The 454,070-nt window shown below is 39.8% G+C and overlaps 5 protein-coding genes and 1 pseudogene across 5 annotated transcripts; 3 read left to right on the top strand and 3 right to left on the bottom strand.

Moving 5' to 3' along the window:
• Positions 1-7,279: 7,279 nt before the first annotated feature.
• LOC146889366 (heterogeneous nuclear ribonucleoproteins A2/B1 pseudogene) lies at positions 7,280-11,387 on the bottom strand (annotated as a pseudogene).
• A 496-nt stretch (positions 11,388-11,883) lies between these two features.
• Positions 11,884-166,794, bottom strand: Smchd1 (structural maintenance of chromosomes flexible hinge domain containing 1). Its single transcript, XM_048436062.3, has 48 exons — positions 166,314-166,794; positions 154,928-155,003; positions 151,958-152,119; positions 140,009-140,091; positions 139,353-139,483; positions 135,954-136,068; positions 135,735-135,854; positions 129,373-129,539; positions 127,236-127,326; positions 125,983-126,193; positions 125,078-125,198; positions 119,084-119,267; positions 117,350-117,544; positions 115,593-115,706; positions 114,474-114,580; positions 113,513-113,595; positions 113,233-113,346; positions 110,684-110,761; positions 110,103-110,222; positions 106,713-106,857; positions 102,138-102,234; positions 98,832-98,904; positions 96,241-96,380; positions 94,611-94,745; positions 91,904-92,131; positions 76,479-76,627; positions 74,834-74,922; positions 74,115-74,233; positions 70,975-71,142; positions 62,728-62,853; positions 60,581-60,660; positions 60,224-60,381; positions 58,653-58,768; positions 57,400-57,464; positions 50,200-50,287; positions 49,272-49,403; positions 48,855-49,007; positions 44,342-44,468; positions 44,079-44,198; positions 42,312-42,397; positions 40,886-41,008; positions 39,725-39,915; positions 37,495-37,604; positions 37,289-37,359; positions 32,729-32,900; positions 26,558-26,716; positions 25,852-25,966; positions 11,884-12,751 (listed from the first exon to the last, which is right to left on the bottom strand). The coding sequence occupies exons 1-48, from the start codon at positions 166,497-166,499 to the stop codon at positions 12,724-12,726; spliced, it is 6,021 nt and encodes a 2,006-aa protein (XP_048292019.3). The 5' UTR covers positions 166,500-166,794; the 3' UTR covers positions 11,884-12,723.
• A 13,407-nt stretch (positions 166,795-180,201) lies between these two features.
• On the top strand, positions 180,202-180,720 carry LOC146889367 (ubiquitin recognition factor in ER-associated degradation protein 1-like). Its single transcript, XM_085684133.2, has one exon. The coding sequence runs from the start codon at positions 180,202-180,204 to the stop codon at positions 180,718-180,720; it is 519 nt and encodes a 172-aa protein (XP_085540259.2).
• Positions 180,721-189,349: 8,629 nt separating this feature from the next.
• On the bottom strand, positions 189,350-247,625 carry LOC148117610 (kinetochore protein NDC80 homolog). Its single transcript, XM_087902252.1, is given in 16 exon segments — positions 189,350-189,515; positions 200,457-200,559; positions 201,693-201,823; positions 202,946-203,038; positions 214,365-214,457; positions 216,802-216,954; positions 219,166-219,371; positions 222,511-222,655; positions 223,522-223,628; positions 224,984-225,077; positions 229,172-229,261; positions 236,496-236,597; positions 238,716-238,893; positions 238,987-239,109; positions 246,464-246,541; positions 247,525-247,625. Coding segments are annotated over 16 exon segments (1,935 nt in total). The 3' UTR covers positions 189,350-189,377.
• Positions 247,626-256,486: 8,861 nt separating this feature from the next.
• Positions 256,487-303,140, top strand: LOC148117609 (kinetochore protein NDC80 homolog). Its single transcript, XM_087902233.1, is given in 13 exon segments — positions 256,487-256,564; positions 259,291-259,392; positions 262,586-262,675; positions 266,750-266,843; positions 268,199-268,305; positions 269,173-269,317; positions 272,462-272,667; positions 274,880-275,032; positions 277,323-277,415; positions 289,094-289,186; positions 299,611-299,735; positions 300,858-300,960; positions 303,132-303,140. Coding segments are annotated over 13 exon segments (1,398 nt in total).
• Positions 303,141-328,980: 25,840 nt separating this feature from the next.
• On the top strand, positions 328,981-383,077 carry LOC125401771 (uncharacterized). Its single transcript, XM_085684087.2, has 4 exons — positions 328,981-329,086; positions 378,245-378,371; positions 378,567-378,627; positions 379,404-383,077. The coding sequence occupies exons 1-4, from the start codon at positions 329,084-329,086 to the stop codon at positions 381,031-381,033; spliced, it is 1,821 nt and encodes a 606-aa protein (XP_085540213.2). The 5' UTR covers positions 328,981-329,083; the 3' UTR covers positions 381,034-383,077.
• The last annotated feature ends 70,993 nt before the right edge of the window (positions 383,078-454,070 follow it).

Here is a 454,070-nt window from a genome sequence, read left to right as displayed (position 1 = left end):
TATTTTGTATTACTTACCTATGAAGCTTCCGGCTATCTTGAGTTGGCAAATATTGAACACTTGTGCGTAGAAGACATGCAGGTTTAGGTTCTTACAAATATCCAGATACAATGTCTTGTCAATATATCATTTGATTGATCAGTTCATATATACATACATACATAACCTGTTTACGAAAGACTGTGTTCTCTGTGTGTACGTGTACGTATTTTTGTTGTTGTTGTTTTATTGAGGCAGGGTTTCTCTGTGCAATCACTCTGTCTCTCCTGAAACTCTAGCCTCAAACTCACAGCGATCTGCCTGCCTCTGCCTCCTGAGTGCTAGGATTAAAGGAGTGCGCCATCACTGAATGGCTGACAAGTTACATATTTTGCGGTTCGAATATGAAATGCCCTTTATAAGCTCAGGTATTTGACCACTTTCTTTCCAGCGGGTGGTGCTGTTCGGAAACACCTTGAAACCTTTAGAAGGTAAAGATGCCTTGAAGGTGTATAGCCTGGTTCCACTTCCTTTCATTTGCTGCGTCCTGCATCCTGCATCTTTCTGCATGTCTTCCTCACCATGAAGGGACCCATCCCTCTGAAATTGAACCAAAACAAACATTTTATCCATGGAGTTGCTTTGACAGGGTACCTTATCACAGCAACCGAAATCTAAGGCAACACAGATTGTGGGTTCATTAACGCAGTGAGTGCAGGGCCAACACCATTTTACTTTGTGACTGCATAGAGTGGATCTGATACACATATTTCATCTACAAGACACAGCAGTCTTCTTCTGCTTGAGAACAGCAGAGAGCACTTGGCACTACACTTGGCAACCATTTTATACAGTGACACCACTAGCAAAACACAGAATTGACAGAGAAAAATCAAGTCAAGTGTAATAGAAAATAATTTTACATGCTTCATTTTGTATCCAAAGTCCAAATTTTATACAAAAAATGCACAAAAGTGCAAAAAAAAGGTGACTCAAAATTTACCAAGGAGAGCACATATTCACTCTGTGCAAGACACCAACCCCCACTCCCTCTTGCCCTCAGCCCCTGCCCCCATCTGCACATACCTCAGCCCCGAGGACCTAGGATGCAATGAATGTTCTTAAGCTACAAATAAACTTCACTGTAATGAAGTTCACAAGTAGAAAGTCTGTAAGTAATGAGGACGCAGGGAAACACAGCAGCTTGTAGCTGGAAAATTGCCTACGGCTGGAGTGCAGCTCTGTGGTAGAGCACTTGCCTAGCACACAGGGACCCTGGCTTCTTCTGGTGCTGTACTTGAAAGTATGTGTTTAGACACACTGTGAAGGATGTTTTGTGCATTGGCACCAGGCAACATGACACTAAAAACAAAACAAAACAAAAACAAAACAAAACAAAACAAAAACCAAAACTGTCCAGTTCCTTCTTCCCTTTATTGGCATGGTCCCCTAACCAGAAGATGATAGAATAGTAAAGAACAAAAATATACAGGTCTGTTGGAGAAATGGAGAGCGAGGCTCTGAGGAGTTTAGTATTGATTAGGAAAGACCAGAGTGGGGAAAATTTGAGTTATTTGCTGTAGATGGATGTTTCTGCCCTCCTTGTCCCAGAGCCATTCAGTCCCAAAGAAACACACAATAATATAATATAATTTTATTAATTATGAACTGTTTGTCTTATTAGCTCAAGCTTATTATTAACTAGCACTTATAAACTTAAATTAATCCATAATTCTTGACTATGTTTAGACATGTTGCTTGTTACCTTTTCTCAGTTTGGCAGTTTCATCTTGCTTCCTTTGTGTCTGACTGGTGATTGCATCTCTCTGCCTTTCCTCTTCCCAGAATTCTCCTAGTCTGGCTGCCCCGCCTATACTTCCTGCCTGGCTACTGGTCAGTAAGTGTTTTATTAAACCATTACAAGTGACAAATCTTTACAGTGTAGAAGAGCATTGTCCCACAGAATTTCCCCCTTTTACTTTTCAAAACAAGACACTGAATCTAATCTCCTTTGTTCAGCTTTTTTCCTGATCATTATCTATAACAAGTTGTGACCAACATGCTAAACAAAGACAAACATCCATAATTTATTTTTGGGGAATGTAGGCATAGTTTTCTAGGCTACTTTCTGCTGATTGGGGTTGCTGATTATTTTATGGGAGCCCAAAGAAAATTTAGGATTATGGAAAAGTCCTGACTGGAGTATTCTGTGAGGCTGGATCATCTCAGCCAGCAGCCTTGAAGCTGTTCTGGATACAGAACTCAGAAGAAACTGCAACAGAGGTTTTCTGAAACATTGGATCATCTGGGCCATCTGTTCCCATTGGAGATTTTTCAGGGGGTCTTCCTCAATCAAATCTTATTTTTCTTAACCAAGATTATTTTTCTTAATCCATAGCCTTTCATTTCCTCTGGAAACAAAAGCAAAACCCCTCTCCAAAGTAACATATCTTTTGACTTAAATTTTGAAGTAAAGGCATTTTCAAAATATATAGATTGGATTAATTCAGCAACATTTATAATCAAATGTGTTTTAGCAGCTGTTGCTCCTTCCTCAGAAGTCAAACAATTCAAAGACAACACAATAACATACAGTATTCAGATTCCCTGTATATTTTCTATCTTTATGTGGCTTTAAAAAAACTCTATTGCTTTTATTTTTAATTTTTGCTTTTTTTTTTTGAGACAGAGTTTCTCTGTGTATCTTTGTCTGTCCTGGAGCTTACTCTGTAGATCAGGCTAGCCTCGCACTCACAGAGATTCACCTACCTCTGCTTTCTGAGTGCTAGGATTAAAGGTGTGTACCACCATGCCTGCTACTCTATTTCTTTTCTTAAGGACTTTCTCTATCCTTTTTCTTTTCTCTCAAAAGTCCTATGTATATTTTTAAACACAGTGTAAACTGTTAATATGTTTCTTTTCCATCTGAATATATCTTTACTGTATATCTATCTCTCTTTCCCTGAGCACATGAATCTGCTAACTGGCATGACTAGGATTAAAGTTGCAGCTTTGGTAGCTGGTTCTACCCCATTTCTTAGCTTCCTAGCTTCATGGCAGAGGTACAGATGGGAGTCATGTTTATTGCTACAACTTTGTGGAGTTTCTAGGTCAATGCCACCACCAACACCATTTAAGTATTTAGTGGCAGGACCTCTTAAAAGAGATGTGAGGTTTTTGTTGCTAACACTGAGCCAAGAAGCCTCTCTTAAAAGAGTCACATCTCTGCTTGCCTTTAGCAAACAGAGCCCACCTGAGAAAAGTGCCACTACCAAGAAACTGTGCTTAACTCTGTTCTTTTGTGTCTAGAGTCTCTTCCTAAGCTCTCTTGGGTTTTATGTGGCTATAGTTGCCAAATGTTTGGTACCATTTGTAGATGGAAGCTTCTGTTCTACCCAGTCCTGCCAATGTTAAGTCTCAAAGAAACACACAGAGGCTTATAGTAATTATAAACTGGTTGGCCTATTAGCTTGTGATTATTACTAACTAGCTCTTACAACTTAAATTGACCTGTAATTTTGTCTATGTTTAGCCACATGGTTTGGTATTTTTTTTTCTCAGTGCAGTGTTCTCATCTTACTTTCTCTGTGACTTCATCTCTTCCTTTCTTCTTCCCAGAATTCTCCTAGTCTTGTTGACCCACCTGTACTTCCTGCCTGGCTACTGACCAATCAGCATTTTATTAAACCAACATGAGTGACAAATCTTAACACTGTACAAGAGCATTAACTCAAAGCAATATGCTCTTCTGTTTGGTCTTGTTTTAAATCAACCATAATGTCCAGATGGAATATAGAAAAAACAATGAGTAGGACCATATACACTTAATGTATATGGGCATTTTTAATATTCATTGTGGTGTTGTGGGTTGAACTCAGGGTTTCGGCCACACTAGGGAAACTCCTCCACTAATACTCAGAACCAAAACATGTGTGTTGTTTCTGTTTGTTTGTTTTGAGATAGTATTTTACTATGTACCTCATGCTCGACTATAAAACATTTTGAAAGATTTATTTTTGTTTACAATGTATATGTTTGTATGTGAAGAGTATATGCCACACTTGTGCAAGAGCCCAAAGAAGCCAGAAAGGATGTCAGGTGCCCTGGGGCAGGAGTTACAGTCAGTTGTGAGTTGCTGAACCCTCTATAACAACAGAAAGCACTCCTAACTACTGAGTCAGCGCTGCTCCGGCTCCCATGCAGGTCTTGAGCTTTTAGTCTTCCTTCTTTGAGTGCTGAAATCGCAGGCACTAGGAACAGGGTGGGATTATGCGAGCTCCTACAGTTGTAGTGAAGATTAGCTAAGCCAAAATACATGGCCTTTAAGTATCCAGGAAGAGAAGAATGCAACTCAGCTTGGTACAACTGAGTAGCTCATGAGCCTGAGGAGAGTGTGTACAGATGCCAGTATTAAATGTCTCCATAAAGGGGACAAGCTCAGTGACAAGCTATCAGAGGTGGGTTGGAAAGGTGGGGGCTGAGGTCACTGGAAAGGTTGTGGGGGACAACACTCTGTTTTTCTTCTTATCTTAAGACAGATAGGATAACCAGAGACCTGATTTGCCTGTGTGAGTCTGAGGTCACTTCTGTTGAATATCTGTTAACACTGTTAATTATTTTTAGTGTCTCTTTTGATCTTTCAAAGTGCTTGGGATTTGAGAATAAATTATATTATGGTCATTCGAAGAGAACTGAAATGAACTGAAAGTCACATGGTGTTTGTTCAACACTTGCCTTTTTAAAGGTTAAAGCATCCTTACATGTCAGTGTAAACAGTGAAATCAGAAATCAGGACGGAGCTGCAGTGAGCATCATCTGGGCACTCAAGAGTTCGCCTGTGCTCTGACTGCCTAGTTCATTTTGAGAACTTTTGGTATTTATTTTATTAAAGAAAGAGTAGACTAGGTATGGTGGCACTTAACTGTGATTGCAGCCCTCAGAAAGCTGACGCAGGATGGTGGGTTCAAGGTCAGCCTGGCTTTTATCAGAAGACCGTTGTCCTCAACACTACAAGAAATCAATCCAGTTCCCTGAGACTGTCTTGTTTACTTGATTCTTCATGGCGCTGGATATTTACATGGGTTTTCCTTGGCCGGTTTTCTTACATTGAATCGGATTACAAATAAATACTCAGTGACGCCTCATTCTACCGCACTTTAAGCCCTCGGCCACTGCGCTCCCCTTCAACGTCCGGGCTGGCTGTGGCGCCACTGGCATCTCAGGACACTTGGTGTCGTAAGAAGACTAAGTCAACAAAAGCATTTGCTCTAGGCACATAAAAGTCTCTAATTGCTATTGACTGATAGAAAATAGGAGGTGAGGCCGTCGTTTAATATTCAGGCACCATGAGGGTCAAGGAAGAAAGTACCCTGGTTTACTATTACACTCTCGCGTCTCCTCCCAACTTTCCAAAATATAAAAACAGTGTTTAATTTCTCCACTATTCTGAGGTCATATTCTCTAAAGCGCTGTTTGGGGACACACTGGTGCCCCAATTTCTGAAAGAAATAGGAGGAGCTTTACAACAGGGGGTTCAGAACATGGTCCAGACGACCGTTCATTCGCTACTGAGGATTTAAACAGGTAAATCAGGGCCGGAACATGGCTCAGTGGTTAGGAGCACTCACTGCTCTTGCAGAGGACCAGGGTTTGGGTTCCCAGCACCCACACAGTGTCATACAACTGCCTCCAGTTGCAGGAGATCCAGTGCCCTGAAGGTTGCTACAAGCTTGGTGCACACACACTCATTCAAGGAAACACACAGACAAATAAATAAAGTCTTTGTGTTTGTTTTTCAAGACAGGGTTTCTCTGTGTAACAGCCCTGTCTGTCCTGGAACCTGCTCTGTAGCCCAGGCTGACCTCGAATTCATAGAGATCTGCCTGCCTCTGCCTCCCGAATGCTGGGATTAAAGAGTGTGCTACCACCACCCAGCAATGAAATTTAAGTAGATAAAACAGATGTTTATGGACTGAGTGTCCTATCCCCACCCAGGTCTTGCTTTATAGCCCAGAATAGTTTGGATCTTAATATGTAGCTCAGGCTGGGCTCTGACTTACCATCCTCCTTCCTGTCTCCCAAGTGTGCTGGGATGATCACTGTGACCCACACAGCAGGGCTGTGTCCTCCGGCCTTCCTGCTTACTACAGGGGATGAAGCCAACAGCTCTGCACAGCTGAACAAGCTTTCTTTCACTAAGTTGCATCTGGAGTACCCCAGATTATGTTTTTTTTTTTTAAGTGTAATGTTGTCAATAAAAGAATGTATAAATCAAGTCCAGTGGTGGTAGTGCAGGCCTTTAATCTCAGCACTCAGGAGGCAGAGGCAGGCGGATCTCTGTGAGTTCAAGAGCAGCCTGGTCTACAGAGCGAGTTCCAGGACAGCCAGGGCTACACAGAGAAACGGTGTCTCAAAAACCAAAATAAATAAATAAAGAAAGATAAAAAATAAGTGCAAATCTACCTGGACCTAGATGAGAGGTGGATCCTTTCGCCTAGCATATGCAAAGACCTGTTCCATCCCCAGCAACATACACACACACACACACACACACACACACACACACACACACAATTCAGCTCGATAAATCCTCAGAAAGAGGACTGAGCCCTACAAACATCAGTGACCATGAGACAGAACATGAGCTCCCCACGTGCCATGGTTCCTCCTGTTGTCATTATTTCTAAAGTCATGGTGGCATGCTCCCTTAGTCCCAGCACTTGGAGGCAGAGGCAGGGGACCTCTGTGAGTTCGAGGCCAGTCTGGTCTACAGAGTGAGTTCCAGGACAGAACAGAGAAACTCTGTTTCAAAACAAACAGTCATATCTATCATGACCTTGAACATACTGATTACTTTTGTTTTTCTTTTCCCTTGACAGGTATGTGTGTGTGTGCTTTCAAACATGTGGTATGTATGTGTACATATAGGCATGTTTGCAGATATGTAGGTGTGCATGGGGGTAAATGTGTTTGTGTGTAGTGCCCCAGGGTCAATGTTGGGAGTCAATTTCAAACACCTTCCACCTTGCTCGCTGAGGTAAGGTCCTGAGGTTAGACTAAGAGCTCACTGATATGACTAGTCTTTTTTGAAAGAATTATTTTTTAAGTGAAAATTTTCTTAATTTTTTATTCCTGGTACTACTAACACAGTTTCCAGGGCAATGCACCTGCTGTAATAGAAGAGAGAGAAAAGACAAAGCTACAACAGATGAAAGTCCTCAGGACTGCACACCTACACGACACTGCCTTGCATTAATCATCAGCTGCACTTTTTGCAGACTGTGGCTGTGGCTGTGGCCGTTCTGAGCAACAAGGGTCTCCTGCTTAAGCTGCAGGAGCTTTTCTGAATGTGGGTCAGCATTCCTTCTGCGGCAGATTTTCACAGTTCCTCCAATGCATTTAGGACAGCTGTCTCAAAGTAACCTGCGGCTTTCCTGGCAGTTCCTCGCTCTCTCTCCTACTTAGAACCGCAGCCTTTTTCTGCTGCTTTTTGAAAACCGTCTGCTACCATATGCACTGCTTCCAGCACCAGATCCATAGACACTGCCACGGGGACTGCCTGCGCTTCTTCCACCCAAACTGCCCCCTTCCAGGGGTCCATAATTTGATGGCTGTTGTCCACTATAATTTCCAAAGTCATTATGGTTCCCACCACCACCATAGTTACCTCCACCAAGGCTTCCTCCTTCACTGTAACTGTCATATCCTCCTTCTCCACCACCATATCCATCACCTTGGTTTCCATAGCCTGGTCCACCACCACCGTAGCCTCCCCTACTGCTGTTACCAGGACCACCACCACCATAGCTGCCACCATTACCACCTCTATAACTGCCTCTGCTGCCACCACCTCCACCACCATAGCCTCCTCTTCCACCAAGTTTCCACCATGAAAAATTACCTTCACCACCTCCAAAGTTTCCTCCACGACCCATAAAATTGCCAGATCCACCTCCAAGACCTCTCTGTGACCCTGCAGACTGCATCTCTCATTTAGAAGGGGCCCTTTGCACTCCATAGCTATGCGATTAACTGACATCATCAAAAGTCACAAAAGCAAATCCCCTCTTTTTCCCACTCTGCCTGGCTTCCATAGTTCTATGGTTCCAATCTTGCCATACTTTTCAAAGTAGTCTCTCAGGTTATGTTCTTCTGTATCCTCTTTAATACCACCAACAAAGCTTTTCTTCAGTGTTGAATGGGCACCAGGTTCTACAGAATCCTCTCTAGAAATGGCTTTCGGGTTCCCCCACAAGCCCAGCAATCTTGTGTGGCCGAGTACCCACTGCAGCATCCACCTCTTCAAGACTCAGGAAACAAAAGCCCTGGAGTGTTTGGTTGGGAATCTCTCACTACCACATAGTCTGTGTCCCATCTCTCAGAACGCTCTCTTCCGTCTGTGGCTGCAAAGTACAGACCACGAATAAAGTTTTCCCAACTGTTCTGGTTCCTTTGGAGCATGGGCCTCAATTTTGAGACCAGACTCGCCTCTTCCAACTCGAGTTCAATATGGGTTTGAAAGAATATTTCTGGGGAGCTGGAGAGATGGCTCAGAGGTTAAGAGCACTGACTGCTCTTCCAGAGGTCCTGAGTTCAATTCCAGCAACCACATGGTGGCTCACAGTCATCTATAAGGAGATTTGGTGCCCTCTTCTGGTGTGCAAGTATACATGGAAGGAATGTTGTATACATAATAAATAAATAAATTTTAAAAAAAGAATATTTCTGAAAACTTATTTATGTGTATATATGTGAGGCGGCATGACTTTATACACTGTTTGCAGTGCCCACAGAGGTCAGAGGGCATCAAACACCCTGGGACTTGAGTTCCAGGCAGTTATGAGGCACCTGCTGTGGGTGGTGGGCATGAAATCCAGGTCGTCTTACAAGAGCAGTGAGTGCTCTTAATCACCAGGCCATTCCAGCCCTGTGAAGCTAGTCTCGTTCCTTCTCCACTTCCCTAAAGCTGTTGTCTTAGTCAGGGTTTCTACTGCTATGAAGAGATGCCATGCAACTCTCAATAAAGAAAAGCATTTAATTGGGGCTGGTTTATAGTTTCAGAGGTTTAGTCCATTATCATTATGGCAGAAAGCAGGGCAGCATGTGGGCAGACATGGTCTGGAGAAGGAGCTGAGAGTTCTATATTCGGATCTGCAGGCAGCAGGAAGTGACGCCGGGCCTCTCTTGAGCACAAAACCTCAGAGCCCACCTCCAGTCACACACTTCCTACAAGTCCATGCCTACTCCAACAAGGCCACACCTATTAGTGCCACTCTCTATGGGCCAATGGGAGCCATTTTAGTCAACCCCCTAAATCTGTGATTATAGGGGGACTACCGTTCCACATTCATGTGGGTTCTGGGGACCAGGACTCCTGTCTTCACACTTAAATGACAAGCACCTAAGTACTGAACCTTCTTCCCCCATGAACACAGGCTTGTTGAAGGGAAAATTATTTTTACTCGTTCTTAGTACTTATTGATTCAAAGAAGGAAAGAAAGCAGAGAGGTATTAGACCTCTAAAGACTGCTGGTCAATTAATTCCAAGGCCTATGGGATATGGAGAGGGTGGGGTGGGGCTGGAGTGGATAGTTACAGTCAGAGTTCTGAGTGCTCACCAGTATACAGTGGAATCCAGGGAAGTGGTATGTAATTTGGGTGGAATTCTGACCTGGGCATGCTAACTTGAAAGCAAGTTGAAAATTCCAACTTTGAACAGAAGAATAAACCAGTTTTATATTCATTCAAGTACTGGGAACGGCAGGTGAATGCTCTCCCACTTAGCTACAGTCCTGTTTAACCAATGTAAACAAGTCGAGTCAATCTAAACCTCCATGTGATTCTCCTTGAACCTTTATCAATTAAACTCACTGTCCACGGTTGCTGTGGAGGGTGACCTCCCAGGACCTTGGTTGTCCTTTCACTAAGAGGACATCAGAAAGTGAGAGCCATCCTTCTAATGACGCCAAAAAATGAGTATTTTCAGCAGTTATCCTCTGTAGGGTGTGGGTTTATTGCTGGCCACTGTCCTTCCTGCCTAGAACTGAGAGCCAACAGCGAGGGGCCCATGTGTGGCTTCCTGCCCACCACCCCAGAACCCCCCAAACACACTCCCTTTCTCTTTTTACATAGTTTTCTCTTTGTCCTGAACTCTAAGACACTTAGCATCTGGCTCTTAGAGAAACATACCCACCCCATGTCTGAGAAGGAAATCTGAAGGTGGGGTGGCCCAGGCGATGACATGTGCCTACATCTTGTTGCCTGTGGGATCAAAAGTTTAGGTAACACTGGGGCACCTGCCTTCTACTGAAAAGTGGGGCCAGCTTTCTCCACGTCACCCATTGTCTGAGACGCTCTTCTACTGCTGTGAAGAGATGCCATGACCAAAGCAACTTATAAAAGGAAGAATTTAATTGGAGGTGTATGCTGTTTTTTGCTCTTTTGGCTTTTTTGGGGGGGAGGGCCTGCCACCCAGCTCCCAAATAAATCACATACAGTCTTTCTTATAAATCTTAGTCTTTCTTATAAATGCTCGGTCTCAGTTTGGCTTGCTTTTAGCCTGCTTTCCTTAACTCAGATTATCCCATCCATCTTTTGCCTCTGCACTTTTACCTTTCTCTGTTTCTGTGTATACCTTTCATTATTTCTTACTCTGTAGCTTGCTGTGTGGCTGTGCGGTCGGCCCCTAGGGTCCTCCTCTCCTGTTTGCCCCTTCTTTTCCTCCTCCCAGATTTCTGCCTGCCAGCCAAGCCTTCCTTTCTCCTGCCTCACTATTGGCCTTCAGCTCTTTATATTAGACCATCAGGTGTCTTAAACAGGCAAAGAAATAATAGCTTTGGAGTTAAAATAATGTAACATAAAAGAATGCAACACATCTTTGCATCATTAAAGCAAATGTTCCACAGTATAAACAAATATAACATATCTTAAACTAATATTCTACAACAGGCTTGCTTACATTTTAGAGGGTTAGTTCATGGTTATCATGGTGGGAAGCAGACAGAAAAAAAAAAAAAACAACCAGAAAACAGAAAAGAAACTGGCTCAGGGTTAAAGGAAGTGGGCCTGGAGGCTCAAGGTTTACTTTTGAAGGTTCTGAGTACCAAACCAGGCTGGCTGAATTTTCACAATCATTCCAGACATTTTCAAGTCTTTTATTAGTTCTCTGGTCACTGGTATTTGTGTTGAACTCTGCACAACTGCGTTGAGGAAATGTGTATTTCTCACATTACTGAGTCTTTCCGGTTATCTGGGATGCAGAGTTCATGGAGGATCTCTTTAGTTACGCTTTCCTTTTTTCTCTTCTTCATTCTCACTCCTTTCCTGGGCTTTTCATCTTCAAGGTCGACGTGCCTATTACTTTTCTCTTCTGCTTCTCTCTCACTCTTGACAAATAATCCATTCCACATTCACTAAAGCTTTCTCTCAAATTCCCTCGCTCCAACCCTTTTCAACAGTTTAAAGATTCAGAGACTTCTCAGCTAGAGCAGCGTTGCCTTTGTCCTTTGCCAAGCGGGTACTGCATGGCTTGCTGACCAACACGAATTAGTTTGCAGAGGGGTAAGCACATGAGTTCTGGCCGTCAGCTCTCATTCCTCAATATGACAGAACCATAAAAATTAGAAGATCTAATTTTTAGATCTTCTAAGACAGGGTCTCACATAGCCTTGAACTTGCTATATATCCAAGCTTGGCCTTGGATCTTGATCTTTTGGCTTTCAAATCCCCAGTATTAGGATTACAGGAGTGTTCTTCCACGGCCAGGAAGCCAGTCTTCATGGCAACTAATTCTATTATTGCTGTTTTATTTCTTTCTTCAACATATTGAGTCTAACAACACAGGGGAGCTGTGTCAATACTTCTTACTAAGGTAGCTCATACAGAAGAAATAAAGGAAAACACTAATTTGGGAGGAGAAATGACAGTTTATTAACCTTGCTGCATAATCAAAAAGGATTAAAAAACATACATTTCCTGGGACAGAAAACTGTACCAAAAGTATTCCTTACAAAATAACATCACAGACCCAAAAGTGTTGAACTTATGGAGACACACACAGCATATGTTAGTTTGGGTTAATACACAATTTAAATGTTTATACAACAGCTTGCTAACAAACTCATATTGCATTCATGTATATTTTCTTTAACCTCTTAAAAATAGCAGTAAAAAATTAGAAAATAATGTAAATGAAGAATTAAAGCTGGGGCTATAGGTCTAGTATTAATAAATTCAAATATTACTTATAAAAATTGCGCACCTTACTTATATCCAGGATACAATCTTCAGGCTCTCCTATCACCATCTATTAATTTTTCATGTAAATTCCCAGACACCTGTACTTTCTCCATTTTAATGCAGAATTCAACTTTCCACACATATTTACAATTAAATATCTAGCTCTAGAACTTCCTTACACAAAAACACAAAATGTGTTTGTTAAATAAGTTCACAAAGAAGCAATAAAAAAGGTTATTTTTAAGAAACAGTTCTCATACAGCCATGATTATGCTGAGAAACAGGAGGTTTACACATCTTCAGGGTGAGAAATGCTTCCGTGCCAGCTTGGCCAACTGTGGTTTAGAATGTACACTTGCAAGCTAACACCCAAAGGACATGATGGCTGGAATCATTCCAGTAAATTTGTAGAGCCCAATGAGACTCTGTCACTGAACAGCTGCTTCCAGGCCCATCTGGAGGAACAGGAAATTCTTGCTAGGATTCCTGTACTATCTTCAGGAATGCTCAGTTTGGTACATCACCTTTTGGTCTTCTGAAAGAGATAAAGAAGCAAGGTACTCTTAATGAGCTCACTGGTCTTTATTCCCCACCTCCTTTCATGCAATCCTGGTTGAAGCAGAAAGACAAAAACCATGATTTATATACCAGTGACTTACTCGCCTAAATTCCCTGATCATTTCAGAATGCTTAGATATCACATGGAATTATGCTCTAACTCTGATCCCTAGTATAAACAACAATACAATCTTTATCTAGTAATCACACACATCTCATATGCATGCAAACAATCAGTAATCAGTGTGTGCTATGTCTATAGATACAATATGAATTCCAGTTCTCTGAGCAGTACAATCTGAGATAAAAACTGCACATTATTTACTACCTCACTGTTCCCGTTTTAAATAAAAACTATGACTTCAAGAACTGGCTGGGGATGCAGATGAGTGCAGAGAGGTTTGCCTAGTTTGTGTGAGGCCATGGCCTCAGCGCCCAACAGCCTCAGCTGCTCTCTGACCACCCCAGCTCTCACATACACAATAAGTGCCTTGGTATGTATGTATTTTTATGCAGATACAACTGAATACCAAATTTTCTGATGACGGTTCCTCGAAACAGAGATAAACATTTTAAAAAAGGTTAACTTATGATTATAAAAGTATCTACATTTGTGTGCTTTAGTGTATATGCCTGTGCATGCCTGAGTTATATGTGTGCATCACATGCACACAGGATCACAGAGATCAGGAGAGGTGTCTAATTCCCTGAAACTGGAGCTACAGACAATGGTGAGCCATCATGTCCTGCTCTCAAGAACAAGTGTTCTTGACCACCAAGCCCTTTACTGAATAACAAAACCCCATCTCAAGTATAAACTAAGAGTCATGTGCGTTCATAACACCCTTTAAACTCAGACACTCCTGTAATGATATTTCATTTGTATTTTAATAAATATAGCACGCCTGGGGATCAGGAGAGCAAAACAGCCACACTGGTCAGTTTTACAGACCAGGCAGTGGTGACACACACCTTTAATCCCAGTAGCCACACTAGTTTGCCATAGAAACAGGGTGGTGCATGCCTTTAATCCAAGCTCTAGAGAGGAATATAAGATGGGAGGAGATAGCTCTCACACTAAGTCTCATTCTGAGATCCTGGAGACAGTATTGTCAGACTGAGGTAGAGCTAAGAGTCAGTGGTTGACTGTTTTGCTTTTCTGACCTTCGGGTTGTTTTATTTATTAAAATACAAATGAAATATCACCACACACTCCTCAAATATCATGGTTAAGTTATAGTTCTGTAATGTTTCATAGAATATAAAGTGTTTTTTTTCTAGCTAGTGATGTATTGGGGTTGATGAAACATGATATGGGATTTTTGTTAAATTAGCACAAACAAGTAAAAAATTTACAAATACATAAATCCAATCTGGTATTTGAATACTGTTAAGGATATTTCGGGCCAGCAGGTAACATGACAACTTGAGCTTGATCCCCAGGGTCGGCACTGTGGAAGGCAGCTGAACCACTCTCTGACTTCCATAAGCGGACCATGGAGTTCAAGGAAACAAAACTAATTTCAAAATACTTAGCTTCAAACACTCTCACATTGACAAAAGTTGAAAGGACAGGCTGAGGGCGGGATGAGAAGTCACTAATCAGTCATTTAGACAATTTTTCCTTGCGTGTTGTTTAACAAAAGACACAAAGGATTCAAAGGGAGGAGATTCCACCAATGCCTTTAACCCTAACACCACTGCATTAAACAAGGACAGCTAATTTTCTATATGAGCTTCTTCCTATATACTAAAGGCCATATTGGCAAATGTAGTTCTTTAAAAATGTTTTTCTCTATGCAAGCATTTATATCTTCCTTAGAGATCATATAAATTCACCGTGCCGCCTCTTTCTTTCTCCCATCAGTCCCTGTGCTGGGTGCTAAGGATCCATGTTCTCTCACTCCTCCCCGGGAAACCACTTTATACACCATACACACATTTCCTTTCCTGTGCCATTTTCTTCTCTCAGGTCTTTTAGTAGTCTGAATTAGTTTTCGGTGTCCCCTGACTCTTCACATTTCCCTACTTCTCACTGAAGTTTTTAGATTTTAGTTCTTTTACTGTGACCTCTTTCTATAAAGGTACCCTAGCCATTCCTATCTGTTACTTTGTAATCCTATTTTTTTTTTTTAATTTCTTTTGGTTTTTCGAGACAGAGTTTCTCTGTGTAGCTCTGGCTGTCTGGAACTTGCTCTGCAGACCAAGCCTGTCCTTGAACTCATGGAGATCCTTCTGGCTCTACCTTCCATGTGCTGGGATTAAAGCCACACCACCACTGCCCAGCATGATCATGGGGGTTGTTTTTTTCTAGTTATTTTTCTGCTTATGTTGCCGGCTCTTTTCCCATGATGACTCTGGATTGTATTTACATTTAAGAAAAAGGATTGCTGCTGGCTTAGACTTTGTCTGCTGCCATAAAATCCAAATTGTTTCCCCACTCAGTAGCTTCTGAGTGAAAACTGGAAGCGACACAGGGCAGAGCAGGGTAGCGGGGCTGCAGCTTTGCTTTCACTGTGGTGAAGAGTCAATTACCAGTAGCTGGTCTCTAGAAGAAACATCAGACGGGTCTCTGGTCTCTCAGCAGCTGCACCAGGGCATCACATCGCTAAGCGGCAGCCCCGCCCACTTACGCACGGAGACAGAACAAGCTGTTCAGTGTCACTAGTGCATTCCAGCTGCTGCTCCTGTCTCCTCAGCCTCCTCCCACTACCCCTTGTGGCTGGATCACTTTTGGGGGGAGCTCTATCAAACTGTTTCCCATTTCTAAACTACTTCCTGATCTCTTGGCCTCTAGAATATTCCCTCCTTGCCTCTCGTCCTGTTAGTTTCAGGAAGCTTTCCTTGAATTTAGGCAGTATAAAGATAGTTTCAGGCATGGAAGAGATTCACTCTTCTTTGTCACATTTTTTCCTAAGAAAGTTATGACAGAAAAACCCAGAACCAAGACATTCAACCCAGGAGTAGTCTTCCCAAGATACAGCATGGCAGGAAGCCCACAGCAACTAGCACTAGCTTGGGAGGAATATGATGTGATCAAGATATACAGTGAAAGAAACAAAAAAGACAACTAAAAGCCAGAAAAATCAGCATACAGGAAGTCTAAGTAACAAATAGAATAAAATTTAGAACGACTTTAAGAATGACAGAGCACAGAGATTTATTTCCATCTGATGTTTGGGACTGGTGGCCTATGTACAGGTCATGACATCATGATCACACAGCTGACAAAATCTGCTCAACTCTGTCTAAAGCTGTTAAAGACAGAGTCCAGTGTTATTTTATTTGTTAGATTTACTTATTTTAAGTACCTTGCTTGCATGTATGTATGTGTCCTCATGTGCATGCATGGTGGCTGTGGACGTTAGAAGACACTGGATCCCCAGGAACTGGAGTCACAGAATGTTGTGAGCTGCCATGTGAGTTCTTTATAAGAACAAGAGCTCTTAACTACTGAGGTGTCTCTTCAGCCCCAGTTCATTAAAAAAAAAAAAAAAAGGAGAGGCTAGAGAGTTGGCTCAAGGTTTAAAAGTATGTGCTGTTATTTGTAGAGGACCTGGGTTTTGTCCCCAGTACCCTGCGGTGAGCCATCCGTAAACTCTAATCCAAGGACATCTGACTTCCTCTTTGGGTCTCTGAGGGTAACTAGGCAACCATGTGGTGCACATACACACAGGTATGTAGGCAAGGACACTCATACACATAAAAAAAAAATCAATAAAACTTAAAAAAGGGAGGCCACAACAGGATGACACTCAGAGGCTGCATCTCAGGGATGAAATGGGAAAGACACACAAGCCCATGAATCAGTACTGTAAGCTCTTTCTAGAGCGCTACTGCCCAACACAGAAGCTGGACTTGCAATGTAATCAGTTGTAGCTGAGATTAGGTATCTTGTGAATTTCAAAGACCTTGCATGAAAACAAAATGTAAATAATTCATTAATCATTTTAACACTGAATCAAGGCACGGTGGTGGCATGCCTTTAATTCCAGCATGTGGGGCAGAGGTGGGGGAGATCTCTGTAAGTGTGCAGACAGCAAGGTGCACAGTAAGTTATAGGGCAGCCTCGTCTACACAGTGAGACCTCAAAAACTAAAATTTCCTTTACAATGTTTACATGTTTAAACAGTATTTTAGATACATATGTGGCTTATGTTACCTAGTACACTGTAAGTCTTAACCTTTAATTTTTATTCATGCATGACTTTGGTTGAAGGTAATACACTATTATTCTAACTATGACTACTAACAACTACTAAACAATTTTAAACCTTATCTCTTCCAGATTATTGTAAAATCTTCCTGTGGGGAAAATGAGATAAGGATGTCTCACTTAATAGTATTCTGGATTGGCCTCTGGTGAGAAAATTGGGAATTCTTAAAGTTATTAAAGGAATTAGTTAAAGAGTTTTTTCTCCTACACTAAAGAATGGAAAACACAATTACAACAGAGAAAGTTAGGTCTTTGTATGATTACATAATGCATATCTTTAAAATGGAACAATTAAATTTGGGATAATCAACTGGGATTGACATACTATTAATTATCATTTTGATAATCCTTGCTGTCATTTTGATAATTCTTGTTATCTCTTAAAAAGTTGTTTGGGGCCGGGTGATGGTAGCACATGCCTTTAATCCCAGCACCTGGAAGGCAGAGGCAGGTGGATCAAGAGCTAGTTCCAGGATAGGTTACAAAGATCCAGAGAAACCCTGTCTTCAAAAACAAAAAACAAAAAAGTTGTTTGGTATGAGTGGCAAGATACAGGCCTTAGAAAAACTTTATAAAACAGGTCACTGACATATTCAAATCCAGACAGGAATTTAAAGGAGAACCAATTTCAGCATTGTTGCCAGGGTAAGGATAGAGAGGAACAATTTAAGATTTTCAAACAACGAACCTTAATATATGCAGTAACCTTACAGGAATTGCCAAATGATAGAGGCTCTGTAAGAGCTGACTGGACTCCTGTGGCAATGTTAGATTTAAAGAGATTAAAGGAAGTGATAGTCTCATATAGTATGCATTCACTTTTTGTGAAGCAAATGTTAAACTCATGGTCAACCTGTAATAGAATTATCCCTCAAAACTGGAGAGATTTGGTTACAGCAGTCTTGGAGCCTGATCCACAATTACCATGGAGGACCTGGTTCAAAGAAGAAGCTAAGAACGCTGAACAATGGAGAACTAGAGGTATGGAAGTCTCCCGAGATCAACTTCTTGGAGAAGGAGATTAGTCTAATATAGAGAGGCAATTCCTATATAATGGCCACAACATAGCTTTGTGCTGTGCAGAAGCTCTGAATGCTTGAAACAGAACTGAAGAAGGAAAGAAGATTGAATCATTAAATAAAGTCATACAGGGCCCAAAAGAAATCTTCTTACAAAGACTGACATAAGTAAATAGAATGATACCAAAATCAGAAGCTAGATAAAATAATAATTAAATCTATGGCTTTTAAAATGCTAATTCTCAATGCAAGGATAATTAGGCCATTAAAGGAAAGATCAGTGCCCTTGGAAGAAGGAATGTGAGATATACTGAATCTCATGACCATGATGATGCTTGGATAGGAGAGGTGATTTCCAGAGGTTTGAGGAAAAATGGAAATATCAAGGGTTTCACTTGTGGCAAACAAGGTCACCTTAAAAGGGACTGTAAACAGGGTGTTCCCAGAAACTATGTTATTTCTAAGCATAATCCAAACAGAATGCTTCTCCTTTCTGGATTATGCAGGTGTGACAAAGGCAGGCAATGGACTAATGAATGTAGTTCAACAAGACCATTCAAGATAACCCTTTCCCATTGGGAAACTCCTTGAGAGGCCTCTTGAAGGCCCCCATATTAAATCAAGTTCAGTTGTTTCCTATCATCCTGGAGAAGTCTTCCCAGAGCAATCAAAGAACCTAATGTCTATTGTAAGAAACCATATTGCCCTGGATGATAGAAAAGAGAACAAAAAATTCAGAAGAAACCATAAAGTGAATATTTTGGTAAACTTCTATATATGAACAAAGACCAAAATTAAAAAAATACAAACAAATGACATTGTCATTGATGTTCTGGTAGGTACAGGTGCAGATGTAACAATAGTTGTATCAGAATTCTGCCATCCAAATTGGCCTCTTCAGGAGGTAAATGTTCAGCTTTTAGGGATTGAAACTCCAATCAGGTAAAAGAGAGCACGAGATGGGTTGAATATATAGGGCCAGAAGAATAAAGAGGAAAATTAAAGCCATATGTAGCTAACAGCAATTTCTGGGGACGTGATTTGTTACAGCAATGAAATACTCAGATTAATATTCCCCCAATCCCAGAAACAAACCATACATTAACATATGTTTCTGGGAAAAAATATTAGAAGGTTATTATAAAGAACCAACCCTTCAGGCTATACAGGAACAGGTCACAAATGTAGTAGAAAGAATGTTTAAAGAATTAAAAGAATATTTTGCCTTACTGGGGATTACAAATTGCTCCTGAAAAAAATGAGATGATTTTATTAATTATTTAGGATATAAAATAGATTTACAAAAAGTTAGACCCCAAAAGGTGCAAATTAGGAGAGACTAATGCAGATTCTTAATGACTTCCAAAGATTGCTAGGAGACATTTTTACCTAAGGCCCAATATTGGAACTAAAAAATGAACTGAGTAATTTGTTTAAAACCTTAGAAGGTGACAAGGACTTAAAGAGTCCCAAGAAATTATCAGCTAAAGTTAAGAGAGAATTGGTTTTGGTGGAAGAGAAATTGCAGGAGACACATGTGGATCATGTGGATCCAAAGCTTCAGCTTTGAACATTCTGATCATATTGCCCTCCTAGCATTCCCTTACAGTAAATCTAATGCAGAGGGAAGATATTATCTTAGAATGAATCTTTTTAAAACCTTATGTGGAAAAAGGTCTCTGAGTTAAATCTAAAAGGAAAATTGAGACTTTGTCAATTAGCAGGAATAGGCCCAAGAGAAATTGTAGTACCTTTTAATAATGATAAAATTGTCAAATTATGGGAAGAAAGTGAACCCTGGCAAAGAGCTTGCAGTGATTTTTTTTTGAAGAGATTAACAACAAATATACCAAAAACAAGAAATTTCAACTTATAAAGAGAACTAACTGACTCTTTCCTCGCATTGTATGAAAAAAGATCAATATCTGGAGTCCCTACCCTCTATACTGATGCAAATAAATTTAAGAGAAGTAGATCTATGTCCTAATGAGTCTGTTAAAAAGTCAGAATCATATGCTATTCTCATGGTACTAATGGATTTTATGGAACCTCTTAACAGTTACTAAATCACAATAAGCAGAAAGAGTTGTTTTGCATTTTGATACCTCCGCGTCTATACCAGATGATAAAGAATTGACTTTACTATTTATTTAGTTACAAGAAATAATCAGGACTAGGAATCATCCCATATACGTAACACACATCTGATCCCATATGGGTCTGCCAGGTCCTCTAGCACAAGGTAATGAAGAAATTGATCAACTATTGAATGGAAATGTGCTGGAGGCCTCAGTTTTAAAAAAAACTTCTCCATCACATGGCAACAAGCCAAGGAAATTATAAGAAAATGTCCTATTTGTTCTCTATACAACCAAATACCATAACCTGCAGGAAGTAACCCAAAGGGTACTCAAAGAAATGAAATATGGCAGATGGATGTGTTCCATTGTGTAGAATTTGGAAAACTAAAATATGTACACCACACTATTGATACCTATATTCAGGTTTTCAGTGGGCAATTGCTTTGAGTTTGGAAAAGACTGATTTTGGTAATCATATATTTGCTAGGAGTTATGGCCATCATGGGTATACCTGTACAAATAAAGACAGAAAATGCTCTAATATATATCTCTAAGAAAATAAAACAGTTCTTTGTTCATTATAATATAAAGCATGTTACAGGTATACCACAAAACCCTACAGGGCAGACAGTTATAGAAGGATCAAAATGAACTCTAAGGAATATGTCAAATAAACAGAAAGGGGTAACAGAGACACATAGACATAGACTGCATAATGCTTTATTAACTTTGAATTTTCTAAATGTTAATGAGAAAGGAATAACAGCTGTGGAGAGACATTGGATAGTAGAAAAAAAAAACTATGGAATGAAATCAGTCGGTATACCTTAAAGATGTGTTTACCTCAGAATGAAAACTAGGACATATGTTTCATTGAGGAACAGGTTTTGCAAAAAGAAAAACTATCATCAAAATTGATAAAGATTCGATTTGAACAAGAGACACCTCTTAATTAGAAGAGATGACAGTTCATCAAGCACCATGGTTATTTAATCTGAACTAACCTATAAAACTAACAAATGCTTTTCATTTGATCAGATGCAACTTGCCAAAAGGGAACCTCCCCAAAACTAGGGTTAGGGAAGGATTTTGTTTCTGTCCTTTCAGGAGAATTAAAGGCATCCAGCTAAGTAATTCAAAGACCACTGGACATCTGAAGAAAAAGAACAAATCATCCAGAAAAAAATATGCCAAGAAAAACAGTAAGCTGACCTATTGGTATATCTCATTTCAAACCAGACAAAATTTCATAAATCTTCCCAAATACTTATTTCTGCTATTCTCTACAGACATACAATGCAAATGGTCTTTTTGTAGTCCTAGTCCAATTAAAGATTAAAGTTGGCTTTGGAGTTGAAGTGTGGCTCTTTCCTTCTCTAAACCCAAGCACACCTATTAAAGTGAAATCCAAAACTTCTGTCTCATGTCAGAAGAGCCACCTGATATGGGACAGAAGAAAAACTTTAAGTTGATTTTTCAAACTTTTTTTTTGTCATGATAATAATGGTCATATAGTGTAGGCATGAAATTAATGGTCATATAGAGTACTAATTCTAGAAAAAGGCTTTATCTACCTTCCTGTACATGATTTCAGGTTTGAGTCTCTATCAGTTTTCTGCAGTGAACTATGCCCACACTTAAGAGTGACTCTGAAGTTTCCAAAAGAAGAATGGAACCCCACAATGACGATTCGCCCAGAACTGTAACACCACTAAGCTGAAAAACACCACTGAAAGATTGGCTTTGTTCAGTACAATGTCCATCAAAATCCAAGGAAAATTCTTAAAGACCTCAAAAGAATGGTACTCAACTTCATATAGAAAAGCAAAAAACCCGGGACAGCAAAAACAATCCTATACAATAAAAGAACTTCTGGAGGTATCACAATCCCTGACTTCAAACTCTACTACAGAGCTACAGTACTGAAAACAGCCTGGTATAGGTATAAGAACAGAGAGGAGGACCAATGGAACCTAATAAGTCCCAGATATCAGTCCACACATCTTCAAACACCCGATCTTTGATAAAGAAGCAAAAAATATCAAATGGAAAAAAGAAAGCATATTTAACAAGTGGTGATGGCATAACTGGATATCAACATGTAGAAGAATGAAAATAGACCCATATCTATCACCATGCACAAAACTCAAGTCCAAATGGATCAAAGACCTCAACATAAAGCCAGGCACACTGAACCTTATAAAAGAGAAAGTGGGAAGTACACTTGAACACACTGGCACAGGGAACCACTTCCTAAATATAACCCCAGCAGCACAGACACTGAGAGAAACAATTAATAAATGGGACCTCCTGAAACTGAAAAGCTTCTGTAAAGCAAAGGACACGGTCAACAAGACAAAACAACAGCCTACAGAATGGGAAAAGATCTTCACTAACCCCACATCAGTCAGAGGTCTGATCTACAAAATATACAAAGAACTCAAGAAATTGGACACCAAAAGAACACATAATCCAATAAAAAAATGGAGTACAGACCTGAACAGAGAACTCTCAAGAGAGGAACCTAAAATGGCTGAAAGACACTTAAGGAAATGTTCAACATCCTTAGTCATCAGAGAAATGCAAATCAAAACAACTCTGAGATTCCATCTTACATCTGTAAGAATGGTCAAGATCAAAAACACTAATGACAACTTATGCTGGAGAGGTTGTGGGGAAAGAGGAACACTCCTGCATTGCTGGTGAAAGTGCAAGCTGGTACAACTCCTTTGGATGTCAGTGTGGCGATTTCTCAGAAAATTAGGAAACAACCTTCCTCAAGACCCAGTAATACCACTTTTGGGTATATATCCAAAGGATGCTCAATTGTGCCACAAGGACATGTGCTCAACTATGTTCACAGCAGCTTTGTTCGCCATAGCCAGAGCCTGGAAACAACTTAAATGCCCCTCGACATGGGTAAGGAAAATGTGGTACATTTACACAATGGAGAATTTACACAGCAGAAAATTACAAAATGGAGAATTTACACAGCAGAAAAAAAATAATGACAGCTTGAATTTTGTAGGAAAATGGATGGAGCTAGAAAACATTATTTTAAGTGAGGTAACCCAGACACAGAAAGACAATTATTACATGTACTCACTCATAGGTGGTTTTTAAACATAAATCAAAGAAAGCCAGCCTACAAACCACAATCCTAGAGAACTTAGACAACAATGTGGACACTAAGAGATACTTATACAGATCTATGTGGGAAGTAGAAAGTATAAAAAGACAAGATCTCCTGAGTAAATTGGGAGCATTGGGGACCTTGGGGGAGGTTTGAAGGGGGAAGAAGAGAGGCAGGGAGGGGAGCAGAGAAAAATAATGTATAAAAAAAGAAAGATCGGCTTTGGACTACAAACTGCTCAGAACAACTTCGAGTTGGCTAGCTGAGATGATCCAGTCTTCAGACTACTCTAGCCAGTCTTGAGACAAACCCTGTACTTTCTCATTACACAGAGACTGAATAATAAATGATATAGCTACCTTTCCCAGGATTGGACAATTAACCCAAATTTTTCTTTTCAGGATGTGCTAAAGATGACGTTTCCCCCAGACAGCAGGAAGTAATTTAAGAACACGACACTCACATTCCCCAAAAGTGGGGTTGGTGACTTTTGATCTTTTATTGGGTTATGGATATTTGTCATTGTTATTTGACCATTGGCAATGGTCAGGAAAAAAAGCTAAACAAAGGAGGTAAGATTCAGTGTTCTTATTTGGAATAAATAAAGGAAGCTACAGATATGATAGGATATAAAGATATCCTTTATATCCTATCATAAAAAAGAAAAAAGGAAAGATATAGATAGAAGATAAAAAGGCAGATTACTGAATCTACTTTCAAAAGCCACTACTAGTTTTAAATACTTTACATTGGATTGGACTTTTGTATATTGTATACAAATTTGAGATTAGATTTTTAGAATATACATTTCTAGTCTTGTTCAAGATACTATACCTATACAGTTCATTTAACAACGCAACGCAAATTTCTAGAAGTCATTGAAAGTTATTATTATCAACTATTTAGGATAAGGAAATGCAGGTTAATAGTCACCTACTACAAATAAACTTATAGTCATATTAGCTGTGCTTTCGAGGTCAAACAGAAATATTTTAGATATAAAGGTTATCACTTCAGAGATCTACAGTGTATGGCATTTAAGATGTTTCAATAACTTTTTTTTTTAAATGACAATGAGACATGTCTGCTCCTGGCAGCACTACTCTACTTGGGAGAGGACGATGGGCACTGGAGAAACTCCACATGGAGTTTCCTTTCTTTGTGGCAAAAGTAAGCCATTGGGCAAGAAAATGCCCTTGCCTTGATTGCTGATGGTATGCTGTCCAAACCGGACAGCAGGGCACAAAGGAGAGTAACTCCAAAGCCTTGCCAAGGCAGAACAGTCCTCAAAAATCCTACTTCACAGAAAAGTCTGTCAAATATTCTAGGCCTGTAGGCCAAAGATGGATGTCCCCAACATTGCAGAGGAACCTTGCGTGACTGTCCAGGCAGCCAGCTGTTTCTGTCATTTCTCACATTTTTTTTTTTGAAGTTGCTGGCTGATACTTCCTGCTTACTCAGTTAATATTATTTCCTTCTCGGGTCTCTGAGGGAGTAGAAGACTAGAAAGTTACAGTCTTCCTTGTTTACAGACTCAGAAAAGAAATTCACTAACAAGGTATAAAGTGTATAAGGTTGAAAGATCAAAAGATAGTTTTAGATGGTAATGGAAATTAGGGTAGAGTGAATTAGGTACAATACTTTGGACTCACCACGATGGGAGAGATAATGGAGTATTTTCTCTGAATTTGTTAAATTCATATGGACTAGACATTGTTGATATACTTATTGCCTGTATATATTGTATATAGTTATTATACTTCTTGTATATAGTTTTTCTTATATTAGCTATAGCCTTCTTTTAAAATTTTAGACAAAAAGGGGAAATATAGTGACTGATATTTGTTTCTGTTTAACAAATAAAGCTTGCCTGAAGATCAAAGTGTAGAGTTAAGTCACTTGAGACCAGGCAGTGGTCACTCACACCTTTAATCCCAGGATTCAATAGTCCCACGCCTTTAATCCCAGCACTAGGGAGGTGGAGACAGGGAGGGATATGGCTGGGTAGAGAAAGGAATATAAGCAGGATGAGCCAAGAGGTCAGTGCAGTCTCTGAGGACAGGATTGCCCCCTCAGTCTGAGCATTCGTAGAGGTAAAAGGTCTCCCCACTGGCTGTCCACACTGCTTCTCTGATCCTTCAGTTTTCACCCCTTAATATCTGACTCCAGATTTAATTTATTACGACCAATTAGAATTCATGCTGTAATACTACTATTTTAAAAACTGGTGATTCCATTGATTAGAGTGCACTATACTGAAACTTATTCCAAAACATAAAAGCAACTTCATTCTCTAGTGACTTTCAGTAACAGAAAAATACGTAACATTTCCAAATAGTAAAGCATCACTAAGAAAACGAGACTTCCTAAGAGAATACAATGATTCTGTGACTTAATAATACAGAAATATCATGTGCTGTGCCCGAGTGACACTGATCAAAAGTGAGAGGAGCTCACACACACCAGGCAAGTCCTTTATTACTGAGTTATCACCCCAAACCTGCTTTTGTTTTTAAAATACAAATTTTATCTCAGGAAATTTAGAAATAAACCTATAATGATTTGAAAGTACAACAACACAGGATTTTGATAAACTAACCAATGGTAATTGGGTCACAATATGCTCACCTATTCTGTCTAGTAGATTCTCTTCTCATTCTTTTTGTAGGAATTGGACACTCTGTCAACTCAATTTTTGGTGAGTGACAAAATGAGTCATTACACTTCCACGCAGGAGTCATACCTGTGAAGAAAATGTAACAAACTGGAGTAGAATAGGAAAAGCAAACATATACAGTAATTTGTGAAAAGCAACTAACAATACCAAGAATCTCCTACTACTTGGGTTGATTGGTTTTTGTTAACAAATATCAACTAGAGCCATCTGGGATTAGGGACCTACAACTAGGGAACTGCCTCCATCAGACTGGCCTGCAGGCATGTCTGTAGGGCACTGTCTTGGTGTGGAAGAACCCAGGCCACTATGGGTGGTGGTGTCACCCCTAAGCAGTCCTATGTTATATAGGAAATTAAGTTAAACTAGCCATGGGAAGCAAAATAGTCGGAAGTGTTTCTCCATGGCCTCTCTTGCCCTGGCTTCCCTGGATTATGGGTTGTAAGCTGTGAGCTGAAATAAACCCTTTCCTTCCCAATTTGCCTTTAATCCTGTGTTTACCACAGCAACAGAAACCTTAACTCAGACACTATTCCTCAGAGAAGAGTCTTAAGCATTTATCAGACAGCGCGGTCATTCAGAATCATTCGCAGTCTTTCTTTTCACAGTGGACTCGTCATCTACTGTCACACATGAAGTTAACAGAAAGTAAACATATACCGAGTTTTTGCTCTATTAGTTTCAGACTCTTTTCCTGTTCATCAAGTTCTTGTTTCTTCTTCTTCATATCAGGAGTGTGAAGGTACTGTAACTGATTGCTCAAATCCTTGTTCACAGTGTTCAGCTTGCACACAGCAGTGCGGTACTGCTGAATAAGATCTGCAAAGAACCAAATATTTAAATAAAGACATAATGTCACAACAAATTCATGTTTTAGAAAAAAAGAACAGCATCGCTGAGTAACCCATGAGAAATGCCTATTAGAGACACGAACCAGACAATGAAAAAAAAAAACAAGTATAGTAGAGACAACACCTGATAGTTACATTTTAATTTTCTTTGACTGAATTTATTTCTGCATCAGGAATGAATTTCCAATTACCACCTTCCACTCTTTTTATTTCATTTTTGGTAGTTCTGGGACTAAAACCCAGGGCCTTGAACACATTAGACAAATGCCACCCCACCCAAGACACCTGGAGTTTTCTATATGAAAGTGCTTGGACATTTTTACATGCTGGCTGACACAAAGTATTCAATACTGTTCAACAGACAGTCAGAGAAGATAGGAAAGAGAAAGAACACTAAATAGTGTACTGCCTGAAATCAGTACTCCCTGACTTGTAATAAACACAGCATTAGCTGCTGCACAGGCAGTGACCCCTCATGCACGTTCTCAGCACAAAAGAGGAAAAAGGGGAGAGGGAGCAAGTGAACCAAGCCATTGTTTCAACAGGCCATTTACACACTTGCTAAAGCATGTGGCTTTCAGAACACTTACTCTGTACAAAACTCCTTTTACTCAGCTTTTACTATTGCCTATCTGCATGATTTACTAGATATTAAATAATACTGAGATTATATTCTATACCCTGTCCAGTTTTAAGTGACTACAGTTTAGATGATTCTAGAATCACTTTTCCCATAGCTTAGACTCGTACACAGAGTCTAAGGTGTTTCTTTTCGTATCTGAGGTTTTAAAACTATGTGTGAGCCATATCTGATGACTGATTACTGATCCCAGCACTCATGAGGATTTAAGGGCTTTTTTGTATGTGAAAGTGTGATTTTCGCTAGGCGTTGGTGGCATATGCCTTTAATCCCAGCACTCAGGAGGCAGAGGGAGGCAGGTGTATCTCTGTGAGTTCCAGTACAGTCAGGGCTACACAGTGAAACCCTATCTCGAAAAACCTAAAATAAAATAAAAATTACCCCTTCCTCTGACCTGAGCGAGTGGAAGAAACCCAAGGCCCGCCTCACGCCTGGAGGCCCCAGACGGGCACTATGACAAGGAGCACATGTCTGGTGGAGAAATGGGAGGGAAGCACAGTCGCTCGTGTGCTGTGGAGAGCTGGAACTGCTGGAACTACAGAAGTGAAGGCAGTGAGGAATGGTGACACCCAGGCCTGGGTTGCCGAGGGCCATGTCTGGGTCCATGGCTCCTGTTAACACAGAAGGTTGTGCAGATGGCCAGGGTCTGGACATCCACCTGAAACCACGTTGGTGTCTGAGAGCCATGCTGCTGCCAGAGCCATACTCATCTGGGTGGCCTGGACTGCCACCCAGGGCCATGGTGATATCTAGGCCCAAGCTGCTGCCAAGGGCCATGTCTGGATCTGTGGTCCTGCTGGGGTCTGTGTTGATATTTGTGTCCCTTTACCACCAGGGACCATGTGAAGCATGTGTGTTGAAATCTGAGGGCCATGTTGAGCTGGCCCTGCCAAATCTGGCCCCATCCCTCATCATGCCCCGAGCCTGATGGCTCAGGCACAGGAGAGCTGGCTCTATCACTTGCCTGAGGGGAGCGATCCCAGTGCAGGCCTGGACTGACCAACTCAGCCACCACCTAGGTCCACACACAGTGATTTGAGCTGGCCCGCTCCAACATCTCCCTGTATCTATGACTTGCTGGGGTGGGCATGGAAGGACTGGTTCTGTGGAACCACAGTTGTCAGATGTCCATGAGAGTTGGGGCAACAGCAGGATATCTGGTGAGGGTATACCAGAAGCCAGAGGCCTTGAGCCAGACCAAACAATCATTCTAATAAACATTTTCAAGTCAAGCTGTTAGACACATCACAGTCTCAATGCCACTAAGATGAGTAATGTGATGGACAGGTGGACGGTCAGAGGCTTATTGAATTTTTTTGTTTTGTTTTCTTGGGGGTGGAGGGGAAGAAGCGACACTGAAAGAGGAAAGCGGATATGGATGGACTGGGAGGTGGGTGGGATTGGGGTACATGGTGTGGGATTCACAGGGAATAAGAAAATAACATACGTGTTACAATAATATGTACCAATTAAGGACTTTAAAAATATGATTGGTAGCTGGGGGTTGTGGCACGCCTTTAATCCCAGCACTGGGAGCCAGAGGCAGGTGGATCTCTGTGAGTAAGGCCAGCCTGGTCTACAGATTGAGTTCCAGGACAGGCTCCAAAGCTACAGAGACACCCTGTCTCAAAAAATCAGAAGAAAAAAAATTGATATTTGTCCTTCCATTTGTTTTGCATGCATATAAATATATACATACAGCTAAAAACTTTTTACATCCTTGCAATATGTTACCCATGTATAGATACATATCTATAAATGAGTAGGGCATGCCTTTAATAAATGTTTTTCTTCTCAAAGGTCTAGAGATGGCCTTACTATATAATGATTTACTATCAGTAAATTTCCAGGAATTCTCTAAATACAGCATCTTTTTTTTAAGTAATTCTTTTTTATTGTTGATACTACCATTGTAAAATGCAGTCCTACAAATTTGGTTAGTAAGGCTGTTTGGTTAATCCACTGTCTCTGTCTGTTTTCTCTAATTATCAGTTTCTTCAGGTATTCACTTATTTTTTTAAAGTGTGGATTTAAATTTTAATTAATTGTATCATCCTGGGTACAAAAAAAATTGTTTTCATGAAAATATATAATATACTGGAAACATCCTGCTCTATACCCTGCATACTTCTTTGTTTTTACCTGTCTCATTCCCTAAGTTCTTTCTGTTCCTCACAGACTCTTTTATTCCTACTCTCCCTCAGTCCCTGCCCCCAAGACAGGGTTTCTCTGTAGCTTTGGAGTTTGTCCTGGTGAGATTCGCCTGTCTCTGACTCCCAAGTGCTGGGATTAAAGGAGTGCACCACCACTGTCCGGCTCATTTCTACTTTCTTGTTATCTACACCCATGTGATCTTACACAGCTGTATGTAAATCTACGACTCACAAGAGAGAAAACAATATTATTTTCTATGACAGACTTAATTTACTTGTCTCCAGCCAAATTGTTGGAATTTACAACTCCAGTTGTGTTGTCGTGCAAACAACACAACTTCACTCTTCTGTACTGTGCTTGTGAACCACATTTTACCCATTTCTTTTGTCAGTGGACAGGTCAGATGGCTCCATAACTTGGTTATTGTGAAAAGTGCAGCAAAGGCAGGCAACTGTCTATAAATATGCTAATGAAGTCTTGGCTAATCTTCAGGAGGGGTGTTGGTTCATATGATAAGTCTATTTTTAGTTTTTTTTTTTTAAAAGAAACTTCCATATTGGTTCCAATAGTGGCTAGGCCAGAAGTGCACAGGATTCCTGTTTTGTTCATGTCCTTATCAGCATTTGTCATTTATTTTGATGACACTCTTTTCTGACTGGAGTGAGATGGATCTTAATGTAATTTTTACTGATAGTTTTGTATACAGTCATTAACATAATATGCAGATGCATGAACCTTCTCCTATGGTCTTTTTCTTTTTCTTTCTTTCTTTTTTTTTGAGACAGGGTTTCTCTGTAGCTTTGGAACCTGTCCTGGAACTAGCTCTTGTGGACCAGGCTGGCCTCAAACTCACAGAGATCTGCTGCCTCTGCCTTCCGAGTGCTGGGATTAAAGGCCTCCTACGGTCTTTTCAACTAGTGCTGCTTTTACAACTGTCAAGGCTAAATTATCTCAAATCTGGAAGCCATCCTAGTTCATCAGTTGAATAAATAACAGTCTATTTACATAATAAAATACTATTCTGTAATGAAAATAAACTACAGCTATCGACATATACAGCACAGAACAAATAAAAGCAGATATAAACTGTGCATTCTAAGAGTCTATTTATATATAAAGTACAAGAACAGACGAAAGTAACCTATGCTATGGTAAGTAAACAAAGTCATGTCATATGGAGACTTGAAGAGAAAAACGAGCAGTTTTCTGTAGAGCTGATAATACTCTATTCATTTTAAATTGTGTGTGGTACTTCAGATTAAATACACCAGTAACCACTGAGTTACATCCCCAAACCTTATTTTTAATTCTTCTAAGTATGGTGTTCTTTTGCTAAAATTTACCAGCCCATGTTTGTAAAATGTGTATTTTTTTATGTTTGAATTATACATTACTACAAGAACAAAAGTGTAGCCTGGGGTAGTGTGCCATCTTGTAATTCCAGCACTTGGGAGATTAAGGCAGAAGAATTACCATGAATTCTAGGCAAGCCTGGGTTACACATGAGGGTCAAGCCACCCAGGGCAACAGAATAAAAACGGCCTCAACTAAACCAATAGAGCAAAATATAACACACAGAGTACTGTGGAGGATCAATCCTTATTACCAGGAAAAGAAACTCATCCACTTGCTACAGTGGATAAGCCCTGACCTCACGTTAACATACACTTTCCCCTTTAGGGTTATCTAGAATAGTCAATTTCATAGAGAATTCCAAGTAGAATGATACAGAAAGGGGAAAGGAATGGGAAGATACTAAGTTTCAGTTCTGCAAAATGTACTTTGGGGGATACTCTGTACAGCAAAGTTAAAATATTTAATACTAAATTGTACAATGAAGTTAAGATGCAAATTTTAGCCAGGTGGTAGCGTTACACGCCTTTGATCCCAGCACTCGGGAGTCAAAGGCAGGCAGATCTCTGTGTGTTTGAGGCCAGTCTGGTCTACAAGAGCTAGTTCCAGGACAGGCTCCAAAGCTACACCCTGTCTCGAACCCCCCCCCCAGCTCCCCGAAAAAGAGAGGCAAATTTTATGATACCTATAAAAAGGGCTAAAATTAAGATATTACTGAGGGTAGTAAATATAGATAGTCAAGCACAGTACAACTTCATAAACTAAAAAGAGGAATCTATAAGGTAATCACATGTAGGAACTTCCTGTTGAGTACACATGCACTTCAGAGCAGATTCGGACGGTACATGGGCTGACCTGAAGAAGGCTGGGAGACAAGAGAATAGAAGTGGTGGAAAGGTCCATATTATATACTTTAGGGGAAAAATATGTTTTTGGATAGGGTTTTGCTATTTGACCCAAGCTAATCTCAAATACAAAGGCTCAAGTGAGCTTTCCTGACTCAGTCTCCCAAGTAGTCAGTGTAGGTACACAGTACCATGGCTGGCTCAAAAACTCTTAACTATATGAATGAACTGAGACAAAAACAAATGATTGTCTGACAAACTATTAATTCAACAAGGCAGAATATTTTTTACTATGTAGTAAAAAAGAGGCAGATAAGTACTTTATTTACTCCCTGGACTACCGCTCTCTTTTAATAATTCAATAAAGAAGGAAGAAGTGAGTATATTTCAACTACTTGATATACGACAGATGGAACAGAAGTGTTTTACATTATTTGTATTGGCTACTGGTTAACTTGTCACATCAGATTCTGAAAACATAAGCCCTTAAAGAAGAACATTAAAGTCAAATCAGAAATTGCATTTAGATATTCATTCAGATGTAGTTCGGTGGTAAAATGCTTATTTAATAAACATAAGACCCCAGGTTTGACACCCCCCCCCCCCACAGCACTAAAAACAAAAACAAAACAGAAAGATAAATAATAGGAAATCCTCAAGAGATACTTCTGTCATCTGAAGAAAAAAATGAAAGAAAAGAAAAAAGAAAAAAGTAAGCTATCTTCTGGAGCTGGGCTGTGGCCTGGCTTGCAGAGTGCTTTCCCAGAATGCGGGAGGCCCTTAGGTCAGTCTCCAGCACCAGATACTAGGTGTGCTGTGATAAATGCCTGCATTCCCAGCACTGAGTGAGAGATGGAGACAGGAGGTCAATCAACTCAAGGTCATACTAAATTATATGGTGAATTCCTGGTCAGCTTGACATACACAAAACTCTGTCTTAAAACAATGCAAATAAACTAAACAAAAACTCACCCCATATTTAACCTACCAATTTCTTTCCCCAAGACCATACACTGTTTTGGTACTGGAGCTCCGAAGACCATTCCCCGAAGTTTGTCCATTGGAGGAGCTTTATTCTGAAGGCCCCCAAACTTTCCATTACTTCTAATACGATCTCCATCTCTGGTCAGCAATGTGGGACAGTGTGTGATTTTAACAACCTATTGAAGGCACACAGATACTAATTAGAAAGAAACCAACTCCGATTGCTCTAAAGAGAAATTGTTCAAATGTCAGCTTATAAATGACAGGATTTCTGGGCATGGTACCACATGCCTTTGATCCCAGCACTCAGGAGGTAGGGGTCCATAGCTCTCAATAAGTTTGAGGCCACCCTGATTTACATAGTGAGTTTTAAGACAGTTAGGGCTCTGTAGAGAGACAACACATCAAAAAACCAATAAATAAGCAAGAAAGCAGGTAAATAAGTGACATAATTGGGAGTAGTGTTTTCACAAAATTATAATCTAAGGGTATGTAAAAATGAACTGGTGAAGTCCCCATACAAGCAGAGCACCAGTCAGTTTTCAAATGCTGGCTTCAACTACAAGGGGGAGAAAGGAGCCAAGAATTAAGCTCGCCAATTAGAATAAAAATATTTCACTGTATTTAGCATTTTATGAACTCTAAAGGAGTTGTCAGTAATTCCTCTTACAAGCATTTAAATCCTCAAAATAATCACAGGTATGTGTATTCAAACAGTCTTCATGAAATCCAGTAAGCTAACATGTCTGAGTAAGCACATCCACACAATGAAACAGAATACATACATTAAAAAGTGACTGGGCGGGGGGGGGCAGGAGACATGATGCAGTAAGAATGTTTTGTCATACAAGCATGAGGATTGGAGTCTGGATTCCCAGCATCCACATAAAACAGCTAAGGTGGTTGTACTCAGAATCCCTACTGCAGGGGTGGGAGGCTATGGAAACAGAGTTTGTGGATCAGTCAGCCTCCTCCGCCCCCCAAAACAGCAAGCTCCAGGTTCAATGAGACCCTGACTCAAGGGAAAAGTTGGATGGACAGTAACTGCAGCACTACACCTAACACCCTCCTCTGGCCAGTGCGAGGACCCTACCCTAAATGTGACTCAAGAGCACTATAATTCAGCACATTACAAATATCTAACAGTAAATATTTACATAAATTATACACAATTTACAGAAGTAAAAAAGAGAGGAAATACAATCCCAGAGGCACTTCCTGGATGCCCTTCCAGAAAATTGGTGCTTTTAGCTTTGCTATGTATGTATGTATGTACGTGAACCTAGCATTTAAAAAAAGCCTAAGATGCAATAAAACAACTAAAGTAAACACTTATTTCTGTTTTGTTTGGTATATGTGTAATGTCACCATATGACTAACTGGTCTTGACCTCACACTCCTCTTCTGAGCCAGCTGAGGGCTAGGACTACAAGCACATGCTACCATGCATGGCTTTAGTTGAAAAAAAATCCTATATTCAGTGAGCCAAGAATTGCAGATTCAAAGTTAGTGGAGGGCGGGAGGATTGAAAGAAAATGTCCCCTAAAGGGAGTGGCACCATTAGAAGGTGTGTAGCTTTCTTAGGGTGGGTGTGTCCTTGCTGGAAGAAGTGTGTCACTGTGGGAGTTGGCTTTTGTCGTTGCTTATATTGTCAAGCCCAGTGTCAGAGACCATTTCTTGTCGCCTGCAAGATGTAGGACTCTCAGTTACTGCTCCAGAACCATGCCTGTCTGCATGCTGTCTTGTTCTTCCATGACGACAATAGAGTATACCTCTGAAACTGTAAGTCACCACCCCAATTAAATGTTTTCCTTATAAAAGTTGCCAGGGTCAAGGTGTCTCCACAGCAATAGTAACCCTAACTAAGACACTTGTTTGGCAAAAGAAATAATTACGACTTATTCTTGGTTTTTATTTGGATTTATATGCTTTCTAAAGATTAACATACGATACAGGAGAATTGTCTGTAATCTGACAATCATGTTTTAAATAAATGTTGATTGGCCAGGCAGGAAGTATAGGCAGGAAAACCAGACAGGAAGTAGAAATGATGCAATGAGAACAGGAGAATTCTGGGAAGGAGGAAGTTGATTTCTCCTACTCCTTCCCAGACCACCGAAACAGCAGGATGTGACTTGCCAGCTAAAAAGATACAGAGCCATATGGCTAAAACAGATCAAAATAATGGGTTAATATAAGTCATAAGAGCTAATAAGAAGTCTGAGCTAATGAGCCAATCAGCTTATAACTTATGGAGACCTCTGTGTGATTTTCTTTGGGGCTAAACAGTTGTGGGAACCGGGCAGGACAGAAAACACAAACAAGCAAGCCAGCCCTTCATGTTACAAACATAAAAGACAGAAACTGGGATTGGGGCTGCAGAGATGGCTCAGCTGTCCTTCCACTGAATCCAGGTTCAATTCTCAGGACCCATATGGTGGCTCTAATCCCATGGGCTCTAACACTCCCTTCTAAACTCTTCTGGGATTGGACATAAAAGTGGTGCACAGATATACATGCAGGCAAAACATCCATCACACAAAACAGACAGACAGATAAATGGGGGCTGGAGAGATGGCTCACTCAGAAAAGATTGTGCTACAACAGGACCCAAGTTTGGGTTCCCAAGACTATTTTAAGTGGCCAGGTGCAGAGGCACACATCTGTAAACAAAACATCTGGGAGGGCAGAGGTGGGTTCTTGGGACTTGCTGGTCAGTTACTTTGGTTAACTGATGAGCTCCAGGTTCAGTGAGAAGTTTTGTTTAAAAAAAATGGTGGAGAAGCAATTGAGGAAGACATCTGCCAACATCTGTCCTCCATATACATAAGCACATATGTGCACACACACAAAATACCATCCATTTATCAATGCTCAGTCAGTTTTAAGGATAAATTATCATATTCAGAAACAAACACCTAGGTTTATAGACTTATTATGCTCTTATTAGAAGATAAACACAATATGGGAGGGGACAGTTGTTAAGTCTCAGGTAGAAAGAACAATTGGGCTTTCTTTGGTGACAATTTTGAAAAGATTATCGTCATTTTTTTCTTCAATTTTCATGATCCTACCTCGCTGCACTATTATCAACAAACATACAGTCAGGAGTTCAGGTTCTAAGAGTGAACTGTTTACTGAACAAATCTGGAGAATACTTATAACTGTTGGAGAGACTGAAAAGGAGTAAAATCAAGAGCTGAAATGTTATAAATAGCATGAAAAATTTTGAAAGAAAAATAACAAAGCTACTGAAACTTAACAATGTTACTAAGATATCGATCAATCTTTTTTTCTCAGCTTTGAAACAATTATAAATGACTTATTAAAAAAAAATGGTAGAGCCGGGCGATGGTGGTGCACGCCTTTATTCCCAGCACTCAAGAAGCAGAAGCAGGCAGGTCTCTCAAGTTCAAGGCCAGCCTGGTCTACAGAGCAAGTACCAGGACAGCCAGGACTATGGAGAGAAACTCTGTCTCAAAAAAACAAAGAAAAAATCCTAACTAATACAAAAGTCTATGAACCGAAAGGATGTTTGTTATGCAACAATTAAGAACAATTACAATGGCAAACTCCTCTCTTCCAAAGGTGTTCAGTGCTGTGAGTATAGCTGCCTTCAAAGGTCCTAAGAAAGGAGAAATGTGTTCTCTGAAAGTCATTATGCTAAAACCCATTAGGCACTTGGCTCTATGATCTAGTGGTTCTCAATCTTTGGGTTTTGATCCACACTGGTAACATATCAGATGCTTACATTATGATTCATAACAGTAGCAAAACTGCAGTTATGAAGTAGCAACTAAATAATTTTATAGTTGGGGTCACAGCAACATGAGAAGCTCTATCGAAAAGCTGCAGAATTAGGAAGGCTGAGAGCCACTGCTCTAACCTGATGATGTGGTCTTTAGGTAAGATACACTGCTTTTCTTCAGTATATCCTAGGCTGACCTAGAACTCACCATGTTGCCCAAAAGATGAATGACCAAAAGAAAAAAGAAAAGTCTAGTACACAATTTAGCTCTAAAATGAATTTTTAAAAAAGAAAGAAAACAGAATCAAAAGTTTCAGGAAAATAGGTAGGCTCAGAAAGAATTCAAAATATCAAGCAAGGTCACCAAAAGAAAAAGCAAAATAAAACCCATTTTCTCTATCTATATGGATCCCTAGCCTACAGTGTACAAACCCATTTTCTCTGTCTATGTGGATCCCTAGCCTGAAGTGTACAAACCCATTTTCTCTGTCTACGTGGATCCCTAGCTTACAGTGTACAAACCCATTTTCTCTGTCTATTTGGATCCCTAGCCTACAGTGTACAACAAGCGAACGCATGGTGTGAGTACAGCATGGATAAGGGAAAACAAAGGGGAATGTGCATACAAATGCAACTGGTAGTGAGAGCATAAAGCCTGTGAGCAGCTGTTCCGCGAGGAGCTCATGGAGACGCACAGACTTTGGGTCTGGGCATAGGCTTGCCTAAGTGGCCATACTAATATAGCTGTGTGATGTCTTCTTTTTATTTCCCAGTTCTTTAAATAAAGTGACTTGAAAAAAAACATAAAGTACATACCTCTCTTCTATAATGATTGGCTGCATCTAGATTATCCAAAATAATGGTGTCTCCTAACAGCATACCAAAAACTAAAAATATCAAAATATACAGAAATAAATATTGATAAAAGTAATATTTATAAGAATGTAAATTTTCACAGTTAACAATCTATAGACTTCTATCACAAATGAACAGCTGAACAAAATGAAGTCACAGTCTTTTACCTGTTTCACAGTGTTCAACGTTATCCGGGAATGTTAACAAATCTCGGGCAAAGACTGGATCTCCAAAGGGTTTAAAATGAAATTTACCATTTCGGATATGAGGTAGAGGTCTAAATTAAGAAACAAAAACAAAATAACAAAAAAGTACTAAATAAAGCATACATAACTATTTATAATCAATGAACACACTTAGAAAAAATAAATATATGCATATTGTGACACGTGACCCACCTATATGAGGGATCACGCATTCTCCCTAGCCATGAGGATCTGCTTTAGTGACTCTCTTGACAACCCAGCAAACAGCGTGTGCTATGTCCTACAGTCCTACTCTTACATGCTTCTCTCCCCCTCGTATATTGTGTTTAAATCTATGTGCACACCTTTAATCTCAGCACCTGGGAGCCAGAGACAGCAGGGTTTACAGAGAGTTCCAGGACGGTCAGGGCTACATAGAGAGACTCTGTCTCAAACAAACAAAACAACAACAAAAAGTAAATCCATCTTCCTCAGAGGGAGTATAAGGATACTAAACAGCAATAAAGCCAACATTCTAGAGCAAACTTTAATCCTAAACATCAAATTCATTATTGCCTATATTAAGTTTTAATATTTTTTAATTATTTTGAGAATGTAATACATGCAACACTTCTTATCACTTCCCCTAACTCTTCCCAGATCCTCTTCCTGCCTACCTTCATTTTTAAATATAATCCATCAAGTCCAATATGTGCTGTCGATATATTCATGGGTGTGGGGTTATCCACAGAGTATGGTCAACTTATCAAAGGCCACATCCTTAAAGTAAAGTGACTCTTCCTGCCTCCGAATCCATTAATTGTCAACAGGTCCTCAACTAGGGGTGGGTGTAGTGTGGGACCATGGTCTGTATTCTGCCAATTATATTTTAAATAAATGCTGATTGGCCAATAGCCAGGCAGGAAGTATAGGTAGAACAACCAGACAGAAAATAGAGGTGGGTCAATGAGAACAGGGGAATTCTGGGAAGAAGGAAGCCCATTCCTCTGTGGTTCTGGCCCAGACACAGAAGAAGCAAGATGTGACTGTGTTGCTGAAAAAGGTACCGAGCCATGGGGCTAACACATACTAGAATAATGGGCTAATATAAGTTATAAGAGTTAATAAGAAGCCTGAGCTAATGGGCCAATCAATTTATAGTTAATGTAGACCTCTGCATGATTTCTTTGAGTCTTAACAATTGTGGGGACTAGGCTGGACAGAAACTCCAACAACATGGGTGCACGTGAGCCCCTTCCTTCTCCATGCTAGAATGTGGATTGGTTTGATCTTGATCTTGTGTAGTTCTTGTGAATAAGCACAGGATTCTCAGATGTGTGTGTGTAGAGCAGAGGACAGGGTCAGGAGGCTTCCTCAATTACTCTTCATTTTATTTTTTGAGCAGGATCTCTGATTTAACCTTGAACTCGGTGATGTGGCTAGCCTAGCTAACCAATGAGCTACAGGGGTTCTCCTGCTCTGCCTCCTGAGCAAAGGAATCATAGACAGATGTATACCACATCTGGTTTTCATGTAGGAGCCCCAACCCAGTTCTTTATGACAGTGCAATGAACACTTTACTGACTGAGCTATCTCTCTAGCACCTGCCCACTGGGTCTTCAGAAATTACAAAGATACAATAGGCCCTCCGCAGTGAAATGTTTTCTCATAGCAAGTATTACTTTTAGGGTTGGAGAGAGAACTTGGTAAAGTCAGGTGGCAATAGGTGGATCTCTGAAGCTCGCTAGTTAGCCAATCTAGCAGAATCTGTGAGCCCCAAAGCTAGTGAGATTGTCTGTCTCACAAACAGATGAATGCCTTCTGACAAATGGTACCCAAGGTCCACTGGCCTACACACACAAGCACACACATGTGCATGTGTACTTGCATAAACCAGAACACATAAATTACTGCTTTTATCAACACAGTTATTTTGATGTGTTGATTTCCAATACTGTCTAAAGAGTACAAATTTAATAGCAGTATGGTAGGTAAAGACTTGTAATGGATTATGAGATAGAATGTCAAAGAAAAGTAGGAGCTCAAATACAAGTCTGTTATGTCAATAAAATTCACATTATTTAAATTCAAAGGCTTACTGAGAAGGTAGCTTAACTTGTATTCAGCATGTGTGATGCCCTGGGTTTGACCCCAATCACTACAAAACAACAAATTAGACAATAAATATTACTTTCTTAGTTTTTTTCCTAACCTTTTCCAATCTGGAACAGCTTTCCTATAAATAGAATCAAGGGGCAACACCTGCTGACGACCTTGTGTTTCATCATAGATACAGCGTGCAGCATCAGTGGTCAGGGTGACCACACAGTCCATGTCACTTGCCAGATGCCAAGAGATAACCACTGCAGCGCGATCATCTTCAATCTGTGCTAGATGTGCGATCTGAAGCCATTTTAACAGAAATTTATAAAAAATAAAAAACCACAATTTTTAAAACTCTTATCACTACAGAACAGCAGTAAGAATAAAACATGAATAAAAGAAACATTAGTCAAATGTTTTGACATCCATCTCTAACCCCAGCAATTGGCAGGCTGAGACGGAAGAATTATAGAGGTTAAGACTAGTTCAAGCTACACAAAATGAAAAACAAATAGAAAAATAAAAATAAAAACAAAATTCCTCAAGCTGTAAAAATTTACACTGACTGGAATCCATCAAACTGCCTATTCTGTTAAATTTTTAGAATAATTTTCTACAGATTAACCAATAGCAAATTTGCAAAATAAGCAAATAACAATAATGCAAAGTTCCTTAGCTGATTAAACACACACTTATTCTACACTTCAGTGTCTCTAATAGCGAAGGTCTTGGTAATCACAAAGTACACTTAAAAATATGCAATAAAAAAACAAAGGTTCAAGATTCATTAAGCATATTATTTAAAATACCTTTAAGCTATTTAAATATTACAAATAAATAGCATTGCTTTATTGGGAATCAGAACAAATCATTTTCTTACTGACAAATACTTGCTGTGGTCACAAGCATTCTTGCTTTAAACCTATTGGGAAGTTACTGCCACCTCTAAAATCTAGGCACTGTGTTGGTAAAATTGGGCCTACCATTTATTGTTCTCTGACCTGGTAGCACAAACTTGTTTAGAAATAAGGCTTTTATTTCACCATAGACACATCATAGCATCTGCCCTAGTTTTCTAACTTATAAGGTACTGATGGGAAAAAGTAAGAAACAGATGTGCTGACTGGTGGTGTAGCTCAGTAGGAGTGCTGCCTAGTGTATGGAAGGATCTGGACTCAATCCTCAGAACTGGGCTTGGGAGGGAGGACAGACATTTTAAATAAAACAAGTAACAACAATGTACTATTTTTTAAAAACTGAAATCACAAACCTTTCCCAAAACATCTCCACTGCGCTTAGTGTAGTTTGGAAGAGTGCATGATCTTCTGGGCTTTTTTTTAAGTTCATTTTGTTCTGCTATCTTTTTTTCCAAAAGTGTTTCAATATGATGTATCTGTAATTAAAGAAAATTTATCTACAAGGTCAATTGTTTTTTTTTTTTTTATAACAGGCAGCCCAAGACAGAGAGAAACCAGTAATCTGGAGCACTTGAGAAAGCTGTTTTTCTTTTATTATGGTGGCTTTCTGAGACAGGGTTTCTCTGTGTATCCCTGGATGTCCTAAAATTTACTCTGCAAACCAGTCTGGCCTCAAACTGACAGAGATCCCCCTGCCTCTGCCTCCTAAGTGTTGGGATTAAAGGTATATACCACCACTGCCCAGTGAAAAAGTTATTAAAATAGACACTATATTATAAGAAACAAAACTACAGTTAATACTGATGGAAATATTTATCAGGTATATTTGGTCACAAACTTAAGACCGTGACATGGTAGAAAGGTACTCTATTACTAAGTTATATTCCCAAAGAGAGAAAGACTTCTTTGAGGAGGAAAAAGGGCAATACTGGGATTTAAGTTAGGCTCTTACACACTATAAACTTGCGCTCTACCACTGAGCTATACACCCAATGATTTTCTAAAATCTTATAAAATATTAAGATTTTATAAATATATTTATAATATATAAATATAAATATAGCCAGACCTAGCGGTAATCCCAGCATTCACAAGATGGCAGGAGAAAGAGTCTGAACCTAGTCTGAACCATAGCAAGACTGTCTACCCAAAAGCAAACAAAACACCCCCCCAAACATGACACAGGAAATGATATACATAAATATACACACAATGTAGCTGTCTTCTCCCTAAAACTGAATCACGCACAAAAAGACAATAGGCTAAGAAGGCCTCTATACTATTCTGAATTACTTGAAAACATTGTGGGGCTGAACAGATGCCTCAGCAGTAAAGAGCATTTATTATTCTTGCATAGGATTAGGGTTCAATTTCCAGAACCCATATGGTGGCTCACAATCAACTCAAGGCCCCAGTTCCAGGTGATCCAGTCTGCATGCAGGTAAAACACTCATATTCACAAAATAACTAACTAAACCAATCAAACATACTGGGTGTGTGTATTATGTATATGTACCATGGTACACACGTAGAGGTTAGAGGGGACAAATGTTTGCTCCCAAGCCTGATGACTTAAGTTTGAGCCCCCAAATTCACATGAAGATGGAAGGAGAGAACGAATTCCAAAGCTGTCCTCTAACTTTCATGTGTAGATCATTGTACATGTATGTACACACAAACACACACACAGAGTACATAGAGTTAAAAATGATGTCTATAGAATTCTTAAGATAGTAGTTGAATTTAATAAAAAATTTAATATACACTTAGAAATTATACCTGTTGTGTTGTAGGAATATCGATATTGCACGCTTTTAGTTCATTTCGCAGCTGGACCTCTTTTAATTTTGCTTCTTCAACTTGGCCTAAAATAGAAAAGGAAAATTTTTTTTTAAAGATTTTATTTGATTTTATGTGCACTGTCCACACGCCTGTCTGCATGAGGGTGTTGGAGTCCCTGGAACTGCAGTTACAGACAGTTCTGAGCTGTCATGTGGGTGCTGGAAACTGAAATCTGGTTTTCTAGAAGAGCAGCTAGTGTGCATAACGGCTGAGCTTTCTTTTCTTTCCAGGTCCTTGTTTGTTTTTTTTTTTTTTTTTTCTTCACAAGGTAGGGAGATAGTTTAATGGTAGACTCCTGTAAGTTACCAAGTAAATAACACAGTGCATCATCACAGTAGGCTCTACAGCACAGCCCTTGTGGGCACTCAGGGTCATTCAGGAGGAGAACGTACTGGCCAGCTCATGTATAGTGTGCTGTCTGAGCAGCCTGTGGATCTAAGGTGGAAGGAACTAGGGCTGGACAAAGCCCATAGGGTAGAGGTTAAGGCTGTTCTTTGTTGTTTTTTTTTTTTGGTTGTTGTTGTTTATTTGTTTTGCTTTCTTAAATAGTACTTAAAATATACCTTTCTAAAAATTTAAAACTACTTTTTCCTTTTAATGTTTGATATTAAAACAAAAACTGATAGTTGATCATGGTCAATTAAGTTATAAATCCCAAGGTTCAATGATATACGACAAGAGAAACAGAATGAATGTACTAGGAGATGCTCTGGCATCACACGCTTGATCCCACACATGGACATGTAAGCTACAGAACTGCATATGTGCTCTCAGAATACAGTTAATCTACAAACAGTCTATCCAACTGACATGAATGGTTAAGAGCACCGGCTGCTCTTACATTCAAATCCCAGTGCTCATACGGCAGTTCACAACTGCCTGCAACCCCAGTTTCACGGGATCTAGAAACCTTCTTCTGGTCTCTACAGGCAAGAGGCACAGACATACAGGCAGGCAAAACACCTATACACTTAAAAAGAAAAGAACCTTTTGCTAGGCAGTGGTGGTGCACACCTTTAATCCTAGCACTCAGGAGCCAGTCACAGGCAGATCTCTGTGAGTTTGAGGCCAACCTGGTCTACAAAGTGAGTTCCAGGATTTCCTGGACTACACAGAAAAATCCTGTCTCGGAAAAGGGGTGGGTGGGTGGGTGTAGGTATAAAACTAACACAAGTTAAAACTTATTATCATCTGACAAATGAAAAACAGGCAACATAGTACTTAACAAATGTCTTATTTTAATTGCATACGAATATCATTTTAAAAGACAGCAAACATTTTCTGGACTAATGGAAGAATAAATTAAATATTCCATTTTCAGTGCTTGTGGACCCACATGCTACTGTGGTATGTAAAATACAAAGAGCTCATGTTTAAAACTAAAAATTAGATCACTTATCATTCCCCCAGTGACATCTTTTGCCAAAAACTAGAGCTAGATAAATTAGTTATCAATATTGTCAAAAGCTTTAAACTTTCCACAGGTCCACATTTCTGGAGGAAAACTTCCCATTTTTAAAATGTGTTAAGTCTCCTACGTGCTTGATTAGAGTACGGAACACTTCATGTTAGCAACTGCCTACAACCGAGTAACAAGCTATTCTTACCACCCTTTTCTTTCAAGCAGATGGACAGACAGTCTCGCCCACCTCACCTGCTCAAAGATAATGTTTTAGTTTTACCTGCACACACAGGGTGACTTACATTTCATTTCATCAACAAGCTGCTTGTTGGCATCAAAGAGACTTCTATACATAATGATGGACTTAGATAACTGGTCCTTTTCCTTCGTAAGTGCTGCCATTTGTTGCTGCTTTTTAACATCTAAGAAAAACATTTCAGATAATTTAAACAACTTAGAAACTGACTTTTCCAATGCCATAATATGATGAATACAGAAAGCAAAGCAAGGTTAACTGAAGTTCCATTAACAACAGAGCTTACTAACCTATGTCCCTAAGACTTACCATTGTAAAACATAAATGGCAGGCTATAGGATTCTAATGTTCTTGATAAAGTTGACAGTCGAGGCTCAAAGATAATAAAATATTCAGTACTATCCCTTCCAGGACTGTTTTCTGCCAGCACTAGAGTCTGTGTAAGTGAAAGAGAATGAGAAAAACAAGATTTAAAAAAGAGACATTCCAATGTTACATATGTTGTCATACGGCTACCAAACAAGCAGGAAAATGCAAACATGAAAACACTGTTGAGTCTTGAGAGTTACAGACCATCACCACTACTGTCTTACCGTTGAGATTACTGGACCCAATGATGCACTGAGCACGGCTGTGTGACAGTGGGCAATCAGAACAAAGAGTCTTGTTTCTGATCACTCCATCTGTACCCAAACCTTTAGGCTAAGGCGGGGTAAAACAGCTTGTGGAGTGAAAGATAGAAAAATAGCCACAAAGAAATACGCAAAGCCCAACACTGAGTTTAAGTTACAGCTGTTACCATGGGAGACCAGTCCCAAGAGACAGAACAAGAGGCTCCTGAAAATGCTTAAAGACTTGTTTTTTTAACTTTTATATTTTTTCCAAGTCACAAAAAGTATACCTGAGCTTAAGATCAAAACATATAACTAGCAACTGATGCAATTATAAATATTTTAACTTGAATGTATTTTTAGTTCTGTAAAAAAAGACCTTAGGTTCTTTGTTCTTCAGAATAGAATACAATTTAAAAACACCCTCAACTAATAGAACAACTATGGAGCATAAAACATAAAATTATAATCTTAACAATTACAATTCTTTTTCTCAAAAATTAAAGAACATAAGTTATGAATAAGTCAATTCTCAGTTCAACACAGATTTTAAAAGCTATCAGCAATGTATATACAGGAATCTAAGTACATATAAAAGTAGTTTCTATTTAAAAAATAACATATACTTTCACTTGTCTGGTTAAACTTGACTTGTAATGGCAATTCATAAAATGTTACCGATTTAAAATATTTATGAATAATACAGCTAAACCACACTACAGCACTCAGTCTTTAGGTGGGGAACACTTAGTATGAAAATTTTACAATAACCTAAGAAATAGGTTCCCTAATAAGAAAATCACTGATTGTTCCCTTGCAAATTTGTTTTCTAGGATGAGAAATATAGCTAATTAAAAGTTTACTTTATTAGATATCAAATTTCACTTAAAAAGAGGGAAGAGGCTCTATCAGTTTACCTTTTCATCAGCAATGTATAAAAACACAATCTCCCTGGTGAGGGACAGCACTTCACTCTAATAATTACTGCTTTAACTAGCTTCCTTAGCATTACCAAGGCCATCCTTTTTGTTTTTAACGGCCATTTATTCTCTATGATCAAAAAATTACTCTTTTTTTTACTCATTTATCTTTATACTAGAATGCCTTTTAAAATAGATTTTGCAGTTTGTTGGGTATCAAAAAAGGCTTAATATATTAATCTGATATATGTATAGCCATACATAAGACAAACCCTCTTTTACTATCATTAAACCTTTTCTTTCTGGTAGGGAGTACTTTGATACCCATGATCTAGTGCCAAAAATTATCAACACATTGCTACTTCTCTTTTAATTCTGTTTTTAATCAACACACTGCTACTTCTTTTAGCTGTTTATGCCATGCTTACTACAAAGCTTAATTTGTAATGTAGTTAAATATACTATATGAATAGGAATTTGGCATCTAGATGGATAAATGATACAGGAATGAAAATGAGACTTGTTCAGATCATGTAGGCAAATAATATAGACTATAAAATGATACAACTAATGAACTTGATAAATTACAACATCAGATTTTTTTTTAAAAAACAAAGTATATGTAAAACATTTCATACAAATACTAGCTGTATTCTGGTCAGTGTTTCCTACATATTCCTGAAAATGATGGCCTGGGAGTAGTAGTAGTATTTGGTAGTAAAGAATGGAGACACAATGTTCAACTCCTAGCATCCAGCCACCAAAATAAACCTGAAACAAACATAAACTAACACTCTTCCTCTCGTTCATTCAGTATGTTCATATAGGGTATGTGGAAGCCAAGTCAGGCAAAACTCTGCTATTTACTGAGAGGACCAGTAAGGACCTGTGGTGGCGAGGGCAAACCCAGACGCATCAAGTTTGCGTTTTACACGCAGCCTCTGGGAGACAGCTCAGTCTCTGTCCTAACAGGCAGAGCAATCTCAGATGCACATGGGGAAGACGGAGGTGCAAGGACCTGGGGTCAGGTGTGCTCTTCCAACTCCAGCTCATTTTCCATGTCACACAGGCTTACTTCCTAAAAAAATAAATAAATAAAACCCCAAAAAGGTGTGTGGCTTTCATTACTAAATTTCATTATGGTGTAGGAGAAGCTCACCTTCCTCTCTCCATTATACTAGAACAGCTAAGAGCTGACAGCAGTGGCAGCTGACACTTGTCCTCTACAGGAAGACATTGAAAGCCTCACGCAAGGCTGTCTTAAAAGAATTCAAGACTATGTCAACTCTTTAGATCTCACGACTACAAATAAAAAATTACAAGTGCAGAGCTTTCCATAAAAATTATAACTTTTGAATGCTGGTAACTCTTCAATTAATGAAAATGGTTTCGTCAGTCACTGCCCAACTGACCAACAGTCTTTGGGATAGAGACAGCTGAGAGATTCCCAATTTACAAGCCTACAGTATTGAAATAATGTAATATTTGAGATGAATTATATGCAAGAATGGGCAACAAAAAAACCTAAGTAAAAGTACTATTGGCACTTGTTGGCATACAGCGAACTACTCAATAAAGACTCTAAAAAAATAACGAACTGGAAAAAGGATCAAAATAAAATGAATTTTTTTGCCTGTTTAAAGATTTAAGAAAAAAATTAACATTATTTTTGATTATGTGTAGGTAAGTGTGTGCATTTGCATGGAGGCATGCACACTCGAGTGCAGATGCCTACAGGGGACAGAGGCACTGGATGCTTTGGAGCTGGAGTTTAGGTGGTTGTGACCTAGAAATTAAGCCTCAGTATTCTGAAAGACCAGGTAAGCATACTTAACTGCTAAGCCAGCTCTCCATCCCTAAATCAAAGATTAAAAAAAAAAGAAGACAAAAACAATGCATGTACCAACAATATACAAAAAAAAAATCTAAAAACAAAAATACTTAAAACTAGCACTGTCCAATCTTTAACAAAGAATACTTCAAAGCTAGGGCCTTGCAATTGAGTGCTCTAATAAGAGCTACAACCCCAGCCACTCCCAGCCCACTTTAAACTTAAATTTTGATAAAGAATCTCAATACACTCACTGCCCAAGAATGGCCTTAACCTCAGTCTGTTTCACAGACAACGCCAACCTTTCTGTTCCAGCAACCCTGACCCTCTGTCAGGTTTACAGGCCTGCATCACCATGCCCACAAAAACAAATTGCAAATTTGATTAAAATTAAAATAAGACCTTTTTATATCCAATGTTGCAAGTAAGAAGTACTTGGTGTGGAGGCACATTCCTGTAATTCCAGCAAAATAATACGAAGTCACAGTCATCCTGAAAACCACTCTCTCCCAAAAAGATGAATACCCCCCCGCAACAAACAAAGAAACAAACAAACAACCCCCCCAAACCCACACACATTGTTTTGGTAGAAATGTAAACTAAAAATTGCAATAATGATACAATATTTAAAATATGTGTATTATTTTATGACCAATCGCTTCTCTTTCTAGTTATTTCTTAAATCAACCTATAAATCTGTATCAATTTATCTATATACCTACCAACCAACCATTCTAAACCAATGCATAGACGAAACATTTGTGATTAAAAAATAAACCTTGGAAATTAAATAAATTCATACCAAGGACTGATAAAAATATATGTAGCCACTTTATTGATGACATAGGCTTTTATTTAACAAAGAAATTTAACTTTTGATATATCTAGCTAAACTAGCTAGAAAATTCTTGCAAAAGCGTAATCCTATTACATTAACAAAATTCAACACTTAATATCCCCCATTATATGTTGAAAGCACTATGCTATACTAATGTGTATAATATATCTTTAGATGACTTTACAGTAATCAGCCAGATACCATGATTTCTGAAGGTTAAAAATGTAACAATTACTTAGAGTTTTTTTTTTAAACACTGCATTTTTAAAATTATAAGACAAACTATTTTATTTTAAAAAATGACAGGCTAATAATTTATTAAGTTTTTACCTAGCCTTTATTTTATTGCTTCTGTTTGTATAATAGTAGTAACCTTATGACAAAACACAAACATTATATTGTCACTAAAGCTAAAAAATCAGCACAATAATTGAAATCTGTCATCCCACATGGAAAATCTGAGTAATGATAGGTCTGGATCCAACTATAATAGCAAAATCACAAATATTTCAACTGATTTTTAGATTTACTGCACTAAACATAAAATACGAGAAAATCTTCCTAGGTCTATATACAAAGAATAGGTTTGTTATGAAAGTTGGGAAAGATCTAAGAAACGTACCGTGATTTCAGCAGAACCGTTCACAAAGGGAAATTCAAGTGTCCTAACTTTCCCGATGAAGAGTGGGGTATCAGTGTCCTCCTCATTAAAACCTTTAATGGTAGCGACTACTGTGCCAACCAAATCCATTCCAGTATAATTACCATAATTATCCTTAAAATACACAGTGGGAAAGAGCTAATTAGAAGACAGACAATTAAGAGAAGAGCACAAATAAATCAGAAACAAGATACATTCTCTATTCATTGATAGCGCAATATAAAATATTCTTAAATACTTAATTCACTCATTCAAGCTTTTCCTGTAGGTTTAAACTGAATTATTGATACTACTCTGTAATAGCCATTCTGAACCTGACTATCAAAACCAATTACTCTTGTTAAACTCTGTAGTGTTTGAAGAAGACATAGACATTACTGTGATACTGAGATGTAGGTCTTTGACCAAGGTCCTGCTGGCAATAGAGCGAACATTAGAAACAGCTGGGGTAGCTGGTTGGACGTCAGGAACCAACTTCATAGGCTGATTAGGCAGAACATCAACTATAACCTTAAAAACAAAAACAATATTCACATTGACAATGCATTCTTTTTTTTAAAAAAATATTCATTCATTCATTCATTTATTTATTTATTTATTATGTATACAGTATTCTGTCTGCATGTCTGCCTGAAGGCCAGAAGAGGGCACCAGACCTCATTACAGATGGTTGTAAGCCACCATGTGGTTGCTGGGAATCGAACTCAGGACCTTTGGAAGAGCAGACAATGCTCTTAACCGCTGAGCCATCTCTCCAGCCCTTGACAATGCATTCTTATGAATACTTTACTCTTTCTGGGGAAGACAAAGGACTGCATATACTAAATAAAATTCTATCCTTGAAAATTCCATTAATTTCTTAAAATAAGTTTATTCTATCCTCTTTTCTGAAAAACAACATTATAAAAATCCTTGCTTAACCAGTTCCACTTGCAATGGGTTTCAGTTATCTGTCATCAATCATTGCTCTGAAAATATTAAATGGAAAATTCTAGAAACAATTATTTTATAAGATTACAAAGCTTACTTCAGTATATTAGTATAATCTTTTGATTTTATTGTTATTGCTAATGTCTCAGTGTGTCTACTTTATTCAACTTAATCATAAGAAAGCATATGCAGGAGAAAACATAGTTAGCACTAGTTTGTGGTTTCAGGGACCGACTGGGGTTCTGAAAGGTCTCCCATGAGAAGGGAAATGGCTTTTGCATTTATATTTTGCATCCAATAATTAATTCACTTTAAAACCAGAAACTTCACTTATAAAATGAGTAAACACCATGGTACATACACTGAAGTTACAAACCTGCTCGCTGCTGAGCATATTTGTTTTATCAATCATAAAGTCAAACTGGATACAGTATGTCCCGACTTTGCTAGGGATTGCTTTTTCCCTAAAATAAAGAGGTAAAGTAAAAGCAACACGTTTTTTAACCAAGAGTGAATGAGTTCAAAGCATTAACATTTGTTTCCTTGCACCACAAGCAAATGAATAAGAAAATTACTAATACTGCAATACTTTCATTCACATAATATTTATTTTAGGTTTACTTATCATATCTGAGTGTTTCCCCTTCATGTTTGTATATACAACGTGTGTGCCAGAAGAAGTCAATAAAAGCTGTCAGATCCCGTGGAACTTGGGATCTGGAGTTACAGAAGGGTGAGTGCTGGGAACCAAACTCAGGTCCCCAGAGCAACAAGCACTCTCAACTGCTGAGCCATCACTCCAGGCCAGGATTTCCTATAGATCTGCTCAATCCTGGACCCTCTCAGCTGTGCATTTGCTCACACAAGACCCAGAACAAAGATTCTAGATATAGGAAAAGTAGAAATGACAGGAATATACAGATATGAAAGTAAACACAAGACATGATGAATTATGTGTCCTTTGAGGTTTGTTTCATTTGCACAGTATCAATTACCAACAGTTTTATAATTTCAAAGTTATAGGTCACCTTACTAACCTTCCATGCGACTTTCTTTTCAAGCTTTATTTATTTATTCCTTCACTTATTTATTTTTTATTTATTTGTTGTTCTTTTCAGGGCATGGTTTCTCTGTAGCTTTGGAGCCTGTCCTGGAACTCACTTGCAGACCTGGCTGGCCTATACTCACAGAGATCTGTCTGCCTCTGCCTCCCGAGTGCTGGGATTAAAGGAGTGCACCACTGCTGCCCAGTCAGGCATTATTCTTAATGTCTGACTTTATACATTCAATTTGTTTATTGTGATTTAATCATCAATAAGAGATTCAGTGCCTAGAGATATAGTCTATTTGAATCATATTAAACCATAATGAAAATAAGAAAGCTACAGTAAAAATTAAACAGCATTGCCTCCAACGGGCAAAAACAAAAATAAAAAAAAACCACCAAAACTGAAAAACAAAAACCTTCCCTGAAGCAAACAGCTATGTCAAAAAGTTGCTTGCAGATGTTTCCAAGCTAACAGCTAAAAGGTATAATATAATAGCATGGGACCCCAGAGGCACTGAGTTTCACTCCTAGTGTTACATTACTCATGGGAGCCAATTCTAGAGCACAGGTAAAACCTAAGGCAGATGGATTCCCAAGAGTAGTGCAGCCCTACTCTGAATTACCTTTATCTGTAACAAGAGAAGCAAACATAAACCTTCTCTGGACAGACTGTTAACTCTCAACAGACAATCATCTCTAGAATAGTAATGTCTAAAATTAAACAAAATAACAAAATAATCCCCCAAAATAATCAAGTATATGAAGAAACAAAGGAACTAGACTGAAAATGAACAAAACCAATAGATCCCCAAGGAACCTAGGGGAACTCTAGACAGACTTTTGCTTTTCAGGCTGATAACAGAAAAGACTTTAAAAAACAAAGCAGTGAACGAACCTTCATGAAGGACTAAACACATAAAAGAAGTGGTACAAATCTGTAGTTCTAGTCTGACAGAGACTGAACAAGGATTGGAGGCTGGAGCCAGGTAGTGGTGGTGCACACCTTAATGCCAGCAGCATTCAAGAGGCAGAGGTAGGTGGATGTCTGTGAGTTTGAGGCCAGCCTGGTCTTCAGAGCAAGTTCCAGGACAGGCAGGGCTACAGAAAAACCCTGTCTCAAAAAGTCATGGATGGATGGATGGAAAGAATAGCTCCAGGACAGGAAGGGCGACAGAAAAGCCTTTGTCGAAAGTCACAGATGTATGTATGTATGTATGCATGTATGTATGTATGTATATATGAACAAACAAATAAACAATAATAGTTCCAGGGCAGTCAGGGCTACAGAAAACCTTACTTTAAAAAGCCATTAAAAAAAACAACAACAAATAAATGGAGGATGGATTGGGTAATACAGGGAAACACACACACACACACACACACACACACACACACACACACACACACACGGGGGGGGATGTCAGCTGATCATGCCTGTAGTCCAAGGGATTCAGAGGGGTGGAGACAGGAGGATCATTTGAGTCAAGAAGCTTGAGCCTAACTTGAACATAACAGACCTTTCAAGTAGCAAGCACTGCAGAGTGAAATAAAAGTACTAGAACTAAAAATGTTGATCAGAAATTGCTCCAAAGTCAGCCTTAACAACAGCTCTGAAAATGCTGGAGGAAAAGGAGTGCACTTCAACACTGAGAACGACAGGCACAGACTTTCTCCCACTTAAGCGTGGGGCAGGTTCTACGCTACTTAGCTTCCAAGATTTGGGCACATTCAGGATAGTATATGGGAGCTTATCTTAGTTCCTTTTCTGCTGCTGTGATAAAACACCATGACAAAGGCAGTTTACAAGAGAAAGCATTTAATTGGTTTATGGTTTCAGAAGGTTAGCATCCATGATGGCAGACGGATAGACACTGAGAATGAGTGTTTGGAAATTTCAAAGTCTGCCCCCAGTGACACAACTTCTCAAACAAGACCTTCAGGAACAAGGCCACACCTCCCAATCTATCCCAAACAGTTCTATCAACTGGGGGTGGGGAGTGGAGTCAGGGACCAGCCTTCAAATATGAACCTAGAGGGAGTCTAAGAGCACTGCTCCCTTTATTCCACTGTTGATCAGGCCTCTCTCTCTCTCTTTTATTATTATTTTTTTCTTTGATCAGGCATCTCTTTAACCTTCTCTTTCAGCACAAGTCTTGACTCCTACATTAAATCTTCTGGTGCTTTTATTCTCTTTAAGCTGTGCATTTATTATTTCTTTTGGCCTACTTGCTCTTTTTCATTATAGATGTGCCTAAGACTGATTACTAACATACATGACAGAGTCAACATTAGGCTATCTTGAACTATTCTCTGCCAATTCCTTTTGAATTTAGCCTCAGGCAGATTCTTAGGACAAGGGCAGAAAGCAGCTATAATCTTTGTCAGTATCACAAGAATGTTCTCTAGCCTAATATTAATATTACTTGGTAATATTAATATTATTGTTAATATTACTCCCCACTGGAATCTCTTGAGTTGGGCCTCTATATTCCACACTGCTTTTAGCATTACTGATTTCCAAGCTCCTACTAGGAACTCCCAAAGTCTCCCACAGTCTTCCATAAAAATAGCATGGTCAGGCCTTTCACAGTAATAGCCCTTATACACTGTTGCTAGACTGTAAACTCCTGTAACCACTTTGAAAAAGAGTCTGGAGGTTTCCTAAAAACAAAACAAAACAAAACAAAACAAAACAAAATGGCCAACAGAAACTACCATATGTCCCAGATATACCAATCTTGGGCATGTATCCACAGGACTCCATTCCTTACTACAGAGGGAACTGCACAATCATGGTTATTGCTTCTGTAATCATAATGGCTAGGGAACCGAACCAGTTTGGATGTCCAACAAATGATTACTGGGTAGCAGGGCTGAGTTCGTACACAGAACCTGGTGGCCAGAGGCAAGGAGATCTCTGTCAGTTTGAAGTCAGCCTGGTCTACAGAGTGAGTTCTAGGACAACCACAGCTACAAAGAGAAACCCTGTCTGAAAAAAAAAAATACTGGATAATGAAAATATGGTACAGACAGACAATGAAATAAATTTTATTCCACTATAAAACTAAATGTGCTAGAAAATGGCTATAGCTGGAAGATATATTAAATGAATATATAGGCCCAGAAAGACAAATGCCCCATGTTGTCTCTCATGCGGATCATAGCTCTGAAGTTTTATATCTATGTGTTTAACTTGGAATATATATGTATAGAGGATAGAGAGGTCATGAATCCTGAGAGGGGCCATGGGGATAACGGAGGCCTGAAGGTGGGCAGTACATTTGGGATGCATGGTAAAAATGAGGAAGAGGGCATGCGGATAGGGACGAGGAACAGTGGAAGGAGGGGGAACATAAGACTAAAAATGTAGGGAAACTTACTGATTTGAATGAGAGTATTCATTATAAGCTCAGATATTTGAACACTTGATCCCAATTGGTGGAGATGTTTGAGGTAGTTTAAAAGGTCCAGCTTTGTTGGAAAGTGTCACTGGAGGAGGGTCTTTAGAGTTTAAACACCTACACCACTTCCAGTTCCCTCTCAGTTTGTCATGCTTGTGTTGGAAGGTGTTGTCTTTCAAATTCCTTCTCCTGCCTATATGCTTGCCACTATGCATTTGCTGCCATAACTAATGACTCATCCTTCTGAAACCTTAAACCTAGATAAACCCTTTGGTAAGTTCTCTTGGTCATGCCATTTAATCAAAGCAAAAGAAAACAGGCTTACTATTTTATAAGGTAATTTTAAACACACATACATACACACAAAAGTACAAACATTTTTAAATACCAATTTTTATTACATACGAAGGAAAAAGCTATATGGATAATGTATACAAGAAGCCGTGGGTAATCAAATAAAAATCCCAGTGCCAGGAACAAGATAGTAACATGAGTTGTTAGCTAGGAATCTCAAAACAAGTCAGGCCACCATGCTTACATGACAAATATTTTACCAATTAAGCTATATTCCCAGCCTTCAGAAATGAAGAGTTAAATAAAAGAAAATAGTCAACCTAAAATGTTCCCTTTTAGGTTGAGAATGATATATGATGACCACTATCAGTATAAAAACTTAGAACTCCTAGTCCATTAGCAAACAAAACAAAACAAACAAAAAAATAATACCAAAACCAACCAACAACAACCAACAAATAGTACCCATAGGAAGAGAAGGCAAACAAACCAATCACAATTTATAGACATTTGAAAGAAACGCCAAATACAACTAGAAACTAAGGAGCTGAGCAAAGATACTTGCTACAAGATCAACAGACACAAACCAACTGGATTTCTATAACCAAAATTTAAAAAGGCCACACACAAACAAACAAAAACCTAAACCCAACTATTTAGAAATTTAGAGAAAAATGTACAAGACTTTGAAAGACAAAATAAAACAAAAAACAAACCTATAAACACTATAAGAAAAATCTGGAAAACCAATACCAGTCTATGCCATAGTTAGAGACTGGAAGACTTCTGCCCTCACAAAACCCCAGTTTTACCATAGCTATTTTGTTTAGTTATTGGAACCTGTGATATTATTTCTAAAATTTGCATGGTAAAACAAAAGGCCAAGAATTATAGGGAGAACAATAGGGTAGAAATATTTTTTAGAGGATACCAGACTTCTAAAATATTGTAGTATTGGCAAAAGCAGCAAATGGGTCGTTAAATCAATGTGTGGCCTAGAAACAGACACACACATGAATGGATTCATGACTTATTTTTAATTTTTAAAGACTTTCATTTTTATTTTATTATGTGGGTATTTTGTGTGTGTGTGTGTGTCTGTGTGTGTGTGTGTGTATTTTTTCTTTTTGCACACCAGAATACATTGGACCAGTTATAGACAGTTGTGAGCCAATATGTGGGTGCTGGGAATTGAACTCGGGTCCTCTGGAAAAGCAGCCAGCATTCTTAATCCCTGAGCCATCTCTAGCCCCTGCATTTATGATTTATAACACAACTATCACTGAAGAATGTTTATCATTCCAACAAATAATCCTGAATACATATTCTGGAAAAACATCATGGTCACTAAATTTATACCACGTTCTAAGGAAATACTCATGATTGGGGGTGTAGTTCAGGAAGAATGTATTTAACGTATGGGAGACTCTAGGCTCAATACCTAGTCATATTAGTCCTTTCTCGTCCCAAAACCCCTGTAGCCCCCCACCAAAGAAAGTCAACCCAAAAGACCAAAGCAGAATAAATTCCAGGTTTAAGTATAAAGAGAGTTAACACAGCAGATCTAAAGTGTTCTTCTTAGGAAGACCTGTTTACAATGTTAGCCCATGTCTGGCATTTGTGAGGTACTAGTCAGCATGGGTTATACTGATTTCACACACTTGTATTACCACAGTTCCTATGAGAGGTTTACTTTTCTCCTAGAAACCTGCAAATATGGCTATGTGTCATTCAGGGATTGGCTATATCAGCACCTCAATAAAAGTCTAACTGCTCCCCTGCTTAACTTGATATTGGAGAATTAAAGCACACCTTATGAGATCTACCAGGAGAGGACACTTTGAAGCTTCTAACTGCTTTCTCCTGGACATAGTAAAATGAATCTTCTCTCTGTAGATGTTGTTCTGTGAACTTTGCCACAATAATTCACAGTAGTGAGTGAAATTATACTAAGTTTGGTGGGTCCTCTACTAGTGAATCACCAAACCAATTGGTCATAAATTGCTGACACCATAATGTAGGAGAATGGTTTTATAATCCAAGTATAAAGACTACTTAAAGAGGATTAATTATAAAACAAAGTCTCAAGTCATCTGAGTTCATAAAGATCTAGAACTTCTGTCAAAGAGACCAGAAAGAGTGTGAACACTAGCCTCACAATGAGCACAGATATCTAACAGAAGGCACAGTATTGCACATGACTGCAACACAGCACTAAGGAAGCTAATAGCAGGAAGCTTTAAAGTTCAAGCCCAGGCTGAGTCTGTTCACTGTACAAGCATAAAGACTTGAGTTCAGATTCCTAGCACCCATGGAAAAGGTGAATGTGGTAATACACGTCTGCACCCCAGCACTGTTCACTGGCTGGCAAGCCTAGGCAAAAACGGCAATTGCAGGTTCACTGAGGACCTGTCTCAAAACTTAAAAAAAAGGCGGGGGGGAGTGCGATAGAGAAAAGCAGCTGAAGTACATACACTTCTGGCCTTCATGTGCACCTACACACACACATTCATACAACACACATTAAAATAAATACTAAGTGCTCTGATATCATAAAGAAATTCTTTTCATGTATTTTCTAGATTTTAATGTTAACACATCACAACAACCTTCCTCAAAACCATTTTTATAGAGCAACATTTAAAAACCAAAACAAAAACCAAGCAAACATGCCTTTCTACAAATACCTTCTGAATACGAATGTTAAGAAATAAAGTCAACATTTTCTTCTTAATTATAAACTACTTTTCCTTAGGTAAGGAATGCAAACACCACTAACATAAATTATCCTACACTGAGCACACACAAAAATATAAAATGATGTAAACGGTACCTGAAATAGAAGCAGCCATCTTCTTTGTCATTATCTTTTATTTTATTACAACTAAATGTTTCTGCCTAGAAAGGGGAAGAGAAGAGGAGAAAACAAATGTTAAAAGAGTATATTCAGGGCCGGGTGGGGGTGGCACACGCCTTTAATACCAGCACTCGGGAGGCAGAGGCAGGCAGATCTCTATGAGTTCGAGGCCAGACTGGTCTATAAGAGCTAGTGCCAGGACAGGCTTCAAAGTTACAGCGAAGCCCTATCTTCAAAAACCAAAAGAGTATGAAAATGTCCAGATGTGAAAGATGAAGAGACTGCATCTGGATTTATACATTTACAAGTACCACTGGACTGCTAGTCCTAAATTAGTAAAGGATCAATTTGCCCAGCTGCTAACTTTTAAAACACATTGTTGAAATTAACCATCAACTCTGAAGTGGGTTATTAAGCTGGGGGCTCTAACAAGTTCTGGGATCTGGTTTCCACTCTAAGAGTTCTCTCATTTGTACTGCAGGGAGCCAACAGCTTTGTGTGGCTACTGCGTACCTGAAATCTGGTTTCTGAAATGGGCAATGCAGTTAGACGCACTCTCATGACTGAATAATTTTGAAAATATCAGGCTAGGAACATAAGAGATCTTGCTGTGTAAGCATGAAAACCTGAGTTCAAATCCCAGAACTAACAGAAAAAGCTGGGCATGTTGTGTGTACCTGTAGCCTAAGCATTGGTGGGGTGGAAAAGGGATCCAAGGTCTCACTGGGTGGCTAGCACAGCAGGCGAGCTTTGGTTGGTGACAGACTCCATCTCAGGGGAATAAAGAGATAATAGAGCAACAAAGGTAGACAACTGACATCACATACAAGCATGGGTGTGCATGGGAGTACATTATCTGTGCACTCTCACGTATGTAGCACACACCCACTTATCTGCCCATGCACACACAAATTAACTAGTCAAAGAATGCACAAACTGCAACTTTAAAATACTGAGGACATGCTGAGATGGTAACTTTTGATATATTAGATGAAAAATATTTAAATTATTTTACTTCTTTTTGTCACTTTGTGTTTATTTGTTGTTATTTGAAACAGAGTGTCTATGTTTTCCTGGCTGTTCTGGAATTCACTATGTAGACAAGACTGGCCTCAAGATCACAAAGAGCTGCTTCCCTAGCACTGGGATTAAAGGCATGTGCCACCATGCCTTGATGGTCAAACAGATTATATTATTTTCAGTTTCTTAACCCACTTGTCATTACTCACATTTGTTGGTGGCTGGCTCATGCCGCTAGACAGCTTCCACATTTTCATGGAAATGCGTGTTGGATTAATATTTTTGATGACACTACCACCTTCAGAGATCACACTCACCATAAAATCTGTCAAGTAAACATAAAATTTACTTATTTATTTAATAGTAATATTCTGGCAAAGACAATAAGACTTTTCAAAGACATGAAACACAAAGTAATTTGAGATCATTACTTAACCAGGAATCTTCAAAAATGATTATAGGAAACTGTCAATTATGACAGACAATATTCTGGGGCTGAGTCTGAATGTAAAGTTTTCCTAGACAAGTTTATCTTTGCTACTAACATTTTGTTGTCATAGCTTCAGTTTCCCATGATGCAAATCTAGCAAGGGAAACCAGAATGGTGTGACTGTATGTGCTTAGTACATGAAAATTAGGTCGACTGGCCATAACACTATACATGCCATATGTATTTCTAGATCAAAAATATTTTTAGCCAGGCGGTGGTGCTGCATGCCTTCAATCCCAGCACTCAGGAGGCAGAGGCAAGAGACACATCTCTGAGTTTGAGGCCTGCATCATGGCTACATAAAGAAACCCTCTCAAAAAAAACAAACAAACATGCATACATACATACATACGTAGGTACATATATATACTTTCTTTCAAGCTTTAATTAGGTAAAGTAGCTAATGTATTATATGTAACATTAACGTTTCTATTATATTTACCAGCTATACATAACATTTTGTACCTGTTATACTTTATAAATTCAAAGAAAAAAGTTTTATTTTGCCCAGATTGAGCACAAAATTTATGAAGTATAAAAACTATGGATATGTGTATTTTAATTACTAAAAGCTACTGTCAAACGATTTTAACCATAACTTTTGGCGCGCTTCTTTTACACATCTAAGTACATACAGGCATTCACTTCTTCAAGAACAGAGAAGTTTTGTAGAAAATGCTTGAATAAAGAACAATAGTCAAAGAATATGATTACTGAGTCACGTCCTACATTAGTCTGTATTTACCTAAAACTGTACTAATTCATGACTAAAACAAAGACTCTGAGTAGTTATTTAATGGATGGTTATTGTTCTGAAACATTTTAATACATCTGGATGCAATTTATTTCTACCTATCAATGGCTTTAAGATAACATAAAAGCATATGTAACAGAGTTGAGCTACATACTAGTTACCATTTAGTTCTTATTTCTTTGTTTTGTTTTTCATTCCTGCAAGACAGTTTCACTCTGTAGCCAAAGTTGGCCCAAATTCGCTGCAATCCTTTGGCCTCAGCTCCAAAGTGCTACATCAGTCTTTGGCTCCCATTTGAAATACCTCAGATTACCATTTTATACATGGACTTTCAGTCATTCTTAAAGTAAAAGACTATGAAACAACAGGATGAGGGGAAGAATTGCTCAGTCATATGTTTTCTTTATCATTTAAAAGTAATGACATGCATGTCTTTTTTTTTTAAATCATGCTGAACACCAAACATAATTTATCCCATTAATAATACTATAAGGAACATTATCACTAAAGGTTTATTAATACTTTTTGGTACTTACCCGTGAATATGTCACCTGCTATAAAAGAGGCATCTTTATCATATTTAACATTGAGACGAATGGGCTTTTCAGGGTCTGGAAGAACCATTAACTGAATTGTAGGTCCTTCTATAGCACTCTTATTATAGACGCCTTTAACCTGCAGAGTGTGTTCTCCCCTAACAACAATGAGAAAAAAGAGCGGCAGTGTTCAAATTACATTGTCACAACTGAGAACTTCACAGATAATATAAAAATTAACATTATTATTCCTACCCCATTACAATTCTTGTCTAACACTAAACAGTTATTAATCTTAAATTCAGAAATTATAAGAAAAATCAATCTCTGTAAAACCATAAAACTTTCAGTTCTTACCTTGGAGCAAAAACAGTGAATACCCCCAAATTAGCTCTGCCCTTATCATCTGTTTTATGCTGCTGGTTTGAAGGTATTAGCTACAAATAAGACAAAATAAAAGGGTTGATTAGACAATTTTAGAAATCAGCTGGGTAGAAGCGGCACATCTTTAATTCTAGCATTCAGGGGGCAGAGGCAGGCAGATCTCTGTAAGCTGGAGGTCAGCCTGGTCTACAAGAGTTCTAGGACAGCCAGAGCTACACAGAGAATACTCTGTGTCAAAAACAAAGAAAAACAAAAAAACAAAAAAACAAAAGAGAGAGAGAGAGAGAGAGAGAGAGACAGAGAGAGAGATTCTAGAAATCTATCAGGTTCTTTTCTATTACCATGTTTCTAAAATGTTATTTTAAGCTATATTTGCAAGTAAAATTTTTAAACCTAAAATTAGTTGAAAAACATGTAATCATATGCTCTAAAATCATTCAAAATGTAATCAAGTTGCAGAATTCTATGTTGGTTGTATTGACATCAGCTAAATGTGAAATAAATTATTTGTACCTGGGAAGTACAGGAGAAAGCATAGGAGAAATACACACACACACACACACACACACACACACATATACTCAAGTGTGGGCATCACAAACTATTCTCATTCTTTTTCCTTTACCGTGCTTGCTGCTTATTCATTTGGGCATGTGTGCTTTTATGATCATTGATGCAAGACTACCTACACAGTAATAACCAATGCTTAACAGATTGTCAGTGGCCACTTCTCCTAGTAATGGTTATGTCTTAAGTTTTCATTTGTTTTGTACCCCCCACCCCACCCCACCCCACCCCACCCCACCCCCAGTACAAGGTTTCTGTGTAGCTTTGGAACCTTCCTGGACCTCACTCTGTAGACCAGGCTGGCCTCAAACTCACCGAGATCTCTGCCTCCCTGGGATTAAAGGCATGCCCACCAGAGGCAGGTGGATCTCAGTGAGTTCAAGGCCAGTCTGGTTCACAGAGTGAGTTTCAGGACAGTCAGGACTTTGACACATAGAAACTCTGTCTCAAAAAACAAATAAACAAACAAAAACTCACAAAAAAACAGCAAAAAAAAAATCTTGATTCTCATCACTTAACTGGGACACATATAAATATCATATCCCTTTTTTTTTGTGCTTTAATTTCCCACATCAGCTTTTAGAATCAACTTGTAAGATCCTGGGAAATGTGGGCTGGGATTCTGTCTGAATTAATTAAATTCAAGAGCTCTGCCAGTTTTGTACAGTATCAGTTATGCTATTATATTTATTAAACATATCTGGATAGATACTCCAGACTATCTGAACATAATCTCAGGAGCATTCTTGGAACTGATTGGCAACAAGTGAGCCATTAACTTCCTTCAATCTATTGGTGCATTGTAAAAATTAAAAAAAAATGTATAAGAACTGGAAGCTTCTCTTCTTTAATCTTAGAGTAAAAAGGGCCTCCAACTTGCACAAGGTGCCTGAAGTTTCTACTCGATGAACAGTTGGCTCTCCCAATGTACATGGTAACAGTTAATACTTGGATTATGTGTTATGTGTTATGTGAAGAGTGAGGAGCAGAGGACCATCACCCCAGACACCAATCCAGCCCATGTCTAGCAGCTCTGTCCAGGACCAGGCATCTCTTTGTAAGAAGAGAGGAACCATCCTAACTGTGCAATGATGGCACCTTACTATTTTGGTTATAAACTATAAACTTCACTTTACCAAGTAAAAAGACTCTGATTTATATTAAACACTAATAAAGATTGCATTTTTTAAAAGAGAAGGAAATGTGACGCCTGATACTATCATGAGGATAAAATGCTGATTTTTGAGGAGTACAAGGAGGAGGAGGGGCTAGAGATTAAACAAAAAGCTTTCCTGCTGAACTACACTGTCTTAATTGATTTTTATTTTATGTGTCTGGGTGTTTTTGTCTGCATGAATGTCGTCTATGTTCCACTTTCATGCCTGTGGAGGCCAGAAGAGGGCACCAGATCTTCTGTGACCGAAGTTATAGATGCTAGGAACTGAACCTGTGTCCACTGTGAGAGCAGCAACTGCTACTAACTACCGAGCCTACTCTCAAGCTCTGAAATACAAACTTTCAGTGAACGATATCTAAGGAAGTTTGAAACTTACCTTTAAATTGCTAGTTTTTATGAGACTTATTTTAACATTTGAGACCAACGCAGGATTATCCCATTGGTCGCAAAGTTGAACAATGAGAGGGTTGGGTAACTGTCTTCCATTGATCACTGGCATGGACTGAAACAGATACAAACATTTTAGTAAACACAAACAAGTATGTGTCAATGATTACTTTTATAGTAATGTTATATTTATAAATTGCTTCTTTCATCATTGAAAATAAACCTAGAAAGCCAATTTAAGTATCACAAATGACCATTTTATAGGAAAGATTAATAATCTGTTAAAAAGATAAACAGCATTTGACATTATTTGCTTGTAGCACCAATCTGTAGTTTTAACACTTCCATCAATTTTCAAGCTTTTGCATAATGGCATTTAGCAATGACTTTTAGCCCCTAATTAAAGATGATACTAACAATCTATTCCAAAAGTACAAATGCTTCTTGTTTTCTCTCTGGCAAGTAAGGAAAGCTTGTGCAACTCCCGAAATCCATGTAGTGATGTATTAATAGATTTATTCAAAGGACACATTGTTAAGCAAAATACCACACAAAAGCATCAATCTCATGTAAGATTTTATTTACTTATTTATTTGTTAGTTTGCTCGTTGGTTGGTTTTTCTGTAGCTTTGGAGCCTGTCCTGAAACTAGCTTTTATAGACCAGTGTGGCCTCAAACTCACAGAGATCCACCTGCTTCTGCCTCCCGAGTGCTGGGATTAAAGGCATGTGCTACCACTGCCAGGCTTCATGTTAAGATTTTAAAACTTAAGTGGGAGAGAAATAAAAGAGTAAAAACATGGAAGCTGACTGATGATCTCACTCCTATCCATGTATCTTTTACTTCCTCTACCCTCCTGTCTCATCTGAGTTAACTAATTAAACAAACTAGGTTGTAGGCTGCCAAAAATGGAAGAAAATGTAATGCTTTTCTATGGATAAGTTAAACAAACAAATAAGAATCTCGACAGTGGTTATAAACAATGCTTGGTTTACAAGGCTACAGATGACTATCACCAAAGATGATCAACAGCTTAGATTTATAAATCACTGATAGTTTTACAGACTGTCCACTCTACTGTTGGTGTGAGTCTCACTATGTAGTCTAACCTGCATCGTGGGTGCAGGCAAGCCTTCCTAAATGTGGATACAAGCACACCCGCTAGTCCCAGCCCACTCTGCTTCCTAAACATGGGTGCAGATGGGGCTCATCAGTCCAGCCCCACCCTAACTGCTTCTAAAGAGTGTTTCTCAGTAATTAAGACTTTAATTGATGCTACAGTAATTTTCCAGAATAGTGGAAAATGACAAATTCCAACATCAAATGTCTCTGAACATTGTCACTTTTACGTTTTAGCAAGTTAATATTTTCGCTTTCTCATTTATAAAATTGAATAATACATGCATATATGTGGCGATTTGAAGGAGAATACCTTCCACCCATAGGCATACAGAGTCACCAGAGACAATGTTAAGAGGTGTAGTCTTGTTAAGGATAAGGAAGTGCTGTCGCGTGGTGGCCTTTGAGGTTTCCAAAAGCCTGTTCCAAGTCCAGAGTCTCTCTTTCTGTTGCCTGCAGACCCAGACGTAGAATGTCCAACCACTTCTCCAGCATCATGACTGCCGACATGCCACCATGTTCCCTCAGTTAAATGTTTTCCTTTATGAAAGTGGCTGACCATAGAAGCACACATCTGACTAAGATAATACAGTAACACAATTTCTCCTAATGACCACACTAGCTGATCTTTCAGTTTCCCTTTCTGCTTAGCACCCACGAGAGAGAGCAACAATTGAGTTAGGAACTTCTAGAATGGTCAGACATTAAATGATTATGTTTCCAGCCTCATTTACTTAAAATATATTGATAAGTAATTCAGTTTCAGATTTTATTTCAAAGTTCCTGTTGATAATTTATAGTATCTAAAAATAAACTTACAATAATTTTTAATAAGCTGTCACTACTCTTTACATTGTACCCAGTAGTATGAACTTCTTTCCTCAAAAGTACACTATTCCAGAATACATCATTAAATTCTTCATTAGCGTCAAGAGGTATAAAATGTTTGAAGTTTATATAATATGTTCCCAAATAAAAATAAATGCACTACCTTATCCATGAAGCCTTTATTCAACACATTATTATATAATGAAGAAACAAGGAATCACCCATTTTTGAGAACAAATTATCATAACCAATTTCTGTTTTCTCATTAATCAGGCATGAGCACAGGTATGAGCTCTTCTTAGCTGACTCAGTTCTTCCCCGGGATCACTACTCGGTTGTACAAATTCATTGTCCTTCACCCAAAAGTGAAGGTTATAGTTGGGCATGGTGGTTCACGTCTACAGCCCTCATACTCAGGGGTGGGGACAGAAGATTTTTGTGAACTGCAGGACAAAGGATGTAAAACTTTAGAAAGAAGGACTAAGTAAGTATATTGTTGTAAGGCATGGCTCCACAGCTAATAATGTAATCTATTCTTGAAAACTGGTAAGAGTACACTGGTTTGTTGTTCTTTTTGTTGCTGAGAGACAAGAGACAGTTCTAGCTAAACAACTTTGGTTGTCCTGGAATTGTAATGTAGACACGCAAGTGGTGTGGGAGGTTCTTCTGTTCATGTGTTGCTTTTATTGGTTAATGAATAAAGAAACTGGCTTGGCCTATAGCATGGGAGGAGGAAGACAGAGAGAACCCATGGAGCCCCTGGAGACAGATGCTGGGAACTTTACCCGGTAAGCCACAGGTACATGATGATATCCAGATTAACAAAAATGGGTTAAATTAATATAAGAGTTAGCTAATAAGAAGCTAGAGCTAACGGGCCAAGTAGTGATTTAATTAATTCAGTTTCTGTGTGATTATTTCAGGTCTAAGCTAACCAGGCGGTCAGGAATCAACAAGTGGCCTTCTCCAACAGATTGGCACACCAATGTGGGTAACTACATCCACATAAAAACCTGAGAAAGCTTAAAAAGTAATCCTAGACACAAAGAAGTTTGGACAAAACTACACCCATATTCCCAAATACTCTTTCTAAATGCTTCTTTACATTTAAAGGGGGATATGCTATAGAGATTTGCATTGGTATAGATCTTGGTTTATTAATACAAATTTAAGGCCAATCTTGTTATATGTGTATTGATGCTTTGATTAAGGTATTGTGATTGTGTAGTTCATTAAAAAATGTAATATATAATTAAAAATATAGGTTAATAGATAACCATCTATAATAGTCAAGCTTGTAGTCATGTTAGTTGATTTCCTAGATGTATAAAGATATATTTCAGTTTGATAGGTATTCTTCAAACCTTTCAGAGACCTTCAAAATATGGCATTTAAAATGTTTAAAAACTTAAGACTTTTCATGACAGTGAGATACATCTGTTCCTGGCAGAACCAAGCAACTACAAGAAGATGATGGGCATTGATCCCTTATGGAGTTGGCTGACCATTTGGCAAACTTCTCTTGCCTGGACTGCTTGATAAACTGGACATGCAGAACCTGCAGAAAATGACTGCTGAACTTGTCTAAAGGTGAGAAGATCCTTTGGGGTTCCTGCTTCATGAAAGAGTCTGTTAGACATTCCACAGGACACAGAAAAATGTGATGGACAAACTGCCAGTATAGATGGAACTGTCTTTGACATTTCCTACTTCGTGGAAAAGTCTGCTGGATACTACTGGCCTGTAGGCGGAAGATGGATGCCCCAACAGCACAGAAAAACTTTGGGTGACTGTCCAGGTAGCGAGGTGTCTCTGTCAATTCTAGGATTTTGGAAGTTACTTGCAATGTACTTCCTGTTTACTTAGGTAATATCATATCCTTCTGGAGTCTTTATTGGAGTTGAAGAATTTATAGTTATAATTTTCCTTAGTTATGATAAAAGATAAAGTAGATATAAATATAGTAACTGTAATTCTTATTTGATACCTGTTTTGTTATATTTAATTAAAGTTAAAGCCTTCCTTTTTGTTTAAACAGAAAAGGGAAAATGGTGTGGGAGGTCCTTCTGTCTATGTGTTGCTTTTATTGGCTTATGAATAAAGAAACTGACTTGGCCTATAGCATGGGAGGAGGAAGACAGTTAGAGAGAACCCATGGAACCCCTGGAGACAGATGCTGGGAACTTTACCTGGTAGGCCACAGATTAATAGAATAATATACAGATTAACAGAAATGGATTAAATTAATATAAGAGTTAGCCAATAAAAAGCTAGAGCTAATGGGCCAAACAGTGATTTAATTAATTCAGTTTCTGTGTGATTATTTCAGGTCTAAGCTAGCTGGGTGGCCGGGAGCCAACAACCGGCCTTCTCCAACACCCAAGTGCTGGGATTAATAGCATGTCACACTACCACTGTCAGCCATTTTCCTTTTTTAAAATATAGACCCTGGCTACGTAGTAGAGGATGGCTTAGACTAGTGATCCTACGCTTTTTAACTCCCAAGTGCTGGGATAGTGGGGAAATGCTAGCACACACAGTTAAGAAAGTCAATTTTAAAAAGTCTTCATCACCTCCTTTCAAGCTGCTAAGTCAGGAGTGTTCAGGAGACCCTCAGAAAAATACAAGCTACTGCCACTGATTCTTGCTGTCCAAAAGAACTTGAAGTAAGACCTTATTTCTGAAGGTACCAAACATTCTGGCCACCGGACGTAGAGAAATCAAGTTGGTACTAACCTGGAAGCTTCTGCCCTGCAGTCTAGGATCAGAAAAGTGATCTGCAGGCTGCTGGGGGAGAAAAGATCAACAGTCTTGCCTAGCTGTGAAGGCTACAAATACAGGAATGACTGGCCTGAAAAGATGGGCCTGTTGGTGTAACAGTCAAATGAATGCTACAAGACTCACTAACTGGTTTTTACAGATTTAAGATCCACTTCTCATGAGGAAACTTGGCCAAGAACTATGGCTGTCTGATCTCCTACATACTTGGTGTATGCATGCTTGTAATCCCCCTCCCAAATAAATGCCACAAAATAAATACATAAATAAACCCCTCCAAACCAAAAAACAAACAAACTACAGAAAAGTTGAGAGTATAGATACTTTTGTGTTGGAGTTGTGGGGCTTACTGCTCTTTCAGAAGATCCAAGTTTGGCTCTTAGCTCCTGTGTAATCCTATAACTCTAGCTCCAGGGGATCTATCTCCAGCCTCCAAGATTACTTAAATTCATATGTATAAACCTGCACACAGTATTTGTCACCAATGAACCATCTCTTTAGCCCCTTATTCTGTTTCTTCTTTCTTTTCTTTCTACACTCTAAGTATATATTACTCTCACTGGTTAATAAAGAGCTAACTGGCCTATAGCTGGGCAGGAAGAGAATGGGCAGGAGAGCCAGACTAAGGATACTGACAAAAAGAAGGGCAAAGTCTCAAGAGTTACCAGCCATGCAAAAGAAGCAGGATGTGTCTAAAAGGGTGACAAGTCAACAGCCATGTGACAGCAAGTAAAGGAATAAGAATGGGTTAATTTAAAATGTGAGAGCTAGTTAGTAACAAGCCTAAGCTATCAGTCAAGCATTTATAATTAATATTAAGTCTCTGTGTGTTTATTTGGGAACCCAGTTGGCAGAACAGAGGAAGTCAGCCTACAGACAGGGTCTCACAACACAGTTCAGTCTGGATTTGAACTCGGGATCCTCTCAAGTGCTGATTACAGGCATTTTGTAGTAATGTCTAAACATTAAACACAACTTCCCAATAATAAAAAAGAAAGCTGTGCCAAACTTAAAGTACTTACACAGAAAAGCATTATGGGAAAGGGGAAGGTAAGAAAGATGGGGAGACTGGAAGGCACTGATGGTCAAGAATCTGAGTTCTAGAGAATGTTGTGTCTTTGTTCTCTCAAAGCCAACATATCTACTCTACTAGAGTCTAGACTAACATTGGGATGGGTTTGGGATATTCTTAATATTTACCATCCAATTCACTGGCTCAAGTCTGTTTAAATCATATGCTTGTTCTTGTTATTTATAACATTACTATCCTCATTAATTAAAATCCTGAAATTATTGCAGTATTTTTACATGGCTTTTTTTTCAAATTGTTTTCTTCTTTTATAAAACTAAACTTAAGTAGTTATAAAAAGAAATCCATGGCTGGTGAACTCATGGGCCACAGGGGTGAGACCACTATTCTTATTCTGCTAAATGGACATAGTATCAAACTGGCTTCTACGTTTCTATCTCCATACCCATTTATTAGTGCAGCTTTCAGACTCAGAGAAATTTCCTTGTGGATGGTATTTTACTGCAGAAACTTACAAGTGGTTTAAGTACAGAGACAAAGTATCTGTGGAGTGCTCCGCCATAATTGTGGCATCTCTATTCCATACTCCCTCCCCATCAAGGTTGAGGAACCATTATGGATAAGAGGGCATAAAGACTAAAAGCCAGAGCCTGGGAAGGACCTAGGTGAAACAGTATCTTCTGAACTTGACAGGACTGTTACACTCATGAACTCAAGCAGCTGTGGGTGCCAGCATGAAAGCTGTGGAAGACCAAACCAGCCGCCATTCCAGTATGGAGGAGAGGGGCTCATGCGCCTCCATTACTGATGGAGGAACTACTGACAGCAGACAGCTTCTGGGAGAGGTAAAGTAAGTTTTCTTTAAGGATGAGGCACCTGTTAGGTCGACCACACTCCAGGGGTGATTCAAATACGCAAGTCTACGGGAAGCACAAAATGAGCTGGTGGTAGGCTATTTCTTAAAAAAGGATATTAAGTTGGAGATGCGTATTGATCTGTAAAGAGTTAAGTCAATGGCTCTCAAACTTCCTAATGCTGCAACCGTTTAATACAATTCCTTATGTTGTGGTGACCCCCAACCATAAAATTCTTTCATAACTGTAATTTTGCTACTTATGAATTGTAGTATAAACTTTATCTATGTTTTCTGGTCTCTTAGCAACCCCTGTGAAAGGGTCATTCAATTCTCTAAAGGGGTGTGACCCACAGGTTGAAAACTACTGAGTTAAAGGAAGTGAGCATAAATGATTAAAACACAATGTTTTGTAAAGAAAATTCTCAAAAAAACCCCACTGCATTTTAAAAATGTCATCACTATAGAACAGTACATAAGCTAATATATATATTATCATTAAATCTATTTTGTCATTTCACATTAAACATTTTAAGTATGTACAATTTTTATTGATCAACAAAATGTTCAAAATTTGGGGCTGGAGAGACGGCTCAGCAGTTAAGAGCACTGCCTGCTCTTCCAGAGGTCCTGAGTTCAATTCCCAGTAACCACATGGTGGCTCACAACCACCTATAATAAGATCTGGTGCCCTCTTCTCGCCTGTGGGCATACATGCAGCAGAATACTGTACACATAATAAATACATAAATCTTTAAAAAAAGTGATTAATTTTTTAAAACTAGATTCAGGCTGGCCCTGAACTCACAGAAATCACCCTGCTTCTAACTCTGAGTGCTGAGATTGGAGCTATGTGCCATCATCCAACAGTCCAAATTCACTGGATTCTGAAATTATCAGTAAGTGAAATCAACAGCGGTAAGATTTGCTAGATGTTTGGAAAATGAGTACTTAAGACTTAAGTATTTTCATAAAAGTTCATTTGTATTGGTCCAATGATCTGACTTTTCAAATATGCTTTACAAGAACTTCAACACGATTGGAGAGATGGCTAACTATTAAAAACATTGCTAGGGACTGGAGAGATGGCTGAACAGTTCAGAGCACTGGTTGCTCTCCCAAAGGTCCTAAGTTAATTTCCCAGCAACCACATGGGAGTTTAACACACACCTGTAACCTCAGCTATGAGGGAGGCAGAGCCAGGATGGTTCTGGGGCTTGCTGGCTGCCAGCTTAGCAAAGACAAGTTCCAGGTTTAGGGAGATACCATACCCTCAAAGGAGGAGGCAGAGTGACAGAGGAAGACAGCCATGCTGACCTCTTCTGTCCCGTGTGTACACTCTGGCACATGTGCATACCAGTGCACATTCTCTTAGACACACAACCTCACACACAAACAGACTAATCCTCAAAAGAAGAAAAAAACCTGCAATAAAAATTTTATATTACTATATAAGACAAAGAAACAAATTTAGCAAAAATCAGTTAACTGATACTTAACTTGTTTTGCTACTACTAGCTACAATTATTATTTCTTTTAAAACAAAATCTATCTCTAGTCCATTAAGGCTCTGAAAGCAAAGAGCCTGCACTATTAACTATTCCGTGAAGACACATGAAGCTGCATACCTCTTTTAGCTCTGGCCAGTCGATAAGATGCAGCTTGGTTGGAGGTCCAGAAATGAGGTGCACACGAATAAAGTCAGAAAACTCTCGCCAAGTAAAACAAAGATCCTTATGTCCAGGAGGACCTGGGATGAATCTGATGCCTCGTACAATTATACTCTGTGTCTTGGTCTAGTGAAGAAAAACACAGTGAGAAAACACATGTTGTTGCTTAGTTTAAAAAAATGGTTGCATCATTCACCTACTGCTATTTCTCTTATATCAATGACAAAGATCTAAAACACTGTGAATATAACTTTTTACCGTATCTTCTCCTAATTTACCCTTTTCTTGTACAGGCTATCTTTTGATCAAAATGCTTAAAACCAAATATTTCAAATTTTGGAGTTCTCTAAATTTATTTGTTTGTGTGAGATAGAATCTATGTAGCTCTGGTCTGGAACTTCACTATTTAGACCAAGTTAGTCTTGAGATTCCCAGGTACTCCTCGAATTTAAATAGATTTGTCTATCTATGCATGCTCCCTAGGGCTGGGGTTAAAGGCATGTTCCACTATGCTACACCCAGTCTGGCCAGAGCTCTCTGAATTTCATAATATTTGCATGAATTGGTTAAGATTCCTAATGTAGCCAGGCACTGATGGTGCACACCTTCAATACCAGCACTAGGAGGCAGAGGCAGACAGACCCCTGTGAGTTAAAGGCCAGCCTGGTCTACAGAGTGAGTTCTAGGACAGCCAGCACTACACAGAAACACCTTGTCTGGCACCTCCCCAATCCCTCCCAAAATATTTCTAATGTATAAATATGAGATACTCCAAAACCCAGCAATGTTTTGAGTGTCATTTTGGTAGTCAAAATTCTTTGGATTTCAGAACATTTCAAATTTTATATTAGGGATCCTCAATCTGTATTTGTGCTTTTCTTTAAAGCAAGCATTTGGCTCTTGTGTTTGCGCCTCAGTTTGTAATTTTTTTTCCATATGGCTTTTCTTTAGATATTTCTATAGATGATATCTTAATTTAACAACAATGGCCTTTTCTGAACACCCTACGTAGTAAAATACTGTTATCTTTACTAGTTTTTTGCCTGCTCTTCCCTTGGTCAAGGTGATATTCGCACTGACTTGTAGATGGACTAGGGCTTTTGCTGCTGCTTACCAATTATTCACAATAATGGTTACCACACCCCACTGAGTCACTGAAACTAGCTAATAACCTTTGCACTATGACTAAACTGGTTCTAGACCAGAAAGAACACAAAAGTACTCACATTCGAATAGTGGCTATTACTGATCCCATGTCCTAAATTGCTAGGGACAGAGATACGCAGTGAGAGTTCAGCATGCACTTCAGGGGTCAGCCCATCAGAGATGCTCATCTCATGGAGGACGGACTCACTTAGCAAGGCGACGAGGAATACTGTCACCAGAGATGCACATCTGATGGCGATCCCTTATTTAGGAGTGTGCTAGCTGTCCTCACTGCAGACTGCTGTGTGAAGAGCTCTTTCCCTCACATTACAGCTCAGGGGTTTTCCCCACAGCACTTAGTGTGTTAATTGTTTACTGGGCCCAATTTCCCCTATGCACTGGTATACTGGATGACTCTTCCCAACAGGACATGATTCTGGCAAGAAAGTAATCACAGTCAATACCCTGACTCTCTTAACAAGGTCCTTGAATAAACTTAGAAATCTGCCCCCTGCAATTATCTTTCTTGGCAGACAGTTGGTCAGTGCTAGTGTCCAGGCAAAGAGACTGTTATTGAGATGCTCACAGATGCCCAAGGACAAGAATTACGGCCTGTCTGAAGTTGTTGAGCCATAGCTCTCAGAGAGACAGAGAAGACCTATTTAATTTTTATGTGCGTGGGTGCCTATGCACCACTTGTGTGTCAAAGGGAACTTTTTAAGATGAGCCATACTACAAGCATGTTTATGTGCTGATGCAAGTGATCTAATGACCTGGGAGTACTCAAAGTATACAACAGCAGGTTACATTTCAGGACCAATGAGATCAAAGACGAGAGGACCCCGAGCCCATGGGTCCACAGGGTGACAAGAAGCAGACTGCCTACTCATAGCAACAGCAGTCGAGCATTCACCCTCTCATCTCAGCAGCACACAGAACTGAAGGGAGATGACAGGGTGCTCTGAGGTCGGGAAGAGCAGACTTCACACAAACACAACAGCCTAAGAGAAAAGGCAGAGACCAGCGAGGAAAGGCAGCAAAGGAGGCTATTCTCATGGTTATCCTGCCAAGTAAAAAGCATACTGCAGTCGACGAATCAAATTCTGTACATCTGGGAGAACTCCTTTTTCTAACCTACACTGCCTGGCAGGTTTCGTCAGGACCTAATTCCAGAACGTTCTTTTATCTGATGCTGGCTATGCCCTTCTTAAGAAGAGTGCTTTATGCTTGTTTTAAGTTCCAAGAATTCTACCAGGGCCTTTGCTTTTCAAGCTAGATTGAATTAACAGCACAGGGCAAAGTCATACAGTGAGTTTTCTCCTCAGGATCCAGTTTTAATGCAGGGAGTAAGCGCCTAACTGAAAATTTACATATCGTGCACACACGGTTGGCATGTGTGTGTAAACACTCACAGTGAACACTGTAACAACGACAACTTGTGCACACACAGGTCAGCATGTGTGTATTTAAACACTCACAGTGAACACTTGCTCCAAAGGGAAATGTCAAAGGGAACACGATGATGGCTGAAAGTGATGATGGGATCAGAGGAAACGTCTGCTATTCTGGCTACTTTCGCTTGCAAAGGTGAAAATTGAAAGCTCTGGGCCTCACAAATGCTACCCTTACAATTTTTTAAATAACAGTTTTAATTTCTATGAAGAACTTAGGTACAAGGTTAAGGCTCGCAAGGTGATTTATCAGGTCAAAAAAGAACCGGCCGCCAAGTCCGAGTTCAGTATTCGGGATCCCACAGCTCTCCTCTGATCGCCACACGTGCGCTACGTCAAGCGTTTAGCCATGTGTAGTACATATAAACATACAGATAAAACACCGTTTTTGAAAAATGAAAAATAGTATATTTAAAGTCACTTTTATCATCTTCATTTTTTCTCCAGCTTTTGTCACATACAAAACCAGTTTTATAAGGTAGTTTTATACGGCAGTTTTACCTCCAGCGTGGTTTTCAAGTTAGACTTATCAAGTCCAACTCCAGCAATCGACAAAGCAGATAAAGAATCTCGTGAAAATGCTGAAATCTGATTTCCATACTGATCTGCAACCATAACAACTTGAAAAAGAAAAAAACTTCAAGTTAAAATCTTTTTAAAGATAGAACTTATACATAAAGTATACTTTGAACTTTTAATTTACTGTCATACATAGATAACTGACGGTTATACTTATTCCTCTTCTAATCATTAAAACTGTATTACCTGTGCAGAAATATCTAAATACTGCTATGAACCAAGTGACTTTTAAGTCCTGAGATACATCACTGTTAATACTATTCTTATTTGTGAGGTGTTAGGGACTGAACATGGGCCCGCATACAGGGCAGATACGCTCTACAAATGAGTTACATCCCAATGCCTCAAACGGACTTTTTCATAGTTAAAATTTAAAGGAAATATTTAATAGTATTGAATTTCGTAGCTATAAGAAAACATAAAACCTCACAGGAATCAACTCAGTTCATTCACACCTTAACACTGACTGTATTTCCTGGAAAAAAAAGGGAGGGGCAAGATTTTTAAACAAGGTATCTTATAAAACTGAGTTACAATATGTGCCAAAAAGTATCTTTCAGACCATCCATTTTTAAAACACTAATGAAAGACAAAATAAAAAAAGTAGGTAAAAAGTAGGTAATAGAAATAGGTATACTAACCTATTTCTCCCTGAAGCTCTTGGCCCATCTGCACCGTTTTTCCTCCTTTTAACTCACATTTTAAATGCTTGGGTTCATCAGGAAGTGGTCTAGAATTGGTTTGGTTAAAGGCTTTAATTAATTGCAGAAAAGGTGAAGAGCAATATAATTGTAATGCCCTAGTCAGACATAACAGCTACACACATGCAATGTCCCAATTCAGACAAAGCAGCACCCTACACACATGCAATGTCCTAATTCAGACACAGCAGCTCCCTACACACAATGTAATATCCTAGCTCAGACACAGCAGAAGCTCCCTACACACATGCAATGTCCTAAGTCAGATACAGCAGCTCACTACACACATGCAATGTCCTAAGTCAGACACAGCAGCAGCATCTCCAAACCTCTCATTCTTAGATAGCTATTGACTGCAAAAAAGTTACATTATAGTCTTTATATTACTTTAAAATAAATTATAATAAGGAACTACTTTAAGAGAGGTGAGAATAAATCCTAATGATGAGTTTTGGTCAGAGCAGAACAACTGCTCTTGGTGCAGAGAAAGCACAGACAGAGGTAGAAGAATTACAATGCTAGGAGTGACTGGAAAGGGTGGTCAAGGCGCGGGTACAGGAAGCCAGACCTGTGCTCATTTACACTAAGCTCTACTCTTTTCTATGAGTGTGTATATTAACTTTGATTGGACCATTTCAAAATTCACTGCTAAAAATCCCACTTTTGTATGTTTCAGGCCTCTGTTGCTTTCAACTGAAGGACCTTCCTTTGGTGGATGTTTACAGTTATTAATGGATCAATGAAGTGCAAGGTTAGAACCATGATAAAGATTAATCACTATCACTCAATATACAGTGACACCACTTGTAATCCCAGCACTTGGAAAGCTGAGGCAGGAGGACTGTGGCTGTTGTGGGATATTTGATCGCATTGTGAATCCCAAGTTTGCATTTGTAGTAATTAAATGAAATCCACGTTGGGTCAGCAGGCAGAGTTAACAACTAGTTGACAGAAAGTAATGATGGTGGAGAGTCAGAGGGTATCTGGAAGACCACAGAGACACACACAGGAATTAGTAGGTAGGGCCTTGGTCTTTTGTTTTGGTGGAGGAAGGACGGGATCTTTGTAGAGGGCAGCAAAGAGAGGCCAGCCAGTTGCTACCCAGCCTCTGAGACAGCAGCTCTTCACCCCAGCCTCTGACTCCCGAGTCATATTGATATAGAGAATGGTAGATTTAATTAAAAGCTATACTTGGCTGCAGTGACATAGCTGGTGCCTGTGGGAACCGAATTCCTGCCAGGCCACGACTGCCAGAGAAGCAGGCCAGGAACTGCTAAGCAGCAATTACTGCCTGAAACAGCAGCAGATTAACGCAGAGCCTCTGTGATGGCCAAAAACAGCAGTGAGTTTGTAGTCTGCCTGGGCTGCAGAGCAGGACTCTCTCCAAGTCCAACAATTAACCACTGTGTCCAGTGAAGCTTCACTGTAAAGACAATCGACCATATCTTATAGAACTAGAAGGTGTTTTTATTTTTCATCTTAAAAGCACCTTTTTTCACATGTATGCGCTACAGAAGACTATCTTGTTGTGGTAGTTCAAATAATTCAAAACACAACAAGCATCTCAAAGTACAAGTTCACAAACCTGATTGTAAAGGCACTTTCCAGAGACACATGGTCATCTTGGAAAGAAACCTGGCAGTAGCGCACATCTTTCACAGATGTTGGTACTTGCACACCAGGAAGCAAACCTTGTAGCAAATGTTCTCTGTTAACCTCAGGAGTCCAGTTAACCTAGGAGAGAACACACACAACACAAAGCTGAGAGGCTTCACACAAAGTCTTCTCATAACCACTATTTTCTAAAGACTGAAGCAGGGTTCCAAACCTGTTTGGTAGAACAAGGCTGCCCCAACACTTTATGTTGTTTAGGATGGACATGAACTCATGATCCTCCACCTCCAAACTGCTAGGATTATATGAATGTACCACCATACTGCAATTACTAAAGAAGCTTAAAGCTGAAGTATAAACTCCCCAACCCCCAAGCACACACCAAAGAAAGACCTTTTTTCCCTTTTTCTTTTGTATTTTCTTGACACAGATTCTATGCAGCCTTAACTGTACGGAATACTCTATATAGATCAGGCTGCCCTCACTGATGTGGGATTCCCCTCTGTATGCTGTGTATAATACTACTGGTTAATAAAGAAACTGCTTTGAGCCTATAGCAGAGCAGGGCAGAACAGAGCTGGGGGGCTAAACTAAATGCTGGGAGAAAGAAGGCAGAGTCAGGGAGAAGCCATGGAGCCACTGACAGAGACAGACATGCCAAAACTTTGCCGGTAAGCCACAGCCACGTGGCGATACACAGATTAATGGAGATGATGGGTTAGTTTAGGGTATAAGAGTTAGCCAGAAATACGCTTAAGCTATTGGCCAAACAGTATTGTAAATAATATGGTTTCTATGTGGTGATTTCAGGAGTCTGGGCAGTCAGGAACACACAAGTGGACTTCTACAACACCTCACAGAGACCTATCTGCTTCTGTCTCCCCAAATCCTGGGATTAAAGGGACATACTACTGTGTCCAGCTAGAAAGTCACTTTATAATCAGAAACAATAGTATATCATATGATAAAGCATCCTTGTGCTTGTTGAAAAATATTTCCAATCTTCAGAGTAAAAATTAAAAGCCATTAAGACAAATATTTTTAGAGCCTTGTTACACACTGTCAATGTGGCTATTATAGTATAAAGTGGAGATCGGCTAGACCTGATGGTGCTTCCAGGAGTCTGAGGCAGATGATTCCAGGTTAGAAGACTGAATGAGTTAAATATTAAGACGTTGCTCTTTGAAGAAACAAAACCAAAAAGACCAATAGTATAGTATATGCAAGCAATCCTAGTGGTTGGAAGATATAGGCAAGATTATTATCAGTTACAGGTCAGCTTGGCCTACACGAGACACATATCTAAAAAACTAACATCACTGAGTGTGAGTGCCCGAAAAGAAAGCAACACGATGTGTATTTCTGTCATCACTGAGAGGTCTGGGCAGGGCTCTGAATGTGATCCCTGTGGACTGTACTCTGCAAGGAGAGGAAAGGGAGTCCCACTGCTGTTTTACCTGTCTGGCTATCTTTGGGGCTAAACCTTTCTAGAGATTTCTACCTTAAAATTTTCATCCTTTGAATTACATGTGTTTTGTTTGTTTGTTTGGAGACAGGGTTTCTCTGTAGCTTTTGAGCCTGTCCTGGAACTCGTTCTGTAGGACCAGGCTGGCTTCAAAATTAGCGATCTGCCGCCTCTGCCTCCCAAGTGCTGGGATTAAAGGTGTGCACCATCACCACTCGTCCAGAATTACATGTGTTAATGTAATGTGACATTTATTCTATTCTTTTAAATTACCACACTATATCCAATTTTTTTTTTTTTTTTGGTTTTTTGAGACAGGGTTTCTTTGTGGCTTTGGAGCCTGTCCTGGAACTAGCTCTTGTAGACTAGGTTGGCCTCAAACTCCTGCCTCTGCCTCCTGGGCGCTGGCTACTCTTCCAGAGGACACAGGTTCAATTCCCAGCACCCACATATAGCTTGTAACGGCTTGTGATCCCAGTTTCAGGGGATCTGACACTTTCACAGTCATACAAGCAGGCAAAATAGGCTGAGGGGTGGTGGCGCAAGCCTTCAATCCCAGCACTCAGGAGGTAGAGGCAGGCAGATCTCTGTGAGTTTGAGGCCAGTCTGGACTACAAGTGCTAGTTCCAGGACAGGCTCCAAAGTTAACACAAAAAACCCACATGAAATAAAAATAAACTATTTTTTTTTAAAAAAAAGAGAGGTAGGAGGATAGAAAATTCTGGCCTATTTTGGGCTACACAGTCAGACCCTATCACAATAAACAAAAAGAATGAACAGAGATATCATTAAAAAAAAAGGCAGTTTTAGCTCAACTTGTTGTTTTTAAGTCTTTGATTATGTGTTCAAAAATCATTGATACTGTTTTCAAGTTTATGTTGTTTGAATAACAGAGGACAAGAAAGAAGTATATAAGACAAAGGTTGTGTCCTGCCCACCCTAATGCTACAAAATGGGAGGCCTGACTTCCCACAACCATTGTTAAGTCTCTGAAGACACACAACCACCTCAAAGACTACAGGTCTGAGAAAGAAGAGAAAAAAGACATCTGTACATTTTTCTTAACACGGCTAAATATTTTTGATAAGAAAAAAAAAAGGTTTAGTGTTGCGGGAATTCATTCAGCCAATAGCTTTTTAGGAACCAGCTCATTAGTGTGTGGTCTGAGGTGTTATAAACAGAGACAAAAACGTGCTCAGGCCTTTTCTCCTTTCACCTGGCTGGTAGTCGGAGGCCAGTTCACTCCAGTGCCCACACAGCAGAGGAACACAGTGGCTCTTATTTCGAGTGATCCCCAATACACAGTTGTTATCCTTTCTTATGTGCTCTTATGGGCCTTCCTTTAATTATGTGACATTCTCCATCCACTGTGGCCAGATCACAGCTCCCACTGCTCCCTGCCTCCCTGCCACCTGTCCTCATGCCTGTGGCTCAGCTCCCCTCCACTTTCCACCCCTGCGGCTCTCCTGTAGCTCAGCTCCCCTCCACTTCCCACCCCTGCGGCTCTCCTGTAGCTCAGCTCCCCTCCACTTCCCACCCCTGCGGCTCTCCTGTGGCTCAGCTCCCCTCCACTTCCCACCCCTGCGGCTCTCCTGTGGCTGCCTCACTGCTCAGGTGCAGCTTTGTTATATATTTTACTACGTTAAAGTTAAAACCTTCCTTTTTATTTACACAGAAAGGGGGAAATGATGTGGAATGTCTTTCTATATATATGTTGCATTTATTGGCTAATGAATAGAGATGTTTCAGCCAAAGGCTTAACAGAGTAAAACCAGGTGGAAAATATAAGTGGAGAAACAGAAAAAGAAGGCCGAGTCAGGTCAGCCACCAAGGTAACAAGACACATAGAAAATGAGATAAAGCCACGGGCACGTGGCAAAACATAAACTAATAGAAATGGTTAATTTAAGATGCAAGAGCAAGCTAGAAATACACGTGAACCATCGGTCAAACAGTGTTATAATTAATGTAGTTTCTGTGTGATTGATTATTCAGGTCTGGGCAGTCAGGAAACAAAAGCACAGTCTCCATCTAGTTTGGCTCAGCCCATCTCCCCTTCTCCCCTGAAGAAGGAAAGGAGGCAGCTCAGGAAGTAGGTCCTTGGCACAAGTGTTCCTAATACTTCAATGTGTGGGTGAGAGAGGTGATGGTTTCTTGCAAGCAGCATCTCAGACCTACTTCTCTTTTAACTCTTCCTCCCTTTGCAATGGAAGAAAGAAATCACCTGTCAGAGCAAGGACTGTAGCCAGGTCCCCGGAGCTGAGAAAGGCTCGGAGCTATACTGGGGTCCTGAACACTCAGTGCAGTTGCTAGCCAGCTAATAAAGATTTTCATTTGACTTAAACACATATCTGAATAGTCTTCTCTAGTGGGTACTTCACAAACCTTCTGGAGGCCCCAGGGAGATCCCCAGATACCAGATCCCGACAGCGGAGGTCTCAGAGGCCATCAGAGTGGGGAAAGAGTTCAGGGGTCAAAGAACTCCTAGGGAGTGTGCAACCCGGGTTCCAGGACTCCCTCTGATCAATTGCTGCCTAATGCTCTGAGGATTCTGACACCTCTGGAAGTAAGTCTGGTCAAAGCGTCTTCTGGGGGAGGTGTCAGACTGCTCAGAAGAATTAGGAGCACAAAGAGAAGCTAGATGCAACCACTGGTCCAGTGTCCTGGATGCGTGTAAGACCTCAGTGGACTCTTCGGTCTTTTCAGGTGTACGAATGTATAGTGGCTCACCCTAGCTGTTGTCTCTGTGTTTCTGTCAACTCTCTTAGTTGGAGAAACAGGTATAAAATGTATAAAATGGAAGTGGGAATGAGCCATCCCAGAACTAAAGTCACCCAGTGCTGCCCCTAGAACAAACTCCCACAGGCTCACAAGCAGCGTTGCATCAAGCCCTCCAACCTCCCCACCCCTACTTGTGGCAGACTGAAAAAAGACTGTCCCATCTTATAAAGGGGGTTCTTGCCCAGATACTGGGACCTTTAAAAAAAGATGACAGAAGACTTTGGGTCAGGAACCATTCCTAACCTCCCCATACCCTGGAGTGGTCTTCCTGAGGAAGATCCCTGAGATATTGATGTTCAACATCCAAATAATGATCAGGACTTCTGGAGAAACCCTGTATTGGACTTTGTAAAACTTCAGTCATTGACCCTAGCCAGCCTGCTGCCAGGTGATAACGTAAGCTTCTCCAAGACAGAAGTCAAGTCGAGGTCATCAAACTCTACCAATCAGCCATGGAGCATACAGGGTATGACTCTGTAATGAAGCAGCAGATGTGGATGAGACTCCCTGGCACCAAACCTCATGAAGGGAGATGTTCCAGCCCTTCTGGCTCCAGTGATTAGGAGCCTGAAGCTCAGTTTGTCCAGACAGGTTCTAGCAACCCCACATCAGACAAAGAACTGCTCTCCAAAATATATAAAGAACTCAAGAAATTAGACATTAAAATTTTAAATGACCCAATTAAAAAATGGGGTACTTAACTAAACAGAATTCTCAACAGAAGAATCTCAAATGGCCAAAAGATACTTAAGGAAATGTTCAACATCCTTAGCCAGCAGGGAAATTCGTAAATCAAAACAACTCTGAGATACCATCTTATACCTGTCAGAATAGCCAAGATCAAAAACACTGATGATATTTTATGCTGAAGAGAATGTGGAGTACCACTGCTGGTGGGAGTACAAACTTGTACAGTGACTTTGGATAAGTATGGCAGTTTCTCAGAAAATTGGAAATCAACCTCCTCAAGATCTAGCAAACCAATCTTGGGCATATACCCAAAAGATGCTCAATCATACTACAAAAGCATTTGTTCAACCATGTTTATAGCACCATTATTTGTAATAGCCAGAACCTGGAAACAACCTAGATGCTCCTCAACTTAAGAATGGATAAAAAAAAAATGTGGCACATTTTCAAATTAGAGTACTACTCAGCAGTAAAAAAACAATGACACCTTGAATTTTGCAGGTAAATGGATGAAATTAAAAAACAATATCCAGAGTGAGGTAACCCAGACCCAAAAGATGAATATGGTATGTATTCACCCATTAGTGGATACTACCTATAAACAAAGGACATTGAGTTCATGATCCCAGAGAAGCTAAGTAATAAGGTGAACCCAAAGAAAAACATAAATAGATCCACCTGAAAATTGGAAACAGACAAGAACACCTGACAAAATTGGGAGCACGGGGGTGGGGGTAGAGGGCGAAGAGGAGGAGAGAAGGGGAGGGCTGAGAAGAACTTGAGGGAAAAGGATAGTCAAGATGGAGGAAGGACAGAGATGAGAGAAAGGAAAGAGATATCTTGATTGAGGGAGACATTATAGGGTTAGCAGAAACCTGGCTCTAGAGAAATTCCCAGGAATCCACAAGGATGACCCCGGCTAAGACCCTACGCAATTGAGAGGGGGCCTGATTTTGACTTGCCCTGTAGTCAGACTGATGAATATCTTAAATATCACCATAGAACCTTCATCCAGCAACTGATGGAAACAGAGGCAGAGACCCACATTGGAGCACTGGGCTGAGCACCCAAAGTCCAGCTGAAGTGTGGAAGGAATGAGGATACAAACAAACAGGTCAAGACCATGATGGGGTTCACCCACTGAAACAGTTTACCTGAGCTAATGGGAGCAACCAACTCCAGCTGGACTGGGAAGAAACAAGCATAGGACCAAACTAGTCCCTCTGCATGTGGTTGACAGTTGAATTGCTGGGGCAGACTGAGGGGCCACTGGCACTGGCACCAGGATTTATCCCTACTACATGTAGTGGCTTTTTGGGAGGAGGGGAGAAAATGGAAACTTGGGTTGGTATTTTTTAAAAATCTAATAAATAAAAAATGAAAAAACCCATTATTTTTTTTAAAAAAGTATTCCTTGAACCCTGCAAAAAATGTGGCTAACCTATATTTTGCCTTCCTAAAGAAAGTCCAGTTGCACCCTGTGTAGAAAAGTTCGTAAGACAAAAATTACTAAACATTCTCTCCTCAAGTTCTTACAAGTCCTGGACCAGACCCAGAGGGCTAACCATCAAACAGTGAGAGAGGCTATGCCCTGGGACTGAGACCACCCACAAGTTCCAGCCTGGTAATCTTGTATAATTAAAGAAAATTCCAAAACAGAAATGAAGGTTCACTGGTGTCACTCCATGGGCATACCATACCCAGTTGAAGAAGATAATGGCAGAAGGGTCTTCACCAATTCCCCCCATACCCTAAAAAGAAGACTGACAGAGGCCCTATAATTATCTTATTTTGTCTTCTTTTGTCTCCCTGTGGGAAAAGTTCAAAACTCCTATGAGTCAGGACCTTGGATATGAGAATTATCCATATAATTCTCTATAGTTCCATATAGGGAACTATCCATATAGTTCCAGGCAGATTTCTGTAAAAGAGCTAGCTCACACCTGAAGTTGTGGATCAACCAGTGAAAAGGGGCTCTGACCTACCCATTCCTATGCCTGCCTCCTGCCTGCCCGATGTTCCCCCTAGTCCCTAAAGGCCACAAGCCAGGTGAATACCATTGCCCTCAATGAAGTTACAAAACCAAGTCTTCCTGTGGGCACACTGATTCCTTCCTACTATCTACTTGGGGTCACTAACAATGCAATCTCATATCCATAAAGGTTAAGGCCTGGCAAAAAAAAAAGTCCAAGACCATTATCAGGAAACTGGAGGACCTGGGTAGTCAAGTTATACCTAAATGGTCCAGATGCAGACAGCAAATTCACTATCCTAAATAAATCTGCACCTATGGTCACCTGGCCCACCAGCCCAAATTGACCCATAATACAAGCCCCCTATGAGGACAAGCCTCCAATTCCCAAGTTCCTCAAGAATTCCTTTGGCAATATGGTGGTTTGAAGGAGAAGGCTCCCAAAGGTAGTGGCACCGCTAGGAGGTGTGGTCCTGTTGGAGGAAATATATCACTGTGGAGGCAGGCTTTGAGGTTTCATATGCTCGATACTGCCCAGTGTCCCAGACCACTTTCCTGTTGCCTGCAAGATGTAGAACTCTTACCTACTTCTCCAGCACCACCTCTGCTGCATACCACCATGTTGCACCATGATGATAATGGACTAAGCCTCTGAAACTGTAAGTCACCCCAATTATATGCTTATCCTTTATAAGAGTTGCCATGGGCATGGTTATCTCTTCGCAGCAATAGAAACCCTAAGACAGGGAACCTCAAAGATATGGGACCAGGAGGCCGAGAAGTCAGCCTCTCACTCAGTATTCGGGATACTACAAAGAGTATACCAGTTCTATAACCATTCCCAACTGGGTATATGTTAGGACTGCTCTCTGGGCCTGGGCCTGGGCCTGGAGCACCCATGTTATGTTGGGACTGAAACTAATCAAACACTAATAGCTGTAAATGGAACCAACCTAAGCTCCCTCTGGGTAACCTCCAAGGGAAGGGTGGTTGCCTAATGTTACCAAGTTACCCCCTAAAAAGTTCCCCTTATAGAGATTTCTGGAGCCACACACAGCAGGTTAATATCAGAAATGGAAGCTAAATGCTGACTTGCTTGCATTAATGGCTTAACCAAATGTGCATATTTTGAAAGGTCTACACTGGAAAATCCTCAAAAATCTTTTGCATCCTCATGGATGTTATACCACAGGGTGTTCATTTATAAAGGAGGAGAGGGCAGGGCCCAATTAAATCTAGATTCTGGGATCTCCTGTGCACAGTGAGCTGTCCAAAGTCTCATTCCCCTATTGGTGGGGGCAGGTAACATGGGTTCCACTGTAGTTGGAACTCCAGCCTTAGTTACGGGGGATATAAACTTTAAGAAACTCAGTGCTGAAGTAGACATAGACCCAAGCCATTTAGAAAATTCTGCTTCTCATCTGGAAGCCCAGTTAAGATTACGTAGCCAAGGCCAGTTCAGGCACCCTCTCCTCTGCTGCCCAAGGACCTAGCTGGGAACATCCCCGTGGACACCTGGGATCCCCTCTAGAGTCAAGTCTCTTGCCAACCCTAAAATTAAGATATCTTCTTCCCTGCTCCTATATCCGCCCTTCCTCCATCTCAACCCTCTCACTCCTCCAAGCTCTCCCCAATCCTTCCCTTTGCCCATCTCTCTCCCCCTCTCCCCACCCACCCCCACACTCCCAACTTTTGTCCGACAATCTTGTCTGCTTCCAATTTCCCATAGTCACATTGATGAGTACCTTGACTATCACCATAGAACCTTCGGCCAGTGGTGGATGGAGACAGAGACAGAGACCCACATCAGAGCACTGGACTGAGCTCTGTTGTCCAGTTGAAGAGCAGAAGGAGGGAGAAGTTGAGCAAGAAAGTCAGGACTGATAGGGGTGCATCTACCCACGGAGACTGATCTAATGGGAGCTCACCAAGGCCAGCTGGACTGGGACTGAACAAGCATGTGATCAAACTCTCTGAATGTGGCTTACAATGGAGGCTGACTCAGAAGCCATTGATAATGGCACTGGGACTTGTTTCTACTGCATGTACTGGCTTTTGGGGACCCTAGTCTATTTGGATGCACACCTTCCTAGGCCTGGATGGAGGGGGGAGGGCCTTGAACTTCCCACAGGGCAGGGTACCCTGCCCTCTCTTAAGACTGGAGGAGAAGGGACGCAGGGGAGCGGGGGAGCGGGAGGGGAATGGAAGGAGGGGAAGAAGTGGAAATTTTTGAATGGAAAAATAAATTTAAAAAGATTACTTAGCCAAGGTGGTTTTTCAGAATCAAAGAGTATTGGATCTCTTCTTCATGAGACAAGGAAGACTCTGTATGGCACTGGGAGAATCCAGATTTTTTTTTCTTAATGACCTATTTATTTATTATGCATATTGTGTTCTACCCGCATGTATGCCTGCAGGCCAGAAGAGAGCAAGAGGGCACCGGATCTCATTAGGGATGGTTGTGAGCTACAACATGTTGGCTGGGAATTGAACTTAGGACCTATGGTAGAGCTGCCAGTGCTCTTAACCGCTGAGCCATCTTTCCAGACCCCAGATGCTTTTCTTAAAAACTATTTTCCTTTTGTGATTTGATATTTATTTTTATAGACAACAAGAGTAAAAGTGTGCCATCATCTACATGGATAAATTAGTCAATTCTCAAGTGCTGGCTTGTGAGGCCCTGTCCTCCCTGTTCCTCGAGGCCAAAACACAGGATGCAAGAAATGTTTACACTAACCAGCTAAGCTTCCTGCTAAGTTCCCTGCTTGCTTCTGCTACAGCCTGGTACAATAGCCTGAGGGGTCTATATTACTTTAAAATGGTAATTTCTCAACCTGCCTGAAAGAAGCTCAGGTGCCAAGGCCCATCTACCCTGTTTGGCACTGCCTTGTACCCTCGACCACCTGCCTGAGAAGGAGCTCTCACAGATGCCAGTTTCCCCAGCCCCCTCTGGGTGGGAGGAGTTTTCTTTACTGGGGCCAAAAGTATTTTACCCTGGATTAAGTTGAATAAATTGGGCATTCTCTTCTTGAGGATGACTCGAACTCTGTATCTGTGTGTGTATCTTGTGTTTTAACCCCTAGGACAATATGGAACTCGTGGGAGGTGGGTGGCGTGGAACGGCGACCCCCACAGATGGAGGCACCGCTGGGATGCGAAAAAGAAGCAGCCACGAGTTTCTGAAAAGGTAAAAAACCTATGGGGTCGCCCTGAGGAAAAAGACTGGCCAGCTGTGTTAAGGTAAGGGTGAATTGGGGATTTTGGAAATGCAAGTATCTCTGTTCTTGTTCAGAACCGGGAGGCCTGTTAAAGTCAATTGACAGTGCTTTTGGAGAAGCACCAACATTTTTAATGTAGACGCACCACGTGAGAGTTCATTAAGACAGTTTGCTTTTTGAGGTGATTGTTTGCCTAATTTTTATGAGAGAGATCAGTCCCTGGCTCTCACATACAGGGAACTTTAACTTTTACTAAAGAAAACAGGCTGGATGCAGCTAGCGCCCAGCAAAAATCCATTCCCAAGGCAACAGGGCCCAGCGTAGCTGGCAACTAGCAAATAAAATAGCCAAGGGCCCATAAAAGTGCGGGCCTCGGGCTAAAAAAAGATTCAAAAAATATATTTGTAAGTTCTATTAAGAGTTTTTGAGAAACAAAAAATCAGCTTCACAGAGCCTGTCTTTCAGGGAGATTAAAAAGCTCCCATGCATGTTTGAATGTGGGTCACAGGGCCGCGCAGGGGCCCTCGCCGTGGCTGAGATAGCCATGGTGCTACAAGGTACACTTAGAAACAGAGAGACAGGCTGCCGGATGGTGCGGGGAGGAGCGCAGGTGGCCGCGGAAACCTGCTAATTAGGCCCGGGCCGTGACAGGCAGGCCAAGGAGGGGAGAGAAGCAGGGGCACAGCCGCACCGCACAAATGCAGGGAGGGAGCAGAGCCCGAGAGCCAAGCGGTGACGCAGAAAGGGGGTCAAGCGCACACCTTGCCCTGGAGGCTGCTACAGGGGACAATAGCTCCCTGCAGGAGAGGATGGTGGCACGTGCCTCCCATCCCAGCTCCTTAGAGACAGAGACCTGCGGGTCTCTATGGATCCGGGGCCTGCCTGGTTTTAGTTAAGTTCATAAACAGCTAAAATGTATTACTCCACTCCCAGAGACCAAAAATCGACAACATGTCAGCTCCTGCCCAAAACACAGGGGGCGGGGCCACGTGTGCGCTGGCTCCCACATCCTGGTCCTGCTGCGGGCCGCAGGGACCTAGGGCAGGGAGCAATGCCGGTTGTGGTGGGGTGCCGATAGGATTTGCTAAAGGAGACAAAAGAGCCATAGAGAGAGAGAGAGAGTTATAAACGGGACCAGGCAAACTGCCGGGTGGCACAAAAAGGAACGCTAGGCACGCGCCCCAAAAGAAGGACAGAGAGACATGGGCGCACAGTCCACAAGGAGTCACAATAGCCAGGTCTTGGTGGTACAAAAGGATAGTTAAAAATCTGCCCGTGGGAGCTCAGGTGACAGTTTGCAGATGGAGCAGGCCTGTGTCCCGCCCCCCGCTGTGCAGCACAGCCTCAACAGTTTAAAGTTAGAGACTGTAATAAATTCAAAGGTTCCTTAATTATACAGACCCAATAGAGACATAACTAAGTCTTGGGATGGTTTGTTGCCTGATTTTCTAAGATTTCAATATACTAGGATCCAAAATGGCTGCATTTCCACCAATGGTGGAGGAATTTCTCTTATACATAGGTTATGAACAGAATTTTATTTTGATCATGTTATAAAAATAAGATGGAGTCTCAAAAGTTTTTTAAATGTCTTTCAGTCATTTTAAGTTTATCTACTGAGAGTTTTCAGTTTAGGGTTATTGCATATATTTTTATTTGATTAATTGTTCTTTGGAGGACTATTTCTAGAGTCCTTATGTTTTTTTATATGGATTGATGACTGATAAAGATTTTCCAAGTCTATAGCCTGATATGTCTTGTTGACTGTCCTGTGCTATATGGAAGCTTCTCAGTTCTAAAGATCCTATTAATTATTTCTCTAATTTTGGCGGGAGGCGATATGCCCCCATAAAAATAACAATTTTAATAATTCTATCCAGTTGTATGAGTGCTCACATACTGGATCAGATAATTATTTTCTGCCCCTAGAAAAGTTCCAGGTGGAACTGACTCCAGGGGATGTTTTGGGGCTGGCCATTCAGCCCAATTCAAACGCCTGCTGCAGTGGTGCAGGCCAATAGGATTTGCTCTTTGGAGCAGAGACCTAAAGGTCTCTATGAGTTCAAGACCAACCAGCATCAATGCTGGCTGAACTAAGTTTTGTTCTGAGTATTTTATTACTCCCAATATACAATGTGGTCCAGTTCATGCATTAATTTGGGAAAGGAGTTTGTTTATGTCTCTTCCAGAAATGCTGACATCCATTTGGGTACTGCTCCTGTGCTGTGCTGTACATGGCTATGGATCTATCTGTCCAGAGGCCTGAGGACAAAGCCTCTGTTGTGGAGCTGTCTAATCTGTTTGCTGTGGAGCTGACAGTTTCCTGAAAAGCTATCCAATGCCTAAATTCATCCTCCCCCAGCTCCCTACCCTTGACCTATCAGTCATTGCTGTACTATTATTGCTGTACATTCTGTACTACTGGGTTTTCCCTTATCCTGTCAGCTGTTTCTGCTGAGCACTATGGGTATCTTCAAGGCAGGTTGCAAAATGCCATGGTTGTTCAAATTAAAAATTGGATACTAAGGTTAATCTTTACAGATTGGATATGGGTTTTTGACCTCTGCTGGTCACAGAAAAGGATTTTTACTGTCTTTCATGGCCCCTGGAATACAAAATTTACTAATTGGCTGTCATTTATTCTAGTTAGCTTTCCAGGGACCTTACACCAGGGCTAATTGAGACCTTACTTAAAGGGGCTCTATTCTGAGCAGACTTTTCAGGATTGTGCCAAAGCACAATCTCCTTTGGGAATGCTTGTATATGCTGGAGCGTGACCTTCATGATCTCATGAAGCCAGAGTCAGGACTACTCAGGTCAAGTCCTTTTGGCATTCACCTCAAAATATCTTTCAGCATAAATCTGGATGGACTCAATGTATGACTAGTGAGTCAAAGACAGGCAAGGTTTGTATAGCAGACTTTCTCCAACCTAAAACAGGGGTTGCGTTGGACCTGAGCACACTCTCCAGAGACGGGTAAGGAGTCATGTCTGATGCCGTGCCACCTAAGACAGCTGTTAGTCATCATATTTTATATAAAAGGGGCGACATGTGAGGCACTGTCCTCCCTGTTCCTCGAGGCCAAAACACAGGATGCAAGAAATGTTTACGCTAACCAGCTAAGCTTCCTGCTAAGTTCCCTGCTTGCTTCTGCTACAGCCTGGTACAATAGCCTGAGGGGTCTATACTACTTTAAAATGGTAATTTCTCAACCTGCCTGAAAGAAGCTCAGGCGCCAAGGCCCATCTACCCTGTTTGGCACTGCCTTGCACCCTCGACCACCTGCCTGAGAAGGAGCTCTCACAGATGCCAGTTTCCCCAGCCCCCTCTGGGTGGGAGGAGTTTTTCTTTACTGGGGCCAAAAGTATTTTACCCTGGATTAAGTTGAATAAATTGGGCATTCTCTTCTTGAGGATGACTCGAACTCTGTATCTGTGTGTGTATCTTGTGTTTTAACCCCTAGGACAATATGGAACTCGTGGGAGGTGGGTGGTGTGGAACAGCGACCCCCACACTGGCTTTAGGGTCACAACGCACCCAACTATGTAGAAAATCAAAGCCTAAAAATTTGTTAAACATGAAAATATTTTTTAAGTTTTTAAAATTACTTATTTGTGTATGGATGTGCACATGTATGTTTGCAAGGGGATGTATGTATGAGCATGCTATGGGACATGAAAATCAGAGATCTAGCCAGGCCGTGGTGACGTGGGCCTTTAATCCCAGCACTTCGGAGGCAGAGGCAGGTGGATCTCTGTGAGTTCGAGGCCAGCCTGGTCTACAAGGGCTAGTTCCAGGACAGGTTCCAAAGCTACAGAGAAACCTGTCTTGAAAACTTAAATAAATAAATAAATAAAACCCAGAGATCTAGATGTAGAAATCGGTTCTCTCTTTCCATCACGTGGGTCCTAGGGACAGAACTCAGGAAACTGGGCTCAGCCCTAGGTCCTTTACCTACTGAGCCATCTTATCAACCTGAACATCATTTCTCTAAGTACAAGTTTTTCACATGTAAATCATCCACATTTCAGTCAAGTCCATGCCAAAAAAAAAACCCAAACAAACAAACAAAAAAAACAAAACAAAACAAACAAAACAAAAAACAAAAACCTTTTTAGTCCATAATTTAAAGTATCAAGTTAGTGCAAAAACTTACTATTGAAATTTGTTGTCTGATATTGAGGTACATTTTTAAATAATGATGGTTATTTAAATAATGATCTTTTTTTTGTTTGTTTCTTTTTCAAGACAGTGTTTCTTTGTTTAACTCAGACTGTCCTGGAACTAGCTGTGTAGGCCAGGCTGGCCTCGAACTCACAGATATCCACCTTCCTCTGTCTCCTGAGTGCTGGGATTAAAGGTATGCACCAGCACTGCCCAGGTATATATTACCTTAATGTGCATTCTCAGTGTATTTTACTCTGCACATTATTCATGACCTGCTAGTTTTTATGTATTGTCCTATGGAAATGTTAGACAAGATTCAAATCTGAGTAATCCATCCTTCCTTCCTCCCTCCATCCATCCCTCCCTCCCTCCCTCACTCCCTCCCTCCTGCCTGACTACCTACCTACCTACCTAACAGGTCTCTCTATATAGCCCTAGCTGACCTAAACGTACTATGTAGACCAGGCTGACCTTAAACTCAATAGAGATCTTCCTACCTTTACTCCTAAGTACTGGGATTAAAGGCTATCACACCTGCCTAGAGTGATTTCCTTATTCCAGATCAAAATGAGTTGTCAAATAGCAGAGAAAACTTGAAACACTGCCAGTCCATACCCTGCAGCTGTGGTTCAAAAAGTTTTGCTGAAGAAAAAGTCTTGAAGTCAAGGTGCCCAGTGAATAGCCATCAGAAGTTGACAGTGACCATCTGAGAGCAAGAATGGATGCCAATACTCCAATGTCACATCCCTCTCAATGGCTATGCAGTATGTAAAACCAACTGGAGAGGAAGCTCAGCATGGAAGCCCAGAGAGCTTACTGAGACGAAAACTGACCAGCTCAGCTGCTGTCCTCTCTTATGATTTCCATGAGTTCGTAGAATTTCTATTTTTATTTTACAGGAACACACAAGCTTATTTCCCATTGGCAAAAATGTGTCAGAGTCTAATTATGATTTAAAACTCACAGTCCAATACCACAATTCTTTTAATACCAACCTAATAACATTCTTTTTCTTTGATAATTTCTTACAGGCTATTCACAATATTTCAAATTTCTAAGCATAACACTTTTTACAAGTAAACAACTTGTTTAAAATACTTACTTTGATTTTTTCTGCCAAGGATGGTGTAATATTGATTTCTCTTTCTCCTTCATCATACATTTGAAAAATTAGATTCTGCATTACATCCCCTGCGATCCAATTAACCTCATCCTGATGCTTGACCTGGATCGCCTTTTGTCCCTCCACACTAAATATCTGTAGTCGAGCAACGTGGCTACTGGGAAGTAACTTGATAGTCTTCTCCACAGGTGACACATTTTTACAACTCTAGAACAGAAAAGATGAATATATACTGAGTGACCTATGTATTCATTTTCTCTTTTCTCTAATGGCAAATCCATGGCATGGTTTAACAATTTAGCTTCTGTAATAGAAAAGAGCATCTCATCACAGTTACACTTGTAATTTTGTAATCAGGTTTTATCATTAAAAAAAGGCATTATAAGCCAGATGTGGTGGCACCCACCTGCAATCCCAGCACTTGGGAGGTATGGGCAGGAGGTCAGGAGTTCAAGCCATTCTCAGCTACACAGTAAGTTCAAGGTCAGCCTGGAATGTACAGGAGACCTTGCCTTTAAAACAAAAAACAAAAAAGTATTATATTTTTAATAATATAAATTTTATACTGTCAGGCATAAATTGCATAGAGTACATTCTGAAAACTACTAACAAGGATGCCTTCTTTCCTGTTTTTTTAAATTCATTTAAAATTATTATAAATTCACAAGATTTAAGTTAAGTCACAGATTCAGTAAAGAAAAAACCAAGAACTACCCATTAAATTGAAGACAAATTGCTGCCACAGAAGATACTACATTTTAGTATTAAGCTGTATTGAAATTTATGGTTTTTTTTTTCAGTTAATAGCACACTGGGATAAATCAAATAACTTCTTCATAGCCAGAAGAGCTTTAGATGCCTCAAAATCTGAGCTTATCAACATACTGAGAAACTTATACTGGTTACTAGGACATCACTAGTACAGGATCCATCAGAAAGAAGCTGCATTAAACCATTATACCACCACTTCTTAAATAAGCTATAATACCTTCAACGGCACAAAGTTATTAATTCTAAGATAACTTTAAATATTACTTAATTTGTTTTCTTTCTTGTCTATCTACAACTATTCCTATAGATAACCATTAAGGTTATTTAAAATTTATTAGTTTATTTAAAAACTCTACATTATAAAATATTAAGCAGTGCCAGGTGGTGGTAGTGTGTATCTCTAATCCCAGCATTCGGGAGGCAAAGACAGGCAGATCTCTGTGAGTTCGAGGCCACCCGGAGCTTTAAAGTGCGTTCCAGGACAATCAAAGTCACAAAGAGAGAACCTGTCTCAAAAATTAAAATAAAATATCAAGCAATTGATTTTAAAGGCACACATATTTACTTGACTTTCTTCCTCTCAAGGTTGCTTGATGCCTTTGGACAAGACACTAGAAACTGCATAAAAGCAGACAATACCTGCTATTTGTGTTAACTAATCTCAATTCCTCGTCTTCTAATACTGCTGCATAATAACCTAAGTCCCATTTGCTTCAAAGGCCAGATCCTTCCCATCCTCACATAACTGTGAGTCCTATACTTTTTGACTCTGCAAGATATTATTGCATGCACATGTTTGCACATGCATATACATCGCCTACATTGTAAAGGAAATGTATCCTTAGTATTTTAAGATTAGCAAGGGCTGCAGCTCAGCGGAAAAGCACTTGGCAAAGACCCTTAGTTTGACTGAAGAATGGGGAAAAGATTATAAAACCTAACAAGGCTTAAAAGAATTAGAATGAGCCAGGCGGTGGTAGTGCATGCCTTAATAATTGCAGCCATCAGGAGGCAGACACAGGCAGATCTCTGTGATTTTGAAGACAGCCTGGTCTACAGAGAGAGTTCTAGGGGGAAAAAAGAGAATTAGAATGAAGGTAAGAGTTTTTGCCCCTTTACGGCTCAAGGCATTAATATTAGATATATAAGGGTCACTATATTAGTATTAGATAAACAAATTAGTAGGTAAGTGTGAGTTAAGCAGCTGATTGATTCCTCTTCCACATCAACTGCTAGGACATCTATTCAAGTATCAATGTTTGTTACCTCATCTGGTAATTATTTGGACTGTTTCTAGTACCCTCCACTAGTCATGTACGCTTACAAAAAGTTATACTCATGCATACAAGATAAAGGTCTTCATGCCTGCCAGTGGTAGCTCAAGTAGGAATATTTACAAAACTTTCAAAGAAACAAACAAGAATAAAACACAATGATGTGCTTTAATGTTAGGTAAGTTTTAAGAAACTATTTCCTGGGTTAGAGAGATGATTCAGTGGTTTAGAGCACATACTACTTTTGTGATCCACCCGAGTTCAGCTCCATTGTCTAAACCAGGTGGGTCACAACTGCCTAGAACGCTAGCTTAAAGGAATCCAAGGACTCTGGGTCTCCAAGCGTACCTGCTCTTACATATACTTACCCCCATATAGATACACCTACATACTCCTACACACATTCAATTTAAAATATACCTTTATAAAAGGAAAATATACTCACTAGTAGTTATAAACATTGTAAGAGATTCGATCAAGAAAATTATTAATATGTAATAGATAATGCTAAATACTATTACACTTCACATTGTTTTTCTTAAGAGAACCAAAGTATTACACAATTAGCATCAAACAACATTGCATAACTACTAAACAGCAGTTAAAGACTCAGCGTAATACCAAGGAGAATGGTAGCTTACAGGTATCTCAATCCTAGCAGTCAGTGTCTGGTCTTTCTTAATGTTCTGAACGTGAATTGCTGACCCTGTTAGGATGCTGGTCCCAGAGCTACTGCAATCCACAGTGTAGACTGGCAGGCTTGGAGCACCTAGAAACTAGAGGGAGGACAGAAAAAAAAAATCAATCCATAACTACTCATTAATTGTTCAAATTCATGAATAATTTACCATAGCTTTTGGGCTGGACATTCCAAAATTCTAAGTAAAACTCAAGACACTAGAATTTTTTTAATAAAAAGTAATTTTCTGTGTTACATAAAATTTACCATTTTAGAAAAACTAAATTCCTCAAACACTATTCTTTTTTTTCAACTTAAAAAAAAGATCACATGTATATCTGAGTGTGGGTGTATGTTTGTATGTGTGTATGTGTGTGTCTAAGGAAAGAAGAGGCTATGGGATCTCCTGGAGCTGGGATTACAGAAGTTATAGCCGTCTCGTTGGCCCTCCTTTTTACTGTCTTGAATTTCCTTAGTTGTAGATCTTATCCCACCTTTGTTTCTGTGTTAATCAAAAACTCTCAGAGAGCTTTATCATTCTAATAAATGAAACACCTTCTCTAAAGTCCAGGGAGGGATGTGGGGAGATGGCTCGGTAGCTGATAAAGCACTTCTGTACAAGAAGGACAATGTGAGTTTGAATCCCCAAGACCACATCAAACTAGTCACTACAGTGCACCTCTCCAATCCCAGTGCTCCTAAAGCAGGGTTGGAGACAGAGACAGAGGAATTTCCTGAAGCTAGCTGCTCAGCTACTCTGCTACATGCATTCAGATAGATGAAAACTGACATACACAGAGACATGTATATGAGGGGGTAGAGGAAAGAGAAGGGAGAAAATTTATGAAACTGCTTAGATGGGCCTGGTAGTGAAAGTCTTTTATCCAAACACTCAAGAGATTAAGGCAGTAGAAACAATCATGAATTCAAGCCTTCTTGATCTACAGGGTGAGTTCAAGGTCAGCTTGAACAATTTTATGAAATCCTGTCTCAAAATAAAAAATCAAAAGAGGGCTGAGAGTCAGGCGGTGGTGGCACACACCTTTAATCCCAGCACTCGGGAGGCAGAGGCAGGTGAATGTCTGTGAGTGGGAGGCCAGCCTGGCTACAGAGCAAGTTCCAGGACAGCTTCCAAAGCTACAGAGAGAAACCCTGTCTCGAAGTAAACAAAACAAAACAACAACAATGTCCCCAGCCCAAGGAAATGTTCTAAGAAATCTATGGAATACTTATTAGGGCTTGATTGATTGACAGCCACTCCTTTAAACCCCCCCCTCCCCCAACTCACACTCAGGAAGCAGAAGGAGCCAGATCTCTTGAGTTCGAAGCTAGCCTGGTCTACACAGAGAAACTCAATCTTGAAAAAAAATCCAAAATAAACAATCAAACCAAAACAAATAAAAAGGACAAAAGACAGAGTCTGACTTACTTCCTTTGGTTTCATTAAATGTTGCAATATACACAATTAAAAAACAAAAACAACACAAAAGTTTACTATTTAAGGCTTAACGTTGAAGCAGCAAAAAGATAGTCATTGCCATGCACTAGCACAAGCTCTAAGTGCTCATAACTGAGCATCACAATAAGCTCACCTTGCAATGGACAATCAGCTTTGGTTGTGCTGTTACGTTGTCTGACTCATCCACAACTTCCACCTGAAATGGGAACACTGTTCCATTCTCTATAACTAGAATTTCCGAGTCAGGTTTCACTTTTAGTCGATGAGGGGGACCTATCAGGAAATTACATAAAAAGTTCATATTCAATAGATTAAATAGACTAAGATATCTTTTGTATTAATATTTATGACCGATGAACAAAGGAAAAATATAGAACTGGATAAATTCTATCTTTCAAACATACTTAGTGTGTATGATGGAGCTGTCTCAATAGCACAATTTAATGTCTGATGTCTGGGGGAGAGGTGGTGCACATCTTTAATCCTAGCACCCAGGAGGCAGATCTCTGAGTTCTGGCTAGATGGACTACACAGAGAAATCCTATCTTGCCAATAAATAAATAAATAAATAAATAAATAAAAAGTGGATGTCTAGGTAGACATGCTAAAAATGACCTAAACAGTCCTGAGAAACCTTGAAAATATTAGGAGGAAAAACATTCAAGAAGCAAAATAAGTTTACCAAAATACTGCTTATTTGTCATCTTTAGCTTTATACAGTGAATGACTGCTGGCTCTAGCACAAGAAATAACATGCTGAGTCCGGGTCCAGCATGATGGTACAATCCTGTAATTTCAGCATCTGAGAGCTGCAGACCAGCATTGGGTACGTAATAAACAAACACCCTGGTGATTAAGCAATTACATAAGTAGGTATGTATACTGCTTACTGTCTTTGATATCATGAACAAGCTATATCATATATTTCTTATAAGATTAATAAGATGGGTCTATCCTTCTACAGTAAACTATAGGTACACTTAGTACTTGAAAATTCAATTTATGCAAAATACTGATAATAAAAGTATACAAAACAGTTACTAGACACAATTATTTTAGTTTATAATATTGGTTAACAATGACTATTTAATAACTGTCAACTACGATGTCATGTTTTAAGTCAGTACTGCTATGTGCATTATACAGAACACAAGGTTCTATCACCTCCATTTTATAAGAATGGAACAGAAAATATTTAATCAAAGGAGCACATAAAAATATTCAATATAAAGAAATGTGCTGGACCCAAGGTCAGAAAGTGGCAAAGTCAAGATTAAATCCTGGTTTGTGAATAGGTTTCTTTCTCGGCTCCTACTGCAACACTGTGCTATTTTCTAATTTGTTATTTCTATCAAATTAAAAAGCACCAAAAAAACATACCTAAGTAATGAGATTTCTACAAGTCAATTCTATTTGATTTAGCTTACTTCTAAAAACATACATATTTATTACTTTAAATGAACCTTTTTTCCCCTCAGTTGTACAAACTTTCACTTCTTTATCAATGTATGACTGTGTAAAACCTGCAAGAACTTCAATTTGTAAATGCAAATAAGCTATTGTTTCCTTCTGCTGACATCCAGAACAAATGAACATCCATGGGCACACTGTTATACCTAAGGTTTCTAAGGATCATAACTAAAACTTGCATGCCAACTGTTCCTTGGCCTTTTGTTTAGGATCAAGTATAAAACACTCAATAAACATACTCCTAAGCATCACAAATACTGGCAGGTCTCACTTTGCACAGGACAGTGTTAAAGAAAGCTAATGTGTAACTAGTACTGTGTTCTCGCTTCAATGACTGCACAACCATGCAGAGGACTGCATTTGATCTCATCTAACAGCTGCAATTCTGCGAGAGCAGGTAACATTCTAATGCTCGCTTGAAAATGCAGCCATACCAAGTTTACCTATACTGAAACCCAAATGGCCTGATTCCAAAATATTCTTTTTGGATCCTAAAAACAGATTACCCCTTAAATTAAACAATATATTCCATCCTATGTAACTTGAATACAATTTCATTGTTCAAGATGAATTATTATCAAATTAACAAGGACCTATAATTCTTAAAACACTAGTAAGATTGATATAGCAATTTTAACCTAAGTCTAATAAGCTTATCTCTAGATTTTTCCTAATACACTGTACTTAAAAAAATTTCCCCAAGACTGAGTTATGTTTAGTAACTCTAAATGTATTTTTGAGATTTATACTGGAGCTTGGGATGCAGCTCCACTGATTAGAGTACTTGCCTAGAACATAGGCCTGAGTTCAATCTCTGCATCACATAAACCATGTCTGTAAGTTTGGAGGTTGAGGCAGGAGGACTGTAAGCTCCAGGTCATCCTTAACTGGTTACCTAAAGAGCCCCTGAGGTCGCCTGGTCTAGACTGTCTCAATTTTTTTTTAAGATACAGAGACTTGGAGGGATTAATAATCTCCTCAAACACCAAACTATATAAAAGCATCATTATACTTGTATCATAATGCCATTTCTTCTTTGTATTTTTGGCAGAATCTCATTATTGCAGCCCAGGATAGTATCAAAATTGCAATCCATTCCCAGGGGATCTGTCACCCCTGACTGCTGTAGGCACAGCATCCATGTGCACATGCTACCTCCACAAACATAATTAAAGTGTACTCTTTAACTGCCTCAACGTCCTATATCCTGACCACAGCAACCTAAGAATATTTAAAAAGTTAAAATAGTATTACCAGGTAGCAATCTAATTTTCAAAATCTGTGAATCTTCTTTTAAGCCCGGAATAATAACCTTCAGATTAAAATTCTGTTGAAAAAAGAGAGCAAAAATTAAACTTAAATTTTAAGTAGCTTACCCATTTCAATTCTGATTGTTTGCTTTCTAACTTCCTTATCATTTATTTAATTTACTCATAGTCTCCAAAATTATTACAAATATTTAAGAATCCCAGGAGGAAAAAAATCTTTCCTCAAACTCAAATGGTGTACCTCAGGTAATTATCAGAATCAGAAGGGTATTTGTAAAGATGTAAAGCAGGGGTAGAAAGACAGCTCAGTGGTGAACAGCACTTGCTGCTCTTGCAAGGGACCCAAGTTCAGGTCTTGCATCCAATTCGACTACAACTCCAGTTCCAGGGGATCCAATTCGCTCTTCTGGACTCCAGGCACCAGGCACCCATGACATGCACATACGCACACACAGGCAAAGCAGTCATACATGAGGTGCACATATGTACATGCAGGCAAAGCAGTCATACATGAGGTACACATATGAACACGCAGGTAAAGCAGTCATGAAGATCAAACGAAAAGCAAAAAATATTTTTTAAGTGAAACAAGGAGTAGGAAAAAAACGAGATGAACTCTGAACAGAAAGGTAATAGTAACTAAAGAGATCTAAGTAAAAGACATTTAACAGATGGGCATGGATGTATACAGAGCTCCCCAAAAGAAGAAATAAAATTGGCTAAGAATTAGTAGAAAATGTTCACCATCCCTATCAATTAGGGAGATGCATATCAAAACAACTTTGAGATTTCATCTTATCTCATCAGAATGGCAAAGAGTAATGGAACAACCTCGAACAATAAATGCTGGAAGAGATGTGGAGAAAAGGGAACTTTCAATCATTGTTGGGATTGTACATCTACTCTGGAAACCAGTGTGAAGAATCCTCAAAAAGCTAAAAATAAATATTCCATATGAGCCAGGTATAGGACTCAATATCATACTCCACAAAACTTACTCAGCCATGTCCATTGCTGTTGTCTTTAAATCCTTACTGCTGAAGACACCATGCATTTACAACACTGAGCTGGCTCTGATCTGAAAGCTTCCTCCCTTGAGGACTAGATTTTATGGTATCAGAGAGTACCATGCAAGTTTTAATATTCCTATGAAGCTATGACGCCTATAATCTGCATTGTGATCATCCCGGTGCAATGTCCTTAAAGGTTCAACAGTGGCATGCATAACTTGTTGATAAACAACAGCTTTCTATTTAGACTTAAAGCTTACTCAACAAAAGGGAAACCATGCCTGGTATCAGAAACTTACCCAACTATTCTAGGTTAGTAAGGTCATAGATCTTGGAGAATCTACAACTACTCAGTAGAGTTACTTAGTAAAGTTTACTAAGTAAAGTTACTTAGCCAGCACAATTCCTAACAACACTCTAAATACATCTTTACACCTACAGCTAAATGTAGCCCCACATCTTGTTGCATCAGAAAAATCTCTTTGCATCATAGACAGATCGTTACAAAAAACCAAAACCAATCAAAAAGCACAGAACAAGAGATCACGCGGTGACCAGAAAACACACAGAAAAATAGATTTAAAAAATTCACAAGAACTTGAGAGTGAGCTGGAAGTGGGAACATGGGAGGGACTGAAAGGAGGAAAAAGCTGTGATTACATTTCAATGTAAAAAAGTTAAAAAAAAAAAACCCTACATCTAAAAACCTCTGAATGGAATGGAATATTCTGGACTGGATTTTGAACAGAAAGGTAATAGTATCTGTAGACATCTAAATAAAGTTTAGTTTCCTCACTAGTACTGTCCTAATGTTTCTTGGTGTGTATAAATATATGTGGCCCTGAGATATTAACATGGAAACTCTGTGAGCTTATGAGCCAGGCAGTGGTGACACAGGCCTATTATCCCAACACGGGGGAGGCAGAGGCAGGTGGACTCTGTGATTTCAAGGCCAGTCTGGTCTACAGAGCGAGATCCAGGACAGCTAGGGCTAATACATAGAGAAATCCTGCCTCAAAAAAAGAAAGACAGACAGAGAGACAGAGAGAGAAAGAGACAGAGAGACAGAGAATCTGTAAGCTCTTATCTTTAAACCCTTCTATAAATTTAGTTATTTTAAGGTAAACTGAGAATCTAGAAAGCATTTTAAAGTTCATCTAACATTTAAAATTTGACCCAAATCTCAAACAAGAAAGATGCATATGTAAAACCTGATAATTGATAGTAGGAAACAAGAGTGTGCAAGTTAAGTAACACCTGCAATGTTTCCTATTCTAGAGAGATGGTTAAGAGCACTGGCTGCTCTACTCAAGAACCTGGGTTTGAATCCCAGCACCCACACGGCAGCTCACAACTTTTAACTCCAGTTTCCAGGGGCCCTGATACCTTCTTATGACCTCCTCAGGCATCAGGCACGCACATGGTACACAGACTTACATACAGACAAAACACCCCCGCACAAAATAAAAATATTTGAATTAGAATATTTGAGCAATTTTGATTGAATTTTTGAGCATCCCTATAAACAAAGGTATTCAAGGAATGAAGTAAGTCTAAACATGAAATTCATCTATTTTCTGCCTTAAATATATCACCTTCAATCAACTTTTCTAGAGCAATTCTGGTGTGCCCATTTTGATTGACATTTATCAAATAAGGTCAGGTTTAAAGTTGTTACCTGTGGCATCATGTTAATATTCAAAACCTTTCAGATCAGAGCTCCTCTAGCTGAACTGTCTGAAGAAAGCAGATGTCCCTCCTTTCTTCCTTGGGCTGGTGCTATTTAAACCCAGGGCCTTCCAAGTACTCTGTCACAGACCCAGGCCCCAGGAAGCTCTAGTTTAAACATAACATTGAGAGGACATACCTCTTTCTTTCTTAACCATAGACATCCCTTGCTAAATGCTTCCCTGTTAATTATCAAAACATGCTAAAACAGTCAGCTACAGTCTCACTGATTTAAAATTGTAGTTTCTGTTCTAAGAAAAATAAAAGAATAGAAAGGAGAAAAACTGGAATACTACCAGAAATGCTGAATAAATGGTTCTGAATGAAGAAGACAGCTGGAAAACATTTAACTCGGGGATGCTGAGCAGTAAAAGTGACAGATCGTCACACTGCTCTGAGGTGACAGAGCACTGATGAATTCTAACAATTCGGAATTACTGTTTACAAAATACAAAACAAAGGAAAATAAACCCAGGTCAGTCAACAATCAATTTCCAATTTACTATAATAGGAAACAAATAATAAATATTGTAACATTTATGTATAATGCTTACCTTGCCTTGACAAGAGTTAACCAGACCTTTAGCTACGACACCTTGAATTACACAATTTGGGCCTTTGGTTATTTCTTCATAATGTAAAGACAGACCACTAGAAAAAAAAAAAAGATTATTTATAAATTCCCAAGTTCTCTACAAACGAGGCTGCAAATGTGCTACAGGCATGTTTAATTCATCTTTCTAATAAAATTTCTAATTTAATTTAAATAGGAAGTAAAAGAAGAAAATTCCTAAAAGTGTCTTTTTTCCCTGTGAGTCAGGAATTCCATAAACAGCCAAGTTTGCCTCAAATTCATAATCCTCCCACCTCAGTACCCCCAGGACAAAGATTAAAGATGTGAGCTACTCTAATTAGCTACAAAAATTCTATAATAGAAAAACATATGACCAAGTAAGTATAAGTGATACTAATGAGATAAACACTGAAAATAATGTGACAGATTAACATAAGATAAAAAAACCACACATGCTGAGTTGGTCAAGACACACGAAATAAGGCAAGTTACATGACCAACAAAAGTCTGATGTAATATCACACCTGTCACTGTACACAGGGATAATTGCTGATTATTCTTTACTTCACTGTAACAGAATCTCCCTAGAACTAGTCTTGTATAATTAGCCTTTTCCATTATGCATCTATAAATACCATAAAAGTATTTTAAAACAACAACCAAAAACCCCACAAAAGGGCAGATACAAGCAAGAAAGTATACCCTACATGAGAAATCCTACTTGCAACTACCCCTGGAATCTGCCTTAGCTTCCTTTCTTCAGGCTTGTCCATAAAAGTTAGACTTGGTAAGAATATCAAAATGCAAGCCTTGACTGTGGATCAACCCGGACTCTTACTGTTGATACAATAAGAAAGAATACAAAGATAGAGCCAGGCAGTGGTGGCGCACACCTTTAATCCCAGCACTCGGGAGGCAGAGGCAGGCAGATCTCTGGAATTTGAGGTCAGCCTGATCAACAGAGTGAGTTCCAGGACAGGCTCCAAAGCTACACAGAAAAACCCTGTCTCAAAAAACAAAACAAAACAAAAATCAAAAGTGAAAAGAATACAAAGGTAGACCACACTATATCCCTTAGCAAAGAAATACCCAAGTACACCAGGCTCACAGGGTATACTCATGGTATCCTCACTCTTTTCTAAGCACATCTTTTCCCCGGTAAAATTTTAGATAGTATCTGCTACCTAGTAAGCAGAATGGTGTCAGAGAAGTCTCACTAACAAAGTGGCTTTCAAATTGTTGTAAAATTGTTACAATATATGCTGAATACCTTTTCTATTGCAGTGTGCAAGTAATGCCAAGGTTAGCTACGATGCTCAGGGAAAGAAAGAGAAAAGGTACATCAAGGAAAGAAAAAGCTCATTCTTCTCAAGCACAGAATTCAAGTGCTTATAGGTATTTTCTGAACAGACAGTAAGATTTAAATGACAACAAAGATCTTAAGAGTCTTTGATTTTATAATCGAATAGCACTATTTCATTTCAATTCATCCTAACAAAGTGTTCCAATGAACAAAATAACAAGGCTTGTTCTACACAGAGAAAATGATAAAGAAGGAAAAAAAGCATATCAGCAATTTAAAATTTATTGTTTGTGTGTATGCCTGCAGTCCACAGTGTGTATGCAAACCACGGTGTGTGTGTGTGTGTGTGTGTGTGTGTGTGTGTGAAGGTCAGAGGCTAGCTCCTTCTACCATGTGGATCCCAGTGATTAATGCACACCTTCAGGATGGGTGGCAAGAATCTTATCCACTGAGCCACCCTGATGGTCCATACTGATCACTTTAAGTTACCCTTTGGTCTGGAGATATGACTCAGTAATTAAGCACATGTACTGCTATTACAGATGGCCAGAAGTCAGCTGCAGCATCCACAAAGGCCAGCTCACAGCCCCAGACCCAGCTCAGCGGGAATCTGAAACTCTGCTGTCCTTGAGCACCTGCACTCACGTGCACACATGTCCTCTGCTGTCCTTGAGTGTCTGCACTCACATGCACACGTGTCCTCTGCTGTCCCTGAACATCTGCACTCACACGCACACGTACCCTCTGCTGTCCTTGAACACCTGCACTCACGTGCACACGTGTCCTCTGCACTCACGTGCACACGTACCCATGCATATAGAACTATAAATGAGATAAAAGCTTTTTAAAGAAGTTACTTTTCTTATAAAGTAAGTACAGGGAGCCAGGACAGTAACTGACCAGTAAACAGCAAGTTATTTCATAGTACCCAGAGGTTGAAGAGTTAAGACAGAAAGCACTTCAGTAATATGCCAACTGGGCCTCCCATCTGAACTGTCTATTATCTCATTCTGAGGTGTTACACGTTCAGATTAACAACTTGGTTTCACCTTGGTTACTAGAGTTTTAGCAGAAGTGACTCCTTTTGATTCTGTCCTAGTCTGTTGGGGCCTACTGCAGAAGCCTACTCTAAAAGAATGGCATCTTGCTACATATTTAACAAAATCAACATTAACAATGCAAAGTGGCATACAAAATAGCTCTTAATCATACGCCATGTATTTTATGATTTTACTGGCTCTTGAAATTCCCTAACATATAAAAGAAAAACTTTTACTACTAAAGCAAATACAAATTAAAAAAAAAAACGTGGAATGTAAGGGACAAGGATAACAAAACCCAGGCCAATGGAAAATCAATTCATAGTTGCAACAAAGTTGAAGCCTAAAACAGCTGTGAAAAAAGTTGGAAATCAAAATGTGTTGCAGATACTACCCAGAAGGTGATAATAACCAGCGAACTCATAGAAATGGGCAGAAAAGAAGAGGGAAAAGGCATACGGGGGTTAGGAGGGAATGGTGGTTATTTAAATTCCAGAATTCCTCTCTCCAACACTAACATATATGTTAAAGTTTTTATTTGAACAGATTAAAACAAAAGATCATTGAATTAAAGGCAGAAGCTAAAAAAATTAAGAATGATAACACTGAATGAAAACATATAGATACTGAGACCTCCTTATCCTCCATTCCTACCCTAGTCCTCTTGTTCCTTGACTAGTTAGGAACCAAACTATTAGCTCCTGTAAGAAAAAGACTGAAAAATTAATCCTTGAGGAAACAGGGCTGTACCGCCCACCATAGAGACCCACTCTCCCAAGTCTGCATCCAAGTCACAATCAGATTCCTTGGACCCACATTGATTCTCAAAGTGGACAAGTGCTTACCCAGCAGACAGGAAGCCATTGCCAGAAGATAAAAAATGCAAAGGATTCCACTTGCTTCCCCACGTCTGATGTTAAGATCAATCTTCAGATGATTTCCCACTACATCTGTGGTTACCAAGCTGTAAGGGCATGTGCCCTTTCTCTGGTGTCTGCTCACTGTTGTGCAGATCACAGACCTTCTGGTGTGTATTTTACAGAGTGCTGGGCTGTATGTGCCTAGGCATTCTATTTCACCTTTGTCCACAGTTCCACTGCGGGGATCCTACCCCTCCCACTGTTTCTAACTCTGTAAGCTGGGGTGTTTATTTCTTTGTCCATCATTTGTGGATTTCTTTTGCTCTGTCAGCTCTTTACTGTACTTCAATGCCTTCCCACAGTACCCAGCTCTTCCTGGAGTCCAGCACCTCATGTTTTGTCTTAAACATGCAGAGAACCATTAAAGTGATGGTTACCTCTAATCCATCATCTCCAACAAAATCATATGAAAGGCATCAATTGAATGGTTTGTATTCATTCAGCTATTAAAAAACAACAACAAAAACCAAAGAGTAAGATATTTCCTTCTGGTTTTGCAAATTTCCTGAGCAGGTTGCCTGTGATCACATGGTGGCTTATCACCTATTCAATGACAGAACTTTTCTTTTACATTTATCTTTGTTTTCTGGACCGAGAAATAGAATTTGGGCCAATTCTCTTTCCTGAACATTCAATACAGAAGAGAGAAGAAGGAAACCTCAGCGATGAAAGTAGAGAAAGAATGAGAGAACAATTATAAAGTAAAAAACAATCAACTAGGCATGGCAGTGTATACCTGAAATCCTAACACTCAGGAGGCAGAGGCAGATGTAGGAGGATTGTCACAAGTTCAAGACCCGCTTGATCGACATATTGAGTTCCAGGTCAGCCAGAACCATATAACAAGACTGTTTCAATAATCCAAAACCAAAACCAAAAGAAAGCAATGTCTTCCATGTTCAAACACAAGATCAGTTACCTGGGTTTTGGGGATGGAGCTCAGATCTTTGGGCTTGCAAGGCAAGCAGTCTACTGACCTAACTATCCTTCAGGCCTCGGCTGCAATCCCTAAGCAAACAATACCAACTAGCGGACAACATATCACACTTGAAAAAAGGAAATGGAATACAACAACAATGACTTCCGTACATTCAAAATAAACTTCTGTGAAATAATTTGCACATGATATTGTAATTGCAGAGGATGGTTTAGAGCCAAATAAATCACCAGGAGTCATAAAATTCATTTAAAACATTAACACCAATGCTACCCTTATGTAATTTACACACACACAAAAAGAGTAAATATTTAGCAAATACAAAAACACAAATAGAAATAAATCCTTCAATTACCTTGCTTCAAGAACTGGCTGAACATCAGCTGATAGCTGGGTAGTGTGACCGAATTCATCCTGTAACTCCAAAGGAATATTGAATGGAACTCCAACACGAAAAGGGGAATCCAGAAGACCAAATGAAAACTTCTCTGGCTTGCCCTCTTTACCAAAAACAAAAGGGGAAAGTATCGCGAAATTTTATTGGGACATCATAAACAGACTCAGGCATTTACTGGAAATGACAACTCCAATGAAGATGGCGTTTTAAATCTGTGCAGGAACTGGGAAGACGGCTCAGCAGTTAAACACCTGCGCTGCTCTTGCAGAAGACCTAAGTCTGGTTCCCAGCACTCCTGTAAAATGACTCCCAATGCCTGTAGCTACAGCTCCAGGATATCTGATGCCTTCTTCTGGCCTCTGTGGGCATTTGTACACATACCCATGCACCGATATAAAATTAAAAACAAAAACTGAAAAAGTAATCTGTGTAATTTAACTATTGTTAACAACAACACACGCAAATAAGTATAAAATTTTATCTCACAACATATGTAAACAAAAATTCAAGGGGTATATAAAAGTGTTTCTTTTATTTCCTTTTATTCTTATTACTATAATGAAAACAGTCTTACTATGTAGGCTGGGCACACCAGGCTGCCCTTAAACTTGTTGCGATCCTCCAATATAACTGCCAAGGGATAGATTATAGGTGTGCACCATCATGTCAAATCTAAAATAGGTTCTAAGCTATCAAATTACTAGAATGAAGAATGCTTATGTCCTTAATTAATTTATTTTTATTTATTTATTTGGTTTATCGAGGCAGGGTTTCTCTGTAGTTTTGGAGCCTGCCCTGGAACTAGTTCTTGTAGACCATGCTGGCCTCAAACTCACAAAGATCTGCCTGCCTCTGCCTCCCGAGTGCTGGGATTAAAGGTGTGTGCCACTACTCCCCAGTTTTGCTTATGCCCTTAATTAAAAACTTCAAATTTCTCAAAATGGATATGATGAGCTTACAACAAGGTATATACAGGAAAATAATTATAACACAAGTAATAAGGAATTCAAAGGCAAGAAAAGAATTACCTAGTCTCATAGTCTCATTTATTTACTGTGTTGTGTGCACATACTCACACAGTATTATGAACCAATTCGGCCATGTATATGCTCTTTCTGAGCTTACACTCTATCTAGGAGTGTGATCTCTAATCTACTAATCTTGACTATCCCTTGGAATTTATAGAAATGAAACATAAGAGTCCACCCTTAAACACGCCAAATCAGAAACTCTTTGAACAGTCATGCCTACTGACAGAGATATTCAGGAAGTTGCCTGAGCTAAAGAGTAAGTTCAAGGCTAGCCTCGGTGCCTTATTGAGATCCTGTCTAAAAATAAAAATGACTGGGGCTATCACTCTGGCAAGGGCTTGTCTACCATACATGAGGTCCTAGGTCCAATCCCTAGTAAAAATAAACATACACCAAGATGTTTTTGGAGAGACATTCAGCAGGCTGTGCTTGAATAAGTCCTTTGAGGTAGTTCACTTACAAACTCAAGCTGAGAACCACAAATTCAAACTGATGAACACTGCAAATGAACAAGCTTTCAGATGACACACATGGGTGAGAAGGAGCACACACTTTAAAAGTTAGAGAAACTGCTTAACCACTAATTTTACTATGTAAATGTTGACGCTAAATGGAATAAGCTCATGGGAAATGAATCCTCAGTCTACTATTGAGTGTTCTACACATAGTTTTTGAGAATTCTTGGTATCAAAGATACAGAAGAAACTATCATACTTAAACAAACAAAAAAGCTTTTTTAGTCAAAAATTGGAACAATATAAATGTTTCAACAGGAAATTGAAATATAACAAATCTACACCATGAAGCAGATTTCTAGAACAAGAATTATTTTTTACGAAATAAAACCTTGGGGCTGGAGAGATGGCTCTGTGGTTAAAAGCACTGGTGGAGGACCCAAATCCAATCCCAAGCACTCACAAGGCAGTTCACAAACATATGTAACTCCAGATCTAGGGATTCATGTTTATTTTGGTCTCCATAGGCACGAGACACAAATATTGTGCACAGATACATGAAATCTTCTAGTGGTCCTTCTGATTAAAGAAAACATACAGCTACAACTTCTCTAAAAACTACGATGACGACCACCACCACCACCACCACAAAAAAAAAAAAAAACAAAACATAGTAATGATGCTATAGATTTTTAGGAGACCTAAATCTACAGAACAACAACACAACTGGAAGATCTGTTGAAATTGGCTTCAGTTCTCAGAACCACCATTCCTCTACACAGAGAACAGTCATATGTCTTCCTCACCCCCAATTAGAGATGGAAGGCCTATTCTCTAGAGAACAAATGAGGTAGGTCTAAGGACCGAGAGACCCAGCACTAGGAAAGAATGCACACTGAAACTGGAAAACCAGCTGAACAATGACGTACATAGCAGGGCAGACCTCTCTCCTCTCAGTGGTCTTTGCAGCCTGACTTTCTTCCTGCTGGGTGCCAGGCTGTAACCTTCCCTAGTAGAAGACTGGAAGGTTCCACCCTGGAGAAGCACAACAGCCAAAATGCAAAAACCTAAAAATCCTCACAATGTAATTAAAATGAAACATATTTTTATATATTTTATTTTGAATGTGAGCAGTATGACATGGAAGATAAACACAGCAAATAAACAAGCACACAAAGCAGCTGGTGTGAGATAGACTATGAATAAGGAAGAGCACTATCAAGGAAAAAAACCCGGGAACAATCCATGAAGTGGGAATATAATGCTTTAAAAAGGGAATAACACAGAATGATACAGCAAGGTGAAAAAATTCAATATAAAGAAATGTTAAAGCAATCTCAAGTAAAATAAATAGAAATAAGAGATGAAAAGGAGAAAAAAATTCATTAGAATACCAGTCTGGAGACTGAGCATTTTCATATTAGATATTTAAAAAGCTAAAAAGTCAAGTATTTTAAGAAAAATGCCTAGAAAATAAAATTTGTTTCAAAACTAAAAAGATTATGAATATACAGCAGCTGATGAAAATTATTATATAATCATGAAACTTGGAATTTTAGAAAATGAGGGGGAAAAAATTCCCCAAACAGCTGAACACATACAAAGGGTTAAGAATCAGACTAGTTGTAGAAGATGTAAAGTAAAAAACTAACTAAATTTTTAAAATAGCGTCTTCAGAATTAAGGAAGAACATGAATGAATAGGTACGTTTATAGCCATGTAAAAATCAAGATGTTTACTCCATTATGGATCTTTTACTGAATTATACAAAGCTCTGCCCCCACCCTGATTTAAAAGGTACCACCAGCAGATGGAATTATATATATATATATATATATATAGTAAATTATACATTTACTCACCTTTAACAGAAAATTTTATTGCTTTAGATGGTAGCGATCTTCCTGCATAGGTATCTGCATTACTTTCATTCAATACCACTTGTAATTTCAATGTATAATTACCCAGTTTCTGAATATTTTCTAGATAAATTAAGAAGACATTAAACATCATATCAACGTATACTGAATTATATATAATTTTCTTTCCCAAGGATATGGGGATCTCACAAGACTGCCTAGCCTGTTCTCAGATCAGTACACTTAAGTAGTTCTCCTGCTGAGCTCCCGGTGTGCACTGTTTACAGTGGTGATGGGGATCAAACCCAGGGCTTTCAGTCATGGTAGGTAGGCACTGGAGGGGCTGGAGAGATGCTCAGCAGTGAGCATCACTTGTTGCTCTAACAGAAGGACCGGGTTTGATTCACAGTCATTCATAACTTCAGTTTCGGGCATTTGATGATGCCTTCTGATCTCCACTGGCACTAGGCAAGCACACTGTGTACATATATACATGCAGGCAAAACACTCATACACATAAAATAAATATTTGAAACCAAAATAAGTAAAAAAAAATAAAAATAATTGAATTAAGAGTAACTCACCCATTTTTTTAAACCAATAAGGCCATTTTCCTCCGTGCTGACTGATATGTGAAATGATCTCTTTGTTTCCACTCGAAGCTTGATAAAAGAAAATAGAAATACTGCCTTGAGAAACTGAGTATAAAATGAAAATATGTGCTGCAATAGATCACATGCAGTTCCTTTTTTTTTTCCCAAGACAGGATTTCTCTGTGTAGCTTTGGAGCCTGTCCTGGAACTCAGAGATGTACCTGCCTCTGCCTCCTGAGTGCTGGGGTTAAAGGCGTGCACCACCAGAAAATGCAGTTATATTTATTTGCTATGCACATCATAAAACTGTTCTGAAGCTTCAAACTATTCAATACTATGTATGCAAATGAGAAAAAACAATTAAAGTTTACTTAGCTCATTGCAATGCTTTCACATGGAGGGTAAAGTGATGGACTAGGAGGCAGTACCCCAAAATTAAGATATAGAGTCCTTTGGGTAGATAGATGTCCAGAAGTAGTACAGGTGGATCATATGGTTTCTATTTTCAGCTTTTTGAAAACCTTCCATACTTACTTTAATAGTATATGTGCTCATTTATAATCCCAATAGTGAATAAGGGTTCCTTCTCCACATCCTCACCAGCATAAATGGTAGTGGTTTTCTTGATAATAACCATTTTGTCATAATTTACATTTTGCTGGAAGCTAAGAATGTTGAACACTTTAAAATAGTTATTGGCCAAAATCCTCTGTTGGCCTGCGAAGGCGTCTGAATGCCCAAGAACATACTCCCTCAGACACACAGTTACATAAATAAAAGTGAAATACTTAAAAAATAATATAATTTTGGTTATCAATACACTGAAAATACCTTTTGCTAGGTTGAGATATGTTCTTTCTATTTTGGGTTTCTTCAGGGCTTTTTTTTTAAAATCATAAAATGGTATTAGATTCTGTCAATAGCCTTTTGTGCATCTTTTGAAATTATCATCTAATTTCTACTTATATCGACTTATGTGATATATTAAATAAATATGTTGAACGATCTCGTTACCACTGGATTAAAATCTACTTGATCACGATGAATGGTCTTTTTATGTTTTCTTAAGTCTAGCCAACAAAACTTCTGCTGAGAGTTTTTACATCTATGACCATTAGGAAGATATGATATGATATGATAGTTTTCTGTTGGGTCTTTCCCCAGTTTTGGTATCAGAGTAATATGGCTTCATAAAAACAATTTTGTAGTGTGCCTTTCTTTCCTGATACAGAGTAATTTGAGAAGCACTGATGTTACTACTTCTTTCAAAGTATAGCAAAATTCATCAGTGAATCCATCTGAGTCTGGAATTACCAATCTGAAATTCTTTTCTACCCTTTATTTTACTTTTTTATGGCTTTTTGATCCCATCAAATAACTTTATTCACACAAATGTTCCTTAATTTACAAAGCTTCAGTCATTCATATGCATTAGGGGAATCTACAGTGTTAAAGGAACTTATCTACAGTGTACCATATCAACCCAAGAAAGCCAAGTTCAAAAAATGTTCATGTAAAGTTGTTCACACATAGGTCCTACATTACTAGCTAGGACTCTATCCTTCAAGTCAAGATTCAAGTTACAGGGTCAGGATGGTAGCACATGCCTTTAATTCCCGTACTTAAAAGGAAGAAGCAGATGGACTTCTGTGAGGTAGCAAAACCTGGCCAGATATGGCTACATAGTTAAGACTCTCACTCAAACAACAACAAAAGCTCCAAGCTATACCTGAGTAGAAGTCTCTGAATCACAAAACCCGCTACAGCAAGTTATATATCTCACTGCCAATAAGAAAAGCAACTAGAAAAGACTGAATCAGGTCAAGGATGAAGAACATGTGAAATTCTAGGGTATCACATATTTGAAAACTTGTATCTAATACTACAAGATTACCTAGAGACATGGGATAAAACAAGAAGGGACTTCCTAGAGGAAAACAAAAACAAGAAACCAATCATGTTAAATAGATCAAATTCCATACATTGAAACTCCGCCCCTCCCCTTCACTGAGCATCATTACAGAGCACTAATCAATATAACTTGAAATTTTAAGAAATACAAGAAAAAACGGGGCAAATAATGTAACAACAAAATTGAATAAGGTAACCCAGATCCAGAAAGAGAAATATAATATGTACTCACTCATAAGTAAAGTACTCACTCATAAAGCCAAGAATAACAAGCCTACAGTTCACAACCCCAGAAAACCTAGATAACAAAGAGGACCCTAACATACATGGATCTACGTAGGAAGGATAAAAAGACAAGATGTCCTGAGTAAACTGGGAGCATGGGGGGCAAAGGGGAGGGTGGAAGAAGAGTGGGCAAAAAATGTATAGCTAAATAAAAATAATAGAACAAAACAAACAAAAAATCCTCCTTTTCCCCTGAGTTTTGGGCACTCGCTTGAGATACCCAACCTGACTTTTTAGAAGAGTGTACCTTAATTTCTACTTTGTGACTTTAACCAAGTCATCAAAAATTAAGATATTCAATTCTTATCTATTCTCTAAAGGGCCACATTCATCTATATTCTTACTGTGTAATATGACTTTAAGTTCCACCAGCAGCTTCTTTGATCCTCCATGACTTGTCCCTGGGAGTTTCTGCATTGCTTCCCCCTTCTTGTTTAGTATTTCGATTCTTAGTGCACCTGTGAGAATACCCAATGTGAAAAGAAAGACGGTCACAACCACCCACCAACAGTCTGGAAGGTCTTCTTGTTACATTTCAATAGTCTATATATTTCTATACATTAGAAGTAGACAAGTTTTTTAAAAGAAAGACAAAACCAACAGAGGAGATATTAGAAAACATACCAATTGGGGTTCCGGCAGGCCTAACTTCATTTGGCAATAATTCATCTCCTTCGGGCCAAGTTACAGAAAGCCTATCAGGGAGCCTATTACAAAACCAGCACATTAATGTTTTGTGAATTTAGTTACTTATAGCATTAATTTGAAAAATGCAAATTACCAGATTAGGTACTACTACTACATTCTGAGAAGTTAAACCTAATCTTGTTATGCCTAATAAAAAGCCAAGATAAAAATCCACCTTGATATTAACACTTTTTCTTTATTTACAGTACAAATGTCCCTTTAAAGACAAAATCACTGGCTTGATCCAGAAATAGAAACATCGTCTACTTCATTTTCTTTTCTTTTTTTGTTCAATTTTAAAGTGATAGCGATAGGATCCACTACATCAGCACACGCTGTCCTGGAACATATGGCATAGCTCAGGCTGGTCATAAATGTCCCTCACCTCGGTGTCCTGGGGGCGGGGGGACAGCTGCATCTACCTTACTGGCTTCTTCCTTTAAGTGTTCTTCATTTCTTAGAAAGTGCTGGTTTCCTGACGCTTTCAGTCCCCCCACCCCAATGCCTGTGTTAAGGTATAAATAAATGTGCCACTTTAGACAAGTTTTCTCTTTTTCTAAAAATCTAGATTCCAGTCTAACTACAACTCTCAATATTTAATGTCAAAGATCACATAACATGTATGAGAATACTAAATAGCACTTCCAAATATATATTTGGATCCAAGAATTTAAAATATATATATTCAAAAATTATACTATATATTCAAAAACTGTAATATATATTTTCCTTCTTTTTGAGCCAGGCTATCATTATGGAGGCATGGCTGGCTGGACATGGAGACTAGGCTAGCTTTTAATCTCAATAGAGATTCACCTGGCTGTGCATCCCATATGTACCACTGTGCCCAACTCAAATTATTATTTTATTTAGCCTTGATTTTTGAAACTTGACTTACCTTGCCATTTCATCTTCTACATATTTTTTTATTGTTTTCTCGGCAACAGTCCTGTCCAGCTTTGCAATGGGCACAGTTTTTATTTCATCATATAGCGCCTGGGGTTCCTGAACAAGAATTTACATCAACATTGCAAAGATAACAATTTAAAGTAAGTTGTTAGTTACTAAACAAACCAACCCATTTATTTCTCTCAAAGACATCAATTTTATCCTAATTAAGTACGCAAATGAGGGAAACTATTCTTACACTTTACTATTTTCTTTTTACTTTAAAAAAAATCTATCTTTAAAAATTATTACTGGGGCTTTCGAGATGGCTCAGAGTTTAAGAACACTAGCTGTTCTTTCAGAAGTCCTGAGTTCAAGTTTCAGAAACCACATGGTGGCTCACAACCATCTATAATGAGATCTGGTGCTCTGAGTCTGGCATGCAGACATACAAGCAGGCAGAACATTGTATATAGTAAGTAGATATTTAAAGAAATTATTATTGCGCATTTGCATAGAGTATGTGTGTGGGTACATGTGTGGAGTCAGAGGACAACTCTGAGAGTCAACCCTCCCCTTCCACCTCTAGCACCTGTTTTCATGTTTTTATTTAACCTGCACAATCCTATAAAATCCAAATTACAAGAAACAAGTGTAAGGGGAAAACTTCCATCCTGGAGTTACTTTTTTTTAGTTCTGCTTTGTTTTTTGAGACAGAATCTCACTGTTTAGCTCTGGTTGTCCTGGAACTCGCTCTGTAGACCAGGCTGGCCTTAAACTCACAGAGATCCACCTGCCTCTGCCTCCCAAGTAGTGGGATTAAAGACGTGCACCACAACTGCCCAGTGGAGTTACATATCTTAAAATAGAATTCTGTCCAGTGATTACTTGTCTGTGAAGCTAGTGGAAATTTGCCTTTTATAAAAGTACTTTATACTACTAATAATATGCATATATATAAGACACGCAAACTTATGGAACAGAAAGAAAACTATGCCGACAGCAATCATTTCATTAAATAGGGGAAAAAATGCAAGCCAATTTAAAAATATCATTACCTTTATTACAATATTTGCATAAAAGTGGTGCCAAGAAACTTTCAATAATCATCAGTCACTTGCTTTCTTACCATTGCAATCTGAACTTCACCTCCTGTAGCGTATACTTCTCCATCATGATCACCATAAAGGAAGAACCTTACTATGCTTCCATAAAAGAGAGGCAGTGTCTTGACTGTCTTGACCTGATATTTAACACAAATTCTCAGATTAATATTTTCTAAGAGAAAACAGGCTTAATAATGTAACTGCTATGTATTTGAAAACCATTCTTGTTCACAATGACTTCATACCAATGAAGCAAGCAAATAAGATGTGAGATTTAGCACTTACTGTTGGTAAATCTGTGTTAAGATAGGAGCTTCTTCATGGAGATATGTCAATCTAAGAATGTGTTCATAGACTTTCACAAGTTAACATTTCCATCAAATACATTAGCTAAAAACCCGTGTGTGTGTGTGTGTGTGTGTGTGTGTGTGTGTGTGTGTGTCTGTGTGTATACTCTGAGATAGAAGGAATGGGAAGGGACAGAGAAAACCGCCTCCGCAGTGAGAATGGCAGAAAAAAAGGCTTGGAACTTTTTGAGTCAGGTCTGATGGGCCTATTTATAATGCCTGCACTTGGGGCTGGGCAGTAGATCACTCAGTCACAGGTCAGCCTAAGTCACATGGTGACACTGTCTCTCAAAACTCAAAATCTCTATGTCTTCCCTAGAATCAATAGCTTCAGAAATTTAAAATAAATCAAAACCACTATAAGCTATTTTGATTCATATGTATATTAGGTAGAAAAAACAACCAACTTAATGCTTTTTATTTTTCAGAGCTGATTATGTGTGTCCATGTTCAGATATCTAAAAAGCAGTTGCTCAAGTCCATGAAGCAGCTGACAAGCTGATTACTCTCACAGCCCTGCAACACCTCTCCAGGCTCCAGGGGTACTCTAAGTTCTCCTCGCAGCCCACCAGAATAGATACCCTTTCCGTCTGACACCAGCTCCCTCTGTCTTCATCTAAATGTCATAAAAGCCCCAGTCCTCGTCTTCCTTAGCCACCCTTGCCACTTCCAGGACTTTAACTGTATGCATTCCTCACAGTCAGAGGGAAGCCATGTCTTTCTAATTGGCAACTGTTGAGTATTTCCAAGCTTCTTCCACTTGAGGTTACTGCACATGCTACTTTTTACCCAAAGCATGTTATAGATTTGTTCTTCTAAGTCCTAGCATCATCCAATGGCAGAAAATTCTCTCCTCTCCTAACCATTCTCTTTTCATTCAAATCACCTTTGTTTTACCTAGGCTTATTCTCAATTTTAGGTTAGAACATTCTAAGAACAAAGCACATTTCAATCTCTGTAAGTTCACACAATGCATTTAAAATCAGGAAATACTTTTCAGCAGCAAAATACAACTAAAAGACTAAAACTACTCTTTTCAATCTCCCTCTCAGAGAGGCAGCTTCTGTCTCTCCCTTCTCCCCTTCCCCCTTCTGTCTCTCTCTCTGCTCTTCTCTCCTTCTCCCCTTTCCCCTCCATAACCCACTAAATAAATATCCAATCTCAAAAAAAACCGTAAAAATTACTTTACCACATATTAAGCCAACACTGCCACTCCAAGTGAATAAAGACAACATAAGAATACTTTGTTAATGCAGCTTTGACAATAAACAGGATTTTTAAGACACAATAGATTGTATATTGAAATTGATTTCTCTTTCACTCCTTACAGGTTTCAAAGAAATGTAAGCACTGCTGTAGTTGATACACTCTGGTGCATCTAATACAGTTGGCAATTCTACTAAAAACTTAATTTGAACGTAGGGTGGACCTACCAGTTGTCCCGCTTTGTATATTTTTCCATCCCACTCTATTGCTGAGTATGTTGCCCAGGGGCCTTGCTTCTTAGAGGGAAGATCTGGACGGGTAATCACTCCTTTAAAAAGTGTAAATTTTATTTGTTTGTCATACTTTTCATGACAGTCCTTCAGCCATAAAGCAAATTCTCTGTCAATTTTCATTCTCTGCTCCTGGAAAGATTTAAAATGTTCTATGAGATAGCTATTGATTGATAAACAGATACAGCCTTAGAAATCAGTTGCTCATTTAATATTCCTTTCACATATCACATGTCAGAAAACCTACGTAAAAATTAAAATATCTTGCCAGATCTTTCAACAACAAATTTATGAAATTTCATAAAATAAGGTTTTCCTTGTGACATTCTTTATGCCATATTTATATAGAAAAACGGAGCAAACTTTAAAATGACTTAACTTACAAGAATGAATGCCTACAGAAACTGTTATGTGATGTACTTTGGCAGCTAAGTATTTCATTACTGAAAGAACAGCACACAGTAAAAGACTCTGAGGTATGTAGGTATAAAAGAGTACAATTTAAATTTTTAAAAATTTATACACAATGGGATCATTTTGTTTCATTACCAGTGCATGCATTTTAAATCTGATCAATCTCAAATCACATTCCAGCCAAAAGTATTTCATAAGCATATTCACCCTTTGGTAACTCACAAAACAAGACCAAATTTGAACAGTTAAGGGGTAGTGAAGTAGCTCAGCCAGTAAAGACACTTAGCATCAAGCATGGAAGCTCAAATTCCATCTTTAGAACACACATACTGGAAGGAGAAAATTGACTCTATCTAGCAAGTTGTCCTCTCTTGTCTACATGCATGCCCTGAAACATGCACATGAACATGTGTAAAAACAATGTTCAGTTCAGTTCCCATGCAACACAATTACAGATAACCGCTATTAAGTGGAGATGCTTGATGATTCCAAAGTCTCAATATTAAGATCTAATAAAGCTGGGCATGGTGCTATATGCATGTAATTCCAGCTCTTGGGAGACAGAGACAGGAGGACCAGGAGTTCACGGTCAGGTTAGGCTATAAAAGGTTTGAGGCAAGCCTGCCATACATGAGACTTTTCTCAAATGTGTGTGTGTGTGTGTGTGTGTGTGCATGTACACACGTGTGCGTGTATATAGAGGGTGTCTAATAAAGGCAGGTAAATTTTATCTACAGTTTAACCAACATGAAAACTTTAGTGTAATGACCAGTTAAAAGCTTAAGAAAAAAAAAATCACCAAACCTTAAAAAAAAAAAAAAAACAAACTGATACAGCAAAGCAAAAAGGTTCTACACTTTGATGGGATACTATGTAATATTGAACACACACACACACACACACACATATGTATGTAGATAGAGATTATATAATATTCAAGTCTGATTAAACTGGCTAAGGAAATAACTTAACTGTTAAGTGCAATTGCTGCTCTTTGTGAAAGTTCCCGCTTGTAAGTCGGGAACTGATGCCCTCCTTAGGCCTTCATGGGTATGTGTACTTGCATGTGCATATGTACACACATACACAGTTTAAATGTTTATTTCAACAAACTCAATTATTTAAACACAGTAGTCTTTTGAGAAAATGAATCTAAATATACAAAATATTAGTAAAAAGCTGCTTAATGTACACATCTGCATTTATTTAGGAGAGATCACTGACAAATATTCAAAGCTTGACATTTAAAAGGCATACCTGTCCATTTAAGATTCTTGTAAAAAGGGTGTTCTTATCTTTCAATTTCAGCTCAAGATCCATAAATGTCAGTTTATTTGTGCTGACCTGAAATTTGTCATTAGTGAACAATGCACCAGATATCCTATTAAAGCACTCAATTGGGGCAAGCCCTCTCTTCTTAGGAGGAGCACACCAGTCAAAACTGCAACAGAACAAAATTATTGGTCAGTAAGAAGTTTAGGTTAACAAATGCCAGCCCATACTACTATACCCAGCAAAATGTTCAATCACAACAGATGGAGGGAAAAAAACCAAAACATTGTACTATAAAACCAAATTTAATTAGTATTTACAAATACAGCTCTACAGGAAGCACTAGAAGGAAAACTTGAACCTGAAGTGCTGTGGGAACTCCTTCAACCAATAGCCTTTAAGATACTGGCCCACTTTGGGCGTGGTCTTATGTACTAAAAAAAAACGCAAACAGAAAGCATGTGGGGGGCTTCACTGCTGGATTCAGGTCCAGTTCCCAGCACACACAGAAGACTGTGGATCACTAGTCTTTCGGTCAGTTTACCCTTAATAAGTAAACCATCCGGGCTAGTGTGGAACTCTTTTGTACAGCAACACTAAAGATATTTATTTACTACACCCAGGAAACCCAAGGAATACATAATCCCAGGCAAAAAAAATCAAAGGGGGGGAGGGGGTAACCCACACCATAATAACAACATAACAAGAATCAATAAACACTGATCACTGATTTCTTTCTTAATATCAATGTCACAATTTCCCAATAAGAAGACACAAACTTAAAGAATGGAAAGAGAATTAATCTTTCTGCTCCGTCAAAGAAACACACCTTAACCTCAAGGATAGACATTATCTCAGGGCAAAACTTTGGGCAAAAAATATTCCAAGTAAATGGACCTAAGAAACAAGTTTAGCCAAATTAATATCTGACAAAAATAGATTTCAAACCAAAATTAATTAGAAGAGATAGGGAAGGACACTATGCACTCAAAGAAAAAATTCACCAAGAGGACATTTCATTTCTTAACACCTATGCACCAAACATGAAGGCACCCAAGTTCATAGAAGAAACAGTACCACAGCTAAAATCACATACTGACCTCACACACTGATAGTGAAAGACTTCACTCTTACCAAGAGTCAGGTTATCCAGAAAAAATACTAAACGGAGAAATGTTGGAGCTAACTAATGTCATAAACCAAATGGACCTAACAGATATTTACAGACCAACTCACCCAAACCAAAAGAATATACCTTCTTCTCTGCACCTCATGGAACTCTCTCCAAAACTGGACCACATACTTGGAAACAAAGAAATCTCAAAAGATACAAGAACTCAGAAAACCAGGCATCCTATAAGATCACCATAGACTAAGGCTGGCTATCAACAATAAAAACAACACACAATTTACAAACTCCTGGAAACTGAACAACTCAAAACTGAAAGAAAAATGTGTCAAGAAAGAAAATTCACAAGACAGAAAATTCACAGACTTATAAAGACGTATTTAAAAATCTGTACTCCATCAAACTGAAAAATCCAAAAGAAATTAAAAGAAATAGATAATTTTCTCAATAGGTACTACTTACCAAAGTTAAATGAAGATCAGGTAAATAATTTAAATAAACCTATACAACCCCTAGTGAAACAGAAGCAGTAATTAAAAGTCTCCCCCTCCCCCCTCCCCCAAAAAAAGCCCAGGGGCAGACAGTTTTAATGCAGAATTCTATCAGATTTTCAAAGAAGAGTCAATACCAATATTCCTAAAGTATTCCACAAAATAAAACAGAAGGAATGATGGCCAATTCATTTTATGAGACCATAGTTACCCAAGATACGCAAACAACACATTCAACAATGAAAGAGAATTATCAACCAATTTTCCTTATGAACATAGATGCAAAAATACTAAAAAAAAAAACCACTTGCAAACCAAATCCAAGAACACAGCAAAGCGATCAACCACCAAGATCAAGTAGGCTTCATCCTAGAGATGCAAAGATAGCTCAACATATGAAAATCAGTAAACGTAATCTATCATATAAATAAATTGAGAGAAAACAACAATAACAACACAATTATCTCATTGTATGCCAAAAAAGTCTTTGACAAAAATCTGTCACCCATAAAATTCCTGGAGAGAAATACAAGGGACATGACCAAACATAATAAAAGCAATTTACTCCAAGTCCTAGCCAACATCAAATTAAAAGGACAGAAAATCAAAATTCTACTAAAATCAGGAACAAGATAAAGTACCCACTCTCTCCATGTCTATTCAATACAGTTCTTGAAATCCTAGCTAGAACAATTAGGACACTTATGGAAATCAAGGAAGAAGTCAAAGTATCTTTATTTGCAGAAGATATGACAGTACACATAAATAACTTGAAATATTTCACTGGGGCTGGAGGTTGAGGAGATGGCTAAGCAATTAAGAGCACTGGTTGCTCTTCCAGAGAACCTGGGTTCAATTCCTAACACCCACATGGTGGCTCATAACTGTCTGTAACTACAGTTGCAGGGGATCTGACACCGTCACACAGACATACATGTAGGCAAAAACACCAATGCACACAAAATAAAAGTAGGTACTATTTAAAATTCCACTAGGGAACACCTACACCTGATAAACACTTCCAGCAAAGTAGCTGTATATAAAATTTACTCTCAAAAATGAGCAGACATCTTATATACAAATCACAAATGTACTAAGAAAGCAATCACGGAAACACCACCTTTTAGAATAGCTTCAAATAATATTAAATATTTTGAGGTATCTCTAACCAAGCAAGTGAAAGACTTGTATGTTAAAAACTTTAATGCATTGAAGAAAGAAATCAACAAAGATAATAAAGATTGGAAAGATGGCCCATCCACATGGATCAGTAGATTAATATGGGGGTTATCCTACCAAGCACTATCTACAGATTCAAAGAACTCCCTATCAAAATTCCAACACAATTTTTCATGGATCTTGAAAGGGCAATTTTCAGCGTCATGTGGAAACTCAAAAAACAATTCTGGATGCTGAATAACTGCTGGAGGGATCACCATCCCTTCTTCAAAACTGCACTACAGAGCTATAGTAATAAAAATAGCATAGCATTGGCATAAACACAGACATACTGATAAATAGAATCAGATTGAAGATCCAGACATAAATCCACACACCTAGGGATACCTGATTTTTTTTTTGACAAAGAAACCAGAAATAACATACTGGAAAAAAGACATCTTAAACAAATGGTGGTAGTTAAACTGTATGGTTCTGAAGAATGCAAATAGAAACATATTTATCACCCTGCATAAAACTCAACTCCAAATAGATCAAAGAGCTCAACTTAAAAACAGATACTTTGAACCTGGCAGAAGAGAAAGTGGAGGATAGCCTTAAACTCACTGGCACAGGAAAAGACTTTCTGAACAGAATATAGTTAATACAGGCACTAATATCCACAATTAACAAATGGGACTTCATGAAACTCAGCACCATCTATATGGTAAAGAACACCATAATTTGGACACAACAGGAGCCTACAGAATGGGAAAATATTTTTACAAATCATGCACCAAATAGAGGGATAATATCTAAAATATGTAAAGAAAACAACTCAATTTTTTAAATGAGGTACAAAGAGAATTCTCAAAAGGTACAAAGCTACCTCAAATGAGGTACAAAGAGAATTCTCAAAAGAGGAAGCTCAAACAGCTGAGGAACACTTAACATCCTTGGTCATCAAGGTAAGGCAAATCAAAATTACTTTGAGATTTCACCTTACACCAGTCGGAAGAGCCAAGATCAATAAAATGAGTAACAGCTAATGTTGCCAAGGGTGTAGGGCAAGGGGAATTCATCCATTGCTGGTAGGAGCACAACTATGGAGATTAGTGTGGCAACTCCTCAGGAAGCTGGGAATCAGTGTAAACTAAGAGTTCAGCATTCTACTACAGCGATATTTGCTCAACCATGATTTTTATTCATAATACCCAGAAATTGGAAACAGCCTAGATGCCCTCAACAGGTAAACAGATGAAGAAATGCGGTACATTTACACAATGGGATATTATTCAGCTGTCAGAAAGAAGGAAGGGAGGGAGGAAGGGAGGGAGGGAAGAAGGGAGGGAGGGAAAGAAACAAACTTGCAGGTAAATAGATTTAGAAAAAAATCATCCCAAGTTAACAAACCCAGACCCCCCCCCAAATGGTATGTATTTTTTCTTATATATGGATATTAGCTGTTAAGTCTTCACTAACCAGGCTATAATCTGGTAACACAGAGGTTAGTTAAATGACTAGAGGTTGGGAAGGGAGTCTCCCTAGGAAGGGGAAATAGAATAGACAGTTATGGATGGATGGGGGCAGTGAGATCCAGAACGAGAGGATTAAACGAAGAGGGGGGAGAAAGGGCAGGGCAAGGGAGGAAGACAGGGAGAGACAGTTAAAACTAAGAGTCATTTAAACGGTCATTTTATAGAAAAAGCATCTTAAAAGACACATATACAAAAGAACTCTAAAAGGAATCACCAAATAGGGAGACAAAAGCCCTAATCAGACATCTCTAGCTATGAGATGAACCTCCAGTGTCAGAATAGGTTACAAGTAATTGAGCTGTTAGCAAGCTACCTAGGTTATTGCCAAGGTTATTGGTTGCTTTCCAGAATCTAATGGTAAGACCCTATTGCTGACGACAGCATCTATAGAACTCATGGAACACAGAGAAGTCAAGCTGGTGCCTTCACCTCTACTGACTAGCGCTCAAGGCACTGAAGGTACTCTGCACACTACCAGAGGAGAAAGAGAAACACCAAGCATGCTACAAACCTTTGCATGTACAAGGTGAACTTGTATGCAAAATATGCCAGTGAAAACAGTAGCACAATGGATGTAGGAGCAACCAACCACTGTCTGACTGGCTTGAAGGCCCACTCCATGAAATGGAACCCATGCAGCTCAGGTGGCCTAGAACCTGCAACTAGACAGGTCATGGATTTAAGTGAAACCAAATACTACTGTTCTGCTAGAGGAACACAGCAACACAACTACTCCTAATTCCCTTCTGCTATACTCAAAGCTCAGTCATCAGAGACGCTTTCCTCCTGCAGGAGATGGGAACAAATACCAAGATCCACAACTGGAGAGTGTGTGGAGAGTGAAGGCCCTTGGGCCACTCAGTCCGAAAAGAAATGTCTCTATCAAATCCATCCCCTCAGGGCTCAGGGAACTATCCATAAGAGGAGGTAGGAGTGTAAGAGTTGGAGGGAAGGAAGGACATACCTCTAAACACACATGAACTCAGAGACTGTGACGGCATGTATGAAAGCTAGATGGCTCCCAGGGATGAGAGGGAAGTGGACACAAGCCCCCATTCCTAACTCAGAATTGGCAATCTTCCAATTCATAACCTTTTGTAAATGGAAAATTAGTTTTCTCCAACAGAGTATCACTGGGTCTACAGACCATACTAAAGAGCAGGCCCAAGTCAAGCAGCAGATGGCTAACACAAAATAAACTCAATGGTATTTTCAGAGTTTAGAGGTTTTTTTGTTTTTGTTTTGTCTCATTATGCTTTGTGTGGGCACTAAATTTTTTTTTGACTTTACAGGTCTTTTGCATATATATTATGGTTTCTGGTTTTGTGTTTTTAGGTGATTCTTTTGTGTGTGAATATGTGTGTCTCTGTGCCTATGCGTGCTTCTTCTGCCTTTTTTTTGATTATCCCTTTTTCTACTCATTTTGTTTTGTCCTATTCAGATTAGTTTGTTATTATTTTACCTTACTTTATTATTTTTCTTCTTTTTTTTTAGATGCCTATTTTCTAATAAGAGTAAGAAAGGATGTGGACTCAGGTGGGTGGGAGGATCTGGGAGGAATTGGGGAAAGGATTAACTGCAATGAGAATATATACATAAAAATCTATTTTTAATTAAAAACAGATTAGGTTAAAAAATGTATTCCACAACAATGAAAACTCACTCTTCAACTGATGTATATGGTATTAACCGTCCATTCCAAAAGCACTCAAAAATGGGTCTTTTCCCTCTTGCTGCTTTCTCAAGTATGAAGCAATCATCATCGTCTTCTTCATCTCTTAATTCTGCAGTAAAAGGGTAAGTGGGACAACATTTTCATGTCCATAAAGCAGGAACAGCTGTTACTACAGTGACATCAATTTCTGTAAGGGCATATCAAACCTGCTTTAGGGAAATACCACATACGGAAAATTTGTCGTTAAAAAGACAGATTTCCAGGAGTTCACAGCTAATATAAACAGTTGCATGCACACTATCTAGTATGGAGTAGGGATGCCACACCAGCTGACAAGACTGTGACAGGGTTTCTCTGTGGCTGTCCTGGAACTAGCTCTTGTAGGCAAGGCTGATCTCAAACTCGCAGAGATCCGCCTGCCTCTGCCTCCCAAGTGCTGGGATTACAGGCTGCACCACCACCACCACCCGGCAAGACTGTTTCCTTCTGTCTTTTCTTTCCTTTGTTGTTTGTTTTTGTTGGTTAAGACAGGGCTTCTCTGTCTGTCCCAAAATTCACTATGAACTCAGAGAGTAAAAGTTTCTTAAAGGTAAGAGCTTTCTTCCCAACCTGGAATTGATATACACAAAAAGTAAATATTTGTATAAATGTATGAAACTGTGAAATAAATAAAGAAAAGCAGGTATGTAAGTTAAATGATGACAGTCCATAAATTCATTTTTAAAACAAAAACAAAAGACTATCAGGAGTTATAAAAATTATAAACACTATAGTATATAAGGAAAAACTGTTAGAACTTTTAACTAGACTTACTAGACCACTAGAAATCGCTTAAAGAATACCCTCATAAATCACAACATTCTATTTTCAGGTAACAGATCAGATTGACATACTTGATGGAAAGCATGGATCATCAGGATAAGTTTCTCTGTCATATAAGAAGGGATGGTACCGGATAACTCCTTCCACCACACCATCTCCTTCAACATGAGCCTTGAACTCAAAACTATCAGATGCTGTGTTTATATACAATGTCTGCATGTCATCGTGTATTTCCCTTAGGTTGACAATCTTAGGTGTCTTTCCTTTTTCAAACAAAGAAATCTAAAATAAAAATAAATAAAAATAATTAAATTCTATGGTAACAATACTTTTCTCAGCCAAGCTCCAACAACAGAATAGGCTAGACTACTCTGACTTGTAAAGTTAACAAAATGTACATATTTGTGCATGAGACAACACTCAGTAAGGACTATACAATTATAAAATAGAAAGGAGTAAATCAGAACTGAAAAACAGGGAAGTCATAAGCACATTTTTTTTAAATCAAAGATTTATTTATTATATGTACAGTGTTCTGCCTGGATGTATGCAGATCAGAAGAGGGCACCAGATCTCATTACAGATGCCCGTGAGTCACCACGTGTTTGCTGGGAATTGAACTCAGAACAGGCAGTGTTCTTAACCACTGGGCCGGGTCTCCAGCTCAGCATATTATATTTTAGCCTTCTTGTTAGAGGTAAGAAGTGGAATATTTTATGTGAGATTCTTCTCAATGCATGGACAAGTAAACGCAGAGTCCAGTATTAAAATGTTCTATGCACCACAAGACTTTCATGAACAAATAAGATATCATAAACAGACGTATCTCTCTCTCCCCTTGCTTTCAAAAGAATTATGCTCAGCCTCAATTTTCATCTCTACAGAAGAGTGAATAAAAGGGAAACCAAGCGCTGTATCCAAGGCTTAAAAAAAACAAAAAACAAAACTAAGAATTATTTTTTCAGGATGGAGGTCATAGATGGCTCAGCAGTTAAGAGCACTCTTTCAGAGGTCCTGTGTTCAATTCCAAGAAACCACAGGGAGGTTCATAGCCATCTGTCATGAGATCTGGTACCCTCTTCTGGAGTATAGGCATACAAGGAGGCAGACTGTTGTATGCATAATAAATAAAGAAATCTTAAAAAAATAAATAAATAAGCCATCACCTCATTAGGTATTCAAATAACCAAAGAAATTTGATTTAAAAAAACAAACAAACAAACAAAAACAGAGAGCACATTAGTTTAACTACTGACTAACTTTTGTTATTCAGTATAATTTGGGATAATAATTTATCATATCCTAAGGTAGACTTTTGTCTTACTTCAATATCAATATTGTTGAAAGGTCCAACTTCTTTAGCAGTACTTATTTCATTCCCTTTTGGTCCATGAATATAGTAATGATAAATATGCCTAAAATAAAGAAAAACATACTTAATTAACAGAAATCCATGGTTCACATCTTCCACCAAAAAAAAAAAAATGTATTTCCACAATTTAATACACTTACTAGACAAACACTTCATCATTGGAGATAAAGCACTAGGGTCTCACGTGGGGGCCGTCTACCATTGAACTACATTATCTAGACATGCACTCCCAGCATCTTTTAGAATAATATCCAATGGTAAAATAACCTCTGAAATCTGTTTATAAATTCAGACACAGAGTTTATCTAGGGTCACAGAACTAGAGCTAGGACAAACTTAGCTTTAGTTAATTCAGTCTTTATCCTATATATTTTAACAAAAGAAGGCAAGCGTCTCAAATTCTGCTTGTTAAGGTTGTTCTAGAAAGTACTCAAAGACCCGGGAGTACCTCATTAACAATCCTCAGAGTAGGGGGTTACTCTACAATTTGTGTGATTTCTCAACCTTGGCATTAAAATTATACCAACATATTAAAAAGTTAATATTTCAACAAAATTCCATTAAAAAATTACCAGAAATCTTTGCTGCCTTATTTTTAAAATAAAGGTTAAACAAAGTTGCATTTTATTTATTTAAGACATTAAAATATTTCTCTAATTATTCCTTAAATAGAAATTTACAGAATTCCTTCTCATAAATTAAAAATTAGGTTTGCCAGGCATGGTAGTACACACTTGTAATCCTGGGACTCAAAGGCAGAGCTAAGACGATCCCAAGTTCCAGGCCAGCCTGAGATACACAGTGAGAACTTTTCTCTAAAGAATGAGAGGCAAAGAGAGGGTGGGAAAAAACAAGGGAGAGAGGCAGAGAGAACAATGCTTATCACCCTAGCTACTCTACAAAATAATACTAACATAAAGAAAAAATCACTAAAACATCATTATTTTTCTTCAAAATTTTCAATGCTTGAGAGCATACTTAAAGAACAAAATAGGTTGCTATTCCTTATTAGAACATACTATATACATTTTGTATACATAATTTCTTCAGTGGGAAGAAACTATAAAGGACAGCTACTATATGCTTAGAAAAGAAAATCCAGTTTCTTACATAAATATGTCAGGCAATTAAACAGAAATCTCAAGAAAAAAGGTATTCCTGAGTCAATTTTTTTCCTATAAAAAAACAAAAAATGTAAACTCAGTTAATATGTAAGTGTATATAATAAAGACTTAAGTATAACAGACTTTGGAGTGAACACTGGATGTTTTTAAATGTTAATCTTGTGAAGATATACCCATTTGAAAGGACTCAGTACTCCAGACTAATGAAAACTCTATAAACAATCTGATAAGAGTAAATATTTAGAGATACAGGAAAAATTAAAGTATATCTTTTGATTACGTCAATAGACAATCAGATATACAATGAGATGTTTCACTGGAATAATAGAATGATATTTTAGTATCTAGTATTATTTATTATTAACATGGAACATTTTAAGGAATGGTTGTGCATTTCTTTTTTCAATGAGCTAAGTGTATTAATCGGTTAAGCACTTATTACTACATAGTAGATGTTCTTGTAGACACTGAAGATACAGACATGAATCAAAAGATTACAGTGGGGGAAAACAAGACACAGAGTGTGGAAGATGACACCTATGGGAAAGCAGCACAGAGTGTGACATGGAAACGGCACTGGCGCATGAACAACTCTCAAGTTGTTCTTTACTTTGTAGCAGGTGTCAAAACACGTGTGCTTCAAAATCAATACTGAAAATAGAAGAAATCTATTTTACTTTTGAACAGGTAAATGAATAACCCTTTAAAATTCAACATGAGAATAGTGCACAATGTACCAATGTGAAGAAAACTAGACCAAAGAGACGTCAATATATCTCTAATTATTTTCTGTCTCTAAAAGGGGCAAAGGGCAAATTGCAAGCTAGGTTTCCATGCCTGTAATTCTAATACTCGGAAGTCAGAAGGAATAAAATGGGAAGGGTTCCAGGTCAGTGGGGATTCATAGCAACACCTTGTCTCAAAAAAAAAGTAAGCAGAAACATTTCTAGAACCAAATTACTTACGTTAACTGTCGTGTCCAAAGTTGGAAATAATTTTTCAAGTACTGTATGTGTTCTGGTTGCACCCCTGTAATAACCACAGCAGTAAAGCTATCTTTCTTTTTCTCCTCTACAATAAGATTGTGTAGAAATCTTTCATCATCATTTGTAATGTGAACAGAATCAGCTGGCTAAAAGGGTGAATACAAACACAACAGATTTAATCATCTATAATTATAATCATATTTAAGTTTTAAAGTGATTCAGAAATTTTATTTTTTATGTTTCAAAAACAATCTTTAATACTGGGCATGGTAGTGTATGCCTCTAATCCAAACATTTGGGAGGTAAAGGCAGGCTGACCTCTGAATTTGAATCCAGCTTAAGCTACAATCAGTTCCAGGCCAGTCAAGGCTAGGAATAAAAACGGGGTAAATAGACAGACACACAGAGAAGCTAGTAAGCTAGGCTGAGGGCAAAGCAACAGCACCCCAGAAGGTTATTATATACAGTTGAACAGAGAGGGAATGTTACTATATACAGCTGAACAAGGAAACAGACAATTGGTAGGAGCATTTTCCGCAATGGGACAGTCTCTGTAGGGGAACAGTCCTCAAGCTATTAGCTTTGGAGGGAGGAAGCTACAGTAGACATTTTCTGAGCACTCTCAGATCAAGAGGAGATACTGACATTTCCATGAGCCTAAGCTTTAGGGAAGGCACTGCCATTCTCCAACAGAGAATGGCACAGAGGCTTTCGCACATCCACTAAGGACTCCATTTGCTCCCTACAAATAGCTTCAAATCCACTCACATTCTGGAAATAGCAAATCAAGGGGAGGAGAGTTCAACTGAAATAGCTGCAAAGAACTGCTCAAAAGGGGCAGGAGGAATGATATGACAGAAAGAGAGCAATGTGTTCCGTTCCCAGCACCCACATCAGGTGTCTTCTGGTTAACCACCAACATCTCAAGTTCCAGGGGATTGGACGCTTCTTCTGGTCTGTATGTACAGTTGCATGCCCATGCACAAACGACACACGACAAGAATATAAATAAAAACTCAATCTCTTTAAAACAAGAATAAGTACCACCAGTAACCCATGAAGTATTTACAGCTCTGGATTCAATCCTTAACACTGGGGAAAAACAACAAAAAGCAGAGATGCTGTCAACCTGACGGACTCTAGACTTCCTAGAGGCAAGCTAGCCAAGCACATCTATGAGGAATTGTCTTGATTAAGTTACCCTCTGGGAATGTCTGTGAGGGAGTATCTTATTTGGGCTAATTACGGTGTTAGAAGACCCACCTTAAGATGCCAGGATACTGAACTAAATATTTAGAGAGCTGAGCACTACTACTTCAGAACTGAGGATGTAATGTGGCAGGCTGCCCCAAACTCTTGCCTCCCAATGACCTCCCTAGTTGGATGAACTTTATTTAGTCTACAATGGTGAGCCAGAATAAACTTATTTTTGATTAAGTTGCTTTTGCCAGCACACTGTATCACAGCAATAGAAAAGACATTCAACAAAACAGCAGCCAATATATGCAGCATGTCTGGAGACTAAGCCTAGCACTCTAGAGACTGAGGCAGATTACTGAGTTCAACGACAGCTTGGGCTATATGAGTACCAGACTATCACAGACTAACACGTAAGGCCCTGACTCAGTCAAACAAGCAAAAAGCAAATATATGAACAAACTGTCTGGACTCCTCTCTATTGCTGTGAAGGGACAACATGACCACAGCAACTTAGAAAAGAAAATATTTAGTTTGGGGAACTCATGGTTCCAGAGATTACTCAGTAGAGTCCATGAGCATCATGGTGGGGAGCACAGCGCTGACCAGTAGCTGAGAGCTTACATCTGATCCACAAAGAAGATGTAAAGCCTGGTGCTTTTGTCATCTCCGGTGACACGCGTCCTCCAACAAGGCTATACCTCCAACATGAACAGTTCCATCAACTGGAACAACCACTCTTAAACCACTGCATTCCACTTCCCACAGTTTGTAGCCCCATCATATTGCACAAGAAACTCAGTCCACTAAAGTCTCCAAGGTCAGACAGACAGCACTGCCTTTAATCCCAGCACTCGGGAGGCAGAGACATAGATCTCTGAGTTTTACGCCAGCCGGATCTCCAGAAGGAGTTCCAGGACAGGCTCCAAAACTACGAAAAAACAAAAACAAAAACAAACAAACAAACAAACAAACAAAAAACCAAAAAGACAGACAAATAGATAAAAAGGTCTCTTTCCATTTTCTGGTGTCTTCTTCAATTTCTTTCTTCAAAGATTTAAAGTTCTTGTCATACAAGTCTTCCACTTGTTTAGTTAAAAGTTACTCCAGGGTATTTTATGCTATTTGGGGCAATTGTGAACGGTGATGTTTTCTTATTTCTTTCTAAGCCCATTTATCATCTGTATAAAGTAGGGCTACTGGGTTGGTTTCTTTCTTTCTTTCTTTCTTTCTTTCTTTCTTTCTTTCTTTCTTTCCTTCTTTCCTTTCTTTCTTTTCTCTTTTAGTTAATCTTGTATCCTGTTACATTACTAAAAGTATTTATCAGCTGTAGAAGTCCCGGTAGAATTTTGGGGGTCACACATGTAAACTATCATATCATCAGCAAATAATGATAGCTTGGTTTCCTCTTTTCCGATTTGTATCCCCTTGATCTCCTTTGTTGTCTTATTGCTCTAGCTAGAACCTCAAGTACTATGTTGACTAGATATGGAGAGAGGGGACAACCTTGTCTTGTTCCTGATTTCAGTGGGATCGTTTGAGTATCTCTCCATTTAGTTTGATGTTTTATATTGTCTTTATTATGTTTAAATGTGCTATCTTGAAACTTGCGGGCAAATGGATGAATGTAGAAAATATCATATTGAGTGAAATAACCCAGACCCAGAAAGACAAATATAATATGTATTCACTCATAAGTGGCTTTTAGACATAAAGTAAAGAAATACAAAAAGCCCACAATTCACAATTGCAGAGAACATAGACAACAAGAAGATCGTAAGAGAGACATACATGGATCTAACCAACATGGGAAGTAGAAAAAGACAAGATGTCCTGAGTAAATTAGAAGCATGGGGATCTTATGAGAGGGTAGAAGGGGAGGAGGGAGGAAGAGAGGGGAGCAGAGAATAATAATAATAATAATAAACTCAATAAAAACAAAACAAAGTAAAGAAAAGAAAAGAGGGAAGAACCAGGGCACTGTCATAATCTCAACCAAGAAAAACTAAAATCCAACAGTATAAATAATTCAATGTTCAATTATCTGGGATTCACTCATGATCTTCTGGACTCCTTCACAGGGTTTGAGTCACTTCTCCGGCTCTGCCCTCTGCAGTACAGACAGATCGTCTTCTAGGTTCCAACTGGCTCCACTCCACCAGTATACCGCTGTCCTTGGTGGTCATCCCATGGTACTAACATCTCTATATTGTTGGGATCTTCTATTGCAACTGGGCTGCACTTTCACCTACAGCCTCTCACTGGCTTTCCTCATGGAGCTAAGCGTGGAAGCCACAAGTGGCTCCATCTTGACATAAGGTCAGAGTTCGAGCCTATTATTGCTCTTCAAGGTCAAGCAACAGGATGTTTAGCATGAAGAAAAGTTACTATATGTCCTGCCTAGATAACAGGTCTAAGGTGGAGCTACTGGATGTTTAGCTCCAAATAACAGGATGTTTGACTCAGGACATAGCTATTAGATATTTTGAATAAAGAAGTAATCACCCTTGTTTGTTCCTTGTATCAAGATTTTAAAAAAGTCCTTTCGTCTTCCCCTTTGGCTTGGGGTATAAAAGGACTATGAAAATAAACTTGAAGCAGATTCAGTATTCACTGGGATGCCCTCCCAACTCTTAAAAAAAAAAAAGTCAGACTGGAGACATGGTTCAGAGGTTAAGAACACTGACTGCTCTTCCAGAGGTCCCGAGTTCAATTCCCACCAACCATATGGTGGCTCACAACCATCTGTGATGAGATCTGGTGCTTTTTTCTGGCATGTAGACATACATGCAGGTGGAACACTATGTACATAATAAATAAATACAATTTTAAAAAAAGTCTCCTCAAACTGTTACATTTTACTCTGTTTTGCTCTAGATTTGCATAAGAGTGAGGACTAATAAGTACAAGACAGAGTCAATATTAGGCTGTCTTATAATCTCTCTAAGGAAATTATTTCAAATATTATAATTTAGCCTCATGCAGATTCTTAGGGCAGGGGCAAAGCAGCCATATTCCTTGCCAAAATATCACAAGAATGGTCTCTAGTCCAGTTGGTAACACTGTTCCCCCTCTAAAATGTCAAGTTGGGCTTTCTCCCAGCAATACCTTTTTCCAGGTTCATACAAGAATGGCCCTTTAAGCACTGCTTACAGCATTCAACTGCTTTTTTAAATCCTAAGTCCTAAAGCGTCTCCCACTTTTCCCAAACAGACAAACAAACAAACAGAGCACAGCTTAGTCAGGGCTGTCATTGCAATGCCATAATACTGTATGTACCAACTTCTGGCCCTCTCCTCCCCACCCCCAGTCTCCCCCTTTTTTTGCGGGGAGGGAGGTTGGATTTTAGAGACAGGGTTGCTCTCTGTAACCTTGGCTGTCCTGGAACTTGCTCTGTAGGCCAGGCTGGCATCTGTCTCCCAAGTTCTGGGGTTAAAGATGCGCACCACCACTCCCGGCTTGGTTACTACTGCTGTGATTTAAACACCATGTCTACGGCAACTCACAAAAGAAAGCATTTAATGGGGGCCCATGGATTCAGAAGGTGGTAGGGTCCATAAGCATCACAGTGGGGAACATGGCATTAAGCAACAGCAGCCATGGTGCTGGTGAAGTAGCTGAAAACTTACATCTTGATCCACAAATACAAGGCAGAAACAGCTAACTAAGAACGGCATGCGCTTTTGAAACCCCATATCCAACCCCCAGTGACATACCTCCTCCAACAAGGCGATACCCTAAACCCTTTTCCAAAGATTCAAATATGAGCCTATAGAGGCCACAAACAACAACAAAATAAGGAATTGGTCAAGTAGGTATTTAAATACAAAAACCACTGATTTCTGAGTCTCATTCTCAGACAAAAAAATTTTAACACATCATGAATATATTCAAAGTTCAAATTGCCAGCCAGGCGGTGGTGGGACACGCCTTGCACTTGGAAGGCAGAGGCAGGTGGACTTCTGTGAATCCGAGGCCACACTGGTCTACAGAGCTAGTTCCAGGACAGCAAGGGCTGTTGCTACATATAGAAACCCTGTCTTGAAAAGTCAAAGAGTTCAAATCGTCACAGCTATTCAAATTCTAACAATCTCTAGGGAAAAAGTATCTGCAATTTGGGCAAAACGCTACACAAAGATAACCAAACACTGTTTATAATTACAGGGAAACCTTTCAGATACACTAAATGCTCAAATAAAGTTAACAGTACAACCAGCAATAGAAATATTATAAAGCTATTTAAACACCTTCTTCTGGTCTCAGGTACCATGCACATATGTAGTACAGATGCATACATACAAACAAAACACTAATACTCTTTGCAGAATGTGGTGCATATAAAAACATTTTCTAAATGAGGAATTCTCAAGATGCTGACGTAGGATATGTGGGGTCAGAGCTCTATGCACACATATTTTCAAAGCATTAGACTGTAAAGAAACTTACCAAAATGTTATCAACACCTTTCTCTGATACTTACGAGTATTTTATTCGCTTTCCCACAACATTATTCATTTCAAATAAGACATTTATAAATTGTTGCTTGTGTTTTAAGATTTTTTTTAACATGTGTAGATGTATAAATGGAGGGATACATGCAAGAGTTAGGACACAGCTGTAACAAAATCTCATGCCTCTAAAGTTCCCACTTCCTCAAATTACATTATCCCAACACTAGTTTCTTACCTGGTTCCTATTATTATTTTATAAATAAGGTTTTAAAATTCATATTCTGAGCCAGAAAGATAGCTCAGTCAGGCAGGCACCTGACACCAAACTGATTACCTGAATTTGATCTCTGGAACACACTAATTCATGTTGTCCACTGACACATACACAAACTCACACACACACAATAAAAGAATAAAATATCAAAAAAATTTTCACACAAATTTCAACCAAGGTCTGCAACTGTTTAAGTAGTTTACAGAAAGTTTTCTGTTAACTTATGTGAAAAGTTTTATCTAAAAAAAAAAAGATCACCACAAATGATCATTTTGCTACTTTCCAAAGTAAAATATAAAAATATAAGTCAAGTTTTTAACACTAACATACCATTAATAAGTCAGAAAAACATTCTGTCCCATTATGCGGTCAAATGAATATATGTGTGATTAACTGTGAGCTGTAAAACTGTACTGTACCTTTCTGTTTCTTATGTATCCACTATATATTGCCTCTTTATTTTTTTCCTTTTTCTCAAAGTCTTCTTTAGAAAGCACAAGCTCATGAACATCCTGGGAGTCTGCAGGCTTGCTTATCATCTGTCCAACAATTGAAAAGATACATTAACCCCTTACTAGTGAGATTTGTCAATCCCAAAATACTTCATCAGTTTTCACTGAAGGAAAATGTTCACTTACTCTGGCTGACTGTCCAACAAAGAAAACTGCTTGTTTGCCTCCAACACCAAAATAGGAAATATCACTGTTCAAGCTGCGTGGTACTGGTACTGGCCGGACATACCCTGAATGATCACTAGAAGAAAACATGTATTAGTCAGTCTTTAAATAATCTACTTGAGAAAGAGAGAGGTAGGAACATCCTGAGTTAGAGGACAGCATGGGATATATATAACAAAACACTATCTTAAACCTACTACCAAAAACTCAACCAAAATCACCAAATGCATTCTAGGGCTAATGATACAATTCAGAAATAGAGCATTTGCCTAGCAAAACCAAGAATGACCTTTGGGGCAGGGGATTCCATTATACCCACAGAAACCTCAGCAAGGGAAGATTTAGGGTTTCACTGCATGAAATGTGAAATCAGCTGACCACCAAATTCAGTGAGCAAGCAGACTTCAGTGGTAATACAGAATAGCAAGCTATTTAAAACTTCTAGTTCTCAAAAAAAAAAAAAAAAACAAAAAAACAAAAAGACAAATTACAAGCCAAACAAATTTTGACATACAGTCCCTAACAGGAAAAAGGGCAGCTGACAAAACCATCAGAGAAGAACTAGAAAGATGGCTCAGTGGTTAAAAGCATTGGCTGCTCTGTCAGGATTGAGGTTCAGTTCCCAGCACCTACAAGATGGCTCACAACTGTAACTCCAGTTCCACTAGATCTAAAGTTCTCTGATGCTCTCCATGGACCTGCTACCTGGCATGCACATGGTACAAGAACATAAAATTTTAAAAATCATTCTGATAAATACTATCAAAGAAATAATTCACTAAACATAAATTTAAAAAACTCTATTTCATGTCCAAATAACAGAAACCATAAAAGTGATCCACGAAGGGGGGCTAGAGAGATAGCTCAAAGGTTAAAGCACTGGCTGCTCCTCTAGAGGTCCTGAGTTCAATTCCCGGCAACAACATGGTGGCTCACAGGTGTGTATGATGTGATCTGGTGCCGCTTGATATGCAGGCATATATGCACGCAGAACACTGTATAAATAATAAAAATCTTTTTAAAAATAACTGTTCCAGAAAATATATCAATAAAAATTTTTAAAATCTACAATTTGCACTTGGAAAGAGTAACTAAAAACTCATGGAAGTTGATGGATCATGAACAGATTTGAATTGGTAGCAGAGTGATCCCATAAACTTATAGACAAGTTGAGTTTACTTAGTTTGAAGAACAAAGCAGTTTAGTTGTATAGAATCTGCTTAGCATGTGTGAAGCTATGGTTTACTCTTCAGTGCAGAAAGTGGAGGCAAGAAGGAAGATGAACACAAGGCATCTGAAGTCTACAGACCACCACTGCACATAAAATGTAAGGAACTGCAAAAGGATAGAGAAAAAAGTATTTGGAGAAATTATGGGCTATGCTTACCAAATAAGGAAACTTACTTAACAAATAAAAGAACTTGAATTAATTCCAAAGAGAATGAAATGATAAAGAGCCATAGCCTAGACACATCAGAGTTCAACATCTGAAAATCTACTTTTTGACTCCTGGTTTTACCTTTCTCTATTTCTATATACCTTTTTTTACTTCTTTCTCCATGTCTGCCTGGGTGGTTAGCCCCCTTTTTCCTCGTTCCTTCCCTTTCTTGTTACTTGTTCTCTTATCCCAGATTTTTCCTATTTACTCTCTCTGCCTGCCAGCCCCACCTATCCTTTCTCCTGTTGTACATCATCGGGTGTTTTAGGCAGGCAAAGTATCACAGCTTCACAGAGATAATAAAAAAAAGTAACATAAAGAATGCAACACATCTTTGCATCAATGAACAAATGTTGCACAGCATAAACAAATGTGACACATCTTAAACTAATATTTGACAACATTACATTTTCTTCCATTTCAATCAAGAATTTAAAATGTTTATAACTATGACATTTGAGTTTACTTAATAAAACAAATTATAAAGCAAAAGATCTTTTGTTCTATGAGCCTTCCTTTTTCCATAGCCTGTCTCTTATAACATCACCCTTGCATCAAACTGAAACTGATGTGCAAGCAGAGAAACAACTAATCATCTATTCTATGTAAGTGGATGCCATGGTCTTAGGGATGATGATGTTGCTGAAGTTGGAGTGGGTCACAGACTGGGACTGGATCCAAAATTATTTCCAGGTACTAAACATGCATGTATGTAATATATACACACACATATATAATTAAATTGAGCAAAGGGTGACTTTACCAAAAAAGAATTTTCCTTAACTTTTAAGTTGTTAAAAAAAAAAAAAACTGGTTATGGTGTTGAGAAAACTCAGTATCCTTTGAGTCCAGTGAAGGTTTAATTTTAGTAAGTTGTAGGATGGAGCAGTTAAACCGATTGGAAAGACGGAAAGTTAATTTCCTAGACCCCGTCCCTGAGTTTATTGTCAATTTCCTTTATCTTTCTGTTTATGACAAACAGATACAAAATCCTGTCCTCAGACTACAAGAGCATAGTGTTCTCATGTAAGTGTTTACCTTCGTGTTGTCACACTATTTTCCCTCTTTTCTGAGCCCGGTTTATCTGTGCAGCCCTGGTCGTCCTGGAACTTGCCTGCAGATCAGGCTAGCCTCAATAGAGATCCACCTGTCTCTGCCCCTGAGTGCTGGGAGTGCCACTTCACTTTGGCTTTAAACACTCTTTTAAGTGTCATATATTCATGAAGATAGTAGAAAAGAATGATTATAGGTAAGTGTTATATCAGGAGTAAGAAATAACTACAGTAACAGCTCGGGGCTATTCAATGCTTGCTGTATGATAGGCACTTTCTCTAGATTTTGTTTTTATATCAGAACAACAGCTCAGTTTCCACACAGCCTTGAGAAATGTGCACATTTTCTAAGTATGTAAGGTGACATACAGAGGTAAAGTACCCCACAACAATAAATGGTCAATCAAAGGACACTGTAGTCTTTGTTCTTCTCTCCGCTGTCTGTCACACAGGGCTGGAGGACCGAGGTGCCATGCCCAGCTTTTCTGTGCTGGAAGCACTGTGCACAGCATGTTCTGATACAAACCTGGGTTCTATTCCCTAACAGCTGTGACAATCTGAAAAACTGAGCCTCAAAATAAAAATACAGAACACTAGTGAATCATATGTAATTCTAGACATTTTCAAGTAGTATGACAAGATTTATACAGATTACCCTATACACCATTCTACTGTCCTAAGAGTATTCAATATGTTAATATAACTCTCACAGACCTCAGGAAATACAAAACTGCTCAGCAGAAAGGCACAGTGTTCTGTTTTGGAGTACTTATCACAAAGCCCTGTAATAGAACCAAGCCCTCTAATAAATCCTCTGTAACTAAGGGCACGCAGGTATCACTACAAAGGAAAAAGCATGACTTTGCTAACCTTTCAAAGTCACCTTGTCTTGTAAACTTTGACAACCTGTACACAGCCCAGTTGTTAAGCTGTTTGGAGGTCATTCCTCTCCCATTATCTACCACAGCAACGGCAGGTTTTCCTTGAGTTTCATCAAAAAGCTATGAAATAAAGAGACAGGAAATGCCAATCAATACTTAAAACATGAGGTTAAGTATGAAATTCAAAGGATTACTCATATCACTGGTATAAGTATAAAAAATCACAGCTTTCTTAAAGTACTGAGTTATATCTAGCAAAAACACTAGATTTCTTAATTTTTTTAACCTAGAAATACCATGTCTCAGAAGTAAACTTAAGGAAATAATCAAGGCATATATAAATATACACTATTTCCCTATTGCTTCTCAAATAATCTGTTTAAGAAGACAGACTCCATAACTAACATTGTAGCTAACAAAACCCTCTGCATTAATATTGGAAAATATTCATGTCGTATTTATAATTGCAGTGTTACAAAAGAAATTATAAAACACATGTACATAAATACATATATAAATAAGCACTTACATAAAAGAAACTTTAAAAATTGTAACAAGACATCAGATAATTAGTTATAGGTTTTATTTCTAATTTTTCCAATGTACTACTAAAAAAAACCAATTCTTTATGCATAATTTTCTTACCAATTTGATCTGAATTTTTCTAACACCAACATTGCGAGAAGTGGCTGACAATGAATTGTCGATTAATTCTGCGAGAGCAAATGCTGAAAAAGATTGAGAAAACACCACTTAACCCTTTCATCCAAATACTTTATATAAACATTCCAGTAAGAAGAACTCTCAAGCAACCACTTTTATTTCCCATAGAGCTGCAAGAATTAAGTATCACCCTGAGTCTAATGTTATCATGATAAAAAGTTTCATCACCAACCACTACAAGCATGAAAAACATTAGGCACTAATCTGAGCCACCCAAACCTTGTATCAAAATAGCAGCAGCACATAAGGGCTGGTTTAAACCGGGCGGTGGTGGCCCGTGCCTGGTCTACAGAGTGTCAGGCTCCAAAGCTACACAGAGAAACCCCTATTTCAATCCACACCCTTCCCCAAATAAAAGGGAAAGGACTCATCTGAGAAGCAGTCTAGTGGTCAAAGGCCTGTAGTCTCTACCAAGAGACTAAGACAAGAGGATTATAAGTTCAAGGTCTGCCTGGGTTACAAAGTGTGTCCAAGACCAGTCAGTTGTGGCAGTCTAAATGACACCCATAGGCTTATGTGTTTGAACGCTTGGTCTACAGTTGGTGGAACTGTTTGGAAAGGATTAGGAGGTGTGGCCTTGTGGAGATGTCACTGGAGGTAGGGTATGAGGTCTGAAAAGGCTCCTGCCATTCCCAGCGTGATGTGGGATACCCCTCTGTATGCTATGAATATCATTGGTTAATAAAGAAAGCTGGCTTGAGTCTATAGCAGGTCAGAACATAGATAGGCAAGGATAACTGAGCTGAATACAGGGAGAAAGAAGGCAGAGTCAGTGAGAAGACAGAGGGGAAAGACGTGAGCTGCCAATTAGAACCTTGCTGGTAGGCCATGAACCTTTTGGTAAAATATAAAATAATAGAAATGGGTTACTTTAGGAAAGGAAGCAGAGAAAAATGTATAGCTCAATAAAATCAATTTTAAAAAAGGGAAAAAATAGGTCAATTTAAGAGATAAGAATGAGCTAGAAATATGCTTAAGCAATTGGCCAGGCAGTGATTTAATAATATAGTTTCTGAGTGATTATTTCGGGAGCTGGGCGGCTGGGGAACGAACAAGCTACTACAACAGCCTACCCTCTGCCTCATGACTGAAGATCAAGGTGTGAGCTCTCAGCTGCCCACCTCTGGGCCCTCACACTGCCATCAAAAATGCTACCCCTCTGAAATCATAAGGCCAATGAATGCCTTGATCATGGCTGCTGTTTACGAGAAACACACCTCAAACACAAAGACAGACATCTACTCAGATTAAAGGGTTGGGAAAAGGTTTTTCAAGAAAATGGACCTAAGAAACAAGCGGGTGTGGCCATTCTAATTTCCAACAAAATTGACTTCAAACTAAAATCAATCAGAAGAGATGGAGACGGACATTTTATACTCATAACAGGAACAATTCATCAGGAGGAAGTCTCAATTCTGAATATCTAAGCCCCTAATATAAAAGCACCCACTTATGTAAAAGAAACACTTCTAGAACTCAAGGCAGTCATCAAACCACACACACTAATAGGAGGAGACTTCAACACACCTCTCTCACCAATGGACAGGTCAATCAGACAGAAACCTAACAGAGAAATAAGAGAAGTAATAGAGGTAATAAATCAAATGGACTTAACAGATATCTATAGAACATTCCACCCAAACAGGAAAGAATATACCTTCTTCTCTGCAGCTCATGGAACCTTCTCAAAAATTGACCACATACTCGGTAACAAAGAAAACTTCCACAGATACAAAAAAATATTAGTAACCACCTGTGTCTTGTCAGATCACCATGGATTAAAGTTAGAATTCAACAACAATTCTAACACCAGAAAGCCTACAAACTCATGGAAGCTGAACAATCAACTACTGAATCACCCCTGGGTCAAGGAAGAAATAAAGAAAGAAATTAAAGTCTTCCTTGAATTTAATGAAAATAAAGACACAACATACTCAAACCTATGGGACACAATGAAAGCAGTAATAAGAGGAAAGTTCATAGCACTAAGTGCCCAATTAAAGACAATGGAGAAAGCACACATTGGAGACTTAACAGCACACCTGAAAGCTCTGGAAAAAAAAAAAAGAAGCAGACTCACCCAGGAGGAGTAGAAAACTGGAAATAATCAAACTGAGGGCTGAAATCAACAAAACACAGAACACAATCCAAAGAATCAATGAAACAAAAAGCTGGTTCTTGGAGAAAATCAACAAGATTGACAAACCCCTCTCCAAACTAATCAAACGGCAGAGAGAGAACATGCAAATTAATAAGATCAGAACTGAAAAAGGGGACATAACCACAGACACAGAGGAAATTCAGAGAATCATTAGATCTTACTACGAAAGCTTATATGCCACAAAGTTGGAAAATGTAAAAGAAATGGACTTGTTTTTATATAAGTACCATTTGCCAAAGTTAAATCAGAACCAGGTGAACAATCTAAATAGACCTGTTAGTAGCGAAGAAATAGAAGCTGTTATCAAAAACCTCCCTACCAAAAAGAGCCCAGGACCAGATGGTTTCAATGCAGAATTCTACCAGAACTTCCAAGAAGAGCTAATACCTATACTCCTTAATGTATTTCACAATATAGAAACAGAAGAGTCATTGCCAAATTCTTTTTATGAAGCTGCAGTTACCCTGATACCAAAACCACACAAAGACACAACCAAGAAAGAGAATTACAGGCCAATCTCACTCATGAACATTGACGCAAAAATTCTCAACAAAATCCTGGCAAACCAAATCCATTAGAAAAATTATCCATTATGATCAAGTAGGCTTCATTCCAGAAATGCAGGGCTGGTTCAACATACGCAAATCTATCAATGTAATTCATCATATAAATAAATTGAAAGAAAAAAACCATATGATCATTTCATTAGATGCTGAAAAAGCATTTGACAAAATTCAACACCCCTTCATGATAAAGATGTTGGAGAGATTGGGGATAAAAGGATCATACCTAAATATAATAAAAGCTATTTACAACAAGCCGACAGCTAACATCAAATTGAATGGAGAGAAACTTAAAGCCATTCCACTAAAATCAGGAACACGACAAGGCTGTCCACTCTCTCCATACTTCTTCAATATAGTGCTTGAAGTTCTAGCAATAGCAATAAGACAACATAAGGGGATCAAGGGGATTCAAATTGGAAAGGAAGAAGTTAAACTCTCGTTATTTGTAGATGATATGATAGTGTACAAAGCGACCCCCAAAACTCTACCAAAGAACTCCTACAGCTGATAAACACCTTTAGTGATATGGTAGGGTACAAGATCAACTCCAAAAAATCAGTTGCCCTCCTATACACAAAGGATAAAGAAGCAGGGAGGAAAATCAGAGAAACTTCACCTTTCACGATAGTCACAAATAGCATAAAATATCTTGGGATAACTCTAGCCAAGGAAGTGAAAGACCTATTTGACAAGAACTTTAAGTCTTTGAAGAAAAAAACTGAGGACGATACCAGAAAATGGAAAGACCTCCCTTGCTCTTGGATTGGGAGAATCAACAGTAAAAATGGCAATTCTACCAAAAGCAATCTAAAGATTCAATGCAATTCGTATCAAAATCCTGGTGTGGGAGAATTGTCTGTATTCTGTCAATCATATTTTAATAAAACGCTGATTGGCCAGGCAGGCAGTATAGGTGGAAATGCCAGTCAGGAAGTAGGGGTGGAGCAAAGAGATTGGGAGTATTCTGGGACGCAGGAAGCTCCCTCCGCAGTTCTGCCCAGACCACCTGAGATGAAAGATGTAAGCTGCCCCGCTGGAAAAGGTACTGAGCCATGTGGCTAATGTAGATAAGGATAATGGGGTAACATAAGTTATAAGAGTTAATAAGTAGCCTGACCTAATGGGCCAATCAGTTTATAACCTTATGGAGTCTTGTGTGTGATTTTCCTTGGGAGTTGCCGGATGTGGGGTACCGAGCGGGACAGAAACCCCAACAAGCCGGCCCCTCATGTTACAAAACCCCATCAAAATTCTTCACAGACCTTGAGAGAACAATAATCAACTTTATATGGAAAAACAAAAAACCCAGGATAGCCAAAACAATCTTATTTAATAAAGGAACTGCTGGAGGCATTACCATCCCTGACTTCAAACTCTATTACAGAGCTACAGTATTGAAAACAGCTTGGTATTGGCATAAGAACAGAGAAGTCGACCTATGGAATTGAATAGAAGACCCACAAAACTATGAACACTTGATTTTCGACAAGGGAGCTAAAGGTATACAATGGAGGAAGAATAGCATCTTTAACAAATGGTGCTGGCATAACTGGATGTCAACCTGTAGAAGGATGAAAATAGATCCATATCTATCACCATGCACAAAACTCAAGTCCAAATGGATTAAAGACATCAACATTAATCTGACCAATCTGAACCTGATAGAAGAGAAAGTGGGAAGTAGTCTACAAGATATAGGCACAGGAGACCACTTCCTAGGTAGAACCCCAGTAGCACAGACAATAAGAGAATCAATGAATAAATGGGACCTCCTGAAACTGAGAAGCTTCTGTAAAGCAAAGGACCCTGTCAGTAAGACAAAAAGGCTACCTTCCGATTGGGAGAAGATCTTCACCAACCCCTCATCAGACAAAGGTCTGATCTCCAAAATATACAAAGAACTCAAGAAACTAGACACTAAAACTCTAATTAACCCAATTAAAAAATGGGGTACTGAACTGAACAGAAAATTCTCAACAGAACTTCGAATGGCCAAAAGACACTTAAGGTCATGCTCAGAGCCTCCTTAGTTGTAACATGAGGGTCAGCTTGTTGGGGTATCTGTCCTGCCCAGTACCCCACAGCAGGCAGGCCCCAAAGAAAATCACGCACAAGACTCCATAAGATTATAAACTGATTGGCCCATTAGGTCAGGCTTCTTGTTAACTCTTATAACTTATATTAACCCATTATTCTCATCTATGTTAGCCATAATGGCTCCGTACCTTTCTCAGCTGGGCAAGTTACATGCTGCCTCTTCGGTGGTCTGCGCAGGAGTGGGAGTGGAACCTCCTTGCTTCCCAAAATTCTCCTGTTCTCATTGCATCACCTCTACTTCCTGTCTGGTTTTCCCACCTATACTGCCTGCCTGGCCAATCAGCGTTTTATTAAAATATGATTGACAGAATACAGACAATTCTCCCACATCACTTAGTGATCAGGGAAATGCAAATCAAAACAACTTTGAGATACCATCTTACACCTGTCAGAATAGCTAAAGTCAAAAACACCAATGATAGCCTATGCTGGAGAGGATGTGGCGTGAGGGGAACTCTCAGCCAATTTTGGTGGGAATGCAAACTTGTACAGCCACTGTGGAAATCAGTGTGGCAGTTTCTCAGGAAACTGGGAGTCAACCTCCCTCAGGACCCAGCAATTCCACTCTTGTAAATATACCCAAGAGATGCCCTATCATACTACAAAAGCATTTGTTCTACTATGTTCATAGCAGCACTATTTGTAATAGCCAGAACCTGGAAACAACCTAGGTGCCCCTCAATAGAAGAGTGGTTAAAGAAGGTGTGGAACATATACACATTAGAGTTTTACTCAGCGGTAAAAAACAATGACATCTTGAATTTTGCATGCAAATGGATGGAAATAGAAAACGCTTTACTGAGTGAGGTAACCCAGACCCAAAAAGAGGAATTATGGTATGTACTCACTCATAAGTGGATTCTAGCCATAATTAAAGGTCTTTGAGCCCATTATTCGTGATCCTAGAGAAGCTAAATAAGAAGGTGAACCTGAAGAAAATCATATAGTTATGCTCCTGGATATTGGAAGTAGACAAGATTGCCAGGCAAATTTGGGTGCACGGGGAGTAGGGGGTGGAAGTAAGGGGAGATGGTTAGAGAGAAGGGAGAAGGGGAGGATTAGGGATAGCTTGGGGGAATGGGATGGGGGAGAGGGAGCAAGGATGGATATGGGAGCAGGGAAGTATATATCTCAACTAAGGGAGCCATTTTAGGGTTTGCAAGAGACTTGATTCTAGAGGGGTTCTCAGGTCCAAGGAGAGGTGCCCAGATTGTTCCCTGGGCAGCAGAGGACAGGGTGCCTGAACTGGCCTCGGCCCATAACCATACTTATGAATATTTTGCATATCACCATAGAACCTTCATCTGGCGATGGATGGAGATAGAGACAGAGACCCATATTGGAACACTGGACTTAACTCCCTAGGTCCAAATGAGAAGCAGAAGGAGGGAGAATGTGAGCAAGGAAGTCAGGATCAGAGGGAACCTTTATCTGACGATGGAGAGATAGAGACAGAGACCCACATTGGAGCACTGGACTGAGCCCCCAAGGTCCAAAGGAGGAGCAGAAGGAGGGAGAACATCAACAAGGAAGTCAGGATCGCGAGGGGTGCGTTCACCCACTGATAGAAGGGGACTGATCTAATGAGAGTTCACCAAGGCCAGCTGGACTGGGACTGATGGAGCATGTGATCAAACCGGATTCTCTGAATGTGGCTGACATGGGGGCTGTCTGAGAAGCCATTGATAATGGCACTGGGACTTGTTTCGTCTGCATGTAATGGCTTTTTGGGATCCTAGTCTGTTTGGATGCTCACCTTCCTAGACCTGGAGGAACTTGAACTTCCCATGGGGCAGGAAACCCTGACTGCTCTTAGGACTGGAGAGGGAGGAGGAGAGGCAGTGGCGGGGGGGGGGGGGGGGGGGGGGATGGGAGGGTACTGGGAGGAGGGGAGGAAGTGGAAATTTTTATAAATTAGTAAAAAAAAGATTAAGTTAATTAAGGAGGAAGACCCATCCTAGTTACCAGGCTGAATAAAATAGGTAAAGCCAGGTATGCTAGTTTGTATTGTCAACCTGACACAATCTAAAGTAGCCTGGAAGAGGAAGCCTTACTAGAGGACCTGCTAGACCAATGAGAGTGGTCTGTGGGCATGCCTGTGACACACTGTCTTTATTATGACTGATGTGGGAGGACCCGGCGCCTAAACAGATTCCATCTCTAGGTAGATGGTAGCAGAAGGAGCCAGTGAGCAAGCCAGAGAGTGAGTCAGTCAGCAGCATTTCTTCATGGTTTCTCCTTGAGTTCTGCTTGAATTCCTGGCCTGACTTCTCTCAATGGATTTTGACCTGGAAGCTTAAGACAAAATCAATCCTCTTCTCCCTTAAGTTGATTCAGGCTATATTGTTTATCAGAACAACTGCAGCAAACTAAGACACTAGGTGAGTATGAACGTTCAGCCTTCTCCACTTTCTGACTGGGAGGAACGGGACCAGCCTGCTTCCTGTTTCTGCTATGTCTTTTTGTCTGTGATGAAATGTAAAACTGAAAACAAGAACAAACACGCTGTTCCTTAAATTATTTTTTGCCAGGTATTTATCATAGTAACAGAAAGAATATTATATTCCTACTATATAAATCAAACCAAAAACAATGTGTTACATAACACTTTCACTATTTTCTCCAAATTAAAACTTTCCCTCCTACAAACCCTTAAGACCTAGGAAGTAAAACTGACAAGGCTCTAGACTCAATAGGCCCAAGCCAGGAATGGTGGGACACATCTTTAATCCCAGGACTCAGGACAGACAGGGAGATTTGTGTCAATGTGAGGCCATCCTGGTCTATATAGTGAGTTTTAAGCCAGCCAGAATTACAAAGTGAGATTCTGTCTCAAAAAACCAATAGACAAACAAACAAGGCCCAGAAAGCTCTCGAATCTTACAAGATTCCCCAGAGTTATCTCCAACGTTACAAAAGCAATGTGTAGTTCCTAGTTGAGCTGAATCTAAGTTGCACAGGGAGCTACAAGATACAGCTTTCAACAGTCATCACCATGCCAAGTGGGCTTCTTCGAGACACAGGTGCTTTTAAATCACTTATGCTCCTGTAAGCAACCCCAATAAAGTCATGGGGGGTTGCTAAGCTAGACTATGGTGGGATGGTTTCCTTGGTTGTCCTGGAGACCTATCTGTTCACATCTCTTCCAGAAAATCCATACAACAAACGGCAAGACACGTGTCCATGCTATTGATTCCCGGCACACTGCCAACTTTACATTCAATTCATTACTGCAGCACTATTTTATATTCTCTTCCCTAAAAAGCAACCATTTAACCATTTCTCACTCTTATTTCTCTAAAAAGAAACAATACACAGGGTGATGGTGGAGCACACCTTTAAATAATCCCAGCACTCAGCAGCTCTCCGAGTTTGAGGACAGCCAGGGATACATAAGAAAACCAGATATAAATTTCTGCTCTTGATTAATGCATTGTGTCTGTGCAGCTCATTTAAAAATGTAATGTAATAGACATCTATATTAGTCAAGTTTGTAGTCATGTTAGTTAGGTTTTCTAGATGTACAGAGATGTATTTCAGATGGATAGGCATTCTTCAAACCTTTCAAAGACTACAAAATATGGCATTTAAAATGTTTAAGACCTTAGGACTATTCATGAGAATGAGACACATCTGTTCCTGCCAGCACCAATAACTTCAAGAGGAATTGGGCATTGAAGAGGCTCCTCATGGAGTTGGTTAGCCATTTGGACAAGAAATTGCTCTTGCCTGGACTGTTTGATGAAATGGACATGCAGGACTCACAGAGAAATGACTGCTAAAATTTCTTGCTTCATGGAAATATCTGCTGGATACTATGGGCCTGTACAGAAGAACTTTGGGTAATTGTCCAGGTAACAAGATGTCTCTGTCTATTCTAGAGTTTTAAAAGTTGCTTACAATAAACTTATTGTTTACTTAGGTTATATTATATCCCTCTGGAATTTTTGATGGAGTTGTAGAATAGATATAGTTTCCCTTAGTTATGATAAAAGATAAAGTAATTTTAAATATTGTAACTAATTCTTGCTTGATACCTATTTTGTTATATGTAATTTTACTATGTTAAATTTAAAGCCTTCCATTTTTATTAAATAGAAAAGGGGAGGTGAAAAAAAAAGAAAACCAGACTTGAAAAAAACAAAACAAACAAACAAAAGAAGTAAAGAAGAAAAAGAAACAATACATGCCTGTTATCTAAGAACTTGGAAGACTGAAGCAAGAAGAATTTGAGTTTGGGAGCAGCCTGGGCTACACAGTGAGACCCATCTCAAAATACAAAACAGAAAGAGAAAGGAAGGATGGTTACACAGAAATTTAACCCAACTGGAACTCACTGACCCACATAATAGCTCTCTGGCAAGTGCTCTAAGTATTTAAGTGAGAACCATATTGGTAAATAAATCAACAAATTTACCACAAATTAGGTATGCATATGGATCAGACTTCTGATAACAATAACTAGGAAATAAAGACAATAACTAGGAAATAAGAAAGAAAAAAAAAGTATAGAACTTAATTTTAAAAAGAAAAAAGGTCCATGTGGTGGCACACACCTTTAATCCCAGCACTTGGGAGGCAAAGGCAGCTGGATCTCTGTGAGTTTGTGGCTAGCCTGGTCCTAGTTCCAGGACAGTCAGGGCTATACAAAGAAACCCAGTCTCAAAACACCACACCTCCTCCCACCATCCCACCCCCACAAAAGAAAAGGGAAATGGAACACTGAGACAAGTTTGAATTTCTGCCTCTAGAAATACATACAATTTAAATGCAATGCTTATTCTATCAAATTCAATAGAAACGTTACATGGGAAGCAGGAACAGACACTCTCCTTAACGACAAAGAGGTTAGAGAGTCAGGGGTAAAGCTTTTGTTTCACCGACTCACATACAATGAAAATCAGATCTGTCTACTGAAAACAAAATATAGAAAAGAAATGATGAATATGACTTGAAGACATGGCTGCAACAAAGTAAGGAAGAACCAGAAGCAAAGGAAAGAAAGAAAAGATCTTGGGACAAACTGCAGAGTTAAAGAAGTCAAAACCAGAGTTTCGGCAGAGATTCTCCACATTTTGATGTCATCACGGCACAGTTGAAAACCGGTACAGTGAATCTGTACAGTAGTAACTAAGCTACACTGACAGTTTCTACAGCAAATGTATTTGTTGACCACACAGTAAATATTCAGAGATTTATCCCCAAGGAAGTTATTTAAAGCTGACTCGGAATGCACACATTTAAGCGCCTATCATCTGCCAGGCACTGCTCTAGGGACTGCATAATGCAAAGATTCTATTCCTACGAGTTCAACATTTCACAGGAAGATGGGAAATAAAATGCAATCACGGACAGGTGGACAGCTCATTACGTAAAGGTGCATGCCATCAAGCCTGATTTCTTGGGTTCCATCGCTAGGCTCACATGGTAGGAGAGAAGCGGCTCCTATAAGCTGTTCTCTGATCTCCACATGCACACACGCACACCTCTGTACATATGCCCTCACGCATACAAATAAATAACTAAATGTGAAGTTTAAAAACTATAATCACACCTTCATTCTAATTTTTTTTTTTTTACTTTCTAACAATAAAACACAATTAAGAAAAAAGAATTTGGGGATGGAAAGATGGCTTGGTCGGTTAACAGTACTGGCTGCTCTTCCATAGGACCTGGGGATCTGGCATCCTCACACAGACATGCAGGGAAAACCCAATGTACATTACAAATAATTTTAATATGATTTATAACGAACATATTAATAGAATAAAGTACTTTGACAGAGTCTAGGAAGAAGTAGTTCTGGCAAACCATCTCATATAGTCTATAAGGATAAATCAGTCAGGCTATAAAGGTTTAGGAAAAAATTAAAAACATCTATTTTTTATATTTTATCTATGTAAAGTTACAAAGTAAGTACTGATTATAACTCAGCCAATAGAATGTTTATCTTATAATGTGCAAGGCTCTGGATTTAATCCACAGTTACTAAATACAAACAAATAAATGGAAGGTAAAGGGTATTTTCACATCTGGAGGCAGTTTACAGCAAGACAGGAAGATGCCTAACTTCAAGATAAAGTACATCCAGCTCTATTAATGGGCTCAATTTTTACTTTATTTTTACTTAAAGTTGACTTCTGTGCTGGAGAGAGGGCTCAACGGGTAAAACATCTCCTGTGCAAGCTTAATAACTCTGGATCCCCAGAACCCACGTAAAAGCCGGGTGTGCGGTAACACACACACCTGTAATCTCTGTGCTCCTATAGCACAGACTAGAGACTCTTTGGCAGCCATAGCAGTGCACATGGTAGAAGACAAGAAGTTGTCTTCTGACTTTCACATTTACACTGTGGCACACACATATCACACATAATTAAAAGAAAAAAAGGCCAGGCGGTGGTGCATGTCTTTAATCCCAGCACTCGGGAGGCAGAGGCAGGGGGATCTCTGTGAGTTCAAGGGCAGTCTGATCTACAGAATGAGTTCCAGGAGAAGCACCAAAGCTACAGAGAAATTCTGTCCCAAAAAAACCAAAAGTAAATAAATAAATAAAAAGGTTGGGCTGGAGAGGGAGACCAGCAGTTCAGAGCAGTTGCTGCTTCTGAGGAGAGCCCCAGATTGGTTCTTAGTGCTCCCTGTAGAATACATCCACACAAACGCATACACATATATGTGAATAAATTTAAATATTTTTAAAACAAACAAAAATCCCAATTTCAGTTTGATATATACAAATAAACTAAGAAAGTAGATCAAAAGAAGTTTCCCACGGCCTTATAATAAAGTAGAATGAAAAGATCTACAGACTATGAAGGAATGGCATCAACAACTTCCAAATATTGTACAGGGACAGGAGAGATGGCTCAGTGGTTAAGAGCACTGACTGCTCTCCCAGAGAACCTGGGTGCGCAGTACCCACATGGTAGCTCACAACTGTCTGTAACTCCAGTTCCAGGGGACCAAACACCCAAGAAAAACATCAATGTATAAAAAGTAAAAATACATAAAATTTTAAAAGAATCAAAAATTGTACAAATTACTTACGCAAAGGATTCTGTCCTTCACTTGCATAATATTCATACATGCCACTTTTAACCAGAGTGTCATAGTGAGGCAGAAAATCAATTCTTTCTTTTGTTGCTGTTAATAGTGATTGGTCAACTGACTGTAGCAGGTATAGAGTGACTCCATCTTTAACAGCTTCATCTGTAATTGAGATTTGCAATCATTAAGTGCTAGGGTAGATCAGAAACTCAATGAATTTATTCTGAATACACATATGTTATCTATGAAATGCACTTAACTGTACAGGTAAACTGTCAATGGCTCTAGTAACAAATTCCAGTTGTGAATACAAAGAGCATCAATAGAACAGGCATAAACATTTCCACAACTCTAAAATACTGAATATCTAAATTTATTTTGTTATTGTTAATAATGTGTATGTGTGTACATGAGCACACATGTGGGCAAATGCATGTCACAGTATACATGTAGGTCTGAAGACAGCCGGGCAGTGGTGGTACACATCTTTAATCCCAGCACTCGGGAGGCAGAGGCAGGTGGATCTCTGGGAATCTGAGGCCAGCTTGGTCTACAGAGTGAGTTCCAGAACTGGCTCCGTACCTACTAAGAAACACTTACTGGGGGGAGGGGGAAGGGAGGAGAAGTTTGAGGATGTCTTTCTGAAGTTGGTTCTCACCCATTGTGGGATCTATCTCAGGTTTTCAGGCTTTCGAGGCAAGTGTTTTTGGCCCTTCGTTTTGGTTTATTTGTTTTGTTTTGTTTTTCAAAATGTCAGGGTCTCATCTCTGACTGGCCTCAAACTTACCTTTCTGCCTCAGTCTCCTGAATGCTAGGATTACAAGTGTACCTACCAATGTGTGTAGCTTTGAAATGTTTATTTCTTTATTGGATACTGGGGAGTCCTGACTGGCCTGGAATTCACTATGCAGAAGGCCTTGAACGTGAAGGGATTCTCCTGCTTTACAAATGTACACCACCACGTCCAATATCATTTGTTTGTTGAAATGGGATCTCACTAGAGTCTGAGCTTCCCTTGGACTCACTATAAAGCACCTAAACTTCCTGAGTGTCATGATTATAGGTGTAAGCTACCATGGCAGCTGAAAAACATTTCCTTTTCATTCTTAGTTTTTTTTAAAAAAAACAATACAGGCTGAGCCAGCAAGATTGTTCAATGGGTAAAGGTGCCAGCTGAGCAAATCTGACAACCCAAGTTCAATCTCTGGGACCCACACAGTGGAAGGAGAAACACTATTGCCAAAGTTGTCCTCCGACCTCTGCCCTAATACGCATATGTTTAAATAAAGAAGTATAAGTCAGAAAATATTTAAAAATACAGAAACACAAGTTTACATCTCACAATTTGGTAAATTTTGGAAAGTCCAAGACTGGTGCCTAGTGAAGGTCTGATTCTTCGTGAGTGGAGTCTGCTGTGTCCTCACAAGATGAAAAGTCAGAAACCTCAGTATTTTTGAGATATGGAGTCTCAATGCCTCTACATCCTAGCTCAGATTATAGGCAAAGTACCATATACCCAGGGTGTTCTGCTTGGTTATTTTGTTTTTAAGACTGGGTTTTCTTGTGTCTTTCCTGGTTGTCCTGGAACTAGCTCATAGGTGTCTGTCTATCTCTGCCTTCCAAGTGCAGGGATAAAGGCGTGCACCACTACTACTTGCATACCCAGGCTTTAAACACTCAATTATTTTCTTTCTTCCTTCCTTCCTCTCTTTTTCTTCCAGGTTCATTATAGCTGGGTATGGTGGCACACACTTTTGTTTGTTTGTTGAGACAGGGTTTCTCAGTGTAACCGCCCTGGCTGTCCTCAAACTCAGAGATCCACCTGCCTCTGCCTCCTGAGTGCTGGGATTAGAGGCGTGCCCTGCTGTAACACACATCTTTAATCACAGCACTAAGAGGCAGAGGCAGGTGAATCTCTACAAGTTTGTGGCCACTCTGGTCTGGTCTACAAAGTGAATTCCAGGACAGCTAGGGCTGTTACACAGAGAAATCCTATCTCCAAAAGCCCAATAAAAAAATAAAAAAAGATTTATTTTATGTGTAATGAGTGTTTTGCTGGCATGCATGCCTGTGCACCAACAGCTTTCCTGGTGCATGTGGAGGTCAGAAGGCATCAAATTCCCTAGAACCGGAGTAAGGGATGGTTGTGAACTATCACATGAGTGCTGAGAACTGAATCTGTGTCCTCTGAAACAGCAGCAAGTGCTCTTAACCACTGACCCATCTCTTCAGTCCCAACACTCAATTCCTAATAAGTTAAATTATCACATGACCATCAGATGAGGATTTGCATTAGTGTGGTATCAACAGGAATGGAGAATTCCTCACTGTTTCCTTTCAGGAGAAAGAAAAGAGGACTGCAGAGATGGCTCAGCAATTAAGGACACTTGCTGCTCTTCCCAGATGAGTTTGCAGCGCCCATGTTAGGAGACACAACCACCTGCAACTCCAGCTCCAACAAATCTAACACCCTCTTCTGGACTCCGTAGATACCTACACTCACATGTCTATATCCACACACAGACACGGATACATACACAAAATTAATAACTAATAAAAGCACACCTTGTTAAAAAGAAAAGCAATCAACCCAGGCAAGGTGGAGTCCACCTGTAATCCCCAGGTGGGATTACTCAGGAGACACTAGGTCCAGGGCACTTGGGGTTACTAACGTATGGAAATCCTATGACAGAGGGGAAAGAACATGCAATCCAGCAGTTATGGAAACTTAAAAAAAGGGGGATTTAAAAAATAATGAAAGAATTCAAGTTTGCTAAGAGCTCAGTTTTGTGGTTGTCCAAATAAAGCTAAGTGGAACGGCGTGATTTCTCCTGGACCCAACTGAGAGCAGGAAAAAGTGATCCCTTGAGAACAAAGTCCTCCAGATTATCAATCCTTTGCCCAGACGGTGACGCACAGCTACTGCTCTAGCCTACGGGAAATAAACACAAATGCACATTGCTTACTTACCAAAATTATCACAGGTAATTTCTTTCCTGCTTGTAGTTGTAATAACAAACTTTTCTTCAGATGAAATACCAATTGTCTATCCAAAATTTAAAAAAAAATACATTACATAAAGGAAATAAATGCACTATTTACATTTGCAGAATGTACACATACTGATATTACAACCTTGCAACAGCTACCACACTTACTCTAGGAAATAAAGAACTCAGCATTTTAAATTTTGACTTTGTAAAATTAATCACTTGAAGCCATATAAATTGCTTAACTTTTCTGCTATTTGCTAAGAACACATGTGACGATCATCAGATAATGAAAATGTGATATATACACAGTAGACTTTTACTCAACTATAAAGAAAAGTGAATTTATGAAATTTTCAGGAAAATGGATGAAATCAGAAAATATATTAGTGTAACTCAAGCCCAGGAAAACAAACACATGTTTTCTTTCATGCATGAATTCTTGCTTCGGGTTTGTAAAATTCCTATAATTTGTCTGGAGTGTCTGGGGAGGTTCAGGAAGCCAGAAAGGGTCCCTACGAGGGAGGGAACAAGGTCCTGAAAGGAAAGAGGAGAGACAGAACATACATGATATGGAAACAGAGGGAAGCAGGAAGTTACAGTCTATATGGGCATGGGCAATGGAATGAGGTGAAGGAAGGGGTGGAAGGTTTGCTAACCAATAGCCAACACTAAAAATGTATTTTCAAACAGAAAGTCTCATAGAACCCAACTACTTTGTATGCTAATTACAAATATATCATGTACTGTGGGTGGTGGCAGACACCTTTAATCCTAGCACTTGGAAAGCAGAAGCATGCAGATCTCTGAGTTCCAGGCCAGCCAGGGCTATTCAGAGAGATGAGAATGAAACACTTCCTAACTGGGTTTAAGACCCACTCCACAAGATGAAACCCTTATCAGGGCAAAGAACCTGTGGCTAAATATGACATAGCCCCTAGAGGGGGACCTACTATTCTTCTGCAGAACAGACATAGTGTTAAACTATCTTTTAATGAGTTTATGTCTCAACCCTCATCAAAGAAGGTTCTTCCTGTGGTAAACAATGATTAACACTAACCCACAAGTGATCAAGGTACAGAGGGTAAGAGACGAGGGATGATCAGCCCAAGATGGTCCATCTACATCATACCTAGTCTTCTCAAGGTTCAGGGATCACTGTGCAAGGGTACAGGTGACTACAAGGAAATAGTATTTTCCAGATAGAAAAAGCAGCTGCACACATGATCTCCTACTAGTTGTGAAATACACAGGCCTACACAAGCCAAGCCAGCCCAGCATGGAAAGGGGAGGTAAGCATTAAGTCCTCCCCATGGCTGAAGTGATAATGATGTCATCACTGAAGCAGTGATGACAACTGCTAGGAGAGGAAGACTCAGATTTAAGGTTATAGCTCCTGTGCTCCAGCAGCTAGCTCCAAACCCAAAAGTGTACAGGGAGCAAAAGTGGACTTGATGAGTTAAGAAAAAAAAAAGAGGACACAAAGTTGGGTAAGTAGGGAAAGAGAGTAGTAGTCAAAATTATCTAAATTATCAAAGAATAGGGTGTGTGTATGTGTTGTGTGTGTGTGATATGTAATTTGTTAAGAATATTTAAGGCATTCGAACATCAGTACTCTGAATAGAAGGATAATGCTTCCCCCAGAAGACATGGGTTATTAAAAGAAAATCTCAGTGCCAGGCAGAGGTTACCCTCCTACAAACTAATAGTCAGGGAGGCCCCAAAGTCTTTCAAAAACAGCCCATGCTATTGGTGTTTCTCTTATTTGCCCACCATAACTGGATATTAAGACCCTATTACTGAAGATGCAACACACTTTGGTTGCAGGACGGAGATCAAACAGGAAGTGAGCAGGAAACTTCCTTTCTAATGGCGAGCTTTCTTAGTGTCAATGGATAGGAAAGTCCCAATGAACTCACCCAAAGTTGACTCCACATGGAACAATACTGACCTGCCAGACAACACATGCCAACTGATACAAAAGTTGCAACACTGCTTCTGAGGGGACCTGAAACCCTCCACAGGAGGGAATTCATGCCTGGTACTGTAAATGCGGTTAAAAGACTATGGTTTGGGAGATCACAGGATTTAGAGGGGAGCTAACCTATTGTATTAAATGAACATGTTGTCAAACTGCCTTCTAAATATCTATGTTTATACTGATGGCCAGAGAAGCTTGTTTTTGCAGTAGGCAGCAGTCAATGAAGAGACTCATAATTGGCCAAAATGCTGAGAAAAAGTGACTATGTTCAGCCCTAAATGGGACATTTATATCAAGGCTCCACAGCCTCTTGAGGGAACATACTGGAGGAGGGAGCAAAATGTAAGAGCTGGCAGAGAAAGTGCTATGAATAGTTATTTACTGGGCATGGCACAGTCATTGCACACAGCAGCTAATGTTACCTGCATACGACCTACACAGAAATCAGTTAGTGAACATTCCGGTGTGGATAAAAGAGGAGCTGAGAGGCTCCACCCGTAACTAAGGAGCTACTGGCAAGTGATGTCAGCTGGGAAGGAGGTGTCATTTTTCTCTGAGGTGTGGTTGGTGGTAGGTTACTCATGCTCTGGTGAATGGCCTCACACTTGAGCATGGAAGCAGCATAACTGATTTGGTGAGTTACACTCAAGCATGGGAGGGGATCATTGGGGAGGTATAGGGTGGAGGGAAGGAAGATTTAGGCTGGATAAAAGATCTTATGAGAAAACTCAGTAGTAACTAGTTGAGCCATTTTGGAAGGATTAACTTTTTTACATTTATTATTTCATTCATTTATGGGAGATATGGCACATGAGGGTGTCAGAGAACCTGAAAAAAAATTCTCTCTGACCATGTGGCTCCTGAGCATGGAACTCGGGTCCTTAGGCTTGGTGGATGACCTAAAGAGTCATCTCAAAAGACCTTGGTTCATCAAAAGGAAGCACCCAGAGACACGCTTTTCATTACATTCTATAGGGAATCACCATATTTGAAACAAAGCATTAATAGAAATTAGATATGTAAATATGTTGGAAGAAAATAGGTATTTCATTGCACTAAGGTATGAATATGTAGGCTACAGGATATCTAAAGAAGCCTGCCATCTTCCTAAAAGCATTACTAAATAACTAAATGATTAAATGTAATAAAAATATTGTTTAAAAAATAGCAATGATAATATGAACTGTAAAAGATCAAAACTACCAAAAAATAATTGGAAGGGTGAACTAACACACTCTTATTTAAATTAAAAGGAAAATACATGTATTTCTGAAATGAAACACAACAATGAGCAGTTGAGAGAGAACTCCCCTTGGGTGGTAACAGACTATTTTCTAGACCAAACCTTTCTATCTAAAAGTGCCTAAGAAAACTTTAAATTATCGATGAACAAATCTTCCATTATTACAGAATAATTACTTTTGTCATAGGTGTGTGTGTGTGTGTGTGTGTATGTGTGTGTGTGTGTATATATGTGTGTGTGTGTATATGTATGTGTGTGTGTGTATGTGTGTGTGTGTGTGTATATGTATGTGTGTGTGTGTGTGTATGTGTGTGTGTGTGTGTGTATATGTGTGTGTGTGTGTGTATATGTATGTGTGTGTGTATGTGTGTGTGTGTGTGTGTGTGTGTGTGTTTAACCTCAAAGGCCAGACGATGACATCAGATTCTGAGGCTGGAGTTGCAAGTGGTTGAGCCACCCATGGGTGTAGGGAACCAATTTCAGGTCCTGCGGAAGAGCATCAAGTGCTCTCTTAACTGCTGAGCCACCTCTCCAGCCCCTCAAAACTCTCAGGGTTATTTATAGAACTGGGATGCCAACCCCTAAACCACTTCTTTTTTTTCCTTAGACTAACTATGTTTCATGATAAGCAATGGTTTTTTTCCCCCACCAAGGGGGGGGGGGATGTGGCTTTATTTGTTTACTTTTTTAAAACAGGGCTCAAACTTGCAACAATCCTCCTGCCTCAATCTCCAATTACAATGATTAAGGGTGTATACACCACCAAGCTCTCAGTTTAAAAGGTGTTCATTAAAGAATCCTAGCTATACACCATCTACCTGCAGGGGACCCTAGGTTTAAATCCTCATGTGGTAGGGTTGGAGATCTTCTAACAAATAAGCAGAGAAGGACAATCAAAATAACACCATCAACAGATGAACCACCCAATATAATACTGCGGCTCACACTTGTAATTGCAACACTAAAAAGGAGACAGGAGGACTACTTTAAGTTGGAGGCCATCCTGAGCTACAGAGTGATGTCAGGCAAGGCTGAGTTATAGAGTAAGACACAGTCCCGAAAATAAATAAATAAATGCAGGTAGATAGATAGAGGAAAGAGAGATAGATAAAAATTGGGTGTTGGCAGATATCTGTTATAATAGAATTTAGGAGTCAGAAGCAGATGGACTGCCAGAAAACCCAGGTCAGGCCAGCCAGGATTACATAGCAAGACTCTGTCTAAAACAAAACAAAACAAAACAAAACAGGACCATTAAATCAGAACAGGAGAATCCAGCTGAAACCACTCAAATCCCATCAAATCTAAATTAAACTTAATGACTTTAAGTTGAAATCTAGATTATAAGATACATATGAAAATGGTTAAGTCATTTAATACTGTAAGGTTAGGGGACACATCATGTTAATACCACAAAATTAAGAAATGGTATCTTACCCATGTAATCCCAGCATTCAGGATTCAGAGAAAGGTCATCCTCAGCGATACAAAAGCTACCCAAGAACACATGAAACTCTGTCTCAAATACAAACCTAGAGCCAGTGAAGTGACTCAGCTACTAAAGGTTCTTGCGGCCAAGTCAGACAACTTGACTTTTATCCCCATGATCCTCAGAGTAAAAGAAGCCAGCCTCCCCACTTGGCAACTCTAGGTCAGTGGGAATCTCTGTGTGGTGATTTGAACTGATCCCCATAGACTCATGTGGTTGAATGCCTGGCCCTATAGAGAGTGGTACTATTAGGAGGTGTGGCTTTGTTGGAGTGAGTGTGGCGTTATTGGAGAAAGTGTGTTACTGTGGGGGTGTGCCTTGAAGTCTCATATGCTCAAACACTCCAGAGTAAGACATGGTTCAAGCTGGGTGGTAGAGGCGTACACCTTTAATCCCCGTGCTTAGGATGAACTCTGCGAGTTTGATGCCAGTATGGTTTACAGCGCAAGTTCCAGGACAGGCTCCAAACTACACAGGGAAACCTTGTCTCAAACAAACAAACAAAGACACAGTTCACTTCCTGTTGCCTGTAGATCAAGATGTAGGACTCTCTCAATTACCTCTCCAGCACCATGTCTGCCTGCACGCTACCACATGTGATTTTTGTTTTGCTTTTTTTGTTTGTTTGTTTTGTTTTGTTTTTTCGAGACAAGGTTTCTCTGTAGTTTTGGAACCTGTCCTGGAACTAGCTCTTTTAGACCAGAGTGGCCTCGAACTCACAGAGATCTGCCTGTCTCTCCCTCCCAAGTGCTGGGATTAAAAGTGTGTGCCACCACTGCCCGGCTTCTCACTACTGAACCTCTGAACTGTAATCTGCCCCAATAAAAAACTTTCCTTTATGGTCATGGTGTCTCTTCACAATAACAGAAATCCTAAGACAATTTACAACTACAAAGTATTATATGTATCTAATTATTTCATGCAATATTCCCATAAATCTATTGTTTTTTAAGCTTTCTTAAGAATTCTTCTAGAGCCAGATGGTGATGGTACACACCTTTAATCCCAGCACTCAATTGGCAATTGATGGGTGCTGGGGGAGAAGTACCTGACAGGCTACCCATGCTCCAGTCATGTAGTACTAAGTGGGCACTGAGTATTTTTAAAAAAGAAAGGAAGCATATTAAATGGTGAAGAACATAGAGGACTGAAGGAGAAAGAACAGGGGTGGATCTGACTCAAATTTATTACATGCATATATAAATATTACACAAAATATTTTCTTGTAAAATTTATGCATATTGTTATTTTGCCTGCATATATGTCTGTGGGGCTGGAATGATGGCTCAGTGGTTAAGAGCACTGGCTGCTCCTCCAAAGAACCCAGGTTTAATTCCCAGTACCCACAGGGTGGCTCACAACTGTCTAACACTTGAGACGCAAGGGATCTGACATCTTCTGATCTCCGTGAATATCACAGTATTAGGGAAGTAGGCATGCACATTATACATTGATATTAAGTATTTTTCTTAAAGACAAGGAGTCAAGCTGGGCATAGCAGGTGAACGTCTTTAATCCCAGTACTCAAGTAATAGAGGGCAGGCTGATTTCTGAAAGTTTGAGGTCAGTTATACTAGTGAGTTCCAAAAAAGAAAAACAAAACAAAATAAAAAAACAGAATTCAAAATTCAAAGCAGACTTTCTGCTGAATGTGTCTTTTTTGTACCATAATGTTGAAAAATCCCGAGTCAATCATTCACATTCTAAATTGAAGACAGCCTACACTTTCCTCCATTGAAGACAGTTTTTAACCTACATTTAAAAAAAAAATCACCCAGGGCAGTGGTGGCACACACCTTTAATCATAACACTCAAGAGGTAGAGGCAGACAAATCTCTGAGTTCAAGGCTAGCCTGGTACGGAATGAGTTCCCGGACAGCCAGGGCTACAATGAAAAAAGCCCTGTCCCCATAAATGAATAAAATAAAACAACAACAACAAAATATCATCCAACAGAAACAAAATCAAAACAAAACCTCACACACATGAGGGGTTGGGTGGAGAGATGGCTTAGTAGTTTAGAGCACTGGGGCTGAGGGTGGAGAGATGGCTCAGCAGTTAAGACTATTCCAGAGGACTTGGGTTCCCAGGTCCCAAACAGCAGCTCACACCTGTCTGTAACTCCAGACTGTTTCAGGGTATCTGGCATCCTCACAGACATACATGCTGGCAAAAGAGTAATGCACACACAATTTTTATTTAAAAAATAATCATATGGCACATGCCTATGACGCCACCACTCAGAAGCTTAAAGCAGAAGGATTAGAAGTTGGAGAACAAAAAGACTACATATAGTTCAGCCGCCAGGACCCACATAGGAAAAGGCAAGAACCCACACCTACAAGCTGTGCTCTGATCTCCATACATGTGCATATACCACATACAGTCATACAAATAAATACAATGGGTTAAAAAAAAGCAGTATCTTGCAAATTTGAAATCTGTTAGGAGTAAATTTTAAAGTGTTCTTGCTCCCAAAAGTAAAAGTACATGTATGGTAAATGGTATGATTTAAGATGGACACCGTAGACAGCTAACACGTGGGAGGCTAAGCAGAAGGTCTGTTCACAGTGTGAGGCTAGCCCAGAATACAAAGTACATACTAAACCACAGCAAATACTAGTATGCTCTGTCAACAAGAAAGAGGAGAAGAAGTGGAGGTAGCAGCAGGAAAAGGTAAATAACAGTACAGCAGTGTAGGGAATTTTTTTTTTGTAATCAAGTTGATCTAAGCTATGGAGGGTAAGACAGCAGGAGAGTTCAAGGCCAGGCTAGACTACACGTGTGCTCCAGACTAATTGTGTCACATCTGTCGCAAACGACAAATTCTACTGATTTAACTTCTTGTTAAGCTCTGTGCTGGTTAGTTTTTTGTCAACTTGACACAAGCTAGAGTCATCTAGGAAGAAAGGCTCAACAGAGAAAGTGCTTCCATCAGATTGTCCTGCTGGCTAGTCTGTGGAGCATTTTCTCGATTGATATGGCAGGACCCAGCCGAGCATGCGTATACATGCCTCTCTCTGTGTGTGTGTGTGTGTGTGTGTGTGTGTGTGTGTGTGTGTATGTAAAAAGCAAGCTGAAGCCACGAAGAGCAAGTCAGTAAGCAGCATTCTTCGTTGTTTGTTTCATTTCCTGCCTTTACTTCCTGCCCTGCTCCCCTCAATGATGCACTGTGACTGGGATATGTAACCCAAAATAAACCTTTCCTACCCGTGTTGCTTTTGGTCACAATGTTTTATCATACACATCAATAGAAAGCACAGGAAGACAACTATGCAATATTGTACGTAATTGAGGTACTTGATTCAGCCCTTCATCTGTGTAATGGCAACGATGCCACAGGATGTGTAGGGCATAAGAGGCAGTTCAAGGGGCTAGAGATGGCTCCGTGGTGAAGGAGCCACCTGTTACTCTTGCCGAGGACCTGTTTGGTCCCCAGTAACCACAAGATGGCTCACAATAGTCTGTAAGTCAGATCCAGAGGATCTGATGGCCTCTTCTGGCCTCTACAGGCACCAGGCATCCATGTGGTACACAAACATACATACAGGCAAAACTTACACATAAAAGTAAGTTTTTAAACAGGTAGACCGATTTTTAAAAGTTAGTCTTCCTATCTTTAAACCTAGCTTTTCCTTTTACTAGTTCTCCACTCCCCTCATTTCTATTCAATTTTAACCTTCATCAGCTCTAGAATAAACAAACAAGAAAAAGGAAATTAAAAGAAATATCTTCTTGGTGTTAAACTGGAAATTAAAAGGGTTATAAAAATGCATGTTTACTGCTGGGCAGTGGTGGCTCACACCTTTAATCCCAGCACTCGGGAGGCAGAGTCAGGTCGATCTCTATGAGTTTGAGGCTGGCCCGGTCTACCAGAGCTAGTTAAAAAAACAAAACAAAACAAAACAAAACAAAAACCACATTTCGTATGGTGAAAAGGAAGCAGAAAGATGCAACACAAATTACAGGGCTTGGATACTAACTCACCTTTTAGTATCCAATTTATCTAAAAAGAGTTAGACATTTATTTCACGGGGGATAGGGAGAAATGGTATATTTCCAGAGGAAAAGGAAATCTTTTTTTGAAAAGTGATTTAAAAATACATATCATAAGAAGCATGGTGCCTAACAGAGACACACCTGTAACTTTGACACTCTGAAGTCTGAGAAATGAGGAATGCCACAAGTTTGGGGTCAAACCTGGGTTAAAGGGAAGAGGAGAGACCTTGTCTCCAAAGATTCTTAAGAAGAAAAAGGGGGCACGGGGGTGGTCTGATGGTGGAGCACTGCAGAGTCTGATGACTGAGAAGAAAACAACTAGCTTGCTGCCCTCCACGCAGGCCACGGCATATGCAGGGGAGGGAACTTTAAAGGTGCTCCCAAAACAATAAATAAAAAAGTTATGAATTCAAAAATGCTCATCATAGCAGTACCAAAAATTACAATTCTGAAAGTAAATTTCAGTTACATAAATAGTAATACTAAAGAGAGTCTGTGAACCCTGCATTAGGATAGACACTTCTGTGGCTGGAGAGTGGGCTCTGCAGTGAGAGCACTGGTTCTTACAGAGGACCATGTTTGGTTCCCAGCACCCATGCCTGCTCACAAGACACCTCTTCTGCTCTCAGAAGGCACCAGGCATGAATCAGTGCAAAGAGAGATAAATGCATGCAAACACCCATACACATAAAGTAGTAAATAACTTTGTTTTTTTCTTTTTAAAAAAAGACTTTCCTGGCAATATTAAATGAAAAAAAAAGAAACTAAATGTAAAGCACGTATCACATTGATACAAAAAGAGGGACTCAAAGGAGTAATACTGATGTTTCCTAACAAATTGCTGGCACTGGAAACATGCAGAGCTCCTGGTCAGCCTTGGCTACAGAGAATTACTTGGTTTTTGTTTCGTTTTGTGTGTGTGTGTGTGTGTGTGTGTGTGTTTGAGACAGGGTTTCTCTGTGTAGCTTTTGGAGTCAGGAACTCATCCTGTAGACCAGATTGGCTGGAACTCACAGAGATCTGCCTGCCTCTGCCTCCCCAGTACTGGGATAAAAGGCTGTGCCACCACTGCCTGGCAAGAATCAGTCTTAAAACAAGACAGAGAATCTATCACCATATATACACAGGTATAAAATGAACTTCAGAGTTCGCCTAGTTTTCTCCTAATTCATGTGTTCATTCCAAACTGGTGGGCAGTTCCCATGTGGCAGACACTGCTAAGAAGAGCTACAAACAGAAGAGAATTCACCTTGGCAAAGTCAATCTCAATTTGAATTTTTTTCAACAACTGTACAAAATTAGGTCCTAGGCCAATGTTTTTCAACATGTGGGTCGCCACTGGTCAAATGACCCTTTCTCAGGGGTCGCCTAAGGTCATATGGAAACATAGATATTTACATTATAATTCGTAACAGTAACAAAAATACAATTACTAAGTAGCAAGTATGGAGTGGGAGGTGGTGGCCCACACCTAATTTAATGCCAGCACTTGGGAGGCAGAGGCAGGCAGATGTCTGAGTTCGAGGCTAGCCTAGTCTACAAGAGCTAGTTCCAGGACAGGCACCAAAGCTACAGAGAAACCCTGTCTTGAAAAAACAAACAAGCAAACAAACAAAAAGTAACTTTGTGGTTAGGGGTCACCACAACATGAAGAACTGTGGAAGGCCATGAACCACTGTCATAGCCATTCCTAAACTTCTTAAGTCTTCTGGAGGAAAAACATCACCTCAAATGTCTTTCTTTTGAAGTTGTTTCTGTGGTAAATTCAGACATTACTAGAGTCCTTCTTTGAAAAGCTCAGAACCCAGAACTGCGGCAATCGGGACTGTGACTAACAACACTGGACAGCGAAGGCAGGATGATCTAAAGTTCGAGGCCAACCTGGTCAACACAGACTTCTAGAGCTAAATAGAAAGACCTTGTCTCACAACCCCACAACTCCCCTCCCCCAAACATATTCACAAGCTCAGGCAACAGTAACACCACCAATCCATAAAGCACCTCGCAATTTAAGACAGGTTTTGCTACATAGTTTTTCATTTTTCAAGCCAGTATACACGTTCTTTGTTGTCCCTATGGTCACTAGGAGCTAGTTCAGAAACTCCCAAAGTTGGCGCTCAGAAAACCAGGAGGGCAGCTATGCATACTGAGCTAACTCGACAGTTGCTGTGTAGAAGAACTGCAGGCTAACCTTTCTGACAAGACGACCCAGGAAATGACTGCATTGAACCCGGGCTGCCCAGACTCCCGGAATTTCACCACCTTTAAAATCGCAATCCTCGCACCTCTGACTATACAGTGGATACAACTCTGCCGACTTGTGAAGTTACACACTAAAGACAAACGCAGGATGATGAACTGCTTGGCAGCGATCAAGCAGTTGCTAAACCCGATAAGCGCCCTCTAACTTCGAGGGCCCTAACGTTAGGCCAGCAGAGGCCCGCGGAGGGGCGGGACCCTGTGCTCCCCGGCCGAGGCCAGGCCAGCGCGTATTCCAATGCAAGGGGTGGGATCGTCCACAACGCAGGACCCCAGCATAGGCCAAGGACGCTGGACCAGGGCCGTCTGACAAGTTTATGACTGTGACCCACTTTGGCTTCGGGCCGCCTATCCCCACCTCCTCGCAAGCATCCCTCCTCTGCCCGGTGGCGTACCTGACACACAGAAGTGCGGAACCCCGCATAGCCTGCGCGGTTGGAGACCTGCAGTGCGCGCTCCCCGAGCTCCGACTCCTTCCCGCGCCGGTCAAACAAGTACACGGTCCTGCAGCCGTCGACACCTCCTTCCCTCCCAGACCCCGCCGAGAGGCCTCCGGGATCGCTGGCGCCCGTCGCTGCCATATTGGGGAGAAAACCCCACGGCCCTCCCTCGGGAGCACTTCGCGGCGACGCCGACTCCGCGCGTGCCCTCGGCTCCAGCCGTCCCAGCTCGGGGCCTCGGCCGGCCGCGCAGCACCTCCTCGGCTGCGGCCTGGAAGCAACCCGGGAACCGATTCAAACGCTCTCTTGCCGGGGTGCCACACGTCACTTCCGCGACCCGCGGAAGCAGGGACGCGCTGCGCGCGCCTCGAAATCGGCTGGCTGCGCCCGCCGCCACCCACGAGTGCCTGGCTCCGTGACCCGAGAGCAGGCCGCCACCGCGGCTAATGCGCAGGAGGAAGAGAGCGGCGGGCGGGACCGACGAGAACGGCGGGCCGCGGGGTGGGGCGGAGCTTCGTGCGTGCCCTCCCCCGGCCACGCCCCCGGGCCTCACGCGGGCCGCGGGGACTGGTGACGCGGAAAGACCGCTCCCAGCGCCTCGGGGGCCCTCGCGGGAAGGCGGCTCGCAGGCGCACCGCCCCAGGGGCTCTGTTGGCTCAGGTTCTGGTGTCCTGGTTCCTTCTCTCCACGCCGTGCGGTCTCTAGCGCGCGACTGAGTCGAGCGGACGCGGTGGCGGGAAGCGTGCACGGGTCACACGGATCTCCACGCGTCCGACACTGTCGCTGTAACACCACGCTCCGCCTTGCGCGTCCGCTTCCTTTGCGGTCATGAGTGGGTTCTAGTGCGGGACAATGAGACAAAGCTGGGCCTGGAGGAAGAACCAGGCATCTGACGTCACCGCGGCCGCCTTGCTCGCCCGGGGTCGGCTAGGCTCTGAGGCTCAGTGACTGCAGGTCCCACTCTTACTAGGTCGGTGCACGTTGACGGAACAACGCCTAACCCAACTCACCGAGGTTGAGTTAGATTTTCTCCAAAGTGCATCACCCTTCTTGGAAACTTCAGCGCCATTACAGGGGGGGAGGGAGGATGCGCTTCAAAGCTATATTGGTAGCCATGAACAACAAAAGTGACCTTGCGGAGGACTAGATTTGCTCTCTGGGTCTTAAACCTGGGTGTTTTGTACTTGAGAGCAAAACCCAAAGTAATGGCTTAGAGTTCTTTCAGCTTTCCAGAAAATGGACTAGAAAGTTTGCTGAATCCTTTGTGGTTAATGATAAAACCAGACTCACAAAGTCAGTGCACCTTAGAAAAAGTACCTGGTTGTTGACACCAGGGACAGAATTGAAGATTGTTACAAAATGATACGGATCTAAAGTATGAAGGCTGTGTTGGGCGGCATAAGTAGTATGACAGGGAGAAGAGAGAATGCGGCAGTAGGTGGTCTGTGAAACTGCCGTCAAAAGCCATTCACGTTCCTGAAAAGGAGCGCGGAAGACAGGAGACAGAATCACAGCTATCATGCGATTTCTGTGAAGCCTCACTGTAGTTTGGTTTTTTTTGTCAGCCTTCCTATGCTGCACGGGCTGACCTCGAACTTTGATCATCCTGCCTTAACCTCAGGAGTGCTGAGGAGGTGTGAGTCACTACACCCGGTGGACCTTTCACGTTTTTATCTTAAAGGCTCATAACCATTTCCTTCTATCCCTTTCTGTACTATGTTTGATCTAAATGACTCAAGTAAAACAAGTTGCTGGGCAGTGGTACAGCACATCTTTAATCCCGGTGTTTGGGAGGCAGAGGCAGGCAGATCTCTGAGTTTGAGGTCAGCCTTGGCTACACAGAGAAACCCTAATTTGGGGGGGGGGGATGGAGGAGGGAAGGAGGAAGGAAGAGAAAAACAAATTGCTTCCCTAAATCTTAGTTAACGAGCAAGATGAATTGCCTCTGTGCTTCAGCAAATGGGGACTTAACAGCCAGAGTGTCAACAGGGCAATTTCTCTGTCATAGCAACTTAGAGATCTCATGAACACAAGGAGATGTGTGTGTAAGTGTGTGCACATGCGTGAGGTGCCCCTTGAAGGTCAGAGGACTAGAGCTGGAGTTGCGGGTGGTTATGACTCACAAGATGTGGGTGCAGAGAATCAAACTTTTAACATCAGGTCCTGATGTGGATCTTATGTTTGTTTTCATTATTTAGAGAACACTTTTATTGTTTCTGTAATCATGCCCTCATAGATAAGACCTTATATATTTAGTACAGTGTGTGATTCCTGTACTAATAGAAAAATAAGCTTAATGTTTCCCAATTAATATTGCTATTATTATGATGCCAACTCAACATCTAATGCTGCTTGCCAAACAAGCCTGGAAACCTGAATTCTATCTTTAGACACAAAGAGGGAGAGAGAACCAATTGTAAAAAGTTCTGACTTCCACACATGCATTCTGGCACATCTCCCTAGAAATAATGATAAATAAAAATGTTTTTAAAGGGAAAATCCAGCAACACATATGTTATTTGTGGGGCCTGGTGATGCAGGTCATTAATCTCATCTCCTGGAGTCAGAAGCAAGGAGGATCGTCATAAGTTAAAGACCAGCCCAGTGTACATTCTGAGTTCCAGGCCAGCCAGGGATCCATGCAATGACTTTCTCAGAAGAAAGTTAAAAATAACACCTTTGACATCCATTTGTTTGCTATTTTTGTATACACAAACCTATCTATACATGCTTACTGTATTTTGTTTACCTAACCATAATAAGTCATTGTAATAAAGAATCAGAACCTCAAGTCAGCTTTGTCTATCTGGAAATACCTTGAAACCTCAGTTCAAAGAGAATTATTTCAGATGTCAAGAGGCAGATAGGGATAACAAGGGCTGCATTCTAGGCACTAGGCGAGGTTTGGTCAGCAAGAGACATAACAACAACCAAAAAAATTACAAGTCTATGAGACACTTGTCTTGAGCTGCCTTCTTTACAACTCTGAATCCTGGACAATGAAACGCTCCTCAGAGCAGCAGCTGAGTGTGTTTGAGATGGCATGTCTCAGGAGGATTCTAGGCGTCACATGAAGAGATAGGCTGCTCAGTGATGACATTAAGAAACATCTCCATCTACAGAAGGAAGTAAACCACAGGATATGGTAACGGTGGTTGAGATACTTCGGTCATGTTATGAGAATGAAGGGCAGCAGATACCTGAAGACAGCACTGTGGAGGACTGCACGGGATAAGGTGAAGAGGAAGGCCAAAAACCACTGGATAGACAGAATAAAGGAAGACTGTGGAGGCTTGGGTGTGACAGTAACACAAGCATCTAGGACTGCCCAGGATCAGAACAACTGGAGAACCAACATAAACGGGCTGCCCATGCTTGCTTAAGCATTGCCAGAGTATAGATGATGATGGTGGTGATGATGATGATGACGATGATGATGAAGATGATGAACCACGATAAGTTGGGCCTTAGAGGGTTTCAATCCTATGGTCTAAACTACCCAGAAGACTGAGGCAGGAGGAACTCAAATTTAAGAACTGCCCTTGCAACTTGAGGATATAGGGTTCGCACATTCGGCATGCGTGTATGGCTGTGCATTATGTGCCTGCAGTGCCTGTGGAGGCCAGAAAGGGCATCAGATGCCCTAGGACTAGAGTTACAGAGGGTATGAGCTGCTTCTGGATGATGGGAATGAAACCCAGATCCTCTGGAAGAGCTACCATTGCTCTTAACTACTGAGCCAATTTTTTCAGCTCCACAAACAGAATTTTTGTCCACAACTTAACTGTAGGCATATAAATTCATCAGTTTATTTGCAATACTTGATAGGAAACTGTTTCATCACTATCAGCAACAACATTCAGAGGAGGAAAGTTGACAAATTAGCTGAGCAAGACTGAAGTGGCATAGGTTTCTTCTAGAAAGCTAATGATTCATGGAATGTCTTTGCTTATGAAATTAATTAGGTGGTGCTCTTTAAGAGCTGTTGGCACACATACATGGACAGACTGTTCCTATATATACTACTGGTCTGCATTTTTTCTTTTACTACCCATTTCCTAGAAAAAACAATACCATAGTCTAAGTGTTGATTATTATAAATGATAGATTGGGTGAATGTGAGGTGTGTGTGTGTGTGTGTGTGTGTGGCGTTTACTTTGAGACAGATTCTTGCTAATATAACCAAACTGACTTTTCTATCTCGGTGCTTCAGGTTCTGCTTCCTGAGAGCTGAACTTTCACACTTGCCCCTTCACACCCATTGTTTATGGTTGCATGTGTTCATGTATATAGATGTAGTGCCTTAGCCCTGGGAAGTTGTCCATGATCTGGTAAATAAAACCACACCCACGCACATGCATGCTAGCAGCCCTCACTCAGTGGATAGTAAAGAAACAGGAAAGACATGAAAATAGGAGGGGCCATGTTGGGAAGAAGGTTCTGGAGTGGGAAGTGGGTAAGAGAGCAGAGTGAGGGTGAGTATGAACAAGATACATTTAAAATTATCAAAGATTAAATTAGTTTCTTCTTCTGTTGTTGCTGTTGTTTTCAGGCAGGATTTTCTTTATGTAGCCCTGGCCATTCTGAAACTTGCTCTGTAAACCACACTGCCCTGAATTCAGAGATCTGCCTACCCTGCCTCTGGAGCACTGGGATTAAAGGTGGGTGCTACCACACCCGGCCATATTTTTTAATTTTTCTAAAACTATAATGTAGTGGCTTAAAACAGGAACTGTTTATGGCCCATGATTCAAGTGGCTGAGCCCGGCTGTGCAATTCTGCTGGCTTCATGTGAGACTGCTTACATACTGTAGTCACCAGCAGTTTAAATACTGTGCGTGCTACATGATGGGCTCACCTCCGCGGCTAGCAGGCAGTTAGCTGAGGCTGTTGGCTTAATTGCACGAGTGCTCCTCTAATTAGAGAGCTCTACCAGGATGGCCTCGTTCCTGTTCCTTACCTGATCCTCACACACTGCAAAAACAAAAACATCAGTGTGCAAGTGTTTATCAAAGCCCTGCTTGCCCCCTGTTTGCTAATATGGGAGTAGCCAAAAATACCCACATAGCTATCCCCCTATGCGATTCCCCTCCCAGAGGTTTACAAAAATCCCTAGTGATTTTGAGAAGAATTCTGTGTCTGTCAGGTTTGAGAAATGGTATATAATTCGACGGTAACACTTCACATGCCGTATGGATGAGGAGACTTCATCATACTGATAAAGGAAAGAAAGAGAAGAAAATGGAGGGAAGGGATTATGTTAGAAAGGAGAAAAACAAAATGCAGTTGATTGGCAACAGCAACACCTTAAGTCAGCTTCGGTTTCTTGTTAAATAGTAGCCCAGCCCAGAGTCCCTAAAGCAAAAGATGTTTCTTTTGTGCAGCTGGTTTAGAGGTCCAAGGAGCCACACCTGGTGATGTCTTCTTGCTGGCAAAGTCACTTTTCAGCGCAGGGAATCACCTGGAAAGGGGCTAGGAATGTGCATCTGTCTCCTGCACACTCACCTAACACTCCCCTTCCCAGCCTTAATGACTTTATCACCTCCCTATGGCCCAGTATCTAAACACCTTAATTGGATTAAGTTTCCACCCTCTTAACAACTTAAAATAGTGATTAAGCTCCAGCAGGAATTTCCCAGAAGACAAACATTCAAACATAACTGGCTAACCCTCCAAATTAAAAGCAGGGCATTAAAAGGGGTGCGAAGGATGTCTTTTCAATGTTCTTATCTTCTCAAATGTTATTTTTATTTTGTTCTGAACAGTGAAGGGCAATTTCAATGGCATAAATTCAGACTTTTCCAGTTAAAATGCTTTGTGACTCTGAGACCCAGACCTACCAAGCTGGTAAAGAGCATTTTAGGATCCTTTCTCATTCCAGCCTCAACAATTTCGATGTTTTGGGTGGAGGGGTTGTATGTCTAAGCAGGAAGTCACTGAATAGTAAATGAGCTCTAAAACATGTTGGTTGCCTGTTGGTTTTGTATTGTTTGGGACAAGAGAATAATTTACGAGGTTTCTTTTGATCCCTTCTGCTTATCCAGTTATATAACTATTTGATGGAGGAGGATCATTTCTTTTTCTTTCCTTTTTATTCTCCACTCATATGTCAGTTTCCCCTCCTTCCTCTCCTCCCAGTCCCTCCTCCACACTTCCCTTCTCCCCCAGATCCACTCCTCCTCCTGTAGAAAAGGGCAGGCCTCCTAGGGACATCAACCAAACATGGCATATATCAAATTGCAATATGATTAAGCACATCCCCCTCATATTAAGCCTTGATGAGACAACCCAGTAGGAGGAAGGGTCCCAAAAGCAGGCAAAATAGTCAGAGACAGTCCCAAATTCCTCTATTAGGAGTCCCACAAAAACCCAAAGCTACACGGTGCAGAGGATTGAGGACAGACCCATACAGGCTCCCTGGTTGTCGATTTAGTCTCTGTGAGCCTCCTATGAACTGTGGTTAGTTGATTCTGTGGCTCATTTTCTTGACCCCAGCACATCTCACAGGCAGGACAAATTGTAGGTCAAAAGTTTTGTGGCTAGTTTGGTGTCCCAATCCCTCAACTGGAAGTCTTGCCTGGTTACAGAAGAAAGCCAGTTCATGCTCCTTGTCCCTGTTACTAGGAGCCTCTGCTAGGGTCACCCTTGTAAATTCCTGGGAGTTTCCATTATGCTAGGATTCTACCTTACCCTAAATATCCCCCCCCCTTGAACTTTTCTTGTTACTTAGCCTCTGTGGGTCTGTGGATTGTAACATGATTATCCTTTTCTTTACAGCTAATAACCACTTCTAAGTGACTCCATACCATGTTTGGAGAACCATTTCTTTTAACCTACCTACAGCAAATCATTCAAACTAAACCCAGAGCATCACACTGGGTCGACCATTGTGCGACATCCTCAGCCTCCTTTCACTCTGTCACTGCACACTCTCTCCCTGCTCCTTTTATGTCTGAGAACCTAAAGCTATAGGCTTTTGGAAATACGTCCCCAACAAAAAGCATCTTCCCAACTCTCCACGGTTCTAGTTATAAATGCTGAGTAACTGACTGCCTCACAACCTAGTTCTAGTCTTTGTTTTTGTTTTGTTTTTGAAAACAGGGTTTCTCTGTGAAACAGTCCTAGCTGTCCTGGAACTCACTTTTCTAAACCAGGCTGGCCTCGAACTCTGCCTCTCAAGTGCTGGGATTAAATGCATGTGCCACCACCGCCCGGCCCTAGTTCTGTTCTTAAAAGCCAGTGGGTGGAGAGTGTCATGAGACTATCTCATACTGTAGGTTTAAGAACTACAATCTGCGTAAAAATACCATAAATGTTGGGAACCACTGAAGAAACATGTGCACTCGCCTTTGGGAACACTGAAATGTGGCATGTGTGTGAAAAGTCAAAGAACAACTTGTGGGAATTTCAAATTCAAGCTGTAAGATCTTGGAGGCAAGTGCTTGTACCCACTGAGCAATTTCAGAAGCAGTGCCGTTTCCTTCAAGGTCTGATCAGTTATTTACTACTCTTAAAGACTCTTTATCATGGCCTGAACTCAGACTTAGAAATAGAAGCTATCAGCCAGGGCAAGCCTATGTTTCTCGGCAATCTGTTCCTGGTGTTTTCTTTGGCTTCATTCTGCTGGCCAAAAATTTAGCATGCTTTGCAGCCTCTTTGTTTTTCTTAGTTTGTTGTTTCTACATCAGCATTTGTATTGTAGGACGTGTGGAGTAACAGGACACTGGATCTTGAGTGGTTTGGCCCTAGGCTTCTTACCTTCTTTGTTTGAAGACTTTCTGATGACATATTAGTAGATGTGATGGCTATTCTTGGTTGTCAGTGTCACCATAACTAGAGTGAAATATAAGCCAGAAGTGGAGGCCACATTTGTGATCCAGATCTAGAGACAGGATGACACAAGCCTTCTTGACCTTAAGTCTAGAAGGCACACCTTTAATCTGGGCCACGCTTTCTGCTGGAAGCCTACCTAAGGACAAGGGAAGGAGGAAGGCCTCCTTCTTCGCCTGCTTGCTCTTCCTAGTCAGCACATCCATTCCTTCTTAGGGATCCAGCAGACCAGCTGAGACACCCAGCCTCGTGGGACTGAGCAGCTACAAAGTCAAGAGTTCTTAGATTGGCATCTACAGTGTATCCCCAAATAGCCTGTCCTTCCTTTCTGCAGTTCGTAGACTGTAACAAGAATGGCCATTTCTCATCAATGGCCAAAATGCCTTGTTCCATGGGAAAACCTTGTTTGTGGTTCCCACCGCTGATTCCAACCCTGTAGTATGAGGGCTGGCTTGTTGGGGTTTCTGTCTGGCCCAGTACCCCAATAAGCCAGCAAGTCCCAAGGAAAATCACGCACAAGACTCCGTAAGATTATAAACTGATTGGCCCATTAGGTCAGGCTTCTTGTTAACTCTTATAACTTATATTAACCCATTATTCTTATCTATGTTAGCCATAATGGCTCCGTACCTTTCTCAGCTGGGCAAGTTACATGCTGCCTCTTTGGTGGTCTGCGCAGGAGTGGCTGAGAGAGAGCTTCTGCTTCCAGAATACTCCCAGTCTCTTTGCTCCACCCCTACTTCCTGTCTGGCTTTCCTGCCTATACTGCCTGCCTGGCCAATCAGCGTTTTATTAAAATATGATTGACAGAATACAGATAATTCTCCTGCACCACAACCCTTCCACTCTTAGCAACAGCGATACTTCTGTGGCTGTGTTCCTCTCATAGAAAGTACAAAGCTTGTGTCCATGTCCACTGCAATGAATTTCTGACAGCCAGAGACTGGGAAGGAGATATTCAACTTCATGTTGATGCAGTCAATTGGCTAGAAGGCATTGCAAAAAAATAAAAATAAAAAGTTCCACTATTTTTCTAATCAGTATGAGCAGGTGACAGATAGTGAAGAGAAAATGAAAGTAGGGGGAAACAATTAAGATTTGTTAATATTGGTGGTGTCCTAGCACTGGTGAGGTAGAGGTTGGAGGATTAAAAGTTCAAGACCATCCTCAGCAACATGGGGAGTGCCAGGCCAGCCTGATGCATAGGATATTCTGCTTCAAAACAAGTAAGCTAATTAACAAGTGAATAAATAAGTAAGGTTTCTGTGGGTACTTATGTGTTGGATCCTGATGCTTTTCTACAAAGGATATCTTACATTGGGTATCAAGTGTTATAGAGTATGCCATTTCTGCAAATGATATACTTTCCAGTACCGTAGAAAAGGCATTGCTGCTCTGTGGCTTTGTAAACACTCAGGGATCTTTTTACCCCTGCTTTTGGTTCTAATTTGTTTTCTTTTATTTGAGACAGGGTGTCGCTTAGTGAGCCAGGCTGGACACAGACTTATGACAATTGTGGTCCTCCTGTCTGGCCCTTCCCGGTGCTGACCCAGATTACAGGCCCATGTCACCACTCTGGGCTTCCTTCTCTCATTGCTCATGTTTTATCACTTGATTTTGTGGCCATCTTTGTTTCTACAGTGGTTATAACCATAGCTTATAGCGAATGCAATATTGCTCAGTTTGGTGACTCAGGCCTGGCATTCCAGCACTCAAAAAGCAAAGGCCAGAGGATTTGAGTTTGAGGTCAACTTGGGCTATTAGTCACGGTCGCAAGTGGGGCGGGGAAGACTACACCCTAAACCTTTAAAGCCTACTGGTGCCACTACTTGTATTGGAAACCCGTGGCTGTGAACACAATGCTGCTATCTGCACCTCAAGCTCATTAGCTTTCCCCACAACCCTTGATACTTTCATAGTGTTCCCATAATGTACCCAGTACATTCTGATTCAACCCTGCTGTTATAAGTCAGGTTCCTTAATGGCGCAGGAGGACAAATCTTCAACGTTTTCTCCCTGACTGGGCACGGTGGTGCCCACCTATGACTTCAGTCCTCTCGAGGCTGAGCCACTTGGGTCTCAAATCTAAAGCCAGCTTGGACAGCATAGCATGACCTTACTGCAAACAAATTTCTCCTTTCTTAGTTCTCTGTATGTTCCTGCAGTGCAGGGACTTGAAGGTAGGCACTTACACATGCTAGGCAGGCCACACTCTTAGCCCCTTTTCAAACTTGTTCTACTTTCTGACATAGTTTCAGGTAGCCTAGTTTGGACTTAGTCACCTCTGTAGCAGAAACTGGTCTTGAACTTCTCTTCCTCCTGCCTCCACTTTCACGTGCTGCCATGCCTGATTAAGTTTTGTTGGTTGTTGTTTTGATTGTTGGTTGGTTGGCCTTTTCTTTTTTTATTTTGTTTTGTTTTGTTTTTGTTTTTTCAAGACAGGGCTTCTCTGTGTAACTGCCCTGACTGTCCTGAAACCTGCTCTGTAGACCAGGCTGGCCTCACACTCAGGGAAATCCACCTGCCTCTGCTTCCTGAATGCTAGGATTAATGGTGTGTGCCTACACTGCCCACCAAATAATTCTAATAATTGTTAATATTGTTTGAAATTTGGGCAAAATTACTTTGTTAATTTTTTATGAAAGCTTAAACATTTTTTTTAAAAAATTATATTTTACTTATTTTGAAGGTAGAAGGGCATAGGGTAAGGGCTTGCTAGTGCCACTCTGTGTATGTGATGGTCAGAGGACAATGTTTCTTCTACCATGTGGGGTCCAGGTAGCAAACTCAGGCCTTCAGTCTTGACAAGTCCCTTTACCCACTGCGAAATCTTGTTGGCCCAGGTGTTTGTTCTTTTGCTTTTTTTTTCTCTTTTAATATGGGGAGGTTTTCAGTTTAACAGACTTTTTTTTCCCCAATCATATGTTTGAGGTGAACTAGAAAGATGACTTAGTCAATAAAATCCTGACTCTACAAGCACAGAGACTGAGTTTGAATCCCAGAACACAAGTAAAAGCCAGCATGCAAGGATGGCATCTATCTTTAACTCCATGCTCGGGACCAAAGACAGGTAGATCCGTGGAGCTTATAGGTGAGCCAGTCTAGCCAAATAGATGAGCTCCAGATTCAGTAAGAGCCCCTTTCTCACCTGGAGGTGGTGGCACCTGCCTTTAATCCCAGCACTTGCTAGGCAGAGGCAGACGGATTTCTGTGAGTTTGAGGCCAGCCTGGTGTACAGGGCTAGTTCCAGGACTTCTAGGGGTGTTTCACAGAGTAACTCTGTCTCAAAAAATAATAACAAAAAATAAAAAGACCCTTTCTCAGGGAAAGGTAGAAAGAAAGTGAAAAAAACGTCTGACATCAGCTTCAGGTCTCCACATGTACAGAACAAGTTCCCGGACTGGTTCCATTGCTACAGAGAAACCCTGTCTCAAAAAATCAAACCAACCAACCAACCAAACAAACAAACAAAAAAACAAACCAACAAAAAAGAAATACACTGATCTCATCTCCAATATTACTTATTAAAGACATGAAGAATTATCATAATGGATTGGGTCACCTTTCATTTTATTTTAAATAAAGCAACTACAGTTAATGCAAACAAGAATGGTAGGGAATAGGTGGGGTGTATCTACCCTGCGGCCCATGAACTACATATAGTCCAGGATACTTATGAATGCTGCTCAACACATTTGGAGACAACATCAAATTGCCATGTCAAAGGTTGCAGATGTTTGATGGGTACAAGTTCTTGAAATTTACTGCAATAATTGAAACTTTCCTGTAAGAACTGCAGCTAAGCCTTGTTTATATGGGGAGTTAGAGGTGAGCCAGGACTGTATAGTGAGATGCTGTCTCAAGAGAAGAAATGGGCAGCAACTGATGGAAACAGAGGCAGAGACCTGCATCGGAGCACTGGACTGAGCTCCCAAAGAGCAGGAGGAATGAGAATATGAGCAAAGAGGTCAAGACCATGATGAGTTCACCCACTGAAACAGCCTACCTGAGCTAATAGGAGCTCACCAACTCCAGCCAGACTGGGAAGGAAAAAGCATAGGACCAAACTATTACCTCTGAATGTGGGTTGACAGTTGCATGGCTGGCACAGACTGAGGGGCCACTGGCAGTGGCACCAGGATTTATCCCTACTGCTTGTACTGGCTTTTTGGGAACCTATTCAGTTTGGATGGATACCTTGCTCAGCCTAGATAGAGTAGGGAGGGCCTTGGACCTTCCCCAAAGCAATGTGCCTTCCCCTCTCTGAGGAGAGGATGGGGGTGGGGTGGGAGGGTCTGTGGAGGGAATGGGAGGAGGGGAGGGAGTGGGAACTTGGATTGGTATATATGATGAAAAAAGTTAGTTTATTTTCTTTTTAAAAAAATATAAATAAGTATAAAAAGGAAAGAAATGGGGCTAAGAGAAATGAAACTGATTATCAGGAAAAAAAACATGTTTTGTGAACCTAGAGAAGCACATGGGAGAGGAGCATGCTATAGTGTGGTCTTTTGTTTTTGAGCAGAGAACATAGAGTTATTAAGGAAAAATGAGAAAGAATTCTGGAGATAGGAGGCATTCCAATAGAGCTACCCTGTCTTGCAGCATTTTATTTGCACTAAGATCCAGTGTGCTGCCAGAGACAGGGAAGCTGAGCATGGTGTTAAGACTTACCCTCCCAAGGGATGAACCCAACTCCAGCTTAGCTGTGCAAGCACAAAATGAAAGAAGGTAAAACTACTGTGAAAACAAAAAGATATAATGCTTTAGAAGTATTAACATATTCTTTAAGTCCATTGAACACTTGTTTTATAGAAACCCATAATGGGTTGAGCACCGGGACTTTAAAGATTAAAACATGCCCTACCCAAGAGCTAATGACACAAGAAAGGCCATTTTTAGGTGCTGTGGTGCTCACGTCCCACAGGCCCCTCTTCAGGCTTCACTCCCCTTTCCTTGGTCCTTCCCAGCACTTTCTCTCCTTTACCAGCTGCCTCCCCACAATGATTGCTTAACCCACCAGCTCAATTTAGAGAGTCTCCCCACAAATAAGAATGTTTTGTGCTGTTGGCTCTTCCCGTTCCATTTCCATCCCACCCTTTGGGACATAGATAGGTTTAGAAACCTCTCCTTCCCCCCTAAAAGATGGCTGTCCTTTTTGCTTGACAAATAAAAAAAAATGCAACCAACACAGAACTCTATAATAAGGAAAACCATATTCAGTTAACTGAGCATGGTGGTGCACATCTGGGCCCCAGCACAGAGACTGAGGTGGTGCACATCTGGAATCCCAGCACAGAGACTGAGGTGGTGCACATCTAGACCCCAGCACAGAGACTGAGGTGGTGCACATCTGGACCCCAGCACAGAGACTGAGGTGGTGCAAATCTGGAATCCCAGCACAGAGACTGAGGTGGTGCACATCTGGACCCCAGCACAGAGACTGAGGTGGTGCACATCTGGAATTCCAGCACAGAGACTGAGGTGGTGCACATCTGGAATTCCAGCACAGAGATTAAGGCAGGGAATTGAGAATTCAAGGCCAGCCTGGAATACATAACGAGTTCCAGGCCACCCAAACTACATGAAGACCTTGTCTCAAAAATCAAGCCAGGCGTTGGTGGCTCACTCTTTTAAACCAAGGCAGAGGCAGGTGGATATCAGTGAGTTTTAGGCCAGTATAGTTTACAAAGTAAGTTCCAAGACAGCCAAGAATGTTACACAGAGAAACTCTGTCTCAAAATAAAAAAATCAAGCCTGAGTGCAGTAGCAACTATGAAGAAATTTTTCCAGGGTTTCTACTTTAAGGTGCACAGAAATGGTGTCTGCAAAGTGGTGTCCACCAAGTTCTTTCAACATAATCAGTCATTCCTCAAAGTCTTCCACACTCCACAGCATATTCTCTGTCTTTGTGAGCAGGGCCTAGAGACAGGTCAGCTCTTGTCTGTTCAGCTGACTGACACCTACGGTGTGCTAAGGGGTCTTGTTGACATTTCCTACTAACCCCAAGTAGATGATGCAGAATGTGCTGTTGGTCCAGGTGGAGAATATCAACGTGCGACTGACCTTACACCAAATTCCAGCCTCAGAGCCTGGCCTTCCTGGATTTTACCAAACTCAAAACAGCACTAGAAAATATGTTGAGAGAGACTTTGCCTGTGTGACAATCTGGGATAGGACTGCCATCAACTGCAATAAGAGTTATGAGCATTGGGTGATGCAGACCAAACCTGTGAGGTCTGTGTCCACTATGGAGTATAATTTGGACATGGACTTTGACATTCCCCTGGACTATAAAAAACGAAGCAACAATAACAACAAAAACCATAAAGACAAGTATGAGAAGTCAACAGAGGGCAAAGCTGACTGCTTTCCGATAGAGAGCTCATCTATCTCCCTCATTGCGGAAAAGCTGAGCTTCCTCGCCTTCTCTGCCTGTGGGCCTAGGTCAGATGGGAATAGAAAGGTTCACATTCAATCCCTTCCCAGTCGAGCATGGAGACTCTACAAGAGGAACTCCCAATTACAAATTTAAACTTGGGAAGATCACTTTCATCATCACTTATGTCCATTTCTGTGTCTGGATAGGAGGAGGACACTTAATTCATGAGCTTACTTTAGTCTGCTGCTTGCACAAGACACACCAAGAACAGTCAACAACTGGGCGGGCAGTGGTGGTGCACACCTATAATCCTAGCACTTGGAAGGCAGAGGCAGGCAGATCTCTGTGAGTTCAAGGCCAGTTTGGTCTATAGAGGGAATTCCAGGACAGCAAGGACTGTTTCACAGAGAAACCCTGTCTCAAAAAATAAAAAAAAAGAGCAATAAACATACCAACAGGCAGCACTAATTTGAAAAAAAGAGAGAAAGAAAGAAAAAGAAGAAAAAAAGGACATGATGTTGGAAGGGGATGTTTGAGGTGGGTATGCTGTTTACATATATGAAATTGTCTTTTTTTTTCTCTTTTCCTTGGCCCATCTGTGCCATTGTTAATAATAAACGTTATTCCTAATTAAAAAAATATGCTCTTATGACCCAATGGTTGAAGAGAATGAAGCTGGAGAAAGGGGAATATTCGAGGTACTGTATTGGTGGGTGCACTTCATTATACATTGGTCCAAACTATAAATGAAAAACACCAAGAACAGGAAGGTGGTGCCACGGGTAAAGGCACTTACTGTGCAAGTCTGAGAACCTGCGTCTGAATCTCTGGAACCCACATAAACCTGGGCCAAGGGCATCTGCAATCCCAGTGCTCCTGTGGGGAGGATGGGGTCAGCTAGTTCAGTGTACTCAGCAGGAAGATAGCAAAGAGACCCTCTCTCAAACCAGATGGAAAGTGAGGACAGCATTTGAGGTTGTCCTCTGACCTCCTCCACACGTTCTGTGACACACACCTGTACTCCTTTAGATGAATGGACACACACACAACATAAATGCCTACATAAATTATGCTTTTGTGGTAATGATGTACAGGTGATGGCTCCCCAGTTGTAACAAGTGTACCCTTCTGGTAGAGGAAATTAACTATGGGGAGACCGAGCATATGTGGAGAGAAAATTCGTGAGGGGGAAGTACCTAGATTCCTTCCAATTTTTGCTGTGAACCAGAAACTTCTTTTTTTAAAAGTAATTTTATTAAATTATAAAAGTTTCCATTTACGCCCCTCTTCCCAACACCCAACCACTCCCCCAACTCCCTCTCCTCCTCCCTCTTCGTCCCTAAGGGCAGTCAGGGTTTCCTGCCCTGTGGGAAGTTCAAGTTCCTCCCCCCTCCCTCCAGGTCCAGGAAGGTGAGTATCCAAACAGACTGGATCCCCAAAATCCAGAATATGCAGAGGAAACAAGTCCCAGTGTCATTGTCAATGGCTTTTCAGAAAGACTCCGGGCCAGCCACATTCAGAGAATCCGGCCACATTCAGAAACTTCTTTAGGAAAATTAAATAATGTTTGATTGATTGAGACAGGTTTTCCTGTAGCCCAGGCTGGACTCAATTCAATACGTAGAAAAGGATGGCTTTCAACTCCTGATCCTCCGGCCTCCTTCTCCAGGTTTACAGGACTACAGGTGTGAGCCGTCATATCCATTTGTTTTGTAAAAGTACACATGGGTGAGTATCCAGGTGTGAGGGAATGTTCACATACTGTCCATCGATGTTCATGTTTGCCTGAGTTAGAGCTGCCTAGGTTTGGGGCTGGGGACTCTGGTTAAGAGCTCTGACTACTCTTCCAGAGGACCCAGATTCAATTCCTAGCACCTGCATGGCAGCTCACAACTGCCTGTTAATTACAGTTCCAGGGGACCCAATATCCATGGCAGAACATTTATATACAAAAAAATAAAAATTAAGAATTAAAATAAGTTGCCTCGGTTTCGTGTGGACGAGAAGAGCATATAAAGTAACATGAAACAGCTCTCAATTTTTAAACTTAGACTACAGGTAATTCTTCTCAACTTCACAACGGGTTTCTTTTACATTCTAACAGTTTGACTTTTGGGTTTGATTAACATTGCTAACAGAAGGCAGTTTGACAAAGTAAGAGAGCTGTCAGGGTGAGGAGATGTGTACAGTCGGATTTAAACCCTTTTTAAAGAACATTTGGCATGAGTGAAAGAGTGTGCCTGGATATCAGCTGATTTGCAGCTTATAACTCCTTATCCGGCAGGGGTGACCGCCTGCGTCCTTACATTATTTCAGACACTGTCTCAAGACAGCAGAAAGAAAGCGGCATCCCTCTCTTTCCTGCAGACTGAGCTTTGTTTCTCATCTAGGTTTTGGTTTCCTAAAAGAGAAGTCATCCGTTCAGTGAAAACTGACTGTGTCTCACGTTCCTCTTGCAGGACCATTAGCTCATCACTGCAGCATCCCCGGAAGTTGAGCAACAGCACAAGCGGACATCATTTGGTTTTGGGTGGCCATGGGAAACACGAGAGGTGAACACAGTTTTCTTTCCTGCCCTGTCAAAGCCTGTAAGGTTTAGAGTTAAAAGCCCCACCAGGTGGAATTTTGCCAAACCCAGGCCCATTTCTCCTCTCAGTCATTATCTGACTTGAAGTGACAGCAGCTCTCCTAACCGGCCCTTCTGTTGCCTCTGGGGAGTTAGCGCCCAGCACGATTGACGGGTGATCTGGGTTAGAAATGTTTTTCTAGAGGGAACAGATTTGGAAGGATAGAGTTACACAAATCACTCTGGATGTGCTACACACAGAGAGTCAGACATCATCACCCTTAGTTACACACACACACACACACTGCCCACTTTGAAAGGCAAGATACCCAGGACAAAAAACGGCAGAGATACTCTGAGTTTTCGTGGGTTTTTTTTTTCTTGGTTTTAGAATAGCTGTTTCCTGCCTCTACAGCTGCTGGGTGTGTCCCTTCGCCTGTTCCTGTGATCTAAACCTAAAAAAGAAATCTTGAAAAAGAATAAAGAACTTAAAGTCAAGTTCTAAGTTCACACATTTTCACACACCCGCTGTTTATTTACAGGGTCCCATCTTAGATCTACAGGGTCTCAGTCCTTTTCATTTTGGAGAATGTTTTTGCCTTCCAGCAGGACTAAATCTTCTCAACCATGTTGCTTTATCAGAACAAAAAAAAGTTGACATTAAATAGCATATTGTTTCAGCTTTGCAAGTCTAAAACCTAAAAACTGCTTCTGACTCAAAGCCACATTCCTTAAGATTCCCTCTTCCAAAGCAACCACACAAGGAAGAGACAATAGAGGCCTTTAATGGTTTAATTGTGCTGTTCTCTGCTCTGTACTTCCCAAGGTTCTAAACCTGCTCCCAGGGGAGAACTATGATCCTATGGGAAACAGCCAGTGGTATGGTTGGGAAAACATCCCCCAGATATTTAACAACTTATGCTCTACACAAATCAGAGCTCCCATTGTCCTCTGTCCATCTAGGAGCCTTGGAGCTCCCTCCCTGCTAGGCTTTTCTGTAGCTCTTTAGCCAGCAAATTCACTTCTCCAATCAGCACCCTGTCCTCTAACCGGGACTGGGGAAACTTTGATAACGGAGATAAATGACATTTTTCTCTGGACGTGGAAAGAAGATTCTAACCAAACATAATCAACGCTGTACTGCATTTGTAAAAACATGACTAGTAATTCCTTAGTGGGCCAACACATAGCAACCATGATTAGGCCCTCTTCAGTTGATCCTATTGAGATATCCCTCAATCCACAAGTGTGGTTTGGTATATGGAATTTCCTATTAGTACTGAGGTATATTTAATTTCAGGCCATTTTGGTGTGTCTGTGTATGTATGCACACATGCATGTGGGTGTCCATAGAGGACAGAAGGGGGATCGGAAGCAATGGAACAGGAGCTACAGGTGACTGTGAAGCCTCTTGATATGCCCTTAACTGCTGAGCCATCTTTCCAACCCTCTCTCTCTCTCTCTCTCTCCCTCTCCCTCTCCCATCTTTCTATTACTTTCTATTGCTTGTTTGTTTGAGACAAGGGTTTTACTGTGTAGTCTTAACTCTCCTGGAACTCAACTCTGTAGACCAGGCTGGCCTTAAACTCACAGAGATTCCCCTTGCCCCGTCTGCTGAGTGGTGGGATCAGAGTCATGGGCCACCACTGCCCCTGTTGTTTTTCATTAAATACAGTGGCTGCCTCTGAAACAACTGCTCTCTTAAACAGCAATTGCATCTTCAGCAGCTACCAGCAGCTGCACTGGCCATAGCCATGTGGGAATCCTGTGTCCCCAGGCACCGATTCTATCACAACCAATAAAGGAATTTTATCTAGATCTCTATCCTTCAACAGAACTCAGGATTCAAAAACTGATGTGACATTAAGCTCACCCAGAGAGGCTAAACAGCAAATAGCTTACCTTCTCTCCTTGCTGGTGCCTCCCCAAAAAAGGGGCGTTCTTCTGCTCAACCCCCACTTAAGAACCTTAGTTCCTCCCTACCACTTCCTGTCTGCTAGTTGCTGATTCAGTCTCCTGACCCCAGGTTAATTTTCTTTAGTCAGACAAATGTAACAATCTTTGCATTTTTAACAAAAGCAGCAAAAACAAAAAGTAACACACCTTACACATTTAAAATAATATTCCACAACAGCAATTGCTGCTTAAGACAGCAGTTGCTTAAGAGGCAGCCACTATATTTAATGAAACAAACAAACAAACAAAAAACAGGGTGATGGTGGCCCATGCCTTTAACTCCTGCACTCAGGGAGGTAGAGGCCAGGGGAAGCTCTGTGAATTCAAGGCCATCCAGATGTACAGAGTGAGTTCCAGGATAGCCAAGTGAAGTATTACTGTGTTGCTCTTATTGTTCTCTAGAATAACACTCTCTAGAATTTAAGCTCGAGATATCCTGTGCTTCCCAAGTTTGGACTACAGATGGGTTTGGCTGCAAAACTTTATTGTTTACTGGATGTCTTCATGATTCTCTGAGACTCTCCCATAGAATTGGCGTCCCATGACTTCCTTTTTTTCCCTCTTATTTGATTGAATCTTCCCAGTTCCTCCTCTTCCTGCCTTTGTCTCATTTATTGCAGGCTGGCTTCAAATTCACCACGTAGCCCAGCATATCATTTAATTCATGCCCAGTGCTGAGATTATGGTGGATACAAGTTTGCATTCCCACCACCAGCAATGAGTGAGTGTATTGTGGTATATACTGTTAGTCCCAGCCACTTCAGAGACTGGAGGATTGATTTCACTAAGACTTGAGACCATCTTGGGCAGCATAAGTTGGGCATGGTAGCTTAGAACCTATATCTTAGCTTAGGAGACTGAGACAGGAAGACTATCATGAGTTGCTAGACCATTCCTCAAAAATAAACAAACCAATAGGGCTGGAGAGATGACTTCAGAGAACCTGGATTTGATTGCTAGCACCCACAAACTTGGCTGGAAACCATCTTCAATTCTGAAGATCCAACATTCTCTGGCCTTTGTGAGCATAGACATGTATTTAGGGTAGACACACACAGACAGGCAAAAACTCACACACTAAAAATAAAACAAAAAACCAAACAAAACAACCCAAACAGACAGACAAATGTTGAATCTAGTAGCACAAAGCTACACCATGACCGGATGGGATTTATTCTAGGAATGTATAGATGTAGTTTATTTTTCTGACAGCACTTTGGATTGAATTTAGGACTTCACTCATGTGCTAGGAAAGTACTTAATCATGGAGATCATGATTATGTTTGGAAAGTAATCATATGAATTATTTAGGAAAACAGTTTCAATCAAGGTCCTAGATGTCTGAAAGTCACTAGATAAATTTTAACAATCAATAATACAGTAAGAAAAAAATGGGTTCTTTTAAAAATTGCAAAATGTGAGTCATCACAATAGCTGTTATTACTGGGAAAATGCAAAACATCTATCAGTCACCCCGCAACAAGGGCACATATAAAGGCCTGTCTAGCTCCTTGCGGAGAAGGGTCATTTATCTCTGCCATGATGGTGATTCCTCTATCCTCCTGTTGTTTCCCAAGTACAGAGTACAAGACATTCGAGCGGCATTGTAATGGGCAGGTCACAGTACCCTCGCTCTATCTCTAGATGAGATAAGCCCACTCTGGATACAGATACTTCTGGTTGGTGGTTTCTCTCTCCTGCTTCTAAATAACCACTTGGAGAAGTCATATCAATTGTAAACTATTTGGCATGTTGCTCAGGCTTATGACTAGTCCCTACTCTCAAATTTCTATTAATCTATGCATTGCCATATAGCTCGTGGCTTTACCTGTGGTCTAGGACATCTTGCTGCTTTGGCAGCTTGGTGGCATCTCCCACACCCCATCCTTCTTCCTTGTATTTTCAGTTTGGCTTTCCTGCGTAGCATTATTCTGTCTTGCTATAGAACAAAGCAGCTTCTTTATTAACCAATGGGAATAAAACATACTCACAGCATACAGGAAGGTTGTCCCACAGCACATGACTTCTAAGTAAATTTTGGGGTAGAAAGCACCAAAGTCTTAGTTGCTGAAATCTATGCCAAACCAAGACTGGCTCTTGGTTCTACTCTTGGATTCCACTGACAGGAATCCTTTCACAGGGACATAGTGCCATAGAAAAATCTCTGATTTCACAAACGGGATGCATAGTACAGGATAATGTTCTGTCCTTTCAGAGTTCTTGAGGCTGGCATTTTGGTTGTACCTTTAGAATCTGTTTCAGCATTCTAGAAGGCCGGTACAGCCAGTAGATGTCATCCTCATGGGTTCATTTCTATTTCTTTAGCTGTGCATGTTTCCACATGTAGATCAAGCAGTCCTTAAGCCCAGATAACTAGAGCTGACACTTTACTGCCAAGGAAGGCCACATCCATCTGAGTGTCTCTCTGCCATGCTCCTTTACTCTTTAGTTTTGACAGGGTCTCATAATCCTCTTCTCTCAAATGCCCAAAGAATGGATTACAGGTATGTACTACCATCCACCTTCTTTCCTTACTAATTAAGTTTTGCTTTTCAGCAGTTGGTGATAATTTTTCTTGCCTAGCAAACAAGAGGAGTTGAGTTTTGTCTCCACAGCACATAATCCAGACAAGGAGACAAATTGTAATCTCATGCTTTGGAAGTAGAAGGCAGAGGGTCAGAAGTTCAAGGTCACCTTCAACTACAGAGGGAGTTTGAGACCAGCCTGGGCTAGAGACTTTGCCTCAAAAATTACTTTTGTAATTAATAAATATTTTATTAATAAATTTTATTTTTTTTATGTTTTTTTTCGAGACATAGCCTTAAAAGGCCAGTTTGGTCTTTACCTTGCTATATAGCTCAACCTGGTCTGACCTCAAAATCCTTGCTCTTTGGCATTCTGAATGTGGGTGCAGGAGATTACATGTATTGGGCATCATGCCTAGCTGAACTTGTAGTTCTGGGTTCTGGGATGAAATCCCAAGGCTATGACACACTAGACACACACTATAGCTAGCGCTAGCCTACAGCACCACTACTAGGCAGTTACACTAGATCATCTAAAGAAAATGAATTCCAAAGCTATGGCTTTTCCTCTGGGTTCCACTTTATTAATAACGCAGTTTTAAGATTTTAACCGCCCATACTTTATGTCTAGAAATAGTTCAACAGCTCACGTTTGTCCAGACTATTTTCACTGTTTCCCTTTCTCACAGACAGGACAGCCTGGTGAATATTCAAGTCCTGGCACCACAAGGCTGGAAGACACCTCATGGAGCCTGCTTGGTACTGAGTACCCCGTTGGTCTCGGTCAGTGCTGCTCTGCTGCTCAGGGAGCTCTCAGGAGCAGCAGTAACCCCGCCACTCTCAGGGAGTAGTCCCCTTCACAGGGTTTGCACAAGAATTGTTTCTGACTCTAAGGCCAGCGTGGTGCCCCATACACTGGTTCCACTTGACTTGAACAGAGTCTTCCTCTTCCCTGGTACGTTCTCCTGAGTGTTAAATCTACCACTAGACTGTATCCATTTAGTTCTATCTGAAGACAACTGTCTTTTAATTGACATTTCCTCACGGATGGAGTAGGGAGCTTAGGGAGCTTGGGGGCCCCTGCCCTGAGGATCTATAAGATGCACATAATTGACTGGAGTGGGGGAACTTTGCGGTAGTGTAGCCTCCCTTCAGCTGCCCACAGCTCTTTGGTGGTAAAGGTGTTTGTGAGTTGCCCATGCTGCCGGTGGGTGGCACTCTTCGTGGTCTAAGTGCTGGTATGCTGTCCAGGAGGTTCCCTGGTGCTGTAGCTGCCTTGAGTCATTTCCGGTCCTACAAGTGACCCTAATGAACTCACTGATTCACTACCTGGATTGGGATGGAATCCTTCCTTTGGTTTGTTTCCTTTTTCATGCAGGTGAAAGAAGGGTGAACAGATGCTTCTTCCCACCCTCTGAGGAAAAGTCACAAGGACCTGAGAGTCAATGTCTGGCTCTGCAGGCCAAGTGGTGTCTTCTTTAGTTTAATGAGATCACCGTGGCCAAACACATGCAGAAAGTCAGTGAATGGGTGTGTCTTACTTAGTTCACACTGTAGTCTGCTAACTTCTGGTTTAGCCCTTACCATGTACTTTCATCAGAAGTGAGTCACAGAAATGGAGGGAAAACCCACACTTTATTAATGTACTTTATTAACTGTCTGTTACAGTTGAAAAGCTAATCTACTAAGTTACCACAATTGTAAGATGTAAATATTTTTAGTTAATATATGCCAGATACAAGAGAGCCACCGTCAATTTATCTTCATTCACTCGGAGTCTTAAATAGATCAGCATTACTCTTGTATTTCTTGACAATCTCTTTTATATTTTCCAAGAGGTCTTCAGACATGCATCCTTCATAGTCTCCATCTGCTTTTGCAATTTGTTCTTCAAGGTGTTTCTAGTGGAAACAATTCACAACTCTTAATGCACAAGCATGAATCTTGTTTCAAGTGTGACATTTACATACAAGAATGACATTTGTAAATTAAGAAAAGAACCAGGTGGATGTAATAGTAGATAACTGTAAACTCAGCACATGAGAGGCTGAGACAGGAGGATCACAGTTTAACATGTCTTGGCTGCCATAAAAGGCCACCTCAAAAGAAAAAAATATTCTTATGTTCACATGAATTTTATTTTCTTTTTCTTTCATTTTTTTGTTGAGAAAAGGTTTCATTGTGTAGTTCTAGGTGTCCTCGAACTCCCTTTATAGACCAGACTAGCCTCAAATTCAAATAGATTCCACCTGCCCCTGCCTTTTGAATACTGGGATTAAAGTCTTGTTCTATCACCGACCAGCACATTCTATTTTCTGAATGATAGTCCCTTCTTTCCCCAGAGATAACCTAAGTGATAAGCCCTTTATTATCTCTAATACACTTGGAGATATGTGCATTTATGACATACAGTCATTTATGCAGATGATTCTGTGAATAGACAGCACATACTAAGAACAGTCTCATGATAATACAATCTCTAACACAACCTGGGTTTGTATAAGGACATTATAATGTTTACAACCAACCCAGTTGTTGCCTTGCAACAAATCCTTGAAAGTAACCCCCTCATTATGCAACATATAACTATACTGGGACTTTGTTTGAAATTTTATTACATTACATGAAATGTATGAATTTTTTGCTTGCATTTTTTGTTTTTGTTATTTGAAGATAAGTCATTACTCTAACTCAGGGTGGCCTGGATTCATGGTAATCTTGCTGCCTCAGTCTCCAGTCTTCTTGCTTCCAGTTCTAGAGGGTTAGGATTACAGATATATAAAGCCATCACACCCAGGGATTGCTTGGTATGCCACAGGTCACACGTATTGATGCATATAGCTATAGTTTTATTCATACATTGCTAGATTGTAGTCATAATCTTTTTTCCCCCAGAGATCCACCTGCCTCTCCTTGCTGAGTTCTGGGATTAAAGGCATGCACCAACCCTGATCGGCTGATCTTATTTTATTTTTATTTTTTAGACAGTGTCCTCCCTCTGTAATTCAAGCTTGTGCCAAAACTGTGATCCTTCTGCCTGGGCCTATGTGGTACTAGGATATAACCATGTGCCATTCACTAGATCTAGCCTTAAGATAAGGATCTTGACATTCCAAGTACAGAATTACAGAATGTTTTACCATGATGGCTTAGAAGTCCTTAATTTTAAATTGGGCAGTGGTGGCACACACCTTTAATCCCAGCACTCGGGAGGCAGAGGCAGGTGGATCTCTATGAGTTTGAGGCCACCCTGGTCTATAAAAGCTAGTTCCAGGACAAGTTTCAAAGCTACAGAGGCACCCTGTCTTGAAACACCCCCCCCCACACACACACAAAAAGATTTTATTTTGTTCTGGGTAGTGGCTATGTGGTTGTGCATGCCTTTGCTCTTGGTGCTCAGGAAGCAGAGGGAAGAGGGTTTCTAGTTTGTGGCCTGGCTGGTCACAGAGAGAGTTCCAGGATTGTCAAGGCTACACTGAAAAACCCTGTCTCACAAAACTTCCTTTTTGTATCTTATTTAATAGCATTGTATAAGCCCATGAGTTGTAAAGGTAGTCTTATAATCTAGCCCCACATTAGGTTCATAGTCCATCTGGACCTGAGTTCTGTGGAAGGCAGGATCTAACACCATCAGACAGTAGTTTGTTACCTTCGGTCTTCTATAGTGCTCCCTTCTCACATACCAATTTGGTTTCTGTGCTCATACATCTACTTTGGGACCTTTTATGATTTTTGAGAAAGGGGTTCTTCCTGTGTACCCTTGGCTCTGCTGGAACTCAGAGATTCTACCTGTCTACCTTCTGAGTGCTGGGATTGAAGGTGTGTACCTTTCCTCCTGAGTGTGAGATTAAAGGCATGGACCACCACTGCCCAGCTTTTGGAATCTTAGAAAAAGGCCAGGTATGAACTAATAGCAATCGTATTGCCTCAGTTTCCAAAATGCTGGGATTAAAGGCATGAACATTTTGCCTAACTTACTTCTGCAAAGCCCCTCCCTGCTGAGTGTGGTGAATGTATTTGTAGGTTATGCACATGAACAAAACAATACTTTCTAAAATATAAAAGTGGTCTCCTGTAACCTTGCCCCACCAGTAGATGAGATTATTTTAATAAATCACTAACTTCCATCAAACTAAAATTTGTCACCATGACCACAGATGAACTCTGATGCACAGACTGCAACTGCACAGAGTGGACGAAGTCGTGAGTGACCAGCTCCCCAGTTGGACAGGTCGTGGCATGGGGAAAACACACAAAGCTCTCTACCTGCCTCAGCTTCACTAGCCAGCCAACAGGAAAGCCATCTGCAGGTAGGATGCTCCAACATCCCCTGCATCGATCATACCCTGTAACCTACAAGTTCCACTCTACCCCTGTACACAACCATATCCGGAGACCATAGCGGCTCTCTAAGAGACAGACAGCAACTGCACAGAGCAGACCAAGAGTGGCTCCCTAAGACACTGACAGTAACTGCAACAGTTGGTCTGAGAGAGGATCCCTGAGACACAGACACAGGATTGGACACTGTGGATGCAAAGACACTGCTGGCACCAATTGGGGAGGCTCCAATGCAAGAATTCATTCAACAATCTAAAAAGCAACATGGTAACACCAGAACCCAGTGGTCATACAACAGGAAGACCTGGTCATCCTATCTCAGAAGCAGCAGAAAAAAAAAACATTATGAAGATGATAGAGAACCTTAAAGAGGAAATGAAAAATTTTCTTAAAGAAATAGAATAAAAGACAAACAAAAAATTAGAAGAAATTAATAAATCTCTTAAAGAAATAAAAAAAACCAAGAAAAAATAAACAGGTGAAGCAAACAGTGCAAGACTTGAAAAATGAAATAGAGACAATAAAGAAAATACAAACCATGGGAATTCTGAAAATAGAAAATCTAGGTAAACGAACTGAATCTACAGCTGTTAGCATAACCAACAAAATGCTAGAAATGGAGAAGAAAATCTCAGGCATTGAAGATACAATAGGAAAAAATAAAATATTAAATCCAACAAATTCTTAACACAAAATATCCAGGAAATCTAGACATCATGAAAAGATCAAATCTAAGAATAATAGGAATATTCCAAATAACAAAATCACACAAGTTAACATCACCAACGATGAAATCTAAATTAACAAGAGTTAGCAATCACTGGTTATTAAAATCCCTTAATGTAAATGGATTCCACTCACCTATAAAAAGGCACATGTTAACAGATTGGAAAAGAAAAAAGAATCAATCCTTCTCCTGTATACAAGAAACACATCTCAATCTCAAAGACAGACATCATCTCAGAGTAAAGGGTTGGGAAAAAAATATACCAATCAAATGAACCTAAGAAACAAGCGGGTGTAACTATCTAATATCTAACAAAATAGGCTTCAAGCTAAAATCAAACAAAATAGACAAAGAAGATAATTTCATATTAATCACAGGAAAAATCCATCAAGAGGAAATCTCAATACTGAACATCTATGCCCCAAATACAAGGGCACCCTCATATGTCAAAGAAACACTTCTAAAGCTTAAATAATACATTAAACCCCACACACTAATAGTGCAAGTCTTCAACACTCCCCTCTCACCACTGGAAAGGTCAATCTGAAAATTGACCAGAGAAAAATGAACAGAGAACTAAGAGAACCAACAGATGTTATGACTCAAATGATGTAAAAGGCATCTACAGAACATTCCATCCAAAGATTAAAGATTATACCTTCTTCTCAGCACCTCATGGAACCTCCTCAATAATTGACCACATACTCAGTAACAAAACAAACCTCCACAAATACAAAAAAATGGAATAACCCAATGTACCTTATCAAATCACCCTGGCATAAAACTAGAAGTCAATAGCAACACTAATTTCAGAAAACCCACAAACACATGGAAATTAAACAATGCTCACCTGAATCATAAATGGGTCAAGGAAGAAATAAAGAGAGAAATGAAAGACTTCCTAAAATCCAATGAAAATGACCACACAACATACCCAAATTTATGGGACACAATGAAAGCAGTGTTAAGAGGCAAGTTCATAGCACTAAACACCCACCTAAAGAAGCGGGGAAAATCTGACGCTAGTAAATTAACAGAACATTTGAAACTTTATAACAAAGAGAAGGAAATTTACTTAAGAGAACTAGACCGCAGGAAATAATGAAAGTTAGAGCTGAAATCATAAAGTAGAAACAAAACAATACAAAGAATCAATGAGACAAAGAGCTGGTTCTTCGAGAAAAATCAACAAAATAGACAATCTTTTATCCAAACTAAACAAAAGGCAGAGAGAGAATATACAAATTAACAAAATCAGAAATGAAAAGGGGGACATAACAACAGACACGGAGGAAATACAGAGAATCATCAGGCCATATTTCAAAAACTTGTACTCCACAATATTGGAAAACTTAAATGAAATGGACAATTTTCTGGATAAATATCACTTACCAAAATTAAGTCAAGACCAGATAAGCAAATTAAAAAGACCCATAACTGCTAAAGAAATAGAAACTGTCATCAAAAGTCTCCCTACTAAAATAGCCTAGGACCAGATGGTTTCCACTCAGAATTCCACAAGACTTTCACAGAAGAACTACTACCAATACTCCTCAAATTATTCCACACAATAGAAACAGTAGGAACATTGCCAAACTCTTTTATGAGGTTACAAATAACCTGATACCCAAACCACAGAAAGACATTACTAAGAAAGAGAATTACAGACCAATCTCACTCATGAATATTGATGCAGAAATAATAAATAAATGACTGGCAAATCAAATCCAAGAACACATCAGAACCATCATCCACCATGATCAAATCGGCATCATTCTACAGATGCAGGGATGATTCCACATTCGAAAATCTGTCAATGTAATCCACCATATAAACTAGCTGAAAATAAAAACCGCATGATCAACTCATTAGATGCCAAAAAAGCTTTTGACAAAATACAACATGCTATCATGATAAATGTCTTGGAGAGAGCAGGGATACAAGGAACATACCTAAACATAATTAAGGAAATATACAACAAGCCAACAGCCAACATCAAACTAAATGCAGAGAAACTCTCAGTGATTCCACTGAAATCAGGAACAAGACAAGGTTGTCCACTCTCTCCACATCTATTCAATATAGTTCCTGAGGACATAGCTAGAGGAATAAGACTCCAAAAGGTGATCAAGAAGATACAAAATGGAAAAGAAGAAGTCAAACTCTCACTGTTTGCTGATGATATGATAGTTTACATAAGTGATCCCAAGAATTCTACCAAGGAACTTCTACAACTCATAAAAACTTTCAGCAATGTAGCACGATACAAGATTAACTCAAAAAATCAGTAGCCCTCCTGTACACAGATGATAAAAGGGCAGGGGGAGAAATCAGAGAATCAACACCCTTCACAATAGCCACAAATAGCATAAAATATCTCAGAGTAACTCAAACCAAACAAGTAGACCCCCAGGTATGGGACACCCAGAATCCCTCTAGAGTCAAACATCACCCCTGATATCATCCCACTACAAAGTCCAATCAATATATCACGGGGGCCCAATATTCACTCTCTCTTCAAAGCCTCAGGGTACTTAATCTTCTTAACTGTGATCTTTTAAGTCAAAAATTCAGTGGAGCCTACCACTTGGTTCAAGACCTCTGACTTTTAAATCAGCAGGAGTTCCCCTTCATCCTGTGCTACCCAATCCTTATACTCTCCTCTCCACTATCCCTTCAAAAACCTCCCATTTCTCTGTCCTTGACCTCAAAGATGCCTTCTTTTCTATTCCTCTAGACCCCCAGTCACAAAATATCATTGCCTTTACTTAGACTGACCCAGACACCCATGTCTCTACCCAGCTCACTTGAACCATCCTGCCCCAGGGATTTCAGGAGAGCCCACATTTATTTGGCTGAGATCCAGCCTCTGACTCACTCTCTATCACTCCCTAAATCTAAACTCAAACAGTACGCAGATATCTTCTCCTTTGTATTCCAGCCCTGCACATTAGCCAGGCAGATGCCTTGGCCCTATTGAACTTTCTGTCCAGTCTCTCTAAGGTCCAGTTATCTACTCCTCTGGTTACTCATCTGGGATTAGCCATCACTCCAACTCATAAGGCCATTACCCTAGATAGAAAACAATCTAGTCACTCACAGTCCCTAACACAAAGGATGAAATCCTATCTTTCCTAGGTATGGCAGGCTTCCTTCACTCCTGGATTCCTTCTTTCTCTCTTCTTGCCCATCCCCTATATAAAGCAGCTCTTGGCCCCTCACATGAACCTCTTTTAGCCCATTGCCAAGTCATTTTGTAAGCTTCAACCTGCCTTTCTCCAGGCTCCAGCCCTAAACCTTCCAGATTTAACTCGTCCTTTCTCTCTCTGTTACTGAAAAGGGGTCTTGGGCCATCACCTGGGTCCTTCCTTTGTACCTGATGCATACTTGTCAAAAAAACTAGACTAGACTGTGCAAGGCTGGTTACGTGGCTGTGAGCTCTGGCTGCACCTGAATTGCTTACACGCGAACCAAAGAATTTAACCTTTGGGTCACCCATTACTGCTCTTTCTCTTCACCAACTGTCACATTTTTCAACATACGAGGGACTTCAAAAGGCTTTCATCCAGAGTTCTCTCCCTTTGGGTAGCCTTGGTACAAGATACAATACTAACTTTTTAATCATGTCCACCTTGTAACATTTCAAATCTTCTCCTCCAACCAATCTTGAAATACTCCCTATTACAATCGTACAGTGAGACCCTAGAAGAGTTACGACCTTATCCCATACATATAGAGAAAGGAGCACTACTCAGGCTATCCGTGGTATACTGATGGCAGTTCCCTCCTATAAGAAAAAGGACATAAAACAGGATATGTTGTTGTTTCAACCAGAGTGGTTGAAGCATGGGCTTTTCCAGACCACAACACAGATCAGCAGGCTGAATTAATTGCTTTAACCTGAGCCTGTTAATTTACAAAGGGACAATCCCTAAATCTAAATACAGACTCCAAGTATGCTTTTTATATTTTCTTGTCACATGCAGTTATCAGGAGAGAACAGGACTTTAAACAACAAAAGGAGGTTCATAATTAATTCAGACCAAATTATGGCCCTATTAGAGGCCTCCCATCTTTCAAAGTCATAGGAATTGCCCACTGTTGATCACATCAAACCATTCCATTATTTCCATGGAAACTAACTGAGCTGATGAGGCAGCTGGAGCTGCAGCTCTGGGAAATCTAGATCCTTCTCACACACTATAAGATTCTCACCTCTTACAACCAATCTCCTCATTATCATCCCCAGGTACTCAACAGATCTTGCCCTGTTTACACCAGATCTTTCATGCCAATAGCCAGGCTTTGCCTCACTATCAGACCTCATTTACAGCTCACCTCTGAGGATCTGTCCTTTCTAAAGACTATCACAGCTTCATGTAAAATTTGCCAAACCTCTAATAACACCTCTGGGCATCTGATTCTCCCTTTCCTCACTCATCAGGCAAGGGATTCCTCCCTGGGTCAGACTGGCAGCTCGATTTCACATACATACCCACAGTTAGACCTTTCAGATACCTTCTAGTTCCAGTAGACACACTCTCAGGATGGGTAGAAGCCTTCCCTACCATAATAAAGGATCACAGACAGTTTCTAGTCTCCTTTTCAGGGAATCATTCCCCATTTTGGAGTACCCACATCCCTTCAATCATATAACGACCCTGAATTTACTTCACAAGTCTCCAAGCCAAGGTCCTTAATAGCCCATGATGTTTTCACATCCCCTACCATCCCCAATCTTCAGGAAAAGTTGAACAAACCAATCATTCCCTCAAAAACATTCTTATCAAACTCCCTCAAGAGCTCCATAAAACTCCTACCATTAGCTCTCCTGCAATTAAGAATTCTTCCAAAGAAACCCCTCTATACCTTCCCTTTTGAACTCATGTGTGGAGGGCCGATTATGCCTCCTGGTCTTACATCCAAGCCATCCCCCCTTCCCAATCACCCCTTACCCCTTTGCTTCACTATCTTCGTATTCTTTTTTGGAATTTCACCAATCATCATTTGCCTCAACCCGTCCCAGATCCCCTCCCCTCTCCAATTAACACTGGGGATTTAGTTCTCCTTTCTCCTCCAGGACAAAATTCCCATCCTCTTGCTCCAAAATGGACAGGCCTCTTCAGGGTAATCCTTACTACTCCAACTGCTGCTAAGTTTAAGGAGTTCCCTCACTGGATTAATCTTTCCCTTCTCAAACCTTTTACACCATCAGCTCAAAACAATCTTTTGACCCCCAGCAAGACTTTGCCCTCTAAAGCTTCAGAAGATACCAAAACTGAACAGCCTCCCTCCGGTCTTAGAAAAACGAGGCCTCACACATCCACATCTGTCAAGACTCATGCCTAACCCTATTGGGGTATGCCCCAACTCTTCTCATTCTATCTTCTCATACACTCCCTATCTCGACGTGTGGAGATTTGAGGTTCAGCAAACATAGTCAGCAGTTAAGCTAGATCACTCAGGTGGTAGGGTCTGAAGACTGCGCACCAGCAGGCTATCAAAAAGTGATATCCATCCCTATAACACCAAAGTCAATTGATAGAACACATGTCCCCTGTGCTTGCTTCCTTTATGATCAGACTAAAGATTACGTCAACGCTGGCCAGAAACCTATGGAGGCTGTCCTTATTGGTCCTGTAAAAGACATGATACACATTTAGGAAAACACTCTGCTAGTTATGAAAAATGGGGAAACTTTTACATCTTGATTAAGAATCCATGACACCCCAGATGGGAAATGAGAGTCCTTGGGAATCTCTATGATAGTATTTAATGCAGCCACCCATCAGGAACGCTCAAAATACAGAGAGTACACATCCCACTCTCTCAACTCCTAGGTATAGACACAGTAGAAGAAGTGGTCCAAAACTCCTCAAAGGTTCTTACATCCTTAATAATCACCTTTATTGGACCCCTGCTCCCTGTCACACCATCTCGTTTCAAACCCTGACTACTGCGTATCAGCTGCTGAATAACACTCAGTGTGACCTCTTTGGAGAATGCTGGTTGTGTGTCCCTCCAGGGTCAAGCTCTCACCCACCCTTTGTGGCCTCACCTGTTGTCCTATTAGATTCTCTCATGTTATGACTTGTTAATTCCTCCAAGCCAAATGTCACCCACTTTCACCCCTTATCTTCTCATATTCCTTTCTTTGGCATTACAAACTGCTTTAATTCCTCAGGAACACACTTTGTGGGCATGTAGGATTCTGAAACCTACAATAATACCATTACCTTTGTACTACCACCCAACCCCTATGTCCAAACATTCATAATGCCTCTATTCTCTGTGATACCCTACTTACCAGCTAGGTGGTCTGGGACTTGTGCCATAGTGTTCCCCTTCCCTGAATTAGAGGTGGTGCCTGGTGAAGAACCCTTGTCAATTCTTATTGCCAAGTTCAAAGCTGCATGGCATGGCATGGCCAAGAGCAATCCAAGTGATACCCTTTATAGCAGCCCTGGGCATAACTGCAGCTGCAGCCACCGGAACAGCAGGACTGACTGCTTCCCTAGCCGTTTACCATCGCTTTCCTCCGAATCCATCCAAATTTCTTACAGGTAGCCCAGACTATCTTTAGTCTTCATGGACAAATGAACTCACTAGCCTTTTTAGTACTATAAAATCAGGGAAGAGTGGATTTACTCATCACAGCAGAGAGAGTTGGTCTTTGTCTCTTTCTTGGAGAAGAATGTTATTTCTAAATCAATCAATCTGGTGTAGTGAAGGATGAGACCCAACAGATCCAAATGGATCTTCAAAACCTAGCCAGTGGATCACTAATAGTCAGATATGGAACTGGATGCTACCCTCCTTAACCTCTTTCCTCTTTGTTCTACTAATTACACCCTGTCTCATAAACCTCTTGTCTAAATTTCTTCAACAACACATCCAAAGGATTTCTAACCAGACTTTGAACAAGTTACTATTGCAGGATTACCAGCCTATAGCTACAGAACCAGAGGCCTGTGCATCCAGTTATATCCTGGGGATGAAGATCAAGATTGTCCCAAGAACTTCAGTGCCCCAATTCAGCAGGAAGTAGTCTTATGAAAAAAAATCATCCCCTTTCTAATCCTTCTGTTATTTATTTACAAATAAAAAGGGGAATGTAGGGTAAAAGGGAAAACTGGAAAAGGAAAACAACCAATCACTGAGCACCCTGACTCTGAACCCAGAGCCAGTGAGGGAAACACACCATCTTGGATTGGAGACCTGGACCAGGGAAAGAAACATCTTTATACCTGAACCCAAGACTAAAGACACGTGCTCTACCTCTGAAACTAGTGTCAAAGAAACACAAACTGTCCCTAGAATCAGAGCCAGACAAATAAATATGCCCTGGTCCTAAGATAAGAGACACCAGTCTTTCAGCATGGGGAGCTAGGCCCACTGAATGTGGGTGGCAGTTGTATGACTGGGGCAGACTGTGGGGCAACTGGCAGTGAGAGCAAAATTCATCTCTACTGCTTGGACTGGCTTTTTGGAACCCATTCTCTTTGTAGGGATACTTTGTTTAGCCTAGGTAGAGGGGAGAGCAGTGGTACTGCCTCAAAGCAATGTGCTAGACTTTGTTGACTTCCCATGGGAAGCCTTACATTCTCTGAGGAGTGAATGGGGGATGGGGTGTGAGGAGAAGAGGCAGTGGGAACTGGAATTGGTATGTAAAATGTTAAAGGATAGTTTTTTTCAAATAAATATAGAAAAAAATTTGTTATTCAGTTCCTATAGAAATAAAGCAGTTAGAATTCAGCGAGAACTTCATACTTACTTCCAAAGACGCTACATGTGTAGCAACCATCTCTAAAAGATGCTGTAAGTCACATCTCACTTTTCTCCTTTCTTCAGCTGTGCTTAGTAGAACCAGTTGGTATCTACAGAATTAAAATAAAAAACCAATTGTTTAATATCTAGAAAATAAATGAATAAATTTGTACAGTGTAGTAACCTGAGCAAAATGCAAAATTTGCATTTATTTATGTTATTATTTTCCCTGAGAAATATTTGGTGAATATAGAAAACCATGCCTGGCCATAAGTGGTGGCACACACCTTTAATCCCAGCTCTCAGCAGGCAGAGATGGGCACACATCTGTGAGTTTGAGGCTGGCCTATAGAGTGGAGTTCCAGGACAGGCTTCAAAGCTACAGAGAAACCCTGTCCACCCCCACTCCCAAGAAAACCATGCCTGGTAGAATCCATCCAAATGCCATTATGTAAGCACACAGCTCAGATCTCTACCAGCTGCTTCTGTTCACTCGATGTGGTCAGCTACCCTGATGCTGTGACCCTCCGAACCTTCCACCTCTTCACCCAAGTGCTAGGCTACAGTGCCTGGCTGGCATTGTAGGTCTTCTTCAGTTGAAGAGTTCCATATTTATTGCATTACTTATGCATTTCTGAATTATTTAAGATGTCTACAGCCGGGTGTGGTGGAGCATACCTTTAGTCCCAGCAAAAGTCAAGCAATCTGAACTACATAATGTGTTCTAGAATAGCAGGGGCTATATATAAAAAAATACTCTATCTCAAAAACAAAACAATGGCTGCTTGGTGGTGGCTCACATCTTTAATACCAGAACTTGGGAGGCAGAGGCAAGCATCTCTGTGAGTCAGGGCCAGCCTGGTCTACAGACCAGGGCAGTCTCCAAGCTACACAAAGAAACCCTGTCTCAAAAAACCAAAACCCAAATAGAACAAAAAAAATCATAAAAACAAAAAAGCCAAAAACTAAAAACAAGAACAAAAATAACAAAAAACCCAATCCAACCAACTAACCAACCAAACAAACAAACAAAAAATGGATTCATCTCCAGGCATTAAAAGCTATTTAATAATCTAGCTGGGCAATTACTCTAATAGTGTCATAAGGTATCTTAATTTTTTTGGCTTAAATCCTTAAAATATCATTCTTTGCACCCCAAATAGTTTCATAATAGGAATTAAAGATAAAAAAGAAAGCAGCTTTACAAAGTATAAAGAATCAGATCTTGGCTAGGTGAACTTACTCCCGCTGGACAGCCTCTAGCTCATCCATGGCTTCGCTGAGGCCCTCGTTCACAGCACTCTCCAGTAGGTGCTTGTGTTTCTCCAGGGATTCCAGCTCCCTGGCACACTTCTCTTCTTGTTCCTCAGCCTCCTATAGGACAAGAATCATTTTTTGTCATTCATATTCCATTTGCTAAAGGCAGATTTAAGTAAAGTAGGCTAAGAATTAAAAAAACCCAGAACGTTGCATCATTTATATTTCCAAGTTGTTGACTGCCTTCTTTAACTGTTCCAGTGGAGACTCCATATGATAAACACAATTGTGCCCCTTTCAGGAGGATTCTGTGTAGCACTCTATTTAACAATGTTTCAAGTCTAATATAAGGAAACCTGGTACTTTGATTAAAATTTCACACACATATTAACTATGTTTAGCAAAATTAGTTCCAATTATTCTCAGATTCCTAGGTTTGTGATGCTGAAGTATGGACTTACAAAGTCTTTCACTTGAGTGCTTTCAAGAATAAACTTAACCTTTCATGAAAGGAATATGATAAAAGTAAAAATAATAGGTATGTATTTCACACGTCATGTGCAGATCAGATTTTGATTAACAATTTCCAAAAATTCTACATTTCTCAAAAAACATCCTGTATATAATATAGAGCAATATAAGCATTTCTATTTGTGATATTTTGCTGGTATAACTAATAATGGCACAGTTCCACAACTTAATTGTATGATGGCCCATGAATGAGGTTTCAATACCTGTCTGGGAAAATTCAGGGTTGGATAGAACACTGGCAGTCAGTCTTACACCTTATCTACCTTCTGGAGATCTTATGAATAGACTGAACTTTAGTGGGGAAAGTAAGTTTGCAATGATTTCTTTTCAAGACTTATTTATTTATTATGTACATAGTGTTCTGCCTGCATCACAGAAGAAGGCATGAGATCTCATTATAGATGGTTGTGAGCCATTATGTGGATGCTGGGACCACAATGGAACTCAGGACCACTGGTAAAGCTGCTAGAGGACTCAACCTTTGAGCCACCTCTCCAGCATTTGCAATGATTCTTAATGGACAATTACTTATGCCCAGGTGGGTCTCAAATCTGTGCCAATCCCCCACTGGGGCCTTCTAAATGTTGAGACTATAGGTATGATGACACCACACCTGGCTCTTTTGACTGAGTTTTGAGGCCTCCTCTCAGCTTTTGTATACCGCCACATGCAGCTAAGCTTTCAGACTTGAGTCAGATGAGATCCTACCTTAACTTTTTGTTGGTAAAGGTCGTCCAGCTTTTGCACCTCTTCCTTCAACATCCTCACATTTCTCCTGCTCTCTGTCTTCATGGTGTTGATCTTGACAGACATCAAAATTAACATTTAACATAATAAAACTTTTATATTTGCTTTTATGCATATTTATTTATTGTGTATGTGAGCGCTTTGCGAGCATGGGTATGCATGGTGCCCAAGGAGGTAAGAGGGAGTCAGATTCTTTGAGACTGGTGTCAACAGATGGTTGTAAGCTGCCTTGTGGATGTTAGGAATCAAACCTAGGCTCTTTTTGAGAGCAACAAGTACTGTTAACCGATGAGCAACTCCCCCGTCCTTGTTTGTCTTTAAAGAAGTACTAATTTTTTTAAGATTCTATTTTATGTATAAGAGTCTTTTGTATTTATGTATGTATGTATACTATGTGCATACCAGGTGCCGATAGAGTCTAGAAGAGGACATCAGATACCTTGGAATTACAGCTACAAGGGGATGTGAGCTGCCATGGGTGATGGTAACTGAACCTGTGTCCTCTGCAAGAGTGGCAAGTGCTCTTAATCATGGAGTCATCTTTCCAGCCCTAGCAGCTACTTCATTTTTTCATTGAACATAGATGTCAAAAACATACATTAGGAAAGAGCCTCTTTAACAGATGGTGCTGAGAAAACTGGGCATGTACCTCTAGGAAAATGAAATCAGGTCTCGAGTCTCACACTACATGAAACGTTGAAAATAGATCAAAGACTTCATGTGAAGACAGGGCATGCTGAAACTGCAGGGAAGACACATCAACTATGTCCTGTGTCAACAATCATCCTACGCAGAGGCAGGAACTTCTGAATGGACTGTGACAGCAGAGAACACAACCCAAGGATTGACACATGAGATTATAGCAAATTAAAATCCTGCCTAACAATGGAAGCAAGCTCACAACTGAAGAGACAGCTTAGAGGTTTGATAAATCATTGCCAACTCTGTATCTGATGGGATCTATTATGTAAAAATAGCCAAAATTAAACCAAATCCAATTCATACATGAGGTAATGATGTGAACAGACAGTCCTCAAAGGAAGAAATAGAAATGGCCAATGATATCTGTGAAGGGTTCAACATCCTAAGCCATCAGGGAAAGGTGAATTCAAAATGATTTATAATGCCACCTTACTAGCTCAGAATGACTTTCATAAAGAAAACAGTTGACAACCAATGCCGGCAGGCATTTGGGGAAAGAGGAACCTTTACTCACTGCTAGTGAGACTATAAATTGCAGCTACTGTGGAAATCAGTAAGTAGTTTTGTCAAAAAGGAGAAAGAGGTGGGAGAGATGGCTCAGTGAAGAGCACTGGCTGCTCATACAGAGGACCTGGGTTTGGTTCCCAGCACCCACTTGGTGGCTCACAACTGTCTATAGCTCCAGTTTCAGGGAATTCTTTTCCGGCCTCCACAGGCACCAGGGTTGTACACGGATATGCAGGAAAAATACACACACACATAAAAATAAAGACAAACAAATCTTTGAAAACTACAAACAAAACTATCACATGATCTGGCTATATGCCTCAGTGATTAAGAGCACTTCTTGTTCTTCCAGAGGACCAGCATAAGATTCCCAACACTCACACGGGGCTGTTAACAACCACCTGTAACACCAGCCCTAGGAGGCCCTGACATCTCTCATCTCTGTGGACACACACACACACACACACACACACACCTGCATATATACACGTATTGAAAAGTAATAAAAATGACTTTTGTAAGAAAATAGAATGTCAAATTGCAAGTCAGAATGTTAACGGAAACTGTATTTAGATAAGTACTATGTTTTCTCTCATATGTAGAGCCTTGATTTAAGTTTCTATGTGTGAGTGGGTTGGTGTACATGTGTGGATGAAACTAGAGAAAATAGACAACTGTGAGAGGGAAAAAGAGACCTGAAGGGTTTGGGTACAGGGGTCCTGAAAGTGATAATGCAATATTGTACTGGGAAAGCAGAAAGTAGGTTGTTGTAGGCAATGGACTAAGAGCAAGAATGGAACACAGGGGAGGGGAAGGCAAAGGCCAGAGGGCAGGGTATGGAAGAAGAAAGCATGTAAAAAAATGCCATTATGAAATCTACTACGTTGTAGCTAACAATAATCTTGTAATGGAAAATACTTGTTCTTATAGTCATAGTCCCACTTGATATGGAGTCCATGGGGCAGGTGTTGTGCTATATTAGTACAGAGACATCTATTACAGTACCAGGCACGTGGTCATGCATAAACCATTTGCTGAGCCAGTTGTCGGCATGCATGCATCTAATTCCAGCATTTAGAGGACTAGGTAAGACCCGCAGATTGTGGGCTAGAGACTCACCTAAACTGAGCAAGACCTTGTCTTAAATAAGAAAAGCATATTTGCCAAATATATTTCGATGCAATTATTGAGCTTTGCATTTTATGTCTGTCAGTGATTGGTTTAATTTTACTGTGATGCCTATAAGTTGTTGCACAGGCCTATAGTATCCTCTTGATAATCATATGTTTATGTTCTATGACAACTTTCATGTCTAAAAGTCATCTGACCTTTAATATTTGAAAGCATTCATCTGTAAAATAATTTGTTAATAAAATCTTTTATTGAGAGGTAATCAATTTTACTTTTTTCTGGTTATTTTGACTTTTCTATTTTGATATTTCATTGTTTATGCTGTCATCCATCTTAATATCTATTTTCTAAAACTTAGAAAGGTTTTTGCTATACATGCCAGGGTAATCTTAGACTTGTTATATAGCTCAGGCTTACCTTGAACTCAAGATTCTCCTCTCAGCTTCCAGAGTGCAGGCATTACTGGTATGCACCACCTTGTCTAGCTCAGTTCTTTTTAAAATAATTTAAGTGTCTGGGTGTTTTGTAAGCATATATAAATCATGTGCACACAATGATCCAGGAGGCCAGAAGAGGGCATGAGATCTGTGGGACTGGAGTTACTAAGGGTTGTGATTGACCAAGTGGGTGCTGAGAATGAACACAGGCCCTTTGGAAGCACAAGTGCTCTAACTGCTGAGCTACCTCTTCAGCCTCTCATCAATTATTATATACATAAATATTTATGCATATAAACGTCTTCCCTGCATGTACGCATGTGTGTTACCTGCTCCTAGAATCAGAAGAACTGGAGTTACAGATGGTTTTGAGTTTCTGTGTGAGTGTAAGGAATTGAATTTAGGTCCTCTGCTAGAGCAACCAGGGCTCTTAATCACTGAACAAATCCTCCAGTCCCACATATATCTAGTTTTTGTTGTTGTTGTTTTGTTTGCTTGCTTGTTTTTTGAGTCATAGGGTTTATGTAGCCCAGAAGACTGGATTCTCCTGCTTTCCAAATCTGGGATTATAGGTATGTCCTACTGATCAAATGTTTAGATCATCAACTCTTTTGGTTTTTTGAGACAGCGTTTCTCTGTAGCCTTGGCTGTCCTGGAACTCACTGTGTAGCACAAACTGGCCTCTAACTCATAGAGGTCCTCCTGCTTTTGTCTCCTGAGTGCTGGGATTAAAGGCGTGTGCTGCCACCACTACCACCACGGGCTTCATCAACTTTTTTTCCTTCCTTTCTTTTTCTACCTTCCTTCCTTTTTCTATTTAAAGACTTATTTTTATGTATATGAGTACTCCATCTGCACGTACAACTTTATGTCACATGAAGGCATCGGACCCCACCATAGATGGTTGTGAGCCACCATGTGGTTGATGGGAACTGAACTCAGCACCTCTGGAAGAGTAAGCAGTGTTCTTAGCCTTTGAGATATCTCTTCAGCCCCTCATTAACTTTTTTTTTAAAGATTGATTTTTGTTTAAATTTTTAATTACACAGACTAACTTGCACTATTACTAAACATAGACCATTTTTTCATTTTAAAATTTCCTGGCTGTTATGTTTTTTAGATAGGGTCTTACTATGTCACCCAGCCTGGCCTGGAACTTGCAATCCTCCCAGCCTCTGATTGTACTGGAATTGCCAGTACAAGGCAGACTCCTGACCTCTATTTTATTGAGGAGAGGAAAATGTCTTCCTAGTAAAAAGTAGGTGTTTTGTTTTTCTGTTGGTACAGGGAATTGAAGTCAGGGCTGCAGCCATATGCTAAGAAAGGACCATGTTTGTAGCCCATAAGGTCAGATGCCATAGAATTTAACAGTAAAAACAACTTTGTGTGGATTACTTGAATAGCTATTTATGTAAAGCTGTGGGTTTTACTTACAGATTACTATAAAAACAAAAAAGAGAGATGCCCAGGTCGCCCTGCAGTGCTGGCTACCCCCTCCCGCCTGCCATCCCAGCTGCCATCCAGCAGGGGCCCTGACTTCTAGCAGAGGACCATCGGTGGGGTGAGTTTGCTTCGGGCCATGGCAGGGTCCCGGTGAGGAGGAGCTTGGGTGTTCCCCGACCCCATAGACGCCCAGGTCGCCCTGCAGTGCTGGCTACCCCCTCCCGCCTGCCATCCTAGCTCCCATCCAGGTACGAATTCCTATATTTCTCCCTTCCCCCTGGGGCCATAAAATTTCTCCAGCTCAGCTGCCTTGCGAGCTGGGCCTGGGCTGTAGGCTCAGCCCAGCTCGAGGCAGTTCCTGGGTCTTAAAGGCCTCCCTCAGGACAGGTGGACCAGGTGCCAGCTCAGCCACATTCCTGACCAGCAGGGGCCCTGACTTCTAGCAGAGGGCCATCGGTGTGGCAGGGTTCCGGCGAGGAGGAGCTTGGGCGCTCCCCGACCCCATAGACGCCCAGGTCGCCCTGCAGTGCTGGCTACCCCCTCCCGCCCGCCATCCCAGCTGCCATCCAGCAGGGGCCCTGACTTCTAGCAGAGGACCATCGGTGGGGGTCCTGGTGAGGAGGAGCTTTGGCGTTCCCCGACCCCACAGTCGCCCAGGTCACCCTGCAGTGCTGGCTACCCCCTCCCGCCTGCCATCCCAGCTCCCATCCAGGTACGATTTCCTATATTTCTCCCTTCCCCCTGGGGCCATAAAATTTCCCCAGCTCAGCTGCCTTGCAAGCTGAGCCTGCATTGTAAGCGCATCCCGGAAAGAGGGAGTGCCTGTGCTTCAATAGCCTGCCTGAGGAAAGGTGGGCATTCTGTCAGTGAAGTCCCTGCCCAAGAAGGGAACCTGACCCGGTAACAGAAGTTCCAATAGAGAACATTGGAAGTAAGAGATGGGCAGACGCCAAGGCAAAACCTCATCCAACAATCTGAAAAACAACATGAAAACACCCGATTCCAAGGACCCTACATCAGAAGGACTTGAACACCTTTACCCAGAAGAAGTGGAAAAAAGTGCCATTATGAAAGCAATAGAGTCCCTTAAACAGGATATGAATAACTCCCTTAAAGAATTGGATGAGAAATATAACAAAAAGTTTGAAGAAATGAGTTTAGAAATAGATGAGAAATATAACAAAAAGTTTGAAGAAATAAGTAAATCCCTGAGAAACCAAGAAAAAACAATCAAACAATTAAAGCAAACAGTTCAAGAATTGAAAACTGAAATGGAGGCAATGAAGAAAACACAAACAGAGAACCGGCTGGATATGGAAAACCTAGGTAAACGAACGGAGACTACAGAATCAAGCATAACCAATAGAATACAAGAGATGGAAGAACGAATCTCAGAATCTGAAGATACCATAGAGAAAATAAATGCTCTGGTCAAAGAAAACGGCAAATCCAACAAATTCTCTTCACAAAACATTCAGGAAATCTGGGACACAATAAAAAAACCAAATCTAAGAATAATAGGGATTGAAGAAGGAGAAGAACTGCAGATCAAAGGCCCAGAAAATATATTCAACAAAATTACAGAAGAAAACTTTCCCAACCTAAAGAACGATATTCCTATGAAGGTTCAAGAAGCATACAGAACACCGAATAGACTGGATCAGAATAAAACATCCTCTCACCATATAATAATCAAAACACAAAACATACAGATTAAAGAAAAAATTTTAAGAGCTGCAAAGGAAAAAGATCAAGTAACTTATAAAGGTAAACCTATCAGGCTTACACCGGATTTCTCTATGGAAACCATGAAAGCCAGAAGATCCTGGATAGAGGTACTCCAGAAACTAAGAGACCATGGATGCAAACCCAGACTACTATACCCAGCCAAGCTATTGTTCACTATCAACGGAGAAAACAAAATATTCCAGGATAAAAACAAATTTAAACAATACGTAGCTACTAATCCAGCCTTACAGAGAATATTAGAAGGAAAATCAATACCGAAGGAATCCAACATTCCCAACACGGCCTACAATAACTCGAACATCTAGCGACCATTCACAAGCACAAATCAAAGAAGAAAAACACATACACTCTACTACCTAAAAAAAAAAAATGACCGGAGTCAACAACCACTGGTCATTAATATCACTTAATATCAATGGACTCAATTCACCTATAAAGAGGCACAGACTTAGAGATTGGATACGAAAACAGGATCCAACATTCTGCTGTTTACAAGAAACACACCTCAACCACAAAGACAGACAGCTACTCAGAGTAAAGGGTTGGGAAAAGGTTTTCCAAGAAAATGGACCTAAGAAACAAGTGGGTGTGGCCATTCTAATATCTAACAAATCGACTTCAAACTAAAATCAATCAGAAGAAATGGAGATGGACATTTCATACTCATAAATGGAACAATTCATCAGGAGGAAGTCTCAATCCTGAATATCTACGCTCCTAATATAAAGGCACCCACATATGTAAAAGAAACTCTTCTAGAACTCAAGGCAGTCATCAAACCACACACACTAATAGTAGGAGATTTCAACACTCCTCTCTCACCAATGGACAGGTCAATCAGACAGAAACCAAACAGAGAATTGAGAGATTTATTGGAGGTATTGAATCAAATGGACTTAACAGACATCTATAGAACACTCCACCCAAATAGGAAAGAATATACCTTTTTCTCTGCAGCTCATGGAACCTTCTCGAAAATTGACCACATACTCGGTAACAAAGCAAACTTCCACAGATACAAAAAAATATTAGTAACTACCTGTGTCTTGTCAGATCACCATGGACTAAAATTAGAATTCAACAACAATGCTTCCCCGAGGAAGCCAACAAACTCATGGAAGCTGAACAGTCAACTACTAAATCACCCCTGGGTCAAGGAAGAAATAAAGAAAGAAATTAAACTCTTCCTTGAATTTAATGAAAACAAAGACACAACATACTCAAACCTATGGGACACTATGAAAGCAGTGCTAAGAGGAAAGTTCATAGCACTAAGTGCCCAATTAAAGAAAGCAGAGAAAGCACACATTGGAGACTTAACAGCACACTTGAAAGATCTAGAAAAAAAAGAAGCTGATTCACCCAGGAGGTCTAGAAGACTGGAAATAATCAAACTGAGGGCTTAAATCAACAAAATAGAAACAGAGAAAACAATACAAAGAATCAATGAATCAAAAAGCTGGTTCTTGGAGAAAATCAACAAGATTGGCAAACCCCTATCCAAATTAATCAAACGGCAGAGAGAGAACATGCAAATTAATAAGATCAGAAATGAAAAGGGGGACATAACCACAGACACAGAGGAAATTCAGAGAATCATTAGATCTTACTATGAAAGTTTATATGCCACAAAGTTGGAAAATGTAAAAGAAATGGACATTTTTTTTAGATAAGTACCATATACCAAAGTTGAACCAAGAACAGGTGAACAATCTAAATAGACCTGTTAGTCGCGAAGAATTAGAAGCTGTTATCAAAAATCTCCCTACCAAAAAAAGCCCAGGACCAGATGGTTTCAATGCAGAATTCTACCAGAACTTCCAGGAAGAGCTAATACCTATACTCCTTAACGTATTCCGCAATATAGAAACAGAAGAGTCATTGCCTAACTCCTTTTATGAAGCTACAGTTACCCTAATACCAAAACCACACAAAGACAGAACCAAGAAAGGGAATTACAGGCCAACTCATGAACATTGACGTGAAAATTCTCAATAAAATACTGGCAAACCGAATCCAAGAACACATTAGAAAAATTATCCATTATGATCAAGTCGGCTTCATTCCAGAGATGCAGGGCTGGTTCAACATACGCAAATCTATCAATGTAATCCATCATATAAATAAACTGAAAGAAAAAAAACATATGATCATCTCACTAGATGCTGAAAAAGCATTTGACAAAATTCAACACCCATTTATGATAAAGGTGTTGGAGAGACTGGGGATACAAGGATCATACCTAAATATAATTAAAGCTATTTACAGCAAGCAAACAGCTAACATCAAACTGAATGGAGTGAAACTCAAAGCCTTTCCACTAAAATCAGGAACACGACAAGGCTGTCCACTCTCTCCATACCTCTTCAATATAGTGCTTGAAGTTCTAGCAATAGCAATAAGACAACATAAGGAGATCAAGGGGATTCGTATTGGAAAGGATGAAGTTAAACTTTCGTTATTTGCTGACGATATGATAGTTTACATAAGTGACCCCAAAAACTCTACCAAAGAACTCCTACAGCTAATAAACACCTTTAGTAACGTGGCAGGATACAAGATCAACTCCAAAAAATCAGTGGCCCTCCTATACACAAAGGATAAAGAAGCAGAGAGGGAAATCAGAGAAACATCACCTTTCATGATAGTCACAAATAGCATAAAATATCTTGGGGTTACTCTAACCAAGGAAGTGAAAGACCTATTTCACAAGAACTTTAAGTCTTTGAAGAAAGAAATTGAGGAGGATACCAGAAAATGGAAAGACCTCCCCTGCTCTTGGATTGGGAGAATCAACATAGCAAAAATGGTAATTCTACCAAAAGCAATCTATAGATTCAATGCATTCCCCATCAAAATCCCATCAAACTTCTTCACAGACCTTGAGAGAACAATAATCAAGTTTATATGGCAAAACAAAAAATCCAGGATAGCCAAAACATTCTTATACAATAGAAGAACTTCTGGAGGCATTACCATCCCTGACTTCAAACTCTATTATAGAGCTACAGTATTGAAAACAGCTTGGTATTGGCATAAGAACAGAGAAATCGACCTATGGAATCGAATAGAAGACCCAGATATTAACCCACAAACTTATGAACACCTAATTTTCGACAAGGGAGCTAAAGGTATACAATGGAAGAAGGAAAGCATCTTTAACAAATGGTGCTGGCATAACTGGATGTCAACCTGTAAAAAAATGAAAGTAGATCCATATCTATCACCATGCACAAAAATCAAGTCCAAATGAATTAAAGACATCAACATTAATCCATCCACTTTGAACCTGATAGAAGAGAAAGTGGGAAGTAGTCTACAAGATATAGGCACAGGAGGCCTCTTCCTAAATAGGACCCCAGTAGCACAGACAATAAGAGAAACAATGAAAAAATCAGATCTACGGAAACTGAGAAGCTTCTGTAAAGCAAAGGACACTGTCAGTAGGACAAAAAGGCTGCCTTCTGACTGGGAGAAGATCTTCACCAACCCCTCATCAGACAAAGGTCTGATCTCCAAAATATACAAAGAACTCAAGAAACTAGACACTAAAACTCTAATTAACCCAATTAAAAAATGGGGTACTGAACTGAACAGAGAATTCACAACAGATGAACTTCGAATGGCCAGAAGACACTTAAGGTCGTGCTCAACCTCTTTAGCGATCAGGGAAATGCAAATCAAAACCACTTTGAGATACCATCTTACACCTGTCAGAATAGCTAAAGTCAAAAACACCAACGATAGCCTATGCTGGAGAGGATGTGGGGTGAGGGGAACACTCATCCATTGTTGGTGGGAATGCAAACTTGTGCAGCCACTGTGGAAATCAGTGTGGCGGTTTCTCAGGAAACTGGGAGTCAACCTCCCTCAGGACCCAGCAATTCCACTCTTGGGAATATACCCTAGAGATTCCCTAACATACTACAAAAGCATTTGTTCTACTATGTTCATAGCAGCACTATTTGTAATAGCCAGAACCTGGAAACAGCCTAGGTGCCCCTCAATAGAAGAATGGTTAAAAAAGGTGTGGAACATATACACATTAGAGTTTTACTCAGCGGTAAAAAACAATGACATCTTGAATTTTGCATGTAAATGGATGGAAATAGAAAACGCTTTACTGAGTGAGGTAAGCCAGACCCAAAAAGAGGAACACGGTATGTATTCACTCATAAGTGGATTCTAACCATAATTAAAGTTCTTTGAGCCTATTATTCGTGATCCTAGAGAAGCTAAATAAGAAGATGAACCTGATGAAGATTATTTAGCTATCCGCTAGGAGGTAGGAAATAGATAAGAGTCCCAGGTAACCTCGGGTGCATGGGGGGGTGGGAGGGTTGATGGAAGGGGAGAAGGTTAGAGAGAAGGGAGTAGGGGAGGAATGGGGAAAGCTCGGTGCCCTGGGATGGGGGGGGAGGGAGGAAGGATGAATATGGGATCAGGGAAGAATATATTTCAACTAAGGGAGTCATTTCAGGGTTTACAGGAGACTTGATTATATATGGGATCCCAGATCCAAGGAGAGATCCCCAGATTGTTCTCTGGACAGAGGAGAGGGTGCCTGAATCGGCCGTGGCTCATAACCATACTGATGTATATTTTGCTTATCACCATAGATCCTTCATCTGGCGAAGGACGGCGATACAGACGGAGACCCACATTGGAGCACCGAACTGAGCCCCCCAAGGTCCAAATGAGGAGCAGAAGGAGGAAGAACATGAAAAACGTAATCAGGACTGCGAGGGATGCTATCACCCACTGATACAAGGGAACGGATCTGATGAGAGTTTACCAAGGCCAGTTGGACTGGGACTGAACGAGGACGTGATCTAACCAGATTCTCGGAATTTGGCCGGATTCTCTGAATGTGGCTGGCCCGAAGTCTTTCTGCAAAGCCATAGACTATGATACTGGGACCTGTTTCCTCTGCATATACTGGAGTTTTGGGATCCAGTCTGTTTGGATACTCACCTTCCTGGACCTGGAGGGAGTGGGGAGGAACTTGAACTTCCCACAGGGCAGGAAACCCTGACTGCCCTAAGGGACGAAGAGGGAGGAGGAGAGGGAGTGGGGGGAGTGGGAGGGTGTTGGGAAGAGGGGCGGAAATGGAAACTTTTATAATTTAATAAAATTTACTTTCAAAAAAAACCAAAACAAAACAAAAAAACAAAAAAGAATAAAACTGGGTTGTAGTGGCTCACACCTTTGATCCCAGCAAATCCCAGCACTCAGGAGCCAGAGACAGGAAGATCTCTTTGAGTTCAAGGCCAGTCTGGTCTACAGAGTGAGTTCCACCAACAGTCAGAGCTACACAGAGAAGCCCTGTCTCAGACTAACCAGAATTTAAACCATGTTGCTCAGCAATCACAAGTCACACTTGATGCTAGGCTGCATTACATGCTCCACACTCATTGCTCTAAAGTGTCCTCCAGAGCAATCTTTTTATCTAAAGCTTTGCTAATTTCTTCCTCGCTTTCAACCAAGAGCTCTTTGAGAGGTACCTAGAAAATATATGAAATATGGGAGTCAAGATACATTATGAAATTCCCAGAGAAATGATTATATTATGATCAAAGACAGTTTCACAGGAAAAAAATAAAGCCATGACATTTTAAATATACTATACCATTGGTGAGAAAACATCTTATTTTCTTGAAGTCAAGGTTTAGGAAAGAATAAACAGCTGCTCTCAACCTTCTTCCAAGCGAGAGGATTATGGGTATCCGTCACAGTACCTGACAGTCCACTTCTGTCCATATCTGTTTTTGTGTCTGGATGCATAAGTGCGGGTCCTTGCAGAAGCCAGAGTTGGGTCTCCCTGGAGCTGGAGCTACAGGAGTCTATGAGGTGACTGATGTGGGGACGGGGAATAGAACCTGGCCCCCTCCCAGAGCAGTAAACAGTCTTAACTATGAGCCATCTCTCCAGCCCCCATTTCTCTTTATACCTTGCTTAACATTCTAGTTGTACTTCTATTTATCTTCTAACCTGCTGATTTTATTTCAACACTATACTGCATTGAGAAAACTGAGGTAATACCCACTTTAAAATGATTAAATAGAAATGTTTATATTAAATTTAACCTGAACCTAAACTTTCTATACAACTATTATATACAAACAGTATACAATTCAGTGGAAGTAGTATACTTACATTGTTATCTAAATGCCATTTGTACTTTAAACATATTTCATTATACCAAAAGAAAATGCCATATGTCATTATGTATTAAGTCTTTTTTGTTTCTGTTTTTAGGAGACAGGGATTCTCTATGTATTTCTGGCTGCCCTAGAACTCACTATGTAGATCAGGCTGGCCTCAAAGTTAGAGATCCATGTGTTCCTGCCTCCTGAATACTGGGATTGGAGCCTTGTGTCATCATACCTGGTTCTCAAGTAAGTCTTTTAAAGCTGTTATTGACTTCTAGTTTTAATCAGTTCCTTTTTTATGCTGTCCATTAAACCCAGAAATTTTACAACAAACATGGGCTCTACCACTGAATATAAACCCAACTTCCTGTAATGGGTGTGGTTGCACATGCCTGTAACCACAGCAATCTGAGGCCACTCTGGACTATGAGTTACAGGTTCAACAAAACAAAAACAGGATGTGAAAAATGGCACAGTGGATAAAGAGCTTGCTGATCAAGCCTGGAGACATGAGTTGGATCCTCAGAAACCACCTAAGGTGGACAAGAGAACTGACCTCCACATGTGTGTCATGGAATGCACTCTCCCACATGTCTTTTCACACTCGAAGAAAAAGCAAAACAAATGAAAATCCTTGCCAAACCCCAAACAGCACAACACAACAAAACAAAAACCCATCCCAGGCCTGTTTTTTGAGACTCAATGCCTTTTTATAACTCTCTTCCAATTGGCTGGAATGACAGATGCTCTCCTTCATTCCTAACTATTTCTAATTTCTCCCTTTGGGATTTATTTATATTAATTCTGTGGATACATGTGCATGTTGAATGCAGATGCCTGTAGATGCTGGAGACACGAGAATCTCCTGGAGCTGCAGTGGAATTAGGTGTGAATTTGGGGCAGCAGGCACTGGACTTTTAATTTGGGATGTCTCTACATGCAGCACATGTTCTTAACCACTGAGCCTTCTCTCCAGCTTCCTACTTCTACGTTCATTGCTCATTACTGTATAAAATATTTCTAGAGTAAAAGTGAATTTTATAAACATATTCTTTGTACCTAAATACCCTTTACAAGATTATTTAAATTAGGCAATTAATTACTTGCTGAAGTAATACGAAACTACTCAAAGTAGTGATATGCAATATCAGCCAGCTACCTGGCTACTAACAAAAATCAATGTACCAGCCAGCCGGACAGTGGTGGCACATGCCTTCAATCTCAGCACTTAAGAGGCAGAGGCAGAGGCAGAGGCAGAGGCAGAGGCAGAGGCAGAGGCAGAGGCAGAGGCAGAGGCAGAGGCAGAGGCAGAGGCAGAGGCAGAGGCAGAGGCAGAGGCAGAGGCAGAGGCAGAGGCAGAGGCAGGCAGATCTCTGTGAGTTCAAGGTAACTAACCTTGTAAGATTTATCATGAGTAAAGCAGGCACCTGACATTTGCTAATGATGATCTTCCAGGAGGGACTGAAGGTAACTAGAAAACAAAGCTTACCTCAGATTGTTGACATAGTCCTGATAAGTTTTACTTGTAACCAATATTTTAACGGATAGTTGGATGAAGTAAAGGAGGCAGAGAGGAAAAGACTTTTAAAGTCAAAAGTCAGGTGGGAAATAAGATGTCTACCACTCAGAAGAAAGTGCTGCTTCTTAGTCCAGTCCTATGGCACCAAGGTAAAGTGAGGTTCAGACACAGACTTACATATACTAGAGTCCTGTATTGGACAAGGCTTTTGGCAGCAGCTTCAGGATTAAACGAGATTTCAAAGACATAACCTTTGAAGTTCTCAGCACCTTTAGGAATAAGTTTTAATTTTCTAGCCAATCTGTGGTAGTCTGCTAATTGTGCTTCAATCTAGTAAAGAGAACACAAAAAGAAATGCTAAAATTAAAGCAGTCCTAGACTGTGTGGTTTCCAATGGTCATTTCTGTAACTCTACACAAGCAGTTATGCCAGTTTTTAGTAGTTTGATAGCTAACGATAGTAATGTTAAAATTTATAACTGAAAGGTTTGAACAATAATTCTAAGGCCACAATTCTAATTATTGATTGGTGAGAAGTATACCACTGTTCATTTACTTCATATAACGTAGAGTATGTTTTGTTATCAACTAAAATTTACATTTTCAAACCTAGATATAAATATGAAATGAGACCAAAGTTTAGAGCTGGTCATGCCTTTAATCCCAACACTTGGAAGGCAGAGGCAGAGGCAGGCAGATCTCTGTGAATTTGTGGCCAGACTGGTCTACAGAGGGAGTTCCAGGACAACCAGGGTTACATACAGAGACACTCTGCCTGGAAAAAGCAAACAAACAAACAAAGAAACAAAAACAAAAGAAAAAATCCAAAGTGTGTGAGGGGAAACTCAAAACTTGCATACTATAGAATTAACACCTTTTCATTACACCAAGTAAAAGAAATAGATAATTTACATTTCAAAGTATTATTTCAAATATATTGAAAAAATTTTAAATAGTTCACATTTCTCTGTCCTTTAAGGGTACATCTGTTACCAGAACAGTGTTTTTTTCCCCTCTAATGGAGTCCCCAGTTTTTCCAACTCTTAATTTACTTTACAATGTGACATATTTGTTCACTCTTACTAGCTGAAGGTAAGCTCTATAGAATCTGATATATATCTTTGTGTGTGTGTATGTGTGTGTGTGTCTCTGTGTGTGTGTCTCCTCCCCTGACCCTAGAACACAGCCTGGCAGTTTCTCTTCTCTTCTGTTGCTCTGTAGGCCCAATCAGTGGTCTGTTCTACTGTTTCTGGTTCCTCTTTTCAGTCTAATGAAAAAGCTTCCAGGAGTTGACTGCTTGTGTCTCTCGTTCTTTCTCTCATTATTAGTTCACACAGTCAACACTTCTGATGATCTAGATGCAGTCGTAAACATTATATTTCAAAACAGTTCTAAATGTTATATTTATATAAATATAACTATATATTTATAGTTGTATTTCACAAGAGTTCTGCTATACTACCAGACTTGACAAGTAGGGCAAAATTAGTACAAAAAAAGGTTACAGATGCATTGCTTAGGTGAGTTTTTGTAACCTAGACAGACTTTTGATACTCTTAGCTCTCAGGTAAGCAGCCCACTTTCTCATGGCCAGAGTCAGACCCCTCCCTAGGACACAGCTTACCTACCCCCTAGATAATTTTCTTCTTTCAGAGTGTTCAGCCAAAAAAATGCTATCCTTTTTAGTTTCATAAACCCAATGTTTACTTATTCCAGAGATTTATAACCTTTCCTTTCTTACACAGCCTCTGAGAGATAAGGTATTCTGAAGTAACTCACTTCAGATTAACTGATGTGGCCTAATTACACTTCATTTTCTTTTTTCTTTCATTTTTTTCAAAACAGGCTTTCTCTGGAGCTTTAGAGACTGTTCTAGAACTCACTCTGTGGACTAGGCTGGCCTTGAACTCACAGACATCGACCTCTCTCCGCCTCCTACACTTCCTTTTCTAAAGAAGCAAGTGGAGGGTATAAAAGGCTAGATGGTACGGACTGTGCATGCTGTTAATAAGAAATTACAGGCTAAAGCTAAATCAAGTTTGACCAAATTCTAGGCTCAAAGATTGGGTGCCACATCCTTTTCGTTAGTATTATGTATTGAACTTGATACCCTGAGCATGCTAAGCTTCTGTTCCATCATTATGTAGACCCATAATGATGGTAGCTCTTATAAATGTGTATACAGATGTATACCTATTTCCGTTATACGCAGGGATGGAGCTTGCCTACCAGAGTAGGAGATAAGGGAAGATGGATGACCACTTACAGTGACCTGTTTTGTCACCCTACGTTAGAATCACATACATACATTTATTTATTTGTTGAGATCATAGTTCATCATCAGAAAACTGAGTTTATCTTAAATTTGACTGATAAATAATAGCGGTGTTGATGAGCTGGCATAGGATATGAGTGTTTTAGCTGTGCTAAATGTCAGTGTTAGAAAAATTTATCCCTCTACCTACAGAATTCCCCTTGGTTACACACGCCTTTAGTAAGGTCTTCCATGATGAGGGGTCACACATAATGCAGTATGACTTACCGCCTCTTTGTCTCTGGCATATTTTAATTCCTCATTCCACATTTGTTTCTGTTCAATCTCTAGGTCTTTGGTTAATTTATTAATGGTCTGTTGCAACTCATGTTTTTCATGATTTATTCTCTCGATGTCTGCAACCGAGTACTTTTGGTTATCAACTATATTCCGTAGCCGAGCATTCTCGTGTCTCATTGCTTCACATTCTAATTCTGCAAGAGAAGAAACAAAATCTTTCAATTTGTTTGAAAAAATACTCTACAGAGAACCTGATGGCACCATTTATGATTGTTTAAATGTTGACTATATATATATGTGTGTTTGTGTACATATATATATATATATTTACACACATTCTTTCTTATGGATAAGTGATCCTACCTCACTAATGACATAAGCCATACAACTAGAGCTTTAGGTTGATATCTTCCATGTTTGTTTCAGAAAGAAGGGTCTGACAAATTGTGGCTCCATCCAAAGTTACATTTAAAATTTGTAAACAGGCATAGTTCAGCTTTTTTATGTTCATTTTAAATGCTTCTAATACTCTTTTACAAATTTGACCTATTCAGAAATGTGGCTTATACACAATTGTTGGTAAACTCTACCTCTGAGTTGGTTTAAGTAACTTTATGCATCTATTATGTCTCTGCACAAAAGCAAGATAGATCTACAGAATCTAAGTATGTCCTACTCAATTGTAGTCTTGAATGGTTTTAAGTAATCAAGGAAGTTAACCAAGTCAGAGAATTAAAACAAATGACAGATGATATTACTCTCTCATCTACTCAGCTGGCAATTTTTGGATGTGATATTCTCCTAAGAATAAGGAGGTGCCGAAGTGGTGTGGTTGGTAAAGAGTCTGTGGTGCGAGAAAAGGAGGGCCTGAGTTTAGATCCAGCACCCACATAAAAGTTGTTCATTGGGCACGCATCTGTGACCCTCATGTTATGGGTGGAAGGTGGACAGACAGAGATCCCTAGAGGTCAGTGGCCGCCAGCCTAGCTGAACAGATGAGTACCAAATTTAGAGAGATGCCACAGTTCAAAGTAAGGTGCAGAGTGATCAAGGAAGACCTAGGTATTAATCTCCATGTTCCATATGTAGGCACGTACCACACATGTACATAAACACACACATAGATATATGTATGCCACTTTCTCTACAGTCACAAAAAGAAGCTATGTACTAAATCTTTTGATTATGTGTAAAGAAAAGAATAATATTAGTATTGATTTAATTACATTGGGACTAAGAGAATAGTCTATGATATGGAAAAGCAAAGGACATTGATCAAGGGCTAAGAAAACAGTGAGAGTTCATTTACAGCAAACACAATATGCACAATTGGAGTATTTTGTATAAACTTGATTTTAGTATATACTATGTGACAATTATAAGCCTTGGTTTTGTAGATGATCAGAACTACGTAGACTAAGAGTTAAATCCAAATCTCTAAAGACCATCTTCACAATCTACATATGATAGACATTAAGAGTGACATAAGGAAGGAAGAAACTGCAGAATTCTAGAAAAACTGCAGCTCTCCTTATATTTATTTTTAAACTGTAGTTTAATGGCTCTGCGACTTAAGTCAACTTCTGCTCTGTTTCTGGTGTCACAGAAGTTAGCAAGTTCTATGTGTCATAGTATTTTCCAAAGCTTAACTACAGTTGGCATGTGCTCCTGAATCCAATGTTAGGAAGACACAGGACACTCTGGTGCATCCTTTGCCGTGCTGTTGCATGTAGAGGATGGGGCACGTGCAGCTTTGCACTTTGTTTTTAATCTGCGTCAGCTGCGGACTTGCTTACATGGCACTGATAGAGGATATGACAGTTACAGGTAACAGAAGGAGGCAGAGATCAGGAGTCTAGCTGGTTAGGGCCAGTAAGATGCTCAGCAGGCAGAGTCCTTGCTGAGCAAGCCTGCCAAACTGAGATTGGCACCCAGAACTATCTAAAGCTGCAAGGAGAGAATGGACTGCAAGAGTTGTCCTTTTACCTCCACTTGTATCCTGTGGCATGTCCTCACACAGATAACATATACAACCATCTTTGACTCCAGTTCCAGCAGATTTGACACCCTCCTCTGACCTGAGGGTATCAGGTCGACATGTGCTACACATAAAATTAACATATACTTAAAACTTTTTAAAAAAAGAAGAGCTGGGCAGTAATGGCATACACACCTTTAATCCCAGCACTGGGGAAGTGGATCTCTGTGCATTCAAAGCCAGCCTGGACTACAAAGAGAGTTCCAGGACAGCCAGGACTACACAGGGAAACCCTATCTCAGAAGAATAAAAAAAACCAAGAAACCAAAAAAAAAAAAAAAAAGAAAAAGAAAAGAAAGAGAACAGAAAGAGAAGGGTGTGGTGGCAATTTATCATTCTAATTTTTGCAGGCAATATTCTGAGTCTGAGGTGAGCTTGGGCTATGTATTATTACGGCCTGCTAGAGGCTGGGGCCAATGTAAAACCTGCATGGGATGCAAATAAAGTTTTAAAAAATGAAGATAAAAGAGGATGCAGAGAAGACACAGTAAGAAGATGGAGGTAGAGATTAGAGTGATGTGGGCATAAACCTAGGTATGCTGTCAGTCATAGAAGCTGGAAAAACAGATTCTTCCTGAATCCTTTGGCTCTTAAATTACATTAGGAGCTATGAGAGAAAAATAATTATTAATTGGTGCAGGACAATTGTCTATATTCTGTCAATTATGTTTTAAATAACCGCTGATCGGCCAGTAGCCAGGCAGGAAGTAGAGGTGGGTCAAGGAGAACAGAATTATTCTGGGAAGGAGGAAGCCCATTCCTCCTCAGTCCCGTCCCAAACACAGAAGAAGGAAGATGTGATTGCCCTGCTGAAAAAGGTACTGAGCCATGTGGCTATCATAGATAAGAACAATGGGTCAATATAAGTTATAAGAGTTAATAAGAAGCCTGAGCTAAGGGGCCAATCAGTTTATTATTACTATAGACCTCTGTGTGCTTTCTTTGGGGATGACTGGCTGTGGGACCTGTTGGGAGGACAGAAACCAGGCAGGACGAAAACCCAAACAACAATTATTATTTTGTTGTTGTTGTTTTTTTTTTTTGAGACAGGGTCTCACGATACAGCTCTGGCTGTCCTGTCACTCATTTTGTAGCCCAGGCTGGCTTCAGACTCACAGAGATCCACCTGCCTCTGCTTCCCATGTGCTAGGATTAAAGGTGTGTGCTACTGCGCCTGGATGAATGAGCTATACTGAAAACTTGATAACTGCTGCAGAAAGTCATCAAAGAAGGAAAGGTCACAGCTGTTTATATAGCCTATAGGCCAATCTACATGATCCCTTATCTCTGCTTACGTAGCCTCCCAATTTCTTCATCAAGACCACTAAGTTTCTGGTCTAGGACGGACGACTGTGACTCCAAACTCTTCATGTATGCTTTATACTTTTGAACATCTTCTTGTAAGGAAGTTTTCAGTTTCTTCAATGATTCTAAGCGATTCTTGAAGAAAAAACATACTAAGTTAGTTATTTTTACCAAGAAGCATTCTGTATTTTAAAGAAAACAATATTATTTACACTTATCTTAGAGGAAGTAAAAACAACTGAAAAAAGAACTTTGGTATTACTACTATAACATAATAATTTAATGAAAGACTTCATTTTATAATTGGGAAAGACCAAGGATAATATAGAAACACATATACTTAATATCTGATTACTTTTCAGAACATCTGCGTGCTCCACTAATAAAACCAAGATAAAGATTCTGCTACCAGGTTTGGAAAGTTGGCTCAGGGGTACGAGCGCTGCCTGCTTTCACAGGACCTGGATTCAGTTTAACAACTCTCTGTATCTTGAGTTCAGATTTGAGATCTTCTTCTATTCTCCACGGGCACTGTGAGCATGTGGTACACAGATATGCATTTAGGCAAAATACCCATACATATTAAAATAAACACCCACATTATCATCTTGCTTTTATAAAAACATGCATGTTACAGTATACTCTATAAGCCAGTTTGTTACCACCGTGTTTTCACTACCTAAACTCAGGACCTCTTGAGAACAATATTCCTTGCAAGTAAATACCCCAGGGACCCTGTTCAAAGGGTAGTTTGGGTCTTATGTAAACAGGCAGGAAGCTTTCATCATATTCCGAGCACCATTAGTCCACGACTAGTAGACCACAAGAGAAAACAAAGCACTGCAGATACCACACATGGTTTCACTGAAAGTCTATACTATCTTACCTTTAAGAAGCTTATTTTTTAAACCATTTAAAAACACCTTCTATAAGAGGGTCTTCTCAAACAGGCTCAAGAGTCTAAAGAGCTGTCAAGTGAGTTCAAAAACACAGTTACTAACCGGTTCTTTTTCTCTTTCTTGCTCCAATCTTGCAATCTGTTCACTGAGTTCTTTGTTTTCTTCTGCTAATGACTGCAGCTTGGATGCATCTACCTTATATAAATCCTCTGGAAAAAAGCCCAAACACTTCATCAGAATCAACCTACAGCATCCTTCAAGTTTTCAGTACCTTATTCCCCCCTTTCTCCCAATGCAGTAGATACTACCTTCTATAACAGCAAGTGTTATTTTTACTCCATGGAATAGTCTATTGCCCTCAACCTGCTTAAGCTTTCTTTCATAGCACCTGTTGTTATTGTCCTTATGGTTCCTCATTTAATTATCATTACTTTCTTTCCAACAGAATAAAGTCAAGATTTTCTGTTCCCCATAACTGCATTTTTAGTGCCTGGCACACAGTAGGAATGTAAAAATATTTGAGTAGATTAGTTTATATGTTTAATTATATTTAGGAATATTAAATAACTCATTAAATGGTTTCCCTATTAGATCACAATGAATTTTCCCTTGTGTGTGTTATGCATGTTTATGTGGTCATGAGTATGCATGTGTGCATATAGAAGTCAGAGGCTACATTTTGAGCCTTACTCAGCTGTTTCCATTTAATGTCTTAGGGAAGATCTCTCCCCAGTCTGGTCAGTTTCACAGGCTGACAAGCTCTAGGGATCTCAAGTCTCTACCTTTCCACCTGTTACACTCGACGGTTTTATGGGTGTCGGAATAAGACACAGGTCCTCATGCTTATTGAAGATGGACATTATAGACTGAACCATTTCTCTTATCCTCATGTTTTGCCTTTTTAAATGTATCTATCTGCTCCCCGGACAGATGGAAGATAATTACAACAGCTAGAGTGTCCTCTACTCTTACATCCCTAGTGCATCCTGGGGAATGTTGGTTTTCCCCTTTGACCTTTTGTGCCATAGGTATCAAAGTGATATTCCCGCATCACTAGGTAATACTGAGAGAAAAATAACATGTAGGGAATTATAATGGCTTGTTAACTTTCTCTAACTTCTCTCTCTCTCTCTCTCTCTCTCTCTCTCTCTCTCTCTCTCTTTCGTTCTTCCTTTTATTCTTCCCCCTGAAACAGGCTTTCTCTGTGAAACCTTGACTCTCCTGGAACTTACTTTGTAGACCAGGATGGCCTTGAACTCTGCCTCCCAAATGCTGGGATTAAAGGCATGTACCACCATCACCTGGCTCATTTGGTATTTTATGACATTGCTTTCTAGTTCACTAAGTTTCAAAGAGGTCAAACATTCTTGAATTCACGTAGCCCAAAAGGGGTATGACTCAGGGCTGACTATTTTTTGCTTAACTCTTACTTGTTCCCATTAAAGAACCATCAAAGACCAATTCATAGGCACCCACCTCATAAAGTAGCTAATGAAAACATCAGGCATGATAAAACAAGCAGGTACCCAGAGTTAAGTGGCAACACAGCAGGGAGGGCACTTACTCAGCTTGGACTGCAGCTCTGCATTCGTCTCTTCAAAGTTGTCAGCACCGGTCATGAAACTCTCATAGCATTTGATGGTGTATTCCAGAAACAACTGATTGTGATAAGTAGATTTTAAAAACAAAGACATGATTCTCTATTCAGTTTGTTTCATTTTTTTCTAATTGGAAATTTAAATTTGAATAAAAATGTAGTAGGCAGTTATATAAATTCCTTAGAAGAAAAGATTGAAAACCTGCCATTAACTGTGCTATAAAGATGTACACAATCTATTACTTCTAAACATGAATAGGGATGAAAATACACATTTTGGGTAGATATTTGGAAGTCAACCCAGGAAGCTTACTACAAAACATAATTCGACATAAAATGCACAAACTTAAGTGTTCTTTAAGAAGAATGCTGTGGCTGGCGAGGCTCAGTGGTCCTCCTGCACAGGACCTGGTTTGTTCCCATCACCAACACGGCGCCACACAACTATTCGCAGCCCCAGTCCCAGGGCATCTGATGCTGTCTCTGACTTCCTGGGGCAATAGGCACATATGTTGTTCACACGTGTATGCAGGCTAAATATGTCTAAACATAAAAAACAACACATAACAATAATAATGATGATGATGCTGATGATGATGAAGCAGTAGCTACAGAGATAGCTCAGTGTCTGAGAGTAATTGCTGCTAATGTAGAGGAGCAGGTTTGGTTCTCTGCATCCACATGGTGGCTCACAACTCTTTGTAATGCTAGTCCAGAGGATCTGACACTCTCTTTTGGCCTCAATGGGCACTGCACACATATGGTACACAGACTTACATGCAGGCAAATCATCCATACACATAAAATGATAGTATTATTTTAAACCAAGACTCAGACAAACAAGCCAGAACAAAAGCTGAGTCACTACTATGCATCTATAAGACTGGCAGAAAAAAAAGGATTTCCACCTTATGAAAAATTGAAGTGGATTATGATTATCTAATTCCAATTAGACAGACAGGAACTAATTGTGAAAGTCAGAATCTTCAGGTGAATAATGCCGTGGAAGGTGGAGCCCTAAGAGGAGACTATTAGAGCTGTGACCCAAGAGAAAGTTCTGTTTTCAAACATGAAGCATTTGACCAGTGTAGTTCAGCCTGCCTTGGAACTCACTATGTAGCCCAGTGTGGCCTCTGACTGGTGATTCTTTTTCCTCAGTCTCCATAAATGTTGGAATCATAGTGTCTCACAACATGTGACTCTGAGAACGGCTAATCAGAGAATTCCACAGCCTAGATAAAGTACGTATTTCCCAAGACAGACACACACCCTTTCATCAATACTGTGCTTACTAAGAAACCCTCTCATGACCCTGTTGATGTGGAAGAGATAGCATAGACAGACAGTAAACATTCCTGTAAGCAGAAAGGGAGCCCACTGGTGGCTAATGATGATACCTTCATGCTACTTCAGTCTGCTCTTGTGAATCACTCTCCTTAGATGTGGTAAGTTTGAACCTTAGGTACTTTGTAGTCCCACAAGGCTGACAACCAGAAGCTGAGTTATCCTGTGATAAACTGTGCTAGAAGTGGAATCTGCTGTACATGCCCTGCCATGTGGGCTCTTTCCTAGGAGCTTGGCTGTTACTGCTGAGGGGCTGACAGAGCCCAGGGCTCTGGATGCTTCAGGCAAGCGCTCTGGAAAAGCTGTCTCCAGCCTGAGAATTCTCAAGAGGAAAGGATAAAAGGTTCTCCAGCAGCCTCTGCAGCCTGGATCACTGCTTAATGTGGCACGTTCATTCTTGTTTAAAACAAAGGGGTGAGTTGGTTGGACTGCTGAGTGGGTGAAAGTCCTTCCTCTGCAAGTCTGCCCACTTGAGTTTGAGACTCAGGGTCTATAGTGGGAGAAGGAGTCAACTGCTTAAAGTTGTCTCTGATCTCACCTGTGCATGTGACACACATGAATGTACACATATACACTCTGAGGAAAAAAAGGTCATTGATTCTATGCTAGTCAGTTAATATAACTTTAAACTATTTCTCAGGCATTCATAAAAGATGAGACTAGAATTATTACCACTTTCATTTTGTGAGACAGGCTTTAACCAGACACAGTTCAAACTAGTGCACAAAGCAATTTTTATTTTGAGATGCCTGTGGTCCTTAATATATATCAGGCAACACACATAATCTCAAGTTTATTCTCGAGCTAATGTTTCTATTTCAGAATACAGTGGGGTTTGCCATGCATTCTATGTTCTAATAAAGCATATGGGACCAACTTATTCTTATTTTTTAAAAAATAATTGGTGCAGGACAATTGTCTATGTTTCGTTAATTATGTTTTAAATAAATGCTGATAAGCCAGTAGGTAGGCAGGAAATATATGTGAGACAACCAGAGAGGAAGTTGAGGTAGGTCAATGAGAACAGGAAAATTCTGGGAACAGGGAAGCTACCTCTTCAGTCCTGTCCAGACACAGAAGCAAGATGTGACTATGCCGCTGAAAAAGGTACTGAGCCATGTGACTGTCACAGATAAGAATAATGGGCTAATATAAGTTATAAGAGTTAATAAGCAGCTTGAGGTAACAGACCAATCAGTTTATAACTAATGTAGACCTCTGTGTGACTTCTTTGGGACTTAATGGTTGCGGGAACCGGGCAAGACAGAAACCTCGCCAAAAAATAATTACTTTTCTCTTTGTCATTTATGATCTCCCATTTTTTAGCCTTCTGTGTGCTGATGTTATGAGAGTGTACCACCATACCCAACCGTTTATTACATTTAATACAGCTACTTTTGGATGTGGTAACTCAGCTAAGTAACAATATGCCTAACTACAGCAGCCAAAACAAAATAAACCAGAACAACCTACATGCAGTATTTTAAGAGTCAATATGTGCCAATCCTGTAGTCTCGAGTACTTGTGAAGCCAAAGAAGAAGGTTTGTGAGTTCAAGGCTTTCCTTGAGTACAGAGTAGTTTAAGGCCAGTCTGAACAATTTATGAAGACTTTTTGGCATGAGGTGCCGGGAATTCAAGTTCCAGCAATTCCCTAACCCCTCTGTTCATCATATAGTTATGTTTTGTCTTGACAAATAATTACATTAAAGTAAGAAGCAGGAGGAAAAGGAAGTTGATCTATAACACATGTATTAGTTCCAATACATTTCTTTATTCTTCCTCTTTCTTTCTTTCTTTCTTTCTTTCTTTCTTTCTTTCTTTCTTTCTTTCTTCCTCTCTATTTTTCTTTTTGAGACAGGTCTCACTATGTAGCCCCGGCTAGCCTGGGATTTATTATACAGACCAGGCTGGCCATGAACTCATAGAGGTCTGCCTGCTTCTGCTTCCTGAGTGCTGGGATTAAAGGGGTGCACATGGTTAAAGTAGCATTTTTCAGTTAACATTTTAAAGTTTTTGTGGTTAGTAATTTTAGGAAGTTATAAGGTCATTTCAATAGTAGCCACACTCAGTATTTTTTAAAAGATATTTTTTTAAAAAGATGTATTTACTTATTATGTATATAATGTTCTTTCTGCCTGTACATCTCCATGCTAGATGAGCGCACCAATCACATTACATATGGTTGTGAGCCTCCATGTGGTTGCTGGGAAATGAACTCAGGACCTTTGGAAGAGCAGGCAATGCTCTTAACCTCTGAGCCATTTCTCCAGACCCAGAACCATTTTATTTTACTAAAAATATTTTTTTCAGATTGATCTATTTTATAAGCATTTTGCTTGGAAATGACTTTCTATGTTGTCAATCTCAGCATTTGGAAGCGAAGCAGGGACGTCTCTTTGAGTCAGGAGCAGTCTGGTCCACATAGAAAGTTCTAGGACAGTCAAGAATATGTAGTAAGAATTTGGGCAACTTTGCTAAGGCCACTTTTTTTGAGGTCATCTCAAGGACATACAGTTACCTGACCCCTAACCTCCGTAAAAAGACTATCTTCATCAAGTCTCCCTATCGGGAATTCCTTGACCATCTGTGAAAACTCACAACAGAGTCTCTGCTCAGAGGACATAGGCTTCAGCTCTGGCCACCACATGAGGGATTTTACACAAGAAAAACTAATGAATTAAATCTGGCTTTAAAAAAATCAAACTCAGAAATTTCCTAGAAAACAAAAGACAAGTTCTATAATAGAATACCTTTTAGTGAAGAATATAAAAGCATCCTCTTTATATATTGTTAATAGTAATATATAGTACCTTATTATGTTTTATACCATCTTCACTGTCTTCTCCCCAAGCCTGCCCATCATCAAATAGAGGTGCTCTTTCTTTCATGGCACGATAAATCTAATTAGTACACAAACAACACATTAGATTAGTGGAGCTGATAGTTTGTAAAATTCATTCTTTTTTAAAGATGTGTTATTATATATACAGTGTTCTGTGAGGTCAGAAGAGGGCACTGGACTCCATGTAGCTGGAGTTACAGGTAATTGAGAGCTACCTGGAGTGGGTGCTGGGACTCTGGTTCTCTGGAAGGGTAGGTAGGAAGTTCTCTTAACCAAGTCATCTCTCAAGCCCCTTGCTAACATTGTTTTGAGATGGCATCTTCATCTAAAGCTATAGAATGGAGCCCCACCAGGTGAAGGTGGTATTGTCTAACAAAATTCTATTTCTGAGCATTGTTCTGGGCACATGAAATCCAAGCGAGACCCCAAACAAAATTTATTTTGGAGCACATGCAACCTTGTCATTTAGTCTCAAAAAGAGATGCGGCCATGGTCAAACTGCTGGTATGCAGACAGACTGTGTGCTAAGTGAGCAAAGAGGCACAGTGAAGAATGAGAGAAACTATCAAGCCACTAATAAAATGCTATGAAGCAATTTGGAATCAGAGCAAAATAACAAATAGTGGACAAGTAGAAGCCATCAATCATATACTATATATGGAGGTGAAGAGAATGATTATATTTTCAGAACTGGAGAGAGGGCTCAAATTGTTAAGAGTACTTGGTGCTTTTCTTGAGGACTTAAGTTTGTTTCCCAGCTTACGTGTTGCATGGCTCACAAACGCCTGTGACATTGGTTCTAGTGGACCCAATGTTCTCTTCTGGCCTCACACAGAGATTCACACACATAAATAAATAAAAATAACATTTTAAAAGAATATTTTCAATTGTTCCTACAACCATTATATCAGGATCTTATATTTGCTTAGACAAGCTCCCTATCACTCTGTTCCATCACCAGCCAGCAGCAACTTCATGCGGGGTGGGAGTGAATTACCAGTCTTATGTATGCTAGACCAGCAACCTATCACTGAGCTGTAGAAGGCCGCAACCACACTCTCCACCATAGATGGCGCTGCACCGCCAGGTGAGCTAGAAAGCTCACACGTGTTGGTATTTTTCCACTACTCCCAAGGTTTCACCTGGGACTGGGAGCAGTTGACCAATCCAGGAATGACACGTCCAGAGCAGGGTCTGTTTCCTTTATAAGGGATGGGTTCCATCTTATCTGGGTCCCCGGCCATGTTGGCTTATGCTCTAGCTCCCAAGAGGATTAAAGCCATTCCTGCAGAAGGATCCTAGTGTTCCGCGTGGTTCTTGCTGGTGAGACGGTAGCGTGGGACAACTGGTGCCGAAACCCGGGACGCCGAGGAATCCTGACCACCGCACCGACGGGGATCTCTTGGATTCACCTTGGATTCAGGAAGGATTCAGAACTGCGGGTCTGCATAATCAGAGAGGTAATGTCTGTTCCTGGATTTTTCGGTTTTGAGCTTGACTTGTCTCCGCATTGGGAAGGTTTCATACAGGCCTTGATGCTTATCTTAGCAATTCTCTTATTTTCCGTCAGAAATTGCTTAAAAGATGAATCTTGCCAAGTGGTTGTTGCAAAGGCGGAGGAAATTCAGGACAGAATATCAGAAACTGAATGCAGTGGGAGGTTAGACGCGCGCGTGAGAAAAAAAATTAAGGAAAAAGGACCCTCCAGGAATTCTAAGGAAGTAAAAATGGGGGAGAACATTGGCCCACAAGGCCAAAAGCTTTCTGATATCAATAATAAGAAAAAAGGAAAGAACAGTAATTTGCTGATCGAAAGTGACCTTGAAAGTGACCATGAAAGTGAGTACGAAAGTTCTGGCTCAGGAGAAGAGGAAGGAGAACTGGATACAGAGGAGGAAGTAGAATTAGCCAACGGCAGGGCCATGAGGTCATCCCAAACGGCCCATCCGCCTCATTATAGGCTACGCCCTCCCCCAATTGCCCCTTCGGCGCCTCCTTATGAGGAACGCCTTGGGCCAAAGACCTTTTCATTTATCCCTGACAAGGTCAAGAGAAAGCTACACTTGGCCTTCCCCGTTTATGAAGGGGAAAACGGGCGAGTACATGCACCTGTGGAGTACAACCAAATTAAAGAGTTAGCAGAGTCAGTCAGAAAGTATGGAGTGACTGCTAATTTTACCTTAGCCCAGTTGGACAGATTGGCCTTGTCTGCCATGACTCCAGCGGACTGGGAAGCAGTTGCAAAAGCATCGCTCATCAGCATGGGTCAATATTTGGAATGGAAAGCGCTGTGGCACGAGATAGCCCAGGAACAGGCCAGAGCTAACGCTCAGGCCTTAACTCCAGAACAACAGCAATGGACATTTGACCTCCTGACTGGGCGAGGGCACTATGCCGCTGCCCAGACAAACTACCCTTACGGCGCCTACCGCCAGATAGCCGATACAGCTGTAAGAGCATGGAAAGCCTTGTCAAAAAAGGGAGAAGGGAGCACTCCGCTCACCAAGATTATACAAGGGACTCAGGAGCCTTTTTCAGATTTCGTGGCAAGAATGATTGAGGCAGCAGGACGCATTTTTGGCGATACTGATACGGCCACGCCCCTAATTGAGCAGCTCATTTTTGAGCAAGCCACGCAGGAGTGCCGTGCCGCCATAGCACCTAGGAAAAATAAAGGGCTACAGGACTGGCTCAGGGTCTGTAGAGAACTAGGAGGACCCCTGACGAATGCAGGTTTGGCTGCAGCCATCATGCAGTCACAAAAACACCCTTTTAAAGGGCCAGACAGAAGAGTTTGCTTTAAATGCGGGAAGCCAGGACACTTAAAAAGGGACTGTAGGTCATCAGAAAAGGAGAGAGCGCCCCCTATGCTTTGCTCACGCTGTGGTAAAGGTTATCATAGGGCAGAGCTCTGCCGCTCCGTTAGGGACACCCATGGTAAGATCCTCCCACCATTAGGAAACCCACAGATTGATGATCCAAAAAACGGGATGGCGGGCCCTCAGTCCCAGGGCCCCCAAAAATATGGGAACAAGTTCGTCAGGGCAACGACCGAGGGACCCTTGGAGGCAGAACAAGAGTGGACTTGTGTGCCTCCACCGACTTCTTATTAATGCCTCAAATGGGGGTACAGCCCGTCCCTGTGCAGCTGCCTGAGCCCCTACCCCCTGGAAGCGTGGGCCTGCTTTTAGGACGTGGCTCGCTTACCCTACAGGGATTAATCGTCCACCCAGGTCTCGTTGATAGTCAGCACACTGCTGAGATACAAGCCCTATGCTCTTGCCCTAGTGGAGTTTTTTCCATCAGTAAAGGAGACAGGATAGCTCAGTTACTGCTTCTCCCGGCAGACATCCACCAGAGGCCGGAGAATAGATTAATGGGGTCAACAGGACAGGATTCAGCCTACTTGGTTGTTAGCCTTCAAGATCGACCCAAACTGCCCCTTTGGGTCAATGGTAAATGCTTCGAAGGCATTTTGGACACCGGCGCGGACAAAAGTATTATCTCATCGCGCTGGTGGCCACAGTCCTGGCCAGTTACTGAGTCGTCTCATGCCCTACAGGGCTTGGGCTACAGTGCAAACCCCACCATTAGCTCCACCAGATTAACCTGGGAAACAGATGAAGGGCAGTCAGGATATTTTACACCATATGTCCTCCCCCTGCCGGTCAACTTATGGGGAAGAGACGTGATGCAGGGCATGGGATTGACCCTATCTAATGCATATTCATCTCAGGCCCAAGATATAATGATCAGAATGGGTCATAGGCCAGGAAGGGGCTTGGGTCGCTCCCAGCAGGGAATACGGGAGCCAATACATCCTAAACCTAATATCAGCAAACAGGGCCTGGGTTTTTCCTAGGCGCCACTGGGGCAACACGGCCTATATCATAAAAAACAGAGACCCTCAATCAGGTATCTACCACAGTGGCTACAGCCCTGGATCAACAGGCTACCATAGATACATCTATTAGAGGTAGAATAAAAAACAGGTGGATAGCTTATGGCAGCTTGCCCAATTGGGCTGTGAATGGAAAACTCCAGCCTTATGTGTGACCAATGTACCATATGAGAACTTTATAAAAGTGGCTAACTTGTCCCGAGAATTGTCTTTGTATCTTGCAGGAGAATTTTGATGATTTGCTGTCCTCCTTGAGACGGTCCATCATGACAATCAACTCCACGCGAGTGGACATAAGCCTGGCCAAAGGATTCCAGTCCTGGATTGTGTCCTTCATCCCCTACTTCAAAGAATGGGTGGGGGTGGAAATGTTTTGGAACGGTCCTATGCTATGGAATAGTGTTTCTCCTCTGGATGGTCTGCTGACTCAAATCCCAAAGTCTTAGGGACAAAGTGGTTTTTGCACAGCGCTGGCTGCCCTGGAACAGGGAGCCTCTTCTGATGTGTGGTTATCTATGTTAAAGCAGTAAGGTTTAAGCCAACCAGCTCCTGCACCCCTAGGACTGTGGTCCATTGCACAGGGTGGAGTGCTTGGCTTAGCTAGCCCTGAAGGTTGTCGAGCTTAAGAGCATCGCACAGAGAATGACCCTCTCTGAGAGATAAGTCGCTCTGCTTAAGGGTTTCCTGCCGTATATTCCCTTTCCCAGAAAATTGGCAGAGGGCAGGCCGGATAGGTTCCAGGTGTCATGAGCCTAGGGACAGATTCCGTGTAAGCCCATTTTAATGTTTTCATTTTGGGAAGTGCGACCTCTATCTTTACCTTCCTAGGGAGTTGCCTTTCTGCAAAGAAGTAAAATTAGGGGGAGATGTAGAAGGCCGCAACCACACTCTCCACCATAGATGGCGCTGCACCGCCAGGTGAGCTAGAAAGCTCACACGTGTTGGTATTTTTCCACTACTCCCAAGGTTTCACCTGGGACTGGGAGCAGTTGACCAATCCAGGAATGACACGTCCAGAGCAGGGTCTGTTTCCTTTATAAGGGATGGGTTCCATCTTATCTGGGTCCCCGGCCATGTTGGCTTATGCTCTAGCTCCCAAGAGGATTAAAGCCATTCCTGCAGAAGGATCCTAGTGTTCCGCGTGGTTCTTGCTGGCGAGACGGTAGCGTGGGACAACTGAGCTATTCTTAAGTTCTCTTTTCCTTTTTGTCTTGACACAGGATCTAAGTTCCACAGGCCGGCCTAAACCTCTCTTTGTAGAAGCACCTGTAAGTAAAGGAACCTGTGATCCTTCTGCCTTAACTTCCTAAGTAGATGGGATTACAGGCCAGAATCACTAAGCCTGACTTCAAAAGCCATTTTTGAGATGATAGCAGATCCATTTCTGCAGGGAAAACACTACCTTTTATCTGAATATATCATGACTAAATAACAAAAACCCCTTTCTTTGTAAACAGTGGTAGTAATAGAAAATAATTTAGAATGGGGTAGTTCATTAAGAGTAGTGAGATAAGAAAGTCTTGAACTATCACTACAAGTCTCAGCATTAATAACTTAGAAATATAGTTAAGAAAACATCAAAACAAAAGGAACTTAAAAATATGGTACTTGATATTAAGAAAGTTATTATCTTACTGAAGAAACAGTGAAGTATAAATGAGAAAATTAATACTTCCCCAAATGATAATGTTAAATATTGTCAAGGTGGGAATTTTTCCCTAATGTTTATGAATGCAATTTGAAACCAATGAGGAAGGGGTAAACAAAACACAGAATCTTCAAAGGCATCATCAAGACTGGGAAGTGCGGTTCAGCTGAAGAGTACTTACACAGAATAAAAGAGGCTCAAACACTAACATGGGGGAACATAAACCTAGGGAATACCAAGTCAAGTCCAAACAAAACAAAACAAAACAAAAACAAACAAACCTGGATATAATGCCAAGGACTGGTGATCACAGTCAAGACTACCAGTGAAATAGTTTCTATTCCAAAATGGTGAACCAAAACAACCACTCACCATATCCCAGCCATTCCTTTCTCAAAGGCAAAGCAACCTGACAAAAAAACCAAACCAAACCCAACAATACCCCTTCCCAAATCATTGGCTCAGTTTGAGACAGAAGGGACTTGATACAAAAAGGTTCAAATTAAATGATGGATTAAAAGCTGGATGCAGTGGCACATACACCTGTATTTCCTGCTATTTACCAGATTGCAGTGGGAAGATTTTTTGACCCCAGAGTACAGACTAGGCAACATGGTGAGATTCACTTTCAGAAAAACCAACCAACCAACAAACCAAAGAAGTTTCAAATTAATAGCAAAAGCACATAGCGAGATATAGAACTAAAAAAAAAAAAAAACAGCTTTAAAGTTTTCACAAAGGTAGACTTTGAAACAGTAATGCCTCTCCATAGGCATGCAATGCTCACACATGGTTGTGTAGAGACAGGGTTTCTATGCTTAGACCAGGCTGTCCCTGAACTCAGAGATCTGCCTGCCTCTGTCCTGAGTGCTAGGACTAAAGGGGTGTGCCATCACATCTGGAGGCTGAGTAATTTTAATTGCTATAGTTTCCTTGGAGGAATATTTGTTAGTATGTAGAAAAAAGAAGTTGCTACAGATTAACATGGCACTGTTTTACAGAAAAAATGATTTGCTTAAAAAATGTAGTACACTCTAAATTAAGTAGGGTAAACATGTTAGGCAACATTAAGTCATGTGTTATACTTTTCTATGGCTGCAGCACAGGTTTATATCAGCATCACCAGAGATGAGCAATTTTGAAATGGCTCCATCACTAAGTGACAGAAATTAGTTCATATCTGTCATAATCTTATGGGACCACCATGCCATCCATCAATGACTGAACATCAGCATGTGACACATGACTGTACACATTTTTAGAGTAAACAGGACTTTGAAACCTATATCCAGGGCTAAAGTGCACCTCAATGTTAGAGACACCAACGGTTCAACTCCTAATACAACAAAACCAAATAAAACTGTATCCAAAGAAAATGACTTAAAAGTTATCTGTAAGTTGGGAGAGTATTCATTCTCTATTTTCCTATTTTTGTGATTGATACTGATTTCATTTTTAAGAAAGGAGAAAATGAATTTCGCAAAGAAAACATGTGGGTTCATGTTTTTCTGAACTCTAACGCCCCAGGAAAACAATCTGTCAAGCAGAGCTTCTCCCTGCTCACCGTTCTGACACAAACAGTTCGAAGAACTTCAAATCAAACGTGCTCTGAAAGCAGAAGCAGGTTTGGAGACAAGTTGCAAAAGTCAGATTGGGAGAGAAATAGAAAATCATTGTGAGGAAAAACAAAACAAAGCAAAAACTAAACGTTTAAAGGTAAGATTTAAACTATCAATCAAATACCTTGATGCAGTCTATCAGCCATACCAAGGCTGCCACGATGTGAGGCCAGGTATGAGGGGCTCCCACTGCATACATGGAGCTCTTGGACAGTGCAAAGGATACCTATGAGAAACAGGAAGATAAGGAGCAACCATGTTAGCAAGCATAAAGGCTACAGTAAAGGTGTATTTTAAAGCTGCACATACACCTGCTGAGAAGATATTTGAGTCTACTCTGAAGATATTATCCATCAATGATTTTTGTGTATTTATTCACATTCCACAGATTATTTTGCACGGTGTTTCACAGCTGAGTATAGAAGGATTCTCCTAAAAAAAACCTTTTCATTTTCCTACATTCAGTGTACTTCTCTTACACATTAGTGATTATCTGTCACTAAATCTACTTTTGTCCCTGTGTCTCCAAACAAGCAACTTTCCTTCCTTAGTTTTCCCAAGTGTTGGGGTCACAGGTGTTCAGCACCACGTCAGATCTGTGCTTGTCTTTATTTATAATGCTTTTAAACTTTATCTCTCTGCTGGTTAACTTTGTCAACCTGACACAAGCTAGAGTCATCTGGAAAGATGGAACCTCAATAAAGGAATTGTCTCCACTAGGCTGGCCTGTGGGCATATCCATGGGGCACTTCCTTAACCATGACTGACAGGAGAGAGCTAGTCCACTGTGGGCAGTGCCACCTGAGTAGGTAGTAATGGACTGTAGGAGAAAGCAAGCTGAGCAAGCTATGGAGAAGTAGTCAGTAAACAGCTTGGCTTCATAGTTCCCACCTCTGTTCCTGCTTGAGTTTCTGCCCTTACTTCCCTTGATGATTAATGTAATAAACTCTTCTCTCCGCTAGCTTTTTTTTTTTAAAAAGATTTATTTATTTATTATGCATACAATGTGCTGCTGGCATGTATGCCCACACACCAGAAGAGGGCGCTAGATCTCATTACAGATGGTTTTGAGCCACAAAGTAATTGCTGGGAATTAAACTCAGGTCCTCTTAACCTCTGAGCCATCTCTCCAGCCCCCTCTGTTGGTTTTATTCTGAGTTTTATTCAAATATCACGAAATCACAATAAGACAATCTCATTGTTTTCATAAGATCTTACTGCTATGCTTTTGCCACCATAAATTGTGGTGATCAGGTTGCACTTTATACTTTCTTGTGACCGGGACTAACCGAGTAGCTTTGGCTAGCTTGGTATTCATCATGTAGACCAGGGTAGCCTTGAGTTCAGAGGATCTATTTGCCTCAGATTTTGGAGTTCTGAGATTAAAGGCCTACCACCATTCCAGGCTGTACTTTATATTCCTCATTGTTTGAGCTTTATGTTCTATCACCTAAACTTCTTTTATAGTGGACTGCTATGGTTTGAATGTTTATTCTGCAGAATTTATGTTGGGAACTTAGTACATAGAGTCAGATACTAATGATACAAAGATATGGGACTTCTGGCAGGTGAGAGCCCTATGAATGAATCTATTCCAATACAAAGGAGTGTTTGAAGGCATGGCTTTGTTATAAAGATAATCCTTTCCTACACCCATGCTCCTCCTTGCCATATGATACCTTCTGGCAAGTTATGACCCACCAAGAAGGCCCTTATTTATTAGAGGCTGAGTACATGCTGATGTCATGCTTTTGGGCTTTCCATCCTTTATAGCCATGAGCTAAGCCAGTCACACGTGTGCGCTTGTGTGTGTGTGTGTGCATGCGTGTGTGTGTGTGTGAGTGTATATATATGGTGTGTTTTAAGCCTATAGATATTTCGTACCTAGTAGTCTGGAATATATACAAATATATATCACATAAATATATATATTTAAAATTTATGCATATGGTTGGTTTGCCTATAAATATGCATAACATGTGTGTGCCTGATGGCTGTGGAGATCAAAAGAGGAATCATTGTATATGACTGTGGGCCACCATGCGGGTGCTGAGAACCTAACCTGAGTCCCCTGGAAGAGCAGCCAGTACTCTTAACCACTGAGCCATCTCTAGCTCCCTAGCTCCTATATTTACCAATTAACAAGCATTGGTGTTTTGTTACAGGTTCAAAAAAAGTTGAATATGCTACAGTCTATCAATTTTCCTTCCTCTTCAGTTCATCCTACACATACTGTTCACAGTGCTCATCCTACTAATGAACCTACTAATTCAAAGTATTCACAAACTTACAATAATGAGTTTCTTCTGTGTTCTGATAAGATCTTAGACTAAAAGAATATTACATACCCAAGGTCTTTGAAAATTCTTGGAACTTCTTCTTCAAATTTCTTGACAGACAGTTCATATGATGGACATAGGAAGCCATAAAGAAAGGCAAAGATCTTTAGAAAACCTTTAGTTGATGGGGCTTGTAGAGACTTGATGGATACACTATGCACATAACCATTTTCTGTAAGAAACGACAATCATTTTTATGAAACATTGAAAGTTTTGGATTAGAAAAGTGTTGGGAGCAAAAACACTCAAATCAGACAATTTAAATTATAGAATACCTCATAGAGCTTTTGAGTACATTGCTGAATGAATGCTTTATCCTTAAGTGGTCTTGGATCCTTGATTTTTTCAGAACTGGAAAATATACCAAGTTGACTATTAATGGATGAATGCCCACTAGTCCTAGAAGAATATTTTAAGAAGGCAATCAAAAACATTTCCTTCTGTGTTCAAGTCTGCATTATTTTAAGGCTACCCATCACACACACACACACACACACACACACACACACACACACACACACACACACACAAATTGTAACAACAACATCAAACATTAGCCTTTAAGTTTTAATTAACTAAATACAATGTATTCCTTAAAGCAGAAGGAGAACACACCATGAAGTTACAACAGTTTTAGGCATAAAATGCGAAGGGAATAAAATGTATTTCTGGGACCAGGGATACATCTCAGTGTTTTGTTCAGCTTGTGAAGTGCTCTGTGCTCAATCTTCAGCACCACAAATAACAAACCAAATTTCCTTGTGCATGACATTATCAACACACACATTATCCTTAAAGGTGTGTGTCAGGCCCATAGATCTTCTGTACCAAGTAGTACAAGCCTGTTCAATAACCTAAATGCTTTCATCTCTATTTATGCCCCTATAACTGCTCCATTGCTTGTACTCCCTTGTTTGTCATTATGCCTGAAGGGAAAATTGTCTCTGAGTATCAAGAGTTAATATGCATGAAGAACTTAAGAACATTTGACCTATATGAACACTCAATAAACATTCAGAACTACTCGTAAAGGAGAGTCTGCCATTATCTCCATTAGAAAGTAAAAATATCTATTTTTATGTATATTGTGTCTGTATATGCATAACCACACGCACATGTGGGTGCTTATGCAGGTCACAAGAGGGGCATCAGATTCTCCTGGAGCTGGAGTTACAGGTGGTTGTGACCTGCCCCATGTGGTGACTGTTGACTGAATTTGGGTCCTCTGGTAGAATAGGAACAACTCTAAACCACTGAACCAACTCCCATTATCTCCACTCTTTTTCTTTCTTTCCTTCTTTCTTTCTTTCTTTCTTTCTTTCTTTCTTTGGAAAACAGGTTTTTCTGTGTTGTTCTGGTTGTCTTGGAACTTGTCTGTAGACCAGGCTGGCCTCAAAACCAGAGATTAGAATGCCTCTGTCTAATTAAAGGCATGCACCACTACTCAACCTTTCTCCTTTCATATACACAAGGGATTCAAAGTACAAAAAGGTGAGGTCTTTCCCCAGGTCATACAAATAACAGACTGCTTCCTGTCAATCTGTATCAAACTTCCCCACCTCCAATCCAGACAACTGCTGATCTCGTCTAGAGAAAGATCTCCAAGGTGAATCTAGGTATCACTACAACAAAAGCAAGATGCTGTTTCTTCTTCTCACTCTTATCCTTTCATATGTACATTGCTGCCTAGACTGGCTGCTATGACAGTCTGAATGCAGTAGCAGACATAGATTCTAACCATCTTTCATTAGTCAGCTATTAAAGGGATCTGAATTTAAAAGTGGGAGACTATGTTTGGCTGCCCAATAAAATTGTTTTGCATTAGAAATGTTTCAATTTTATTACATTTATTTATTTGTGTGTGTGTGTGTGTGTGTGTGAGAGAGAGAGAGAGAGAGAGAGAGAGAGAGAGAGAGAGAGAGAGAGAGAGAACAGCTGGTCGTCAGAGGACAACCTGAAGCAGTAGATTCTTTTCTACCACGTGGGACTGGGGATTGAAAGCAGGTCTTTGGGCTTGGTGATAAGTGCTTTCACCTGCTGAGCCATCTTGCTCACCCAGAAAGATTTTTAAAATTCAAAGCATTGTAGGAGGTGGTAGCACACATCTTTAATCCCAGCACTTGGGAGGCACAGACAGGTAGATCTCAAAGTTCGATGCTATTCAAAGGCTTAAAGTTCTTGTCAAATAGGTCTTTCACATCCTTGGTTAGAGTAACCCCAAGATATTTTATGGTGTTTGTGGCTATCGTGAAAGGTGATGTTTCTCTGATTTCCCTCTCCGTTTCTTTATCCTTTGTGTATAGGAGGGCCACTGATTTTTTGGAGTTGATCTTGTATCCTGCCACGTTACTAAAGGTGTTTATCAGCTGTAGGAGTTCTTTGGTAGAGTTTTTGGGGTCGCTTATGTACACTATCATATCGTCAGCAAATAACGAAAGTTTAACTTCATCCTTTCCAATTCGAATCCCCTTGATCCCCTTATGTTGTCTTATTGCTATTGCTAGAACTTCAAGCACTATATTGAAGAGGTATGGAGAGAGTGGACAGCCTTGTCGTGTTCCTGATTTTAGTGGAAAGGCTTTGAGTTTCTCTCCATTCAATTTGATGTTAGCTGTCGGCTTCTGTATATTGCTTTTATTATATTTAGGTATGATCCTTGTATTCCCAGTCTCTCCAACACCTTTATCATAAATGGGTGTTGAATTTTGTCAAATGCTTTTTCAGCATCCAATGAAATGATCATATGATTTTTTTCTTTCAGTTTATTTATATGATGGATTACATTGATAGATTTGCGTATGTTGAACCATCCCTGCATCTCTGGGATGAAGCCTACTTGATCATAATGGATGATTTTTCTAATGTGTTCTTGGATTCGGTTTGCCAGTATTTTATTGAGAATTTTCGCATCGATGTTCATGAGTGAGATTGGCCTGTAATTCTCTTTCTTGGTTCTGTCTTTGTGTGGTTTTGGTATTAGGGTGACTGCAGCTTCATAAAAGGAGTTTGGCAGTGACTTTTCTTTTTCTATATTGTGGAATACATTAAGGAGTATAGGTATTAGCTCTTCCTGGAAGTTCTGGTAGAATTCTGCATTGAAACCATCTGGTCCTGGGCTTTTTTTGGTAGGGAGATTTTTGATAACAGCTTCTAGTTCTTCACGACTAACAGGTCTATTTAGATTGTTCACCTGGTCTTGGTTCAACTTTGGTATATGGTACTTATCTAAAAAAATGTCCATTTCTTTTACATTTTCCAACTTTGTGGCATATAAACTTTCGTAGTAAGATCTAATGATTCTCTGAATTTCCTCCGTGTCTGTGATTATGTCCCCCTTTTCATTTCTGATCCTATTAATTTGCAAGTTCTCTCTCTGCCGTTTGATTAACTTGGATAGGGGTTTGTCAATCTTGTTAATTTTCTCCAAGAACCAGCTTTTTGCTTCATTGATTCTTTGAATTGTTTTCTGTGTTTCTATTTTGTTGATTTCAGCCCTCAGTTTAATTATTTCCAGTCTTCTACTCCTCCTGGGTAAATCAGCTTCTTTTTTTTCTAGAGCTTTCAAGTGTGTTGCTAAGTCTCCAATGTGTGCTTTCTCTGTTTTCTTTAGGTGGGCACTTAGTGCTATGAACTTTCCTCTTAGCACTGCTTTCATTGTGTCCCATAGGTTTGAATACGTTGTGTCTTTGTTTTCATTATATTCAAGGAAGACTTTAATTTCTTTCTTTATTTCTTCCTTGACCCAGGGGTGATTTAGTAGTTGACTGTTCAACTTCCATGAGTTTGTTGGCTTCCTGGGGGTACCATTGTTGTTGAATTCTAATTTTAATCCATGGTGATCTGACAAGACACAGGTGGTCACTAATATTTTTTTGTATCGGTGGAAGTTGAGGAGGATACCAGAAAATGGAAAGACCTCCCCTGCTCTTGGATTGGGAGAATCAACATAGTAAAAATGGCAATTCTACCAAAAGCAATCTACAGATTCAATGCAATCCCCATCAAAATCCCATCAAACTTCTTCACAGACCTTGAGAGAACATTAATCAAGTTTATATGGAAAAACAAAAAACCCAGGATAGCCAAAACAATCTTATACAATAAAAGAACTTCTGGAGGCATTACCATCCCTGACTTCAAACTCTATTATAGAGCTACAGTATTGAAAACAGCTTGGTATTGGCATAAGAACAGAGAAGTCGACCTATGGAATCGAATAGAAGACCCAGATATTAACCCACAAACTTATGAACACCTAATTTTCGACAAGGGAGCTAAAGGTATACAATGGAAGAAGGAAAGCATCTTTAACAAATGGTGCTGGCATAACTGGATGTCAACCTGTAAAAAAATGAAAGTAGATCCATATCTATCACCATGCACAAAAATCAAGTCCAAATGGATTAAAGACATCAACATTAATCCGTCCACTTTGAACCTGATAGAAGAGAAAGTGGGAAGTAGTCTACAAGATTTAGGCACAGGAGGCCTCTTCCTAAGTAGGACCCCAGCAGCACAGACAATAAGAGAAACAATGAATAAATGGGATCTACTGAAACTGGGAAGCTTCTGTAAAGCTAAGGACACTGTCAGTAGGACAAAAAGGCTGCCTTCTGACTGGGAGAAGATCTTCACCAACCCCTCATCAGACAAAGCTCTGATCTCCAGAATATACAAAGAACTCAAGAAACTAGACACTAAAACTCTAATTAACCCAATTAAAAAATGGGGTACTGATCTGAACAGAGAATTCACAACAGATGAACTTCGAATGGCCAGAAGACACTTAAGGTCATGCTCAACCTCCTTAGCGATCAGGGAAATGCAAATCAAAACCACTTTGAGATACCATCTTACACCTGTCAGAATAGCTAAAGTTAAAAACACCAATGATAGCCTATGCTGGAGAGGATGTGGAATGAGGGGAACACTCATCCATTGTTGGTGGGAATGCAAACTTGTGCAGCCACTTTGGAAATCAGTGTGGCGGTTTCTCAGGAAACTTGGAGTCAACCTCCCTCAGGACCCAGCAATTCCTCTCTTGGGAATATACCCTAGAGATTCCCAAACATACTACAAAAGTGTTTGTTCAACTATGTTCATAGCAGCACTATTTGTAATAGCCAGAACCTGGAAACAGCCTAGGTGCCCCTCAATAGAAGAATGGTTAAAAAAGGTGTGGAACATATACACATTAGAGTTTTACTCAGCGGTAAAAAATAATGACATCTTGAATTTTGCATGCAAATGGATGGACATAGAAAATGCTTTACTGAGTGAAGTAAGCCAGACCCAAAAAGAGGAACACGGTATGTATTCACTCATAAGTGGATTCTAACCATAATTTAAGGTCTTTGAGCCTATTATTCGTGATCCTAGAGAAGCTAAATAAGAAGACGAACCTGATGAAGATTATTTAGCTATCCGCCAGGAGGTAGGAAATAGTCAAGAGTCCCAGGTAACCTCGGGTGCATGGGGGGGGTGGGAGGGTCGATGGAGGGGGAGAGGACTAGAGAGAAGGGAGTAGGGGAGGAACGGGGAAAGCTTGGTGGCCGGGGATGGGGGGGGGAGGGAGGTAGGATGAATATGGGATCAGGGAACAATATATTTCAACTAAGGGAGCCATTTTAGGGTTTACAGGAGACTTGATTATATATGGGATCCCAGGTCCAAGGAGAAATCCCCCAGATTGCTCTCTGGACAGAGGAGAGGGTGCCTGAATCGGCCGTGGCCCATGACCATACTGATGTATATTTTGCTTATCACCATAGATCCTTCCTCTGGCGAAGACGGCTATGCAGTCGGAGGCCCACATTGGAGGACCGGATTGAGCCCCCCGAGGTCCGGAGGGGGAGCGGAAGGAGGAGGAACATGAAAAACGAAATCAGTACTGCGAGGGATGCTATCACCCACTGATACAAGGGAACGGATCTGATGAGAGTTTACCAGGGCCAGCCGGACTGGGACTGAACGAGGATGTGATCTAGACAGATTCTCGGAATTTGGCCGGATTCTCTGACTGTGGCTGGCCCGGGGTCTTTCTGAAAAGCCATTGACTATGACACTGGGACCTGTTTCCTCTGCATATGCTGGATTTTGGGGATCCAGTCTGTTCGGATGCTAGCCTTCCTGGACCTGGAGGGAGGGGGAGGGAGCTGGAGCTTCCCACAGGGCAGGAAACCCTGACTGCCCTGGGGGACGGAGGGGAAGGAGGGGGGGGAGTGGGGGGGAGTGGGAGGGTGTTGGGAGGGGGGGGCGGAATTGGAAACTTTTATAATTTAATAAAATTTACTATAAAAAAAAAAAAAAGAGTCCCAGGTAACCTTGGGTGCATGGGGGGGTGGGGGGGTGGGAGGGTTGTTGGAAGGGGAGAGGGTTAGAGAGAAGGGAGTAGGGGAGGAATGGAGAAAGCTCGGTTGACCGAGATGGGGGGAAGGGAGGAAGGATGAATGTGGGATCAGGGAAGAATATATTTCAACTAAGGGAGTCATTTTAGAGTTTACAGGAAACTTGATTATATATGGGATCCCAGGTCCAAGGAGAGATCCCCAGATTGTTCTCTGGACAGAGGAGGGGGTGCCTGAACCGGCCTTGGCCCGTGACCATACTGATGAATATTTTGCTTATCACCATAGATCCTTCATCTGGCGTTGGATGGCGATACAGATGGAGGCCCGCGTTGGAGCACCGAACTGAGCCCCCCAAGATCCAAATGAGGAGCAGAAAATGACGAAGGACTGCGAGGGATACTATCACCCACTGATACAAGGGGTCGGATCTAATGAGAGTTTACCAAGGCCAGTTGGACTGCGACTGAACGAGCATGTGATCCAACCAGATTCTCTGAATGTGGCCGGATTTTCTGAATGTGGCTGGCCTGCAGTCTTTCTGAGAAGCCATTGACAATGACACTGGGACTGGTTTCTTCTGCATATACTGGATTTTTGGGATCCAGTCTGTTTGGATGCTCACCTTCCTGGACCTGGAGGGAGGGGGGAGGAGCTTGGACTTCCCACAGGGCAGGAGACCCTGACTGCCCTTGGGGACAAAGAGGGAGGAGGAGATGGAGGGGGGGAGTGGGAGGGCGTTGGGAGGAGGGGCGTAAATGGAAACTTTTTATAATTTAATAAAATTACTTTCAAAAAAAAAAAAAAGTTCGATGCTAGCCTGGTCTACAGAGTGAGTACCAGGAAAGCTAGGGCTACACAGAGAAATCCTGTCTCCAAAAAACAAATCAAACAAACGAAGAAGCAAATAAATAAATAAAACCATTTTATTTTTGAAACCACATAATGAGATTTTTATTTTTTTGAGATTTTTATTTTAAATTAAGTTTATATTGACATTTTCTTAGTTTAATTTCTAATATAATTAATACTGACAGACTTAGACAGTAAAACCAAAGCTCTTTGAAGTCAACCTTCGGAGAGTAAAAGACTCAAATGTTGAACTAGAGATGGCTCCACTTTCACCCTCTGATTCTACAGTTTCTGAGAACTAGGTACAGAACACAGCACAGACTTGAGCATCGCCTTAGAATGGTAACTGTGGTCTGAATCTGTTCTTCTCTAGCATCATACAAAGCAGAATTATACAGACATCTTATCACCTGGAATCTTAACTACTAAAACAGGAAAACTGGGCTCTAAGTTTTGTCTTGAAAGCACCTTTACAAGATAACTTTTATTGTCTCTAGGAATCAATGCACGGTTATAAGAACCTATTCATTAAATAAAATTAAAAGCTTTGTTACCTTTTACCAAATATCGAGACTTTTCTTTTAGATGCAGGTTTGTTTGTGCTTGGCTTTTCAAAGGTTGCTCCCCCTTCGCTTCAAAGGAAAAGAGAAAAACACTTTTTAAAGCAAATACAAAAACACCAGTTCAAATAATTTTATGTTAACCTCTTTCCCCTACCAATAATAAATTTTCAAGATGACAGAAGTGTTTGGTAATTGTTTTCACTGAAATGAGCAAAAAGACAGGAAACTTTTAAAATGTTAATAGTTTTAATTTGTCTTTTTAATTTTAACATTTGTTTGCATATAGATAAGAATTTTAAGGAAAATATAAAAACTGGTTATAGGTTGACAGCTATGTTTGAATTCTTTTCTTCAGAATGGCTGATTAAGTAGCTTATATGTAGACGTTATGCTAATATGGGTTCACAGTAGGTTAGAAATAGCCTTCCAGTAACTGGAAGAGCAACACTCTGAGTGAAAAACTAATGTTTATGATAACAGTTTCTTTGGTTGGTCGCTTTGTGAACTATGTCTTGCTCTGTCGGCTGGGGAACTACTATATGGCCCACCCTGGCCTTGAACTCTCATTCAGTCTTCTTCTTCCTGGAGTCTTTGGAAGACCAGGATGACAGGTGTGTGTGATCACACTCAGCTATAAGAGCAAGTTCATTTGTACACCCTAGTCCCTCCAAACTTGAAATAATTTTATAGCCTACCATCAAAACAAATAATATTGCTTTGATTTCATTTCTACCTTTAGTAGTTGGAAACATCTTAGTAAATTAAGTTATACCACTCTGCCTGCTTCAACAGTTAATTATAAAGTAAGAGGAAAACAAGGAGTATTGGAAGGGTGCCAACAATCCTTTTATAGCAGGTCTCATTATACACAATGAGAAGAACCAAACCACCTAGCATCTCGTTCACTTTTAGATTTCAATGAGCCCAGTCAGGCACTGCTGGGAAGAGACAAGATTAAGACATCACTTAGGCTTTTGTACTAACCCTTTCTTACAACTGCCTCGCCCTAGACAGTAAGTATGCAGCTGAGAACCGTAGGTGGAGGCACTTACGTTTGAGGGGTATGAAGGTCTGGTTTATCGAGGTCTTGGGATCTTAATTCCTGCATGGAGAGGCACCCAGCACCACTGGTAGAAATGGAACTGTGCTTCATGCTTAGAACCTAATTCATGATTTCAATATCAGAAAAATGTTCCAGATGCAAGTGGTTCATTAAGCAACAATTATCACTTTTATTCTGAAGTAGGAGAGTAATCAAGTCTGTTTCTTCACGATAGTCTTTTCCCTGTGTGCTGTATTTGTTTTTCACATATACCTAAGTCCTCACTACAGATAACACCTATACAACTTCAAGTATTCAATACACTCTAACAGGGCAATGCAAAAACTAATATATATGATTCCCGCATATATATCACAAGGCAATCCATGATTACAAAATTTCTATACATTATCTCTGAGTACATCACTGCTATCTCTTATGTCTATTTCAATGGTAACTCACAGGCTGCTTGACAAGAAATCTCAGGCCCCTTAACTCTCCTCCAAATGTTTCCTTTGGCTTCAAAAACAGGAGTCATTCTGTTTTCCTAAAGTCTACTTTTCTTGCTTTATGCTTAACCCCGTGTCTCTCAGTTAATACCCACTATTGTCTTTCTGATTCTAATCTCCCTTTTAGTAAAGATAAGCAATCTGGTCCACAACATAATGTAGAGGCTGCTTCCATGCTCAGAACATTTTAGTATCATAAGCATGCCTATGTCGGACCCTGTCTTCATCTCTAAAGGGCTAGACGCTAACCACTAAGTTTTTTCAGGTCCTGCCCTGGCCTCCTTCGAGAGTGAGACAGAACTCGCTGTTGTAATAATAATAATAATAATAATAATAATAATAATAATAAAATATAAAAGCAGCAAAGAGAAGTCACGCCATGTGATAAGGCTCACATAGGAGGTTTATTGGAAGACAAGAGAGAAGGGACAGAGGGGGCAGAGAGGGGGGCAGAGACTAGACCCCTCGAGACAAGAGTGGTAGGAGAGGGAGGGAGGTTCAGAGGAGGGGTGAGGTTGACAGGCACACCTGTTACAAGGAAACAGCAAATGTGTGCAGAAGTGGCTACAGGTGAAGTGCTCTTAGTGGCTACAGGTGAGGACGTATCCTGTCAGGACCCTACGGGGAGGCCAATGCAGATGCACAAATACTAAACCACATTATTGTTTGTTTTGAGCTAAAGTGCACACTAGGCTGTGCACTGAGCCACATCCCTCCTTGTTCGGCTGCTTACATTTCACTTAGATTTTATTCTCAAGACTTCAGTTTCCCAGACTTTTTCTCCTTACATGGCTTTTCAGCTGCTGCATTACCAGACAAAGGCAGCTTTCCAACCTGCTCCTCCCTGGCAGTCCCCTCACGCCCCCACCCCCCATTACCTCGGTCAGCTATCAGCATCCTCTTTTCCCTCTACAGGCACTGCCCACACAATCTTAATGATGCCAGAAAGCAGAGCCTGGGGGACCCCACCCCAGGTCTCTGATGCTGCAGAGCCTTTTAGCATGAACCCAGTTCTAAGACCAAATGCTGGGCGCCAGATTATGAGCAAAACAATCCCACACCAGTTTGGATTCAATGGGATATTTATCTGAGTGGAAAAAACTTACAGAACACTTTCCTACTGGAGAGCCAGGAAAGGAGTCTTGTGGCTAGAGTGAGAGGAAGGCTGCTGCTGCTTTCTAAAGAGAAAGAGACCCCGCCCCAGTGGGCTGGTATCTCAGCAGCTATTGGCTGAAGGAGCTTCCACAGCAGATTCAGTTCAGTGTTCTTGGATTCCAGTATTTTGCTGAGTATTTTTACATCTATGTTCATGAGGGAGATTGGTCTGTAGTTCTCTTTCACTGTTGAGTCTTTGTATGATTTGGGTATCAGAGTAACTGTAGCCTCAAAAAAAGTAGTTTGTGGAACAATTTGACGAGTATTGGTATTAGCTGTTCTTTGAAATTCTGGTAGAATTCTATGTTGAAGCCATCTGGTCCTGTGCTATTTTTGGTTGGAAGATTTTTAAGGACTGCTTCTTTTTCCTTACGGGTTAGAGGTGTATTTAAATTGCTTGTCTGTTCTTTATTTAGATTTTGGTATGTGGTACTTACCCAGAAATCTGTCTATTTCCTTTCAATTTTCCCAGTTTTTGGATTATATGTTTTTGAAGTATGACCTGATAATTCTCTGAATTTTCTCAGTTTTTGTTCTTATGTCCCTCTTTTCATTTCTGATTTTGTTTAAGCCCTGGTGATCTGATAATATACAGAGATTTATTCTGTAAATTTACTTTGTGTGTGTGTGTGTGTGTGTGTGTGTGTGTGTGTGTGTGTGTGTGTCTTGAGATTTATGACCAAATTTGTGCTTGGTTTTAGCGAAGGTTCCATGAGGTGCTGAGATGAAGGTATATTCTTTTTGTTTTGGTAGAATGTTCTTTAGATGTCTGTTAAGTCGATTTGGGTCATAACATCTGTTAGTTCTCTTATTTCTCTGTTAATTTTCTGTCTGGCAGACCTGTTCAGTGGAGTATTGCAGACCTGAGGTGCCATACCTGCCTTTGAGGTTTTTTTCAAAAGTATTGATTTAATGTGTTTGAGTGTTTTGTCTGTAAATATTTCTGTATGACATGTATATGTCTGCTGAGACCAGGAGAGGGCATCAGATCCACTGCAACTGCAGATATAGATGGTTTTGCGCCAGGACGTGGGTGCTGGGAACGAAACCTGGATGTTTTGTAAGAGCAACCAGTGCTCTTGACCACTGGCCGTTCACTTCAGCCTCAGATTTTCTTTGATAGCCTATAGATGGTTCATGTTCAGAAATGAAAAATGTTGAGAGTAATTCTACATTATGCATATTAACTGAGAAGAATCACAGTTCCTTCATATCCCATGGGTGCTTGTACTCTTTGCACTGATTTCAATCTCGGTGGAACTTCTTACCTTTAAAATATAGATACAATGTTAAAAAATGTAGTACAAAAAATAAAATCTAACAGGTAACAAAATGTCCGATTTGCTATAGATTGCAACATTATGTTTTCTTGTCACCTTCTCTTTAGAAGCATAAAAGAAGAATGGCTTTCAGTCAAGGAAATTGGATGCCATGGAACATCATACAAAGGTCAGTATAAAATATTTATTGATAGGTTGGGAGGTGGTGGTGCACACCTTTCATCCCAGCAATCAGAGGCAGAGGGAGATGGATCACTGTGAGTTCGAGGCCAACACGGTCGACAAGAGCTAGTTCCAGGACACCTAGGACTGTTACACAAAAAACTCTGTCTCAGAAAAGAAAAACAAACAAACATGCATATATACATACATACATACATACATGTATGTATGTATATATCATGTGGGAAAATTGTATGAAGTAGCATAAAAATGAACAAAATATATCTTAGAAATAAAGCAATTGTCTTGGTCGGAATTCTAATTTAAGTGGTTGATTTTTTCTCAGTAATGAACAATGTAAGCCAATTTTTATAACACTACATATGCTTCTATTAATTTAGGTAGGATGAATTAATCCTGTGCTATTGGTTAGGTTCTTTGAGAATGTTGCAGTGTTTTTAACTCTTGCACGGTTTCTCTCATGTGTTGAATTCAGGTTCAACAATACACAGTTGAACATAGACTGTTACTTGCCTACATATATATATATGTGTGTGTGTGTGTGTGTGTGTGTGTGTATGAAAATGTCATGATGAACCTCATCATTTTCTAGGCTAACTAAAGCAATTAAGTCAAAAAAATCAGCAATTCATCATAAGACAAGACATCACACTAGGATCATGGGAGCGGGCCCTCTGGAGACCACCTCCATGCAGCAGTCATTAGCTAGTGCTGTAGTCTACTTATTCTCATGTTCAATCTGTGGGGAGGTTTCTTCCTGCTTTCAGAGGTATATATATATATATATATATATATATATATATATATATATATGTGTGTGTGTGTGTGTGTGTGTGTGTGTGTGTGTGTGTGTGTATACATATATGTATATATATAATTGTACTTGGCTCATATTCCACCCCCTCGTTACTGTTCTCCCTCTTTTTATCCATCCCTCCAAGTAGTCCCTTTCTTGCTTCATGATGCATATATACACACAGGCTTAAATAATGATATAGACATGCATAGATCATCAAGTCTACATTCTGAGAGAAAACATGCATTTTTTTCTTCATCTTCCACTTAATTATCTTGGATTGAACATTTGGTAGATATTACTACTACCACTAGTATTAATTACAGTACCAGTAGTAATTACATATTACTACTGTAGAAGTCATGGAGTAGTTAGACTATAAATTGAATTGTTTTTCCCCCAGAAACTGCCATCCTGTTTTTCATAGCCGCTGTACAATGTTTGTATTTCCACCAACAATGCATTCCAGTTTTTCTACTTTTTCATCAAAACTTTCTGTTTCTTTTTGTAATTGCCATCCCAATGGGTATGAAATGGTATCATGTTGTGAGTCTAGGCATTTTATATTTTCACTTCCATTGTGAAAAAAAAAAACATTTTCTAATCTCTCTTGTGATTTCATCTTTGACCTGCATGAATTATTTAGAAGAGAACTACTTCATTTGCATTTGGTTGATTCTAGTATCAATTTATTCTTGATTTCTAACTTAAGTCCTTTGGGGTAGAAAAATAAATTCTGGTTCCTTTAAGGTAAAAACATTCTCCAAAATGGAAAGTACTGAGGCCCTGTAGATCTAAGATGGGACCCTGTAAATGTTTTACTGAGGGAAGAGTACACCAATTGTTTATCCAATACCAAACAGTGAGCCCTGAAAATATACATACAAATAACATTATAGTAAGTTAAAGTATGTGCGTGTTATAGTTTCTTAGGTAGTTAACAGTATAATCCCTTATGATTTTTTCAGATATCTATACTATTATTTTGCTCCCCTTTCTCCCTTTGTTTTTATCTCCCTTGAACCTAATTTTAACCCAGAAAACAACAGACAAGTAACATACAGATTGAGCAGGTTAGATACATATATGCATGTAACAAAATTAATGAAAAATCCTTGAATTAGAAAGGGAACAAAAAGGCATATATGAGAGGGTTTGAAGAAAAAAAACCGTGAAAGGAGAAATGATGTTTAATGCTTGCAAAATATTTGTTTAACTATGTAAAACTGTGTTGCATTTGATTAATTATATGTAAAAATGTGTAGCTGTTTTACTTTGTCTGCCTAAGGCCCCTGATTAGTCTAACAAAAAGCTCAACAGCCAATAGTGAGGAAGAGGTATAGGCAGGACTTGCAGGCAGGAAGACTAAGTAAGAGAAGGAATTTAGGCTTAAAAAGGAAGAAAGAAAAAGAGATACCAGGGAGAAACCAGTGGCCAGCCTGACACACATGGAGGATGCAGGAAAGCAGGACATACAGAATGAAAGGTAAAAAGCCCCAAGGAAAAATGTAGATGAATAGAAAAGGTTAAGTTAAAAGAGCTAGTGGGACGAGCCTAACCTAAGACTAAGTGCTTATAATTAATAATAAGCATTTGTAATAAATTATTTGGAAGTTGGTAGGTGGCCCAAGGAAAATCCAACTACACATAATATAATAAATAAAATAAGTAAGTAGTTGTTTTTAAAGCATTAGTATAAAAGATAAAAAAGGGACATAGCCAAGACTGTTAAATAGAGAACTTTGTCTCAGAAATCCAAAAAACAATATAAAAATAGATGTAACTGATCCCTTTTACCTGCTCTGAAGAATTTTTCATAGATACTGACACTGGATAACCACATGGGCATAAAGTAGCTTGCCAGTAATTAAAAGCTTTTAAATAATAAAGTATATTGCAGTTGCTTATAATTTAAAATGTCATTATAAAATATCCAAAGAAGGTTGGAAGCACCGATATTAACTCTGCCACGTGCCATTAAGTTACTGGCCTTGTCAAAATGGTTGATTCTTTGAAAATAAATGCAGGTTTATAAAGGGTTTGCTGGTCTTATTTTAGAAAGCTAAGTCAGAACTAAAGAGTTTACAAGCACCAGGAGCTATGCAAGTGAACTTGGAAGATGCTCATCAATAATATTATGCTGAAACAATTTACCTATTTGCCAAGATGCTAAGCTATTCATATTAGTGTTTTACAATTAAAAAGTGATTTATTTATAAACAATTAGCTATTTGTTTAAAAGAAACACCATTATTAAGAAGGGCCACCTGGAAGTAAGATTTTGATATTAAAGGCTGAATTTAACAGACTATAGAAATTACACTTATATCTGATTTAGAAGAAATATAAACAGGTTAAGTTGGGAGTTAGCTACTAGATTATCATCTTGAACTTTATAGAAGGGTAAAGTTGTCATCTGGAAAATGTTTACTTAAATAAAATGCAAGTACTTATTTTTACTGTATCACTATTAAATGAGTGATGTTAGGGCTGAAGGGATATTCCAGAGGTAAAGGGCCCCATTCTTTCTTTCATTGCAAATGACCCACATTTGGTTTCTAGCACTTGTTTGTGGTAAGTCACAAATGCCTGCAACTCCAGATCTAGAGAATTCCACATCCTTTTCCTGAACATATTCAGCACCTGCCTTCAAGTCCACATACAAACACATTGATACACAAGCAAACACATAATTAACAATTTCATTAAAATTATTAAATGATTGATTCTTGAAAAATATTCCAAATTTATTTCCAGAAGACTATGAACTTGCACTGTAATTTTTTCCTGTGACTTATACTAGTTTACATTATAAACTGGATTATAATATATCCTTTGGAGAGAAAATGTTTGTACTCCATTCTGTAATTCCCCTTGTCTGTCATTTAAATTCAGTAAACTAACAAAACAAAGATACTACAGTAATTGAAACATGGTAGACTTAAACAGAATAAAGGTCACTCTTATTATAATGCAATTAATTTGAAAGAAAAGTAATGGAAAATAAATTTAAGTATTTAATTATTATAAGAACATTTGGAGGGTTGGTAGGCAAAACTTACATGCCTGTTCATTTTTTTATATGCAGAATGCAATAGTTGCAAGATAAGATAAATTAGCTGCACTACCTTTTATGATTGTACCACAATGGAATAAAAAAGTAACAATAATATTAAATAAAATTCTTTGTAGCTTTGAAAATATACATTAAAAAGGTACCCTTCTTTGGTCATGTAAAAATAGAAATACTCACAAGCTGTCCCGACTGAAACAGCATACCAAGTGAGACAGAAATAAAGTGTTCTTCTTGACACACCTCAACTTTTAAATTTGATTAATGGCAGCCTAAGTGTGCTTATTTTATGGCTTCATGAAACATCAAGTAGATTGTATCAGTGGAGCCCCAACAGCAAGAAACAACAAAGCTGTGGTTTTAGAAGTAGGTGTCAAAATGTTTGAATTATAAATAAAATTGTTGCAATAGAAACTAAAAAAATAAATAAAATATCCAACAAATTAAATTCAACTTGATTACATTATCACCTCTTCCTACTACATTCCTTAGGATAAATTATAATTTATTAACAACTAAGTAATAATCCTGATACAATTATCCCACTTAATCCTCAGTGGCCTTCAGAAGTAGGCATAGAAAGCAAGCCTGTTAGGTTTTTGTGTGTCTATGTCTACCAGCCCAGTGATTGTAGACTTCAACTGTTTACATTTTTTTAAAAAAAGTGTTTCAAGATGTTCTTTGATAAAGAATGACTTTAGAAGGACTAGTATCTGAAAACAGGTTTTTTTGGTTTTTTTTTTAGCACCTGTAGAACATTAATCATTTCTCACTTCAGTCTTCTATAAAAAAGAATCCAGGAATAGTTCGTGTATAAGCAATAGCTCTTATAATAGTCTTACTAATTGGCCTTATAATGACAAAATACAGGAGATCTTGGCCAACCAGAGATAATACTTCTAGTTCAAACTTCTTAGCTAAGGTGAATTTATATTTCTTCTGTAGAATATAATCAAACTCACAGAGGTCCCCCTGCCTCTGACTCCTGAGTAATGGGATTAGAGGAGTGCAGCACCACTGCCCCACAAATTTTATATTTCTTAAGGCATCTTGAAACTAAGATGAGTGTAAGTCCACAGTGGTTGAAAAGAATTTTAACAACTTTTAGTCATAATAAATCTGCATAGGAATAGTTTTTGTTTATATTTTTTAAAAAAATCTTTATTGTTTTTCTTTTATGTATAAAGTGTTTTGCCTACATGTATGTCTGTAGACCACATGTGTGTCTGGTGACCACCAAGGCCAGAAGAGGGCATAAAACCTCCTGAAATTAGAGTTATAGTTGTGGGTCCTGGGGATTTAACCCAGTTGTTTGGAAGAGCAGGCAGTGCTCTAGACCACTGAGCCATCTCTCCAGCCCCAGGGATATTTTGAAAAACAAAACAACAATAAGAAACTCTATGAAAAGCAACTGGGCACTGCTGCAAAAGTACTTGATTATCTCAAACACAGATGAGTTAATTCATCTCCCAGTAGGAAACTATGTACTTTTGCACAATGTTTGTACTTAACATTTCTTTTTCTTCAAAGAATGATGTTAAAACTTAAAAAGTAACATAAAAGATAAGAAGTGAAAAAAATTAAAAGACTAGGAAGGACCTGGGTATTAATATTCAACAACTGAAATATTTTCATTTTGATAGATAAATTAAGTACTATATTTTTTCTCAAGTACCAGTTCTTTAACCCTTTACTTGTCATAAAAATGCATTTATTTTTAAAAGCCAGGAGGTAGATATGGTGATACAGACCTAGAATCCTAGCATCCGGGAAACTAAGGCAATGTCAAGCACAATTGAGATATCAGGGCCATCCTGGGTTGCATAGCAAGTTCAATGCCAGCCTGGGCTACTTAACAAGACTGTCTCAAAAATAAACAACAGAGCAAAGTCAGCATTTTTAAACTGAATTTACATTCAAAGTTCAAACTCTTGACTTCTGAGATGACAGAAAAATTATTTTTTTCTGAAACAGACATGGAACTTCTTACAGTTCAGAAGTGGCTGCATTCAAGAAATGTCAGACAAGAGAAAGCTGCCGTTCGCTGGGAGCAGGTACATCTGTCTCATTAAATTAATCATTCTGGAAAAGCTAGAGTTGTTTTCAATGACCTGTGAGGATAAATCCAGCTCTATAACAGACATATCATCATCGCGGGAAGGCAAGTGCTTTGCCATCTCATATAATTCTGACAAGTTGCAAGCATCAGGTGGTAAAAGGACGCGGCCACTATTTCCATGCTGTGTTTCAACAACTGGGTAGAGAACACCACTTTTGAGACCTTCTTTGATTAACTGCGAGGATCCACCCAAAATAAGCTCTCTGATCTGTAAACAACAATTGTTTAAAGTACATTAAAATAATGCTGGTTTAAAATTATTGTTCAGGGGCTGGAAAGATGGCTCAGCAATTAAGAGCATTAGCTGTTCTTAAAGAGAATCTGGGCTCAGTTCCCAGTTCCCGCGCAGTCACTCACAATCAGCTCTCAATCCAGTTCCAGGAGCTCTATCCCCCTCTTCTGGCTCAGAGGGCACCCAGGAAACACACGATACATAGACATGCATGCAGGCCAAACATCCACACACATAAAGTAAAATTAGATTACAATTAAAATGAATTTCCAAATAATTAAATTTGTGCTGTGCTTTGAATATCTTATTTCATTTATTAAAATCTACTCTTATTAAGTTCAGAGTTATTTTAGAGTATAATGAGACTATAAGAGTTTTTACGAGACTACTTTTGAACTCTACGGAAGGAAACACAGCTCATAAACCCCCTATTAAGTAATGTGACAATATATGTATACAAAATGATGAAGTTTTGAGCCAAAACTAACTATTCCTCGCTTAGGTTGTTTCTCTTAGATATCTGGCTGTGGTGATGAGGAAAATAACCAATGCTCATGCTCACTGAGGCTTTGCACAGACAAACCTCACAACATTCATGTAGGACATGGAGACAAAGGACACCTATCAACATAAAGCACATGTTTTTCCTTGTGGCAGGAACCAGAGTCCTTTGTCCTGGTCCACACATTCCACATCATCTGCAGCATCTATGAAACTTCATGGTAGGTTAACTTGTAGACTTTCTAAATCTCAGTCTTCACTGTCCTCATGCAGTGTAGGGTAATCATGTCTTCTGTACAGGACAAATACTGACCTTAGACACTGCTCTAAACCCACCTTTGAAAACCCAACAGAAAGGGTAAAACAAGTAACACAAATTCTGCAGACAGTGAAGTTCTCAATGTTACACCTAGGAGCACTATATCTAACAGTTACAGAACATAATGTTCAGCCCCACATTAAAATCTCAAAGATAATGTATATGCTGGGCAATGAAACAAAACACTACACACTTAAAGGAACCAGAATTTATTTTTCTACCCCAAAGGACTTAAGTTAGAAATCAAGAATAAATTGATACTAGAATCAACCAAATGCAAATGAAGTAGTTCTCTTCTAAATAATTCATGCAGGTCAAAGATGAAATCACAAGAGAGATTAGAAAATGTTTTTTTTTTTTCACAATGGAAGTGAAAATATAAAATGCCTAGACTCACAACATGATACCATTTCATACCCATTGGGATGGCAATTACAAAAAGAAACAGAAAGTTTTGATGAAAAAGTAGAAAAACTGGAATGCATTGTTGGTGGAAATACAAACATTGTACAGCGGCTATGAAAAACAGGATGGCAGTTTCTGGGGGAAAAACAATTCAATTTATAGTCTAACTACTCCATGACTTCTACAGTAGTAATATGTAATTACTACTGGTACTGTAATTAATACTAGTGGTAGTAGTAATATCTACCAAATGTTCAATCCAAGATAATTAAGTGGAAGATGAAGAAAAAAATGCATGTTTTCTCTCAGAATGTAGACTTGATGATCTATGCATGTCTATATCATTATTTAAGCCTCGGCGTCCCGAGGGCTTCGGCACCAGATGTCCCGCGCTACCGTCTCGCCAGCAAGAACCACGCGGAACACTAGGATCCTTCTGCAGGAATGGCTTTAATCCTCTTGGGAGCTAGAGCATAAGCCAACATGGCCGGGGACCCAGATAAGATGGAACCCATCCCTTATAAAGGAAACAGACCCTGCTCTGGACGTGTCATTCCTGGATTGGTCAACTGCTCCCAGTCCCAGGTGAAACCTTGGGAGTAGTGGAAAAATACCCACACGTGTGAGCTTTCTAGCTCACCTGGTGGTGCAGCGCCATCTATGGTGGAGAGTGTGGTTGCGGCCCTCTACAGATATGCCCACGGGCCAGCCTAATGGAGACAATTCCTTTATTGAGGTTCCATCTTTCCAGATGACTCTAGCTTGTGTCAGGTTGACAAAGTTAACCAGCAGAGAGATAAAGTTTAAAAGCATTATAAATAAAGACAAGCACAGATCTGACGTGGTGCTGAACACCTGTGACCCCAACACTTGGGAAAACTAAGGAAGGAAAGTTGCTTGTTTGGAGACACAGGGACAAAAGTAGATTTAGTGACAGATAATCACTAATGTGTAAGAGAAGTACACTGAATGTAGGAAAATGAAAAGGTTTTTTTTAGGAGAATCCTTCTATACTCAGCTGTGAAACACCGTGCAAAATAATCTGTGGAATGTGAATAAATACACAAAAATCATTGATGGATAATATCTTCAGAGTAGACTCAAATATCTTCTCAGCAGGTGTATGTGCAGCTTTAAAATACACCTTTACTGTAGCCTTTATGCTTGCTAACATGGTTGCTCCTTATCTTCCTGTTTCTCATAGGTATCCTTTGCACTGTCCAAGAGCTCCATGTATGCAGTGGGAGCCCCTCATACCTGGCCTCACATCGTGGCAGCCTTGGTATGGCTGATAGACTGCATCAAGGTATTTGATTGATAGTTTAAATCTTACCTTTAAACGTTTAGTTTTTGCTTTGTTTTGTTTTTCCTCACAATGATTTTCTATTTCTCTCCCAATCTGACTTTTGCAACTTGTCTCCAAACCTGCTTCTGCTTTCAGAGCACGTTTGATTTGAAGTTCTTCGAACTGTTTGTGTCAGAACGGTGAGCAGGGAGAAGCTCTGCTTGACAGATTGTTTTCCTGGGGCGTTAGAGTTCAGAAAAACATGAACCCACATGTTTTCTTTGCGAAATTCATTTTCTCCTTTCTTAAAAATGAAATCAGTATCAATCACAAAAATAGGAAAATAGAGAATGAATACTCTCCCAACTTACAGATAACTTTTAAGTCATTTTCTTTGGATACAGTTTTATTTGGTTTTGTTGTATTAGGAGTTGAACCGTTGGTGTCTCTAACATTGAGGTGCACTTTAGCCCTGGATATAGGTTTCAAAGTCCTGTTTACTCTAAAAATGTGTACAGTCATGTGTCACATGCTGATGTTCAGTCATTGATGGATGGCATGGTGGTCCCATAAGATTATGACAGATATGAACTAATTTCTGTCACTTAGTGATGGAGCCATTTCAAAATTGCTCATCTCTGGTGATGCTGATATAAACCTGTGCTGCAGCCATAGAAAAGTATAACACATGACTTAATGTTGCCTAACATGTTTACCCTACTTAATTTAGAGTGTACTACATTTTTTAAGCAAATCATTTTTTTCTGTAAAACAGTGCCATGTTAATCTGTAGCAACTTCTTTTTTCTACATACTAACAAATATTCCTCCAAGGAAACTATAGCAATTAAAATTACTCAGCCTCCAGATGTGATGGCACACCCCTTTAGTCCTAGCACTCAGGACAGAGGCAGGCAGATCTCTGAGTTCAGGGACAGCCTGGTCTAAGCATAGAAACCCTGTCTCTACACAACCATGTGTGAGCATTGCATGCCTATGGAGAGGCATTACTGTTTCAAAGTCTACCTTTGTGAAAACTTTAAAGCTTTTTTTTTTTTTTTTTAGTTCTATATCTCGCTATGTGCTTTTGCTATTAATTTGAAACTTCTTTGGTTTGTTGGTTGGTTGGTTTTTCTGAAAGTGAATCTCACCATGTTGCCTAGTCTGTACTCTGGGGTCAAAAAATCTTCCCACTGCAATCTGGTAAATAGCAGGAAATACAGGTGTATGTGCCACTGCATCCAGCTTTTAATCCATCATTTAATTTGAACCTTTTTGTATCAAGTCCCTTCTGTCTCAAACTGAGCCAATGATTTGGGAAGGGGTATTGTTGGGTTTGGTTTGGTTTTTTTTGTCAGGTTGCTTTGCCTTTGAGAAAGGAATGGCTGGGATATGGTGAGTGGTTGTTTTGGTTCACCATTTTGGAATAGAAACTATTTCACTGGTAGTCTTGACTGTGATCACCAGTCCTTGGCATTATATCCAGGTTTGTTTGTTTTTGTTTTGTTTTGTTTTGTTTGGACTTGACTTGGTATTCCCTAGGTTTATGTTCCCCCATGTTAGTGTTTGAGCCTCTTTTATTCTGTGTAAGTACTCTTCAGCTGAACCGCACTTCCCAGTCTTGATGATGCCTTTGAAGATTCTGTGTTTTGTTTACCCCTTCCTCATTGGTTTCAAATTGCATTCATAAACATTAGGGAAAAATTCCCACCTTGACAATATTTAACATTATCATTTGGGGAAGTATTAATTTTCTCATTTATACTTCACTGTTTCTTCAGTAAGATAATAACTTTCTTAATATCAAGTACCATATTTTTAAGTTCCTTTTGTTTTGATGTTTTCTTAACTATATTTCTAAGTTATTAATGCTGAGACTTGTAGTGATAGTTCAAGACTTTCTTATCTCACTACTCTTAATGAACTATCTTACCCCATTCTAAATTATTTTCTATTACTACCACTGTTTACAAAGAAAGGGGTTTTTGTTATTTAGTCATGATATATTCAGATAAAAGGTAGTGTTTTCCCTGCAGAAATAGATCTGCTATCATCTCAAAAATGGCTTTTGAAGTCAGGCTTAGTGATTCTGGCCTGTAATCTCATCTACTTAGGAAGTTAAGGCAGAAGGATCACAGGTTCCTTTACTTACAGGTGCTTCTACAAAGAGAGGTTTAGGCCGGCCTGTGGAACTTAGACCCTGTGTCAAGACAAAAAGGAAAAGAGAACTTAAGAATAGCTCAATGATAGGTTGCTGGTCTAGCATACATAAGACTGGTAATTCACTCCCACCCCGCATGAAGTTGCTGCTGGCTGGTGATGGAACAGAGTGATAGGGAGCTTGTCTAAGCACGTATAAGTACTGGCATAACGGTTGGAGAAACAATTGAAAATATTCCTTTAAAATGTTATTTTTATTTATTTATGTGTGTGAATCTCTGTGTGAGGCCAGAAGAGAACATTGGGTCCACTAGAACCAATGTCACAGGCGTTTGTGAACCATGCAACACGTAAGCTGGGAAACAAACTTAAGTCCTCAAGAAAAGCACCAAGTACTCTTAACAATTTGAGCCCTCTCTCCAGTTCTGAAAATATAATCATTCTCTTCACCTCCATATATAGTATATGATTGATGGCTTCTACTTGTCCACTATTTGTTATTTTGCTCTGATTCCAAATTGCTTCATAGCATTTTATTAGTGGCTTGATAGTTTCTCTCATTCTTCACTGTGCCTCTTTGCTCACTTAGCACACAGTCTGTCTGCATACCAGCAGTTTGACCATGGCCGCATCTCTTTTTGAGACTAAATGACAAGGTTGCACGTGCTCCAAAATAAATTTTGGTTGGGGTCTCGCTTGGATTTCCTGTGCCCAGAACAATGCTCAGAAATCGTATTTTGTTAGACAATACCACCTTCACCTGGTGGGGCTCCATTCTATAGCTTTAGATGAAGATGCTGTCTCAAAACAATGTTAGCAAGGGGCTTGAGAGATGACTTGGTTAAGAGAACTTCCTACCTACCCTTCCAGAGAACCAGAGTCCCAGCACCCACTCCAGGTAGCTCTCAATTACCTGTAACTCCAGCTACATGGAGTCCAGTGCCCTCTTCTGACCTCACAGAACACTGTATATATAATAACACATCTTTAAAAAAGAATGAATTTTACAAACTATCAGCTCCACTAATCTAATGTGTTGTTTGTGTACTAATTAGATTTATCGTGCCATGAAAGAAAGAGCACCTCTATTTGATGATGGGCAGGCTTGGGGAGAAGACAGTGAAGATGGTATAAAACATAATAAGGTACTATATATTACTATTAACAATATATAAAGAGGATGCTTTTATATTCTTCACTAAAAGGTATTCTTTTATAGAACTTGTCTTTTGTTTTCTAGGAAATTTCTGAGTTTGATTTTTTTAAAGCCAGATTTAATTCATGAATTTTTCTTGTGTAAAATCCCTCATGTGGTGGCCAGAGCTGAAGCCTATGTCCTGTGAGCAGAGACTCTGTTGTGAGTTTTCACAGATGGTCAAGGAATTCCCGAAAGGGAGACTTGATGAAGATAGTCTTTTTACGGAGGTTAGGGGTCAGGTAACTGTATGTCCTTGAGATGACCTCCAAAAAAAGTGGCCTTGGCAAGGTTGCTAAAATTCTTACTACATATTCTTGACTGTCCTAGAACTTTCTATGTGGACCAGACTGCTCCTGACTCAAAGAGATGTCCCTACTTCACTTCCAAATGCTGAGATTGACAACATGGAAAGTCATTTCCAAGCAAAATGCTTATAAAATAGATAATCTAAAGGAAAATATTTTTAGTAAAATAAAATGGTTCTGGGTCTGGAGAAATGACTCAGAGGTTAAGAGCATTGCCTGCTCTTCCAAAGGTTCTGAGTTCATTTCCCAGCAACCACATGGAGGCTCACAACCATATGCAATGTGATTGGTGCGCTCATCTGGCATGGAGGTGTACAGGGAGAAAGAACATTATATACATAATAAGTAAATACATCTTTTTAAAAAATTATCTTTTAAAAAATACTGAGTGTGGCTACTATTGAAATGACCTTATAACTTCCTAAAATTACTAACTACAAAAACTTTAAAATGTTAACTGAAAAATGCTACTTTAACCATGTGCACCCCTTTAATCCCAGCACTCAGGAGGCAGAAGCAGGCAGACCTCTATGAGTTCATGGCCAGACTGGTCTGTATAATAAATCCCAGGCTAGCCGGGGCTACATAGTGAAACCTGTCTCAAAAGAAAAATAGAGAGGAAGAAAGAAAGAAAGAAAGAAAGAAAGAAAGAAAGAGAAAAAGAAAGAATAAAGAAATGTATTGGAACTAATACATGTGTTATAGATCAACTTCCTTTTCCTCCTACTTCTTACTTTAATGTCAAGACAAAACATAACTATATGGTGAGCAGAGGGGTTAGGGAATTGCTGGAGCTTGAATTCCAGGCACCTCATGCCAAAAAGTCTTCATAAATTGTTCAGACTGGCCTTAAACTACTCTGTACTCAAGGAAAGCCTTGAACTCATAAACCTTCTTCTTTGGCTTCACAAGAAGTTAAGAATACAGAATTGGCACATATTGACTCTTAAAATACTGCATGTAGGTTGTTCTGGTTTATTTTGTTCTGGCTGCTGTAGTTAGGCATATTGTTACTTAGCTGAGTTACCACATCCAAAAGTAGCTGTATTAAATGTAATAAACGGTTGGGTATGGTGGTACACTCTCATAACATCAGCACACAGAAGGCTAAAAAATGGGAGATCATAAATGACAAAGAGAAAAGTAATTATTTTTTGGCGAGGTTTCTGTCTTGCCCGGTTCCCGCAACCATTAAGTCCCAAAGAAGTCACACAGAGGTCTACATTAGTTATCAAGTGATTGGTCTGTTACCTCAAGCTTCTTATTAACTCTTATAACTTATATTAGCCCATTATTCTTATCTGTGACAGTCACATGGCTCAGTACCTTTTTCAGCGGCATAGTCACATCTTGCTTCTGTGTCTGGACAGGACTGAAGAGGTAGCTTCCCTGTTCCCAGAATTCACTTGTTCTCATTAACCTTCCTCTACTTCCTCTCTGGTTGTCTCACATATATTTCCTGCCTACCTACTGGCCTATCAGCATTTATTTAAAACATAATTAACGAAACATAGACAATTGTCCTGCACCAATTATTTTTAAAAAAATAAGAATAAGTTGGTTCCATATGCTTTATTAGAACATAGAATGCATGGCAAACCCCACTGTATTCTGAAATACAAACATTAGCTCGAGAATAAACTTGAGATTATGTGTGTTGCCTGATATATATTAAGGACCATAGGCATCTCAAAATAAAAATTGCTTCGTGCACTAGTTTTAACTGTGTCTGGTTAAAGCCTGTCTCACAAAATGAAAGTGGTAATCATTCTAGTCTCATCTTTTATGAATGCCTGAGAAATAGTTTAAAGTTATATTAACTGACTAGCATAGAATCAATGACCTTTTTTTCCTCAGAGTGTATATGTGTATCATGTGTGTCACATGCACATGTGAGATCAGAGACAACTTTAAGGAGTTGACTCCTTCTCCCACTATAGACCCTGAGTCTCAAACTCAAGTGGGCAGACTTGCAGAGGAAGGACTTTCACCCACTCAGCAGTCCAACCAACCCACCCCTTTGTTTTAAACAAGAATGAACGTGCCACATTAAGCAGTGATCCAGGCTGCAGAGGCTGCTGGAGAACCTTTTATCCTTTCCTCTTGAGAATTCTCAGGCTGGAGACAGAGCTTTTCCAGAGCGCTTGCCTGAAGCATCCAGAGCCCTGGGCTCTGTCAGCCCCTCAGCAGTAACAGCCAAGCTCCTAGGGAAGAGCCCACATGGCAGGGCATGTACAGCAGATTCCACTTCTAGCACAGTTTATCACAGGATAACTCAGCTTCTGGTCATCAGCTATGTGGGACTACAAAGTACCTAGGGTTTAAACTTACCACACCTAAGGAGAGTGATTCACAAAAGCAGACTGAAGTAGCATGAAGGTATCGTCATTAGCCACCAGTGGGCTCCCTTTCTGCTTACAGGAATGTTTGCTGCCTGTCTATGCTATCTCTTCCACATCAACAGGGTCATGAGAGGGTTTCTTAGTAAGCACAGTATTGATGAAAGGGTGTGTGTCTGTCTTGGGAAATACGTACTTTATCTAGGCTGTGGAATTCTCTGATTAGCCGTTCTCAGAGTCACGTGTTGTGAGACACTATGATTCCAACATTTATGGAGACTGAGGAAAAAGAATCACCAGTCAGAGGCCACACTAGTCTACATAGTGAGTTCCAAGGCAGGCTGAACTACACTGGTCAAATGCTTCATGTCTGAAAACAGAACTTTCTCTTGGGTCACAGCTCTAATAGTCTCCTCGTAGGGCTCCACCTTCCACGGCATTATTCACCTGAAGATTCTGACTTTCATAATTAGTCCCTGTCTGTCTAATTGGAATTAGATAATCATAATCCACTTCAATTTTTCATAAGGTGCAAATCCTTTTTTTTTCTGCCAGTCTTATAGATGCATAGTAGTGACTCAGCTTTTGTTCTGGCTTGTTTGTCTGAGTCTTTGTTTAAAATAATACTATTATTTTATGTGTGTGGATGATTTGCCTGCATGTAAGTCTGTGTACCATATGTGTGCAGTGCTCATTGAGGCCAAAAGAGAGTGTCAGATCCTCTGGACTAACATTACAAAGAATTGTGAGCCACCATGTGGGTGCAGAGAACCAAAACCTGCTCCTCTACATTAGCAGCAATTACTCTCAGACACTGAGCTATCTCTGTAGCCACAGCTTTATCATCATCATCATCATCATCATCATCATTATTGTTATGTGTTGTTTTTTATGTTTAGACATATTTAGTTCATACATGTGTGAACCACATATGTGCCTATTGCCCCAGGAAGTCAGAGACAGCATCAGATTCCCTGGGACTGGGGCTGTGAATAGTTGTGTGTGCCATGTTGGTGATGGGAACAAACCAGGTCCTGTGCAGGAGGACCACTGAGCCTCGCCAGCCACAGCATTCTTCTTAAAGAAGACTAAATTTGTGCATTTTATGTCAAATTATATTTTTTAGTAAGGTTCCTGGGTTGACTTCCAAATATCTACCCAAAATGTGTATTTTCATCCCTATTCATGTTTAGAAGTAATAGATTGTGTACATCTTTATAGCACAGTTAATGGCAGGTTTTCAATCTTTTCTTCTAAGGAATTTATATAACTGCCTACTCCATTTTTATTCAAATTTAAATTTCCAATTAGAAAAAAATGAAACAAACTGAATAGAGAATCATGTCTTTGTTTTTAAAATCTACTTATCACAATCAGTTGTTTCTGGAATACACCATCAAATGCTATGAGAGTTTCATGGCCGGTGCTGACGACTTTGAAGAGATGAATGCAGAGCTGCAGTCCAAGCTGAGTAAGTATCCTCCCTGCTGTGCTGCCACTTAACTCTGGGTGCCTGCTTGTTTTGTCATGCCTGATGTTTTCATTAGCTACTTTATGAGGTGGGTACCTATGAATTGGTCTTTGATGGTTCTTTAATGGGAACAAGTAATAGTTAAGCAAAAAATAGTCAACCCTGAGTCATACCCCTTTTGGGCTACGTGAATTCAAGAATGTTTGACCTCTTTGAAACTTAGTGAACTAGAAAGCAATGTCATAAAATACCAAATGAGCCAGGTGATGGTGGTGCATGCCTTTAATCCCAGCATTTGGGAGGCAGAGTTCGAGGCCATCCTGGTCTACAAAGTAAGTTCCAGGAGAGTTGAGGTTTCACAGAGAAAGGCTGTTTCAGGGGGAAGAATAAAAGGAAGAATGAGAGAGAGAGAGAGAGAGAGAGAGAGAGAGAGAGAGAGAGAGAGAAGTTAGAGAAAGTTAACAAGCCATTATAATTCCAAATATGTTATTTTTCTCTCAGTATTACCTAGTGATGCGGGAATATCACTTTGATACCTATGGCACAAAAGGTCAAAGGGGAAAACCAACATTCCCCAGGATGCACTAGGGATGTACGAGTAGAGGACACTCCAGCTGTTGTAACTATCTTCCATCTGTCCAGGGAGCAGATAGATACATTTAAAAAGGCAAAACATGAGGATAAGAGAAATGGTTCAGTCTATAATGTCCATCTTCAATAAGCATGAGGACCTGTGTCTAATTCCGACACCCATAAAACTGTCGAGTGTAACAGGTGGAAAGGTAGAGACTTGAGATCCCTAGAGCTTGTCAGCCTGTGAAACTGACCAGACTGGGGAGAGATCTTCCCTAAGACATGAAATGGAAACAGCTGAGTAAGTCTCACAATGTAGCCTCTGACTTCTATATGCACACATGCATACTCATGACCACATAAACATGCATAACACACACAAGGGAAAATTCATTGTGATCTAATAGGGAAACCATTTAATGAGTTATTTAATGTTTCTATATATAATTAAACATATAAACTAATCTACTCAAATATTTTTACATTCCTGCTGTGTGCCAGGCACTAAAAATGCAGTTATGGGGAACAGAAAATCTTGACTTTATTCTGTTGGAAAGAAAGTAATGATAATTAAATGAGGAACCATAAGGCCAATAACAACAGGTGATATGAAAGAAAGCTTAAGCAGGTTGAGGGCAATAGACTATTCCATGGAGTAAAAATAACACTTGCTGTTATAGAAGGTAGTATCTAGTGCATTGGGGGAAAAGGGGGAATAAGGTACTGAAAACTTGAAGGATGCTGTAGGTTGATTCTGATGAAGTGTTTGGGCTTTTTTCCAGAGGATTTATATAAGGTAGAAGCGTCCAAGCTGCAGTCATTAGCAGAAGAAAACAAAGAACTCAGTGAACATATTGCAAGATTGGAGCAAGAAAGAGAAAAAGAACCGGTTAGTAACTGTGTTTTTGAACTCACTTGACAGCTCTTTAGACTCTTGAGCCTGTTTGAGAAGACCCTCTTATGGAAGGTGTTTTTAAATGGGTTAAAAAATAAGCTTCTTAAAGGTAAGATAGTATAGACTTTCAGTGAAACCATGTGTGGTATCTGCGGTACTTTGTTTTCTCTTGTGGTCTACTAGTCGTGGACTAATGGTGCTGGGAATATGATGAAAGCTTCCTGCCTGTTTACATAAGACCCAAACAACCCTTTGAACAGGGTCCCTGGGGTATTTACTTGCAAGGAACATTGTTCTCAAGAGGTCCTGAGTTTAGGTAGTGAAAACACGGTGGTAACAAACTGGCTTATAGAGTATACTGTAACATGCATGTTTTTATAAAAGCAAGATGACATTGTGGGTGTTTATTTTAATATGTATGGGTATTTTGCCTACATGCATATCTGTGTACCACATTCTCACAGTGCCTGTGGAGAATAGAAGAAGATGTCAAATCTGAACTCAAGATACAGAGAGTTGTTAAACTGAATCCAGGTCCTGTGAAAGCAAGCAGCGCTTGTACCCCTGAGCCAACTTTCCAAACCTGGTAGCAGAATCTTTATCTTGGTTTTATTAGTGGAGCACGCAGATGTTCTGAAAAGTAATCAGATATTAAGTATATGTGTTTCTACATTATCCTTGGTCTTTCCCAATTATAAAATGAAGTCTTTCATTAAATTATTACGTTATAGTAGTAATACCAAAGTTCTTTTTTTCAGTTGTTTTTACTTCCTCTAAGATAAGTGTAAATAATATTGTTTTCTTTAAAATACAGAATGCTTCTTGGTAAAAATAACTAACTTAGTCTGTTTTTTCTTCAAGAATCGCTTAAAATCATTGAAGAAACTGAAAACTTCCTTACAAGAAGATGTTCAAAAGTATAAAGCATACATGAAGAGTTTGGAGTCACATTCGTCCGTCCTAGACCAGCAACTGAGTGGTCTTGATGACGAAATTGGGAGGCTACGTAAGCAGAGCTAAGGGATCATGTAGCTTGGCCTACGGGCTATATAAACAGCTATGTGATCCTTTCCTTCTTTGATAACTTTCTGCAGTAGTTATCAAGTTCTCAGTATAGCTCATTCATCCAGGCGCAGTAGCGCACACCTTTAATCCTAGCACGTGGGAAGCAGAGGCAGGTGGATCTCTGTGAGTTTGAAGGCAGCCTGGGCTACAAAATGAGTGACAGGACAGCCAGAGCTGTATCATGAGACCCTGTCTCGATAAAAAAAGACAAAATAATAAGTGTTGTTTGGGTTTTCATCCTGCCTGGTTTCTGTCCTCCCAAAAGGTAGAACAGCCAGTCATCCCCATAGAAAGCACACAGAGGTCTATAGTAATAATAAACTGATTGGCCCCTTAGCTCAGGCTTCTTATTAACTCTTATAACTTATATTAACCCGTTGTTCTTATCTATGATAGCCACATGGCTCAATACCCTTTTCAGCGGGGCAATCACATCTTCCTTTTTCTGTGTTTGGGACGGGAATGAGGAGGAATGGGCTTCCTCCTTCCCAGAATTCTTCTGTTCTCCTTGACCCACCTCTACTTCCTGCCTGGCTACTGGTCGATCAGTGGTTATTTAAAACATAATTGAAAGAATATAGACAATTGTCCTGCACCAATTAATAATTATTTTTCTCTCATAGTTCCTAATGTAATTTAAGAGCCAAAGGATTCAGGAAGAATCTGTTTTTCCAGCTTCTATGACTGACAGCATACCTAGGTTTATGTCCACATCACTCTAATCTCTAACTCCATCTTCTTACTGTCTCTTCTCTGCATCCTCTTTTATCTTCCTTTTTTAAAACTATATTTGTTTCCCATGCTGGTTTTGTATTGGCCCCAGCCTCCAGCAGGCCGTAATACTACATAGCGCAAGCTCACCTCAGAATATTGCCTCCAAAAATTAGAATGATAAATTGCCACCACACCCTTCTCTTTCTGTTCTCTTTCTTTCTCTTTTCTCTTTTCTTTTTCTTTTTTTTTTTTGGTTTCTTGGTTTTTTGTTCTTCTGAGATAGGGTTTCCCTGTGTAGTCCTGGCTGTCCTGGAACTCTCTTTGTATTCCAGGCTGGCCTTGAATGCAAAGAGATCCACTTCCCAAGTGCTGGGATTAAAGGTGTATGCCATTCCTGCCCAGCTCTTCTTTTTTTTTAAGTTTTAAGTGTATGTTAATTTTATGTGTAGCACATGTCGACCTGATACCCTCAGGTCAGAAGAGGGTGTCAAATGTGCTGGAACTGGAGTCAAAGATGGTTGTGTATGTTATCTGTGTGAGGACATGCCACAGGATACAAGTGGAGGTAAAAGGACAACTCTTGCAGTCCATTCTCTCCTTGCAGCTTTAGATAGTTCTGGGTACCAATCTCAGTTTGGCAGGCTTGCTCAGCAAGGACTCTGCCTGCTGAGCATCTTACTGGCCCTAACCAGCTAGACTCTTGATCTCTGCCTCCTTCTCTTGCCTGTAACTGTCATATCCTCTATCAGTGCCATGTAAGCAAATCCGCAACTGAAACAGATTAAAAACAAAGTGCAAAGCTGCACGTGCCCCATCCTCTACACGCAACAGCACAGCAAAGGGTGCGCCTGAGTGTCCTGTGTCTTCCTAACATTGGATTCAGGAGCACATGCCAACTGTAGTTAAGCTTTGGAAAATACTATGGCACATAGAACTTCCTAACTTCTGTGACACCAGAAACAGAGCAGAAGTTGACTTAAGTCACAGAGCCATTAAACTACAGTTTAAAAATAAATATAAGGAGAGCTGCAGTTTTTCTAGAATTCTGTAGTTTCTTCCTTCCTTATGTCACTCTTAATGTCTATCATATGTAGATTGTGAAGATGGTCTTTAGAGATTTGGATTTAACTCTTAGTCTATGTACTTCTGATCATCTACAAAGCCAAGGCTTATAATTGTCACATTGTATATACTAAAATCAAGTTTATACACAATACTCCAATTGTGCATAATGTGTTTGCTGTAAATGAACTCTCACTGTTTTCTTAGCCCTTGATCAATGTCCTTTGCTTTTCAATATCATAGACTATTCTTAGTCCCAATGTAATTAAATCAATACTAATATTATTCTTTTCTTTACACATAATCAAAAGAATTAGTACATAGCTTCTTTTTGTGAGTGTAGAGAAAGTGGCATACGTATGTCTATGTATGTGTTTATGTACATGTGTGGTACGTGCATACATGTGGAACATGGAGATTAATACCTAGGTCTTCCTTGATCACTCTGCACCTTACTTTGAACTGTGGCATCTCTCTAAATTTGGTGCTCATCTGTTCAGCTAGGCTGGCAGCCACTGACCTCTAGGGATCTCTGTCTGTCCACCTTCCACCCATAACATGAGGGTCACAGATGCGTGCCCAATGAACAACTTTTATGTGGATGCTGGATCTAAACTCAAGCCCTCCTTTTCTCGCACCACAGACTCTTTACCAACCACACCACTTCGGCACCTCCTTATTCTTAGGAGAATATCACATCCAAAAATTGCCAGCTGAGTAGATGAGAGAGTAATATCATCTGCCATTTGTTTTAATTCTCTGACTTGGTTAACTTCCTTGATTACTTAAAACCATTCAAGACTACAATTGAGTAGGACATACTTAGATTCTGTAGATCTATCTTGCTTTTGTGCAGAGACATAATAGATGCATAAAGTTACTTAAACCAACTCAGAGGTAGAGTTTACCAACAATTGTGTATAAGCCACATTTCTGAATAGGTCAAATTTGTAAAAGAGTATTAGAAGCATTTAAAATGAACATAAAAAAGTTGAACTATGCCTGTTTCCAAGTTTTAAATGTAACTTTGGATGGAGCCACAATTTGTCAGACCCTTCTTTCTGAAACAAACATGGAAGATATCAACCTAAAGCTCTAGTTGTATGGCTTATGTCTTTAGTGAGGTAGGATCACTTATCCATAAGAAAGGATGTATATATATATATATATATATATATATATATATATATATGTACACACACACACACATATATATAGTCAACATTTAAACAATCATAAATGGTGCCATCAGGTTCTCTGTAGAGTATTTTTTTAAACAAATTGAAAGATTTTGTTTCTTCTCTTGCAGAATTAGAATGTGAAGCAATGAGAGAGGAGAATGCTCAGCTACAGAATATAGTTGATAACCAAAAGTACTCGGTTGCAGACATCGAGAGAATAAATCATGAAAAACATGAGTTGCAACAGACCATTAATAAATTAACCAAAGACCTAGAGATTGAACAGAAACAAATGTGGAATGAGGAATTAAAATATGCCAGAGGCAAAGAGGCGGTAAGTCATACTGCATTCTGAGTGACCCCTCATCATGGAAGACCTTACTAAAGGCGTGTGTAACCAAGGGAAATTCTGTAGGTAGAGGGATAAATTTTTCTAACACTGACATTTAGCACAGCTAAAACACTCATATCCATATGCCAGCTCATCAACACCTCTATTATTTATCAGTCAAATTTTAGATAAACTCAGTTTTCTGATGATGAACTATGATCTCAACAAATAAATAAATGTATGTATGTGATTCTAACGTAGGGTGACAAAACAGGTCACTGTAAGTGGTCATCCATCTTCCCTTATCTCCTAACTCTGGTAGGTAAGCTCCATCCCTGCGTATAACGGAAATAGGTATACATCTGTATACACATTTATAAGAGCTACCATCATTATGGGTCTACATAATGATGGAACAGAAGCTTAGCATGCTCAGGGTATCAAGTTCAATACATAATACTAACGAAAAGGATGTGGTACCCAATCTTTGAGCCTAGAATTTGGTCAAACTTGATTCAGCTTTAGCCTGTAATTTCTTATTAACAGCATGCACAGTCCGTATCATCTAGCCTTTTATAGTCTCCACTTGCTTCTTTAGAAAAGGAAGTGTAGGAAGCAGAGAGAGGTCGATGTCTGTGAGTTCAAGGCCAGCCTAGTCCACAGAGTGAGTTCTAGAACAGTCTCTAAAGCTCCAGAGAAAGCCTGTTTTGAAAAAAATGAAAGAAAAAAGAAAATGAAGTGTAATTAGGCCACATCAGTTAATCTGAAGTGAGTTACTTCAGAATACCTTATCTCTCAGAGGCTGTGTAAGAAAGGAAAGGTTATAAATCTCTGGAATAAGTAAACATTGGGTTTATGAAACTAAAAAGGATAGTATTTTTTTGGCTGAACACTCTGAAAGAAGAAAATTATCTAGGGGGTAGGTAAGCTGTGTCCTAGGGAGGGGTCTGACTCTGGCCATGAGAAAGTGGGCTGCTTACCTGAGAGCTAAGAGTATCAAAAGTCTGTCTAGGTTACAAAAACTCACCTAAGCAATGCATCTGTAACCTTTTTTTGTACTAATTTTGCCCTACTTGTCAAGTCTGGTAGTATAGCAGAACTCTTGTGAAATACAACTATAAATATATAGTTATATTTATATAAATATAACATCTAGAACTGTTTTGAAATATAATGTTTACAACTGCATCTAGATCATCAGAAGTGTTGACTGTTGGAACTAATAATGAGAGAAAGAACGAGAGACACAAGCAGTCAACTCCTGGAAGCTTTTTCATTAGACTGAAAAGAGGAACCAGAAACAGTAGAACAGACCACTGATTGGGCCTACAGAGCAACAGAAGAGAAGAGAAACTGCCAGGCTGTGTTCTAGGGCCAGGGGAGGAGATACACACAGAGACACACACACACACATACACACACACAAAGAAATATATCAGATTCTATAGAGCTTACCTTCAGCTAGTAAGAGTGAACAAATATGTCACATTGTAAAGTAAATTAAGAGTTGGAAAAACTGGGGACTCCATTAGAGGGAAAAAAACACTGTTCTGGTAACAGATGAACCCTTAAAGGACAGAGAAATGTGAACTATTTAAAATTTTTTCAATATATTTGAAATAACACTTTGAAATGTAAATTATCTATTTCTTTTACTTGGTGTAATGAAAAGGTGTTAATTCTATAGTATGCAAGTTTTGAGTTTCCCCTCACACACTTTGGATTTTTTCTTTTGTTTTTGTTTCTTTGTTTGTTTGTTTGCTTTTTCCAGGCAGAGTGTCTCTGTATGTAACCCTGGTTGTCCTGGAACTCCCTCTGTAGACCAGTCTGGCCACAAATTCACAGAGATCTGCCTGCCTCTGCCTCTGCCTTCCAAGTGTTGGGATTAAAGGCATGACCAGCTCTAAACTTTGGTCTCATTTCATATTTATATCTAGGTTTGAAAATGTAAATTTTAGTTGATAACAAAACATACTCTACGTTATATGAAGTAAATGAACAGTGGTATACTTCTCACCAATCAATATTTAGAATTGTGGCCTTAGAATTACTGTTCAAACCTTTCAGTTATAAATTTTAACATTACTATCGTTAGCTATCAAACTACTAAAAACTGGCATAACTGCTTGTGTAGAGTTACAAAAATGACCATTGAAAACCACACAGTCTAGGACTGCTTTAATTTTAGCATTTCTTTTTGTGTTCTCTTTACTAGATTGAAGCACAATTAACAGACTACCACAGATTGGCTAGAAAATTAAAACTTATTCCTAAAGGTGCTGAGAACTCCAAAGGTTATGTCTTTGAAATCAAGTTTAATCCTGAAGCTGCTGCCAAAATCCTTGTCCAATACAGGACTCAAGTATATGTAAGTCTGTGTCTGAACCTCACTTTACCTTAGTGCCATAGGACTGGACTAAGAAGCAGCACTTTCTTCTGAGTGGTAGACATCTTATTTCCCACCTGACTTTTGACTTTAAAAGTCTTTTCCTCTCTGCCTCCTTTACTTTATCCAACTATCCGTTAAAATATTGGTTACAAGTAAAACTTATCAGGACTATGTCAACAATCTGAGGTAAGCTTTGTTTTCTAGTTACCTTCAGTCCCTCCTGGAAGATCATCATTAGCAAATGTCAGGTGCCTGCTTTACTGATGATAAATCTTACAAGGTTAGTTACCTTGAACTCACAGAGATCTGCCTGCCTCTGCCTCTGCCTCTGCCTCTGCCTCTGCCTCTGCCTCTGCCTCTGCCTCTGCCTCTGCCTCTGCCTCTGCCTCTCAAGTGCTGAGATTGAAGGCATGTGCCACCACTGTCCGGCTGGCTGGTACATTGATTTTTGTTAGTAGCCAGGTAGCTGGCTGATATTGCATATCACTACTTTGAGTAGTTTCGTATTACTTCAGCAAGAAATTAATTGCCTAATTTAAATAATCTTGTAAAGGGTATTTAGGTACAAAGAATATGTTTATAAAATTCACTTTTACTCTAGAAATATTTTATACAGTAATGAGCAATGAACGTAGAAGTAGGAAGCTGGAGAGAAGGCTCAGTGGTTAAGAACATGTGCTGCATGTAGAGACATCCCAAATTAAAAGTCCAGTGCCTGCTGCCCCAAATTCACACCTAATTCCACTGCAGCTCCAGGAGATTCTCGTGTCTCCAGCATCTACAGGCATCTGCATTCAACATGCACATGTATCCACAGAATTAATATAAATAAATCCCAAAGGGAGAAATTAGAAATAGTTAGGAATGAAGGAGAGCATCTGTCATTCCAGCCAATTGGAAGAGAGTTATAAAAAGGCATTGAGTCTCAAAAAACAGGCCTGGGATGGGTTTTTGTTTTGTTGTGTTGTGCTGTTTGGGGTTTGGCAAGGATTTTCATTTGTTTTGCTTTTTCTTCGAGTGTGAAAAGACATGTGGGAGAGTGCATTCCATGACACACATGTGGAGGTCAGTTCTCTTGTCCACCTTAGGTGGTTTCTGAGGATCCAACTCATGTCTCCAGGCTTGATCAGCAAGCTCTTTATCCACTGTGCCATTTTTCACATCCTGTTTTTGTTTTGTTGAACCTGTAACTCATAGTCCAGAGTGGCCTCAGATTGCTGTGGTTACAGGCATGTGCAACCACACCCATTACAGGAAGTTGGGTTTATATTCAGTGGTAGAGCCCATGTTTGTTGTAAAATTTCTGGGTTTAATGGACAGCATAAAAAAGGAACTGATTAAAACTAGAAGTCAATAACAGCTTTAAAAGACTTACTTGAGAACCAGGTATGATGACACAAGGCTCCAATCCCAGTATTCAGGAGGCAGGAACACATGGATCTCTAACTTTGAGGCCAGCCTGATCTACATAGTGAGTTCTAGGGCAGCCAGAAATACATAGAGAATCCCTGTCTCCTAAAAACAGAAACAAAAAAGACTTAATACATAATGACATATGGCATTTTCTTTTGGTATAATGAAATATGTTTAAAGTACAAATGGCATTTAGATAACAATGTAAGTATACTACTTCCACTGAATTGTATACTGTTTGTATATAATAGTTGTATAGAAAGTTTAGGTTCAGGTTAAATTTAATATAAACATTTCTATTTAATCATTTTAAAGTGGGTATTACCTCAGTTTTCTCAATGCAGTATAGTGTTGAAATAAAATCAGCAGGTTAGAAGATAAATAGAAGTACAACTAGAATGTTAAGCAAGGTATAAAGAGAAATGGGGGCTGGAGAGATGGCTCATAGTTAAGACTGTTTACTGCTCTGGGAGGGGGCCAGGTTCTATTCCCCGTCCCCACATCAGTCACCTCATAGACTCCTGTAGCTCCAGCTCCAGGGAGACCCAACTCTGGCTTCTGCAAGGACCCGCACTTATGCATCCAGACACAAAAACAGATATGGACAGAAGTGGACTGTCAGGTACTGTGACGGATACCCATAATCCTCTCGCTTGGAAGAAGGTTGAGAGCAGCTGTTTATTCTTTCCTAAACCTTGACTTCAAGAAAATAAGATGTTTTCTCACCAATGGTATAGTATATTTAAAATGTCATGGCTTTATTTTTTTCCTGTGAAACTGTCTTTGATCATAATATAATCATTTCTCTGGGAATTTCATAATGTATCTTGACTCCCATATTTCATATATTTTCTAGGTACCTCTCAAAGAGCTCTTGGTTGAAAGCGAGGAAGAAATTAGCAAAGCTTTAGATAAAAAGATTGCTCTGGAGGACACTTTAGAGCAATGAGTGTGGAGCATGTAATGCAGCCTAGCATCAAGTGTGACTTGTGATTGCTGAGCAACATGGTTTAAATTCTGGTTAGTCTGAGACAGGGCTTCTCTGTGTAGCTCTGACTGTTGGTGGAACTCACTCTGTAGACCAGACTGGCCTTGAACTCAAAGAGATCTTCCTGTCTCTGGCTCCTGAGTGCTGGGATTTGCTGGGATCAAAGGTGTGAGCCACTACAACCCAGTTTTATTCTTTTTTGTTTTTTTGTTTTGTTTTGGTTTTTTTTGAAAGTAAATTTTATTAAATTATAAAAGTTTCCATTTCCGCCCCTCTTCCCAACACCCTCCCACTCCCCCCACTCCCTCTCCTCCTCCCTCTTCGTCCCTTAGGGCAGTCAGGGTTTCCTGCCCTGTGGGAAGTTCAAGTTCCTCCCCACTCCCTCCAGGTCCAGGAAGGTGAGTATCCAAACAGACTGGATCCCAAAACTCCAGTATATGCAGAGGAAACAGGTCCCAGTATCATAGTCTATGGCTTTGCAGAAAGACTTCGGGCCAGCCACATTCAGAGAATCCGGCCAAATTCCGAGAATCTGGTTAGATCACGTCCTCGTTCAGTCCCAGTCCAACTGGCCTTGGTAAACTCTCATTAGATCCGTTCCCTTGTATCAGTGGGTGATAGCATCCCTCGCAGTCCTGATTACGTTTTTCATGTTCTTCCTCCTTCTGCTCCTCATTTGGACCTTGGGGGGCTCAGTCCGGTGCTCCAATGTGGGTCTCCGTCTGTATCGCCGTCCTTCGTCAGATGAAGGATCTATGGTGATAAGCAAAATATACATCAGTATGGTTATGGGCCACGGCCGATTCAGGCACCCTCTCCTCTGTCCAGAGAACAATCTGGGGGATCTCTCCTTGGACCTGGGATCCCATATATAATCAAGTCTCCTGTAAACCCTGAAATGACTCCCTTAGTTGAAATATATTCTTCTCTGATCCCATATTCATCCTTCCTCCCTCCCCCCCCATCCCAGGCCACCAAGCTTTCCTCGTTCCTCCCCTACTCCCTTCTCTCTAACCTTCTCCCCTTCCATCAACCCTCCCACCCCCCCATGCACCCGAGGTTACCTGGGACTCTTGTCTATTTCCTACCTCCTGGCGGATAGCTAAATAATCTTCATCAGGTTCATCTTCTTATTTAGCTTCTCTAGGATCACGAATAATAGGCTCAAAGAACTTTAATTATGGTTAGAATCCACTTATGAGTGAATACATACCGTGTTCCTCTTTTTGGGTCTGGCTTACCTCACTCAGTAAAGCGTTTTCTATTTCCATCCATTTGCATGCAAAATTCAAGATGTCATTGTTTTTTACCGCTGAGTAAAACTCTAATGTGTATATGTTCCACACCTTTTTTAACCATTCTTCTATTGAGGGGCATCTAGGCTGTTTCCAGGTTCTGGCTATTACAAATAGTGCTGCTATGAACATAGTAGAACAAATGCTTTTGTAGTATGTTAGGGAATCTCTAGGGTATATTCCCAAGAGTGGAATTGCTGGGTCCTGAGGGAGGTTGACTCCCAGTATCCTGAGAAACCGCCACACTGATTTCCACAGTGGCTTCACAAGTTTGCATTCCCACCAACAATGGATGAGTGTTCCCCTCACCCCACATCCTCTCCAGCATAGGCTATCGTTGGTGTTTTTGACTTTAGCTATTCTGACAGGTGTGGTGTTATGGGAGTAACTTCCGCTGCCTCAACCAATAGTCGCTGAAATATGAGCCCACAGTGCAGCGGGGAGCGACTTCCGCTCCGTCAGCCAATAGCTGCTGAAATACCAGCCCACTGGGGCGTGGTATATTTCTCTTTTAAAAAGAGAAGCATATCCGGAATAGGCCCTCTTGGTTCTGGCTCTTGGTTCCGGTGCTCGGTCTCGGCTGTTGCTCCCGGCTCCTGCTCCAGCGACTAGGCTCCCTTCCTGACGGTTTATGGTGTATGTAAGTTTTACCCCCCGCCAAATAAATAACCCCTTAAAACATAACTGGTGTGGGATTGATTCGTTAATAGTGTAAGATGGTATCTCAAAGTGGTTTTGATTTGCATTTCCCTGATCTCTAAAGAAGTTGAGCACGACCTTAAGTGTCTTCTGGCCATTCGAAGTTCATCAGTTGTGAATTCTCTGTTCAGTTCAGTACCCCATTTTTTAATTGGGTTAATTAGAGTTTTAGTGTCTAGTTTCTTGAGTTCTTTGTATATTTTGGAGATCAGACCTTTGTCTGATGAGGGGTTGGTGAAGATCTTCTCCCAGTCAGAAGGCAGCCTTTTTGTCCTACTGACAGTGTCCTTTGCTTTACAGAAGCTTCTCAGTTTCAGTAGATCCCATTTTTTCACTGTTTCTCTTATTGTCTGTGCTACTGGGGTCCTACTTAGGAAGAGGCCTCCTGTGCCTATATCTTGTAGACTACTTCCCACTTTCTCTTCTATCAGGTTCAAAGTGGACGGATTAATGTTGATGTCTTTAGTCCATTTGGACTTGATTTTTGTGCATGGTGATAGATATGGATCTACTTTCATTTTTTTTCAGGTTGACATCCAGTTATGCCAGCACCATTTGTTAAAGATACTTTTCTTCTTCCATTGTATACCTTTAGCTCTCTTGTCGAAAATTAGGTGTTCATAAGTTTGTGGGTTAATATCTGGGTCTTCTATTTGATTCCATAGGTCGACTTCTCTGTTCTTATGCCAATACCAAGCTGTTTTCAATACTGTAGCTCTATAATAGAGTTTTGAAGTCAGGGATGGTAATGCCTCCAGAAGTTCTTTTATTGTATAAGATTGTTTTGGCTATCCTGGGTTTTTTGTTTTGCCATATAAACTTGATTATTGTTCTCTCAAGCTCTGTGAAGAAGTTTGATGGGATTTTGATGGGGATTGCATTGAATCTATAGATTGCTTTTGGTAGAATTGCCATTTTTACTATGTTGATTCTCCCAATCCAAGAGCAGGAGAGGTCTTTCCATTTTCTGGTATCCTCCTCAATTTCTTTCTTCAAAGACTTAAAGTTTTTGTCAAATAGGTCTTTCACTTCCTTGGTTAGAGTAACCCCAAGATATTTTATGCTATTTGTGGCTATCATGAAAGGTGATGCTTCTCTGATTTCCCTCTCTGCTTCTTTATCCTTTGTGTATAGGAGGGCCACTGATTTTTTGGAGTTGATCTTGTATCCTGCCACGTTACTAAAGGTGTTTATCAGCTGTAGGAGTTCTTTGGTAGAGTTTTTGGGGTCGCTTATGTACACTATCATATCGTCAGCAAATAACGAAAGTTTAACTTCATCCTTTCCAATTCAAATCCCCGTGATCCCCTTATGTTGTCTTATTGCTATTGCTAGAACTTCAAGCACTATATTGAAGAGGTATGGAGAGAGTGGACAGCCTTGTCGCGTTCCTGATTTTAGTGGAAAGGCTTTGAGTTTCTCTCCATTCAGTTTGATGTTAGCTGTTGGCTTGCTGTAAATAGCTTTTATTATATTTAGGTATGATCCTTGTATCCCCAGTCTCTCCAACACCTTTATCATAAATGGGTGTTGAATTTTGTCAAATGCTTTTTCAGCATCTAGTGAGATGATCATATGGTTTTTTTCTTTCAGTTTATTTATATGATGGATTACATTGATAGATTTGCGTATGTTGAACCAGCCCTGCATCTCTGGAATGAAGCCTACTTGATCATAATGGATAATTTTTCTAATGTGTTCTTGGATTCCGTTTGCCAGTATTCTATTGAGAATTTTCGTGTCGATGTTAATGAGTGAGATTGGCCTGTAATTCTCTTTCTTGGTTGTGTCTTTGTGTGGTTTTGGTATTAGGGTAACTGTAGCTTCATAAAAGGAGTTAGGCAATGACTCTTCTGTTTCTATATTGTGGAATACGTTAAGGAGTATAGGTATTAGCTCTTCCTGGAAGTTCTGGTAGAATTCTGCATTGAAACCATCTGGTCCTGGGTGTTTTTTGGTAGGGAGATTTTTGATAACAGCTTCTAATTCTTCACGACTAACAGGTCTATTTAGATTGTTCACCTGTTCTTGGTTCAACTTTGGTATATGGTACTTATCTAAAAAAATGTCCATTTCTTTTACATTTTCCAACTTTGTGGCATATAAACTTTCATCATAAGATCTAATGATTCTCTGAATTTCCTCTGTGTCTGTGGTTATGCCCCCCTTTTCATTTCTGATCTTATTAAATTGCATGTTCTCTCTCTGCCGTTTGATTAATTTGGATAGGGGTTTGTCAATCTTGTTAATTTTCTCCAAGAACCAGCTTTTTGATTCATTGATTCTTTGGATTGTTTTCTCTGTTTCTATTTTGTTGATTTCAGCCCTCAGTTTGATTATTTCCAGTCTTCTACTCCTCCTGGGTGAATCAGCTTCTTTTTTTTCTAGATCTTTCAAGTGTGCTGTTAAGTCTCCAATGTGTGCTTTCTCCGCTTTCTTTAATTGGGCCCTTAGTGCTATGAACTTTCCTCTTAGCACTGCTTTCATAGTGTCCCATAGGTTTGAGTATGTTGTGTCTTTGTTTTCATTAAATTCAAGGAAGACTTTAATTTCTTTCTTTATTTCTTCCTTGACCCAGGGGTGATTTAGTAGTTGACTGTTCAGCTTCCATGAGTTTGTTGGCTTCCTGGGGGAAGCATTGTTGTTGAATTCTAATTTTAGTCCATGGTGATCTGACAAGACACAGGTAGTTACTAATATTTTTTTGTATCTGTGGAAGTTTGCTTTGTTACCGAGTATGTGGTCAATTTTCGAGAAGGTTCCATGAACTGCAGAGAAAAAGGTATATTCTTTCCTATTTGGGTGGAGTGTTCTATAGATGTCTGTTAAGTCCATTTGATTCAATACCTCCAATAAATCTCTCAATTCTCTGTTTGGTTTCTGTCTGATTGACCTGTCCATTGGTGAGAGAGGAGTGTTGAAGTCTCCTACTATTAGTGTGTGTGGTTTGATGACTGCCTTGAGTTCTAGAAGAGTTTCTTTTACATATGTGGGTGCCTTTATATTAGGAGCATAGATATTCAGGATTGAGACTTCCTCCTGATGAATTGTTCCAGTTATGAGTATGAAATGTCCATCTCCATTTCTTCTGATTGATTTTAGTTTGAAGTCGATTTTGTTAGATATTAGAATGGCCACACCCACTTGTTTCTTAGGTCCATTTGCTTGGAAAACCTTTTCCCAACCCTTTACTCTGAGTAGGTGTCTGTCTTTGTGGTTGAGGTGTGTTTCTTGTAAACAGCAGAATGTTGGATCCTGTTTTCGTATCCAATCTCTAAGTCTGTGCCTCTTTATAGGTGAATTGAGTCCATTGATATTAAGTGATATTAATGACCAGTGGTTGTTGACTCCGGTCATTTTTTTTTTTTTAGGTAGTAGAGTGTATGTGTTTTTCTTCTTTGATTTGTGCTTGTGAATGGTCGCTAGATGTTTGAGTTATTGTAGGCCGTGTTGGGAATGTTGGATTCCTTCGGTATTGATTTTCCTTCTGATATTCTCTGTAAGGCTGAATTAGTAGCTACGTATTGTTTAAATTTGTTTTTATCCCGAAATATTTTGTTTTCTCCGTTGATACTGAACAATAGCTTGGCTGGGTATAGTAGTCTGGGTTTGCATCCATGGTCTCTTAGTTTCTGGAGTACCTCTATCCAGGATCTTCTGGCTTTCATGGTTTCCATAGAGAAATCCGGTGTAAGCCTGATAGGTTTACCTTTATAAGTTACTTGACCTTTTTCCTTTGCAGCTCTTTAAATTTTTTCTTTAATCTGTATGTTTTGTGTTTTGATTATTGTATGGCGAGGGGATGTTTTTTTCTGATCCAGTCTATTCGGTGTTCTGTATGCTTCTTGAACCTTCATAGGAATATCGTTCTTTAGGTTGGGAAAGTTTTCTTCTATAATTTTGTTGAATATATTTCCTGGGCCTTTGATCTGCAGTTCTTCTCCTTCTCCAATCCCTATTATTCTTAGATTTGGTTTTTTTATTGTGTCCCAGATTTCCTGAATGTTTTGTGAAGAGAATTTGTTGGATTTGCCATTTTCTTTAACCAGAGCATTTATTTTCTCTATGGTATCTTCAGACTCTGAGATTCGTTCTTCCATCTCTTGTATCCTATTGGTTATGCTTGATTCTGTAGTCTCCGTTCGTTTACCTAGGTTTTCCATATCCAGCCGGTTCTCCGTTTGTGTTTTCTTCATTGCCTCCATTTCAGTTTTCAATCTTGAACTGTTTCCTTTACTTGTTTGATTGTTTTTTCTTGGTTTCTCAGGGTCTCATTCACGGATTTACTTATTTCTTCAAACTTTTTGTTATATTTCTCATCTATTTCTAAACTCATTTCTTCAAACTTTTTGTTATATTTCTCATCCAATTCTTTAAGGGAGTTATTCATATCCTGTTTAAGGGACTCTATTGCTTTCATAATGGCACTTTTTTCCACTTCTTCTGGGTTAAGGTGTTCAAGTCCTTCTGATGTAGGGTCCTTGGGATCTAGTGTTTTCATGTTGTTTTTCATATTGTTGGATGAGGTTTTGCCTTGGCGTCTGCCCATCTCTTCGATCAAATGTTCTCTATTGGAACTTCTGTTACCGGGTCAGGTTCCCTTCTTGGGCAGGGACTTCACTGACAGAATGCCCACCTTTCCTCAGGCAGGCTATTGAAGCACAGGCACTCCCTCTTTCCGGGATGCGCTTACAATGCAGGCTCAGCTTGCAAGGCAGCTGAGCTGGGGAAATTTTATGGCCCCAAGGGGAAGGGAGAAATATAGGAAATCGTACCGGGAGGGGGTAGCCAGCACTGCAGGGCGATCTGGGCGACTGTGGGGTCGGGGAACGCCAAAGCTCCTCCTCACCAGGACCCCCACTGATGGTCCTCTGCTAGAAGTCAGGGCCCCTGCTGGATGGCAGCTGGGATGGCAGGCAGGAGGGGGTAGCCAGCACTGCAGGGCGACCTGGGCGTCTATGGGGTCGGGGATCGCCCAAGCTCCTCCTCGCCGGGACCCTGCCACACCGATGGCCCTCTGCTAGAAGTCAGGGCCCCTGCTGGTCAGGAATGTGGCTGAGCTGGCACCTGGTCCACCTGTCCTGAGGGAGGCCTTTAAGACCCAGGAACTGCCTCGAGCCGGGCTGCGCCTAGAGCCCAGGCCCAGCTCGCAAGGCAGCTGAGCTGGGGAAATTTTATGGCCCCAGGGGGAAAGGAGAAATATAGGAATTCGTAACTGGATGGGAGCTAGGATGGCAGGCAGGAGGGGGTAGCCAGCACTGCAGGGCGACCTGGGAGTCTATGGGGTCGGGGAACACCCAAGCTCCTCCTCACCGGGACCCTGCCATGGCCCGAAGCAAACTCACCCCACCGATGGTCCTCTGCTAGAAGTCAGGGCCCCTGCTGGATGGCAGCTGGGATGGCAGGCGGGAGGGGGTAGCCAGCACTGCAGGGCGACCTAGGCATCTCTCTTTTTTGTTTTTAAAGTAGTCTGTAAGTAAAACCCACAGCTTTACATAAATAGCTATTCAAGTAATCCACACAAAGTTGTTTTCACTGTTAAATTCTATGGCATCTGACCTTATGGGCTACAAACATGGCCCTGTGGTAAAGTCCTTTCTTAGCATATGGCTGCAGCCCTGACTTCAATTCCCTGTACCAACAGAAAAACAAAACACCTACTTTTTACTAAGAAGACATTTTCCTCTCCTCAATAAAATAGAGGTCAGGAGTCTGCCTTTTACTGACAATTCCAGTACAATCAGAGGCTGGGAGGATTGCAAGTTCCAGGCCAGGCTGGGTGACATAGTAAGACCCTATCTAAAAAACATAACAGCCAGGAAATTTTAAAATGAAAAAATGGTCTATGTTTAGTAATAGTGCAAGTTAGTCTGTGTAATTAAAAATTTAAACAAAAATCAATCTTTAAAAAAAAGTTAATGAGGGGCTGAAGAGATATCTCAATGGCTAAGAACACTGCTTACTCTTTCAGAGGTGCTGAGTTCAGCTCCCATCAACCACATGGTGGCTCACAACCATCTATGGTGGGGTCCGATGCCTTCATCTGACATAAAGTTGTACGTGCAGATGGAGTACTCATATACATAAAAATAAGTCTTTAAATAGAAAAAGGAAGGAAGGTAGAAAAAGAAAGGAAGGAAAAAAAGTTGATGAAGCCCGTGGTGGTAGTGGTGGCAGCACACGCCTTTAATCCCAGCACTCAGGAGACAAAAGCAGGAGGACCTCTATGAGTTAGAGGACAGCCTGTGCTACACAGTGAGTTCCAGGACAGCCAAGGCTACAGAGAAACGCTGTCTCAAAAAACCAAAAGAGTTGATGATCTAAACATTTGATCAGTAGGACATACCTATAATCCCAGATTTGGAAAGCAGGAGAATCCAGTCTTCTGGGCTATATAAACCCTATGACTCAAAAAACAAGCAAGCAAACAAAACAACAACAACAAAAACTAGATATATGTGGGACTGGAGGGTTTGTTCAGTGATTAAGAGCCCTGGTTGCTCTAGCAGAGGACCTGAATTCAATTCCTTACACTCACACAGAAACTCAAAACCATCTGTAACTCCAGTTCTTCTGATTCTAGGAGCAGGTAACACACATGCGTACATGCAGGGAAGACGTTTATATGCATAAATATTTATACATAATAATTGATGAGAGGCTGAAGAGGTAGCTCAGCAGTTAGAGCACTTGTGCTTCCAACGGGCCTGTGTTCATTCTCAGCACCCACTTTGTCGATCACAACCCTTAGTAACTCCAGTCCCACAGATCTGATGCCCTCTTCTGGCCTCCTTGATCATTGTGTGCACATGATCTATATATGCTTACAAAACACCCAGACACTTAAATTATTTTAAAAAGAATTGAGCTAGACAAGGTGGTGCATACCAGTAATGCCAGCACTCTGGAAGCTGAGAGGAGAATCTTGAGTCCAAGGTAAGCCTGAGCTACATAACAAGTCTAAGGTTACCCTGGCATGTATAGCAAAAACCTTTCTAAATTTTAGAAAATAGATATTAAGATGGATGACAGCATAAACAATGAAATATCAAAATAGAAAAGTCAAAATAACCAGAAAAAAGTAAAATTGATTACCTCTCAATAAAAGATTTTATTAACAAATTATTTTACAGCTGAGTACTTTCAAATATTAAAGGTCAGATGACTTTTAGACATGAAAGTTGTCACAGAACATAAACATATAATTATCAAGAGGATACTATAGGCCTGTGCAACAACTTATAGGCATCACAGTAAAATTAAACCAATCACTGCAGACATAAAATGCAAAGCTCAATAATTGCATCGAAATGTATTTGGCAAATATGCTTTTCTTATTTAACACAAGGTCTTGCTCAGTTTAGGTGAGTCTCTAGCCCACAATCTTCGGGCCTTACTTAGTCCTCTAAATGCTGGGATTAGATGCATGCATGCCAACAACTGGCTCAGCAAATGGTTTATGCATGACCACGTGCCTGGTACTGTAATAGATGTCTCTGTACTAATATAGCACAACACCTGCCCCATGGACTCCATATCAAGTGGGACTATGACTATAAGAACAAGTATTTTCCATTACAAGATTATTAAGTTAGCTACAACGTAGTAGATTTCATAATGGCGTTTTTTTACATGCTTTCTTCTTCCATACTCTGCCCTCTGGCCTTTGCCTTCCTCTCCCCTGTGTTCCATTCTTGCTCTTAGTCCATTGCCTACAACAACCTACTTTCTGCTTTCTTAGTACAATATTGCATTATCACTTTCAGGGCCCCTGTACCCAAACCCTTCATGTCTCTTTTTGCCTCTCACAGTTCTCTATTTTCTCTAGTTTCATCCACACATGTGCACCAACCCACTCACACATAGAAACTTAAATCTAGGCTCCATACATGAGAGGAAACATAGTACTTATTTGAATACAGTCTATATCAGTTAACATTCTGAATTGCAATTTGACCTTCAATTTTTGTACAGATGTCATCTTTACTACTTTTCAATATGTGTATATATGCATCTGTGTGTGTGTGTGCGTGCGTGCATGCGCACAGAGATGAGAGATGTCAGACCCTACTGGGGCTGGTGTTACAGGTGGTTGTGAACAGCCTTGTGTGAGTGTTGGGAATCAAATACTGGTCCTCTGGAAGAACAAGAAGTGCTCTTAATCATTGAGGCATGTAGCCAGATCATATGATAGCTTTGTTTGTAGCTTTCAAGGATTTGTTTGTCTTTATTTTTATGTGTGTGAGTATGTTTCCTGCATATACGTGTATATGCCTGGTGCCTGTGGAGGCCAGAAAAGAATTCCCTGAAACTGGAGCTATAGACAGTTGTGAGCCACCAAGTGGGTGCTGGGAACCAAACCCAGGTCCTCTGTATGAGCAGCCAGTGCTCTTCACTGAGCCATCTCTCCCACCACTTGGTGGGAGTTTTTGACAAAACTACTTACTGATTTCCACAGTAGATGCAATTTATAGTCTCACGAGCAGTGAGTAAAGGTTCCTCTTTCCCCAAATGCCTGCCGGCATTGGTTGTCAACTGTTTTCTTTTTGAAAGTCATTCTGAGCTAGTAAGGTGGCATTATAAATCATTTTGAATTCACCTTTCCCTGATGGCTTAGGATGTTGAACCCTTCATCAAATATCATTGACTGTTTCTATTTCTCCCTTTGAGGACTGTCTGCTCACTTCATTACCTCATGTATGGATTGGATTTGGTTTAATTTTGGCTGTTTTTACATAATAGACCCCATCAGATTCAGAGTTGGCAATGATTTCTCAAACCTCTAAGCTGTCTCTTCAGTTGTGAGGTTGCTTCCATTGTTAGGCAGGATTTTAATTTGCTATAATCCCATGTGTCAGTCCTTGGATTGTGTTCTCTGCTGTCACAGTCCATTCAGAAGTTCCTGCCTCTGCATAGGATGATTGTTGACACAGGACATAATTGATGTGTCTTCCCTGCAGTTTCAGCATGTCCTGTCTTCACATGAAGTCTTTGATCTATTTTCAATGTTTCATGTAGTGTGAGACTCGAGACCTGATTTCACTTTTCTACAGGTACATACCCAGTTTTCTCAGCACCATCTGTTAAAGAGGCTCTGTCTTAATGTATGTTTTTGACATCTGTGTTCAATGAAAAAATGAAGTAGGTGCTAGGGCTGGAAAGATGACTCCATGATTAAGAGCACTTGCCACTTTTGCAGAGGACACAAGTTCAGTTACCATCACCCATATAGCAGCTCACAACCCCTTTTAGCTGTAATTCTAAGGTATCTGATGTCCTATTCTGGATACCATCGGCACCCGGTATGTGCCTAGTATACATACAAATGTATATGCAAAACACTCTTATACATAAAATAGAATCTTAAAAAAATTAGTACTTCTTTAAAGACAAAGATTGAAGAGTTGCTCATCAGTTAACAGTACTTGTTGCTCTCAAAAAGAGCCCAGGTTTGATTTCCAACATCCAAATGGCAGCTTACAACCATCTGTTGACACCAGTCTCAAAGAATCTGACTCCCTCTTACCTCCTTGGGCACCAGGCATACCCAGCTAACAAAGCACTCACATACACAATAAATAAATATACATAAAAGCAAATATAAAAGTTTTATAATGTTAAATGTTAATTTTGATGTCTGTCAAGCTGAACGCCATGAAGACAGAGAGCAGGAGAAATGTAAGGATGCTGAAGGAAGAGGTGCAAAAGCTGGACGACCTTTACCAACAAAGTGTTAAGGTAAGTGCTTGACCCTTGTGTTCATCTGGCTTGACTCTGAAATCTTAGCTGGATGTGGCAATATACAAAAGCTGAGAGGAGGCTTTAAAACTCATCCAAAAGAGCCAGGTGTGGTGTCATCATACCTATAGTCTCAACATTTAGAAGACTCCGGTGGAAGGATTTACACAGATTTGAGATCCACCTGGGCAGAAGTAATTGTCCATTAAGAATCATTGCAAAGGGCTGGAGAGATGGCTCAAAGGTTAAGAGCTCTGGCTTCTTTACCAGTGGTCCTGAGTTCCACTGTGGTCCCTGCATCCACACAGTGGCTCACAACCATCTATAATGAGATCTCATGCCTTCTTCTGTGATGGAGGCAGAACACTAAGTACATAATAAATAAATAAGTCTTGAAAAAAAACATTGCAAACTTACTTTCCAAACTAAATTTCAGTCTATTCATAAGAGCTCCAGATGGTAGGTAAGGTGTAAGACTGACTGCCAGTGTTCTATCCAACCCTGAATTTTCCCAGACAGGTATTGAGACCTCATTCATGGACCATCATACAATTAAGTTTTGCAACAGTGCCATTATTAGTTATACCAGCAAAATATCACCAATAGAAATGTTTGTATTTCTCTATATTATATACAGGATGCTCTTTTGAGAAATGTAGAATTTCTGGAAATTTTAAATCAAAATCTGATCTGCACATGACATGTGAAATACGTACCTATTATTTTTACTTTTATCTTATTCCTTGCATGGAAAGTTAAGATTTTTCTTGAAAGCACTCAAGTGAAAGACTTTATAAGTCCATACTTCAGCATCACAAACCTAGGGATCTGAGAGTGATTGGAACTAATTTTGCTAAACATAGTTAATATGTGTGTGAAATTTTAATCAAAGTACCAGGTTTCCTTATATTAGACTTGAAACATTGTTAAATAGAGTACTATGCAGAATCCTCTTGAAAGGGGCACAACTGTGTTTATCATATGGAGTCCCCACTGGAACAGTTAAAGAAGGCAGTCAACAACTTGGAAACATAAATGATACACTGTTCTGTTTTTTTTTATTTTTTATTTTCAAAGTTTATTAAATTTTGAAAGTTTCCATTTCCGCCCCTCCTCCCAACACCCTCCCACTCCCCCCATTGCCCCTCCTCCTCCCTCTCCATCCCTAAGAGCAGTCAGGGCTTCCTGCCCTGTGGGAAGTTCAAGTTCCTCCCACTCCCTCCAGGTCCAGGAAGGTGTTGTGGGAGTAACTTCCGCTGCCTCAACCAATAATCGCTGAAGCAGGAGCCCACAGTGCAGCGGGGAGCGACCTCTGCTCCATCAGCCAATAGCTGCTGAAATACCAGCCCACTGGGGCGTGGTATATTTCTCTTTTAAAAAGAGAAGCAGATCTGGATCAGGCTCTCTTGGTTCCGGTGCTTGGTCCCGGCTCCTGCTCCCGGCTCCTGCTCCTGGCTCCTGCTCCCGGCTCCTGCTCCAGCGACTAGGCTCCCTTCCTGACGGTTTATGGTGTATGTAAGTTTTACCCCCCAAAATAAATAACCCCTTAAAACATAACTGGTGTGGGATTGATTCGCCGATAATTGGCGCCCTACGTTTGGTTTAAGGGCCGCCCCCCCCCACCCCCAGTTCGACCTCCCAGGATACACAGGTCCGGACAGTCTCTGCCGGCTTACTTTGCCCTGTTCGACACGGATTTTTAAATTTTTCCTTGCAGCGTGAGTCAAAGAGCTCACAGCGCAAGCTCCCTTTGAAGTTCCAGCAAGCTGTTTGAAACCCCTACCATCCGCCATAACTGATTAGGAGTGCTGCAAGCAGCTTGACCCTTAATCCCAGTACAGGGACACGGGGGCCCAAAGCACTAGGCCTCTTTAGCAACAGCGCAGTGGCTGTGTCACGACCCTCTGCATCTGGTTGAACAGAGCAGCAGGGCCTTGTTTATTGCCTTGTTTATTGGCCACTAGGAGCTCTCTGACCTTTTGTGATCTGTGGATTTAACCTCTGGATTTGAGTGTATATATTCTAGAGTTTACTTCCTGAATCAATACCACTGCCATGTGGATTCAGGTGCGCCCCTCCTCCTACTGGCAGGCAACGGTCATTACAGGTAAGATTTTTCTTTTTGGTTGAAAATAAATACATACATACATATATACAAGTACAATTTCCTTTGATTGAAAATGTCAGAAAATATTACTATCCAAAAGTTCAATGGTTTTTTTAATTGCGCTATGGAGGATATTCTGAAGGATGTCTCAGATATTCCTCTTACTTTGTTATTCCTGGGATCTGTTGCTTTTCTGGTGTTTGGCTATTTTATAAGAAAGATACAGTCCTTACAGACTGAATCTACAATGCTGAGGGCAGAGATTAAAACCTTAAGAACAATTCAGACTGATACCAACCTCCTCAAAAAAGAGTTTGGAGATTTCAAGGAAGAGACTAGATCAGAGTTTGGAGTTCTCAAGGAGGAGACTAGATCTTTGCTTGATATGACTCGGTTGACTGACCAAAATATCAAGAAGGTACAGTCTGATATTGCTTCTTTAGAAGGAAGCTTCACTGCTCTGGAGGAGGGGACAACCAAAATGACTCATAACCTCCAGTCCATGACTGTAAGTGCTGAAACATTAGCTGAGAGGATTATAACCATTGAATGTGAAAATCGGACTTTATCAAAAGGGTATGATAGATTAATTGACAGGATTTCCATACAAGAAGGCACAGTACATGCCATGAGGATTATGTCCAAGGAGGATATCGTATCTCTAACGGACAAGCTCCACGCCTTGGAATTATCAATGAAGGCGATTGTGTCCAAGGAGGAAATAGTGTCTCTGAGGGACAAGCTCCATGCCTTAGAATCGTTAATGAAGTCTTTGGAGCATAATACTGGACAGGAGATTCAGGACTTACAGAAGGCAATGGTGAGCAGATTTAATAAGATTGAGGAAATCATAGACTCTGATGAACAGGAGCAAAAGGTAGAAAGGCAACCTTCACCTCAAAAAACTCTCAGTCTACATAGAGTTATACCTGCCTTTCCAGTAATAACATCAGAAAAGATAACCAGCTCCAAAACCCCTAAGGTCATTAAAGAACATACATGGGAGCCTATACGTATGAATGATCTGAAAGAATTTAAACAAGCAATTGTGAATTATGGACTACATTCATCCTTTGTTAGGGAGATGTTAAAATCCTGGGCTCTGAGCAATAGGGCCACCCCTCAAGATTGGAACCAGCTCACATCAGCTGTCCTCGAGAACGGACCTTTATGGCATTTCAAATGCCTATTCAAACAAGAGGCCAGACTTTTACAACAACAAGAATCAGTGAAAGGAATTGAGGTTTCTCTAGATCAAATTCTAGGGGAAGGACCTTACTCTGATCCTCAGGAACAAGCTTTTTATGATGAAAACATTTTATCCATATGTGCTACAGCAGCTCTAAGGGCCTGGGACAGGGTTCAAGACTCAGGTCAGAGAGTAGAATCGTATGTCAGGGTCAAACAGGGTCAGAGAGAACCCTTTAGTGACTTTTTGCAATGACTAACTAAGGCTGTACAAATAGGGATACCTGATCCAGAAGCAAGAAATATAGTAATTGAGTCTTTGGCATATGAGAATGCCAATGTAGAATGCAAAAGGATCCTGGGGCCTTTAAAGCTCAGATCAGCGCCTTTGGATGAATGGGTTTTACATACAATGAATGTTGATACATTTGATTATGGCGATGAAACATGGGTACAAGAAGCAATTTCTAAAGGTAAAAGGAGACATCAGATTACAAAATGCTTTCATTGTGGCAAAATGGGACACATGAAAAGGGACTGCAGACAATGGAAGTCCAGGAATAATGCCTCTTCTAGGAATAACAGGAATAGGAGGACTCAGCCTTCAGGTTTATGTAGGAGATGTGGAAAGGGCAGGCATTGGACGAATGAGTGTAGGTCAACAAGAGATAAACAGGGCAACCCATTGCCATCGGGAAACTCAATTAGGGGGCCTCACACAGGCCCCCATGGCAAATGTGGTCCAGTCATTTCCGATCACTGCAGAGAACATGCCTCTTCAGGGAAATTAGAATGCCCCATGCCTGCTGTTAAAAGCAATAACGGCCTGAAGGATGAGTTAAATGTGGTGAATGAATCAAGAAATCTAAGAGGACAAAGTAAACGAATATTCTGGCAGACTTCTATAAATGAACAAAGACCACAGCTAAGAGTGTGTGTAAATGGCAAACTTATTACTGGCTTACTGGACACAGGTGCAGATGTAAGTATCATTACTCCAGAGTCTTGGCATCCGCATTGGCCTCTTCAGGAAATAGATATTCAGTTCTTAGGAATTGGAACCCTATCTCGAGTAAGACAAAGCACGAGATGGGTCAATTGTATAGGTCCAGACGGACAAATAGGAAAACTAAGGCCATATGTAGCAAATATTGCAGTGAATTTATGGGGCCGTGACCTATTGCAGCAATGGAATACCCAAATTAACATTCCTGCTGCTTCCAGAGCCTATATTTCTGAGGACAATATTACAAGATATTGCAGATGGCAGAAACCAGCCATTAGAGCTATACAAGAACACAACACAATTGATGGCCCTTCAGAGGTACCAACAGCCATGCCTCTACAATGGTTGACTAAGAAACCAATATGGACTAAACAGTGGCCTTTAGCTGAGGAAAAGTTACAGGCTTTAGAACAGCTGGTATAAGAGCAATTAGATGCTGGACATATAGAAGAATCTATCAGCCCTTGGAACTCTCCTGTGTTTGTTGTTAAGAAAAAATCTGGTAAATGGAGAATGGTGACAGATCTTAGAGCTATCAACAAGGTTATTCAACCTATGGGCCCTCTGCAATCTGGAATTCCTCTGCCCTCCCTGTTACCAAAGGGATGGCCTCTTATAGTTATTGATCTGAAAGATTGTTTCTTCACTATACCATTACAAGAAAAAGATAGAGAAAAGTTTGCCTTCACAGTGCCTACCTATAATAACTCTCAGCCTGCAAGGAGGTACCAGTGGACCGTCCTCCCACAGGGAATGTTGAACTCTCCCACCCTGTGCCAATATTTTGTAAGTCAACCATTGAAAATTATACGCAAAGAATTCCCTAAGTCCATAATATACCACTATATGGATGATATCCTGATATCTGATCAAAACAAAGATACCTTAGAAAGGCTGTTTGAAGAAGTAAAACTAGTATTACCTAAATGGGGATTGCAAATTGCTCCTGAAAAAATTCAGAGAGGAGATTCTGTTAATTATTTAGGTTATAAAATAGGCTTACAAAGAATTAAGACTCAAAAGGCACAAATCAGGAGAGACCAGTTACGAACTCTTAATGACTTTCAAAGATTATTAGGAGACATTTCCAGTCTACGACCAGCTGTTGGGATAACACCTGATCTAATAATTCATTTAAACAAAACCTTAGATGGTGACAAAGATTTGAATAGTCCCAGAGAGTTAACAGCTGAAGCAGAAAAGGAACTGATGATGGTTGAGGAAAAATTACAGGAGGCACATGTAGATAGGGTGGATCCAAATCTTAGTTGCATTCTAGTTATATTGCCTTCCAGAATTTCTCCTACAGGAATTTTAATGCAGAGGGAAGATACTATTTTAGAATGGATCTTTTTACCACACAAACCAAGTAAAAAATTAAAAACTTATGTGGAAAAGGTCTCTGAATTGATTATAAAAGGAAAATTGAGACTTCGTCAATTAGCAGGTATAGACCCAGCAAAAATTATAGTGCCTTTCACTGCTGATGAGATAAAAAAGTTGTGGGAAGACAATGAACCATGGCAAAGAGCTTGTGCTAATTTTTTGGGAGAAATCAATAACAATTACCCAAAAAGCAAGAGACTTAACTTTATAAAGAGAACTTCTTGGATCCTCCCTCGAATTGTCCGTGATGCTCCAATAACCGGAGCCCATACATTTTATACCGATGCTAATAAATCAGGGAAAGCAGGTTACAAATCAGAAGAATTGAGTAAAGTGGAACAAAGTCCTTATGATTCTGTCCAGAAGGCAGAATTATACGCTATCCTTATGGTGCTTAGGGATTTTAAAGAACCTCTTAATATAATTACTGACTCACAATATGCAGAAAGAGTTATCTTGCATATTGAAACTGCTGAATTTATACCTGATTATACGGAACTGACCTCATTGTTTATCCAGGTACAAGACATGATCAGGAACAGGCTCTGCCCTATGTATATAACGCATATCCGATCCCATACAGGTCTGCCAGGTCCTCTAGCACAAGGTAATGCAGATATTGATCAATTATTGATTGGTAGTGTGCTGGAGGCATCTGAATTTCATAAAAAACATCATGTCAATAGCAAAGGCTTGAAAAAAGAGTTTTCTATTACATGGCAACAAGCTAAGGAGATTGTAAAGAAATGCCCTACTTGCTCTTTTTATAACCAAACACCATTGCCTGCAGGGACTAATCCAAAGGATATTAAAAGGAATGAAATTTGGCAGATGGATGTGTTTCACTTTCTAGAATTTGGCAAATTAAAATATGTACATCACACCATTGACACTTATTCAGGCTTTCAGTGGGCAACTGCTTTAAGCTCAGAAAAAGCTGACTCAGTAATCACACATTTATTAGAAGTTATGGCCATTATGGGTATACCTGCACAAATAAAAACAGATAATGGTCCAGCTTATGTATCTAGGAAAATGAAACGATTTTTTTGCTTATTATAATATTAAGCATGTTACAGGTATACCATACAATCCTACAGGTCAAGCAGTTATAGAAAGATCAAATCGTACTATAAAGGATATGCTAAACAAACAGAAAGGGACGAAAGATAACCCCAGAAATAGATTGCATAATGCTTTATTAACCTTGAATTTTCTTAATGCTAATGAGAAAGGAACAACAGCAGCAGAGAGGCATTGGATAATGGAAAAAACTTCTGAACTAAACCAACCTGTTTATTTCAAAGACGTGCTGACCTCTCAATGGAGGCCAGGAGATGTGCTACGTTGGGGAAAGGGTTTTGCTCTTGTTTCCACAGGAGAAGAAAAATTGTGGATACCATCAAAATTAATAAAGGTTCGATTTGAAGAGGAGAAACCTCTTGGAAAGACGATATGACAGCTCATCCACAATGATGATATTCATACAATTGGTAAGAAAAACATATAGAATGGGGGCAGGGTTCTGTTCTTATCTCCACAGGAAAACACTGATTTTTGAAAAGTTCAAGGGACCCTGGATATCTGAATACTGACAGATGGAAAATAATGGCCCAATAAGGACTATCAAGAAAACTAAATAGGGGGCCGGGCGGTGGTGGCGCACGCCTTTAATCCCAGCACTCGGGAGGCAGAGGCAGGCGGATCTCTGTGAGTTCGAGGCCAGCCTGGTCTACAAGAGTTAGTTCCAGGACAGGCACCAAAAACTACAGAGAAACCCTGTCTCAAAAAATCAAAAAAAAAAAAAAGAAAACTAAATAGGTTCTGTAAGTAAAATATACTAAATCATATTTCTAAATTTATAGAGCTGGTTTTAGAGTTGGACTCTGGCTTAGTCCCTCTCTAATTCCAAGCCTTTTGTTAAAAGAAAAACCCAGAGTTTCTGTCTCATGTCAAGAGCCATGATATGGGACAGAAAGGAATATGAGTTTAGAAAACATCTTTACTTTTCTTCATACCTATCATACCTTTCATTAAATATATCTATCATGTCTTTTATTGAATATATGTATGTCTGTATATGTCTATATGATTAATATATTATATATTATTATAATCATATAATAAATGATATTAATATATGATTAATATATATGATTAATGTTTAAGTTTTCCACAATGAACAATAAGTTTTTCCTGCAGTGACATTTGAAGTTTCCAGGAAGAAGATGGGGCCCCATAACAACAATTCCACCTGGTTGATATGACATCATGATACTGATAGCACTACTACAAGACCTGTTTTGGGTACCAGCTGCACAAGACGATTCCAACGTGGTTAGCTGAAATGATGCACATCTTGTACAACATTCTGACCAGTCCTCCACAAAATACTCAGAGACTATTTGCAATTTTAAAAGACATTGATCTTGAAATTTAACCATCATTTTGCTTTCACAGGATCCCCCAGAAAGAACGTCGCCCCCATGACAGCTGGAAGTAATTCTAGAGAACGACGTCCCCTCTCCCAGTAAAGTTTGTCCTCGGGTTTAGGGACATCATTTAGGGGTTGGTTATAATTAGTATAAGGTTGAGGGTTGGGGGAGGAATTTTATAAGTGCAGGAATCTTTAAAAAAAAAAAGAGGGATAATTGGATTATGGGATAATAGCTTTGTACTTGTGAGTTATTGTTTTTAGACAAATATATTAGTATTGATTCTTATATATTGATACAAAGTTAAATTATGTTGACTATTTTATGCATGCATGCTTCTACCTCTGTTTAAAACATTTTTATGTATTGATATATATATATTATATTGATATATGTATATTTTACCATATTGCTTTGTACACTTCTACCTCTGATTAAGATACTTATATATTGTTTATGTATTGATATATATATTTACCATATTGCAATGTATACTTGCACAGTGTTTATATTTGGAGGTCATATTGTCCCCATTTATTGCACAGTTGTTTACTATTTCAGTCTTTAAATTAGATAGATATTGAGAATAATATAGATCAGTAGTCATCTAAGTTTGTCATTTATAATTAGACTAATCAGGTTCTTTAGATACATAGAGATTATATTCAGTATAGATAGATAATCTTCAACCTCTTCAAAGAGCTGTAGAAAATGGCCTTTAATCTAACTCAGAGTTCTGTGGTAGGGAGACACAATCGCTCCTGGCAACACTGATCTATTCCTGAGAGAATGTTGAGCACCAAAGACACTCCACCTGGAGCCTTTCTTCTTGGTAGAACTGGCCTTTGGGTAAAGAAATGCCCATACCTCAACTACTGACAGAGTTACAGAGTATCCGTAAATGGATAAAACAGGACTGTCATATCCTGCCAAGACAGGATAAGATAGTTTTGAAAAGTTCCTTGCCTTTGAAAATGGTATGTCAGTTACGTTAGGCCTTAGCCAAAGTTGGTTGCTTCAACGCTGCAAACGTGATTTTGGGTGTTTGCCCAGGAAGCCAGTTGTCTCTGTGATTTGTTACATGTTCTGGAAGTTTGATTGCACTTCCTAATTACTTAGGTAACATTATTTCCCTTCTCAGATCTTTGATGGGATTAAAGATTATATAAACGTAGTTACTTTCCTTTTATGACGTGGCCAAGTTATTTCTTATACAAGACTTAAGCTAGTTAGAATAGGATATTTGTATTTATTGTATATAATTGTGTAGGTTTGTACTTACTGTATATAATTTCGTAGTAGGCTTAGAACTCTCTTACTTAGACAAAAGGGGGAGGTGTTGTGGGAGTAACTTCCGCTGCTGCCTCAACCAATAATCGCTGAAGCAGGAGCCCAAAAATGCAGCGGGGAGCGACTTCCGCTCCGTCAGCCAATAGCTGCTGAAATACCAGCCCACTGGGGCGTGGTATATTTCTCTTTTAAAAAGAAAAGCAGATCCGGATCAGGCTCTCTTGGTTCTGGCTCTTGGTTCCGGTGCTTGGTTCCGGCTCCTGCTCCTATCTCCTGCTCCCGGCTCCTGCTCCAGCGACTAGGCTCCCTTCCTGACGGTTTATGGTGTATGTAAGTTTTACCCCCCAAAATAAATAACCCCTTAAAACATAACTGGTGTGGGATTGATTTGCCGATAGGAAGGTGAGTATCCAAACAGACTGGATCCCAAAAATCCAGTATATGCAGAGGAAACAAGTCCCAGTGTCATTGTCAATGGCTTTTCAGAAAGACTCCGGGCCAGTCACATTCAGAAAATCTGATTGGATCACGTGCTCGTTCAGTCCCAGTCCAACTGGCCTTGGTGAACTCTCATTAGATCAGTCCCCTTGTATCAGTGGGTGTTCGCACCCCTTGCGGTCCTGAGTTCCTTTTTTATGTTCTTCCTCTTCTGCTCCTCATTTGGACCATGGGGGGCTCAGTCCAGTGCTCCAGTGTGGGTCTCCGTCTGTATCGCCATCCATCGTCGGATGAAGGTTCCTCTGGTCTTGCCTTCTTTGCTCACATTTTCTTTCCTTCTGCTTCTCGTTTGGACCTAGGGAGTTAAGTTCAGTGTTCCAATGTGGGTCTCTGTCTCCATCTCCATCCATCGCCAGATGAAGGTTCTATGGTGATAAGCAAAATATTCATCAGTATGGTTATAGGCCAAGTCCGGTTTAGGCACCCTCTCCTCTGTCCAGATGATTAACTTACTTTACTTAACTCTGCTTTTAGCAAAAGGAATATGAATGAAAAAATGATTTTTGTCCTATAGGAGGCTGAGGAACAAGATGAGAAGTGTGCCAGGGAGCTGGAATCCCTGGAGAAACACAAGCACCTACTGGAGAGTGCTGTGAACGAGGGCCTCAGCGAAGCCATGGATGAGGCTGTCCAGCGGGAGTAAGTTCACCTGGCCAAGATCTGATTCTTTATACTTTGTAAAACTGCTTCCTGTTTTTTTATCTTTAATTCCTATTATGAAACTATTTGGGGTGCAAAGAATGATATTTTAAGGATTTAAGACAAAAAATTAAGATACCTTATGACACTATTAGAGTAATTGTCCAGCTAGATTATTAAATAGCTTTTAATGCCTGGAAATGAATCCATTTTTTGTTTGTTTGTTTGGTTTGGGTTTTTTTGTTATTTTTCTGCTTGTTTTTGGTTTTTGGCTTTTTTGTTTTATGGGTTTTTTTGTTCTTTTTTCAGTTTTTCAAGACAGGGTTTCTTTGTGTAGATTGGAGACTGTCCTAGTCTGTAGACCAGACTGGCCTTGACTCACAGAGATATGATTGCCTCTGCCTCCCAAGTTCTGGTATTAAAGATGTGAGGCACCACCAAGCAGCCATTGTTTTGTTTTTGAGATAGAGTATTTTTTTATATATAGCCCCTGCTTTCTGGAACACATTATGTAGTTCAGATTGCCTGACTTTGCTGGGACTAAAGGCATGCTCCACCACATCTGGCTGTAGACATTTTAAATAATTCAGAAATGCATAAGTAATGCAATAAATATGGAACTCTTCAACTTAAGAAGACCTACAAGCCAGCCAGGCATTGTAGCCTAGCGCTTGGGTGAAGAGGTGGAAGGTTTGTCTGAAATGGAACGGAGGGTCACAGCATCAGGGTAGCTGACCACATCGAGTGAACAGAAGCAGCTGGTAGAGATCTGAGCTGTGTGCTTACATAATGGCATTTGGATGGACTCTACCAGGCATGGTTTTCTTGGGAGTGGGGGTGGACAGGGTTTCTCTGTAACTTTGAAGCCTGTCCTGGAACTCCACTCTATAGGCCAGCCTCAAACTCACAGATATGTGCCCATCTCTGCCTGTTGAGAGCTGGGATTAAAGGCGTGTGCCACCATGTATGGCCAGGCATGGTTTTCTTTATTCACCAAATATTTCTCAGGGAAAATAATAACATATATGAATGCAAAATTTACATTTTTCTCAGGTTACTACACTGTCCTAATTTATTCATTTATTTTCTAGATATTAAGTGTTTTTTACTTTAATTCTGTAGATACCAACTGGTTCTACAAAGCACAGCTGAAGAAAGGAGAACAATGAGATGTAACTTACAGCACCTTTTAGACATGGTTGCTACACATGTAGGATCTTTGGAAGTAAGTGTGAAGCTCTCTCTGAATTCTAGCTGCTTTGTTTCTATAGGAACTGAATAACAAATTTTCCTTTTTCTATATTTATTTATAAAACACTATCTTTTAACATTTTACATACCAATCCCAGTTCCCACTGCCTCTTCTCCTTCTGCTCCCTCCAACATCCTCCCACCCTATCCCCCCTCCACTCTTCAGAGAATATAAGGCTTTCCATGGGAAGTCAACAAAGTCTAGCACATTGCTTTGAGGCAGGACCACTGCTCTTCCCACCACCTAGGCTGAGCAAAGTATCCCTACAAAGAGAATGGGTTCTAGAAAGCCAGTGCAAGCAGTAGAGATGAATTTTGCTCTCATTGCCAGTCGCCCCACAGTCTGCCCCAGTCATACAACTGCCACCCACATTCAGTGGGCCTACCTCCCCATGCTGTTAGACTGGTGTCTTTTATCTTAGGACCAGGGCATATTTATTTGTCTGGCTCTGATTCTAGGTGCAGTTTGTGTTTCTTTGACACTAGTTTCAGAGGTAGAGCACGTGTCTTTAGTCTTGGGTTCAGGTATAAAGATGTTTCTTTCCCTGGTCCAGGTCTCCAATCCAAGGTGGTGTGTTTCCCTCACTGACTCTGGGTTCAGAGTCAGGGTGCTCAGTGATTGGTTGGTTTCCTATTCCAGTTTTCCCTTTTACCCTACATGCCCCTTTTTATTTGTAAATAAATAACAGGGGGTTTAGAAAGGGGATGATTTTTTTCCCATGAGACTACTTCCTCCTGAATTGGGGAATTGAAGTTCTTGGGACAATCTTGATCTTCATCCCCAGGATATAACTGGATGCACAGGCCTCTGGTTCTGTAGCTATAGACTGGTAATCCTGCAATAGTAACTTGTTCAAAATCTGGTTAGAAATCCTTTGGATTTGTTGTTGAAGAAATTTAGACAAGAGGTTTGTGAGAGAGGGCATAATTAGTAGAACTAAGAGAAATAAGGAAAAAGGGGTTAAGGAGGGTAATATCCAGTTCCATATCTGACCATTAGTGATCCACTGGCTAGGTTTTGAAGATCCATTTGAAACTGTTGGGTCTTATCCTTCACTACATCAGATTGATTGATTTAGAAATAACATTCTTCTCCAAGAAAGAGACACAGACCAACTCTCTCTGCTGAGATGAGTAAATTCACTCCTCTCCAATTTTATAGTACTAAGGAGGCTAGTGAGTCCATTTGTCCATGAAGACTAAGGATAGTCTGGGCTACCTGTAGGAAATTCAGGTGGATACTGAGGAAAGCAATGGTAAATGGCTAGGGAAGCAGTCAGTCCTACTGTTCCAGTGGTTGCAGCTGCAGTTATGCCCAGGACTGCTAGAAAGGGTACCATTTGCTTTGCTCATTTGCCATGCCATGCCATGCAGCTATAAACTTGGCGATGGGAATTGACAAGCATTCTTCACCAGGAACCACCTCTAATTCAGGGAAGGGGAACACTATGGCACAAGTCCCAGACCACCTAGCTGGTAAGCAGAGTATCACAGAGAATAGAAGCATTATGAATGTTTGGACATAGGGGCTGGGTGGTAGTACAAGGGTAATGGTATTATTGCAGGTTTCAGAATCCATGATATCCACAAAGTGTGTTCCTGAGGAATTAAAGCAGTTTGTACTGCCAAAGAAAGGACTATGAGAAAGATAAGGGGTGGTAGTGAGTGACATTTGGCTTGGAGGAATTAACAAGTCATAACGTGAGAGAATCTAATAGGACAATGGGTGAGGCCACAAAGGGTGGGTGAGAGCTTGACCCTGGAGGGACACACAACCAGCATTCCTCAAAGAGGTCACACTGAGTGTTATTCAGCAGCTGATACGCAGTAGTCAGGGTTTGAAATGAGATGGTGTGACAGGGAGCAGGGGTCCAATAAAGGTGATTATTAAGGACGTAAGAACCTTTGAAGAGTTTTGGACCACTTCTTCTACTGTGTCTATACCTAGGAGTTGAGAGAGTGGAATGTGTACTCTGTATTTAGAGCGTTCCTGATGGGTGGCTGCATTAAATACTATCATAGAGATTCCCAAGGACTCTCATTTCCCATCTGGGGTGTCATGGATTCTTAATCAAGATGTAAAAGTTTCCCCATTCTTCATAACTAGCAGAGTGTTTTTCTAAATGTGCATCATGTCTTTTACAGGACCAATAAGGACAGCCTCCATAGGTTTCTGGCCAGCGTTGACGTAATCTTTAGTCTGATTATAAAGGAAGCAAGCACAGGGGACATGTGTTCTATCAATTGACTTTGGTGTTATAGGGATAAATATCACTTTTTGATAGCCTGCTGGTGCGCAGTCTTCAGACCCTACCACCTGAGTGATCTAGCTGAACTGCTGAGTATGTTTGCTGAACCGCAAATCTCCACATGTCGAGATAGGGAGTGTATGAGGAGATTGATTGAGAAGAGTTGGGGCATAATCCAATAGGGCTGGGCTTGAGTCTTGACAGATGTGGATGTGTGAGGCCTCATTTTTCTAAGACCGGAGGGAGGCTGTTCAGTTTTGGTATCTTCTAAAGTTTAAGAGGGCAAAGTCTTGCTGGGGGTCAAAAGATTGTTTTGAGCTGATGGTGTAAAAGGTTTCAAATGGGAAAGATTAATCCAGTGAGGGAACTCCTTAAGCTTAGCAGCAGTTGGAGTAGTAAGGATTACCCTGAATAGACTTCTCCATTTTGGAGCAAGAGGATGGGAATTTTGTCCTGGAGGAGAGAGGAGAATTAAATCCCCAGTGTTAATTGGAGAGGAAAGGGGATCTGTGAGGGGTTGAGGCAAATGATGATTGGTGAAATTCCAAATAAGAGTATGAAGATAGTGCAATGGGGTAAGGGGTTCTCGGAAAGGAGGGATCGCTTGGATGTAAGACCAGGAGGCATAATCGGCCCTCCATACATGAGTTCAAAAGGGGAGGTAAAAAGGAATTTCTTTGGAAGAATTCTTAATTGCAGGAGAGCTAATGATAGGACTTTCATCCACTCAGTATGGAGCTCTTGAGAGAGTCTGATAAGAATATTTTTGAGGAAATGATCGAATTGTTCAACTTTTCCTGAAGATTGGGGATGGTAGGGGATGTGAAAACAACATGGGCTGTTAAGGGCCCTGGCTTTGAGGCTTGTGAAGTAAATTCAGGGTCATTATATGATTGAAGGGATGTAGGGACTCCAAAATGTGGAATGATTCCCTGAAAAGGAGACTAGAGACTGTCTGTGATCCTTTATTATGGTAGGGAAGGCTTCTACCCATCCTGAGAGTGTGTCTACTGGAACTTGTAGTATCTGAAAGGTCTCACTGTGGGCATGTGTGTGACATTGAGCTGCCAGTCTGATCCAGGGAGGAATCCCTTGCCTGGTGGTTGGGAAAAGGGGGACTCTGATGCCCAAAGGTGTGATTAGAGGTTTGGCAAATTTTACATGGAGCTGTGATAGTCTTTAGAAAGGGCAGATCCTCAGAGGTGAGCTGTAAATAAGTTCTGATAGTGAGGCAAAGCCTGGCTATTGGCATGAAAGATCTGGTGTAAACAGGACAAGATCTGTTGAGTACCTGGGGATGATAATGAGGAGATTGGTTGTAAGAGGAGAGAGTCTTATAGTGTGTGAGATGGATCCAGATTTCCCAGAGCTGCAGCTCCAGCTGCCTCATCAGCTCAGTTAGTTTCCATGGAAATAATGGAATTGTTTAATGTGATCAACAGTGCACAATTCTTACAGCTGTGGAAGATGGGAAGGCCCTAATAGGGCTATAATTTGGTCTGAATTAGTTAATTTCCTCCTTTTGTTGTTAAAAGCCCAGTTCACTCCAGATAGCTACATGTGACAAGAGAATATGAAAGCATACTTGGGGTCTGTATATATATTTAAGGATTGTCCCTTTGGAAATTGGCAGGCACAGGTTAGAGCTATTAATTCAATCTGCTGATCTGTGTTGTGGTCTGGAAGGGCCCACGCTTCAACCGCTCTGGTTGAAACAATAACATATCCTGGTTTACGTACTCCTTCATATAGGAGGGAGCTGCCATCGGTATACCATGTATAGATTGAGTATATATGTATGGGATAAGGTTGTAACTCTTCTAGGGTCTCACTTTATGATTGTAATATGGAGTCTTTCAGAATTGGTGGAGGAGAAGATTTGAAATCTTAAAAGGTGGACATGGTTAAAAAGTTAGTATTGTATCTTGTGCCAAGGCTACCTGAAGGGAGAGAACTTGGGATGGAAGTAGTGTTTTGAAGTCCCTTGTATGTTAGAATATGTGACAGGTGGTGAGGAGAAAGAGCAGTAATTGGTGACCTAAAGGTTAACTTCTTTGATTCGCACATAAGCAGTTCAGCTGCAGCCAGAGCTCACAGCCAGGTACCCAGCCTTGCATAGTCTGGTCGATTTTTTTTGACAAGTATGCAATGGGTGCAAAGGATGGATTCAGATGGTGACCCAAGATCCCTTTTCAGTAACACAGAGAGAGAAAGGGTGAGTTAAATCTGGAAGGTTTAGGGCTGGAGCTTGGAGAAGTGCAGGTTGAAGCTCATGAAATGACTTGGTATGGGCTAGAAGAGGTTCGTGTGAGGGGCCAAGGGCTCCTTTACTTGGGGGCTGGGCAAGAAGAGAGAAGGAAGGAATCCAGGAGTGAAGGAAGCCTGCCATACTTAGGAAAGATAGGATTTCATCCTTTGTGTTAGGGACTGTGAGTGACTAGATTGTTTTCTATCTAGGGTAATGGCCTTATGAGTTGGAGTGATGGCTAATCCCAGATGAGTAACCAGAGAAGTAGATAACTGAACCTTAGAGAGGCTGGACAGAAAGTTCAAAAGGACCAAGGCATCTGCCTGGCTAATATGCAGGGATGGAATACAAAGGAGACGTTATCTGCATACTGTATAAGTTTAGATTTAGGGGGTGACAGAGAGTGAGTCAGAGGCTGGAGCTCAGCCAAATAAATGTGGGCTCTCCTGGAATCCCTGGGATAGGACGGTTCAAGTGAGCTGGGTAGAGACACGAGTGTCTGGGTCAGTACAAGTAAAGGCAATGATATTTTGTGACTGGGGGTCTAGAGGAATAGAAAAGAAGGCATCTTTGAGGTCAAGGACAGAGAAATGGGAGGTTTTTGAAGGGATAGTGGAGAGGAGAGTATAAGGATTGGGTAGTACATGAAGAAGGGGAACTACTGATGAGTTAAAAAACTGAAGTACTGATCCAAGTGGTGTAGGCTCCACTGATTTTTTGACTTGAGATCAGAGATAAGAGGTGAAGTCCCCCGAGGCTTTGGAGAGAGAATGGATATTTGGTCCCCGTGATATATTTGATTGGACTTTGTAGTTCTATGATGTCGGGGGTAATGTTTGTTTATAGAGGAATTCTGGGTGTCCCATACCTGGGGATCTACTTGTTATTTGTGGCTATTGTTAAAGGTGTTGGTTCTCTGATTTCTTCCCCTGCTGTTTTATCATCTGTGTACAGGAAGGTTCCTGATTCTTTTTTTGAGTTAATCTTGTATCCTGCTACATTGCTGAAAGTGTTTATGAGTTGTAGAAGTTCTTTGGTAGAATTCTTGGGATCACTTATGTAAACTATCATATCATCAGCAAACAGTGAGCGTTTGACTTCTTCTTTTCCATTTTGTATCTTCTTGATCTCCTTTTGGTGTCTTATTCCTCTAGCTATGTCCTCAGGAACTATATTGAATAGATGTGGAGAGAGTGGACAACCTTGTCTTGTTCTCTGATTTCAGTGGAATCACTGGGAGTTTCTCTGCATTTAGTTTGATGTTGGCTGTTGGCTTGCTGTATATTGCCTTAATTATGTTTAGGTATGTTCCTTGTACCCCTACTCTCTCCAAGACCTTTATCATGAAGGGATGTTGTATTTTTTCAAAAGCTTTTTCAGCATCTAATGAGATGATCATGCAGTTTTTATTTTCAGCTAGTTTATATGGTGTTGAATCATTCCTGCATATGTGGAATCATTCCTGCATCTGTGGGATGATGCTGATTTGATCATGGTGGATGATGGTTCTGATGTGTTTTTGGATTCAATGTACCAGTCATTTATTTAGTATTTTTGCATCAATGCTCATGAGTGAGATTGGTCTGTAATTCTCTTTCTTAGTAATGTCTTTCTGTGGTTTGGGTATCAGGTGATATATTAACCTCAAAAAAAAAACTTTGGCAATGTTCCTTCTGTCTCTATTGTGTGGAATAATTTGAGAAGTATTGGTAGTAGTTCTTCTTTGAAAGTCTTGTAGGATTCTGACATTAAACCATCTGGTCCTTCCTGGGCTTTTTTCTGTTGGGAGACTTTTGATGACAGTTAGATTTGGTTTTTTTTTTTTATTGTGTCCCACAATTCCTGAATGTGTTGTGATGAGAATTTGTTGGATTTGCTGTTTTCTTTCGTCAGAGCGTTTAATTTCTCTATGGTGTCCTCAGAGTCTGAGATTCTTTCTTCTATCTCTTGTATTCTGTTGGTTATGCTTGTTTCTGAAGTCTCTGTTCATTTACCTAGATTTTCCATAGCCAGCCAGCCCTTGGTTTGTGATTTCTTCATTGACACCATTTCAGTTTTCAAATCTTGAACTGTTTCCATTACCTGTTTGATTGTTTTTTCTTGGTTTCCCAGAATTTCATTTACGGATTTACTCATTTCTTCAAACTTTTTGGTATATTTCTCTTCCATTTCTTTACTCATTTCCTCAATCTTTTTGTTATACTTATCTTCCATTTCTTTACAGCAGATTTTCACCTCCTGTTTAAGTTCCTCTATTATTATCATAAAGATCCGCTTAGAGTCGATTTCTTCTATTTCTTCTGGAGTAGGGTGTTCAATTCTTCTAGTTTCATGCTCCCTGGATTCTGGAGATGTCATGTTGCCTTTCAGGTTGTTGGAGGAATTCTTGCATTGGCGTCTGCCCATCTCCTTCTCTCTGGATGAAACTCCTCTGCACTTTCTGGATAGAACTCCTCAACACTCTCTGGATAGGACTCCTCAGCACTCTCTGAATAGAGCTCCTCAGCACTGCAGCTGAGATAGCTGGTATTTCCAGGACCCAGGAGACAAAAGGGCGGCAGCAGTGGGGCCAGGGAGGGGTCCCTTGGAACACTGAAGACCCTGCCGCAGAAGCTGAGGGGGGAGGGGCTGTGCTCTCTTCCCAGACAGGCCTCCCAGGCGAGTACTCACTCACCTCTCTGGGTAGAACTCCTCAGCACTGCAACAGGGATAGCTGGTCTTCCCAGGACCCACTATGGGTCTCTTTAATTTGCTTATCTTGTTTTGATTTAATTTTTTTTCTGAAAGTTTATTAAAATACAAAAGTCTCAATTTCCACCCCTCCTCCCAACACCCTCCCACTCTCCCCACTCCCTCCCCTCCTCCCTCTTTATCCCCAAGAGCAGTCAGGGTCTCCCGCACTGTGGGTAGTTCAAGCTCTTCCCCCCTCCATGCAGGTCCAGGAAGGTGAGCATCCAAACAGACTGGATCCCAAAAATCCAGTATATGCAGAGGAAACAAGTCCCAGTGTCATTGTCAATGGCTTTTCAGAAAGACTCCGGGCCAGCCACATTCAGAGAATCCAACCTCAATCAGAGAATCTGGCTGGATTATGTGCTCACTCAGTCCCAGACAACTGGCCTTGGTGAACTCTCATTAGATCAGTCCCCTTGTATCAGTGGGTGATCGCACCCTTCGTGGTCCTGATTTCCTTTTTCATGTTCTTCCTCCTCCTGCTCCTCATTTGGACCTTGGGGGGCTCAGTCCGGTGCTCCAATGTGGGTCTCCGTCTGCATCGCCATCCCTCGCCGGATGAAGGTTCCCTCTGATCTTGCCCTCTCTGCTCACGTTCTCCTTCCTTCTGCTTCTCGCTTGGACCTAGGGAGTCAAGTCCAGTGTTCCAGCGTGGGTCCCTGTCTCTATCTCCATCCATCGCCAGATGAAGGATCTCTCTGGGAAGGGAGTTTGTTGGCTTCCTGGAGGTAGCATTGTTGTTGAATTTTAACTTTAATCCATGGTGATCTGACAAGACACAGGTGGTTACTAATATTTTTTTGTATCTGTGGAAGTTTGCTTTGTTACCAAGTATGTGGTCAATTTTTGAGAAGGTTCCATGAGCTGCAGAGAAGAAGGTATATTCTTTCCTATTTGGGTGGAGTGTTCTATAGATGTCTGTTAAGTCCATTTGATTCAATACCTCCAATAATTCTCTTATTTCTCTGTTAGGTTTCTGTCTGATTGACCTGTCCATTGGTGAGAGAGGTGTGTTGAAGTCTCCTACTATTAGTGTGTGTGGTTTGATGACTGCCTTGAGTTCTAGAAGAGTTTCTTTTACATAAGTGGGTGCCTTTATATTAGGTGCATAGATATTCAGGATTGAGACTTCCTCCTGATGAATTGTTCCTGTTATGAGTATGAAATGTCCATCTCCATCTCTTCTGATTAATTTTAGTTTGAAGTCAATTTTGTTAGATATTAGAATGGCCACACCCACTTTTTTCTTAGGACCCTTTGCTTGGAAAACCTTTTCCCAACCCTTTACTCTGAGTAGGTGTCTGTCTTTGTGGTTGAGGTGTGTTTCTTTTTTTTACTGTATAAATTTATTTTTTGATTTATTATTATTATTATTATTAATTAAAAGTTTCCACCTCTTCCCTGCATCCCTTTTCCTCCCTCCTCCCCCCTCCTTCTTCCCCCCTCCCCTTCCCTCTTTAGTCTTAAGAGCAGTCAGGGTTCCCTGCCACGTGGGAAGTCCAAGGTCCTCCCCCATCCATTCAGGTCTTTAAAGGTGAGCATCCTAACAAACCAGGCTCCCACAAAGTTAGTCCATGCAGTAGAATTAAATCCCAATGCCATTGTCCCTGGCTTCTCAATCAGCCTTCATTGCCAGCCACGTTCGGAGTGTCCGTTTTGATCACATGCTCCATTACTCCCAGTCCAGCTGGCCTTGGTGAACTCCTATTAGATCAGTCCCACCGTCTCAGTGGGTGGACGGACCCCTCGTGATCCTGACTTCCTTGTTCACGTTCTCCCTCCTTCTGCTCTTCATTTGGACCTAGGAAGCTAAGTCCAGTGCTCCAATGTGGGACTCTGTCTCTATCTCCATCCATCGCCAGATGAAGGTTCTATGGTGATATGCAAATCATTCATCACTATGGCTATGGGACAAGGTCAATTCATGCACCCTCTTCTCTGCTGCTCAGGGAACAATCTGGAAATCTCTCCTTGGACCTGGGAACCCCTCTAAAATTAAGTCCCTTGCAAACCCTAAAATGACTCCCTTAGTTGAGATACTTACTTCCCTGCTCCCATATCCATCCTTCCTCCATCCAACCCATCCCATTCCTCCAAACTATCCCAAATCCTCCCCTTCTCCCTTCTCTCTACCCATCTCCCCTTACATTCACCCCACTCCACCCACCCCCGAGCACCCAAGTTTGCCAGGTAATCTTGTCTACTTCCAATATCCAGGAGGATAACTATATGATTTTCTTCAGGTTCACTTTCTTATTTAGATTCTCTAGGATCACGAATTATAGGTTCAAAGACCATTAATTATGGCTAGAATTCACTTATGAGTGAGTACATACCATATTCCTCTTTTTGGGTCTGGGTTACCTCACTCAGTAAAGCGTTTTTTATTTCCATCCATTTGCATGCAAAATTCAATATGTCATTGTTTTTTACTGCTGAGTAAAACTCTAATGTGTATATGTTCCACACCTTTTTTAACCATTCTTCTATTGAGGGGCACCTAGGTTGTTTCCAGGTTCTGGCTATTACAAATAGTGCTGCTATGAACATAGTTGAACAAATGCTTTTGTAGTATGTTAGGGCATCTCTTGGGTATATTCCCAAGAGTGGAATTGCTGGTTCTTGAGGGAGGTTGACTCCCAGTTTCCTGAGAAACCGCCACACTGATTTCCACAGTGGCTGCACAAGTTTGCATTCCCACCAACAATGGATGAGTGTTCCCCTCATTCCACATCCTCTCCAGCATAGGCTATCATTGGTGTTTTGAGTTTGGCTATTCAGGTGTAAGATGATATCTCAAAGTGGTTTTGATTTGCATTTCCCTGATCGCTAAGGAGGTTGAGCATGACCTTAAGTGCATTTTAGCCATTCGAAGTTCATCTGCTGTGAATTCTCTGTTCAGATCAGTACCCCATTTTTTAATTGGGTTAATTAGAGTTTTAGTGTCTAGTTTCTTGAGTTCTTTGTATATTTTGGAGATCAGACCTTTGTCTGTTGAGGGGTTTGTGAAGATCTTCTCCCAGTCAGAAGGTAGCCTTTTTGTCTTACTGACGGTGTCCTTTGCTTTACAGAAGCTTCTCAGTTTCAGTAGGTCCCATTTATTTATTATTTCTCTTATTGTCTGCGCTCCTGGGGTTCTGCTTAGGAAGTGGTCTCCTGTGCCTATGTCTTGTAGACTACTTCCTACTTTCTCTTCTATCAGGTTCAAAGTGGTCGGATTAATGTTGATGTCTTTAATCCATTTGGACCTGAGTTTTGTGCATGGTGCTAGATATGGATCTATTTGCATTCTTCTACAGGTTGACATCCAGTTATGCCAGCACGATTTGTTAAAGATGCTATCCTTCTTCCATTGTATAGCTTTAGCTCCCTTGTCAAAAATCAGGTGTTCATACGTTTGTGGGTTAATACCCGGGTCTTCTATTCGATTCCATAGGTCGACTTCTCTGTTGTTATGCCAATACCAAGCTGTTTTCAATACTGTAGCTCTGTAATAGAGTTTCAAGTCAGGGATGGTAATGCCTCCAGAAGTTCCTTTATTGTATAAGATTGTTTTGGCTATCCTGGGTTTTTTGTTTTTCCATATAAACTTGATTATTGTTCTCTCAAGGTCTGTGAAGAAGTTTGATGGGATTTTGATGGGAATTGCATTGAATCTATAGATTGCTTTTGGTAGAATTGCCATTTTTACTATGTTGATTCTCCCAATCCAAGAGCAGGGGAGGTCTTTCCATTTTCTGGTATCCTCCTCAATTTCTTTCTTCAAGGACTTAAAGTTCTTATCAAATAGGTCTTTCACTTCCTTGGTTAGAGTTACCCCAAGATACTTTATGCTATTTTTGGCTATCATGAAAGGTGATGTTTCTCTGATTTCCCTCTCTGCTTCTTTATCCTTTGTGTATAGGAGGGCTACCGGTTTTTTGGAGTTGATCTTGTATCCTGCCACGTTACTAAAGGTGTTTATCAACTGTAGGAGTTCTTTGGTAGAGTTTTTGGGGTCGCTTATGTACACTATCATATCGTCAGCAAATAATGAAAGTTTAACTCCATCCTTTCCAATTCGTATCCCCTTGATCCCCTTATGTTGTCTTATTGCTATTGCTAGAACTTCAAGCACTATATTGAAGAGGTATGGGGAGAGTGGACAGCCTTGTCGTGTTCCTGATTTTAGTGGAAAGGCTTTGAGTTTCTCTCCATTCAATTTGATGTTAGCTGACGGCTTGCTGTATATTGCTTTTATTATATTTAGGTATGATCCTTGTATCCCCAGTCTCTCCAACACCTTTATCATAAATGGGTATTGAATTTTGTCAAATGCTTTTTCAGCATCGAATGAAATGATCATATGGTTTTTTTTTCAGTTTATTTATATGATGGATTACATTGATAGATTTGCGTATGTTGAACCAGCCCTGCATCTCTGGGATGAAGCCCACTTGATCATAATGGATAATTTTTCTAATGTATTCTTGGATTCGGTTTGCCAGTATTTTATTGAGTATTTTTGCGTCAATGTTCATGAGTGAGATTGGTCTGTAATTCTCTTTCTTGGTCGTGTCTTTGTGTGGTTTTGGTATCAGGGTAACTGTAGCCTCATAAAAAGAGTTTGGCAATGATTCTTCTGTTTCTATATTGTGAAATACATTAAGGAGTATAGGTATTAGCTCTTCCTGGAAGTTCTGGTAGAATTCTGCATTGAAACCATCTGGTCCTGTGCTTTTTTTGGTAGGGAGATTTTTAATAACAGCTTCTAATTCTTCACGACTGACAGGTCTGTTTAGATTGTTCACCTGGTCTTGGTTCAACTTTGGTATATGGTACTTATCTAAAAAAATGTCCATTTCTTGTACATTTTCCAACTTTGTGGCATATAAATTTTCGTAGGAAGATCTAATGATTCTCTGAATTTCTTCTGTGTCTGTGGTTATGTCCTCCTTTTCATGTCTGATCTGATTAATTTGCATGTTCTCTCTACCGTTTGATTAATTTGGATTGTGGCTTGTCGATCTTGTTGATTTTCTCCAAGAACCAGCTTTTTGATTCATTGATTCTTTGGATTGTTGTCTGTGTTTCTATTTTGTTGATTTCAGCCCTCAGTTTGATTATTTCCAGTCTTCTACTCCTCCTGGGTGAATCAGCTTCTTTTTTTTCTAGAGCTTTCAGGTGTGCTGTTAAGTCTCCAATGTGTGCTTTCTCCGTTTTCTTTAGGTGGGCACTTAGTCCTATGAACTTACCTCTTAGCACTGCTTTCATAGTGTCCCATAGGTTTGAGTATGTTGTGTCTTTATTTTCATTAAATTCAAGGAAGACTTTAATTTCTTTCTTTATTTCTTCCTTGACCCAGGGGTGATTCAGTAGTTGACTGTTCAACTTTCATGAATTTGTTGGCTTCCTGGGGGTCGCACTGTTGTTGAATTCTAACTTTAATCCATGGTGGTCTGACAAGACACAGGTGGTTACTAATATTTTTTTTTATCTGTGGAAGTTTGCTTTGTTACCCAGTATGTGGTCAATTTTCGAGAAGGTTCCATGAGCTACAGAGAAGAAGGTATATTCTTTCCTATTTGGGTGGAACGTTCTATAGATGTCTGTTAAGTCCATTTGATTCAATACCTCCAATAATTCTCTTATTTCTCTGTTAGGTTTCTGTCTGATTGACCTGTCCATTGGTGAGAGAGGTGTGTTGAAGTCTCCTACTATTAGTGTGTGTGGTTTGATGACTGCCTTGAGTTCTAGAAGAGTTTCTTTTACATAAGTAGGAGGCTTTATATTAGGGGCGTAGATATTCAGGATTGAGACTTCCTCCTGATGAATTGTTCCTGTTGTGAGTATTAAATGTCCACCTCCATCTCTTCTGATGGATTTTAGTTTGAAGTCAATTTTGTTGGAAATTAGAATGGCCACACCTGCTTGTTTCTTAGGTCCATTTGCTTGAAAAACCTTTTCCCAGCCCTTTACTCTGAGTAGATGTCTGTCTTTGTGGTTGAGGTGTGTTTCTTGTAAACAGTAGAATGTTGGATCCTGTTTTCGTATCCAATCTCTTAGTCTGTGCATTTTTATAGGTGAATTGAGTCCATTAATATTAAGTGATATTAATGACCAGTGGTTGTTGACTCCGGTTATTATTATTTTTTGTTTATTTGTTTAATAGAGTTTGTATGTGTCCCTTTTTTGAGTTAAGCTCGTGAAGGGTCGCTAGATGTCTGAGTTATTGTAGGCAGTGTTGGCAATGTTGGATTCCTTGGGTTGCGGTTTTCCTTCTATTCCTTTCAGTAAGGCTGGGTTTGTGGCTACGAATTGTTTAAATTTGTTCTTATCCTGGAATATTTTGTTTTCTCCATTGATAGTGAACGATAGCTTGGCTGGGTATAGTAGTCTGGGTTTGCATCCATGCTCTCTTAGTTTCTGCAGTACCTCTATCCAGGACCTTCTGGCTTTCATGGTTTCCATAGAGAAGTCCTGTGTAAGTCTGATAGGTTTACCTTTATAAGTTACTTGACCTTTTTCCTTTGCAGCTCTTAATATTCTTTCTTTAATCTGTATGTTTTGTGTTTTGATTATTATATGATGAGGGGATGTTTTATTTTTGATCAAGTCTATTCGGTGTTCTGTATGCATCTTGAACCTTCCTAGGAATATCGTTCTTTAGATTGGGCAAGTTTTCTTCTATAATTTTGTTGAATATATTTTCTGGTCCTTTGATCTGCAGTTCTTCTCCTTCTTCAATCCCTATTATTCTTAGATTTGATTTTTTTATTGTGTCCCAGATTTCTTGAATATTTTGTGATGAGAATTTATTGGATTTACTGTTTTCTTTGATCAGAGCATTTATTTTCTCTATGGTATCTTCAGACTCTGAGATTCGTTCTTCCATCTCTTGTATCCTATTGGTTATGCTTGATTCTGTAGTCTCCGTTTGTTTACCTAGATTTTCCATATCCAGCCGGCCCTCGTTTTGTGTTTTCTTCATTGACTCCATTTCAGTTTTCAATTCTTGAACTGTTTTCATTACCTGTTTGATTGTTTTTTCTTGGTTTCCCAGTGTATCATTCATGGATTTACTCATTTCTTCGAACTTTTTGTTATATTTCTCATCCATTTCTTTACTCATTGCTTCAATCTTTTTGTTGTACTTCTCATCCAGTTCTTTAAGGGAGTTATTCATATCCTGTTTAAGGGACTCTATTGCTTTCATAATGGCATTTTTTTCTGCTTCTTCTGAATTAAGAGGAACAAGACTTTCTATTGTAGGGTCATTGGGATCTGGTGTTTTCATGTTGTTTTTTAGATGGTTGGAGGAGTTCTTTGCCTTGGCGTCTGCCCATCTCTTCCTTCAAATGCTCTCTATTGGATCTTCTGGTACCAGGTCAGGTTCCCTTGTTGGGCAGGGACTTCACTGACAGAAGGCCTACCTTCCCTCAGGCAGTCTTTTGAAACACAGGCACTCCCTCCTGCCGGGTTGCACTCACAGCCCAGGCCCAGCGCGTAAGGGAGTTGCTCTGGGGAGATCTTGTGGCCCCAGAGAGGAGGGGTAAGAGAGGAAGGTGTACCTGGATAAAGGCTGGGACGGGATTCAGGAGAGGTCCGCAGGGAGGTAAGAGGGACCAGTAGTGATTTAAGTTCTGTCTTTCAGTGACCCTTTGTATGCCTATTGACTACAGAGTAAGTTGCTCTGATTCCTATGGTTATCCCCTCTCTGAGTATTGTGAAATGTTTTCTAGAATGCCTAGCTGAAATTAGAATGTGAAGCTTAATAAAGGCAATCTCACATGATTTCTGTTCAAGTTGAGTTTTTAAAATAAATTTTATTTTTGAAAATGTCAAAAAAAGTCACAAAAGATATAAAAAAAAAAGTATAAACGGCCAAAGATATTTGCTCTAAATTCTTGTACCTAAATGTTTAATAGTTTATTCAGGTTAAAAAAAAACTTGCTTGTCTTGTTAAAAAGTCATGTTTATTTCTTAAGAAAATTAAATATGCTTGTTTTGTTTAAAAAATTAGCCTTTGTGGGTTAATATCTGGGTCTTCTATTCGATTCCATAAGTCGACTTCTCTGTTCTTATGCCAATACCAAGCTGTTTTCAATACTGTAGCTCTATAATAGAGTTTGAAGTCAGGGATGGTAATGCCTCCAGAAGTTCTTTTATTGTATAAGATTGTTTTGGCTATCCTGGGTTTTGTGTTTTGCCATATAAACTTGATTATTGTTCTCTCAAGGTCTGTGAAGAAGTTTGATGGGATTTTGATGAGGATTGCATTGAATCTATAGATTGCTTTTGGTAGAATTGCCATTTTTACTATGTTGATTCTCCCAATCCAAGAGCAGGGGAGGTCTTTCCATTTTCTGGTATCCTCCTCAATTTCTTTCTTCAAAGACTTAAAGTTTTTGTCAAATAGGTCTTTCACTTCCTTGGTTAGAGTAACCCCAAGATATTTTATGCTATTTGTGGCTATCATGAAGGGTGATGCTTCTCTGATTTCCCTCTCTGCTTCTTTATCCTTTGTGTATAGGAGGGCCACTGATTTTTTGGAGTTGATCTTGTATCCTGCCACGTTACTAAAGGTGTTTATCAGCTGTAGGAGTTCTTTGGTAGAGTTTTTGGGGTCGCTTATGTACACTATCATATCGTCAGCAAATAACGAAAGTTTAACTCCATCCTTTCCAATTCGAATCCCCGTGATCCCCTTATGTTGTCTTATTGCTATTGCTAGAACTTCAAGCACTATATTGAAGAGGTATGGAGAGAGTGGACAGCCTTGTCGCGTTCCTGATTTTAGTGGAAAGGCTTTGAGTTTCTCTCCATTCAGTTTGATGTTAGCTGTTGGCTTGCTGTATATTGCTTTTATTATATTTAGGTATGATCCTTGTATCCCCAGTCTCTCCAACACCTTTATCATAAATGGGTGTTGAATTTTGTCAAATGCTTTTTCAGCATCTAGTGAGATGATCATATGGTTTTTTTCTTTCAGTTTATTTATATGATGGATTACATTGATAGATTTGCGTATGTTGAACCAGCCCTGCATCTCTGGAATGAAGCCGACTTGATCATAATGGATAATTTTTCTAATGTGTTCTTGGATTCGGTTTGCCAGTATTTTATTGAGAATTTTCGCGTCGATGTTCATGAGTGAGATTGGCCTGTAATTCTCTTTCTTGGTTGTGTCTTTGTGTGGTTTTGGTATTAGGGTAACTGTAGCTTCATAAAAGGAGTTAAGCAGTGACTCTTCTGTTTCTATATTGTGAAATACATTAAGGAGTATAGGTATTAGCTCTTCCTGAAAGTTCTGGTAGAATTCTGCATTGAAACCATCTGGTCCTGGGCTTTTTTGGCAGGAAGATTTTTGATAACAGCTTCTAGTTCTTCACGACTAACAGGTCTATTTAGATTGTTCACCTGGTCTTGGTTCAACTTTGGTATATGGTACTTATCTAAAAAAATGTCCATTTCTTTTACATTTTCCAACTTTGTGGCATATAAACTTTCGTAGTAAGATCTAATGATTCTCTGAATTTCCTCTGTGTCTGTGGTTATGTCCCCCTTTTCATTTCTGATCCTATTAATTTGCAAGTTCTCTCTCTGCCGTTTGATTAGTTTGGATAGGGGTTTGTCAATCTTGTTAATTTTCTCCAAGAACCAGCTTTTTGCTTCATTGATTCTTTGAATTGTTTTCTGTGTTTCTATTTTGTTGATTTCAGCCCTCAGTTTGATTATTTCCAGTCTTCTACTCCTCCTGGGTAAATCAGCTTCTTTTTTTTCTAGAGCTTTCAAGTGTGTTGTTAAGTCTCCAATGTGTGCTTTCTCTGTTTTCTTTAGGTGGGCACTTAGTGCTATGAACTTTCCTCTTAGCAGATATCTATAGAACATTCCACCCAAATAGGAAGGAATATACCTTCTTCTCTGCAGCTCATGGAACCTTCTCAAAAATTGACCATATACTTGGTAACAAAGCAAACTTCCACAGATACAAAAAAATATTAGTAACCACCTGTGTCTTGTCAGATCACCACGGAATAAAGTTAGAATTCAATAACAATTCGAACACCATAAAGCCTACAAACACGTGGAAGTTGAATAGTCAACTACTGAATCATCCCTGGATCAAGGAAGAAATAAAGAGATTAAAGTCTTCCTTGAATTTAATGAAAATAAAGACACAACATACTCAAACCTATGGGACAAAATGAAAGCAGTGCTAAGAGGAAAGTTCATGGCACTAAGTGCCCAATTAAAGAAAACGGAGAAAGCACATATTTGAGACTTAACAGCACACCTGAAAGCTCTGAAAAAAAAAGCAACAGACTCTCCCAAGAGGAGTAGAAGACTGGAAATGATCAAACTGAGGGCTGAAATCAACAAAATAGTAACACAGGAAACAATCCAAAAAAAATCAACGAAACAAACAGTTGGTTCTTGGAGAAAATCAACAAGATTGACAAACCCCTAGCCAATCTAATCAAACGGCAGAGAGGGAACACTCAAATTAATAAGATCAGAAATGAAAATGGGGACATAACAACAGACACAGAGGAAATTCAGAGAATCATTAGATCTTACTACGAAAGTTTATATGCCACAAAGTTGGAAAATGTACAAGAAATGGATTGGGTTTTAGATAAATACCAAGACCAGGTGAACAATCTAAATAGACCTGTTAGTCGTGAAGAATTAGAAGCTGTTATCAAAAACCTGCCGACCAAAAAAAGCCCAGGGCCAGATGGTTTCAATGGAGTATTCTACCAGAACTTCCATGAAGAGCTGATACCTACACTCCTTAAGGTATTTCACAATATAGAAACAGAAGAGTCATTGCCAAACTCTTTTTATGAAGCTACAGTTATCCTGATACCAAAACCATATAAAGACACAACCAAGAAAGAGAATTACAGGCCAATCTCACTCATGAACATTGACGGAAAAATTCTCAACAAAATCCTGACAAACCGAATCCAAGAACACATTAGAAAAATTATCCATTATGATCAAGTAGGCTTCATTCCAGAGAGGCAGGGCTTGTTCAACATACGCAAATCTGTCAATGTAATCCATCATATAAATAAACTGAAAGAAAAAAAAACATATGATCATCTCATTAGATGCTGAAAAAGCATTTGACAAAATCCAACATCCCTTTATGATAAAGGTGTTGAAGAGATTGGGGATACAAGGATCATACCTAAATATAATTAAAGCTATTTACAGCAAGCCAACAGCTAACATCAAACTGAATGGAGAGAAACTCAAAGCCATTCCATTGAAATCAGGAACAAGACAAGGCTGTCCACTCTCCCCATACCTCTTCAATATAGTGCTAGAAGTTCTAGCAATAGCAATACGACAACATAAGGGGATCAAGGGTATTTGAATTGGAAAGGAAGAAGTTAAACTCTCGTTATTTGCAGACGATATGATACTATACATGAGCGACCCCAAAAACTCTACCAAAGAACTCCTACAGCTGATAAACACCTTTAGTAATGTGGCAGGATACAAGATAAACTCCAAAAAACCAGTTGCAGTCCTATACACAAAGGATAAAGAAGCAGGGAGGGAAATCAGAGAAACTTCACCTTTCACGATAGCCACAAATAGCATAAAATATCTTGGGATAACTCTGACCAAGAAAGTGAAAGACCTATTTGACAAGAACTTTAAGTCTTTGAAGAAAGAAATTGAGGAGTATACCAGAAAATGGAATGATCTCCCTTACTCTTGGATTGGGAGGATCAACATAGTAAAAATGGCAATTCTACCAAAAGCAATCTATAGATTCAATGCAATCCTCATCAAAATCCCATCAAACTTCTTCACAGACCTTGAGAGAACAATAATCAAGTTTATATGGCAAAACAAAAAACCCAGGATAGCCAAAACAATCCTATACAATAAAAGAACTTCTGGAGGCATTACCATCCCTGACTTCAAACTCTATTATAGAGCTACAGTATTGAAAACAGCTTGGTATTGGCATAAGAACAGAGAAGTCGACCTATGGAATCGAATAGAAGACCCAGATATTAACCCACAAACTTATGAACACCTAATTTTCGACAAGGGAGCTAAAGGTATACAATGGAAGAAGGAAAGCATCTTTAACAAATGGTGCTGGCATAACTGGATGTCAACCTGTAAAAAAATGAAAGTAGATCCATATCTATCACCATGCACAAAAATCAAGTCCAAATGGATTAAAGACATCAACATTAATCCGTCCACTTTGAACCTGATAGAAGAGAAAGTGGGAAGTAGTCTACAAGATTTAGGCACAGGAGACCTCTTCCTAAGTAGGACCCCAGCAGCACAGACAATAAGAGAAACAATGAATAAATGGGATCTACTGAAACTGGGAAGCTTCTGTAAAGCAAAGGACACTGTCAGTAGGACAAAAAGGCTACCTTCTGACTGGGAGAAGATCTTCACAAACCCCTCATCAGACAAAGGTCTGATCTCCAAAATATACAAAGAACTCAAGAAACTAGACACTAAAACTCTAATTAACCCAATTAAAAAATGGGGTACTGAACTTATCAGAGAATTCACAACAGATGAACTTCGAATGGCCAGAAGACACTTAAGGTCATGCTCAACCTCCCTAGCGATCAGGGAAATGCAAATCAAAACCACTTTGAGATACCATCTTACACCTGTCAGAATAGCTAAAGTCAAAAACACCAACGATAGCCTATGCTGGAGAGGATGTGTGGTGAGGGGAACACTCATCCATTGTTGGTGGGAATGCAAACTCGTGCAGCCACTGTGGAAATCAGTGTGGCGGTTTCTCAGGAAACTGGGAGTCAACCTCCCTCAGGACCCAGCAATACCACTCTTGGGAATATACCCTAAAGATTCCCTAACATACTACAAAAGCATTTGTTCAACTATGTTCATAGCTGCACTATTTGTAATAGCCAGATCATGGAAACAACCTAGGTGCCCCTCAATAGAAGAATGGTTAAAAAAGGTGTGGAACATATACACATTAGAGTTTTACTCAGCGGTAAAAAACAATGACATCTTGAATTTTGCATGCAAATGGATGGAAATAGAAAACACTTTACTGAGTGAGGTAAGCCAGACCCAAAAAGAGGAACACGGTATGTATTCACTCATAAGTGGATTCTAACCATAATTAAAGTTCTTTGAGCCTATTATTCGTGATCCTAGAGAAGCTAAATAAGAAGATGAACCTGATGAAGATTATTTAGCTATCCACCAGGAGGTAGGAAATAGACATGAGTCCCAGATCCTTAGTCTGGCGAAGGACGGCTATGCAGTCGGAGGCCCACATTGGAGCACCGGATTGAGCCCCCCGAGGTCCGGAGGGGGAGCGGAAGGAGGAGGAACATGAAAAACGAAATCAGTACTGCGAGGGATGCTATCACCCACTGATACAAGGGAACGGATCTGATGAGAGTTTACCAGGGCCAGCCGGACTGGGACTGAACGAGGACGTGATCTAGCCAGATTCTCGGAATTTGGCCGGATTCTCTGACTGTGGCTGGCCCGGGGTCTTTCTGAAAAGCCATTGACTATGACACTGGGACCTGTTTCCTCTGCATATGCTGGATTTTGGGGATCCAGTCTGTTTGGACGCTCGCCTTCCTGGACCTGGAGGGAGGGGGAGGGAGCTGGAGCTTCCCACAGGGCAGGAAATCCTGACTGCCCTGGGGGAGTGAGGGGAAGGAGGGGGGGAGTGGGGGAAGTGGGAGGGTGTTGGGAGGGGGGGGCGGAAATGGAAACTTTTATAATTTAATAAAATTTACTAAAAAAAATAAAAAAAGACATAGATAATATGGTTGCCTTTGGCAATGATACAAAATGGAAATTGAATAAAACTGATTAAAAAAAATAAAAAAATAAATAAAAAAAATAAAAAATTAGCCTTTGATAATTATAAATTTTGTACTTGCAATTTTTCTCTGAGCTCTGGTCATTAAATTCGGGTTTGAAAATATTTAAATGTCTTTTTGATATAGATAATGTTAAAAACTGTTTTATTTTTATACTCATAACAGGAACAATTTATCAGGATGAAGTCTCAATCCTGAATATTTATGCCCCTAATATAAAGGCACCCACTTATGTAAAAGAAACAGTAGTAGAACTCAAGGCACACATCAAACACACACACTAATAGTAGAAGACTTCAACACTCCTCTCACAGAAATGGACAGGTCAATCAGACAGAAACCTAACAGAGAAATAAGAGAATTAATGGAGGTAATGAATCAAATGGACTTAATAGACATCTATAGAACATTCCACCCAAATAGGAAAGAATATACCTTCATCTCAGCAGCTCATGGAACCTTCTTAAAATTTGACCACATACTCAGTAACAAAGTAAACTTCAACAGATACAAAAATTATTAATAACCACCTGTGTCTTATCAGATCACCTTGGAATAAAGTTAGAATTTAACAACAATTCTACCCCCAGAATGCCCACAAACTCATGAAAGCTGAAAAGTCAACTACTGAACCACCCCTGGGTAAGTGAAGAAATAAAGAAAGAAATTAAAGTCTTCCTTGAATTCAGTGAATATAAAGACACAACATACCCAAACCTATGGGACACTATGAAAGCAGTGCTAAGAGGAAAGTTCATATCTCTAAGTGCCCACATTTAAAAAAAATGGAGAAAGCTCACATTAGAGACTTAACAGCACAGCCAAAAGCTCTAGAAAAAAAGGAGCAGATTCACCCAAGAGGAGTAGAAGACTGCAAATAATCAAACTGAAGGTTGAAATCAACAAAATAGAAAGAGAGAAAACAATCCAAAGAATCAATGAAAAAAAGAGTTGGTTCTTTGAGAAAGTCAACGAGATTGACAAACCTATATCCAAACTAATCAAAAGGCAGAGAGAGAACTTGCAAGTTAATAAGATCAGAAATGAAAAAGAGGACATAACAACAGACACTGAAGGAATTCAGAGAATCATTAGGTCTTACCACAAAAGCTTATATGCCACAAAGTTGGAAAATGTGAAAGAAATGGACTTGTTTTTAGACAAGTACCATTTACCAAATTTAAATCAAGACCAGGTGAACAATTTAAATAGATCTTTAAGTCATGAGGAAATAGAGGCTGTCAAAAACACCTCCCAACCAAAAAAAGCCCAGGACCAGATGGTTTTAATGCAGAATTTTATCAGAACTTCGCAGAAGAGCTGATACCTAGACTCTTTAATGTGTTTCACATAATAGAATCAGAAAAGTCATTACCAAACACTTTTTGTAAAGCTATAGTCACCCTAATTCCGAAACCACACAAAGACTTAACCAAGAAAGAGAATTACAGACCGATCTCACTCATGAACATTGATGCAAAAATTCTCAATATAATTGTGGCAAACAGAATACAAGAACACATTTTAAAAATTATCCATTACGCTAAAGTAGGCTTCATCCCAGAGATGCAGGGCTGGTTCAACATATGAAAATCTATCAATGTAATCAACCATATAAATAAACTGAAGGAAAAAAATATGTTCATTTCATTAATGCTGAAAAAGCATTTGACAAAATTCAACACCCCTATATGATAAAGGTCTTGGAGAGCTTAGTGATACAAGGTTCATTCCTGAAGATGATAAAAGCAATATACAGCAAGCCGACAGCTAACATTAAACTAAATGGAAAGAAACTCAAAGCCATCCCACTAAAATCAGGAACAAGACAAGGCTGTCCACTTTCTCCATACCTCTTTAATATAGTGCTTGAAGTTCAAGCAATAGCAATAAGACAGCATAAGGAGATCAAGGGGATTCAAATCGGAAAGTAAGTAGTCAAACTTTCATTATTTGCAGATGATATGATAGTATACATAAATGACCCCAAAAACTCTACCAAAGAACTCCTACAGCTGATCAACACCTTTAGGACTGTGGCAGGATACAAGATCAACTCCAAAAAATCAGTTGCCCTTCCTTACACAAAGAACAAAGAAGCAGAGAGGGACATCAGAGAAACATCAAAATATGATAGCTACAAATAGTGTAAAGTATCTTGCGGTAATTCTAACCAAGGAAGTGAAAGAACTATTTCACAAGAATTTTAAGACTTTGAAGAAAGAAATTGAGGAGGATACCAGAAAATGGAAGGATCTCCCATGCTCTTGGATTGGGAGGATCAACATAGTAAAAATGGCAGTTCTACCAAAAGCAATCTATAGATTCAATGCAATCCCCATCAAAATCCCAAGAAAATTCTTCACCGACCTTGAGACAATAATAATCAACTTTATATGGCAAAACAAAAAACCCAGGCTAGAAACAATCCTATACAATAAAAGTATTTCTGGAGGCATTACCATCCCTGACTTCAAACTCTATTACAGATCTACAGTAATGAAAACAGCTTTGTATTGGAACAAAAACAGAGATGTTGACCAATGAAATCAAATTGAAGACCCAGATATTAATCCACAAACCTATAAACACCTGATTTTTGACAAAGGAGCTAAAAGTATACAATTGAAGAAAGAAAGCATCTTTAACAAATGGTGATGGCATAACTGGATGTCAACCTGTAAATGAATGAAAATAGATCCATATCTATCACCATGCACAAAACTCAAAGTCCAAATGGATTAAAGACCTTAATATTAATCTGGACACAGTGAACCTGTTAGAAGAGATAGTGGGAAGTAGTCTACAACACATAGGCACAGTAGACCACTTCCTATGTATAACCCCTGTAGCATTGAAAATAAGAGCAACAATGAATAAATGGGACCTCCTGAAACTGAGAAGCTTCTGTAAAGCAAAGGACACTCTCATTAAGACAAATCAGCAACCTACTGACTGGGAGAAGATCTTCACCAACCCAGCAACAGAAAAAGGTCTGATCTCCAAAATATATAAATAACTCAAGAAACTAGACTTTAAAATGTTAATTAACCCACTTAAAAATGGGGCACTGAACTGAACAGAGAATTCACAACAGAATAAGTTCAAATGGCCAAAAGACACTTAAGGTCATGCTCAACCTCCTTAGCTATCAGGTAAATCCAAATCAAAACAACTTTGAGATACAATCTTACCCCTGTCAGAATGGCTAAAATCAAAAACACCAATGTAGCCTTTGGTGGAGAGGATGTGGAGTAAGGGGAACACTCATCCATTATTGGTGGGGATGCAAACTTGTGTAACCACTTTGGAAAGCAGTGTGGTGGTTTCTCAGGAAATTCGGGATCTACCTATCCCAGGATGCAACAATACCACTCTTGGGAATATACCCAAGAGGTGCCCTATCATACTATAAAACATTTGTTCAACTATGTTCATAGCTGCTTTATTTGTAATAGCCAGAACCTAGAAGTAACCTAGATGCCCCTCAGTGGAAGAATGGATAAAGAAAGTATGGAATATATATGCATTAGAGTACTACTCAGCAGTAAAAAGCAATGACATCTTGAATTTTGCATGTAAATGGAAGGAAATAGAAAACATTATCCTGAGTGAGACAATCCAGACCCAAAAATATGAATATGGTATGTACCCAGTCATAAGTGGATTATAGTCATAATTTAAAGGATATTGACTCTATAATTAGTGATCCTAGAGAAGCTAAATAAGAAGGTGAACTCAAAGAAAAACATATATTTATCCTCCTTGATATTGGAAGTAGATAAGATTGCCATGCAAAAATTGGGAGATTAGGGGTGGGGGTGAGGTGGGGGTAAAGGGAGAGGGGGAAGAGAGAAGTGAGAAAGGGAGGATGGGAAGAGCTTGGGAGAACAAGATGGTTGGGATGGAGGAAGGGTGGATATGGGTGCAGGGAAGTATATATCTAAATTAAGGGAGCTATTTTAGGGTTGGCAAGAGACTTGACTCTAGAGTGGTTCCCAGGTCTCCAAGGAGATGTCCCCAGCTTGTTCCTTGGGCTGCTGAGGAGATGGTGTCTGAACTGGCCCTATCCTATAGCCACATTGATGAATATCTTGCATATCACCATAGAACTTTCATCTGGCGATGGATGGAGATAGTGATAGAGACCCACATTGGAGCACTGGACTGAGCTCCCAAGGTCCAAATGAGGAGCAGAAGGAGGGAGAACATGAGCAAGGAAGTCAGGACCACGAGGGGTGCATCCACCCACTGAGATGGTGGGACTGATCTAATGGGAGCTCACCAAGGCCAGCTGGACTGGACTGATGGAGCATGTGATCATACCAGACTCTCTGATAGTGGCTGACAATGAGAGCTTACTGAGAGACCAAGGACAATGGCATTGGATTTTGATTCTACTGCATATACTGGCTTTGTGAGAGCCTAGTCTGTTTGGAAGCTTACCTTCCTAGACCTGGATTGAGGGGGGAGGACTTTGGACTTCCCACAGGGCAGGGAACTCTGACTGTTCTTTGGACTGAAGAGGAAGGGAGAAGGGGTATGGGGGGAGGGGGAGGGAAATGGGAGGAGGTGGAAATTTTTAATTAAAAATTAAAAAATAAAGTTAATTGGCCCATTAACAAAAAAACCCTGTTTTATGCTGTTCTTTATTGATTTATAAGAATGTTAGTTACCACCAGGAATAGCTGGGACTAGACTCCCCCCCAAAAAAGTTACAAGAAAAAAAAAAACACCAATGCCAAGTGATAGTCACTGAAAGCATCAACTACAATAAATTAGGTTTTAAAACATATATGCTTATAAAATGTGTCATATTGTTAATATTTAGATTTTAGTCTCATTGTCCTTGCTAAAATCATTAATTTAAAGGTTCAATCTGACAAAAATATGGTATATAGTTCTGGTGTGTTAAAAATACAAGTTAATAATCAGTCATCCTCAAAGTACTAATATAAATGCAGGGATAATCCTTATTTAGTCCCCTATATATGTTTCAAAGCTTAGAACAAGTAATTTAAAACAAAGTCTGTCTAATCAGAGATACCTAAACAGCCCAAATGCTTCAGAGATCTATAAAAAATGGCATTTAAAATAAAATTTAAAAAGCTTATATCAGACAGAGACTCTGAGACCCTAACAGTGACCCAAGGTCTCCAAAGAAGACTGTGGGACACCACAAAGTCTCCACCTGCATAACAACAATGCTGACCACTGGTAAAGATGACCCCTAGTGCAGGAATGGCTGCCAGGACCCAGCCCAGACTGTGAACAAACAGTCGGACCTTGGAGAATTGATTGCACCACTTTTGCCTAGACAAAATAGGGTCAGTCTTTTCCATGTCCCTCTTCCACAGAAACCAATCACCATATGGGTCTGGTAAAGCCTGCTGTTCTGATACTTCTGCCTCCAATGCTATGGAGACCTGGGTATGACTGTATATGGGCTGGTCTCTGTCATTTTTCTGTTTTGTCTGTACTTAAATATAATTTATTTATCCTTCTAAGATCTCTGATTGTATTAATGGCTAGGCCAGCTATAATATCGCTGTAAGGGGGATGGAGATGAGTTCCAAACATGTTTGTCTAATTATGCTGATGAAACCTTGTTTATCTTGTCTGGGCCTTGTTAAACCTTGTCTGGGCCTCTCTGGTGGTCTCTCTCTGGGGGTCATAATCTGGGCACAACAAGAGGCACTGGGATAGTCTGAGTTTGAGACCAGTCTGGCCTACAGAATGAGTTCCACAACTACACGGAAAAATCCTGTCTTGAAATCACCAAAACAAGAAAATCTGAATCAAACAAGTCTATGATCTAACTTTAACCTTCTCACTTTCTGGTAGCAGCACTTACATATAAAGTATATTGAAGTAGAAAAGTATCTTTTTGTCACCTTGCTTTGGCTACCAAGCTCATTCCTTTGCTAGTACTAGAGACTACTTTGAAATTTTAGTGGATACTTAAAACCAGCTGAGACATCAAGCCTTGTGGGATGAATAACTACTGGATTCTTCACTTGATCTTTGGGAAAAAGCTGAGAAGAAATCTACTGGATTCTCCAATTGTCATTTATAAGAAGCTATTTTTAGACAACCTGAAACACAGCTTGTGAGACATTCTAATAAGTCCACTTTGTATGTACATGTTGAGCTTCATTCTACCTGTCCTGTTCATGTAGAGAATCTTGAATACCGCAGTTATATATTTTATTCACCTGACCATGGAGGAAGATGTGCTGGCTAACAATAGTCCTCATGAAGACATTCCTTTTAGCTCCATTATTCTCTACGTATTTACATTTCCATGAACAGTATTCTTTTTATTATTATTCATTTTCCAGGAGTTTGCTTCAAATTTCAGTAATAAAACCATCATCCAGCCTTCAGATGGGGGAAAGACCCATCATCTTGTTTGAGAACTGGCTCCTGCTTTTCTCTTTTCTTTTGTGTGAAATCCCTGTGAAAACCATGTAAAAAGTACCTTCAGTTCATCTGACCTCAGTATGAAGCCACAGAACAAACATCTCCTTTTGTGACCTTAAAATTCTCTTTAGCTGTAAATGTTCTGGGCATCCTTTCCCCTGTGTGAGAGGGAATCCCTGCACCCACCTAGCACAGCACAGTTCACAGTACAAGACAGCTAGCCATATTGTGTCCTGGAGGAAAAAGGGAAAGTTCCTATGGAATGCAAGATTTTGATGGTGTCTGCTTTTATAGTCAGGGGCAAGTGCTATTGAAATGCATATCTTGCCCAATCAAGAAAAGACCTTTGACTCAGGTGGATGGAATGGCCAGAAACCTCTGTGCTGTCTCTTTAAGTACACTTCAGCCCTGTAGGATGTGTTCTTGTCACTCAGGCCGCACTAGCCAATCAGGCCCTCCAGGTGACCTGCCAGTCAGAAGTCCTGCAGGGCTCTTCCGGGCATCTGCATTCAGTCTCGATTTTGCAGAGAGGCTGGCGCCAGTGGCTTCCCATGCTGCCCGGAGAGCTTTGGCTAGCTGAGAAACCACAGCATGGTGAGCGGGGGGAATGCTGTCTCCAGATGGGGAGGAATAGAGGGTGAGTGCGGGAGACAGTAACTTGTGTCCGCCCGGGAACCATGTGGGAACCTGCCGCAAGATTCCCTGCATTGTGAAGTCCCATGCAGTTCTGTTCATTCCTAGACCTAGGGACAGGGCTCTTAGTTACTTTGCGCTTTGGGCTTAATCTGCTTAGAGAATTGGGAGCAGGGTGCTGTGTGTACAAACATCTTTCTTGTCAACTTCAATATGCCAAAGTTGGAGAAGCCTAGTTTCTCCAGTATCTTCTCGATATTGAGCACTTTGCATTTAACTTTACATATAATCTTCATTTATATTTAACTATGTGGAGGTTATCAAGGCATCTCACCTGTTGGGTAGCACTGCACTTCTAAGCTGCAACGTAGAAGAGTTGAATTGCTGATACAAAGGATTTGCCAATGCCTTGGAAATAGTTAAGTCTCACAAAGTAGAATTTAGCTGAGGGAAGACTGCCTCTAAAACACACAAAAGATAAATGTGTTTTAATCAGGGCTGTTAGAGATTAGGATGCTAGTGTACACTTGTTCAATTGGATTGTCCAGATATTTGGCTCCAAACCATTACAAAGAAGCCACCACTGGTTTAAAACCAGACACCATATCAAAGAACAACCTCTATCAAGCCTCTCAAGGAGGCATTACAGGTTTGCACCCTAAGTGCGTGAAGTGATTTCTCAATGGAAAGGCATATTAATTCTAAAACAGCTGCATTTCCATCCTGTTAGAAACATTGTTTCTGAGACAAATTCTCTTATGTTGACTCAGGTGGCCTTAGTTTGCTGCTTTCCAGGGCAATGACCTTACTGTCCTGTACATTACACTTTTGAATTTCCTTTAAAAAGTGATCGTACCACCTCACAGTTTTAAAATTATGCATTTGAGTCATATAGTTGACTATGCAATGCAGTTGCAGGGAAAGGATTTCCATATGGAGCATTCCTTCTGTCTTCAGACCACAATAGGAAGAAGAGTTTATTGAAGCTGGTGGAGACACAGTGCAGAAAAGGAGAGGCTGGACTGAGGGTGAAAACTTTCCCCCTTCAACAATAGTTGAGATTAGCTATGTGGAATCAGGTCGTTATTTGTAGATGCTCTATTTATGTCCTGATTGATCATTGTTTGTAGTCAAACAGACCAGCGCAAAAAGGAATCTGGGAAAGGGGCTGACCTTATCTTTAAACCTAATTGCTATATTTACAGTAGCTCATCTAAAATAGAAGAACTGAATAAAATGTTGTGGCCCTTCTTAAGAAGACTTTTCTCTATTAAGGCACTGATCTTTCAAGAAAATACATGAGAAATTTTTAATGTGCTCTAATACGAATCCCTAGTCTCTGGAGTTCATGACCATAAAGTCTGTCTCAAGTTTTCAAAATAGTTTTTGAGATGACAACTACATCATATTTACATTCTTATTGCTGCCTGGAAGCCCTAATATGCCTGGATTGTATTGTAATTCCTGGTCTGTCTTTCTTTAACAACAGTTACAAAGTAACCACAGTTACACAATAACAGTAGTTACTTTATGAATGTGACCTGTTTGTCTGCAGGATTTCCCATCTCTGAGGCAATGGGATGGCTGCACTGGGAAGTGAGTGTGCAATGGAATGTGCACACAAAGGACCTTGTACTTTGGATGAGGAACAGGATGTGCTCTAGGAGAGTGGAATAATGTGTACTCAATACAAACTTTCTAAACTAGGGCCCAGTCTGCTGGGCTGGGAGGGCAGAACTGGAGGGACTGTGTTGTCTGAGTCATTTGATCTCTGATCCTCCTGTAGAGGAGCTGCTAATATTGAGAGACCCAGCTGTGTGGCACTAGCCAGTGAGGGATTCTGGGAAGTGTTAGCAATCAAGAGTACTAGTGGTAGACAGTTTGTGAGTTTTTTCCATGATTCTCTTCTGTCTCTGCTGTAGGGAGTGGTAAGGAAGACCGTTAGCTATCCCGTAATGAGTGGGGGGTGTTCAGCGCAGGTCTGTTGAAATGTCATTTCTGCTGGGACTTGGAAGTACCATGAGCTAGACTGTAGTTATCTTGGTCCATGTGGTTCATGTTGGCAGTGGCCCTTGTTCTCTGAACCTCTTAGTGTATGGAAATACTGGGAAGGGGAGACTCTGCAACCCTGGAATGGAAGGAAATGATGCTGGTTGTATCTCTGTCCAGAGTATACACATGGGCACTGCTTTCATTGTACAGTGGGAAGAGAAATTAGAAAACTGAAGGTTTAGTTTCTATAAGTTCTGAATATTGCATTTCAATTTTAGGTTTGTGTTATAAAGATTACACATTGTGTAGGACCTGGTAGAGCAACAGTTGAGTAGAGTGCTTTTAACCTGGTGCTGCCACTAGCTGCAATGGTGTGATCTAGTGAAGCTTAGTTCCAGAGGACAAAGAAAGTTTCTGATGTGCAGAGATTTCTCAAGTGTGCATTGTGTTAGACAGGTAGATAGGGCACAATCCACATATTCTGCTCTATGCCATGTAGCTGGAAGCAGATTTTAAATCATTTTTTAGGTTGTTTTGGGACTGAAAAAGATTAATTAGGTTAACACTTCATCAGACATCTTAAAATATATGCTCGGTTACCAGAAAGGGGTAATTAAGGCCCGCAGAGATATGTTACAGAATAGATTATTAACTTTTAAATTTTTAAATGCTAATAAAAAGAAAGCAACAGGTGTGGGTAAACATTAGATAATAAAAAAGCCCTGCTAAATTAAACCAGTCTGTATGCTTTAAAGATACATTGCATTCAGAATACAAACCAAGATATGTATTAAATTGGGGAATAAAGTTATTGAGACCACTTAAATTCTTAAGGATTAGTTTCAAAGAAAAAGATCTCAAACAATAGTTCATCAGAGAGCATTATCATTCAATCTTAACTAATTTGTAAGACTAACAGATGTTTTTCTTTTGATTAAATATAATTTCCAAAAATAAAACTCCATAAAGTTAGGGTTAAGGCAGAGTTTTGTTTTGTCTTTACAAAAGCATGAAAACATCAAACTAAGGAATCTAAAAACCACTAAACAACTGAGATATCTAAAAAAATAACACATCATCCAAATAAAATATCCCCATCTAAAAGAATAAATTGGCTTAACAGTCACTTATTATAATCATCCTTATAATCATGTTAGGTGTGTTTTCAAGGTGAAACATAAAGACATTTTCTTTCTTTCTTTTTTTTTTTTAAGACAGATTCCTCTGTGTTCCTCTGACTTTCCTGGAACTCACTTTGTAGAACAGGCTGGCCTCTAACTCAGTGAGATATATCTGCCTCTGCTATGAAAGTACTGGGATTAATGGCATGCACCACTATAGCCTGACAAAAATTTATTTTAAATAGACAGGTGATCTTGTTTCTTCATTTTAAATGTTTGCTTTATACTTCCTGTTTACTCAGGTAATATTATTTCCTTCTGGGTTCTCTGATGGAGCTAAAGACTTGATAATTGTAATTAAGCATGGTAACAAATTGAAAAGAATGACATAAAAATGTATAAAGTATGTATGGCTAAGTGACATAGAAAGATTATTTAAGGTTGGTAAGGTTAGGATAAAAATTAATTTATGTACACCTTGGGCTTACTAAGATAGGATAGATGATCAAACATTTTCTCTAAATTTACCAAATGCAAATGGATTGGACATTGTTAGTATAATTCTTCAATGTATATATTATATATAGTTATTGTATTTGGTGTATATAGCCTTACTATGTTAGTTAAAACCTTCACTTTTTAATTAGACAAATAGGGAAATGTGTGATAGTTTGATTATATTCTGATAACAAAGCTTGCTTAGAGTCACAGCATAGCTAATCACTTCTTGACCAAAAATTACCATAGAAGTTTGGAGGACTCTGGACAGATAGGAGTCAAGATTACTAATGCAGGCCTAAGAGAATATTAGCACTTTACTAACATGGAGAAACTGAAGAGGTGGTAGTCACTATTTGCTAGTTAACTGCTTTTCTGATCTTTCAGTTTCTTAACCTGCTCTCTGACTCCTGGTTTCTTATTGTTAAATGTCAATTAGATTAATGCATCAGCATGGATAGAAATTTCTAAGCCTTTTGAAAATGAAGTCCATGTAGTCACAGGATTTGTCATTTGCCCTGCTGAATTTTCATCTTTTCTTGATCCAATCTTCCCTCAGTTTTCCTCATTCCTCTCTTTCAGTTATCTTTTATTTATTCTTCTTTCATCCTGACTACAGTGTTTCCTCCCACCATTGCTCTCTGTCCCAACCTTCCCCCAAATCTCTCTTCTTTGTTTAACTTTAGAGAAGAGCAGGTCACTCATACATATCAACCAACATGGTGTCTTAATTAGGGTTTCTGTTGTTGTGAAGAAACACGATGACCAAAACGCAAGATTGGGAGAAAGGGCTTAATTTGACTTATACTGCTATGTTGTTGTTCACTATTAAAGGATGTCAGGGAAGGAATTTTTAAGAGGGCAAGATTCTTAATAGATTTTTGTATGTTGAACCATCCTTGTATCTCTGAGATGAAGCTGACTTCATCATGGTAGATGATTTTTTTGATGTGTTCTTGGATTTGATTTGTTAGTATTTTATTGAATATTTTTGCATCTATGTTCATCAGTGAGATGGGTCTGGAATTCTCCTTCTTGGTTGAACTTTTGTGTGGTTTGGTATAAGGGTAACTAGCTTCATAAATGGGGTCTGGCAATCTTACTTCTGTTTCTATTATGTGGAACCCTTTGAGGAGTATAGTTATTAGTTCTTAGTTCTGACAGAATGTTGAAATGCAACTGTCTTGCCATGTGCTTCTTCTTGTTGGAAGGCTTTTGATGATTTCTTCTCTTTCCTTTCAGGTTATAAGCTGATTTGAATTGTTCATCTGGTGTTGATTTAATTTTGGTATTTTATTGACTTTAGTCCTCCATTTGATTATTTCCTTTCCTCTACTCCTCCTGAGTGAGTCAGCTTGTTTTTGTTCTAGAGCTTTCAGGTGTGCTGTTTAAGTCACTGGTGTGAGTTTTCTCCACTTTCTTTATGTAGGCACTTAGTGCTATGAACTTTCATCCTAGCACTGCTTTCATAGTGTCCCATAGATTTGGGTATTCTGTACCATCACTTTTGTTGAATTCTACAAAGTCTTTAATTTCTTTATTTCTTCCTTGACCTAGGGGTGGTTTAATAGAGCACTGTTCAATTTCCATGAGTTTTTAGGCTTTCTGTGATTAGTGTTGTTAAATCCTAACTTTAAACCATTGTGACCTGATAAGACACAGTGGGTTATTCCATTTTTTTGTGTGTCGAGGTTTGCTTTGTTACCATGTGTGTGGTCCATGTTAGAAATGGATCCGTGTGGTACTGAGAAGAAGGTATATGCTTCTGTGTTTGGGTGGAATGTTCTGTAGATGTCTGTTGAGTCCGTTTAAGTCAAGACATCTGTTAGTTTTCTCATTTTTCTGTTAAGTTTCTGTCTGAATGACCTGCCCACTGGGGAGAGTGGGGTGTTTATGTCTCCTACTACTCTTTCTTTCTTTCTTTCTTTCTTTCTTTCTCTCTTTTTTTTTCTTAAAAATTTCCACCTCCTCCCCGCCTTCCTTTTCCTTCTCTGTGCTCACCTCCCCCTCCCTTTCTAGTCCTAAGAGCAGTCAGGGTTCCCTGTCTTGTGGGAAGTCCAAGGTCTCCCCCTCCAGGTCTATAAAGGTGAGCATCCAAACAAACCAGGCTCCCACAAAGTCAGTCCATGCAGTAGAATCAAAATCCAGTGCCATTGTCCTTGGCTTCTCACTCAGCCTTCATTGCCAGCCACATTCACAGTGTCAGATTTGATCACATGCTCCATCAGTCCCAGTCCAGCTGGTCTTGGTGAGCTCCCATTAGATCAGTCCCACCGTCACAGTGGGTGGACACACCCCTCGTGGTCCTGACTTCCTTGCTCATGTTCTTCAATATCCAGGAGGATAACTATACGATTTTCTTCAGGTTCACTTTCTTATTTAGCTTCTCTAGGATCACGAATTATAGGCTCAATATCCTTTAATTATGGCTAGAATCCACTTATGAGTGAGTACATACCATATTCCTCTTTTTGGGTCTGGGTTACCTCACTCAGTAAAGTGTTTTCTATTTCCATCCATTTTCATGCAAAATTCAAGATGGGGCCCCTTTAGCTCCTGCTTCAGGGTCTTCTCTGTTCCACACTTCCCTTCCCACTGCTCACCCCCGCCCGCCCCCCCCCCCCCCCCCCCCCCGCAAGCCTGCCCTATTGTCTGTGAGCTTCTTGGCCCAGGAACAGGTCCTGCTCCTTCACTGCGGCTACCCATCCAGAGGAATGAGTGCACACCCACCCAGGAGGGGAGTGCACTGCACCTCCAGCTCTTGCTGCAGGGGCTTCTTGGCTCTGCACAACTCTCCCCTCCCCCTGGAGTTTGCCCTTTTGTCTGCAGGGTCCTTAGACCTCCAAGAGTCCTGTCCCTGTGCTGAGGACAACCTTTCAGACCAGCCAACTGGGGAACAGTTCCTGCATCTGCACTGAGGAGATCCACCCAGAGTCAGTGACATCAAAGGTTGTACCAAGACACCAAGACTCTCCTGGCTGCATTTGAAGGAAGAGATGAGCAGGCGCCAATGCAAGAATTTCTCCAACAACCCGAAAGGCAACATGACATCACCAGAATCCAGGGATCTCCTACTTCTCTTGTAAAGCAATTTAAGCTTTAGTAATGTTTCTTTTACATGTGTGGTTGTTCTTATATTTGTGGCATAGATGTTCAGGATTGAGCCTTCATCTTGATGGATTGTTCCTGTTATAAGTATGATGTGTCCTTCTTCATCTATTCTGATGGGCTTTACTTTGAAGTCTATTTTGTTCGCTATTATGATACCTATACTTGTGTGCTGCTTAGGTCCATTTGATTGGAAAATCTTTTTCCAACACTTTACTCTTCGGCAATGTTTGTCTTTGAGATTTAGACATGTTTCTTTTATAAAGTAAAAGAATGGATCCTGCTTTTGTATCCATTTTCTTAGTCTGTGCCATTTAATAGGTTAATTGAGTCTATTGATATTAAGAGGTGTAAATGAGTGATTGCTAGTTCCTGTTAATTTTCAGTAGTGGTGTTTGTGTGTTTCCATTCTTTGGGGTTTGTGGATGTCTGGTTATCTGTTGTCTGTATTTATAGTTAGCTTCCTTGGTTTGGAGTTTTTTCTCTAGTACTTTCTGTGTGACTGGATTTATAGATAGGTATTGTTTAAATCTGGATTTGCCATGGAATATCTTGTTTTCTCCATTGATGGTGATTGAAAGCTTTGGTGAGTCTGGTGTCTGTGGTCTCTTAGTGTCTTCAGCACATCTGTCCAGGGCCTTCTTGATTTCATGGTTTCCATGGAGAATTTGGGTGTTATTCTGATAGGTCTGCCTTCATATTATACTTGACCATTATCTTTTGCAGCTCTTAATATTCGTTCTTCATTCTCTATGTTTTGTATTTTGATCATTATATGTTGGGGGGATTTTTTTTTGGTCCAGTCTATTTGGTGTTCTCTAAGCTTCTTGTACCTTCATAAGGTTATTCTTCTTTGGGTTGGGAAAATTTTTTCTATGTTTTTTGTTTTGTTGAATATAGTTTCTGTGCCTTTGAGTTGGTGTTCTTCTCTTCCTTCTATCCCTATTATTCTTAGGTTTTAATATTTTTCATGGTGTCACAGATTTCCAGGATGTTTTGTGTATAGAATTTGTTGAATTTATTGTTTTCTTTGACCACTGATTTGATTTCCTCTATAGTATCTTCAGCACCTGAGATCCTCTCTTCCATCTCTTGTATTCTGTTGGTTACACTTCCTGCTGTAGTTCCCATTTGTTTACCCAGATTTTCCATATACAGAATTTTCTTCATTTGTTTCCTTTATTGCCTCTATTTCGGTCTTCAAGTCTTGAGCTCTTTGTTTCATCTGTTTGATTGTTTTTTCTTGGTTTCTTTGAGAGACTTATTAATGTCTTCCAATTTTTTGCTTGTCTTTTCCTTGATTTCTTTAAGGGAATTTTTATTTCCTTCATCATCCTCCTATAGTTACATTGGGGACTCCATAATTCTCACAAAGTTACATTGAAAATTATTTTTTCTTTTTTGCTTCTCCTGCATTAGAATGATCAAGTCTTCCTGTTGTGTGACCACTGGGTTCTGTTGTTACCATGTTGCTTTCCATGTTGTTGGATGAATTCTTGCATTGGTGCCTACCCATCTCATCCTTCAATTGGTGACTGCAGCCTCTTGGTTCAATCCTTCAAGTGGTTATTTGTGTCTTTGAGACCTATTCTTGGCCATCTCTGTGTTTCAGAGAGCCATGCCACTGAGGTCTGTTTTTGCACTCTCTTGGCCTACTCTTTTGGTCTGCATTTCTGGATCACTCTCTTGGTCCAGTCTTTGCAGTCACAGCTTGTGCTTCAGAGTCCCTGTTTTGGTCTACCTTGTGAAGCTGCATCTTGTGTTTTAATGTTCCTCTGAAGTTGCAAGGGACTGGGAGGTTTTGGTGATGGAGTGAGACTTGTAGCTTTCAGGGTCTGATGGATGGTGTGGGGGTGTTTGAGCAGCACACCTAGAGGAACCTTGCCTGTTGGCTGGCTAGACAAATGAAGCAGGTGGTGTTTGGGCCCAGGATTTTGTCCCAGTATGGAGGTCCTAGAGAGGTTGTCCTGCTGGGTGGGTCATCACTCACCTTTTAGTCCTTTTTGTGTAATAGCAGGCTGTGCTTCAGAGTTCTACATAGATTGAGGGTGCATGGATAGGAGGGCTTGGGGCAGAGTGGGACTTGTATTTTTCAAGGTTCAATGGATAGGATGGGGATGGTGGAGCAGCCTACATTCAGGAAACTCACAGGCTAGCTGGCTCGGGAATCTGAGGGGAGGTCCTGGGGTTTTCTGGTATTGAGGGCCTAGAGAGTGCGGTGTCCTGCTGCATAGTCCCCTCTGTGTAGTAGCAGGCTGTGTTTCAGAGTTCCATTGAGGTTGTGGCAGGGGTTTGTAGGTGTGTAATTGGAGATTTGGGGCAGAGTGGGACTTGTAGAAATCAGGGTCCAATGGATCATGAGTATATTTCTTAAACTTCAGATTTTAAGTTTCTTCATTTATTGCTTGTTTGTTTGTTTTTCAGTTTCTCAAAATGGGTTTTTTTGTACCTTTGAAGTCTTTTTGTTTTCTGTGTTTGTTTGTTTTGTTTTTCTTTTTGGTTATTCAAGACAGGGTTTCAGGTAGTTTTAGAGTGTGGCCTGGAACTAGCTCTTGTAGACCAGGTTGGCCTCAAGCTCACAGAGATCCACCTGTCTCTGCCTCCCAAGTATTGGAATTAAAGGTGTACATCACTCTTCTTTGGTAAACACGTATTCAGTGGGTTTTTCAAGACAGGGTTTCTCTGTGTTTATCTGATTCTGCTGGTACACAAGCCATACAGCAGGTTATTCTCAAAGTCACAGAGATCTGCCTGTCTCTTCCTCCCAGGTGCAGGAGTTTAAAGCATGCACCACCACTTCCTGGCCAAACTTGCATTTCTTTATATTCTTTTTTGTGTGAAAATATGGTAATATTTTATTGTGTGATTCCATACAATAGAAACTGCCTTTACACTTGCATAACCACGCAAAAGAAATGGGCCCAATGTTGAACTAGCTATTCTAAGTAATTCATTCTGAATTAAAGGCGGATGGTTTTAACTGACTGAGTTTTCAGATGTAATTTTGCCTGAATTAGAATTAGTGTGTTCTCTTAAACTTCTGCATGAAACACAAAATCTAGGGAGAGTTGATGCACTGGTACTAGATTTGAAGAAAGTTTACAAACTTCCCATTCATTTCATGTCTTTCCTGTCACTATCTCATTCTATCACCATGGTGAATTCCTCTCAGCTTTCAAATCATTTCCAAAGGAAATTTCAGGTAAAACTATGTGTCTTCTATGGAAAAGGACATATGAACATTCCCAATTGCCCTGACTCCATTCTGTTTTTTTTTGAAATGTGTTTCTTTTTTTTGGCATAATAGACAAAAATACTAATACAAGTTTAAAAACCAAAATACTGACCTCTTTGTATCAAGAACTATGATCAATTTACCAGGTCCCTTCAGGGACTATTATTTATACTTCTCTTGCTACTTTTTCTCCTAGACTGAAATCAGGTACAACTATTTGATCATGTAATTTGGGTCCTTTTGAACTGTTCCTTACCTATTCCTTTTAATTATAAATTAGAGGAAGTTTGCTGTGGGACAATGGTCATGGACTTTTTAAAGACTTGTCAATTGTATTGTTTTAACAAAATGCTCATTGGCCAGTAGCCTTTCAGGAAGTATATGCTGGATGATTAAGCAGGAAGTATAGGCAGGGCTGACCAGAGCAGGAGAATTCTGGGAAGGGGAAAGGTTCAGCCTGCAGTTATTACCCACAGGCAGAGGACATAAATGAGATTGCCTTGCTGATAGAAGGTACCAAGCCATGTGGCTGACACAGACAAGAATTATGGGTGATTGTAGGATGTAAGGGTTAATAGGAAGCATCGGCTAATAGGCAGACCAGTTTATAATCAGTACAGACCTCTGTTTGTTTTGGGGGACTGAATGACTACTGAAGCAGGTGAAACAGAAACTTCTGTTAACAAATGTTGTCAACATGGATCACTAAATCAAATTTAAACCAGAGAGAGTTTGGAAATTAATTTGAGACACAAAAGAACAGAGTTAAGCGTGGTTTCTTGGTATCAGCATTTTCTTAGCTGGGCTCTGATAGAGGCAAGTGTTGCTCATTTAAGAGAAGCTTCCTGAGTCAGTTTTAGCTGTAAAAACCTTGCAGCCCTTTTAAGAAGCACCACACCAAACACTTAAATGATGTCTATGTACAGTCACCATCATGCTTCTTGGTGGTGGTAAGGACCTTGAAACTCCATAGAATTGTGGCAATAAACATGGCTCCTGCCAGTACCTCAACCATGAGGCTAGACTCCCAGAAAGCTAAGGAATCAGGTGGATCCAGCTGTCAAAGCCAAGTCTTTATCCATAGCCATATTGCTTAGCATATTATAGGGGTAAAGAGAAGTTTCAATTATCTACACTTTTATTCTATCATTTCATTAGGTGCCTTTTTTTAGGTGAATGTTTCTGCTCTACCAAAACTCAAATACACAGCAGCCACCTCATAAACAATTGACCCGGAAGCTTAATAAAACTTAAGAATGCTTGCGCCGTCCCTTAGGCTTATTACTAACTCACTTTTAGACTGAATATTGACATTCATCAAAACAATCATGCTACCCTTTAAAGCTTATTTTATTCTTTTTTCTCTCATTCAATGATATGAATGCATATTTAAAATGCATATTTAAGCTGGAATTAGAGGTGTATGGCTGTAATCACTGTACACAGGAGTGTGGGTGGGGCAAATCTCAGTGTTTTTGAGGGTTTGAGGCCAGCTTGTTCCCCATAATAAATTCCTGACATCCATGTTTATGTAGACATATCCTGTCTCAAAAAAGTCCCAGAAGGAAGCTTACTTCAAATTATGGAACTTTTCCTAATAAAATTTAGCTGGACTTAGACTGAATTCAACCATCCTTTTTTATCATTACTCACATAGAGAGAGCTGTCTTAACAATGAAAATAAGAAGGAATATACAAATTCCAATTCCCATTCTGTCCACTGGATCCTTTGACAACCATCCAGACTTTATCTTTCAAGTGATAAGAGACAGAAGGAAACTGGGACACCTTCACCTTCAGCATTGTAATGACATGTGTGAAACCCAGAGAGTTGTCTCATGAGTACTGGTCCTCTTAGTACCCAAGTTTAATTTCCTAGCAAACACATCAGATTGGTCAGAACTCCCTGTAATTGTAGGTTCTGAAGATCTGGTGCATTCTTCTGGCCTTAGGGCACCAGATTGACAAATGTTGAAGAAAAAGGTATGTCGGTGACTCTATGTTTTAAATAGGTTTTCTTCATGTTTACATATTCTTAATAATATTAAAAATATATAAATATTAATAAATACCCATAACATAGTTTTAATAATGTTTTCTATCAAAGGCAGATCAGAATCATGTTGCTCAGTAACAAGTAGATCTTTACTGCAAGTGGGTGAATTAGCTTCAGACATGGATGATCTTCATATTTGTGTGTTCAAATGAATGTGTTTCAGTCCTGAAACCATAACACACAATGAACAGAAATGGACCCAGCAGATTCTATTCACATATTTGTCCAAACTTATTAGTACATACTTAACAATGAAGGAATTGGAAGAGAAATACTTGGAAAGGGATAGAGAGAGGACACAAGAGGGTAAAGAGATGTAATATATTTTAATTTCAATGTGTAAAAATAAAATTTTTAATAAAATGTGGCTTAAGAGAGAGCTTAGAAATTAAGAGCAATGGTTGTTTTTGAAGATGTCAGAGGTTATGTTGCTAGAACACCTTGTAACTCAGGTTCAAGGGATCTGATTCCCTCTTCTGCCTCTGCAGGTCTTGACACAGACACATTTGAGCAAACATCCACACGTATAAAATGAAGCTTAAAGAATGAAATCCGGTAGAGTAAGTTTCACATCCTTGAAACAGATAGTAGTAGTCAGGGCTAGTTAAAATGAACTATTTTTGGTACTTCTTAGAAGTCTCTCTCATCTTCCTTTGAACCACCATTTTCAGTGTCAAAAGAAGCCTTATTCTGAAGTTAGAAGAGCTCAGAATAGCTGTTCATTTAAGACAATCTTTTATAAAGTGGACAGGACTTTCCCATATTTTTGTATTTGTGGTCTATTTCCTACATATGTTGATATATCTTTTAAATGTATCTTTTAGATCTTGCTTGATTAGAACAATAGTTTTGCTCTGTTAATCTCCATCTGCCTACTTGGTTAGACATGCCTTCTCCTTTCTCCCTCCCCTTTTTGTTGTTTTATTTTTCAAGACTAGGTTTCTCTATAGTTTTGTAGCCTGACTTGGATCTAGCTCTTGTAGATGAGGCTGGCCTTGAACTCACAGAAGTCTGTCTGCCTCTGATTCCCAAGAGTTCAGATTAAAGGTGTGTGCTACCACCACCTGACTTCTCCTGTCTCTTTTTAAGTTGTTCACAGTATAACCTTGGTCCTGAACTCAAAAGAAACTTCAAGATGATAGCATATGGGGAATGCAAAATATGTCCCAGGCTGGCTCCTCTTTTTAGCATTAACCACTACTAGATGCCTGCTGTTGTTACAGCAATTTATGTTAATTAAATGTTTAAGTTTGTGGATTGATTTATGCCTGGAAAGGCATATTAATTCTAGAACATCAGTCTTGTAGAAAAATGTTTCTGAGACAAAAATTCTTTTTTTGGATCAGGTAGCCTTGATCCCACTCCATTGCTCCTCAGGGTATTGACCTTGCTCTCCTGGTGATTAAACCACCTAAATTTTTAGATTGAAGATCTTAGTCACCACTGAGTTGTGAAATTTCAAACTTGAGTCATGGAGCCAACTGTTCATTTTAGTAACAGAAAAAGGATTTGTGTGGAGCATGGTTTTGGCTTTCAGACCTTAATAGTATACACAAGCTGTGTATACTATAGGGGAAACACTGTAGGCAAACAGCTGTGAAGTCACCATTATGAAATAAGATATAATTGTAGATGGATAAGTAATTTTGTAATCTCTCAGTATGTATTGATCCATGTCATGTAGTGAAGGCAGGCCAGATTTGAGTGTACAATGTGGGAATGTTAATTGAATGAATGAATATTGAAATTCCAACAAGAAGCTCTCATATCCAGATGTGTTCCATCTTGCTTGTCATGGTTATGTCCATTAGCTCTAGCTGTGTATGTCAGGTGATAGTTCCTGGCAGCTAACATTGCATTTAAGGACAGGGTGGAATAATATCTCATTAATGCCATTCCCTCTGCCAGAGAATGGTTTTGTGGTTTTCAAAGTCAGTCTACCTATGTGGTTTTTTCAGCTACATCTTTTTTTAAAACAGACTATGGGTTTCAATTTTTAACTTAGAATTTCTTTAAATGCATCACTGCTCTAATCTCTTATTTCCTCCTATTCCCCTTTTGTCCAGGTCATTAAGGATTTCTTTCCATTTTTACCCAGTCTGTTGTTTACTTATTTATGTTTAGATCAATATCTTCAGTAACTTAGCCTGGCCACACACAATGCCATTGAGAATTCCATTGCACACCTAATCCTACTTCTGCTTTCAAGTGCTAAAAAGTCCTGCAACTACTTCATGGTTGGGCCTTAAGTGGTTAGTTAGAAGGAAAAATAGAGTGTTAAATGGGGCCCTCCTACTTCTCTGGTTTATCATGCAAACTTAACATGAAGATGGGTTGTGTACAAATTGAGTTCAATGACCAACTTAAAGCATGCTCATTCCCAGTACAGAAAGGGATGGACAAGAAAAAGCATGAAAACTTACTAAAGTAGTCTACTTTAGAAATACGTTGTGAGGTGATACATTGTAGATGATTGATAGATTGAAGGGTGATCCTGATTAGTATTAATAAAATCCCAGAATCAGATATTGAGGTAAAGCTGACAGAACAGAGAAGCAACACAACAGCCACATTCACTTCTTGCCCCTCCAAATCCCCACGGACATGGGAAATATATCTGAGATCATCTTTTGGGCAGTAAGTGATTTTAGCCTCTCAGCAATCTCCCCAACTCAAGGCTGAGTGCCTTAAATCCAATTAGAGATTGACAAATGAGACAGATTTCTGCTGGGCACATTGTTCCCCACCAATAATCCCCACACATTGAATATGGGTACAGGAGGATTTTGCCTTTTAGGTCCAGTTAGTGTACATAGCAAGAACCTGTCTCAAAAGAAAACATTAAACAAACATCATTCGTGCTGATTTTGGTGGTTCATACTTTAGATTCCAGAACATAGCAAGTTGATGCAGGAGTATCACCAGTAGGTTCAAACCAGGCTAAGGTATCTTGTGAGACCCTGGTCAACAAAAATTCCCCTCCCCACATGTTTCAAACTGTTGTTCTTTTTCCTGTTTCTTAAACCTAACAAAGTTCTACCCATTTGTTTGGGAATGCTGAAACCCATACCTAAAATGAAAATGGAGAACTAATTAGCACTTATTGTAGATTCTAACTTCATAATTCTCAAGGGGAGAAATACTGTATAAACACTTTTCACTCTTTTAAATAACTGAGCCTGTTAAAATAATCTTAAAATGTTTATATTAAACATACAATGATTTACTAGCTAGGGACTTGTGAAATTATGAGTAAAATCTATCTCAGAAAAAAATTCAGATTTTTAATTCAACACATCCAATACAAAATGTCAGTGGGTTTTCCCTTGCTGTGGTTTAAGCTTTAATGTTGGTATATTCCTTTCAAGCATCTATTTACTTAATTTTAAATTTTAATAGACTTAAGTAAATGACAGCAAGATAAAATTTAAAGATAAATAGATTTCTATTAACAAGCACCTTCAACTTGATCAAAACAAATGATGTATAATTATGGCATTAATAAAAAATTGGGAACTAGAAGTTTAAAAATTTAATTGACTAAAAATCACAATATATTAGTCAGGATTCTCTAGAGTAACAGAACTTAAGGACTGAATATCACTCTCCATCTATATATCTGTCTGTCTGTTGTCTGTCTGTCTATGTGTGGGTGCATATGGGGATTTATTGGAACAACTTAAAGGCTGCACTCCAACAATTGCTGTCAGTGACTGGAAAGTGCAAGATCTCGTAGTTACTCAGTCCCACCAGACTGGGTGTCTCAGCTGTTTAGTGTATGTGCTGGAATCCCTGAGAATTGGACTTCAATGACAATGAGTACATGTGCTGACAAGGTGAGGGAAAGCAGAGAGAGAAATAACAGCCCACATTCCTTCCAGCAGAAGATGTGACCCAGACTAATCATGTGCCTTCCAGCCTCAAGTTTTAGATTACTGGCAGGAGTCATCCATCCTCAGTTTCTGAATCAAAGGCATGTTTTCTTGCCTTAAAGTCCTGATCACAATTGTGTTCTCCATTTTTGAATTATAGTTCATTCCAGATATAGCAAAGTTAACAACCAAAAACAGCTTTCATAATCAACCACTTGTCAACTTGGCATACGATCATATCAACTTATTAATTTTCAAATGAAAATCAATAACCAGGTTGTAATTATGCCTAGGCATAACATAAGTATACCAAATACAATTACAAATGCATAATCTATTTAGAATAGTGGCAATGTCCATTAGAGCACATTTTTTCTATTATTTCAAAATTATTTCTAATAACCACAGATATACTCATAATTGATATTGCAAAATTTGTTTAGAAAATTAAAAGAACATAGAAATAACTGTACAAATGCATTATCAACAAAATATAACAGAAGCACTCATGTCAGTTAAAAGCCTCCTTTCTGCAATGGTCATGTGGCTTAGATGGTATGTAGAACTGCCATCTCTATTACATATTCTGTATTTCTTTCACCCTCTGCAAGCACTTCACATGGTCTTGGACCTTTTCCTAGAGAAGTGACTTATCCCTTCATTCCTGATGTATATGTGATCTTTGTCATACTTATTGTATTAGATTGTTGTCATTTCCCATTAATTTTAATCACAAGGTACAATGTCAAATCAAGACACCCCAAAGGATTTGCTGCATTCCAGACATAATCCTTCTTACTTCCATCGTGCAGAGTCAAGTCAATTCCCCCAAAGTAATCTGGATATATCACTCTACCAAAAAGTTGTTATTTCTTTCTTAGTTAGTTGGTTTGGGAGTATTAGAAGCCAAAATGACCAGAGGGAAGTCTGCATTGAAAGTTCAATACAATATTTGCTGTGTCTCCTGACAGGAGTCCCTCCATTTTGGTAACAACACTTCTAGGCCAGGCCAGCAGAACTTAGTGTGGCAGAAACTGGAAGCAAAAATGTTTCTAGATGGTCGCTGGTGGCAACAGTGAGTGGAAATATTCCATTTTCAGCCCTTGATTCCTGGACTCATCAATCCTTCCTATAGGAAAAACAATACCATATATCGCATGCAGATCAGTGCTTATAGTGCTTTCTGTAGAAACTTGCCCCAGTCCTCACAATGCTGAAACCTAATTGGTGCTGTAACTGTTTCTTAAAAAGAACAAAGTTCATTCACTCTTTCTCTGAGGTCAGTTCCTTCAGGATGCTGGAGAATGCCAGGCCATTCTCTATTATACTTTCTTTCACCCTCTGCTAGCACATCACATGGTCTTTGGTCTTTTCCTAGAGAAGTAACCCATACCTGATGGATATGTAACCTTTTTCATCCTTCCTGGATAAGATGTTGTAGTTTCCCATTAACTTTAGTCATAAGGCACAGTACCAGAAAGAGATGTCCTAAAGGATCTCCTGCACTCCAGACATAATCCTTACCTCAATTGTGCAGAGGTAACTCATTTTCCCCATGGTAATTTGGATATATTAACATGCCTAAGGTTGTTTTTCCCTTTTTTGTCTGTATACTTAAGTGCATATGAAGCACATATTATCAGAGAGAAGTCTGCTTTTAAAGTTCAATAGAATATTTGCTGTGTCTCTTGAAAGGAGCCCTTCCTCTTCCGTACCAAAACTTTCAGGCCATCAGAACTTTGGTGGCAGATATAGGAAGCATAAACTTTCCTAGAGGGACCCTAGGAGTAATAGTGAGTGGAAATATTTCCTTTTCAGCCCTAAATTCCTAGACCAATGGATCCTGGCTACAGGAGAAACCATACCATATATTGTGTGCTGATTCAGAGCATATAGGGCTTTCTGGTGAAACTTGCTCCAGCTCTCAAGATGCTGAAACCTAATTGGTGCTGTAACTCTTTTTTTTCAAATGAACAAAGTTCTTTCAACCTTTCTATCAGTCCAACTTCTTCAGGATGCTGGAGAACATGTTAATAGCATAGAATTTCATGATTGTAGAACCAGTCTCAGGCTTCTCTGGCTTGGGAACAGAGATCCCTGATCAGAAGCAATACTGTAGGGAATATATTGTTCATGAATAAGACATTCTGTAAATACATTGATCAGGATTTTATAGAAGCATTACTTGTAGGAAAGGCAAATCCATAACCAGAATAAGAATCCACTCCTTTAAGTACTAAAACTTGGTGCTGAGGGATAATTGCCTTCTACCCTGTAAAGATTTGTTGCTTATATTGCTTTAATAGAAGGCTGATTGGCCAGTAACCAGGCAGGAAGTTTACGTGGGGCAAGCAGAACAGGGGAGTTCTGGAAGAGGAATGGTTGAATCTGCAATCTCACCCCAGAGTAAAATGAAGTAAGATGATAAAGCCTCACTGATGGAAGGTACAAAGCCACGTGGGTAACACAGCAATATTTATGGGTTAATTAATGATGTAAGAGTTAATAAGAAGCCTGAGCTAATAAGCCAACCAGTTTATAATTAATGTAAGCCTCTGTGTGCTTCTTTGCGACTGAACAGCTATGGGGACAGGTGGAAAAGTAGCCTAAGTCAACAACTTGTCCTTTCCATGGAGGAAGTTGTCCAGTGTAGTCAACCTCCCAGTAGGTTGATGGCTGTTTACTGCAGCAATGGTGTCATATCTGGGGCTCAATGTTGGTCTCTATTGTTTGGTCATCTGACAATCAGTGGCAGCTTTAGTTAGGTCAGCCATTATGAATGCAAGTCCATGTTGTTGAGCTTATGCCTAACCCCTGTCTTTGTCACTGTGAAGACTATATTACACCAATTTTCCAGTGCTTCATTTCTTGTTATTCGGTTTTCTTCTTTCTCTGTTTCTTTCTATCAGTATCCAGTGCTGTTAGGTGTAACATGAGGGCTGGCTTGTTGGGGTTTCTGTCCCACCCCACAGATGGCAAGTTCCAAAGAAAATCACACATAGTCTACATTAGGTTATAAACTGATTGGCCCATTAGGTCAGGTTACTTATTAGGTCTTATAACTTATGTTACCTCATCTTTTCTATGTTAGCCACACAGCTCAGTACCTTTCTCAGTGTGGCAGCTCACATGTTGCCTCTTTGGTGGTCTGGGCAGGAATGGTTGAGGGAGCTTCCTCCTCCCTAGCCTTCTCCTATTGGCATTGCCCCATCTCTACTTCCTATCTGATTGACCCGCCTATACTTCCTGCCTGGCCAATCAGCGTTTTATTAAACAGAATTTTTTAAATTCTTTATTAAATGTTTATTAATTAAACATTATTAAATGTTTTATTGACAGAATACAGACAATTCTCTCACACCAGTTAGGTGACTTTATCTTGAAGTTTTCTGGTTTTGCATTCTCTATCTTGTGTGTCTGTGAGAATTAAGGTATTGGTTCAGTTATCTTTTAGATCAAGCATTAACATTGACAATCAACTTTTCACAGTGTCATGTGCTGGATTTTCAAATAAGACCTTGTGGTTCAATGCTGGAGACATTTCTTTCCACCAAATAAGACCTTATTTGGTTCAATGGTGGAGATATTTCTTTCCACCATTTTATAATTTTTATATGGTCCTGCATGATTGAGGTAAAATGTCCCTAAGTGTCTTTGCTTTTACATTGTGATCATGTTTAGAAATGGATTCACTGATGGAGCATGCTTAAAAAGAGGAAGAATATTATGTGAGCATGTCCAGACTTTCTATGTAAAATCTCCATCCTTCCTTTGTTTAGAAAAAAGACTGCTTCTGAAAAAAAAAAAAAACCCAACTCATATGCTTTCTATGCTTCCTGCAGGGAAGAAAATTTTCTCATTTCTTTTTTTTCCTGTTGAGGTGGCTATTCTTGGTAGTCAAACAGACTACTTCTGGGATTATCGACTACACAAAGAATTGATTATACATTAGAGGGATTTTATTTAATGAAAGGTTTTCAATAGGTAAACCCTTCATTCATGTGGATCATCTGAGGTGATAAGCTCCACATTTTTTTTGTTTTGTTGTGACAGGGTTTCACTGTAGCTTTGGAGCCTGCTTTGGAACTAGCTCTTGTAGAGTTGGTTGGCCTTGAACTCAAAGAGATCTGCCTGCCTCTTTACCCAACTACTGGGATTAAAGGCGTGCACCATCATCACCCAGCAATCTCCACTTTTAGCTGCTTGGTGGCAGTGCACACCTTTAACTCAAGAGGCTGAGGCAGTGGGGTTTTTTTGAGTTTGAGACCAGTCTGGCCTACAGAATGAGTTTCAGGTCTACACAGATAAGTCCTATCTTGAAAACACCAAACTAAACAAACCAAACCAAACAAAACCAGATAAAACAAACAAACAATAATCCAAACAAATACTATGATCCACCTTTATCTTAGTTCTCACCTTCTGGTATCAACTGACTTATAGAAAAGATATTGAAGAAAGAAGCACTCTTTTTGCTCTGGTATCAAACATCAAGCTCTGACTTCCAAGTTCATTCCATTATTAGCATTAGAACTGACGTCTTTGGAATTTTGATGTGTATTGAAAACCAGGTGAGACACTGAGCCTTGTGGACTAAAGAACTACAGGATTCTTCACAGGATTATAGACAAAAGGCTGTGCAAAAAATCTACTGGATTCTTCCAATTTCCATTGGTAGACAACTATTTTTAAGATGACCTGGACCACAGCTTGTGAGACTTTGTATAAGACCAATTTCTACTAAAATGGTGAGATTCATTCTACCTCTCTTGTTCATGTAGTAATGCAGCTGTATATTTTACTCACTAGCCCGTGGAGGAATGTGCTGGCTAACAGCAGTGCTCATAAAGACATTCTTCCTGGCTCCATTATTCTCTATGTATTCAAATTTCAATGAACCCTACTCTCTTTAATTTTTTTCATTTGCCTGGAATTTGCTCTGAATTTCGGGAATAAAACCTGTAAAGCCATGGAGCCATCACTTATCCCACTAATGGGGGAAAGATCTTGTTTAAGATCTGGTTCCTGCATTTTTCTCATGCTTGTCTGAAATCCCTGTGACAACCAGGTAAAATGTACTTTCTGTTCATCTGACCTCAGCATGAAATCACACAACAAGCATGTCCTTTTGTGATCTACAAATTCTCTTTAGTTGTTAATATTCTGGGCTGCCTTCTACCTGTGGGACAGGAAATCACTGCACCACCTAGCACAGTTGTGTCCTATGGAGTGCAGGATTGTGGCAGTGTGTGCTATTGGGGACTCGGGCAACTGCTATTGAAATGCCTAGCTTGGCAGATCTAGAAAAGACTTTTGATGGGAGCAGAAAGGAATGGCCAGGAACCACTGACCTGTCTCTTTAAGCAAACTATAGCCCTTTGGGAAAGTTTGTCCCACTCAGGCCTCACTAGCCAATCAGGCCCTACAGTTGACCTGCCAGTCAGAAGTGGTGCAGTGCTCTTCCTCAGACCATCCTCCATGTTAGGCTTTCCAGAGGAGCTGGCACCAGTGGTTTCTTGGGCTGTTTCAGGGAGATTATGAACTGAGAACTTTGGCGAGCTGGGGAACCATAACATGGTGAGCGAGGGAATGCTGTCTCCAGATGGGGAGGAGCAGAGGGTGAGGTGTGGGAGACACTAAGGTGCATTCTCCCTGGATCTGGGTGGGAAACTGCCGCCAGTTTTCCTTTGTTGTGAAGTACCATGCGGTACTTGCTAATTCATGGACTTCTGGGCAAGCCTCTAAATAACTCTGCTCTGTGGGCTTAATTTGCTTAGAGAGTTGGAAGCAGGGAGCTGTGTGTACAAACGTCTTTCAAATCAATTTCTGCAGGCATTATACATTCATGGAAAACAGTTGGCAAACTTGGCCTCTGCCTAGTTTCTCTAGTATTTCCCTGACATTCAGTATTTTTCATTTAACCTTTACATATAGTTATCATTAATTTTAAATTTGTGGAGGTCATCAATGGCTTTTCATGTGTTGGGTAGCACTCCACTACCGATGCTTAATATATAGTCTAAGAAAGTAGCTTTAGCTAAGGGAGGACTGCATCTAAAACATTCAAAACCTAAGTATATGTCAGCCAGGGCTGTTAAAGATTAGAATGCTCATGTACACATTTTTCAACCAGAATGTTCAAATATTTGGCTTCAAACCATTACAAAGAAGCCATTTAAACCAGTCACTTGGCCTTCCCCATATCAAAAAACAGGCCTCTAACAAGCTGCTCAAGGAATCATTACAGGGTCACAACCAACCTTAAGGCCTGGTGTGCCTTAAAGTTCCCCTTTCTGTTGGAGAAAAGCATAGTTCTGTCAGCTGGGCAAAATGGTATCAGGTGACAAATATTTGAAAAGCAAAATACTGTTTTGGTAAGGACTGACCTGGTCAATTAAGGCTTTTCATTTAGAACCCCAGGCAGGGAGAAAGAATATTCTTGAGAGCATTCCCTAAACGCCCAATGTATTGATAATAAAACACAGCTCCTTCTCTAAAACCAGGAATATGTTTGGAAGAGCTGGTAATGGTCTAGGGAGAAGTCCTCTGTGGAGAGGTTTCTTCAGGTCCTGAGAAACCAACTCTTCCCAGCATATGGAGCTATGATTTTCAGTCCCAAAGCCAACTCTTCACATAGTAAAGTTCTTGAGATATCCTGTGTTCCTCTAGTGTAGAATTATTTGACTAGCCTCCTCCTAAATTTTTCCCATTGTATAATAGTTCCTACTGACTTCATAAAATTCTTCCATTTCTTTCCATTTACCCCCTGGAAGTATACAAGATACAGGATGCTTTTCTTCTTTCTTTTTTTATTTTTTGTTTTTTGAAACAGAGTTTCTCTGTAGGACTGACCTGACCATCCTAGACTGCCCTGACTATTCTAGAACTCTCTCTGTAGACCAGTCTTGCTTTAAAGTCACAGAGATTACTTGGTTCTACCTCCTGAGTCTTGAGATTAAAGGCCTGTGGACCATTGCCTGGGAAGATGCTACTTTTCTTAAGAAGCTTACAAAGCATAGGACATATCTTCTCCAAGACTACCTTAACCTAGCTTTTATCCTTTTTACATTTTACTTGTCCTGTCTTTCTCATTCCCTGTGACCTTCACCTCAGAACCCTGTCAGTGAAGAATGTCCTGCTGTTTCAGGTCATCCTTGTACTTAAGAAATTATTCTGAGAATAACTTTGCCATGTAACTCTCCTGTCTGCCTAAATGTCTAGCCTGGCAAGTTGTCTGTTTTTATTTTAATTGTTCAAGGTGTAACCTGGAGCCTGAACCTAAAGGACACTTAAGGATAATAGCATATGTGAAAATCAAAATCTATCTTAGCTCTCTCCTCTTTGAGCATTAGCCAGAGATGGATGCATGCCATCATTAAACAGAATTTTCTTTATTAATTTCCTTAGTGAATGAAGTGGTTTCTCAATGGAAAGGCATATCAGTTCTAGAACAGCTGCGTTCCCATCTTGTTAGAAAAATTGTTTCTGAGACAACTTCTGTTATGTTGACTTAGTTGGCCTTGGTCTGTTCCTGTCCAGGGTAATGACCTTGTTGTCCTCTATATTATACTTTCAAAATTCTTAAATGACAAGACTGTACCACCTCATAGCTTTAAAATTATGCATTTGAGTCATGTAGTTGACTATCCAATGGAGTCACAGCAAAAGGATTTGCATATGGAGCATTCCTTCTGTCTTCAGACTACAATAGGAGGAATATTATTGTGTACACTGCAGAAGACACAGCATGGGCAATCAGGTGTTGGTGCCACCATTATGAAAAAGGGCCCAACTGTGGTGATTTCCCAGTATGATTTATTTTGGTTAATGCCAGGTTAATATATACAGACCAGATGGTGAGTGTTGAACACTTTGGGAAGGTTATCGTGAGGCAATGAGCATTGAATTTGCAATTAGGAAACAATCCTATGAAGATATGAATGATCTCGCTTGACACAGTTTGTCAACTCAGAGGTTTGGGAAACAGGCCACTGATTGTAACTCTACCTGTCATGTTATACATCTCAGCATAGGAGCAACCTCAATCTATCTCCCATTAATGATGTCCTCTCTCTTAGGGAAGGACCAACTCTTTTTCAAAGTCAATATAGCAAAGTTTTATTTAATCTTAAAAGTGTAATATTTTTTATCACTTTAGAAATCATTTATTAGAATCATTTTCAAATATTTAAGTGTATTGCTGCTCTTATCTCTGTTTGTTTCTGTTCTCCAATGTTTCTAAATCAATAATAGTTTTATTTCATTTCTCTCATGATATTGACTCTTGATTTCTGTATAGAGAAATGTCTCCTATAGTTTAGCCTTGCCTCATGCTACATAACTGAGAATCATTTTGAATACCTAATCCTGACTCTGCTGCCCAGTGCTGGGAAAACAGTCCTGCAACTTCTTCCAGGTTTGGCCTTGACTAGCAATGAGAAAGAAAAATAGAACAGTTAATGAGTGTCTGCTGATCTTTCTGGCTTTTATTGGGGACTAAGAAGAAGATGGACTTGTGCAAGGATTTAGCTCATTGACCAACTTTGAAGCTGTGGAGACACAGTGCAGAAAGGGAGAGGATGGATGGAGGGTGAGAGCTTTCCTCCTTCAACAGTAGTTGAGTTTACCTATGTGGAATCAGCAGTCCATTGTAGATGCGGTGTGATTATCCTGATTGACCATTGTTGGCCATGCACAGACCATGGCAATCAAGAATCTGGAGAAGTTACAAGCCTTATCTTTAAACCTAATTGCTATATTTATAGTAGCTCATTCAAAATAGAAGATCTGGGTAAAATGTTTTTGTCCTGCTGAACAGAACTGTTACTTTTCTGGATTAAGATGTTCATCTTTAGGGAAAAGATTTAGGACATCTGTAATGTACTCTAATACAAATCCCTAGTCTCTGGAGCACATGGCCAAAAAGTCTGTTTCAACTTTTCAAAATGATTTTTGAGATTAAACTTGCATGCTACTCACATTCTCTTTGCTCCCTCCATGCCCTAACATGACCCCAATAGTTTTTTAATTCCTGCTCTGTTTTTCTTTAACAACAGTTACACATTAACAGTAGTTACATTATGAATGTGGCCTGTGTTTGTCTGCGGGATTTCCCATCTCTGAGGCAATGGGATGGCTGCACTGGAAAGGGAGTGTGCAATGGAATGTGCACACATAGGTCCCTGTGCTTTAGATGAGGGACAGGATGTGCTCTAGGAGATTGGAATAATGTGTACTAAATACAAAGTGAACTAGGGAACTGTCTGCTGGGCTGGGAGGGCTGAACTCAAAGGCCTGTGCTGTCTGAGTCATTTAATCTCTAGTCATCCTGTAGGGGAGCTGCTAATATCCTGAGGCCCAGTTTGGTGACCCTAGCCAATTAGGGATTCTGTGAAGGGTTAGCAATCAGGAGTACTAGTGGAAGGTTAGTGGGTTCTTTCCATGTTTCCATGTTTCTATTCTGCCTCTGTTGTAGGAAGACAGAAAGCTATACCATGTTGAGTGGAAGGTGGTCAGAGCACATCTGTTGAACTTTCATTCTGCTGTGACTTGAATGGACCATGAAACATGTGGTTCATGTTGTCAGGGCCCCTTGTTCTCAGAGCCTCCTTTTGTAGAGATTTACAGGGTAAAGGGAGACTCTGGAGCCCTTGAAATGAAGAATATGATGCAGGTTGTGTCACTCTCCAGAGTATACACATGTGCACTGCTTTTGTTGTGCAGTGGGAAGTGAGATTAGAAAACTGAATGTCTAGATTCCAGAAGTTTTGGATATCTAATTCTAATTTTAGGTTCATGTTATAAATGTTTTAAATATTTTGGTAACGGTAGGAAAATGATTATATTAAACTTTTTATAGCAATACATGTTTAGAAGGCTTTTAACGTGATGTTGCTGCTAGCCACAATGATGTAATACAGTGAAGCTTAGTTCCAGAAGACAAAAGGAATTTCGGATGTGCTGAGACTTCTCAGGTGCGCATTGTGTTTGACAGGTAGATAGGGCACAATCCACATCTCCTGCCATATTCCATGTAGCAGGAAGTCATTTTAAATCATTTTATGCTTGCTTCGGGATTGGTCATCAGTGGGGCTGCATTTGCCAGAAACCAGAAGAGAACATGATGGGCAGGAGAGCCACTGAAAGAAATCTCCTCCATTTGAATGACAGCATCTATATCATCAGATTTCTTTTTTTTTTTGAAGACATCAGTAACTTGGCGAGAAATAACAGTTTAAGGATCACTTCGAAAAAACTTTGTGAAAGTTGTGAAGATTGTGTTTATTTAATTTCTGTTCACTTATTATCAAAGGCAGCTGGGTAACATTGGTCAAGTTCACATTTTTCCTTACCTAAGTTTTCTTTGGTCTTTTGATTTAAACTTGACAATATTTTACTGCTTTCGTTTTTGTTTCTCTCCAGCCGTATTATTCTTTTACAACTTTTGTACACATTCTTGATTGATGTGCATTTGTGGAAAGTAAAGTGTCATATCATATGAATCTGTTTTTCTGTAATGTATGACTGTAATTTAACCATATTATTAATTTTCTTTAAAATGGTAGACCTTCACAAATTTTATTCAGAAAGTCTCTTATGCGATCAGTTTCTTAAGTTTTGTTTTTTGGTATAGTTATTGTGGAGAGACTCAAATTTTTTATCTTAGATGCCTGCCTCTTTTCTGTCATATCTGTGCATTCCAGTTGTTGCTATCTTCATATTTGAGTCTTTGCTACTAAAGTGTTGGTATGAACAATACATAATCCCCTTGAGCGTTCCTTGTGTTTCCACTGTGGATGTAGCTTTGTATTCAGCTTTCCAGTTGTAAAGTGTTGGACAAAGTTATTGTATTCCATATATTTAATTGTGGAAATTTACCAGACACAAAATCTTAATTTTGATGCATCATCTTCATAAGGATCATTTCTTTCCTTCTTTATTTATTTATGATTTGTTTTTCTTGTTTTTATCAATCTTAGGTAGATTTGAGTTATTGGATAAAAGGTTTTATGTGTCTTGGCAAGTGGCTCAGCACATATTCTTTTTGTGAGTAACCTGAGTTCAGATAGTACACTCAAGTTGGGTGGTTAATAAATCTCTACTATTTCCAATCCAGCAGATCTGACAACCTCCTTTTCTGTCACCTGTATACTTATGCAAGACATTCTCTGTCATACACAAACATACACAAGAAATAGCAGTAACCTTGTTTTCAAAAGTGCTTGTGACTTAAAGTCAGAGCAAAGGAAGTTGCTTTACATGTACCCTGATTCTTCAAAAGTCTGTTCTTTTGAAATTTCTATTAAAAAGTTTTCATTTCCTCACTGTGATGCAGACAAGATTCAATCACCAACAATAGGCAACAAAATGTTATCTAAGTGATCCTAAGACACATTATTTTTTTATCACAAGAGAATGAAATGTTTAAGTAATCAAAACTATTTTCTACAAAGTAAAAACATCAGAAGACTTCAAGTGAAGTGTCTGAATTTTTTAGAACAGCGCTACTCACCGAACCCATTTTCTATCATTGGTAAAGGAGAGAACTGGAGTGTATAGGATGCCAGTGATTTCTTGGAGTTTGATTTTGATGAGTATCTTGTAGTTCTTATTTAATGGACCATAATATATATTTGTAGATCTGTATTTGTGTCATGTTCTATAATGGTGCCATCTATATTTTTGATTTTTTTTCAACCGTAAACTTTTTACACCGTTCATTTTCTTGAAAATTATTGACCTTCACCAATTTGTTTTCAGAATATTTCTTATGTTATTTGATCCTTAATTGTTCATTTATAATAGTTTCTGGGATAAACAGTTTTAGTTTTCTCTTATTGATCTTAGATGCTTGCCCCTTTCCATTTCCTGGCATGTCTGTGCTTTCTAGTTGTTGCTATCTTCATGTTTGAGTATTTGCTGCTTAACTCATTGACAAGATTAAGACATTGTCTTTGGTTCTCTAAAACCTTCTCATATATTATTGTATCTGTGTGCTTATTAGCCTCAGCTGTCAACATGACAAAGCCAAGGTTCATCTGAGGGCACATCAACTAGGCATGTGCTTAGATCAGAATGTCTGATCTCTGTCTGAAAGACATTGTGTTGATTGACGATTGATGTTGGAAGATCTTTCACTGAGTTGGCAATATCTCTAAGCAAGTGGGCCTGGGCTGATTAAGAGAGCTAGCTGAGCATAAGACAGTCACAGAACAAAAGAGAAAATCAGGCAACAATGGTTCTGCATGTTTGCCTTCAGTGATTAACTTGAGTTTTGATCCTAAGCTCCCACACTGGTGCACTCTGGCTTAGGCATAACAACCAAATAAACCCATTCATTTCCAGAGTTCCTTTCAGTTAGGTAATTCAATCACAGCAACAGAGATGAAAGTAGGAAAAAAAATGGTACCTCAAAAGTGATTTTATTGCTGCAATGAACTTGGAAATATGGACTTCGGAAGAATTTTGAAGATATTGATACTTTAGATGGCAAAAATCCAAAAGTCACGAAATGCTCTACACAGAGCATAACTGACTGTTCTTGTAGGACCTGAAAGCCTGGAATGTTGACAGTGCTGGCAGGCAGTGGAGGTCAAGGTCATAGGATTTTAGTGGACAAAATGCCCTACAGTGAAATAAGGAATTGATTTGGCTTATCCGTCCTGAGAGATCTGTGTCTCAGGGTTTTCAGGTTAAGTCAGTGGCTACTGGGGCACAGTGTGACTTCCAGTTCCTGACAGATTGCTGGACTCACTCAGGCAGAGGCATTCAGGCTAATTTGTGTTTCTCTTTATAAACCCTTAGTAGCCATGGAAGCTCAGAAGCTTTACAGGGAAACTGGTCTGAGACAATGAACTTGTGTTCCCTGTATAACTTACAATCTTCATGGCATCTGGGGAACTACAACTGTATTGAGCCCAGGAATTGCCATTAACTTCTGTTCCTGCTAAATATATAAAAATTCTGATTGCTCTCAATAAGCTTTCATAGCCTCATCTAGCTCTGGTCCCTCCAGCCCAAGCCTGGCCTCATTCCTTGTGGCTCAATTGGGTGAAATTGTTCTAGTAAGTGAGTACAGGTGCTTAGAAGACTTTATAAAATTTTCCTAGAGATTATTTTTGTGATTCTTTGGCCCCAAACCTTTCTTAATATTTCCATGTGCCAAGAAAGTTGTCAAGGCAGAATTAAAAAGTAATAGACTGATATCATAGGAAAAATATCACTTCTGTTGGATAGTTATTACTGCTGACTCCTTTAGGTCTACATTGAAAAAGAAACACAAAGAAAGGAATGAAAAGAAAGAAAAGCATTAGGTAATTTCAGATGGCAGTCTAGTGGGGGAAAAGAGGTATTTTCAATGATTTGCACCATTAAAGAGAAGACCCCTGCTCTGCATTGAAAGCCAAGCAATGTGCCCTACAATGTAAGACTGTATCCATCTAATCTCTTAAATTATGGAAGACATACACAACAAAATTCCTTATCTCAGGGCAACCTCATTCAGAACCTGTAGTCAATTTTGTTCAAGCTTAGTAGAATACCCCATATGGTCTGTCCAGCAGAATTCAGTTGGGGTTCCCTAGGAAGGGACACTGAGATGGAGGAAAATTTAGATCAAGAGAAATGAAGACAGAAACATAGGTTAGACCAGGAAGACTGAAGGCCACTACCAAACAACTCCAAGTTTATTTCTCAGACAGCATATATACTGTTTTTAAGTAAAGTTCAATCTCTGACTTTCTTAAATGTCTCCCTACAGTTGTCATCAAATTGAGAAACAAAATCTTGAAACAATTCATCAGGTCTCTGTCTTATCTTAGACAATTTTTCTGTTTTCTTTCCAGTGCAGGGTAATTTATACCAGGACTTTTTTTTGCTGGAATATTAAGTTGAGCATGTAGTGCCATATCAAAGTTCAACTGATGATCTAAATCTTTATAATCACCTTCTACTGCTGGCATGTCAAACTTAACAGGCATGTATATTTTAAAAATATTTTTATGGTTTATTTGACTTTATTTTATATGCATTGGTGTGAAGGTGTCAGATCCCATGCAACTGGAAATTCAGACAGTTGTGAGCTGCTATGTGGATGCTGGGAATTGAACCTGGGTCCTCTGGAAGGGCAGTCAGTGCTCCCAACCACTGAGCCATCTCTCCAGTCCCAGACTGGCATGTTTTGAGTTTTGTTACTGTTAGCTCTAAGTTCACATACGTATGGAATTATGATTCCACCATACATAATCTCCTCCAGACAACCAAGCTCTAGTGAAGTGTTTCCAATCGACAGGAGGCAGAGCTTCAGCTGCTATTGTCTACAAAATTGCTTGAATTAAAGTAGTTTTTGGCCCATATTGAGAACCAGCATTTTTTAATTCTTTAAGTTGTGTAAAAGGTAAAGACATGTAAACTCTCAGAACATTTCCTTGAGCATCCTGATGGTCTATACCTGGAAATAAATTAGATCCTTGAATGACTTCTTTCTTGGCTCCTCTCCTGATACTTCCACATAATGGGCTAAGAGTTGAAGTCTGTTAGGAATTTGCAGGCTTCTGTACCATAGAGATTATAGGAAATTTCTTTTCTTTAATAGTGTAATCCTCAGGAGAATCTAAATCTGTCTTCTCTCTCTCTGGAAAAGTGAGAGTGTGATCCTTCTTGAACTTCTCCATGAACTCCTTTATGGGATCCTTCATGAGTTTTTCTTTTTTCCAGGAAGAAATTTGGAATTCTTCCAGTTTTTTACTAAAAGAATCTATCAGATTCCTCAGACCCTTAGCCTCTGACAGTTTTTCAACTGTCTTAGATCATTTATATGACTATTCTTCAATATTCATGGATACTATGGAAAATCTAAATCAGGATGTTTAGAGATCCCTCTTTTTAATTTCACCTAATTATCTGGAACCTCTCTTTTAAATTTTACCTCATTATCAGTATCTTATGTGACATCATCAGACAAATTTTCAGAAGCATTTGCATTAAACAGTTCCTTCACAGAAAGAGAAACTTCATTTTACTTTTAGTTCAGTTTGAGTACAATTCCTGTCTTTCAGGACCAAGATCTAAGCTGCTATGAATAACTTTTGAGAGACTGAAAATATCTATTGAAATGTTCTCTGAACCATGTACATCATAATATTGCTGTATTTTAACTCCAATACAGCCACTTATAACTGCATCCAAGGTTCCCTGCTCAGGAATACAAGGAAAAATTCTTTCAATAAATTCCCAAAATTTATACAGTTGCTGACACCCTACCTTACCACCTATGGGTTTTAAAATATACCTAAATAATGTACAAACAGCTGTTTGCTGTTTTTTGTCTCATAATTACTTTTTACATTTATATAAAAGTTATTTCTTATTCAAGTTACTTCTTTCCTTATTTTACACTTACACCGCAGTTACTAAATTATTTTTTCATGCTGCATAGCTAACCACTTTCGTCTTGTATGTACATTCCTGCATTTACTTTCCTTTGTATTTATAGCAATGGCTCCCTGAGAAAAGTCACTGCAGATCTCCCTTTAACTCTGTACTGAGTACACTCTTTCATCCTGAGGTGTCCTTGTGTTGTTCCTCCCACCCCCTTGCACATCCCAGCATTTGGTGCCAATCTCTCGAAGCCCACTCATTGGAATTTTCCTGGCAATTCCCTGTGAGTGGATACTGAGACTAAGAAAAAGTTAGATTAAGAGAAATGAAGACAGAAACATAGGATAGACTGGGAGGACTGAAGGCCAACACCAAACAGCCCTGAGTTTATTTCTCAGCCAGTATATAAACTATATACAGTCAGTGGGCAGAAGGAAGAGCAGTTAAGTAAGGTAACCGTTTTCCTACACTATCCTTGGAATACAGTTCAAAGAGGTGAATTATCTTATCCAGCTAAGGAGCTTCTAATCTCTAAGAATGACTTGGTATTGCTGGCCTACACCAACCCACATCTAAATTTAAAAAGTGTACTCTTTGAACTGAGCAGAATGTTCTTTCTATGGGCTAACACAGACATTATTCATAGCCCTCAAGGTTACTGGAAAATGCAGTGCAAGCAAGCCTGAATGCAAATGACTTCTTTAAGACAGAAAGGACTCTAAATAGAAACTCAGTTAAACACGAGCTCCCAGATTGGTCTCAGGATTTCATAGAGTTAAGAACTAATGGCCGGCTGTTCTGCTTCTCTGATCTTTTAGCTTTCACCCTAATATCTGACTCCAGGTTTTAGGAATAAGACCAATTAGAATTTGTGCTATAACTACTAATTCTAAAATAAGTCTTTTTCTTACTTCCTATCCATTATTTTGTGCTTAAGTTTCTATCAAGTAAGTTTTTGAATTCTGCACATGCTGCACATATTTTGGTCCTTTAACCTTTGAACTTTACTACATATAACATTTTCATTATCTGTTCTTTGGTTGAGTAGCATCTAGGTTGTATCCAGCTTTGGGCTTTTACTAATAATGCTGCTGTGAACATGGTTGAATGAATGCTCGTGTATAATTATTTTGTTGTGAATCTTTTATGTATATGCCCAAGAATTTTATATCTTTTTTTGAGGTAGGCTGATTCCCAATTTTCTGAGAAACTGCAATAATTTCCAGAGTGGTTGTACAAGTTTGCATTCCCACTAGCAATGAATGAGTGTTCCCATTTCTCAACATCCTCTCCAGTCTAAGCAATCATTGATGTTTTTGATCTAAGCCATTCTGACAGGTATTGCAGAGTCATTTTGATTTGCAGGGTGTGGTGCAGTAGGATTGTTGGAATCTGGTAGTGACACATTGCTTTGTCTGTTGTTGATTGTGTTCTTTCCTTTTGTCCAAGAATTTGGGCTTGTGACTGTGGTAAGTGTCAATCACTCAGTTTGTCTTTGTTGGATGGGTGTTTGCTTCCCTGATTCTTTTTTTTTTTTTAAAGTAAATTTTATTAAATTATAAAAGTTTCCATTTCCGCCCCTCTTCCCAACACCATCCCACTCCCCCCACTCCCTCTCCTCCTCCCTCTTCTTCCCTTAGGGCAGTCAGGGTTTCCTGCCCTGTGAAAAGTTCCAGTTCCTTCCCCCTCCCTCCAGGTCCAGGAAAGTGAGTGTCCAAACAGACTGGATCCCAAAAATCCAGTATATGCAGAGGAAACAGGTCCCAGTATCATAGTCAATGGCTTTTCAGAAAGACTTCGGGCCAGCCACAGTCAGAGAATCCGGCCAAATTCCGAGAATCTGGTTAGATCACGTCCTCGTTCAGTCCCAGTCCAACTGGCCTTGGTAAACTCTCATCAGATCCGTTCCCTTGTATCAGTGGGTGATAGCATCCCTCGCAGTACTGATTTCGTTTTTCATGTTCTTCCTCCTTCTGCTCCTCATTTGGACCTCGGGGGGCTCAGTCCGGTGCTCCAATGTGGGTCTCCGACTGTATCGCCGTCCTTCGCCAGATGAAGGATCTATGGTGATAAGCAAAATATACATCAGTATGGTTATGGGCCACGGCCGATTCAGGCACCCTCTCCTCTGTCCAGAGAACAATCTGGGGGATCTCTCCTTGGACCTGGGATCCCATATATAATCAAGTCTCCTGTAAACCCTAAAATGACTCCCTTAGTTGAAATATATTCTTCCCTGATCCCATATTCATCCTTCCTCCCTCCCCCCCCCCCATCCCAGGCCACCGAGCTTTCCCCGTTCCTCCCCTACTGCCTTCTCTCTAACCCTCTCCCCTTCCATCAACCCTCTCACCCCCCCATGCACCCGAGGTTACCTGGGACTCTTGTCTATTTCCTACCTCCTGGTGGATAGCTAAATAATCTTCATCAGGTTCATCTTCTTATTTAGCTTCTCTAGGATCACGAATAATAGGCTCAAAGACCTTTAATTATGGTTAGAATCCACTTATGAGTGAATACATACCGTGTTCCTCTTTTTGGGTCTGGCTTACCTCACTCAGTAAAGCGTTTTCTATTTCCATCCATTTGCATGCAAAATTCAAGATGTCATTGTTTTTTACCGCTGAGTAAAACTCTAATGTGTATATGTTCCACACCTTTTTTAACCATTCTTCTATTGAGGGGCACCTAGGCTGTTTCCAGGTTCTGGCTATTACAAATAGTGCTGCTATGAACATAGTAGAACAAATGCTTTTGTAGTATGTTAGGGAATCTTTAGGGTATATTCCCAAGAGTGGAATTGCTGGGTCCTGAGGGAGGTTGACTCCCAGTTTCCTGAGAAACCGCCACACTGATTTCCACAGTGGCTGCACGAGTTTGCATTCCCACCAACAATGGATGAGTGTTCCCCTCACCCCACATCCTCTCCAGCATAGGCTGTCGTTGGTGTTTTTGACTTTAGCTATTCTGACAGGTGTAAGATGGTATCTCAAAGTGGTTTTGATTTGCATTTCCCTGATCGCTAAGGAGGTTGAGCATGACCTTAAGTGTCTTCTGGCCATTCGAAGTTAATCTGTTGTGAATTCTCTGTTAAGTTCAGTACCCCATTTTTTAATTGGGTTAATTAGAGTTTTAGTGCCTAGTTTCTTGAGTTCTTTGTATATTTTGGAGATCAGACCTTTGTCTGATGAGGGGTTGGTGAAGATCTTCTCCCAGTCAGAAGGCAGCCTTTTTGTCCTACTGACAGTGTCCTTTGCTTTACAGAAGCTTCTCAGTTTCAGTAGATCCCATTTATTCATTGTTTCTCTTATTGTCTGTGCTGCTGGGGTCCTACTTAGGAAGAGGCCTCCTGTGCCTATATCTTGTAGACTACTTCCCACTTTCTCTTCTATCAGGTTCAAAGTGGACGGATTAATGTTGATGTCTTTAATCCATTTGGACTTGATTTTTGTGCATGGTGATAGATATGGATCTACTTTCATTTTTTTACAGGTTGACATCCAGTTATGCCAGCACCATTTGTTAAAGATGCTATCCTTCTTCCATTGTATACCTTTAGCTCCCTTGTCAAAAATTAGGTGTTCATAAGTTTGTGGGTTAATATCTGGGTCTTCTATTCGATTCCATAGGTCGACTTCTCTGTTCTTATGCCAATACCAAGCTGTTTTCAATACTGTAGCTCTATAATAGAGTTTGAAGTCAGGGATGGTAATGCCTCCAGAAGTTCTTTTATTGTATAAGATTGTTTTGGCTATCCTGGGTTTTTTGTTTTGCCATATAAACTTGATTATTGTTCTCTCAAGGTCTGTGAAGAAGCTTGATGGAATTTTGATGGGAATTGCATTGAATCTATAGATTGCTTTTGGTAGAATTGCCATTTTTACTATGTTGATTCTCCCAATCCAAGAGCAGGGGAGGTCTTTCCATTTTCTGGTATCCTCCTCAATTTCTTTCTTCAAAGACTTAAAGTTTTTGTCAAATAGGTCTTTCACTTCCTTGGTTAGAGTAACCGCAAGATATTTTATGCTATTTGTGGCTATCATGAAAGGTGATGCTTCTCTGATTTCCCTCTCTGCTTCTTTATCCTTTGTGTATAGGAGGGACACTGATTTTTTGGAGTTGATCTTGTATCCTGCCACGTTACTAAAGGTGTTTATCAGCTGTAGGAGTTCTTTGGTAGAGTTTTTGGGGTCACTTATGTAAACTATCATATCGTCAGCAAATAACGAAAGTTTAACTTCATCCTTTCCAATACGAATCCCCTTGATCTCCTTATGTTGTCTTATTGCTATTGCTAGAACTTCAAGCACTATATTGAAGAGGTATGGAGAGAGTGGACAGCCTTGTCGCGTTCCTGATTTTAGTGGAAAGGCTTTGAGTTTCTCTCCATTCAGTTTGATGTTAGCTGTCGGCTTGCTGTATATTGCTTTTATTATATTTAGGTATGATCCTTGTATCCCCAGTCTCTCCAACACCTTTATCATAAATGGGTGTTGAATTTTGTCAAATGCTTTTTCAGCATCTAGTGAGATGATCATATGGTTTTTTTCTTTCAGTTTATTTATATGATGGATTACATTGATAGATTTGCATATGTTGAACCAGCCCTGCATCTCTGGAATGAAGCTGACTTGATCATAATGGATAATTTTTCTAATGTGCTCTTGGATTCGGTTTGCCAGTATTTTATTGAGAATTTTTGCGTCAATGTTCATGAGTGAGATTGGCCTGTAATTCTCTTTCTTGGTTGTGTCTTTGTGTGGTTTTGGTATTAGGGTAACTGTAGCTTCATAAAAGGAGTTAGGCAATGACTCTTCTGTTTCTATATTGTGGAATACGTTAAGGAGTATAGGTATTAGCTCTTCCTGGAAGTTCTGGTAGAATTCTGCATTGAAACCATCTGGTCCTGGGCTTTTTTTGGTAGGGAGATTTTTGATAACAGCTTCTAATTCTTCGCGACTAACAGGTCTATTTAGATTGTTCACCTGTTCTTGGTTAAACTTTGGTATATGGTACTTATCTAAAAAAATGTCCATTTCTTTTACATTTTCCAACTTTGTGGCATATAAACTTTCATAGTAAGATCTAATGATTCTCTGAATTTCCTCTGTGTCTGTGGTTATGTCCCCCTTTTCATTTCTGATCTTATTAATTTGCATGTTCTCTCTCTGCCGTTTGATTAATTTGGATAGGGGTTTGTCAATTTCGTTGATTTTCTCCAAGAACCAGCTTTTTGATTCATTGATTCTTTGGATTGTTTTCTCTGTTTCTATTTTGTTGATTTCAGCCCTCAGTTTGATTATTTCCAGTCTTCTAGACCTCCTGGGTGAATCAGCTTCTTTTTTTTCTAGATCTTTCAAGTGTGCTGTTAAGTCTCCAATGTGTGCTTTCTCCGTTTTCTTTAATTGGGCACTTAGTGCTATGAACTTTCCTCTTAGCACTGCTTTCATAGTGTCCCATAGGTTTGAGTATGTTGTGTCTTTGTTTTCATTAAATTCAAGGAAGACTTTAATTTCTTTCTTTATTTCTTCCTTGACCCAGGGGTGATTTAGTAGTTGACTGTTCAGTTTCCATGAGTTTGTTGGCTTCCTGGGGGGAGCATTGTTGTTGAATTCTAATTTTAGTCCATGGTGATCTGACAAGACACAGGTAGTTACTAAAATTTTTTTGTATCTGTGGAAGTTTGCTTTGTTACCGAGTATGTGGTCAATTTTCGAGAAGGTTCCATGAGCTGCAGAGAAAAAGGTATATTCTTTCCTATTTGGGTGGAGTGTTCTATAGATGTCTGTTAAGTCCATTTGATTCAATACCTCCAATAGATCTCTCAATTCTCTGTTTGGTTTCTGTCTGATTGACCTGTCCATTGGTGAGAGAGGAGTGTTGAAGTCTCCTACTATTAGTGTGTGTGGTTTGATGACCGCCTTGAGTTCTAGAAGAGTTTCTTTTACATATGTGGGTGCCTTTATATTAGGAGCATAGATATTCAGGATTGAGACTTCCTCCTGATGAATTGTTCCAGTTATGAGTATGAAATGCCCATCTCCATCTCTTCTGATTGATTTTAGTTTGAAGTTGATTTTGTTAGATATTAGAATGGCCACACCCACTTGTTTCTTAGGTCCATTTACTTGGAAAACCTTTTCCCAACCCTTTACTCTGAGTCGGTGTCTGTCTTTGTGGTTGAGGTGTGTTTCTTGTAAACAGCAGAATGTTGGATCCTGTTTTCGTATCCAATCTCTAAGTCTGTGCCTCTTATAGGTGAATTGAGTCCATTGATATTAAGTGATATTAATGACCAGTGGTGTTGACGCCGGTCATTTTTTTTTTTTTTAGGTAGTAGAGTGTATGTGTTTTTCTTCTTTGATTTGTGCTTGTGAATGGTCACTAGATGTTCGAGTTATTGTAGGCCGTGTTGGGAATGTTGGATTCCTTCGGTAGTTATTTTCCTTCTAATATTCTCTGTAAGGCTGGATTAGTAGCTACGTATTGTTTAAATTTGTTTTTATCCTGGAATATTTTGTTTTCTCCATTGATAGTGAACAATAGCTTGGCTGGGTATAGTAGTCTGGGTTTGCATCCATGGTCTCTTAGTTTCTGCAGTACCTCTATCCAGGATCTTCTGGCTTTCATGGTTTCCATAGAGAAATCCGGTGTAAGCCTGATAGGTTTACCTTTATAAGTTACTTGACCTTTTTCCTTTGCAGCTCTTAAAAATTTTTCTTTAATCTGTATGTTTTGTGTTTTGATTATTATATGGCGAGGGGATGTTTTTTTCTGATCCAGTCTATTCGGTGTTCTGTATGCTTCTTGAACCTTCATAGGAATATCGTTCTTTAGGTTGGGAAAGTTTTCTTCTATAATTTTTTTGAATATATTTTCTGGGCCTTTGATCTGTAGTTCTTCTCCTTCTTCAATCCCTATTATTCTTAGATTTGGTTTTTTTTTTATTGTATCCCAGATTTCCTGAATGTTTTGTGAAGAGAATTTGTTGGATTTGCTGTTTTCTTTGACCAGAGCATTTATTTACTCTATGGTATCTTCAGATTCCGAGATTCGTTCTTCTATCTCTTGTATTCTATTGGTTATGCTTGATTTTGTAGTCTCCGTTCGTTTACCTAGGTTTTCCATATCCAGCCGGTTCTCCGTTGGTGTTTTCTTCATTGCTTCCATTTCAGTTTTCAGTTCTTGCACTGTTTTCTTTACTTGTTTGATTGTTTTTTCTTGGTTTCTCAGGGTCTCATTCACGGATTTACTTATTTCTTCAAACTTTTTGTTATATTTCTCATCAATTTCTATACTCATTTCTTCAAACTTTTTGTTATATTTCTCATCCAATTCTTTAAGGGAGTTATTCATATCCTGTTTAAGGGACTCTATTGCTTTCATAATGGCACTTTTTTCCACTTCTTCTGGGTTAAGGTGTTCAAGCCCTTCTGTTGTAGGGTCCTTGGGATCTGGTGTTTTCATGTTGTTTTTCAGATTGTAGGATGAGGTCTTGCCTTGGCGTCTGCCCATCTCTTACTTCAAATGTTCTCTATTGGAACTTCTCTTACCAGGTCAGGTTCCCTTCTTGGGCAGGGACTTCACTGACAGAATGCCCACCTTTCCTCAGGCAGGCTATTGAAGCACAGGCACTCCCTCTTTCCTGGATGGGCTTACAATGCAGGCTCAGCTTGCAAGGCAGCTGAGCTGGGGAAAATTTTATGGCCCGAGGGGGAAGAGAGAAATATAGGAATTCGTACCTGGATGGGAGCTGGGATGGCAGGCGGGAGGGGGTAGCCAGCACTGCAGGGCGACCTGGGCGACTGTGGGGTCGGGGAACACCAAAGCTCTTCCTCACCAGGACCCTGTCAAGGCCCGAAGCAAACTCACCCCACAGAAGGCCCTCTGCTAGAAGTCAGGGCCCCTGCTGGTCAGGAATGTGGCTGAGCTGGCACCTGGTCCACCTGTCCTCAGGGAGGCCTTTAAGACCCAGGAACTGCCTCGAGCCGGGCTGCGCCTACAGCCCAGGCCCAGCTTGCAAGGCAGCTGAGCTGGGGAAATTTTATGGCCCCAGGGGGAAGGGAGAAACATAGGAATTTGTACCTGGATGGGAGCTGGGATGGCAGGCGGGAGGGGGTAGCCAGCACTGCAGGGCGACCTGGGCGTCTATGGGGTCGGGGAACACCCAAGCTCCTCCTCACCAGGACCCTGCCACAGCCCGAAGCAAACTCACCCCACCTATGGTCCTCTGCTAGAAGTCAGGGCCCCTGCTGGATGGGAGCCGGGATGGCAGGCGGGAGGGGGTAGCCAGCACTGCAGGGCGACCTGGGCGTCTATGGGGTCAGGGAACGCCCAAGCTCCTCCTCGCCAGGACCCTGCCACAGCCCTAAGCCAGGTCACCACACAGAAGGCCCTCTGCTAGAAGTCAGGGCCCCTGCTGGTCAGGAATGTGGCTGAGCTGGCACCTGGACCACCTGTCCTCAGGGAAGCCTTTAGGACCCAGGAACTGCCTGGAGCCGAGCTGCGCCTACAGCCAAGGCCCAGCTTGCAAGGCAGCTGAGCTGGGGAAATTTTATGGCCCCAGGGGGAAGGGAGAAATATAGGAATTTGTACCTGGATGGGAGCTAGAATGGCAGGCGGGAGGGGGTAGCCAGCACTGCTGGGCGACCTGGGCGTCTATGGGATCGGGGAACACCCAAGCTCCTCCTCACCGGGACCCTGCCAAGGCCCGAAGGAAACTCACCCCACCGATGGTCCTCTGCTAGAAGTCAGGGCCCCTGCTGGATGGGAGCAGGGATGGCAGGCAGGAAGGGGTAGCCAGCACTGCAGGGCGACCTGGGCATCTATGGGGTGGGGGAACGCCCAAGCTTCTCCTCGCCGGGACCCTGCCAGGGCCCGAAGCCAGCTCACCCCACAGAAGGCCCTCTGCTAGAAGTCAGGGCCCCTGCTGGTCAGGAATGTGGCTGAGCTGGCACCTGGTCCACCTGTCCTCAGGGAGGCCTTTAGGACCCAGGAACTGCCTGGAGCCGAGCTGAGCCTACAGCCAAGGCCCAGCTTGTATGGCAGCTGAGCTGGGGAAATTTTATGGCCCCAGGGGGAAGGGAGAAATATAGGAATTCGTACCTGGATGGGAGCTAGGATGGCAGGCGGGAGGGGGTAGCCAGCACTGCAGGGCGACCTGGGCGTCTATGGGGTCGGGGAACACCCAAGCTCCTCCTCACCGGGACCCTGCCAAGGCCCGACGGAAACTCACCCCACCGATGGTCCTCTGCTAGAAGTCAGGGCCCCTGCTGGATGGGAGCCGGGATGGCAGGCGGGAGGGGGTAGCCAGCACTGCAGGGCGACCTGGGCGTCTATGGGGTCGGGGAACGCCCAAGCTCCTCCTTGCCGGGACCCTGGATGGGAGCTAGGATGGCAGGCAGGAGGGGGTAGCCAACACTGCAGGGCGACCTGGGCGTCTATGGGGTCAGGGAACGCCCAAGCTCCTCCTTGCCGGGACCCTGCCACGGCCCGAAGCCAGCTCACCCCACAGAAGGCCCTCTGCTAGAAGTCAGGGCCCCTGCTGGTCAGGAATGTGGCTGAGCTGGCACCTGGACCACCTGTCCTCAGGGAGGCCTTTAGGACCCAGGAACTGCCTGGAGCCGAGCTGTGCCTACAGCCAAGGCCCAGCTTGCAAGGCAGTTGAGCTGGGGAAATTTTATGCCCCCAGGGGGAAGGGAGAAATATAGGAATTCGTACCTGGATGGGAGCTAGGATGGCAGGCGGGAGGGGGTAGCCAGCACTGCAGGGCGACCTGGGCGTCTATGGGATCGGGGAACACCCAAGCTCCTCCTCACCGGGACCCTGCCAAGGCCCGAAGGAAACTCTGCTTCCCTGATTCTTGTTTGATCTCTGGTAATCTAGTCTGTGTGGCATATGGTTGAAGTGAGGTTCTTTTCTTAACATCTTTTGGCACTTTATTTTCTTAAAATAAGAAAACAAACTATCTCTTTCCTTTATACATACCAATCAAAGTTGCTGTTCCCACTCCAACACTTATTGCCTCCACATACCCTCCCACCCTGCTATCCAATTTTCAGAGAGGGTAAAGTGCATTGCTTTGGGGAAATTCCACAGCCCTCCCTACTGTATCTAACCTGAGCAAGGTATCATCCAAAGAGACTAGGTTACCAGAAAGCCAGTACGTGCAGTACACCAATTTTGGGACTGAAAGTCTTGCAGTATGCATCGTCTTTATTATAGAGTGTAGTATGAGCCTAAGGAGGTTAGGACTGCAAATGGAAAAGAGGGGGAACTTACAGAAAGTGTTGATGGTGTCAGAAAGATTTGGGGAGGTCTATGGGCTGGTGGCCTACACGGAATTCTGGCAGGTGGTTTGTCCTTTGAGCCTGGGGTCTCCACCCACATTGGAAGCTACAATACAGACATGATGAGGGAAATGGGTTTTTGATTTAGTATTAAGGGTTTTTGAAAGGATGGAGGAAGTCTATGTGAATTTTTTATGGTTGTCTTGGCCTCTCATCCAGCATGTGGTCTTTTCCTCATTTTACTTACTTGTTCTTCTTGTGGTGTGTCCTGTATTTGAGCTGAGGCTTTCCACCCAATGTGTAGGTTGTGGTAACTGTAGGGTTGGTTGGAGATTGTGTCTGGGAATGTAGTGAGTGTGTTAGTTTCATAGACTGGTGGACTGCCTACCTATTCTTCTGGCTGGAATAATGTGCACATGAGCAAGGGTTTTCTGCTTGAATTTGGGGATGAAGCACAACTATATTCCTTTTTCTGAATGGGAGTTTATCCTATGCCATTGCTTTTTGGAAATCCTTAATTTGTTACTTGGAATTTCAAGATATGTCAATCAACAGATTGGCTTGAACGCCAGAGAGCTTTTAGATATTTGTGTTATATGGGTTATTAAAGATTATGAAGATCAAAGAACTCAGACTAAATGCATTTTCATTTATTCTTTTCTCTTTTATTTATTCTTCTGTCATACAATACATGTTGACTGCTGCTTCCACTTTTTCTACTCTTTCCAGTTGCTCCCTATTCTCATTCCCCCAGATCCATTGCTTCTCTTTCATCTGTCACAAAATAGAAAGCCTCTAAGGGAAATCAAAGAAAGCCTTCATAAAAAGGTTCAAGAAAGCTAGGTAAAATCCCTTATCAAAACAGGACAAAACAATCGAGTAGGAAGGAAAAGGTCACACAAATTGGCAAAAGTAATAGATACCAAGAGTTCTAGAGTTAGTAATCACAGAAACACCCCAAGCTAACAACCAAAGTGAACATGCACAGGGCATATACAGAGCTGTTCATGTTCTATGATTGTCAGTTCTTTTTTTCTGAGACACTATGAGACTTGTTTTGTTCATTCTGTAGGTTTGGTTTTCCTGGGCTTCTCAACCCCTCCAGATCCTACATTTTTTACCCCTTCCTTCCACAGGATTCCAAGAAGTCAAGGTAATGTTTGGGTAGAGTTCTCTGCCTGTGCAGCCATCAGCTGCTGGAAGAATTCTCTCTAGTTACATTTGTGCTTGGAATCAATGTATGATTTTAGATATGACTCATTTCATTTCTTTTTTTCTTGTTCAGTTGTATTTGGTTCTACCCTAATTTGGAAGCAACCAATTTCTGGTTCCTGGTCATCCTGGCAGTATCAGACATTGGTTTCCTCTCTGATTTTGGACTAAAAGTTATACCAGTCATTGGTTGTTCACTTCACAAACACTGAGGCACCTTTTCTCCAGTGTATCTTGCTAGCAGAACAAGTGTAGTTCTAAGTTTAGTGACTGACTTTGTCCCAGTCCCACCACTGGGAGCCTTATGGTTTTACAGAAGATGGCTGGTTCAGCCTCTGTAATTCTCACTACTAGGAGTCTTCAATAGTGTCTTTCTTGTACTTCTGGAAGTTTGCAGAGAACTGTTTCCACATCTTGTGCACACAGCTCCATTATTCCTGTCATCTCTCCCTTTTATACTTCATCTCTGTCTCTTGCTTACTTGATCTTTTCTGTTCCCATCCCCACCTGCCTCCAGTGCACCCACAAAATCTATTCTATTATGTCTTCCCAGAGAAATCCATGCATGTCCCCTAGATCCGTTCATGTTACTTAGGCTTTCTGCATCTATAGATTGTACTGTGATTGACTAAGGTTGTACTTTACTTAGCTGCTAATATCCACTAATAACTGAGTATATCATGTTGGTTTATATGCTTCTGGGCCAGCTCACTCATGATAATAAATACATGTGCAACCAGACTGCGAACAAATCATTCAAATATGGTGGGGTACATCTTCCAATGTAATTTTCAGTAGAGGAATCTCAAATAGATGAGACACATTTAAAAATGTGTTCAGTATCATTAGCCATCAGGAGACTTCATCATAAACCTGACAGAAATGATGAGTTCAACAACACAAATGACAGCTAATGTTCCAAGGATGTGGGGCAAGGGGACTCATGCTCTTGCAGTGCAAACTTGTCCAGCCACTCTGGAAACCAATACGCAATCCCCAGAATATTGGGAGTCAATCTACCCCAAGACCCAGGTATACCACTCTGTGCATTTTCCCAAAACATGCTCTTCCATCCTAGCACATGGACACTTGCTCTACTCTGTTCATAATAGCCAGAAACTGCTGTGTCTCTGAAAGACTGTGTTGATTGATGATTGATACAGGAAGCCCCTAAGAAGGTGGACCTGTGCTGGGATATGGAGCATTCTGAGAATGAGGTAGTGACTAGGCAAGAGAGAAAGACTGTAAACAGTCTTTGCAGATGAGTTTTGCCTTCAATTGTGAACTTGCAGTTTTTCCTACATTTCCAAAATGATTGAGTGAGATTTGACACAATCAATGAAATAATCCCCTTTACTGCCTGAGATGCTTTCAGTTTGAGGATTTAATCACAAGAGCTGTAACATGAGGGCCAGCTTGTTGGGGTATCTATCCCGCCCAGCACCCCAACAAGTCGGCAAACCCCAAAGAAAACCAATCACACAGAGGTCTCTATAAGTTATAAAGCTGATTGGCCCATTAGGTCAGGCTTCTTGTTAACTCTTATAACTTATGTTACCCCATTATTCTTATCTACGTTAGCCACATGGGCTCAGTACCTTTCTCAGTGTGACAGCTTACATGTTGCCTCTTTGGTGGTCTGGACAGGAGTGGCAGAGGAACTTCCCTGCTTCCCAGAATTCTCCTGTTCTCATTGCTCCACCCCTACTTCCTGTCTGGCTTTCTCGCCTATACTGCCTGCCTGGCCAATCAGCATTTTATTAAAATATGATTGACAGAATACAGACAATTCTCCCGCACCAAAGAGCATAAAAGCAGGCAGCACAATTATAACACAAAAGTTCATTTTGTTTGTCAGAATATAGGAATGATGAGTTTTGCAAGAATGTGGAAGATATCAAGATTTTTATGTGACAAAGAATATAGAAACCTGAACATAATTAACTGTTCTTGTGGGACCAGGAAAATGAAAATGTAATGTCAGAAAGTGGGTATTGAGATCATAGGATCTCAGTTGAAAATAAACTTAATGAAAAAATTTAAGCCTGAGGTCTTTTGCCTGATGTGTGTGTGTGTGTGTGTGTGTGTGTGTGTGTGTGTGTGTGTGTGTAACAGTCCTACCTGTCCCAAAACTAGCTCTTGTAGACCAGGCTGGCCTCAAACTCAGAGGGATTCACCTGCCTCTGCCTCCTGAGTGCTGGGATTAAAGGCTTGTGTCACCACCATCCAGACTTTTGTGTGATATTTTGGCTCCAAAATTTTTCTTATTCTGCCTATGTTCTAGACATTTAGTAATGCCAAATTTAAAAGTAATGGGCTAATGTCTTAAATGGAATATTGAAGCTGTTCAATGGTTATCACTGGTGACTCATTTAGGTGTACAGTATAAAAACCCAAGTCGGGCAGAAATAAATGAAAATAAAAAGGTAGTTTCAAAGGGCATTTTGTGTTAAAACAGGCAGCAATTTTCAAAGAGTTTATTATCATTACAGAAAAGCCAATACTGTTCAGTGGAAGCTTATCAAGGTGCCCTAAGGATAAGACTCCATACACATAAACCTTCAATTTAGGGTAGGTTGAGCAATGTGATTCATAGTCTTAGGAAGCTACTTCATTCAAAACCTTCTGCACCTGTGATCCAAGCTTGTTAGTGTCCTTTGCAATTAAGAATTCCAGCTTGTCATCATTCATCATGTGTTTTTTTTTGTTGTTGTTTTTTTTTGGAAACATAAAAGAATCAAAATTTAAGATCATGGCTTTTTAGTTTATGGTTACAGTTTACCATTGTTGCAGGCAACTGTGTTTGGCAGAGTCAGAAGCCCAGTGAGGAGACAGTGAGAGTTCATTTCATGAAGCTGTGAGGATTAAAACTGGGTGTGGTGTTGTTGGTTGTTTCTTTTACTCTCTTGTTCCTTTAGGGCCTGGCACTCAGTTCTCAATTAAATTTCACACAGGGAGGCTTATTTTTTTCTTATAAATGCTTGACTTTGGCTTGTTTCAAGGCAGGTTGTTTTTAACTTAATTGTTCTTTCTATAATTTCCCCTGGCCTTTATCTTTATTCTGTATTCCTCTCTTTATTTCTTACCCCACGGCTTGCTGTGTAGCTGGATTAAAGGCTCCTGTTGTTCTCTCCTTTTGTTGCCTCTTCTTTCTTTTTTCCTCCCAGATTTCCCCTCCCATTCATTCTCTTTTCCTGGCAGCCTTGCCTATTCTTTCTTGTCATGTGATTGGTCATTCAATTCTTTTTTAGACCAACCAGGTAGTTTGTTTTATTTTTTTCAGGTTTTATTATTATTATTATTAAAATTTTTTATCTCCTCCCATTTCCCTCCCCCTCGCTCCATTCCTCCTCCCCCTCTCTCCCCAGTCCAGAGAGCAGTCAGGGTTCCCTACCCTATAGGAAGTCCAAGGACCTCCCCCCATCCAGTTCTAGGAAGGTGAACATCCAAACAGACTAGGTTCTCCCAAAGCCAGTACATGCAGTAGAATCAAAACCCAGTGCTAATGTCCTTGGCTTCTCAGTCAGCCCTCCTTGTCAGCCACATTCAGAGAGTCTGGTTTGATCACATGCTCCATCAGTCCCAGTCCAGCTGGCCTTGGTGAGTTCCCATTAGATCAGCCCCACCATCACAATGGCAACCAGGTATTTTAAATAGGCAAAGCATCACAACTTTACAGAGCTAAACCAATGGAACAATTTTTTGCATCATTTAAACAAATGCTCCACAACATAAATAAATATAACACATTTAAAAATATTATTTCACAGCATACTGGGTTACATTTTGAGCCCAAAGATGTTAAGATTCCTAAGTTATGACACAACTTCAATAGAAACCTAGCAGCTTATAGTGAGTGGAAGTTACCAAAGAGAGAAATGCATGAGAAGTTATAAGGATAGGGCCATTTAAGTCATTTGAAACTGAAGCCCATACATCTGACCAGAGGGCTACAGGATTTGACATTTGTCCTGCTCTGCTTCAGTCTTGCCTTGGTCCAATCTTCCCTTAGTGTGTTTTTATTTTTCTCTTTTGGAATGTTAATGTTATTTTGTGACATTGATGTTCGAAAGAGGTAACGTGTTTTCAGATTTTATAAGATGTTGCTGTCAACAGATCGTCTTGAGTGCCAGAGGAGACATTACACATTTGGACAGTGAAGGAACCATTGCAGATGAGGATCATTAAATGTCTATCCTTGAAATGACTAAATGCAAGATTTCCATTGTTGACCATGGACCAATAGTGACCGGGGTCAGGATATACTTGATTGAATGAAAAGAAAAGATAATGTATTTGAACAAGTTTCTCTCCTTGGTGGCTTTCTTTCAATTTCCTGTGAATCTTTAGTAGGAGAAGCCTGTCTAGATGAAATTGCTCATTGTATGTGATGAGTCTCAATACCCTCAACTAATTTCCTGACATTTATATCTACTGTTTTGTGCTTGTCGTTAATTAGACAGTTTCCTACTTATACTGAAATGCTTTTGCCATCATTATAAGCTTGATCTCTACATTCTATATCTTACCAATATTCTATAAGTAAAAATGAGATATAGCAGAAACAGTTGCTTTTAAGGAGTTTGGCAACCTGCTGTTTTAATTGCTTTGTTTGCTCGAAGGAGCTCTTACTTGTGTGGCTCCAAATTCCTGAAAGTAAATGGGGACATCATTCTGGCTCTATTCTGTTGGACTAGAAGTCCAAACACCAGGGAGGATTTGCTCCAGTCACCACTCATATAACCACAATTGATGCAAAAGCAAGAGGATTTTTATTCTGTTATAACAGGACCCTTCAGTTTCGGGATATGAAGGACCACCGATAGCTGTTACAGTCCATCTTTTAAAGCAAAAAGCCATAGAGATAACGGGGGTCCTGTAGGTTGTTTTCCAACTTATTGGATTAGCATATTCAAAAGGTTACTAGCAGTGATTGGTCTATTCCAGGGCAGGAGAATAGCTACGTGATTGGGTGCTATAAGGGCCTTCCTGACCTTGTTCTACTGACTAAATGAATACATCAGGAACTGAGACAACATCTGTGGGTTGTCTTTGCCTCAATTCCCAGAATGGAGTTATGTTTGAAGATTATTCACAAGGACACAGGAGGATGAGCAGTCAAGCATATGTGTGTGTGGGCAACTGTCCCGTTTCAAGAGAGAGTGAGTGTAGGGTTTTAGAAAATGTCTTATGGCTGAGGGGGCTTACAAATGCATTTAGAGTCTTTCAATTCATTTTTTATTATTGGGTGATAGCCCTGGAATATAGGCTTTTTATATGTCAAGTGTATGCTGCTGTGCTGAGCTTTATACGTATCTTGAATTTTAAACTTTGAAAGCGGGTATCACTCTGATTCCAGGATGCCATGTATTTATGACATTAACATTGCCTGAGCATTCTGAGTCAGTTAATTGCAGGTACTTGAACTTTTGCTGGCTTGTTATGCTTGATTTGATTTTTTTAAAAAATCAATATGACTATTTTATATGTCTGTATGGATATTCATTATATGGGCACCTGGTCATCAAGGTGATCAAAAGATCTCAGAATTCCTGGTTGTGGTACAATGGAAAGTTGTGGTCCCCATGTAAGTTCTGAAAATGTGCCCACCTCCATTCAAGACCAGCAAAAACTCTGAATTACTCTGCCCTCTCTCCAGCTCTGTGTTGATTATTTATGACCAACATTTATATTTCTAGTGCTTTCATCTGTCTATTTTAACTGCTTTATACATGAAGTTCCTTTCTACAAAATGTTATTGGACTTACAGTTTAAATTATGGCACTTCAGATGTCTGGAAGATGAATTCAGAACTGGAGTGAATGCAAAATTATTTGTAAGAACTTCAATAAATGCCTTTCAGTTCTTTCTATCCCACTTGTTTCTTTCACTGATTTTTGCAATGGAGACAGTGTCTTAATGTGGACTTCTACTTGTCTTGGACCTGATTGCGTAGACTTTACTGGCATTCAAGTCTAAGAGAAATATACCCACCTCTGTTTTCTGAGTGTTGTGGTTAAAAGAACAATATACAAATACACCCAGTGTGTCCATATTACTTTTTTTGTGTGGTCTGTAACTCTTTGTACAATTTTCTCATGCATATTCTATATTGTTGATCTTTTTTGTTGTCTCTTCCTCTCAATAGACATTGCTCTTATGAGGTGGTATCCCATACAAAGGGTACAGAAATGATAGAGTTGACTCTGCATTTCAATTTCCCTCTAAAGTTACTGTCTATGCCATGGAATTAGAGTAAGGAACACCAGAATCATATGTCTGTACTCTGAAAGAAGTATGCATTTCCAACTTTGTCACTGTCATGCTTTCCATTTTCCACATGTGTGGTATATTTTAGAAGGCAGTGACCTATGATGATGTGCATATCAACTTCACCCGGGAAGAGTGGGATTTGCTGAATTCTTTCCAGAAGAATCTCTATAAAGATGTAATGCTGGAGACCTACAGGAACCTCATTTCTATAGGTAAAAATGAATTTCCTTTCTGTTTCAAAATATGGAAACAATTTTTCCTTGGTTAAGGATGTTGTTCTGCAATTTGATTTAAAAATAAGAATCAGGTGAATAAAGCAGTCATAGTTCTTAGATGCACTTAAGATAATTAGCTAAATGTTGCCCATTGTTAAATGATATAACATATTTTCTGGTCCTGTATTTTAGGATATATTGTGGAAGACCATATCACTGAAGAACATTGGCAATGTTCTAGAAGAAATGCAAGGTAATTTTCATGTGCATGTTGATAACAATGTGCCTCTGATGAGATTGCACTTCATCCTGGAACTTTTAAATAAAAGCAACAATGCAAATAAGCACAGCTTTAAGTGCATAGATGGTTATTAAGTTCTCACAAATCCATCTACCTCTGTTTCATGTATGTGAATTATTCTTTCTTTCCTATGTGTATCATACACTACACTTGATATAAGCTTATGAGCATAGGGATATGGAAAGATTTAACACACCTCTCTTTAAGAACAAAAAGAAGGTAAGCAGTCATTCCCATGTAGAGTATACTTGTTGAATTTGATTCAAGTATACAATACTGATGGTTTTCTACCATCATTATTAATGTACAAACATTACAAAAATGCCCCATGAATTGTAGGTGTAAGCAAATACTTCTGAATATCCTAGTTCACCTAGCAAATGTAATATGATTCACAGTATAGTAAAATTTATGAATATAGTAAAGTTGGTAAAGCTCTCAAAGTACTCAGTTGTCTTCAAAAATGTGAATAATATCATATGAAAATATTTTTGTCGATGTGAAAAGGTAAACCATGAACCAAAGGCATTTATCATCATACTTATTTTCCTAGATGCAAACTGACCCTTAATTAAAAAGCAAACATTATTTTAAACTGAGTTATGAAACCTTAATAACCAATTCCTTTTTTAAATTGGAACAAGTTATAAAATTAATTCATATAGATATAAGGTTTAACAGTGTATTGAATGTGGTAAAGCTTTTAAAAGTGCCAATTATCCTTGCAGGATTGAAAGAAATCAAAATGGGCAGAAGAAACTTTCAGTGTATCCTCCCTGTGTTAAAGCCATGTCTTATGACACTCACCTTCTAAGGAGTGAAAAAACAGATACTGGAGAAAAACGGTCTAAATTTAAGCAGTGTGGTAAAGCCTTTGTTTATCACAGTCCTTTTCAAGTACTTAAAAGAAAACACTCTGGAAAAAAACCCTATGAATATAGTCAAGGTGATAAAGACTTTGTTGTCTATGAAACTCATCAAAGTCATAAAAGAACACATTCTGGAGAGAAACCCTATGAATGCAATGAGTGTGGTAATGCCTATGTATGTCAAACTGATCTTCAAAATCATAAAAGAACACATACTGGAGAGAATCCCTATGAATGTAATCAGTGTTGTAAGGCCTTTGCAACTCAGAGTAACCTTCAAAAGCATAAAAGAACACATACTGGAGAGAAACCCTATGAATGTAATCAGTGTGGTAAGGCCTTTGTACATCACAGCAATCTTCATAATCATAAAAGAACACATACTGGAGAGAAACCCTATGGATGTAATCAGTGTGGTAAGGCCTTTGCACATCTCTGTTATCTTCAATTGCATAAAAGAACACATACTGGAGAGAAACCCTATGAATGTAATCAGTGTGGTAAGGCCTTTGCACATCATAGCAATCTTTATAAACATAAAAGAACACATACTGGAGAGAAACCCTATGAATGTAATCAGTGTGGTAAAGCCTTTGCACAACCCAATTGTCTTCAATTGCATAAAAGAACACATACTGGAGAGAAACCCTATGAATGTAATCAGTGTGGTAAAGCCTTTGCACATCCCAGCAATCTTCATCATCATAAAAGAACACATACTGGAGAGAAACCCTATGAATGTAATCAATGTAGTAAGGCCTTTTCCCAGTACAGTCATCTTCAAAATCATAAAAGAACACATACTGGAGAGAAACCCTATGAATGTAATCAGTGTGGTAAGGCCTTTGCAACTAAGAGTAATCTTCAAAAGCATAAAAGAACACATACTGGAGAGAAACCCTATGGATGTAATCATTGTGGTAAGGCCTTTGTACATCCCTGTCATCTTCAATTGCATAAAAGAACACATACTGGAGAGAAACCCTATGAATGTAATCAGTGTGGTAAGGCCTTTGCTGACAAGAGTGTTCTTAAAAAGCATAAAAGAACACATACTGGAGAGAAACCTTATGAATGTAATCAGTGTGGTAAAGCCTTTGCACAACCCAATTGTCTTCAATTGCATAAAAGAACACATACTGGAGAGAAACCCTATGAATGTAATCAGTGTGGTAAGGCCTTTGCACATCACAGCAATCTTTATAGTCATAAAAGAACACATACTGGAGAGAAACCCTATGAATGTAATCAATGTAGTAAGGCCTTTGCCCAGCACAGTCATCTTCAATTGCATAAAAGAACACATACTGGAGAGAAATCCTATGAATGTAATCAGTGTGGTAAGGACTTTGCTGACAACAGTGTTCTTAAAAAGCATAAAAGAACACATACTGGAAAGAAACCCTATGAATGTAATCAATGTGGTAAGGCCTTTGCATGTCAAAATAGTCTTCAGTTGCATAAAAGAAAACATACTGGAGAGAAATAAACCTTATGAATGTTATCAGTGTTGTTAGTCCTTTGTACATCAAAGTAGTCTTCAATTGCATAGAACAACACATACTAGAGAAAGCGCCACAATGATTTCCAAAGTGGTTGCAAAAGTTTGCATTCCCACCAACAATGGATGAGTTTTCCCCCTTACTTCACATCCTCTCCAGCATAGGCTATCATTGGTGTTTTTGATTTTAGCTATTCTGACAGGTGTAAGATGGTATCTCAAAGGTGTTTTGATTTGCATTTCCCTGATCACTAAGGAGGCTGAACATGACCTTAAGTGTCTTTTGGCCATTTAAATTTCCTCTGTTGAGAATTCTCTGTACAGTTCAGTACCCCATTTTTTAATTGGGCTCATTAAAGTTTTAATGTCTAGTTTCTTGAGTTCTTTATATATTTTGGAGATCAGACCTTTGTCTGATGAGGGGTGGTAAAGATCTTCTCCCAATCAGTAGACTGCCTTTTTGTCTTAATGACAGTGTCCTTTGCTTTACAGAAGCTTCTTAGGTTCAGGTGGTCCCATTTATTAATTGTTGCTCTTATTGTCTGTGCTACTGGGGTTCTACATAGAAAGTGATCTCTTGTGCCCATGTGTTGTAGACTACTTCCCACTTTCTCTTCTATCAGGCTCTGTGTGGTCAGATTAATACTGAGGTCTTTAATCCATTTGAACTTGCGTTATGTGCATGGTAATAGATATGGATCTATTTTCATTCTTCTACAGGTTGACATCCAGTTATGCCAGCACCATTTGTTAAAGATGCTTTCTTTCTTCCATTGTATACTTTTAGCTCCGTTGTCGAAAATCAGGTGTTCATAGATTTGTGGATAAATAACTGGATCTTTGATTTGATTTCATTGGTCAACATCTCTGTTTTTGTGCCAATACCAAGCAGTTTTCATTTCTGTAGCTCTGTAATGGGGTTTGAAGTCAGGGATGGTAATGCCTCTGGAAGTAATTTAATGTATAGGATTGTTTTGACTATCCTGGGTTTTTTGTTTTGACATATAAATTTGATTATTGTTCTTTCAAGGTTTGTGAAGAATTTTATTGGAATTTTGATAGGGATTGCATTGAATCTATAGATTGCTTTTGGTAGAATTGCCATTTTTTACTATATTGATCCTCCCAATCCAAGAGCATGGGAGATCTTTGCATTTCTGGTATCCTCTTCAATTTCTTTCTTCAAAGACTTAAAATTCTTGTCAAATAGATCTTTCACTCCCTAGGTTAGAGTTACCCCAAGACTTTATGGTATTTGTTGCTATCAGGAACGGTGATGTTTCTATGATTTCCCTCTCTGCTTCTCTCTTCTTTGTGTATAGGAGGGCAACTGATATTTTGGAGTTGGTCTTGTATCCTGCCATATTACTAAAGGTCCTTATCGGCTGTAGGAGTTCTTTGGTAGAGTTTTTGGGGTCACTTATGTACACTATCGTATCATCTGCAAATAATGAAAGTTTGACTTTTTCCTTTCCAATTGGAATTTCCTTGATCTCCTTATGCTGTCTTATTGCTATTGCTAGAACTTCAAGCACTATATTGAAGAGGTATGGAGAGAGTGGACATCCTTGTCTTGTTCCTGATTTTAGTGGGATGGCTTTGAGATTCTCTCCATTTAATTTAATGTTAGCTATCAGCTTGCTGTATATTGATGTTTTTATATTTAGGAATGAACATTGTATCCCTAAGCTCTCTAAGACCTTTATGATAAAGGGGTGTTGAATTTTGTCAAATGCTTTTTCAGCATCTAATGAAATGATTATATGGGTTTTTTCCTTCAGTTTATTTATATGATGGATTATGTTGACAGATTTTCGTATGTTGAACAATCCCTGCATCTCTGGTATGAAGCCTACTTGATCATAATGGATAATTTTTCTAATGTGTTATTGGATTCAGTTTGCCAGTATTTTATTGAGAATTTTTGTGTCAATGTTCCTGAGTGAGATTGGTCTGTAATTCTTTTTCTGGGTTAATGTCTGGTTTTGGTATCAGGATGACTGTACCTTCATAAAAAGAAGTTAGGCAATGACTATTCTGTTTCTATTTTGTGAAACACATCAAGGAGTATAGGTATAAACTTTTCTTGGAAGTTCTGGTGGAATTCTGCATTGAAACCGTCTGGTTCAGTGTTGTCTCCAGACTTTTTTGTGAATTCCCACACCCGATTCAGGCGTGCGCTTTCCTGAACTGAGTCCATGAGAATGGTTGAATATCCTAAGGGTTAAAGCACAAAGACAGCAAGAGACCTGCTCATTCACCAAAGAGTAAATGGCAACTTCATTTTAATAAATAAAATTTTTAAAAAAAAAATTTAATAAATAAAAAAAATTAATAAACTTTATTTTAATAAATAAAATTTTTTTATTAAAAAAATTTAATAAATAAATAAAGTCGGGTATATATTCTAGTGGACTAGGGGGCAAAAGGTTAAGGTCTCCTCCCATCAGGAGCAGTGGAAGAGGATGACAGGTGCCCGGCGCCTCAGGCAGGAGCAGCTGCAGGAGGCAGGCGTGGCAGGCATATAGGGTCCACGGCTGGAACCTTGTTTACTGGTGGAATTTCCATAACAAAAGAGAGCCAAATTCTTTCTAAGCTAAACCCTCAGGCAAGTACAGAAGAGCCAGGGAGCCAGAGGTCAAATGGCCCTGCAAATCACCACGAACAAAGGGAAAAAAAGACCTGGGTACCTACAAGTCTCCCTTTAAATATATAAAATATGATGACTAGCAACTGTCTTAGGCATGTCAGTAGTTGGGTCAGGTCTCTAAACCCATCTATGGGAATGTGTTCAGGTCCAAACGCACCCCTGTCTTAGGCGAGACCGCCCCCCATGCAATAAACCCGTCATTGCCTTACTAGTCATACATTGAGTCCAGCCAGATTCATGCTGAAAGATACTCCAAGACGAATGCCTACTAGGGCCAGGCCATGGCAGACCTGAAAGCCATTGGCTAAGTGAAGATGCTCCAGCATACACATAAGCATTCCTGGAAGAGACTGTGCTTGTACAATATCTGAAACGTTTGCTCAGAATAGAGCCCCTTGAGTAGGGCTGCAGCACCGGCAAATGGGACCCCTGGAATGACTAGTCAAACTAAATTAAAGCCAATTAGCAATTTTGTATTCCGGGGTCCGAGAAAAAGCAGCAAAATCTTATCCTGCGACCAGCAGAGGTCAAAATCCTCACCCAGTTTGTAAAGATTAACTACAGCGTCCAATTGTGAATTTAGATTACTTTGAATAGTTATAGTAATTTTGTCTATCTGGCAAGGTTTTCGCCGCGAGCACCCAATGCTGCAATCAGGGCAGGAGAAGCAGCTGTCTCTCCTTAGGGGGTCAAGTAGCCTTGACTTAAACGGGCAGATCAAGGCAGAGCAAGGATAGGAGGCTGGGAAAAGGGCAAAAGCAGGCACTGGATCATCTCTCAGGAATCTGTCATCTCCGCCGCTGCCTCCACCGCGGCGCCCGTCCGTGGGATCTCTAGATCTTGTCTCATCCTCAGGTCTCTGAATAGAGGAATCCACGGTCCACATCAGTTGCTCGGGGACCCAAATGGGGTGTTTTGCATTCTGTGGAAACATGCAAACCGCTCCTCTACCCCAAATCAAAACCCGGTCCGATCATGTACATTTGCTGAGGCAAATCCTGCCTGTGTGTTCCATTGAAATTGGCTCCCCTCGTTGGTCTCTGGGAGTGATGTGCTCTGCTGTTTAGGATCTAAACTATAACCAAGCAGGCCTTGGACATATAGAGATCTGTAGGTCTCTGTCTCCAAGGAGCAAATTCTATTGGCCTGTGCCACTGCAACTGGCCTAAATATTGGGCTCAATTAGCCAACCTCAAAACATTATTTTTTATTGGCCTACACCATTGTAGCAGGTCTTTGAATTGGGCTGAATGGCCAGCCCCAAACCATCTTTTAGAATCAGCTCTGCCTGGAACTTTTCCAGGGGCAGAAAATATTTATCTGGTCCAGTACTTGAGCATTAACATAACTGGATAGAATTATTTAAATTGTTATTTTTATGGGGCACATCACCTCCCATCAACATTTAGAGAAATAAATAATAGGATCGACATATCTGGCTATAGATATAGAAATCTTTGTCAGTCATCAATCCATATAAAAAACATAAGGACTCCATAAATTAGTCCTCCAAAGAGCAATTAATAAAATTAAAATATATGCAACAGACCTAAACTGAAAACTCTCAATAGACAAACTTAAAAATGACTGAAAGACATTTAAAAAATCATCAATTATAACATCTTTAATCATTGGAGAAGTGTGAATCAAAATAACTCTTGAGACTCCATCTAATTTTAATGACATGACGAAGGTCAAATATTGTTTATGACTTTTACTTAAGAGAAACTCCTCCACCACTGGTGGAAATGCATAGTCATTTTGAATCCTAAGATGTTGAAATTTTAGAAAATCAGGCAACAAACCATTTTAAGACTTAGCTAAACCCTGTGAGTCCCGCATTTCGCGGGTCCTGTTTGTAACTCCTTTTTTATGGCTTTAAGTGTATCGGGCGCAATTTAAATTTGTATATGAGCCTCTGTGATCCAGCCACCATTGCGCAGCCCATCTCTCTGTTTCTAAGTGTACCTTGTAGAACCTCAGCCATGGTGAGGGGCCATGTGCGGCCCTGTGACCCGCATTCAAACATGCATGGGAGCTTTCTAATCTCCCTGAAAGACAAGCTCTGTGACGCTGTTCTTTTGTTACTCAAAAACTCTTAATGGAACTTACAAATATATCTTTAATCCTCTCTCAGCCCAAGGCCCGCACCTATATGGGCCCTAGGCTATTTATTTTGCTAGTCGCCAGTTACATTGGCCCTGTTGCCTTGGGAATGGATTCCCGCCGGGAGCTAACTGCGCCCAGCCTGTTCTCTTGGTAAAAATTAAAGTTCCCTGCATGTGAGAGCCAGGGACTGAGTTTTAAAATAATCTAAGCGATCTCTAGTGCAGTGTCATTTAATTCTGGTGTCTAATCTCTTTATGAAATTTAGCAGCTGATTTGCCCACTGGCCTTCAGCTCCGGATCAGACCTTTCGGCATCCATACTTCTAAACATCAAGCTCATTCACCCCCTTATCACATATGCACAATTGCACACTACGAAACTGGCCAGTTATCGTGGGGTGACCCTTGCCTTTTGGGGTTCTTATGGTGGATTCACAGATGGCAGAACGTGGTTGTCCTTCTTCAGTGCCAACCAAGGGCCTCTGTTGCCTTGGTTGCCTCCGCACTTTTCTGTGGATTCCCTCACCTGATTCAGGCGCGTGCTTTCCTGAACCGAGTCCATGAGAATGGATGAATATCCTAAGTGTTAAAGCACAAAGACAGCAAGAGACCTGCTCATTCACCAAAGAGTAAATGGCAACTTTATTAAACTCAAGTCGGGTATATATACTAATGGACTAGGGGGCAAAAGGGCAAGGCCCCCTCCCATCAGGAGCAGTGGAAGAGGATGACAGGTGCCCGGCACCTCAGGCAGGAGCAGCTGCGGGAGGCAGGCGTGGCAGGCTTATAGGGCCCACAGCTGGAACCTTGTTTACAGGTGAAATTACCATAACAAAAGAGAGACAAGTTCTTTCTAAGCTAAACCCTCAAGCAAGTACAGAAGAGCCAGGGAGCCAGAGGTCAAATGGCCCTGCAAATCACCACGAACAAAGGGGAAAAAGACCTGGGTACCTACATTTCAGGGCTTTTTTCGATGAGAGGTTTCTGATGACAGCTTCTATTTCTTCGCACCTTACAGGTCTATTTAAACTGATCACCTGGTCGTTTCTTAATAATGGTATATGGTATTTATCTAAAAAAGTGTCCAATTTTTTTCACATTTTCCAATTTTGTGGTATACAGGCTTTTGTAGTAAGATATAATGATTCTCTGAATTTTTTCTGTGTCTGTGGTTATGTCCCCCTTTTCATTTCTGATCTTAACTTGTGTGCTCTCTCTGGCATTTGAATAGTTTGGATAGGGATTTGTCAATCTTGTTGATTTTCTCCAATAACCAGCTTTTTGTTTCATTGATTGTTTGGATTGTTTTCTGTGTTTCTATGTTGTTGATTTCAGCCCTCAGTTTGATTATTTCCAGGCTTGTACTCCTCCTGGGTGAATCAGCTTTTCTTTCTAGAGCTTTCAGGTGTGCTGTTAAGTCTCTAATGTGTGCTTTCTCCATTTTCATTATGTGAGCACTTAGTGCTATGAACTTTCCTCTTAGCACTGCTTTCATAATGTCCTATAGGTTTGGGTATGTTGTGCCTTTATTTTCATTGAATTCAAGGAAGACTTTAATTTTTGTCTTTATTTCTTCCTTGACCCAGGGATGCTTCAGTAGCTGACTGTTCAGTTTCCATGAGTTTGTAGTCTTTCTGGGGTTCAAATTGTTGTTGAATTCTAACTTTATTCCATGGTGATCCGATAGTACATAGGTGGTTACGACAATTTCTTTGTATCTATAGATGTTTGCTTTGTTGCCAATTATGTGATCAGTTTTTGAGAAGGTTCCATGAGATGTTGAGAAGAAGGTAAATTCTTTTCTGTTTGGGTGGAATGTTCTATAGATGTCTGTTAGGTCCATTTGGTTCATTATATCTGTTAGTTCTCTTATTTCTCTGTTAAGTTTCTGTCTGGTTGACCCATCCATTGGTGAGAGAGGAGTGTTGAAATCACCCACTATTAGAGTGTGGGATTTGATGTATGCTTTGAGTTCTAGTAATGTTTCTTTTTCATATGCGGGTACTTTTATGTTAGGGGCATAGATATTCTGGATTGAGACTTCCTCCCAATGAATTGTTCCTGTTATGAGTATAAAGGGTCCATCTCCATCTCTTCTGATTGATTTTAGTTTGAAATCAACTTTGTTAGATATTAGTATAGCCACACCCACTTGTTTCTTTGGTCCATTTGATTGGAAAACCTTTTCCCAGCCCTTTACTCTGAGGTAGTGTCTGTCTTTGAGTTTAATGTGTATTTCTTGTAAACAGCAAAATGTTGGATCCTGGTTTCATATCCATTCTTTTAACTTGTGCCTTTTTATAGGTGAATTGAGTTCATTGATATTAAGTGATATTAATGACCAGTGATTGTTAACTCTGGTTATTTTTTCTAGTGGTAGTGTTTGTATGTTTCCCTTCTTTGAGTTGTGCTGGTGGAGGGTTGTCAGATGCTTGTGTTATTATGGGTGCTGTTGGCTTCCTTGGCTTGTGATTTTCCTTCTAGTACTTTTTTAAGAGCTTGGGATAATGGGATGGTTGGGATGGAGGAAGGCTGGATATCGGAACAGGGAAGTAGATATCTTAATTAAGGGAGCCATTTTAGGGTTTGCAAGAGACTTTGCTGCGGGAGCTCCTTCCACTCCTTCAGCCAATAGCCGCTGAGATACCAGCCCATTGGGGTGTGGTCTCTAAAAAAGCAGCGGCTGTCCTCCACTCTCTCTCTCTTGCTTCTGGCTCTGCGTCCGGCTCCTAGACTCCTTTCCTGATTGCGCAGAGGGGCTGTTGTCTGGGACAGTAATCTGTAAGTTTTTAACCATTCTATTAATCATAGTTCCAAACTGGTGTGGAATTGTTTATGACTTATGCCTTCATCTGGCGCCAGCGTGTGGATAACTGCATCCACTGAAAGCCTGAAAAAGCTTGGGAAAGAATAGAGTAAAGCATGTTTTCTTGGTAGCAGCAATTTCTCAGTTCTGCTCTGCTTGATAGAGGCAAGCAAGCACTCTCATCTAAGAGAGGCTTCCTGACTCAGCTTTAGCTGCAAGTTAAGAGGTCCTGCCATGACACTTTAAAGGTGTTGATGAAAAGCTGAACACATACTTTTCGGTTTTCAGCTGTAGCAGGAAAAAAAAGCTGCACTGTTTTAAAATGCTGGCTTTCTGGGTCGTCCTGCCAGGGCAAACTCTGACTCTCTCAGGCAGGCAGTCTGACTGAGTGTGGTCAGCAGAATGCAGTGACTTGCTTGCTGGCAGGGACCTTGAAACGCCATAAAGTTGTGGAAATAAAAATGGCTCCAGCAGTACCTCTGCCATGAGGCTGGAAGCCATAGCTTCAATCCTCTCCTTAAAGGCTCAGGTGTTCAAAAAAAAAGAGAAATATACAGTAAAAAGAGATTCAAAGACAAAGGAAACCCCTAAATGTTTTACACTGTGTTAAAAATATATGCAGGCTAAAAGTTAAAATTCTAAAGTAAAAAAGAAAGAAAGAGAGTATTTGAGTGTGGTGGTACACACCTTTAATCCCAATGCCTGGGAGGCAAAGGTATTTTGACTTCTGTGACTTCAAGGGGCAGAGGTAGATTGACCTCTGTGACTTCAAGGTGTGGTAGTACACACCTTTAATCCTAGCACTGGGGAGGCAGAGACAGGGATCTCTGTGAGTTCAAGGACAGCCTGGTCTACAGAGTTATTCCAGGACAAAGATATATACAGAGAACCTGTGTCAAAAAGCCAAAAGTTAAAAGTAAAAATAAAAGAAATAGAGGTTGAAATAAAGCTGCATAAAGATGGAAAATACAGAATCTTGATACTGTATGCTACTATGCTCTCTTTAAATTGTTTGAATGCTGAGGAAGGAGCAACAGCTGCTAAAAGATATTTGTTTATAAATGCTGCTGAACTAATCCAAGATAGATATGTTGAAAATACCTTGAATTCAAAATTTGGATCTAAGGTTATGATGCTTTGGAAAAGTACTTTTGTTTTCACAGAGGATGAGATCCTGTGGATTGCTTCTATCCCGATATGGTATGATAGACCCCGTCCTCCTGAAAGGTTGCTATGAACATCCTCAAGAAATGACTTTGCTCAACTGCCGACTGAGATGAATCTAGCACACAGTTTATACCATGAAAGACCTGATTAACAGTGCCCCTATACAGCAGGAAGAAGTTTGGAGAGAAATAACTACACCCATATTCCCAAATATTGCTTATAAATGTTCTTTTACATTTAAAGCGGGATATGATATAGATATGAATAATTTGCATTGCATGGATTTTAAGGTCAATTTTGTTATATGTATATATATTTCTGATCTTGGTTGAGGTATTGTGATTATGTAGTTCATTTAAAAATGCAACGTATGATTAAAAATATAGGTTGTTAATGGATAATCATCGATAATAGTCAAGCTTGTAGTAATGTTAGTTTGATTTTCTAGATGTGTATAGATATATTTCAGATAGGCAATCTTCATATCTTTCAAAGACTACAGAACATGGCATTTAATGTTTTAATAACTTAGGACTTTTCATGACAATGAGACATGTCTGCTCCTGGCAGCACCAATCTACTTCAAGAGAAAGATGGGCATCGAAGAGGCTCCTCATGGAGTGGGTTAGCCATTTGGGGAAGAAACTGCTCTTGCCTGGACTGATGCATAAACTGGACACAAAGAACCCAAAGAAGGAGGACTGCTAAACTTGCCTAAAGGTGAGATGGTCTTTCAGGATTCCTGACTCGTGAAAGGGTCTACGAGACATTTGGCAGGACACAACAGATAATGACTGAAATGTCTTTGAATGTTCCTGCTTCATGGAAATGTCTGCTGGATACTATGGGCCTGTAGGGTGAAGATGGATGCCCCAACAGTACAGAGGAACTTTGAATGACTGTCCAGGCAGCAAGATGTCTCTGTCATTTCTAGAGTTTTGGAAGTTGCTCACTTCTTGTTTACTTAGGTAATATTATATCCTTCTGGAGTCTTTGATGGAGTTGAAGAATGATTAGTTATAGTTATAGTTTTCCATTATTATGATAAATACAAAATAGATATAAATTTTGTAACTGTAATTCTTACTCAATAACTGTTTTTGTTATATGTAATTTTACTATGTTAAACTGAAAGCCTTTCTTTTTTGTTTAAATAGAAAAAGGGGAAATGATGTGGCCTTCTGTTATGTGTTATTTTCATTGGTTAATAAAGAGACTGCCTTGGCCTTCTGATAGGACAGAAAATTAGGTAGGTGGAGTAAACAGAACAGAATGCTGGGAAGAGGGCAATGAGGCAGATGCCATGGAGCCAGCCATCAGGTCAGACATGCTGAATCTTTTCCGGTAAGCCACCACCTTGTGGTGCTACACAGATTATTAGAAATGGGTTAACCAAGATGTGAGAGTTAGCCAGTAAGTAACTCTCTAGAGATAATGGGCCAGGCAGTGTTTAAATGAATACAATTTGTGTGTTGTTATTTCTGGGGCTAAGCTAGCCATGTGGGAGCCATGCGGGATGAAAAGCAGGCCTGCCCACAACTCCTCACTACAAGACTTGACTCTAGAGGAGTTTCCAGGTCCAAGGAGATGTCCTCAGGTTGTTCCTTGGGCAGGAGAGGAGAGGGTGCCTTAACTGGCCTTGTCCCATAGCCACACTGATGAATATCTTGCATATCACCATAGAACCTTCATCCGGTGTTGGATGGAGAGAGAGATAGAGACCCACATTGGAGCACTAGACAGAGCTCTTAAGGTCCAAATGAGGAGCAGAAGGAGGGAGAACGTGAGCAAGGAAGTCAGGACCGTGAGGGGTTCATCCACCCATTGAGATGGTGGGATTGATATAATGGGAGCTCACCAAGGCTAGCTGGACTGGTACTGATGGAGCATGTGACCAAACTGGACTCTCTGAGTGTGGCTGTCAATGAGGGCTAACTGAGATGCCAAGGACAATGGCACTGAGTTTTGATTCTACTGCATGGACTGGTTTTGTGGGAGCCTGGTTTGTTTGGATGCTCACATTCCTAGACCTGGATGGAGGGGGGAGGACCTTGGACTTCCCTCTGGGCAGGGAACCCTGACTGCTCTTAGGACTGGAGGCCGAGGGATAGAGTGGGAGGGAAATGGAGGAGGGGAGGATGTGGAAATTTTTAATAAACAAATAAATAAATAAATTTTCAAAAGACCACATACTGGATAGAAACACTGAATATAATCAGTGTGATAAGGCCATTGCAAGTCACAGTCTTCTTCAACTGCATAAAAAGAAAAACACATTCTAGTTTGGCAGTGGTGGCAATGTTTTTAATCCCAGCACTGGAGAGGCGGATGCAGGCAGATCTCTGTGAGTTTGAGGCTAGCCTGGTCTACGAGAGCTAGTTCTAGGACAGGCTCCAAAGCCACAGAGGAACCCTGTCTCTAAAAACAAACAAAAAAAAACTAAAAAAAAATACATTCTAGAGAGAAATCCTATGATTGTATTTGTTTTGGTAAGGCCTTTGCAAAACACAGTCATCTTCGAATGTACAAAAGATCACAGAGTAGAGAGAATCCCTGTGAATGTAGTCAGTGTGGTTAGGCCTTTGGTGACCACTGTACTCTTTAAGGTAATAAAAGAACACACAATATGGAAAAATTTTATGAATGTACATCAGTTGAAGAAAGACTTTTCACATCTTATTGATCTTCAAATTCATAAAAGAACCGAGACTGGAGAGATAATTGTGAATGGAATCTGTGGTAAATCCTTTGTCACAATCAACTGCAAACATATAAAATAAACCATCTTGCAAAAAACTATGAATTTAATGTATGTATTCAAAACCATAAGAAAAATCATACTATAGTGAAACTCTGCAAGTAAATTTATTGTTTTAATGTTTTGTACTTCATACAAGAGTAAGACTTTTGTGTGTAATCAATCTGATAAAGCTTATGCATCTTACCCTAATCATTTGGACCTGTGGAAGAAACTGAGGGTATTATAACTTATTTTTTAAAGATCTTAAGCCAACACACATACAGTCAGCTAACCAACATCAGTTATTGTGTAGAAAGAAATGAAAAGTGTAAAAATCTATTTAAGAACTATGATATCTCTTTTTTTATAACTGAATAGTACCTTTTTCTATAACAGCTCCATCAATTTTATTCTTTATTTAGCTTTATTTTTTATTATTAATATTAGTAGTAAAAATTTCCTCCTCCTATTTCCTCCCCCCCTCCCTAACATACAATGCCAAAGGGAAGTAACACACAATTGTTACTTCCCTTTGGAAACCCTTGTGAGAATTGAGCTCATCCCAGATGTGATGGGTCACTTAAAACTTCTCAGGCCTGGGTGAAGCATCCAGGAGACTGGAGTGGTAAAAGGCCTCTTTTTGCTTCTGTGTGGGTGACTTTGCCAAACCCTGAGCAAGTCTGGAGACAGCAGGTCTTCTGTCTTCTTGAAGAAGCCATAGGATGCTGCAAAATCTGGCATGTCTATGTGTGAGAAGCTCTTGTTGTTCAAATGCCATGATCTCAGATCTCTAAAGACACTTGAGAGCCAGTACCTTAAAATACCTAGTATTTTAAGCTGAGCATATAAGTTAAATTTTTAGAGCTGTTATAATTTGGAAGCACACATGTACATAAATCTTATTTTTTGAGTCCTTGTTATTCATGCTACAGCCACAGCTGACAAGGCTGAGTGTCTGGCCTATGCTGCAGCTTAGGGGACAGGGCACATCAGAGTCATGCCAGAGCCCATCTGCTGGGCTTATGGGGTGGCATGAGAGTGCTATATATGAACAAGCCGGAGCGGGGAAACGGAAGCTGGGGCAAAACAAAATGGCACTTGAGAACCAGGTCCCAACTGTGAGGAGGAAGTTAAGTGGGAGGGGGCTAAATGGAAGTTAGGGCAGAACAAGAGATCCATCCTTGACTAAGCACACAGGGAGAGATGGAAGTGGAGGCAGGATGAGAAAACTGTTTACAGACAAGTACAAACACAGAGCCCGAGCATCCGAACATAGGACAAGAGAGCTGCCTATGAATGAGCAGACAAAGAAAGGCAGAAATAGGGGTGGGGCCAACTGCTTGGTTGCATGGTTGCAAAGAAACAGAAAAAGAAAAGCAGAAGGGGAGGGTAAGAATGAGGGTGCACTTAGAAAAGTTTGGATTTGGGGGCGTAATTGCGTTAAGTTGGATAGTCTCAATTAAAAAAAATGGTAAATGCCTGCTTAGAGACATTTTAAAATTGATTAAGAATCACAGGAAACCCACTTAAATGCAGGCTTGTGACTCCAGGACATCGCAGTGCATCCATTGGAATGGCGTTGAGTCAGGAAATCGGGGTACATGAGAAATTGGCCAGGGACATCTCCTTCCCAAATTGCATCTAGCAAGAGGCCTGGCCTCTGCTGCCTGTGTGTGTCAGGCTTTCGGCATGTCTGAGTCTTCAGCAAAAGCCTGAAAAATGAATGGGTCACCTCAAATCCCTACCCGCATGCAGTTTAAAAAGGGGATCTCACCAAGTAAAGCCAATGTGCTTGGTGGACTATGTGCACAGGAAGGGCAATTTCCAACATTGTCCTGGGACCTGAGTCCACAGGAAAAATTGAACCTCCTTGGTGGTACCTCCATGTTAGAAAAAATTCTAAGACATGCCACTTTGCTGGCACACAAAAGTCCAATAGGTTACATCAATTAAAATGTCCATGGTTTATTAAGTGCAATGCTCTCGGGTGGCTGAGAGCATGGCAGAGGAGACAGAAAATGGGGGAGCACATGTAAATCTGGGACCACTTGTTTTTCCCTGGAAGCCCACTTAAATACTCTGTGGGAGGGGTCAGGACCTAACATGCTGGAATTTGGAGTCCAGACCAATGCAACCCCGAGGCCATGGGTCTGGGATAGATATCAGGGGCTAGGATGACACTCCCAACTTAATAATAATGTAGAACTGTAGGATTAGTGATATAAAGGATTTACCAATGCTTAGGGAATAGATAATCTCATAAAGTAGAATGGAGCACAGAAATGACTGCATCTAAACACTCAAAAGATAAGACTATGTTAATCAGGGCAGTTAGAGATAAGCATGCTTGGGTACACATTGTTTACCAGGATTGTCCATTGGCTCCAAACCATTATAAAGAAGCCATCACTGATTTAAAACAAGGCACTTTGCCCATCCCCATATCAAAGAACAGACCTCTAACAGTCTGCTCAATGGGGCATTACAGGGTCACAACCAATCTTAAAGCCGATTAGCCATAAAGTTCCAGTTTTCTTTTTGAGAAAAACATAGTTCTGCCAGATGGACAATATGACAGCAGGTGACATGTGTTTGAAATGTAAAGCACAGTTGTGTGAAGGACTGGCCTGATTGATCAAAAATTTATTTAGGACCTCAGGCAGGGAAGAGGTATAATCTTGGGAGGCCTAGTATAATTTGGGACCTAAGCTTTGTGAGTTTCACTAAGGACCTGATGTATTGATAATAAAACAGAGCTCCTTCAATAAAACTAGGAATATACTTTGGAGAGCTAGTAATGGCCTGGTGTCAAGGCCTTTGTGGAGGAGTTGCTGCAGATCTTGAGAAAACAATTCTTCCCTCTGTATGGAGCTGTGGTTGTCAGCTCAAGGCAACTATGCACTTAGTAAATTTTCAAGATACCCTGTGTACCTCTTGTGTAGAGTTGTTGGACTAGGCTCCTCCTAAACCTTGTCTCATTGTATGATAGTTTCTATTGACTTCATATAATTCATATAATTCTTCCCTTTCCTTCTTGGAAGTCGTATGCAAAATGGTAATATCTTCTTTCTTTCTTCTTTCTTTCTTTCTTTCTTTCTTTCTTCCTTCCTTCCTTCCTTCCTTCCTTCCTTTCTCTTCCTCCTCCTCCTCCTCTTCCTCCTCCTCCTCTCACCCTCTCAGCAAGCTCCCGAATCCCAGATATTCAGTCTACCTGGTGTCTTCTGATGTACTGCTCTTCAAAGTATTTTCTAGGGCCCAAGTGGGAAAAATTTACCAAGGATTCATTTTACCCGGACTAGGACTTCAGTCCTAGAAGGCCTGCTTGACTTTCCACAGCTGTCTCTTCCCCCTCTCACCTCTGCCAGGACACTTAGATCCCATCATTCCCTCATGAACCTCCTTTCCAGCATTCATCAGAGATTTATAGAGTGAAAGAGAGGCTTGAATTTACACAAGCAACAATTAACATAGTCCTAAAGCTTCTAACTTCCCTTTCTGAAAATTAAATTTTCTTGTGTTTCTGATATGTGAGTCAGATTTCAATGTTAAGAAGATTTTTGGTGTTATACACATTTCTTAAATTCGTAGTTATTACTTCTATTTACTCCCACCATATGGGTTTATGTTGTATGTGAGTCTATACATCTGGATTTCTGGGCACAAAAGTAGAACAGCACATGCGTGGTGGTCAAAACACAACCTTATAGAGCTCTCTTGCCACCCACATGGATATGGTAAATAGAACTGAGATCATCCTTTTGGCAGTGAGTGATTTTATCCTTTCAGGGATCTCCCCAGCTCAAGGCTGAGGGCTATAAAACATATCAGAGCTTGAGAAATGAGACAGATTTCATCTGGACAAGTTGTTCCCCACCTATAATCCCAACACATTGAATATGAAGAGAGGAGGATTTTGCCTTTCAGATCAGGCTAGTCTACATAGCAAGAACTTGTCTGAAAAGAAAGCATTAACCAAACATGATGCATGCCCATTTTGGTGGTTCATACCTTAAATCTCAGTACATAGCAAGCTGATGCCGGAGTATCACCAATAGCTTCAAACCAGGCTAATGTGTCCTGTGAGACGCTGTGTCAAATGATTTTCCTTTCCCAAAAGATTCAGATTAGTGTTCCTTTTACTATTTCTTAAACCTAACAAAGGTTCACCCATTTGTTTAGAAATGCTGAAACAAATATATAAAATGAAATAAAAAGCTGGTTAACACTTATTGTAGGTTTTATCTCCAGAATTCTCAAGGGGAAAATTTATGTGAGCACTTTTTACTCCTTTAAATAAGCCAGCCTGTTAAAAATACTATTAAATTCTTTTTATTAAATACACAATTATTTACTGTTTAGAGAAATTATATGAGTAAAATCCACCTCAGAAATAATTTCAGATTATAAATTCAGCACATCCAATACAAAAAGTCAGTGGTTTTTACTTTGCTGTGATTTCAGGATACTTAAACCAGGATGAAATTTTATTTTTTCACAATAACATAAATAAAAATAAGGAATGAAATAAATCAAACAATAGGAAGCATGATATCTTGGTATAGTTTTCATTCATGAATGCCTACATTTTATTGAAAGACACAATATAAGTTATCCTCCCAGATACTGCACTTAGTAGCAAAAGCATACTGGATACTCTACCTTATTCTAATTAAGTAACTACAGAGACAAGCCCAAATTCCTCACAGGTTGAATTCAGCACACACACACTCTGGGAGCCAGCACCATCTCATCTACTGATCCTGGGTACTCAATACATCATTTCTGCAGTACATACTGTCCTTGCCACAAGCTATTAAATTTCCACTTAGAAGATATCAACAGTTTGCAGGACACATTCATCTTCACAGAAAAGAATAGAATCTCATTACAATTATTTTTTAAGTTCTATTATTGTTTATCAATCATAGCATTTATTTATAGTCAGCTCTTTCGGAGACTGACTTACAACTCATTGTATAACGTATCTTAACATTGTCAGAGCTCAGACACTCTAAATTTCATAGAAGTCACAGACATTTCTTATACTACATTATGGATTAATTTATGTTATGAAATATTTTTTTAGATGTGTTGCATGCATTTATGATGTGGAATATTTGTTTAATGATGAAGACATGTGTTCTTTTTCTTCATATGTTTAAGTCTATAATGCTGTGTTAATTTGCCTGCCTGGAACACCCGATTAATCTAATATAGAGCTTATCAATCAATAGCTATTCAAGAGAGAGAAATATGTGGGGATGGTGGGCAGAGAGAATAAAGAGAAAAAGATATCTAAAAGTACAGAACAGAGAGAAATGAAGAAGACTGCACAGGACAGCACCCCAACCATCCAGTAAGCTGCAGATTTAGGAGGAAAGAGAAATATATAGAACAAGAACTAGTAAAACTCCCAGTGAAAAAAGTAGCTAAAGAGAAGTGGGATAATTTAAGTTAGAAATTATGCCTAGCAACCTACTGATTGGGAGAAGACCTTCACCAACCCCACATCAGACAAAGGTCTGATCTCCAAAATATATAAAGAACTCAAAAAACTAGACTTCAAAATGCTAATTAACCCAATTAAAAAATGGGGAACTGAACACAGAATTCTCAAGAGAAGAAGTTCAAATGGCCAAAAGACACTTGAGGTCATGCTTAACCTCATTAGCAAACAGGGAAATGCAAATCAAAACAACTTGAAATAACGTCTTTTTTTATATTTATTATTTATTTATTTATTTATTAAAAATTTCTACCTCCTTTTCGCCTCCCTTTTCCCTCCCACTCCCCACCTCCCCTTCCTTTTCTAGTCCTAAGGGCAGTCAGGGTTCCCTGCCCAGTGGGAAGTCCAAGGTCCTCCCCCCTCCATCCAGGTCTATAAAGGTGAGCATCCAAACAAACCAGGCTCCCACAAAGTCAGTCCAAGCAGTAGAATCAAAACCCAGTGCCATTGTCCTTGGCTTCTCAGTCAGCCTTCATTGCCAGCCACATTCAGAGTGTCCAGTTTGATCACATGCTCCATCAGTCCCAGTTCAGCTGGCCTTTGTGAGCTCCCATTAGATCAGTCCCAACGTCTCAGTGGGTGGTCGCACCCCTCGTGGTCCTGACTTCCTTGCTCATGTTCTCCCTCCTTCAGCTCATCATTTGGACCTTGGGACCTAAATCCTGTGCTCCAGTGTGGATCTCTGTCTCTATCTCCATCCATCCCCAGATGAAGCTTCTATGGTGATATGCAAGATATTCATCAGTGTGGCTATGGGACAAGGCCAATTCAGGCACCCTCTCCTCTACTGCCCAAGGAACAATCTGGGGACCTCTCCGTGACCTGGGAACCCCTTAGAATCAAGTCTCTTGCAAACCCTAAAATGGCTCCCGTAATTAAGATATTTACTTCCCTGCTCTCATATCCACCCTTCCTCCATCCCATCCATCCCATTTCCCCACGCTCTCCCAAATCCTCCCCTTCTCCCTTCTCTCTACCCATCTCCCCTTACATCCACCCCCACACCCCTGTGCACCCAAGTTTTGCCAGGCAATCTTGTCTACTTCCAATATCCAGGAGGATAACTGTATGATATTCTTTCGGTTCACCTTCTTATTTAGCTTCTCTAGGATCACGAATTATAGCCTCAATGTCCTTTAATTATGGCTAGAATCCACTTATGAGTAAGTACATACCATATTCCTCATTTTGGGTCTGGGTTACCTCACTCAGTAAAGCGTTTTCTGTTTCCATCCATTTGCATGCAAAATTCAAGATGTCATTGTTTTTTTACTGGTGAGTAAAACTCCAATGTGTATATGTTACACAACTTCTTTAACTAATCGTCTATTGAGGGGCACCTAGGGTGTTTCCAGGTTCTGGCTTTTACAAATAGTGCTGCTATGAACATAGTTGAACAAAATCATTTCTAGTATGATAGGACATCTCTTGGGTATCTTCTCAAGGGTGGAACTACTGGGTTCTGAGGTAGGTTGACTCCCAGTTTCCCGAGAAACTGCCACACTGACTTCCAAAGTTTGCATTCCCACTAACAATGGATGAGTGTTTCCCTTACTCCACATCCTCTCCAGCATAGGCTATCACTGGTGTTTTTGAGTTTAGCCATTCTGACAAGTATAAGATGATATCTCAAAGTTGTTTATATTTGCATTTCCCTGATCGCTAAGGAGGTTGAGCATGACCTTAAGTGTCTTTTGACCATTTGAAACTTCTTCAGTTGAGAATTCTCTGTTTAGTTCAGAACCCCATTTTTAAATTGGGTTAATTAGAGATTTAATGGCTAGTTTCTTGAGTTCTTTGCATATTTTGGAGATCAGACCTTTGTCTGATGAAGGATTGGTGAAGATCAGTAGGTTCTTCTCCTTCTCCCAATCAGTAGGTTACCATTTTGTCTTAATGAGAGTGTCCTTTGATTTATAGAAGCTTCTCAGTTTCAGGAGGTTCCATTTATTCACTGTTGCTCTTATTTTCTGTGCTACTGGAGGTCTTCCTAGGAAGTAGTCTCCTGTGCCCATGTCTTGTAGACTACTTCCCACTTTCTCTTCTATCAGGTTCAATGTGATGAGATTAATATTGAGGTCTTTAATCCATTTGTACTTGGGTTTTTGTGCATGGTGATAGATATGGATCTATTTTCATTCTTCTACAGTTATGCCAGCACCATTTGTTCAAGATGCTTTCTTTCTTCCATTGTATACTTTTAGCTCCTTTGTCAAAATCAGTTGTTCATAGGTTTGAGGATTAATATCTGGTTCTTCGATTCGGTTCCATTGGTCAACATCTCTGTTTTAGTGGCAATACCAAGCAGTTTTCATTACTGTAGCTCTGTAATAGAGTTGAAGTCAGGGATGATAATGCCTCTGGAAGTACTTTTATTGTATAGGATTGTTTTGGCTATCCTGGGGTTTTTGTTTTGCCATATAAACTTGATTAATGTTCTCTCACGGTCTGTGAAGAATTTTATTGTGATTTTGATGGGGATTGCATTGAATCTATAGATTGCTTTTGGTAGAATTGCCATTTTTACTATATTGATCTTCCCAATCCAAGAACATGGAGATTCTTCCATTGTCTGGTATCCTCTTCAAATTCTTTCTTCAAAACCTTAAAGTTCTTGTCAAATAGATCTTTCATTCCTTTGTTAAAGTTACCCCAAGATACTTTATGCTATTTGAGGCTATTGTGATAGGTGATGTTTCCCTGATTTTGCTCTCTGTATCTTTGTTCTTTGTGTATAGGAGGGTAACTGATTTTTTTGGAGTTGATCTTGTATCCTGCCACATTTCTAAAGGTGTTGATCTGCTGTGGGAGTTCTTTGGTAGAGTTTTTGGGGTTGCTTATGTACACTATTGTATCATCTGCAAATAATGAAAGTTTGACTTCTTCCTTTCCAATTTGAATCCCCTTGTTCTCTTTATGCTGTCTTATTGCTATTGCTAGAACTTCAAGCACTATATTGAAAAGGTATGGAGAGAGTGGACAGCCTTGTCTTGTTCTTGATTTTAGTGGGATGGCTTTGAGTTTCTTTCCATTTAATTTAATGTTAGCTGTCGGTTTGCTGTATATTGTCTTCATTATATTTAGGAATGAACCTTGTATACCTAATCTCTTCAAGACATTTATCATGAAGGGGTGTTGAATTTTGTCAAATGCTTTTTCAGCATCTAATGAAATGATCATATGTTTTTTTCTTCAGTTTATTTATATGATGGATTACGTTGATAGATTTTCATATGGTGAACCAGTCCTGCCTCTCTGGGATGAAGCCTACTTGATCATAATGTATCATTTTTTGGATGTGTTCTTGGATTCGGTTTGCCAGTATTTTATTGAGATTTTTTTCTCCAATGTTCATGAGTGAAATTGGTCTGTAACTGTCTTTTTTGGTTAAGTCTTTGTGTGCTTTTGGTATCAGGGTGACTGTAGCTTCATAAAAGGAGATAGGCAATGACTCTTCTGTTTTTATTTTGTGAACGACTCTAAACCACTGAACCAACTCCCATTATCTCCACTCTTTTTCTTTCTTTCTTTTATTTTTTGGAAAATAGGTTTTCCTGTGTAGTTCTGGTTGTCATGGAACTTGTCTGTAGACCAGGCTGGCTTCAAACCCAAAGATTAGACTGCCTCTGCCTAATTAAAGGCATGCACCACCACTCAAACTTTCTCCATTCTTGTACGCAAGGGATTCAAAGTACAAAAAGGTGAAGTCATTCCCCAGGTCATACAAATAACAGACTGCTTCCTGTCAATCTGTATCAAACTTCCCCACCTCCAATCCAGACAACTGCTGATCTCGTCTAGAGAAAGTTCTCCAAGGTGTATCTAGTATCACTACAACAAAACTAAGATGCTGTTTGTTCTTCTCACTCTCATCCTCTCATGTGTACATTGCTTCCTAGACTGGCTGCTATGACCTTCTGAATGCAGTAGCAGACATAGATTCTAACTGTCTTTCATTAGTCAGCTATTAAAGGGATCTGAATTTAAAAGTGGGAGACTATGTTTGGTGCCCAATAAAATTGTTTTGCATTAGAAATGTTTTAATTTCATTACATTTATTTATTTGTGTGTGCTTGTGTGTGTGTGTGTGAGAGAGAGAGAGAGAGAAAGAGAGAGAGAGAGAGAGAGAGAGAGAGAGAGAGAGAGAGAGAGAGAGAGAACAGCTGGTGGTCAGAGGACAACCTGAAGCAGTAGATTCTTTTCTACCACGTGGGACTGGGGATTGAAAGCAGGTCTTTGGGCTTGGTGATAAGTGCTTTCACTTGCTGAGCCATCTTGCTCACCCAGAAAGATTTTTAAAATTCAAAGCATTGTAGGAGGTGGTAGCACACACCTTTAATCTGAGCACTTGGGAAGCACAGAAAGGTAGATCTCAAAGTTCGATTCTAGCCTGGTCTACAGAGTGAGTACCAGGAAAGCTAGGGCTATACAGAGAAATCCTATCTCCAAAAAACAAATCAAACGAAGAAGCAAATAAATAAATAAAACCATTTTATTTTTGAAACCACATAATGAAATTTTTATTTTAAATTAAGTTTATATTGACAATTTCTTAGTTTAATTTCTAATATAATTAATACTGACAGACTTAGACAGTAAAAGCAAAGCTCTTTGAAGTCATTCTTAACCTTCGGAGAGTAAAAGACTCAAATGTTGAACTAGAGATGGCTCAACATTCACCATCTGATTCCACAGTTTCTGAGAACTAGGTACAGAACAGCACACACTTGAGCATCGCCTTAGAATGGTAACTGTGGTCTGAATCTGTTCTTCTCTAGCATCATACAAAGCAGAATTATACAGACATTTTATCACCTGAAATCTTAACTACTAAAACAGGAAAATTGGGTCCTAACTTTTGTCTTGAAAGGACCTTTACAATAGAATTTTTATTGTCTCTAGGGTATCAAAGCACAGTTATAAGAACCTATTCATTAAATAAAATTAAAAGCTTTGTTACCAAATATCGGGGCTTTTCTTTTAGATGCAGGTTTGTTTGTGCTTGGCTTTTCCAATGTTGTTCTCACTTTGCTTCAAAGGAAAACAGAAAAAAACTCTTTAAAGCAAATACAAAAACACCAGTTCAAGTAATTTTGAAAACCTGTTAACCTCTTTCCCATATCAATAACAAATTTTCCAGATCACGGAAGTGTTTGGTCATTGTTTTCATTGGAATGAGCAACATGACAGGAAAGTTTTAAAATGTTAAAAGTTTTAATTTAGGTCTTTTTAATTTTAAAATTTGTTTATGTATGGATAACACTTTTAAGGAAAATATAAAAACTGGTTATAGGTTAACAGCTATTTTTGAATTAGGTTGAATTCTTTTCTGCAGAATTGCTGATTAAGTAACTTATATGTAGAGGTTATGCTAATACGGATTCACAGTAGGTTATAACTAGCCTTCCAGTAACTGGAAGAGCAACACTCTGAGTGAAAACCTAATGTTTATGATAACAATTTCTTTGGTTGGTCACTTCGTGAACTATGTTTTGCTCTGTTGGCTGGGGAACTACTCTATGGCCCACACTGGCCTTGAACTCTCATTCAGTCTTCTTCTTCCTGGAGTCTTTGGAAGACCAGAATGACAGGTGTGTGTGATCACTCTCAGCTATAAGAGCAAGTTTATTTGTACACTCTAGTTCCTCCAAATTTGAAATAATTTTATAGCCTACCATCAAAACAAATAATATTGCTTTGATTTCATTTCTACCTTTAGTAGTTGGAAACATCTTAGTAAATTAAGTTATACCACAGTGCCTGCTTCAACAGTTAATTATAAAGTAAGAGGAAAACAAGGAGTATTGGAAGGGTGTCAACAATCCTTTTATAGCAAGTCTAGTACACAATGAGAAGAACCAAACCACCTAGCATCACGTCCACTTTTAGATTTCAATGAGCCCAATCAGGCATTGCTGGGAAGAGACAAGATTAAGACATCACTTAGGCTTTGTACTAACACTTTCTTACAACCGCCTCGCCATAGACATTAAGTATGCAGCTGAGAACCATAGTTGGAGGCACTTATGTTTGAGGGGTTTAAAGGTCTGGTTTATCGAGGTCCTGGGATCTTAATTCCTGTATGGAGAGGTGGCCAGCACCACCAGTAGAAACGGAACTGTGCTTCATACTTAGAACCTAATTCATGATTTCAATATCAGAAAAATGTTCCAGATGCAAGTGGTTCATTAAGCAACAATTATCACTTTTATTCTGAAGTAGGAGAGTAACCAAGTCTGTTCCTTTACAATAGTATTTTCCCTTTGTGTTATATTTGTTTTTCATGTATACTTAAGTCCTCACTACAGAAAGCACATATGCAACTTCAAGTACTCTATACACTCAAACAAGGCAATACAAAAATGAACATATATGATTCCCACGTCACAAGGCAATCCATGATAGCAAAATTTCTATACGTTATCTCTGAGTACATCACTGCTATCTCTTATGTCTGTTTCAGTGGTAACTCACAGGCTGCTTGACATGAAATCTCAGGCTTCTTAATTCTCCTCAAAATGTTTTCTTTGACTTCAAAAACAGGAGTCATTCTGTTTTCCTAATGTCTACTTTTCTTGCTGTATGTTTAACCCCTTGTTTTTCAGTTAATACCCATTATTGTCTTTCTGGTTCTAATCTCCCTTTCAGTAAAGGTAAGCAATCCGGTCCACAACATAATGTAGAGGCTGCTTCCATTCTCAAAACAATTTAGAGTCATAAGCATGTCTATGTCGGACCCTGTCTTCATCTCTGCAAGGCTAGATACTAGCCACTCAGCTTTTTCAGATCCTGCCCTGGCCTCCTTCAAGGGTGAGACAGAATTCAGTGTTGTAATAATAATAATAATAATAATAATAATAATAATAATAATAATAATATAAAAGTAGTGAAGAGAAGTCACACCATGCAGTAAGGCTCACATAGGAGGTTCATTGGAAGACAAGAGAGAAGGGACAGAGGAGCAGAGAGTGGGGCAGAGACTAGACCCTGGAGACAAGAGTGGTGGGAGAGAGAGGAAAGTGGAGACTAGGAGAAGGAGGGGAGGTCAACAGGCCAGCCTGTTACTAGAAAACAGCAGATGTGTGCAGAAGTGACTACAGGTGAAGTGCTCTTAGTGGCTACAGGTGAGGACATATCCTGTCAGGACTCTAAGGGCAGGCCAATGCATATGCCCAAATACTAACCCACTTTGTTGTTTATTTTGAGTTAACGTGCACAATAGGCTTTGCACTGGGCCACACCCCTCTTTGTTCGGCTGCTTACATTTCACTTAGATTTTATTCTCAAGACTTCAGTTTCCCAGACTTTTTCTCCTTACACAGCTTTTCAGCTGCTGCATTACCAGACAAAGGCAGCTTTCCAACCTGCTTCTCCCTGGCAGTCCCCTCACGCCCCCACCCCCCATTACCTCGGTCAGCTATCAGCATCCTCTTTCCCCTCTACAGGCACTGCCCACACAATCTTAATGATGCCAGAAAGCAGAGCCTGGGGACCCCACCCAAGGTCTCTGAAGCTGCAGAGCCTTTTTACCATGAACACAGTTCTAAAACCAAATGCTGGGCACCAAATTATGTGCAAAACAATCCCACACCAGTTTGGATTCAAAGGGTTATTTATTTGAGGGGAAAAACTTACAGAACCCTTTCCAACAAGACAGCCAGAAAAGGAGTCTTCTGGCAAGAGTAAAGGAGGGCTGCTGCTGCTTTCCAAAGAGAAAGAGACCACGCCCCAGTGGGCTGGTATCTCAGCAGCTATTGGCTGAAGGAGCTTCCGCAGCAGATGTGTTCTTGGATTCAGTTTTTCAGTATTTCATTGAGTATATTTACATCTATGTTCATGAGGAAGATTGGTGTGTAGTTCTCTTTCACTGTTGAGTCTTTGTATGATTTGGGTATCAGAGTAACTGTAGCCTCAAAAAAGTAGTTTGGCTATGTCCCTTCTCTTCCTAGTTTGTGGAACAATTTGAGGAGTATTGGTATTATCTCTTCTTTGAAATTCTGGCAAATTCCATGCTGAAGCCATCTGGTCTTGTGCTACTTTTGGTTGGAAGACTTTTAATGACTGCTTCTATTTCCTTAGGGGTTATAGATCTATTTAAATTGTCTTTCTGTTCCTGATTTAGTTTTTGGTATGTGGTACTTATCCAGAAATCTGTCCATTTCCTTTAAATTTTCCAATTCTTTAGATTATAACTTTTTGAAGTATGCCCTGATGATTCTCTGATTTTTCTCAGTTTCTGTTGTTATGTCCCTATTTTCATTTCTGATTTTGTTTAATCCCCGGTGATCTGATAATATATGGAGATTTATTCCAATTTACTTTCTGTGTTTGTGTGTGTCTGTTGAGATTTATGACGGAATTTGTGATCGATTTTAGCAAAGGTTCCTTGAGGTGCTGAGATGAAGGTATATTCTTTTGTGTTTTGGTAGAATGTTCTTTAGATGTCTGATAAGTCGATTTGGGTCATAACATCTGTTAGTTCCCTTATTTCTTTGTTAATTTTCTGTCTGGCAGACCTGTTCCGTGAGAGTGGAGTGTTGCTGACCTGAGATGCCATACCTGCCTTTGAGGTTTTTTTTCAAAAGTATTGATTTAATGTGCTTGGGGGTTTTGTCTGTAAATATTTCTGTATGCCATGTGCATGTCTGCTGAGACCAGGAGTGGGCAACAGATCCACTGCAACTGGAGATATAGATGGTTTTTAACCTCCACGTGGGTGCTGGAAACCAAAACTGGATGTTTTATAAGAGCAACCAGTGCTCTTGACCACTGGTCATTCACTTCAGCCTTAGATTTTCTTTGATAGCCTATAGATGGTTCATGTTCCAAAATGAAAATTGTTGAGAATAATTCTACATTATGCATTTTAACTGAGAAGAATCACAAATCCTTCATATCCCATGGGTGCTTGTACTCTTTGCACTGATTTCAATCTCAGTGGAATTTCTTACCTTTAAAAAATAGACACAAGGTTAAAAAATGTAGTACAAAAAATAAAATCTAACAGGTTACAAAATGTCCGATTTGCTATAGACTGCAACATTATGTTTTCCTGTCACCTTCTCTTTAGGAGCCTACAAGAAGTATAGCTTTCAATCAAGGTGAATTGGATGCCATGGAACATCATACAAAGGTAGCTACAAAGTATTGGTATGCTGGGAAGTGGTTGTGCACACCTTTCATCCCAGCACTCAGAGGCAGAGTGAGTTCGAGGTCAACACGGTCGACAAGAGCTAGTTCCAGGACAGCTAGGACTGTTACACAGAAAAACTCTATCTCAGAAAACAAAAACAAACAAACAATATATGTTTGTAATATATATTTATATATAATTTCCATATATTATATTATATATTCCATATATTATATATTCCATATATATATATATATATATATATATATATATATATGGAAAATTAGTATGAAGTAGCCTAAAAATGAACAAAATATATCTTAGAAATAAAGCGATTGTCTTGGCCAGAATTCTAATTTAAGTAGTTGATTTTTTTCTCAGTGATGAACAATGTAAGCCAATTTTTATAAAATTGGCTACATATGCTTCTATTAGTTTGGGTAGTTGATGAATTAATCTTGTGCTATTTGTTAGATTCTTTAAGAACGTTGCAGTGTTTTTACTCTTGCACAATTTCTCTCATGTGTTGAATTCAGGTTCAACAATACACAGTTGAACATAGACTGTTACTTGACTAAATATACATATACATGTGTGTATATATATATATTTCATGTCATACATATATTATATATGACATGAAAACAGGATCATTGGAGGACAGATAGGGGACCAGTGATGGGTGAGAGCATGGGGATGGTAAATGAGGCTTTTTATGTATGAAATCAGTTTGATAATGTACTTTTGCAGGGTCAAACTTGCCAAAAATGTATAGAATGAATTAGAACCTTTAAAAAGTCTGTACAATTTGTATTTTCAATATTGGAAATGATGTAAAGATGAAATATATAACACCGAGAATTATAAAGAGAATGCTGACAATTGTTAGAGGGAAAAAAATCCTCTAAACCTCTGAAAACAGCAAGAAACCTTTCCACATATTGAACATGAGAATAAGTAGACTACAGCACTAGCTAATGACTGCTGCCTGGAGGTGGTCTCCAGAGGGCCAGCTCCCTTGATCATAGTATGATGTCTTGTCTTATGATGAATTGCTGATATTTTTGACTTAAGTGTTTTAGTTAGCCTAGAAAATGGTGAGGTTCATCATGACATTTTCATACACACACACACACACACACACACACACACACACACACATATATAAAATTGTACTTTGCTCATATTCCACCCCCTCTTTTTAACCCTCCCTCCCTTCTTCCTTTATGATGCATATATACACACAGGCTTAAATAATGATATATACATGCATAGATCATCAAGTCTACATTCTGAGAGAAAATATGAATTTTTTCTTCATCTTCCACTTAATTATCTTGGATTGAACATTTGGTAGATATTATCATATTACTACTGTAGAAGTCATGGAGTAGTTAGACTATCAATTGAATTGTTTTTCCCCCAGAAACTGCCATCCTGTTTTTCATATCCGCTGTACAATGTTTGTATTTCCACCAACAATGCATTCCAGTTTTTCTACTTTTTCATCAAAACTTTCTGTTTCTTTTTGTAATTGGCATCCCAATGGGTATGAAATGGTATCACATTGTGAGTCTAGGTATTTAATATTTTCACTTCCATTGTGAAAAAATAAATTTTCTAATCTCTCTTGTGATTTCATCTTTGACCTGAATGAATTATTTAGAAGAGAACTATTTCATTTGCATTTGGTGATTCTAGTATCAATTTATTCTTGATTTCTAACTTAAGTCCTTTGGGGTAGACAAATCAAATCTGGTTCCTTTAAGTTTGTAGAGCTTTGTTTCATTGCCCAGCATATACATTATCTTTGAGATTTTAATGTGGGGTTTAACATTATGTTCTGTAACTGTTAGATATAGTGCTCCCAGCTGTAACATTGAGAACTTCACTGTCTGCAGAATTTGTGTTACTTGTTTTACCCTTTCTGTTGGGTTTTCAAATGTGGGTTTAGAGCAGTGTCTAAGGTCAGTATTTGTCCTGTACAGAAGACATGATTACCCTACACTGCATGAGGACGATGAAGACTGAGATTTAGGAAGTGTACAAGTTAGCCTACCATGAAGTTTCATAGATGCTGCAGAAGATGTGGAATGTGTGGACCAGGACAAAGGACTCTGGTTCCTGCCACAAGTAAAAACATGTGCTTTATGTTGATAGGTGTCCTTTGTCTCCATGTCCTACATGAGTGTTGTGAGGTTTGTCTGTGCAGAGCTTCAGTGTCCATAAGCACTGGTTATTTTTCTCATCACCACAGCCAGATATCTAAGAGAAACAACCTAAGCGAGGAAAAGTTAGTTTTGGCTTGAAGCTTCATCATTTTGTATACATATATTGTCACATTACTTAAAGGGGGTTTATGAGCTGTTTCCTTCTGTAGAGTTCAAAAGTAGTCTCTTAACACTTTTATAGTCTCATTATACTCTAAAATAACTCTGAGCTTAATATGAGTAGATTTTAATTTCTGAGCCATCATTCCAGCCCCTGGAAAATAATTTTAAACCAGCATTACTTTAATGTACTTTAAACAATTGTTGTTTACAGTTCAGAGAGCTGATTTTGGGTGGATCCTCACAGTTAATCCAAGAAGATCTCAAAAGTGGTGTTCTCTACCCAGTTGTTGAAACACAGCATGGAAATAGTGGCCGAGTCCTTTTACCACCTGATGCTTGCAACTTGTCAGAATTACATGAGATGGCAAAGCACTTGCCTTCCCTCGATGACATGCATCTTCAGGTGCTCCCATTGAGAGAAGATGATATGTCTGTTATAGAGCTGGATTTACCCTCACAGGTCATTGAAAACAACTCTAACTATTGTAGAATGATTAATTTAATGGGACAGAAGTACCTGCTACCAGCGAACAGCAGCTTTCTCTTGTCTGACATTTCTTGTATGCAGCCACTTCTGAACTGTAAATAGTTTTATGTTTGTTTCAGAAAAATAATTTTTCTGTCATCTTAGAAGTCAAGAGTTTGAACTTTGAATGTAAGTTCAGTTGAAAAATGCTGACTTTGCTCAGTTGTTTATTTTTTTTAATTCAAAGTTTATTAAATTATAAAAGTTTCCATTTCCGCCCCTCCTCCCAACACCCTCCCACTCCCCCCACTCCCTCTCCTCCTTCCTCTCCATCCCAAAGAGCTGTCAGGGTTTCCTGCCCTGTGGGAAGTTCAAGATCCTCCCCCCTCCCTCCAGGTCCAGGAAGGTGAGTATCCAAACAGACTGGATACCAAAAATCCAGTATATGCAGAGGAAACAAGTCCCAGTGTCATTGTCAATGGCTTTTCAGAAAGACTCTGGGCCAGCCACATTCAGAGAATCCAACCTCAATCAGAGAATCTAGCTGGATTACGTGCTCGCTCAGTCCCAGACAACTGGCCTTGGTGAACTCTCATTAGATCAGTCCCCTTGTATCAGTGAGTGATCCCACCCCTCGCGGACCTGATTTCCTTTTTCATGTTCTTCCTCCTTCTGCTCCTCATTTGGACCTTTGGGGACTCAGTCCGGTGCTCTAATGTGGGTCTCCATCTGTATCGCCATCCCTCGTCAGATGAAGGTTCCCTCTGATCTTGCCTTCCTTGCTCACGTTCTCTTTCCTTCTGCTTCTTGTTTGGACCTAGGGAGTTAAGTCCAGTTTTCCAATGTGGGTCTCCGTCTCCATCTCCATCCCTCGGATCTATGGTGATAAGCAAAATATTCATCAGTATGGTTATGGGCCAAGGCCAGTTCAGGCACCCTCTCCTCTATCCAGAGAACAATCTGGGGATCTCTCCTTGGACCTGGGATCCCATTTATAATCATGTCTCTAGTAAACCCTAAACTGACTCCCTTAGTTGAGATATATTCTTTCCTGATGAGGGTTCTATGGTGAAAGGCAAAATATTCATCAGTATGGTTGTGGACCAAGGTCGGTTCAGGCACCCTGCACTCTTGTCTCCTGGGCCCTGGGAAGACCAGGTACCCCTGTAGCAGTGCCGAGGAGTTCTACCCAAAGAGGTGAGTGGTTGCTAGCTTGGGCGGCCAGCCCAGGAAGAGAGCACAGCCCCTCCCCCCTCAGCTTCTGCGGCAGGGTCTTCCGTGTTTCACCGGACCCCTCCCTGCCCCCACTGCCACTGCACTCTTGTCTCCTGGGCCCTGGGAAGGCCAGCTATCCCAACTGCAGTGCTGAGGAGCTCTATCCAGAGAGTGCTGAGGAGTTCTATCCAGAGAGTGTGGAGGAGTTTCATCCAGAGAGGTGGAGATGGGCAGGCGCCAATGCAAGAATTCCTCCAACAACCTGAAAGGCAACATGACATCTCCAGAATCCAGGGAGCACGAAATGAGAAGAATTGAACACCCTACTCCAGAAGAAATAGAAGAAATCGACTCTAAGTGAATCTATATGAAAATAATAGAGGAACTTAAACAGGAGGTGAAAATCTGCCATAAAGAAATGGAAGATAAGTATAACAAAAAGATTGAGGAAATGCGTAAAGAAATGGAAGAGAAATATACCAAAAAGTTTGAAGAAATGAGTAAATCCATAAATGAAATTCTGGGAAACCAAGAAAAAACAATCAAACAGGCAATGGAAACAGTTCAAGATTTGAAAACTGAAATGGAGTCAATGAAGAAATCACAAACCGAGGGCCAGCTGGCTATGGAAAATCTAGGTAAATGAACAGAGACTTCAGAAACAAGCATAACCAACAGAATACAAGAGATAGAAGAAAGAATCTCGGACTCTGAGGACACCATAGAGAAATTAAACGCTCTGACGAAAGAAAACATCAAATCCAACAAATTCTCATCACAAAACATTCAGGAATTGTGGGACACAATAAAAAAACCAAATCTAAGAATAATAGGGATTGAAGAAGGAGAAGAACTGCAGATCAAAGGACCAGAAAATATATTCAACAAAATTATAGAAGAAAACTTTCCCAATCTAAAGAACGATATTCCTATGAAGGTGCAAGAAGCATACAGGACACTGAATAGACTGGATCAGAAAAAAACATCCCCTCGCCATATAATAATCAAAACACAAAACATACAGATTAAAGAAAGAATATTAAGAGCTGCAAAGGAAAAAGGTCAAGTAACTTATAAAGGTAAACCTATCAGGCTTACACCAGACTTCTCTATGGAAACCATGAAAGCCAGAAGATCATGGATAGAGGTACTGCAGAAACTAAGAGACCATGGATGCAAACCCAGACTACTATACCCAGCCAAGCTATCATTCACTATCAATGGAGAAAACAAAATATTCCAGGATAAAAATAAATTTAAACAATTCGTAGCCACAAATCCAGCCTTACAGAAAGTAATAGAAGGAAAATCGCAACCCAAGGAATCCAACATTGCCATCACTGCCTACAATAACCCAGACATCTAGCGACCCTTCACAACCACAACTCAAAGAAGAGAAACACACAAACTCTACTACACACACACACACACACACACACACACACACAAAAAGTAATAACCGGAATCAACAACCAGTCATTAATATCACTTAATATTAATGGACTCAACTTACCTATAAAAAGGCACAGGCTAAGAGATTGGATAGGAAAACAGGATCCAACATTCTGCTGTTTACAAGAAACACACCTCAAACATAGTAGACATCTACTCAGAGTAAAGGCTTGGGAAAAGGTTTTCCAAGCAAACGGACCTAAGAAACAAGCTGGTGTGGCCATTCTAATATCTAATAAAATCGACTTCAATCTGTTGTTTATTTTTGAGACAGTCTTGTTAAGTAGCCCAAGCTGGCATTGAACTTGCTTTGCAACCCAGGATGGCCCTGATATCTCAATTGTGCTTGACTTTGCCTTATTTTCCCGGATGCTAGGATTCTAGGTCTGCATCACCACACCTACCTCCAGGTTTTTAAAAATAAATGCATTTTTATGACAAGTAAAGGGTTAAAGAACTGGTACTTGAGAAAACAAATATAATACTTAATATGCTCAGGAATTCAGAACACACTTGTGTTTAATTGAGAATTTATCTATCAAAATGAAAATATTTTAGTTGTTGAATATAATTCTCAGTCCTTCCTAGGTTTAATTTTTTTCTCTTTTTATTTTTTATATTACTTTTTAAGTTTTAACATCATTCTTTTAAGAAAAAGAAATGTTAAGTACAAGCATCGTGCAAAATTACATCCTTTCCTTCTGGGAGATGGATTAACTCATCTGTGTTTGAGACAATCAAGTACTTTTGCAGCAGTGCCTAGTTGTTTTTCCTAAAGTCTTGGCTATGTCCCTTTTTTATCTTCATATTAATGCTTTAAAAACAACTACTTACTTATTTTATTTATTGTATTATGTATAGTTGGAATTTTCCTTGGGCCACCAACAAACTTTCAAAAAATTTATTATGAATGCTTATTATTAATTATAAGCACATAGTCTTAGCTTAGGCTCCTCTCACCAGCTCTTTTAACTTAATTTAACCTGTTCCTATGCATCTACATTTTTCCTTCGGGCTTTTTACCTTTCATTCTGTATGTCCTGCTTTCCTACTTCCTCCGTGTGTGTCGGGCTGGCCACTGGTTTCTCCCTGGTATCTCTTTTTCTTTCTTCCTTTCTAAGCCTAAATTCCTCCTCCTACTTAGTCTTCCTGCCTGCAAGTCCTGCCTATACCTCTTCCTCGCTATTGGCTGTTGAGCTTTTTGTTAGACTGATCAGGGGCCTTAGGCAGACAAGGTAAAACAGCAGCAAGTTTTTACATATAATTAAACAAATACAACACATCTTTTCATAGTTAAACAAATATTTCGCAACAATTATACATCATTTCTCCTTTTACTGTTTTTTTCTTCAAACCCTCTCATATATGCCTTTTTGTTCCCTTTCTAATTCATGGATTTTTCATTAATTTTGTTACATGCATATATGTCTGTAACCTGCTCAATCTGTATGTTACTTGTCTGTTTGTTTTCTGGGTTAAAATTAGGTTCAAGGGAGATAAATACACAGGGAGAAAGGAGAGCAAAATAATAGTATAGATATCTGAACAAAATCATAAGGGATCATACTGTTAACTACCTAAGAAATTATAATACACACATACTTTAACTTACTATAATGTTATTTGTATGTATATTTTCAGGGCTCACCGTTTGGTATTGGATAAACAATTGATGTACTCTTCCCTCAGTAAGACATTTACAGGGTCCCATCTTAGATCTACAGGGTCTTAGTCCTTTCCATTTTGGAGAATGTTTTAGCGTTCCTGCAGGACTAAATCTTCTCAACCATGTTGCTTTATCAGAACAAAAATGTTGACATTATATAGCATATTATTTCAGCTTTGCAAGTCTAAAACCTAAACACTTCTTCTGACTCAAGGCCTCATTCCTTAAGATTCCCTCTTCCAAAGCAACCATACAAGAAGAGACAATAGAGGCCTTTAATGGTTTAATTGTGTTGTTCTCTGTTCTGTGCTTCTCAAGGTTCTAAACCTGCTCCCAGGGGAGAACTATGATCCTATGGGAAACAGCCAGTGGAATGGTTGGGAAAACGTCCCCCAGATATTTAACAGCTTATGCTCTACACAAATCCAAGCTCCCATTTTCCTCTGTCCATCTAGGAGCCTTGGAGCTCCCTCCCTGCTAGGCTTTTCTATAGCTCTTTAGCCAGCAAATTCACTTCTCCAATCAGCACCCTGTCCTCTCACCAGGACTGGGGAAACTTTGATAATGGAGATAAATGACATTTTTCTCTGGACATGGAAAGATGATTCTAACCAAACATAATTAACACTGTGCTGCATTTGTAAAAATGTGACTAGTAATTCCTTAGTGGGCCAACCCATAACCAACCTTATGGTTAGGCCCTCTTCAGTTGATTCTACTGAGATATCTATCCCTCAATCAGTTATCCACAAGTATGATTTGGTATATGGAATTTCCTATTGCTACTGAGGTTTATTTAATTTCAGGTCATTTTGGTGTGTCTGTGTACATGAGCACACATGCATGTGGGTCTCCATAGAGTCGAGAAGGGGGATCGGGTGCAATGGATTTGGAGTTACAGGTGACTGTGAAGCCTCTTGATATGTCCTTATCTACTGAGACATCTTTCCAACACCCCCCTCTCTTTCTCTCTCATCTTTCTATTCCTTGTTTGTTTGATACAATGGTTTGACTGTGTAGCCTTGGCTGTCCTGGAACTCAATCTGTGGACCAGGCTGACCTTGACCTCACAGAGTTTCCCCTTGCCCCTGTCTGCTGAGTGGTAGGACCAAAGTCATGGGCCACCAGTGCCCCTGTTGTTTTTCATTAAATACAGTGGCTGCCTCTGAAACAACTGCTCTCTTAAAAAGCAATTGCATCTTCAGCAGCTACCAGCAGCTGCACTGGCCACAGGCATATGGGAATCCTGTGTCCCCAAGCACTGATTCTACCACAACCAATAAAGGAATGTTATCTAGATCTCTATACTTCTACAGACTCAGGATTCAAAAACTGATGTGACATTAAGCTCACCAAGAGTGGCTAAATAGCAAGTAACTTACCTTCTCTCCTTGCTGGTGCCTCTCCAAAAAAGGGGTTTCGTTCTGCTCAACCCCCACTTAAAAACCCTAGCTACGCAATGCTGAAGAGTTCTATCCAGAGGTGAGTGTGTGCTAGCCGGGGTGGACTGTCCTGAAAGAGAGCACAGCCCCCCCACCAGTTTCTGCTGCAGGATCTTTGGTGTTCTACTGGAATCTTCCCTGCCCCTACTGTCGCCCTTTTTTCTCCTGTGTCCTTGGAATACCAGCTGTCCCCATTTCAGTGCTGAGGAGTTCTATCCAGAGGTGAGTGTGTGCTAGCCGGGTGGACTGTCCAGGAAGAGAGCACAGTCCCCACTCATCAGTTTCTGCGACAGGGTCGTTGGTGTTCTGCTGGAATCTTCCCTGCCCCCACTGTCGCCCTTTTGTCTCCTGTGTCCTTGGAATACCAGTTGTCCCTATTTCAGTGCTGAGGAGTTCTATCCAGAGTGCTGAGGAATTCTATCCAGAGAGTGCTGAGGAGTCCCATCCAGAGAGGAAGAGATGGGCAGGCGCCAATGCAAGAATTCCTCCAACAACCTGAAAGGCAACATGACATCACCAGAATCAAGGGATCATGAAACTAGAAGAATTGAACACCCTACTCCAGAAGAAATAGAAGAAATCGACCCTAAGCAGAACTTAATGAAAGTAATAGAGGAACTTAAGCAGGAGGTGAAAATCTGCCATAAAGAAATGGAAGAGAAGTATAGCAAAAAGATTGAAGAAATGAGTAAAGAAATGGAAGAGACATATAACAAAAAGTTTGAAGAAATGAGTAACTATAAATAAAACCCTGGGAAACCAAGAAAAAACAATCAAACAGGCAATGGAAACAGTTCAAGATTTTGAAAATTGAAAAGGAGGCAATGAAGAAAACACAAACCGAGTGCCAGCTGGCTATGGAAAATCTAGGTAAATGAACAGAGACTTCAGAAACAAGCATAAGCAATAGAATACAAGAGAGAGAAGAATGAATCTCAGACTCTGAGGACACCATAGGGAAATTAAACGCTCTGACCAAAGAAAACAGCAAATCCAACAAATTCTCATCACAAAACATTCAGTAAATGTGGGACACAATAAAAAAAACAGATCTAAGAATAATAAGGATAGAAAAGAAGGAGAAGAACTGCAGATCAAAGGCCCAGAAAATATATTCAACAAAATTATAGAAGAAATCTTCCCCAACCTAAAGAACAATATCCCTATGAAGGTTCAAGAAGCATACAGGACACCGAATAGACTGGATCAAAAAAAAATCCCCTTACCATATAATAATCAAAACACAAAACATACAGATTAAAGAAAGAATATTAAGAGCTGCAAAGGAAAAAGGTCAAGTAACTTATAAAGGTACACCTATCAGACTTACACCGGACTTCTCCATGGAAACCATGAAAGCCAGAAGGTCCTGGATAGAGGTACTGCAGAAACTAAGAGAGCATGGATGCAAGCCCAGACTACTATACCCAGTCAAGCTATCATTCACTATCAACGGAGAAAACAAAATATTTCAGGATAAAAACAAATTTAAACAATATGTAGCCACAAATCCAGCCTTACAGAAAGTATTAGAAGGAAAATCACAACCCAAGGAATCCAACATTGCCAATTGTAGGTACCCAGGTCTTTTTCCCTTTTCTTCCTTGGCATTTCGCAGGGCTGTTTGACCTCTGGCCCCTGGGGATTCTGCACTAGCACTGGCTTGAGGGTAGCTTAGAAAGAACTTGGCTGTCTTTGTTATGGTAATTCCACCTGTAAACAAGGTTGCAGCTGTGGGCCCTACACGCCTCGCCTCCCATGCCTGCCTCCCCCGTAGCTGATTCTACCTGAGGTGCTGGGAATGTATCAATCTATTCTACTGCTCCTGATGGGAGGGGGCCATGCCCTTTTGAACCCTCTTGCCTCCTGGTATAAATACCCGACTTGAGTTTAATAAAGGGCTTTTTTACTCTTTGGCAAGCGAACAGGTCTCTTGTGTTTGTCTGTTTAAACCCTTAGGACAGTCGTCCACTCTCGTGGCCCTAGTTCAGGAAAGCACGCTCCTAGATCAGGCCTGGGTATCCACAGAAAGTGCGGAGGCTTACAGCCAATACTGCCTACAATAACTCAGACATCTAGCGACCTTTCAGAAGCAAAACCCAAAGAAGGGAAACAAACACACTCTACTACCCCCACCAAAAAAAAAAAAAGGAAAATAACCGGAGTCAACAACCACCAGTCATTATTATCACTTAATACCAATGGACTCAATTCACCTATAAAAAGGCACAGACTTAGAGATTGGATACGAAAACAGGATCCAACATTCTGCTGTTTACAAGAAACACACCTCGGCGGAGATCTCCTGAATCCCATCCCAGCCTTTATCCAGGTACACCTTCCTATCTTCCCCCCTCCCCTCTGGGGCCACAAGATCTCCCCAGAGCTGCTCCCTTGCAAGCTGGGCCTGGGCTGTGGGCTCAGGCAGGCAGGGGCAGTTTCTTTGCTTTGAGAGCCTGCCTGAGGACAGGCAAGCTCTGTCTCAGCTCAGCCACACTCCTGACCAGCAAGAGAGAGTGATCTTCTATCAGACATCCATTGGAGGAGGGGTGAGTTTGCTACTGGCCTGAGGGCTTTGGTTAGGAGGAATTCAGACTTTCCCCGCCCCCCTCGACTTGCTGGTCACCAGGCAGAGGCGGCTCCTCCCTGCAGAGCTCTCCCAAATCCCGTCCCAGCCTTTATCCAGGTACACCTTCCTCTCTTCCCCCCTTCCCTCTGGTGCCACAAGATCTCCCCAGAGCAACTCCCTTGCGCACTGGGCCTGGGCTGTGAGTGCAACCTGGCAGGAGGGAGTGCCTGTGTTTCAATAGATTGCCTGATTAAAGGTAGGCCTTTTGTCAGTGAAGTCCCTGCCCAACAAGGGAACCTGACCTGGAACCAGAAGATCCAATAGAGAGCATTTGAAGGAAGAGATGGGCAGACGCCAAGGCAAGAACTCCTCCAACAATCTAAAAAACAACATGAAAACACCAGATCCCAATGGCCCTACAATAGAAGGTCTTGAACCTCTTAATTCAGAAGAAGCAGAAAAAAAATGCCATTATGAAAGCAATAGAGTCCCTTAAACAGGATATGAATAACTCCCTTAAAGAACTGGATGAGAAGTACAACAAAAAAATTGAAGCAATGAGTAAAGAAATGGATGAGAAATATAACAAAAAGTTTGAAATGAGTAAATCCATGAATGATACACTGGGAAACCAAGAAAAAACAATCAGACAGGTAATGGAAACAGTTCAAGAATTGAAAACTGAAATGGAGTCAATGAAGAAAACACAAAACGAGGACCGGCTGGATATGGAAAACCTAGGTAAACGAACAAGACTACAGAATCAAGCATAACCAATAGGATACAAGAGATGGAAGAACGAATCTCAGAGTCTGAAGATACCATAGAGAAAATAAATGCTCTGATCAAAGAAAACAGCAAATCCAATAAATTCTCATCACAAAACATTCAAGAAATCTGGGACACAATAAAAAAAAAACCATAGAATGATATTCCTATGAAGGTTCAAGAAGCATACAGAACACCGAATAGACTTGATCAAAAAAAAAAACCATCCCCTCGCCATATAATAATCAAAACACAAAACATACAGATTAAAGAAAGAATATTAAGAGCTGCAAAGGAAAAAGGTCAAGTAACTTATAAAGGTAAACCTATCAGATTTACACCGGACTTCTCTATGGAAACCATGAAAGCCAGAAGATCCTGGATAGAGGTACTGCAGAAACTAAGAGAGCATGGATGCAAACCCAGACTACTATACCCAGCCAAGCTATCGTTCACTTTCAATGGAGAAAACAAAATATTCCAGGATAAGAACAAATTCAAACAATTCGTAGTCACAAATCCAGCCTTACTGAAAGTAATAGAAGAAAATCGCAACCCAAGGAATCCAACATTGCCAACACTGCCTACAATAACTCAGACATCTAGCGACCCTTCACGAGCTTAACTCAAAAAAGGGACACATACAAACTCTATTAAACAAATAAACAAAAAATAATAATAACCGGAGTCAACAACCACTGGTCATTAATATCACTTAATATTAATGGACTCAATTCACCTATAAAAATGCACAGACTAAGAGATTGGATACGAAAACAGGATCCAACATTCTGCTGTTTACAAGAAACACACCTCAACCACAAAGACAGACATCTACTCAGAGTAAAGGGCTGGGAAAAGGTTTTTCAAGCAAATGCACCTAAGAAACAAGCAGGTGTGGCCATTCTAATTTCCAACAAAATTGACTTCAAACTAAAATCCATCAGAAGAGATGGAGGTGGACATTTAATACTCATAACAGGAACAATTCATCAGGAGGAAGTCTCAATCCTGAATATCTACGCCCCTAATATAAAGCCTCCTACTTATGTAAAAGAAACACTTCTAGAACTCAAGGCAGTCATCAAACCACAGACACTAATAGTAGGAGACTTCAACACTCCTCTCTCACCAATGGACAGGTCAATCAGACAGAAACCTAACAGAGAAATAAGAGAATTATTGGAGGTATTGAATCAAATGGAGTTAACAGACATCTATAGAACGTTCCATCCAAATAGGAAAGAATATACCTTCTTCTCTGCAGCTCATGGAACCTTCTCGAAAATTGACCACATACTGGGTAACAAAGCAAACTTCCACAGATACAAAAAAATATTAGTAACCACCTGTGTCTTGTGAGACCACCATGAATTAAAGTTAGAATTCAACAACAGTGCTACCCCCAGGAAGCCAACAAATTCATGGAAGTTGAACAGTCAACTACTGAATCACCCCTGGGTAAAGGAAGAAATAAAGAAAGAAATTAAAGTCTTCCTTGAATTTAATGAAAATAAAGACACAACATACTCAAACCTATGGGACACTATGAAAGCAGTGCTAAGAGGAAAGTTCATAGCACTAAGTGCCCAATTAAAGAAAACAGAGAAAGCACACATTGGAGACTTAACAGCACACTTGAAAGCTCAAGAAAAAAAGAAGCTGATTCACCCAGGAGGAGTAGAAGACTGGAAATAATCAAACTGAGGGCTGAAATTAACAAAATAGAAACACAGACAACAATCCAAAGAATCAATGAATCAAAAAGCTGGTTCTTGGAGAAAATCAACAAGATCGACAAGCCCCTATCCAAATTAATCAAACGGCAGAGAGAGAACATGCAAATTAATAAGATCAGAACTGAAAAAAGGGACATAACCACAGACACAGAGGAAATTCAGAGAATCATTAGATCTTACTACGAAAATTTATATGCCACAAAGTTGGAAAATGTACAAGAAATGGACTTTTTTTTAGATAAGTACCATATACCAAAGTTTAACTAAGACCAGGTGAACAATCTAAATAGACCTGTCAGTCATGAAGAATTAGAAGCTGTTATTAAAAATCTCCCTACCAAAAAAAGCCCAGGACCAGATGGTTTCAATGAAGAATTCTACCAGAACTTCCAGGAAGAGCTAATACCTATACTCCTTAATGTATTTCACAATATAGAAACAGAAGAATAATTGCCAAACTCTTTTTATGAGGCTACAAGTTACCCTGATACCAAAACCATACAAAGACACGACCAAGAAAGAGAATTACAGACCAATCTCACTCATGAACATTGACGCAAAAATACTCAATAAAATACTGGCAAACCAAATCCAAGAATACATTAGAAAAATTATCCATTATGATCAAGTGGGCTTCATCCCAGAGATGCAGGGCTGGTTCAACATACGCAAATCTATCAATGTAATCCATCATATAAATAAACGGAAAAAAAAACCCATATGATCATTTCATTGGATGCTGAAAAAGCATTTGACAAAATTCAACACCCATTTATGATAAAGGTGTTGGAGAGACTAGGGATACAAGGATCATACCTAAATATAATAAAAGTAATATACAGCAAGCCGTCAGCTAACATCAAATTGAATGGAGAGAAACTCAAAGCCTTTCCACTAAAATCAGGAACACGACAAGGCTGTCTACTCTCACCATACCTCTTCAATATAGTGCTTGAAGTTCTAGCAATAGCAATAAGACAACATAAGGGGATCAAGGCGATACGAATTGGAAAGGATGAAGTTAAACTTTCATTATTTGCAGACGATATGATAGTGTACATAAGCGACCCCAAAAACTCTACCAAAGAACTCCTACAGTTGATAAACACCTATAGTAATATGGCAGGAAAGAAGATCAACTCCAAAAATTCGGTAGCCCTCCTATACACAAAGGATAAAGAAGCAGAGAGGGAAATCAGAGAAACATCACCTTTCATGATAGCCACAAATAGCATAAAGTATCTTGGGGTAACTCTAACCAAGGAAGTGAAAGACCTATTTGATAAGAACTTTAAGTCCTTGAAGAAAGAAATTGAGGAGGATACCAGAAAATGGAAAGACCTCCCCTGCTCTTGGATTGGGAGAATCAACATAGTAAAAATGGCAATTCTACCAAAAGCAATCTATAGATTCAATGCAATTCCCATCAAAATCCCATCAAACTTCTTCACAGACCTGGAGAGAACAATAATCAAGTTTATATGGAAAAACAAAAAACCCAGGATAGCCAAAACAATCTTATACAATAAAAGAACTTCTGGAGGCATTACCATCCCTGACTTCAAACTCTATTACAGAGCAACAGTATTGAAAACAGCTTGGTATTGGCATAACAACAGAGAAGTCGACCTATGGAATCGAATAGAAGACCCAGGTATTAACACACAAACGTATGAACACCTGATTTTTGACAAGGGAGCTAAAGCTATACAATGGAAGAAGGATAGCATCTTTAACAAATGGTGCTGGCATAACTGGATGTCAACCTGTAGAAGAATGCAAACAGATCCATATCTATCACCATGCACAAAACTCAGGTCCAAATGGATTAAAGACATCAACATTAATCCGACCACTTTGAACCTGATAGAAGAGAAAATAAGAAGTAGTCTTCAAGACATAGGCACAGGAGAGCACTTCCTAAGCATAACCCCAGGAGCGCAGACAATAAGAGAAACAATAAATAAATGGGACCTACTGAAACTGAGAAGCTTCTGTAAAGCAAAGGACACTGTCAGTAAGACAAAAAGGCTACCTTCTGACTGGGAGAAGATCTTCACAAACCCCTCAACAGACAAAGGTCTGACCTCCAAAATATACAAACAACTCAAGAAACTAGACACTAAAACTCTAATTAACCCAATTAAAAAATGGGGTACTGAACTGAACAGAGAATTCACAACAGATGAACTTTGAATGGCTAAAAAGCACTTAAGGTCATGCTCAACCTCCTTAGCAATCAGGGAAATGCAAATCAAAACAACTTTGAGATATCATCTTACACCTGTCAGAATAGCCAAACTCAAAACACCAATGATAGCCTATGCTGGAGAGGATGTGGAATGAGGGGAACACTCATCCATTTTTGGTGGGAATGCAAACTTGTGCAGCCACTGTGGAAATCAGTGTGGCGGTTTCTCAGGAAACTGGGAGTCAACCTCCCTCAGGACCCAGCAATTCCACTCTTGGGAATATACCCAAGAGATGCCCTAACATTCTACAAAAGCATTTGTTCAACTATGTTCATAGCAGCACTATTTGTAATAGCCAGAACCTGGAAACAGCCTAGGTGCCCCTCAATAGAAGAATGGTTAAAAAATGTGTGGAACATATATACATTAGAGTTTTACTTAGCGGTAAAAAACAATGACATCTTGAATTTTGCATGCAAATGGATGGAAATAGAAAACGCTTTACTGAGTGAGGTAAGCTAGACCCAAAAAGAGGAATATGGTATGTATTCACTCATAAGTGGATTCTAGCCATAATTAAAGGTCTTTGAGCCTATTATTCGTGATCCTAGAGAAGCTAAATAAGAAGGTGAACCTGATGAAAATCATGTAGCTATTTCCTGGAGATTGGAAATAGACAAGAGTGCCAGGTAACCTCGGGGCATGGGGGGGTGGTGGTGGGGGTTGTTGGAAGGGGAGAGGGTTAGAGAGAAGGGAGTAGGGGAGGAATGGGGAAAGATCGGGGGACTGGGATGGGGGGAGGGAGAATGGATAGATATGGGATCAGGGAAGTATATACCTCAACTAAGGGAGTCATTTTAGGGTTTACAAGAGACTTGAGTATAAAGGGGATCCGAGGTCCAAGGAGAGATCCCCAAATTGTTCTCTGGACAGAGCAGAGGGTGCCTGAACCGGCCTTGGCCCACAACCATACTGATGAACATTTTGCATATCACCATAGAACCCTCATCTGGCGATGGAGGGAGATGGAGGCAGAGACCCACGTCGGAACACTGGACCTAGCTCCCTAGGTCCAAAGGAGAGGCAGAAGGAAGGAGAACGTGAACAAAGAAGGGAAGAGCAGAGGAAACCTTCATCCAACGTTGGATGGCGATATAGACGGAGACCCATATTGGAGCACCGGACTGAGCCCTCCACGGTCCAAATGAGGAGCAGAAGGATGAAGAAAATGAAAAAAGAAATCAGGACTGCGATGGGTGTCATCACCCACTGATACAAGGGGACTGATCTAATGAGAGTTTACCAAGGCCAGTTGGACTGGAACTGAATGAGGACGTGATCTAACCAGATTCTCTGAATGTGGCCGGATTCTCTGGAGGTGGCTGGCCCGGAGTCTTTCTGAAAAGCCATTGACAATGACACTGGGACTTGTTTCCTCTGCATATACTGGATTTTTGGGATCCAGTCTGTTTGGATACTCACCTTCCTGGACCTGGAGGGAGGGGGGAGGAACTTGAACTTCCCACAGGGCAGGAAACCCTGACTGCTCTTAGGGATGGAGAGGGAAGAGGAGAGGGAGTGGGGGAAGAGGGAGGGTGTTGGGAGGAGGGGCGGAAATGGAAACTTTTATAATTTAATAAACTTTGAAAAAAAAAGTTCTCATAAGCAGTATCCAGACAGGAAAGGGTTAAAATGGGAAACTACTGGCCAACTGAAGAGCCTCCAGTGTTATTAAACTGAAGAACTTGGCTCAGAAAAGAGGCCCAGAGAGTGTCCTTGGCTGCCAAAGCTTTTTTAAAAAGGTTTTTTGTTAATCTTTTTTTTTTTTTACCATGATCTCAGATTCTCTGTTTTACATTTACCGAGTTTTTTTTACTGCAAGCAGTCAAATCCCTGTCACCCACATGCATGTCCCTCTCTCCTGTCTAAGGCAAAAACCCTCTAGATTCAGAGAGAGAACAAGGGAGAGGGGGCTGCCCTTCTCTGCTGCAGCCAGCCTCTCTCAGTCACTAGCTCCACCATCTGCCTTCTGAAGAGGCATTCCCCTGCCCTGAGCCCAGTGCATGATGACTTTGCCTCATGCTCTGTCCCAGGTGCCTCTGCTCCCTGGCCTTGGAGCCCCACAGGCCCCAAAGATCCTCTGCCATGTTGCATTTTCCAGTCTCAAGGCTTAGTTCTTAGCATCCCGGCAGTTTATTCTCTGCCATCAGACCTGGCTCAGGGATAGGGATACAGACCCTAGATGGGCGGCTGTCAAGTCATCTGCATTTTTACGTTTAAGTTTTGTTTTGTTTTTCCTCATCAGTGCAGTTTTAAACATAATAAGCAAAGAGACAACAGTTTTCCAGAACTCCAGGGGATCATCATCCACCCGATGTAGTGGCCCCAAAGACATTCCAAGTCATAGGCATGCACTCCGTACCCTCTTCTCACCCAGTTCCTTTTGCATGCTCTCCAAGATTTTGCCTCTTTCCTCTCCATCCCTAAGGGCTGTGGAAAGGGGGCTGGGGCTCCAGAGGAGCTGAAGGACCCTTGAGAATAGAAGTTGAGAGAGAAAGAAAACAAAGCAACAATTACCATAACATAACAGAAAGAAACTATGACAAATTCCTGGGACAAGACACATAATGACATTTTCTCCTGTGGTGGGAGAAACCCAAACAGCTGTCTTTGAGGTAGCTGCAAATGACCCAGGGATGGGAGAATGCCAGCCCCTGTCTATTGACCTGGGACTTGGAGAATTCCCATCCAGGATCAAAACCCCCTGTCTAAAAATGATGCGGGGACAGAAAAGACCCTGTCTGGAAATGACCCGGAACTGGGAGAATTTCCATCTTTGTCTGGAAATGACCCCAGGGCCAGAAAGGGCCCTGTCTGGAAATGGAAGACAAGGCTTTTCTTGCTGATCCAGGGTCTCTGTACAAGCGCGTCTGCTTCAGAGAACACCTGTCAATACCAAAATCTCAAATCAGTTGACTGGTACAAAACCAAAGCAGCCATAGTCAGACACAAGACAAAATGACAGAGACAAAGAGACAAGAGAAAAAAGACAAAGAGTGCTCTCTCACCAGTAGATGCTAATAAACCTCCAGAGTTTCATTATTCTGTTGGAATCTCTGGGATTCCAGGCCCATGCACTAAATGTTGTACCCAGATTATGACCCCCCCAGAGAGAGACCACCATAGAGGCCCAGACTGTAATAAGCAAGGTTTCATCAGCATAAGACAAACATGTTTGGAACTCATCTCCATCCCCCTTACAGCAAGGTAGAGAGGTGTTGTATCTCCTCTGTGGGGTAAGCTTTTAAAGATTTAACTACAAAGAGAATCTTTGAAGCTGCTTTGGCATGGGTACAAGGACTTGTGCTCCCTCCCATTCTGTTAAGTCAGCTTTCTCCTTGTTCTTAGAGCAAGACCACTGTTCCTGAGTTAGGCCGTCTTTATCAGCCTGTACCACGTGGCTGGCTGGGCTGAGATAAGTGACCTTGTGCTCAGAATCTCCTGGACAGGAGAAGGGAAGGCCACTACCTTCCTGGAGAAGCATTCCAGGAAATTTCTAGGAAATTTCTTCTCATGCCTTTGAGAATAAGGGGTGAGGGTTCCACACCTATGGCTCTTGAGTCAAGGTGTTAAAAGTGTTCATGGCCACCAAGCAGCTAAAGGTGGAGCCTATTATCTCGAACTATCCAGATTAATGGAGGATTTTCCCATTTCAAAACCTTTAAGTAAAATCTCTCTGAGGTATAATTAATTATTTGTGTATTAGCTATTTCCAGAGGTAGTCCGTTTGACTACCAAAAATAGCCATTTCAACAGCCAAGACAAAAGAAATGAGAAAAAAATTATTGCTTGCAGGAGGCACAAAGTGCGCAGCAGTAATTTTCAAAACAGTGTTTTTGGTCATCAAAGGAAGCATGGGGATTTTACTTGGGATGTCTGAACATGCTCATGTAATGTTTTCCCCTTTCTTAAGCATTCTCAGTTAACAAATCCACTTCTGAACATGATCACAATATAAAAACAAAGATATTTAGGTACAAAGTTACCTCAAAGTCATGTAGGAACATATGTTAATTAGACAAATGATGGAAGAAATGCCTCTGGCATGTTTACATTGTACCATAAGGTCTTAGTTGAAAATCAAGTAGATGACACTGTGAAAAGTTGATTGTCAATCTTGATGTTTGATCTAAAAGATAACTGTCCTAACACCATATATCTCACAGACACAAAAGATAGAGAACACAAAACCAGAAAACTTCAAGGAAAAGTCATCTAACAGCCCTCTATACAGTGCTGCTGGATGAACAGTTATGATAATCTCTATTACTCTCAGAGCAAAGTTGGTTTTGCTCTGAGCAGGGTGGTAATGCAAAAGAGCACTGTAGCTTCCATGCAAGACAATAAGGAGTCCATTTTAACTAACCCTGACTTGCTGTCTGTCTCAGCATCAGGACATCACTGTAGAGAATTTCATTCTTTCTTTTTTCTAACCTTAAAAAAATCTTTAGTTATAGTGTTTTGCTTGCATGTGCCTATGCACAGCACCTACAGAGGGCAGAAGAAGGGATGAGATACCTGGGACTGGAATTAGAACAAATGGTGAGCTATCATGCAGGGTCCAGGAATGGAATCAAGGTCTTCTGTGAAAACAGCTAGTACTCTGATTGCTGAACCATCTATCTAGCCCCTGTTTTTAGTTTATAATTAATCTTTAAAAATTGTTAATCAAAAGACAATACATCATTTTTTTTATCTCTTTATTCCATTCCAGCCACAAATCCCTTCCAACTTCATCCTTGTTAAGTATGGGTAAATAAGTATGCTGAAATACATAAATATGTTATGCCCAAATTTCCAAAGTCTCCAAAAAGCCAACAAGGAGGTCGAGTCCTATATATAAAAGCAAAGAACCTTTATTTTATGCAATTTTGTAAACTCAGTCTCTCCGCATGTCCAACACATTGGAATAACCAGGGATGGGGATGAGGGCTTTCTGAGGTTCAGGACCCCTAACTGGCTGACATTTGCCTATGGGTGTCCTGGTGAGTGTGTGCTGGCAGGTGATCCTATCTACAGCTGTCAAAATGTTAAGCATTTCCTTCGGATGGTCTATTTTTGGGTGGTGCTCAGTTAATCTCAGTTTATATTGATATGGATTTTTGTATATTGATACAAATTTATAGTTGTTTTGTAAGAAAATTATATATATATATGTATACATATTAATATGTTTCTAATCTTGATCAAAGTATTGTACCTATATAGCTTATTTAACAATTTAATGCAAAGTGTAGGCCTTGAAAGTTATTATTATCAACTAATTAGAATATTATGAAATACAAATTAGTAATCATCAACTATAACCCATCTTGTAGTTATATTAGGTATATTTTCAAGGTTAAGCTGAGATTTATTTTAGATACACAAGTCATCTTCAAACACTTTAGAGATCTGGAGAATATGGCATTTTAGATGTTTTAATAAAATAGTTTCTCCTTTTATGACAATGAGACATGTTTGTTTATGTTAGCTCCAATTTACTTTGGAGAAGATGATAGTTACTGAAAGAACATCGTGGGGAGTTTACTTTCTTTGTGACAAAAGTAAGCCACTGTACAAGAAAGTGCTCTTGTCTCAACTGCTGACAGTGTTTAAATTGGACAAGGAGGACACAAAAGATAGTGACTGCCTAAGCTTACCAAGACAAGATGGGACAGTCCTTCATTAATATTGCTTCATAAAAATGTCTGTCAAATATTCTAGGCCTATAGGCAAAAGTGGATGTCCCAACATTGCTAAGGAACCTTGGTGACTATCCATGCAGCCAGCAATTTCTGTCATTTCTTACATGTTTAGGAAGTTGCATTCTTATACTTTCTGTTTACTTAGTTAACACTCTTTCCTTTCTGGAACTCTGAGGGAGTTGAAGACTACATAGTTATTATCATAGTTTACTATTTTTTAAAAACTTGACTCAGAAAAGAAAATCACTACAGATGTATAAATTGTATAAGGTTTAAAGACATCAAAGATTGTTTTTGATAGTAATGCTAGTTAAGATATAAAGTGAATTAGGTATAAGACTTTGAATTCACCAAAAAGATAGGACAGATAGTGCCATGTTTTCGCTGAATTTGTCAAATAAAAATGAACTAGACGTTGTTGATTTTCTTATTGTCTGTATATATTATACATCATTATTTTACTTATATAACATTTTTATATTAGTTATAAACTCCTTTTTGCTATTTTAGGAAAAAAGGGAAATCTTGGGATTATTTTGTGATCTAACAAGCAAAGCTTGCCTGAAGATCAGAGTATGGTTCTAAACTACTAGTTGTCCACAGAATCCAGACATTGGTGGCATACACCTTTAAACCCAGAATTGGGGTGGTAGAGGCAGGGGGATCTCTGTGTGTTCCAGGCTACCCTGGGCTACATGTTATTGATCCAGTCTAAAAGCAGAACACAGCCAGGTGATGATGCCTCACACCTTTAACCCCAGGATTTGGCAATCACACAAATTTAATCCCAGCACAAGGAACATGGATATAGGAAAGGATATGGCTTGGTAGAGCAAGGAATATATTGTGGAAGAGGACAGAAGCCCATGGCATTTAATCTGAGTATTCATGGAGATAGGAAATGGCCGATTTTATTCTGAGGATTTGATAGACATAAAAGATCTTTACAGTGTTTGACTCCTTTATTTCTCTGATATTTCAGCATTTATCCCAATATCTGACTCTGTCTTTTTATAATTAAGAGCAATTAGACTTTGTGCTACAGTGATATGTAATGATGTAGGTGGGTCTTATATCTATCTGTTGATTTCATTGTTTAATTAATAAAGAAAACTGCTTGGCCGATAGGTCAGAACACAGGTAGGTGGGGAAGACAGAACATAATTGTGGAAGAAAGAAGGCAGAGTCAGAGAGCTGCCCCCCATGAAGCTGCCAGGTCAGACATGCCGAATCTCTCCCGGTAAGCCACGACATTGTGGTGATATACAGATTATTAGAAATGAGTTGAATCAATATGTGACAGTTAGCCAATAAGAGGCTGGAGGTAATGGGCCAGGCAGTGTTTAAAAGAATACAGTTTCTGTGTAATTATTTTGGGTAAAGCTAGCTGGGCAGGTGGTGGGAAGCGGCCTGCCATTCCTTTTACAATGTAAAATAAATTTCATTAATTCATTAACTTCCAAAAATCTAACAAAACAATTTTAAATATATTGTTTTTTAATTTTTTATTTTATATTTTTAAGAGATTTATTTATTATATATACTGTGTTCTGCCTGCATGTTATGCTTACAGGCCAGCAGAGGGCACCATTTCTCTTTACAGATGGTTGTGAGCCATCATGTGGTTGCTGGGAATTAAACTCAGGACATCTCGAAGAGCAGCCAGTGCTCTTAAATACAGAGCCATCTCTCCAGCCCCATGCATATTGTTTTTTAGAGTCTAACATCATAATTAACACTGAATTTTAGAGCTTTTGAATTCTAATTTCATACCTTCAGGTTCATCAACTGAAGCATACAAAAATACTTCTGAAAATCCATTAAGTTAGGATGATAATAGCATAAGATAACCTCCATTTAGAAGTAATGTTGAATTTCATTCAGTATGTTAAATTTATTTTTACTTTATGTGCATTTTTGCTTTTCATTCATGTATATCTATGTGATAGTGTCATATCCTTTAGAACTAGAGCTACAGACAGTTGTGAGCTTCCACGTAGGTGCTGAGAATTGAACCAAAGTTCCCTAGAAGAGCATTCAGTACTCTAAACCATAGTACCATCTCTCCAGCCCCATCATTTAACCGCAATTCAAAATATGACTTTAGAACTGGAAACAGAGTTTACTTTCTCATTCTTTGGTGGTTGGAGCTTTGATGGTGGTATTTCTCTTTTAAGCATCAATTTACTTAATTTTTGAATTTTAATACACCTAAAGAACAAATGACTACAAGATCAAACTAATAGAAAAATAGTTTTCCACTAATAAGTATCTATCAACTTGATCAAAACAAATAACCAAATCTTAGTGTGGATCTGATAACTTTATAAATATTTCATCAGAAATAGCACTCAACCCTATGCTTCACTGTTTCCCATATTATTTCTTATGACAGTATGAAAGATTATTGTCTTCAAATGTATATAATGGGATATCAAAGTATTTGCTAAAAGTGATTCAGAGTTACAGTATAAATAGTTACAGTATAAATAGAAAAAATAGGAACTAAAAGTTTAAAATTTTAATTGAATGAAAAATCACACTATATTAGTCAGGGTCCTCTAGAGTTCATAGAACTTATGGATTAAATAACTCTCCATTTGTCCATGTATTTATCCCTTTATCTATCTATCTATCTATCTATCTATCTATCTATCTATCTATCTATCTATCATCTATCTATCTATCATCTATCTATCTATCTATCTATCTATCTATTTATCTATCTATCTTTTTATCTGTGTTTATATGGGGATTTGTTGGAATAGTTTCCAGAGTGCAGTCCAAACTGTCTGTCAGTGAAAGAAAAGTTCAAGAGGCAGATCCAGGGGAAGTATATACATCTAAATTCACATGGAGCAACCTATTTTGCAGAGCTGTGGGAACATTTGTCTTTGGAAAAGTCAATGTCCTTTCTGTGGAAACCTTGTGAAGCCATGATTCTTCCCTTTGAAATGGGATTTGTACCCAAAACATCTGAGCAGTGTGACTTCTTCAGAACCATGGGGTGACCTTGCTCCATTAACTCATACCAGGAGGCCTTAAAGCAATAACATTCATTCTTTGTCCTAACAGTCAAATTTACATAGAGTCAACCCCATAAAATTACCCACTAAGAGACCATATAGAATTTCTACAGAACATAGGTACTGAGCAGAAAGGCAGCATGCCCAACCTTTGCTAACAAACAATTCTGGGCATCCGCAAAGCTGGTTTTCACCAAAAAGAGTAGATGTGGAAAATAGGTGGATTCAGGTATTTTGTTGCAAGGAGAGGGCTGCTTGTTCTTCCCTGATACCAGGCTAGCTTAGACCTGAAATAAACACACAGAAGCTGTATTAATTAAAACACTGCTTGGCCCATTAGATCCAACTTCTTATTGGCTAACTCTTACATATGAATTTAACCCATCTCCATTAATCTGTGTATCACCACAAGGTCATGGCTTACCAGAAAAGTTTCAGCATGTCTATCTCCGGTGGCAGATCCATGGCATCTCTCCTTCTGCCTTCCTTCTCCAAGCATTCAATCCAGTTTTCTCTGTCAACCTAAGTTCTGCCCTCTTAACAGGCCAAGGCAGTTTCTTTATTTATTAACCAATGAAAGAAACACATAGGCAGAAGGACATCCCACACCATTTCCCCTTTTCTGATTAAAAAAAGGGGAAGGTTTTAACTTTAACATAGTGAAATTGCATATAACAAAATTGGTATCAAACAAGAATTACAGTTACAATATTTATATCTACTTTATCTTTTATCATAACTAAGGAAAACTGTAGCTATAACTATAAATTCTTTAACTCCATCAAAGACTCCAGAAGGATATGCTATTACCTAAGTTAACAGGAAGTGCATTGTCAGCAACTTCCAAAACTCTAGAATTGACAGAGACATCTTGCTACATGGACAGTCACCCAAAGTTCCTCTGTATCATTGGGGCATCCATCTTCAGTCTACTGGCTCATAGTATCCAGCAGACTCTTTCATGAAGCAGGAAATTTCAAAGACAGTTCAGCCTGTATTGGCACTTTTTCAGTCATATACCCCTTTAAATATATACAAACATTTATAGGCAATGATTGGGAATATGGGCATAGTTATTCTTTAAACTACTTCCTGCTGTTTATTGGGCAAAGTATGTTCTTTATGGGGTTGTTTCCAGCAACCTTTCAGGGGTTCTTGTTCCATCAAACCATATTGGTCTGGAAGCAATCCACAGATTCTCATTTTCTGTGAAAACAAGAGAAGAATCTCTTTTACAAAGCAACGTATCCTTAGATCCAAATTTGGGAGACATGATACCTTTATAATATACATGCTGGTTTAGTTAAGCAGCCCATACAATGAAATGTCTCTCTGTACTTAGCTCCCTCACAGTCAGAAAATTCTAAGAAAACACAATAATATACATGATCCACACTCTGTGTATATTCCAACTTTATGTGGCTTATTTACTCTTATTCTTTCTCCATAAAACTTTACCTTTTTAAAAAGCATTAACTTTATTTCATGACTCTCTTTACTTTTTCTTCTCTCTTTCAATCTTACATATATCATCCAACACTATGTCTTGTCTGCATTTGTCTTTATCACATACCTATAATTATTTACTGTTCAAGGGTGCTTTTTAAAATGCTAAGCACTTCTTAAAAACTTAAACTGCATCATTACTAAGGAAAATACGTCAGAGCCTGCTTTCCCCACCCAGTCCAACATGGTGGAGCTGCCTGCCACATATAAGCTGCATGCACTGCCCTCCTTTCAGACACAAAGCCAGTACATGCCATCATTAAGCAAGCTGCAGCATGCTGCTCACAAACCCCATCCAAATATCTGGTCTCCTGAAAGAGCCAGAGCTCATACTGGCAGCACATCCCAGAAAATCTGCATTTCAAAACAGTGCAGCTTTTTTTCCTGCTGCTGCTGCTAAATCAGGAAAACCTCTCTTAAAGGAGGTGTGGCATGCCACCAGCAAACAGCAAAAAGCTATGTTAAAACTCTGTATGATTTTTGTCTGGAATTCCTTTTCTTTTTTTTTAACAATAGGTGTTTGACTTATTTTTAAGATGTATTTATTTGTTATGTATACAGTATTTTCAGTATTCTGTCTGCATATGTGCCTGCAGGCCAGAAGAGGGCACCAGACCCCATTACAGATGGTTGTGAGCCACCATGTGGTTGCTGGGAATTGAACTCAGAACCTTTGGAAGAACAGGCAATGCTCTTAGCCTCTGAGCCATCTTTCCAGCCTGCAAAGATCATTTCTTTTCTTCTGTATTGATTTTTGTTTTTCTTGTTTATATTAATCTGAGAAAGACTTGGCTTATTGGATTAAAGGTGTTATATGTCTTTGTATGTGGCTCAGCATATTTTTTGTGTGTGAATGACCTGAGTTCAAATTTACATTCAAGTTGGGAGGTTATTAAATCTCTACTATTCCCAATCCAGGGGATCTGACAATCTCTATTTCTGTATATCACATGTACACATATGCAATGCATTTTGTCTCATGTACAAACACACTCAAAAAGAGCAATAACCTTGTTTTCAAAAGTGGTTGTGATTTATAAAGCAGTCAGAGTAAAGCAAATTACTTCATATGCCCACTAATTCTTTAAAAATCTGTTCTTGAAATTTCTTTTAAAAGGTTTTCACTTCCTTACTGTAATGCAGACTTAGAGGCAATCACCAATTGTAGGAAATGAAATGGTGTCTAAGTGATCCTAACAGACATCATCTTCTCTATTATAAGAGAATGAGATCCTTTTAGTAATCAAAACTATGTTCCACAAAGTAAAAACTTCAGAAAGCATCAAGAGAATCTTGCAAATTTTGGTGGAACAGCCCTTTTCACCCAACCCAATTTCTCTTACTGGTAAAGGAGAGAACTGGAGTGTACAGGATGTGTGATGGCCAGTGATTTCTTATAGTTTGACTTTGACTAGAATCTAGTAGTTCTTGTTTGAGGGACCATAATGTATATTTGTAGATCTGTGTTTGAGTCTTGTTTTGTCAGTGGTGCCACCTATGCTCTTGAGTTTACGAGCCTTAATCTAATTATGTCATTCTTTTTATTAAAAAAAGATGGACTTTCACCAATTTGTATTCAGAATATTTCTTTTGTTATCAGTTCCTTAAGTTTTTGCTTTTGTTTTGAATAGTTTCTGTGGAGCGACAATTTTAGTTTTCTGTTCTTGATCTTAGCTGCCTGCCTCTCTCCATTTTCTGGCATATCTGTGTTTACCAATTGTTATTTTCATGTTTAGGTCTTTGCTGCTTAAGTGATTGACAAGAATAATACATAGTCTTTTGTTCTCTAAAACCTTCCCATAGTTATTGTGTCTGTGTGCTAATTAGCTTCAGCTGTCACCATGACAAAGGCTATGGTCATCTGAGAAAAAATCAACTGAGTCTCTGCTTAGATCTGAATGTCTGATTTCTGTCTGAAGAGATTGTGTTGATTGATGATTGACATTATAAGAAGATCTTTCATTTAATTGGCAATGTCTCCAAGCAAGTGGGCCTGGGCTGATTAAGAGAGCTAGCTGAGCACAAGACAATGACAAAGCACACTAAAAACCAGGAAACAATGGTTCCAAATGTTTTGCCTCCAGTGATTAACTTGAGTTTCTATCCTAATATCCCACAATGTTGGACTCTGATTTAGGGGTTGTCAGGGCCCAGTTCTAGCCCAGACTATAAATTATTTCTCTAGACCAGACCCCAACATAAACTCTCTCTCTTGACCGGCATGGAGGAGACAGAAATAAAGATACAACTCACATGGCTTAATTGGTAGGGAGATTCTCAGTGGTCCCTCATGAATTCCTGAGTTCACATCCTGAAGAATTTCCCTCATTTATTCTTCAAACAGCTTTTATACCAACACATAAACTGAGTGGGAAAATACACAAGACCTGTCTCATAGGTAACCAGGCAAATAGCATTTTGTCATGTCCACATCTACATGTCTGCTGTGTATGCTAGCTTTCACATAGGCTTGAATCAGCATCTCTATAAGGCATCCTCCAAATTACAAAGAAAGGAGCAACAACATTCTGACCTTTTGTTGGGGCAGTGACAGCCTGTCTGCAGGGCTATGTGAATACCTCAGGTGGGACCTATGGCTTCAGAGCCTGGCTGCCACATCATATAGAAATATGGGCCTACAAGTGGTAACAACCAAGTAAACCTGTTCATTACCAGAGTTGCTTTAGTTTAGATAATTTAATCACAGGAACAAAGAGGAAATTTGGAATAAAAGTGGTACCATAAAAGTGGTTTTGTTGCTGCAATGGACTTGGGAATATTGACTGTGGAAGAATTTTCAAGATATCAGGACTTTAGATGGCAAAAGTCATAGAAAACTCTCCACAGCTTAATTGACTGTCATTGTAGGACCTGAAAGACAGGAGTGTCGAGAGTAGTGGCAGGCAGTGGAGGTCAAGGTTATAGGATTTTAGCGGACAAAAGGCTCTGCAGGGAACAAAGGAGTTGGATTGGCCCATCTTCCCAGAGAGACAGGCATCTTAGTTATCTCACATTAAAATCCATGGCTCCTAGGGCACATTGTGCCTTTCCGTTGCTGACATGGTGCTGCACTCGCTCAAACAGTGAGTCATTCAGGCTAATCTGTGTTTCTCAGAGTATTCCCTTAGTGATCAAGGAAGTGTGGAACCTGAACAGGACACTTGATCTGAGAAAATAATCCTGCATTCCTTGTATAACTTGTAGTCTTCCTGATATTATGGCAACTACACTGTATTGATCCTGGAAATTTCTATTAACTTCTATTTATGATAAAGATATAAAAAGTCTGATTGCTCTAAATAAACAGTCATAGATTTATCTTGCTGTGGCCTCTCCAGCCTAAGCCTGGTTTCATTCCTTGTGGCTCTATTATGTGATGCTGGCCTGGTAAGTAAGTGCAGATGCTTAGAAGACTTCATAAAGACATTTAACTAGAGATCATTTTTTGTGATATTTTGGCCCCTAAACTATCTGAATTTTTCCATGTTCCAAGAATAAAAGCACTAGGTAATTTCAGAGGGCAGTCTAGTGGTGAAAAAGAGACAGGGATTTTCAAGGACTTTAGCACCATTAAAGGAAGGCCCTTGCTGTGAATTTAAAGTTCAGGAAGGTGCCCTAAGTCTAAGACTTTATCCAGCTATGCCCTTAATTTATGGAAGGAATATACAATGTAATTCTTGTCTCATGTTGTAGGGAGGCCACTTGGCCACTTGTTTCCCAGCTGCCCAGACCCCAAAAATAACCACACAGAAACTGTATTAATTAAATCACTGCTTGGCCCATTAGCTCTCAGTTCTTATTGTCTAACTCTTACATATTAATTTTCTCCAACTCTATTAATCTGTACATCACTACAAGTTTGTGGCCTACCAACAAATTTCAGCATGTCTATCTCTGGTGGGGGATCCATGGCATCTTCTGACTCCACTCTTCTTTCTCCCAATATTCAGTCCAGTCCTCCCCACCTGCCTAAGTTCTGACTTATCAGCAGTCCAAGATACTTTCTTTATTCATTAATGGTAATCACAGCACACAGAGGGGACTCCCACATCCATCTCAGAAGCAGCATCATACAGAACCTGCAGGAAATTTAGACGAAGCTTGGTAGGGCTCATCAAATCTTGGCAGGGTCACCTATATTTTACTGATTCTGAAAATAAGAGAGATGCAAAATGTAAAGGTCATGGATTCTTCTTCTGTAGTCTGTTCTTCACAATCATATATCCATGTATGATTAGAGATTCAGAGCCCTAGTGAAGAGACTGTGGGAGTTCATTGCATCAAGTGTTGAAGATGAAGCTGGGCTACATTTGGGACCACAGGATGTTGAAATTTCCAAGCATTGAGACATCTGTCATGGAGGCCTGCATATGAGGAATGGAAGTAGCAATGGAGTGAGGTATATGAGAAGTTGCAGGAGGGCTGTTTGACCTTATTTTGATAATTAACTTTGGTTGTAGTCAGAGATCAGAGCTAGCCATTAGCTCAACAAAATATCATAGAGGCTTTGAGGAGTGTGATCTGTTAAGAGACAGGAGTAGACGGGTGGGGCTGAGAGAAAATGTTTCTCTTTTAGATGGAGGGGAGGTCAGAGTCACTGGTGGTGCTCTGCTGCTTCTCTGATCTCTCAGGTTCAGACCCCCATATCTGATTCCTGACTTTTTATTGATAAAGATTAATTAGATTAACACTTCATCATGCATCTTAAAATATATGCTTAGTTAACAAAAAGGAGTAATTAAGGGCTGCAGAGATAGGTTACAGAATAGATTATTAACTTTATACATTGGTGTATACTGTAAACCAACTTAGACATCGAGTCTCATGGACTGAACAACTACTGAATTCTTCACTTGATCTTAGACAAAAGGTTGAGAAGCCGTGTACTGGATTTTTCCAATTTCTGTAGGTAGGCAGCTATTTTTAGACAACCTGGACCACAGCCTGTGTGATATTCTAATAAACCCACTTTCTTCTTAAATGGTAAGATTCATTCTACCAATCTGGTTCCTATTTATGTATCAGTCCATGGATGAATATGTGCTGGCTAACAACAGTGCACATAAAATCAAGCTTCCTGGCTCCATTATTCTCTACATATTCAAATTTTCCCATTGCTATGAATTTCAGGAGTAAAACTCATAAAGCTGTGGAGCTGTCATCCAGCCTTCAGATGGGGGAAAGATCTTGTATGAGATTGGGTTCTTGCTTTTCTCTCATGGTTGTTTGAAATTGATGACAACCAGGTAAAGAGTACCCTCAGTTCATGCAGCCTCAGTGTGAAGCCACAGCAAAAACATCTTTTGTGACCTGAAAACTCTATGTTTGTTAATATTCGGGGCTTCCTTCTCCCTGTTGGACAGGGAATCACTCCAACCACATAGCACAGTCCACTGTACAAGCTAGTTAGCCATGTTGTGTTCAGGAGGAAAGAGGGAAAGTTCCTGTGGAGTTCAAGATTATAACACTGTCTGATTTAGAGCCAGGGCAAGTGCTATTGAAATGCATATCTTAGGAGATCTAGAAAAGATCTTTGATGGGGGAGGAATGGCCAGGAACCACCATGCTGAGTTTTTAAACACAGTATAGCCCCATGGGAGGTGTTCTTGTTACTCAGGCCTAACAAACCAATCATGCCCTCCTGGTGTCTTGCCAGTCACAAGTGGTGCAGGGCTCTTCCAGGCACCTGTCTTCAGACTTGACTTTGAAGAGGAGCTTGTACCAGCGGTTTCCTGTGCTGTGGTGCAGCCACTGCTGCAGGGAGACGATGAACTGAGAGCTTTGGCGAGCTGACGAAGCACAACATGGTGAGCAAGGGAATGCTGTCTCCAGATGGGGAGGAGCAGAGGGTGAGGGGCAGGAGACACTATGGTGCATCCCCTGGATCTGGGTGGGAACCTGTTGTCATATTCTCTGTATTGTGAAGTTCCACGTGGTCCCTGCTAACTCATGTAACTATGGACAGGCCTCTGAATAACTTTGCTCTGCAGATTAATCTTCTTAGAGAATTGGGAGCATGAAGCTGTGTGTACAAACATCTTTATTGTCAACTTCAACATGCCTCATGCATTTATGGAAATAAGTTGCCTAACTTGGAGAGGTCTAGTTTCTCCAGCAACATCTCGATATTGAGCACTTTGCATTCAACCTTTATACATAATCTCCATTTAAATTTACATTTGTGGTGGTTATCAAAGACATCTCATGTGGTGGGTGGCACTCCACTATTATGCCACAATGTAGAAGAGCAGAATTGGTGATATAGAGGATTTACCAATGCTCAGGAAATAGTGAAGTCTCACAAAGTAGAATTTAGCTGAGGAAGGACTGCTGCTAAATCACCCAGAAGCTAAATAAATACATGCTAATCAGGGCTGCTAGAGATTCCAATCTTCGGTACCCATTGTTCCACAGGATTATACAGATATTTGGCTGCAAATCATTACAAGGAAGCCATCACTGATTTAAACAAGTCACTAGGCTCATCCCCATATCAAAGAACATGCCCCTAACAAGCTGAATAAGAGGCATTAAAGGGTCCCAACCAACCTTAAAAACTGGTGAGCCATAAAGTTCCTGTTTTCTTTTTGAGAAAAGCATAGTTTGGCCAGATAGGCAATAAGACACCAGGTGACATATATTTGAAATGTAAAATACCATTGTGTGAACACTGGCCTGATCAATCAAGGCTTTCATTCAGGCCCTTGGGCAGGGAGGAGGGACATTCTTAAGAGACCAGGTAACAGTCTATGGCCTAAGCCTTGTGAGTTTCCCTAATGAACGGATGTATTGATAATAAAACAGAATTCCTTCTCTCCAACCAGGGAGCTTGTAATGGTCTGGTGCTAAGCAGCCCTTTGTGAAGGGGTTGATTCAAATCCTGAGAACCCAACTCAAGAACCATATGGAGCTATGACTAACAGTCCCAAGACCACTCTACAGTTCCTAAAGTTCTTGAGATACTCTGTTGTTACGAGCTGGGGGACTTCAGCTCCAGGATCTTTTCAAGTACTCTGTGCCCTTCTCCCCAGACCAAGCAAGAGAATTGTTTTTATAATGATTCTTTACTAGCAGCCTCAATATCTAATGCATCAATGGGGTTTACAATCTTAATAGGCATGGGGGATTGATAATGGGTGACACGCAGGCAATTCAATATGACGATTATTAATCCTACTAATCCTAATACATAAAACCAATTCATAACCTTAATCTAACTTATCACTTATTCATAAAACACTTCTTAACCTTAATACAACTTATCCATTACTTATCTATGAAACACTTCTTAACCTTAACTTATTCCTTAACATTTCCTAATCTTATCAATTATCCATAAGATATCCCTTAACATTTCACACACTAAACATATGTATTAACACGTCTATGCTCTTCTCTTAACATCTCATACACACATGAAATAGCATCATATGACCTGATATTCCCTGGCTTAAAAGGGGCTTTTTGGATTTCTTCAGGCTGGGCTCTTGTCCACAGTGGGGGCTGGGTAGCATAGACAGACTGTTGACCCTGTAGTCTGCGCTCCGGAGATAAGGTTCCGAAGTCCTATTCCTGGCTGGCATCGGGTACTGGATCAGCCCTTGACCACATCGTTTGTGGTCTATCTCAGAATCTAGGGCCTTTGGACTCAGCTTTTCGGGTGACCGAGTCTCAGGAGACAAAGCTCATAGTTCACTATTCTTGAAGATGAAGCTTTGTCTAGGGATGGCACAACATTCTGTCTGCTCAGAAGACGAAGCTTTGTTCTCAGGATGGCAAAGCGTTCTGAAAGGCAGAGAATCTTGTGTGTTCTCAGGAGACAAACCTTCAATGTTCACTCTCAGGAAATGAGGCTTTGCACTCGGGATGCAAGGCGTTAAATGTCTGTTTTGGGGAAATGAAGCTCTGTACTCAAGAGAAAGAACATTAAATATTTTGGATGAGAATCATCATGTGCTCTAGGAGAATAGAATTATGTGCACTAAGATACAAACTTTCTTAACTAGGGTTCTGTCTGCTGGGCTGGAAGGGTAGCACTGAATGGCCTGTGCTGTCTGAGTCATTTCAGCTCTGATCATTCTGTAAGGGAGTTGCTACTATTCTGAAACCCATCTGGGTGACCCTAGCCAGTGAGAGAGCCTAGGAAGGGTTAGAAATCAGGAGTACTAGTGGCAGGCAGTTTGTAGGTTCTTTCCATGATTCTTTTCTGCCTCTGTTGTAGGGAGTTGTAAGGAAGACCACAAGTTATCCCATGGTGAGTGAGTGAGTGTCCAGAGCAGGTCTGTTGAACTGTCATTTCTGCAGTGACTTGAGTGGACCATGAGCCAGAGAGTAGTTATATTGGTCCATGTGGTTCAAGTTGGCTGTGGCTCTTGTTCTCCTTGCTTCCTCAGAGGGAAATGGGAGCCTCTGTAGCCCTGGAAATGGAGTACATGATATAGGATGTATCACTGCCCAGAGTATACAGATGAGCATGGCTTTTATTGTGCAGTGACAAGAGAAATTACAAAACTGAAGGTCTAGTTTCTAGAAGTTATGAATATTTCATTTTAATTTCAGATTTGTGAAATAAAGATTACAAATAGTTTACTAAACCGGTAGAAATTTGGTGATATCAATCATCTTACAGCAACATATGTTTAGAATGCTTTTTACGTGATGATGCCACTAGCCACAATCTTTGGTCCAATGAAGCTTAGTTCCAGGGGACAAAAGAAGTTTTTGATGTGCAGACATTTCTCAGGTATGCATTTTGTAAGACAGGTTGATAGGGCACAATCCAAACCTTCTGCCATAATCCATGTAGCAGGATGCAATTTTTAAATAATTTTTTGGCTGTTTTACAATTCAGTACCAGTGCCCCTGCATTTACTTGAATCCAGAAAAACACAGGGGATGGAGAGTCTTCCCAAGAGATCTCCTCCATTTGCAAAGAGAATATGTATATCATGAAGTTTCTGCCTTTGGAAAACCTATTAGTAACAGGGGATCAGAAACAACAGTTTAGTGTTCATTTTGAGATATCTTTGTGAATGTTGTGCAGTTTGTGTTATTTAATATCGGTCCACATACAATAGAAGGTAGCTGGGTACCATTGGTCAAGATTGCATTTTCTCTTGCCTAAGTTTTCTTTGGTTTTTTGATTTATAGTTGACTATGCTTCACTGCTTTTGTTATTTGTTTCTCTCCAACCCCTTTATTCTTACACTAATATTATACACGTTCTTCATAGGTGTATCGCTGTGGAAAGTAACAGTGTCATATTTTGTGAATCTGTATACTATTTTTCTGTAATCTATAACTAATCCAATTATATTATTCATTTTCTTGAAAATAATGGAAACTTACCAATTTTATTCAGAAAATTTGTTAAGTGATCAGTCCTTAAGATTTGTTTTTTTGGTGTAGTTTCTGTGGAGAGACTGTTTTTTCTTCTTAGATGCCTGCCTCTTTCCATTTCCTGGCATATTTGTGTTTTCCAGTTGTTACTATCTTCATATTTGAGTCTTTGCTACTTAGGTGTTGGTATGATTAATACATAATCTCATGAACCATTCTGAATGTTTCCACTGTGAATGTAGGTTTGTAATCAGCTGTCCTGTTATATATTGTTGGGCAAAGTTATTTGTATTCATTTAATGGTGGAAATTTGCCACACACAAAATCATAATTTTGATGCATCATCTTCCTATGGATTATTTCATTTTTCTTTATTTACTTAGCTTTGTTTTTCTTGTTTTTATTAATCTGAGATATACTTGACTTGTGGAATAAAAGGTTTTATGCGTCTTGGAAGGTGTCTCAGCACACATTGTTTTTGTGGATGACCTGAGTTCAGATACCTTTACTCACATTGGGAGGTTAATAAATCTTTGCTATTCCCAATAGCAGATTTGACAAACTTCTTTTTTATGTCACCTGTATACATATATATGACATTATCTCTCATGCACAAATATACACAAAAAATTGACGTAACCTTGTTTTCAAAAGTATTCGTGACTTACAAAGCAGTTAGAACCAAGTGAGTTAGTTTATCTGTACACTGATTTTTTAAAAATCTGGTTTCCTTAAATTTGTTAGAAAAAGTTTTTATTTACTCACTGTGATGCAGACTTTGATTCAACCACCATTTGTAAGAATCAAAATGTTATCTAAGTGATCCTAATAGACATCATTTTCTTGATCATAGGAGAATAAAATGTTATCAGTAATCGAAAGTATTTTCTATAAAGTAAAAACATCATAAGACTTTAAGTGAATCCTTCAATTGAATTCTCAGCTAGGGTGTATTATAAGTACAGTCAGAATTTTTTTATGATTTATTTCACTTTATTTTATATATGATGGTATGTAGGTATCATATCCCTTGTACCTGGATTTACATACATTTGGGAGCTGTCATGTGGGTGCTAGGAATTGAACTGAGGTCCTCTCAAATAGCAATCAATACTGTTAACCACTGTGCCATCTCTCCAGTCCAGTGCTATTCATCTTAAGAAACTTATGTGACATGAGACACTGCTTGTGCAAGACTCCCCAGATCAGATTTTACCTTTTCTCCCTCATACATTTCCTGTCCTCCTCATTCCCTGGATCCTCCATCTTTTAACTCTGGATAGAAATGTATCAAAGTCAGGGCCATCAACTCAGTTAAGAGATTAATGCAAAACCTTTAAAAGTAGAGGAAATGTCTGATATCTTAAGTCAATTCTGTCATTGAAGATGGTTCTGCTGTTTAAGGTCACTGGTGTATTTAAGAAGTAATTTTGGGAATCTTTTGCTGTGTAAGTCTTCAGTCTAAGTGGGTAGAATTGTACCATTCTCTCTCTATTTAAATTGCTCAGAGCGTGGAGCCTGAACCTAAAAGACATAAGGATAAGAACATATGTGAAATGCAAAAATGTATTCTAGCCTGGCTCCTCTTTGAGCATTAGTCAAAGATGTATGTAAATATTATTAAATGATTTTTTTCTTTATTAACCTCTCAAACATGTGGAGTGATTTCTCCCTAGGAAGTCATATTTATTCTAGAACAGCTGTACTTTTAGTATTTCAAAAATTTTTTGACACTATCTATCTTATCTTGACATAAGAGTGTTTGGTCCCTGTCTTCCCCTCTCCTGAGCAATGACCTTGTCCTACATTACACCTTCAAAATCTTAAATTAAATGATTCTACCACTGTAAGCTTCCGCACTTTTCTGTGGACACCCGAACCTCGAAACAGGCGCGCGCTTTCCTGACTCGAGCCCACGAGAACGGACGCATGTCCTAGGGGTTTGAACAGACGACACACACACAAAGAGACCGGCTCATCTGCCAAAGAGCAAGTGGCAAATGGCAGCTTTATTAAGCATAAGTCGGATATATATACTGTGGGGCAAAAGGACACCAGCCCCCCATCAGGATCAAGGAAAGAGAAAAGTCAGGGGGCCGCACCCAAGGTCGGAGAGCAGCTGAACAGAGAAAAGAGGAACCTTTCCTTCTCTGACCAGGGAACCTTGCCTGCGGCGAGAACCTTGCTTGCAGGTGGAATTACCATGACAGTAGAGGGAGAGTTCTCTCTAAGCTACACCCTTGGGCCGTAGGTGAAATTAACATAACAAGAGAGGGCAGTTCTATGCTACACCCTCAAGCTGAAGCAGTGGAACCAGGAAGCAGAACAGCCCTGCAAAGCGCCTCGGGAAAAGTGGGGAACTTGTGTACCTACATACCACCAGTTTCAAAGTTATAAATTTGAGTTATCAAATTGAATATCCTTTGCAGGTAAAGGAAAAGGAAAAGGATTTGCATGTGGAGAGTGGTTTCTACCTCTGTCCAGAATAGAAGCAACAGTTTTGAGTGTGCACTGCACAGGAAAATAGGGCTGCTGGAGTCACAATTATGAAAAAGAACCTGATTGTAGTTGGAGAGCAATTTCATTACTTTCCAGCATTTGTTACTTGGTTTCTTTTTAATGAAGACAGACCAGACTGGTAAGTGCACTATTTGGGAAGGTCAAAGAGATGCCACGTATTCACTGAAGGTGAAAAATCCAAAAACATTGTGTGTAAGCCACAACCTCATGGTGATACATAGATGAATAGAAATGGATGAATTGAACATGTAAAATCTAACTAGGAATGTGCCTGAGGCATTTGAAAAATTCTGATTTAATTATATAGTTTGTGTGTGACTATTTGGTCTAGGCAGCCCAAACATGAACGTGTAGTTCCCATTTACATTATGACACCAAATGGTTGGCAACTAAGTCCACATAAACCCCAAGAAAGTTTAAAACAAGTGGTTGCAAAAGCACAAAATGGAAGTCAATTGCAGCTTTCAATTACAAAAACACTCCTCATCAGAAAAGGATTACAGATACACAATAAAAGTATTGAGATAAAAGGCCTCTGAGTGGATGATAATTTATTTGACAAATGTGCATGGGATTAAGACAGAGAGGATAAATATAGACAGAGTTATAGATTAAAAAGAGTATTTTAAGGAATTTACACTAAGGTTCTTGAAGAAAAAAAATAAGTAGAACAATTAATGGTCATTGAAAATACAGAAAATACACACAGAGTCTGGGTTACACATTGTGCTTTCTTTGAATTTTTGGACTGTGGAGAGCCATTTGATTTGGGGGCTGCTATGGTAACCCCACATATACTTTAAAGGTATCTTGACTTCAAAATTTGAGTCTAAGGGCATGTTACTTTGGAAAAGAGCCTCTGCTTTTACTGCCACAGATCTTCCAGGCTAATGTTATGTACTGGGTTTTTTGATTGAGTTAAAAACTATATCAATAAAGTTTTCCTTAGTTATGGTGTGTGTTAATTATATATAAAAGTTTAGACTCACAAATATAAGATAGATGATAGGCTTCACCTTAATTTGCCAGTTTTTCCTTTTTATTTATCTAGTTTTTTATTTCCACAATTCCTTCAGCTTACATTTTTTTACTTGCTTCTATTTCAGTTTTTCAGTTCTTGAACTGATTCATTCATTTCTGTCAGCTGTTTGCTTGCTTGGATTTCTTTAAGGGGTTTATTATTATTCTCCAATATTTCATTTATCTTTCCCTTGCTTATTTTAAAGAATTCATTCACTTCCTCCTTAAGGACATCTAACATCTTTATAAAGTTGATCTAACTTAATTGTACTTTGACTGTATTTGAATATTTACAGAGTACTGTAGTAGGATAGTTTGAATATGGTTGTGACATATTGCTCTATCTGTTGTTGATCATGTTGTCATGCTGTTGTCTGGATATTGAGGTGACTGTAGGTCTAGGTGTTAGTATCTCTGTTTGTCTTTGTTGGACACATGTTTGGTTCCTTGGTTTCTATTTGCTCTTTGGTATTCTGGTCTGTGTTGCCTATGATAGAACTAGCATTTTCCCCCCATTTTGGGGTCTGGAAGTCTTTCAGTAGGTATGACATTAGTACTGTCAGAGTCATTGAATTGTAGGTGCATGAACTTCTTCCTGCTTGTTTTGTTTACATTACATTTTAAAAAATAATATAACTATTTTATGTATTGGCATGGCTATGCACCACATGGGTACCTGGTCCTCAGCATGATCAAAGGACCTCAGAATTTGTGAACTTGGAATAATGGATAGTTATGATATCCAAATAAGTACTGGCAATTCTGCCTCATCTATTCAAGACCATCAAAAGCTAGGTACTTCTCAGTCATCTCTCTCCCAACCCGTGTTTATTATTTATGCCCCAAGATTTATATTGCTAATGTTTTCATCTGTCCATTTGTAACTGTTTTAAACATAAAGCTCTGTTTGTAAAATGTTATTGGTATTACAGTTTAAATGAGGGCACTTCAGATGTTTGGAAGATAAATAGAGAACTGGAGTGAGCACATACTTCTCTGTAGGAACTTCAGTAAAAAACCTCTGAGTTCTTCTATTCTTCTTGCTTGATTCAGTGATTTTTGCAATGGAGACAGTGTCTTTTTGTTTGTTTGTTGTTTGTTTATTGTTTATTTAATTTTTGGGACAGGGTTTCTCTGTAGCTTTGGAGCCTGTCCTGGAACTAGCTCTCATAGAACAGGCTGGCCTCAAACTCACAGAGACCCACCTGCCTCTGCCTCCTGATTGCTAGGATTAAAGGCATGCACCACCACTTCCTGGCTGACAAGGTCTTACTATGTACTTCCATCTGTCCTGGACCTGATTGCATAGACTTGTCTGGTATTTAACTCAGAGAAAAATATACCTGCCTCTGCTTTTGAAGTTATAAGCTTAAAGGCATGAGTCAATACACCCAGTTTGTCCAACTTATTTTTCTATTTGTAGTTAGTTAATCTTCATAAAATTTTCTCATGTGTACTATGTACTGTTGATCTGTTTCCTTGTTTCTCTCTGCTAATAGATATTTCCCATTCAAAGTACAGAAATGACAGAGATGACTTTCCTATTCAATTTCCTTCTAAAGTGACTGTCTATGTCTTGGAATATAATTAGAGAACACCAGAATTATATGACTATACTATCAAAGAAGTATGCATTTACAATGTTGTCACCATCATGTCACCATCATCTATGGAATATTTTACAATGCAGTGACCGATGATGATGTGCATATCAACTTCACTCAGGAAGAGTGGAATTTGCTGAAGAATTTGCAGAAGAATCTCTACAAAGATATGATGCTGGAGATCTACTGTAATTTCACTACTATAGGTAAAAATGAATTTCCTTCATGTTTCAAAATAAAGGGACAAATTTTCCTTGGTTAATGATGTTCTTCAATAATTTGATTTCAAAAGGAGAAGAATGAGGTGAATAAAGCAGACATGGTTCTAAGGTTTACTTAAAAGTTATTTAAATGGTGCATAATATTTAATATAATAACATACATTTTCTGGTATTGCATTTTAATACATGTGGGAAGAACATAATAGTAAAGAACATTATTAATGTTCTAGAAGACATGAAAGGTAATTTTCTTGTGCATGCTGCAAACAATGATCCTCTGATAAAATTGTAATGTGTCCTAGAAGATTTAAATAAAAGCAGCAGTGTGAATAAGCACAGCTTTAAGTGCATTTATGATTCTTAACTTCTGAAAAATCCATATATAATTTCATGTAGGTGAATTGCATTTTCAAGGCATTCTTTTAGTTAAAAAGATAAGTGAGAAATGGCTAAACAGATATCACCATTTGAATCATAGCACCATGAGAGCCATGCTGTAGATCTGCCAATCCATTTATTTCTTGCTACTCATAATACAAAATGTGTGCACAGTGAAGTGATGATAAGTATATCTGCAAGACTTTCTACTAAACCGATAGCCCATAGAAATTTGGTATTACTCATATACTTTTTATTGCTATATTAAGATTGGTGACAGAAGCAGTTAGAGTTAAGTGGAAGTTGTTGTGAAGAAACTTTAATACCTATACCACATATCTATGAGGAACAGAAAGTCACAGCGTGATAATACAGTGTGGAATTTTTTGTTTGTGATTCTTCCTTTATTGTGTATACCACATATTACTCTTGATACAAGCCTATGAGCATAGGACTATAGAAAAATGCAGCATACCTCTTTCTAAAAACAATTATAAGGTAAGCATTACTCCCCATGTTGAGTACCCTGGCTCAGACTGATTCAACTATATAAATAATTGGTTTTCTCACATCACTGTTAATACATAAACAAACTCACATTGCAGAGAAGCCACATGAGTTCTAGAAATTTGCAAATACTTCTGGTTGTCCTAGTTCACTTAGCAAATGTAGTATAGGCCAGTTTATGAATGCAATAAAGTTGTTCTGAGATTATCCAGTTCTCTTCAAATATGTGAAATATGTCAAGTAGAAAAATGTTTCTGTAACGGGGAAAATATAAACCACGTAATAAAGAAATTTACCATGACAGGTGTCTTAAAAGATGCAAAACAACCCTTCATTTAAGAAGAAAACATGAGTTTAAACACAGTTATAAAACCTTAATATCTGATCTCTATTTACAATTGGATAAAATTATAAAAATAATACATACAGATATGTTGGTTCAAGAGTGTATTGAATGTGGTAAAGCTTTTATATGTTCCAATTATGCTTGCAGGATTGAAAGAAATAATTCTGGAAAGAAACTCTCAGTACATCCTCAATGTGTAAAAACCTTGGCATATGATAGTCAGCTTCAGAGGAATGAAAGAACACATGATAGTGAGAAACCCTATGAATCTAATCAGTGCCGCAAAGCCTTTGCTCATAACAATTCTCTTCAAGTGCACAAAAGAACACATACTGAAGAGAAACCCTGTGAATGTAATCAGTGTGGTAAAGCTTTTGCACAGCCCTGTAATTGTCGATTGCATAAAAGAATACATAGTGAAGAGAAACCCTATGTATGCAATCAGTGTGGTAAGGCCTTTGGAGAGCCCCATACCCTTCAATTGCATAAAAGAACACATACTGGAGAGAAACCCTATGAATGTAATCAGTGTGGTAAGGCCTTTGCAGCTCAAAGTAATCTTCAAAAACATCAAAGAACACATACTGGTGGTAACCATACAAATGTAATCAGTGTGATAAGGCCTTTCCGGTCACAGTAATCTTCAGTCACATAAAAGAACACATACTGGTGAGAAACCCTATGAATGTAATCAGTGTGCTAAGGCCTTTGGTCAACACAATGCTCTTCAAAGGCATCAAAGAACATACACGGGTGCGAAACAGTAGGCATGAAATCAGTTTGGAAAAGTCTTTTCATGTCTTATTCATCTTCAAATGCAGAAAGGAACACAGATTGGAAAGAAACTTGTGAATGGAATTTATTTGGCAAATCCTTTGTCACAATAATCTCCAAATACATAAAACAAACCATCCTGGAGAGAAACTGTATACTTAATGAGTGTAGTCTTCAAAAACATGAGAATAATCATGCTGTAGTGAAAAAATAAACTTAGTGTGGTAAATGTTTTTCACTTTTTACAGGAGTAAAACTTTTTGTGTGTAATCAATCTGATAAAGCTTTTGGATACCTGAAGGAGACACTGAGGGCTTCTTATTACAAATTATTTTTTAAGCCATCACACTTACAGTCTATGAACCAACACTGTTTATTCTGTAGAAAAAAAATGATAGTGTCAACAATCTGTTCAAGCATTATGAAACCAGCTTTTATTTTATTTGCACCAGGAAACTGATGGACAAAACCTAATTTGGGATTTTATGAAGTCTTATGGGAAAGAGATAGAGCCAGGATAAGAGTCACAACCTGGTACTGAAATGAGATAGAAAGGAAAACACTTTGTCCCTAAATCCAAACCTAGTGAAAGATACAACATCACCCTGAAAACACAGTCAAAAAGCAAAAATGGACAGTGAAAGACATCTGTTTTGGCTCTCAAACCAGAGTCAAAGAAATGCAATCTACCCTTGTCTCTTTGAGCTCAAAACCAACCAATCCCAGAGCACAAAATCCAACCCATCTCTGAGCTTGTTCAAATCCAGGCATTTACATTTGACCAGTTCCCACCTTCTAAATCTCCTTAGAAGTGCTCTGACTCCAAAAAGCCCTATATGACTCATTTGCTCATTCAGTTGGCAGCTGTCCCTTTCCAGCCTTGCAGAAGAAGCCACACTCTGGATTGTTCCCTCCCAAATAAATCTCTTGACTGAGATTTGAATGAACACCTTCTTTCACTGAAACTAGGAAATCCCTAGTGGAGTTGAAGTGAGATACAGTTGACACCATTGTTTGGAAACTCACTTAGCCCAGGAGAGCACAGAAGAAATGGACACCTCTTATGGGAAACTCCCTTAGGAGAGTGGAGCAGATCAGCAGCAGACTTTTTTTGCTGGGAAGCTTTTATAGAAGAATGGAGAAGAGCCCAGCTGTAATGACTCTCTCAGAGAGGAACAGAATTTCTACATCTAGTGGGGCAAACTTCTTTTTACAGCTGTTTGTATTGCCTAACTTTTCGTAGTCAGTGTATCCTTCCTTCCAGAATTTTAAGACTTGCAAGATGAATTTGAACAATATTGTAACCCTTTTAGATTTTATACTTCTCTTCAACTGCATGGAATATGACATTCAGGTGCAAATATTTATGGATGTGTACTGGCTCCTTTTTGGTTGTGATATGATGTCTCTTTCAATATATAAAAGCATCCAATTCAGGCCATGGTTCTAGAGGATAACAGAGTCACCATAAAAATAGTCTCAGACTTGGCACTAAAGCTGGAACTTAAGAACTCACAGCTGTAATCTGCCACATGAAGCAGAGTGTTGTAACTGAAACTGGTGTATGGATGTAAATTCTCATAGCCTACCTTCAGTGACATATTTCCTTCAGCAGGGCAGCATGTCGTAAATCTCCCCACATGGTATCACCAACTTATAAGGATTAATTTCTCTTACTTCAAGTTTAAAGTTGCTTTCTGTTTACATGAAGCAATTCTTCATGAAGAAAAACTCTGTAAGTGAGTTGTAAGATGCCTGGACTCCTCTTTTACATTTATAAATGCTTACAGGAGAAAAATTTTCATGAGTGAAAAATTGTTTAAAAATTTGCTGTGGTGTGTGTGTGTGTGTGTGTGTGTGTGTTTGTGTTGGAATGTTAATGTGCATTCTGTATCTTGAAAAGTTAACACCTTGGATCTTCTTGTAGCAGAAATTACAGATAGCAGTTAAAAATCTGACCTGAATCCTTGGAATGAAGATTTATTAGTCACCTAGTCATGACTCTAGTGCTATAAATTTTTCAATGTTTATTTATATCACATTGAATTTTGGAAACAGGAACAAACTCTTAAAACAGGAAGCCCTACTCATGAGAACAATTTTTAGTGACTTTAGCCATCAAAGTTGTCTTCAGCTTGAAGAAAAATTATTTTTCATCAAAGCCTTGGAGGAAGTAAATTATGTAACATGTTCACTGAAGATTGATAGAAATCATTGCATTTTGGTTTCTATTTTGAAACATTTGTGGTAGATACTAAACAGTTCTATATTGTGACTTCATTTACTAAAATGTATTTTGTGGTCATATTCCTTCTATGGCTTTTGTTCAGCATCTATTGTGCCTTTACCTAGTAATAGGTATTTTTCTGATGTAATGTATAGAATGGCACCCCCATCATTGAAGTGTCCCATTGGTTATTAAAATATTAGAACAAGTCTGATCATACTTTTCAAGTAAGGGTGTCAGTGAAAGACTGGTCAATTGTTTTTCCTGGTTTTGACTTTCATATTTTTACAAAATCCCTTGAGGTTTTGTTGTTTGCTATTCATCCTGGCTTGGATGTCAGTAATGATTCAGAGATACATTTGAACTCATGATGCTTACATGTCTGCCACCTGAGCACAAGTTCAATGGTAGATGATGGACTCCCAATGTTCTCTGTTTTCTCAACACAATTTAACAATGTTAATGTTAAAATGACTGAAAAATTTGATTATAAGAAACATTAAATACCTCATGTTTGTATTCACAAAAGTATTTTCATTTATGTGATATTGATATGATAAAATAAGATAATCAGCAATCAGTTGTGTGTCTCTTACCATAGCTTAGTGTTCTACTGGGATCAAGGTTAGGTTTCTTGACTAGTATACAACAGTTTCTTCCCACAGAACTATATCAGTGATCAAATTAGACTTGAAGAAATAGTCCATCAGTAAATTATTGTCTTTCTTTCAGATTGTAAATATAAATTCATTCAATGGTATAAGGACCCAGTACATCTTGAATAATAAATCTTCTTTGCATATGAAAATATTTATACCACCATTCATTTCGAATTTGTTCTTTCTGAGGGCTAAATATTTATTTACAACACTTTCTTTAAACATAAATTATATGCCAGAGAATTGCCTCATTTAGTAATGTTCATTGCTGCTAATTCAGAGAACCTGAGTTCTATCTCTGAGTTATCGATAAGACTTCTACAGGTGTTTCTCATATTTTCACTTGGGTGGTTCCATGTGCACACTTCTAAATGAGCTCATTGGTGAATAATTTTTAAATAGAAAGAAGTGCCATTGAAGTCACTTGCAGCCAAATGGTTCCCTGGGTATCATCTCTAGAACTCACAAAGTAGAAGTAGATCATAGACCCCTATTAGTTTTCCTGTCAGTGCTACATACACATCATGGCACAGGTGTATTCATACAAATACACTTCAAACATTTTGAAATGGATGGAATTAACAATGCAATGAAAATAACCCATTGTTGAGAACATATGAAATGGTTTGGCTGTTCAAATTATAGAATTCCAAGAAATATTGCTATTCATGAAAACAATGATGCTCCATCTAAATCTTATTTTATTTCTTTCTCTGATTCAATGATAAGTTCTTTAAAAACACCTATTTTGGCTGGACTTAGATGTGCATGGCTATAATCATAGCACACGGGAGTATGGGTGGGGCCCATCTCTGTAAGTTTGAGGTCAACTTGTTCCCCTTCATGAATTCTTGAAATCCCTGGCTATGTGGACTTTTCCTAATAAAATCTGGTTTGACTCAGGTTTATTTTAACCTATATTTTTATGTTTATTCACATAAAGAGATCTGTTTTATCAATGAAGATAAGAAGCAATAAACAAATACTGTTCACATTCAGTCCATTAGATTTTTTGACAACCATCTAGAGGTGACTTTATGTTTCAAGTGCTAAGAGACAGAAGGAAACTGGGACACCTTCACCTTCAGCATTATCATGACATTTGTGGGAACTGGAGAGTTCTCAGGAGTACTGCTCTCCTTGGGTACCCAACTTTGATTCCTAGCCCACACTTCAGATTGGTCAGAACTCCCTGTAAT

The sequence above is a fragment of the Myodes glareolus genome, chromosome 27, assembly GCF_982192425.1.
Source record: "Myodes glareolus chromosome 27, mMyoGla1.1, whole genome shotgun sequence".
NCBI lineage: Eukaryota > Metazoa > Chordata > Mammalia > Rodentia > Cricetidae > Myodes > Myodes glareolus.
The sequence above is the reverse complement of the archived record's forward strand: the minus strand, read 5'-3'. Positions and strand labels throughout refer to the sequence as shown.

Excerpts from the sequence above, each read along its gene's own strand:
- Smchd1 (XM_048436062.3), bottom strand. The coding sequence starts at position 166,499 with ATGGCAGCGACGGGCGCCAGCGATCCCGGAGGCCTCTCGGCGGGGTCT. Across the intron at positions 113,596-114,473 it reads GTAGAAGATGAAATGGCAAG|GCTCCCTGATAGGCTTTCTG; the intron begins GTAAGTCAAGTT and ends GTTTTGTAATAG. Across the intron at positions 49,404-50,199 it reads ATATGCTCAGCAGCGAGCAG|GTTATAGTTGATGTTCTGCC; the intron begins GTTTGTAACTTC and ends TTTGTTTTTAAG.
- LOC146889367 (XM_085684133.2), top strand. The coding sequence starts at position 180,202 with ATGCAGAATGTGCTGTTGGTCCAGGTGGAGAATATCAACGTGCGACTG.
- LOC125401771 (XM_085684087.2), top strand. Across the intron at positions 378,372-378,566 it reads CAGGAACCTCATTTCTATAG|GATATATTGTGGAAGACCAT; the intron begins GTAAAAATGAAT and ends CCTGTATTTTAG. Across the intron at positions 378,628-379,403 it reads TGTTCTAGAAGAAATGCAAG|GATTGAAAGAAATCAAAATG; the intron begins GTAATTTTCATG and ends TTATCCTTGCAG.